The sequence below is a fragment of the Lissotriton helveticus genome, chromosome 2_1 (genome assembly GCF_964261635.1).
Source record: "Lissotriton helveticus chromosome 2_1, aLisHel1.1, whole genome shotgun sequence".
Taxonomy (NCBI): domain Eukaryota; kingdom Metazoa; phylum Chordata; class Amphibia; order Caudata; family Salamandridae; genus Lissotriton; species Lissotriton helveticus.
Window position 1 is genome coordinate 109,804,506 of NC_136059.1, and position 576,716 is coordinate 110,381,221.

General features: G+C 46.2%; 1 protein-coding gene across 2 annotated transcripts; it reads right to left on the reverse strand.

Moving 5' to 3' along the window:
• Window positions 1-101,127: 101,127 nt before the first annotated feature.
• LOC144819236 (PC-esterase domain-containing protein 1A-like) lies at window positions 101,128-460,323 on the reverse strand. Of its 2 annotated transcripts, XM_078677208.1 has the most exons (12): window positions 460,219-460,299; window positions 408,546-408,674; window positions 371,173-371,274; window positions 318,110-318,189; window positions 311,371-311,603; window positions 278,859-279,009; window positions 266,645-266,891; window positions 204,638-204,709; window positions 188,443-188,598; window positions 186,734-186,790; window positions 153,623-153,847; window positions 101,128-103,454 (listed from the first exon to the last, which is right to left on the reverse strand). In XM_078677208.1, the coding sequence occupies exons 3-12, from the start codon at window positions 371,243-371,245 to the stop codon at window positions 103,225-103,227; spliced, it is 1,524 nt and encodes a 507-aa protein (XP_078533334.1). In that variant the 5' UTR covers window positions 371,246-371,274; window positions 408,546-408,674; window positions 460,219-460,299; the 3' UTR covers window positions 101,128-103,224. The 2 variants fall into 2 exon arrangements, with proteins under 2 accessions (XP_078533334.1, XP_078533333.1); XM_078677207.1 differs by lacking the exon at window positions 408,546-408,674 and having other exon boundaries at window positions 460,219-460,323.
• Between the last annotated feature and the right edge of the window lie 116,393 nt (window positions 460,324-576,716).

Sequence of the window (576,716 nt, forward strand, 5' to 3'; positions counted from 1 at the left end):
GCTTTCTTTATTTTAAAGAAAATTAAGAAATTGCTGCCTTACCTCCCTATCTCAGCCGGGAAGACCCTAATTACCACTCTGGTATTTTCCAAAACGGATTATGGAAATGCCCTTTTTCTTAATTCTCAGAAACGTGGGCTGTCTAAGCTACAGTCAGTACAGAACGCGGCTGCCAGAATTCTTCTACACATTCCTCGCCGCCAGCCCACCACTCTCGCCATTCGCCAGCTTCATTGGCTTAGAGTGGAGAGCTGAATTAAATTTAAGGCCCTCTGCATTGCCTATAAAGCAGTACATGGCGTCGGACCTAAGTTTCTGACTGAGGCTTTTCAGCTCTACATTCCCAAAAGGTCACTGAGATCCGCCAACACTTGCCTCCTACCAGTACCGCGCACAAGGACGGTAAATTGGGGAGACAGACGCTTTCTGGTCGCCGCACCAAAACTCTGGAACCTTCTACCACTGGGTATTAAAAACGCCCCCAACTTGTTGAGTTTCCGGAGGCTCTTAAAGACATGGCTGTTTAACCAGTGAATTCTGTTGTTGCGGTTCTGGTAGCTCATACCTGCGCCGAGACACCTTCGGGTATTTGTCTGCGCAATAAAAATCTCATAAATAAATAAATACTTGTTCCTCTTCATTCACCTACTGCTGCAGGTGATCCCCCTTCCTCATGGCAGAATTGATACACTGACAGTATGCTTCCCAATTCTATCCTGCATATGTTGAGTCTGCAAGTGACATTTAGCATTATTGCTCAAAAAAGAAATCCATTTATGAGAATTTTGGGTTTCAGCATTATACTGTAGAGAAGTGCTGCTTCCCCATTTGTTGAAAAGAAACGATGGGATTGTATTCAACTCAGTTCTCACTCTGACTTTCTTGTCTTTATAGTGCATATGACTTATTTCCCCAACCTGTGACTTCTAAGAAAGAATCTTTATTTCTGTATACCTGGAAAGTGGCGATAGTGTTTACCTTAGGCTTCCCAGGTTTGCAGACTGCTGCCTGAATTATTTTTTAAAAACTGTAGAACGATTGCCACATTTTTTTTTGCAGAGTTTTATATAGCGCGAACTAGACCCGAACCGAATCAGGTATCAGAGCGCTTTACATATTTTCCAGTTACGTTACATTTTTTTTACGTTTCCAGTTACTTTAATTTTTAGGCACGGGGAGATTAAGTGATTTGCCCAGAATCACAGGAGGTTTTTATCTGTACATTTTTTTTTACATTTTAAAGTGCACTGGTTGCAAGTCTACGATAGAAATCTGTTGATGTTGCTTATTTAGCCAGTAAAAGGAAGTGCGAAACCCAGTCGACCCTTGGAGGCTTGGAAAGGTTAAGTATGTACAGGTAAATATGCCTACAAGGGATTCATTTAGACTCACTCAGTTGAACCATTCAAGCAATGATGTATCAAGGTTCCAGCCGGTAACCTACAGTTAAACAATCTACAATCCCGTTTTCAATTTCTTTCCAAAAGATCAATAAAGATACTGATGAAACGGGTGTGACTTCTTCATAAATCAAATTTATATAGTTATTATAGAGGGTACAAAAGATTAAATCAACACACAATTGACCGAAGTTTACAAAAATATTCGGTGCTATTGATACCTATGAGTCATTAATGTAAGCATCTATTCCAAACAAAAATACATAAACAGAACAGTGAATCTGAGTAAACAAAAATCACTTTCTAAAGAGAAACCAAACAGTAAGGAAATAGATGGGGTTGTCAATGTTTCGGTCTTTTTGGTGTATGCATCCGTTAGACCATCCTCAGGACGATGAAATAGACCGCTGTGTGACCCTTAGGAACATTTCATAGGGGATTTCTAGTCATGAATGAATCTGATGATAAGTAAAATCTTCCTGGTCATTTGCATGAAAAAAGAAGAAGCTATTGAAGAGGTCGTGGATTTGGTAGACTTCCAAACAAATTGTGAGGCTTTAGTGTAGTAACCTACAAAGATTGGCTGATACTGTTGCTCACAGTCGTCAAGCAAAAGAAGAGGTGCTCCTCCTCTGACAACCGCTGTCACTGCAGTCAGCGTCAAATACTAGGGGCCTCATTTATGAGGCTGTGCGTCACTTTTACGCCGCCGGTGCGTCACTTTTTGTGACGCACCAGTGGCGTAAAAAATGCACCTTGTTGTGCCATATTTACAAAGTGACGCATCTAGGTAGATGCGTCACTTTGTAAACCCCTGCGCCACATTATACCTGCGCCAGGTATAATGTATGCAAGGGGAGCGTATTGATGCAAGGAAGGGTCGTAGAAGTGACGCAGTGAAATCCATAAGATTTCACTGCGTCACTTTTAGGGCTCTGTTGCGTCAAAATCTTGCGCCTGCCTCACAGCAGGCGTAAGACTGAAGCAGTACCTTTCACATGCCCCATGTGAAAAGACGCATTGCTGGAGTTGCGTCACTTTTGTGACACACTCCAGCAATGCGTCACTTTTGCGCTTACAGATACGTCAGAAATACTGACGTATCTGTAAATCCTTGTGACATGATGCGTCATACATTAAATATGACGCATCAGGAATGTCGCAAGGAGTGCGCACTGAGAAGTGACGCATCGCTGCTTTCACGCAGCGATGCGTCATTTCTCATAAATGAGGCCCCTAGGCTTTAGTGAAGTCACCATAATCGATTCGCTGGTACTTTTGCTCACAAACGTCGAGCAGAAAGCTGAGCATCACTCCTCTGCCACGCCGCTGTCACTCCAGGCCTCCCCCAACCTTCATTTCAAAATTTGATTGTTTTCCTCTGCTTATTTTGACAGAACTTTCTTCCGGGTACAAGCGGGTGTGTATTGAGGAAGTGTAACACTCCAGGTACAAGTGCGTCACAGCCACCTTCAGTTCTGTAGAGCATTGAAAGCTTAATGTTACTCACAGTAAGGCCTTCATATGTCTTTGTATGTTGTCCCATTTATTTCCACTGCTGTCCATCTAAGAAGGTTGAGGGCATTATTCCTAATAAATACTCCATAATAGTACAGCAGTTAATAAGACCACTACAGATTTACCTGTAGCTGATAAGCTTAGTTAAAGGGTAGCCTCTGATTTACACCAAATGACTTTGGTAGCTTCGTGCTTCTTCATTTGTTACAGCTGGTGCTTTGAGGGTTTATAATACTATACCAGCTTTCAGACTGCTGGCATGGACATATAGCACCGAGGACATTTATTATTAGGATGCTTAAGCAAGCAATATTTGTAATAAGCTTCCCCCAATATCTCCCACCAATGATCCCACCATATATACGTGGAACTATTGTGAGAGCAACTTGCTGTTACAATCCACTCAGTTTTTTTTTATCCCTCCAACCTTCTAACATTTGTTTTGTTCCAAGTTAATTTCAAATGTACTAACACTCAATTGTTGAATTATCATTTAAAAAACGTCTGTACAGATAAAGAGTACTCTTAATTTGATGGTGGGGTAGGGAGATGGTGAGGGGAAGGGCTACTTAGTTTGGTGCCCCCAGATCACATCCAGTGCCTCTTCTAACAACAACTCCAAATCTGACTGTTTCATTTTTGAGAATTCCAGACTTGAGATCTTTAGCAGATGTACAACTTCATTTTTTGGCTTCAGGTATGACTAAATAACTTGTTTTTGATACCTTAGTTAGATCATTTGACCAGATCTTACCTCATGAATTTTTTAGGTCGAGCCTGGGCCATGCATGCACTGCTCTATGAGGCATGCTGTATTCGAGTGTGGACTTGAAGCTCTGCCAATATTTGTCATTGGCTTGTGTCATTGTTATTTGGAAATGCTGGCTTCTGATTCGTTAATTGGCTTGTTAGTACCACCTTGTCTTCATTTGTAACCTCCCATGAGGAAAGGCCCTTTTAGTTCTGTTGTTACAGGGTATTTAGTCTGTAAGCATTATTTTCTTTAAATGAGTTTCCTCTACTGCAGGCACAATACGTTTCCTGCAACATTCAGCACACCATGCAGCTTTCACTTTCCAAGCAGCCCTTGACATTGGTGGCTGCTTCTTTAAAGTGAAATAGGTCTCGCATTAACAAGCTATTGGCATTGTAAATGACAATGCCTTTTACTTATGTGAAATTTATCAAAACAGATACATAAAAGGATTTGCAATTTACAATGCCAATAGCTTAAACTCTCACAAATGCGAGACCTATTGCATTGCAAATGCTTGTTTTTAAACAGCAGCTGACAGCTGAGCCATGACGTGGGAGCCGGGAGAGCAGGCAGCGCTGTGAGCGCCATTATTGCTGCAAACCTGTAGTCACCCCACCCCCCCACAAACTCCGGCAGCAAGATGTGACATCTCCACTGCGCCAGACTGTTGTATCGCACAATCTGACTGGGCTGTCATGGATCACTGAAATAATATCGACTGACAGAATATCGACTAGCAAAAATATCGAGGAAAAAATATCTACAGACAAAATATCGAGTTTGTATCTACAAACAGGTAAGTACAGAAATATCAAGTACAAAATATCGTTTACAAAAATAGTTTTAAAAAATATCGACTTTATTAAAAACAGTGTTAAATTAAAATTTAAAATTAATTCGTAAAATATACTTAAAAATACTTAAATTAACTTATAATAATTAAATAATTAATGAAAGTTATAAAAAAAAATTACAATCATATTTGTTAACACATATATATTAACATAATATAATTAAATAATATCCAATAGTATTACCGTACGATAGCATAAGTGTAAAAAATACTATTCCCACTCCACAGAGTGAAACTGTAGGGAAAGCGTTGGATAGCGTAGGGGTTAAAATTACTATTCCCACTCCAGTGGGTGCAACAGTAGGGAAAGTGTTGGATAGCATAGGGGTAAAAAATACTATTCCCACTCCAGTGGGTGCAACAGTAGGGAAAGCGTTGGATAGCGTAGGGGTAAAAATTACTATTCACACTCCAGTGAGTGCAACAGTAGGTAAAGTGTTGGATAGCGTAGGGGTTAAAATTACTATTCCCACTCCAGTGGGTGCAACAGTAGGGAAAGTGTTGGATAACGTAGGGGTAAAAAATACTATTCCCACTCCAGTGGGTGCAACAGTAGGGAAAGCGTTGGATAGCGTAGGGGTAAAAATTACTATTCACACTCCAAAGAGTGCAACAGTAGGGAAAGCGTTGGATAGCGTAGGGGTTTAAATTACTATTCCCACTCCAAAGAGTGCAACAGTAGAGAAAGCGTTGGATAGCGTAGAGGTAAAAATTACTATTCCAACTCCAGTGGGTGCAACAGTAGGGAAAACGTTGGATAGCGTAGGTGTAAAAATTGTTTTATTTAATTAATTATAAATAAATTACTTCCCATCCTATTCCCCTATAAACCCACAACCCACTATAGAAAATAAATTAGTAAAATTAACATAATTAGCAATTAATCAATTAATTAAAATTAATTGCCAATTAAAAGTTAATTAATTACCAATTATAAATTAATTAACATAATAAAAAATGAATAACAAATTTACATATTTAATTAATTATAATTAAATTACTTCCCACCCTATTCCCCTATAAACCCACAACCCACTATAGAAAATAAATTAGTAAAATTAACATAATTAGCAATTAATCAATTAATTAAAATTAATTGCCAATTAAAAGTTAATTAATTACCAAATATAAATTAATTAACAAATAAAAAATGAATAACAAATTTACATATTTAATTAATTATAATTAAATTACTTCCCACCCTATTCCCTTATAAACCCACAACCCGCTACAGAATTAAATTACGCAAAAATTAAAAAATTAAAATTTCATTAAATAAAATTATTTATAACATAAATACACACTTTTAACACACATAATAACATAAAAATAACTATAAAAAATTCAATATTATCAAAAATTCGATAATTTTATTAAACTATATTATATACTTCGATATTTTAAATGTGTTGGAACTGGCCCTTCTTGCAGGGTCACCCTCAAACTTTTTGCTTCTTCCTCCCTTATTTTTCCTGACCCGTGGCTGTTGGCAATAGGACTCTGCGCACTTTACCACTGCTGATCAGTGCTAAAGTGCATATGCTCTCTATGTAAATTGTTATTCTGATTGAATATACATGTTTGGCATATTTGTATCACCATGAAGTCCCTAGTAAAGTGCACTGGGTGTGCCAGGGCTGGTGATGACAAATGCTACTAGTGGGCCTGCAGCACTGATTGTGCCACCCACAGGAGTAGCTCTAAAATGGTGTCTCAGGCCTGCCACTGCAGTGCCTATGGGCAGTTTAGAACTGCCATGTCCTCCTGGTCAGTGTCCCCACTGACCAGGCCTAACCCTTCCCTTTTCGTGCACATCAGCCACCCCTATGGAAGGCCCAAGGTACCCCCCTGGGCAGGGTGCAGTGTATGTGAAAGGTAGAGCATGTACTGGTGCAGGTAACATGTTCTGGTAGTGAATTACAGCCATTTTCGTTTTTCACTATTGTAAGGCTATCTTGCTCCATAGGTTAACATGGGGGATGCTGGCTACAGTGGTTACCAGCATTTCTTCCCATAGGAACAAGATAGGACATAAGTATCTAGTATCCCTGAACTCAGAATTTAATAACACATCTTTTAGGAAAGGTTGTTTTTAAATCCTGTGTTTGAGAACAGCACTTTTAGAAAGTTGCTGTTCTCTTGTCTGACCCTTCTGTGTGCCTGGGCCTGTTTGTGTATTGACTGTCTGGTTTGTGAGTGACAGGGGCTGGGGAATTCCACAGCAGGATGGATGAGTCAGCACTAGGCTGAATGACTGCAGTTGCAACTGGAGTGGTGGGAGGAGTTAGCACCTGGGCTGAATAGGGCTGTGCCTGCCTTCCACAATGCTGGCTCCACCCCCCTGCTGGGCGGCTGAGGACCCTGCCCCTCACTCTGAAAGGAAAGATGCAGCCAGCAAAACAAAGTGCTCAGGATCCACCCAGAACTGGTTCAGACCGGGCACAGGGCCCACATGCACCAAGAGAACAAAGACTTTAGGGGTATAAGTACAGGACCCCTGACAACAGAAAATTAGATCATCCTGGAAATTAAGAAGGAACCTCTGCCAAGGAGAAAGCTGAAACTGAAGAAGGAAGATTGTCCTGCTGTTGCTCTGCTGGACTGACCTGTTGCTTTGCTGCCAAGGAGAGGGGAAGGACTTTGCTGTGAGCTGTGTCCCCTGTCTTGAAAGGAATCTCCAAGGGCCTGAGAAGAGCTGGCTCCCTGTTTTGAAGTCCCAGGAACAAAAGGACTTCACCCCCAGCTTCCCTGAACTCTGCTGAGTGAGTTCTGTCCCTCCTAGAGTGCTTGATCCAGTTGTGGGGCCTCTGGAGGTTGGACCTGTGCTGGGAAGCTTGAGACTAAAGCTTGAGAGACTTTTGAAACCGAAAAGTGTCGCATCGCTTGCTTGCGGAGCGCATCCCCGACAGTGCGAGAAGTTTCCCGCCGCTACGGAGGTCGAGATCGTCGCAGCGCCTGACGCCGCTGCCAGAGACGTCGCATCCTCCGTTTGCGGGACGCACCAGACCGGTGCGGGAGAATCGAACATCGCTGCGAGTATCGTCGCAGAGCCTGTCGTCGCTGGGTGAGAACGCCGCACCGCTTGCTTGCGGACCGCATCACGTCGCTGCGAGTGTCGTCGCAGAATCATCGCATCGAGGAGCTGCGAGAGAGAGGATCACCGCTGGACCGCGCATCGTCGCCCCGGAGATCGTCGCAGCACCTACGAGATCATCGCATCGTGCCTTTGCGAGAACAGACTTCCTACGGAACCTACGCACCGGAATCCATACAAGTGGCCTTCCTCCCCATACAGACCGGATTCGTCGCAACACGCCCGCTGCTGCAACGGGGCTGTCGCATCGCCTCCCCAGGGTCTCAGGAGCAACGCATCGCTTGTTTTCCACCGCACCAGCTTCTGCTTTTGGAACTTTGTTGCAACTAAAGGTACTGTGAGTAAACGTGACGCAACTGTGAACTTTTCACGCAACTGTGGTTTATTGTTACCGCAACTTGAAGAACTTTAACGCAACCTTAAGAACTCTTTGAAACCATATTCTTGAACCGTGTCTGTTGGATTTTTATCGTTTTGGTCTTGTGTAGTTTTAGAATAAATACCTTTATTTTTCTAAACTGTTGTGGAATCAGTTTGTGGTGTTTTCACTGTGTTACTGTGAGTGTTGGTACAAATACTTTACGCATTGCCTCTGATTAGCCTAGACTGCTCAGGCCAAGCTACCTAGAGGGCGAGCAGGGGTTATCTCAGAGAGTTATCTCCTTGTCCTGACTAGAAGCAAGGGTCCCTATTTGGACAGTGGTACCTACCTCTGCCAACTAGAGACCCCCAGATCTAACATTGGTGGTCAGGCGGTGGGATTTGAACTTGTATTTGTACTTGACCCACAGTAATTGGTGTACATCACTAGTGAGTGCAGACCACTACGCCACCGCATACTACTGATTTTTGGTTTTGATTTTTCTATTTTTGAGTACCTCTTCAATACATCATGTCTGTGCATGGGAAGGCACCCAGTAGGGAGGCAGAAGCAGAGATGGAGTTTGCCATTGGAGATATGTATTCATACAAAGTTGAGCAACTTAGGAAATTCTGCCTTGAGTTTGAGTGCCCCATAAAGAGCGCCTACAGAAAGGAGGAGCTACAGGAGGCCTTAAGGGCCTGGTGGGAGACCAAAGAGGCTGGGGAGACAGATGATGCTGAAGTGGATGAGGATGCACAAGGGAATGGTTTCAGGCCACAGGATCTGCCTGTGTCCAGAGCAGCCTCAAGGGCTGGCAGCAACCATTCAGCTGAAGGTTTTTCCCCAGAGGAGTTGGAGGAAAACCAAAGGCCTAGAGATCATAAGTTAGAAATGTTGAGGCTTGAAATGGAGCTGAAGCAATTTGAAATGGATAAAGAGAGAGAAAGGGCGGCGGAGGAGAGCAAAAATGCCCGTGCCCTGGAAGAATTGAAATTGACCTTGGCCCATGAATTAAGAATGAGGAAACTTGAGATGGAGCTCAAGAGGCGTGAGGCCATGAGGGTCTCAGCTGAAGAAGAAACATGGGTAGCTCAAGAGGTGAGCTTTGCTGAGTTGGAGGTGGAGTCCAGCTCAGATGGTGGCAGCATGTTTATGATATCTCGTGCTGAGAGAAAGGTACAAACACCCAGAGATGTGGCGCCTGACTTGAGGGAGGGGGTCGACATACACCAGGGGGTTCAGGTTTATGGTGTAGTCCCAGTGGAGTGCAGTGTCCCTGAAGTAGATTGGGGGACTGGCACAGGGGACCATATTCCTAGTGGTGGGAGGGACACTCTACTGACTCTAGAAGAGAGGTACAGGGAGAGGGGTTCCCCCGTGGTAGAAACCTTGGTGTGTGTGTGTGAAGACCAGCCAGAAGAGTGTGGGTTGTGTGACAGAGACAGTCAGATACTGTCTTGCCAGTCTCAGGAGAGTGGTGTGGGGTACTTGTGTGAGGCACTGGAGGGTGAGGCAAAGGGTAGCTTGGTTAACAACTGTGGGGGGCTGTGTGATTCATTTGTTGGAGAGCATATTTTAAGTCCCTGTTTTCCAGAGCTATGCCAACACCCGGTGGAGTGTGAGTTCTATGACTCCAGAGAGCTTGCGTTGGAGGCAGACCTCTGGGTGGATTCCAGAGAGTCTGAGGAGGCATTGGGGAGTGATCCCAAAAGGAGTGGCTTAAATATCTTCCAGACCTGTGAGGTGGAAGAGGTTCAGTGTAGCCCGGTTAGGTCCCAGTGTAGTGGGAAGGGTGTAGGGGCTCATGTCCGGTCTCAGCGGAGAAGGAATGAGTGTGGGACGGTGTGTCTCACGGTGCCCGGAACCCAGTCTCAGGGCCTGGAGGGTTCCTTAAGGGAACACCAGGTTGGGGACCTAGACTGTACTAGTAGGCCATTTGAGGAGGATCTCCTAGTGTCTGTTGAACGAGGAGTGCCTGTAACCAGGCCTCCATCAGTTCTGGTGTCTGGCAGTGCCACTCCAGTTGGGAGGGTGCAGAAGTCCAGACTGAGGGGTGAGAGGGGGAAGGAGTCCCCAGTGGGAGAACCAGTGGGTCAGGGACCAGTCGGAAGGGCTGAGTCCCCAGTGAGTGACCATGGTGACCTCACTTCTGTCCTGGGGGATCTTCCCGCGCTGTCAGGTGGACAGGGGTCGGGAGATCTGCGCCAGGCAGACTGTCACAGGACGCACAAGTTGTGTGTCACCCTCAAGGGGGTACTATGTGAGTCCCCAGAAGTCCTGGCATGCCAGGCAAATGCACAACCGCAGGTTTTGGTCCCTGGGTTGGGAGACCAGGTGCAGGATCTGCCTGACCTGGAAGGAAGGACATCTGTAACCAGTGTCCTGACCAATATGGTTCCCAGGGGTACCCCTCCAGTAGGGAGGGTGCAGCGCTCTGGAAGGGGGTGCAGAGGGAGGGAGTCCTCGCCCCTGACCCTGGTACAACCTGAGGGGTTAAACCCTAGGTTGGGAGACCAGTTGCTGGAGGGAGGTCCTGGACTGGTAGCAAAGTTGTGTTCTTGGTTGTCTTGGTGGACAGGGTTGCCCCTGGAAGGAGGGCAGGAGTCTCACCCTGGGGGTGGACTGGGCCACACCGTTGTGTTGGCCAGGTGGGTACTGTCTGCCAGTATAGGCACCTCAGTGAGTGAAGTCCTGGTGCGCCAGTCAAGTGTTCCACTGCAGGGGTTAGTCCCTGGGTGGGGAAGCCAGGTTCAGGTGCTGTCTGACCTGGAGGCTTTGGAGCCTAGGTTTGAGGGCCAGGTCTGGGGTGTCCCCCCTGGCCTGGAATACCAGTTGCCGGATAGCACCCCTGAACTGGTGGGTGAATGGTGCGGGACACCTGCCACAGGTGTCCTGGCTATTCTAGAAGGGGGTACCGCTCCAGGTGGGAGGGTACAGAGCCGCAAGGAAGAGGAGGACCTGGTGTGGGGAAGCCCACCACAGCCTCCTGTCAGCCACCGGATACAGGTCCGGGACTGGTGGGTCAGTGCCAGAGTGTCAGACCTGACCTGACAAGAGAGGGAGTGGACAAAGGTTGCCAAGCACCTGGGGCTACTGCCCCCCTCCCTCTGATGCCACAGTGGTTTGAGAGCCATGAGAGGCATGAGGCCTGGGTCTCATCCCTGATCACTGTTGGTGGTCACTGTGGCTTGCTGGAGGTCTGTTGGGACACACTTGTGAGGAAATTAAGGCTAGGTGCCGCACAGGTGGTGTCCACAGGTGAGGAGAAGGGTTCCACATGGATTGGCATGGTGGACCCTGAGAGTATGGATAGAGTGATCCAACTGGGTTTAGGACGGCGAAGAACAGGACTGCCCTGCTGTGTGGGCCAGTTTCCGTGTTCTATCGCCTTAAGCAGAATACCATCGAGGTATCGTTTGGTCTACCCTGGCTTTAGGCTGGAAGGGGGTTGTGTTGGAACTGGCCCTTCTTGCAGGGTCACCCTCAAACTTTTTGCTTCTTCCTCCCTTATTTTTCCTGACCCGTGGCTGTTGGCAATAGGACTCTGCGCACTTTACCACTGCTGATCAGTGCTAAAGTGCATATGCTCTCTATGTAAATTGTTATTCTGATTGAATATACATGTTTGGCATATTTGTATCACCATGAAGTCCCTAGTAAAGTGCACTGGGTGTGCCAGGGCTGGTGATGACAAATGCTACTAGTGGGCCTGCAGCACTGATTGTGCCACCCACAGGAGTAGCTCTAAAATGGTGTCTCAGGCCTGCCACTGCAGTGCCTATGGGCAGTTTAGAACTGCCATGTCCTCCTGGTCAGTGTCCCCACTGACCAGGCCTAACCCTTCCCTTTTCGTGCACATCAGCCACCCCTATGGAAGGCCCAAGGTACCCCCCTGGGCAGGGTGCAGTGTATGTGAAAGGTAGAGCATGTACTGGTGCAGGTAACATGTTCTGGTAGTGAATTACAGTCATTTTCGTTTTTCACTATTGTAAGGCTATCTTGCTCCATAGGTTAACATGGGGGATGCTGGCTACAGTGGTTAACAGCATTTCTTCCCATAGGAACAAGATAGGACATAAGTATCTAGTATCCCTGAACTCAGAATTTAATAACACATCTTTTAGGAAAGGTTGTTTTTAAATCCTGTGTTTGAGAACAGCACTTTTAGAAAGTTGCTGTTCTCTTGTCTGACCCTTCTGTGTGCCTGGGCCTGTTTGTGTATTGACTGTCTGGTTTGTGAGTGACAGGGGCTGGGGAATTCCCCAGCAGGATGGATGAGTCAGCACTAGGCTGAATGACTGCAGTTGCAACTGGAGTGGTGGGAGGAGTTAGCACCTGGGCTGAATAGGGCTGTGCCTGCCTTCCACAATGCTGGCTCCACCCCCCTGCTGGGCGGCTGAGGACCCTGCCCCTCACTCTGAAAGGAAAGATGCAGCCAGCAAAACAAAGTGCTCAGGATCCACCCAGAACTGGTTCAGACCGGGCACAGGGCCCACATGCACCAAGAGAACAAAGACTTTAGGGGTATAAGTACAGGACCCCTGACAACAGAAAATTAGATCATCCTGGAAATCAAGAAGGAACCTCTGCCAAGGAGAAAGCTGAAACTGAAGAAGGAAGATTGTCCTGCTGTTGCTCTGCTGGACTGACCTGTTGCTTTGCTGCCAAGGAGAGGGGAAGGACTTTGCTGTGAGCTGTGTCCCCTGTCTTGAAAGGAATCTCCAAGGGCCTGAGAAGAGCTGGCTCCCTGTTTTGAAGTCCCAGGAACAAAAGGACTTCACCCCCAGCTTCCCTGAACTCTGCTGAGTGAGTTCTGTCCCTCCTAGAGTGCTTGATCCAGTTGTGGGGCCTCTGGAGGTTGGACCTGTGCTGGGAAGCTTGAGACTAAAGCTTGAGAGACTTTTGAAACCGAAAAGTGTTGCATCGCTCGCTTGCGGAGCGCATCCCCGACAGTGCGAGAAGTTTCCCGCCGCTACGGAGGTCGAGATCGTCGCAGCGCCTGACGCCGCTGCCAGAGACGTCGCATCCTCCGTTTGCGGGACGCACCAGACCGGTGCGGGAGAATCGAACATCGCTGCGAGTATCGTCGCAGAGCCTGTCGTCGCTGGGTGAGAACGCCGCACCGCTTGCTTGCGGACCGCATCACGTCGCTGCGAGTGTCGTTGCAGAATCATCGCATCGAGGAGCTGCGAGAGAGAGGATCACCGCTGGACCGCGCATCGTCGCCCCGGAGATCGTCGCAGCACCTACGAGATCGTCGCATCGTGCCTTTGCGAGAACAGACTTCCTACGGAACCTACGCACCGGAATCCATACAAGTGGCCTTCCTCCCCATACAGACCGGATTCGTCGCAACACGCCCGCTGCTGCAGCGGGGCTGTCGCATCGCCTCCCCAGGGTCTCAGGAGCAACGCATCGCTTGTTTTCCACCGCACCAGCTTCTGCTTTTGGAACTTTGTTGCAACTAAAGGTACTGTGAGTAAACGTGACGCAACTGTGAACTTTTCACGCAACTGTGGTTTATTTTTACCGCAACTTGAAGAACTTTAACGCAACCTTAAGAACTCTTTGAAACCATATTCTTGAACCGTGTATGTTGGATTTTTATCGTTTTGGTCTTGTGTAGTTTTAGAATAAATACCTTTATTTTTCTAAACTGTTGTGGAATCAGTTTGTGGTGTTTTCACTGTGAGTGTTGGTACAAATACTTTACGCATTGCCTCTGATTAGCCTAGACTGCTCAGGCCAAGCTACCTAGAGGGCGAGCAGGGGTTATCTCAGAGAGTTATCTCCTTGTCCTGACTAGAAGCAAGGGTCCCTATTTGGACAGTGGTACCTACCTCTGCCAACTAGAGACCCCCAGATCTAACAAAATGTCTATATTTTTAACATTCGATATTACATTACTTACCTTAATAACGATGTTTTTGATGTCTATATTCTGTCCAGTCGATATTTTGTCCATTCGATATTTAAAACTCGATATTGTGTCCAGTCGATATTTTGTAGTCGATATTTTGACTGTGCACCGCACCGTCATGTCTCAGTAGTAGCCATTGGGCATTACCTCAATGTGACGTCAGTCTGAGAGCAGCGATGCAGTGGGGATTAATCTGAGTTCTCATGAGACATTGGAGCAGCCAGCTGAGCTTACTGGCTAAGGCAGTCGATCCTCAAGTCTGCGGGCGCACCACAGCACACTGCCAGCTGCCACTCCAGGTTAGTTAACAGTTTTAGGCAGCTCTAACGGCTTGCGTGACAGCTGAAGCAATACGGCCATAATGCGTGACAATGCATTTCAGTGCGGTGATGCGGAGCACCACACTGAAATGCGTTAATCTAACGTCTGATGCATGGTACTTGGCAGAACTAGGTGTAGAGATGTCTTAATCCGCTCGACGCTCATGACGAGCTGAGCTCGTCATAACCGCTGCGGAACTCCCACACAGGGCTAATTCCCCTCCTGTGCGGGGCGTTCCCTTGAGTGGGAGGAGTCGTGACGAGCTCAGCTCATCATGAGCAAAGCTCCACTATGCAGCATGACGAGCTGAGCTCGTCACGAGCACTGCGGCGCCGTGCGCCCCCCCCGTGGGAGAATTAGCCCCTCGTGGAAGGGGTAATAACCCCTGACTGATAAAACGTCAACAAAGACAGAAAGGCCGTGTTCGAAATAAAAACAGTTTTATTTATGTATCAGGTCAGGGCATTAGCAGAAAAATTAAATGTGATCAAATGGCCAGGATTTTTCTCTGGGAACGGTGGCAAACCTGCTTAGTAGAGTTTTGAGAGACGGCAGATAAGGTGAAAGTAACATACTTGGGAAGTCGTATGCCTGTGTTAAAAGTAGGAAAGTAAATTGCATGTTCAAAAATAATACTGAAACACTTCTAAAAAAAAAAAAGAAAATGTGTTGCATAAAGAGGAGGAAGAACATATGTGCTTGGTCCACGCTCCAGGGAGAAGCTAACACAAAAAACAAAGGGAAGCCTATGGAAACAAACCAATCAAAAGATTGCAAATGAGTGACGATTAAAACAACTAATTGTATCCTGTGGGTGGTTTGTAAGCCCACTGGATTGCAAACAATACGTCTTTTTTTGGTACTATTCATTAGCTGAACTGTCTATTGTATTTTTGTATTATATATTTATATATATATGTGTGTCATGTCATTTCCTTCATATCTAATGCACACCTCATTCATTAATATGCATTAGAACATTGGAATGTTGGGAGCTCCATTGCAGACAATGGAATTCTCCCTGCTACTACGGACCGGTAAAGGCCCGTAGAGCAACATTCCAATGTTCTACAAAGGCTTCTCGAAGTTAGAGGGGATTTATATCCCCTCGAGCTTCGAGAACCCTTTGTTTAATTTGTTAGAACATTCTGCCACTATAGGGCAGAATGTTCTAATAGCCTTATAGCCATTCGTAGCAGGGCTATACCGGCTATTAAAGTCCCGCTGTTTCGTTAAAGTCCCTCGCCTTCGGCTCGGGCCTTTAACGATTCAGCGGGCCTTTAATAGCCGGTATAGCCCGCTTCGGTGGGCTATAAGGCTATAGTAGAGTAGGTGTTTCTAAATGCATCTTACTATATGTATCTAATTTGTTTGAATGTTTATTGGTCTGTGTCATGTAATCTTGCTAGTCCAACCTTGAAAGACTATTAGAAGATACTAAATGTCTGTGGCATTTCTGTCTGTAACCCTATTAAATGTGATGTTTTCGGGAGATTTACCAGACTTATGCTAGTCTGTCATTTGATTTATATTCGGACACTGTGCAGACTCTGCACTCTTTACTGACTTTATAATTGCCAGACAGTTGCTTATATAGTGACTGTGTCAGTCCTTTTGCTTAACTATATTTGGTTCTGGCTGTTTAGCTACTTTGGAGATCAACTTTATGTTGATCCTTTTACATCATTTAGATGTATTATTGAAAGATCAATTGCTAATTGCCTAACTAACTTCTTTTTACCTTCTGCGTTTGAATAAACCTTTATTTTTTTGAGTTTGAATATTTATGTTGATCCTTTTACATTATTTAGATGTATTATTGATAGATCAATTGCTAATTGCCTAACTAACTGCTTTTTACCTTCTGCTTTTGAATAAACCTTTATTGTTTTGAGTTTGAATATTGTCTTGTGTACATTTATTTGATTTGGATTGGTGTGAGTCTTACGAAGACTTACAAGGTCAATTGAAAACTCAGATAGTCTAAGTGAGTGCGGTTGCCTTCTGAGAAAGTTGGAGATCCGTTCGTTTTAATTTCATAATTACCATGCTGGTAATGTTACGGGGACCGACACTACAGTTCCCTACTGCTTTAGAAGCACGCTGGTTACATGTTATGCAATCTTGCCTGTTCGGCCACAGTGAAGCGCATTGGCATGTTTCCACAGTGCTCGTCCTATATGCCACATCACTAACTTGCAATGGCGGGACAACACAACTAGTGGGAGATGACACCATGCCGCTGAAGACAAACGGGACTTTGCATTAATGGTCACATTGCGGCCCTCTTGGCATTTGAGAACTGTACCGGGTCCTTCCTAAATCCACCCGCTAAGGGCATATGAGCTACAGGGGATACCTACAGATATTTAACGTTGTCAACCTTAATGGTGCCTTCCTCTAGGACACTGCACCTAGAGGTGTCACAGCTCCACCGGACACTGTTGAGGCTTGGCTATTAGAGCTTGTTGGTGAGTCAAATTGTCCTCTGTGAAGCGACTGCGATTTATTTTATAATCATGTGTACGACATCACGGGTGTCACTTGATCACGTGTGCACACCCTTTGGGTCACCACTTTTAGTTTTATCTAGAGAGAGCTGCATGGCTATAAAGTATACTTGACTAAATATGTCCTTGTTAATGTATGCTTTTTTGTCTTTTACATTGTCCTCGATAATGCTTTAGGTACTTTACCTTTACACTAGGTAGGTAGGTCCACTATTATCACTGAGTGTAGATAGTTTACACATGGTCCTGATGAATTGCTGCTTGATCCATAGGACGATTTAGGCAAGAAACATTACATTCAGATAAGTTGCCACTCTTCCTTCTTTTAATCAGGTGGGAGCCATCTTATTAGAATTGCCTTTGGACTACCCAACCTGTTTTTAGCTCACACATTCATTACACTACATCTACACTTTCCTAGACCCCTTACCCACACCTCATCAAATGGCAGGAACAAAAGATCACAGTTAAAGATCCCCTCATTGGATGCCCACCGACGAGGAGCAGACCCAATGATGAAGCAGGACACCTAGCTGGCTGGCTGAGGGCCCTAGTTCCGAAGGGACAATTCCCCAACCCTACTCCATGATATAGGATGACGTTATCCTATATGCACCTCTCTCTACCACTATCCCTTTTGACCCACTCAGGAACTGCATACCAATTCTTGGTTGAGGCACCAAGATACAACCTTATTATAGGAATGCAGCCCACACCAATTCATGCCACATTGATTAATGATATCCTGACTAACATTACTTATTTCTTATGGTCTGGAAAAACCCAGACTGTAGCCTTCTAAACTACATGTAGCCAATATATCAGGAGGACTCTCAGGCAACACTAGACTTTCGATAATGGTAATGCTGTCTGGTGTCATAGGGTGTGAAAATACACAATAGATGACCTAGTGTAGGATGTAAAACTGAAATCCTTTGTTTATGTGATAATAGAATATTCTAGTCCTTCCCCGAATGCCTGGTGGTAGAGGCAGGTATCCCACTATCTAACATGCGATTTGGGATACCGACCCATGGAATTGAACACCTCATACAAACATTTGTACATTGAGAAGTGGGGTACTAGAAAGGGGATATCACTGGGTAGATACAGCACATTTAGCACAAAACAAAAGCATAAAAACATGTTTCTACCAAAATATAATTTGAAACTGTATCAACTGAACAACCGCACTGAATCAGAGGCACAAACCCAACTCGATAAGTTGGAGGATAAATGGGAGAGGAGATTGGGGTCATGGAGTGAACCAAAACAAATATACTATGCAACAGATTATCAAATGCAAATACTCTTATGTTGTTGGCTAAATACAGCATTTTCATCACACAGTTCATTAACCAAATCAAGACACAAGAAGCTCCATCTATGTGGAGACCTCTGGCTCCAACAGCTGCCTATTTTCTGTCCAGGAAGTCTTGAACAGACTGGGGCTGTGTGAAAATATGTCTTACCTGTCACTTACTATGCGGTATCCCCTCTGGGTCATTCAGCATAAATCATGAAAAAGGATGAGATTGTTGCCTCAGCTCTCACCACCACCTCTCTATGTGAGTATTCTCTAATGTTACAATGACGGTACCAGCGCCTGGGTTATGGCTCCAGGTCTGTTGGTTGGTATCTTAGATGCCGCACACTGCTCCAAATGAACTTCAGAATCAGGGTCCAAGATGTTTCCCAGGAAATGGAGCATGAGGACCTGAAGGTCATCTAACACTTTTGACTCACCAGTTTGTTGGAGATTATATGGGAATTGTCCATATTTTTAAATTGTTGGTCTTGTGGTGCAAAATACACTTCTGAAGGTGACCCATAATTCCAGAGAATAACAAAACGTTGTGGATTAGAATTAACATAAATGGCATTCTGCTTTAAATCTATTTCGGATTTTTTAAACCCAAAATAAATAATGTTAATTTTGCTACTTTGTTGTTAAAAAAACAAAGAACCACAAATTATGACCTTGACTCAGTCTTGATGACTACAGGTTTTTAGGAATCACGGACACGTGTTTCTCTGCGTACCAGTGGGCCAATGAACTTTTGCAAGGCAAAAAATAAGTGTTCCCACAAGTTGGTGCATAATGTAATTCAACTTGCTTTCGCTCAGTGTGCATAGCAGCAGCAGTTTTTTTCCAGTCTTGTTTGTGTTTGAGACGGAAAGAAAACTTCTGTTACTACACACACTGACAAAGTAACTTGCATTACATTATATATTGTGCACCAAACTCCTAAAGGTTACCTTACCAAGGTAGAGTTCACATATCAGCAGATCTTAGACCCTTAAGCAATTTTGTGCTCAATAAATAAAATGTAATTTACTTCCAAATTTAGTTGAGAATTTAATATATTTGTCATTTTAATATATTTGTCATTTATAGGCTACTTTTCTCTCTTTTTTTTTTTAGGATCATAATATGAGAAGATAACCATGGTCAACTTCTGCATTCGCAAATATGAACACGGAGACTATGAGGCCGTGCGCCATGTTTTCACCCTTGTGAGACCTGAAGTGGTTCCGGCTACCTTTGTCCATGTTCTCAAGCGTCCACAGACCCATCTAAAACTGTTTGGTCTTTTCTCGCTGCTCTTCATATTGTCCAAATCCATTCTTGTTTCGGCCAGTCTTGTTGCTCTTGCTCTGTATTCATACCGTCTCTTATTGACTTTTCTGACCCGTCAATACATCCAGCAGTCATTGCAAGAGGACCTGTTAGACATTCATGTTTCTTATATTCAGACTAAAGGAGCCTGTTTTTGGGTCGCTGAGGTAGGTGGAAAAGTCTGTGGTATGATTGGAGCATATCCTATGGAGACCTCAGATGGCCAGCCACGGCTAGTTCTCATGCGCCTGGCAGTGCTGAAGATCTACAGAGGGTGTGGAATTGGCAAAGCTTTGTGTAGGGCAGTCATCGACTTTGCTAGCAAGCAGGAGTATCAAGAGATAATACTGAACAGTGCCATGGTGTATCATGCAGCTCACAAGCTGTTTGAGGGTCTCCGGTTCCACAAAGTCAGTGAGCATAAACGTTTAACATTGTTTGGAAGGTTAACTAACTTTGTAATGTTAGAATATAGATATGATGTGCATGTGTAAATTAAAAGCAACAAAATAAGACTCCTAAAACATTTTCATTTCAGTGACTGAAATGGTCTAAAATATATTTAATTGAATAACTATACTGTTTAGATTGTACCACCTTCCAGTCATGCTAAAATGCTCATCAACTCAACTAGTTTTTGCAGCATGAGAATAAAAACATCAGGCATAGAAGCTAATAAAGTTTTAAGAATAATTGAGGGAAATGTTTGTAAGGTGGCAATCACCCCTGTGTACCTCACCCCTCTGGCTGACCTGATCAAATCCTTTGGTTTCTCCCTTACATCCTTCGCAGGCAACACCAAAATTGTCCTCTACCTGGCCAACCACACCGGGACAGGGCCTATATTTTGTAACTGCATGCAGGCTGTCAACACATGGATGAATAGGAACTGTTTAAAACTCAATTCAGGAAAAGTCGAAGTTTTACTGTTTGGAGACCCAAACCTCTTTTTGGACCCCAACTTGGTGGCTGCAGGAAATGGGCTCTCTTTTCATACCGGTTAGTAAAACCTATATTCTCTGAGTTTTAATAGATGATAGACCGAACCAAGTCAATGTGGTTACCTCTTCTACTTGATCTGTTTCTCACCGCACACCAATACCTACTGAACAAACTGTAGACAGACAATCCCCTTTATAGCACTTTTCATCGCCTATAAAGCACTACATGACTTGGGCACAGATTTTAATTACAACACTTCTTTAAATGGTACACTCCAGGCACAATCCTAATGCTCGGCTTCAGCCAAATTTGCAGTTGTCCCCAGGTTCAGACGGGATGCGTGTGTTCGCAGAAGTTATGTGCTGTGGGCAACTAAAGCTTTGAATGCTCCGCCATTGTACATCAAGGAGTCCCCCAATCTTCTAGTGTTCAGAAAATCTTTGAAAACGTGGTTATTCAATGCTATAAAGTCTCTTACTTTCATCTCCCCATGTTCTTCTGCACGGCCATTAAAGTTAGCGCCAAGACACCCTCAGATAATCGAGCACTTCAGGTAAAAAATCAAGTATAACTGATAAACTGCCACATAAGGGAATATTTCTTTTCAGTAGAAACCGTAAATGACTAGATTTTGCTGCTTTGGTATCGCAGCAGTAAAAACTACAGGTTCTACCTTGAAGTACTTTCCTGCGTTGGATGCTCCTGCTATGACCCTCTTGAGCCATGGTAAACTACTCAGTATGGCCGTTTGACCTTCCACAAGGTCCCTGTACTTTCTTCCATGCCCATTCTGGGAGCATGGCTCGCCTCATACGTATTCAGCCAATTGCATATTCCTGTGTACTGGCCAGCAGTTTCACAGCTGAACTATGCGCAGGGCATTAGTCCAGAGCAAGAGGCAGTACCATGATGCAATCCTTCTTCTCTAAGAGCTGGACAGAGCTTTGATTTGGGGAAAATTCAGGTGGCAACAAAGATCACTGTGCACACCTCTAGAAGCAACGTCCTTTTGGAAAGCACTGTACTAACAGTCCTGTTCTCAGTAGTACATGATGATGGTCTGGAAAGCATGCCTATAGAAGGCCCCCCTGAAACAATGACAAGGACCCTATTATGAACATCGCCAGCAACAACGTACATGTCCATGTGCTGTCTGCTTAAACTGAGCTTCCTACAGCATGTGCACTAACTCACAAAATCTAAGAGTTTGTATATGAGCTATAGACTGTGCATATTAGAACAAGCATTTGCAATGCAGTCTCGCATGTGTGGATGTTAGAGCAATTTGCATTGTAAATTATATTTTTATTCATGTTTTTTGTTTGTAGTGGAGTGGATGTATGTCAATTGTAGTGGAATGATGTGATTTGAATTGAAATTGTTAGTTGTGGAATTGTGTGGTGGGTAGTGTATTTGTGTATTAGAAATATGTGGTATGGTGAATAGATAGTGCTGAGAGCTTTATAAAATAGAGAGCATGTAAGATTGATAGGTAGTTTGTGCATGATGTGGTGAATGAACTCTAGATAGACAAGTACAAAGTGTGTGAGAAAGAGGCAATGAAGGGGAGTTGGATTGTGTTGCGTGGAGTGTAATAGGATTATGTTGCTCGGAGTGGTATTATGTGAAGTGGAATTATGTGGCATGAAGCGGAGTGAAAATTTGTGGAGTAGAATTTGTTGCATTGTCATTATATGGCATTTAGTGAAATGATGTGCAGTTAAATTGTGTGGAGTGGAATTATAAGATGTTGAAATGTGTTGTGCAGTTGAATTATGTGGTGTGCATTTGTGTGGCACTTAATCGTGTGGCGTTGTGTTGAATTATGTGGCGTTGAATACTTGTCTTCATATGCCAGCTGAGTGTGGGGCACAGTCTGTATCAGTTGGCTATATTATCCAGTGATCTCTCCGGGCCTTAGATTGATGTTGAGTTGGCAACTTCGGAACTGGGAAACCAGGTTCGAGTCTCCACATCGGCTCAACATCCTGTGATCCTGTTCTATTCACAGTGTAAAAGAAACCAATATGAACTTGTGTAATGTAGTTGGTGCTCATGTGAAGCACTAAAACTCGAGTTTTCGCTATATAAATCCGGAAAAATAATAATGGTTTGACAGTGAGGGCTGATTTGAATAACTGGAATAATCTTGGTTAGCGAAATTAGGAAACAATTCCATTCTATAGGGAAGGCTTTCAGTTTGGGGCTTATTTTTTGGGCTTGAAGAATCGTTTTGCTTTCAAATGCATCAGGGGAGAGTAATGTTTATTTTATTTGTAGGAAGGTGGGGGGGGGGGGGTGAACAGCGGGGAAAGACTGCTTGTGAGGATACATTGTTGGTATTTTTCAAAGCACAACTTTGATAAGACCTGTATCGGGTGGAGGAGTGGTAGGGGTTTTGGGGGAAAGATTGAAAGTGCTGCTTGTGGGAATTTGCAGTGGCTAGCACTTGAGACTGGATTGTTTAGGTTAAGGGCTGAGGTTGCTTTGTTTACATTATGAAGAGTGGGAAGTGGCTATACCGTGCAATTCTGCACTGCAGTTGCTGGCTCACAGCTGTAGGCTAAAAGAGGTGTCCATATTTTGTGAAACATTCATTATTTATGATTAACAAGAAAAGCAAATAATGAGCTTTGTTTACGCTGCATGCCACATAGGGTATTCATGGTTGTTCAATATACAGGATCTGTAAGAAAGAAGTCCAGTTTGCCTCGGTGGAATGTGCACGCATCGACTTGCAGGAGGTTCTCCATGCAGGAGTATGCCTCGGCTGAAGAGCAAGTCGTCCCCACCGGTAAATCCCTCATAATTACATACAGATAAATTCATCAGGTGGTAACCATGCTTATGTTGAATACATGAAATACGCTTTTGGTAAATGTCCAAACGAAGTTGCCCAAAAGTTTACAAGGAGTTGCATTTTGCGACACTTTTTAGGTCTTGCCCTCGCAGCGCCCATGCACTGCATAGGCAAAAAGACCTTTAGCCGTCGCTTTGGCTTTTCAGCCAAAAACGTGCACGCGTTCCGCTGCCTTCAATGGCAACGCATGCACGTGTAGCGATTCACTTGCCGGAGTGAGCGGCGCCATATGTTATCAATTATCGCAGTGCCAGTCGCTTGCTCCCGCAAGTGAATCGCGCAGGCCCCCTCCACTTGCACGAGGCACGCGCGCGCTTGTGATCTCTCGGAATTAACCACCTGTGATTTTTGCCTTTTTCACAAGTAGGGTAACTTTTTTCCTTAAATAAAAAAGGTATGGCACGTCGTGCTACTTGGATCCTGCCCACTAAGACCGCTTGTTTGTAGCCTTCCTGTGGTTGGGCAGTGTCTTTGTCTAGCTCGCGCACTACATGCCTGCTGTTTCTAAGTGGCATTAACAATAAGGTATGTGCTCTTGCCCTGCAGTTTAATGAGATAGAAACTCGACACCATGAGGCGGTTGAGATCTCATCCTTAAGTCGTGCTCACTTCGATCTAGACCTGCATCGCCTTTTCTTTCTCTCCAGATTTCTCTTTACCTTCGAGGCCTCTCTCCGCCCCTGTGCTCCGTCCAATCAACTCCTGCTGCCCCGCTCCCCCAGCCTCCCTCGACCTGGATAAAGCTCCAAGCAGTTGTCTCTCAGCTGTTGGTGGAAATAACTGTCTGTAGGTCAACTGATAGGCTTTGTTAGAAGAGAGCATTTTGGGGCTTCGCTATATTTCGGGATTGCAGGCCTGGTATAAAGTGTCGCACAGGGCCAATGATTCGCAAGGGAAAATACCCCACATGGCAAGCATGCATTTAAAAAAAATTGGCATTGGTAGCAGAGTGCATAAAATTATTGATTGGGTCAGAGTGTGACGGGTTTATCCACTTGAAATGTGTTAAATCTGATCCATTTTCCCCATGGACTTCATCGATCCAGTGTTGTACTAGAGGAGCTGTGATCACTTTTTTCTTAATCCTTGATTTATGTTGTGATATTCTTTGTCTGGCTTCCTGGGTTGTTTTCCCTATATAAAGCCTGTTACAAGGGCACAAGATCCCATACACTAGGTTTCGCGTTTTGCAGTTTGTGAAGCGGTCATGTTTCCATGATATACCTTCATGCTGGAACAGAGCGCCTTCAATTGTGGAATTACAGCAGAGACATGTACCACATTTCTTATGTCCTGTAATTGGAGGAAGATTCACATAGTCCCTTAATGTAGGGACTTTTGTTTTTGGTACGATTGCTCGCACAATTTGATTAGGAATGCTTTTGTCCTTTTTGAAGGCGAAAAGTGGTCTTTCCGTAAACTGTACATTGAGGTCCTTTAACAAATGCCAGTTTTGGTGGATGGGATCGAGTTGAAATTAAACACTACTCGTTGTTTTGTCCAATAATTTAACTAAAAATTAAAAAACCTTGTTCAAAAAGAAAAAGTAAAATTTAAAAATAAATTTAATTCATTTGATAAATTCTAGACTGAAAGAGTGGTCTTTGAAACTGAGAGATTTATAACTCATTTCTTTGGTAACCCTATGATCAACTGCACAGTACTGGCAACTCTTTTTGTTTACCATCTTAACCAAGACGGCAAAAAGATAGGGCCATTCCACCCTGTCAAATGCCATGGTGGCATCCAAGGATAACAAGATCGTCGGCTCCTGTATTTGCGAAGCCCCTCCAAGAAACCCATGTAGTCTGCGCAGATTAAGAGCCGTATTACGGCAAGGCATAAAACCTGACTGATCCGGGTGGATCAATGTCGTAATGACCTTTAAGAGACGAGTCGCCAACAATTTCGCCAAGACTTTCGGCTCAGCATTTAACAAGAAGATCGGGCGGTAGGAAGAGCACGCGGTCTTAGGCTTTCCGTCTTTATGCAGGACTATGATATTCGCAACCCTCTGGTCATACGGAAGCTGACCCCTCTCCCTACTCTCCACAAACATATCCCGAACAAAGGGGGCCAACTTATTCGCTTTAACCTTATAGAGCTCAACCGGGAGCCCATTAGGACCAGAAGCCCTGCCAGAGCGGACCCCTCTAAACGCCTGCGCCACTTCGTCATTTTGTAAGGGGGAGTCGAGGAACTCCCTATCCTCTTCTGAAAGAGTAGGCGTCGGGATGTCCCGGATCAAGTCCGTATTCTCAGACTCTGAATGCAAGCATTCGGCCGCATACACCTGCTTATAGTAACCGGCAAACGCATCCACATTCCCCTGCGGGTCCGTAATTTTATCAGACCCAGCGGGCTGCAGATCCGGAACCAACCGCGACGCCCAATCCCCCTTCTCCAATCAGGCAATCAGCTTCCCGGCCTTATCCCCGTGCTCGTACACCCTACTCTGGGTATTGGCCAATTGTGACTTCGCGTTATCACGGGCCAGGCTCCAGTACTCATCCCTGAGGAGGCGCAAACGATGTAATCCCTCCGGCGTGAAGACAAGCGACACCTCCCGCTCCAGCGCAAGCAACTCCAATTCCACCCTATCTATCTCGGCACGCTCCTCCTTCTTTCCGGAAATATATGATAATAGTTCCCCTCTAAGGACAGTTTTATACGACTCCCACAGGGAACACTTGGAGTCCACCGAGTCTACGTTCTCTTTCTCTTGAAAATATCTATCAGCCACACGCACAATCTCTCTCCTAGCCGCTGGGTCCTGGAACGCACTAATAGGTGCAACCCGGGCTACATCAAAGCGGCCGGGCACCGCATCCACTCGAGGCCCCCGGCTTCAATCTGCCACAGGCCTCAACGTCGCCCAAAAAAATCTCCCGAAACGGCTCCCCTGGCTCCGCTTCGAGTCCCCTACCCAAGGGACGGGTCGGGGGACAGGATGGTGTCAGGATGGCGAGTCGGGTGACGGAGGGTGGCCGGAGCCGGTCTTCAAGCGGCCATACTGGTCGCTGGCTCGGTGCCTCCCCCGGCAAGGTTATTTTTTCAATACAATAAATCCTTGTGAATATACACGGCTTTATGTGGGATCAAAAACTGGCGGGTGAGAGGGGGGGAGAGGGGTCTCTCAAAGGGGCATGGTCGATGTAATTAAGGGCGCAGCTTCAAAACACATATGCCAAAAATCTTTGCTTGGCATAGTGTACCAGCCGACTAGTATTTTGCTGCTTGTCATTGCATCCAGATGTAGAATACAAAAAGTAACATTACACCTGCAAAAAGCCAGGACTGTTGGCTTTGTCAATGGTTGTTAGTTGCATAAGATAAATTAGCAACAACAATGGCTTTGTTGTATATAATATTGAAACTGTATAAATTCTGAAAGGATGAGACTGCAAGAACTATAACGAGTGTCTTTGAAGTTGCATCACAGGCAGTGAAGAGATATACTGCTGCCGAGTTAAGATCTTTTTTCACCCTAATGGTGAGGGCAAAAATGAAGACTCTGATAGAGAACAGTCTCCGCACGGGCAGGACCCGGCCCACTTAAAGCCCTGGATATACAGTTAGAAAATCTATGGCCAGTCACTGCTCTCTCAGCCCAAAAAATACCTGTATACTCACATATAACGATTACCACAGCATCACGCTCCTATCCTTTCTGTCAACAAACTACCTCCTTTTTTGATACTTTGCTCCCTACCAGTTCTGCTCACACATTGCTTCCTCTGCTGACTCACTGACTACTGGTCATACACTGCCCCTTCTCCTCGGAACATGCCCCATCCCATAGGCTGTTTCCTGGCTATTCTGCTCATACTGGTCCCTGTTCTCCTTTACTCCCTTTGCTCCCTGACCCTTCTTACACAGTGTCCAATTTGCACCCTGCTCCTTCTGCTCAACAACAGAACCTTCTGCTTACACACTGCCCTTTCTATGCACACAACCTCCCTACTGTTCTCACACTTCCACTCTGCCCCTTGCCCCATCTGCTCTCACACTGTTCCCATCTCAATGACTCCCAAATCGGCTCCATGTGCCTTCTGCTGGAACAATCCCCCCTCTGTTCACAGCCTACCCAACTGCACTCTGCCCAATCTACCTGCCCCCATTGACAACACACACTACCCCATTGGTCCCTCAGGGCACTCAGTCTTAAACAAGCATTGGCATTGCCAATACGTCTCGCCTTTGGGACCTTAGTAGTGTTTAGCCATGCAACAGTTGATGTTGTTGCACCAAGGATATTGTGCTGCATAACCAAATACTTATAAGGTCCCAAAAGAGAGACCTATTGGCTATGCCAATGCTTGTTTTTAAAGTGCTACAAGTCATCACTTTTTCAGTTCGAAAATGAGCCCTCAGGGACCACATGAAAGCCATTCATGGTGCTGCTGAACCCCTCACAGAAAATCTCTAACAAAATGGTCGAATAAGCTGAGCAAGTAAACACATTTTAAAAGAAAATAGAAATGTACTCTGGCTGCTAGTGTCAGCCAGCTGTCTAAAAGACTATATTCCACAAAATGCAAGAATGCACAACCCCACCCCGCCTTGTTTGTTACAGTACCACATGGCGGTGGTGTTGTCCGTGAACACCTGCACTACACTCCCCCGGACAGAGGGGAGGAATGCCTTCAGTGCAAGTCGGATCGCCCGCAGCTCCAGAAGGTCGACGTGGAGCCGGGACTCCGCCGGAGACCAGAGGCCTCTGATCTCTGCCTCTCCCATGTGGCCCCCCCAGCCCTGGAGGGACGCGTCTGTCACAACTACGTGCTCCGGTTGGGGTAGCGAGAGGGATCTGCCGCTGACCCAATTGCGGTCCGTGAGCCACTGCAACTGTCTTGCAGTGCCCTCCGAGATCAAGACATGGTCGGACAAGTTGCCCTGATGCTGGGCCCACTGAAACTTCAGGTCCCACTGCAGAGCCCGCATCCGCCACCGGGCGTGATGCACCAGAAGGATGCAGGAGGCCATCAGCCCCAGAAGCCGCAGCGTCAACCTGACCGAGACTCGGGATAACGGCTGAAAGATCGGAATCAGAGCCTTAAATTACCAAACCCGCTGTTCGGAAGGATAAACCCTAAACTGCACCGAGTCTAGAACCACTCCGATGAAGAGGAGCATCTAAGAGGGACAGAGGTGTGACTTCGGCACATTGATGGAGAACCCCAGCAGGTGCAGGAGGTCGGCCGTAGTCAGGCGGTGGCTGACGACTGTCTGGGGCGAGCCCGCCTTCAACAACCAGTCGTCGAGGTAGGGTAAGACTGAAACCCCTAACCTGCGCAGATGAGCTGCGACCACCGCCATCACTTTCGTGAACACCCGTGGGGCGCTGGTAAGGCCAAAGTGGAGCACGGTAAACTGAAAGTGCTCGTGGCCTACCGTGAACCGCAGGTAACGCCAGAGGGCCGGCAGGACGGGGATTTGGAAATAAGCGTCCTCCAAGTCCACCGCTACCATCCAGTCTCCAGGGTCCAGGGCAGCTAAGACCTGAGCTAGTGTCCGCATCTTCAACTTCTCCTTCCGGATGAAGCCGTTGATGTTCCGTAGGTCCAAGATAGGGCGTAGGCCCCCTTTGCCCTTCTTGGGCACCAGAAAGTAACAACCACACCCTACTTCTGGCCCAGGAACGCGCTCGATGGCCCCTTGGCCAAGAGGGCCGTAACTTCCTCTTGTAGAAGTTTCAAGTGATCCCCCGACACGCGGTGGTACTGTGGTGGCATGGCTGGAGGGGAGGGATTGAAGGGGAGGGAGTAGCCCCTTCGGAAGATGGCGGCCGGATAGGAGTCTCCGGCTGTGAGCTCCGCACTCGCCTTGCACGGAGATGACAAGAAGCGGCGAAAAAAGCAAGTAGCTGATCAAAACACAATTTTGTAACCTACCTCTCTTTATGGGGATGAGCGCACGAGATCCCGAGGCCCCCCGAGCAGCACACGGAGCAGCATACGGTATCTGGGCAGCAGCGTCGGAAGCCAGCAGGGGCTGCCGGTGCGCAATCGCAAAACTGTCCTTTCTCTTCCGGGGCATAAGCGGCAGCAACAGGCGCAGGCACAACAGCGGAGGCGGAGGCGGCGGTGTGAAAGAAGACCTCCTGAAACTGAAACTGAAACAAGTGTCACAAGCGCAATTCCGGGGGAGAGGCACTACTGAGCCCTCACTGAATCGTGTAGTCGCGGCAAAATCTAATACAAAACCTACACACTGCAAGGAAACTTACAAGGAGGAATCCGGGTTTAAGATCGTGGAGAAGAGAAGACTGCCCACCGGGACTTTGGTACGACAGGGATCCATGAGCAAGGTACAGGGGGGGGCCGGAGGCGAGGGGCTAACTGTGCTGGATTTGCTTGTGGGTTGTAGAGGGGACAGAGTTACAGAAAGTAGCTGTATAAATAGAGGAGAGGAGAGGGAGAGGGAGAGAGAGAGAGAGAAAGGGAAAATCTGTGAGCTTGAAACAGAAACGAACCTAAATACATCAGTTACTACTGAAGTAGTGGAGAAGCTACATAATCCAAACTTAGAATCTGGAGCTAGGAGCAAGGAAAACTCGACTGAAGTAGAGGGCGGAGTGGAGAGCAGGCGAAGGTCCAGCTATTGTTTAAGAAATAGACAGTTTTCCAAACAGGTACTTCCAAACAAACAAACTGTCATACCGGTTATACCTAAGACCACAAAAAGAAAGCAAACTGCCAAATCACAGCAAAAAAAAGACAAAAGTATTAAAGCGAAAAATCAGGCAGAGCAGATAATTAAAGTTACTCCCTCTCTCAGATCCTTTTTCAAAGTACAGCAGCAGGTTCAAGTAGGGCGTAATCTCTCAAATACTCTTAGACACCCTAATATCCGAGATAAAAATATCTCCCCGGTCGCAAGCACTAACACAAGCCCAGCCTGCACCGATATATCCACTATACGCACTCGTACCCCTGTTATCCCTAATAAAATTAACGGTACAAACGGGAGTGAAAAATCTCAGGGAAAAAAACAAGAACAAGAACCAGTAATCCCCAACGACTTACAAATGGAAGAGGTGGGAGATATAAACATGCCTGCAACCTCAATTACCAGCATACCACAGCATGAAAAGCCAATGGCAACAGAACCTTCTCACATGATAGAACAAACGGAGAAACTCTTGGAAAAATTCATGGACAAAGTCCTAGGGGAAATGAGAGAGAAATTCTCAGTCTCAGAGGCTAACCAGAGTAAGATACAAGAGGTATGTGAGGTTTTAGACCAAAAAATGAACGCCCTCGGAGAAAGAGTGGCCGTAGTCGAATCAGCTGTGGAAGATCTCAGTAAGAGAGTTGATATAAACCAGAAAGAAATAAGAAAACTCAAAGAAAATGAAAGAAGCATGAGCGAGAAAATGGAATCGCTTGAAAACCAAGCGAGAAGAAATAACCTAAGGGTTCTTAACGTGCCGGAGAATATGGAAGGTACGGACATTAAAATTTTTATTGTCTCTCTGCTTGAAAAACATTTCTTATGGTCCAAGGAAGCCAATCTTACTGACGACATACAGAGGGTACACCGAGATCCTTTCAGGAAAAACAAAGACAGGAAGACACCGAGAAAAATCCTGATAAACTTTAAAACATACACGCTGAAAGAAAGACTACTGAGTGAAGGTCTAAAACAGGGTATATTGAAAGAAGACAATTGGTCTTTTAGGATTCGCTCCGACATATCCAAGACTACCCAAGACAGACAGTGGGAGCTAGGACAACATATGCAGGAACTAAAATCTCTTGGAGCAAATGTCCAGTTGAAATTCCCTGCCGCATTAAGGATAATGTGGAGAAATAAGATGCACAACATTAGAGACCCCAGAGAGGTAGAAACCTTTATTGAGCAAATAAAAGATCAACTACGATCTGAAACAGAAACCCAAGCAAGATGAACATCACACAAATTTAGGCGAAGCAACGAGCTCGAATAGGGCGAAGAATACCGCCCAAAAAGAAGAAGGGAGGCTTCCTCAGGGTGGGTAACAGGGAACCCCACAAAAAAACACAAATATTTTCTTTAAAAAATGCACGGGTGGGGAGCAAAATAGGGAAAAAAATTGAAAAAAAGTCCTCTGCGATAACAGTGAAAGTAATTATCGGGACCCATAGAACACGGAAAAAAATAAGATACCCATAACAGGAATGGCGACAAAATATAAACATTTTAAGGTACTCTCTTGGAATGTCAATGGCCTAAGGACACCTAGCAGAAGGAGAAGGATTCTTGAATATCTAAAGGAAGTAGACTGCGAGATAATCATCCTACAAGAGACGCACCTCCTAAGTGAGGAATGGGAACAAATAATGAAGAATCTTAGATGGGTTGACAACTATGTTTGCACAAACCAAGAATGCAATACCAAAGGAATAATAATAATCCTTAAAAAAATACTTAAAGCCAAAATTGAACACAAGTCAGTTGATAACAAGGGTAGATGGGCTTTTATTAAAGTAAGAATATATGAAAATACATATACCGTGGCAGGATATTATGGCCCAAATATAGATGACCCAATCCCCCTACAAAAACTGTACACAGAATTACTATCAACAACAGCCCCGATAATATTAGGTGGGGATTACAATATCCTAATAGATCCAAGTCGAGATAGACATCCCCCAGGGAAACACTCAAATCTCCCAAAAATGAGAGAATGGCTAGGTAATTATAAAAATGACCTGGGCTTGCTTGATATGTGGAGAGAGAAAGGGGATAAAAAATATCCCTACACTTTTCATAACAAAAAACTTGGTCATAGATCACGAATCGACTACTTCTTAATAAATGGTACAATACGAGACAATGTCAAGAACATAGAACATTTACCAGAACATATATCCGATCATTCGGCAGTGAAACTAACCATGCAAATAACGAAAAATAATGTACAACCAAGATGGACGGTAGACCGCACAATATTATTAGATCCACAGGCAGTAGAAGAATTAAAGAAAACAACAGCTGACTTCTTTATTGAAAACCAATCTGACACATCTAAACAAAATATCTGGGACACATATAAAGCGGTTATTAGAGGCAAATTATTAAGTCTGGGCTCACATCGAGCCAGGACTGCAAAAATGGAAATTGGAGGTATGGAAAAGGATATTAAAGATCTTGATCTTAAGATAATGGTGAACGCTTCTCCAGAAATAAAAGAATCGTTAGAGAAACAAAGGCAAGAACTAAAGGAAAGTCTAGTAAATCTCCTGGAAAATAAAGTAAAGTCTCGATGGGAAGCCAGTAAGCTATCTAATCATGAATATGGAGAAGGATGCGGAAAACTGTTGGCCTGGAAGACGAAAAAAGAGCAAACTAGAAACAAAATAATCTGCATTCAACGAAATAATATAAACGAAAATGAGGACTCCATAATAATGCAGGAATTTGCGAGCTTCTTCTCTAAATTATATAAAGAAGATGTAAATCCTTCAGAGGAACAGATTCACAAATACCTAGAACATATATCCTTCCCACAACTAACCGAAATAGAAAAAGAAGAGCTAAATAAAGATATCACAATAGAAGAGGTTAGAACCATTATAAAAGATCTAAAAAAAGGTAAAGCAGCTGGCCCGGATACCTTACCAAATGAGTTTTACCAGATTCTAAGAGACTCTCTGACGTCACCATTAACAGAATTACTAAATCTAACGTATAAAAAAGGAGATAAAATCCCAGATTCCTGGAATGACGCAACAATTAGCATAATTTTAAAGCCAGGAAAAAATCCAGCAATATGTGAGTCATACAGACCCATCTCACTGCTTAATTGTGATTACAAAATTTATATGCAGGTCATGGCGAAAAGATTGGCAGTGATAATGACAAAACTGATAAATCCTGACCAAAAAGGCTTCATAAAGGGTAGGCAAATACAAGAAATCACTCATGAACTCTTTGCCGCAATAGATATAGCCATCGCAGAAAAAATACCATTAACCATAATCACTTTCGACGCTGCCAAAGCGTTTGACAGAGTAAACTGGTTATTCCTTAACAAAGTCATCGATAAATACAACCTAGGTGAGCACTTCGGCAACATGGTGGCAGAGATATACACCAAACCAAGGGCTAAAATATTAGTCAACGGGAATCTCACAAACAACATTGATATACAAAGAGGGACAAGGCAAGGATGCCCACTGTCGCCCCTGCTTTTTAACCTGTATATTGAAGCCCTCGCAATCTCATTAAGAAACCATGTCACAATAACCCCATTCCAGCATCAGGATTGGTCGAAAAAAGTGGCATTATATGCCGATGACCTAATGATTTTCACAAATGACTATAATAGTTCTTCGGACGCAATAGAGTCTACAATAATCAAATTCGGAAAAGTATCAGGTTATCTTACAAACCAAGAAAAAACCGAGGCAATGAGCTGGAACACTAACGTCAACAACCCATACACAAAAGAGAAAATAAAATACCTAGGAATCACACTGGTGAAAGACATTGAAAAAATACCAGAGATAAATCTGAATAGAATCGCCATTGAAACCACGAAACTACTCAAAGTATGGGATGGGCTACCTCTCAGTTTCCTGGGGAGATCAAATATAGTTAAAATGTCTATTGTGCCCAAATTCACTTATCTATTTAATACAATCCCACTAAGTTTCAAGAGAGATGCCTTGAAGAAGATACACAGGAAAATTACAAGTTTTATTTGGTCATCGAAAGGAGCAAGGATATCTTGGAAAAAACTAAGGAGACGAAAACATGAAGGGGGAATAGCAAGTCCTGATCTAATCGAATATTGTAAGGCTTTCCAATTTAAAAATATGAGACCACTTCTTAAGACCTCCCAGTTTTTCCCTGAATTTATGCAAATTATGACGGACAGGTGCGATCATTTCCTATATAAATTTGGACACCCAAAATACTTCAAGAAAATAAAATTGAAGATATTGACTAATGCAGTAAAAACATGGTATCAGGTTAGAAGCACCTTAAACATACCATACTATAGTACACATGCCCCTATCTGGGACTCACCAGGCACCCCAGAATGTTTAAAAGACTCCTTGGCCCTCCCTTTAAAGGAAAATGAAATTGTGAAATGGGGTCAACTGATGACAGGAAGCATCATAATCCCATGGAACCAGTTAGCAATGAATACAAACGAAACAGTGTCCAAATTTAAGTATTATCAACTGTCAAGCTGGGCAAAATCGATCACAGATAAAAAAGAAGGAAATGAAAATATGGAGAAAGAAATGCTGAAATCCTCCCCAATAAAAAAGGAAATATCCAGGTGGTATTGGGCTCTAATCACAACAGGAGAAGAAGATGTACAGATTCCGGAAACATTATGGAGAAATGACATTCTAGATGTAGATGTATATAACATTTGGACAAAATCACTGGAAAAATGTTGGTCTCACATAAAACCAGCCGCACTGAAGAGAAACCATCTTTTTACAATACATAGGGCATATTGGACCCCTAAGAAACTATCTAAATTCAGAGGTGCCTCCGTCAAAGCTTGCCTAAAATGCGGTTTGGAAAGAGCAAACGATATACACATGTTTATAGAATGCCCCATGATAGACACCTTCTGGAAAGAAGTGGGTAAGATGATATCATTGGTTCTGGGAAAACAAGTAAATGTGAGTATAAATCTTATTATCTTTGGGATTGACTTAAATAATGAATTAGTTAAGTTAACTAAAAACCAAGAAAGCCTACTGTTTGTATTGATACTTCTGGCTAGACGTCAAATTTGTATAAATTGGATTAAACCAGCACCGCCTCGGTATGGGGATTGGCTAAACTCAGTAATAAAAACTAACAGAAATGATAGACAAGGGAAACCAAGTAAAAAGTTTAATTTTTGGGAAATCTGGGAAAACTTTTATAATTTGGAACAGGACTCTTAATGAGTAAATGTGGTCTCGAAATACAAAGTCCTATGATTAAAGCGGAGACAATAATTCAGACTGGATTTATTCCCGTCGAGTAGCCAGGAAGGCTAGCTCACCCCCAAGATACCAGAATTATTGACTATGGCAAAGGTTACAGGAGCCCACAAATCCAAAAAAAAAACAACGGATGTGAGAAACACCCCTCCTCAGATAGACAAATATGGGGTCGTGAAGGTAAAAAATGTTTTGGATGGAACGGGCTCCCGAGTAAAACCTTAAGCATATATATCGCAAAATGAGGACAAAAAAAAAAAAAAAAAAAAAAAAAGACTATATTCCACAAAATGCAAGAATGCACAACCCCACCCCGCCTTGTTTGTTACAGTACCACATGGCGGTGGTGTTGTCCGTGAACACCTGCACTACACTCCCCCGGACAGAGGGGAGGAATGCCTTCAGTGCAAGTCGGATCGCCCGCAGCTCCAGAAGGTCGACGTGGAGCCGGGACTCCGCCGGAGACCAGAGGCCTCTGATCTCTGCCTCTCCCATGTGGCCCCCCCAGCCCTGGAGGGACGCGTCTGTCACAACTACGTGCTCCGGTTGGGGTAGCGAGAGGGATCTGCCGCTGACCCAATTGCGGTCCGTGAGCCACTGCAACTGTCTTGCAGTGCCCTCCGAGATCAAGACATGGTCGGACAAGTTGCCCTGATGCTGGGCCCACTGAAACTTCAGGTCCCACTGCAGAGCCCGCATCCGCCACCGGGCGTGATGCACCAGAAGGATGCAGGAGGCCATCAGCCCCAGAAGCCGCAGCGTCAACCTGACCGAGACTCGGGATAACGGCTGAAAGATCGGAATCAGAGCCTTAAATTACCAAACCCGCTGTTCGGAAGGATAAACCCTAAACTGCACCGAGTCTAGAACCACTCCGATGAAGAGGAGCATCTAAGAGGGACAGAGGTGTGACTTCGGCACATTGATGGAGAACCCCAGCAGGTGCAGGAGGTCGGCCGTAGTCAGGCGGTGGCTGACGACTGTCTGGGGCGAGCCCGCCTTCAACAACCAGTCGTCGAGGTAGGGTAAGACTGAAACCCCTAACCTGCGCAGATGAGCTGCGACCACCGCCATCACTTTCGTGAACACCCGTGGGGCGCTGGTAAGGCCAAAGTGGAGCACGGTAAACTGAAAGTGCTCGTGGCCTACCGTGAACCGCAGGTAACGCCAGAGGGCCGGCAGGACGGGGATTTGGAAATAAGCGTCCTCCAAGTCCACCGCTACCATCCAGTCTCCAGGGTCCAGGGCAGCTAAGACCTGAGCTAGTGTCCGCATCTTCAACTTCTCCTTCCGGATGAAGCCGTTGATGTTCCGTAGGTCCAAGATAGGGCGTAGGCCCCCTTTGCCCTTCTTGGGCACCAGAAAGTAACAACCACACCCTACTTCTGGCCCAGGAACGCGCTCGATGGCCCCTTGGCCAAGAGGGCCGTAACTTCCTCTTGTAGAAGTTTCAAGTGATCCCCCGACACGCGGTGGTACTGTGGTGGCATGGCTGGAGGGGAGGGATTGAAGGGGAGGGAGTAGCCCCTTCGGAAGATTTGCAGCATCTACCTGTCCGATGTGACAGTGAGTCAGTAGTGGTGGTGATGGCGGACCCTGCCCCCCACTGGCGTCACATGGGCCTGAAAGCACGGACTAGGAGGGTTTTGAGGCGTATGCTGCAGGGGTGTAGTGCCTATATTCCCGACAGGCTCTGTGCATTGGAATAACACAAACGGTAGTTTAGACGTAGGACTGAGGTCATCTAGGTCTCTACTGAATATGTTAGACTTAATTATGAATGCCAGCTTGCCCAGAGGTCACTAGAAACTTTCTCGAATGAACAGGAAGGAGTTAACTTTCCTGATTAGACAAGAAGGGATTAGTTTCTGACAACCGCATAAACATGACAACTTTGCTCCCCCCAGAATAAGGAGTATATCTCCAGAGTCGTGTGAAAACAATAGATAGCTATTTCACTCAGTCATTCGTGCATGCTTAATTTCACCAGGAGTGCAGAGAAATAGAGAGACAGGCGTTTTCAATAAAAGTTGTTATTTATTGAGCAGTCCTCTTTCTCATGCAAGAGAAGTGAGTTGCCACAATTGCAATACTTGTTGTAAAATAAAGTGTGTACAGTAAAAGGAGTATTATGAAATAATACTGTAAAAGCATGGATATGGTTTCTGAGCCATATGATACTTTAAAACGGACAAAATATATACATACATAAAATCATTGCCTAAACGTACTCAACTGGTGTTTCAAGATACTCCTGCCCCGGTGTACCTGACCTAAGCCTAATACGTGGGAAGGAGTAAGTATGTTGCAGTTTAAGTTAAATTGGTTTTTGCCAAGAATCTGAATCAAGAATTCTCTAAGGTTCTAATCAGCTCCGTACCTTGGTTATAGAATGAAGGAGGTCTTGTATCTCTCTCTCAGGACTCGATCTCCCAGCAACCCGCAATGGTGACTGGAAACACCGGAGCTGGAATTTCTCGGCTGGAGAAAAGACAGCGTCTCTCTCAGTGCGTCAAATGGGAGGGTCGGCTTCCTTCGGCACTCGCATCAGCTGGGCGTCGGGCAAGTAGATAGCCGCTCCGCTCCAAACCACCGTGTGTTTGCTTAAGGAAAACGTTGGTATATTTATACCTGAAAGGTGCCGAGTTTGACGTAAGGTTGGACATAAGACGTCACTAAGAACTTACAGTTCTTTCTGGACTCTAGGAGTTCTTGTGCAAATCAAAACAAAAGCAGGGGGAATTCCCAGGCTGCTGGAGGCTTGGTTTGTTTAAAGAACGGGTTGTACTTTCTAGGAGTCTATGGGAGTAGCCTTGCCGTATTTGGACTGCATTAGCTATGACTAAATATGGATATGATTCTTATGCCTTTATAAGGATATGTTTTGTTATAACCACATAAGGGCATAAATCGGGAATATCTAATTAGGGTCCTAGATACATTCACAACACCCACTCCACATATGATGTCCATCATTACTAAATACTAAGCAATACTAAACATATAACGATGCATGTGTTTTCCAACCCACCCCAAAATACATAAATTGCATTTGAAATGGTATATGGTATATACACGAAAATGAGTACTTATACTGTACGTTTTCAAGCAGAAGGTAATCATTCAGATAAATCATATATGAATATTGGCTGAATGAATTGCGAAAATTACATTTATGAAATGGCTCTTAATACAGAAAAGAAGGTCGAGACCTTTTCATCCCATATTTATACAATACTGTACATGTGCTAGAGGCTGAGTTTTAAAATATTGTCTCTAGTGTCTCTAAAAATAGAAGTTCTGTTCTCTAAGAATAGTTCTACTTTAAGCAGAGTACCATGTGCCAGAAAAAAGGTAAATATTTTGGAAATGGAAAAATTATTTCGCTTTCAGGGGAAAAAATAGTTCCAATTGTTTTCAGTAGTTTTGTATATCAAAAAATGAAGGCCGAATTCAGAGTTCAGGGAACGCTGTGTGCTCGTTGTTTTAAAAGTTATTCTCGTTGTTAGGAGAAAACATCAAATCAGACAGGCTTGCGAAAAATTGGTCTACAACAGTAGGTGAAAGTTCGACCAAGTTCGAAAAAGCTGAAATAGTGCATATGTGAGAATCATTGCCATCATCGATCAGCAACTCTCACAGAAGGTTGTACCTGTCTGGTGCTGCTTTCATCTCGTACTTCACCGCCACCTAATCGTAATGGTGAAGTCTCAACAAATGCTGTCATCAGAATAGGTAGCCGCTGGGGACAACACGTTGCATGAGCCGTTACCGAACCAAGCAAAGTATCGATATCCATAGGTACTGCTGATGGTAGTGTAAGACAGACGTCCAACACGCATTCTTCTCCGCATAGCAGACATCGAAGCACAGGTAAGATGCAATCTTGCCAGATTGGTCTGAATGAAAGAAACCAAGTTGTATTCAGATCTCTTAGCCGGGCCAATCCGAGAACTCTAGTGATTCGGTCTCGGTAGCGTATTGCTAGGATCGTTTCTTCCATCGTAGCTGGAGTTTGTCTGTGGCTTGGCTTGCCATAGCAGAAGGAACAAAAATAAAATTCCTGCTACGAGTCCCAAAAGAAGAGGCAGGCCGCCGAATAAAGAATGGACAAAATTCTGGAAAATGCCCAGAACTGTTTCAAAGGGTGCTAACAGTCCCGAAAAAATTGTCTTAAATACATGTGTGATGCCACTGGTATCAGACATGTTTACGATTTGGCTTAACATTTCTACGAAATGCACGGGGCAATTTGTCGATAATAGGATATGTATCTCTGCCGCTGTCCTTGCAACATGTAGATTATACGTCTCTTTGGACGAGGTTAAAGGCACAGTTGTCTGTAAAAGAATAGACTTCATTCTGCTTAAAGTATCAATTTGAATAGAAGAGATATTCAAAGAAGGCCATATTGCCACCTCCATGTCTGGATTGCTGTTTGGATACAATACTTGCATACAGCAAATGACCCTGGAAGTAACGGTTACAAGATAGGCTTTTCCTGGCACCATGCCACAACAGCTGTGGTCACTTATTACAACGTAGCTGCCGTTGAAAAGCTGTCTGAAAAAAGGCTCTATCTGTGTTGCAGGAGTGCCATGCAGGTGACATGAAAGGTTATTTGATGAACCTTCGCAGGCTCCATGCAAGTTAATACCTTGACACAGAAGTGTACCGCCTAGTGATTTTTAGGTCTCGCGACCTATCAATGCGCATGCGCATTGAGCGGAGCGAGAATTCAAGTGCTCAAAATACTCGTGAAACCAAGGGTTTTTTCGTGCGGTTTTCTTCGAGTTCACGTGGCCACAGGCACGCGCTTTTGGGCCATAAACTTTCACGGCCATCTGTTCCCCAGCTCCAGCACCTCCCATCTCTCTCCCCGCAGACAGCCTTACTTGCATTTCTCCTCCCCCTCCCCAGCCAGCTTCCCCCAGGCCGTGTTCCCTCCCACCTTTCCTCCTCTCTGTCCCTTCTTTGTTGTTCTGTCTTCCCTCTTTTAATTCGTTCCTCCTTTCCGTCTTCTCTTTACTTTCCGCCTTCTTTAGTTTATTCTATCATCCCTCTCTAACTTTTTTCTCGCTTTCTTGTATATTAGTATTGTTTTGTAATTGGTGCATGTATCGCAATCAACAATTGTATCTAAGTATGTGTCCGTGCTGGACTTGTATGTCACTGCATTTGCTGTTACTTTTCACACTTTGGACAGTGTACGTGATTTCCTACTTAAATGTAAAAGCGTAATCCCTGATGTTTAAATTCATGGAGGCCATGGACAATGTCATGATTTTCATTTAAGTTGTTTACAATGCAGTTTAATTCGGTGTTTGTCTTGGAATTATCATCTGCCGTTTCCTACCTCAATTTACTTTTTTCAAGCTAGTGCAGATCTGATCGCTTGTAAATTAAACATTTTAAAATCCTTTATTTACTGCCCCTAATCTTGACAAACATCATATGTGCTTCTATTTATCCGTCAGTTTGTCTTAGGGGCGAGCAGTAACTGTGGTACGCCGTGTTTATGGGGTTTGTTATGGACCAACAAGTCATTCATTCACAACTTGTTATATATGGCTGGCCGGCCGTACTTTCAGTTTCCCGGCCGCTCTTGTTTCATGGGGCGTGCATTATCAGGTACGTGTTGGTGACGCACACAGCCTTACTTGCATTTCTCCTCCCCCTCCCCAGCCAGCTTCCCCCAGGCCGTGTTCCCTCCCACCTTTCCTCCTCTCTGTCCCTTCTTTGTTGTTCTGTCTTCCCTCTTTTAATTCGTTCCTCCTTTCCGTCTTCTCTTTACTTTCCGCCTTCTTTAGTTTATTCTATCATCCCTCTCTAACTTTTTTCTCGCTTTCTTGTATATTAGTATTGTTTTGTAATTGGTGCATGTATCGCAATCAACATTTGTATCTAAGTATGTGTCCGTGCTGGACTTGTATGTTACCGCATTTGCTGTTACTTTTCAGAACGTAGTTTTCGTCAACAAATAATAATTGCTACACAAACATATAGTCCAGCAAACGATGACATAGCTGGCGTTGTGCCACATGAATGTGGTCTAACAATGACCTTTTATGTCTGTCAGTGCCTTAAGTAAAACCAGTTTTTCAGTTACAAATATCAGCTTCCCATCCGAATCTCCCTTTAAAAAGCATGTGCTTTGTTGAGATCATCATTTCGGACTCTGTATATAAAGGGCCCGTTTTACAAAATGTGTACGAAGAATGCCAAATAAGAAATGAGTAGATTTGGTGGTTTAGATAGATTTCCAAGGGGCATCGGTGCATCCAGACTTTTTTTCATAGTGCTTTTTTGTTTTAAACCCCTGTGTCCAGACGTAATTCCATTAGCCACAGTGAAGATGAATGCATTTATAGATTTCATTGGGTCGGACAGTTGAGCAAAAGCTTTGACTGTACAATATACATCTTGAAGGGTATTTCTTAGAGTTAACGCGTTAGACAGTGTACGTGATTTCCTACTTAAATGTAAAAGCGTAATCCCTGATGAGGCTTTTTCATGTTTAAATTCATGGAGGCCATGGACAATGTCATGATTTTCATTTAAGTTGTTTACAATGCAGTTAAATTCGGTGTTTGTCTTGGAATTATCATCTGGCGTTTCCTACCTCAATTTACTTTTTTCAAGCTAGTGCAGATCTGATCGCTTGTAAATTAAACATTTTAAAATCCTTTATTTACTGCCCCTAATCTTGACAAACATCATATGTGTTTCTATTTATCCGTCAGTTTGTCTTAGGGGCGAGCAGTAACTCTGGTACGCCGTGTTTATGGGGTTTGTTACGGACCAACAAGTCTTTCATTCACAACATGTTATATATGGCTGGCCGGCCGTACTTTCAGTTTCCCGGCCGCTCTTGTTTCGTGGGGCGTGCATTATCAGGTACGTGTTGGTGACGATTTACACAGAACGCTTGTTGATGACCCTGGTCTGCTCAGCGAGTGCGCACTCCCGCAGATCGACTTTCTGTTTGGCGTGTTTCCCGCCAGGCTTCCTATTACATCACTTTTTTTTTTTGCCCGGGACCCCTGCCAGCACATTCTCAGATCCCACAATGCTGCTACGCAATGAGGCTTATCCGCCCTTTTTAGTCCCCTTGTATGCACAGGCGTGTCATTTATTTATTATATCTGCATCTAAGAACAGGATGCTTGTCTCAGACTGCAACTTCTGAAAGTTGGGGTTATTCAGCTGAACGCGAGCCATGCCTTCTCCTTTGCGATACGTGCATTTAAAGCAAGCCATATATGGGTACTGTGTACTTTTCGTTTTGAGAAGGCGATATTCTGACGACATTTGATATAACGGTGCAGCCGCATGGGTCTGTTTGTTTTCTGGATACCGTTATGCAGTTGAAAGGGGAGGGTTTATGGAGAGTGCATACTTTCAGACATATTCTGGATGTTTTTATTTTTGCAGTCGCAAAGCAACCAAACTATCGTCTGTCACAAACGAAACATGACATGTCATTTCGTATTTTTTATTATTAACTATTTGATTCTAATAACTATCCATTTGTCCTCTGGAGGAAGTGACACCACCTGCGTCCTTTAATATTCTTGTCGTTCAGCTGTGTTTTAAGTCAACGATCCTGACTGAGCATGCCCCCAACTCTTTCCTTCGTAGTAGGACTGACCTTTGCGCCACACCCGTGATTTCTGCGACCTCTATGTAAATGTCACTCGACACCAGGAGAATGTAAATAGAGCTCTTATCAACTGGCATGCTTTTGTTTTGGTTATATTGTCCCTGTCGTGCGTGCTGCTTTCCTGGCTGAAGTGCCTTGGGCTCAGTTGTATATCGAGATTCTTGCAAGATACACTTGTTTTTGGGGCATTTTTCTTTCGTAATTCCACTTAAAGCTTTTAATGGCCGTCAATGATTACAACATGGCTCGAGCCCCAAAACATAATGTTACATTCAACCAGGGTTATGATCATTTTACCCAATAGTATTTTGGATACTATGATTTGTAGTCTTGCTTTCATGTTGCATCTTTGAGCCGCTTAACTGTAATGATCTATTTCATATTGGTTTTACTTGATCAATATAAATGTATCTTTGTTCACTACATGCACTCAGTCCAGCGCCAAACGACCCGCACCGTAATCAGCAGTTGAACTAAGCCAGAACACAATTTGCAGTTTTTTAGATGTTTCTCACTTCAGAAGGTTTACTGGTTTGTGGCCAACTAATTATGTCATTTGTATAGCTTCTTTTTGGGCCATTTATTAAAGTCGTTTTTCAATCACTAAAACTTTCACACAGTCATGTTGGCTAGCCTCCACACAACCACACACCCAACCACACAGACAACCACACACCCAACCACACACACAACCACACCACACACACAATCTCACACACAACCACACACAACCACACACCCAACCACACACCCAACTACACACAACTACACACAACTACACACACGCAACCCCACACACACAACCCCACACACAACCCCAAACACCCACACACACCCCCAAACACCCACACAACCCCACACACAACCCCACCACCATACACGCATACAACCACTCATGCATACAACCACTCACGCATACAACCACTCACACATACAACCACTCACACATACAACCACTCACACATACAACCACTCACACATACAACCACTCACACATACAACCACCCACACATACAACCACTCACACATACAACCCCCCACACATACAACCACCCACACATACAACCACTCACACATACAACCACTCACAAATACAACCACTCAAACAACTACACACACAACCACACACAACCGCACACACACAAACACACACATCTGTCGCCCTCACTCTATCTATTCCCCTCACTCTATCTATCTATTGCCCTCACTCTATCTCTCTATCGCCCTCACTCTCTATCAATCTATCTATCTATCGCCCTCACTCTATCTATTGCCCTCACTCTATCTATCGCCCTCACTCTATCTATCGCCCTCACTGTCTATCTATCTATCGCCCTCACTCTGTCTATCTATCTATCGCCGTCATTCTGTCTATCTATCTATCTATCTATCGCCCTCTATCTATCTATCGCTCCACCACAGCATCACTCAGCACCACCACAGCATCACTCAGCACCACCACAGCATCACTCAGCACCACCACAGCATCACTCAGCACTACCACAGCATCACTGGTTCAAATATGTTCTCTCAATGTTTGAAGCTTTATTGCAAATGTCACAAAAAATGTTAATATTTCACTTCTGTTCTTGGATTTTAGTCACTGAACATAATCTTCACAACAGTTATTTACAAAAGTTTAAGCTATTGCCATTAAAAATTACAATCACTTTTATTTAAGTATTAATTATTTAAAAAAATTAAAAGCCAATGTTAATTGTAATATCAATACATTTAAGTAAAGGCAATACAAAACATGTGACATTACAAATACTAAAAGTGTCACATATGCTAAAGTTAAAAGTATTGGCATTGTAAATCACAAAACATAAATATAAAATGTCATTTACAAAACCAATAGCTCCAACTTTCCTACTGCGAGACCTATTGGCAACGCCAGTGCTTGTTTACAGTTGTTACCACTCAGAAATACCTCTTTTTTCCCTTCCCTATAACATTTATGTGTGTAAGGTAAATTCCAGGTTGATTTGAAGTATCCTTTACCCAGCCTTTCATACAGGCCTGCTGGTATATACTTTTGGCAATACTGAAACTGAAAAGTTGTTATCGGAATTGTAATTGTTCCATGTATTATCCATTCAATGACAGGTCTCTCTGACATTGTCAATGGTAATCTCTCAAGTTTTTCAATGCTCAGAATCGTATAGTCTGCTCCTTTTTGTGACAAACTTATTTGTTTATCAGTAAGGTTAAAGATAGAAAATAATGACGTTGTGTTGATTAGACGCCATGGCACATAGCCTGAACGCAGATTTTGTAACGTCCAGCCTAGCTGTACAATAGAACGCAATTGGGACTGGCCATGTTGTAACATTAGCAAGTCCTGCTCTATTATATCAATAGCAGATGATACAATGCTGTCCAGTGAATAAATTCTGGAGGACAGAGTCGTTAACCCATTGTCCACTACAGAAAGTGATTTTTCCAAATTAATATGATCAATTTCTCGTATATTTTCAGCAGTTTCAATTTGCGTCACTTTCCAAGCTTCGTTGTAAGCAGCGTATATACCGGCGTATATGAAACTTTTCTGACGCTGTTTGCGAGGTCCCAGTGAAATCTCGCAAGTCAGCACCGTCTTTAAGTAAAGTCAAGTGTTGCTTAATTTCAGCCAGTGTGGATTTTTGTAGCCACTCAAGGCATAGTTTCCCTACACTGTATGTTGTAACTATCCCTGGATGTTGTCTCTGGGAATATCTTGGGTCTGGCCTGGTCTGTTTTGAAACCCTGTATTTTGTTCAGGAATCTATCTTGACAGTTATTTGTGTCTGTGGGCCAGATCAACCATTTTGTATTTTGTCCAGGAATCTATATTGACAGTTATTTGTGTCTGTGGGCCAGATCAACCATTTTTTCCAATCAGGATTTGTTCTGTTTTGGTGTAAAATATGGGATACGTCTATCTCCACATCTGTAGTGCTATTACTATCAGGTATTGGCTTTGGAATAGACGGTTTATTTAAGTCTTTTATCTTGGCTAGGCTGAGACAAGTTGTTTGTTGAATGGTGTCATTCAGGAATATTATCTGTTCTGGGATCATGAAGGCTCTAAATAATGCTTCTAGACCTTGTACCTGCCACTCCTTTGTACCCCAGATGGTTTTTGTCTCAATGTTGTTTTTCCAAATTTCAAAACCAAATGTAGACATTTTATCATAAAAAATTTCAGAATAAATCAATTTAGTATTTGTCAACATTGTTTTCATTCCTGTCTTATTTAACATTTTAAAATAAAACGTTTCTGGATCACTGTTGTTATATCCTAAGAAGTATGGGAATTTCTCATAAAATGTTTTTGAGCTGCCTTTTGGCAGAGTCGGACAATGTTTCCATTGGTTAAAAGTAAAAACATTTCTAGGTTGAGCAGATTTATGCAAATAGTGATGACCATAATGATTATAGCAATACATCTCTTCATAGTTTGATGAACCCTGCGAATAATCCTGTTCTGTGAATTTTGCTGACATTACTAAATCTGACATCATGTTATTAATATTTTCAAAGTCCCAATCATCAGAGAAAGTACTTGGTGTCACAAAGTCACTTAATGAAACCTTGAATTGATGTGGATATTTCAAGAGCTCAATCGGGCCTTAGATTTCGTAATCAGTTTTGTCCCATGCTACACCCCCAGGTATAGGATTGGCAGTGATGTTCACTGATGACAGTTCTCTTTTTTCGATGTGAGAAGATCTATGAGGCTTTAGGACCAATTTGATGTTCTGACTTGCTGTGTCCATTGTACTATATTTTCCATCAATGAATTTTCCCAAACTTAAAACCAAGATGAGCCAAAGTAGGAGGAAAAGTACACCTAACACAATCCATAATTCAATCCATGGTGAAATCAGATATGTTTCTTTTAGTTGATGAAAGAGTTCAGTCATTTTTTCTTTGAAAGTTTTTATTGCTGGCTTGTCCTCATGTTCACTTGGATCACCAGAAAAGTCATCGAAATTGATGAAGTAGCCAGATGCAGTTCTGTCAATTGTTGGAATAGCTTCTGGATTTCCTTTAGTCTTTGGATCTTTTTCTGTTACATTAGTATAGTCCGAGGCTACATCATTGTAGACAGGTGTTTCTTGACGAACTGTTTCAATTTGGGTTTCAAGAGGCACAAGTTCCATGGCTTTGTTGCATAGTCCTTTTTTATTCACTGCAGGTTTATCAAAAGTGATTAGTCTTGGGGGGCGTGGCTTCGGCGGCAATGTGAGCGGACGTACCCTCGAGGAGCTCCCGCTGCCGAGGGCCTAATTAGAAGCTATTATTGCGGGTTTGGGGGGGCCCGACCTCTCCCCTTTGTGCCTCGGAGTGGGGGACAGCTGCTCCCTGGTGATCGTGAGCTGTGCTGGCACGGTGGAGCCCTGCGTGACGCTTGGCGAAGAAGAGGGGCTTTGAGAGGACTGAGCCCGCCATTCCGCCATCTTGGTGCCCGGCACCGGCGGCTCAATACTGACTGCGGGAGAGGAGCGCTGGGGACCGGAGGACGTCTGCCTGCTCCCCTGACCCCGCCTGGTGAGGGGAGCAGGCAGGACATCTGGCCTTGCCTGCCTGTGGGCCAACGTGCAAGGCGCCTATCTGCCCTCACCTGATTGTCCGGACGCCCCCGTGGAGAGCGGAGCTTATCGCCTGGCAACCACGAGGCGGAGGACTGATGCGTGAGGACCGGGCGGGGGACTGAGAGCTGGGTGCTCCCGCCGCGGCTCCGCTGCCCAGGGCCGTGAGGAGGAGGACGCCGTGGGTGGAAGACCCGACAGCGGCGGGCTGCGTGTGGTGCCCCGGGGGCACTGGCAGCGGCGGACGGCACCCGCCATCTTGATTCCCTCGGCGGTTGGAGTGCGGAGAAGGGGCGCAGGGACCTAGTGCGCTCTCCCCTCTGGGGTCCATCGGCGGTGCCCTGGTCCTGGCGAGACTCTCCTGCGGTGCAGGGCGCCTATCTGCGTTTGCCTGGCTGACCGGGCGCACCCGGTGAGGGCGGAGCTCGTCGCCTGGCAACCCCGGGACGGAGAACTGCCATCTGAGGACCGGGGGCAGAGTACTCCCGCCGCGGCTCCGCTGCCCGGGGCCGTGAGGAGGAGGACGCCGTGAGTGGAGGACCCGACAGCGGCAGACTGTGTGTGATGCCCCGGGGGCACTGGCTGAAGCGGACGGCGCCCGCCGTCATGATCCCCTCGGCGGTTGGTGTGCTGTGAGGGAGCGCAGGGTCCTAGCTCGCTCCCCCCTCTGGGGACCATCGGCGGTGCCCTGGTCCTGGCGGAACTCTCCTGGCGGCGGATAGGGAGATTTGGCAGAGGAGGGTCGAGGAGGCCTGGCGGTACGAGGCTCTGGTGAGGAGGAGCAGCTGCGACACTTGGGGCCCCTGAGGTGAGCGCTGCTGCGGATCTGGAGTGGAGGGACTGACCGGCATGCTTTGAGGTACTGTGGCTCAGTGGGAATAAGACTGCTTGGACTGCTCTGGGGGGGAAGGGGTGTGGGGCCCACTGCTGTCTTGTTGCTGCGGGTGCCGAGTATTCTGGACTTTGGGCCCTCGAACGTCCGGAGTGTGGATCTGCTCCCTGTGCCCCATACTCGAGTGCCATCCCAGTGGGCCTCTCCTCCCCTTTGCTACTGCCTTCGCCTGCTTGCTGGCGCTGGGGGCTCAAGATAGTGCGGTGCGCGCTGGCTTCCGGTGGTCCTCGCCGTTCGCAGGGACCAATGACGCACACCAACAAAGGCGTCAGGGCCGACTCAGCGGCGGCCCCTAAAGATAACACTGTTGTAGCCATGTGGGGCAAGACGGGGGCGCCTGTGGCCGGGGAGGGCCCGTCCCGAGGAGCTGCGGACTCCCCGCCGGTGACTCAGGCGTTCATGGCCGCCTTCATGACCGACCTCAAGACCGAGATAGGATCCCTGGGAACTGAGGTACATTCCTGTGTCACTGAACTCAAAAAGGAGGTCACAGAGCTGGGCGACCGGGTGGATGGCCTGGAGAGGAGCATGGACACGCGCATGGAAGACCAGGAACATTTGTGGCAGCGCATACTGGCCCTTGAAGAACAAAACATTGAGCTCCAGGTCAAGCAGGAAAATTTGGAAAACAGAGGCCGGCGCAACAACCTCCGTATCCGTGGTGTGCCACTCGGAGAAGAAGGGAAGGACGTGATGGGTTACGTGGCACAGCTTCTCCACGAGGTCCGAGGGGACGAGGATGTCTCACCTCCTACTTTGAATCGGGCACACCGTGTTGCGGCCCCGGTTGGGAGGTCGGGCCTCCTCCCAGACATCCTAACCAGGGTGCACTTTTTTGTGGAAAAGGAGGAAATTTGGAGGTGCGCGAGAGACAAGCCTGATCTTCAATACAAGGGCCACAAGATCCAAATATTTCAGGATTTAGCACCTAACACGTTGAAACGTAGGCGCGCCTTCCGCCCGGTGACGGAGAAGCTGCGGAATATGAACATTCCCTACCAATGGGGCCATCCCTTCGCACCTATTTTCCAATGGGAGGGCAGGCGGAAGGCTTTGAGGTCCTACAATGAGGCGGCGAGGCTGCTCGGCATTTCTTCTTCCCCTCCGGAAAGCCCTTCCAAATCTCCGTCTCATAAGAGGGCTCCGGCCGGACCTGATTGGACCACGGTGCCGAGGAGACGTCGCACCCCCCTTGCTGCGGGGCCCGCACACAGTCAGGCCAGGCAGGACGGTATTGATCACATCCGCGCGCTTGAGGAGGCCGAGACTGCCTCCGGGGGACGCCCTCCCACACCGAGCCCCCCGACGCCTTGATGCTGGAGCTCGACATGCTGCGATCCTCTTGATGTACTACTCTTATGGCTCCTTTTGCGTACCCGAGACTGGGTGCAGGGGGGGGTCTGAAGTGCCCTTGAACCCCGCACGCTGGGCCTGGGGCGGTGGGGGCTCCACGCCTCCTGGTGCGTCCTGATGACCATGTCCCCCTCGAACTGCCCCTTGGGGAGTGACATCCCGAAGAGCGTTCGAACCTTCGGGTGTAGAATGCCCTGTACTGGGGACAGAAGACTCAGGCCCTGTTGGCCGCACTTTTCTGGTTCATGTTATCAGCCGGTTAGGCTGACGACTGTTTGTTCTATATTCCTGTCTGCCCTTATCTTCCTCTCTCTCTCTTTTCTTCTTTCTCTTTCCCTCTGTGTGGGACCTGGGGGGGAGCCAGGGGTGGCAAGTGGGAGGCGGTGGGGGAGGACACATGGCCGGGGTGTGTGGCTGCGGTGTGGATTGCAGCGGATGGTTTGGAAGGCGTACTTTAGAGCTCCTTGTCATGGCTAGTAGTGTGAATGGCCCCCTAAAGATCCTGTCCCTTAATGTTAAGGGCCTTAATTCGCCCAATAAGCGCAAGCAGATCTGGCACTATCTCCTGCGGCATGACCCAGACATCGTTTTCTTACAGGAGACCCACCTTCTCCAGGCGGACACTGGGCGCATGGCGCACCCTAGATACCCTCTCCAGTACTGGGCGACAGCAGATACGAAGACGGCAGGGGTGGCGATACTGTGCAAGGCTGGCATCAGGCGGGGGGAGAATAGGCTTTTCCGAAGTGGAGATGGGCGTTTCCTTAAAGTGGCTGTTGAGGTGGGTCCGCGTAGACTTACGCTGTGCAATGTGTATGCCCCCAATCTGGCGTAGGATCGTTTCCTTCGAGACCTCTTGCGGGAGCAGGTACCTCAGGGCAGTCCCTCTCTCATCCTTGGGGGAGATTTTAATATGGTTTGGTGCCCCTCGATTGACCGGAGCGCGGGATCCTTTAATGGGGCTGGGGCGATGTCGTTGGTGCTTCGTAGGCAGATTGGCGAACTAGGGTTGTTTGACGCGTGGCGCTACTTCTCCCCAGATAAGAGAGAATACTCCTTCTATTCGAGCGCCCATCGATCCTACTCCCGCATCGACCATCTATTCTTGGCCCACGACCTCCTCAGGGATGTACTGGACGTGGGGATGTCGGACATATCCATCTCGGACCACGCGCATGTGGATCTGCTTCTTCGGGATCCGAGGAACTGTCCCCCCCGGGAACGGAGATGGTATCTGCCACCGCATATCCTTCGGGACGAGGCATCTGTCGAGGACATTCGCGCAGCTATCACCTCCTATTTTGAAACTAATGACCTGCCCGAGACGCCTTTTTCGGTGGTCTGGGATGCCTTTAAGGCCACGATACGGGGCCACATTACTTCCCTGGTGATTGCGAAGGCACGTGAGGGGAGAGCGATGGAGGACGGCCTGGTAAGGGACCGGAGAGCTGCTGAGGCGCGGGATCAAGAGGGATCTACCTTGCAAACTAGACGCCACCTGGGGAATCTGAGGGGACAGCTGCGCTTGCTGCGTGCGAACAGGGCTGAGGGCTCCCTTTTGGCTCTGAAACAACTACATTTTGACGGCGGGGATAAGGTCGGAAAACTCCTAGCGAGAAGGCTGAGAGTCAAGGCGGCCAGATCCCATATAGCGAACGTGGCACTCCCTACCGGGCGCGAGCAACGGCAGCGGAGGACAAGATGCGGGCGTTCCGGGATTATTACACATCGCTGTACACTGCGGAACCGCCAACCCCTGCCCTGATGGAGGAAGTCTTGGAGCACTATGGCGGGTCGACGTTGCAACCTCTCGTGACTGAGCTGCTGGAGGAATCGATAACGCAAGAAGAGGTGGCCTCGGCTATTAGAGAGCTCAATCTAGGGAGGACGCCTGGACCTGACGGCTTGCCACTTTCCTTCTATCGCATGTTCCAGGCTCAGCTGAGTCCTTACCTCCTTCGACTTTTTGCCTCTTTCGATGAGGGTCAGGGCCCATCCCCAGACATGGGGATGGCGGAAATAGCCTTAATCCCGAAACCTGGGAAAGACCCCGCACTTTGCTCGTCGTCTCGCCCGATAGCGTTACTCAATACCGACTTTAAAATATACACCAAGGTATTGGCTAAGCGGCTGGACCCCCATATGCCCGATCTCGTCGACCCAGACCAGGTGGGCTTTATCCATGGACGCCAAGGGGCCGACAACGTGCGCAGAATCGCGCATTTAGTGGGGAAGGCCCAACATTGGCAGATTCCGGCCTGTCTCCTCTCATTGGACGCTGAGAAAGCGTTCGACCGGGTGGATTGGTCGTTCCTCCGGGCGGTCCTTTGCAAAATGGGACTTGGTCCAAAGATGGTTACCAGGATCATGGCACCCTATATGGCACCAAGGGCCCGGATCCGTGTGAATGGGCGGTTAACGGACCCGTTCAACATCGGTAGAGGGACTAGGCAGGGCTGTCCTCTCTCGCCCTTGCTGTTCGCCCTGGCGATAGAGCCTCTGGCGGATATGATCCGTCGCAACCCGGGCGTCCACGGCATTCCGATGGGCGGGCGAACGCATAAAGTTGCACTTTACGCGGATGATCTCATCCTCACCCTTACAGAGCCCCAACAGTCCTTACCAGCGCTCCATGCGGTACTCTGCACCTTCGAGGGCGCCTCCGGTCTTAAAATCAATCATGAAAAGTCCTGGGTACTTAACCTCACGATCCCTCCGTCGGACGTTCCTTCGTTGGAGCAGTTATGCCCATACCAATGGACGACTCGCCACATTCGGTACCTCGGCATACTCCTGACCCCCTCGCTAGACGGATGCTCGTCGCTTAACTGGAACGAGTGTCGCAAATCGGTCCTTGAGGACCTGAGACGGTGGAAGTCCCTCATCCCCTCATGGCTGGGGAGACTCAACGCAATCAAAATGACTATCTTGCCCAAACTCCTTTACCTATTCCAATGCCTGCCCACACCTATCCCCTTGCCACATATCCGCGCCTTGCAAAAAGACTGCACCAACTTCATATGGGGGGGTAAGAGGCCCCGCTTCTCCCAAACGCTCCTTATGGCCCCGAGAGATCGTGGAGGGCTCGCGTGCCCTAATCTAGCGGATTATTATTGGGCAGCTCACCTGCGTTTTGTGGTGGAATGGGGCACCAGGAGGAGTGAAAAGGGATGGCTTCATATGGACAGAGCGGTCGCTGGGCGTACTATCTGGAATCTGGCTTGGACTCATAAAGCGGGGCGGTCTCCGAGCGCGTATCTGGCGGTACCCACAAGGACAGTGCTGGACGTGTGGGATAGGATAGCGGTAAAGAGGGGCCTCACGACTTTTCCCTCCCCACATACCCCTATCGAGGGCAACCCGTGGTTCCCGCCGGCTTATCACACCAGAGCCTTTGATAAATGGACGCAGGGCGACTGCAGAGTCCTCACCGATCTCTTTGACGGGGGTACCATTAAATCTTTTGCCCACTGTAGAGAGGAGTTCCGGCTTCCGCAGACAGCTGAGTTGCAATATCGCCAGCTGCGCCACTGGGTCTTGACGGACGAGATATACTCGGGGGCCACACGGGACTTTACTCCGTTTGAGCGCCTGGCCCGCTCCTGCACTGACACGAAGGGCCTAATTTCCCAGATCTACCAGATACTACAACACCCTCAGGCCCCGCCTTCACAACCATACCAACAGAGATGGCACACGGCGCTAGGAGCCGTTGTCACGCCGACACAGTGGACTCGCTTATGGAGAGATATCCCCAAAGTGTATCGCAGCATCCCACAACAAGAAAACGCATATAAGGTAATGACTCAGTGGTATTACACGCCACTGCGCTTGAACAAAATGTTCTCCTCCTCCTCCTCTCCCGGTTGCTGGAGGCGCCATCATGTGCCTGGGGATTTCTTGCACATCTGGTGGGCCTGCCCCCTGATTGCCATTTTTTGGAAAGAGGTCCTGAGCCACATACGAGGGGTCTTGGGGTTCCCCTTGCCTGATGCCGCTAGTACAGTGTTGTTGGGAATTAAACCTGCCGATCTGCTCGCCCTGACCCGATGTGAATGGATTATATCATTACAAATGCTAGGTGCTGCCAGACAACTCATTGCCCTGTACTGGAAGAAGGCAGAACCCCCCCCCCATTGCTGCATGGTTTGGGAGACTATGGCAAGTCATCACTATGGAATTACTCACCGCGAGATTACAGTCTCGCACCACGCGCTTTGAGAAGGTGTGGCAGCCCTTGGTGACCTATCTATGCAAAACTGAACACGCACGGAGCATGCCTCCTAGGCTGAGGGCGCTGCGTTTAGTGGATGATGCGGTGATCCCCTTCACTCCGCGTGGTCCCACGAGATGACGACCATGGGGACTAAACTAGGTTCCCTGCCGTGTGCCATGAAGACTGCACCTCCCTGAGATCTCTGGTCCCCTCTTCCCTGGCTTTCTCTTTTCTGTCTTTCCCTCTTCTCCCTCCTTGAACTATTCTTATTATTCTGTTGCCTTCATCTAGGCTTCTGGTTGTATGTTGGATCGATCTGGTCTGTTACTTGTTCAGGTTTGTCCTCGGGTGGATGCCCGCTCTCGCGGGCCTGCTCCTTTGAGTGGTGATACCATGGAATGGTGGGCGGCACACGCTACTCTTTAAACACACCCGGCCCACTAGGGGTTCTAGCGGACTGTTGTATCTGCCTGAAGTGCTCATTGACCATGTACACACAGTTTATTATTGCAACGTAATTCTTGTTTCTTTTTTGGACGCGACCGGCCCACTGAGGGTTGTAGGCTTATCGCTGTGTAATTGTCACCTGTTTCCCCAGCGTGCCCCTTTCGGGGGGTAAAATAAAAACAGACGTTGAAACAAAAGTGATTAGTCTTTCAGTTTGAACCTCTTGGATTGTAGCAAGATTTGGTCTTCTGCTATTTCTTGGGAGTCCACATGGCCTACTACTTATTATTGGCCACATGATTGTGGTTTTACCAGGTCGATGGATACAACTCTGTTCTCCTTTTTACCAGCAAGGGGCGGTAGTACTACTGATCTTGTTCCGCTGACAGCTTTTCTGTAAGAAGGCCCAAATTCCTTCTTCACCGCGATCTTTTCTCTGACCAGATCCCCAATCTTTGGAATCCAGACAGGTCTTGCTGGGACAGGTGGTTTTTATTCAGTGGCTGTTGGCTTTAACCTTGTGTTACTTAGACTTCTTCTTGTTTCATTTAAGTCCTGTAAAACAGCCAAACGATCTTTAATATCAAAGGATTTTTCTTTCACCACTGAAGTCTGACAATCTAAGTCCTGGATTATCATTCTAGTACCGAACAATAGTTCGTATGGAGTGATACCTCTTAGAGAATTTCTTGGCAGATTGTTAAGACTACGTTGGACACTTGTTAGATGTTTGACCCACCCAACACCCGAACCGAATACCCTCGCCGTTATAGATTGCTTTATGTCATGGTTTTTTCTTTACACTACCGCATTACCCTCAGGATGGAAGTTATGTTATGTTAGGGGAAATTTATAGAGCGCACCGACACCATAATTTTCCTGGCGCTGAAAGAAAGTGCAGGGATTGCGAGTGGGCAGGCTAACCGGCTTGAGTGAAAAGCCGGCTTTTTAGGAGCTTCCTAAAGTTCAGTAGGGAGCGACTTGACTTGACTGGCAGGGGGAAAAGATTCCAGAGTTTAGGGGCCAAATGGGCAAACCTCCGGCCACCAAACTTTTTGAGTTTTACTGTAGGGGTGACCAGCAGGTGAAGATGAGCCGACCGGAGGTTACGCACCGGGCGGTGCTGCGTAATCAGGGTTTTAATTAAGACAGGACTGGTGCAGTGGAGAGCCTTGAAAGTCAGGCAGCCGATCTTGAAGGCCGCCCTTTGTTCGACTGGTAACCAGTGCAGTTTGCGCAACAGAGGTTTCGCAGATTGCCACTTCGGGGTTTTAAGAATGAGTCTGGCAGCCTGGTTTTGTACAATTTGGAGACGGCGGAGCAAAGACTGTGGAAGTCCATGGTATAGGGAGTTCGAGAAGTCGAGGCGGGATAGTACCAGGGAGATCACAACCTGGACCAGCGCCACGTGCGATAGTAGATGGGCTATTTTACGGATTTTGCGCAGTTGGAACATGCTGGAGGAGATCACAGCCCCTAATTGAGCCTTAAAAGAGAGCTCTGCGTCAATGACCACCCCTAGGCTCTTCACGTCTCTTGAGTTGGAACCTGGGTGGGGAGGGTTCTGTCGTCCGTGGTAAGCTCGTTCATAATTTTGAAAATTTCCTTGGATTTGTTATGGGCAGAGAGGATTCTGTCAGAGACGTGTGTGGACTTGGCCAGGGAGATCGCGCCTTTGTAATCTTTGCGGGCTGCCACGAAGAGCAATCTGTCGGAATCGGAGTAATTGCGTCTCTAAATGGAATCAGAAGGGAAGGGAAGGGAGAAGAGTACCGCAATGCAATGCACATGCTGGTCATGGCCTCTTTGTAAGCTCGAGAGCTAAACGCAGGATCCTGGTCAGAATGTAGCATGCCAATTGCGTATGTGCCGATAAAGACTCGCAAATCTTTTATAACAGTTCTGGCGTCAGCCGAGCGCTGCGGCCTACATCTTGAGTGAATCCAGTCTTAATAATTATGGGATCGCATTTCTCCGCTGGATTCCTGCGTATAGATAGCCTGATGCTTTCTAATAAAGGTGTCCTGGCAATAGTCTGGTCCGGTTCACAACTGCGATCTCTATTGCAGTCCTGACAATCCATTGCAAAGTTATAAATTTGCAAGCTCATCTCCGGCCACCAGTATTCTGATTGTAATTCTATTAGAGATTTCAAGATCTCTTTGTTAGGGGTGGTCGGATTTGACCCCATTCATGAGTGTTCAACGTAGATTCCTCAGGGCTGCGTAGACTGTTCCTTGTTACAATGGTTCTGTGCCCCTGAGCCTCTTTTGAGACATGCCCTAATGCTCTAACAATCCTTTTACAATGGTATTTGGTGACGCTCCCTAACTGACTGAAAAGGAAGTTTCACCCGCGAATCAGTGCTTGGCTTACTGGTTTGTTAGTAACCACGCCCCCTCTACTCAGCGTCCTGCTCCGTGAGGTTCCTGTATCTTTGCGAGATCCTGTTCTGCATTCTTGACCCCGTTTATGTTCTTCGGTTTCGTTCTTGTGTTACGGTATTTCCTGCCCCTGCCCGTTTCCTGCCCGTGGTCAATTCCTCCCGCTCCTTCCCGCTACCTGCTCCTTTCCCGGCACGCCTTCCCCGGTGCCTTCTCTCCCTCCCGCTTTGTGTCCCCTGAGTTACTTCGCTCCTTGTTTACTCAGACTTGATCAACGGGGCTTGTTTGTTTGCCTGTGTCTCGTGCTCCGTTTAGTATTATAGATACACCCGCTTCGCTCCGTCCTTTCCCCCCGAGTGGACGCGGTGTGTATATTGTAGGAATTGTTGTATGGTGTGTTATCCGTTCCTCACTCCGCTCTGTCTTAAGTTTAAGAGCAGGAAGTGGGGATTGTCTTCGTAGTGTGTTCTTTGTTCCTCACTCCGCTCTGTCCTAAGTTTATGAGCAGGAAGTGGGGATTGTCTTCGTAGTGTGTTCTTTGTGTCTCACTCCGCTCTGTCTTAAGTTTACGAGTTGGAAGTGGGAATTTCTGTGTCACTTTGTCTTTAGCTCTATGAGTGGCACAAACTTGTCATCAGCTGCGCTTGTGGCCCCAGTCTTGCTCTGTCTTCAGTTTATGAGCCAGACTGGTTGGTGCCCCTGGTGTATCCACTGCCTTGAAGATACCCTTGCTGGTAGTCACCCCAGTTCCCTTGGTACCTCTTGGTACTCGCCTTGACTGCTAGCTCTGAAGCCCTGATTCTCACCTGGTGAAGTAAGTGGAATACTATGTTGAATACTTATGTATCAGTCCTGTAAGGTGTTGGTGAGGTTAGTGTTGTTGTACTTTTATTTACAGCCATCTCCTGCCATCGAGACTGCAGCTACATCTTCCTTGCTGGGGGAGAGTGGTATACTCCTTGGGAAAATTCCCCCCACACTTTTTGGTGGCAGCTGGCTTTAAGTGAGTTTTCTCTTCTCGCTTGGGTCGTTGGTATCTGGAAGTGTGTGGGACATTTCATCTTTGCTCCTGTGGATGAACAGACTCCTCTCTCGCGGAGGATCCTTGACACTCTTGGTGCCTCAGACATTCCCATGTGTGCTTCTTGAATCAAGTAAGCCCTCCTGTTTGTGTTTGGAATGACTCTATCCCACACTCCAGGGATTTGAGCAAAAGGAATGGAGTTCGCATCAATTATGTATTTATTTCTGAGTGGATAATTTAGAGGTAACGCCGCATAGTTGCCTTTCATTGAGACTTTTACTGCTAGTAGCGTTTCACCATCTATTTGTTTTCTAGTACGCTTTTTTGTAGCTACGGAAGCCGGTTGAACCGCTGCCGCTGTGGCTCTGTTAGCCAATGAATTCCCTGCAACGTGAACGCCATCCCGTTGATGACTCAGTGTATGTATCACGTGAGTCTTTCGTAGTTCTTTTTGCAAAAGAACTACCTGTTCCCAAAGTTTTTTATGCTTTATTGTGGCACCTGTGTCATCTTTGTAACCGTGTTTCATCCATGTCTGCATGTCATTATTGTAAGTCTTGACGCAGTAATGCGAATCGCACACTATTAGTGTGGGGAATTCGCGATCGGCATTTTCAAGCGCCATCTTCAAAGATCTTATTTCAGCTCGCTGAGCTGTACAGTTTCTGAGTGATTCAGTTTTGGTGATTATCGGTCTGAATTTACCTAAGCGCCAGCGACCTTTAACAATGCTGCATTGTAAGATTTTTTATCCACAACGTAGTGTTGTGCAAATCTGTCCGTGTAGATTACACAGGTGTACTGTTCGAGAGGCAGAATTTCGATTGACAGAGGATACTCATGTTCGTATTCTAGATTTTCTAGTTTTTTCATTTTCGGATCAAATGCGTGTTTCACGTCTTCTGCAGCAAGAGAATTTTCCCATTGTATCCATTTTGGATCTAATGCCACAGCATTCGGAATGCGTGGTATTGTTACTGCCTCAAGGGCTGATACTGCTGTTAAAACAGATATGTTTCTCCCTTGGGCTAGGGCTCTTTCTTTTGCTACAGCAGTTTGAACCGCAGTTAGAATTTTTTCAGTAGAACTGAATTTCATTTCAGCTTGTGTGTACAAGTGTGATTTGGAAGCTATTGGTACCGTTTCTTCCTCATTAGAGGTCAGGTACGTGATGACTCGGATTACAAGGTTGCGTTCGTTTACGCGCGTTTGCAGTTTTGTTTTGGTTAAGATGTCTGTTTGTAATGATCTTAAAATATGTGTGTTTCTGAGTCCAATTAATTGGTTTGAAATCAGGTTTTATTAATTCATAGAGGGGTTTAACCCTCTCTGAATAATTTAGAATGTATGTTCTTCCGAAATTCAGGAAACCTAGTATTGATAGTAAATTCTTCAGCGTTTTTGGAGCTTGGAGTACTGCACACTTCTCTAAGAAGTTGTCTGCTAGGCTTTTGCTTTCACTTGATAATTCATATCCTAAAAACAGGACAGTTAGGTGAGCAATTCGTGACTGTTTAAAGTTGAATTTGTACCCTTCAGCTGCGAACCCAAGTATTATGGTGTTCACTCTTTTCAAGTGTGTCTCCAGGTAGTCGTCTGTAAGATAGATGTCATCGACATAAGATAATGCCTCATCATCGTATATTTGTAGTAACTCTGTTACCCTGGCTGAGAATAATCCTGGGCTATTCTTGAATCCCTGTGGGAGTCAACAGAATTGTTTTTGCGCCCCCTTACAGGAGAAAGCGGTCAAATACCTGCTTTCAGGTGCTATGTTTTGACTGAAAAAGCCATTTGAGATTTCTAATGTCGTTTTATATTTTTCGCACAATGTTATTCTTTAGTGCTGCACTGTGTGAGTTTTGTACTGCATATGTTTTGCAGCAAGAGTTTAGGTGTCTGTAGTCCAAAACTAGACAATATGAATCTTGGAGACAGGAAACAAAGGATTGTTCATCTGTGAGGTGCATGTTTCAATTACCCCCTGAAATTCAAGTTGATCTAATATCTCTCTGACTTGTTTTTTAGCTTCTTGCTTAACATGATACTGCCTCTGTGCAGTAGGTTGATTTTTTAACTATATTTTGTGGTGAGGAGAATCCTCATCGCATCCTACATCATTTTTATATAATGCAGGGGCTTGGGCTACTGCCCATTTTCTAGCAAATGTGTATTTTTTATGAATTGGAATGTGATTTGAGAAAGCAGGCATAATAATTTCTTCGCCATGTGGGCACTCCCTGACAAACTCTGGTGGTCAGTCTTTCTCAGCTAACAGGATGTCATAGCCTTTAGATAAGTTATCCCAAAACAGACCTCTTATTTTCCTAGTTTTGTCCCCCTCTATACGCAATGTTATTTCCTAATATTTATGGGGTTTGCTAACTCTGGTGTCTGCAGTTTCCACCTGAATGTATTCATTTGTGTCCACTGTCTCCAGAAGATTCATCAGGATCTTGCGAGCTATGGTCACTTCTGCTGCGCTGTCTAGCATTGTCTGGGCCCACTCTCTGTTTTTCAGTTGTGTCCTCAGTATCCTCGGCATGTTTTATTTTAATACTACCTACCTTCTTTTTTGGAAATTTTAATTTTTTACTTTGATGAGCAGGTTCCTTGTCTTTGGACTTGACGTGCTCTTCCTTGTGTTCTGACCGTCCTATTCTTTCCGATTTCTGTGAGGAATTCTGAAAAGATCGAGAGGGACGTATATCAATATCTGGATATCTGTCAGGTTTTCTCAAATTATCTCTATTTCTAAGGTTGTATCTTTTCTCAGAGGGCTCCTTCTGGGGAGACTTGCCTCCTCGTTCTGGAGATCTATCTCTCCGTTGAGGAGACCTTCCTCTGGACAGAAACAGTTTTTCCCTGGGAGTGGATTGTTTATTACCCTCCCAACTCTTTTTTGGAGTGTTGGGATTATTTTTAATAAATGTTTTTTCAAGATTTTCAGTTAGTTGGGGTTTTAGTGTTTTCCCACCCAAACTAACTACCTAGTTCTTCATAGGATTTTTCTATGATTCTGCCAAGTTCAAATGGTTGTTCTGCTATATCTGTTTCTTTCAATTTCTGGCAGATCGCCACAGATGCTGCTTCTCCTTTTATGTTGGCTAATCCTATAGCCGAGACCTGCTTGAAGTCTTTCAGTAATTTCATACCTAGAGTTAAAGCAGGTTCTGGACCGTATTCATATTGAATCTGTCTTAGTATGTCTGGTATAACCGCCATGGACGGAACACCATGTGTTTTTGTGTAAATCGAAGCAAAGACTGTACCCCAAGTGTCACAGTCCTCCACATGTGGTGCGATCCCCATTGGAAGGCAGATAGTCAGAATTCTGTGTTTCTCATGAGGTGTAGTATCAGGAAATACTGCCTCTATTTCAGTAATTTTTTGAGCTAACCAGAATGGAATTTGTTCCCGTTTTGCGGGTATTTTGCCAATGGCTGATGGTATATTCTGTGGTGTGATTTTATTTTTGTTCCCCTGGTAAGGGGTGTGCTGTTGAATTTTTATTGCTGGTTGGACTGTTGAAGTCCGCATGACATATTGGACCAATTGTCTATGTATTTTGATTAGTTGTTTTAGCTGAGCTAAAAGTTCCCGGTCTGACATTTTTTCTATGTCGGGATGTGGTGTGTAGCTGGCTAGAACCAGCCATGTGGCTCCTAGTCTACCTAGTGGACCGAGCCTGGTGATGTGATTTTGATGTTTTAGGGCGCCATTAAACCAGAGCAGGTGCTCTTGGTATGTTTGTGGAATTTCAACGTCCTCGAAAGGGGCGTATTCATCCGGAAGTTCCTCTAATTTGTAATAGTGGAAATCTTGTGTCACAGCGTGTGCTGCTGGAAAATGTATCCATGAATAGAATACCTCTGTCTGCCGATATTCATGGGCCTCTACCACAAATATGACTGTACCACCTCTTGGTGATAGTCCATTTTCTATAAGTTTAATAGTTATTGTTCCTCTTACATTTACCGGAATGATTATAGCATTCGGGTTTTCATTTTGGAGAATTGTGTCATCCGCTAGAAGTTGAGCTGCTAAAGCATCTCTTTCTTTATCCTCTTCACCTTCTGACATTTTTACTGACCAAACGTTTTTTGTTGCAGAGCAAGTTTCAATGAAACAAAGATTAGGTGCACAATATTTTGGAACACTGTATCCTTCAACTTTGACTAAACTAAAAACTAATACATAGGAATCTCTTCCTACTAAGTTCCGGTGGATATTAACCTTTTACCCACTCCAGACGTCTATTGGAGTTTTTACCGGAAAAGGGGTCTTTGTGAAAAGCACGACTGAGTTACTCTAGTATCTTGCGTTAGATTATCGCATTACCAAACGTTGGGCGCCTAGTAGTGTAGTTCCTATATTCCCAATAGGCTTTGCCCATTGGAATAACACAAACGGTAGTTTAGACGTAGGACTGAGGTCATCTAGGTCTCTACTGAATATGTTAGACTTAATTATGAATGCCAGCTAGCTCAGAGGTCACTAGAAAATTTCTCGAATGAACAGGAAGGAGTTAACTTTCCTGATTAGACAAGAAGGGATTAGTTTCTGACAACCGCATAAACATGACAACTTTGCTCCCCCCAGAATAAGGAGTAGATCTCCAGAGTCGTGTGAAAACAAAATATAGCTATTTCACTCAGTCAATCGTGCATGTTTAATTTCACGAGGAGTGCAGAGAGACGGGCGTTTTCAATAAAAGTTATTTATTGAGCAGTCCTCTTTCTCATGCAAGAGAAGTGAGTTGCCACAATTGCAATACTTTATGTAAAATAAAGTGCGTACAGTAAAAGGAGTATTATGAAATAATACTGTAAAAGCATTGATATAGTTTCTTAGCCATATGATACTTTAAAATGGATAAAATATATACATACATAAAAACATTGACTAACATACTCAACTGGTGCTTCTAAGATACGCCTACCCCGGTGTACCTGACCTAAGCCTAATACGTGGGAAGGAGTAAGTAAGTTGCAGTTTAAGTTAAGTTGGTTTTTGCCAAGAATCTGAATCAAGAATTCTCTAAGGTTCCAATCAGCTCCGTACCTTGGTTAAAGAATGAAGGAGGTCTTGTATCTCTCTCTCAGGGCTCGATCTCCCAGCAACCCGCAAGGGTGACTGGAAACACCGGAGCTGGAATTTCTCGGCTGGAGAAAAGACAGTGTCTCTCTCAGTGCGTCAAATGGGAGGGTCAGCTTCCTTCGGCACTCGCATCAGCTGGGCGTCGGGCAAGTAGATAGCCGCTCTGCTCCAAACCACCGTGTGTTTGCTTAAGGAAAACGTTGGTATATTTATACCTGAAAGGTGCAGAGTTCGACGTAAGGTTGGACATCAGACGTCACTAAGAACTTACAGTTCTTTCTGGACTCTAGGAGTTCTTGTGCAAATCAAAACAAAAGCAGGGGGAATTCCCGGGCTGCTGGAGGCTTGGTTTGTTTAAAGAATGCGTTGTACTTTCTAGGAGTCTATGGGACTAGCCTTGCCGTATTTGGACTGCATTGGCTATGACTAAATATGGATATGATTCTTATACCTTTATAAGGATATGTTTTGTTATAACCACATAAGGGCATACATCGGGAATATCTAATTAGGGTCCTAGATACATTCACAACAGGGGCAGGTGTGGACTGGCCTCGCCGTTGTCCCCGACTGCCGCCACGGCGGTTTCCACGTCCACCACCGCGCTGGATGGTAGTCTTCGGTCCGTGGCTGGCAGGAAGTGTGGGGGCGCCCCTTCCTTGGCCATGAAAGGGGCGAAAGGCAGGTGTTTGCTGGCGCGGGCCGAGAGGCCCAAGGACTTGGCCGTAGCCCTGGAGTCCTTAAAACTCTCAAGCGCATGGTCTGCCTTGTCGCCAAAGAGGCGACGGCCATCAAACGGCATGTCCATAAGGGTCTTTTGGACATCAGCCGAAAAGTTGGTGAACCTCAACCAGGCGTGGCGACGAATCGCCACCGTCGTTGCCATTGCTCTGCCCAGTGAGTCCGTGGTATTCAGCCCACACCGGATGGAATGCCGTGCTGCATCTCGACACTCCACAAGGGCTTGGGCGAGTTTAGTCCGGGCCTCCTCCGGACATTGTGGCAGCATGTCCGACTGGGTGTAACAGCCCAAGAGGCATGCGGTGTTGACTGACCGCAATCCCAAACTCGGGAAGGAGAATACCTTCTTCCCGTATTGCTCATACCTCTTGGATTCCCGATCGGGGGGAGCCAACAGGAATGCGGTCTGGGAGTTAGGGGCCTGGATGACCAGGCTCCTGGGGGTGGGGTGGGTGGACAGGAAGCAAGGGTCACCTGGAGCCGGGCGGTGGCGCCTGGCCACGTTCCTATCTACAGGCAGACCTGTAGCGGGCTTGGACCAAGCGCCCAGAAGAACGTCTGACAAGGCCTCTTTAAAAGGCAGCAGAGGCTCGGCCGAGCTTGTCTGCGGTTTAAGGACCTCGGTGAGGAGGTTAGTCCTCACGGCCGCGACGGAGAGCTCAAGTCCCAAGGCCTTGGCTGCCCGCGTCAGCACCACACTATAGGCAGCCCCCTTCTCCGTAGCCACGGTAGGAGGGGAGACAAAACCAGTGTCGGGCGAAGTGTCCAGACCACTGGCCTCCCCAAGCTCACCTGTCCAGTCCTGAGAAGACTGACTCACGTGCCAGAGGGTCCTCGGACCCCTCCCAATCCACCTCGTCACCCTTCACCTGGTACTCAGGTTCAAAGGATGGGGCCGGGTCGTAGAAGTAAAAGTAATGGTTTTGCCTCCTCTCTTTTCATGTTCACAGTGTTATGTTTCCCCTATTCCTTAGGCTCTTTGACAAAGCGCCGGGACACTCCTAGGAGTAGCTGTGCGCTATGAAAGAGCATTTTTAACATAACATAACATAACAAAAGTCTCCCATCGGCGTCGAGAGCGGCGCCGGACCCGAATCGAGGGTAGGACCGGGGATGGCGTCGTCCTGGGACCGTGCCGGGGGCGACACCCTGGGGGTCGGCGCCGGCGAGGTCGTGAGGTCGACCGGCGGCGACCCGGATCTGGCGGGGCCCTGCGGCGTCGGGGCCGAAGCACCCGATGGCGCCGGGGCCGAAGCATCCGGCCCGCTGGGGGTCCCAGTCGGGGTCGCTGGGCCCGAAGGTGCCGCGGAACCCGACGGAGGAGCGAGCGACCTCATGGCCATGAGGAAGGCCTCGATCTCCTCCGGCGTCGCGTGCTGCCCAGGGACCGGCGGGTATGGAGCAGGCTACAACGCCTGCGGCTCCGGCGGAGCTGCGGAACGGTGTCGCCTGAACCCCCGGCCGCGTAGAACGAGCGTTTGTGGGAGTCAGAAGAGCGATGACGCCTCTTCAACTTCTTGTGCCTCTTACCAGAGGACTTCGAGCCTGAAGACTGATGACGACACCCGGAACTGTGGTGACTTCGGCCCCTCGACATGTCCCTCGACCTCCTTCCAAACTGGGACCTCAAGCGGCGCGGGGCTGACTGCCGGAGCTCGAGTCGCTTGTGGGACTGCTCCAGTCTAGCTTTGGACGTCAGGGCTCGGCAGTCGGAGCAGGACTTGTCATCGTGGTCGGGGCCCAGACAGTGAAGGCACCAGCGATGGGGGTCGGTAACTGACATCAGTCGGCTGCAATCGACGCAAGGTTTGAACCCGGGCATCCCTACCGGCACCGTCAGACTTTGAAAAGACGATCATAAAGGATCGAAAAAGTTAGTCAAAAATTGACAAAGGTACAACTTTTTCCGGATCGGCGCTTGCTGGCGCGGAAAAAAGAAGAACTGACTTCAGCGCGCGAGGGCGGCGTCTAAGTACTCCGGCGACGTCATCTAGGCGCCAACGACGCTGACGATGGACGCGGAGCAGCAGACGACGCCTACCGACGCGCAAGGGTACTGCTACACAAAAGTTTTCGGATCCAGTCTGGTGCCTGGGGATATTCTAAGTTAAGGAATCTAATACCTGTTTCTTTCAGATATGTAATTACAGAGATCTCTGTGACCGAGCAGAGGCTGGAACTAATGGAACTACAATTGAGCACATACGGTTCGATTCACAAAAGCATTTATGAGCACAGGAGTAGTGTTTTACATACTATTAAAGTGTGAAATGTCAAGTAGGAGTGCAGAGTGCACAGTCTTTTCCACTTGTGCTGAATATTCCAATTTTTGGTGTTTTGGGGCCAATTCACAAAAGCACGTAAGAGTACATAAAACAGAATTACTGAAGTACTCTCTGTACTATTCACAAAAGCATTTTGGAGTACGCAAAGTATTCCTCCCTCTGGTTTAATTGTGGTGCCGGGGAGGGTAAGGGGGGGGGGCGCAATGGGGCGGGGGGAGTTGTGGTACTTCTTGTTTGTGTGCGCTACAGCCCACGTACACATGCTTTCCAGCCTGTTGCAGTATCTGCGTCATGAGTTTGTGTGGACGTAGTGTTGCGAAGATGTTATCAAGTAGGAGAAGTACAGACTCCAGATGGGTTAAAGCAAGCTTTATTCACCGTCTCCACTCTTGTCACAGCCTCGAGGATCCTCACAAGCCCAACATTCTAAGGTAGCCTTCAGAACCCCACAGAGGGAACATTCTATTTAACAATGGAGAGGAGGGCGGGAGAGGAAGGTACCAAGTAAGAAGAAAGAAATTACAACACATCTTCCCCCTATAGGGAAATAAAAGAAAGAAGAAGCAAAGGAGGAGCAAGCAAAGGAGGAGCAAGGAAAGGAAGAAGGAACGGGATGGAGGAAGAAGGAGGACGGAGAAAAGCCAAAGATATGGTAGACATATCCAACTGATAATGTTCAGGTGTTCATGATATAGTCTTTATGCCAGACCGGCATTTTGGATTCTCGGCGAGTAGTGATCTCATTGCTATGGGGGCTTGACTCGCTCGCCCTTGCAGAACTCTCACTGGAGGACAATAGACAAGGGCCATGTCAAACCAGTCTATCCATGCTCCAACATTGTCCATTATCCATTATGGCAACATTTAGTTTAGTTGCAGCAATGCGCATTGGTTGAGAGAATTTGGACATTGAACCTTCCCGGCCGGTAGGCCTCTTTACATACATCCAGTCCCCAACATTCCATAGTTGACATTTTGTGCCATGTTTGACATTGTATTGGTTTTCATACTTGGCTTGGTGGAGTGTAATTTTCTCTCTGGCCAGGTCTGGGTCCTGAGAAACTATCCCCTCCCCCCAACCAACCCAGAAATATTTATGTGCATGGTTTTCTTCCTTTTAGGGCAGTGAAGGGTGAGACTCGTTACAGATCTGGGAGTGGTATGGTAAGCCCACAACATTTCCTCCACAGCATTCTCTACATCCAAGTGGTTGGCACAGGTAACTGGATGCCTTAGCCATACGGTTGATTCTCTCCACCAACCCATTGGCCCTGGGGCAGTATAAGGCAGTTTTAAATTGGCAAACATTAAGGTGAGCCAGAAACTCCACCATGGCAGAAGACGTAAATTGCACTCAGTTATCTGTTACAATAGTGGCCGGGATCCCTTCACTGTAAAAAGAGTCTTTAACCGCTTCAGCGCGGCGTGAATTTTCGCGCTGTGCTGAAGATTTGAAAAAACGGGTGTGGTCATGACGGAACGGTTCCGTCATCAGCACAGCCCAACCGACGCTGATGACGGAACCGTTCCGTCATAAGCATCGAAGGGGTTAAGAAACTTTATTATGTGCTCGGTGGTGAGTTGGTGAAATTTTTTAAAAACCACCCAGTGTGAAGTGTAATCTACCATGACCAGTACATAGCGTTTGGTCACCCCTGCCTTTTTGATGGGACCAATGATGTCTAAGGCTACTTTCTCCCAAGGTTTGTCGGGAACTTGTACAGCTGATATGGGAGCCCTATGAACAACCTTGTTTTTGTCACTGTTAGCACATATAGTGCAGTCTTTCACTTTGGCCTCAACCATGCTGTCCATACCTGGGAACCAGAAGCGCTCCCTCACCCTCAACTTGGTGAGGCTCCTGCCTAAGTGGCTTTCGTGGGCAAGATTGATAACTGATATCTCTAAACCTCGCAGGAGGTATGATTTTGTCATTCCCGAGTATCAGGTTATGGCTGGTATTTATTTCATGTCGCACCTCCCAAAACGCTTTTGCCTCGTCTTCTAGCTCGTTCATGCTGGTAGGCCAACCCTGAAGCGCATATGCTCTGACTTTGGCCAGCACAACATCCTCTGCGATAGCAGTGTTCCATTCTTCATCGGTGATTGCCGGGAGGTTGATAGCTAAGATAGGGTACACGTATGTTTCGAATTCTTCCATAGGAGATCTGGAGAGGAAATCCGCTGCCTTATTTTGGTTCCCTGGGACATATTCTAGTTTGTAGCAAAAACTCTCCAAACCCAACAACCATCTGGCAATCCTAGACGTGCTATTGTAAGAACCTTTTGTTGAAAACATGTGGATGAGGGGTTTATGATCTGTTCTGATATCAAATTGAATGCCCCACAGATAGAATTTAAAATGTTTTACTGCCCCAAAAAAAGCCAGGGCTTCTCTTTCAACAACAGAGTAGTTGGCTTCCGATTTGTTTAGGGCGCGAGATGCAAAAGCCACAATGCGCTCCTCATCCTCAATGACTTGTGAGAGGGTGGCCCCCAGTCCCTTGCTGCTGGCATCAGCGGTGAGAATTGTTTTCCTGGAATGCTCAAAGTTACATAAATATGGGGCTGAGAGAATAGCTCTTTTGAAGTTTTCGAAGGCCTTCTGATGTCCCTCTATCCAGTTGAATTTATTATGGTTCTTCAGAAGTTCTCTTAGGCATATTTTGACATAAACTCTACAAGTCCTAAGAAGGACTTCAACTCCTCTTTGTTTTTTGGTGCGACTGCCTCTTGAACAGTTTTGAGCAGGCATATTTTTGGCTTTAAACCGTCCTTAGAAATGGTATGACCCAGGTATTCAACGGTGCTCACCCCCATGTTGCATTTCTCTCTCCGAAGGGTGAGTCCCGCATCTCTCAGTTTGCACATGACTTTTGTAAGGTGTGAGTCATGTTCTTCTTCCGTGGCCCCATAGATTAAAACATCGTCCTGGAAGCAGAGGGTTTTGGGGATTCCCTCCAGGATACTTTGCATGATCTTTTGCAAAACTGCAGCTGCAGACGCCAGGCCGAACGGCATTCTGCAAAACATGAAGGATCCCATTGGAGTGGTGAAGGCCATCAACCACCTTGACTCCGGATGCAGTTCCACCTGGTGGTACGCACTGGATAGGTCCAGAACCGAGAAGCACTCAGCATCGCCCATGGTGCTCAACATGTTTGTCGATCCAGATGTTGCAGTTGAGGTCACGCAGGTTCGCACAGTCTTATTCCTTTGCCCTGGTCCTCCTTGGCAATCACAAGGGGCGCCAACCAGTCCGAACTCTCAATAGGTTGAATAATGCCCTGACTTTGTAATCTGGATAGTTCCATCTTTAATGGCTCTTTCATGAGGTGGGGAATGGGTCTAGTCTTATGCACTACTGGCTTGGAGTCCTTTCTAATTTTAATTTTGTGTTGAAACTCCTTGAGTAGGCCAAGTCTTTCACTGAATATTTCCAGGAATTCTTTGCAGATCAAGTCCCCAGAATTGTGTTGACTAATCGATAAGACTTGCTCTGGGTTTGTTGGGGTCTAGTTTGATCCCCACTTCCTTTTGGTGTTGCCACCCCAAAAGGTTGCACCTTTCCTTGACCACATAAACTTTGCCTACAGTTGTGCGATTTTTAAAGGTGATGAGTGATTTAAACATTCCTCTAAGGGGAATGGGGTCATGGTTGTACCCACTGGGGGCAATGTCCGGGTTTTGGAGACCTGCCACTTTAGCATTTCTCATCTTGTTGTAATCTGTTTAGTTGATGAAGGCGTAGGGGGAACATGAGTCCGCATACGCTTTGATGGGGCTGCCATCTAGGTTGATGTCGCAAACCGGGTAATTGACAGCATTGATAGTGCTTAGGTCACCCACTTGCAAAATTACTTTCTTGACCGACTGTGTGACCTCCTCTAGTTCCCTACTTCCACTGCGTTTCTCTTTGTAAAAGATGTCTCTGCAGACTCTCGTAAAATGTCCCCTTTGCCTGGCAGAATGGAGAGTTGGCCAGGTGATTGCTACTCCCACAGTGGTAGCATTTCAGTTTACTGTGCTCATTTTCGATATTTGATCTGGTCCCGTTGGAAGTCCTTATTTTGTATATATCTTCTTCAGTGTTCACCTCTTTTATTACTTGAGTAGATTCATTGGCGGTTGTGGATCTGATTTCCTTCAGGCATACTGCAGTGTGCTCAATAGATCTTGCAATTTCAACTGCTTCATGCCAGTCTGGTTGTTTTTGTAGTAATCTCTCTTGGATCCTCATGTTGTTGGTGCATTTTAATATTTGGTCTCTGATGAGTGAGTCATTCCAATCTCCAAAGTCACACAGACTGCTCAGACCTCTCAGAGCGGCCACATAGTTTAAAATACGCTCTTGCTTACTTTGGGTGAGGCAGAAGAATTTATGTCGTTCTAAAACAATTTTGTCACCAAATTACTTCTCTAGTTTAAGGAAAGCTACTCTGTATTCATCTGCTTCATCCTCTTCCTCGTCATTTTCAAATTCTGGTCCAGGAAGTGAATTATATACTTTTCATCAGTGTGTCCCCAAATTATGGAGAAGGATGTGCTGTTTGCGAATAGGACTAAACTTTTCTCCCCCTATGGCTATTAAATATGATTAAAAAATGCTAGCCCACTCCGAGGCAATATTTGGTTCTCCTATTTCATTCAAGAATGGAACAGGTTGGGACATACCTGCAGCTGCCATCTTTAATATGGGAGGCAATACAGCTGTAAGAGAATGATAAGTAAGGCAAGGCAAAATCACAGAATATACAGACACATGCAATATCTGAAAATGTACTAAACTTGAAGAGGTTTGGACATATATGCCGCTGCCATATAAAGAGGAGATGCTAGGAAGAAATACAGATGTAATTGAAAACAATAAAGATGAAACAAAATCACAGTAACTTTAAAGGCACCTCCAATATTCAATATTGTGGTAAACTCTTAATGATCCCAATAATGAATACCAGTTTACCAAAAATTACAAATACCCCTAGGTAAAATGTCAAATTAGAATTTCAAGAGCAAAACAAGAAATTTCATGAGAGAAAATGCAGCGTGAATAACAACTCTGCCGCTGGCCGCGCGACGCGAAGGGGAGCTAAGCGAAGACAGCATCTTAGTCCCACATTCCGCGCGCACGCCAGCACTGATCCGCCCCTTTCCAGGCTCGGCCTATGGGCGCAGGCCCCAGGGGTGAGGGGCGGCCCCGAAGGGTTCAAAAGCAGCGCGGCAGCGAGGCTCGGCCTTTCCTGCCGTCGCTCCGGGCTGCTCTGCGCTTCTGCTGTTGTTCCCGTCCGGCGTCTCCATGCCTCGTGGTCTTGCGTCGGGTTGTTACTTCAACGGGTCTGCGGTGAGTCCTGGTATTATTGGGCCCGCTTGCGGGTTGTTAGGGGTTTGAGGACACGGAGCGGGAAGAAGCATTGATCGGGGGCTTTGGTCGTTTGTTGTCCCGTCGCAGAGCAGCGGTTTGGGGGGGCCGAGGGAGAGCGTGGGTATCACTGTTCAAGCAAGTCGCGTTGATACCGCGAGTTTGGTATGTTTTTTCACCCGTCATGGGTTTCCCCATCTCTTGTTTAAACTCGGTCAGAAGCCGAGGGATGTTGGGAACGGCAGCATCGGCGCTATTAGTGCGTGTCCCTTTCTTTGCGCCTATTCTAGCCGGGGCGTCTCAGCATTGTTGCTTGCATCGGCCGCGCCCTTTTGAGAGACCCCCGCCGGGTTATGTTCCACCACGAGCTGCAGCTTGTCTGCTCGCACCTTTTTAGAGTTTGGAAATGGATGTTGGTATTGTTTAATGTGGGCCAGTGCTGGCAAGCTGAGCCGCGGGAGCGAGCACAGTTGAAATTAATTTTCGAACGTACCTACAGTTTCCGGACTCCTTTATCACCAAACAAAGATATATTGGCGAACTCATAAAATACAAACACTTGAATACAAGTTATGGCATTACGGTAGCGTGTGAACTTTCCCCAGCAGCTTTGCGAACAGCTTGTTTCCTTGTGTAATGCGACCCGCTTGCCCTGTTTATATGTTCTGCCTTCAAGATCCCGCTAAAATATTTCGTGCAGGATGTTTTGCATTGGCTGCCCGAGCGCCTTTTCCTGTTGTACAGTACCCTGCAGTCCGTGAGAAGTCACCTTAATTCATAGCGCGGTTGGTAGAGCATCAGGCTTGTGATCTGAGGGTCCAGGGTTCAAGTCCCCGTTCGGGCCGTTCGTTTATCCCCCCCCCCCTTTTTGGTATGGAGAAGTGCATTGTGGGAAATGGAGGGAAACAGTGTAGCGCCATAATGTTGTTAACGGGAGGTGCGCGGCATCTTTGAGGCGTCGCTTTTTCGGACGAGTCTCCTTCTAATACGTAGCATTGTTTTGTGTACTTTTCACATCCAATCTTTCAAGGACGTGCAAGTAAATTGGCTAGTTGTATGTCTGCGGCATTAATGAGAAGCATATTACAACGAGAATGGCACGATGTATAATGTTAATACACAGCATTGAATATTTCAGTTTGGGCATTTGATTGTATCATAGATATATATATCACCATTAAAAGCATGGCCCCGAGTTTTGCCCTTAGGCGATAGATCGGTTGATAAAGAGGTTCAAAGAACAAAGTCGAATGTTCACTGTAATACCTACTCCACTCTGTAAACGCTGAATAATAGTCGCTTACATTATGGCTACCTATGAGCAGTGCTTACGTAGAGCCGCTGATTGGCGGTGGGGCCCACTGGGCGTGATATTATGTACCGCAGGTTCCTCTTCCAAAGTAAAAACGGACTATAGGCCCTCATTAGAAGAACGTCACGTTTCCGTTTGTATTAAGTTGAGCTACATAGATTTGGCTCGACGAAGGGTTTGCTTTAGATACTTGCAGAAGTGCCATCATTGCTTACGTAGCGTTTGTCTGGTGCTGGTGTGTGCCATGTGTTGCGCTATTGCACCCGCAGCTACTTAGCTCCATTGTTGGGCGCGTGAAGCTAATAACGCTAAGGGCGCTGGAGCTATCCCCACACGGTATGAAAGTTTTCCACCAGCTTTGTGATTCAGCTCTTGTATAGCCGGTGACCGGATAGCGAGGCCTTATGTTGGAAGCGTTTGGATTGTCCGAGCATGATGTGATGAGCATAAATTAAGGACAAATTCTACTTACATTAGGTTTGGTACTGTGTAAGGGGCGGGCGTGTTTTGGGGCGCGGGTACTTTCCACTGGAGAAAGTGCGTCTCGCGATTTGTAATGCCGTGGCCTGGAGTCTGTGCCAGGGAGTGACCGAGTCCAATCCCTCCATGCTTTCCATGTCACAATTTGGTTAAGGCTGTTGTGAGGGAGTGTGTGACTGCGCAAGCGAGTCCAATACTTCCATGCTTACCGCGGGAGGGTGTGTGTCACATTGTGTTTCAAACATTTGAAGCCCCTGGATTCAAAGTTTCACTTTCAAATCGTCCTCCTTTCACATCACCTTGACTTTGACCCCTGCCCTGTTCCCGTGCTGCCATTTGTTTTAAAAGAGTCCCAAAGATTTTATTTCTGAATAAGCCTGGTTAATTTCCCATCTGCTAGCTTTCTTCGTTTAGTCAGAAATAGCCTTTCGGAGACGCATGTATTCTTCGGTTTGAAAAACCCACCTGGTTAACTCTTTTCCGTCCACGATTTTGTAATATCTCTGTGAGCACATTATGACATGGTACAGTACATAGGACACATCTGTGAGGGGATTTACGATATTATGTCTCTTCTGATTGTAAGCAGGAGGCTTTTTTGTTCATGCTGAAATGCTTTCTTCGTTGTCTTTTTTCCCTCACGCTATCACCGAGACTAGGGGTGAATAAGGGTGTCTCCAGAGCCTCACTGAAATACTAACCCTTAGCTGAGCTTCGAGCAAGTCTTACGATCAATATTTTACAGGTGACAAAAAGTACACTTTTAGCTAATGAAATAAACGTTCCAGGACGAGAGGCGAAAAATTCCCCTCGCCACTGTGAAAACTCACAGGTACCAGAGCAGGTCTGGCTGTGCATTCACTCCTGCGGCAGGCAGCTGCTGAGGGCGGCGGGGCATAACAACCAACAGTTAGTTGAGTAAAACACAGGGTCGTAGCTACCAGTTGTTCGACAGGTGCAGTAGCACCAGGGCCATCGGCTTGAGGGGCCCATTGCACTCCGATTGCTGCTCTATTTACTTCCCGGCCAATAATGAGGGCCTCTTGTTTATTGCTTGCACTGGGACCCACGTCTCCCTAGTTACGTCAGTGGTGCAACATATTTCATAATTAAGGATTATAGAGCACTGCCACAGTCAATGGCAATAACAGTTGTTAACGGCCCTGAAAACACAGCTCAGACCTATACTTATTACAAGGATGAGTACATTTATCAGTCATTGTAGCATGAGGCAATATGCCATAAGTAGTACTTATTGATTTCTGGTTTTGGGCACTGCTAGAACAGACGATAAGCGGGGAGTTGCCTAAACATGGAGCAGGTTAGACACGGTATATGAAAAGAGCAGTTAGAGGCGCTGTGTCTTGCTCTGCACTGCTGCGGTCTTTCATTGTTCCAGTCGGGGCCTGTAGTACCTGTCTGCCTGTCTCTGGCAGATATCCATTAGAACGGTGTTCCTGCCGGGCATTGTTTGTGCATGCGGTAACGTGATACAGACGCCTGCTCAAGCCTCGACTCGCCACGCAGCATTTCCTACGCCCCCAGTAACAATGACGCGGTTCTAACGATGCAGATAAGACAAGCGTACACAGCGGACGCACAAAGCCAGCCTTGTGAGCCGACGCCATTAGTAACCGGAGCTTCACTCCCACAAAGCTTGTTTGGTCCCTTCCACAAACCTTGATTGGTCCGGCAGAGCACAAGTCACAGGGATGTAACTCGGGCAGTGTGGGTTGACATATTGCGTTAAGAATAACGGGGAAATTGCTACCGATCACGCGCCACTATAAATGCTCTGGGGGTTCACATAACAGAACATGCTACACACCAGAACGCCGTGTGTGACTAGAACGATATTCCTTCTAATGTGCTTCTACAAACTGGCACAACCCTATGTTCGCTGAAGCTATACAACACTCTATGAAAGTGAGCACATAGCGCAAATTACCGAAATGAGTGGCATTTGCTACCCGAAAGAAGTAATAACATCTACACAAAGTTAGCTCTTGACCCTGAAATATAAATGAAGTTATTATGTCTTTGAGGTGTGATCAAAAAAAATTTTCCTCAAGAGGAAGCATTACATGTTCCACGCAGAATTCAGGGTCGGTGCGATCCTGTTTGCTTGGGTAGTTAGTGATCATAATTGTTGTGGCAAACGATTGCAATATTATTGACGGCTCACAGGTTTGGTCCCTGTTCTCAAAGAAGGAACTGCTCCAAGGGACGAGAGCGGGTTAAATTGCTTTAAAACTAGGTTTCCTTTGGTAATATGAAATACAACAAGTGAGGTCTGGAGCGTAAATAACGTTCAGTAGACTAGTCTTCCTGTAATGGCACGCGATCGATACTTTTGTATCCTTGAAGTACATTGGTCAATTTCAATGCCTGGCAAATCGCGAAAGGCATGTGCGAGTTTGGGGGTAAGTAAGAATAAAAGTACACGGTAACTGTTGTCATATTTTCCTCCATAAATGTGCCAAACAATTTATCTGTTTTTCCTCACCCTGCCATGCTGGGCTAAGGCGAGCGCATGGCAAACACATGCAAGGGTCGAGTAAACCTGGTATGAAAAGTTTCTGACGAACGGTCGAAGAGGCTCATGTGTGGCAATTTTAAAGCAAATGCCTGCTGCTAAAGAGCAATTTCAACTTCACAGGTTACGTGAAGTGACTTTCCATTGCTTCTAAAGAGCATATCCAACTTTAAAAAGTTACAGCAAAGAGAATTGCCATTGCTGTAATGACACAGATGGAGGTAGCTTATCTAATACCATTCGGGAACTCATGGCACTACCTGAGCTGACAAATTATGGTAACGAATGGTAACAAGTGATGGGTGCAGGACTATTCAGGCAGCCTTATCTGGCTTCCCAACGATGAATAGAACACTTTCTGATTCTATGTGCATTAAGGTTAGAATACATCTTTTACGAATTAGGCACAGGATTGATTCCTGTATAGCTCCACGCATCCCACGGCAGGACGGCAGAGTGCTGATTAGGCAACATGCACGTTACACAGGGACAACACAAGTGGGTAAATGAAGCAGTATGCATGTTGTGTACATGGGATAGCAGGTCCCAAGGTACTAGAGTCCCTTACCATTCTAGGCCACAGGCGACATTAGAAGGATTACAGTGCGTAAAAGAAATAACTAAGTGATATTACATTTTAGTCCGGGCCCAATGCCACTGAAAGCATCACAACATCCACCAGGTAACCATTATGATGAAAAGTGTATTCATGTTTTAATGGCAGTTTAAAGTTAAGTTAGTATGATTCATACTAATGTCAGTAACACAATTGCTAAGGCTTTTACTATCTGCTGTAGTTTAAATTAACAGTTCCATCGTTATGTTGGAGCGAGTTAATGTTTACGTGAGAATGCATCCACTTGGAGGGTGTGCCCGGGTGGTACATACTGGCAGAGTGTGCGGAGAAGGACATGAAGTGCACGGTGACTGTATACGTTTTGTAACAGGGGATTAGTTAATATATCTGGTTGTACTAGCAGTGCACAGACAGGCTCAGACAAAGTTTGAATTGGGCCAGATTAAAAATGTCGTTTAAGGGCCCCAGCGGAAACAGCCCCTGAACTTGTTTCCATCAAGGAAGCGATACATGCCCGACAGGCTTCGGGTGTACAACTATACAGTCACTGCCGCCACCTTCTGGCTGTCTAGCTAGCAGCAGCCCCTTACAGAGAAAGAATTTGTTTTAACAACATATATTCGAGCATGATAGTAAAGAGTCTGAACCCGAGTGCTCTAGCAGGCGGCACAGCCCCTTGCCTGGCTCTAACTATAAAAATGGAGTATGCAATGCAAGGTCAACTTTTGTCATTTATGTTATGATGCATTTTATTAGCACGAAAGTACCCGAAGGCGCGAGCTCTTCACGATAAGTACAAGAAACGACCGGTAATATTGTACAAAAGCAGACGTTAAGTTATATGAGGTAAAGTGATGGTGAGGCAAACAAAATACATGAGGTAGCAAACAGTGCATTACAGAAGGGACAAGTGATAAGTGCGCAGGTTACAAGAGCGTCAGGATGCAATGGGTGGTGAAATACTGCAATATGTGCTAGACACACAGGCCTAGAACAAACGTAAGATAGGCGATGGTGGCTCTGCCAGTCTTCGTCTGTCCGGTACTACCCGAATAACAATTTAAATAAGTGCAGGCACCATAAGAATACCAGTCGTCTTTACCTGTCCCGGTACTTACCCAAATAACAATTTAAATAGCACTATTTTATGCTTAACAGCACCACGCATCCCTATGCAGGATGGCAGAGCACGGTTGGGTAACATGCGCGTTATACAGGGACAATACATTGTGGAGTGGTGAAGGAAACAGATCATATGTATCATGAGACAGCGAGGGTTACAGGTACAAGAGTCCCACATCCTTCTGAGTCCACAGTGCGATATTAGAAAGGATTCCAGTTTGGTGTGCCGCATAAGTGGGTATGACAGCGGTAGACATGGTGTTTCAGGGGACGGAGAGGGTCACAAGGTACAGGAGTCCCATATCCTTCACAGTCCACGGTGGGGCGTTAGAAGGATTCTAGTTTATGAGCTGCAAGTAAAAAGCTACAACAATTACTGATCAGTTTTCTACATGATACATGAGGGCTTTTCACTGCAGGCATTAACGTTATACCTGCCATACCCATCCCTTTGGTTCCTGGGACCAATATCACCGGTCTTCCAGTAGCATCCATAAAATATTGCAAATAACATGCAGAACGCAACAGAGAAGCGGGGCTAAGCAAGGATGTGCGGCTCCTCTTGTAGATATTGGCAGGTAAACAGCCTAATGAAAAAACAACAGGATTCACAAGAGGTGGAGGGCCCGGGGCCAGGTACACTAGTAAGAGGGCAGGGCGCCCCGAGCAGTGAATTATGGGTTATTCAGGTCCCAAGGTGGCAAGATCAATGTTGTGGTAACCAGTCCTGCGAGAGTGAGACCTGGCCGAAGAACAGTATCTACGCAATGACCCATTAGAGGCGCGGCTTGTGTGGCTAAGGGCGTGTCTACGCAGTCCTCATTAGAGGTGCGGCTTATGTAACTAAGGGCGTGGCCTAAGAACGGTATCTAAGGAATCCCCATATTTAAGACCTAGGGGAATACAAAATAGCACTTATTGAACTGATACAAGCACCTTATCCTGTGTTGTCCTTCAACAATCTGCTGTTGTGATTGTGTTTAGTTACAGAATAGATACGAGATATTTGCCGAAGACCATTGCTGGTATCCGGCAGGGCACTATAAGTACAAGTGGAAAAAAGTAAGAAGGAAAGGTGGTGGGGGGGCTCTGTCATCGACGGAAGCCTCCTCCAGAGCTATGGCGGAGTACAGGGCGATCTGGAGGCAGATGGACAGTAGGGGTACCTCTGCGGCAGAAGGACACAATCAATACCTCTGCCTGGCACAGTAGGGGTGCCCGAGCCAAGAACCTGGAGCCGAGGGGGTTCCAGCGAACAGCGTCGGCGCCCCGTTAGTCCTTCGGGCGGTCGGGGGGCCTGAACCGACCGGGGGTGTGCCTCATCGCTCCGCCCTGACAGGGGGGGCGGGAGTGAACAAAACAAAAGGAAAGTAAAAAGGGACTGCACCGTCAGAGCATCGACTCGCCGTGCAAGAATGGCTCATTAGGCATGCGGGACAGCGAGGGGCTGCCGTATTGGATCGCCCGTAAGATGACCCACCTTATTTCCACTTGTTGTGCAAAATAAAACCTGCACCACGGTTTTCCCACTAAATTGTCTCATGGTTTCCTTGGTATGTGAGTTGAAGGGGCGCAGAAGGGAGTGAGCGCTGGGAGTGTGGGCACTATGCCGCTGGCCGCGCGACGCGAAGGGGAGCTAAGCGAAGACAGCATCTTAGTCCCACATTCCGCGCGCACGCCAGCACTGATCCGCCCCTTTCCAGGCTCGGCCTATGGGCGCAGGCCCCAGGGGTGAGGGGCGGCCCCGAAGGGTTCAAAAGCAGCGCGGCAGCGAGGCTCGGCCTTTCCTGCCGTCGCTCCGGGCTGCTCTGCGCTTCTCCCGCCCTGACCCAGACCCAGCGGCAGAGCGGCAGGCAGGCGTGTTTGGAACTGTTAACGGTCTGATTTTGTGTTGCAGGCGGAGTCACAGGGCGATCTGGAGGCAGATGGACAGTAGGGGTACCTCTGCGGCAGAAGGACACAATCAATACCTCTGCCTGGCACAGTAGGGGTGCCCGAGCCAAGAACCTGGAGCCGAGGGGGTTCCAGCGAACAGCGTCGGCGCCCCGTTAGTCCTTCGGGCGGTCGGGGGGCCTGAACCGACCGGGGGTGTGCCTCATCGCTCCGCCCTGACAGGGGGGGCGGGAGTGAACAAAACAAAAGGAAAGTAAAAAGGGACTGCACCGTCAGAGCATCGACTCGCCGTGCAAGAATGGCTCATTAGGCATGCGGGACAGCGAGGGGCTGCCGTATTGGATCGCCCGTAAGATGACCCACCTTATTTCCACTTGTTGTGCAAAATAAAACCTGCACCACGGTTTTCCCACTAAATTGTCTCATGGTTTCCTTGGTATGTGAGTTGAAGGGGCGCAGAAGGGAGTGAGCGCTGGGAGTGTGGGCACTAAGCAAATAGGCAGCTTTACTCTGGAGGTACAGAAGGCAAGGTGCAAATAACCAAACACAGAGAAAGGGCCTGAACATATAAATAATGAGGCCTCGCACAGTACAGTGAGAAGAAGAAAAAATCCGGAGACAAAGGACAGGAGGGCTAGCAGAGAAGGTTGTGCTAGTCAGCTAGAACTGGTGAATGGAGAGCAAAATCCAGCTGGAAATAGAAGAAGAGATCAACAGCAAGGCACACTTTAGCTGTGCCTGTCAGCGTGAAAATGTGAAAGGCAGGAAGAAGAGCCAGCTGAGTCTGTAAGCGTCAATGGAGTCCCTTCCAAGAAGAGCAAGAGCTGTGCTTGTCAGCGGTATAACAATGGAATCCAGAAGGTGGCAGTAGACACCCAAGAATGCTCTCTGGGCTGCTTCTGAGGATATCGGTAATATATGCTTGCTGCCTCGAAAAAAACACAATGAAGGGAGGATTCCTCTCAGGATAAATCAGCTGAGGCGAAAGGAGGAAGGCGGAAAGCCGTTCCCTTCCAACTTCACAATGTAACACAGGCAGCCTTGCGCCTTCCCCACGTGTGAGATGACACATATACTCCCACTTCCTGATGACGGCGCGCTCCAGTGCCAAGAATAATAGAGGCGGGAAGCCACTCACCTCACAGCGAAGGTTGCCAAAAGCAAAACCCACTGCTGAATCTACTTTGACAGTGGCGCGCAGAGGGAGGCAATCTTTCTTAGAAATCATCGTATTCAGCTGGGGTGAGCAGATCACGCTGGCAGGCGCTCCCTCACACGCATTACACGGTCTCTGACTGAAATATGACGGACACCGTGAGGTGAGGGAAGAGGGAGACAGGCGAATTTCCCACAGCAATTGCACCCTACCAAGCAGCTGCAAAAGTAGATACAGCTGTCAGGAGTGTAGTAACGAGGTCGGGTCGTTGTAGTAGATTACTTCAGTATTTATTAGGTAATACATATAATATAACAGGTGAGCGCCAGGGGAAAAGGGGACTACTCATCCAGCAACAGCTTCACAACTGACTACATATGGAATCTCCCCAATAGAATACACATACATTCTAGACACGAGATAGTTAAAGGAATCTTACACACTAAGCAATACAACCCCCTACCCCCCCACCCCCATAACAACAAAAGAAAAGTATATATATTCAAATGTAAAGATGAATACAACTTAACCTAACTGATTACACAATAATAAAAAAAATATAAAGGCAAAATTACATTACAAATCCTTTCAACCATCCAGGCAAAACTTGTGTTCTTTTGCAGGGCAAAGGCAAAACATCTTCATCATTAGTATGAATGTGATGCTGATCTCCACTACACCCAACCCTTCCCCCTTTATCATTAGAAAGGATGTTGGAATCAGAATTAGATTGAGAAGAAACAATCAGTCTACTACCACCACAATCACTAGCCAACTGAGACTGTAGTTGACTATTCTCAAAGGGATCCTCAATCCACCCATAATCATCCGATGTTAACATGGGTGGTTCACTCTCCTTTTGGTCAGGATTAATTGCCACACACTTGAGATTCCAGGGGGTTAAAAACGACTCCCACCCTTAGCTACTTTAAAAGGTTTTCTAATCCTATTTTAATTTTTAACTTCCACAGGAGACCAACTAGTCACTTTGCTGTCCAACAACCATCCAGGATTGAATTTGGCTCTAGCTGACCTACCTCTCATCATAGTGAATGGAGACAAACCAGTACCACTTTGAACAGTAATTCTGTAGGACCAAACCGCTTTTTGTACTTGAATCTTCCATTCTAATCCCTTGTTCATAGAAGCCTGAATAACACCCTTTATCACTCTATTAAATCTCTCTACGGTGCCTTTACCACTTGGATTGTACAACGCAGTGGTTTTATGCTTAACTCCACACCTATCAAAATATTCTTTAGCAATCTTAGAGGTGAATTGCACACCATTATCTGACAAAATGCACACTGGTAACCCTTCCATAATGAAAACCTTATCCAAAAATCTAATTACTGATTGAGCATCCACCTTCTCCACAAATTTTACAACTGGCCACTTTGAGAAAAGATCAATGACCACTAAACCAAACTCTTTTTGTTCTCCAATGGGTCCAATTATGTCAACAGCAACGGTATCCCAAGGTAAATCAGGAATCAACCCATCACTCATCATAGGCTTTAATGTCTTAAGTGTTTTGTCTGCTGAATTAGTAATAGTGCACTTCCTTACAAAGTCCTCCACCATACCTTCCATACCCAGCCACCAAAACATTCCTTTCACGATAGACTTCGTCCTCACAATCCCAAAGTGACCTTCATGACATAATTGTAAAATTTTCTTCCTCAACGTCACTGGTGGAATCACTCTTTCGCATCTGAACAATACATCCTTTTCACATGATAATTCCACACGGACTTGCCAAACGGCATTTAAACCATCTTTAATACTACACTTCTTTGGCCATCCTATGCAAATATATTCACAAACATCCTTTAAAATAGGATCCTTATTCTGTTCTTCCATCCACTCATTCTTACTAATAGCAGGAATGCCAGAATCATGTACAAATGCCACACAAAAATCATTCCACGGGTCATCAACACACTCCTCAAGAGGAGGTGGTAACATAGATAGGCAATCAGCAATTACATTTTCCTTCCCTGGCAAATAAACCATCCTGTAAATGTACTCTTTCATCCGCATAGACAACCTAGCCATCCTAGCCGATGCACCGACAATACCATCAATAGAATCCTAACTAATGGCCTATGATCAGTGCGAATAGTCACTGGTTTACCCCAAACAAACGCACGAAAGTGCTCCAAAGCCCACGCACATGCTAAACCTTCTCTCTCTATAATGGGGTATCTACTCTCAGCAGGAGAAATGGCTCTTGACGCAAACAAAATAATACTTTCCTTACCATCCACACCTTTTTGTGACAACACAGCACCTAGGCCACTATTGCTCGCATCAGTGGTCAGAATGCAGTGTGCATTAGGATCAAAACTTGCCAAAGCACAAACTTTCTGTAAATCTGTCTTGATCACTTTAAATTCTTCTTCACACAACCCGGTCCATTCAAACTTCACATGTTTCTTCAAAAGAGAACGAATATTGTAAACCTTAGATGCAAAATTGCTGATGAAATTGGCACAATACTCCAATGCCAAGAAATGCCCTAACTTCCTCCTTTGAAGTTGGTGCAGGAAACTTAATGATGTTATCCACTAAGGCAGGTTTAGGTCTTACACCCTCTTCACTAATTACATGGCCTAAGTACGACACGCTTCTTTCACCAAACTTGCACTTAGATCTCTCAATCGTCAAACTAGCACTTTGCAACGTACTCAACACTTGTTTTAATTTTGAGTCGTGGTAACCTTTGTCTAACCCTGCCACGAGAATGTCATCTTGGAAGAATGACACCATGTGCATGTTCCCAAATAATTTATGCATCAAACGCTGAAATACAGCTGCAGCTGATGCCAGCCCGAACGGCATTCTTCTGAACTGATAACAACCGAACGGGGTTATAAACGCCGTGAGTCTCCTGGACTCCGGTTCCAACTCTACCTGGTGGTAGGCGGCAGAGAGATCGATAGTAGAAAACCATGTTGCACCCCTTAATGAAGACACCATCTCATTTATTCTAGGCAGTGGGAACTTATCCACAACGATATTATTGTTCAAGAGGCGCAGATCTATGCACAAACAAATTTTTCCATTGGGTTTTCTGGCCACGACGATCGGAGAAATCCATTCTGATGTTTCAATTTCTTCAATTGCACCCTTGCTCAACAACCCTTCAATCTCTTTTTTTACCTCCTCTCTAATCAACATCGGAATGTGTCTTACTTTATGTATTTTAGGTTGAGCATTTCCTTTCAAAACTATTTTATGCTCAAACCCTTTCAGAGAACCTAATTCCTTTGCAGAATACTTTTGGAAAACACACACACAACTCATCCTCCAACTTACTTCTTTCATCCAAAATCAGGACCTTCTCCTTGCTGTTCGGACCAAGAATTATATTTAAATTCTTTTGATCAAACCATCCCAAAACAGATGGCCCTACTTTTGCCACATATAATGTTCCCATGGCGAACCTCCCTTTAAATAAAAAGGTGAGCCATCTAAAACCCAACATTCCTATTCTTTCTCCTGTATAGCTAACAGGATTAATATCAGATTCATCCAAATGTTCACCCAACTTACCCACAAACTTTTGTCTCCATACATCTTGGTTAACGATGGTGTAAGGTGAACCCGAATCCGCATACACACTCACACACACCACCCAACGAAACTTCACAAATGGGTTTCCCTTCCATAGCGTTGTCAGAAATATTTATCACTACATTGCCCCTCACATTCTTCACACAATCTTCTTCATCATCATCTTCCACTTCTACTTCCACATCTCCATCCCAAACATATTTAACATTGCTGCATCTACGGCATAATTTACTAAAATGACCAATGAGTCCGCAATTGGCACATTTCTTCTTCAAAGCTGGACAAAATTGACTAAAAGCCAAATGTTCCTTGCTGTTGCATCTATAACACCTTCTCTCTTCTACACCCTTACTTGGAAATCTCATAGGTTGGTTCGCCCATTTTCCTTGTTGCTGCGGACGAAAGTTCTTCATTGGTCTTTGCACTTTACAAACTGTCCCCGTAGTTTTAGACACTTCTTTGTCCGCTTCTTTAACCACATTAGCACATCTTCCAGACATCTCCGATTTCCTCATTATAGCAACATCATCATCCAAAGGTGCGTCACCATTAACCCACAGCCGATCTTGTAGCGCAGAATTGTTATTTAACATAACAATCTGATCACGAATCAGTTCATCATGTAGTCCACCAAAGCGACAATCCAGCGCCAACTTCTTTAGATCATCCAAACATTCATCTAGTTTCATCTTTAGTTTGTTTCCTTTGAAAGAACTTATGCCTGATGACACCCATACACACCTTCGGTGCAAAATATTTGTCCATATCTTTAATCGATGTCAAATACATTTAAATCCGTGTCTTCACAATTGTTCATTCTAGAATATTTTTTTAAACCCACTGGTCCCAGTGAGTGTAACAAAATCCTCTTCTTCTGTTCAGGCTTCATTTCTTTACCTTCATCAACAGCTTCTATATGATTCACGAAGTACTCTTTCCATTCGATCCATTTTATAGTGGGTTGAGTACCTTTAGCCCAAAATGGCTCTGGGGGGCTTATTGAAAATCTTTGCTGTGCCATCCTCCTATTAACTTCTTGAACGTTGTCACCTTCACCCATTCAAGTTCACAAAAAAAAAAACTCCAATTCTATATTCCTTATCTCTCTGTATTTTTAAATGTACCTCTTCTTCTCTATATATTATCTTCCTCTTTTTTTTTTTTAAATGTAATATTTTCAATCAAATATCACGAAAATTTCCCCTCCCGACTGCCTCACCGGTTGTCCAAATTCTTCCTAATCGTTCCGGTTCCTGTAATGTCAAGATTGTACCTCAGCATTCCACTCGATGCGGTTCACGCGACATCGTCTTCTTTTCCTTTTTAATGCACTTAAAATGGCTGCCACATAAGGTCAAGGACGTGATGGTGCGTTCCTACGTCACCACGTTGACCTCCTCAACCTCCTGCGCATGTCTCACAAGGCCAATGAAGACGTCACCGCTCAGCGCGCACAAGAACTCAGAGGCAATATTGAAAAATGCCTCACGCCCAAATGCAACGGCAGCTCTCAAAGGTAAAAGCGCCAAGTCCTTTCCACAAAACTTGTACTTCCAAACACTTGCCTTAATATTTGCATGCTGCGGTCCACAATTTTAGTCCATCTGTGGCAATATCCAGGAACTCAGCAAAACAAAAGAAAGAGAAAAAAAAAGTTCCGACTGTCCGAATAAAAATAAAGTTTCTAGGATCCCAATCGTCGCCAATCTTGTAGTAACAAGGTCGGGTCGTTATAGTAGATTACCTCAGTATTTATTAGGTAATACATATAATATAACAGGTGAGCGCCAGGGGAAAAAGGTACTACTCGTCCTATAACCGCTCCACAACTGACTACATATGGAATCTCCCCAATAGAATACACATACATTCTAGACACGAGATAGTTAAAGGAATACTTACACACTAAGCAATACAACAGGGAGCCAGTGAGAATAGATCTTAGTTCTGGAGTAAAAACCAGAAGGGCAGACAAAAAGTCGCAGGATGCAGCGATGAGGCAGCTTGTGAAAATAATTTAAACAGTACCGTAAAGCAGAATGTTACAGCATGTGAACTGTGGAGAAAAGGAAAGGACACTGAGTTTGCCCCTTACGCAAGCCAGCTCGTCGCCAGTGTTTTGAAGATTGTAAAGAAGAACTCCTCCTCAAAATAGTATCAATCTTCTTTATTAGCAACTCTACTCCCAGATAGACATTACAGCTTCACATTGCTTCAACCCCCTTCAAACTGTCCCTACAGAATCCCCTCTACATTCTCTATTCTACGAATGATGTTGTTGCATTCCAAACATAGAATGCTTCAACAGGACACATCTTCCCCCTTCCAAACAAAAACAAAAAGAACAAACACAAAAAAAAAACAATATACAAAATAAGATACAAAGAAATAATTTACTCTAACATGTAATCTCTGAATTTGTGAGGAGTATTAATAACTCTACCAAATCTTCCCAGTCTCTTTGAACCTTCATAAATTCGTGGTTCACACAATTCATTATTTCCCAAATCATCACCCTGTCCACTTCCTGGACTACTCTCCTCTTCTGTTTCAATTCCTTCCTCTACTTCATCCTCCCACAGCCATTCATCAAATACATCTGCAGCTCCACCCGCAGCTCCAGCTCCACCAACATCAATCTCCTGTATTTTTTTAAATATTTTTACATTTCGCTATACGGCTCAAATGCCAAACTCGACCATCACTAAGTCTAGCCGAATTCCTCAGACACTCCACTACTTTACATGGTTTTGAAAATGCACTTTCTCCTTTTGCTACTTTTCCCACCTTCTTAGTTTTTACCCAATCACCCACAACAAGTTCATCCATCCTTGTGACATGCTTTTTGTCAAAATTCCTTTTGTACACTTGTTGTGCCTTAATGATGTTTTCCTTGACATTCTTTGGTGACCATTGAATGTTTTTTGTACTCTCCATCCATCCAATATTATCTTTAGTCAAAGGCTCTCTACCTCTCATCATCACAAATAGACTCAAACCCGTGAGAGAAGGCGTGAGACGATAACCCCACAACATTTTTCTAAGTTCTACTTCCCAGTTCTTCTTATTCTCACACGCAATCTGGATTGTTCCCTTTATAACACGATTAAATCGCTCAACCGCACCATTTCCCGCTGGATGGTAAACAGATGTCAAACCATGTGTTATACCATTTCTTTTCAAAAATTCCTCAACTTTCACAGCCGTAAAATGTGTTCCATTGTCACTAATCACTCTTTTAGGCAAACCTTCCCTCAGAAATACTCCACTTGCTAAAATAGTCTATCAAAACTATAATGAACCTACTTTCACCACTTTTATTCCGTATTGGACCAACAAAATCAATAGCAATCAAATCCCAAACCATTTCTGGGCACTGTACAGGTGACAATTGTGGTCTCATTGTCGTTAAACTTTTGTCTGAATCAGCACATTCTTCACACTCCCTCACAACTCTCTCCACCTCTATGTCTACACCTGGCCACCAATACGAACTTTTAACCCTCTTCTTTGTCCTCACAATACTAAAATGCCCTTCATGACAAAGATCTACTATTCTTTTCCTCAAACTCTTTGGTGGTATCATTTTTCCTCCCCTTAACACAAATCCTGAATCTACACTCAACTCACTTCTCACTTCCCAAAAACTCCTCTCTTCTGCTACATCCGGTTTCTTTTCATCCCAACCATTTAACACTCTGTCCTTGATCTTTTCCATCAATTCATTCTTTCCATAATGTAAAAGCCACTCATTCTTATCAATTGATTCAAAAGTTTCTTCCTCTATAACAGCAATTTGATAGTCATCCCACTCATTTTTATTTGTCTCTTTAACTGGTGAAGGCATCCTACTTAAACAATCTGCAATTTTATTTTGCACACCCGGAACATATTTGATGCTGTAATTATAATCCTGTAATCTCATTGAAAATCTTGCTATTCTTGCTGAAGCTCTGATCATACCACCAGTAGTCAAATTCACCAAAGGCTTATGATCAGTTTTCACATCAAACTCACTCCCCCACAAATACGCTCTAAAATGCTCCATGCCCCACACACAACCCAAAGTCTCTCTTTCTATCACAGAATAGAGTTCTTCCGCTGGTGTTAAACTCCTTGACGCAAATCCGATGACTACTTCCTTTCCACCTTCCTCATTCTGTGTCAACACTGCCCCCAAACCTTTTCCGCTTGCATCCACTGTTAAAACACTTCTCAAATTTGGAACGAACCCTTCGATGGGTGCAGCATTGCACACTTCTTTCTTCAAAATTTCAAAACACTCCTTACATTTTTCACTCCAAATAAATTTACTCTTTTGCTTCAACAATTGCCTCAAATCATAAGATTCCTCTGAAAAACTTCCTCACAAATTTGGAGTAATACTCCGTCAAACCTAAAAATGAACCGAGTTCATCCTTATTCCCTGGCTCTGGTGCTTTCCTCACTGCCTCCAACAACTCTTCCTTTGGGGATATACCATCAACACCAATATTATGTCCTAAATAGGCTACTTTTTGTTTCGCAAACTTGCATTTTTCATACTCAGTCGTTAGTCCTCTTTCCCTCAAAACATTGAACACTTCCCTCACTCTTTTGTCATGTTACTTCCTGTTCTCCCCCAAGATCAATATGTCATCTTGGAAAAATAACATCTTTAATTCCCCTTAAAACCTCACTCATAATTCTTTGGAATACAGCTGCCGCAGAGGCTAACCCGAACGGCATCCTCACATACTGAAAACATCCAAATGGTGTGATAAATGATGTAATTTTTCTGCTTTCTTTATGTAGCTCAACCTGATGGTACGCTGATGACAAATCAACCGTTGAAAACCATCTCATACCTTTTGTTCTTGCCAACAACTCATTAATCTTTGGTAACGGGTATTTATCCACCTGAATCTCCCTGTTCACACCCCTCAAATCAACACACAACCTGATCTTACCATTCGATTTCCTGGCCACAACAATCGGAGACCTACAGACAGACGACTCAATCCTCTCAATTATACCTGATGTTTCCAACCTGTTCAACTCTTTTTCCAATTCACTCCTCACTGCAAACGGAACATTCCTGACTTTATAGTTCACAGGAACTGCATTATCTTTCAACGTAATTTCATGTTTGAATCCTTTAAGTACAACAATTTTGCTTGAAAAAACATCACCATACTCCTCTTTTATTTCATTTTTTAAATCATCACTCTCACCAATTACCATAACTTGTTCTCTCGCATTCGGATTTAATATTATATCTAAACTTGCCTGGTCCTTCCATCCTAATACACTCGGTCCATATTCGGCAACATACATTCTTCCCTTCGCATTCAAACCTCACATCTCTACACCCCACCATAGGAATGCTTTGCCCAGTGTAACTTCTTGGATTTATATCACATTTCATTAACTCAACTCCAATTTTATTCTCAAATTTCTCTTTCCATATGTCTAAATTCACAATGGTATATGGTGATCCCGAATCAGCTACCAATATCACCTTTACACCTGAAACATCAATCTCACATTTCGGTTTACTCCTTCCTTTACACTTGACATCCAAAATAAAGTCTCTTATCATAAAAACATCATCATCTTCCTCTGAATCTTCTTCTTCATCTCTTCTAATTCCCTCTCTGCTTTCTTCCGTCACATATTTTATCCTTGTGGTTCTTTCTTTTCTGTAACAAACTCTTGCATAATGTCCAACCAATCCACATACCGTGCACTTCTGATCTCCCGCCCTACAAGCTTTACTGTCAGCTAAATGTGTGTAGCTACCACATCTGTAACATGCCAAATTAGTCTGACTTCCTCTCCTGTAGTCACTTCTAATTGGCTGGTAATTCTTCTTCTCCATCCTTTTTTCATTACTCTTGTCTTTTTTCTCTGCACCAACACTACTTGCCCTTATGGTCTTCCTTACTACACATACTTCTTCTTTACTTTTCCCGTTTTCATCGTCCAACGCCTCCTTCGCACACCTGACAGATACTTCCGCTTTTCTTACTACTGCCAGTACTTTATTCAATGTTCCATCTCCCATAGTCCATAATCTTTCTTGCACTCTTTTGTTGTTAGTAAGCATGATGACCTGATCTCTAATTTGCCCAAATCTACACTTCTCCGCCATTTTCTTTAGTGCACTTAAATAATCATCTATTTTCTCATTCTGTTCTTGTTTCCTCCTGAAGAATTTGTATCTATCAATTGCTACACATACTGTCGGTGCGTAGTATCTTTCCAAATCATCCAATGCGTTTTCATACTCATTTGTTTCATCTTCTCCTCTTTCTTTTGCATTTGTTCATACGGTCTAATTCCTTCTGGTCCCAAAGAATGTAGCAAAATTCCTTTTTGATATGTGGTGTCATATCATCATTCTTTATGGTAAACATGTAGTTCTTAAAATACACTTTCCATTCCTGCCATCTAATCTTTGGTTCTCCAGGTTCTGCTAGGAATGGTATTGGTGGTGTTAACGTGAAAGTTTGCGCTGCACACATCTTCCTTTAATTCTTCAAATTTATAAATAATATTTTAAAAAAATAATTCAATTTAATTTTTTTTTTATTCTAAAATATACAATTTTTAGAATATTCCTAAATATTATGTTGTTTGTTTCTTAAAAAAAACAAATTCCTGCTTCCTTCCACACACTTGCCGTGTTTTCCTTCTTAACAGTCTTCTCTTCGATCTCGAAGCGTTTCTTCAGCCTTGTTTCCCATTGAAATGCATATATAACTCCCCAATCTCTTAAAATGTCTGCCAAGCGTGATGACGTCACACGCTACACTTCTCGCGTAGTCCTCTTCTTTACGCGATATCTTATTATGCTGATCTCGCGCTTGCGCGCGATAATTGCTCCTGCATTCTATCGGCACATACGGCGCACGAGACAGCTTCCAATAGCGCACGGGACAGCTTTTAAATTACGCTCCACGCGCCAGCATGCTTCTTCCAGGTAGCGGTTTCCTCCTTTTGCCACTCAATTCCGCTTCCATACGTTATACGCTGTATATACTCTGTATGCGCTCAGTCACTTTCAATTCTCCCGTCCTCCTCACCTCATTATTTCTTTATTTGCTCATTTGGTTATTTCTTCGTGAAACTCCTCCTCTTTCCCTCAGTGGGTCCGCGCAGAGTTGCCTTTCCTCAGTCGCCAATTTGTAAAGAAGAACTCCTCCTCAAAATAGTATCAATCTTCTTTATTAGCAACTCTGCTCCCAGATAGACATTACAGCTTCACATTGCTTCAACCCCCTTCAAACTGTCCCTACAGAATCCCCTCTACATTCTCTATTCTACGAATGATGTTGTTGCATTCCAAACATAGAATGCTCCAGCATGACAAAGATGTTATCAAGTAGGAGAAGTACAGACTCCACATGGGTTCAAGCAAGCTTTATTCACCGTCTCCACTGCTCCACTCTTGTCACAGCCTCGAGGATCCTCACAAGTCCAACATTCTAAGGTAGCCTTCAGAACCCCACAGAGGGAACATTCTATTTAACAATGGAGAGGAGGGGGGAAGAGGACGGTACCAAGTGGAATGAACGAAATTACAACACGTAGGCTCGAGCACTGGCGTTTATGGCTGCTGGAAACCCTGAGTGTGTGTTTGAGGGGCTGTGAGTGCTGCTGCATAAAAGATTTGTGGTGCTCTCTAGGGTGTCTGAAGATGTATATTTGTATAATGGTAGTGACACGGTGACCACCTGCGTCTATGCCTTCAAGACGTCTTGTTTTCTGTTCCGAGCTGGTAACCTACTGCATTCTGGGAGTTGCACTGTGCTGGAAGCCTGGCTTGTCTGTGATGTTATAGTGTTTGCATAATGACACAAGTACTGCTTGAAGGAAGACCACAAACCAGTTGTGTACGGTTGCTTGTGTTTGCACACGGTAATGTTTGTTTGTGCAGATCCGTTCAAGTCTCCATGTGACTGCAGGACTGAGTGACTGTGTAAGTCTGTGTGTGGGTTGTACACATGCCTTTAGGGTTGCCTATAGATTATCTTGCCCAGTTTGTGTTTTTGTCCAGCAGCATAGGGAGGTGTCCACGTGGATATAATTCTATTGTAGGACTTTGTGTGGGTTACACAAGACACTCGGTTGTAGGGTAGAGGTTGTGCTGATCGGTGTGTTCTCTAAGCATATGGAGGTGTCCATGTTGCTGAAATACCCTTGTAGGTCTGTTTGTGAGTTACACGAGGCACTCGTGTTGGGCAGAGTTTGTTTTTGTTCTTCCATACACAAATGGAGGACTCCAGGTGGCTGACATGCTGGTTCAACTGCAGGTCTGTGTGTGCATTACACAAGGCTTTATGGTGGCCAAATTAGGGACTCCTTTATGCAGCGATAACTCCTGGGCTGAGGGCAAGAGGAGTTTCATCTTGGTAGGATTGTGACCACTATACCCACTCGGGATGGTTCCCTTGACAGCTACATTATCAGCCAGGTCCCTAGATAGGAAAACCTATCCGATGACGGTACTTTGTTCCCAGCCTAAATGGTAGGGACTTGCAGTGTTTGGTTTTTGCCAAGTTGCAATGGTTCAATGTTGACAGATATTTATAAAGTAATTGGCCTCTTTGGTCAGCCTTATGAGCGGCACAACTGAGGCTGGCACATCAAAGGGTTCACAACAGGTTTAGTTAGAGCTAAGCTTGGCGTTAAAAGCCGCTCCTATATCACAGAAAACCCACTTAACTTACATACTGCTCTACTTTTCAATATCTGAATAACAGAACAATTCCATAAATAGACAGCCATGTTCCACCACCGGATTGTAGAAGTTAATGAGGAAGGAATTAAAGCTACTAGATTGAACAATCCGCAAGACCTGTATCACGGGGTCATTGAATACGAATGGAATGGTAGTAAAGAGCTTAGACACTCGAATCATAACAGTCAGCCCCCTCACCCCCCATCAGAGCAAGTGGCTGATACAGTAAGTTTTGTTCCCATCCCAAGTAATATCCCCCACCAACCAAGCTTCCTGTAGCATCACTGTTAAAATGGGGTCTCTAGTTGGCAATGGTTTGCACATTTGTCCAAATAGGGGTGCTTCCTTCTAGTCAGGATAAGGGGGATACACTCCTAAAATAACGCCTGCTCACCCCCTTGGTAGCTTGGCATGAGCAGTCAGGCTTATCTCAGAGGCAGTGTGTCAAGCATTTGCACACAACCAACAGTAATATAGTGGGAGGAGCTTGGCACGCATCCGAGATGGCCGCGAGACCACAGGGCTCCCGAAGACCCTTGCTGCCTCCCGCATTTATCCTGTACAGTATCCGGATTTGATGGAAGATCATTGAAGACACAACCCGGCTGATGTACTAGCAGGTTTTTGGGTCGAAATCGGACGCAGGGTCCCCGAGCTTTGCCGTCTTGAACTTTGCGGCCTTCTCCATGGAGCAGCCTGGACCTTGAGTGGTGGCCGTGCCCGGGTCGTAATTTAACAACAACGGCTTGAGGGGATCGGACCACAGCCTCACTTCACTTTCGGTTTCGTTTCTCCGGCGCACTGCCTCATATATGCGGTGTGTCTGTTGATCGGACGAGCCCCGACGCCAGCTCATTGAGTTTCAGACGGGCGACTGTCTGGCTGTGGTCTCCACTCGGCTCAACTTTGCCTCCTGTGTTCCCGTGTGTGACTTTAAGGGGCCATTTGGACCAGATCCCAGGCCTCCCTTCGGGGCACCCGACCCGCCATGACGGGCAAGCCTGAGGGTGAGAAACGGAAGGTCAAGACCACCATCCGTGGAGGTTCTACCCAGACGAACGTCATGGATCGCTATACACTTTCTAAAGGATCCCCTGGCGGCACACCTAAGACCCGGGAAGAGGTAAACACACATTACAACGCATTTTTTACAACGCACTACCATTACAACGGAACTTTTACAACGCAAATACCATTACCACGCATTTATTTACAACGCATGTTTTTACAACGCAGGTACTTTTACAACGCATACCATTACAACGTAAGTATTGGTAAGTATATAATTATATTTAAAATGTTATATGTTAGGTTTTTTTTTAAGGGGTATTTTTAGGGTTTAGGGACAGTTTTGGGTTTTTGGGTAAAGGGGTATTTTTAGGGTTTAGGGTCAGTTTTGGGTTTTTGGGTAAAGGGGTATTTTTAGGGTTCAGGGTCAGTTTTAGGTTTTTGGGTAAAGGGGTATTTTTAGGGTTCAGGGTCAGTTATGGGTTTTTGGGTAATGGGGTATTTTTAGGGTTCAGGGTCAGTTTTGGATTTTTGGGTAAAGGGGTATTTTTAGGGTTCAGGGTCAGTTATGGGTTTTTGGGTAATGGGGTATTTTTAGGGTTCAGGGTCAGTTTTGGGTTTTTGGGTAAAGGGTTTTTTTTAGGGTTCAGGGTCAGTTTTCAGTTTTTGGGTAAAGGGGTATTTTTAGGGTTCAGGGTCAGTTTTCAGTTTTTGGGTAAAGGGGTATTTTTAGGGTTCAGGGTCAGTTTTCAGTTTTTGGGTAAAGGGGTATTTTTAGGGTTCAGGGTCAGTTTTCAGTATTTTGGTAAAGGGGTATTTTTAGGGTTCAGGGTCAGTTTTCAGTTTTTGGGTAAAGGGGTATTTTTAGGGTTCAGGGTCAGTTTTCAGTTTTTGGGTAAAGGGGTATTTTTAGGGTTCAGGGTCAGTTTTCAGTTTTTGGGTAAAGGGGTATTTTTAGGATTTAGGGTCAGTTTTGGGTTTTTGGGTAAAGGGGTATTTTTAGGGTTTAGGGTCAGTTTTGGGTTTTTGGGTAAAGGGGTATTTTTAGGGTTCAGGGTCAGTTTTGGGTTTTTGGGTAAAGGGGTATTTTTAGGGTTCAGGGTCAGATTTGGGTTTTTGGGTAAAGGGGTACAGGGTAAAAAAAAAAAAAATTCAATTTAAATTAAATGAAATGAAATTAAATTAAATACAATTACAATACATTATATTAATTTTAAATAATATACAATTAAAAAAAATATATATACTTACCAATACTTACGTTGTAATGGTATGCGTTGTAAAAGTACCTGCGTTGTAAAAAAATGCGTTGTAAATACATGCGTGGTAATAGTATTGGCGTTGTAAAAGTCCCGTTGTAACGGTATGCGTTGTAAAAACATGCGTTTTAACGTCATATATCCCCGGGAAGAGGTTGTCGACGATCCTGCTGTGTCGGCAGACTTAACGCTACAAGACGTGATGGGCCCCATTGCTGGCATTCAGTCTTCTATTGGCCAACAGTATGAAGCCTTGGCCTTGAAGTTGGACACGGTGGCTATCGATGTCAACCTCATTCGCACTGACTTGGCCAAGACGAATGAGAAAGTGAAGTCATTACACCTGAAGACATCCAGCCTTACCACGGACGTGTCCGACCTGCAAACAGAAGTGCGCAATCTTCGATCTGCTAATGACTATTTTGCTCGTCGCTTGGAGGATTTTGAAGGCCGTGCACGGCGCAATAACGTGCGTATTATTGGGGTCCCGGAAGAATCTAGTCCACTCGCCACTGATCTTCGAGTGGAGGACCTCATTCTTAATCATCTGGCACCGAAGGGCCTGAGCAAATTCTTTGCCATCGAAAGTGCGCACAGAGTGCCAGGGGGACAGGCGGAGCCCGGCTTTCCCCCCCGTCCGATCATTGCACGGATCTTCAACTTCAGAGATCGCGACGCCATTTTGCAGGCGGCACGGACAAGTGGCCCTACGCAGTTCGAGAACGCCGCTGTGAATTTTTATCCAGATTTTTCTCAATCGGTCCAGAAACAACGCATGGGATTTCAAGGTGTGAAACGGCGACTAAGAGACATGGAACTAAAATACGCTGTTATTCCCAGCCCGACTGCGTGTTGAATATGACAATCGAACATTTTTCTTTACCAGGCTTGAGGAAGTGAGTGATTGGTTGGACACTTTGCCGACTCGCCGCGCTGGCCAGGAACATGCTGATGGTGCGGAAGGGTGACTGATGGACCAAGAATGATTTTGGTGCCTGTGTCCGGAACAATTTTCAGCGTGATCAGCCGGAGTTCACTGCTTTTTATTGATCATTCCGTTTGTATCCTCGGGGGTAGCGGGGCTAGCGGGACCCTTTCCTCCTCTGGGGTTTTCTTTGTGTAGATTAGTTCATGTTTGTAATTGCTAGGGCGACACGCACACTGCAAATTGGGGTGGCTTTTGAGTCGGTGCAGGGGTGTAGGGTGGGGGGGAGTTGTGTTGGGAACCTTGGGGGGAGGGGGTGACGAGTTATGGCATTGTTTGTTTTTTTCTTTTTCAAGGCAAGGTACTTTCATTATCTTTGACACTGGTGTGATGCTCGTTTTGCGATCGGAGTTCATTTTGGACTTGGATGGGGGGGTAAAGGGTTGAAGGTATTATGCTGGAATGTGAATGGGTTGGGTGATCGTATAAAGAGAGGGGTGGTCATGCAGCTGTTGCGGCGCCTTTCGCCTGATGTCGTTCTGTTACAAGAGACACACTTGATAGGAAACACTTGTCACGCTCTTAATAGAAGGGGTTATCGTCTTGCTGCCCACTCTGGTTTTACATCTAGTTCTAGGAGTGGGTATTCTGCTTCGGGTTTCCCTTCCCCTCGAATTTGGCGATGTGATCCTCGATGCCAGGGGTCGATATGTTGCACTTGTCGGGCGGTGGGAGGGAAAGCCAATCTCGTTGGTGTCAGTTTATGTCCCCCAGGGCTTGCAATCCACAACATTCATGGACCTGGGACATGGATGGTGCTGGGTCTCCCTGAGGGTGTTTTGATACTGGGTGGTGATTTTAACTCCGTCATTTCCGGCAGGAGAAACTGCTATCCCCCCCCGCCCCCCCGAGATCTTCCTGCTGCGTAGTCCTGGTTTGGCGACTTCATGGAGACATTGGGCCTCATAGACTGCTGGAGACTAATGCACCCAGAGCAAACACAGTTTACTTTTCACTCGGGAGCTCATGGCAGTCTTTCTAGATTAGATTATATCCTGATACCTGCGGCACTGTCCCCCTCGGTTGGAGAGATTAGACACCTGGCCCGGGGCATGTCGGATCATTCCCCTATTTGGTTTCATTTTAATCTTAGCATCGGGGCTGAAGGCAGGGTGGCTCCGATTAACCCATGGTATCTCCTCAACCCCAAGACACGCGCTGAATTGATTAAATCATTTGATCTGTACTTGACTGAAAATGTTGGTTCTGTATCCTCACCGGTCTCGTTGTGGGAAGCTTTTAAGACTGTGATCAGGGGACAGGTATTGTCTTTGGTGGGATGTGCCAAGAAATGTAAGAACGAGGCAATTGTTCAGCTCGAAACTGAAATCACAGACCTGGAGACTGCATTGGAGCGGGGGGTGTCTCGGGAAGCATTACATGTCCTCCACCTTAAACAATTAGAATATAAAACTTTGGTTACTGATGCGGCAAAGACGATGAGTAGGGAACAGCAGGGACGGCTCTATGATGTGGGTGATAAAGCAGGAAAATGTATTGCCTGGCTGGACAGAAGAGAGAGAGCAAATCGAGTGGTTCCGGTGATTGTGACATGGGATGGTGTGAGTGTAACTGATCCTGTTGGCATTGTTGAATGCTTTGCGGATTATTTTCGAGAGGTCTATACCTCGGTGTCCGACAGGCCTGAAGAGGATTCGCATTTGTTGCTTCGGGACATCACGCTACCCTGTTTGTCGGAATCGGAGCGTGATTGCTTGGATGCCACGCCCTCGGTGGATGAGGTGGCTCTCGCACTGCGCTCCCTTCGTTCCGGCAAGGCTCTGGGTCCCAATGGCCTTCCGGTGGAACTGTATAAGTTGCGCCCTGATACTTTGGCTCCCCATATACGTGCTATGTTTCTGGCTGCGCGAGATAATGGTTCCCTCCCCAGAGATCAGCGTCTTGCGACCATTGTGGTGATCCATAAGGAGGGTAAACCACGAGATCGCTGCTCGTCTTACAGACCCATTTCGCTTTTAAATGCGGAACCCAAGATCCTAGCCAAATTGCTTGCTAATCGTCTGATTACAGTTATTGGCGACCTGATTCATCCGGATCGGGTTTTATCCCGCACCGTAACACGGCCTTAAATTTGCGACGTCTGCATGGTGTTCTCGAAAGGGCCCCAACGCTGCGTGAACCGGCCATCTTGGCGTCCTTGGACGCTACGATGGCCTTTGATACAATCGAGTGGTCTTATCTCTGGGCGGTATTCGCCAAGTTTGGATTCGGCGCGGGCTTTATCGGTTGGGTCAAACTCCTGTATGAAACACCACTAGCCCAGGTGGTGGTTAATGGCCGCGTCTCTGTGCCTTTTACTCTTGGTAGGGGCACACGACAGGGTTGTCCGTTGTCCCCACTCCTTTTTGCTTTGGCATTGGAGCCTCTTGCCGCCTGGTTACGGTGGGAACCCTCGATGAAGGGTATACGCTGGACGCCGGAATTTGAGGATGTTTGATGTACTTACCTCCTTTGGGAAGAACTCGGGCCTCATCATTAATTGGTCGAAATCCTACATTTATGTACTGGCGGGTGATGTCCCTCGTTTGCCACGGGGCTGTCCCATCCAGTTGTCGCAGTCTGGCTTTAAGTACCTGGGTGTGTTTGTCTCCATGGAACCGGCGGTTCGCTACGAACGTAATTTACTCCCTCCACTCCAACGGTTACGTTCCGACGTGGCGCGTTGGCGTAAATTACCGTTGTCTCCCCTAGGACGTGCGGCCCTTTTTAAGATGATGTCCTTACCTCGGTTCCTATATGCCCTCCAGAATAGTTTTGATGTTATCCCGTCAACATATTTTCGAGAAGTAGAATCGTTGCAGAGGCAACTAATATGGGACGGACGTTCGCGCATAGCTCTTCCGAAATTGACACTCCCCTGGTATGATGGCGGTATAGCGCTCCCGGATATTCGTAGGTATTACTGGGCTTCTCACCTTGCTGCTATCAACCACGGGATGTATGGCCCGGCGTTGAATCCAGCATTTGAAATGGACAAGTGGCTGCTCCCGGGTGGTGATTACTATAGGGCACTTTACTCTGGACCCTCCCGTTCACAACTTACGGGACCTACCGCTATAGCTGTGCGGGTATGGCATAGCGCAACGGCGGCTATGGGCTGGAGTTACAAATGAACAGGTGCGACACCGCTCTATGCCTCTGCGAAGTTGGGTGGCCTATGGAGGACGAAGGGATTTGATAAGTGGGACATGATCGGTATTGGTAAAGTGCGTGATCTCTGGGTTAAAGGAAGGGTTAAGGCCTTCTCTGAACTGCAAATGGAGTATAAGCTGAGTGACAGGGAAAGATTCCGTTACATCCAGGTACGTCATGCTCTGAATTCTGTGTTGCCGGTGGGTAGTGCTGTTCCGGATTCCTCCCCCCCTCGAAGATCGTATAGTAGATGGGTACGTGCCGGATAGTACTATCTCACTGTTCTATAAGAAGATGATTAATGACCGATCGGGTCTGCTTGATCGCCTCCGTGAGGCCTGGACTGCTGATGGTATTGAGCTGGATGATGAGGATTGGCAGTCCGCGATCTCCTCTCCTAAGGAGGTGGCGATTCCGGCCCGCCTCCGTCTGGTCCAACTCAAGATCCTCCATAGAATCTATGTCACTGGTCCCCGTCTAATTCATATGGGCTTCTCTACGGATGGTATGTGTCGGCGTGGGTGTGGTCTCCTTGGCACCTATCTCCACATCATATGGGAGTGCCCCAAGGTGGTGCGATTCTGGAAACGTATACATGAGATTATGGGCGATGTCACGGGTGTTGTTATGATGCCGGAAGCCCGACAATGTTTATTGAATGTATGGGGTCCGAATGGCTATGACGTGTCGCAGCTTCTGTGGGTGACTTTGGCCAATATGGTTGCGAAGAGAGATATTGCCCAGTTGTGGGGATCCCAGAGACCACCTGCAGTGACTGCTTGGAAAGAGGGTCTGGACTGGTGCATGTTTCGTGAGAAAACAGTATATACTGCAAGAGGCAGGCCCAAAAAATGGGGGAAGATTTGGAATTCGTGAAACTCATACCGCGGAGATATTTGTACACCCCCGTTCACCGCTATCCAGAGCCCTTCCACGTCGCCCTGACCTATATCCCTTCCAGCTGTGGTATATCGTACTGCTCATTTGTAACTCTGCCTCCGCCCCCCCCCCCATCTGTATTCAAAGACTTTTCTCCTGCTATCATGCATCTCCCGTCCTCCTTGAGCGCAGACCTAATGTCTGTATTGTTACTGTACTGCCTTGCTTGTTTGTTTGCTGTATTGTCTTTTTGTGTTTCAAATAATAAAAAGTTACAAAAAAAAACAGTAATATAGTGAAAACACTACAAAAGGGCACCAAATCAGTTTTAGAAAAATAACCAATGCTTATCTGTGCAAACAAGACCAAAACAATAAAAAGCCAACATACAGTAATCCAAAATAGGCACTTTGCAAGAATAATTCTAAAGTGCAGTTCCTTGAAGCCGGTATCTCTGTACCCGGGCTACAACGGTGCTGAAAACAACAGACTTCAACAGTTCCGGCAGACCTCGTTGGTGCGAGCCAGTCGTGGCAACCGTCGCAGGTGCGATGTGAAGTGTAGTGGTCCGGCATGCGGTGCCCTCAAGCCGCGGTTTAGGCAGCTGCTCGTTGATGGTTGTCCAGCAGCACCGGTCAGACCAGGGCTGCGGTGCGGAGTGAGGCGGGGCTAGTGGTGGTGCTGACAGGCCATGGTGCAAGGAACAGTGCCAGTTGATGGGAGCTCGCAGCAGTCGGCACAGACTACGGTGTGGGACGGGGCGGTGTGCCGTTTAACTTGCGAGCACTGCCCCCTGAGACTTTGTGAACAGGAGGAACGATATTTAGAAAAATATTTTAGATACATGCTGGTGCTTGGAAAGGATTTAAGGGAGCAATTGTGGGAGTTAACATACGTTAGAATCCCCCTCTAAAACAGGATGAAAACTGCATTATGTCAAGAATACAAAACAGGAATAGACTCACGCATCAGACAATTATTTAGGCTTCTACACTGTCCTAATTCCAATGAGACGAGCACAGATACATTTTAGGAGAATGGTTGGAAACTTCATTGCCATCTTGTGTGGGGCTAACTTGCAATGGCACTCTGCAGCTACAACTGTCAAGAGGCAGAGTAAACTCCAGCGCCTGAAAGTGAAGTCCGAGACTAGGAAACTAAATCCCAAAGACCATTTTTAGTTGGCAGTGGCACGGGTATACATGATTAAGAGCTAGGCCTTAAACTACGCTGCTAGAAAGTTCCAAATTAATACAATACTGTCCATTATTTTGTTTAAAGTAACATTTTATTACACATACAATAATCAAGGCATTGAAACTGGCATCAGTAGGAAACAGGAATACAGTAAAAAAAAAAAAAAAAAAAAAAAAAAAGAACAGTCCTACTATTACTGTTGTCATTGTGATACAAAACACTTTATCATTATCAAAAAGGACAACAAAAAACACTTGTGTGGAGAGTCTAAAGTACATGTTTACCAAACATCTCAACTGTTGTCATCAAGGCCACATATACAACAGGCAGTGCACATTTATCCTAACATGTAGCACTGGACAAGTTCCCTAAATAAATTCCATTGTTTCAGCAAACTAAAATGATTGCTCATCTGCATAAGGACTAAACAAGCAAGACTGTCCATAAATCTTGCATTCAGAAGCATACGATTATTTAATGGGAGTCTTTACAAGACTACAGCAACCGTGGTTCAAACTTACCCTTTCTTATGGTGTTTGTACTTCAACAGTTCGCTGCCAAGAGGTATAAACCTCTTTCTAACGGATAGCTGGGCTCTCTTGTTCCAGGGGCATCCAGGTAATTAATGTACTTACATTTTTACTTAGCAAAACAAACTACATTAGACATTCAATTCCCTGCCCTTGATGCCCTAAGACAGCTGCTAGCATATAGTGACAACACAGGCATATACACTGGGGCTGGCAGCAATAACAGGGCACTGGGCAGCATCAGTTCCGATGCCTTACACTTAGAAGTTTGTCATCCTGGGCATTATTAGACACAACCCAGGAACCTGTGGACAGGTTACAAGAAGGATGCAAACTTCTCATCCTTGGATCCAGAAACAGACTTGAGACCGTGATGAGCCGGTCTCCAAGGGCCAAGCTACTGTAAGAGTGTGAAAAGCAAAAACCATTGTAGCCTGCAAAGAGATCAAGGTAGACTCCAGTGACCTGGAAAATATGTGGACACACAGTCTACTTGTCAGATAGTTAGCATCACTAATGAATAAAACCACCACAAACATCTTGTAAGGAACTTAGTCATTTTGGTAACTACTCTTCAATAAATTTACTATGGGATCTCGAAATTCAGAAAATTTAATAAGATTGGAGCAGTGATTTGTGGAACAGTGATTTGTAGAGGAGTGGCATGTTGTACCTGTGAGGCATATCTAAGACCAAATTGCTTCTACGACTCTGGCAAACTCCATCAATCAGGAGGAACCATGAAAGGTCTAGCTGGTACATCTTTCAACACAGAAAGAAGCAATATCAATATGAAACAAAACTGTTCTGCACGAGGTAGGAATACTGGAGCTCGTCATTTTAAAAGGAGTCAAGCCTGGCTTTCACACCACCAACAATTTAGGATTCAACTTCAATTGAAAACAACAAATATGTGCCAAGGAGGAGTCCATGTGGGTTACAAAATCTCCTAAAGGCCTTTCTCAGGCATTCGCGTGCAGATATACCGCTAGAAAAGAAAAATCAGTGTGCCCCAATTAACAAAAAAATGATAAATAAGAAAAGGTGTGGCAAGCGACATGATGTGGAATCAAACAGAACATTTTGCCCAATTAGTGATTAGGAAAGGAATCCAGAGAGAACAGTTTCACAATATGGTACTTTCAATGCCATACAAAATCACCATCATTAAAAATAAATACATTTCAAAATGTTACAATTTTGGCCAACAAAAAAAAAATGGGGAAAAAACTGCAAACATTGCCATTCAACAACTTTGGAGATGATCCTGGAACAAAAACGTCGGTGATCCCACAAGTACGATTGTCCTGCCTGTTAATCTGAAGCGCTTTAATGCTCAGCTCCAGGGAGGATTTGTTTTGTTTCACTCAGGGGTGGGCTTACATAATTTGAGAAGTCATTCTTCTAGGGAACACCACCCTAGGAAGTGCTGAGCTGCATGGTGGACCAAAGAGATCAGCCGCACTGTAGCCGAGCTTTGCATCGCCTTAACGCCCATGTGATCCAGCAATGATACCAGCAGGGGCTTATGCAGTCATTTAGGCAAAACTTCAGCACATGCCAAGTGTGCTTAACTTTCTCCAAGACCATTATCCATAGCATTCACACAATTTCAAAGAGCACACATCAATTTTAAGTACAGGGCATGGCAGAGTTCCAACCTGCGATCAGACAAGGAAAAGCAGTGTTCAGTATCGGTGGCAGCGATAACCTCGAGGTCGGTAGTAAGGGGCCATAACTTCCCTTGACTTGAGAGGTCGCCTCATCACAAAATTGTCATTTGCTTGACGCCGTTCACGCAGGGGATATTCGGAGTGGTGTGGAAAGTTACCAAAGCCGTACATAGGGACGTTTGCATAGGTGTTGTAACTGGACATGGGATTCACATCCTCGAAATGGCGAAGACTGCCATTTGAACCTGCAAAATAAGAAAAACAAAGCGGAAGGCAAATTAATGTCCTTTATATGAGGTTGCGTGGGTTTCAAATAGGCTTATTTTGGGTAAAGTACAGATAGGACCGAGACAAACCCATTCTAAATCAAAGTACCATCTCAAATCGCTTTAAATAGTTATGAATTAATGATGTATTAGAGCTAGGTTCAACATTTTTCCACAGTTATGAATATAAAAATATATTATCTGGCATTCCTACTCTCCAAGAAACGCAACATCTTAAACTTACTTTCCTGTCTAGACTGGTCAGGCGTTACAGGGAAATCATATGGCCATACGGCAGGTCTAACATTGACATAAGTCGGTCAAAGCCTTGGAGCACCCTTAAGAACTTTGCAAATCAGAAGTTTTAGTTAAAACAATAAATTAGGACAAAAGTGGTTTGTGGGAAAGTTGGATTACTGCCGGGAACACTGGAAGGTAGCTACAAACAAAATCTGAAAGTTATGATGTAGCTACAATATCTGTGCCTTTAAATAATAATAATAATAGCCCACCCCCCAAAAAAGACAATAGAATCCTATTTCAGCAAGGTCATATATTCGTCCAAAGATTATTAGAAATAAGGATTCTTTCTTACTGATGACAACTGGACCTCAATTTACTACTAAAAGTGCTAAATATCAGATCCTACTGGATTCAGAGGTGAACGCAAAAACCCAATCTATTAAATTCAGATAAATGTTGGGCTTGATTAGAGGAAATTTGGGTAATTCATTTTAAATTTGTGACAAATTATCCATCTTCTGGGCAAATATTTTTTTTAATATATAGGCCACGTTTTGTATCCCTTATGGCTACATGGCCGGCGTTTCTTTAGCAGAGTTTGCTGGTGATGAGGGTTTGAGTCACTGGAGTGAGTGAGTGAGTGAGTGAGTGAGTGAGTGAGTGAGTGAGTGAGTGAGTGAGTGAGTGAGTGAGTGAGTGAGTGAGTGTGAGTGAGTGAGTGAGTGAGTGAGTGAGTGAGTGTGTGTGTGTGTGTGTGTGTGTGTGTGTGTGTGTGTGTGTGTGTGTGTGTGTGTGTGTGTGTGTGTGTGTGTGTGTGTGTGTGTGTGTGTGTGTGTGTGTGTGTGTGTGTGTGTGTGTGTGTGTGTGTGTGTGTGTGTGTGTGTGTGTGTGTGTGTGTGTGTGTGTGTGTGTGTGTGTGTGTGTGTGTGTGTGTGTGTGTGTGTGTGTGTGTGTGTGTGTGTGTGTGTGTGTGTGTGTGTGTGTGTGTGTGTGTGTGTGTGTGTGTGTGTGTGTGTGTGTTACTATCCTTGTGGGGACTTGAGTATGATAACACACTCACGCTGTGGGGACTTGATTGCACTGTGGGGACCTGAACCCAAGTCCCCACAAGGTAATGTCTTCCAAATGATTGGAAATGACTTCAAAAACATCTGTGCCAATTTTTACAACTTTTTCAAAAATTGCCTTGTGGGGACCTGTGTTTCACCAAGTGTGTTTATTTTCTTTGCTCGCTCTGCCCCTGTAGACAGGAGGTGGTACTGCAGCCTTAAACACACTTAGCATATTAAACACACTTCAGCAATTGGATCCTATTTAGCAACACAGAGGATAGTGATTTTAAACATCCATATTTATCAGAAAACAGAATATCTTAATACAATGACCTTTTTAATTGTATGCAACCTTTTTTCCAAAGTTATAAACCACACAAATAGAAGCATGTGGGTCATATTGCATTATTTCTTAATTATAATGAATTATATTCAGATAGTTTCATTAACAGTTATTTGCTGCGCAAAAATGTTTCTTTATCTAAGCTGCCATTTATTTCATTCTGTGATGTGAAATGAGAAGCTGCCTAAAATGTGATGAAAGCATATTTTCATTTGTAGTTGTAAACGAATTACAAAGCTGTAAGCATTTTTTCTTTTGTTTTGTGACAGTATAGTTTGCAAAAGTGCAATTTCAGGAACACATAAAACGATCTTTCTAATCCCATTTAAGTTTCATAGGAATAACCAAGAATTAATTCCAATTGGGTTCCTGTACATGCAGTTAAAATCGGCATTTTCAGGAATGAAGTGAAACCAGTCAGGCTGTTCGAGGCCAAGGTCAATTTGCATGTGAAAGCTTAGGAGCAGCTCGCTCAAGGTGCCATTGCTCTGTTCAAAATGAAAAGCCTGTCATCCCCTCCTCCCACGGCCTCAGGTTAAAGGGCACCCATCACCTTTGACTGCAAGGAGGCGGCTAACTCCTTAACTCCCTTAAGCATTTTCAGCCGTGTCCTGCTTCAGAACGAATAACTAGAGCATCAACCCAGTGGGTATTTCTCTGTTCTCACATGTTAACATTAAGCTATTGGAAAGTTATCCACTCTTAGGGAAGTCAATGAAACTCGGGGAACTGCATACTCATTTAGCTCATTATTTTTGTATTTATTTTTCAGTTTTATGGATCGCAAACTTGACCCGAAGGTACTAGAGTGCTTAAAATGAGCACCATTTACATTACAGATGGACACATTTGTCTTAGAGGCACAGGGAGATTAAGCGATTTGCCCAGAATTTTGAACCGTTGCAGAGACTCGAACAGGATTCAACCGTTCCAAAGTCAGCAGTTTTGGCCATGACAACAATTCATCTCACCATCAGATTATTCATTTTGTTGTATTAGCAGAATAAGATCAATAGGGAATATGTTGAATGGTCAATGCAGACGATTATTATTTTTGCAACTTGTGCTATTGTGTATTGCATATAACAACGCAATTCAAAGTTTGAAAACTTCTACCCTTCCCTGATATACCTGAAATACCTAAAAGGCCACGCCACCTTTGTTCCAGTGACAGATTAGGGCACCCACACACTAGAAGGTGTACATTTTTGTAAAATGAGTGAATAACAACATTTAGGGGGATATTTACAAACATTTTGCGCTGGTTTAGCGGCACCAAAGTGATCCTAACCAGTGCAAAATGTTGTTTTCCTATTTACTTTCCAGCGCAAAACTTGTTTTGTGTTGGAAAGCACCCTCTAAGTAGCGCAAAGCACTACATTGTACTACTTTGGGCCGAGTGGGCGTTCCATGGGTGGTACATGGGCGTTCCAGTGCAACCACCTATGCCTTTTGACGCAAAACCATATTTACAAAGATTTGTAAATATGGTTTTGCACCAAAAGTTAACACCTCTTCAAAGGAGGCACTAACAGGAGAAATGCTTTCATTTCTCTGTGCTTTTCTGACTTTGTATGCGTGCTGCACATTGCAGCAAGCATGCAAAGTGGGAAAAGCTAAGCATCCTGCCTAGCATAGTGTTTTGGACAGGTAGGGTACCCTTCCTGTACAAAACCTATGCTAGACTCACAGACACACCCTAGCCCTACAATGCTAAGGTGCGTGCATGGTGCACGGCAGCTGAAATCAGCGCCGACGCAAGGGAAAGGGGAAGAGTGCCATCTCTCTGAAGATATGGCACTCTCCTGCGCCCTCCCTGTCACACAAGGCAGCGCAGCCTCGCGGGGGGCTGCACTGCTTTGCACATTTTTTTTGTAAATCCCCCCCATAGTGACATATTCATTTCAGAAAGAAAATATGAGAACCAGATTTCTCTCTCAGCATACATCTTTAATCTGCTGCTATGATCTTGGGACAATGACCCGTACAGGATCTCAACTAAGTAGCAATTTTGAAACTTGCAAAGCACCTGATAATGCTCTGCTTTTCCTTGCGCCAGGAACAGTAGTTTCTTGGGTTGCTTTCACTATTTATGTGCCAGTGTCCATCTATACTAGGCTTTTCTGCCCATCACTTTCAGTAGTAACCATAAACATAAATTTAATGACACTGGCAAAAATTATGCAAATCCTGTATGTTGTACTACACACTTTTTTCAAAGTACACCATTTCTTATAGTGTTGCCAATGTAAGACTGGTTTATGCAGAAAATGAAGGCAGTCTAATATCTGAGGCATTAGAAGAGGTGAAAGAGTAGGAAAAACAGGTTTTGTCTGCATAAATGTCTTAGCAAACACAAACAAGCAGATCACATCCCTAAGGGAGGTGGGGTAAAGCAACAAAAGGAGAGGACCAAATTCAGAACCTTGATGGACACCAGCTGGTAGTTAGGGGGGTGGTGAGAGGATTTGATGGATTGCCAGTCCACAGACCAGCCAAATAGGTAGGAGAACCAGTTCAATGTCGAGCCTATGAAGCTTAGGGACCTTAGAATGTCAAGTAAGGTAGGTGGTTAATGGTGTCAAGTGTGGCAGAGAGTCCAGGACTATGATAGCAGTAGGATGATTTCATTAAGTTAGCTATGTGAATGAGGCTAATTTAAGTGGAGTGGAGGGCTCAGAATCCCATCTGGAAAACATGGAGCAAGTTGTAAAAATTGAAGGTGGTTGAAGACTAGACATTAGATTTTTGGGAAAAGGAGGGCAGAGGACACATTTGATGGGGATGCAGGGTTTGCTGTTTTTTTGTAAGGGCACCTCCATCACAGTTTTAAAGTATGAGGGGTAAGTACCAGATACGAAAGAGTGAGGAATATGGATGTCAGGATGTCAGACAGAATCATACTGTAGAAGTTCGAGCAGGAAGTTTTATGTTTGTGGATTACAAGGTTAAAAAGCTCACAAAGCGTTACTATATTTGAGTATCGGAGAAAGGTCCGGAGGTTTGTAAAGGCAAAGTCACAAAGTGCGCAAAGAGAAGTTAGTGAGGTTACGGTTTATCTGAAAGTGATTTTTGATGAGAAACTGGTTGCATAGTCTGATGCAGAGAGTAAAGATGCAGGAATAGCTGTTCTAGGAGGAGCAAGAAGGTCTTGGGTGTAAGTGCCTGTCTGATTTCGGAAGGAGACAGATTTATCATTGTTACGCATTCTAAATAGCTTGTCCAGTGTTTCTTAGTATGTATGTAGGTTTTGATTAGTCTTGTTCGCCTGCCATCTAGAGATGAGTGTTCTTTGTGCTGCCTTGCCTTACTTTTTTTCATGGCTTTTTAAATCCACAATGGATTTTGCATTTCGACTGTGCCAAATAAGTGATGCAAACCCCAAAACAATATCTTAGTTAATCTGGGCCTGGATATTGTATAAATCCATCTCTGAGATAAGCGTGTGGTGATGATGCAGTCATTTATTAATTACTGCATAAAAAATTGATTTTCACCCCTAAATGAAGGACACTCATAGGCAATGGATGAAGGACGTCTTTGGTTAAATGATAAGCCAATCAATTTAAAGAATATAAGGTTTAGAAGATCTTCAAGCCCGGTTCTGCATTTCATATTTGGTTTGTGCACAAAAATCGCTGGTTCTAAAAGTAAGACATGCTATTGCATACAGAAATACACTTTCACAGCTAAAAACGTACCACTGTTGCTGTTACCAGTCAGGTTTTTAATGAATCTTAAAAATGAAACAGTATAAATAGGGGTGTTTCAAATTCTAACCCAGCCCTTTCTACGCATAATAGTGAGTCGACAACCTCCCAGTTTTCGTGAATTAATTGAGACACAGTCAATGGACTAATTGGTACAGAACCTTCGGTCACACATTATTTCATTACCAGTCTACAATTAAAAGCAAGAGCCCATAAGTCAAAAACCCAAAATGTAGCCTTACTGTTGTTTGACACACACATATATGCACGGATATTTGGGTGAATGCTTCCTGTCCGTGATCAAGGCGGGAAATGCCGAAACATGTAGGACTAAGGGAAGCTTGATGTGCGGCAACACTCTGAATAAAGGTGCTTCTACTTAAAAGTGGGCCTCTTTTTCTTGCCTTCGTGAACCGAATTCTGCGGGCTTCTCCGTGCCCGTCCAAGAGGCCGCCCTGAAGGGTCTGGGGCTCCCCAAACGGGGGCTTGTGTTTTGGACTTAAATGAGGGAGCCTGATCCACCTACTGCAGCCAAACCTACTGAGGAGAAGCTACGATAGCGAAAACAACTGCAGTAGCGGAAGGGATTTGGTGGGGCTGACTTCCCCATCGATCGTGTTAAGTTTGGAGCTGCTTTTTCAGGTGATGGAACAATTTACAACATGTTACTAAATACCTGCGTGACTGTGTCTTCCACTTGGAGATATTTGACAAAGATGCAGCATTATGGCGAAAACATTTCGAACTTTCGTAAAAAATGCGAACACAGTGCTTTTTTTGAACTTACCAACATTTGTGCTGCATTATGGGAGATTGAGGCATCAGCAGTCACGTGCCCATGAATGTACTTATAATGCCTGCACGGATATTTGGGTGAATGCTTCCTGTCCGTGATCAAGGCGGGAAATGCCGAAACATGTAGGACTAAGGGAAGCTTGATGTGCGGCAACACTCTGAATAAAGGTGCTTCTACTTAAAAGTGGGCCTCTTTTTCTTGCCTTCGTGAACCGAATTCTGCGGGCTTCTCCGTGCCCATCCAAGAGGCCGCCCTGAAGGGTCTGGGGCTCCCCAAACGGGGGCTTGTGTTTTGGACTTAAATGAGGGAGCCTGATCCACCTACTGCAGCCAAACCTACTGAGTAGAAGCTACGATAGCGAAAACAACTGCAGTAGCGGAAGGGATTTGGTGGGGCTGGCTTCCCCATCGATCGTTTTAAGTTTGGAGCTGCTTTTTCAGGTGATGGAACAATTTACAACATGTTACTAAATACCTGCGTGACTGTGTCTTCCACTTGGAGATATTTGACAAAGATGCAGCATTATGGCGAAAACATTTCGAACTTTCGTAAAAAATGCGAACACAGTGCTTTTTTTTAACTTACCAACATTTGTGCTGCATTATGGGAGATTGAGGCATCAGCAGTCACGTGCCCATGAATGTACTTATAATGCCTGCACGGATATTTGGGTGAATGCTTCCTGTCCGTGATCAAGGCGGGAAATGCCGAAACATGTAGGACTAAGGGAAGCTTGATGTGCGGCAACACTCTGAATAAAGGTGCTTCTACTTAAAAGTGGGCCTCTTTTTCTTGCCTTCGTGAACCGAATTCTGCGGGCTTCTCCGTGCCCGTCCAAGAGGCCGCCCTGAAGGGTCTGGGGCTCCCCAAACGGGGGCTTGTGTTTTGGACTTAAATGAGGGAGCCTGATCCACCTACTGCAGCCAAACCTACTGAGGAGAAGCTACGATAGCGAAAACAACTGCAGTAGCGGAAGGGATTTGGTGGGGCTGACTTCCCCATCGATCGTTTTAAGTTTGGAGCTGCTTTTTCAGGTGATGGAACAATTTACAACATGTTACTAAATACCTGCGTGACTGTGTCTTCCACTTGGAGATATTTGACAAAGATGCAGCATTATGGCGAAAACATCTCGAACTTTCGTAAAAAATGCGAACACAGTGCTTTTTTTGAACTTACCAACATTTGTGCTGCATTATGGGAGATTGAGGCATCAGCAGTCACGTGCCCATGAATGTACTTATAATGCCTGCACGGATATTTGGGTGAATGCTTCCTGTCCGTGATCAAGGCGGGAAATGCCGAAACATGTAGGACTAAGGGAAGCTTGATGTGCGGCAACACTCTGAATAAAGGTGCTTCTACTTAAAAGTGGGCCTCTTTTTGGTATATATATATACACCCAAGTGTAGTCTTTAGCACCTCCGCTCTCGCGAGTGAAATAGACCACGCAACTCCAACGAAAAGATTCTTGGCAATAGATTTTAATTCAGTAGAGCCACCAGATCCGACGCGTTTCGGCCATCCGCCCTTGTTCACAGATCGTCAGACAAATCAGTCTCCACAACTTAAATACATTTTTTTTGCGGTAGTATTCCGCATTTTTTTCAAACACCCCACGTGATCATAGAGATGGAGGACACACTACAATGCATAGGTATAGCAGTCTGTGTTTAAATTTTTCTAAACCCTCCGATAGTGTATTCAAATTTCATAAGAATTAGTAAAACTTCATGTACAATGCAAACGGTTCAAAAATAAATGTAACCCACTAAGTACAATGACATAAAATACAATGTATATTCTATATTGTATAAAAAACGGGGGATTATGTCCATGAAATCTAGACAGTTTTAAAGGTGATCTCAGGCCCAATGGAAATGACTAAGAATGACTGAATTATCTGCATGAATGCAAATAGCCTATTTCTTAAAAAACAAATGTATAGAAACTTGATCATAGTTTGCTTAAAAAACATAGTATATGTACATGTCGCATGCGAAGATAAGTGCAAATAAGCAGTTCACACGAATGTGCAAATTTTCGCAATAAAGTGCCAATAATATTGTGCAAAATATGCAATACATGTAAACAATAAATCTCTGTGCAAAATTAGGCAATAATAGACTTGTATACTCGTATTGTTGTAAAAGCAATTATATAAACTCTGTAATCTATCCATCTAAATGCAAGGCTTATAAAATCAGTCATAATAGAAATGCCAAAACCATAAAATCTAGGCAAATGAGATCAATTAAATGGAATATTCATAGTTATACTCAACCCATGGATATAATCTAAAAACATATCCAAAATAGAGTATATAATGAGTGGGAACCTCACAATTGATATAAAGAAAATTGAAATAGAGGGTTAACCTAAAATAAAGAAAAAGTATACAAAAAACTAATTATACCCAATTGTCTATGTCCGCAATATAAAGTGCCCAAAAGATTTATATGAAAAGCTACTAATAAAAAGTGACAGAAAAAATGTAAAGAAAGTGTAATTATGTGATATTTAGAGAAAAAGGAAGATCTTTCTTTCAGAAACTTATGAGTAAAAGAGACAAGCGAACTGGAAACTCATATTATTATTATTATTATTATATCCAAAAAAAACAAAAAGGCAATATAGTAATTTATAAGAAAACATGAAGGTCCTCAGTAGTGTTCAAACCATTAGGGAAACGACTGTCTAATTCTAAAATAAACTGTGATTCAAGTCTTCTAAGCATTTTGTCCCTATCACTGCCCCTACGTGGTTTGGGTACTGAGGCGATGACATAGTAGCTCAGGCACTGCAAATTGTTGTTATGAATAGCCTTAAAATGCCTGGCCACGCGATACGCACCATCATTGTTAACAATGGCACGCAGATGCTGAAGGATCCTGACATGCACCTGTAGCCTCGTACTTCCAACATATCTGAGGCCACAGGTGCATGTCAGGACATAAACAGCGAATTCTGTCTTACAGTTGTATGACCCCTTGATGTTAGTCATATTGGGGTTAAACGGGGTGGAATATTTAGTGGTGTTCACCCCAAATTTACAAGCTCTGCAGCTAGAACCACGCTTAAATCCCAGCTGGGACGTTAGCCAATTGTCTTTGTTGCTGAGCTCTGGAAATTCCCTGCTAATCTGGGTTCTGAGACAGGGTCCCTTTCTGTAAATAATGGTAGGTCCATCTGGTAATCTGGGTGACAAAACCAAATCTGTTTTCAAAATAGGCCATCGCTGCTTGATAATAGACCTGATTTTTCTTTCCTGTCTATTAAAAGTCATGATCAATCTGGGAGTTGAATCATTGGAATTAGAGACAGAATCAGTATCTGTGATATCTGTGGGGGCCAAAAGTGATTCACGGGTTCTAGCCTGGGTCTTTTGAACTGCGTGTTTCAAAACTGACTCGTTATAACCCCTTTGTCGAAATCTATATAAGGCTTCATTAGTACACACAGCTAAATCCTCATCTGTGCTACAAATACGTTTTAACCGAAGAAGCTCTCCAAAGGGAATATTATTGACAATGTGCCTTGGGTGAGCACTGCTGGCGTGTAAGATGATATTGCCAGCAGTGCTCTTCCTGTGTAACTTAGTGGCAAGGTGTGCATTGTGTACAAATATCTTTACATCAAGAAACTCTGCCTCAAATTTGTTAATAGCAGACGTAAACTTAAGGTTTTCTTGATTAATATTGATGGAACTGATAAAATCATTGGCACTGGCCTCATCACCCCTCCACAAGATAACAACATCGTCAATATAACGCATCCAATGCACCACATGTTTGTCCAAAATGGCCGCATAGGTGCGCTTAAGGACCTGCTCCTCCCACCAGCCTACGTGAAGACACGCATAGCTGGCGAGAAGCAGGCCCCCATTGCAACACCACGTTTTTGTAGGTAAATATCACCACCAAACAAAAAGAAATTGTTATTGAGACACCATGTAGTCAGTTCAACAATCATTTTGTTATGATTATAGCAATTGATGGACCTCTTTCCCAAAAAGTGTTCCAAAGGATTTAGACCAGTTTCATGCACGATGCTCGTATAGAGCGATTCGATGTCTAAGGTAATAAATAAAAACTCCTCATTCCATGGAACATCCTTGATTTTACTGAGAAAGTCTCCAGTGTCTTTAATATATGTAGGCAGGCCCTTAACAAGATCTTGCAGAAAATAGTCAATATATTCTGTGATGTGCTCTGCAACTCCAAAAATTGCTGATATGATTGGTCGACCCGGTACAGGAACAATGTTTTTGTGCACCTTAGGCAAAAGGTAAAGCTTTGGTAAAACCGGAAATTCTACATGAAGATATTCGAATTCCTGCTTGGACAGCATACCTTCTCTTTTCCATTTATGTAGTAACTTTTTCAAAGAGTCTTTTGCCTCGTTGTAACTTTTTATAGTGGTTTTAGTATAGCATGAGCAATCATTAAGTTGATGCATTGCTTCCTTAATGTAGTCACTTTGAGGCCATATTACTACATTCCCACCTTTGTCTGCGGTGGTGACAATTATTTTATGGTCCTTGCTGAGTTTATCAACCAAAGATGCATAATCCTGTTCATTTTTACTTTTGTACCGTTTTCTGTGTTTGACCTTGTGATATAGTTGCTTTAGATCTTCCACAATAACATCATGCAATATGTATCAATTGAGTTTTTCGGCATACTAGGTATGAAGCTCAATTTGGGTTTGAATGGGCTGATATTAGTACCCATTTGATCAATAGACGCAGCCCTGAGTTCTTCTTGGGTCGATACCGGATCTGCATTGGGCATGTCATGTTGTGCCAATTGATGTAGCATAAGGAAAGTTCTTGTATCTCTTGCTGGTATAGTAAGATTCGTTGAAGTAGTCACAATATCTTTTTTTGGAGCATTAGCTTTGAGACCATCTTTGATGTTGAAAAATTTCATTAATTTGAGTTTTCGTATGTAGCAGAAAACATCCACTCTGGTCTTGGTGTAGGAAAAATCAGAGACTGGACAGTATGTAAGACCAAGGCTGAGTAATTGTATTTCCGCCTCAGTGAGTGTGGTCATAGATAGATTTATAATAGCATTGTCCTTTACCGATTTTTGCGCCAATATTGCCGTTTTGACTTTTTGGGTGATTTTGTGTTTTTTGCGGCGCTCCCTTCTCCTTTTGTTGCATCTTGACCTTTTTTCTCTTGCCGTTGAACTCGCGGTCTTAGTGTCCGCAGCCGGTCCGACACTAAAAAATCAACCTTTTCCCTAGATCAAGAATTCTTGGGCTTACTCCCACTGCCCCAGACATACCATCATCCGACATTGAACCACTAGTCAGTGATTCAATATCGCTCGTCTCCAATCTTGAATCTGTATTAGTCGATGTTGAGGCTCCCAATTGTTTGGGTGGATTGATTTGCTGAGTTTGTTGAGCAAATTTAGATTTCTTGGCAGTTTCAAATTTGCGAGCAAACGTGAAGATACGCCCCTGAGCATAATCTTCTTTGTCGCGGGCGAATTTGAATATTTTCCGTGCCTTGATCTTTTCCTCCTGGATCGTGAGTCTTTCTTGAATTTCCTTACGAGTTTTGGCAATAAAATCATTTGGTTCAAACTGGGCCAAAAGTTCATTAATGTCATTGATTTCTTTCATGAGCACATCCCTATCAATGACTGCATATTCCACAAGAAGCTGAATTAATTTGGTGGAAGATTCAGATTTGTTTGGCCCCATCTTTTTAACATATCCGGATTTGGATTCTCGTAGCTCGGCGCTAGGAGTATGCGGAGTCCACGTGGGACACGTCCTTCCTCAACGTATTTACTTAGTGATTTATGCTCCCACCATTTCGTGAGTTCTTGTCGCATACATTTCTCAAGGCGATTTAATGCAGTACGTATTTTTGCATCATCGGTGTTGTCACTGACATTTTGTATGGTTTTGTTTGCTCCTGTGTTGGTTACCAGCCTGGGAAGATTTGAATGGAGTGCATCCACCGCTGCATCTCTGTCTCGTAAAGTTTCTGCTGACATGTTTGTGGTGTGCTCTATAATTTGAAATGTAAGGCGCGGTTTAGACTCGAACAAACTATGCTTCCAGAGTCTTCCCGCTCATGTCTTTTTCTCCTCCCCACCACACTGAAAGGGACAAATTCAGCCATATAACCGACTTTGAGCCTCACATTTTAATGCTGGAGACCAAAGCAATAACTGATGTGTCTGACTTCCTCCACCTCTGACTCGAACTCAATAGAGTGTTTCTGTAGCAACTTGAATTTAATGAGGCTTGTGAATGCTGCAGGGACTCCATCTTGCACATATATGGCCCTGGGGATGAAAGCATTACACTCCTCTACTGGATAGCCGCCAGAATGATACCTCCAAATTGAACCGCTCCATTACAAACCCATGAAGACACCCACTGCACACATCAGTCAAGATAGCAGGGGCCTTTGCGGACTATTGCAATTGGTTATATGACCACCAGCCAAGGTCCACCTGGGATCAAGCCAGCCGCCTCCTTGACAGACTACTACGTCCTCAGCTCACAAAGCCTCAGTGGAAAGAACCGGACTTCCCTCTTACAGAGGATGAAATATTTTCCACAATGCGTGGTGAAAAGCCGGAAGACCCCTGATGTGATTTTCTCTTGAGTGCTGCTTTAAATTCAGAGTCATTTGTGCCCCACGCTTGCTCCAGTTCTATACCAAAACGGCGTTAAGGGGCTCCTTCCATAACCTTGACGTAGCTTCTATAGTGGTACTTCCCAAAGCTGGACACCCAGAAAACTGTTGTTCCTCTTACAACCCTGTTTTCCTGATAAACACAGACATAAACATTTTTGCCAAAGCATTAGCAAATAGGCTTCAGCGAATTCTCTGTACCCTAATAGACCTGGCCAAAGTGGCTTTATACCCAACCGCAGTACCCACCACTGCATTAGGCACATCCACTACGACACTCTATAGTGTGAATGCCACTCCAGTGTACGCCCATCTATTCTATGCTACTCCACTCTACACTATTCCACTCTACAGCACTACACTGTATGCTACTCTACGCAATACAACTCTACTGCACATCATTCAAGTCCAAACCTCTATACTATACACTATTCCACTCTATGCCACTATGCTGTATGCCAATCCACTGTATGCCACTCCACTGTACGCCACTCCAGTGTATGCTCTTACACTGTATGCCACTACACTGTACCTCACTCCAGTTTACACCACTCCACAGTATGCCACTCCACTCTATGCTATTTCACTCTATGCCACTCCACTCTAACCCACTCCAGTGTATGATATTCTACTGTATGCCACACCACTATACACCACTACACTCTATGCTATTACAATGTACACCACTATATTCTACCTCACTCCGCTCTATGCCACTCCATTCTATAACACTACACTATGCCACTGTACTGTATGCTATTCCACTCTATGCCCTTCCATTGTACACCAGTACACTCAACGCTATTCCATTGTATGCCGCTAGGATTTTCTTCTCTTAACACCATTTCATGTGAACAGAACATCCACCAATTTGTGGTGAAAGTGGTATATTTTCATTGATGCAATCTAATTTTCTAGAGAGTTAGCTCCATCATTGGAATATTTTGATAGATATAGCTCTGCTGCCGAAATCTCCAGTGAAAATCAGCCCGTAAAGAATGATTTAGTGTTGGGTAATTACAAAAAATACTTTGATTTATGGAGTACGTGGCAAAATGGCAGTCCGCAGACGGAATTTCCATCTTCATAAGGGTTCATAGAAAATCCACCATATGGTTAGTGCGGATTGTCCAGCATTACATTTTCCTTCCCTCATTCATTCTGTTCATTGAAAATTCTGCTGTTGTATTGGGTTCTGAATTAGCTGTTCATTCACCAACCAACAGCAGCTCTTAGTATGCACAATTGTGACAGATAATGAACCAAGATTCAAGGAGATTAAGGGCCATATTCAGACATGCATGTGCATTCAAAATCTGCCTATTAAAGAAGGAAGGCCTATATCTGCAGGTTGAGAATTCCCACTTTGTGGAAATTCCAGAAGAAGAGTTACCATGCCCATCGATCCCTAAGGCAGGGATAATGCTGCTGGCAGATACCCCTAATATCAGACAATATCCCAACTAAGCACTGAGGAGCTTTATTATGAGCCCCTTGCGGAACTTGTATGCTGCCGGTCCTTCACTTTGTTGACGCAATGACGGAATAAATAATGCACCACATTGCGCCATCATTACAAAGTGATGCATCTAGGCAGATTTGTAAACTCCTGCGTTACATTATACCTTCGTCAGGTATAATGTATGCAGGGTGGGCGTTCCGTCACTAGAAAGCCACATAGAAGTGGTGCAGTGAAGTCTATCAGATTTCACTGCATTACTTCTAGGACCTCACTGCGTCAAAACCTTACAACTGCTTCAGAGCAGGCATGATGGTGACGAGAGTGCACAGGCCTCCGCTATGCATTGCTGGAGTTACATCATGCTTATGACGCAACTCCAGCAATACGTGGGTCTTACGTTGACAGATATGTCGGATTCAGGACGTATCGGGCAATCCTCGCATCATGGAGTGCTGTACAGTAAATACAGCACATCCATGGTGTCGCAAGGAGGGCGCACTGAAAAGTGTTGCATAGCTGTTGTCACGCAGTGATGCAACGCTTTTCATAAATGAGGCCCTTACTATTTTCTCTGTCATAAATTAGTAGAATTTCTGTTACTGACCAATACTCAAAAAGGCCTTTAAGGATTTGTTCATATTTGCACAATTTGAACTGGAGAAGCAGGCAAGCAACACAAACTAAGTAAACTATTTTTTTTATTTTAGCTCACCATTTTAAAAAAGAGGCAGCACAAAACATTGCAGAAAAATCACATAAAAGCACATTAAACATTTTAGCGAAGGAAGCGTTCCTGGGAAATGCAACAATGAATACTTAAATAATGAATTTGATTGAATTTCATAAGCCACAGACAAAATAATGATTGGATTGTCTACGAAAAATAACAGACATTTTTGCGGCGTAAGTATTCCTTAACATAAATTACATATATGGCATTGACCGTATATCGCGGTAAATATAAACTATTTCTGTTCTTAGCTGTGAACTCCAGCTCCGTTTAAACTGCCAGGTAAATTCGGCCTACTGTTCTCAAGCAAGGGGGAGTAAAGGGAGTGAAGAACTTCCTTCAGCCAGTGAAAGATGTGCAAATGCCCATTCCTGCATAACAAAGGGCGCCTTGACGAGCGGTGCTGCTAACACCCTCAGTCAGTGACTGTCCCAGACGGGAGGATGGGCGAGCTGCATCAGAATACACACCTCGGTAAAGGAAGAGCGCCAGCAGCAGCTGCAGGTGTGACGGGCCTGTAAATTCCACAGCAACCAGAATGAACAAGAGACACATGAAAATATGATTTTTCATTTTACAGACACCTGCTCGTAATTCAATGGGAGCTGAGCACTCTGTATATTTTCTTATCAGACCAATTTGTCTGCACAAACGAAGGAAGTAAATTAAAATAATTAGCTTTGTTTTGTTTAGATTCTCCTTGAACATTTCAAAATCATTACAAAGTTAGCATTTACGTTTTTTTTTATATGTAAGTGACACCGGCTTAGTTTCTGAAAATTATCAATCTGCTGAGGATTTGTTCTATTTTAAGATGTTATTGACCCTTTATTTGCTGGAACATGTTTCCCGTTTTTGCTTGTAACAGTGTAGGTGCACTTATTTTTCCTCAACATACTTTGACCCAGGGCAAGACAGAGAAAAAAACAAAAGGGGGAAGAAAATGGAAGAGAAAGATGGAAAACCGGTGTCAAAAGGAGGAATCAGGGATCAAAAAGAATCTGTAAGAGTAAGATTAAAACGGCAGGGAGTGTGGGACGTGGTGGAATCAAGACTATGCAGCCTTAGTATTCCAACACCCCGACCTAGATAGTGCGGGCTGTGGCTTCTGAGCAAAACTTTGGGTACAACACTTAGGGGCAAATTTACTAACATTGTGCATTGGGTTTGCATCACAAAAGTGACGCAACCCCATACAAAATGTTTTCTTCATTATTTACTTTCCAGACCAAAAATTGTTTTCCACTAGGTATTGACTAAAAGTAACGCAAAGTAGCGCAAAGCACTGCTTTGCATTACTTAGTGTCAATGGTCGTTCACATGCAGCCACCCCTACGCTTTTTGATGCAAAACTCTATTTATCAAAACGTGAGACAGGGCTGTGTGGAAAAATAAATGCCATATGAAAGCAGGTGTTAAAAGGAGAAATGGTTTCATTTCTCTTTTCTTTTCCAACAGTGCTTGTGTGCTGTGCTGCACTGTACTGCACATATACAAAGTAGGAAAAGTTTTAAAACTTGTGTAAGAATAGTATTTTGTACTGGAAGGGCACCTTCCCAGTACAAACCCTATGCTAGACTCCTGCACAAACCCTTTCACTATGGCACAAAGGTGTGTGCGTGGCACACAGCAGCAAAGTTCTGCGCAGGTGGTAGAAAGAGGGAAAGAGAGTGCCATATATCTGTAGACATGGCTCTCTCCTGCTACCTCCCTGTCATGCAACGCGGTACAGCATTTTGGGCAGCTGCATTGGGTGACACTTTTGTAAATCTACCCCTTATTATTCCCAAATTTAGGGCCAGATGTATGTAGTGTGTGGTTTTGCAATTACCAAATAGCGAATTTTTATGATTTGCTATTTGGAAATCACAAACACCTATGTACCAATGTGTGTTTAACGCATTTTGCAATTCCCAGTGGGTCGCAAATCAACCTACCTCATGAATATTAATGATGTAGGTCGCAATTTGCGACCTATTAGGATTCGCAAAAATGATAAGGATGGATGGCCATGCTGGATTCAGCAGACTACCATGTCCGTGATTGCTTTTATATAATGTAATATTTTTGTTTGTAAATGCAGCCCATCTTTCTTGAAGGAAAACAGGTCCATTTGAAGAAGAAAAATGAAAAATGTTCATTCAATTTTTTAAGACCAGGTTGTGGCCCCTGTGTTTGTGTCTTCAACTTTTTGTGCCTCTCTCCCTGCTCGCTGGTTGTTTTAATACCGGTTGCATGCCCAGTTTTCCCGCCTGCCGCTGCTGCTCCTGCGGCCCCTGCCAGTTTTCCAGCTCCCGCCTCCCAGCTGTGCTTTCCTCCCCCGTCCCCTATTTAACAGAGATATTTCTCCTTGTCGTGCCGCCCCAGGAAAGGCATAATGTTTTGGTGCATTCCCAGGTTTAGCAGTTTTGGTAAATCTGGTGATGCATCAAAAACCATGGGAGTTGCATGGGAACATCCATGCAACGCCTTCCCAGAGCAGAGTAACGCAATGCAGCAATTCGCAATTTGCATTACTCCAGGTTTTTGGAACCACTTAGGGCCATGACTTAGAAGTTTGTGTCATGCATGTACCATGTTGCGTGGTGCAAACACAATGCAAGCCTCTCATCAATGTGCCCCATTTGCTTTTAACAGTGCCTTCTGTGCCAGACAGAATGTGTAGGAAGGTGTCCCTTCCTGCACATAAACAATCCTAAAATGCCATTTTGTCACTTTTATGTGCGCTGCTTCATGTAGTACACATAAAAGTCACACAATTACATTATTTTACAGATTGTTTATGTACAAGAAGGGGGACCTTCCTGTAGATAAGAATCCATGGCTGTTTGCTTTGTCCATGTGTGCTGCACAAGGCAGCACACATGGAAAATGCAAAAATGAAGAGAAATAATGCATTTCTTCTCCTTGTTTTGCCAAAGACCAGGTCTTTCCTAGTATTCATTTTGGCACTGCCGCCTATGTATGCTGCCCTTGTACATAGGGGGCAGCGTCAAAATCAATGGGTGTTGTGGTGGAACGCCCCCCAACACCCACTGCCCAACCCTTTCACGCTAAAAATAGCATGAAAGGAGGCCTTATTTACCAGGCAGCTTTAAGCCACATTAAGTGGCTTAATGCTGCCTGGTAAATAAGGCTAAGCCCCTAACGCCACCACAACGTCAGAAAAAGTGATATTGTGGTGGCGATAGGGGCTTGTACATATGACCCTCTGTCTGTTATCATTCTGAAAATTCACTAATAGTCAGTAATACTGTCCAATCGTTGGGTGGAATCCACAGTGAGAGGTATTATTTTATAACTGGTATTGGTTGCAGTAGACTTTCAATGGTGATCCTACTGGGTTCTCAATGATCTAGCTCAGTTTGGAATAACATGGTATGAGCCGATAATTACTGGGGACTTTTGGATCTAAGTTGGGTTTTATTATCAATGATGGGAGTGTTTATCACAAAATAAAAGGCTATAGATAACCTAAGTTGCAGAGTTAATAGAATAGGGTCACGGGGAAGTTCTGTAGGTCTGTTTTTAAACAGGTGATCATGTTCTCTATGTGGCTAGATTTCAAATCAAAAGGTGGTAAAGTGGTGTAACACTTGGTATTTCTTATTATGATAGGCAATCTAAAATCCTGTGCTTTAGAAGTGTGTGGTCAATGCTAACATTACTTGACTTTGAAGTGAAATACAAAGACAGGATGAACTTCCAACCACTATCTAAAGAACACTATCCAAAAATACATTGGAATACTGTGCCAAAGAAACAAATGACTAATTCCTGACTCAGAAGTTCCTAACTGTAGCCTTTCTGGATTTTAAATGTACTGGTTTTCATTAACACTATTTTGATTTTATTACTCTCCTACTGGCTAGTTAGTTATGTGTAAAATTCAGACTTGGATCTCTTTAACCGCATGCGCGCTAGCGGTTTTCCCGCTGCGCGCTGCGATTCGCAAAAACCCTCGTTACGTGACAAGGTCAGCTCGTCACACGCGCAGCGCAGGTAACGCCCATGACGAGCTGACCTTGTCACGCGCGTCGAAGGGGTTAACTGTGGTTTTTTTTTAAATGGTAGAACATGTACCACCTGTCCAGCGCTATGCCGGCATGTAATTTGCCAGATGAAAGAATGGCTCATCTTCTATTCTTTTGTGCAGCATATAAAAAATCCCAGGAGGAAGGGGATAGTATGGATTTGCCATTCCATGGGGGAAACACAACAAGCAGAGGCATTAAGGCTATTGAGATAAGACAATAGTGAAGCCATTGTATACAGTCTGTCAAAGTATCTCCAAATGGTTTGATGCATAAGGAGAAAGATCATTGACAGGTTGGCTGTTCAAGAATCATGTTAAAAACACATAAAAAATGGTCCACCAGGTAATGGGAATATAGACATTTCTGAAATGGGATGAATATTATCTTAAGTTTATATTTGTTTTATCAGTAGAATGAGAGTTATGAATTTGTAAATTTTAAAGTGAAAAAGAGTGCCTAAATGTTCAAAGCACCAACTGTGGGCATCTAGTTGTGGACCACACTTTGGATACAAGAAGTTGAGTGGGCTGCGAGTGGGCTGCGTCTCCATTTACCTTCGGATTTAGAAGAATTTTTGAGTTAAACCTCAGCTGGGCAAGGCAGCCAAGGGTGTCCAAAGAGGAGGCGTTGTTTTCGTTGAGCCGTTGGACGAAGTCACGGTGAAGATTCCTACTTTCAGACTTAGGGTTAAATTTACCAAGATTTGGCGTGGCGTAAAGCAGCAAGACAACTGCATCAAATGGAGAGGGCAGGAATGGGCCATATTTATAAATACTTTGCGCATTGCTGCTTTCGCACTGTGCTGGTGCATTATGTGTAAGGCTACCTATTTTCAGTTTTTACTGATTTTAACAGATAAATACAGACTGAAAACATTTATTTTCTTGTCTGTATTTATTTTTAAATGTGGATAAAAACAGACATTGTGTTACTTTTTGAGTAATTCTAAACACTGTCTGCAATGACTGCCAGGCGCATAGCTGTGTAGATTGATAGGTAAGGGAGCTAAAAAAGAAAGGGTTTTTAGTAAAGAGGCTTTAACAGCAGTAAATATGCACAAGGTTGATACTGAAAAGTGCATATTTTCTTAAAAGTGCATTAATTTATCTTCTGCAGGTGTTTACAGCGCTGAAACCTCGTAGACATTCAAGCGTGTGTGCATATTTACCGGTTAAATACATGTGGAAATATACTAATTTCAGCTTCATATTTCCACATAACCCAAAATAAATATGGATAAATACAGATAAAATTAGCAAAAAATAAATATGGATAAATACAGACAGAAATGTAAAAAAAAAACAAACAGAAAACCGGGAATATTTTATGTGCTACCTAGCGACAACGCAGGCACCTTTGTGTCGTAGTGAAAGGGTGCCTGTGTTGAATGAAAGATTGTTTTTATTGAGGAAGGGTCACCTTCCCGCACAGAGGCAATCAATAGATGCATTTTCCTCTTTCTAAGTGTGCTGTATTCTGAACGAGAAATAAAGATATTTTTCCTTGTTACGCCTCTATCAGGAAGGCATGCAATGTTAATACATCCCCAGGTTTACTTGTCGTGGTAAATCTGGGAATGTGCCAGAATATATGGGTGGATGCATGGGAACACCCAAACTCCACCTATGAAACACCTTTCTGGCACTGACTAATGCAAGGCAGTGACTTGCACAGCTTTGCATTACTCCAGATTTACCAAGCCACACATGGCCACGCAAGGTGACCTTGCATGTCTTGATAAATCTGACTCAAGGAATGCATTGCCCTTTCATTGCCCTTGAGTCACCCTGCATGATGGAAGGGAAAGCAATTCTTTGGCAAATCTGGGTCTTTGTTTCTTTTTTGGAAGTCGAAAATCTACAGCAGACGAGGCTGGAGCTGGGTCAGATGAGGGCTCCAGGAGGTTCCAGAGAGGGACCACTGAACAGGTTTTTCAGCAATGCAGAAGAATGTAAGGAAGCTATCTCAAAGTCAGGCTGACCGGAAATGCGCCTTGGGCGGATCAGTGAGAAATGCACGTTGGTCTTCTCTCAGTCCTCAGGGCACTTTTGGGAGGGAATTTTTTAAGTCCCATGTTTTAGATTTTCAGCACCATTTCTAAGGATCCAGGACTGGAGGAGAACCACTCTGAGGGTCATGACTCACTCAGGCTGGGCCCAGCTCCAGGTTCAAGATGATTCTTATTGGGTCGTTTGAGTGCATGGTCAGCCGGAGGGTTTTCTCGTTATTGATGGCGATGCCTCCTTCTGGTAGGTCGGTGTAGTCCTTGCGGGTGATTTTGTAGCCATCGGGGATGGTGATGGCGATTTCCGGTCCGAATCAGGGGTTGATCAAGGTGTCCGAGAAGAAGGTGATATCGGGAGAGGCAGCGTCGAGGAGGTCCCAGATTTCTTTAGCGTCTTTGTGGAGGAATCGCACATTGAAGAGGATGCAGTTGAGTCGGTCTAGTGTGCTGTTTGTCGGTTTGGAGGCGGAGGATCTGACATCCTGGCGTGGGTGAGGATGTGGCTGCAGTTCTGGCAGGGGAAGGGTCCTTGGGTCTTCTTCGGTGATGCGAAATGGCAGGCGGTATGGCGTCCTGAGTTGTGGGCGAGGAGGGTGCTGGCGTTTTAGCGGTGGAAGATACGAGAACCAGGGTCCCTGGTGCTGGGCATGGTCCAAGCATGGGCGGGTGCAGACAGGCCTGCCTTTGGCATGCCAGCCGTGCAACCACATAGCGGCTGCCATTAGGTTGTGCTGGGGGGCTGGATAGCTGGGAGGCAGGAAATTCAGGAGTGGGTAGGGTCACTGGAGGGAGCGGGCCATGGGATCACAGCAACAGGAGTAAGGGCGGCAAACAAAGGAAAGAAAAAGGTAAAAAAGTTAAAAGCTGAATAAAGGCAGAAATCAGAAAGAGAGGCAGAGGGACAGCCCAGCAGCAGAATGGTGATGCTCTGCCCCTAGACCACCAGATATGAGGCGCAGGCAGGGGTCTGCAGGTGGAGGTGGGACTCGACCAAGGGTCAGCAGCAGCAACCGGGGCAGCAGTAGCTACCAGTCGGAGCTTCGCTGTGAAGGGAGCAAGTCCACTAAAAGGTCAGTGTTTGCTACTTCCACTCCAATCTAAGTAACAGTAGGGAAAGTATTGTACTTCAGAGGGGTTCAAATGGCCATTTCCACTCCAGTCTAAACAGTAGGGAAGGTGTTGAACCTCTGAGGGGGTCAAATTTACTATTCTCATTCCACCCTAAGCAAAAGCAAGGAAAGTGCTGAATTTCGGAGAGGTTCAATTTACAATTCCCACTGTAATGTAAGCAACAGCTGAGAAAGTGTTGGACTTCAGAGGGATAAGATTTGCTATTCCCACCCCAATATATACAAAACAGAAGAAAACGTATTAGACTTCAAAGGGGCTATATTTACTATTCTTACTCCATCCTAAGCGAAAGTAGGGAAAGTGTGGGACTTTGTAAGGGTTATAGTACCTATCCCCACAATAGCAATAATAAGGAAAGCATAGGAATTAGATGGACTTGATTTACTGTTCTCACTCCAATTTAAGCAACAGTAGGGAAAGTGTTGGACTTCAGAAAGGTTACATATACCATTCCAATACAGTAATTTCCCCAAAAATATTTAAACACCTAAAAACATAAAATGATTAACCATAGTTAAACTAGAAAATATATATTGTATACATTTAAATAAAATGCACAACTTATTAAAAATATACAAAATAAATGGAAGTTAAATGAAATATTTAAATAAACATACGTAGAATTCACTTATCTCGCTACTACTGAAAAAAACAGAAACACCAAGTAGATACATTAAAATAAGAATACAACAATAATAAAATTAAAATATATGAAACATATAAAAATAATAAATATAAAATACACTTGCTGATATATATTACCAATTTCTTGCATAGTCTAAATAAAACTATTTTCTAATTTAAATATTTAAATATTCAATGTAAAAATTATGATTTATAAATTAAATATTTAAATAACTTATTTATTTATTTATTTAAAAAAAAGTTTTATATAGCGCTGGCTAGACCCGGAGGTATCAAAGCGCTTTACTTGAGCATCAGATCATAGTTACAGGTTACATTGTTACAAAGGTTACATAGTTCTTAGAGCATGGCAACATAGTTACTTGTAAGGTTGAGATAAACAATAAGCACAAATACGTAGGGGAAAAGCAGGCAAGGTGAGAGATTCAGGGGAAGGGGGTTGGAGCAGGGGAAGTAGACAGATAATGAAGGCGGGAACGAGGAGGGGAGAGTGAGAGACACAGCATGGGAAGAGGAGGGGAAGGGTGATGGGGACACAAACCGGTAGACGAGTCAAGGCAACGTCCAAAGTCCAGTAAGCTGTGATCCCAGGGAAAGTGGTATCACTTCCCTATCTCTGTTGCGAGAGGCTCCCTTTACGCATGTGGACTCTCTCAGAGGGGTCTCTGAGGCTCCAAGGCCTACATACTGGATACTTCCCCAAAAAGGGGAGAGGGAGTGCTTTGGCAAGGGGTGCCATACCATACCTCAGCTGTGAGTGGCTCCCTTGGCGCAGTGGACTCACTCAGCGGGTTCGCTGAGACTCCAGAGTATAAATATTGGATCTTTCCCCAACAATGGGAGAAGGAGTGCTTAGTCAAAGGGCACAAAGGACAGGGGGGTAGGCGGAGTAGCAGGCAAGGGGAGAGATTCAGGGGAGAGGGGATAGGAGCTAGGGAAGCGACAATAAGGAGAGACGAAAAGAAGTCTGTCTAAAGACCCACTGGGTAGGTGACGACCAAGGAGGCAATCCATGGCCCATCTCCCCTATAGCTAAACCAAGTAGCTCCATCGGGAATCAGACAAAATAGTTCAGTCTCAATACCTTGAGAGAGGAGCGAAGGAGAGACATAAATAGAGGGAGGATGCGGTAGGAGACGACAGGAGAGAAGAAAGGAAGTGCAACAATGTGGTTCAACAATACACCAGAAAAGGATCAAACAAATAAACATTATATCAAACAATCAGCAATACATTAGGGGAGGAGAGAAAGTAGTGGGGGGTAGGGGAGGAGGGAAAGTGAGGATAAGGGAAGAGGCAACCGTAGAGACGAAAGGAAGTCTGTCTAAAGACCGACTGGGTAGGTGACGACCAAGGAGGCAATCCACGAACCCATCTTCCCTATAGCTAAACCAAATAGCTCCATCGGGAATCAGACAAAATAGTTCAATCTCAATACATTGAGAGAGGAGGGAAGGAGAGACATAAATAGAGGGAGGATGCAGGAGGAGACTATAGGCGAGACGAAAGGGAGTGCAACAAAGTGGTTCAACAGTATACCAGAAAAAGATCAACAAGTGAACATTAAATCAAACAATCAGCAATACATTAAGGGAGGAGAGAAAGGAGAGAGAAAGTAGTGGGGGGTAGGGGAGGAGAGAGAGTGAGGATAAGGGAAGAGACAACCGTAGAGACGATGCAACACTTTTCATAAATGAGGCCCTTGGTGTTTAAGACTGTATGTATAAAATGCCCACTGCCAAAAACACGTTTTTCAACTTTGTAAAGGACTCCTATCTTTAACATGGGCACATTTTAAGGTTTCTTTTTTCATAAAAACAGTTATTGCATGACTATCAAATTGGCCTTCTCTATTTCTGAACAAAGGATTCACTGGCTCCTTTTAGGAAGCCTAGTTGTAGACCCCACACAAACCAAAGTACAACATTTGGGCTCACTCCCCAAAATAATTTTTGTTAACATTGTGAAAGATTCCTATATTTAGGCACATTGAGGTTTTTATTCCCATGAAAAAGAGAGCTGTAAGTCAGCCAAAGTGACTCTTACATTATGAGCACACCAGCTCAGTTCAGTGATACAATTTGTAACACTCTTGTATATGATTTGCCCTTCAAATAACAAGACCATCAATGCTGAGATAGTCTCTTGTAGCTGACATTGGCACTTTAGAGAATGTTTAAACCTTCTTTAAGAATTTCTATTTTACACTCCAAATATGAACGGCTGAACAAATAGAACTTTCAACTTTGTAAAAGTTTCCCATGTTTCATCTGAGCACATTTTGAGAATGTGTCTTCCCATAAAAGGTGTGATGTACCACTGCCAACTTGATTTTTTCTACTCTTGCACAAAACATATATATATATGTACACACACAGATACAGAGGTATTTATAGAGTGTGAGCCTGGTTAGCTAGAAAGAGTCCCAAGAGCAGGTAGAAGGAATACTTTGAGAGAAAGAAGAGCTTTGTGAGGAGAGGACCATTTCATTCTTGAATTATAGAGACAAAAATTATGAAGATGTACCAGTTCTTAAATCTATTTCTTTATTGTAATAATCCTAAAGTGTCAGAGTGAATCAGTATGGGGAGTTTATTGCAATCAGAAATACAGTTGTATCGTCTTAATGGAGACTAGAGTTAAGATAGGGGCTGGAAAAGAAAATGAGAACTCAGATATTTGGATTTTTAAGGAAGTGTAAATCTTCCTGGATGAACACAGTTTAAACCAGTACATGCTGCATTTGAAGTGGGATTCATAGATATGGGATAATTCCAGTCTATATCCAGTGGTGGCTTGAGTCCAACAATTATCACATCATATCATCTTATGTGCATCTATAAAGTGCACATTCACACCTGAGGGTATCTTGTTGCTGAATACCATATTTTTTTATATGCAAGTAAATTGTACTTATTGTACCTTGGAAGGAATAAAGACTGAGTGGTAGCATCAGGATTCAAACATGGGAGAGATAGGTCAAACACATATCCCTCAAGTGGATTCATCAGTTTAATAAGTAACCAGACTAACATGATCTGTAATATTACGATCTGTATGGTTTCTTCAACATACCTATCATTACACACATCACTGTGGAGACTTGAATATGACGGTAATCACACATTATCATAGTGGGGACTTAAACGTCACTGTAATCACAAAATATATTTGTGAGGACCTGTACATGACTACAATCATGCACTATCTCTGTGTGCTATCCCTGTGCATCCCATTAATCACACGCTATTTCTGTGGGGACCTGGGCATGTCTGTAATCACACACATTCTCCTTGGCAACGGTGGTAATACTATAGTCACACACCATCTCTGTGGGGACCAAGACATCTCTATAATCACACACCATCTCTGTGGGGACCTGGGCATGTCTAGAATCACACACTATCTCTGCGAGGACCTGGGCATGTCTTTAATCATACTCTATCTCTCTGGGGACCTGGGCATGTCTGTAATCACACACATTCTCTTTGGCAACTGTGGTAATACTATAGTCACATACCATCTCAGTGAGGACCAAGACATCTCTATAATCACACACTATCTGTGTGTGGACCTGGGCATTTCTATAATCACACACTATCTCTAAGGGGACCTGGGCAGGTCTATAATCACACACCATCTCTGTGGGGACCTGGGCATGTCTAGAATCACACACTATCTCTGCGAGGACCTGGGCATGTCTTTAATCATACTCTATCTCTCTGGGGACCTGGGCATGTCAGTAATCACACACATTCTCTTTGGCAACTGTGGTAATACTATAGTCACATACCATCTCAGTGAGGACCAAGACATCTCTATAATCACACACTATCTCTGTGTGGACCTGGGCATTTCTATAATCACACACTATCTCTGTGGGGACCTGGGCATGTCTATAATCACACACAATCTCTGTGGGGACCTGGGCAGGTCTATAATCACACACTATCTCTGTGGGGACCTGGGCATGTCTATAATCACACACTATCTCTGTGGGGACCTGGGCAGGTCTATAATCACACACTATCTCTGTGGGGACCTGGGCATGTCTATAATCACACACTATCTCTGTGGGGACCTGGGCAGGTCTATAATCACACACTATCTCTAAGGGGGCCTGGGCAGGTCTATAATCACACACTATCTCTGTGGGGACCTGGGCATGTCTATAAACACACACTATCTCTGTGGGGACCTGGGTATGTCTATAATCACACGCTATCTCTGTGGGGACCCGGGCATGTCTATAATCACACACAATCTCTAAGGGGACCTGGGCATGTCTATAATCACACACATTATATTTGGTGACCGTGGTAATACTATAGTCATACACCATCTCTGTGGGGACTTTAACATTCATTTAATTACACACAGGCTCTGTTTTGGCTTGAGCATCACCAGCTTTGCATTCTCTGTATGGGGCTTTGTGAATACAGAAAAGTAGTAAAGTTAGACTTTTGGTCTAAGTTTACATTGTTGAAACTGAAAAGTACAAAAGTTAGATTTTTTGTCTACGCTTTCCCATTGTGAATCGGGCCCTATTTTAATGAGGACTTAAAGACAATCATCTTTGTGCACTATTTCTGTGGGGACTTAAACATCACTATAATAACACTGTATTTGTATGGGCTTAAAAAAAACTATAATGAAACACTGTCTTTGTGGGGACGTGAACATCCCTATAAAAACATACTATCTCTGTGGGGACTTGAGCATTCAAGTAACTAAACACAAGCTCTGTTTCGACTTAAAGCACCAGGGGGTGCCATGAGGCATTGGGTCAAGACTGATTTGCATACAGCTGGGTCTCAACTGGCGTGGTAAAGTGAGCTAAAGACCGATGATGGATTCAACCCAGATCTGTGACTGGGGGTGAGTGACTGAAAAGTTTCAGCACTCAGTCCATCATCTCCTTGTGTTTCTTTTGTTCGCCCTAAGTTGGGACCCAGACGTGGGTCCCTTGCTCATTTTGCCTCTGGATTCAAGCTAGCCTGGCTGATGAGGGGGTGTTATCCCAGAACCGGTCCCAGGATGCATGTTTTCAGTCTAGGGAAGACCTGGCTTGGCAGTTCGGGCTGGACTGTTACCATGAGGCACAGGGCCAAGACTGATTTGCATATAGCTGGGGCTGAACTGGGGTGGCGAAGTTAGCTAAAGAACGATGATGCATTCAACCCAGATCTGTGACTGGGGCTGAGTGACTGAAAGGTTTCACCACTCCGTCCATCATCTCCTTTTGTTTGCTACAACTTGAACATCAGCTTCACATTCTCTTTATGGGGTTTTGTGAATTTTGAAAAGTAGACTTTTGGTCGAAATTTACCTTTGTGAATACTGAAAAGTAGTAAAGCTAGACTTTTTGTCTACATTTACCTTTGTGAATCGGGCCCTATTTTAATGAGGACTTAAACACAATCACCTTCATGCACTATCTCTGTGGGGACTTAAACATCGCTATAATAACACGCTATCTTTGTGGGGACTTGAACTACAATGTAATAAAACACTATCTTTGTGGGGACTTGAACATCACTATAATAACACACCATCTCTGTGGGGACTTGAACATCTCTATGATAACACACTATCTCTGTGGGGACTTGAGCATTTCTATAATTACACACAACCTCTGTGTGGACTTGAACATCATTAGCTTCACACCCTTTATAATGGGATGCAAGCTTTGAATGTACACACTATTTCACTATTTCAGTATCTCTGTGGGGACTTAAACATCTATTTTGGTAAAAATGTGAGCAGCTACTCAAGCTCTGGATTCCACTTGACCATATTCCTTTGTTCCATATGTTAATTTCTTTATGTGTTAGTTCCCTTATCTCCTAAGATTTTAAGCACTAATAAATAGGTTAAATGCAGCTTTACGTGTCTTTCATTAGCATGATATAATATTTTCTGGCCCATGAACATAATCTGCCTTTGATGTATACCCTATTATATATGCAGCAATTCATATACAAATATATTATAATGTTGTTTGTGTATATTGTCGCTAAAATAAACATTTAGCCATGTGCCTTCAATTGTATTCAATCACAAATAGTGTTACGGACTAGGTCCCCACAAGGATGGTAGCACATGTTTAAGTCCCCACAAGGATGGTGCTGTGCGCACGTTTAAATAACAATATATTTGCAAATTTGAAGCAGGATCCTGTATAATGAATTTTTTCTTAACATTTTTCTGTTAGTTGTGTGTTTTAAAAACATTGGGAAAGGTTAGTCCCCACAAGGCTGGTATTCACACATAGTCCCCACAAGGATGGTAACACGTGTGTGTGTGTGTGTGTGTGTGTGTGTGTGTGTGTGTGTGTGTGTGTGTGTGTGTGTGTGTGTGTGTGTGTGTGTGTGTGTGTGTGTGTGTGTGTGTGTGTGTGTGTGTGTGTGTGTGTGTGTGTGTGTGTGTGTGTGTGTGTGTGTGTGTGTGTGTGTGTGTGTGTGTGTGTGTGTGTGTGTGTGTGTGTGTGTGTGTGTGTGTGTGTGTGTGTGTGTGTGTATATATATATATATATATATATATATATATATATATATATATATATATATATATATAGCTGGAGCAATTGGTGTATTCTTCTGAGCATTTCAAGAGTGTGGAAGCATGAGACCGTGACCCCGTTGACCTGGTTGGATATGTTGATGTGATTATAGAGCTTGTTGCCCTGGGGAGGGATGGTCCTAGTTCAGTAGGCCACCAGGCTTGGGTGAGGTGCAGAAACAAGTGTCCATGCTAAACGGTGCAGCTTCAGTTTTGTTGTCATTTACTCTGAAGCAGTTGTAGCTCACCCAGTCAGCTACTGAGGACATGCAACTGATGACGATGAACGGTGCGTTAAGCGTATCTTCTGAGAGGGAGAGGATCAGCAGGGTGTTGGCTGCATAGAAGATGATGCTGAAGCCGTTGGATAAGACACTCGAGGCAAAAGGGGCCATGTAGATGTTGAACAAGGTGGCGTTTAGGGAGGACCCCTGGGGTATGCCACAGATGAGCTTGGTGGGGGTCCAACTGGTACAAGGGAAGGTTAACAGACAGTGCGTCTGAAGAAGAAGAGCGTAACTACAGTAGGGCCTATCAATGAATTCCTGCTTCGTGAAGTCAGTGGAAGGGGTGAAGACTATTTCCCAGGCCGCTGAGAGGTCCAGAATTGTGGACCAATTGTCATTGATATTGTGGATGCCATCCGTGGCTGCGATGAGGCCCATCTCAGTGTTACGGTTGGGCCCTAAGCCGGAATGTTAAATGTTTAGAACGTGGGTGGTGCTGAAGTGGCTGCTAGGCGGGGCCTATTGAGTTTCTGCTAGGAAGTTGGCTTTTTTGGAGGGAAGATGGCAGTGGTGAGTGAAGGTAGGTTTCTGGTAAGTAGGTGGACTCTGTGACAAGGAAGTTGAAGGAGCAGAGGTCCAGTTGGGCTTAGGGATTTATTGTAGATGATTCTGAGGTTTTGTGAGTAGTGATTGGATAGTTTTGTGCAAAGTTCCAAATAAGGGGTAACGGCTATAGTGCTGGGGAAGGAGGGAGGGAGGGAGGGGGTAGGGTGGTCACTGTCATTTCTTAAACAATGGCAAAGACTTCTTTGGTGGATTTGGTGTTGTTGGGTATGCAGTTAGAGAGGGCCAGGGGCTTGAGGGTTTGGAGACATGGATGGTAATTACATCAAAGGCATTCCCAACGGAAGAGGGGCTAGTTGGAGGAGTCAGCTTACATGGCTCAGCTCAGTGGACTAATGCATCTATTTATGTGTAACCTGAAGGTCACGGAACAAATCCCAGTGGTTCGACACACTGAATCACCCTTTTCCGGTTAATAAAATGAAGGCCAATACCCCTGCAGACCAGACAAATAATGTGCATTAGGAGTAATTATCTCTTACATACCTTTTAAACTAAAAGAAAATATTTTATGAGTTTGCAGTCATCTGGGAAAAGGAAGAGTATTGCAGTCTGCCCAGTTGCTGACCGGAGTACTCGGGAAGCCAACCAGATAGAAAGTGAAAAATGTTCAAATTAAGCAAGCATCTACATATAAGGTGATGTGATTGAGCTGTCTCTGCTCTCACTTCATACCATACAGCATAGCTGTATGGTATGAAGTGAGAGTTCCCCTAGCCCCTCCAACTCCTGTCCTTTTACACAGTGCAAGGAAGTAATATTTTGAGATCGAGACAACTATTCTTCAATGTCAATGTTAGGGTACTTACCCAGAGGCAGCTCTTAAATAGAACATGTAGTGTATATCAAGAAAGCAGAGATTTTACACACCTGTGTTCAGTATAGATGTTTAGGCTGATCGGCGATCATCAGATATGGGGTGGGGGTGTTAGAGGAGAATAAGGTGCTAACAAGTTTTACTCTGTGCCATCTTAAAAGGTTCCATCTGGAGATCTGTGGTAATGAATGACGACTGGTCTCCTGAATTCCGTATACCACCACTTCAGAGGAAGGTGGTTAAAAATTAAGAACTGCTCGAAAAAGAACTTCACTAATAGTTTAACATTCTAACAGATTTGGTTTTGAGTTTTCATGCATGTGGAGAAAGAGGAGGTATTCTCAATGGGTCGGCTTTCACTTTATATAACTGAAGGTAAGTGGGTGGAAGAGAATTTGTGGTTTGAATCCACCCTGAAATTCCAGGATCGCTGTTTTTGATGTACGCCAGGTGTGGTCAGTGTACGCATTGCAAGTGTCACTCTTTAGTTGATGGTGCTAACAATCTAAGGAGACTGATAAAAAGGGGCACCCATTCAGTATACCTAAGTGTATGGGCCACCAAACGTTTTGCAAGGTGGAAGTATGGAATTATTTGAAGATTGATGCCACTAAACCCCTTTTCCACTTTATCTTGGCTTAACCACAGGTCATGAGACAGACTTATCAACCTGAAACTATATTCCTCTCTTGAAAATCAGCTACACCACTGAAGGCCACTAGGGCTTTTCCTGAAAATAACAAGCCCAGGGGTCCATTGTTGTTGCACTGACAGACTGGCTTCTCTTCTACTACAGACACCACAATTACTCCCAGAAAGTGTCTTTAGATCTGCTGTTCAAGTCCTTGAAATCTTGAATCAGAATGGTGCCAATGCCCTAAAACATGGCCTCTCCGACTCCACACTGCTGCTCTTAAGCAGGGATTCCTTCTCCGTGGTGACAAATGGGTGTTGCCTAACCCAGCCTTGGTAGCCCGGTGTTTCAATTTATATGTTGGTTTCCTCGTAATGATCTAGGTACTGGGAATTGCCTGGCTCAAGTGTTCTTGTCAGCATTTAGTTCCTTGTAGCGCAATAGGCGTTGCGAGGTGCCAGGCTCCTCTGTCGTTTTTTTTAGTGCTCACTGCTATTATGTTTAGTTTGTTTGTTTATTATTTATTTTTAGCCTTTTCAGTTTTATTGCTGCACATTTTACCCATCTGCAGTTCCTCCTTCTGGGTGGGTGGCAACGGGGCTCTCAGTTGGCTGCCTCTCATGTCTCCGTAGTCAGAGCCTAGACACACCCTTAGAGGCGGGCTACAAAATCATGTGCCGATGGCGTGCTGAAGGTGCGCCAAAGGCAAGCCCGTCTGCGACCGTCCGCGTCAGGCCCCATGCCCGTCCTAGTAGGGGTTTATTCTGCTATTCGCCTTCAGAGATCCTATCACTCCGCAAATCAGTGGCTTAAGGACTGTCTCCAGTCTACAGATGCCGATGCTGGGGTTAACGGCTGTGGTAGGTGTCATTTTTCATTTAACACCTTATCAAAGCGAGATAGGAACGTGTATGTTTCAGGGCCTGGGACCTGCTCGTTATTCTATCTGTGAAGCAGCATTTTTCTCTAGATCTTCTAATAGTGATTGCTAAGTGGCAGGTCTTTTAATTTATAGGCCGCCTGGCCATGCTAGGGCGTTTGTAAATGCCTTGGCAGAGGTGCTACCCCCTTATGCCATTCATTATTTGACTTTTGTGGTCCTACGTGACTTGAATCTTCATTTTGAGAACAAGCTTAGCCATGAAGCCTCAGAGCTTATAATCGAATTAGAGGCTTTAGGGTTGGTTCAGCTAGTACTCACCCCTACGCACATTTGGGGACACACCCTTGATAATATCTTCTCTAACAGTGCTTGGATAAAAGCCCTACACCCGGTTCCTGTGGCATGACCATTCCATCCTTCCTTTAAAGATCATGGAATCTTGGAAGGACTTTGGCACAACGAAACCGCATACTGTGCCTACATTGACCCTGGAAATGGTTGCAACTAGCGCCAGATGCCTTTACAGCCAAATTGACATCGAGTACTCAGAGGCTGAGGCCTGTCCACAGACAGCTAGCAAACAAACAACTTCCTGGATTACGGAAGTACTGGACTCCTTAACGCCACTGAAGCACTGTAACAGCTTCTGCCTCAACCTTTCAGAGGAATGGTTTACAGAGGAATTATTAATCGCTTAAAAAAGAATGTAAAAGTCTCTGGAGGAGAAACTATCAATCTGAGGACAAAATGAGTCAACTAGAAGCTTTAAAAGATTATCATAAGCAGATTAGGAGAATATGCCGGGAATTGAATGTGAACAGAATTGAATCGGCCAAGGATGCTCCTAAAGATTTGGACTGCTGCTTTGGCGCCTGCAACATGCATCCTTGACTTATGGACACCGGATCGGACACTACTACCCCCCGTTGCCTGAAATGTTGCTCATGGGCAGTACGGCTATGACTTTGAAACTCACTGCCCTCCTCCCTCCTGGCTCCTGGCTCTCTGGCTCTTTTCCCCCTCTAGTTACCCTCCGCAAAATTTGCTCTTGTTTTTGGAATTTGCTCCCTTGACTTTCTGACTTGGACTCTTATGCTCCCCGCCATTTTGTAACTTTCCTGTCCCTGATCCGCCATCTTAATGATCTTTGACCTCTTCCTCTGTCCCAGCGGGAGACCTTTCTATTGTTTCTCCTGTGCCATGGACCTACTCTTCGTCGATCTTGCTCATGCCTCTGGCCCCTCGTCTGTTTTGTTTCACTTTCACATTCACCTTCCTGTTCTTATTCTGCCTTCCTTTCCCTTTCTTTCTGTTCTCCCCCCTCTTCCTTCCCCTGCCCTTAGATTGCTAAGGTGTAATTATTACTGTAAAAATGCCATCCTGAGTGAATTTAATATTTGTATATATATATATATATATATATATATATATATATATATATATATCAAAGGTGCTGCTCAAGCATCTCCTGCCCGCTCCAGACCAAAAGCTGTATCGTTGTGGGAGGACTTCTTGGGCCAAGTCCTATTAATTAGATAAAGGATTACGATACTTGTGGGATTGTTAAAAGTTCTTTATTCCGCCGCCGCCAAACGCGTTTCGACTGCCAAGCAGTCTTGCTCACTGGACAAGAGGAAAAAGCGCGCGGCCATTTTTAAATAAAGAAATTGCACGTAATGGACTACATGTCAAATGACATGAAAGACAGACTCGTAGTTTTTTCCATAATCATATCAGTGCTTATAGAATTACAAATATCCTTGGCAAAACAACATGATAATTGTATAATTTACATTTTTGTGTTTCTGGCATGAATTTACAAAATTGTTTGGCAAATACGAGCACACTATTAAATTGTCTGTATGCATTTTCGCTTTTCATTGAAATTTGTCAACAAACTTTATCGACAAACTTAACGACAATACTAGGGTGTATAATCAAGACAGATTATGCTGTCTACGTGCTGCAATGCCCTTGTGGCTTGCGTTACGTGGGGAGCACAATTAATGAGGTACATAAACGCATCTTGCAACATCTGAGAGCTATTAAAAATTCTGACAGATCCTACCCCGTAGCACGACATTTTGAGAGCTCACACAATAAAGACCCTAATGGTCTTACATATTATGTGATTGATTCTATTCCTGTAAGCTTAAGAGGTGGTAACCGCCTTAAAAAATTAAGACAGTTGGAATCTCGCTACATAATTAAGTTAGATTCAAAACAACCTAAGGGTCTCAACATGGAGGAGGATTTACATACACATCTTTAGTATATAATATGTGCATACAGTAGGAGAAGCTGCCTGTAACTGATGTATCAATATGTTCACGAGTAAGAAAGTTTTTTTTAGACAGATTCACAGCAAAATTAATTGATTTGACTTTGCTTGATGTTACTAGGAAATGAGATTCGTAAATGAAATTTGGCAAAAACTGATGGATTAACCTTAGTGATTTTGGTATTTATTGGAACGTGGCATGGCATGAGCAGGTTGACATAGTTGAAGGATGTATATGCTCACTTGAGCTTGATTTATCTACAGCCGATGTTAATCGATAAATTTTGAATGCCCACTTGGGCGTGATTTTGGTCATACACCCTAGTATTGTCGTTAAGTTTGTCGATAAAGTTTGTTGACATGCAAAATGCGAAATGCATACAGACAATTTAATAGTGTGCTCGTATTTGCCAAACAATTTTGTAAATTCATGCCAGAAACACAAAAATGTAAATTATACAATTATCATGTTTTTTTGCCAAGGATATTTGTAATTCTATAAGCACTGATAGGATTATGGAAAAAACTACGAGTCTGTCTTTCATGTCATTTGACATGTAGTCCATTACGTGCAATTTCTTTATTTAAAAATGGCCGCGCGCTTTTTCCTCTTGTCCAGTGAGCAAGACTGCTTGGCAGTCGAAACGCGTTTGGCGGCGGAGGAATAAAGAACTTTTAACAATCCCACAAGTATCGTAATCCTTTATTACCTACTGGCGGTCGCCAGTAGGTATATATAGTTAGGATTTTTTCTCTATGGGATTTTTGAAAATTCTATGTCTAATAACTTTGGCGTTTGTGGACAGAATTGGCTGAAATTTTCAGGAAAATGGCACATTTTGTTTCTGAGCAGCCCTTGAAAATTTGGGGGGGGGGGTTCGTCAAGGGGGGGCCGAGAAAAAAGGGGGGTCCCAAAACGTGTTTTTAACATTGAGTTTTCCATAGGGCGGTTGGCCTCACTTTTAGCCCGAACGGCTGAATGGATTTGCACGAAACTTGGCAAAATTGTAGGGACTGGTAGCCCGATGTGCCTTTTGTAGGTCTCAATATATGTGCTACAGTGGATTTTGAGAAATTAACGTTTAAAAAAAGATATATATCTGTAAGCGCGCTCTGGGCAGCGCTCCAGGACGCGTACTTTTCGCGCAACGGAGCTTTGTGAAGCGAAGCTGATTGGTTCTCCGGCGTCTGTCAACATTCCAAACAGTCCGTAGCGGCCGCCATCTTGTCTCTCGGTAGGATCGAGAGACAAGAGGAGGCGAAAGCGAAGGGGCAAATGACCATAAGGGGGAATAGTAGATCCTCGCTGACCCCCTAGGTTTGATGTGGAGGTTTTAAAAGGGCCCCGCGGGGCAAAAAAAAAAAATAATAATAATAATCGAACGGCTGAATGGATTTGCACGAAACTTGGTAAAATATTAGGGACTGGTAGCCCCGATGTGCCTTTGCTAGGTCTCAATATATGTGCTCCAGTGGATTTTGAGAAATTAACGTTCAAAAAAAGATATATATCTGTAACAGCGCTCCGCTTCGCGTAACGGAGGTTTGCGAAGCTGATTGGTCATTCTGTCACTGGGCTATAGTTGGGCTACATCTGGCTGATATTTGGGCTACATTTGTTTTTTTTCGTCTCTGGCGGCCATCTTTGGGCTACATTGGGCTTCATTGGGCTACATTTGGGCTCCAACATATATATAGGCCAATGTAGCCCAATATATATTTTTCAAAGTTAATTTTCGTAAAAACCACTGGAGCATATATCTTGAGACATAGCAAAGGCACATCGGGCTACCAGTCCCTACAATTTTGCCAAGTTTCGTGGAAATCCATTCAGCCGTTCGAGCTAAAAGTGAGTCCAACCGCCCTATGGAAATGAAGGAAATGAATGGGTAATTTGTAATTAGCAAATAGCTCATCGCAAACTAGGAATGGTAAAGAATCGCTATTTATTCCTTAAAGTTCGCTATTTAGGAAATGCAAAAAACTTTGATGATACATATGGCGGTTCATCTCGAACAAGATAAGAAGCATAGGGATATATTTATGATGACTGGCGCATCACCAGGGATGTGTTAGTCATTCTGTGCCGCTGTTCCGTCACCTATGGTGTGCTGCATTTACAATGCGGCGCATCATGGGGCAAAAACAGCACAGATGCGTGATGTATCTGTGCCGTAAAGGTGGCGCATTGCTGGAGTTGTATCGCAAGTGTGATGAAGCTCCAGCAAGGGTCGGGGGTGCCCCTGTCGCAGGGTTTCTGTTCTCACACAGAACTGTGGACAGAGGATTGGAACCTCGGCGAATAAGGGTGTCCCAAAACTCACCTTAGTAATCAAAAACCCCTTAGCAAGCTAGGTACAGTGTCACATTGGATATAACAAACTCTCAATGTTTAGACAATCCAGAATATGAACTTATAGTACCTCAGGATACGTGGAACTCATGAACAGTCGGTCGTTATATATTTCTTAGAAACCAGAACATGGAGTTAAGAAGAACACATGTGTATTTGAAATGTTTATTTACTAATGCCGTCTTCTCAGGCGTAGTATCTTAGATAATACAAGTACACATATTATCAGTAGCAAAATTACCAGCATAGTTACTAGTACATAAAAAGCGAATGGTGATAGTATGTTAACATGCTGTAAATGAATAAGAGTTAGCAACACTTATAAGCAGCCGCGGGCCGTGGAGGGAGTTACGGTGGGGCAGGGAGGCGGGGAGGGGGAGGGGCAGGGTGGAGAGGGCTCCACCCTGCTTCTCCCCCTCCCCGCCTCCCTGCCTCACCGTAACTCCCTCCACGGCCCGCGGCTGCTTATATCTCACCCTCCCTAATACACATATTATATTATTTGCTAAGAAGGTCTCTTTGTGTTGGTTTAGGGCGTGCCCATACTTTAGTGTCTTAGATTTGAAGGAATCACATCAGCATACACCAGCTCTCTCTTCATGTGAACCGCATCAAGTGTTGTGTATGTGTGTTCGGCAAAGCAATATAAAACCCGCCTCATGCCCAGAATTGGCAGAAGTTGCACTTATGTTATGAGTATGAAGTCGTGGAGATCAGACCTCATAACAATTCTGTATCGTGTTGTTCTTGAAACTTTAGCACTCGCTGTACAGATATAGTTTAACAAGCAAAGCAGATAGTAGAGCAATAACATATTATTCTCATGTAAACCACGATGAACTACTAGGTTGAAAGCTAAAGCAACAACTAAGTGTTGTGTGCAGAAGTTGCAAAAAAGGAAAAATGGCGTTTAAACCGGTAATGAGCCCATGCTAACTTAACACGGTGTAAAGATATCCAGGACCTAGATGACACCTCCCCATGATCCGGAAACGAACTGAATAAGATAATAGAAGTGCCATCTCATGAGAGCAGATTGCAAGTTTATATGTGGACGGTCCGCAAGGTAAAGCATTAAAAACAAGGAAAATTTAATGCTAAAGAAAAATAAAACAGCCAAGTACTTTATCGAGTCTTAAGCCAATAGGCAAGGTAAATAATAAAAACTTGACAAATAAGTCAATGAATTGTCAATGAAATGCTAGTACTCAGCATATCAAACATGAAAAAGGTCTATGACATAACTGTGTATGCAAAATAAGCTGCAACAGCCTCCAATAGGAAGTCACCGTCTTCATCCGAAAACAGTTCAGCCATCCAATTTAAAAGCGGAAAAGAACATACGTGCTCTCCCAGCACCGGATCCTCTATCACCATCAGAGGACAGCTCGGTGGGTTTTCAAGAAAGCTCTGTTCCAAGAAAGACTGTGTAGCCGCCAGTAAATTCCAGGGACCAATTAGTCCATGCATCAATGCCACAGCCATAATCCTTTCGCCAGGACAAACCAACTCGTGAGTAATGATAGGAGTCATCAGCTGATTAAAGTCGACGTCAGGAGAAACCGGTCCGCAGAGACACAAATCAATGGCCCAATCGAAATCACAGGTCAGGCAGTGAAATACAGGCTGGACACAGGTGAAGTAGGAGAATTGAAAAGATAATCCATATGCCGTGCTTAATATCGCCAACGGCATTGTGCCATAATATTCTAGCATGCGATTGCGGAACAGTGTCAGCAGCTGCAGGGCGGGAGGTTGCATAGGAGGGACATCCATATTTAAAAATGTAAAAAAGCACAAGAGCGTCCGCTGGTAATGCAAGTAAAAATGGCAATTCTCGAAGCAGAGTGGAAAAAATAGAATGAAAGAAAGCAGGGATGACTCCAAAGATTTTCTCAAATGAAGTCACGAGACCACTGGTAACAACTTTAAAAAAGTGCGCCAGGGCCTTTGTGGAGGATGCGTTAAAGATAGTCCGAACCATCTTGCTGAAATGGAAAGGCAAATCTGAATTGAAAAGGGTCTGCACCTCTGTACGGGTGTTCGCTATGTGAAGCACGAAAGTTTCACGGGCCGAACTCAAGGCCACCTCTCTCTGAGACAAAAGAGCTCTTATTCTTGCCATGCCGTTGAAATCTGCTCCCAAGGTTGGTATTTGTGGCGAGATTGAAAACTCCCTATGTTCATGTGTGGGAGGAAATAGAACATTTCTGCAGCAAATAACCCGTTCACTTACTGTTACGATAAAAGGAATACTTTTAATTAACCCAGAACAATCTTCATTATTGAGCATCAAATAACTACCATTTTCCAACAACTTGAACGTGGGGATGATAGCAGGAACTGGCGTGCCTTGCAACACGCAAGCCATATTTGGTTGGTGTTTGTTGCATGAACCGTGTAACTGTATGTGCCTACACATTAGTGAATGATCTGGCGTCTCAGTGCATTCCTCTCCATTCAGATAAACTTCTTGATCATCTTTGAAACAGCTACTGATTTTGCTCGATTCCTTTTCTTTTTTTTTACACGATTTTTCGTTATCTGCAAAGACTAAACAGAGTATTGCGACTCTGTGTTTGTTTGTAAATAGAGAATGAACCAAAGAGAACCAATTCTAAAACAGTAAATACTTGGATAACAATCAATCAAATGGAGAGAGAAGCAGGCACGACGTATTACAACGGGGGCAAAGGCCTGCGTTAACTACCTTTCACTATCTGCAAAGAGAGAGTACTCCTAATAGAAATGAGGGGGGGGCACCATTCAAAGCAGATCAGTGTGCATAAACACGAAAATGTTTTCACTTACCACGTACTTGACATTCGACAGCTTATGATATTTGCTATTAAAAAACCATTGAAATTCACTGAAAAAACGATAGGTTATAGACCATATATAGTTAGGAATTAGCATTTACAAAACCTTGAAAATTCACTGAAAAAACCATAGGTTATAGACCATATATAGTTAGGAATTAGCATTTAAAAAACCTTATTTTACTCACACAAAACCATTGAAATTCCATATATAGTTAGTTGCACTAACTATATATCGCGCACCCGCAATCCACTGCTGATGATGTCACATATTACATCATTCATGACATGGTCAGTGACATCACTGATGACATCACTGATGACATCTCAAATGACATCACTGATGACATCACTGATGACATCTCATTTGACATCAATGACCACATCACTGATGATATCATTCACGTGACAATACAATGCATCTCCTCACATTTTAATATAACCTCTGTTACACCCAGTGTTAAATACAGAGTATAATTTTTGAAACCATTGACACACCAATACTAGTTACTACATACGCACTCACTGATTCCTACGTCTACACACACATTCACTCATTCACCCATACAATCATTCATACATACAATCACTCATCTTTACAACACTATCATATGCACTCATACACCTATAGAGACACTCACACTCTGCCACTCATCCATGGAGTTACTCACACACCTAGTCAGTCCTGTAAAGAATCAATCACACTTCCATTTTCTAATCTATACAGTTAAACATAGAGCACCTTACATTTTCAAACATATACTAACACATACTTACTCTCTTATACAATCATTGATACAAGTACACATTGATCTGCACAGAGTCACACATCTCCCAGCCAGCCACACACACACTCAGTCTCCCATACAAATACTTGGACAATCAATCAATAACCCATATAGTTACTCATATAGCTACTGATCAACACATGCAGCAGTTTACAGAACAACAGACTCAATGATGCACAAATTAAGACAGTTTAGTCACTAACCCATGCACTCAGTGAGACACATTTAATCACTCACTCATACATTCAGTCATGCACCTACTAAATCCTTCGTCCAGACACTTATACTTCCACTCATTCTTCAATATGTAAGACATATTTTAACTTTACAGAAACATACAGTCACTGGATGTTGTCATCAGTGATGTCATCAGTGATGTCATTTGAGATGTCATCAGTGATGTCATCAGTGATGTCACTGACCATGTCATGAATGATGTAATATGTGACATCATCAGCAGTGGATTGCGGGTGCGCGATATATAGTTAGTGCAACTAACTATATATGGAATTTCAATGGTTTTGTGTGAGTAAAATAAGGTTTTTTAAATGCTAATTCCTAACTATATATGGTCTATAACCTATGGTTTTTTCAGTGAATCTAATATATATATATATATATATATATACACACACATATATATAATTCCTATGTCATTTTAGAGTTTATCCGTTTGTATCACTTCCCTGAGTGACTTTACAACTTGTACATTTGCAATATTTTCTGTTTGTATGTCTTCCTTGACTAACTGTACATTTGAATTTTTTTTCGGTTTGTATCTTTTATTGTGACTCATGTAATCCAAAGTCCTTAAGTAACGCAACTGGTTCTTTTGTAAAGTGCTCTGACACCTTCGGGTAATGTTCGCGCTATATAAAATCGCATTAAATAAATAAATAAATAATGATATCTTTGTAAAAGAGCTTGCCTCCCTTTGATGTGCCAGCTCACTGTTGCCTTATTCCACAGATAACTGCAATCAAGTGGCTAGCTTTTTTTTTTGCCAGAAAAATAAATAGAAGTCGATAAAAGGTATGCCACTTTTCCAGAGGCCAGCAGAAACGTGAAATTCAACCCCCCTAAGGATAAATCACTAAATGAAAGGCTATTTAATTTCCAAGCACCTACTGTGAGGGATACTTTTCAGCTTCTCTCAGCGGTTAAATCAGGTTCTCCCACAGATATTATGCCTCTAACTTGTTACGAGGGAAGGAAGCTACTGCTCTGGTGTTCACGAACCTGATGGTTTCCTCCCTTTACTCATGGGAAGTCCCAGGTGACTGGAAACATGCGATGGTGGTTCAGTTGGTAAAGAAACCTTCCCTGGATCCCATGCTCTCGAAAATTTGAGACGTTTATCCTTGCTTCCCTTCTATGCTAAAATAGCAGAAAAATGTCAGAATCTCCAACCGACTAAATTCATTGAAGAAAACCATTTGATTCACGAGACTCAATCAGGCTTCAGTATATATATATATAAAGGTAGCTTATAAAGCGCTTGGTTACGCAGACGCGTGTCCCCGCGCTACAACTGAAGAACTCTGTGCGAGGTTGGAGACCAGTGATCAGTTATCTGGAGAACAGGTATGTTTTTAGGTTCTTGCGGAAGCTGGCTTCGGAAGAATCCAGACGGAGATGGAGAGGGAGGGAATTCCAGCTTTTCGCTGCCAGATGACGGAAGGAGCGTCCGCCCATACGGGCCCTTTTGACCCTAGGAACCTGAAGTAGGCCCCCATAAGAGGAGCGTAAATCGCGTGCAGGTGTATACCTTGTCACTAAGTTCAGGAGTGGGATAGGTGATTTCTTCGCTAGGATGCGGTGGCATGTACAGAGGGCTTTGAATTCTACTCTGCTTTTTACTGGCAACCAGTGGAGGGTTTTGAGAGCGGATTTGGTGTCTGTTCGTTTGGGGATTTTTAGGATGAGACGGGCTGCCGCGTTCTGTATTACCTGAAGGCGCTTCATAGCTTTGCAGGTGGTACCCAGGTAGAGTAGATTGCCGTAGTCTAGGCGTGATGTCACAAGGGTGTGTACCAGTGTTTTCCGTGCTGACATAGGAAGGAGGTCAAGGACCTTCCTTATGATTTTTAGGACACTAAAACAGACACCTGCAACTCGGTCTATTTGGGGTCCAAAAGATAGGTCAGCGTCGAGCCATACGCCAAGGTTTTTTACTCCCTGGCGGGGTATGGGAGCTTCACCCAGGCATGGTGGCCACCACGCCGATGACCAAGCAGATGGGTTCCTCCCCACAACGAGCACCTCGGTCTTGTTGCCGTTTAATTTAAGGCAGTTGGTGGACATCCAGGTTGCAAGTTCTTGCATGCAATCCCTGAAACTGTCCATCGCAAGACCGGGTGCACGCGATAGGGAGATAGCCAGCTGCGTGTCATCGGCGTATGACACAATGCTCAATCCGTGACTCACGGCAATTGTGGCCATTGGAGACACAGAGATTAAACAAGGTTGGGCTCAGAGACGAACCCTGGGGAACGCCCTGTCCCAAACCTATGTCTCTAGAGTAGTGGTCACCCTGGCGAACCTGGAAGCTTCTTCCTGTCAGGAAGGATTGTAACCATTGGAGTGCAGCTTTGGATATTCCTCCGTTGTTCAGACACTGTAGCAAGTTGTCGTGCGCCACAGTGTTGAAAACTGCACTCAGGTCCAATAGGATGAGGGCCATGGTATGTCCCTCATCCACCCCCTGACGTAGGGTTTCAACTGCAGTCAGCAGTGCGGACTCTGTAGAGTGGCGGGGGCGGAATCCGAATTGGGTGTCATGCAATAGGGCAGCCTTTTCCACGAAGTCCATTAGTTGTATATTGACCGTTTTTTCAGCCACCTTGGCCAGGTAGGGCAGGAGTGAGATAGGGCGGAGATTGTCAAGTTTCTCAAAACTGATGGTAGGTTTCTTCCTGAGGGGCAGAACAACCGCCTTTTTCCAATCCCTAGGTACTGTCCTGGTGCTAAAAGATACATCAAGTAGATGTCTGATGTATGGTTCTAGTACCCTTAGACTGTCCGTCAGGCGTTTGGGTGTGGTTGGGTCTCGAGGAGAGCCCGACTTCACCGACCTACAGATTTTTAGAAGATCTTCCGTGGGAGGGGTAACAAAGTTGGTAAGTCTTGGTTTATCTCCCCACTCCCTTGGGCTTTCAACAAAGTCTGCCCCGATTTTAGGCTGCGTAGGGAATGCTGAGTAGATTTTAGTTATTTTTTCAGAGAAAAAATCTGCGATTTTGTCACACAATTCTGGCGAGCAGTCATCGGGGACAGTAGCTGAGTTTCCGCTTGAAAGAGTTTTGTAGAGTGAAAACAGCTCTTTCGTCGAGTTACCAGCCTCACTGATCCTAGTCGTATAGTATGCTGTTTTCGTCTTTCTGATTAGTCTATGGTAGGTTCGTCTCTCGGTTAGATAATTGGTTCTGGTTTCTTCAGAGAAAGTCTTGCGCCATTCTCTTTCGGTTCTTTTCAGTGCGGTTTTCTGAGCTCTTAGTTCCGCGTTGAACCACGGGGCAGTTTTGTTTATACGTCATCCAGGTGTGGTTTTTCGCAAAGGGGCTGTGCAGTCCAGTGCCTGATTAATGCGTGTGCAGAGGTTAGCATTGGCCGTGTCAGCATCCTTCCCTCCTGGGCTTCCTCCTTTCGTTAGTTCTGCACAGAATTTAGACTGAGAGAATGTAGCCCATTTCCGTTTGAGATGGTACATGACTGGTGGCTGTGGGGGTCTGCTTCCAGGGATTCGTATGGAAAAAGGGAACAAATAGTGGTCCGACCAGGGAATGGGAATTGGGGTCATAGCTTCTGCTTCCCCCCAGTTGACAAATATGGGGTCCAGCAAATGACCCAGTTGATGGGTAGGGCCTCTTACAATTTGGGTAAGTTGGAGGGCTTTCAGTGCCTGACCAAAATTCTTACTGACGTTGTCTGAGGGGTTATCGAGATGTAGATTGAGATCCCCGAGTACCAGAAACTTGTCATTGCACAGTGCGGTTTCTATGATTCCTTCAACCAGACTCTCCTCGAACCTGGCTATGGGGCCTGGGGGTCTGTAAATTAGTATGCCCTTTAGCGTGTAGTTATTGTTCACTTTCATAGTGAAGCTCCCTGCTTCACTGTCCAGGATGGGAGAGCGGTCTAGCTGGCATCGTAGATTTCCGCGGGCTATAATTGCGATTCCACCTCCTCTGCCTGTGGGTCTATCCTGTCTATGTATTGTGTACCCTCCTGGAATTGCCTCAAGGGCGTAGGGTGTAGACTCATTATCTAGCCATGTCTCTGTAAGAAACACAAGATCCCATTGGTTCTCAGTAAGTAGATCATATAGGTCTAGCCTGTGTTTTCTCAGTGAGCGTACATTAAGCAGTCCGCAGTGCAAGGTATAGCCCATATTGATTGTATTCTTACCATGGTCAAATGAGAAGTGACAGTGTTCGCAGCCCATGTCGTTTTCCACACATAGACTATGCTTGCAGGAATCGTTGATATTGTGGCATAAGTTCAGTAGATCCTGCTTGCTCCACCGTATGTGGCCATCTGGTGGAGCAGGGGTTGTGGCCCTGGACCGCGTACGACCGCGGACGGGCGCAGACGGGCTTGCCCTAGGCGAATGGCGCTCCCGCTGCGCTCGTCCGCTGTGCTTGCGTAGGAAGCACATTTATGGAGAGGAAGGGTGGGCGTGGCCTAACGAGTGGGCGTGGCCTCGCGCTAGCGATGGCGGCCGTGTAATCCGGTGCAAGGAGCAGCGCTCGATCCGCTGTAAGTGCTTGCAGGAGTTTTTAAAAAGCAGAGGAGATCTCTGAATGGGCACAAGTTTTAACAATTGAGAAATAATCACAGGAAAGCAATTTTAAAAACACGAATCACACCACCTCCGGCTTCCGCCTCAGAGGTCTTCTGTTTCTGTGGGCAGGCTTGTGATCAGCTCTTTTAATAGGCTGGGAGGGTGGGCGTGGCCTAACGAGTGGGCGTGGCCTCGCGCTAGCGATGGCGGCCATGTAATCTGGTGCAAGGAGCAGCGCTCGATCCGCTGTAAGTGCTTGCAGGAGTTTTTAAAAAGCAGAGGAGATCTCTGAATGGGCACACGTTTTAACAAATGAGAAATAATCACAGGAAAGCAATTTTAAAAACACGAATCACACCACCTCCGGCTTCCGCCTCAGAGGTCTTCTGTTTCTGTGGGCGCGCTTGTAATCAGCGCTTTTAATAGGCTGGGAGGGTGGGCGTGGCCTAACGAGTGGGCGTGGCCTCGCGCTAGCGATGGCGGCCGTGTAATCTGGTGCAAGGAGCAGCGCTCGATCCGCTGTAAGTGCTTGCAGGAGTTTTTAAAAAGCAGAGATCTCTGAATGGGCACAAGTTTTAACAAATGAGAAATAATCACAGGAAAGCAATTTAAAAAACACGAATCACACCACTTCCGGCTTCCGCCTCAGAGGTCTTCTGTTTCTGTGGGCGCGCTTGTAATCAGCGCTTTTAATAGGCTGGGAGGGTGGGCGTGGCCTAACGAGTGGGCGTGGCTTAGCGCTAGCAATGGCGGCCGTGTAATCTGGTGCAAGGAGCAGTGCTCGATCCGCTGTAAGTGCTTGCAGGAGTTTTTAAAAAGCAGAGGAGATCTCTGAATGGGCACAAGTTTTAACAAATGAGAAATAATCACAGGAAAGCAATTTTAAAAACACGAATCACACCACCTCCGGCTTCCGCCTCAGAGGTCTTCTGTTGTTTGTGTTTGTATAGCACTGAATCTGCGCTACTTTTAGCCTCAGAATCGTTGAAAATGACCGCAGTTTAAGGTAAGACGGCAGCTTTGATTCTACAGGACCAGAGTGCTGCTTTTGACACGGTATCCCATGACTTTGTTTTGGAGCGGCTGTGGGCGATAGTCAGAGGTGGTACTTTGGAGTGGATCAATAATTTTCTTCAAGATAGGTCCTTCCAAATTTTGCAGCAGCCTTTCAAATCCGAAACCCGACCTTTGCTGCAAGGGGTTCCACAGGGCTCAGCTTTAAGCCTGACATTATTTTACGTCTATATGCGCCCTTTAGCGGATATAGTTGTGAAACATGCGGTGAAGCTAGTATTTCTCGCTGATGACACTCAGCTGATCATTACGCTAGAACAGAATGAAGCAGAGGCCGCTCCTAATTGGCGGCCAGTTGAAACAGGTCTAACCCCAGTTCCTAAACCCAAGAATAAAAAAGGGGTGTGGTTTCATAACTCACTATTGTTTGAACAACAAATATCAGGCTTGTCCAGTACACGTTTTGGCCTACTGAGGATGTTATGTAAAATCTTAGATCCGTTACCCCTGGCAGCAAAAAAACAAACAAACAAAAAAAAAATCATCCTGTCCTGCCTCGACTACTAAAATGTTCTTTACTTAAGGGTCACCAAAGGTAGAATGAGAATGCTGCAGAGAATACAGAATGCTGCAGCCCGTTTACTATTGAACATCTCAAGGAAAAGCCTGGTGGGAGCGGCTCTCGTAGAACTACACTGGCTGCCGGTGCAGGACAGTGTTACTTTTATAACCCTATGCTATTGTCACAGAATTTTAAATGAGAAAGGCCCTAGTTATCTATTTCTTCTACTTGCCCCTTACAGATCTATTAGAAATCGTAGGTCTCCAGATACGGCTAGGCTGTTTGTTCGAAATTGCGAAGAACACAGTTCGGAGGTAGATCGTTTGGCTTTTTAGCAGCAAAAAAATGTAACCAACTGCCGATGGATCTTTGGATGCAGCGATCAGAATCGTTGTTTCTTAGGAAATTAAAAACGTGGTTCTTCAGGTTATCCAGGCAGAATTGTGCTGAAGCAATGGACGGGGGTCGTTTCTGACAAGGAGGAAGAATTCTTAGCCCGGGGACAATCCGTTGGAGTAACCAGGCTCGCTACAAACTTCTAATCTGATCTAATCTTAAGGACATCAAACACTGCAGCTACACCTCTGTGAAGGCCTAAAGAAATCTGACCAACAACGCCCTGCCCCGCAAACATCCTCCCCAACTGTAATCAACTGGTTTCTCTTTCCAGTCAACAATATCTTCAAACCCATCTACATCGTTTACAAAGCCATTGAAACTGGCACTCCTTGCTGAGTCTGACAAGATAACCATATCCACACTTGCACAGTCAGGACACCGTCAGACTAGATATGAAGTATTGCCAAAAAGAAAATCACAGCACAAAGCAACTGGTCTTCTCCATCCATCAACCCAGAATTTGGAACAATATTCCTGTATCTATCAGGACTTCGCCAAACCCCAATTTAAAAAAAAGAAAAGAACCGAAGACCACTAAAGGACACCACATAATGAAGCCACAGACCGCAAACCAGCAATCAGTCTCCTCACACTTTCGCTATCTTTTTGACCCTGTACATTGTTTTATTGCCTAACAGCTAGGCAAACTCCATGTAAATAGCAAACACATACAAGTCACATTCTTGCAACCACCATACACTTTCCCATTTTTCTCTTTTCATAATTCAGTGTAGTATCATTGCACCTGCAACATCACCCCCTCACATCCTTATCTCATGAACCATTTTCTCAAACAATCCATCACATACCCAAAAACCTTTCCGGACATCCTTCCTATACACCTATCCATCAACTACTATCTCGCCTCACCGGCCATACTACTGCATATTCCAATACCCTCTCATCCCCATCACACTGCCACTGTTACCTCATTCCTCCAGCAACACATCGGAAAGCCTCTCACCTCATTACTACACCCTTGCCCACCAAACCCAATATCTGATATCCTTCTCTTAACTGACAGCACGGAAACGTCCCTAATCAATAGAAAAAAAAGAAAAAAACTAATTAAAAAAACAATCTCAAAAATAAAATCCACCAAGGGGCACAACACCAACTATAAGGCAACTGCAACATTCTACAATTTCCCACAAATGTTCCTAGATACTTTCTCACCCAGGTTGCAGTCCACCCAAAATCAGACAATCACCCCGTCATCCGTGACCTCCCTCCAGCACCTACTCCAATACGTAGAATTTGGGCCACTGATGGGAAACAAATCTGCACAAATCTAGGATGATCTTAAATCCAAATGAAGACAGATGCTGTACTTGTTGGACATAGCAGCAGCGCTTGAGGAAGAGAAGAAATTAAAATAACACCATTATAGTACTCCAGAGAACTGACCCGAAGTGGATAGTTTCAGTCCTCTCAGATATAACCCAAACAATCCACAAGCCACATCATGGATCAAAGTATACCAGTGTCGGACACAACACAGAATACAACCCTGGCTTCTCCACACTTCAGTACTTATATGACACCCCTAATTAACTGCATTATGTTGAGTTTTTAACTACTACACCAATTACAGTGATCATAAAGAAAGTAAATAGACCCTTTGAGCTTTAGCATACAAAGCAAGTCCAACCTTCAGTCCGACTGGACAACAGCTATTAGATTATGCAGGACAATGGCCATCTATCACATTAACCAAAAGAGTCCAAGACATGGACTTGATAAACTAATTGGAAATCAATACCAAGGAGGGATGAAAACCAAGCAGACATGAACAAATCTCACCTGAAGGGCTTTTACTGCAAACAAGGCACCCAAGAGGCCAAGTAATTTCCAGCAATATGCTGCATTTAAAACTCCTATAATAATCTACTTAATTTCTTTTTTTGTACAAGACCTGATGTGTTTAAGCAGGAATGTAGCGGCATTCCAGGCTGGTGGGTATGCTCTAGGCACAACAAACTGGATGGAGACTGAAAACCGATGATGGATTGTGGGGGGCTTCTCCAACTGGTCTAATTATAATGAATACGTCCTAAGACAACATACCAAAGAACTCGCATATAAAGCACCATTAATAATGTACTGCCAGCAGGGTTCTGCCACCTTATATACCACTCTGAACAAATCTGGGAATGATCTGGGGAAGAAAGTTACTTTTGTAGTTTTCTTTTCTGTACAGAAGTCCTATCAAGCCCACAAGACCTCACCTCTGTTCCCCAAAAGAAACCGCATTATGACTGCATCGATCTGTTCAAGGAAGCCAGGAGTTGGTAATTTGATAGAATTAGTAACACATGCCAACTTCATCGACATTCTAGCCTTCAGACAGACTTGTACGCGTCCTATTTACAGAGGAGTTTTGCTGGAAGTGCAGTTTGGAATATATTGTGTCATAACACTATCACAGAAGTGTTTGCAAAGCGGAGATGTTCTATGTAACTTTAAACCAAAAATTCAGCATACGCGGCGCAAAGGTGCACTTGGCAGAGCTCTCGCATGAAAGTCCATCAGTGGCATACATTTGCCAATTTTTTTTGCTTGGAAAATGTTTAATACCTACCATTATAGACAGGTCTGTCCTCAAAATGTGTGTACCCTGGGGAGGAGTTGCTGTGGAAAACTGGACTGTCATCATAAAAGTGTGGCTCCAAGTTATCAGCACAGTATGAAAGAGGAGAGCCAATACTGGCGAATTTGTGTTTCGCGGCCTGCCTTTGCTGATAAGAACGTTCAGTCCTAGTTCGCTTAGGCGCACTGTACTCCGAGTTCTCGTCATACTCCAGACCTGGAAGAGAAGCAGACTGCGTTAGCGCCCAGACAAGCATTAACACTTACCTTGCACGACCCTGGTCAGTCAGCTCTTTACACATGGTGGTAGCAGGTGAAGGCTGTTCTACTGACACCCAAGCTCCTGATGGAATGTGTGAAGTGTAGGAGTCTAATTTTCGGCTGGTCAGAAGAAACCCCGGTTCTTGATACAAAGATCTACAAACAAACTTTACCACAGCAACAGGATAGTTTGATCATGTACGTACTATACGCGCGGAAGAGAACTTGGAGATGACCATCAAGGAGTTTATTAGTGGTTCACGTTAAGCTACATCTGGTCCAGATGCAAGCCACTGGGCTAGGGTACGTCTTACTGCTCAGACCATTTCTTGCAATTACATCAATGCATTTTCAGTGAAACCAAATCACCTGTCAAGATCCTTTACCTCTGCTACAAACCAATTAGATACAAAAGTCACGTTAAAAAATACAAGCAGCCACCTCAGCCTATCTTTAGAATAAAAAATCCGGACAAAATGGCCATGTGTTACCTTTCCTTTTTACACCAGGAACTCTCAATTAAGCCTAAAAAGCCTGAGACTAGGCATCCTCTCTGCTGCCCCTAAAGCCCACAAAAATAGACTCATTGGTTATATTTGGTCGGGTGAGAAAAAGTTACACAACTTTATGCAACAACACTGCACAGTCACGGAGAAAAAGTGTTCTCAACACTTCACTTCTCCCCTCAGCCCCATCAGTGGTCAGACATTTTCAACAACCTTTTTTTCCCTGGCATGAGGGACAAGGAGGCTGAAGTGGAACATTTGAATCCATCAGAACCGAGGTCAGTGAAGTACATAACTTTGAGGTTAACATGTACCACTGTCCTCCTCTCTGCCTCTTAAAAACACTGACCAATACTGCATTGACAATTAGCCGAGCCTTCAATACAGGAAAAAATACACACGAAAGCTACCCCAAACTCTTCTCAATCCAGGTTTGCACCCTGACATTCCAGTCGAGAAAATGTGTTTGGAAATAAGTAGAGAAAACTAAGTGGATGTCTTGCAAATCCTAAGCAATCATGCCTTCCCTGCTTTGAATGCAATATTCTTTAAGAAAAGTCACATGCAGCAGATTTTTGCTCTTTGGGGTATCTAGATTGACATCAAAAAGCCCTTAATAAATGTCAAACCCGTAAGATGTAAAATCGGAATGACCGAGCACCCTCTTGGTTCTAGTCTGTGTGAAAAAGGGTGGTTGAACTGAAATTCCAACACCACCTAATGAAGGATGGTTTTCCTCTCGAAGTCATATGGTCTTTGAAAGAACTGCATAACAAATTCACGGACAGGGAATGTAACTCCGCTTTCTGCCAAAAGGTACTGCCACCAGGTAAATAGTTACGGGTAAAGCAGCGCGTATCACAATTATACAAGGAAGTGCCTCAAATAACATTTAGCCCTTTTAAACCTTGCCAAATTGCAAAGAAATATTCTAAGCTTCAGGGCATGCAATAGACAAAGTTCAACAATACCAAATACAGAATGAATGCTCAGCCACTTCTTTCTACCCTAAATTTCAACAATATCAGAAAGTTCATACCAAACAAACCTCCATTTTTTTTTTTTCCAAGAGGACTGGCTCCGGTATGGTTTACCCCCTTCCAAACGGTCTTAAAAGTTATTTCATTATTCATATACTCCGTGCTTGGAATAGTTTCTAGGGGCCAACTGCTTGCCCTGTTCCTAGCTGTCAGGACTGTGCTTTTATGTTTTCTTCTCAACAATGGATGCCCTATCACAAGGCCAAATGGGAAGGAGTAGTTTCTGTCCTGTAACTCCAGTTCTGTAGTAGGGGTATCTCTGTTATAGTCATAATCTAGCGAATAGTCCCGCCCATGTGCGTGGACCCCCGAGCAATCAAAAATAATCTCTTAACCGCATCCATGCGGTGCATTTTCCCGCTGTGCGCTGGAAAATTCAAAAACCCATTGTTCATGACGAGCTCACCTTGTCATGAGTGTACCAGAGGTACAACTCATGACGAGCTGAGCTCGTCATGAGCGTTGAAGGGGTTAAAGTGTCGAAAAATGCAGAACTGCACAGACACTTAAGAGAGAATTAAAGACAGATAATGCAGCCTATAAACCAGGCTACACTGTCCAGTACTTCAACTAGAAATTCCACCAAAAAAATCCACAAAACAGCGAAGCCTGTACAGATTTCCCAAGCTTCAGCAGCAAAAACCCTCTGGAATGATAGAGAGGAGGACCTGGACAGACAAGCCCCATAGGCTGCCATTATGTGGCTCAGAACAGGATACTGTGCCTTTAAGAGAACCTTCCAGAACTTCACAGTATCCCAGAAGGCACTGCAGGTCCCTCTTACTTTCAGTTCTTTTTGAAGGCGTAACACGCCAGACCTGTAGCATTCCTTACATGAATATCTCTCCACCGGGGAGGCGGGAGGACGCTTATGACTATAACAGAAATACCCCTACTACAGAACTGGAGTTACAGGACAGAAACTACTCCTTCTGTAGTAGGGGATCTCTGTGTATAGTCATAATCTAGTGAATAGAATGGCAAGCCCATCCCCACACCAAAGCGGCGATGGAGAAACGAGAAATAACACCACTATTGTGCGAACAGATTTCGCAGCGAAGCGTGCCCAACCTGAGCGTCCGCCCTGGCATCAGTGTCCAGGCAGTAATGCTTAGCAAAGGTATGGAACGACTTCCAAGTGGCCGCCTTGCAGATTTCTGCAATGGGAACATTACGAAGCAAAGCCGTCGTGGCAGCTTTGCCCCTGGCGGAATGAGCCTTAGGTTTACCCCCTAAGGTCTTATTAGCCTTCTGGTAACACAATTGTATGCAGGACACAATCCACCTCGAGATGGACTGTTTAGAGGTAGCAAGACCCGTCCTGACTGATCCATAATTGATAAACAATTGGTCAGACCTACGAATATCTTTGGTTTTATCCAGATAAAACTTCAATACCCTCCTAACATCCAGGGAATGTAAAGACCTTTCCGCTGGAGAAGAAGGATTCTGAAAAAACGTAGGCAAAGTTATAGTCTGGTTGACATGAAAATCAGAAATAACCTTGGGAAGAAATGTAGGGTGAGTACGCATAACAACCTTAGCAGCATGAAATACAGTATAAGGTTCTTGGCAACAAAACGCCTGAATTTCACTCACCCTGCGGGCCGATGTAATGGCCACGAGGAACGCCGCCTTCCAGGACAGGTGCTGCAACGAAGCCTAATGAATAGGTTCAAAAGGCTCCTTCATCAATCTGGACAGCACCACATTCAATTCCCATGAAGGCGAAGGAAGCCGGACAGGAGGGAACACTTTCTTCAAGCCTTCCAAAAAATCTTTGATCACAGGGATCTGGAAGAAGGAAGTCTGTGAAGGGCATTTCCTGTAGGCAGTCAATGCAGCCAGATGAACCTTAATGGAATGGACATTAAGGCCAGACTGCGCCAGATGTAGAAGATATGGAAGGATGACATCTTCCTTACATGTCGTCGGGTCATAGTTCTTGGACTTGCACCCGATGCAAAACCTCTTCCACTTGTAAGCATAAGAAGTCCTAGTGGAAGGTCGCTTAGCCTCCTTCAGTATGTCCATGCAATCGTCTGGGAGATTCAGATGGCCATATTGCACTACCTCAGGAGCCATGCCGCCAAACTCGAAGACGAGAGGTTGGGATGCAACATCTGCCCCCCGAACTTCATGAGAAGGTCCGGCCTGCACGGCAGCTTCATGTGAGGAAGGAGAGATTGGTGAAGCAGGTCCGTGAACCACCACTGCCTGGGCCATTCCGGGGCAATCAGGATCATCCGCGCCCTGGACTGAGACAGCTTGATGAGCACCTTCGGAATCAGGGAAATGGGTGGAAAATCGTACAGAAAGCTGTTCGACCAGTTGATCCATAACGCATTCCCCAGCGTCCCCGGCTGGTAGTACCTGGAGGCGAAGTTTCGGCATTTGCTGTTTTCGGCGGTGGCGAACAGATCTACTTCTGGAGTTCCCTACCTTGCGAAGACTTCTCCTAGTACTTTGTCGTTTATGACCCATTCGTGGTTTTCCTGAATCAGTCTGCTCAGTGAGTCTGCCTGAACATTCTGCACACCTGGCAGATGGGTAGCCGTTATCGTCAGTCCTCGGGCCAGAAGCCAATGTCAGATCGCCTGCGCCTCCTGCGACAGAGTGCGTGATCTCGAGCCCCCCTGCTTGTTGAGGTAATACATCGTGGTCGGATTGTCCGTCTGTACAAGCAGAGAGTTGGTCTGGAATGACGGGTGAAAGGCCTTCAGCGCCAAGTGAACAGCTCTGAGTTCCAGGAAATTGATGTGGTACGTGGACTCAGTCGGGGACCACGTCCCTTGAATCTGTAGGTCTCCGGAGTGCGCTCCCCAGCCCTAGAGAGAAGCATCCGTCACGATAGTCAGTGTGGGAATGTCCTTGTGGAAGGGAACCCCTCTCAGGAGATTCTCCGCTGAACACCACCACTTCAGAGACTGAAGAGCATGCAGAGACAGTCGTATCTTGTCGTCCCAAGATCCTCTCCTCTGATCCCATTGATCCTCCAAACACTCCTGCAGCGGTCTCATGTGCAGCCGCGCGTGTGGCGTTAGGAAGATGCAAGAGGCCATCGATCCCAGTAGAGAAGACACCGTCCTCACTGTTGTAGATGGAGTGGTCATAAGAGCCTGAGCCTTCCGAAGGAGTGATAATCGTCGCTCCTCCGAAGGAGACACGCTTGCTGACAGCGTATTGATGGTGGCTCCCAAGTACTGAATGCACTGGACCGGAGTCGGGACAGACTTGCAACCCCAGCTTGTTCAAGAGAACGCACGTCTTCTGGAAATGTGCTTGAGCTTCCGAGAAGGAGGAGGCTTTGATCAACCAATCGTCCAGGTACGGGTAGACAAACACCTTGTTCTTCCTCAGGTGTGCTGCTACCACTGCCATGCACTTCGAGAATGGCAGTACCGTGTACTGATAGTGATTGGTGCCGACTTGAAATCGCAGGAACTTCCTGTGTTTGCGTGCAATGGGCACATGGAAGTACGCATCCTGTAGGTCTATTGCACATAGCCAGTCTCCCTGTTGCAACTGAGGATAAATCTGATGCAACGACAGCATGCGAAACTTTTCTCTGCGAATCCACTTGTTTGCCTGTCGCAAGTCCAGAACGGGCCTGAACTCGTTCTTGTCCTTCTTGCGAACCAGAAAGAACCGGGAGTACAGACCTCTTCCTCTTTGAGACAGAGGTACGTCTTCTATCGCCCTTTTCCTTAACAGGATATCGGCATCCGCCTGGAGCTCGCGCAGTTGATACTGCGAGCTGACCGGAGGAATCGATGGAGGCGGGCTGGTGAACCGAAGACTGTATCCATTGCAAACAATATTCAGCACCCACTTGTCCTGAGTAATTTTTCTCCACTCTGCCAGAAAAAATTGAACGCTTCCCCCCACCGGAGCGGGTAACGGATGAAGGGGAAGTAACCGCTCAGGGTCGAGACCCGTCCGGGCCTTTGTTCGCTGTAGAGGACTGTTGTCCACCTCTACCCTTCTGGCGCTTCTGGAAGGGTCTCCGGAACGGCTGCTGTTGTTGCTGCTGCTGTCCCGAAGACTGCCCTCGTCCTCTTCCCTGCGCACCGAACCGTCTCTGGAACGGTCGGTAGGACTTCTTTTCTTTGGGCTTCTCCAAGCCCACAGCAGTCAGGGTCTCTGCCTCCGCCTTCATGCGGGGCATCTCATCATCGGCATGCTTTCCGAACAGTGTTTTTCCGGAAAAAGGCAGATTGGCCACCCGCTGCTGGGCCTCCGGCTTGAGTGACGTGAGCCTGAGCCAAGCATGACGTCGTTGGTTGATCCCATGACAGTAACCATGGGCTGCCAAAAGAGAGATATCCGCAGCCGCGCTAATGACCTGGTTTGAAACCAGCATCCCTTCCTTAAGTATCTCCAGGCAGTCCTCCCTCTTGTCTCGTGGCAGAAGGTCCGTGAACTGTTGCAGGGAGTCCTACAGGGCACGGTCGTATCGCCCCAGCAACGCCGAATCGCTGGAGGCTTTCATGGTCGTGGACGCAGTCCCACAAGCCTTCCTTCCAGCCGAGTCAATCCATCGGCTTTCCTTATCAGGCGGCACGGTGGAGGACGGGGAGGTAGAGTAACTTCCTGGCCGCCATCACTATAACGGAGTCGGGTACTGGATCAATCCGCAGGAAAGCCGGGTCCGAATCCGGGACCCTGTACTTCTTCAGAAGTCGGGAGGGAGCGGCCTTCACCACCGCTGGTGTAAGGAACAGCTCCTCCGCAGGTTCCACCAAACCTAGCACCAATGGCAGCAGAGGGCGAGACAAATGCTTCTTGTGAAGTGTCTCAAATATCACGGACGTCGTAGGTGTAGGAGCCCCCCTCAGGAGAACCTCCTGGAACGTGCTGATGTCGTCCACCGGAGACACCCTTGTCCCCGGGGAATCCGACAAGGTCGGTTAATTGGATCGTGTCCTGGAGGAGTCCGTGCGGGACCTGGATCCCCACCTCCGATGGCGATGCCTAGATCTAGTGGAGGATCTGCGTCGACTCCTCGATCTTCCTCTCTGTCCGGAGCGTGATCACGACTTCCTAGGCCTCGGACGATCCGCCGGTTCCACCGGAGCGGGCGTCTTAGGTTTGGCCGGGGCCTGCGGCTTAGGAGTCCCTTTGGGAGGGGTCAGAAGCCTGGTCAAGGAGACCGACCTCGGAGGAACCGGGGCGGCCTTTCTGGCACCTGAGGTCGAGGTACGGTTTGCGGAAGCGGAGGCAAAGGAGGAGGGGTAGGAGCCCTCGGAGGGAGACCCCTCGGCAATGGAGGCGGAGGTGTAACTGTCCTCTGCGATGGAGTATACACCTCGGAGTACACCGAGCCCAGTGATCCGCCTTCCTTTCCAGCCTGGGACGTTGGCGAGCCTCCCATGGCATCAGGCCTGTTTTCACGCCTCTTCGACGTCGAAGAACGGTGACCAGACGGCAAGCGTCGGCCCCTCGACGTCGAACATCTCTTCCTCGGCGGCGACCGCCTTCTACGCCTCGACGGCGATCTCGTCCACCTCGACGACGACCACGTTCGCCTCGAGGACGACCTCTTGCGCCTCGACGGCGACCTCGTCCGCCTCTAAGACGATCTCTTCCGCCTCGACGGTGACCTCTTCCGCCTCGACGGCGACCTCTTCCGCCTCGACGGCGGTCCACTCCCCGACGACGAGGATCCCCTAGACGTCCTCCTTTTCGCCGACGTCGCTTCGACGGCGAGCGCCGGGCCCTTCGACGTTGATCACTCGACGTCGATTCCGCCGAGGATGACGACAAAATCGTCACAGGAGACTTCGACGGCGGTCTGTTCAAATCCCTCGACGTCGAGCGTCGACGTCACTTCGACCCAGAGCCTTGGGGAGACAGGGAACAGACTGTATTCATCCCTCTGGACGTCGTAGTCGGTGCAATCGACCCAGACGGAGAATGTGGACGCTTGCAAGTCTTCCTGCCCCTGGGGAGCCCCCCAGAGGCCTCAGCACGGGCAGAAGAAGCCCCTCCAGACCCACCTTGCGCCTTCAGCCTTCTTTCCTCGAGGCCCTGAAGCCTGATCTTCATTCTGTCCTTCAGGGTCCTGCCAGAGAAGCCTTGACAAATCACACACTCCTCTGGGACATGGGAAGAAGGAAGGCAGAGGATACACACCTCATGGGGATCTGATTTTGCCTTCTTCCTGGAGCACTCCGGGCATTTGTCAAATAATGCAGGCATATTTGACCTCAAAAAAGGAGGAAACACCGAGAAGAACAGCACTAAAGTACTTAGAAGCACTTAAATTGAAAACAATAGTGAAAAATCACCAATAAACTCTTGAAAAGGGAGAGCTCAATGCTCCAGGGTCCTGCTTGCAGGAGCCGGAAAAAAGAACTGAAAGTAAGAGGGACGTGCAGTGCATTCTGGGATACTGTAAAGTTCTGGAAGGTTCTCTTAAAGGCACAGTATCCTGTTCTGAGCCACATAATGGCAGCCTATGTGGCTTGTCTGTCCAGGTCCTCCTCTCTATCATTCCAGAGGGTTTTTGCTGCTGAAGCAAGGGAAATCTGTACAGGCTTTGCTGTTTTGTGGATTTTTTGGGTGGACTTTCTAGTTAAAGTACTGGACTGTGTAGCCTGGTTTATAGGCTGCATTACCGGTCTTTAATTCTCTCTTAAGTGTCTGTGCAGTTCTGCATTTTTCGACACTTTAAGAGATTATTTTTGATTGCTCCGGGGTCCACGCACATGGGCGGGACTATTCACTAGATTATAACTATACACAGAGATCCCCTACTACAGAACGGTACTACCACATGTGCTCCTGACTTGCCTACATTGGCGGGTGGGTCCCTTAAAAGCTCACTTGTATCGTCCTTTGCGCTTGCCACTGCTCCTAAAAGCAAATGATGAGCCTTTCTGTGGTGCTTCAGCTCCTAGTGGTTTGGGTGCTGGCTCGTCTTGTGCTGATTAAGTACTGGCTGTTTCTCCCTTGGCGGCTGCTGAGGAGGATGGATTTGAACATGTTAGCTCAATAGATCGGATGCACTGGGTGCCTCTGGGAATATCAGCTGCGGTTGCTAGGAACAGAAATTTTTCATCTCCTGCTTAGAACACAATTTGGCAGTTTTGAGTTGTGAAGCTTTTATTTCAGCAATTTGTTTTATACATTTACAAAAAGCGAATATGTGGATTTGCCATCTTGATCTGCACATCACCATATGTACAGAGGTCATAGAAATTACAATAGATCACTCTCCAACCATTCAATATTAGGTGCTAAGTCAGTGCTAAATAATCATCCGCCTAGAGTATTACACTTTTGGAACTACGAAGTAGTCCAAATCCAATACGGGATAAGCTGTCGGGACGCGGGACAGCAGTGAGGACGTAATATGGTCCTATGAACAATGACCTTTTCACTCTAGAACGGTTCGAAATATACTAGCTTAGATTGATGGTGATTGGATCGGTTACCATGCACATCACAGTTTACACTGGAATCCTAGAGATATGATTTCAACAAAGACAGATGCTTTTTAAGAAACCAACCAATTATATCAAAGAAAAAACTATTTTTCATAAAAGCCTTGAGGAAGCCCTGCTGGCCGAAACGCACGTCGGATGCTGTGTGAATCTGGAATAAAGATTAACTAGTGAAATCTCGACGTGGATTTGGATTACTGTGGGGAGTTTGTGTTATTTAGCAGTTTCTGAATGGACGCAGCAATATTGAACATATTCTTACAATGACAATGATAGAAGTGTTCGAATAACTGCTGTAGTGACTGCTCTGGTGTGCTACAGTGCTTACGAGGTGGATGTTTTTATACATGAAATTGCTTTTAAAACTTTTCCTTTTTATTCAGTCTTTTTCTATTGACTGTTTTTAAACAATTTGGCTTTCAATATGCTCTTTTTGTTAAAGAAGCACAATGCTTGGTTAGATTTTAAATTTATGTTTAAACTTCTATTTTAAGCATATCTTTTTTAGGAAATCTTTTAGTCACCTAACATCCAAGGAGTGGGTGACGTGGTCACACTAGGCGAGAGCGAGAAACCCATCATTTTACATGTTCACGTGTAAACTTTACATCTTTACCTGCACAGTAACATTTGACACACATTCACTTGCGTGCCTGTATAGGATCATATTCTCTGAACTGGTTTTGCTTACATTCATAATTCTTCATAGACATTTTATCACAATCCTTGAACATTCTGCACAAGGGCTAAGGGTATACAAAAAAGTGTTTCCCAAGTTTAGGTGTAAGGCAGCTCCTGTATAGAGCACCCACACCAGCGACACTTAATTTGCTCACCTCAAATGTCTGCTTTTCTATCCAAGATTTTTAGCACAGGATTAGCACTGTGCTATCCACGCTGAGATAGAAAGGGACAAAGTGTTATGCCATTTCTACAGCAAAGTCTTTAAGAGTAGGATTAGCACAGTGCTATCCATGCCGAGCTGTAAACTGACAAAAGCCCTTTACCACTCCAGGCATAGTATTACAGCTTTGGATTGGTAAAATACCATCCAAGGCAACCTAAAATGAATTAAGCAACCCCTAAAGGGGTTAAGTTTACTGCACAAAATGGTATGCGCTATTGTATGCTTGGCGACAGCTGTGTGGACATAGAATCAATAATGGTGACCTGACTTGGGCATCGGCATAGCACAAGGATGGATTTTTTTTTTTTTATATAAACAGCTTCACTTGGTTGTTTAGTTAGAGGAGCATTTTCCTGACAATGTCTGGGTTGTCCATGCCAGAATTCCAGACCAGCTGATACTGGTGCCGCCTCAGGGGTGGCCGGAAGGTATTGATCCGGCCAGGGGCCCCAGCTGAGACACCACATACTGCGGAAAGCTGGGGAGGACACTTGGGTGGCCCGGGGAGGCCTACCTCGCTGCCACCGATGCAAGCTGCTGGTCATCCATGCCAGAATTCCAGCCCAGCTGATTCCGGTTAACCTCCTGTTAAGGATGGTGCTCCAGCTCTACACCAAGATGGGCTCCCTGAAGACACATACCCACAGGTAATTAGAGAGTTAGATCACCCTACAAGAATTTTGGCAATTCACCCACTATAGGTCTACTAAGATAAAAAGGGTTAGGTAGGAGCACAAAACACAATTGTATTTACATGCAAACATATAATCAATGTAATAGCACAATGGAAGAAATATTGATCTTTTCACCTTTCTCGTAATGCTTATTACTCTATTTCGTTTCATTCTGTTGATAATTGCTGCACATGTATTTTATACAAGAATCTAATTGCTTCAATATATATTGAAATGCCAATCATAGCATTTTCTTTTACTTCATTTTGGGAAGGCATGAGTTACCCAAAAAGAGGGTTCTAGATCCGTTTCCACAATTTTCTTTGGTGGGCAGGGGTGGGCTGGACAGGGGGGGTCTGGGGTGTTCATGTTCTGAGGTTGCAAATTACAACTGTAACGATGGTGCACAATGCGCTAGCAGGATTAAGGCCAACATAGTCTGATGGTGTGCGCAGTATCAGTCATGCACAGTTTTGACGTTTATGCTGTCCAACAAATGCCCAGTTTTACTAAGAAAGCAAAAGGAGTATGACACTTCCTTTCCAGGCAAGAAGGCAGTAGGTCAGTGCAGCAAGGCAGCAGTTCTTCCAGAGCAGCAGTCCCTTAGCACAGTTGTCCTTCTTGGAAGAGAAGGAGTAGTTTCTGTTCTGTAACTCCAGTTCTGTAGTAGGGGTATCTCTGTTATAGTCATAATCTAGTGAATAGTCCCGCCCATGTGCGTGGACCCCGGCAATCAAAAATAATCTCTTAAGTTGTCAAAAAATTGCAGAACTGCAAAGACACTTAAGAGAAAATTTAAAGACAAATAATGCAGCCTATATCCACAGGCTACACTGTCCAGTACTTCAACTAGAAATTCCACCAAAAATCCACAAACAGCAAAGCCTGTCCAGATTTCCCTTGCTTTTACTGCAAAAACCCCTCAGAAATGATAGAGAGGAAGGTCTGGACAGACAAGCCCCATAGGCTGCCATTATGTGGCTCAAACAGGATACTGTGCCTTTAAGGAAACCTTCTAGAACCTTCTCCCAGTCTCCCACAATGCATAGCAGGTCCCACTGACTTCAGTTCTTTTTGAAGGCGTAAAAACGCCAGACCTGTAGCATTACTACATGAACAATTCTCCACCGGGGAGGAGGGCGGGCGCTTATGACTATAACAGAGATACCCCTACTACAGAACTGGAGTTACAGAACAGAAACTACTCCTTCTGTAGTAGGGGATCTCTGTGTATAGTCATAATCTAGTGAATAGAATGGCAAGCCCATCCCCACACCAAAGCGGCGGTGGAGAAAGAACATAACGCCACTACTGTGCGAACAAATTCCGCAGCGAAGCCTGCCCAACCTGAGCGTCTGCCCTGGCATCAGCGTCCAGGCAGTAATGCTTAGCAAAGGTATGAACCGACTTCCAAGTGGCGGCCTTGCAGATTTCTGCAATCGGCACATTACGGAGCAAGGCTGTCGTGGCAGCTTTGCCCCTGGTGGAATGAGCCTTAGGCTTACCTCCTAAGGTCTTATTAGCTTTTTGGTAACACAATTGAATGCAGGACACAATCCACCTAGAAATGGACTGCTTAGAGGTAGCAAGACCCGTCCTGACTGATCCATAATTGACAAACAATTGGTCTGACCTACGAATATCTTTGGTCTTATCCAGATAAAATTTCAACACCCTCCTAACATCCAGGGAATGCAAAGATCGTTCCGCCGGAGAGGAAGGATTTTGAAAAAACGTAGGCAAAGTTATGGTCTGGTTGACATGAAAATCAGAAATAACCTTGGGAAGAAATCTAGGGTGAGTACGCATCACAACCTTAGCAGCATGAAATACAGTATAAGGTTCAGTACAACACAACGCCTGAATTTCACTCACCCTGCGGGCCGATGTAATGGCCACGAGGAACGCCGCCTTCCAGGACAGGTGCTGCAACGAAGCCTTGTGAATGGGTTCAAAAGGCTCCTTCATCAATCTGGACAGCACCACATTCAATTCCCATGAAGGCGAGGGAAGCCTGACAGGAGGGAACACCTTCTTCAATCCTTCCAGAAAGTCTTTGATTACAGGGATCTGGAAAAAAGAAGTCTGTGAAGGGCATTTCCTGTAGGCAGTCAATGCAGCAAGATGAACCCTAATGGAATGAACATTAAGGCCAGATTGCGCCAAATGTAAAAGGTAAGGAAGGATGACATCTTCCTTGCAGGTTGTAGGGTCATGGTTCCTAGCCTGGCACCAGATACAAAACCTCTTCCACTTGTAAGCATATGAAGTCCTAGTGGAAGGTCTCTTAGACTCCTTCAGTATGTCCATGCAATCTTCGGGCAGATTCAGATGTCCATACTGCACTATCTCAGGAGCCATGCCGCCAAACTCAAAGACGAGAGGCTGGGGTGTAACATCCGCCCCCCGAACTTCGTGAGAAGGTCCGGCCTGCACGGCAACCGAATGTGAGGAAGGAGAGATCGGTGAAGCAGGTCCGTGAACCACCACTGCCTGGGCCACTCCGGGGCAATGAGAATCATCCGAGCCCCGGACCGGGTCAGCTTGATGAGTACCGCCGGAATCAGGGGAATGGGTGGAAAAGCGTACAGAAAGCTGTTCGACCAGCTGATCCATAGCGCATTCCCCAGTGACCCCGGCTGGTAGTACCTGGAGGCGAAGTCTCGGCATTTGCTGTTTTTGGCGGTGGCGAACAGATCTACGTCTGGAGTTCCCCACCTTGCGAAGACTTCTCCCAGTACTTCGTCGTTTATGACCCATTCGTGGTTTTCCTGAATGAGTCTGCTGAGTTCGTCCGCCTGAACATTCTGCACACCTGGCAGATGGGTAGCCGTTATCGTCAGTCCTCTGGCCAGGAGCCAGTGCCATATCGCCTGCGCCTCCTGTGACAGAGTGCGAGATCTCGAGCCCCCCTGCTTGTTGAGGTAGTACATCGTGGTAGTGTTGTCCGTTTGCACAAGCAGGGAGCTGGTCTGGAAGGACGGAAGAAAGGCCTTCAGTGCCAAGTGAACAGCTCTGAGTTCCAGGAAGTTGATGTGATAAGTGGCCTCCACCGGAGACCACGGGCCCTGAATCTGCAGAGTCCCGGAGTGCGCTCCCCATCCCAGGAGAGAAGCATCCGTAACGACAGTCTGCGTGGGAATGTCCTTGTGAAAAGGAACCCCTCTGAGGAGATTCTCCGCCGAACACCACCACTTCAGAGACTGAAGAGCATGCAGAGACAGTCGTATCCTGTCGTCCCAGGATCCTTTCCTCTGATCCCACTGGTCCTCCAAGCACTCCTGCAGCGGTCTCATGTGCAGTCGTGCGTGCGGCGTCAGGAAGATACAAGAGGCCATCGAACCCAGTAGAGAAGACACCGTCCTCACTGTTGTAGATGGAGTCGACATAAGAGCCTGAGCCTTCCGAAGGAGAGATAATCGTCGCTCTTCCGAAGGAGACACGCTTGCTGACAGCGTATCGATGGAGGCTCCCAAGTACTGTATGCATTGGACCGGAGTCGGGACCGACTTGGCCATGTTGATGTGCAACCCCAGCTTGTCCAAGAGAACGCACGTCTTCTGGAAGTGTGCTCGCGCTTCCGAGAAGGAGGATGCCTTGATCAACCAATCGTCCAGGTACGGGTAGACAAACACCTTGTTCTTCCGCAGGTGCGCTGCCACCACCGCCATGCACTTCGAGAATGTTCTCGGCGCAGACTTCAGTCCGAATGGGAGTACTGTGTATTGATAATGATTGGTGCCGACTTGGAACCGCAGGAACTTCCTGTGTTTGCGTGCAATGGGCACATGGAAGTATGCATCCTGTAGGTCTATGGCACAGAGCCAGTCCCCCTGTTGCAACTGAGGATAAATCTGATGCAAGGACAGCATGCGAAACTTTTCCCTGCGAATCCACTTGTTTGCCTGTCGCAAGTCCAGAATGGGCCTGAACTCGTTCTTCTCCTTCTTGCGAACCAGGAAGAACCGGGAGTACAGGCCTCTTCCTCTCTGGGACAGAGGCACGTCTTCTATCGCCCTTTTCCTTAACAGGGTATCGGCCTCCACCTGGAGCTCTAGCAGCTGAAACCGCGAGCTGACCGGAGGAATCGATGGAGGCGGGCTGGTGAACCGAAGACTGTATCCATTGCAAACAATATTCAGCACCCACTTGTCCTGAGTAATTTTTCTCCACTCTGCCAGAAAAAAGTGGATGCTTCCCCCTACCGGAGTGGGTAACGGATCCGGGGGAAGTAAGTTCCTAGGGCCTAGACCCAGCCTGGCCCTTGGGCGCCGGAGCCGACTGCTGGCCTCCCCTGCCCCTCTGGCGCTTCTGGAACGGCTTACGGAACTGCTGTTGCTGTTGCGAATGTCCCGAAGCCTGGCCACGTCCACGGCCTTGCCCACCGGACCGCCGTTGGAAAGGGCGGTACGGCTTCTTCGTCTCCTTAGGCTTCTCGAGGCCCACCGCCGTGAGCGTCTCGGCCTCCGCTTTCATGCGGGCCATCTCGTCGTCCGCATGCTGCCCAAAAAGAGACTTGCCGGAGAACGGCAGGTTGGCCACCCTCTGCTGTGCGTCCGGTTTCAGGGACGTAAGACGGAGCCAGGCGTGACGCCTCTGGTTGACCCCATGGCAAAACCCATGAGCAGCCAACAGGGAAGAGTCCGCTGCCGCACTGATGATCTGGTTGGCCACTAGCATCCCTTCACTCAGCACTTCCTGAAAATCCTCACGCTGTTCACGAGGCAAGTGCTCCGCAAAGCGCTCAAGGGAGTCCCCGAGGGCGCGGGCGTACCGACCCAACAGCGCCGTGGCACTCGCAGCCTTCATGGAGGTGGCAGCCGTTCCACAGACCTTTCTCCCTGCCGAATCCATCCACCTGGACTCCTTATCCGGGGGGACCGTGGATGACGGAGCGGAGGCATGTTGTTTGCGCGCCGCCGTCACAATGACGGAGTCCGGAGGGGGTTCCGCTCTCAGAAAAGCCGGATCCGAATCCGGGGCCCGGTACTTCCTCAGCAACCTAGATGGCGCCGCCTTTGTCACCGCTGGGGTGAGGAAAAGGTCCATAGCTGGTTCCTCCAGGCCCGGTACCAGAGGCAGGAGAGGGCGAGACGAGTGTTTTTGGTGCAATGTCTCAAAGATCACTGACGTCTTCGGCGTGGGCACCGTCAGGGGTATGCCCAGCTTCGCAGCGCCCCTCAAGAGGACATCCTGGAACGCCACCAGGTCATCAATTGGGGACACCCTCGTATCCGGTGATCCCGACAGGGTAGGAGAACGCTCCCTGGAACCAGAGGATCCCGTGCGGGAGCAAGACTCGCGCCTCCTATGGCGGCGTCTCGACCGCGTGGATGATCTGTGTCGCGACCTGTCCCGCCTCCCAGAGCGAGAGCGAGAGCGATACCTGCCAGTCCGTGGCCTCCCCACCGGTTTCCGTGGTGGGGTCTTCCTCGGAGCCTCCTTGGGTGCAGGTTTAGGGGTCCCCTTAGGAGGCACAGGCAAAAACGGCAGCGAAGTGGACCTCGGCGGAGGAACCTCCGGCTGCGGTGCCGGCCCACGCGGAGGGACCGGTGGCGGCGGGTCGTCCGCTGGAAGTGGAGGCAGTGTCGGAGGATCCTCTTCAGGCAGAGGAGGAGGAGGAGGAGTGACCGCCTTAGGAACAGGTGTATGCGTCAACCGAGGCCGAGAAGGAGTGTACACCGCAGAGTACACCGTGCCCTGTGATCCTTTAGGCGAAGAGGGCTGAGAGCCCGCCCCTTCAGCCGGAGACCGCTTCCTCTTGCGTCCCCCACTGGAAGCAGTGTGACTCCTGGGACTAGAATCCCTCTTGCGACGCTTTGGAGATCCTGACCGACTCCCAGACGTCGACCTCCGTCTGCTCGACGTCGAGCGTCGCTTTTCCGGCGTCGAAGGACGTTTCCTTGACTCCGGCGTCGAACGCCGCCTCCGCGACGTCGACCTCTTCTTCCTCGGCGTCGAACGCCGATCCCGCGACGTCGAACGCCGACCCCTCGACGTCGACCTCTTCCTCCGCGACGTCGCACGCCTCCGCGACGTCGAACGGTCCTTCCTCGACGACGAGCGTCGCCGCCGTCTGGATGTTCTCGACGTCGAGGATCCCCTAGACGTCGACCGGCGGTGTCGCCTCGACGGCGAGCGCCGATGCCTGCTCCGTCCATGACGTCGGTATAAAGCCCTCGACGTCGACGACGAAGACGACGTCGGCTTCGTCCGCGGTGGCTTCGACGTCGAGTCGTCCCGATGTCTCGACCCGGAGCCCCGGGGAGAAGGGGAGCACACCGCCGTCATCCCTCTCGACGTCGTCGTCGAGGCTATCGACGTCGACGGAGACCGGGATCGCTTGCTGGGCTTCTTGCCTCTGGGGAGCCCCCCAGAGGCCTCAGCAGAGGCAGAGGGAACCTTCCCTGACTGCCCAGACCCACCTGCAGCCTGCAGGCGCCTCTCCTCAAGGCCAGACAGCCTGATCTTCGCCCTTTCCTTCAGAGTGCGAGTTGTAAACTGCTGGCAGATGACACACTCCTCAGGGACATGATCTTTAGGGAGGCAGACGATGCAGACATCATGTGGATCACCTCTGGCCTTCTTCCTCTCACATGCTGGACACTTCACAAAGAGTCCAGGCATTTTAGAGCCCTAAAACACCTGAAGCAGCACACAGAAGAGAAGAGAAAACCAAGAGAGTAAACTGCAACACTTTTAGAATACAAAAGTGCCAAAACATGCAATAAACCCTTGAAACAAGGGAGAGCTCAATGCCAGGGTCCTGTAAGCAGGAGCCGGAAAAAAGAACTGAAGTCAGTGGGACCTGCTATGCATTGTGGGATACTGGGAGAAGGTTCTAGAAGGTTTCCTTAAAGGCACAGTATCCTGTTTGAGCCACATAATGGCAGCCTATGGGGCTTGTCTGTCCAGACCTTCCTCTCTATCATTTCTGAGGGGTTTTTGCAGTAAAAGCAAGGGAAATCTGGACAGGCTTTGCTGTTTGTGGATTTTTGGTGGAATTTCTAGTTGAAGTACTGGACAGTGTAGCCTGTGGATATAGGCTGCATTATTTGTCTTTAAATTTTCTCTTAAGTGTCTTTGCAGTTCTGCAATTTTTTGACAACTTAAGAGATTATTTTTGATTGCCGGGGTCCACGCACATGGGCGGGACTATTCACTAGATTATGACTATACACAGAGATCCCCTACTACAGAATCTACAAATCTTGAACTGAGGTGAAGTCATGGTGTCAGAGGCTCAGTACTTATTCCCAGTTGCGGCCGGGGCCTGGACTCTGCTCTCCCCACTAAACCCCTCTTTCCGGACAAGGTACGTTGGTGCAGGGGCCGGTGCCCAATGGGGGCGTGCACAGGCCTGGGCAGGCGGCCGCATTATTAATGCTTTCGGTGCGTGGCTGCACGGGCAGGCACCCTGCATGGGCACATGCTGATCATCCATCATAGCGGCTGGGCTTACCTCTTATCCGCTTTTGATCATCACAGGCGGACCTCCTGGGAAGTGCGCTGAGCCGTCTCTGCTATTTGGCAGGCCCCACATTAAATCTGGCCTCATTGTGCAGTGTGTTGCATAGAAGGGAGGAGCAATATTAACGACTCGCAGAGGTGCAGTCCAATCATTTGCAGAGGTACTCTGTAATGTACAGTATACCAATATGGGCGGGACAGACCCAAGGCAGCTTGTCTGAGGACAGCCCACCACCTCTAGGCTGGCCTAGAGGTGGTGGGCTGGCCTCAGTCAAGGAGGATGCAGAGACCGCCCCTACCACTGACACTCCAGCTAACATGCAGGAACTGAGGGCGGGCTTTCAGGCCATGGATGCCCGATTTGATACTTGGGCGACTCGCATGGACAAGCTGGGGGACCGCATAGACCGCCAGGGGACACGTCTGGAACCCGCTGAGGAAAGAATATAGAGCCTAGAGGACATGACATCCACAGTTCAAAAGTGCCTAGAGAAGGCAGAACGCATACTAAAGCAAGTAGGTATCAAAAACAAAGATTTGGAGTCCAGATCAAGACATCGCAATATCTGCATCTCTGGTATTGCGGAGTCCACAAACATGGGTCGGCCAGACATCTATGTCGAGAAATTTCTACTTCATTTGTTTGATCAATCTAGCTTCTCCCCAACCTTCTCGGTGGAAAGAGCACACCCCACCCTTGGCCCAAGACCCCCTGCTGGCGCCCGCTTTCCAATCGAGCGCCTTCTAAACTACAAGGACAGAGACACTTTTCTGCTTGGCCTGCGGGCATGGCGCATCGCAGCATCAGGGATATCCATAGATCCAGCCTTTACTCCCACAGTTCAAGTAGCCAGGAGTAAATTTGAAGACGCAAAAAACGCTCTTCACAAACTGAACATTTGCTATGCAATGCTGTATCCAGCTTGCCTGAAGTTTGACCATAATGGAAAGTCCAACGTTTTTTAGACTCCTGCGGTGCAGTTACCTTCTGTAAAAAGTTATCCAGCGACTCCTCTTCCGCGCCCCCAGGGTTCACCGGTGCCTACTGATTGACAACTATGTCACGACTGGTGGCATGCACCAACTAGACAGCGAATCTGCTACGCATGCATATAACGGAGACTCGAACGCTGGGCATGGACCAGATTGCTTTGACCTCTAATTGATATCATGCTCCTAAACCCTTGGCGGCACTGCCAATATATATCTACAATCCATCGTCTCCATGACTAGGCCGCTGCCTGCTGGGTCACCTATGCGCCCCATTGGTGTATACCAGAGCTATAAGTTTAGAGTTTGTCTTTATCTGTTTTTTGAATGTTGGGGGGGGGGGGGGGCTAGGGGGGGAGTGAATATTGGGTCTCACTGGGTGGTTTTGGATCTAATGTGGGGGAGGGAAATATTTCCATGTTCAGGGAGAACCGATGTTAGAATGTTTGTTAATGTATATGGTATGCAACCCCACAAAGCCAACAATTTCTAGTCTGCAAGACAGACAACAGGCCCACTATTTCCTATTATGCCTTTATAAAAACATGAGGTAGCCAAGCCCCTAGAGGTGTCCTGTGTTACATGGAATATCCATGGCATCAAAAATCTGCGTAAAGGTAAACAGGTCCTGGCATACCTGAACAGGCACGGTGTCAGAATTGCCTACTTACAAGAAACACATTTGTCCCTTAGCTCCGTCCCTACATTTGCCAAGTCCTGGGGAGGTCATAGATATTTTTACAGGACATCCATAATCTCAAGAGCCGTGCAGACATGGATCAAATAATAATGCCCAAGACTCAACTCCACTAGTACATGTCCCAGTGATAAGCTGAGGGCCAAAGTCCTGCTTCACCAGATCATAGACAAATATGCGCTTAAAGACTCCTGACGTTCCTACCACCCCCTGGACCCAGGGTTCACTTTTTATTCCTCCCCACATGCAGTGTGGACCAGACTAGACTATTCGTTTCTTTTGGCCAATATCCTACACTGGACAAAAGTTGTGCATGTCCTCCCATGCACCCTCTCCAATCTTAGCCCAGTACTTCATTGAGCCATACCATACAGCTGTGAAGCCAAAAGACTGGCGTTTCCCTGGAGACGCTCTCTGCGACCAAATGTTCAGGAGCGAGATCCTAGCAGGAGTGGCTGTATTTTCTGATAAATGCGGGATTGGGCGCCACACAAGCCACGCTATGGGAAGCCTTCAAGGCTTACATCCAGGGTGTGTGTGGAGGGCGGGGGGGTTGGAGGAGTGGGAGGATGGGGTCAGCATATCAAAATAAACAGGAGTCCTAGGCGCATTGAATCTGACCTTCAGGCCATTGATGTAGCAGCAATGTCGGATGGTAATCCGCAACTTCATATAAGTGGGCGCTTGATGTCTGAATTCCACACATTAGCTAATTGAGAAACTGCATATTTAGGGAAATATGCCACTGCACTTAGAAATGGGGAGGGTGAGCGACCGGGCCAAACACTGGCCAGGATGCCGCGCCACAACCGAGCGGCTGACTACATTGTTGAAATCCGAACCACTGATGGGGCACGTGCGTTGGTCACTAAAGAGGTGAAGGACTATAAAAACGTATATACTGCCCACACCCTGGAGACCCCTTCAGAGGTCTCCGCCTATCTGGAGGAGATCTCAATGGTGTGGCTCAAGGACAGCCATCAACAATTCCTCCAAGAACCCCTTACATTAGAGAAAATTAGGGAAGCCATTGACTCACTAGACGACAAAAGCTTCTGGGTCGTATGGCCTCACCAACGCCTTTTACAAGGTCTTAAAAGAACAACTGGCCCAAAACTTCTCGCATTGTACATTGAGGCCTAAATCACCGGCCAGCTACCATCTAATCTACGAGAAGCAGTGCTTACGTTGTTAAAGCCGGGCAAGGATCCTACCTTATGCACTTCATGTAGACCCATCTCGCTGCTCAAATTAGATAATAAAATATTAGCGTAAGGCCTTGGTGATCAGATCGGCCCTCCTTATAGAGCTAATTATCTCACCAGTGCAGTCTGGCTTTGTCTCCCATAGATCAACCTTTTTCAACCTCTGAACAGTATTTGCAGTGCTTAATATGGTGTATTCGACTGTACCACCGCCAGTGGGCCTATTGCACGAGTGGCCCTTCCTGACAGATGTATTGCGGAAACGCAGGAACCCTTCCCCATTTTTAGGCCTGATCCAGTTGCTATATGCTGAGCCACTGGCCCGTATAAGGATTAATGGATCATTATCCAACGACTTTACCATTGCTAGGGTAACTAGGCAGGGATGCCCCCTATCCCCTTTATTTTTCATTATAGCCATGGACCCCTTAGCTCGCTACATGCAGGCAAGGCATCTCCATCGTGGACTCCGGCAGGGACCACTACTTCTTGCCTAGATGCAGATGATATACTTCTCTTTATTAGGCACCCTGCCGACAACATCTCCCCCTTAGGGGAAAAAATATATGTTTTGGTGATCTGTCTGGGTTGCAGATCAACTGGTCCAAATCTGAGCTATTTTCGGTCACAGATGCCACCCACCCAGTTCAGACGGGATATCCCGTCCAATGGAGAGATGGTCACCTGGGCATACAAATACACAAGGACAAGCACCAAGTGCTACAATTAAACTACGGCCCGCGATAGCGAACCGGACAATACAGGTTGAGGGGTGGATTAAGTGGCCACTCTCAATAGCCGGCCGAGTGGCCATTATCAAAATGATTGCACTCCCTCGGTTCTTATAACTTTTCCTAAATATTCCAATCCTGCTCCCTTACTCCTCCTTTCAAACATTACGCAGGCACCTGCTACCCCTCATCTGGGCGGGTCACAGGTCCTGGGTGAGGTGGGACACCCTGAAATTTCCAAATGAGGCCAGGAATTGGCATTGGACTTCCAGCTGTACTACCTGGAAGCCCAATGCCAATATGCACGAATATCATCCATATCTCAGTGGGTAAATCAGATCAACTCGGTTTGCGTCACTATCTCCACTTGTGGTGGAGTATGTTGTGAAGGTTCTGGTGCAGGACCCTGCCTGTTCCTGAAACTAGAGGTCATAAAGAGGCAGACACACGGGGATACCACACTCTTAGCCCAATCCAGAGTTATCAGGATGATTTGAGTCCAGCCTGTCTGAATCATGCCATTCATGGTCCGCAAGCCGACATCTGCTAAGCTCATCACCCTGATGGTCCGTGAGCCTGCCAAATGATTTATCATCAAGGAAGTCCCTTGAAGTCCAGCCCTTTCTGAGACAGTGCCTTTTAGCACAAGAGCCTGACCCTACACTACCCTGTTTGACATGGTACTATATTGCGCTCATGATGTGCGTCAAGACCTGAACAAGCTCCCCTTTAATGGATGGGAGAAAGGCATTTAAAACTAATTGAATGGCACAAAAGCTGCAGCAGGCTGTAGTGACTGTGCCAAGTTGGGGATTAAAGTCTTTGATCTCCCCTACGGCCAGATGACCACCCAATTCTGAGATGATGCATACATCAATACTGTGAGCTAAGAGTGGGACGTAGAGAATGATCTATTGCACGCAGGATTGGTGTCCAACAGACACCACTGAAGACCGCAGGCTGTCTCCTCTAAAATACAGAAGTCGTCAAAAAGGCTGACCCTATGTTGAGCCTACTGTATATGATGGTTCCACTGCAAAGCCCGCATGTACCAATGGGCACGTGGGATCAACAGTATGCAGGAGAAAACGTACCCACAGAACTGTCTGATGGAGCAGGAGTGAACCCAAAACATTGGGCTAAATTGATAATTTGGAGCATTCTGCCAATTAGTTGCCAAGAAACCCACAACAAGTAATGAAGCCAAGAGGGAGCAAGAGAAGGTACCACATGGGTACGAATCCTGCACAAATGAAATACTATTGAGTCCAAGGTGTGAAAAATGAGCCCTTAAGTAGTGCAGATTTGTAGGAAAAACAGCTGAGATATCATCCTATGCCGGCAGAGGAAGCCATATGTAGTCACATACAGATTCCTAAATTAGCACTACAATTGCTAGGGAGCTGGTACAAAGCATTTGGATCTTCTGTTAGACATAGCATGGAAGTTTTTCAGTTCATTATGAACCAGAAGTTAGATTTATTTCTTGTAACTGAAAAATGGTGTGCAGAACCTGCTATCTATTTAGCAGTGCTCCGAAGTACAGAATGTCCGAATGTGATCATTAAGGTATGTCCACTTCTGTAGGATCACAGGTCTGAGTGTCTGGCATTCAGTATAAACCTCCTTTCTGGGGTGTTTTGCTGTACGCTGTTAGACCGGTCAGGGTTAGGGTTGTCTTCTCAAACCTATTCCCTTCACTCCTCCTGTTTTGCTGAAATCCTTCTTTTGTTGGCTTTATGAGACTGTGCAGGTTACTACTCCAAATCAGTGCTAATGTGTTTTTGCTCACTACCTTAAACATAGTAAAATTGGCTAACACCCAATTGGTGCACTTTAATTACCTGTAAGTCCCCGCTAAAGGTTTAGTACAAGTACCAGGGCCCGTAAGTTAAACGCTACTATTGGACCTGTAGCACTTATTGTGACACCCATTGACGTACCCTTATAAAACATGTCTCAAGCCTACCATTGCAGCCTGTGTGCAGGTTTAAACTGACAATTCGACTTGGCAAAATTACTCCTTTTCCAGGCCTAAACCTTACTTTTTAATAATACATAAGTCATCCTTAATGTAGATCCTAAACAGTCCTTTAGACAGGATGCAGTGTATTCTAAACCGTTGGACATGAAATTCAAAGATTTACATGTCCTGGTGAAACTCAAATTAGTGTTTCACTATTTTGTGGCCTACCTCTCTCACAGGATAATATTGGGTTAACTTATTACATTTAATATGTGATCGCTTTTGTTTGGCAATAGGTGGAAATGTCATTTTTGGTCTCTAAAGAATTGCAATCTAAAATACTCTTTCAAGGCAATATTTGGATTTTAAATCACAGTTTTGAAATTGCCATGTTTAGAAAATTGTTATTCAGTTGTCCTAACCATTTGGTGCCTGTAGTCTGGGTCACATGACAAAGTGCATAAGTGCTATTGACCATTGTGTATTCCTCCCAGACATTGCCATAAAGGGGGCCTTTATGATGGCAGGATGGGCCATCCCAACAGCATGGAGGGGGCGAGCTGTGCACACCCCCACGTACACTTCAGAGGTACTGCTTTGGCACACATTCAAAACTTCACACTAGCCTTTTGAGATTCCAGATATCCTGGGGCCAGGGAAGGGAGGCGGGAAATTACAGAACAATCTGTGGAGGGATGCTGGGGGACTCCATAATTTATTTATACTTTGAAGCTGGAGCTAGGTGTAGCAGTAGAGCCCTCAGATCCACTCTTCAGTTCACTGCTGGACCTGTAGATGACTGAGGACTGCCCTGCTGCCTGCTGTGTACTTCAGAGGACTGCCCTTCTGCTCCAGGACTACTGACGACCTGCTGTACGCCTGCCCTGTGTCCTTAGATTACTACCCTGCTGCTTGAAACCTGCTTATCTGCTTGAACCCAGGACAACCAGAGCGATTTCAAGGGTTAATTGGCTGGCATTCTGTTCCGAGCCAAATATTTTAACCATCCTAAACCTGCACCTAGACCCAGCCTGAGTGAGTCTGGATTCTCCAGGAGGTGCCCACTCAATTCTGGGCCCTTTGACGTGGTGCTAAAGGTGCCTAACAGCCCAGAAACAAACTTGGGATCCAGAAAACTTTACACTAAAAGTGGTCTGAGAACCCACAAGAGACTTGGACCTATCAGTTCGCCAATCCGCCTAAGATGCTTCTCCAGTTGGCCAATTTTGCTTTAGCTCCAGCTACATTCTTCTCTGCATTAACAAATCCTGCTGTGTGGCTCCTCGCAGAAGGGATTTCTGGCCTCATGGAACTGTCGTCAACTAGTCTGCAGCCTCGCTCTGATTAAGATCTTCAACTTTCATAAAAGAAGAGTCTAAGTTAGAATGAAGACATCTTCTTGGCGACCTTGTCCAGCACCTCCTGAGTGCAGACGCTTCCTCCTCAGACACTGGCAGCTGAGTTTTCCAGCCGAACTTTGTCTTTTCAGGCATTTTTCCCCAAAAAATTCTTCTAAGGCTGAAGGTAAGCCAAGCAATGCCCTCCTTGTAGCAGAACTGTGCTCCATTGCATTTGGCCATAACTTTTGCCTTTGATCCCTGGTCGTGCATGACCAGTGGTCAGCGCTTTGATCTTTTTACCTTTAATTTTAAAAATGTATAACTCTGGCTCTATTGATGCGAGGTTTGTCATTTTGGTGTCATTGTATTTATTAAATTGTACTCCAATTTGCTAAATTAGTATGGGATTGTTCTTCTGTTGTGTTTTCTCTTCATTACCGTTTAAAGTGCTGCATAAATACTTTATTCATTGCCTCTAAGTTGAGCCAGACTGCTTTAGTGCCATTCTAACAGAGGATTAAGTACAGGGTAATTTAGTGCCTTTTGTGGTTTACCCTCACAAGAACTGTAGCTTGTGCTTGAGAAGGGCTCACTACCCCTTCAAACCACATCCCAATTTCTCACAACCACCTACCAGGAAGTTCCAATGAATTTGGGAGAGAATTAGTAAACCTAATTTGCCTTTGAGACAGACTAATTTTCTTTGCACTAGATCAACTTCCTCTGGTACCTTCCTGTGCTGCTAAATGCACCTGCAGGCTGTTGGAGCACACTTGGTGACATCATTATGTTCCTGAGGTCACAAGGATACAAATGGGAAGTGTGAAATGATCACTCATTGTTCTACTTTTCCTTTAACTAAGTTCAAGCAATTGGTGATACCACCTCAGATTCTCAGCCTACTTGAAACAGCGCAGTATTCCTTCCAAGATGCCAGATATATAGAGGAATGAGATGCACTTTTAATCCACCTAACACAATAAAGGAGTTCTACTTCAAAACACCTCAGCGGACTATTCTACTTAAGAAAATGGACAAATGTGGTTCTCCTGATGAACCATATCGGACGCAGTGTTTGTAATTAGCAGCCCCTAATATTGCATGAATACATTTAAATTTTATAGGACTTTGATCCCTCAGTGACGGAAACAGTTTGCTATATCTTCATTTTTTATTAAATTCTAGAACAATGTAGAAGAGCTCAATGCAAAACTCCCCTTTTATTACTAAAAACCCACTCACCTACTCTGTTCAAGCAGGCTTCTGCCTCATAGAAGTCAACACAGTAGCTGTACAAAAAGACCTGCATACCATCAGGATGTCAAAGTAGTACTGATCCTTCTTGACCTCTCATCTTATTTTCCACACTGCATCCCTTAAGACACTTATGCAAAGGATGAAGGTGTCTGGGATCAGAAGAAAGGACTGCAAATGGATTTCACTTGTCTTTCAGAACACGGTCACTTGGTCACCATACCAGGCTGCATGTCCTCAACCTCTAACTTGTGGGGTGCCAAAATACTTTTCTTTGAGCCCCTTTTTTTCTGGGGATCAAAAAAAAGAGTCCATTTCATATGCAAAGATTTTTGCTATGGTCCTAAGTTTGTTTTAGACTATGTCATTCAATTGCCTGAAAGTGAACACTGACAACAATTTAGATGGCTGTAACAGAGGAGACTCCCTACACCCCAAAATATAGTATACAACAGAGGCTGTACGCCACGGACGGACCCACGTCCGCACCCCACAAGGACAGCAAGGTACCTAACATTTTGATAATGAAATTTCTTTCAAGCTAGAGCTAGCCAGGCTCTATGTATTTTTTTCCAATCTCAAAAGTTCTCAAGATATCCAGAAGCACACTGACACTACCAAATACTTCAGGAAGTGGAGGCCTTCTGCCTTAGCTATACCAATGTCTTTTACTTGGGGCTTCCTTCCATGCTTACTAACACACTGCAATTAGTTCACAATGCAACAGCCTATTTCCTAATCAAACTCCCACAACGTACTCCAATTTCAATACGTTCACATAGATTGCACCAGTTTCCTGTCCATTAAAACTATTCACAAACCTTTTATAGTACGTTTAGTAGTACTACAATATGCTATTCAGTAGCTTTTGTACAGAGTTCTATGCCACTGCCTCCATCTTTCATGTGCAAAGGTCTCCACCCACCCTAAGTATTTAGGTATATCTTTTTGTAGTAAATATGGAAGCATGGAGGGAGTAGGCGGAAAAATCAGGAATACTTATGACTAAATGGGAGGTGGTACGGGTGGAGCAAAGAGAGGTTTAGGGAAGTCCAGGCACTGACCCACAAGAGTAAACCCTTTGCTATTCACAAACTGCACATGTATAGTTAATAAAGCTAACAAAGGTCCCAAAAGAGTTGTGATTGTACTCTAGCGCCGAGCTGGGCTACGTCTAGCACCACAAATAGCTATCCACTGGCACTATAACACCCTCCAATACAAAATATTTGACAGGTACTTAAAATAAAAACCCATAGGAAAGCACGTTATATTACTTTAAGTGTATTTATATTTTTAAAACGTTACATTTAATGTTTTAAAAGGATACATCACTAAAACTACTATTATAAAATGTTAACGTTGTTAAATGTAATAATGTTGATTTTCCCAAAATATTTACATTTTAAATTGATTCCATAAAAATAAAGATTTTTACTACTGATTAAGTAGAGATGTAATACACTTTTCCCTATTCTTTACTAAAGAGAGCTTTGCCCAGAAGGCAGAAACCTCAGCCTACATGTGAAAAGTTACAAGCAGAAACTTTACACTTTTTGTCGGAGTTCAAAAAGTCTAGGCGTAAACTTGCAAGTTTACCTTTTGTAAACAGCCTCCTTAATGTTTAAATGTCTAACATTTGTTATACTGAGCCTTGAAACTAATGGCATCTTTAGTATGATGATCTCTACTTGTTAATATCCCTAACCCCCTTTCCCTAGCGCACCCCCCCCCCCCCACCTAGCCCGAGACCATCCACAGCCCATTTATGGATAGTTTCCAGGACCAACAAGCAGCCTCAAGGTGTCAGTCTCTATCTTTCCAAGCTGGTAAAATCCAGAATGCCGTGCCCTTTGAAACTCATATTCAGAAAGTAATTTTGGTAACCAGACTCCAGGCTAGGTTTACAGACATTTGTGCGTGCTAGAAATTCTATAAATAATTAATTTAAAAGCTCAGCACTATTTAGGATAGTCAGCACAAGATTGTGAGGATCTGCTAATAGTGGGTTCTTTATGATCGATTATACTGCAAAAACAAATTGGTATTAAAATGTACATTTTCTGAAGGGTCCTCAGATATACAACCACCAACACGTGCTTAGTAAGGTCTTGATTTTGACAAAATGTTGCAGAAAGAACAAGTCATTCCCAGATTTAGTATGAAAATCATTTTGGGCGAAACTTGTGTCATGCAGCCAATTACCACCACCTCCAGACTTCCCAGAATAACATATATACACCATTAACTTGGCCCTGTGTAGAATACAAATAGGTGGTCCACTTCTGTATGACAAGAAAATTAACACAACACCATAGTATATTGGTGCTGTAAAAACAGTCAGAAGGGAATGAAATAAAGCATTCAGAAGAGTGTGATGAAGATGAACCAGTCAGTTACTTCCGGTGGATACTCTAACGGCAGATTTCTCACCCCGAATACATACCAAAGCAGCATCCCCCAAAGTGGAGTAGACTCAGACCAAAAATTATTGAGTTCTAGGATGACCAAATGGGTGAAATGCATTTCCTTTTCGACCTGGCTCTTAAGGCAGTAGTGCTTTGTGAATGTGTACCTACGCCCAGGTGTCAATACCAGACACACCTCGAGCCAATGCTGAGGTAGCAGCCTTGGCCCTGGTGGAACAAGCCCTCAAAGCCTCCTTAGGCTGATCCCCAAAGTAGCAGATCATTTGCAGAGGAATAGCCACCTTAACAAAGCTGGTTTCTGCACATCCTTACCTTCTCCTGTCCCTGAAAATCTCACTAAAAGTTGTTTGTCCACCTGATGGCCTTTGAAGGCTGAAGACTCTTCCAGGGGTGAGGTGGAGGAAGTAATGTTGGGAGGGTGATGGATTTCCGAACATGAAATGGACTAATGACAACTCTGGTTCCTCAACGCTAGTTTGTGCCGGAAAAAGTTAGCAAAAGGTAGGTGCACAAACAACCTGCAACTCACTAATGACAAGCTCTACTCTAGCCTGAATGCATCTCCAAGAGACAGCATTCTTGGGAACTCCAACACGTAAAATGTTTGATACAGTACATTAGACGGTGGCAAACAGACACCGTTAGGATTCTGCTCGCTGTCATAATACAAGCCATGCATCACCTCATAGTGCAACCTTCTTTCGTTATCTGCCAGAAGTCACTGGTTGAGCTCTTCTGACAGGGCACTTAAAGATTCCGATAGCTGGTTTACTATTAGAGAAATGCATTAATTCTCCAGCCACCTCCAGAGGCAGCAGTGCCTCTTTGCACAGGACTCCACAACCCTCCTATCTGTGGCAGTACCCCAAGGTGGTAGTGTTGTTTGTGAGAACCTGCACCAGCCTCACCTTAGTGGCTAGCAGGAAGGCCTTTATGCCAGGCAGATGGCCTGCAGTGCCACCACTTTAGGTGAAGCTAGGTTTTCTCCATAGACTAGCGTCTTCTCATCTCACCACTCCCATACAGCCGTAGTGCATTAGTCACCGCTGTCAACTCTGGGTAGGGAAGGGAGAGGGGTCTGCCGCTGGGAAGGTTGCAGTCTAGGAACTATCACTGCAGATCTTGTGCAGTGTCCTCCAAAACCTGGATAACATCTGCCCATTTCCATTGCAGCTGGGTCCACTGACATTTCAGATACCACAGCAGAGCCTGCATATACCACCCTGTTAAGTTGGCAATCAGGCTCCAGGAGGCGAACAGACCAAGACGTCTCAGATCAGCTCACCCCGAGGCCAGGAGAGAGGAGGAAATATCAGGATATAGCCCAAATGTACTGGACTGATTGTGGAGAAAAGAAAGAACTGCAGTGTAAAAGCCATCTCGTATTAAAAAAAAAGGGTTTGCAATGAAGTCAGGAGTGACTTTGGTTAGTTGATCGCGAGCCCCAAACATTGATTTCAACGTCATCTGCAGGTGATCTACAACTGATTAGGGTGAGCCTGCCATCCATAGCCAGTAACTTAGGTATGGAAAAAACTGGTATCCCAACCTCCGAACTGGGTGGCACGGACTGCTATCACTTTAGTGAACATCTTAGATGCGCTGGTAAGACTGTAGGAAAGCACGGAAAAACTCTTGGCTGACCTTGAACAGCAGGTTTAACCTCTGTTGGGCTGTAGGACAAGCAAATTAAAATATGGGTCCACCAGGTCTAAGGCCATCATCCAGACACCTGGATCCACGACAAACAGAACTTCGCCCAGTTGAATCAATTTTAATTTGTCCTTCCGCAAGGAGGCAATCGGAGGGTGAAGATATGAAGTAAAAGAAAGGCATCTATCCTGCTTCAGCATAAGATAATAGTAGGAGTAACAAACAATCCCCATTTCCTAGGCCACCACTCTGTCTATGATCTAGTCACATCTCTAAGTAAGATGAATGGGTGCTCCTCAGAGTCGCTCTAATGTGGGTGGAAGCTGCAAAGGACCACAAAGAAATGAAAGGGCATAGGCCTGCTGGGCAATCTTGGGGACCCATCTGTTAGATGTGATGAACTGCTACCCTGGGAGAAAATGGTAGACACTGCGCATCCTCCCCCACGGGGTGGTTGTGCACTGCTAAAGGCAAATAAAAGTGTGCAGTCACCCCGAAGGAAGGCCCTGGACAACCAAGAGGGCAGGGTGCAATGTATTGGAGAGGCAGGACATGTTCTTTCAGGTTTTACATGTACTGGAAGTGAAAAACTCAAATTTGTTTTTCACTACTGAAAGGCCTACTCCCCCATATGATAACAACGGGATTGCCATATTACATTTTAAAAGTGTAATTCCCAAGTGGGAAGAGATAAACCTGCTGGCATTCTAATCAGTGGGCAGTGTTCAGACAGCACCTGGCCGTCCTCCGCACACGCCCACAGGCACGTGGGACGGCCGGGGCCGACCGCAGCATCGCAGGGGTTAAATCCATGGTGAAGCCAGATTTTATACTGCATTTCTGAAAATGTCACGTTTAGAAAGTTTCCATTTTCTTGCTTTAGCTATTTGGCGCCCGTAGCGTGTCTGCCATTATCTTGCTTCAGCTATTTGGTGCCCGTAGCTTGTCTGATCAGGTCTGAGGGCAACTGACAGTTGGACTCCGCGTATTACTCCTTGGTAACCACACACAATGGGAGCTTAGGTGGGTCTCAATGGGCTACCTCTAGCAAGATTGGGGAAGGAGCTGGGCACTGTCTCACACCTGAATAGGCTTTGTCTTGTCCACACACAAAAGGGCTGCCTACCCCCATGTAGTGAGTCTAAAGCCAGGGCAGGAAAGGAGGACATTTGCCACTTCAAAGGCATGCCTTTAAAGTCTGTCCCACTTCAAAAGCATCACTGGGTGTAGAGATTGGACATCAGACACCACCACCGCCACCACTTCAGGAAACTTCTTAACCTGTGGATACTCTGCCAGGAAGGAGGAGTGCGGGACTCCAGGTTTGCTCTGCTGATCGCTGCCCTCTTGCCGGTTAAGGACTGGACCTGCGTCACTTGAACCCAGTGGGACTCCAAGGGCTAGTTAGCTGGTCTCCCGATCTGAAGAATCAGGGATATAATAGGCTTCTCACAGTGCAACTGCACCTGGACTCTGCCATCTGTTAGCATATCCTGCCAAGTGGTGCCACCCCAGTCCTGACCCAACTTGCTTATCAGCAAACTGACGCATCTTCTCTGACGAGAGAAGCATCCCCGAGCAGAACTAATGAATCTTCTCAGCTGAGCAGCAAATCCCCTAGCAGAAAAAACCCATCGCTGCTGTTGCGTGGATTGACTATCGCAAAACTCGCATCGCCACTTAAGGCATCTTGGGACTGACGCATCACCTTTGGAACCACCGCTGTGCTTTTCCCAGAGCGAGCTCCTTGAATCCCTCATCAATGGCAGCCTCAAAGACTATGCCGGACAGCCACATCGCAGTTTTACCACATATTGGAACAGACATCGCCTCCACTGTGCCTTGCATCATCAACACAAGACTTTACATCTAAAGCCCCATCAACCGGATTCTCGAAGCATCAGCCTCGTGGCATCTCAGAACCGATGCATTACCTCTGCTGTGGGAAACATCTTTGAAGCGGATCCACTCAAAGCTCCACAACCAGATTTTAAGGTACTTTGTTCAGATGGCCTAATTGGGTCCCTGTAGCGAGCCTGGTCTGGTGCGACCAGATTTCCCCAATAGACTTTTTGCTTCTTGGCACCATTTTTCACTATAAACTTTAAAAATCTTTTTTCTGGTTCACACTGGAATCCAGTTTAAACTGATGAAAAATGGGAGTGGAGCTCTGTAACAGTGCTCGAAGGCACAAAAAGAATGCAACTAATGTTGGTAAGCAGGGGTGATGCGTATATGCGACTCCGCATAGTCACTTCCGGGGTGGAACAAAGCAAACATGTAGCTGCATGCTGCCACCCAGTTGTTCTAGACTTCTATATCCAGAATGGCACGCCAGGGATATTGTACAGTTGAGGAATCTGCAGTTAGAAGTTTACATCAGAAAGCACAAGCCCATTACCCAACAATGAGTGCAAACGTGCAGTTCTAGAATTATCAAATAGCAAACCAGTGTAACCAAATTCTCCCCTCCAATTCCCCCAAACCAGTACTAGGCAACCCATGTGCATTTATTGAGACAAGAACTGTTACCGCTGTAACTCGAGACCGTGATCTCTGGATCTTCTGCAAAATTGCGGCGGGAGAAACCTACATGGAAGTGATAACATCAGGCAACAGAAAGGTTACTTTTTATCATCTCTAATACTTACAACTTTGGTGTTTTCTCCAGCGTTGTTAGAGTATTTATGGACATAGCCACCATTTCTGATCCAGCAAAAGTAGGGCTGGATACATCAATGAGACCATCCAAGGTCACTCTCTCACCAGAATGTTACCAGCCTTGTTGTGATTGCAGCAATGCATGATATGACTGTCATTAAAAATAAAATAAGTGAATCATACTAACTGGCCATCATGGCTCCATAAAAAGACGTGGTATCTTCAAGCTTCATTAGTGACTTTACCAAGCAAAACAAAAGTGATAGACCAAGTCGTGCTGTTCTTCTACCAAAGTGAGCGAGTTTGAACGTGGCGAATAGACTGTAATGTGACGTGCACAAAAGTGAATAACCCTCATCAGCTCTAGGACTGTACATTTGTCATTAAATGGACTACGTCTGAATTTAGTATTCTTGGTTTTACTTAGACAATCAGTTATCTGGTTAAGTTATCTGACTAATGAATTAGGGAGACCCTATTTGAGATAATGCAGAGGTTGTAGCATCCCCCTAGATGTTGATGGGTAAGCATCAAACATGATCCATTTATTTTGCCTAGAGTAAAAAGTAGAGCATCACGGATCTTCTGAACTCTCATGACAAAAACACCTGGCCTTGTGCTTAAAGAAAGCACAGTAGTGCGTCCAACAAATCTGGCACCCACAAGGACCGGGCTAAACAATCAGATAACATCAAGGGCACGGAAAGCTTGCCTAGCCCTCACTTATCCACCAACCCCTTGACTCAGGCACTGCATCAGCAGGTTTCAGTCTAGATTTTAGCTTACGATAAGCACATGAAGTAAAACCTATGCATCAAACAGCGGTTGAGGAGACAGATTTCAAAAGCAGCTCTACATGGGTACTGAAGCTGAAATGTCCTAATATTCCCATTCCTCGAGAAAAATAGCCTCCTTAACGTATTCCCTCTGCATGTGGTTATACATAGCCACCAATAACAATTATGTTCTTAATACTGGCCTTCAGCGCCAAACTGAACGCCTAGTACATGTGGCCCATCTTCACCGTCTCCAAAGACAACTCTTAGTTTTATAGGGCCAGAATAGTAAAACTGGTAGAAATTATATGGAGCTGGTAGCTACTGCTCAGATACATTTAGTTCCCATGAGACACAGGGCCAAACTGATTTGCATATGGCCATGTCTGAACTGGGGTGGCAGAGTGGGCTAAAGAACGGTGATGGATTAAACCCAGATCTGTTGACTGGGTGTGAGTGTTTGATTGGTTCAGATGCTCCGTCCATCACCACCCCCTTTTGTACCCTTCAGATACATTTAGTGGCCAAGGTGTACTGATCCCAGAGCAACCAGGCATTTTTTTTAACATCCTAAAGGAGTTTACTTTATGGAACCAACCAAACAACCCATTGGTTGTCACTTTTTTCTTTTGAACCAACTAATCTGTATATTCAGAATGGATTGACAAATGTAGATCCACAGCTTTAACACCACAGAACCAAGCCAAAGTGAGTGCTACTGGACGTGTAAATACTCAAAAATGATACTTTAACACACCTTAAACCCACACCCTTGTGTTGTGATAAACGAACAAGAAAAGTTACCCCTAGAGGGTGCAACATAACCGTCTGGTTCCTCTACAGAATACTGCCGAGCCCGGACTTTAGCACGACGAGTGTCATCCCTTCTAGAGAAAGTACAGCGCACGAGAGGCGGCTGGGGAATACGCCGTTCCTCATGATCACCATAAACATTGAAACCTGGAAAGGGTTTAAAAAGCCAAGTCATACCAATACTATTCAGCTGCCAATAAAAAGTGACAATTAAAAATGTGGAATTTATTAAACTTTATACACTGAAGGTGCCCAGAACAAAAATATTCATCAGGTTTTAGTAACTTAACAAGGTGGTGAAAAGCATCAGCAACAAAGGCAGATAACTTATACAAGAATTATTATTTTGGATAATCACAGGCATTCTTCATACTTCAATTTACATATTCTTCATACTAGCCCTGTAGTATTTTCTTGGTCTTCCTTTGTCCAGCATCTGCTTGATATGTACTCCATTCTGTAACGCAGTGGCTGGGCCAGGTTAAAGATTCTAAAAGCTGTAGCTGATCACGAGAGGAAGAGATTTGTTATGGAGTGGAGACTCAACACATCAAGAGATGGCACAAAGATCGCTCTGCTCTCCGGGTGATGGGGCTTAAAGGAAGTCGTTACTTTGGTCAGAGCGGCTTGCTTGGGGAAAGTTTATTAGGTCCTTACCTGTTCCTTTTGGGAGTTGTTAACTCTGGAGTACGTGTTAGCGGTGAAATACAAGTAAGGGATCCGCGTTCCATCTAATTATGTCACTGCGCACAATTAGATCAAACGCATAGGATGGCACACAAAGCAAAGAAACGCGTTCCAGCTGAAGAAATGAACACAGAACCTGCCAAGGTAATGGCATCAGAAGGGCAACGCATCGTGAAAAATACGTTGCAACGTTTTCGTCTCAGCGATCAACAATCTGTGGCATTCTGTAGCAACTGACTTACCCATGCTGATTTTTCAAGAGGTTTTCCATTGACACACACTTTAAAAGAAGCACATCAACGCAAAGTATATTCGGCATAAGCACGGAGGAATTTGTTCAAGGCACAATGAGCTAGTTGAATTTGGGCTCATAGGTATCGATGTGGTATGGAGACTCAGTCTCTGCATTCCTACATCCTGTGGTCCAAACAGAATCCCTGCACCAGGATCTCTTTAACTAGAGGCCATTGAAAAACGCTATAATTTGTGTAACAGTGATAATATTAAAACGCCTGACAGGCATAGGCTACTGATAGACGTTCATCTCATTCCTTTCAGGAGACTTCTGAGAAATGACTGGAGAGAGGTTGAGGGCCGGAGGGCAGATCAGAGGAGTATGTGAAACCGAAGGACTCAAAACTCCTCTGACTACATAATAAACAAGCATTTGCAATGCAATAGGTCTCACATTTACAGAGTTTGAGCTATTGGCATTATAAATGACACTGTCTTATTTATGTGTTTTAAAAACCTGAAATTGGTGCATAACCATGCAATTTGTACTTATCGTCCTAGCTTTTGAAAAGCAAAGCTGCTGTAACTGCACATCCTTTACTACCAGCCATGCTTCTCGCAAGCAAGGACTATAAGTTCAAGTGCGTGTTTACGCACTGCTTGTAGGTTTTCAAAACGCAAACAAAAGGCATTGGTATTTACAATGCAAATAGCTCAAACTCTCGCTGTATAGTAAATAGCTTGTAAACAGTGTGAAGTACTGTGAACATATGTTAAAGTGACGCCAACAGTAAATCACTATCTGAGACTTTGAAAAGAAGAAGCTATGTGCTTTAAAAAAGTAGTTGTGTTACATCCTAATAATCAAATGTGCTTGTTAGCTATGTAAATGTAGTGGAGGAAGCAGTATTCTGCCTCATGTAAAGAATGAATGATCTGCAAAATAATGCAGCTATTTTAAGGTTTTAAATATAAAGTAGTAAGCAGCTACAGGCAGGGCAGAGTACTGCACAGACTAATTTCAAATAGGACTTAAAATATAGTTTGCGAATAGGCAGAAGTGTTTATAGATGCCCTTTTCCAAAACAACCCTTAGACTGAGAGTCCTCTGTAGACTACGTGCGCAAGCCCACTGTGTTACGCTTATGACAAAAGAGCCTCTTCCCCCACCAATTTAACATGGAAAGAGAACACCAGTTTACAGCTTTATTGTATCTAAAATTTGTAAAGGCGGCTTGTCTTCTTTTATAATTTTTAGCTGTTGCTTTATATGGATTGTAATGAAGTTGGGCATGTTCTGAGAAAAATTGACGAAATAAAGAAAGTTTACAATAAAGAAAGAAATATAGACCTTTATTTTGGCATAAATAAATGTACTGACATCTGTAAAAGTGCCTGACAATATTTTAAATATAAAGAGGGAAGCAGTTATGGGTAGGGTGGAGTACAGCACAGAGTAATTTCTCTCATGGCTTCATATATAATGTGCGAACGTCTAAAAGTATATGTAGATGAGCATACCCTAAACAACCCAGAGAGAGCCAGTCCTGCAAAAACAATGTGCCTTGGCCCTTTGTGTTATGCAGATTACAAAACCACCGCTTCTGATGGACAGGGAAACCCAGTGTCTGTTTGTGCACGCTTGCGCAGTGTGCACCTGTGCAAGTGTTAATGTTTATTACATTTCTTTATAGGCTGTGTTAGACGCTTAGAAAATCAGCGCCTGAAAAAAAGCCACATTCCCACAAAAGTAGCATATAAAGGGGGTCCCAGTGTACATCTGTGCACGCTTGCACACCGCTGTAAGTGTTCATGTATTTTCTTTTTTTCTTACACTGGTTCGTAGGCTTAAACGGGCAGGGGCTGGATAAAACATCTAAAATAAAATGCATCTAATATTTTAGTTGTAGAGGCTAAGGCAATGAACCAAAGATAAATGTATAGAGAATAGACTTTTCCATATATATATCTAAAGAAAGAAAGGCACCTTAGTAATGTGAATGATTTCCAATTGCAAAATACACTGTTGTATGTCAGGAATTAAAATACCGGTGGAAGGACAACTTTTTAGAAAACCATTCTGCATAAAAAAATTATGTTGTATAGCGTTATATTGTAAAATAGACCAAGAAATCCCTAATGTTTGTGTATTTGGTATATAATTTAAACGAGCATTAGTGAAAGGAAGGACTTTACTAGATGTCACCACATATTGGCTACCGAGCATCCTCTAAATTCACTGTAGAATAGAGAGTACTTAGCACACAGTTGAGGCCTTAAGCATTCATGGAGCAGAACAAGATCGTGAACAATAATTAAAGAAACGGAGTAAAACGCTTTTCCGTGGAAACAGATCTTATCGTAGAGTTTATCAGTGCTTGAAGTCTAGACTGGCATTTGTCATCCAACTGAGTTAATTGTGGTAGAGCAACATATGTTAAGTTAAGCGTAACAAATTGGTTGAAAAAAGTACGCAAAATATTAACAATATAGCTGTGACTGATGCCTGAAAAATAACTAAGCTTAAGTTAAATGTTTGAAAATAAGCGTGTAACCAAGTGTACAAAATTAGGTAAATGTGCCATTAAACATTACATCAGTAAAACATGTTTTTAATAGCTCATATGTACATTTTAAACAATTGGGAAAAGTTCATTAAAAGCAAATTTGTCCAATTGGGCTGCCACAAACAATTCAGTGCGTATTAAATATATAGAGGTACAGTGATATTAGAAAATGTACATATAAATAGGTGAAATCAGTGTGTTGTGTTAAAAAAAAAAAAGTAGGTGTGCAAGCTGTAAGTTTGTGCAGTATGGGAAATGTTAAAAAAGACGTGTAAAGATAGAAATTGCAAAAATGTACTTAAAGGCACTATTAAACATTCCTTGCAACATCTTTAAAAGCACACTTCAATACATGCAATTAATCAAATACAAACTTAAGTGCTTTAATGCCTAGTTACGGGTAGTAAGCAATATATTAATGCAATCTCAATGTAATGGAAGGTATTTTAGCATAAGCAGCAGTAGCACCTTTAAATACCTACTCATTTTAATTGCCGTGTGCACTTTGCCTTCCTTACATTTTTGCAAGTTAAAAGATTTGTAAAAAGGTTTTCAGCACCTTGTTGTTGTAAGAGTCCGGAGAAAATAAAAAATACCAAATATCGGCAGGTCTTGTGGCACAAATGTACGAGTTACTTACCTTCGGTAACGATGTATTTGGTAGAGACGTTGTCTAGCTGCAGATATCTTAACTTAGAATATCCCCAGGCGTCAGACTGGATCCAGAAATGTTTTGGCGCAGCAACTCTGTGCGCCGGGGCATGGCGCCACATGAACCCTCCCTGTCGTCGTCCATGTATGTCACATCAGCGAGGTGATATAAGTCCATCCCTTCGCGCGGACGTCCATTTTCTTTGGAGAAACTTTTCCGTGGCACCAACAAAAAACTGTGAAAGTATGGGAACAGTGTGTGAGGGATGAAAACACCATCATAAAAGGCAGAATTAGACACTGCCGACATATGAGTGAAAAACCAAAAAAAAAAACCACAGGCTAAGCGAAGACCCTTCCCTGAGTGCAACAAGGGGAGAGGGGTTGGCCTAACGGCGAAGGCGCTCGACCGTGGACCTGGGGAACTTGGTTCGAGTCTCGGTAACGATGCCAAAAACCTCCTGTGATTCTGGGCAAATCACTTAATCTCCCCGTGCCTAAAAAAATGAAAGTGTGTCCTCATGTAACGTAACTGGTGCTATGTAAAGCGCTCTGATAACTGATTCGGTTCGGTTCAAGTTCGCGCTATATAAAACTCTCTAAAAAAAAAAAAAAAAAAAAAAAAAAAAAAAATAGAGCATCTCAACAGACCGAAATATACGGATATCGCCATGTAGAACTGTGTCGTTTAAGACAAATAGAGCAAAGAAGAACAGTGCACTGTAGGAAGGAAATGGCCCTTCCCATATAATAACGAAGTTTGGAACCAGTGCACAACCGACCCCCCAAGAGGTCGACCAAGAGGAGACCAGGGCCCCGAGTCAATAGAAAGACTGAAGGAAGGGAAGGTAACTGGAGAGGAAAACGAATCTCCTAGTGCCGTATTACAGGAAGAAGCCCCTCAGCAGAGGTTAACCGTATATGGAAACACTCAGAGGGGAGCCACAATTGAACTCCTGGGAGAGCTAACCCATTGGCAACTGAAGAGGTCAGTGGAGAACACCACCCTTTAAGGTTCTCGCAGAACGGGGAAGCTGGGTGGGTGTTAAGGAATCTGCGGCTAGTCAACATCTCTACCAGATACATCGTTACCGAAGGTAAGTAACTCGTACATCTGATAGAGACATCTAGCCACAGATTCCTTAACTTAGAATAGATACCACAGCCATACCCGAAAGGGGAGGTGGGTCTGCGACAGTACAACAGAGAACGCCAAGCATCCGATCCGGCAACAGAGTGGCGGATAAAGCGGGAAAGCTGTGGGGGAACAGCCAGACAGCAACCCAAGCAGCTCAAAGAGCAAAAATGACAGGATAGAAGATATCCAAAAAAAAAAGAAAGAGAGAAAGAGAGAAAAAAAGAGAAAGAGAGACCACTCTGCTTAATGGAGGACGCAAGTACACCGACCGAAGCTCGAAATGAACTTGAAGAGCGGCAACTAGAGCCTAACAGACCAGCTCATAGACGAAAGACGAAGGCAAGAGCTAGAACCGGAGCACTGCGTTGGGAATAGCCAGTGGGACAACAAACATGCCAAGTGCACACACAATCCCTAAAAAGTGTAATTAGGGGCAATTCTAAACCTGCCGAAGCAGGTAGAAACATGCAGCAAGTAACGGCCAAAGAGACCTTAAAGTGGCTTAAACAAGAAGCATAAGATTGCCCAACTGGGCAGTATGAAGCCAAAGTGAGAAACAACCACAATATAGACTTGCAGGCAGTAGTCAAGGACCAGTGCCATCAGAAGAGCTGTCCCGGGAAGTGGCCAAAAATGCCAAGTTGAACGAATTGTGGGAAGAGTCTCAGAATCTGAGACCAAAACCCCAGAAAAGACACATACAGCGTCGACCCCAAATGGGAGCATATGGCTCATTGGGAAATCACACCAGTAAGCAAGGAGTAACATATGGGCAACTTGCAACAACTCAGAAAAGCTCCCCCATACATGGAGATATTGGTCCAGACCTCGCATCCTCTAATAGAGGTGGCGACATAGGAAGAGGAATACCAAGGCAACCGGCATGTGTACAGAAATGTATAAACATAAAATTATGTAGAGACATAACTAGTCAGGAGCAAGAACATGTCCATACAGGATCATACCTAGTACAGTAAGGGCAGGTAAGAGCCGTTTTTGAAGAGGATACCATGAAACCTCCCAAGGAGGTGGATGACCATGGCGTAAGCAGATGCAACAGGAAAAAACATAGAACATCGTACAACGGACCACCAGGCGACACAAGGAGTCCACAGGATCTCCAGGCCCAGGTGAGATAAGCAAAGCTATATAATAGCATACAAGTACCCCACATGGAGTATGCATACCCCAAACAATGGGGAACACCTCTTAGGGTAATAAGCCAAGCCAAAGGAGCGCAGTAACAGACCGAACCAGGGAACATGACTTCCGAGCCGTAAGACATTACCAAGCTGTACCATCAGCTCAATACCACAGTCAGAGGACCAGGCACAGCAACCTGTGGAACACTGCCACAGCAGGCCATTAGGCAGCTCAAAGCAAAACACATCCAAGGGATGCCAATAAAAGGGTAATCACCCTTGACTACAGCAAAAGGAAGACTTAAAGCTCACTACCCATATTAAACACAGAGCACATCTAAAGGATGCAAAATGAAACAGTACCACCACGGAAGAGAGGCCTAAGAAGACCTAAGTGGAAGGACAAAAGCCCGCAAGGAGCCAGTGAACCGCCGACTCTGCGTGTGCATCAATCAGCAAAACCCCATCAAAGGGTAAGTTAACCAGTCGCTCCCGGATATTTTCAGGGAAGACGCTATCTCGCAACCAAGCGTGATGCCGTAAGGCAACAGAGCCCGCCATAGCTCGGCCCAAAGAATCCGCAGTATCTAAGGCTGAGCGGATTGTGAATTCAGCAAGGTTGCGGCCATCTCGGAGGTGAAGGAGATCAACGTGAGCACCTTCAGAGGTGGCAGAAAGCAAAGACTGCGCAGAGACCCAAAGGGCAGAGGTAGCCCGAGCCAAAACACACACTGTATTAAAGGACCGTAGGGCTGCACTAGTGGATGCAAAGATGTTCCTTCCCCATGACTCAAGCCGACTGGACTCCCGAGAGGGAGGAAGTGCTTGAAGGGGCAGGGAAGGAAATGCAGTCTAACACAACCCCCTGTGCATCAGGATGCACAAAAAGACAAACAGGATCATGTGGAGCAGGACGGTGGCGGTGCAAAACTGAACGAGCCTCCGGGTCACCTGAAGCAGGTCGGACCCAGGTACCCAAAAGGGCATCATGTAGGGAAGCCTCGAAAGACAGAAGGGGCTCCACATTCCCAGACCCACGGTGAAGGACCTCAAGCAAGGGGTCCACAGACAAAGGGGCAGAAGCGGGTTGCATGTTTAAAATGCGGGTGGCCAATGAGACCACTCATAAAAAAAGCCGCACCAGCCTCTGTAGCCCTCCGCGGAGGGAACAACAGCTCATCAATGGGGGAGGGTTGTAAGATGACCCTCCCAAGACACTCAGGGTGTGACCAATGCCCCACATAAGGGAGCGCCATTGAAGAATGAGTATCCTGATGGGGGTCCTGGGAGGCGAAGAGCCTGTCGGATCTGGGAGCTCCTGAGGAGGCTTCACAAATTCCAAGGGGGGCACTGGCAACAATACCTCCAGTGACGCCGGGCGAGAGGGCGGCGCCAAACTCTCTCCAGAGGCCTCCAGAGAAGAGCCCAAAACTCTGCGTCGACAAGGTGCCAAAACGACACGTGTGGGTGCCGATTGTGCCTAGTCAGGTGCCGACTGGGCAGCATCCAGCATCGAGTCGGCGCCATCCGGTGCCAAAACTATGACAAGATCCCCTTCCGAAGGAGGAGAAGACGCCGGAGCTGGCGGGGCAAGGTTTCAGCGCCGCCCCAGTGCCGACTCCGCCTCATCCATGACAGGCTCCGACTCCGGTGAAAGAAGTAGAGGCAAGCCTCCGGCTCTGGACAGGCAAACGCCTACCCGGAAGCCCGGGGTGTGCTCCAGCCAGGGCTATGAGCACCAGCAACCACCTGCGGCACCACAGGGAGCCCAGCAGGGCTATGCGGCACGGCAGAGGCGCCGTGGGTCATAGAGGGGGACCCAGCTGGGCCGCACCCTAACTACTCAACGTGGACCGTAGAGGGGGACCCAACCGCGCCGCGCCCTAATGACACCACATCTCCGATGTTGCTGGGGGGCAAAGGCTCAATGGCGCTGGGGGCGAACCAGCGGGCAAGTCCGTCGGAGATCCCACAAGAAGCAGAGGCCCCAAGGACACCCCAGGATCGGGAGAGGACCCAAGGGAGGCCTGCAGAGACGCGGCATATGCCTCCACCTGGGTCTGAGTCGCCCCCACACTCGGAATGGGCGGATAGAGGGGGGGACGACTGTCGGGGGCGCACGTCTGGAATGTTCCATTAACCAGTGCCCCTGACAGAAGAAGGGGAGGTTGAAGACCTCGGCGACAAGCGCCTCAACTTACCAAGCGGCGAACGACTGCCCCGGGCCTCAGAGGGCGATTGACGACGGAACCAGACTGTAGAGGGACCTGCCGTTGATAAAAAGGCCGGGGTGTGAGACGGCTCCGACTGGGACATCCGTGCCGAGAGAAGCACAATACGCAAAAACAATAGGTGATGGACAGAATGCAGAACAATGTCATACATTCACCCCAGTACAGAGATCTGGGTCTAAATCAATCGTTTTTTTGCTCACCATGCCTTTCCAGTTTGAACCCAGCTATATGCAAATCAGTCTTGACCCTATGCCCCATGGGAACAGTCCAGCCCGAACTGCCAAGCCAGGTCCTCCCTGGACTGGAAACAAGCATTCAAGGACCAGTTTCGGGCTTTCTGCCCTCATCAGCCTGGATAGCTTGATTCCAGTGGCATGGAGAGCACGGGACTCACGTCTGAGCATACCCGTCCCACTCGAGGTGACAAAAGCAAAAACAACAGGTGATGGACAGAATGCAGAACAATGTCCTACATTCACCCCAGTACAGAGATCTGGGCCTAAATCCCTCGTTTTTTTGCTCACCATGCCTTTCCAGTTTGAACCCAGCTATATGCAAATCAGTCTTGACCCTGTGCCCCATGGGAACAGTCCAGCCCGAACTGCCAAGCCAGGTCCTCCCTGGACTGGAAACAAGCATCCAAGGACCGGTTTCAGCCCTCATCAGCCTGGATAGCTTGATTCCAAATCTTTTGACTGGGTGTGAGTGTTTGATTGGTTCAGATGCTCCGTCCATCACCACCCCCGAGAGAAGCACCATACGGCGCTCCCGCCGAGACTTCGGCTTCAGGTGTTGGCAGGTTTCGCAGTCCGCAATGGTGCTCGCCCACACACCACATACAAAACCGATGCGGGTTCGTCGGGACATCTGCTGCGAACAGGAATTACAAGTTTTAAAGCCAGAAGGCATCGCACGCTGTTCCTGACGCAAAGCCTCGAAAAGGAGGCCTGAAAACAGGGCAGAGGAACCGCTCACTCCGGATCCTTGTTGCACGTGGAAAAGAAGGAAACAGACGTCAGTGCGCCAGGAGGGACTTATATGACCTGGCTGATGTTAGGTATGTGGACGTCAGGGCAGGGTCGTGTGGCGCCGTCCACTGGTACACAGAAGTGCTGCAAAGAATTTCTGGATCCAGTCTGATTCCTAGGGATATTCTAAGTTAAGGAATCTGCGGCTAGATGTCTCTGGCAGGTATCATGCAACATGTAGATCACGGCCTAGGTACAGCTAAATTAGCCTTAGCTTGACAGATTCTCTTCTACTTGGCAGGCCTTTGCTGAGTTGCATTAGCTTCCTGTGCCAGAAAGAATTATTTTAAGGGCACTGAGCATTACATTAAGATCAGCTTATAAGATTTGCCCTAATTTTTTCCAAAAGAAATTTAAACTCTACATACAATTTCAGGCTCTGCGATCCTAAACAGTAACTCTTCTCTGCATTCCAAAATTTAGGAAAGCTATAATCGGTGGTCCTCATGCCATTCCAGTCAGAGCAGCTCCATGCTGGAACAACTTAAGGCTTTCATTAGGAGTATGCCAGAACTTAATGGCTTTCGGAAAAGGCTTGAAAACCTGTTTTTGCTGCCTAAGGCACAGGTACCACAAAGGAGTTACACACATAGATAAGTGAAAAGAAAAAGTACTGCTCCACAAGTGTATTTAAAATGTAGATATGCATGTTAACGAAGTATCCATAACATTTTAATATGGATTTGACGTTGACCACCTTCACAACAATGGTGACCACATTTTCGTTTTTTGCAAGTCTTAAAAACTATTTTCACTATAATGTCCCGCAAAAGAATGTCCAATTGACCATGTGAAGTGAATATAGCATCATAGAGTGCATGTCAAGTTCAATAGCCTCAAAGACCACAATATCTCCTATTCTGAGCATATAAAATAAGCGTTTTTTCCCAAAACCGTGCACTGGTACCAGTGTGATGGGATCAAGAAAGTCCCAAACGAGGGGCCTGGAGGGTGAAGAATGTCCCACGAAAGAGTCAACTGACATGATCACAGAGGGGAAAGAGAGTCAATGTCTGCTCAACAAACAATGACTACTTCCAAGAAATTGGAGACTGCCACCAAGATAGAGCTTTTCATGACAAACTTCAGTGACTCTACAGAGATAGACTACAGTCCTAATAAGTGGGGCAAATCGAAGATGTTAAGTGAGTCCAACATAAATGGGTTGAATGAACGAGGCCAATAAGAGAGCTGAAAACTCACTTAAGGAGTGACCCACCAACCTGGAATGGAGTCATGAGTAAAGTCATCAGTTGGGTAGTGGGTGATGTCCTCATTAACTTGTGGATCACGATATGAGCACCCAGTCACCAAAAGGCATTGTGTTTTGAGCCGATGTTGGCTTCTGAACAGTATTTTCAGGTTGCCAAACTGCTTCTTTTCCCAAATTCCTCACCATCCCAAGACTTGGAAGAGCTCCTATTTTATTTTCAGGAGCTTGAAGCAAGAACCATCTAACGCCTATGAGTATGTTCTAGCAGGATAAAATCTCTTTGGGAATACTCGGTTTAGTAGCCCACTGTGGACCTGAGGGATGGTCGCTGTCGTGGTAAAACTATGTTGTAAGGCATTTACGTTGTGCTGATGTTAAAATCTCATTGATAGACTGATTGGGAAGGTACAGACAGTGCTAGTGCAATCCTTCAGGAAGACAACTTCAGACTTGCCCAGTCCTTTGATGTTTGCAGAATAAACAAAAAGAACCAAGCTTACTAGCATGTATGACTATATAACTACTTACCTTTAACTTTCTTGCAAGTTGTACCTGAACGTAACCACAAACCTTAAGTCAAAAATGGTTTATTTTGACAGCATTACAAACATAACTCACACAAAACAAAAATCTTCTAACAGAAGATTGGGCCATAAAAATATACAACCCCAGCAATGAACATGAGCAAAACAAGAATTAAGTAGACACATTAATTGCACTCCAGCAAATAGGGAGGAGAGCTGGAATTTTAACAGTTGCTTCAAGAGGTGCGATATCCCCACACCACAAATGCACTGCCAGGATTTACCAAGGAGAAGCCCCGAGTCAGGGAAGGATAGGAACACAAGATTTAAAGTGAGATGGTTTGCAGGGTTCACAAAGTGGAGGGTCTAGCCGCCTTGCTTTTTGACATTCATTGCTGCCTTCTGTGCGCGTGATAGACGCTGCATTCAAACTGCATTTTATCATTTATTTAAAGCGCCGCTTTTCCTGTTTGCGCGCATTTCCCCCCTCCGCCTCCATTTTGTCGGATTGTTGTTGTTGTTGTTCTGGTCATCCCGAGCCCGCCCCGCCTCCCAGCTGAGACGCCCTCCCACTGACCATATCAGCGCTCCACCACAGTAAAGCGCCGTGACTCGCTCGTTTCCCCTGGACTGAGTGGTCACTCCCCAGTGTCCTGCTGCGTCACTGGTATCGTTGCTGCCTCGCTTTTTGCCATTCATTGCTGCCTGCTGTGTGCCCGATAGACGCTGCATTTAAACTGCATTTTATCCTTTATTTAAAAGCGCCGCTTTGCCATTCATTGCTGCCTTCTGTGCGCGTGATAGACGCTGCATTTAAACTGCACTTTATCATTTATTTAAAGCGCCGCCTTGCTTTTTGACATTCATTGCTGCCTTCTGTGCGCGTGATAGACGCTGCATTCAAACTGCATTTTATCATTTATTTAAAGCGCCGCTTTTCCTGTTTGCGCGCATTTCCCCCCTCCGCCTCCATTTTGTCGGATTGTTGTTGTTGTTGTTCTGGTCATCCCGAGCCCGCCCCGCCTCCCAGCTGAGACGCCCTCGCCCCTCCCCCTCCACCATCCATATATGACAGTTATTCCCGCGCGCAGCGTTCACGCGCAGCGTCCGCGCCCAACCCGCGCCGAAGGTGCGCCAAAGGTAAGCCCGTCTACGCCCGTCCGCGCCTGGACCGCGCCCAGCGCCAGACCCCCTGCCCCTCTCGCCGCCCACCCCCCCCGCATTACCTACGATGCCGCCACCCTCCTAGCCCTTAACCCCGGCTGCGCCCCACCTGCGTCCAAGCCGCTCCTGGACGCACCCATGGACCTTTCTCCTGCTACTCCTGCAAATTCTGCAGCACCGTCACCAACTCCGCTACGACCACAACACAGATTCCCGACCCCAACCACCTAGAATGCATCCTTCTCAACACCCGCTCGGTCCACAGGCACGCCATTGACCTTTGGAACCTACTAGACACCATCTCTCCTGACGTCGCCTTCCTAACGGAAACATGGATGAACGCTTCCTCCGCCCCTGACATCGCCATCGCCATCCCTGATGACTATAAGATCACACGCAAGGACCGCACCGACCATACAGGAGGTGGAATCGCTATCGTCCATAAGAAAACAATCCGCATCTCAACCAGCTCTGATGCCAACCTCGCCAACTCCGAACACCTTCACTTCCAGATCCACATCGACCCCAAGACCACACTCAGAGGCACCCTCCTCTACAGACCACCAGGACCACGCGCAAAATTCAGTGAAGACATCACAGACTTCATCACCCCACACGCGCTCCCCTCCAAAGACTACATCCTTCTGGGAGACCTCAACTTTCACCTTGAAAAGATCAACGACCGCAACACCGCCACCCTCTTAGACAACCTCGACAACCTCGGACTTAAACAACTGGTCACTTCCCCCACCCACATCGCAGGTCACACTCTCGACCCCATCTTCACCTCCAGCAACCATGTCTCCTTCAGCCACACTACGGATCTCCTCTGGACTGACCACAGCTGCGTTCACTTCACCTACAACAAGCCGAAACCCATCATCCACCTCCAACCAACTCTACAAAGAAACTGGAACAAAATCACCACAGAACAGATCTCCACATCGCTCCTTCAAACCTCCCCAGCCCTCTCTTCTAACGCCAACGAAGCCGCCTCCAACCTCACCCTTTGGTTATCCAACACCGCCGACACCTTAGCACCACTGAAAAAACGTCAACACAAACTTGGCATCAAGAAGGCCGCATGGTTCAACGACGACCTCAAGAAGTCCAAGAAACTATGCCGCTCCCTTGAAAAGGCCTGGAAAAAAGACCCATCCACCAGCAACAAGGACGCCTTCAAAAGCGCCATCCGTACTCACCACCAACTGATCCGAAAAGCCAAGAAAACAGCATTCAAAGATCGACTTGACAACAACGCCCACAACAGCAAGGAACTTTTCAACATCGTCAAGGAATTTTCCAACCCCTCGGCCAACTCCAACGACATCACCCCCTCTCAAACCCTCTGCGATTCCCTAGCCTCTTTTTTCCACAACAAGATTGCTGACATCCACAACAGCTTCGTCAACCAACCCGGAAGCCAACCCACCCTACCATCAGCTGACCATCTTCCCCCCGTTAACACCCTTAACGCCTGGAAGCCAATCTCCACTGAGGACACCATCCGCCTGATGAACTCCATCCACTCTGGATCCCCCACAGACCCATGCCCTCACCACATCTTCAACAAAGCTGACTCCGTCATAGCTCCGCACCTCCGAGACGTCATCAACTGCTCCTTCAACTCCGCTACCTTCCCAGAAGACTGGAAACACGCTGAACTCACCGCCCTTCTGAAAAAACCAACAGCAGACCCCACCGAACTCAAAAACTACCGCCCCATCTCGCTTCTTCCATTCCCGGCCAAAGTCATCGAGAAAGCCGTCAACAACCAACTCGCCGCCTTCCTCGAAGCCAACAAATCCCTCGACCCCTCACAATCTGGCTTCCGAGCCAAACACAGCACTGAGACCGCCCTCATCGCAGCAACAGACGACATTCGAACTCTGCTGGACAATGGAGACACAGTCGCCCTCATCCTCCTCGACCTCTCTGCAGCCTTCGACACAGTCTGCCACAGCACCCTTTTACAACGCCTCAGAAACATCGGAATCCAAGGAAAGGCACTGGAATGGATCACTTCGTTCCTCACCGGAAGAACCCAGAGAGTCCGCCTCCCACCTTTCAAGTCCGAGGCCACCGAAGTCATCTGCGGCGTACCACAAGGATCCTCACTCAGTCCCACCCTCTTCAACGTATACATGAGCCCCCTCGCGGCCATCGCCCGCCAACACAACCTCAACATCATCTCTTACGCGGATGACACTCAACTGATCCTATCTCTCACCAAGGACCCCAGCACCGCCAAAACTAACCTACACGAAGGAATGAAAGAAGTCGCCGAATGGATGAAACAAAGCCGTCTGAAACTGAACTCAGACAAAACAGAAGTCCTCATCTTAGGTAAATCCCCCTCTGCATGGGATGACTCCTGGTGGCCGGAAGCCCTCGGAAATGCACCCATCCCGACAGACCACGCACGGAACCTTGGCGTCATCCTGGATTCTTCACTCTCAATGAACAAACAAGTCAGCGCCGTATCCTCTTCCTGCTTTAACATTCTTCGCATGCTCAGAAAAACATTTTGCTGGATCCCCTCCGATACAAGGAAAACAGTCACCCACGCTCTAGTCACGAGCCGACTGGACTACGGAAACACCCTCTACGCAGGTACCACCGCTAAACTCCAGAAGAAACTACAACGAATCCAAAACGCCTCAGCCAGGCTCATATTAGACATCCCACGCAACGAACACATCTCTGGTCACCTTAAAGACCTCCACTGGCTACCCGTCAATAAGAGGATTACTTTCCGACTGCTTACCCACGCACACAAATCACTCTACGACATCGGACCAGATTGCCTCAACTCTCGACTGTCCTTTTACACCCCCTCCCGACAACTTCGCTCTTCCAGCCAAGCCTTCGCCACTGTACCTCGCATCAACAAGACCACCATGGGAGGCAGATCCTTCTCATACCTGGCTGCCAAAACATGGAACTCACTCCCCACTTACCTTCGCCTCACCCAGAATCACCTAGCGTTCAGAAAGCAGCTTAAAACGTGGATATTTGACAAATAATCCTCCTCCCCTTCCTAAGCGCCTTGAAACCCTCTGGGTATGTAGTGCGCTATATAAATGTTATGACTTGACTTGACTAGGCGCAGGATGAAAAGAGTGCACCAGCGTTTAAAGGCACTACTCTGAATCTGATACATAATGGAACAGATGCCCTATGCTGCCACTTGTCATCCGCTAATGTTCCAAACATCAGGCGCAAGTTGAAACTAAGAAGGGAAAGTTTCTTACTTTTGTAACACTAGTTACATATCTTATGGCTCTTCATTGAAGTAATAAACATAAAAATTATCATTGAAAAGGATCCTGAAGCACTTCAACCCCCCATCATAAAAACACCCCGAAATATTAATTGTATATATTTCACACGCTCTAGAACCAGCCTATTCCTCCACCACATTTGCTTTTTAGTAACAGGGGACAGAGTTGGCATTGGTGGGAGTGGCATACCACCTGAAAATACTATAGCATGCACAAAGTACTGATTTCACATTCACTTGGCATTCCATGTGCAGGAAATAGAACCAACACCCAACACGTGCATGTACCACCCATGTTTCGCACACAAAAACAATAATTACCACTGCTTGGGTCTGCAAAGCCATCTTCACACCAACTAAGCGCATCGTCGATGTTTTCAGTCCAGCAGGAGTCTGGAGAGGCGAGACAATGCAAACTTAGATAAGAGTTTGGGTTTGTTGCTGTGCCAAATAATCTACAAATAATCTACACAGATAACAACGGGTTACACAGAATAAGAATTGAAAGTATACATATCACCTTTAGAGATCCCAAGTCAGCCACCTCCACGTGCACAATGAAAGAAACGCATAACATATCCCGAAGTATTGCGCTACAACCGCAGTAGTTCAATATGGTGCACTTTCCCAATTATTGTTTAGGAGGCTTTCAAGAGGCAAGATGAACACATTGCTAGTTTTAACTAAATAATCACATCAGGACAGCCCAATGTCAATTTACCTGAAATCTAAGCATGCTGAGTGCACAGACCAACAGATAAACAAATGCAAACAATTTGATAGTAGATGATTCCCTCATGGTCTGTAACTTGCCACCACTTAAAACACCAGACTACCACTGTCGCAGACCTGTGTGAATTGATTTGATCTCCCACACATCAGTGTGCAGGCACTTCCACATCTTCACACTTCTTAGGAGAAAATAGAATGCAGTAAAGCTACTGATGTGATGCAAAGAGCAATGAAGTTCATAGCACATCAGGTCAGTAGGTAGGAAAAAAAACTACACACGCTACTCAAAGAAACCTGGGTTAAGAATACCCTGACACATCTAACTCCCACTACAGTAGATCCTGCGTAGATCAGGAGGGAGTAGGAAAAGCACGCTGGCCCATTGAAGCAGAAAGGATACACTACAAGGCTTGCATATACCATTCGCGATTGGTATGACAGACAGTCCAAGAATGCTCTAAAATGTCCTCACAGAGATCCAGGATTGAGCCAGACACATCAGATTCAAATCCTAAAAGTTGGCGAACTTGCTGAGGCAGAGGAAAATCCTGGAATGCTGCAGTGTCAAGAACAGCCCCAATTAAGGTACTCCTCTCTTTAGCTTACTGATGAGAATCCCAAGCATGCGAATAATTTTCTCAGTCATCCGAATGGTTCGTTGGAGAAGCCTGTACGAAAGCGTATTGAATAGCCAAGTTTTAAGGGTCTTGCAAAAATTAACCACTGTTGGAGCATCTTGAAGATATATTGTTCCAGAACTTGGCAGGTAGTAACTCTATGCAGCTACAGCAGGCCGTGACAAAACAAGGCATGACCATCAATTGGCCAAAGAAGACTGAAGAATCCGTGCAGGAACACAGGGTTAAAAGATTACAGAAAAAAGGAGTGCCTTATTTTAGTCTGACCTTGTATCTAACAACCCTAGCTTTAAATTTTATTTATGTAGAGGAAGGGCAGGATGTTAACGGAGCTGAGAGGAAACCGGTGGTCAGCGTGGGACGCGCAAAAAAACAGGTAGGCCGCTGCATTTTAGGCTGAAATCTCCTGATCAGATATTTTGGACCCCTCCCAGATAAAGCAGGGCTAGATGTGATAACAGCTTATTTATTTATTTAAGCAGCTTATAGAGCGCACGGCTACCCCCGAAGGGGTGTCCCGGCGCTGAAAACGGAAGGCTCAGGAAAGGGAAGGAAGATTCAAGAACTAAATTCAAGCCATGGAGAACAGCCAAGTTTTTAATTTAATACGAAAAAGGGATTCAGAAGGGCTGAACCTCAGGTCAAGTGGGAGGCTGTTCCAGAGTTTGGCAGTCATTACGCCAAACGCTCTACCGCCCATTCTGGAACGTCGGAAGCGTGGCACAATCAGAAGACGTAGACTATTAGATCTCAAAGATCTGACTGATTGAGACACTACCAATCGCTTTTTCAAGTACCATGGGCCAAGGCCATTAAGAGCGCGAAAAGCGAGGGTCAGAATCTTGAATTGGATGCGGCAGGCGATGGGAAGCCAGTGTAGCTTCTTGCGGTAGGAAGCAACCGACTGTCGATAAGGGATATTGCCAATCAGTCTTGCCGCCGCATTCTGCACAATCTGCAGGCGTTCGATCTGGTACTGAGGGGCACCGGCATAGAGGCTGTTGGCATAATCCAGATGTGATGTAATGAGGGCCTGGATAATGGTTCTGCGGGCATCTAGAGGGAGGTATGGGAAGATCTTTTTAATCATCCGTAGTTTCGCAAAACAGGCTGATGTGACCTTGTTAATTTGGGCTTTACAGGAAAGGGCATCATCAAACTGGAAGCCTAGGTTGCGTACTAATTGGACAGGAGTGGGCGGGGGGTTAAGCACCGTAGGCCACCACAGGCTAGAGGACAGCGGAGTTTTCTGGTTAAAAAATAAGACCTCTGTCTTATCAGTGTTAAGCCTAAGGTGATTGGTGGTCATCCAGGTGCATATATTGTCCAGGCAATGGCGAAAGCTGGCAAAGCTGGAGTCAGAGTGATCTCTAAAAGAAAACACAAGCTGAGTATCATCAGCATAGGAGATCACTCTGACCCCCCAGGACTCCACCAATCTAGCCAAAGGTGCAAGGTAAACCTTAAAAAACAGAGGGCTCAGGGCAGAGCCCTGAGGGACACCACAGAGAAGGGGTTTACCCTCTGATTTGAAAGGTCCAAGAAGCACCTTCTGAGATCTTCCTATAAGAAAGGACTCAATCCAGGACAGTGCAGTGCCACCTATTCCAGCTTGCCTCAGACGATCCAGTAGAATCAACATGGCCTCCTCGCCCCTATCCACACACTCACGGAACGTCTCAGAGACTTCCAAGAGAGCAGTCTCCGTGCTAAAACCCGTTCTAAATCCGGATTGAGAATCGTGGAATAGTAGGTTGCTTTCAAAATATTCCGCCAATTGTAGCTGTACGGCCTTTTCCAAAATCTTGGCAGGTTTAGGGAGGAGGGAAATAGGACGATAGTTACTAAATTGTGCTGGATCCGCATCTGCCTTTTTCAAGATGGGGACCAGCATAGCCTCCTTCCAAGCAGTCGGAAATTTGCCAGTGTGGAGGGAGGCATTCCAGATAGAAAGAAAAGGTTTGACCAATAAAGGGGCCAAATTGCCCATGACCTTAGCAGGGACCGGATCAGAAGGGGAGCCGGATTTGCAATGGGCAAATAGCCTTGATGCAGTCTCAATAGTCAACTCATTAAAGGACATCAATGATGTAGTTTCCCAGTCCCTGACATAGGTAGCCGGGGGAGTCCAAGCAGTAGGGAAAGAAGATCTGATATTGTCAATTTTCTCTTGAAAGTAATCAGACAGGCCGTTACATAGCGCCTGACTTGAAGAATTCTGAGGAGCCCTAGCGGGAGGGTTAACAAAGTGCACTGCATCTTTGAAGGTAGAAGATTGCAAAATGTTTAATACGTCTGAGATCGCAGGAGGGTTAAGCAGTGAGCTAAGACTATCTAAATAGGAGGGCCACCTTTCAGGTTGACTTTGTCAGCAGTGAAGGGGCATGATAATCTCCCACTTGGTAGGAAAGGTCCCATTTTGCCTCCCAACAGTCAGGCACAGGCCTGTGAGGGAAAACAAAGAGACTTGCCAACTGCAGGCTTTGTACGCTAGCCCCTAAGAGCAGCCCCTAAACGTCATTGTAGTGATAACCGATATTTTTATTGAATGGACTGCAGCAAAAAGACCCTGTCCATCTAGCACGCTTGCACAACCCCTGAACACCCAGTTGCTCTTATCCAGGTGTGCTGTCTGAGCATGAAACTGGTGCCAATAGCTCCACTTTTGTAATCCGTAGAGTTCAGGCCAGCCTGCAGCACATACTTTGAAGCATCCTGACCATCATTTATTGTTTGCGCCAAAGAGGTTTCAAGGTCCTGGGGAGACCCGGCAGATCTCGCTGGCCATATCCCACTGCTATATAAACGGATCTGAGGGCTAAACTAGTTGAATAAACATCTGCTTCTGAAGGCGTCAATTCTTCAAATTGCTCTGTCAGGAGACTGAATAAAATGGAATTTGGACTGGTTGACTTCTAAACTAGATAACGCAACTATCAGTCTTTCAGGTGTAGACTGTTTGGTTAGGGAGTCTGGGTCACAGAGAGCCGGCTGTGTCACCTAGTCTCAGGAAGCCACAAACATGGGATGGACTAAGTCACCATAAAGACATCAAAGGGCTTCACTGTCATTCAGTAATGGCTCAGATGAAATTGGCTCTGGTCGACACAAGCCTTTGTCTCAATTATGTGCAATTGAAAAAGACTAGTGAATTAGCTGCCCTCCAAACTACCACTAGAAATGAGGCATTTTCTGGCAAATATATTGCTGTGTGAGTAAATGTACCGTATACTGTATATGCAGAGTAGTGTGTACCGAGGGATCAGATGGCACTGGGCCAGGTCTGCAGACAGAAGTCTGACTGGAGACCCCTGTGGTTCCATGGTGAGATAGGGACGAATGCCACTTGGCCTTTTTGAGCATGTCTATACTTAGAATTACAAGGAGACTTTGAACAGGGAGTGGACTATTCACACGCAGGCCTCCCACTTTAGGCCGTATCTGTGCTTAGACTGTTACTTCTTGTGTACAGCAACATGGATATTTGCGGCCTCCTCCCAAATCACCCTCGGGTGCCTAAGCGAATATTTCTACCACAACATTAATGGCTGGAGGCCAAGCACCACAACCACACTGAACAGAAAAGGTGACCGACAACTGCTTCTTGCAGTCATGGCACCGTCTGAGTCCTGCCGTTTGAGGAAGGGATATCAACCCCTTTTAAAGAAAGTTGTCATAAGTTGTCAAAAGACCGACTGATTTGAGAGCATGCGCATTATCGCCAAAAGAAGGAGTCACTTTACCTTGAAACTGGAAAAGACTTTTTCGAAGAAAAAAGACTTGCAAACATCCGGATCTAACACTAGATGGCAGGAGTATGTAAAGCATGTGTATCTACAGCACACATGCCTTGGACTTGTATTTTGTTCCTACTGCTAGCCATCTGTGTAGGATATACTCTGGTAAGCGCGGCATGTTGTGCATATTGCGGAAAAACTTCTGCACAAAGATAAAGACGGTTCTGAATCTTTACATCCACGGTACTTAAGGAAAAGGCCCAATGCACCAACCACGGGTCTAGGGCACGAGCATTTTGGGGCTGCCTCTAGCGCCGGTACAGGAGAAGCAACGATCAGGAGTTCTCCCTGCGCCAAATGGCATTCCTTCATATCAGTCGACTGAAGAGCCACAATCATTATTTCGATAGAAGCAAAACGTGCTTCTGCTAATAAATACAAATGGAACTTGACGAAATGGGAACATTCTATCCCTCTTTGTAAGTCTTTTAGGTATAATCATAGTGACTGTGTATGGTCGCTGATAACTAGGTTGGTATCGTTATCCCTAGTCTGTAAATATTTAGTTCTGAGCAGGTCTACTTGCAGAGCTCACATATAGAAATGTGCACATCGGTCTACAGTTTTGCTGAAAACGTGGGCGAAATCAAGTCAAACCGGATCTTCAAAGGCTCAGCAGAGTTAGACAAATAGGTACACCCAAAGTTGAAGAATCCTAGCATGGATGCAGTTATTAAGGGTAAAAATAGGGCGCTAGACTCTTTCCCTCATCGTATAACTTGGATTCTAAGAAGGTCACTGTCAGGTAGGTGATCTTTACACCGGTGGAAGGTTAGGTAATAAGGTTTTTTTTTAATAAACAAAGAGATTCTATCAAAAAAGTGATAACGTGGTAAATTTTTTTTAATTGGTTTCAATTTTTCTAACAAACGTGCTAGGCTCTCTCTTAAAGGTGGAAAGACCAGAGCGCAATGTGCTTTTTAAAATACCCCTCACACACTAAAAAAATCCAATAGTGTCATGCTTCATCATAGGGGTCTTCCCGCCCCTATAACGGGACGGGGCGTGCTACGACCAAGCGAATACCAGGGAGCACTTATATTGTGACAGTGACTATGTGTGAGTGCACAGGTGTCAGTGAAAGTGTAGGGACCTCAAAAAAGTGAATTAATAAAAAATATAAAAATTCCCTTGCATAGTAGAAAAAATACTTTATTCACTTCTCTAGCTGGGAACATTAAGAAGGGGTTGTGAGGTAGAGCAGTAGCTAGCTACCTAGTCGACATGTTTCGTAAGCAGTCCCCTACTGCTTACTCATCAGGACCAAAAAAGCGATCCCTACTAGAATATACTCAGTTCTACAGAATATGCCTACTGTCCTACAAACAGCACAGCAAAAATAAGCTGACTGTTTCGTGCTCCGGGGCATGAGTTGGCCCAGTGAAGCAAAAATAATGATACAAATAGTACCAAAAAAGGGACCTATTGTGGTCTCTGTGGAGAAAAGGAAAAAAGAGAGAAAAACAACACGTATGCGTAAATTTACGTCATGATCCAATGCCAGGTACAGATATTCAATTATGTACCAGTGTGCCTTATTTATCAAAAGCAGTCGTATCCCTTGGTACATTGAGAAAGGATATTGCATTAGTTATAAACAGCGTCCTATAGCTGGTTATAGAAACAGGGACCTCAAACTACTCGGTTCCACGGTCATCTCGTCACACACATACACAATCACGACTCAATGCATTACCACTGAACAAGCAATTCAAAGGGAGGGACCTCCTTTACCTTTGGTTTCTATCAGAGAAAATATAAAAACGCTAGCCGTTATTAGCGATATTGTGAACACTACAATACGTACACTTTTTAGTAAATTTCAATGCCCCATGAGTTTGCAGGCGAGGGGTGTTCTTCCGCGGTACTGTGAAAACAAAACCGCACCTTGGTTTTAATTGTTGCGCAAAGACCAAAACTATCGTTTGTGCCCGTGACCCGTTTTTTAAAGACTCGAGGTCAGAGTCTATTACTCACATGTCCGGCGAGGAGAAGAAGCATTGTTCCCACCCCCGTGCTACTCCGACGAATACCCGGCTTGTATGTCTCGTGTTTCTTAAGAAGTATTATTTCCGCATTGTCACCCGGCAGTCCTGTGTATGACTAGTGCGTCAACCTCCCAAAATGGCCGCCACCTGATGGAACAATGTGAGGAGAAGGACGGGAGTCTTCCTACTCTTTCTTTTCTCGGGGTGGGGGTGCGCAATAATTAGGGAAACACGCGCATAATTAATAATATTCATTTTGGTGCATGAGGAAATTCTTAATAAAATGGTATGGTCGTGTTGGTTATCAGTACAGACATAGTGCTCATACCATATCCCGTTACATTTATTATGTCTATGTTGGGGAAACAAAAAAACAAAAAAACCAGGGTTCACAGGGCCGGTGTTATCGCTCTGTCTAGTAATCGTAGTGACACAGTCAGAGGAATGCATGACCTTATTTACGTTGTCAAACATGGCATTCTCATTGAAAGAAATCGGAAAAGGTTTTCTGGGGTAGTGAGTGGATCTGCTCCAAGGGGGATACATTAAAGTTGAGCCCAAGGGATATCATCGTTCAACCCAATCTTATGTGACTGAACACGAAACACCCATCTTTGTTCCTTCTCTAAGAGGGTTCTCTCGTTGCTGACAGTTTCAATCACGGTCCATTGAATTTCTTCTGGTTTATGACCCATTTCAAGGAAGTGATTGGTGAGTTTTGTACTGGATTTCCTGCATTTTATTGTACTCTTGTGTTCGCCTATCCTGATCTTTACTGCCCTGCTCGTCATCCCTACATATTCAAGTTTGCATGGACAGGTGATCAGGTATACGACGTTCACACTGTTGCAGTTACTGAAACCCCTTTGTTCCCAGTTTGTTCCATTGTTGAATGTTATCTTCTTGCTCTTCTGAGTAAGGCAACAAACCTTACACCCTCCACATGGATAGTGGCCTTGGACAAAGTTCGGATTTCTTTGTACGTTGTTAGTGTCCGATTTCGGTCTTGTGTGGACCAAAACGTCTCTTAAACTCTGGGCTTTTTTGTGGGCAAACATGGGTTTGGGTATCTGTAGGCCTCCACTGTTCAGGATACTCCAGTTTTTGTTAATGATTTTCGCAACCAAATTGGAGCTGGTGTTATATGTGGTTACGCAAATAGGTCTTTTTTCTTCCACCTTTGGTATCTTAGGCTCCAGTAGGCTTTCACGGCAGTTGTTCTTTGCTCTCGTGTATGCCTGGTTGATGATGCGATCTGGATACATCCGTGCTTTCAATTTCCTTTTCAAATCCTCCGATTGTTTCTTGAAATTGTCAATCTCTGTGCAGTTCCTGCGTAGGCGCAGGAACTGACCATATGGGAGATTATCCCGCAGGTGTCGGGGATGGAAGCTGTTATACATAAGAAGGCAATTCTTTGAAGTACCTTTAAAGTGAGTTGTTGTCATTAATCTCCCATTCTTCGGAAAGATGTTTAGGTCAAGAAAAACTAAGTTGCTCCTAGAGGTGGTACTGGTGAATCTTAGGAAGTCGTCCTGTAAGTTCAACCAGGTTAGAAACTGTTCAGAATTCTTTTCATCTCCATCCCAGATGATGAGGATATCATCGATGTATCGTTTCCACAACTTGATGTTGGATTTGAAGGGGTTATTTGAGTTCAGTATTTTAGTCACCTCCAGATGGTGCACGTATAGTCCAGCTATACTAGGAGCAAATGTGCTTCCCATACTGGTACCGTGTTTTTGCAAGTATATAGTGCCATTGTACTCAAAGAAATTCTCTTTCAGCGCCAGAGAGACACAGTCCATCACTACGTTGCGAGGTGTCTGATACTCCCAGAATTCCTCAAAGAGCACATCCTCGATAATCTCCAAAGTTGCTTGGTGTGGCAGGCTGGTGTACAGACTCTCCACATCACAGCTAATCAGTAGCTGGGTATTGGGATCAAAGGGTACCTCTTCTATTAAGTTCAGAACATCCTTGGTGTCTCTCAAGTATGTAGAGGTCTTTTGAACCATTGGTCTGAGAAAGGCGTCCGCAAATTTTGAGACCGGCTCTAAAATGGACCCAATCCCAGAGACGATTGGTCGTCCCGGGGGGTTGTCCATCCCTTTGTGGATTTTGGGTAGAGTATATAGATAGGGGATCCTTGGATCTTTTTGGCAGAGGAAATCCCCTTCTTTTTTCGAGATCCAGTCGTGTGCCAATGCCTCCTCTACCAAAGTGCCAATTTTTGTTCTTATTCTTTCAGTAGGGTCTGCGGGAAGAATTTCATAGTTTCTTGTATCCTGTAACAGCCTCCTACATTCTTTGTCATATTGTTCTATGTTCTGTATGACAGTTGCACCACCCTTGTCGGCCGGCTTTATTATGATCCTTTTGTCATTACTCAGATCTCGTAACGCTTTCCGTTCTTCATTCGTGGTGTTGTGAAAGATGCGTTTCTCTAACGGGTTGATGTTTTCTAGCTCCATCATTACAGCCTTTTCGAATGTCAACAGTTCAATTGGGAGAAGATGGTCCATAGGGGTGAACCTAGATTTCGGTCTCAGATCAGTATCTCCACGCTCTGTCTCGTCTTCCTTGTCTTTAAAGAAGACCTGTAATTTCAGACGTCGCATGAATTCCTGTACCTCTTTGCAGAGATGGAATTTGTCCATATTTGCTGTTGGTACATATCCCAAGCCCTTTTCCAGGACTGCTTTTTGCTGTTCTGTTAGTTCTATACTGGAAAGATTCACCACCAGACTCATTTCTGGTTCTTTGTTGCACCTGTCATGCTCCTTGTTGCTACTCGGGGTGTTTGTTCTTCTTCTGGGTTCCAATGTACCGTGGTCCCTCTCCGGTTCCTCCCCTTCGCCCGTCCCTGGCGCGCCCCTAAAAAAGGAGCCGAAGGGTCATAATAGCTATAATCTTGTGGTTGATATCCCCAAGTTGGAAACGGTCCCTGAGGATGTTGAAAGGGTGGTGGTCCATATTGTTGTTGTTGGGGGTACATCATGGGAGGGTTGAAGTTCTGCCAGCCTCTCGTGCCTCGAAAGTTGGCCCTCCGAAAGTTTCTCCTGTTCCCTCGATATCCTGGGCTCTTATTCCGACTAGAATTGGAGCTATTGGATCCAGAGTCAGATGTCTCGTCATCTGTGGCGTTCCCATTCGTTGATTTATAATCATCCTTTATATAGGGATAGACTCTTTCTTTAGTCCAGCGACTGTTGTCTTTATTCAGTTTCTCATACTTGCTGCTTTTGAGGGTGGTTTCGAACTCATTCAATGATTTGTTCATTGCATCAAGATACTTTTTGATGTCAGCTGGTGATTCGTAGCTCTTTATACGTATCTCTATAGTTTGTATTTCAATCTTTAGTTCGTTCGCCAGTCTACTTGCAGTTTTTATTATGAGAACAATCCAATCCCTGGTACATCGCCAAGAGATCTTGGACCAGTCAATTTTGAAAGTCTTGTCCTGTAGAAAAATAAAGGGTTCATTGCGGACTACGAGCCCTGATGGTGCAGTGTTAACCTTAAGGTATTCTGACATTAATAGACCATGGAGTGCTGTTTTTATCTGGGTCCTTCTCAGCTCCTCAAGTTCATCCCAGTCATTGTTCTTAGTGGGAGGGCCTGCTGTGTTTAGTCCCTCAAAACTTCCCAGGGAGGACATCAGGTTGGAAATCTCTTCCTCAGTGAAAGTTAAGCCCAGGTCTGCCATCAGTTTGCAGCAAAGGGAGTTTGTACAAGTAGAAATAGGCGGTCCCTTAATCGATCAATAGCCTGTTGTGAAATGCAGAATCGCTTTTGTCGTGGTAGCGAGGAAAATACTGATATTCGAGTCAAGCATCCGCAGCTGTACGCTGCCAGTAATTCCAAAACAAAGGGGGGAGCGTAGAGGTACTGATAGAATCACCCTCCTAACAGAACTTTAATAAACAAAGAGATTCTATCAAAAAAGTGATAACGTGGTAACATTTTTTAAATTGGTTTCAATTTTTCTAACAAACGTGCTAGGCTCTCTCTTAAAGGTGGAAAGACCAGAGCGCAATCTGCTTTTTAAAATACCCCTCACACACTAACAAAATCCAATAGTGTCATGCTTCATCATAGGGGTCTTCCCGCCCCTATAACGGGACGGGGCGTGCTACGACCAAGCGAATACCAGGGAGCACTTATATTGTGACAGTGACTATGTGTGAGTGCACAGGTGTCAGTGAAAGTGTAGGGACCTCAAAAAAGTGAATTAATAAAAAATATAAAAATTCCCTGGCATAGTAGAAAAAATACTTTATTCACTTCTCTAGCTGGGAACATTAAGAAGGGGTTGTGAGGTAGAGCAGTAGCTAGCTACCTAGTCGACATGTTTCGTAAGCAGTCCCCTACTGCTTACTCATCAGGACCAAAAAAGCGATCCCTACTAGAATATACTCAGTTCTACAGAATATGCCTACTGTCCTACAAACAGCACAGCAAAAATAAGCTGACTGTTTCGTGCTCCGGGGCATGAGTTGGCCCAGTGAAGCAAAAATAATGATACAAATAGTACCAAAAAAGGGACCTATTGTGGTCTCTGTGGAGAAAAGGAAAAGAGAGAAAAACAACACGTATGCGTAAATTTACGTCATGATCCAATGCCAGGTACAGATATTCAATTATGTACCAGTATGCCTTATTTATCAAAAGCAGTCATATCCCTTGGTACATTGAGAAAGGATATTGCATTAGTTATAAACAGCGTCCTATAGCTGGTTATAGAAACAGGGACCTCAAACTACTCGGTTCCACTGTCATCTCGTCACACACATACACAATCACGACTCAATGCATTACCACTGAACAAGCAATTCAAAGGGAGGGACCTCCTTTACCTTTGGTTTCTATCAGAGAAAATATAAAAACGCTAGCCGTTATTAGCGATATTGTGAACACTACAATACGTACACTTTTTAGTTAATTTCAATGCCCCATGAGTTTGCAGGCGAGGGGTGTTCTTCCGCGGTACTGTGAAAACAAAACCGCACCTTGGTTTTAATTGTTGCGCAAAGACCAAAACTATCGTTTGTGCCCGTGACCCGTTTTTTAAAGACTCGAGGTCAGAGTCTATTACTCACATGTCCGGCGAGGAGAAGAAGCATTGTTCCCACCCCCGTGCTACTCCGAGGAATACCCGGCTTGTATGTCTCGTGTTTCTTAAGAAGTATTATTTCCGCATTGTCACCCGGCAGTCCTGGGTATGACTAGTGCGTCAACCTCCCAAAATGGCCGCCACCTGATGGAACAATGTGAGGAGAAGGACGGGAGTCTTCCTACTCTTTCTTTTCTCGGGGTGGGGGTGCGCAATAATTAGGGAAACACGCGCATAATTAATAATATTCATTTTGGTGCATGAGGAAATTCTTAATAAAATGGTATGGTCGTGTTGGTTATCAGTACAGACATAGTGCTCATACCATATCCCGTTACATTTATTATGTCTATGTTGGGGAAACAAAAAAACAAAAAAACCAGGGTTCACAGGGCCGGTGTTATCGCTCTGTCTAGTAATTGTAGTGACACAGTCAGAGGAATGCATGACCTTATTTACGTTGTCAACATGGCATTCTCATTGAAAGAAATCGGAAAAGGTTTTCTGGGGTAGTGAGTGGATCTGCTCCAAGGGGGATACATTAAAGTTGAGCCCAAGGGATATCATCGTTCAACCCAATCTTATGTGACTGAACACGAAACACCCATCTTTGTTCCTTCTCTAAGAGGGTTCTCTCGTTGCTGACAGTTTCAATCACGGTCCATTGAATTTCTTCTGGTTTATGACCCATTTCAAGGAAGTGATAGGTAATAAGGTTACCACCCTGTCCACTCCGGTCAGGCGTAAGTCTAGATCATCATCTGTGAGAAAGAGGTTGTTGATATATGATAATACCTCGATATCTGGTTGTAAGATTTCAATAACGCGCGATGAAAACAAGGCAACTGTTTTTATAGGCCACAGGCAAGTGTCAGAATGACAACTATGCCCCGTCAAGACTAAAGGAGGTTAGATATTCGCTTTGAAGTGTTATACTTTTGACTAAAAAACCCACTGGAAATATCCAGTGTAATTTTATATTTTTTTTCTGCACCAGGTTAGTCATTAAAGCCTGTGCTATGCGCATTCTGTACTGAGTATGTTCGTGGATGGGAATTCCGATTCCTATAGTGCAAGACTATCTTAAAAGAACATTCAGGTTTAGTGATGGGAAAAAGTGGCGTGTTCATGGAAGAAAGACAACGTGTCATTATGTCTGGATACTGTAGTTGATCCATTATTATTTTAATTCCATGCTTGACTTCTGGTTTCAAAGAGTACTGAGCCTGTGCTTGGGGCTCACTGCTTAAAGGATTAATTTGTGGAACTGAATCTTTATCCCACTCCACTTTGTTTCTGTAGAGCCCATTCACCGGTGTGAAGTTCTCTGATATCTTCAGGCACTGTGCAAGAGAAGGCCACCCTGACAATTTCGTCCCCTAAATGTGCTTCCAAAACAAAGACTGGAAGCCAGTCTCAGTCAGCTAAGATGACACCATAATCATCCAATAGGTGTCCAGAACATTGCTCTAAAGGTGTGTGGCATGTCCGCCTCAATTTGCATGTTTACGTTATGAACCTTATTAGGATGATTATAAATTTATCTGGAATTTCAACGCTTATGTTTTCATCAGGTGTATTCCCATCCTGAAACTTCTGAGATGTTTGATGCAGTATTGTGACTTCTGCCACGCTGTCTAAAAGTGCTCTTAACCAAGTCCTGGTCTTCAGGAGTATTTGTAGTAATATCAGCATTTTTTTTTTTTTAGAAAGTCGTTCCACTTACTTCTTTTTAATTGGAGCGCGATCCTCTCTCTTCCCTTTTATGCTGACGTCAATCTTGCGTCTGGCTTCACCTTTCTAACTAAATCTCCTATTTTCTTTGATTACCTGCTTCTATAAGTATGTTTACTGCATGTGTTCTAAAAAAAAAACGTGAAGAGCGGCTATCAGAATCCTGATACCGTTTAGAATTTTTTATCTAATCGCGATTCCTCAGATTATAACCACCCATATCAGATTACCGCAATAAGGGTGATCCAATCAGTCTTTTTTTTTTCTCCCGCTGCTGCTTTTTTCCTTCCATTGTAGATTACTCTTTAAGTGAATCCTCAGAGTCACCTTTAGGTTTTAAATCACTGCCCAAAAAGGTGTAGACATCAGCAATTATTTTTTGTATTTCCCAATTACAGTCTTGAATTGGAACAGATTCTAACTTCTGTTGAATTGCTAGAAGCGAAGCTTTTACCTTATTACCGACGATGACAGAGGAGACTGTGGCAAAGTTTATAGTTAGTTGTAATGCTAAATCTAGAGCTGGCGCAACACCATTCTCATTCTGTACTTGCTTCAGTGCAATGGCGTGAACTGTCAATGATGATGTGCCATGTGTACTAGTGTAAATGCTTGTGAATAGGCTTCCCCAGAATTTTCCTCTCCAGGTGGCACCATCCCAAGAGGAAGACAATCAAAAATCCAATGTTTATCCAGGGTGTGGTGGAAGAATACACTCCTTGCAACCGATTGGTCTTGCAAGCAATTCAGAAGGCCATCTAATCTCACTTGCTCGAATAATTTCTTGTTGTTGAAGAAAGAGACGCACTGCACCATAATAAAGCAGTGCATATCACGATCAAGGCAATGTACAATCACTTAGAAATAGTAGTCAAATATATAATTCCCTTTAGGTTCACTTATCTTTCAATCACTCCATATACACTCTACACACATGCGTTAACACAGCCTTGAAGGAACCATGAATTACAAGGAGCATTGAAACACTCATCGTTCCACTTTAATAAAAATATTCGGTTACAAAATATATCATGTGCAATTTAATATAAAGATCTTTAAAAACATAAATCTTGTGGATTTTCCAATATAAAAAATGAGAGAAACCGTAGCAAGACCATCACATTTGTCTTAAAAAACAAGTTAATTTGCAAACATGCATAAATACATTACACTGCAGAAAGCAGTTTCATATTGCGATGTGATTCCGAATCGCACACATTTAACAGAGCGTCACTTAGCCTATGACCAAAATCCAAGCCTTAACCAATCATGCGGTAGCACCCAATGGCCCCGTCTAGAATGCTACCAAAAGAGGCTCATTCCCTCCGATTTTTAAGCACAAGTGGGAATGAAATAATCTCAAGCTATAAGGGGAGCCTCTCAGGTGAGTAGGGTGGGTTGCATGTGAATCTATACAAGATACGAATACTGGAGAACTGCAGTTGAAGAGAAGTAAATAATTTTCTTCTACAGTATTGCATATTTCACAGATTCACATGCTTGAATTAGAATAGCAAGCAATTCTTGTAATTAAACATCTTGTGAGATAAGTTCCTATTGAGGATGGTGGATAACAGTTTAATATATAAATGCATTATATATGATAGAATAAACCTGTTGCATACGTCAATAGTATACATGGACTAGCACACGGGGGAAACCGCCCTTCAGTGTTGAGAATCAACAGTGCTAACAGGTGTTGTCTTTGAGGTATAGAAATATTCTGGACTGCCGCAAACCCGAAAGGGGATGTAACCGGACGGAAATCGGGCCATGACTTCGTGGAGAGACACCATGTACTTACACCCCGGCTTCGGGTTTGCAGAGCATCGGGAATTGCAGAGGATGTAGGCTCTGCAGGGGCAGTGACAATTTTTTTGTAAAAAAGGTGGTGGAGAGTTAACAGCAGCGTCCACTAAAAGGGATACTGGGACATGCAGTTTTAATGACCATCTGGTTTCCTCCAATGGGAGTAAGTTAACACACATCTAAATGGAACTGCGAATGAGCCAAAACTATATATATATATATATATATATATATATATATATATATATATATATATATATATATATATATATATATATATATATATATATATATATATATATATATATATATATATATATATATATATATATATATATATATATATATATATATATATATCTTTTCTCCTTTAGCCCGGGTTCAGGTTATGTTAGGCGCTCTTCGACGGTGCAAACGAGCCACGGCAGGGCCCCGCCGTCAAAATGCATTCCTGTTTCCTCCGTAGAGAAGTTTGCTCTTGCACTCCGGAATCGTTTTTTCCAACACAGTGATTACTCCCAATTCGGTGGTTTTAAGTTTGTTTAATCATTACAGCTCAGCCAGCAGCAACTCTACGCGTTTCAGTCTTAACCAAGACCTTGCTCACGAGACTGACATGGAACCACAATTTTTTCATCACATTTTTAAAAAAACTTTAACAAATACTTGTGACATCACATCCTGTTATTTACCCTGTGCATTGTGGTGCTTGTAGTTATTCCTAAAAGGGACGCATTTGGCCTCAATATATAACATGCTTTGATTTCATGCTTAAATATAGTTTCAGCGGTAACATGTTAAATAACAGTGTTATATCGCGATCTCCATTATTTCATTGTGGATGCATTATATTTATCCCTCTTTTTATAATATAACACTCACACTCTATTAATCACAATTCTGGCTCACCGCCAATAAACACAACCTCACACCCTCCAGTGGGTCTTGAGCGCCAATTCAGATTTGAGTAAACTGTAATGGGGAATTTCACTCTATTCTTACCCTCTAGTGGGTGTCTAATCAGGCCGATCCCCATTCATTGTGCAAAAGCTAGGCGCGTTCCCTTATTCTAATCCACCCTTATATAATTTCTCATTTAGTGCACACCGTGAATCACAATTAAATTAAAACAAGTGAAATTAAAAAGTAATACAGTTATATGAGAAAAAGTCTAGTATTTGCCCTCAGCATCTTCTCTCAATTGTCCTTTGATTTACAGATGGTAATGTAACTCCTTGTCCTGATTCAGCCCATACGGGGTTAAGGTACGAAAGTTAATGATATGCTTTGCTTCCTTCTGCCTGAGGATTAATTCACGGTCCCCCCCTCTGGGGTGCATTCCAACCGATTCCACAGCGTAAAATTTTAGGTCTTTCCAATTATTCGAGTGTTCTTTCTCCATATGCCTGGCTATTGCGTTGGCTCTGTCTGTATTGATAGTATCTCTGAAAATTTGATAGTATCTCTGAAAATCCTTTCCGAGTGAAAAAGATGAGAGGCCACACGGGGAACAAAGAACAAACAGCCGTTTATTTCAGAGGTCCTGGAATGGCGAATGCATTTCGGCTATCGTGCCTTCTTCAGCGCCTTGCCCCTTAACAACTTCCTTCCCAGTAACCTCCTGCTGAAAGTTTTAAAGGCACTGTGTTCCCTCCCCCTTGCAGTCTGCACAGCCTATCACAGTCCATTTTGAATATCGTGGACTCCAAATCCCAACATGCAACAGTTCTGGCAATGTCAGGCGGCCGTATATATATATATATATATATATATCCTATAATTAGTGATGAATAAGTACATACAGGAGAAAAGGCTCACCTTATTAGAACAGATGTCGTAAAACTGTCTGTCCAACGGCTGTATCAATGTGCCGATTCCAAGCAGTAGTGCTGTGTGAAAGCATAGGTGCTCTTCTACGTCACAGCAAGGCATATTTTTTCCATGGGAATCATGGTATTGCCTGCAAACAGGGCAGCCGAAGTGGACACAGCCCTCTTTAGCGCACCTTTGTCTTAAGATAGGAGTGGTTGGTTAGTCTTGGAGTGGCAAAACTGGAGGGCAGCAGAGATCCATCTTGCGATGGTTGCTTTTGTGAGCGAAGTACCCTGTCGTGTTTGTTCACAAGACACTAAACGTTGATCAGTTTTCCACAGATGTTTAGTATGATGTAAGTAGAATTTTAGCCATCATATGGAGCAACCTTTCTGGGGGAAAAAGTGTGTGGTACGATAGCTTAATTGAGATGGAACGAAGATGGAACTTTAGGAGTGAATCTTGGATTTGTTCTGGAAAGGAAAACGTAGTCATCAGTGAAAAGTACTAAGGGAGGATGTATGACATTACAATGCATGCTTTTACCACGCATGCTGTTACAACGCATAGCGCTTTGGGGTGCTGGATAGTGAATAGTTTAATTTACTATTCCAACTCCAGTCCCCGTGGATAGTAGGGAAGGTGTTGGATAGTAAATTAAAACTATTCCCGATCCTAGAGCGCCCCCCAGTGCAATGCGTTGTAATGGTTTTCGTTGTAAAAGCACTGCGTTGTAAAAGTTTTGTTGTAAAGGATGTTTACCACTAAGGGATCCTGTATTGTGAAAGCCTACATTTCTCCTAGTGGAAGTGAGCACCAACATCAAAGCTACCTTTTATGTGGGAAACTGGAGATCCGCTCTGTGAATGGGTTCAAATAGAGCTTTCATAAGTTGAGGTCTACATTGCGATGCCATTCTGGAGGAGGGGCATCAGATGGAAAGCTCTGAACAACCCCTTCATGAATGAATTTATTATTCTTATGGAGCAGAGAGAGAGAAATGGGAAGTGCGTCTATATCTTGATATTGCAGCGAGGTGCACCTTGGAGGCATGCACCAAACCTAATTGAGCATGCAAAAGGAGTCAAGGCAGAATCTGCTCAAGTAATGCCTTTAACAGATGCAGGTTGTATTGCTGACAGCATAGACAGAGCCTGTTCTATTTTAATTTGTACATTTTGAAGGTGGCTTCCGCTCTTGCTTTTGATAGAATATTCCTGCAGTCAAGAGGGATATTCAACTCTCAGAACTAGTGGAATTGAGAAGACAGTCAAAAGAGCTGGCGTTGTCCGTAAGTAAATGGGATTGGACTCAAACAGCAAAAGCTCAGAGAACCAGTGTTGTCTGGGTCACTTGGGACCAATCAAGATGAGTAGACAGCGTTACACTTTAATTTTGTTGAGAACCTTCAGTGTTAGTGGGAACGGAGGAGTGGGTGGGGAAGCATATACATGGATCCTAAACCATCTGCTCAAAAAGGTATCCCCCACGACCGAGGGAGGGGGTACCAACGGGCACAGAATTGGCATTTGGTGTTCCTGTTTCCCGCAAAGAGATTCAGTGCTGGTTGACCCCATAGTGAGAGTATTCTGTTCTTCTCCGACTGATTTAATTTCCACTCTTGACATCCATCCATGGCTCTGCTGAGTGTGTCCACCAAGGTGTTGGTGCCGGATACGTGCTCGGCTCTCAGAGAGACAAAGTGAATTGTAAGGCAGCAGCAAAGCTGTTTGGCTTCCTGAGAGAGAGTTAGTGATCTTGCGCCCCCTTGCTGGTTAACATAATGCATACTGGTTGTATTTTCTGCATGTACCAGCAACTATGATCCTGCTATCCTTGGTAGGAACGCTTACAAGGCGAGAAGGTTGGCTTTCAGTTCTAGGCGGTTGATATTATAGGACTTAGCCTTTATGGCTAAAAGTTCCCTAAAACATTTGCTTTCCCCCTAGACTGTTTTCCTGACAGAGTTGCCAATTTAGATGCTTTGGGTACTTTGCCACTGCTGATCAGTGTCAAAGTACAAGGTGTGAGAAGTTGGCCTGGTATATGATGTTCACTATTCTAGTGAGCACCTTGCACCAGTCCAAACAACCCTTATGGTGATGGTTGTAAAGTCAACCTTATAGACCAGCTATCCGAGTGGTAGCATGGACAAAGCAGTCTTAGGCTAAACTGAAGAGGGCATGTGAAGCCAGCTGTTTTACCATATGCAATCCCTTTAATACCAAATGAAAGGACACCACACAGGATATATATAAAATATATATGTATTTATTACTAAATTAATCCTCTGAACTCTTTGAGGTCAGAGGCACAAGCACATAACAAGATACTTAATAAACATACAATAAGTTGCACAAAATACAGTTATGTCCTAGGTGCACTTCGAACCATATACTAAAATAGTGGTATAAGAACCACTTTACGAACAAAGGCAAGGCCTAGGGCCTGGAGAATCGCTGGGGCTACACTGTTCTACCAAAGATAGAGAGCAGGAGGCCCACGGGATGCGCGTGCAGTGTCTTTACACGCAAGCGAGTTACCATAGAGTTAGAATGGGAACGAAAGAAATGGAAACTAGTTCTTTTAGGACACTTCCGGATGGACTAGGGAAAAGCTTCTTGAAACTAGGACACTAGGTTATTTAATACCCACAGGAGTACCGAAATACTTGCGTTACTTCACCCACAGGAAGCGGGTGCATAGGTGTCAAAGTGTGTCGGGTTTCGTCGCTGATTCCTATGGAGCCTTGGAGAAAGATGCTGCAGGCGACCAGGAGAGAAGTGTCGGTTGGATCCAAGGGCGGATCGAGGATGAAGAGTACCTGAAAGCAGAGGAGACAGCCAGTGACCAGGAAGGAACCAGGAAGGAACCAGGCGATGTCGCGAAGCAATCAGGTGATGTCGTGAAGGTTGTCTCTGCAGCCACGTGGACCAGGAGGTGTCGACGACGATCAGGCGCTGGATACGGACTGTCCCACAAAGGCTCTCACTGTCGGCGGTGTCTGCTTCCGGATTGGAGTCAACAAGCCTTCGCAAAGGCAACCCACGCAGAAAAGTAAGATGGCTTCTTAATCAAACCAGCAAGGTCCGATGGACTGCTCCTTTTCAGGGGAGCAGGGGCCAGTCTGGAGCAACCAGACCAGCGTTTCGTCGTCACAGAGGCCACTAGCCAACGGGCAAGTGACCGGACAGACGCGTCGAGCAGGAAAATGCAGAAGGGCCCCACGCAGAACTCGTGGAGTGTGGAGGGCTGATCTTCGGTGCAGTTGGTGCTCGGGGCTTCTCAATCCCCAATGCACAACTTCGAGGGTGCCTCAGAAGTTGCACGGAAAGCAATTCGCTGGCTTTCCAAGATGGCCGGTCCCACGTCTCTCGTCGCCTCCACAGGTCTCAGCTCTGCTGTGACTGTGGATCGGGCTGTTGGAAGTCTGGAAGTCCGGGTCTTGTCAGGCTCTGTGCTCGGGCTCCGGCGGGAGCGTCGACAAAGCAAACCGTTGATCGCTTGATGGTGCCTGCTTGTGCAGGGTGGTCACTCCTTGACCACAAGGGAGATTCCTCAGTCTTCTAGATCGTCGAAGGTCCAGAGTTTTGCTTCAGAGTTTCAGTCAGGATAAATCTAAAGTCTTGGGACTCAGGTCCTACCTATGTACCAAATTTAGGGGCTGGATTACCTGCTAGGTCCCTCCTATGGGTGGGACCCAGGAAGGGGGTGGTTACACCCCTTTCCCTTTGTCCAGTTTCGCGCTGGGGCTGGAGTGCCCCAGCACTGGTTTGAACTGGACTATGCATGGGACACCTTGTGTGCCCCAGGCAGTGTCTCATGTCATTGAGCCCTTCCTGCCCGAGTACACTACGGCCTGTCTGGGGTGGTGCTAGCACCTCCCAAGACAGGAAACCTATTGCCCAAGCCTCCCTCGCTGGAAGGACTCCCAGCAGCAGGAGGTCAGACTTGTGTCTGTGGCAGCAGCATCCATTTTGTGATGCTTAGGCTCTGGTTAACTAACCGGGATTAGTAGTTACAACATGTCTTCTCCCTCTAGAAGGCTGGAATGCTACCCCCGTCGCCAGAACTGGCGAGGGGGTAGTATTCCAAAGCGTAGGACACCTTACACGACATGTTTTGATAAAGCCAAACCAAAGTTAGCATTTAACCACGAGGTTCATAATGCACAAGAGTATATGGTATGGCAATATCATAGGACAGCTATAAGGACATGGTTCCGAAAGCTGCAGACAGGCTCAGCTCATGCTAGAGCCTCATCTCACATAAAACCAAGCACGCTGCCTTCAGGATTGTTAAGGCCTGCCATAGGAGTGACTTATAGGTGCATATGTGTCTATATATAAGGTTAGATATAAGAATACTAAATCTAAGCAAGGGGTGATTACACGACCTTGCCCCAGCTGAGTGATCAGCCAGTTGTGTCAGTTTGGATGGCCAGCCAGGGGTGGCAAAAGATATGCTGCAGCCCCTGGTAGGCCTTGGGTGCACCTATGCCCTGGGTACCTATAGTACTCTGTACAGGGACTCACAAGAGTGACCCAAATCCCAATTGGTGATGTACCTAAAGTACATGGTGTGAATTTAGAGAGAGAATAGCAGGGCTGTGGGTCTGATTAGCAGGCCCACAGCCACATCTAAGTCAAAAACCAGTGAAGCAAAAAGCAAAAAAGTGGGGTGACCATAGGAAAGCAGACCCTACTCTCCTACACAAGGGTTCCCTATGTAAAGTGTAATGGTAATTGGTTGGCCATGATTAGTATGTTTGTCTTACTAGTAACGTCCCTAACATCCCTTGTGATGTGCACTGTGAGTGCAAGGGCTAGTAATGCCAAGGCGCAGAGAATGGAACTCAGGCCTTCAATGTAGGGCCGGCGCAGTGAGCTAGTATGTTGTCCTGACAAGTATACCCACTTATCAGGCCTTGCTTTCCCTTTTACATACACAGTGGGTACCCCTGTGGTAGGTCCTGGGTAACCCCTGGGCAGGGTGCAGTGTAAGTAAAAGGCAGGACATATACTGAAGGTGTGATATGTCCTGACAGTGAAAAACACTACATTTTGTTTTTCACTGGTGAAAGGCCATTCTGTGGGGAGGCTGGGCATTGTGTTTGTTAGCCTAGTTTCTTATAAGTTTAACATGGAGAGTTATGCACTCACAGTGTCATAACACATCTTTCTATGAATGTGGTTTTGTCACTGTGTGTTCAGAAGCCACTCTTTCAGAAAGTGGCTGAGTTTTGTGCTCTAAGCATTTATGTGTTTCTCTGCTGACTGTCTGGATCTGAGAGGTGTGAGGAGCTGGTAGAGGTCTTTACCCAGGGATGGGATGAGATGGCACCAGGCTGCCCTGCATCTGGAGAGTTGAGGGAGGAGAAGCCCGCGAGGTGAAAAGGCCTGGGCTAGTGCTATAAACAAAGTGTCTCATTTCCTGCTGAGTGATTAAGGATCCAGACCCCCAGTATCAAAGGGAGAAAGGTGACACTGGGTGAGAGACACCCAGAACACACAAGCACAAACTTGTGAGCACAAAGTTCAAGTTCAATATTTGTATAGCGCACTACTCACCCAGAGGGTCGCAAGGCGCTGGAGGGAGGCGGGTGGGGGGGTGAGGGGGGGATTTACTTATCGAATATCCAAGTTTTTAGTTGCTTTCTGAAGGAGAGGTGGTTCTGTGTAAGGCGGAGGTGGGTGGGGAGAGAATTCCAGGTTTTGGCCGCTAAGTAGGAGAAGGATCTTCCCCCCAAAGTGGATCTTTGGATGCGTGGAATCGCGGCGAGGGCTTGATTGGACGATCGTAGTTGGCGGGTGGGGGTGTAAAAGGTCAGGCGCGTGTTGAGGTATTCGGGTCCTAGGTCGTAAAGGGCTTTGTGTGCGTGGGTGAAGAGAGGGAACGTTATTCTCTTGTTGACAGGGAGCCAGTGGAGGTCTTTCAGGTGACCGGAAATGTGAGCTTGGCGGGGGATGTCTAGGATGAGTCTGGCTGAGGCGTTCTGGATGCGTTGGAGTTTTTTCTGTAGTATGGCTGTGGTTCCGGCGTAAAGGGTGTTTCCGTAGTCTAGTCGGCTTGTGACTAGTGCATGGGTGACCGTCTTTCTTGTTTCGGTGGGGTTCCAGCGGAAGATTTTTTTGAGCATACGTAGGATGTTGAAGCATGATGATGAGACGGCGTTGATTTGTCTGGTCATCGAGAGGGAGGAGTCCAGGATGAAGCCCAGGTTACGTGCGTGGTCCGTTGGTTTGGGTGCGTTTCCCAGGGCCGGTGGCCACCATGAGTCATCCCAAGCGGAGGGGGATGATCCTAAGATGAGGACTTCCGTTTTGTCAGAGTTCACTTTTAGACGGCTGTTCTTCATCCATTCGGCCACTTCTTTCACCCCGTCGTGTAGGTTGGTTTTGGCGAAGTTTGTGTCTTTGGTGAGGGAGAGGATCCGCTGGGTGTCGTCTGCGTAGGAGATGATGAGGTTGTGTTGGCGCGCGATGGATGCGAGGGGACTCATGTATACGTTGAAGAGGGTGGGACTGAGTGATGATCCTTGTGGAACACCGCAGATGGCTTCAGATTTGAAAGGGGGGAGGCGGACTCTTTGGGTTCTTCCAGCGAGGAACGAGATGATCCAGTCCAATGCTTTTCCTTGTATTCCGACGTTGCGGAGGCGTTGTATGAGGGTGTTATGACAGACTGTGTCGAAGGCTATGGAGAGGTCAAGTAGGATGAGGGCAGCTTTTTCTCCGTTGTCCAGTAGAGTTCGAATGTCGTCTGTTGCTACGATGAGGGCGGTCTCGGTGCTGTGTTTGTCTCGGAAGCCGGACTGTGATGAGTCGAGGGTTGGATTCGAGGAAGGCGGCGAGCTGACTGTTGACAATTTTCTCAATGACTTTGGCAGGGAATGGGAGGAGCGAAATGGGGCGGTAGTTCTTAAGTTCGGTGGGATCTGCTGTGGGTTTCTTTAGGAGGGCGCTGAGTTCGGCATGTTTCCAGATTTCCGGGAAGGTAGAGGAGTTGAGGGAGCAGTTGATGACATCTCGGAGATGGGGTGCGATAATGGAGTCTGCTTTGTTGAAAATGTGGTGGGGACATGGGTCGGTTGGCGATCCTGAGTGGATGGAGTTCATCAGGCGGATGGTGTCTTCGGTGGTGATTGGGTTCCAGGCGCATAGGTTGTTCGTGGGGGGTTTTTGTTCAGGGGTGGGTGGGGTGGACTGGCCGCCAAAGCTGTTATGTATGTCAGCGATCTTGTTGTGGAAGAACGAGGTAGAGAGTCGCAGAGATCTTGAGAGGGAGTGACGTCGTTGGTGCCGGCAGTGGAGTTGGTAAACTTTTTGACGATGTTGAATAGTTCCTTGCTGTTGTGGGCGTTGAGTCGATCCTTGAGTGCTGATTTTTTGGTGGTTCTGATCAGTTGGTGGTGTTTGCGGGTGGCATTCTTGAAGGTGGCCAAGTTGTCAGTGGTTGGGTTTTTTCGCCATGCTTTCTCGAGGGTGCGACAGAACTTCTTGGATTTCTTAAGGTCATCATTGAACCAGGGGGCTTTGTTGCTACCTTGTATGATTTGATTGTTTTTCAAGGGTGCTAATTCGTCAGCGCTGTGGGTGATCCATTGTGTGAGGTTGATGGCTGCTTGGTTTGGGTCCAATGATTTGGTAGGGGGGTTTTGGTGAAGCGATGTGAGGAGCTGGTCGGTGGTAATTTTATTCCAGTTTCTGCGGGGGATTCGTTGTGGGTCGTGGTCTTTTTGTAGTTGAAGTGAACGCAGCTGTGGTCCGTCCAATGGAGTCCTGTGGCATGGTTGAAGGAGATGTGCTTGCTGGAGGAGAAGATTGGGTCGAGTGTGTGCCCGGCGTGGTGGGTGGGGGTGTCTACAAGTTGTTTGAGTCCAAGATTGGCGAGGTTGTCCAGAAGGGTGCTGGTGTTGCTGTCGTTGTTCTTTTCCAGGTGGAAGTTGAGGTCACCTAGTAGAATGTAGTCCTTGGAGGGGAGGGCGTGTGGGCTGATGAAGTCAGTGATGTCTTCGCTGAATTGTGTGCGGGGGCCAGGTGGTCTGTAGATGAGGGTGCCTCTGAGAGTGGTCTTGGGGTTGATGTGAATTTGGAAGTGAAGGTGTTCGGCAACTGCGAGGGTGTCGTCAGAACTGGCCGTGATGCGGATGGTGTTCTTATGGACGATGGCGATGCCTCCACCTGTTTGGTTGATGCGGTCCTTTCGGATGATCTTGTAGCCTTCCGGGATGGCTATGGCGATGTCGGGCGCTGATGAGGCGTTCATCCAGGTTTCTGTGAGAAAGGCGACGTCCGGTGTTGTGGTGTCTAGTACGTTCCATAGTTTAATGGCGTGTTTGTGGACAGAGCGGGTATTGAGCAGGATACACTTCAGGTGATTAGCGCCGGAGCTCTGTTTGGAGTTTGTAGATTTGGTGTGAATCCTAATGCAGTCGAACTTGCAGGAGTGGCAGGTGAAGGGTCCATGGGTGTGCCCTGGGGCGGCTTGGTAGCAGTCTGGGAGACGGCCGGGGTGGAGTGCTGAGAGGGTAGCGGTGTCGTACGTAATGCGGGTGGAGGGGATATTGCGGGGGCCAGGGTGTTTGGCGCTGGGCGCGGTCCAGGCGCGGACGGGCTTACCTTTGGCGCGTCCGCTGCGCGTCAGCTGTTCTGACATAAGTGGATAGTGGAGGGGGGGGGGGGGCGAGGGAGTTCCAGCTGGGAGGCGGGAGCGGGGTGGAGAGGCGGGCTGGGGGACACAACAACAAGATGGCAGCAAAACAAAAGTGAAAACAGGACGAGATTGGGGCCCAAGCAGGACTATCGCTATTATGTGGGCAGAGGCACCGTCACAATCAGGCAAAAAATGAATTAGCAAAGAATGCGCACTTTGTACTATAGCGCTACGAGGTTAGGTACAAACAAACTTCAAAGACATTTAGGGGCATAACTATGAGAGCTGAGGCCCCTGAACGTTGGAATGAAACAGAAATGAATTGAGACTTAAAAGGCTTAGACACATTTTGTGGTCAAGAGGAAACTCTGCTAAGGAAAGAACAACTGAAGAGACTGCTGGGAAGCACTGACTTGCTTCGTGATCTGGGGCTGGTCTGCAGTTTGCGGTTTTAACCACGGGAGAGGCAGTTGGGACTGTGCTTCGTGCGCCTGGCCCCCCTGCTTGAAAAAAACTGCTTTGTGCTGTGTCTTGTAACCCCAAGGGCCTGAGGTGAGCTGGCTTCCTGTTTGGAAACGCAGGAACATAAACGTTTCCAGAGAAGTTTCAAGCAACACAGTGGGCGCGTGTTGTGGCAGTTTGAGACCCTCGGAAGGTGTGCCCTGTGATCTTGGACAGAAGAAAAGCGAGACACGGACGCGCTTGGGTGCGTGTCGTAGTGCACAGGAGGCACTGGTGAAGAGTGCCTAGTCAACATTTGCACTGTAGAAGTAGTGAGTCTCGGACGCGCAGGGTGCGTGTCATAGTGCACCGCAGGCGTTGGTGAGGAACGCCTGGTCGGCGCGTGCATTGAAGAAGTGAGTCTCGGACACGCAGGGTGTGTGTCGTGGTGCACCTCATGCGTTGGTGAGGAGCGCCTGGTCGTCAAGTGCACAGGAGAAGTAAGACTCGGACACGGTGAGCCGTAGTGCAGCCAGAGGCGTTGAAAAGCGCCTGGATATCCGAGCACCATAGTTGGAGTAAGTCCTAGTGAAGCAGTGTGCGTGCTTTGGTGCAACCTGGGACTGTGGAGATGATCGGCTGATCATCGTGTGCACCGTAAGAAAGTGAGTCTCTGCAGCGTGCGTGTCTTAGTGCCAACTGAGACTGCAGGAAGGAGTGCCTGGTGAACGTGCACTCTGAGTCAACATAAGGACTCGTCAGCGTTGTGTGTGGCTTTGTGCCATAAGAGACCCGGAGGGTGCTGTGGTGAACGTGCACCCAGAGTAAGGCAATCATAGGGGCATGGGTTACGTGTGCCCAGTGGCCGCCTGAGACATTCTTAACAGATGCGTCCCGTCAGCCCCGGAGAGCTAAGCTGCCGAGCCGAGCCGCTGAGGCCCATTAAGGAAGTTCTACACGGCAGGCCCAGTCTGTTGAAGGAGGAGAGGAGTGGGTCACGCCTCCAGGTATTGTGGAACACAACCTGGGCGGGGTGCGGGGTCGGAGGGACACTCTCTCGGCCTCCTAGTCCTTCTGGCGAAGTGAGCCTTTGCTTCAGCTCAGGGTGAGGGCCTGTACTTACCCCGTACTGGGGCCAGAGTGAGAAGCTGTGATTTAGGTCATCATTGATCCGTGTGGGGGCAACTGTTATGGAAGAGGTTTACTGTCGTAATACATATTGCCAATATTGCTGCTAACGAACTGCTGAACTGTCTTATGTTGCCCGACAGTATATCTGCATAACAAAGTACACAATTCTAGCGCTACGCATTGCATTGTTCCTCCCTTGCAAAGTACAGGATTGCAGAGGCCCGCATTGTATTATTTCTTCATTGCAAAGTGCATGATTGTAGCCGGGTGCTTTCCAGTATAGCATCATTGCAAAGTATGGGATTGGGGTGTGACGCATTGCATTATTCCTTCATCGCGCAGTACATGTTTGTAGCGGTACTCATTGCATTATTTCCCCCATTGCAAGGTACCGGGGTGTATTGTTACGCATTGTATAATTTCTCCTATGCTAAGCACAGGATTGTATCGTTACACAGTGCACTATTGTGTGTCCATTGACAAGTGTGTGATTCTAGCATTACGACCAGCATAGCATTTTTTAAAAGCGGCGGTTGGGATTTGAACATACCAGCCAGCCGGGACAAAAATTACCCTTATTATATGTTGATTCTAGTATTGTGTGGTCTTATCGTATATCTTTTTATATAAAGTTTATGCTCATTTTATCAAACTCGTGTGGAGTCCATTTGTGGTGTCACCAGTGGGTTGCTGTGGGCGTGGTTGCACATACTATACACTTGTGCCTTAGAGATAGGCCTGGCTGCTCATGCCAAGCTACTAATGGGGTGAGCAGAACTTAAACAGTGTCCTTACTTTGCCTAGAGTGGAGAGTCCCTTGCCACACAATTTGTGACAGTATTGCAGGCCTGGGACTCCGGCTTCCCAACATTTGGCAGCAGAGCGGTTTATTTATTTTATTTATAAAATTTCTATAGCGCATAAATACCTTCCGGTGTCTCGGCGCTAGAGCTTACAGATTGCAAAAGGGTTCCTATTGGGAGTTTACTGATTAAAAAGCCAGGTTTTAAGATGCTTTCGGAATGTTAGCAGAGATGGGCTAAGTTTAATGTACGGAGGGAGCAGGTTCCACAGTTTAGAAGCGGCAACCACAAAGCGTTTGTCTCCCCATGTGGCTTTTTTTGTGCGTGGGATTTGAAGCTGTTGGGCTGCAGATGAACGTAATGTTCGACCAGGCGTGTAAACACAAATAGCCTTTTTAAAAATTCTGGTCCAATGTTGTTCAATGCCTTATATGTGATACACAAGGCCTTAAACTTCGTACGGCTTCTAACCGGCAACCAATGTAGTTGACCAATGATGGAAGAAATAGATGAATACTTCGGTGTGCCGGTTAGAATCCTTGCGGCAGCATTTTGAACAAGCTGTAGTTTGTTCAAAACTTGCTCCTGCACATTCAACAATAGGCCATTACAATAGTCCACCTTAGACAGTACCAAAGTGGACATTAGGGTCTTGCCTGCATTTGGGGAAAGCAATGGAAGCAATTTCTTTACCATTCTTAGGGTAAAAAAGGAGGCCGAGACCACTGCGTTGGCATGGCTGACAAAAGCTAGCTTGTTGTCGAATAGAACCCCCAGATTCCTAACTTTGGATACTGGTGATGGAGGGGTTCCTAACTCCGAAGGCCACCAAACTGGGGACCAAGACGGGGTCAGCTCACCAAATACCATGACCTCAGTCTTGCCAGAAGAAAACAAGTTACTTACCTGTAACTTTGGTTCCCCAGTATTGGTAACTTTCATAGATTCCCATGCTTTGTATCATTCCCCGTCGTCGGAATGGGAGCCTCGGTAGTATAAAAACCATAGAAACAAAAGAGAAACCTAGGCCTAGGCCTCATCTCATTTTGTATTCTATCCACCTCCTTTTGTAAAAAGAGACCAAACTTTTGCCAGGACCAATCAGAGCAGCCTCACCCTCTAGAACCTTCCTGAGAGAGCTCAGAGCCTCAGATTTTCGTAGCCGTTGTGCAAACCGCCACAAACTCTGTAAAAAGACTGAGCTTTCCCAGGGGAGGCGGGCGGGCGCATGGGAATCTATGAAAGTTACCAATACTGGGGAACCAAAGTTACAGGTAAGTAACTTGTTTTCTTGCCCCAGTATTGGAACTTTCATAGATTCCCATGCTTTGTATCAGAATAGCTAGCAGTACAGCACCATGAACACATTTTGTAAATACATGGCATCACATAACCATAGAAAAATACATAAAGTACAGTAAAAACAAACAAAATGTGCTCACCAGGATGGAGGGATCGTAGGGAAAGCTCACCTCTCAATGAAACAGATTACGCAGGACTGCCTGACCAACAGCCGCATCATCTCGTCCTGCAGATTCCAGGCAGTAGTGTTTCGTGAAGGTATGAGTACTGCTCCACGTTGCTGCCCTGCAGATGTCCTTAATGGCAACTCCCGAAAAGAGAGCCACAGATGAAGCCACCGACCTCGTGGAATGTGCACGGACTCTGCCGTCCAGCGGCTTGCCCGCTTCCTGATGACAGAATTGAATCGCACTGGAGATCCAGCGGGAAATGCCAGTCTTTGCCAAAGGCAACCCCTTACGAGGTGCACTGTAGGACACAAACAACTGAGTAGACTTCCGAAAGGGACGTGTGCGCTCCAAGTAAAACTTTAAGCACCGTTGAATGTCCAAAGAATGGAGCGTACGCTCCGCAGGTGTAGAAGGATGTGGAAAGAAGGTTTTCAGAATCACCGGTTCATTCAAGTGGAACTCAGATGGCACTTTCGGGATGAATTTGGGATTAGTCCGAAGAACCAGACCTTGTTTTGTAAATTGCAGGAATGGATGCACTATGGAGAGTGCCTGAAGCTCACTCACTCGTCTAGCCGATGTTAGAGCTAAGAGGAGGGCTAGTTTCCAGGAGAGGAACTTTAAGTCTGCCTTGTGAACCGGCTCGAACGGAGCTTTCTTGAGTTGAGCCAAGACAAGGTTGAGCTGCCACACTGGTGGAGGAGGACGAACTGGCGGATACATCCGGAATAGGCCCTTCAAGAATTGTTTAACCACCCTAGAGGACCATAAGGAAGGACCTGCCGAACTGCGTCGAAACCTTGATATGGCCGCTAGATGCACCTTTACTGATGAATGTGCCAAACCAGACTTAGCCAGAGATAGCAAATACGGCAGCAACTGATGAGGTTGGGAAGTGTAAGGATGGAGACCTTCCCGTTGACACCACAAGCAGAATCTCTTCCATTTTGCCGTGTACGTCTTGTTGGTACTTGGTGCTCTGGCATGAGCCAAGACCTCTCTGCATTCTTGAGACAAAGCTAGATGACTGAATTCTCTGTGTTCAGGAGCCACGCCGTCAAGTGGAGGGATCTCGGATCCGGGTGGAAAACCTGTCCCTGACTCCTGGACAAGAGGGACGGAATGGGCCTCAAGTGAATTGGAGGAGCTTGGGAGAGCCGCAGCAGTTCTGTGTACCAGAATTGTCTGGGCCACGCTGGAGCAATTAGAATCATCCTGCAGGGTTCCGCCTTCATTTTCTTGAGAACTCGAGGAATGAGGGGAATGGGAGGAAAAGCGTAAAAGAACGCGCTGTACCAGGCCATCGAAAGAGCGTTCCCTAGGGACCCCCGATGGTGAACCTTGCTTGCGTAGAACCGGCATTTGGCGTTCTCCGGCGAAGCAAAGAGGTCGATGGTCGGCGTCCCCCAAACTGAGAACACTCCGTCGAGAATGGATTGATTCAACTCCCACTCGTGAGTCACTTCCGTCTGGCGACTCAAGGCGTCCGCCTTGACATTGAGAGTTCCCGCCAAGTGCTCGGCTCTCAGAGTGATGTTGTTGTGAATCGCGAAATCCCAAATCCGTTGAGCTTCTGCGGACAGAGTCTGCGATTTGGTGCCTCCTTGTTTGTTTACATAGTGCATGGCCGTCGTATTGTCCGTCCGGACCAGCACTGAGCGATTGCCCACTCTGGGTAGAAAAGCTTGCAAGGCCAACCGAATGGCTGTCAGCTCCAGGAAATTGATATGGCACTGCCGCTGTCCTGGACTCCAATGGCCACTGACTTGAAGCTCTCGGAGCACTGCACCCCAGCCTTCCAACGAGGCGTCCGTGGTCATCACCATGGGTGAAGGAGAAATCCTGAACGTTAGGCCTTGGGCGAGATTGCTTTTCTGAAGCCACCATTCGCTCGCTGTTCTCATTGCTGATGTTACGACAACCCTGTCGTTGAACGACCCCTCTGCTTGGCGCCATTGCTTGTCCAGCTCCTCCTGTAGAGGACGCATCCTTAGCCTGCAATGCGGTACTAATGGTATGCAGGAGGACATCGATCTGAGAAGGGATTTGTATTGGCGGACCGATAGGACCTTGCTGCGGCAGAGTAGTTGAGCCGAAACCATCAATTTTTGTTGTCGCTCTTCCGAGGGACGAGCCGTACAATGCGTGGTGTCCAGCACGGACCCCAGGAATCTGGCAGTTTTGGAAGGCAGGAGGACTGACTTGTATTCGTTCAACTGAAGGCCCAGGCAGCGGAACAAATGGAGGCAAGTAGACACGGCTTGCGAAGCGTCCTGGAAAGATGGTGCCTTGACGAGCCAGTCGTCCAAGTAAGGGAAAACTTCGAGAGATTGTCGTCGAAGGAAAGCTGCCACCGGTGCCAATACTTTGGTGAACACTCTCGGTGCCGATCGAAGGCCGAATGGAAGCACTTTGAACTGGAAATGGCTCTTTCCCACTGTAAAGCGAAGGTATGGTCTGTGAGCTGGGTGTATTGGAATATGGAAATATGCGTCTTCTAAATCCAGCGACGCCAAGTAGTCGCCTGGATTTAAGAGAGGAAGAATTTCCTGGAGAGTGACCATCCTGAAGGAGAGCTTTACGAGATAGGTGTTGAGCTCCCGAAGATCGAGGATGGGACGCCAAGTGTCTTTCGTCTTCCGCACTAGGAAGAATCTTGAATAGAACCCCCGGCCCCTCTGAGAGAGCGGGACCGGTTCTATTGCTCCTTTGAGGAACAACTGGTGGGCTTCTAGATGTAGTAATCCTAGATGTCCTGAGCGGATGGCGCCCGGAGCTCGTGTTGGAGGAAAGTTGTGAAACTCCAACGTATGGCCACTCTTCACGATGTTGAGGACCCATTGGTCCGATGTTATTGACATCCAACTGTCCAGACAAAGGGATATCCTGCCCCCCACTGATGTGATCGGGAGGGGAGGAACAGCAGGTAGAGCCGGGAGGCCGCTATTGTCGTTTGGTGTTGTCACGGCCTTGTCGCTGTTGACGGCCTCGCGGAGGGTTGCGAGAGAAAGATGCTGATTGCCCTTGTCGCTGATTCGAGTAATGGGGTTTATATGACTGGGAAGACTGCGAGGAAAAACGTTGTTGGTTTCCTCTGTAAGATGTAAATCCTCTCCCTCGTGCGCCCCTAAAGGGGACCTTGCGATAGGTGAGAGAGCCCAAGGACTTTGCTGTGTCTGTGTCCTTCTTGATATTCTGTAGGGTATCATCCACATGCTTCCCGAACAGCATCTCCCCATCAAAAGGGAGGTCTAGGACTCTGTTCTGGACCTCCTGACGAAACCAGGTGGCCTTCAGCCAACCCTGACGCCGTAAGACGGCGGAGCCGGCCAAGGCCCGGAAGGCCGTGGAAGCAATGTCCATTGCGCAGTCAATCACTTCTGCTGACGATTTCTCTCCTTCCGCCAGCACCTTCTTGGCGTCCTCCTTAGTGGGCTCAGGTAATAGGTCCACGAAGGGTTCCATGTCGCACCACATCTGGCGGTCGTACCGGCCTAAGATGGCAAGGGCATTCGCCGCTCGAACCAGTAAGCTGGCCATAGAGGAAAACAGTTTTCCAACATTATCCAGACATCTGCCGTCTTTGTCCGGAGGAGTGGTCAACGGTGTGGACGGATTCTTTGACTTGCTTTGTGCCGCCTGAGAAATCACCGAGTCAGGCTTTGGCTGACCAATAAGGCAAGCTGGACTGCCTTCAGGAGCTTTATATTTCTTCTCCAGCCTGGGGAGGACTGGAATCACCGTGGCAGGACTCTGCATGATCTTCATGCCCTCCTCCCATACATGCTCTATAATGGGAATAGATTTGACAGAGCGTTGGTGTTGTTCCTTAAAGTCATAAAGGAAACATTCCGATTCCTCTCTTGAAATAGGTAGGCCAAACCTCTTAGCAGCCCGTTCCATCAGATGATGAAAACCCCCTATATCCACCGGAGGGGAGATGGAAGTGTCACGACCAGCAGCATTTGGGTCTTGCGGGTCATTGTCCCCCTGATCCGGGTCAGGGTCCTGTAAAGGATCCATCAAGGGATCCACTGGAACAACCTCCTCATCCGAAGAGGTATCCTGATGGGCATCGGGCAGTGGTACGGGATCTGGTGTGGGAACCCGGGCCAAAGGTGTCACTGGCGGTGGTGTGGAGGGTACCACCGGAACACTAGTAGCCGGCTGCACTTGCGGCTGTGGTGGAAGTGGAAAAAACGTAGTCTGTCCAGAAGGGTCTGACGGAAACCTTTTACGATAATCCTGAAGCATGTCCTGAAGATCCGAAATGAGAGAGGAGGGCATGGCTACCATGCCTTGTCCCAAACTCGGCGGATGTCGGTCTTCCACAACATAAGGATGTAGTTGTTGGCCACCTGCCTGGTCGAAATACTCCTCCGTGTCCGTCTCCTGCAACTTTACGTTCAAGTCCGAGGGACTATAGGCAGGTCCATAATTGTCCTGAAACTCATCCTCGTCAGACTCATCATCTAACAGCATTGTCGGTAGATGGGAAGAGACTTGTCGCGGAGACGTCATCTCCGGCGTGATTTTCATTCTCCGAACTGGAAAATGCACTTTTTGGACCGTCGACGGTCTCGTCGACGACGCCGTCGTCGTCGGAGCATCAGTTAATGTAACCGTCGACGGCTCCACAGCCTTCGTCGACACAATCTTCGTCGTCGATGGGACCACCGTCGACGGTCTCGTCGACGAACTCGTCGTCATTATCATCGTCGTCGACGTGGAAGCCGTCGACGTCGTCGACGTAGTCTTCGTCGTCGTTGCGGCCGTCGACAGCGGCCTGCTAGTCGTCGTCGACGTGGAAGCCATCATCGTCGACGAGCTCGGAACCTTGAATGTCGACGAAGTCGCCGTCGTGGACACCGCTACCGTCGACGAGCCCGTCGACGGAGCCACAGAAACAGCGGGAACTTTAGCCAAAGTCACAGTCGTCGACGTACCTGGTGTTCTCGTCGTCGACGGACGCTGTTTTTTCTCCGGCCCAGATCCTGAAGTGCCAGTAGAGTGTTTATCACTGGGCTTGATCTTTTTGGACGGAGGAGAAAGGATCACCACCTCCTTTTTGTCCTTTAAGGCTGGCACCACTGCTGTAGCCTGTCCCTGCCTCTCCTTTACACTTTCGTGAGGAGATTGAAGGGGACCAGCCCTCTCAGACCGGTCAGAGATCTTGTGAGGGGCTTTAAGAGGGGGCTCAGATGTCGAAGAACCAGGGGGAGACCTACCCCTCTTCTTTGATCTTTGCGAGGAAGCAGCAGACACGGAATCCTCCTCATCCGAAGAGAGCACCTCCTTGCGTGTCTTCATCTTCTGAAGCCAGGTAAGTAGCCGGCCTTCTCTGTCCCGAAGAGTCTTGTTCGAGAAAGTCCTGCAGATCTTGCAGTCTGTGGCCTTGTGGTCAGGATATAAGCAATAAATGCAATTATCATGCTTATCCTCCACAAAAAGACGTTTTTTGCCACAAGAGGCACAGGACCTGAATAAGGCCTTCTTCTCCTTGTCAGACATGACTAATTGAAGCAGAAACTTGAAGAAATAAGTAGAAAAACAGTGAAAACTGAGCAGAGCTCAGTGGAGACTCCCTAGCACAACGTGCGGTAGAAAAATCTGAGGCTCTGAGCTCTCTCAGGAAGGTTCTAGAGGGTGAGGCTGCTCTGATTGGTCCTGGCAAAAGTTTGGTCTCTTTTTACAAAAGGAGGTGGATAGAATACAAAATGAGATGAGGCCTAGGCCTAGGTTTCTCTTTTGTTTCTATGGTTTTTATACTACCGAGGCTCCCATTCCGACGACGGGGAATGATACAAAGCATGGGAATCTATGAAAGTTCCAATACTGGGGCAATTTAACTTTAGACAATTCTGATCCATCCAGGTACTGATGGCTCTCATACCCTCCTGGAAGTTAGCGGCCACTGCTCCTCCATTTTTGTGGATCGCCAGGACCAGCTGGGTGTCATCAGCGTATGAGGTCAGTCCAATACCAAATGACTTGATCACCCTCGCCAAGTCCGACACGTAGATGTTAAAAAGTGTCGGACTTAGCGAGTGCCTTGGGGGACTCCACAAGGCAGAGTGAAATCAGGAGAGTAATAACTCCCCATCTTCACAGACTGCTCTCTATCAGCCAGGAAGGATGCCAGGAGTGCTTTGGCTTTGCCCTGAATGCCTTTTGCAGCGACACGGTTGATCAAGATGGTATGATCGACCGTGTCGAAGGCTGCAGACAAATCTAACAGTATTAGGACCGCTGCACCACCCTGGTCCATGATTATCCTGACCTCCTCTGCTGCCTTTATCAGAGCAGTCTCGGTCCCATGGCCCTTCCTGAACCCAAACTGGGTGTCATCCAGCAGATCGTTCTGATCAATATAGTTAGACAGCTGTAAGTTCATTGCCTTTTCAAAAAATTTTGATGGATAGGGGAGCGAGGCAATAGGGCAATAGCTTTTAGGCTCTCATGGATTTAGGGTCGATTTTTTTAAGAGAGGTTTTACAGTGGCTTTTTTCCAGATTGAGGGGTAGTCCCCTGTCCAGAACATGGTATTACAGATGTTAGTGAGCACCGGGGCTATCAGGTTGGATAATGGTTTGAGGATGAATGGGGGACATGGATCCAAAGGTGATCCTGACTTAATAGTGTTCATAAGTTCTTTCATAGCCTGTTGGGATAGTGGGGGAAAAAGCCTCAAAAGTTGGCTTAGGGGACGTGAGAGGGATCTCCAAGCAGGCTGAATCAGTGATAGTTCTTTTAGTGAAATTGTTAAAGATGTCTTTGACCTTTGCCTTAAAAAATTCCGCTACCTTATTGCAGAAAATTTGAGATGGCTCTGTGGTGGCAAGAGCTGGTGGATTGGCTAATTTTTTAACCACCTGATATAGCCGTTTGCTCGAATTTTGAGCTAGTTCTATCTGTGTACTATAAAAGTTACATTTTTCTGCAATTATGAGTTTTTTGTAGCTTGACAAAGCTTTCTTGTATGTATCTCTGTCTTTGTTGTCGTATTTCATACGCCAACGCCTCTCCAAATTTCGGCATCGTTGTCTTTCAAGCCTTAGTGGTTCCGAGAACCACGGCGCGGAGGGTTTAGTGCGGTTTGGCCGCATCTTTATGTTAGGTGCTAAGCGGTTAAAGGCATTGTTCAGCCAATGTCCATATTTATTAGATGCTTCATGTGTATCAGATATGTCTTCTGGTCTCGTGGACTCCAAGGTATTATGTAAAACGGTGGAATCAAGGTTTTTCCAGTCGCGACATTTAATCTGGGGGCGGATGGGAGGGGATACATTTTTATGATTCCTGACTAAGATCGTGAATTTCACTGCCGAGTGATCCGTCCATATAAGCGGTAACACTGTAGGGTAAGTCATATGAGAATTGTTTGTAAATAAGCCATCCAGGGGGGCGTGGCCAAGATGGCGGTGTGAGCGGACGCTTCCTCCCGTAGCTCCCCCGGCCCAGCTCAGCTCGAGCCCCGGTTCCTGTGCTTCTCTCCCCCCGCGGCTGCTTTGCGGGCGAGAGAACTGTGCCGGAGTTCCTGGGGCACATTTTGATACTACTTTGACTCCTATCGCCCTGGAGGAAGTGCCCTGAAAGTTTATTCGTAGATCGGCCCACGGAGAAGAGCTTGGATCGGACCACGGAGAGGTGCCTGGGGGCGGAGCGTGTTGCGGCGCTGTCCGGGCGCCTCGGCTGGGCCGAGTGCTGAGTGCGGGTGTTCCCGAGGGATCGGACCCGACGTGCTCTGCAGAGTGCGGGTCCCTCCGGCCGGAGCCTACGTGACCAGAGTCGCCGCTGGACAGCGGACCCTGGACCCTCGCTGGTGCGCTACCCCTTCACCACTGAGGTCGGTGAGTGATGCGACGTGGATCCCGAACCTGGAGGCGGGAGACGGAGGCGTTTGAACGGCGGCCGATCTGGGTGTACCCGCCGGTACAACTGTGGGACACTGGCTTTGATCTTTCCTGGCCCATTGCAGCCCGGGGGTCTCCGGCGGTCTTGCCGGCCTGGGCCGCCCTCCCGGGTTCCGCTCTTCCGCCATCTTGTCACTGAGGAGCTGGAGCTGGCGACCCTCCCCGCGCCCTTGCCGAACGAGTGCCTCCTTTCGCCCTGGCTCCCGCGCTACCTTCCTTGAGAGTGAACTACTGAAGGACCCTGACTTTGGCCCTGCTTACCGCTCTGGTCGGTACTATGATCGTCTCGCCCTGGCCTGAGCCGCCATTTTGTCGCCTGTGACGCATCACCCTTGTCCCCGGCGGGGCCTTCACATCTGGTGCCCACGAGCGACTGGACGCATCTACAGCGGCCAGCCCTGAGCTTTGCCCACTGCGGAGGCCAGGATGACTGGGAGAGGAGGCGCGAAAAGGGGGGACCGCACTCTGCCAGACATGCTCAGCAGGGCCCAGCAGCAGCGGGACAGGACGCAACCATCCCCGGGGCCCTCTCGGGCCTCGGCGGACGCCACTGGAGGCGAGCCACCGGTCACGAGGTCCTTCATGGAGGACTTATTCAGCTCCCTCAGGGAGGACTTCCAGACGCTCAAGAGCGAGGTAGCCAGCGAGGTCCGAGAGGTGCGCAGAGAGGTCGAGGGCCTTGGCGAACGTGTTGACACGGTGGAAACGGCAGCCCAGCGCCGCGATGAGGAGATAGTCCATCTCCAGCAGGACGTTCTCCGCCTACGGGAGCAATGCGTCGAGCTCCAGGCCCACTCTGAGGACCTCGAGAACAGGTCCAGGCGGAACAATATCCGGGTGCGGGGTGTTTCATCCACAGATGAGGGATCGGACCTGGTGGCCTATTTGCAGGACCTGTTCCGGGAGATTTTGGGAGAAGACACGGACTTTCCGATTCGCATAGACAGAGCGCACAGAGTGGGCCGCCAGCGACAGTCATCGGCACCCCCCCCTGATATTCTGGCGTTCCTGCCGGACTTCCCTTTGAAGGAGCGCATTATGACAGAAGCCCGCAGGAAGCAGCCTTTAACCTTCAGAGAGCGGCCCGTGGCGCTCTACCAGGACCTGTCCGCCATCACGCTGCAGAAGCGTAGGTCCTTCCGGATCGCTATGGACTTTCTGCAGGAACATGAGACGCCCTACTCTTGGGGTCACCCCTTCCGTCTAATCTTCCGATGGAATGGAGTGTTACACCAGCTGCGCTCCCTCCAAGACATCTGCGGGGTGTTGGGACTCACAGCCACGGAAGAAGACGGAGCGACGCCCGCATGGAGACGTCCCGAGAGACGGGGCCGGCGAAGATCGAGGAGACGACAATCGCCGGCGACTGCGAGTCGCCCTGATTCCCCTACCGTCAGGGCGGATATGGCGGAGGCCCTGAGAGCGGCGGCCAGGAACTTGCCTGAATCCAGCGGTGTGGCCATGACGGCCTAACTTCACTCCGGGGGGAGAGATTCTTAGCCTCTACGATGCTGGGTTGGGGCTGGGGGTTGGGGGGGGACGGTTGGAGGTGAGTGGCTGAACGTCCACTTGATTGATTTCTGCAGACTTGCCCGTTCGGGCTGGACTGAGACAATGGGGTGTTTTTCTTTGTCTATGGTTTTGGCTAGTTGCCGTGGGTTGGTTCAGGGAGGGTTTAGGAGTTGGTTTGTTGTTGGTGGGGTCCCGTCCGATACTGCCCATGCACGCGCGAGGCCGGTTCTGGCCTTCCCTGCACCCCTTCCCTGCACCCCTGCCCCGCGCGCCCCCTCCGCTGATCCCTCACTTGCTGCATAGCGCTTCGATCCCCTGGGAGCGATGCCGTCCTTGAAGGTGGTGACCCTTAATGTTAAGGGTCTGAACAACCCTGTGAAGCGTAGGGCGATCCTTTCCCTGCTGGAGGGGACGCAGGCGGACATTTGCCTTTTGCAGGAAACCCATTTACTTTCCAAAGATTGTCATAGGTTGCGCTCTGCCAAGTTCCCCACCCAATTCTTCTCTTCGGCGGCGACCAAGACTGCGGGTGTAGCCATTCTTTTAGCCAGCTCCTTCAGGGGCGAGGTGTTGTATAAATATGCCGAGCAGAAGGGGAGGCTCCTAGTGTATCGCATGCTGCTTGGAGGTATCGCCTTCACGGTTGGCTCCGTTTACAGCCCGAATGACCACCAGGATCGTTTCCTGGCATCAGTGTTGGTGGACGTCACTGCCTCGCCCGATCGCCATGTTGTCCTGGGGGGAGACCTAAATATGGTCTTCGACTCAGCTTTGGATAGGTCTGCCCAACGCTTCCCGCAGACGGGGGAGCTTTCTCGAGCGGTGCGAGACGGGATTGCTGAGATGGATCTGCATGACCTCTGGCGCACTATGCACCCCACCGATAGGGACTATTCATACTTCTCCCATGCGCACCGCACTTATTCGCGGTTGGACTACCTCTTGGTGAGCGGACCGCTTCGCTCGGCCGCCACGGCGGCAGACATCGGGGTCTTGTCCCTGTCCGATCATGCACCGGTTTCCGGAGTCTTTGCTTGGCCGGCAGCCCCCCCCTCTAGAGGGATGTGGCGGCTTCGGGATACGCTTCTACATAGGAAGTCGGTGGTGACGCGAGTGGGGGAGGTCATTCAGGAGTACCTGGTCCACAATAGCAACTCCGACACGTCTCTAGCGACGCAGTGGGCAGCCTTGAAGGCGGTCCTCAGGGGGGAATTTATTTCCATTTCCTCGGCGGAGAACAGAGAGCGGCAATGTAAGAGAGACGAACTGACGGCGCAAGTCAGGGAACTTGAGCAGGTTCACCGCCGAACGGGGGCTCCTCGGGTCTGGAGGCAGCTGAAAGCGGCGAGGAAACTCCTCTCTGCGCTAGATCTAGATCGGGCGGAATACGCAGCGTTGCGTCTGAAGCATGCCTTTTATACGGGCGGAGACAGATGCGGTAAGCTCCTGGCCCATCGGCTCAGGGCTGCGCGGCAACGCAATGTGGTGAAGGAGCTAGTGGGCGCGGATGGGGTCCCGGTTTCCGGTGACGCGGATGTGGCGGATTCTTTCCGTAGCTTTTACGAGGCGCTATACGCCGCGGAACCCTCCCCACCGGGAGAAGCTGAGGCCTATCTGGAGTCTGTGACCCTCCCGGCTCTGGAGCCCGCCCAGGCGGACCATCTGGAGAGGGACATCCATGTGGAGGAAGTCATCTCCGCTATCGCACGATTGAAGCACGGTAAGGCCCCGGGCCCGGATGGCTACACGGCCTTGTTCTACAAGACCTTCTGCTCCACTGTGGCGCCTATACTGGCTCGCCTGTTCAACTCCTTCTCTGAGCCGGGGGCCATCCCGCCGGACCTTCTTTCCGCGACGGTGTCGGTTATTCCGAAACCCGGGAAGGATCGGACCCAGTGCGGTTCATATCGGCCTATTTCGCTTCTGAATGTGGACCTTAAGCTCTACACGGGGATCCTGGCGGCCAGACTTGGACTGCACCTACCGGGCCTGGTGGAGGCGGACCAGGCTGGTTTTGTGCCCGGTAGGCAGACAGTCGACAACACCAAGAGGGTGACGCACGTGTTAGAAAAGGCCTCACGCGTCCCGGGGGAACGGATGTTGTTGTCGGTCGATGCGAAGAAGGCCTTTGATAGGGTTCATTGGCCGTACCTTGAGCTGGTTCTCGGGAAACTGGGGATCGGCGAGAAGTTCCGCTCCATGGTCTTCAATTGTTATAGGAGACCGTCAGCATCGGTGCGGGTCAACGGACGCAGCTCTAGTAGTTTTGCCATTGAGCGTGGTACGAGACAGGGATGCCCCCTCTCACCGCTTTTGTTCGCCCTCTATATGGAGCCGTTCGCCCAGAGGATTCGCGACAATCCGGACGCTATTGGGGTTGAGATGGGTCAGTATACCCATACTGTTAGCCTATATGCGGATGATGTCCTGCTGACCCTGGATGACCCCAGGCGGTCACTCCCTGCCTGCGTCCGGGAACTGAACGCCTTTGCACGCGTGGCCGGCTTTAAAATGAACATGTCCAAATCGGCTGCCCTGGATGTGTCGCTCTCCGCGGACACCAGGCGAGACCTCCAGCGTCTTTTCCCTATGCAGTGGTCCTCTTCCATGGTGCCGTACCTGGGGATCCTGCTTGCACCTTCGCTGCCCGAGATGGTCAAAGCCAACTATTCTTCCCTTAGCAAGAAGATTAAAGAGGAACTCGGCCGATGGGGCAAGGGCCTGCTCTCGTGGCTGGGCCGTATCGCAGCGGTGAAGATGACGGTACTGCCCCAGATCTTGTATCTTTTTCGCGCTCTACCTCTCCAGCCCCCTGTGGGTTGGATACAGCAAACGCAAGCTGATATCTCCCGTTTCGTGTGGCAGGGCCGCAAGCCTCGGATGAAGAGGGTTCTTTCCACGCTTGCACCGGAGGCGGGGGGTCTCGGTGTTCCGGACCTCCGGAAGTATTTTCAAGCGGCGCAACTCCGGTATTTGGTGGAATGGAGCAGGTGGGAATCGGACAAGCACTGGCTCTTTCAAGATCAGGCGGTTGCAGGTCGCACCCTTCAAGAGGTTCCATTCCTGCGGCGCGCACACCGCCCGGCTAATCTCTACGCCTCCTTTGTCACCCGGGTTCCACTACGAGTGTGGGATGCGGTTTGTGAGCTCCGCGAGCTAACTACTTTCCCATCACCGTTCACACCCATAGTTGGTAACCCAGACTTTACTCCGGGCCTGGAACCGGGAGCTTTTTCTCACTGGGTGAGTGCGGGTTGCAGGGCGCTCTTTCAGATTTACGGGCCGGAGGGCGTGCTCCCTTTCCAACAACTCCGACAGGACTTTGGTCTGACGGAGGTGGCAGACTGCGTTATATGCAGGTCCGTCACTGGGCTCTCCAACCCCAAGTGCGCGACGTCGCAGCCCGTCAAATCACACCTTACGAGCGTTGCTGGTGACCCGGACCTCGGATGCCAAGCTTATCACTGATCTATATAAATTTCTCCAACCCCCGCCGTTTCATTACCACAACCCGGGGAGAGAGCGCTGGCACAGAGAGTTGGGCAGAACCCTGAGCCACAAGGAGTGGGACGGGATCGCATATCGGGCGAGGCACTCTGCATACCACACTGGGCTGACGGAGACTTTTACCAAGGTGTCCACCTACTGGTATTACACCCCGGAGAGGCTCTACGAGATGCACAAACTCACCGACAAGGGTTGCTGGCGAGGCTGCGGACAGGAGGGTACTCTATCGCACATTCTCTGGGGGTGCCCGATACTGTCTGCTTATTGGAAGGAGGTCTTAGATGAGGTGGACAGGCACTTCGAGGTTGAACTCCCGCGCTTCCCGGCATATGTCCTGCTAGGCCTTCCCAACGACTTGATGTACCCGCTGAAGTCCCGCAGGGGTAGGCAGATTGCTATTGCGCTAGGCTCAGCGGTTCAAAATATCCTTGTGCACTGGCGCACCCCCACTGCCCCCTCTATCACTGGCTGGTTACATAGACTCTGGCAGGTACTGGGTATGGAGAAGATGTCGCTCACAGTGGCTGGTAATGTAGACCAGTTCGAGGAGCTCTGGCACCCTTTCTTGGCACTGCTGTCCACGGAATTTCGCGAGATCACATGTCCGAGGTACCTACGCCTTCTTAGGCTGACGCCGCCGGCGGCTCCAGCGGATTAAGAGGGATGGGATCGGGGGGACTGGGGGCTGGGGGTGGGTGGCTGGGGTGAATGTTTCTATAACGGGCTATTGGACGGGGATGTTGGGGTATTGTTTTCTTCTTTTTCTTTTTCTGGGGATGGGGGGCTTGGAGGGACTGTGTTGTTTACGCTGTGTTGCGGGACGCTACTCATGCTTAGCTTTGATTGGGAGGTTGGGGACTATTGGAGGGTTATTCGCACGGCCTTCTTGCCTTACAGCATTTGCCTTTTTTCCCCTCCGGGACTACCGACCTCCCCACTTTCCACCAGAATTGCTGCAACATGCCTCCTTTTGTACTGTATGTAAACTTGACCTCCTAATTCCCTTCCCCGTGTTTTTATATTTTAATAAAATGCTTTAAACCTAAATAAGCCATCCAGAATGTGGCCTGCTTGATGAGTGGCTAAGGAGACCCGCTGTTCTAAGTCAGCGGCCGAGAAGTCCGAGATAAGAGTGGACGAGTCTTTATCTGCAAGATTTTCTAAATGAAAATTAAAGTCTCCCAATATTGTGTAGTCCGAATTGGCGGCTACTGATTCTTATAGAAAATTGAGGGATTTCAGGAAGGGTATACGTGAGGTAGGTGGTCGATACAACAGAGTTCCCTTGAAGGTTTGTATAGGGGAGAGAGTAATAGTGAAACCTAAAACTTCAGCAAAATCGCAATCTAATGGTTCTGGTTTTATAGCTAAATTGGCTCGGTGTATAATGGCTAGACCACCGCCCCTTTTGCCGGAAGATCTGTCTAGTCTAATCACATGATAGCCGTCCGGGGTGGCTATACTAAAATCTGGGCCAGATGCTAGATCTGCCCAGGTCTCAGTTCAGTTTCAGTTTTTTTAATGTCTTTATTTCGATGATAAAATCATAAAAGACAAATTTGACAAAACATTCAAAAACAGTACAGAAAAAAAAGAAAAAGGAGAAAAAGAAACATCTCCACACTTTTACAGAATCTTATTAAAAAACGATGTCTGTAATTTATCAAAATTTAAAATGGGGGTAAAAATCCCCGGTTAAAACGTTATTAAACCATGTATTAGCGAAACCAGACATTAGGTAATACTCATCATGAGAGTAGAATTAACATATACAGAGAAAAACAATTTACACATTAAGCATAGTGATCATGGAACAGTTGCTTTCCTTCTGGCTCTTATTGCCCATGCCCACCCTAAGTACTTGGCCAGACCTATCACAATTGGATCAGAGGTATTTGTTTTTAAAGCCCGTAATGCCTCCGAGGCTGTTCTACAGGACAGGCATTTAAAAATGGGTTTTAGCCATTTAGAACGGGGTTCTCTATATTGGGGACAAGCAAACAGAAAATGACCCTCGGTTTCCCTACAACCAGGGCAGTATCTACAGAGGTTTGGGGAGGTATTGTCCCAAGATGAGGTAAAGGAGTTCAAGGGTAATGAGCCCACCCGAAATTGGTGGTACAATTTTTTGTCCATTGGCCTAGTGATAAGGTGCCAATATGTCTCACGGGCAGGATCCAATTTAATGCTTAAAAAACGACCCGTCAAACCTCCAGAACTAGAGGCTTGTGCCAAAGAGAGGCGGATTGAGGCCCAAAATAAACCCTTGAATTCCTTTTTCGGGGGAAAATAATTAGTGCCTGGGGAAACCCAAAGATGACTCAAACCCATGTCACAGAGGCTCGTTTTTACTGAGCGAAGCCATGGAATTCGTCCCGAGCCCCCCATAGCCTTCACCTCAGATAGCTCCTTTGCGAAGAGTGTCAAATCCTCGGATGTCCATAAGCGCCTCCACAAAGACACTACTCTGTATCTTGCCAAATCCGTTATTGGGATACAACCCAAGTCATGACAGAGTGGAATCAGTGGGGTTGATTGGGGCAGCCCCACCAGATTATGGAGGAATCTACTCTGAGTTCTATATAAACCCGTAAGGTCCATAAATCCCCAGAGCTCTGCCCCATAAAGTGTAGCAGTATTGATTTTAACATCATATATTTGTAGGGCAGGGGCGACCCTTTTTGTGATTGATTTCTTTTGCTCACGCAAAAGACATCCAGTCAGTTGGGCAAGTTTTAACTGTTGGGTCTCTATTTGAGCTTTCCAGGACAGGCGAGAATCCAGAGTGATCCCCAGATATGTCATTTTATCGACTTGTTCCAGGTTAACCCCGTTTAGTTGTACACTGCTACGTATTGGTTTTTTCCTAGAAAAAACCATAAACTTGGTTTTCCCCACATTTATCTGGAGGTCATTTTTATTGCAAAATTCCTCAAAGTGATTTAGGGCCTGCTGTAACCCTCCCCTGGTCTTAGATAGGAGGAGGGTGTCATCGGCGAAAATCAACATTGGGAATTTCGTCCCCGCCAAAGATGGTGCATCGGTATTAATGGACCTAAAGAATTTGACTACCTGATCAATATAGAGTAGGAAGAGGGTAGGGGCGAGAACGCACCCCTGTCGGACTCCTCGAGAGACTGGAAATGAGTCCGTAAATTGCCCTTTGGCCCCCCCATCTTACCCTAGCAAAATTGTCTTCATGTAGTCTAATGATCATCTCGACCAATTCCCCCGGCATTCCTAAATCCCTTAATACTTGCCATAGTTTTCCCCTCGGCACCAAATCAAAAGCTGATTTCAGATCTATGAAGGCGGCAAAAATGGTGCCACCTCCAAGAAAAACGACCTTCCAAAAGATCATGCAGAACCGAAGAACCTGGTCAATGGTACTTGTACCAAATCTGAAACCCGCCTGTTGTGGGGACAGTATTCCTTCGAGTTCCATCCACCCATGTACCCTCGCCAGGATTATGCGAGCAAAAACTTTTTGAAAGCAGTCGATTAAGCTAATCGGGCGATAGTTCCCTGGGTTTGATCTATCTCCCTTTTTGTGTATTGGGAGGATCTCCGCCCCCTTCCATGTCTTGAGGATACGGGCGCCTCTCGCTATGGTGTTTGCTATGCGAGTTAAATAGGGTACCCAAAGGCCTATGTTTGCTTTAAATAGGTCTACTGGAATTTGATCCAGTCCAGGAGCTTTCCCCCGCTTTGTTAAGCCTAATGCAATCTCCATTTCTGTTTCTGTAAAGGACATGATCACATTACCAGGAGATATTGTATGTTGCAGGTTCAATGTGGTCATTGGGTCGGCAACCTCTGGGCAAAATTGGGTGGAGTAATGGTTTATCCAATCTTCCGGGGATACATGGTTAGATGGAGTGCGAAAGTCACCATCTTTTCCACATCTAACAATGTCCCAGAATTTGGTCTGGTTATTGGATTTGCTGGCGTCCAAAAGGTCCGCCCAAAAATCATCTTCCCATTCCCTCTTTGCTTCCCATTGCACTCTTTTGTACCTTTGCCTAGCCACCTTTACTGCACTCAGGTCTCTGGATTTGACTGTCTCTATTAGATGACTATGGGCCTCTCTACACTCTCTATTATACCATTTAGCTCTTGGAGCGATTCGGTTCCCGGTGTTTGATTTACACGGTTTAGAGAGAAGGTTATTAAGCTCAGAGAAACACTTGTCATGTATGCCCATAATCTTATCTAATTCACTATGGCCCATCTCGACGTCAACAGGCCCCAAGTTGTTTAGAGCATTCTTCACCACATTTTCTATGTTGGCCTGTAACACTACATCATTTGATAAGGTTGACCATTTCAATCTCCTCCGGTCATTTGATATGGTTACAACCCCTTGGCCCCTAGGATCAGGTTCTGCTAAACTTGTCTGATCTTGCATTTTGATTTCCAGGCACAGTGGGTTGTGGTCACTTTCCGGACGCATAACAATTTCCATATCAACAATTTGACACCAATATTCCATTTTTAAGAAGATGTAGTCAATGCGGCTCTTCCTGACGCCATTGTCAAAGGTGAAATTGGCTCCAATATCCGATTTAGTTCGACCGTTTACTGCCCTAAGTCCCCAGGTAAGGCAAAAGGCAGTCCAATTCAAAGCAGCCTCCGTTGCTTTAACTAGTCTGTTGTTTGAGAGTTCGGGGATTTTCCATGACGCGTCTTCTGCAAACCCCCAGTTATCCTCTGGCATGTACAGTGGCTCAATTTTACAGTTAATGTCACCTGCTAACATTATAAATGTTCCTTTGTTCCAACCTGTAAGTAAAGTATCTAAGGCGCCTATCAGCTTAGGGCATCGTCCACCCGGGAGGCCTCTAGAGTATATGTTAATAATAAGCATATCCTGCCCCCCTACTTTGCTCAACCTTATAGCCAATATATCAGGGTTGTCCACAAAAAGTTCGGAGACTGAGTAACACCAGGCCTGTTTTACCCATATTGACAGTCCCCCTGACGCCCGCCCTTTGGTACCTTTTATTGCTGGTTTAAAAAAATTTACATATCCAACCATAAAAAACGGGGCGGTGGCCCAGGTTTCTTGCAGTAGCACGACCTGATATTTGCCTATGAACTCCAGCCAATCCTCGGAGACCAGACGTGTCTTGACTCCAGCTACATTCCAAGACACCATATGTGAGGTTAACATGTCTAAATCTGCAGGAATGTTACTAACTGACGGGGGGAAAAGGGGACTCGATAAACCTACACTGGTTGATCTAATTTCTCCTACATTGGAAGTGGGGACCTCTTCCCCAGATAATTCCCCCTGAGTTCTAATTTTATTATGGGGCGAGGTCTGTTGCTCCCTTAAAAGGTCCGAGGTAGAGGTGGTCGGAATGAGCTCTCCTTCCCCAATCCTTGTTACTGGATTTGGGTTTGGTAACTGGGTTGGTGCACATAGTCAGTCAACCAATTCCAAGTCTGACAGAGCCTCAAAATGGTTAAAAAGAGGGGGGTAGTATGGGAGAAAGGGGGTTGTGGGCTCTCGCGGTCTCCCCCCTTTAAATTTCCAGTGATTGGGGCCCATTGAGTAATTGTGGTGCATGTGGGGGTAGAAGTACCCAAGGTGCAGGGTCTGAATATCACCAAGACGGGCAAATCTAGCTTCCCTTTGAATTCTTTCCACCACCCAGGGATCTTTAAAGGAAATCAAGATGCAGTCTCCTTCCAGGTCTTTTTCACCCTTGCCTACCCATTCAACTCTCCTTACATAGAGAATCTCGGTAGGGGATGATGGGGGGAGTGGACGATGTTTATTTAGCCAAAATGTGACCTTGTTCCGTAAGTCCCCTTGAGACTCTTTCATACCCTCTCTTAGGGGGGCCACCCCAGTTAAAACAATAGTGTATTGAGCCGCTTCCGGGGGTAAATTAGCTCTGGGAGGATGACGTGTATGTCTATTGACGGTCCTATGATTCCTGTCTGGGTGGGGGGTGTTCTTTTCCTTGCCCAATAAAGGTGTTGGCACTGTGGTGTTATTTGTTTGTTTTGACGTGCCAATCACTGGGTGTTGTTTTGCTGGCGCGTTATTGGGGGCCAGTGGGTGTTTAGCCTTTGATGTTTCATTAATGTATGCTCTACTTGTAGTGGTCGATGTGGATGCTGCCGATTTAGCCCCTGATTGTGGCTTCTTGATAATATTGCTAGATGATGTCCCTACGGGTATTGTTGTAACTATCCCCCCTTTTTGGTTAACACCCCCTGTAGGATTAGAACCCCCTGTCATGAAACTAGGAGATGTAAGTTTATGCAAGAGGTCCATATTAATATTGGCGGCCGCTTCCAAAACATCTATTTTGGCGGACATTATCCTGGTTGTTTCTAGGACCGGAAGCAATAAAGTTTTAAACATTGATTCCATCTTGGCCAACAAGACATCGTCACTGCTTAAACACGTTGGACAGGGGTTAGAGGACCCGGAATGGGCTAGTGAGGGACAATACGATATTGGAAAATCTGGGTTGGTCTGTGAGTGGGAGGAGCTAGTCCTATTAACGTGGTCAATTTTGGGTTGTTTTTGTTCCTTTTCTCCCTGTGGACTTGAGACATGTTTTCTTTTCCGAGAAATGTTGTTAGTGGTGGCTCGTTGCGAAGCAGGTGTACCGGGTGAGGTGGGAACATTTGGATCTGAGGGGCCAACCATGCTACACTCATCATCCTCAGGGTTTTGGCTATCAGCTTCTGGGCTGGTCAGGTTGTTATCGGAATTCAATTCCATATTTTCGTCGGCCGTGGATTTTGTGACTCGATCCCCATCTACGTGAACTATTATTTCTGACTCTGTTGTAGAAATGCAATTAAACGCTGCATGAGTTATGGGGCTTTTAACATGTGCCAAGGCACCTAAAGAGGAGCGTTTCCCAGTAACCAGATCCAAGGACAGTCTGTGTTCTGCCTGTTCGATTTCTTTTTCTAGAATTCCTGTGGCTCTAGAGATGAAAGCATCAAGGGGGCCTGAGACAACACCCTTTGAGGTTTGGATATGCACCAAGCGCTGTTTGCCAGATCTTAATGCCATGTTAAGAGTGATAATGTTAAAACTTATAAATAAACCTAAAAATGTAGCTAAACAGGGTAATACAGGAAATAGAGCAGACCAGAACTCTGGGCCCAACCCAACCTCGTCCGGCCACGGACGGCCACAGACGGTCCCGCCCTTGTCCCGGGCTTCTCCCAGCGCACTCCCGCGCGCTCCCGCGCCGCGGGGATCTTTCCTTCTTTTTGTGGATGAGCTTGGAACACCGAGGGGGCGGGTCCGGCAGGGAGAGGAGCCCAGCTGGAGACGGGCGCGCGGGGACTCCTGGTCCGTGGAGTCCTCCGCTCTACCCTCGCAGCCCTGCCGGTCAAATGGAGCCCCTTTAAGGTAAACCTGCTGCTGCTGTGCAACCGCGAAGCGGGACCCGCGAAGTGGGTCCGGCGAGGAGGGGCGGCACACAGCAAGCAGGAACAGACGAAAGGCACAGAGTTCGCCGCGTGAAACACAAGAGGTACAGGGAATCCACCGACAGTAGGCTCAGCAGGTGCTTTAATTACCCAGTGATGGGGGCGGGGCCGGCAGGGAGAGGAGCCCAGCTGGAGACGGGCACGCGGGGACTCCTGGTCTGTGGAGTCCTCCGCTCTACCCTCGCAGCCCTGCCGGTCAAATGGAGCCCCTTTAAGGTAAACCTGCTGCTGCTGTGCAACCGCGAAGCGGGACCCGCGAAGCGGGTCCGGCGAGGAGGGGCGGCACACAGCAAGCAGGAACAGACGAAAGGCACAGAGTTCGCCACGTGAAACACAAGAGGTACAGGGAATCCACCGACGGTAGGCTCAGCAGGTGCTTTAATTACCCAGTGATGGGGGCGGGGCCGGCAGGGAGAGGAGCCCAGCTGGAGACGGGCGCGCGGGGACTCCTGGTCCGTGGAGTCCTCCGCTCTACCCTCGCAGCCCTGCCGGTCAAATGGAGCCCCTTTAAGGTAAACCTGCTGCTGCTGTGCAACCGCGAAGCGGGTCCGGCGAGGAGGGGCGGCACACAGCAAGCAGGAACAGACGAAAGGCACAGAGTTCGCCGCGTGAAACACAAGAGGTACAGGGAATCCACCGACGGTAGGCTCAGCAGGTGCTTTAATTACCCAGTGATGGGGGCGGGGCCGGCAGAGAGAGGAGCCCAGCTGGAGACGGGCGCGCGGGGACTCCTGGTCCGTGGAGTCCTCCGCTCTACCCTCGCAGCCCTGCCGGTCAAATGGAGCCCCTTTAAGGTAAACCTGCTGCTGCTGTGCAACCGCGAAGCGGGACCCGCGAAGCGGGTCCGGCGAGGAGGGGCGGCACACAGCAAGCAGGAACAGACGAAAGGCACAGAGTTCGCCGCGTGAAACACAAGAGGTACAGGGAATCCACCGACGGTAGGCTCAGCAGGTGCTTTAATTACCCAGTGATGGGGGCGGGGCCGGCAGGGAGAGGAGCCCAGCTGGAGACGGGCGCGCGGGGACTCCTGGTCCGTGGAGTCCTCCGCTCTACCCTCGCAGCCCTGCCGGTCAAATGGAGCCCCTTTAAGGTAAACCTGCTGCTGCTGTGCAACCGCGAAGCGGGTCCGGCGAGGAGGGGAGGCACACAGCAAGCAGGAACAGACGAAAGGCACAGAGTTCGCCGCGTGAAACACAAGAGGTACAGGGAATCCACCGACGGTAGGCTCAGCAGGTGCTTTAATTACCCAGTGATGGGGGCGGGGCCGGCAGGGAGAGGAGCCCAGCTGGAGACGGGCGCGCGGGGACTCCTGGTCCGTGGAGTCCTCCGCTCTACCCTCGCAGCCCTGCCGGTCAAATGGAGCCCCTTTAAGGTAAACCTGCTGCTGCTGTGCAACCGCGAAGCGGGACCCGCGAAGCGGGTCCGGCGAGGAGGGGCGGCACACAGCAAGCAGGAACAGACGAAAGGCACAGAGTTCGCCGCGTGAAACACAAGAGGTACAGGGAATCCACCGACGGTAGGCTCAGCAGGTGCTTTAATTACCCAGTGATGGGGGCGGGGCCGGCAGGGAGAGGAGCCCAGCTGGAGACGGGCGCGCGGGGACTCCTGGTCCGTGGAGTCCTCCGCTCTACCCTCGCAGCCCTGCCGGTCAAATGGAGCCCCTTTAAGGTAAACCTGCTGCTGCTGTGCAACCGCGAAGCGGGACCCGCGAAGCGGGTCCGGCGAGGAGGGGCGGCACACAGCAAGCAGGAACAGACGAAAGGCACAGAGTTCGCCGCGTGAAACACAAGAGGTACAGGGAATCCACCGACGGTAGGCTCAGCAGGTGCTTTAATTACCCAGTGATGGGGGCGGGGCCGGCAGGGAGAGGAGCCCAGCTGGAGACGGGCGCGCGGGGACTCCTGGTCCGTGGAGTCCTCCGCTCTACCCTCGCAGCCCTGCCGGTCAAATGGAGCCCCTTTAAGGTAAACCTGCTGCTGCTGTGCAACCGCGAAGCGGGACCCGCGAAGCGGGTCCGGCGAGGAGGGGCGGCACACAGCAAGCAGGAACAGACGAAAGGCACAGAGTTCGCCGCGTGAAACACAAGAGGTACAGGGAATCCACCGACGGTAGGCTCAGCAGGTGCTTTAATTACCCAGTGATGGGGGCGGGGCCGGCAGGGAGAGGAGCCCAGCTGGAGACGGGCGCGCGGGGACTCCTGGTCCGTGGAGTCCTCCGCTCTACCCTCGCAGCCCTGCCGGTCAAATGGAGCCCCTTTAAGGTAAACCTGCTGCTGCTGTGCAACCGCGAAGCGGGACCCGCGAAGCGGGTCCGGCGAGGAGGGGCGGCACACAGCAAGCAGGAACAGACGAAAGGCACAGAGTTCGCCGCGTGAAACACAAGAGGTACAGGGAATCCACCGACGGTAGGCTCAGCAGGTGCTTTAATTACCCAGTGATGGGGGCGGGGCCGGCAGGGAGAGGAGCCCAGCTGGAGACGGGCGCGCGGGGACTCCTGGTCCGTGGAGTCCTCCGCTCTACCCTCGCAGCCCTGCCGGTCAAATGGAGCCCCTTTAAGGTAAACCTGCTGCTGCTGTGCAACCGCGAAGCGGGTCCGGCGAGGAGGGGCGGCACACAGCAAGCAGGAACAGACGAAAGGCACAGAGTTCGCCGCGTGAAACACAAGAGGTACAGGGAATCCCAGGTCTCAGTTATAAACAGAACGTCTATATTTTGGTTGGCTATGAGTTCCGCCACGTCTTCCCTATGTTTTATAAGAGAATGTGCATTTATAAGTGTGCAGATTATGTGTTTATCTTCGTTTCTAGGGACCAGGAGGGATGCTTGCTGTGAGTAAGGTAACGTAATCTTAAATGAGCAGTTCAGACAGGCGTTAGAAAGTAAGTTACAAAAGGAATCAGTTTCAAAGTGAGTACAGCTCTTGTAATTTACGGTGTTTCCTATACTCAGAAGCTGCGTTCTGGAATAGGTTGTTACCTTCGTTGTGTAGTGGGTTCTGCGGGGGCCAGGGGATGTGGGGCACAGCGCGATCCCAGCGCGGACTGGCGCAGACTGGCACCCCTTTGGCGCGGCTTCAGCGCGGTAACGGCGCTCCCGCTGCGCTCGACCGCTGTGCTTCCGGGTGGCCATTTTTAAGGTCTAAGCCCCGCCCCCAGCTGGAACGCTAACTCCGTTCTGGTCGGGGAGCCGGCCCGGAGGCACAATGGAGCTGCGGTGGAACGGGGCTAGGGGTACAGAGTAATCACAGTTCTGCTAGTAGGTTAAAATACATTTTAAAATAATAGTTGTTACATCAATTGCATCGGATTGCAGAAGGTGCGCTTTTAACAGGGGGAATTTTAAAAATACTGCGTTTAGCACTGGGCTTAACAAGCATGCAGAGTAGGATCCCCTCGCAATCTGCACGAGCTCTTCACAACAAACACACAAGGAGCTGCCACCACCTAGCGGTGGGATATGATCCTAACGTGATTAAAATGCATATGTGCAAAACCACTCACAGTAATTGGTGTACAGCATAAATTGGTCACAGACCACGACGCAACAACATATTGTTAAGTGTAGACCACTTTCCTTGAATTTGTAGGTCTTGGAGATAAACCACTGCAGCCTCCCATAGAGGTGTCCGTAGTTATGACGAAGTTGGGTATTAGCAGCAAAAACTTGAGGCCCTTGAAGAGATGGGAGAGCTGGGACCACCACACTAGTGTCTCCACCATCCTTGTTGTGAAGTTGATTAGGTCGTTGAAGGATCCTTCTGTCTGGATCCACTGTTTTTGAAGTTCCTCTTGTAACAGGTCCATTTTCAGGTGTGCAATAGGGACCAGATTTATTACAGAGGACATCATGATGGCCAGATATGCAAGTCATTGATGTCGGTCATGTGAGAGCAAAGCTTTGTTTTAGATTGTATCCAGGTTGGAGTCTAGAAACATTATCCTCTGTTTTCGAGTAGTTGTAGACTTTTGATGATTTACAGTTTGTGAAACAGAGTAAGGAACATTTTTGTGGCTTTGGACGTTTGCGATGGTGTTGGAGCTTTTAGCAGCCAGTTGTCTAGGTAGAGAAATACCAGATTATCTTGCATTATCAGAGTGGCTGCTATTGCAGCAAAGCGTTTGGATGCCGGATGGGAGGACTCTGAACTGGTAATGGGTACTGGCTTTGTTTAAAGCAAAGAAACTTGCAGTGTTTGGGGTGTATGGGAATATGGAAGTATGCATCCTGTAAGTCCATAGTTCTCATGCCTGAAGAAGAGGGTAGTTACGAGAATTCTCTTCCAGAATAGATTATGGTAATGTACTCTTTATTAATATTCAAAAGCAATTTTTACATAAGTTACAAATGCAACAGAATGCCGCAGCAAAGTTCCTGCTTGGCGTTCCGAAACATAAATCTGCTTTAAGCATGTATCCAACTACACTGGCTCCCAATAAATAAACATATTCAGTTTAAGGCACTCTGCATTGCCTTCAGGGCACAACAAGCTGTCGAACCGTACTACTTCTTACAGCGTTTTCAACGCTATATCGCAGCAAGCTACCTGCGCTCATACAAGTGGAAATCTAGTAATCCCCAGATTTATGAAAGCTAACTGGGGTGGGAGAGGTTTCATTTCATGCACATCAAGACCATAGAAATCACTATCGGCAAAACAAAAACTTAAAACAAATCTATTGCAGTTCAGGAAGAATCAAAAACTTGGCTTTTTACCAAATAATTCTGCCATCTTCTGGATCTTTCTAGCCTGTCAGCATCCGCTTAGTGCCTAGATACCGCCGGGTGATTGTTGCGCTTTATAAATGTTATTTTCTTTTCATATATTCGGAGGGAGTGACCTTGCGGAATGATAGTTTCCGCAAGAATCTACCTGAAGTCTAGGATAGGTCTCAAATCTCCTTATTTTATTTCTGATTAGGGATAAACACCAGTAGAAACTCATGCCTTTCTAGGTGAACAGGACTTTATTTGCTGCCTTTGCAAGGGTGAGGAGGGCTTCTTTTTTAGTTTTTTGGCGGATTGTTGGGTGGTCTTTCGATAAACTCAGGGTATGGCCATAGGTGACTAGGTCCAATAACCATCTGTCTGAAGTGATCGGATGCCAATTATGGAGGTAGTTGGTGATGTTTGCATCCACGGGATTGGAGGAAGTGGAGGAAACCAGCCCCTGATTGAGGTCACTGTTCATGACCTGTGTTTCGACACTTGAGGCTGCTTCAGTCAAGACCTTGCTTTGTATATGCGGCCGTGGGTGGTGGCGGTAGGGCTACTGTTGATAAAAAGCTCTGTACTGAGTGAAAGGGCTGATACTGTTGGGAGCATTGCCATCCTCCCTTGTAGGTTGAAAAACCTCTTTCACTTGCCCCTCAAAAGGGCATCGTCCTGAATTGCAACAGACCAAGTGATCTGGATGGGTCTGTGTCCGTTTTGAAGGCCAAATGAGCATTATCTATATGCTTCCCAAATCGTGTTTCTCCATCATAGGATATATTCAGATTTTTTTTACTAGACTTCAGGTCTGAACATGGTTGCTTTAATCCAGCCCTAATACCTTAAGACTGCTGCACCTGCGAGTCGACGAAAACTAGTGGAGGCTTTGTCCATTGGCCAGTCTTTGATATTAGCTGATGTGCGCTTACCCAATTGCAATATTGTTCTTGCCTCTGATTTGTTTCGTCTTCCAGCACTAGATCAATGAGGTTGTGAATGTCCAACCACATCTTCCTATCAGAGCGGCAAAGGATTGCTAGAGAATTGGCCGTATGAACCGTGACGACAGATATGGCAGAGTATCTCTTACCTATATTGTCCAAGCACCTGTCTTCTTGCTCTGGTGATGTAGAAATTAGTGATATGATTCTTTGAGTGACATTGCGCCGCTTGTGAGATGACAATCTGGTTTGGGATGTCTGGTGAGGCAGGAGGAAGAGTCTTCTGGGGCCTTGTGTGTTTTGTCAATACGAGGCAGCACCACTGTCACTGTTGCCTGGTTTTTCCTCTCGTACATAATTTATAAATAGAGATGGCTCTGACTGACTTTGACTGCTCTTTGAACTCATATAGAAAGCGTCGGACTGCTTGACTGAGACTGGGAGGTGAAACCTTGTTGTAGCATGGTCCATTACGTTGTAAAAGCCTCTAATGTACTCCGGAATCGAGTGCGCCGGATGTGGTTCTGGAGGTGATCGATTGGGGACGAGATATTCGTCCCAATCATCGCAGGGAGGCTGATTGTCTTGAATTTCACAGTCAATCTCATCGTAATCTGTTGACAATGGGTCGTCTCTTGGCGACGTACGTGTTACTTACCTTCGGTAACGATGTATTTGGTAGAGACGATTCTAGCCGCAGATTCCTTCACGTAGAATTATCCACTTTTGCCACAGCATCCCTGCACGCCGGGGCGACATCACGCGACTCCTCCCAGGCGTCGTCCGCGCATGTGACGTCAGCGAGGTCACATAAGCCCCGCCCCGGCTTGCCTACGTCAGTTTTCTTCTGAGAACGTTTCCGCACCACAACGCGGAACCACTAATAAAAAAAAAACGGTGGGAGCATGGGAACAGTGTGTAAAAGAGCATATAAATAGGAAACCCCATCCAAACAATGCAACACCACAGTGTCCAAGGGCAAGAAGAGAGGAAGAACAGAGCAGAGCCCTGAGCAGCCACCCACCCAACACCTAGACAGCCATCTCCCACCTCTCCCCCGGAGAGCAGGAACCTGCGTAAAAGTCATGTCACATCTAGCAGGCTGACAACCACCCCTTTAAAGTCAAGAGTTTGAGAGGACAATTATGAAGTGGCTCGAAAGGAGCGCACATAAAGTAAGTTAAGACTCAATTCCCACTAGGGCATTACGAAATGAATAGGAGGAAAAAGGTGAGTATTGCCCTTAAGAAACCAATTTACAATAGGGGACTTGAAAGGAGAAGGCTGATCAGGAAGGTGAAGGAAGGCCGAAAGATAGCCTTTAAGAGTGCCCAGAGCACAGCCCTGTTGGGCCCTGTAGAATAGCTACTAAACATAGCAAAATCAGGCTCCCCACTGGACATCATTCCGGCTAAGACTGCCTCACTGCTCTCCAAACAACTTGCTGCTCCTATTTGTTCAATCCTTAACCTCTCAATGAAAGAGGGTCATCTCCCCCACGAATGGAAGGAAGTGCAAATAATTCCGATCCGTAAACATCTTAAGGCCCCTATGGAGGATTTATCCAATTATTGCCCTATTTCATTGCTATCTCTCCTGAGCAAAATATTAGAAAAATATATAAATAAACTGTCGGACTTTGTCGAAGCTTCATGCTGCCTGGATACATCTCAGTCGGGCTTTTGACCTAGACACAGCATGGAGTCAACTTTGGTTGCGGTCACCAACAATATCAGAATGAACCTGGTTAACGGACAATCAGTGCTTCTTGTGCTGCTTGATTTATTGCCCGCCTTGGATATGATCTCCCATCAGACTGCTCAGGAGACTCAGGGAAATTAGCCTCCAACGGAATGCTTTACACTGGATGTCGAACTTTGTCTGATAGAATTCAGACCATGAACCTAGGCCTTTTCAGCTCCAAGACTACATGACTGACTAAGGGAGTACCTCAGGGTTCCTGTCTTAGCCCCACCTTATTCAACATAAATGTTACTCCCTTAGCAGGGTTATTGAGGAATTTAGGATTTGTTCTAATATCCTAGGAGGATGATACTCAACTCCTATTTTCCTTTGATAAACGCAAATATAATGCCCAGTCTACTTTTTCGATGGGCATGACGGCCATCGCTGCCTGCATGAGCGATAATTTTCTCCAACTTAATGCGGGGAAAACAGAGATCATGTTGTTTGGAGATGCTTTGGTGAGGTGGTCCCCGGGATGGTGGCCAGAGGATCTGGTGGTCAAAATCTGGGTGTCCGCCTGTATCAGAAATTGACAATTAAGGAGCATGCCATATCTACGGTCGGCTCATGCTTCCATGTGCTAAGTCTTCTCCGAAAAGTATTCCCCTTCTTACCTTTAACCACTCGAAAAACTGTTATCCAGGCACTGGAGCTAAGCCGCCTAGACTACTGCAATGCTTTCCTGATTTCAGCCAATGAAGCCTTCCTAAATAGATTGCAAGTAGTCCACAACATCGCAGCTCGTCTGGTCTCCAATGCTCCCCCCCGAAAAGCCCTCTCTCCCCATTCTGCAACAACTGCATTGGCTTCTGGTGCAGAAGCAGATCAGATTTAAGATCTGCTGTATGGTCCACGAATCTTTGAATGGCCAAGGTCCTAGCTTCCTAGCAGGCAAATTCACAAAGATCCCTTCGATCAGGGTCCAAATCTTTACTTTACGGACTCCATGCTATAAACAAGCCCATCTAGGTGGTAAAGCTTTTTCCCATCTGGCCCCTTCTTATTGGAACCGATCTATCTGCGACAATATCCAGATCACTTACAGTTCAGAAGACTTCTAGAAACCTCACTGTTATTATTCGCTCCTTTTCTGTGGTGGCCTGTAGTAACTCTATAGCACGGAGATACCCTCGGCGGGATGATTCAGGCGCTTTATAGATCAATAAATATCAAATATCAAAGAAAGTATGAAGAGGAGAACCTCAGAAAGAGGGGCAGAAAGGGGATCAACAGCCTTTGCTGTGCACCATGCCACAAATTTGTTCCATCTACAGGTGTATACTGTTTTAGTAGAGGGACGCCTGGCTGCCAAGATGACATTACAGACTTCAGGAGGGAGGTCGAAAGCGGTCAACTGTAGCCGCTCAAACTCTTCGCAAGAAGGTGGAGGCTGGATAGGTTCGGGTGGAGGACAATCTCCTGCTGCTGCGACAGAAGATCCTCCCAAAGAGGCAACCTGATCAGAGGATCGATGGCAATGTTCAAGAGCTTGGGATACCAGACTATTCGTGCCCAGTCCAGAGCCACAAGAATGACTTTGTCCTGGTCACGCTTGAATATTCTTCAGCACTTTAGGCAGAAGTGGTATAGGCAGAAAGGCATATAAAAGACCGCAAGTCCACTTGTGACGAAAAGAGTTGCCAAGTGAGTGCCTCCTTTGAAATCCCAACGAGTAGAACGGCTGACATTGCGCGTTCTCTTCGGTGGCAAACAGATCTAACCAAGGCTCTTCCCACTGCTGAAAGAAACCTTGCAGCACCTCTGAGTGAAAACGCCGTTCGTCATCCATCAGGTACTGGCAGCCGAGTTCGTCTGCCCTGGCGATCAGGGAACATGCCAGGTGTTGAACCACCAGGGACATGCCCTGATGTGTCAGCCACATCCAAAGGCGAAGAGTCTGTAGACATAGTGTCCAAGAACCCACCCCACCCGGTTTGTTGCAGTTCCACATGGCAGTGGTGTTGTCCGTGAACACCTGCACTACTCTTTCTCTGACAGAAGGAAAGAATGCTTTCAGTGAAAGAGGAATCACCCAGAGCTCCAGAAGGTTGATGTGGTGTCCGTACTCCGCCGGAGACCAGAGGCCTCTGATCTCCGCCTCTCCAATGTGGCCGCCCCACCCCAGGAGTGACGCATCTATCACCACTGTGAACTCTGGTTGGGGAAGGGAGGGGGATCTTTTGTTAATCCAATCCTGGTCCGTTAGCCACCACTGCAATTGGTGTGCAGTGCCCTCAGAGATCAGGACGCAATCGGAAAGATACCCCTGATGCTGCCTCCACTGGAACTTCAGGTCCCACTGCAGAGCCTGCATATGCCACCTGGCATGACCCACCAGCAGGAGGCCATGAGTCCCAGCAGCCTCTGGGTCTTTCTCAACGAAATCCGGGATAGAGACTGAAACATTGGTATCATAGCCCAAATATGCCATACTCGCTGCTCGGGAGGATAGGCCGGACTCTACACTGTGTCCAGAACTGCTCTGATGAAAAGGAGCTCTTGGAATGGAATCAGGTGCGTCTTCGGCACGTTGACTGTGAACCCCAGCGAATGCAGGTCTGCCTTAGTCTGTAGGTGGGAGACGATAGCCTGGGGCGAGCCCACCTCCAACAGCCAGTCTTCGAGATAGTGGAAGACTGGAGCCCCTGATCTGCGCAGATTAGCTGCGACCACTGCAGTCACTTTCCTGAACACCAGAGGGGCACTGGTAAGGCCAAAGGGGAGCATGGTAAACTGAAAATGCTCATGGCCTACTGTGAACCGAAGGTAGCGCCGGTGGGCAGGCAAGACAGGGATGTGAAAATAAGCTCCTGCAAGTCCAATGCTACCGTCCAGTCACAAGGGCCGAGGGCAGACAGGACTTGAGCCAATGTGAGTATTTTGAACAACTTCTTCCGGGGGAAGCGGTTGACGTCCCTGAGATCCAAGATAGGACGCAGACCTTTGTCCTCCTTGCGTACCAGGAAGTAGTGGGAATAACAACCATGATCCACTTCTGGCACAGGGGCTCACTCGATAGCTTCCTTGGCCAAGAGCGATGTAACTTCCTAACGGAGAATGGTCAAGTGATCCTCCGACATGCAATGGAGTGTTGGTGGCATGGAGAGAGGGGTAGTTTCAAAGTGGGGGAAGGGAGGAACTAGCTCCCTCGGACTATCTACAAAACCCACCTGTCCGAAGTGATGTTGTGCCAGTGTAGGGGGATGATGGCAGATTCTGCCGCCCGCTGGCAACTGGTTGCCCTGAAAAGTCAGACTAGAAAGATTTAGATGCACCTTCAGGGGGAAGGAGGAGGCAGAGGGCATTGGTGTACTGACCCGCTCGCTGGCCCCCGAACCCACAATGCTGGGTCCCACATAGCCGGCAGTGCAGAAGCACCTCTTACAAGCTGGCAATGCACCAGTGCGTGGATGATTGCAGTACCACCTGCTGGGGCAATCTTTTTGCTCTCCTTATTCCGTGCTGGACAGTCTTCTCGGGCATCTGCATCCTTTATTAACCACTTCTTGTTCAGGAGAACGTGCCCCGGGATGTAATAAGGGTCATTAGATGAGGGGTTGTACTTTGAGGGGTACTTGTGTATCATTTTTTTGTTGAGTATTTCTGCGATATTATAAGTCAATGACTGACAGCAGTGAAATAAGTCGGGAGCTGAAGTATGAAAGCAAAAAAAAAAATGTTTTTGGGTGTCAAACCAGAGGTGATTAGATAAGCCAAATGAGGATATAATGTTTTGGCGAAAAAAAGCAGAGGGTCCTTATCGAGACTTAGCCATAACTCTTCATTTGGGCATGATCTCAGACTGGTGTGCTTTAGGAATAAAAATAGAAAAAGAAAAAGATCAATATACCACGTGGTTTAGCAGAGAACTAAAGAACGGTTTTGTGAAGTGCATTTTCCATTATTTTGCTACTAATTATAAAGTGCACGAGCACTGGCAATTTTCTAACAATGCACATCACATAGAAACACACGAAAACAAGCTCAAGAGCAGATTCACTGTATTAGAACGTATAATCCATTTGACTTCAGCCAACTGACTCATGGGGGCTGTATTGAACAGTGCCAAGAGGAGTATAACTAAAACCCATAAGTAGAATCTACTGTACCTTCAACACCTACATCTAAAGTATATGAGCTACAAAGCTCAATGCCTCCAATACTATACTGCAAGTTAATACAAATCAACACAGAAGGCTATTCTCAGGCACATATATAGCTTCCAATAACATCTGTAAAATGAATGACTGTAGCCAGATTATGGACAACTTACTCGTGAAATAAAGTACTAAGATATAGCAACATATCGATGTTCGACATTTTAGTGGCAATTGTTCCAGCACCTCTCTGCATGAAATAACTAACTGTCCTAACAGCACATTGTGAGTCCACTACTTCTCACCTGTGTTGGCCTTCCTTTTCGGGACTTCCACACCCCATGCATCTGCAATGTGGGCCAGCAGAAGCTGAGTGATCTTGCGATGAACAATCTGGTTCCAGTGAACTCCATCTTTTAGGCGGTTCTGGCTATCGAACCGGAAGTGGTAGTGCAGGTCAAGCACATCAAACTTGTGAGAGGCTGCCAATGTCGCGCTGTAGAAATTAGCTTCAATGATATCTCTGCGGAGTGTTTTATCCAAGTGCTGAAGCTAAGACATGGCAACAAAGGAGAATTCAGCAAAAATGTTTAAAAGTATAGGACATAAGGAATATGCTACTTACCAGTATGCATCTGTTCTTCGTATGTAGGGCTGCTGATATTCATATCTGTGCATAGATCACCGCCTAGTGTTGGGTCCGGATGATTGCACATTGTTGTCCTGGAAGAGTCTTCGAAGTATCACGAGATAGGTGGCTCCTCCCTTGGACTACAGTGCGCATGGGCATCCTCTCCATCCCCAGATTGTTTTTCGCCATTGTGGCAGAGATGGAGTATAGTACAGTAAGAGATGTCCATGTAAAGAGTGAATGCTGCAGCTGCGACAGGCACCGGGGAGGCGGGTGGGCGATATGAATATCAGCAGCCCTACATGCCAAGAACAGATGCATACTGGTAAGTAGCATATTCCGTTCGAGGCATGTGGGCTGCTAAATTCATATCTGTGCATAGAATGTATAGCAGTATCTCCCTTAGCGGTGGCTACCTGTGTTAGCTGCAGCAGTCTAGAAAAGAGTTTTGAGAACAGCCTGTCCTACAGCAGCTTGCTGTTTTGAATGTACATCTATACAATAGTGTTTTGTAAATGTATGTGTGGTTGACCATGCGGCTGCTCTGCAAATTTTGTGTAAAGGAATATTTCCTAGGAAAGCCATGGATGCCCCTAGCTTACGTGTGGAATGCGCTCTAGGGGGGACTGTTAAGGTGTGTTTTGCCTTTATATAGCATATTTGTATGCACTTAACTATCCATCTGGCTATGCCTGATTTTGAAATAGGGGTTACCCTTGTGTTGAGGTGAGAAGGCAACAAACAATTGTTTTGTCTTGCGAAATGTTTTAGTTCTGTCTATGTAATATAGCAGAGCGCTTTTGACATCAAGGGTATGCAAGGCCCTTTCAGCTACTGTTTGTGGGTTCTGAAAGAACACTGGCAGTTCAATAGTTTGATTTAAATGGAAATGGGATACCACTTTGGCATGAACTTAGGGTTTGGTCTAAGAACTACTCTATTTGCATATACCTGAATGAATGGCTCTTGAATAGTTAGGGCTTGTAGCTCGCTAACTCTTCGAAGCGAAGTAATGGCAATGAGGAAAGACACCTTCCAAGTAAGAAATTGTATTTCGCATGATTGTAGTGGTTCAAAAGGTGGTCCCATTAGTCTGGTTAAAACAATGTTTAGATTCCAGACTGGTGATGGTGGGTGTCTTGGAGGAATTACGCGTTTAAGTCCTTCCATAAACCCTTTAATTGCTGGCACCCTGAATAGTGAAAGGTGTTGTCTGTTTTGCAAATATGCTGCTAACGCAGCTAGGTGTATTCTGATGGACGAAAAAGCTAAATTGCACCGTTGGAGGTGCAATAGGTAGCAATTGATGTTTTGAGTGGAAGCATCAAGCGGGTTAATGTCATTGTTATTACAATAAATGACGAAACGTTTCCACTTTGCTGCATAGCATGCTCTGGTAGTGGGTTTCCTTGCCTCTTTGATAATATTCATGCAGTCTGGGGGCAAGTTGAGGTATCCAAATTCTAGGATTTCAGGAGCCAGATCGCTAGGTTCAGCTGTTGGGGATCTGGGTGTTGGATTTCGCCATGGTTCTGCCTTAGAAGACTGGGTGTTAGTCGTAGTCTTTGATGAGGCACCACTGACAGTTCTAGGAACGTCGTGTACCATGGTTGTCTCGCCCACGTGGGAGCAACTAGGATTAGCGTCAGCGAATGTTGGCGCATTTTGCGTGCCACCAGCGGTATTAGTGGAGCTGGGGGAAAAGCGTACGCAAATTTGCCTGACCAGTTCATCCATATCGCATTGCCTTGCAACTGCGAATGTGGGAACCTGGCGGCAAAGTACTGGCATTTTGCGTTTTCGCTTGTGGCAAACAGATCTATTTCCGGGTGTCCCCACTTCCGGAAGAATGGTTTGGAGCACTTTGGGGTGAATATCCCATTCGTGCATCTGTTGGCTGTGCCTGCTCAAGAGGTCTGCCCTTGGTTGTCCTTGCCTGGGAGGTGTTCTGCCATGAGAAAGATGTTCCTCTGAATGGCCCATTTCCACATTGCTTGAGCTAGGTGCGACAGCTGTGGTGAGTGTGTTCCTCCCTGTTTCTGAATGTAATACATAGCTGTCATGTTGTCCGTCCGGATCAACACAGCTTTGTTGCGTAAGTGTTTCGCAAAAGCTTTTAGGGCTAGAAAGATGGCTATCAATTCTAGGAGATTGATATGCATTTTCTTTTGCTGTACAGTCCAGAGTCCCTGCACTGTGTAGTGTAGGACATGGGCTCCCCATCCTAGTAGGGATGCTTCCGCTGTTAACACTATTTGTGGGACAGGCTCTTGGAACAGTCGACCTTTGCAAAGGTTTTGTGGATTCCACCAATGCAGAGAGTTGTATGCACGACTGGTCACCAACACTAGGTCTTTTAGTTGCCCGTGAGCCTGGTTCCACTGCCTTGCTAGGCATTCTTGTAGCGGACGCATATGTAGTCTGGCGTGAGGGACTATGAATATGCACAAGGCCATCATGCCTATTAGCTGCATAAACACTCGAGCTGGTAGTGAGTGTTGGGGTCTGTACTTTTGTATTAGCGTCTGCATTCCCTGGACCCGTGCTGTGTTGGGATATGCTTTTGCTGACAGTGTATCTATTGTCGCTCCCAGGTACTGTTGGACGTGGGAGGGTTGTAGGTGTGACTTTGGATAGTTTAGTGAGAATCCTAAACTGTGCAGTAGGTGTGGTCTTTGACATGTTGTCGGCACATTGCTGGGCTGTTGGCGCGTGGATTAGCCAGTCGTCCAGATAAGGGTACACATGTATGTGTTGCCTTCTGAGATGTGCCGCTACTGTAGCTAGACATTTGGTGAACACTCTTGGAGCTGTTGTCACCCCAAATGGCAGGACTTTGAATTGGTAGTGTTGCCCTCGAATGGTGAACCTCAAATACTTTCTGTGAGCAGGGTGTATTGGTATATGAAAGTATGCATCTTTGAGGTTTAAAGTTTTTTTTTTTTTTTTTGGGGGAGTTTTATATAGCGCGAACTAGAACCGAACCAGTTATCAGAGCGCTTTACATAGCACCAGTTACGTTACATGAGGACACACTTTCATTTTTTTTTTATTTTTTTTTTAGGCACGGAGTTGCTAGGAAGTCTCCCTGTTGAAGCAATGGTAAGACTTGCTGGAGAGTGAGCATGTGATAATGCTCTGACAGAATGTAGAGGTTGATTGGCCTGAGGTCCAATATTGGTCTGAGAGACCCGTCCTTCTTTGGAAGTAGGAAGTATAGGGAGTATACTCCTGTTCCCTGATGTTGCAGTGGGACTGGTTCTATGGCGCCCTTTTGCAGCATACTGATGACCACTTGCTGAAGTAACGTTATATGTTCCTGTGACATAGGACAATGCACGGGTGGTATGTTGGGTGGAGTGGGGGGGGCTCTAGGCAATAGCCGTGTTGGATAATTTGCCTGACCCACTTGTCTGTGGTGATATTTAACCAGACTTGTTGAAATTGTTGTATTCTTCCCCCGACTGGTGTTATGTGGTCTGGGGGGAGTGTCAGGAAGTCACTGCTTTGTGTTAGTGGAGGATCTATTTGCATTGCCTCCACGACCTCTGCCTTTGGTATCGTTTCCTCTATAACCACCCCTGCTGGTATTCTTGTTATATGTGGATTGTGTGTTAGTTTTGTAGTTGGAGGATTGCTGTGATGTTCCTCGCGCTCCTCCTCTATAATTGAAGTGACGAAAGGAGCCCCGGTGTTGTTGGGACTGGAGAGCTCCCATATATTTTGCTGTTTCTGCATCCTTTTTCATTTTGTCCAGAATTGAATCAACTGCTGGACCAAATAAAAAGTCTGGGTTAATTGGCTGATTAAGAATTGTAGATTGGACTTCATTCTTAAAGCCTGATATGCAAAGCCATGCGTGTCGCCTTATTAGCATGCTGGTACTGATGGATCTGGCAGCTGTGTCTGCAGCGTCTAGTGCACACTTAATGGATGCATTGGTGATAAGCTTTCCCTCTTGTATAAGTTCATCTGCCTGCTGTTTGTAGGGATCAGGTAAGTGTTGGAGAATTTCCTCCAAACTGTCGTAGTGCGCCCTATCATATCTGGCTAGCAAGGCCTGTGTATTGGCTATTCTCCAGGAGTTTGCTGCCTGGGCCGCCACTCTTTTGCCTGATGCCTCAAATATCTTAGATTCCTTGTCTGGAGGTGCAGCCTCACCAGTAGTCTGAGTTTGCACGCTTACATGCGTTTGATACTACTAAGGAATCTAGGGGTAGCTGTCCTTTGATGTATGTGGGATCTATAGGTGCAGCTCTGTATTTCTTCTCAATTCTTGGGTTTATGACCCGCGCCCTAGCAGTGTCCTTAAAAATGTCACCTGCGTGTCTTAACACCCCTTTTAGCATTGGGAGTGTTTTAACGTCTTTCAGATGTTGTGAGTGTATCAAAGAGGAAATGTTCCTCAATAGCATCAGAGTGCATATCTACATTGTGGTAGGTTGCTGCTCTATCTAACAGAGAATTAAATGCAACTGTATCCTCTGTGGGTGATGGCTTAGTAGGGTATACTGCAGGGTCTGTAATGGGCAGAGTCCCTTCATTGTCTGGTTCCCCTCCTGTACCCCATGGCTGTGTGTCTGGGTCTGTATTTGGGTTTTGTGGATATCCAAAACCTACATCTGCGTCCTGATCTTCATCAGGGTTGTAGTCAGAGCGTGTTGGTGAGGTTGGGGTATAAGGAGTAGTAGGCATAGCAGGAGTGATAGGTTCAAAGAGGATAGGAGAGGTAGCACAATCTCTTTTTCTTTAAGGGGATTCTGGAAATGTCTTCTGTTGGTAGAGACTTTTTCTTTTTAGTATACACAGTCACTTTACCAGTTATTGGATCAATGTAGATTTTTGACTGGTTCTCTGTGGAGGGATCTGGGTGAAGAAGGTCCTCTTCAACAGTCTTTGGTTTTGGTGTTACAACCTTTGGTTTTTGTTTCTTCGGGTCGATGGTTTTTGGTACCTCGACCGTTTTAGGTGGTTGTATCGCTTTTGGTTGTTTTTCAACGGGTTTTGTTGGTTGAACGAACTTTGCTGGCTTCACAACTTTTTTCGGACCGAGCGATGTTGTCGGTTCGAGAGTCTCTTTTTGTTGTTTTGGAGCCTGCTGTTTCGGTTCGACGCTTTTTTTCGGGTCGATGGACCTTGGCTCGACCGATTTCTTTTCGTCCACCTTCGGTTTCGGTTGGACGTTAGTTTTGGGCGTAGGCCTTGTTTTGTCGTCGACTGGTTTGTTCCCCTTGTCGATACCCGAGGCGGATTTGCTCGATTCGACGTGTTTTTTGGGGGTCAATTCGACGTGCTTTTGTTTTTGCGTCGAATCGACGTGTCTTGGCTTTGAGGTTGACTCGACGGCCTTTGGTTTGGAGCTCGAGTCGACAGCTTTTGTCTTCGATGTCGACTCGACGTTTTTCGGTTTCGAGGGTACTGTGGCCTTCGGGTCGACGCCTTTAGGCTCGATACCTTCGGGTCGACGTAATTCGGTCCGAAGACTGTATTGTCGACAAGTTTCGGTTTTGATGGAATTGATGTTGTGTGACGTGTCTCAGAGGGCTCTTTCGATATGTTCTTAGCCGGGCGGTATGGCGGGGCTGTAGAACGAGGTTGTTGGTCTCGGCTAAGGCCTGCTGGCGATGCCTTGACCTGAGTCTCTGATAGAGGTGTAGTGTCTATATGGGGCGGTGTACTCACGGTTCGCCCCTCGCCGTCATCGTAGTCGTCTTCAACTGCTACGATGTCCTGATCATAGTCTTCGAGATCGACGATTAGTTCTCCCTCTTCGGGGTAATATTCGGAGTCGGGCTCCGAGTATTGTCCGTCGTCTCGGTCTGAGTCTTCGGCGCTTGCTAGATCGTCTTCGTCCCCGAAGATGTTAACGGGCTCCGGCGCCGATCGTTGCATTTCTTGCCTCGCCGCCCATCTATTCCGAATAGTCTTTTTTGATCGGAATTGGGCACAGGCCAGGCAACTATCTTCTTTGTGATCTGGAGATTGGCATTTGTTGCACACTGGATGTTTGTCTGTGTGTGGAAATTTCGAGTTGCACTGAGGGCAGTACTTGAATGGACTTTGTTCCATCGACGGTCGGTCCACGTGGTGTCGACAAGGCCTCACGGCCCGATTCGACGACTGGAGTGCAACAGAGTTGTAAAAAGAGTATCGGCAATGAGCGTTTATCAATACCGACGGTATTCGAAGGCCTTTTGGCCTTTTGAGAAGTTTTCTTGATTCCGAACTTGGAGAGTAGGAAAGTACATCCGAACCCAATGGCGGAGAAAAACAATCTGGGGATGGAGAGGATGCCCATGTGCACTGTAGTCCAAGGGAGGAGCCACCTATCTCGTTACTTCGAAGACTCTTCCAGGACAACAATGTGCAATCATCCGGACCCAGCACTAGGCAGCGATCTATGCACAGATATGAATTCAGCAGCCCACATGCCTCGAACTTTCTTTTTATCTTGCATACTTTTATTTAGGCTAGGCAATATTCAAATAAATGGTTTAGCAGAAAGTGCAACACATTACCTTAATGCTATCTTAGCAGTAAATAAGCACCCACAAACTAGATTTACCAGAAACTTAATTGAAATTAGGCAAGAAAATGCTACATCTAACTACCAAATCCAATATCATTCCTCCTCCAGGTGACCATACCTATCTGGCTTAGTATACCTAAATTAATTTATACAACACCACAAACCACTTCAAACATTTAATATTCTGAGATGCTGCGCTCAGCCACAATTAAAGATAACCGCTTGAATTTAGTTTCGGCATACTCACCATTTGCTGATAAATACATACACCTAAATTGTGTCAGATCTGACGAATTTGCAAAGTCTGCTTGTTTTATTGTACTAGAATGATTGTACACTGTTACGGAATATGTTTGAATACATTGACTAACAGACAACACAAATAGGATCTCATATAAAGACAGTACAGAGAGGTATAGATGTGTACACAGACACCATGCAATCAAGCACATGCACATAGTGATGGCTGTTTGGATATACTGCTAGATAAATACAATGATTGCAATGGGTGCATATAATACAATAGTTTATGGGTGGGTAAACAGATCGGTGTAAATGTATATATGGATGGATGCATGTGTGTATGTGGGAGTGGACTGATGAATACCTGGGGTAAAGGAGGATTGCACTGGTGACGTTGGTAGATCTGGAAAAAAGGCACAAGTGGATGGTATTACAGGTGAACTAATTTAAAGGTATGAGAGATGATGGATGCAAGGCTAAACAGAAAAGTTCCCCCACAGCCCCAAAGGCTTAGCCGAAGAGTGTAGGAAGGTAGATCCCTGACTATGGTTGCCCCCAACTTTTTGCCTGGTGTTTTGCTGGTTTTCTGACTAAGTTGACCTGGGGCCCTGCTATTCAGGACCCCAGGCCTACTGCTCTCTCTGTAAAATGGATTCCATGTACCTTAGGTACATATCTAATTGGATACTGAGTCACCTTATCAGTCCCTGTACAGTGCACCTAAGGTACCCAGGGCATAGGTGTACCCAGGGCCTACCAGGGGCTGCAGCATGTATTATGCCACCCCTGGCTGGCCATCCAAATCTGACACAACTGGCTGCACGACAGCTGGGGCAAGGTGGTGTAATCACCCTTTGCTTTAGATATAGTATACCTATATCTAACCCTAAAATGGGCACACAGATCTCCTATCAGTCACTCCTATGGCAGGCCTTGACAATCCTGAAGGCAGAGTGCTTGGAATCGTGTGAGATAGTGCTCTGGCATGAGCTGAGCCTGTCTGCGGCTTTCGGGATCTATCCTTTAGCCGTTTCCATGATAACGCATACCATATACTCTTAAGTGCATTATAATCCTCGCCGTTATATGCCAACTCTGGTATCGCTTTATCAAAACATGTCGAGTAAGGTGTCATACGAATTGGAATACTAACCCCTCGCCAATTCTGGCGACGGGGTTAGCATTCCACCCTTCTAGAGGGACACGACATGTTGGTAACCTGTAACCCCGGTTAAAGTCAGACAGAGCCTTAGCTCCACAAAATGGATGCTGCCACCGAGACATAAGTCTGCCCTCCTGTTGCTGGGAGTCCTCCCAGCGCAGGAGGCAAGGACAAAGGGTTTCCTGTCAGGGGCGGTGCCAGCACCGTCCCAGACAGGATTTTGTGTATCCTAGGTAGGCAGGGCTTTAGAGGAAGGTGACTGCAAGTGGCACCCCGGTGCTCACTGTGCATAGGCCGGCTTGAACCAGTTCCAGGGGCACACCAGACCCTGGGCTGGGGAAAAGCCCGCCAAAGGAGAGGGGTGTAACCACCCCCCTCCTAGTCCCACCCATAGGGCAGGACTTAGTCACGTGCCAGCCCCCTTTTGCAGGATAAAGGTAGGAGCAGGCCCCCTTCCAAAGTAGATCATCTTTGAATCCTGAAACTACTTTCTACGAAAGGAACTCTCGACTTCTTCTCAAGATTTCTCCCTTGTGACTAAGGAGTAGTCACCCTGCAGCAGCAGGCACCAACCAAGCATCGCGGTCTGCTGTAAGTCTCTCCTCCGGATCAAGACTGCCCAGCACGACGAGAACCGGCTTCCCTGGCACCTCTGACCTCAACCTGCATCATCAGCCCAGCTGTGATCCGTGGGTGTGACGAGACCTCGAGGGACCGGCCATCTTTAAAGACTGCACGACGCTTGTCCAGCACGACCACCGAGTGACCCTCGACTGAGTGCTTTGGGGTAAGAGAAGCCCCGACCCTGAGCAGCTCCAGCACCGAAGTTCAGCCCCCCTGCATCCACGAGATCTGCGTGGGGCCCTTCTGCTCTTTGCTGCTCACCGCGTTGTCCCGGTCACTTGCCCGTTGGCTAGTGGCCCTCTGACGACGAACTTCGACGACAAACACCGCTGGTCTGGTTGCTCCAGACTGGCCCTTGCTCCCCTCCAACAGAGGAGCACCCCGGACCCTCCTGGTCCACTCCAGACGCCATTTTGAGTCCACCGCGTGGGCTTGCATTTGCCAAGACTTGTTGCCCCAATCCTGGGTCCAGCGAGGTCGACAGCAGACACCTTCGTGGGACAGCTCGCACCTCCATCCTGGTCGCCGACAACGCCTCCTGGTCCGAGAGACTGCAGAGCCCAGCAGCGCCCACTCACCTGGTCGAGGTGACTTCGTCCGGTGCCAGCCTGGTGCCCACCTAAATCACTGGCTAGTGATTCAGAACTTGGTCCCCTCTGCTTACAGGTCTTCTTCGTCCCTGATCCAGGCTTGGATCACCACGAACTTCTTCACTGGCCGCCTGCCAGCAACTTCTCTCTTCAGGCTCCTGGTTCGTCAACGAGGGTTTCCGACGCCACTTGAACCCTATGCAGCCGCAGCCCCTGGGCTAGGTAAACCGAGTACTCCGGTGCTCCAGCGTAGTCCAACACTCTAAGTGTCCGGATCCACTTTCGTTTTTGACCTACCTAGTCGGGTTTGCCCGAGAACAGTAACTTTGTCTTTGCTAGCCTCCATAGACTTTTTCCCACCTTACGCGGGAGAGTTCCCACTCTGCACACGACGTCCCTAGGCCTCCTGCTTGCAATCTAAAAGGTTCAGTAGTCCAGTCCTAGCGATTCTAAAGCCTATGAGAATAGTACCTACCTGCTAGTAATTTCGCATTCCACTTTTTGTGTATATGGTTTTTCGTGCCCCTCGGGCATTTGTGTAAATTGTGCGACTTCAAGTATTTTCTTAAGAGTTTTGTTGTGTGCTTAGCTCCCTGTCTCATAAAGAGCCAGGGTAGTCTTGTTATAAAAAAAATATACTTTATTTTTGATAACAACTTGTGTGGGGTCCTTTCACTTGGTGTTCAAGGGGTAAATGTGATGGTAAAACAGCTGGCTTAAGACGCCCTCTAGAGTCTTAGCCTTAGACTGCTCGTATCCATGCTACTAGGATAGCTGGTCTATAAGGTTGACTTACAACCAATCATCAATAAGGGTTGTCTGGACTGATACATAGTGATCACTAGAATAGTGAGCACTGCATATCAGGCCAACTTCTCACAAAGAGAGCAAATTAGAAAGATGCCATAACAAATAGGAAAAGAGGAGCGACATGACCAGAGGCAAATTAGTAATCATCCACATCACTTAAGGCAGCTTTGAGGACTCGAAGGACAGACTGGAGAATTCATGTGCTGTGTGAAGGAGCAAAAGCCAGACAGATGATGGACGAAATGCAGAGCAAATCAAACACCCCCGTCAAAAGATCTGGGTTAAATCCATCATTCTTTTGCTCACCATGCCACCCTAGTTTAGACCCAGCCATATGCAAATCAGTCTTGACGCTATGCCTCATGGGAACAGTTCAGCCCGAGCTGCCAAGCCAGGTCCTCCCTGACCAGGAAACCGGTCCTAGGATGCTTGTTTCCAGTCCTGGAGGACCTGGCCTGGCAGTTCGGGTTGGACTGTTCCCATTGGACGAAGGGTCAAGACTGATTTGCATATGGCTGGGTTCAAACTGGAATGGCATGGAAGCAAAACAACGATGGATTTTGCCCAGATCTCTGCACTGGGGTGAATGTATGGCATTGTTTTGCATTCGGTCCATCAATTGTTCTTTTTACGTGTGAAGAAGCACACAAGTGTTACAAAGGGACAAACAAGAAGTCCTCACTTACAGCACCATTGTCACACGTTCAATGTGATGGAGAAGATCAGGAAGATTGGCGTGAAGCATATCAGCGTGAGAGGGCAATGAACATTGGGTCGGTGCAGGAGGCATATAAAAAGAGCGTGGACACAGCGGCCATGTGCTGCAGCAGCTACAATCACGCCAAGGGATCACTATATGCCCCATCACCAAAGCAATGCTGTAAAGTCAGTGCACAATTGAAGAAATGTCTTATGTGAAAAAAACAAGCAAGCCAGAGGACTAACCCCAAAAACTCAACGTAAAGGTCATTGCTTGACTAAAAAGTGAACAACAAAATGTCTGAGTTTATCTCAGCCACTGGTAAAGGCTGTGTGACACATCACAGCCCACCACTGTACTCACTGTTACTGCATATATTTACCAAAATTACATGAAAACCTGCCCGAACTGGTAGAAGGGAAGACAAACCCAAACTGTTGGGTGACACATGGAGCAGCAGTTTGAGTCTAATTGCACTGCAGGCACAGAACAGAAGTCCCTGCATTATATCAGTGACTATTCTTATGCATCTGGTTGCTCTCCCTGCTTGGAGTATACTAGTTCGGAACGCTTCAGAAAGCCGGGATAAGTGCAACTTGGAATAAACGGTTATATTTCTGTTACAGCATCTGTGATGGTATCCAACAGGGATGTAATACATAAAGGACATTTTTCTGCATCAGTCTTAAACTTTAGCCCTTCCTCTAGGCATCCATGTCTTGTAGCCTGGAGATCTCAAGTGAGGTCCCCACCAATGATGGAACTAGTACAATGAGTTCGAAACAAATTCTCTGAACACAGGAGAGGGCAGTAAGTCACCAGGAGAGTTTAGGTGAGGGAGGTTACTTTCGCACAAGATGACAATTTGAAATGGTGTCATTAGTAATACGCGATCAGCACTGGAATGAACATCCCATGCAATTTTTAATTGGTTTTAAATAAAAAACACTGTGAAAACGTCCTAGAGGCCCCCAAAAGGCTATATGTCAACTTAGAACATAGGTCCTATAATCGATCTCCATTATGACAACATGGTTGATTACACACCTTGTCAGTCATTAAAACAAATTTGGAATGAAGAGAGAAACTGTAGTTACAGAATACAATTGGTAAACTTGTCCGCAGCACAAACACTCTAAACATCAAACTGTGCTTTGACTCAAAGAGGCTACATATTAAAACTCTGAGCCAAGAGGCTCCATGTGGGTTGCATGAAGGGACATACTGTACCTCAGGTATAAGGAAGCCTCCGGTAATCTTGTGGGCAAGAGGCATTGCCATATTCCAAACCAAAAGGCACTCTGGTAGAACCACCTCATCCATGCGGGTAAACATCTTTTCCAAATTTACTTTGTAGTCCTCCATAGAGCGGAGGCCATACCTGAACGAAGACAACAAGAACAGTTTTAAATTGTCAACTCAAAATACCTACTTTCTAAGCCAAATCATAGGAAGCAGAGACAAAAGGCGACGTAGAGATATTTTTACAGCACTACAATGTACAACATTAACTACTTTTTTTGGTATTTTTGTGTTGTTGAAAAATAACTATGGTTAAGAATAAGAAATAATATTCAAAACGATTATGTAACGAGCTAGCATGGTCTACCAGAATATGCCTCTCAAGCTCAGGCTCATCATGTAGCACCCAGCAAGTCGCAACCCTTCCTTATGTAGCAGCTCGGAAGACTGAACGCATGCAAGGTTAACTGTTCTATTGCACTTTCGTTTACTCAAGTTTTCATTATTTATACCAGTAATCTATCTAGGTATATTTCCCGACACGACTAAGAATAATCTAGCTGCTGGACTGAAAACGGATGCACACTATTCTCACTGCACTGTATGTGGCTATACTATATCCATATATTGCTTGTTACTCACACAGCACAACCACTATGCTCAATGTACAGAAAAGGGGCCTAATGTTGAATGTCATGGCAAGAACCCTTATTAATATGAAAATGGAGAATCTATTACAACAATTGCCGCTCTGAAAGAAACATTTTGGCGAAGTGGTGGACATTTCAAGCATTATACATAGTCCAGCAAGACAGGTCCATGCAAAGGCTAGCCATGAGTTATTGAGGTGTGCATATTAGTGAATCATGACTGGACAACATTAGAACAGCATAAGGGGGCAAGGTGGGATACGCATACAATACAATTGTGAAGGAGATCGTCACAACTGTTAAAGTAGTTCCTCAATAAACGGGGCACATATCCTTTCTATCAAATGGTGCTTGATTATGAATTTACCGTGAAATAAAAGAAAGACTAAAGTCGTTTGGCAAAACAGGAACGCACAAGGTACTACTTGTGTAACAATACTTCTGTAAGAGACATTAGTTAGTGATAGATTCCTTACCTTAGAATATCCCCAGGCGTCAGACTGGATCCAAAAAGCTTTAGTCAGCAGTACCCCTGCACTTCGAGAAACTTCGTCATACGGCTCAGTGTGCGTCGTTGGGGTCGTATTCGCCGAGATGACGTCACTGAAGCTAGTTAGACACGCCCACGCCCGCTGAGGTCCGTTCCGTACACAACTTTCTGCAGCAGGAACGCAGAGCCATGTAAGATACTGACCACTGGTGCATAGAAACTAGGGCCCGAAAGGATGACTTAACTCTAGAAATCAGTTCGCAGAACGGGGAGGATGGGTGGGGCGGTAAGGAATCTATCACTAATTAAGGTTTCTTACAGATATATCGTTACACCAGTAGTAACTTGTGCATCTAAAAGAGACACGTTAGTAATAGCTTCCTTAACTTAGAATAGATACCCCAGCAATACCAACCCCGGTGGTGGGTCTGAAAACAAGAATACATCAGAAAGTTACGGAGAACAGAACGGCCAAAGAAGCCGTCTATCCGGACCGGACTGTCAAGGCAATAATGCTTTGCAAAAGTGTGCAGCGAAACCCACATGGCAGCCTGACAGATGTCTTGCAGGGGGGACACCGCGTCCCAATGCAGTAGTAGCTGCTGTCGCCCTGGTAGAATGGGCATGCAGCCCCACCGGAGGTTCCTTTTAAGCCATTGAATAACAGGCCTCGATACACAAGATTACCCAGCGGGAGATAGTCCACTTGTGAACAGCCCGGCCTTTCTTGGCGTAGCCAACAAAAAGCTGGTCATCCACCCAGAACTGTTGTGCGATTCAGGTAAAATTAAAGCACACGTTTTGGGTCCCGAGGGTGGAGCCTCTCTTCCTCTCTGGAAGGGTGCGGAGGCAGAAAGAAAGTGGGCAAGGTGACAGTCTGCCCGATGTGGAAGGCAGTGACAACCTTTGGCAAGAAGTAAGGACGAGTGCGAAGCACAACCTTGTCCGGATGAACAGTCAGAAAGGGAGGCTTACAAGAAAGAGCCTGAAGCTCACTCACTCTACTGGCAGAGGTAATAGCCACCAGGAAGGCAGTTTTCAAAGTCAGAAGACGTATAGGACAATTGTGAAGTGGCTCAAAGGGAGAGCACATGAGAAGTCAAAACAAGATTAAAGTCCCACTGTGGCATTAGGAAAGGAACAGGAGGAAACCTATGCGTAATGCCTTTTGAGAATCTCTGTACAACATGGGACTTGAAAAGAGAAGGCTGGTCTGGAAGCCAAAGTAAGGCTGAAATGGCTGAAAGATAGCCCTTGATAGTGCCCAGAGCAGAGCTCTGCTGGGCCAGAGAAAGAAGGAACAAAAGGACCTCAGAAAGAGGGACAGAAAGGGGTTCCAGTCTTGGCTGTGCACCATGCCACAAATTTGGTCCACCTGCAGGCGTATACAGATTTAGTGGAGGGACGCCTGGCTGCCAGAATGACATCACAGACTTCGGGAGGCAAGTCAAATGGAATCAACTGTCGCCGCTCAATCTCCACGCATGTAGGTGGAGGCTGGACAGGTGCGGGTGGAGAACCGTTGCCTGCGACAGAAAATCCTCCCGCAGTCGTATCGGGGGATCCAGGCTCATACTGAGTATCTCAGAATACCAAACTCCTCGAGCCAAGTCCGAAGCCACAAGGGACTTAGGCCCGGTCGCACGTGAAATTCTTCAGCACTCTGGGTAGAAGAGGTATAGGCGGAAAGGCATACAACAGACCGCAGCTCCACTCGTGACGACAAGCATCGCAGAGCGAGTGCCGCCTTGGAAATTCCAACGCGCAGAACTGCGGATATTGCACATTCTATTCTGTGGTGAATAGATCTAACCACGGCTCTCCCCACTGTTGAAAGAGACCTTGCGCCACCTCCGAGTGAAGACGCCATTCGTGATCCATCAGAAACCGGCGGCTGAGCTCATCTGCCCTGGCGTTCAAAGATCCCGCCAGGTGTTGAACCGTCAAGGAAAGGCTGGGACGTTCCAGCCATGTCCAGAGGCGCAGAGCATCCTGACATAGGGTCCACGACCCCACCCCGCCCTGTTTCAATACCACATGGTGGTGGTGTTATCCATGAACACCTGCACTACCTTCCCCCTGACAGAGGGAAGGAATGCCTTCAGTGCAAGAAGGATCGCCCGAAGCTCCAGAAGGTTGATATGGAGTCGGGACTCCGCCAGAGGCATCTGATGTACGCCTCTCCCATGTGGCCGCCCCATTCCAGGAGGGACACGTCCGTCACCACTGTGTGCTCCGGTTGGGGAAGGGAGAGGGATCTGCAGCTGACCCAATGGTGATTTGTGAGCCACCACTGCAATTGCTGTGCAGTGTCCTCCGAGATCTGGCCGTAATCGGACAGGTTTCTCGGATGCTGCGCCCACTGGAACTTCAGGTCCCACTGCAGAGCCCGCATATCCACCTGGAATGGTTGATCAGCAGGATGCAGGAGGCCATGAGTCCCAGCAGCCTCAAGGTAGTCTTGACCAAAACCCAGGATAATGGCTGAAAGCTCGGAATCATAGCCCGACTGTCCTGGACTCGCTGTTCGGGAGGATAAACCCGAAATTGTGCCGTGTCCAGAACTGCTCCGATGAAGAGGAGCTTCTGGGAGGGAACCAGGTGAGACTTCGGCACGTTGATGGAAAACCCCAGCAAATGCAGGAGGTGGGCTGTAGTCTGGAGGCGGGAGACGACTGTCTGGGGCGAGCCCGCCTTGAACAACCAGTCGTCGAGATAGGGGAAGACTGAAACCCCTGATCTGCGCAGATGAGCTGCGACCACCAACATCATTTTCGTGAACACCGAGGGGCACTTGTAAGGCCAAAGGGGAGCATGGTGAACGGAAAAGGCTCTAGACCCACCGTGAATCGCAGGTAATGCAGATGGGCTGTAAGGATGGGAATATGAAAATAAGCATCCGGCAGGTCCAGTGCTACCATCCAGTCTTGTGGGTCGAGAGCAGACAAGACCTGAGCCAGAGTGAGCATCTTGAACTTCTCCTTCCGGAGGAAGCGATTTACGTTCCGAAGGTCTAAGATGGGACGTAGACCTTTGTCCTTCTATGGAATCAAGAAGTAGTGGGAGTAACAACCATGACCTACTTCTGGCATCGGAACGCACTCGATGGCCCCCTTGGCCAAGAGGGCCGTAACTTCCTGCTGGAGGAGTGCCAAATGACCCCCGACATGCGGTGGAACTGCAGTGGCATGGAGGGGGTGTGGGGTAGACTCGAAGGGGAGGGGGTAGCCCCTTCAGACAATCTCCAGAACCCACCCATCTGATGTAATGGTGCGCCTGTGGGGGAGAGGAGGACGAATCCTGCCACCCACTGGCGTCTGGTGGGCCTGAAACACGTAATAGGAAGATGTGGAGGCACTGGCAGCGGGGGTGTTGGTCGACTGAACCGAACGCTGGCCCTGTGACCCGACTCTGCGAGCCTCACGTCCTCGACTGCTCTGGGACTGTTGCTGCGCAGGTTTGTTCTGAAATGAACGTGTTTGTACGCCCCTACCAGAGCTTCAAAAGGAACAAAAATTAGAAGCGGGGGGGTGGGGGGGGGGGGGGGGGGAGGGGGGAGTACGTGTGGCTGAAAGGCCTAAGGACTTGGCCGTGGCTCAAGAGTCCTTGAAACGCTCCAATGTGGAATCCGCCTCATCACCAAAAAGGCGAGTGCCATCGAAGGGCATGTCCATCAAAGTATCCTGAACATCTGCAGAAAAAAACAGTCGTCCTCAACCAGGCATGACGGCGTAGCGCCACCGTAGTGGAAATCGCCCTACCCAGCGAATCGGAGGTATCAAGACCACAGCGTATAGTGAACTAGGCCGCATCTCTCCCCTCCATAAGAGCGCGGGAGAGAACTGTCCGGGCCCCCTCCGGACAGCCCCATCCCATACAGAATGGGAATAGCGGCTCAAAAGACAGGCAGTGTTCACAGACTGCAGTCCAGAACTTGCAGAAGAATAAATCTTTTTCCCAAACTGCTCCAATCTCTTAGATTCCTTGTCTGGCAGAGCAGAAGGGAACACACTCGGGGATGTCGAGGCCTGAACCACCAAACTCTCGGTTGCTGGGTGAGGACGGCAGGGTTGCCTGGGGACGGGCGATGGCCCACACCCTTGTCCACAGGGGCCCCTGTATTGGGCCGGGACCAAGTGCCCAGAAGCACATCAGTAAGTGCATCATTAAACGGCAACAGCGGTTCTGTAGAAGAAGCTGGCAGTAGCACTTCAGTTTGCAGGTTGTTCATGACAGACACTGTAGGGAGCTCGAGGTTAAGAGCCTCGGCCACCGTACGTAGCACCGTGGAAAAGGTACCACTCTCCTCCATAGTAGTTGAAGTGGACGGTGAACCAGGCGCAGGAGTGTAATCTGGGCCACCGACCTCCGCATCCTCATCCCAGCTGGGGACAAACTCGCACTGTTCTGCAAGAGGGTCTTCAAACCCTTCCCAGTCCTCCCCTTCCTCCACAAGGGAACGTGGGCAAACAAAAGGGTAAAAGTCTCCCGTCGGGATCGGTGTCAGGAGACATCCCTCCGGCTCTGTGCTGACATTGGAAAAGAAGTCTATGCCGGTATCGGCGCCGTTGACATGGGTGGGGGTTGTATGGGGTCCACCGGCAAGAACGGGGAGCCACGGCCTGAGCCATGGCCTGAGCCATGGAGACCTCTGGGCATCGACGAGGTCGGGGCAAGCGAAGTCGAGGAATGCAGAGCAGTGAGTCTCCCGCGGGGCCCAAAGGGGTGCCGACGGGGCCGCATGGGCCGAAGATACGTGCCATTGCAAACACAAACTCTTGCAACTCTGCCAGAGTCGCCAATGGACCCGGGAAAGGTGGGTAAACTAACGGTAACTGCTCAGGCACCGTTTAAGCCACAGGGGCAGTGCCACCTGCCCCCTCAGCTGCTTGACGCGAGGGGAGGACGAAGAGCAGCAACGCTTATTCAACTTTTTGTGCTTCGCCATACCCGACTGAGTGCAAAGACTTCGAATGATGGTGCTTGCTCCGCGACTGGGCCGTCGACCTTCCACGGGACCGGGGCCTGGAATGACGTGGGGACAACTCTCGGGCCTCCAGCCACTTTTGGGACCGCTCCCGCAAAGTTTTCAGGGCCATTGCCCAGCAGTGGGGGCACAACTCGGTGTCATGGTCACGCCCCAAGCAGAAGAGACACACAAGTGACGGGGCACCGCTCTCCCCGGATCTGCGCTTGCTGGCGCGGAAAAATAAAGTACTGACGTCAGCGTGCGAGGGCGCGTCTAAGTAGCTCCAGTGATGTCATCTCAGTGAATACGACGCCAACGAATCACGCGGAGCTGTACGACAACGCTCATCGATGCGCAGGGGTCCTGATGACGAAAGCTTTCCGGATCCAGTCTGACACCTGAGGATATTCTAAGGTAAGGAATCTATCACTAACGTGTCTCTTTCAGATAGCTAGTTCAAACGCACTGGCCGGAAGAGCAGGCAACTTAGACGGGGGTCTGAAGACTATCTTAAAGTACATTGGTTTTGGCCGACATTTTATTAATTTCATAAAGTGTAAGAAAGCAATTCAGGCTTCTTTTTAGAACATAATCTGGTCCTAGTCACGGAGTCATAAAAAATGTCACTTGATAAGAAACACAGACGGTCTCAACGCCGCATGGACCCAATGCGGCGCAAGTGGGTACGTGTCCAGATGTTAAACATTGGGAGCACGTAATCACTGTGTGTAGTGTTCATGCTGTGTTCGGATTAGCTGAGTGTTCCGAACTTGATGTGGCATCGGACTTTATAGTGATTTGGGGCTGCGTGCCCCTCCGGCCAAATGTGTTTTATTGGGGCCAATCTCTTGAGACCATTGTGGTGGCGCTGCTGTGGGATTGATCTGGGTTTTGCTGTTTGCACGTTTTTTCTAAGGGTTACATATCTGCCCACCCCTTCCTCCTCCCTATGATCCGTCAATAAGTTCCTTAGGGCCTAAGTTGCAGGGCCCGTCTAACTATGTATTTCTGACTTGGGTTGAGGTGAAGGTCATATCCAGTGAATTCAACAACGCTGATGAGAGTTTATTATGAGTCCCTATATCATGGTGTATATCGACATCTTATTTATCAATAATAACATTCTACCCTTTAGTAGAATTTTCAACTACATCCTTTACCCCCTACTTAACGAGTCACAATATTCGAGGTTTGTTGTGTTTCTGTTGTGTCTTACTTATTCCCTAATTACTTGCATTCTACCTAACTTGAGGTCTGCGTTTTCACAGCAGGAAAACCACAAAAAAATTGGAAAAAAAGAACAATGGGAAGCAATGACAAGCAGAATCTAGTGACCCATTGCAGGAATCAGGAATAGAAGTCTATAAACCAGTTCTGCTCAGGGGCACATCCCTCCTTCAGGTCAGCTTGTAGACTATACATCTGGTGGATGGCAAGTCGGAAAGTACAACAGGAAGCATTGATTTTTGCACACCCCCACCCTCCATCATGATCATCAATCCAACACATACCGATGTTGCATCACCATGAAGGGGGTGGCTTAGTTCTTCCTTGATAACATTTAGGTGGAGTTCAATATTGTTGATATTATTAAGTAGCTTCCACCTGGTTCTGTAGCCAGTGGGTGTTCGCCTTTATTTTGCAAGGTAAAGAAAGGTATGGAACCTACGTCTTATGGAATGTCCATGTACTGAGCACAGCTAACGATCAGCATTTCTTTTTTCTTGAGCATAATGCAATATAGATTTATTCAGTGGTAAATGCTGGTGCAAATCGGACAGATATTCTCCAGGGATGAAAATTGTCAGGGTGTGTCTGGTTACAAGGGTGCAGAGGTCCCGCCATCCGGGTACATGCTGGGTGTAGGCAAACTCCCCATATTGCCAGCAAGTGTCCATCAAAAGAGAGGTGACCCATTGCATAGCTGGTAAGTGCAATATTGCTTCACAATGTGGTAAAGTCGGTATCTTACTTTTGGCTCTGAAACACAAGGTATACAGTAAAGGCAGGCCAGAGCTGGGTCCCTTGAGTCACTGTTGTGGTCAGATATTAGCCCTAATAACCCAGGTGGGTCAATGTGATGGGGCGTGCGGACCGAATATGACTATCCCAACGGACTGGTGGTCCGCCACCCCCCTCTCACCTTGCCCCTTTTCCCCACAGCTACCACCTTGTCCTTGGAACAAGGAACCTGAGTCGGGCTGGCCGGATGACAACAACACGTTTGGCCCCTTTAAGACCCCGGACCAAGAAGAAGAGGCCCGCCCCTCAACAGCGTCACCACGTCAAAAGGAGGAAGTAGGAGAGATGAGACGGACGGCGTTTCCCTGGAGGTAGCTGACAACGAGGGAGACGGACGGCGGTATACAGAACCGAAAGAGACCGGGAGTGACACGCCAGGAGGCCAACGTTTCTATGCTTTGCCCCGCCACGTTCCCACGGGAGGAGCGTGGCTACAAGAGGTACGGGCCGGGTAGCGGGTTGGGTCAGGCGGAGGAGTCAGCCCCGTGTATAAATATTGTACAGCCCTTTGTAAAGTACCCTGTCCGTTCACGTGCACTCCTACCACACCCTTTGTTTTAGAAGTGTGCACCTTATCACCGTTGGTTTCCCTCACTCCCGGCCCTTAAGAGTGTTCCCGGAACCAAGCAATTATCTGACTCAAGTTTCCTTTATTTTCGGTACCGGAGCGGAACACGGAGCGGAGAGACGTCCCCTTCCGGAGCACAACAGCCCCTGTCCTCATACCGGGAATAGCCAAGCTGGAGCAAGCTACTTTTCCTTTGGACCCTGCAGTGCATACGAGAGAACGAGCAACCCCCTTGATGAAAAAGACATATATACCAATAAAGCCTTCCCTGAAACCTTTACTCAAGGCGCCAGTGTTTCTCTTTACCGCAACACCTCCAGTCAGTCCCAGCTCAGTAGCCGAAACCCTGCACGTCCCAACCCCCTCGGGACAGTCTTATAGTCAGTTCTTCCATGAATGCGTACACCAACTATCCGCAAGCGATCTCTGGAATCTTAACCCTAGTAACATTGTCTTCAAAACAAGCATCAAGAAGCCCATCCGTATAGGGTCTCATAATACTGACAAAGCCCTTTTCGCCAAACGCAAGCAAGCACTGGCAATGATCAATTCTTACCTGCTGGCTTCTCTTCCATCATATCTGCCCTGGGCATACCCCCCTGTACTTAAAATTGCAGTTTACGGCACTTCGTTTGGAGGAATGGCATTTTCTGAAACATTTACCTCTTTGGCATCGCACATCAGATGAGCTACAGTGCAGGGGCTGCGGAGACTTGGTAGAGTCCCTGGAGCATGTTCTATGCCTCTGCCCTGCGTTGCTGACCCAGCGCAGACTAAAACTGAGACTAGAGTGGAACACATTGGGAGTCCGGTCCTGCAGGCAGGCAATTATCATGGCATTGAACACAGCTTTAAACATAAGCTTTACCATCTTTATTCACCGTGCATAACGCAAACTCAACCAGCAAACTGCAGGCCCAGCAACAATCTTGAAGTGCACAGGCGACTAAAACAATAGCAAACCTATGAAGCTCTATTTCAGTACAACCTGTGTTCTCTGCCCCTGCAATTCTATGGAACGCGGTCCAGACGACTCAATACTGACTATCGACAACTGATAGCTGCTTCACTGAACTGTTCTTATCTCTTCGGTCTTTCTGCAATTCGGTGTCTTATATGTAGTTTTTAGCTGTAACATTCACTCCCTTTTTACATTCTTGTTTTTATGACATTATGCTGCTATTTGGTTTTAAAACATGTAGTCCTATTACACTTTGATCATTTTAAATTCTTCGTTTTGTATATGTATGGTATGTATGTCTTGCTTTTATGATAATTTTTAATCTAATGAAGTCCCATTAATTAAAAACAAGGTATACAGTACAAGTTTCTGTACAATTGGGGGTTGTCCCTTTCTTTCTAACCACATGTACCTATCTACCTCAGTGACATTCTGACATGGGACATCAATGTAGGCAGTTCAACCCTTCTCTTCCCTGCTAGACTCATTTCCCCTGGTATCAACAAGGTGAGGTGAGAGGCCCTGCCCTGGAACTCCATGTCGGGCCCATTTGTTATTAAAGAATACTGACCCAGATACTAAGTGCCACAGGCAGTGGCTTGAGCGGATTTGTGTGTGCACCATTGTGGGATGGTCTTGCTGCCTTCAAGAACCTCTTTTCTGAGAAATCTCAGGGCCAAACTGTGTCCTCCCTTATAGTGCACCACATGCGCACACTGTCTAGCTCAGTTTTGAATGGCGCTTGGGCTCAGCGAAAAAGTGCAATGCTGTTGGGGTGGTTTCATACCAGGTGATGTTCACAACTATTCTATGTGGTTCTACTCTACTGGGTTGCGTCTTGGCCCTCTTCTTACATGAATATATGTCAATCACGATATACTTTTTTCTGACAGCGTTTAAAAAGGAGCTGTAACAGCAATACTGGCAGTATCGTGCATGTTTTTGTTTTACGAGATATCTTACAACGAACAACAATTAGGACAAATCACATTTTTACTTATCTGTTTTTGCCGAATAACATTACAAAAACATCCAGCTGTAATTCTTAAAAGTTCAGGAAGCTTAACCTATCAGCTGGAGTGAGCACCATGGGAACGCTTGACCTCCTGGTAGGTCGCTCCCCCTCCCGCCGCAGCTCCTGTGCCGGTTCTGCCGCCTTGCCGCTCCTGAAGACTGCCTGCTTCTTCCGATCCAGTGCCCGTGCCTCCTGCCCTGTACCGCCGCGACTGCCCATGGTCGCTGTCTCCCGCTCCTGCCGCCGTTTCCTGGGCCCGTCGTTCCGCTGCCCTTCCTGTGTAGCCCCTCTGCCCTGTTCACCACTGTCCCCACTGCCTCGTTGCTCATCCCTTGGCCCCGCTCCCCCCCGCCCCGAGCACCGCGCTTCCCTGCTTTCCAGCCGCTGCCCCCCAGCGCCCATTGGCCGTGCCGTCCCTCCTCCGCATCCCAGCTGAACCTCCCTCCCCTCCTTCCCTTAAATGCCGGCCGCTGCGAGGCCGCGCATCGGGCGCGCCGCTGGCGCGCCAAAGGTGCGCCTAAGGCAAGCCCGTCCGCGCCGTCCGCACCCAGCAGCAGAAACCCTGGACCACGCACCATCCACGAAGACCGCATCCGGTACGATGCCAACACCCTCCTCGCACTCAACCACGGATGACCACTCAGTTGCCACAAGGCCGCCCCCAAGCGCACCCACAGCCCCTTCACCTGCCGGAACTGCAGCTTCTCCTGCATCAAAGACGCCGAGGCTCCCGCAACAACAGAGCCGAACCAGCTCCGATGCACCCTGCTCAACACCCGCTCCGCACGCAAACACGCCGTCGAGTTCTGGGACCTACTCGACTCCACAGCACCAGACATTGCCTTCCTGACCGAGACCTGGATGAAAAGAGCCTCCGCCCCAGACATCGCAGTGGCCATCCCTGACGGTTACAAGATCACTCGCAGAGACCGTACCAACAGAGTCAGCGGAGGAATCGCCATCATCCACAATAACACCATCAGGATCTCCACAAACACCGCCGACACCCTCAACACCGCCGAACACATGCACTTCCAGATCCACACGGACCCCAAGACCACCCTAAGAGGCCCGTCTACAGACCACCTGGACCCCGCCCCCAATTCTACAACTCCATCGGCGACTTCATCAGCACACACGCACTGACCTCCAACGACTACATTCTCCTCGGCGACCTGAACTGCCACCTGGAAAACAACAACGAAGCAAATCCTCCACCCCGATTGACAACCTCGCTACCCTCGGACAGAAACAGATAGTCACGACACCAACCCACATCGCCGATCACACGCTCGTCGCAGTCTTCTCCTCCAGCCCCCACGTTGCCTTGAGCCACGCCGCCGAACTCACCTGGACCGACCACCACTGCGTACACTTCACCTTCCGGAAACCCGTCATAGGTCACCGCGCCCTGCAGATCCCCCGACGTCGTTGGGGCAAGGTCACCAAGGAACCCCTAACACACTTCGCACTCAACCCACCGACCAACCCCACCAACCCCGAGGAGGGGGCCCGAACCCTCAGACTCTGGATGGAAGACTGCGCCAACTCGCTAGCCCCATTGAGACAGCACGCCAACAGAGACACCAGCCAGAGAGCCAGCTGGTTCACCCCGGAACTACTAGCTTTAAAACGCACCTGTCGGAAACTAGAAAACATCTGGCACAGAGAGAAGATGCCCGACAGCCGCGCAGCCCACAAAGACGCCATCCGCAACCACCACCACCTCATCAGGACCACCAAGAAGGCCTCCTTTAAAGACCGCCTCGAAAACAACGCACACAACAGCAAGGAGCTCTTCAACATCGTTAAGGAACTCTCAAACCCCAGCTCCTGCACCAACGACATCCCGCCGTCACAAGCCCTGTACGACACCCTTGCTGCCTTCTTCCTCCACAAGATCACCGACATCCACGACAGCTTCAATCCTCGAACAAACCCGGCTAACCCCACCACACCAGACCCACCGACGACGACGACCTTCTCACTAATTGGACCAACGTAAACACAAAGGAAACTATCAAGACCATGAGCACCATCCACTCAGGCGCCCCATCCGACCCTCTCCCCCACTACATCGTCAACAAAGCCGACAGCTCCATCTCACCCCACCTGTGTAACATTATCAACCTCTCCTTCGAGACGGCGACCTTCCCTGAGAGCTGGAAGCACGCCGAGATCAACGCCCTACTGAAAAAACCCAAGGCGGACCAGAGCGACCTCAAGAACTTCCGCCCCATCTTCCTGCTTCCGTTCCCAGCTAAGGTCATTGAAAAGATCTTCAACACCCAACTCACCCGCCACCTAGAAGACAACCGCATCCTCGACCCCTCCCAGTCAGGCTTCCGCAAGAACCACAGCACTGAGACCGCCCTCATCGCCGCCACAGACGACATCAGAATCTTGCTCAACAACGGCGAGACAGCAGCCCTCCTCCTCCTGGACTTCTCCGCTGCCTTCGACACCGTCTGCCATCACACACTACGCACACGCCTCCACAACGCAGGAATACGCGACAAGGGCCTGGACTGGGCTACCTCCTTCCTCTCCGACAGAACGCAACGAGACCGCCACTTCTCGTTCTACTCCGGAATCACCAAGACCATCTGCCGCGTCCTGCAAGGCTTTTCCCTCAGCCCGACGCTATTCAACATCTACATGGCACTTCTCGCACGCATCGCCAGACTACACGACCTCAACATAATCTCCTACGCCGACGACACCCAGCTGATCCTCTCCCTCACCAAGGATCCCCCAACCGCCAAAGCAAACCTCCACCGGGGCATGAAGGCAGTCGCCGACTGGATGAAAGAAAGCCGGCTCAAACTGAACACGGACAAGACGGGGATCTTCATCCTCGGGCCCAACCCCTCAGCCTGGGACGACTCCTGGTGGCCTGCATCACTGAGCTTCCCCCCCCACACCTACAAACCACGCACGCAACCTTGGAGTCATCCTCGACTCAAAACTCAACATGACCAACCAAGTCAACGCAGTATCCTCCACCTGCTTCCACACCCTCTGTGGGACACCCCCGCGCCGCACGGCCACCAGCTGCTGCGTGTGCCCCCTCTCCTCGCTCTTGTGCTTGATTTTTGTCTCATAGTGTTTAGCCCGTTTTTTTCCCTGTTTTGCTCTAATCTCCTTCTGTTCCCGCCCTCCTCGCCGCCGCCCGTCTTCCCTCCCCGCTTCCCGCCACCACCGCAGACCCTGCCCCTTTTTTTCTTCTGTTCCCTCCCCGCTCCCGCCTCCCAGCTGCTCCGCCCACCCGCGCACTTGGCCTTATATGGCGACCGTGCGACACAGGTAAGTGTGACCCACTTGTGGGACACCCCCGCGCCGCACGGCCACCAGCTGCTGCGTGTGCCCCCTCTCCTCGCTCTCTGCCTCGCTGCCTGCCTCGCGGCCGGCTGTCCCTGCTGTCGTCCGTTTTTTCCTGTTTTGCTCTGAACTTGTGCTTGTATTTTTGTCTCATAGTGTTTAGCCCGTTTTTCCCCTGTTTTGCTCTGAACTTGTGCTTGATTTTTGTCTCATAGTGTTTAGCCCGTTTTTTTCCCCTGTTTTGCTCTAATCTCCTTCTGTTCCCACCCTCCTCGCCGCCGCCCGTCTTCCCTCCCCGCTCCCCGCTTCCCGCCACCACCGCAGACCCCGCCCCTTTTTTTCTTCTGTTCCCTCCCCGCTCCCGCCTCCCAGCTGCTCCGCCCACCCGCGCACTTCGCCTTATATGGCGACCGTGCGAACGCGCAGCGGCCACGCGCAGCGGGTGCGCCGATTGTGCGCCGAAGGAGCGCCAAAGGTAAGCCCGTCTGCGCCCGTCCGCGACCGGATCGCGACCAGCGCCAGGACCCCTGGCCCACGAGGACCCCGGCCGACCCGCCTGACGTACTCCGCCGCCTCCCTCATCGCACTCAACACCGGCCGACTCCCAGATTGCCACCAAGCCACCCCACGACGAACCCACGGACCTTTCAGCTGCCACGCCTGCGAGTTCACCTGCATCCGGACTTGCCTCGCACCAGCACCCGCCAAGTCGAACACCAGCAGCACCCACCTCAAGTGCATCCTGCTCAACACCCGCTCCGTCCACAGACACGCCATCGAACTCTGGAACCTCCTAGACGCCACAGCCCCTGACGTCGCCTTCCTCACGGAGACCTGGATGAACGCCTCTTCAGCTCCCGACATCGCCATCGCCATCCCAGAGGGCTACAAGATCGTCCGGAGGGACCGCAACGCCAACCAGACAGGAGGAGGCATCGCCATCATCCACAAGAACACCATCCGTCTCACGACCAGCACCGACAACACCCTGACCAACGCCGAACACCTGCATTTCCAGATCCACACCAACCCAACCACCACCCTTAGAGGCACCCTGATCTACCGACCTCCGGGACCACGCACCCAATTCAGCGAGGACATCGCCGACTTCGTCAGCCCGCATGCCCTCCCCTCCGCCGACTACATCCTCCTGGGGGACCTCAACTTCCACCTGGAGAACAACAACGACCGCAACACCAGCACCCTGCTCGACAACCTCGCCAATCTGGGACTCAAGCAGCTAGTGTCCACCCCCACCCACCTCGCCGGACACACACTCAACGCCGTCTTCTCATCCAGCAAAGACGTCACCTTCAGCCACGCCACAGAACTCCACTGGACGGACCACAGCTGCGTCCACTTCACCTTCAGGAGAACGACGACTCACCACCACCAGCGACAGGCCGCCCGCAGAAACTGGAACAAGATCACAGCAGACCAGCTCGCCACCTCCCTGAGCCAGCACCCCCCTGCCGGCTCAACGAACCCCAGCCAGGCCGCCGACAACCTCACGAAGTGGATCAGCATCTGCGCGGACGAGCTCGCCCCGCTGAGAACCCCGCCCAGCAGACCCGGAAGCAAGAAAGCCCCATGGTTCACCGACGAACTCAAGAGCTCCAAGAAGAACTGCCGAGCCCTCGAGAAAGTCTGGAGAAGGGAACCTACACCGGACAACAGAACCACCCTCAAACTGGCCACTCGGAAGCACCACCAGATGATCCGCGCCGCCAAGAAAACTGCATTCAAGGACCGGCTGGACAACAACGCGCACAACAGCAAGGAACTCTTCAACATCGTGAAAGAGCTATCCAACCCCAGCGCAGGAACCAACGACATCACCCCATCGCAAGACCTCTGCGACTCCCTCGCTTCCTACTTCCACAACAAGATCGCGGACATACACAACAGCTTCAACAAACAACCAACGCACACCATAACCGAACAACCTCCCCCCACCACCACTCTCCACGCCTGGACCCCGATCAGCACCGAAGACACCATCCGCACGATGAACTCCATCCACTCCGGATCACCGACCGACCCCTGCCCTCACCACGTCTTCAACAAGGCCGACGCTGTCATCGCACCCCACCTGCGAGACATCATCAACACATCCTTCAACACCGCCACCTTCCCTGAGAGCTGGAAGCACGCCGAACTCAGCGCTCTACTCAAGAAACCAACAGCGGACCCCACCGAACTCAAGAACTACCGCCCCATCTCGCTCCTCCCGTTCCCAGCCAAAGTCATCGAGAAGACCGTCAACAAACAGCTGGCCGCCTTCCTCGAGACGAATGGATCCCTCGACCCCTCACAGTCCGGCTTCCGAGCCAATCACAGCACCGAGACCGCCCTCATCGCCGCCACCGATGACATTCGAGCCCTGATGGACAACGGAGAAACAGCGGCCCTCATCCTCCTAGACCTCTCCGCGGCATTCGACACGGTCTGCCACCGCACCCTAGTACAGCGCCTCAGCAACGTCGGAATCCGGGACAAGGCGCTGGAATGGATCATCTCCTTCCTCGACGGAAGAACACAGAGAGTCCGCCTACCACCGTACAAGTCAGAGGCCTCCGAAGTCATCTGCGGCGTCCCTCAAGGATCCTCTCTGAGCCCCACCCTCTTCAACGTCTACATGAGCCCCCTCGCGGCCATCGCACGCCAACACAACCTTAGCATAATCTCCTACGCCGACGACACCCAGCTGATCCTCTCCCTGACCAACGACCCCGCCACCGCCAGAGCCAACCTACACGAAGGGATGAAAGAGGTAGCCGAGTGGATGACGACCAGCCGCCTGAAACTGAACTCGGACAAGACGGAGGTCCTCATCCTGGGCTCTTCACCCTCCGCCTGGAACGACTCCTGGTGGCCTCCCACCCTGGGCACCGCACCCAAACCGACAGACCATGCACGCAACCTGGGCTTCATCCTGGACTCCTCCCTCTCCATGACCAGGCAAGTCAACGCCGTCTCCTCAGCGTGCTTCAACATCCTACGCATGCTACGGAAGATCTTCTGGTGGATCCCCACCGAGACCAGGAAGACCGTCACCCAGGCCCTCGTCACTAGCCGACTGGACTACGGCAACGCCCTCTACGCCGGTACCACCGCCAAGCTTCAGAAGAGACTCCAGCGGATCCAGAACGCCTCAGCCAGACTCATCCTCGACATCCCACGACACAGCCACATCTCCGGACATCTGAGAGACCTTCACTGGCTCCCCGTCAACAAAAGAATCACCTTCCGCCTCCTCACCCACGCACACAAAGCCCTACACGACCAAGGCCCGGACTACCTCAACAGCCGGATCAACTTCTACGCTCCCAAACGCCACCTCCGCTCAGCCAACCACGCCCTCGCCGCCGTCCCCCGCATCCGAAGAGCAACCACAGGAGGAAGGTCCTTCTCCTACCTGGCCGCCAAGACCTGGAACTCCCTCCCGACCGACCTGCGCCTGACCCAAGACCACCTCTCCTTCAGGAAGAAGCTGAAGACCTGGCTGTTCGAGCAGTAGCGGCACCCCCCCCCCCCTTCCCCTAAGCGCCTTGAGACCCTATGGGTAGGTAGCGCGCTCTATAAGTGTCAGTGATTGATTGATTGATTGATTGATGCCCCGCAAGATCTACAGATGGATCCCGACAACACACAAAAAACCGTTACCCATGCCCTCGTCAGCAGCAGACTCGACTACGGCAACGCCCTCTACGCCGGAGCCCCGTCCAAACTCATCAACAGACTACAAAGAATCCAGAACTCCTCCGCACTCCTGATCCTCGACGTACCGCGCTGAGACCACATCACCCCCCACCTCAGAAACCTGCACTGGCTCCCCGTCGACAGAAGAATAAGATTCAAACTCCTGACCTACGCACACAGGCACTCCACAACACCTGCCTGGCCTACCTCAACGACAGACTCTCACGCTCCGCACCCAACAAAAAACTCCGTTCCATCGACCCCTGTATAAGCAATCGCAATGGAGCGCACACCGCTAGCCCCATCTCCGGTTCGCCCCTAGAGACTCTGGTACATGGAGTTCGAGTGGTTCACCCAAGTGGGTGCAAGTAGGTACTTGTAGAACTGATGATCTCTAGACCCGATACATGTCCCGGGTTTTTGGATATCGCCCGAGACATGGCTCGGGTTTCGGGATAACTTCACTCATCAGTAGAGAAAATAGTTAGGGGTGGAAGAGAAGGCCGCCAAACAACCGTCGAAGGCCTCGATGCCAGAACCGGCACGCAGGTGCGTTGTCCAGGAGCCCGTCGGCTCAAAGCTTAAGGGAGCCAATTTGTATAAGCAATCGCAATGGAGCGCACACCGCTAGCCCCATCTCCGGTTCGCCCCTAGGGACTCTGGTACATGGAGTTCTCGAGTGGTTCACCCCAGTGGGTGCAAGTAGGTACTTGTAGAACTGATGATCTCTAGACCCGATACATGTCCCGGGTTTTTGGATGTCGCCCGAGACATGGCTCGGGTTTCGGGATAACTTCCCTCATCAGTAGAGAAAATAGTTAGGGGTGGAAGAGAAGGCCGCCAAACAACCGTCAAAGGCCTCGATGCCAGAACCGGCACGCAGGTGCGTTGTCCAGGAGCCCGTCGGCTCAAAGCTCAAGGGAGCCAATTTGTATAAGCAATCGCATCCACCCCAGAACTTTTCTACACTTTTCTCTACTGATGAGGGATACTCTCCCGAAACACGAGCCATGTCTCATGTCTAGAGATTATGAAAATTCAAGTACTTACTTGCACCAACTTTGGTGAATCACACACAAACTTTTTTCGAAACTCTTCAAGTTTACGTACTGCATATACCACAGTGCAGAGGGGCGATCCGGAAGAGAGGCTAGCAGTGTGCTCCCATCGTAGTTTTCCGTTCCACCGACCTGTCACTGGCCGCCGTCCCACGCATCCGCAGAACCACCTACGGGGGTAGGTCCTTCTCCCACCTCGCCGCTAAGACCTGGAACTCCCTCCCTCTTCTATTACGACAGACTGAAGACCCACAGTCCTTCAGGAGACTACTCAAGACCTGGCCTTTCGACCACTAGCTGCTGCGACCCCCTCCCTGAGCGCCTTGAGACCCTTGCAGGTATGAGGTGCGCTATACAAATGCGCTGATTGATTGAACGCTTGTTCCGGACGTGTTCATACAGTAAGGGGAAAACCTAATAGTCCTACCTTTCTGTCTAGCAATATCAAAGGAGCATTCCCTAAGGAAAATTGCATCATTTGAATGCAGATAACGGTTGTTAAAGAAATAAAAGGAGTAGAAAAACAACTTTGTGTCATATGTGAATTTGCTTTTTTAAAAACCAATATAAATCATACTTCAATTTTGAAGATTGATAATCTTCTGAAAATATATAAAAAGAAAGCCTATTTTGTGATCAGTTGCTGTCTGCTACTAATGAGCACCAGCCCCTTCTGAGAGGCAAGCTTCGGAAGACGTCTGGACCTGGCTCAATGCAAAGGATCTGTTAAAAATGGACTCCACAGGAACAAACCAAAGAGGACTGGCTGGTGCCAAAACCGTGGTGCGGTAGACGTCGCCCTCTTGGGTCATGACCTAATAAAGGCCAGGCAGCAGAGGAGGAGGTCTGCGCAGTGGGAGCGGCCTTGATCCGCATGTGAACTCTTTTGCCCTCCTACAGGACAGGCACCCTTCGGATTCGGAATTGAACTCTGATGGATCCTACTCCTTGCTGACTGGGGTTCAGCATGAGCGGAAGGTCACCCCTCGAGCAGCTGATGACTTGTAAGTATGTGGCAGAAGCAGCGACTACGGCCTCTGGCCAGGTGGTCGACTTAAGACACTCGCTATCACCTCAGGTAAGGCGCAAAGGACATGGGACTGGGAGGTGATCATGCATGCAGGGACCACAATGCAGACATAAAGGACACTGCCACCTGACCACAAGGGCTGTACTAGACTTGCGCGCACATGTCACGCCACACCCAAGTTCCAAATTTTAAAGTTTAAATGCCTTGTTGCTGGTTTCATTTTCCTTAAGGTTGCCTTTGTTGCTTATGACAGGGGTGTTTTTCTAGACGGTGGGCGGGCAACTGTCCTTGGTGGAGGGGAATTGTGTTTGCTCATATTGATATGATTTCACAAGTTGCACTAATAATGTTCAAGATGGCGCTTGCCATCTGCCAGCCTATCATGGCTCGATGCTGCACTTCCTGAGAAATCACAAACTGGGGTAGGATGGGATTTACTGACTGGCATTCTACACATTGCTACTGCACACAGATTAATATACCCCAATATTACATTATGACCTGGAGTGTAAGGGAGTGGGTCCATTTGATGCTGACATGGACAAGAGCCGAGGCACACTGCCAGACTACTCCGAATGAGGTGCGACTCTCGCACAGGGGGCGAATGGTGGAAGACTTACTGTAGGATCTGCTTGAGCCACCCTCTCCCGCATACTTACTAGCAGTTGAGGCCAGGACCGACAAACTGCCATCTGGAAAACACGGCGCAACACACATCCATGGCACACGATGCCTACACCTGCACTCCACCCACTGCACTGCTAGTCTTCCTCTGTGGCTGCGTAACATATGCTCTGAACTTGCCCAACCCCCTGCCCGACCATACAGCCCACCTACAATAATCCATCGGCCCCATTTTTCACCCCTCCATGCCATGCCTGTCAAGTACGGGAACCACTAACCTGACAGTCTTGCATGGTTTCACACATGATCACTCACACGATGCACTGACCTCTGACTTGTGGATGCGACATGGGGGAACTGGCTTTGTATGCTACAACCTGTTATTCATGGATCGCCAAGCACTGTAATTTTGCTCCTTCCTTATCATTTCTCCCCTCTTCCTTTTCCCCCCAGCTCTTATTTCGTACCCCAGTTTGTTCAGATGATTGAAGGCTGTACAGTAGATCATGCATTCCATTTTGTGTCTTCTGTAATGGTATTTGACGTATCTATGCTCTATATGCATTTTGTTGCCATACTGTACAAAAATATACTACGTAGAGAGCTCCACTGACATTTGCTGCAACTTGCCAACAATGCTAATCAACAGACTTGAAGGGGGAAAAAAAGTTTTTCCACTTTTCTCAGGCATTTTGGCGTAAAATACAACAACATCCTTAATTGAGGATTACTTTTCAAACAGTAACATTCAATTTGAATAATGCAAGCTAACGGCAAGCTAAAAGTATGGTAGAATTTTACTCTGCAATATCTGAATCGGAATATTTTATCCAAAATTACTTTGAGGACATCTGGATTGGCTCTCTAAGCCCCGGTGGGGTCACAGGAGGGAGACAATTCACAATTGAATGGTGGAACTGTTACAAAACCGGTTTAAAAGAAGGCGCGAACATTTTAAATACTACTGAGAGTTAGTACAATTCCTTCAACAAAGCAATTGCCAAACATCATCCCAACCTGTACCATTTCTTTAAAATTTTGAAGGAACAGAGTTTTCAAGAAATGAGAATTGCGCAATCACTCACAGGTAGCCTGTACCCACATATATATATATATTTTTTTTAAAGCAAAGAAAATGTCGGAATAACTATTGGCCAGATTACAACAGTTTTCGTTGACAGTGGCTCCAGACTCCCTGGAGAGTCTTGCATACATCCTACATTATTAACACTACTACCTTTACCAGTAGATTACTTACCTGCTTTTTAATTCCCCCACAATCAAATTGTCATTTTAAAACATGTTTTAAACCAAATACAGATTTTTTTTATTTAGGTGGTTTACAGCTCTTCTGCATTATTTTTAGTTCTTGTATATTTGTTTGTAATAAAAATGTCCCTTAACAGTTGCGAGGGAGAACTGCTGCAACATGTATGGGATGGAACTGTATGGTTATGCCATACTTTGCATACTTTTATAACACTGCCAAAATAAATACCTCCCCACTTCTGCCTTACAGTAAAGATAGCCAGTAAATGTACTATAAATATGTGCCTAAACACTTTCGTATCTATCACTACTGTTGTTTGCCTTCCATTTGATGTTGAAAGCATCCCCAACCATTTTATTGTAAAGTTCAGATGAGTTATTGTGTATGAAAAAGAGTATTATTTATCATTTGACACAATGTTATTTTTTTTTAACCGCATGCGTGCGGCCGTTTTTCCCGCGGTAGGCGGCCTTTTTCAGATTACCGCGTTACATGACGAGCGCAGCAAACGGTAGGTAACGCTGATGACGAGCTGAGCTCGTCATCAGCATGGAAGGGGTTAAAGAAAACGTGTATTATTAAGAGTTGTACACACATTGTTTACTTTATGGATAGTGTTCTTTCTTGTAAATACATTATATCTTACTTTTTACTTCAATTTTGTTAAAAAAATGTGACTTACAAAAGACATTGTTTTAATGCTTCAAGTTCACGATCTTCTGTAAATGTCTTCATTTTTATAAATCTAGTTGTGCAAAAAGGATACGTTTAACATAGTCTGTGCTTAATTGTGAAACACTGGGTTTTGATTCTCATTTTTTTTATTGTAAATGTATAGACTCCCAAAGCAATCATTTAGGTAATTTAAAAAGTTAAGTGTTCGTATTTGTAACCATCTAAAATCCCTCTTTCCAAGGTATCCTAACTCAGAGCGTAAGGATCAGCAGTTTTTTTCAAAGATGAACAGATGCTTAATTCAGATTTCAAAGGTAACAATTATTTTACGTGAATACTCCAGTATTAAAAGTAGTACCAAAATACAACACCTCACGTAGAACCCCTTATTTCTCTGGCATTGTGCTCCTAAAAGTAGGTGTCTAAGCTGTTATAGCAAGTGTTTTCATTAATTTGTAAAATGTTTAGCACTTTAATTCTAAATTTAAAGTAAAAACATAATTATAAAAAATGTGTGCCCTAGTAATAATACACATTCCAACCCAAACCCCCCACCCCCTTTTCCTCTGGAATCCCATCCCTAAAAGTAAGGGTCTAATCCATTATAGCAAGCGTTTCCTTTTACTTTTTTAAAATTAAGCATTTTATTTCTAAATTCCATGCCATATAACATTTCTGTACCAGGGTATTAATACACATCTCTTCTCGAACACACTTTTCCTCTGGTATCCGGCCCCTGAAAGTAAGCATCTAGTCAGTTAAGGCAAGTGTCGAAGTTTAGCTTTATTGTTCATTTAAAATCTTTACAAAAACCACCCCTAGAAAAATAGAATACATCTGCACAGGCGGTTAAATTGTCATACTATATAAAAGATCGAATTGTATCGGTGCTTTGTCTTACATAAATTGCAAGAGTGTAAAACTCAGTTCTTATAAAATTGCACTTCAAACTGTTTTAAAATCAAATAGCAGACGAATATAAAAATATGTACCCCCAATTAAGGGTATGGGGTGGGATTACGTGAGATTATATTTAGTCATCGTCCGCTTGCAATAGGAGACTATTGACGAGTTTCATAAATTTGACTCCTCGGCAAGCCAGGGTGCATGACGAGCCCTCCAGCCAGCGTATAACTGCTTGTCTGCTAGATCGGATGTTCAGTTCGATGAAAATCACTTTTAGGTACGGTCTCCTTTGGTTTAGGATGGCTGGACAAGCACATAGCAAATGGATTAGAGATTCATTTTTAAATCCACATAGTCGACAAGCTTCTGAGTTAAAAGCTGGCTTCCATGAGGGCAATAGGTCCTTGGAGTCATGTACGCCCATTCTGAACGTTAGAAAACACATTTTTAAATGAGAGCTGAAATAGGCAGATAGGTAGGGTTGAGGCTTTGACGTCATATACGATTTTAAAACGGTCCATCCATGCCGCCTCTTTGTAAGCGCCATTTTATCCTCCAGTAAAGATCTCTTTTTGGCCGCGACATTTACTATTTTGTTAAAAGAAACTTTGTCCATCACATTGTCCCATGCTGGTTGAAGTTCCATCGTAGCCAGAGAAGTACTCGGGAAACTCCACCAGGAGTTTGGCATTTCTTGCTCCTTCTGTGCCTTGATTTCGTTCCAGCAAAGGCTGTTCAGAGTGCCCGCTTCAGAGGATCGGAGAGTATGGCAGAATTTAATGAAGTTACTCAATCCCCTGTATTTCTGATCCTGGAGACCAAATTCCAGTCTTAGCTGGGCAGGCGAGACGCATTTCGGCAGATCAAAAACTGCTTTGTAGATTTTTGACAGTAACTCATTCTGTAAATGCGAATCTTTGCCACACCAGGGGACCAGGCCGTAGGACAAACTGGGTAGAATTTGGGCTGCCATTACTTTTAGCAAATGGGATAGTTTGGGCAGTCAAGTTTTTTTCGAATTAATCTATAGACATAAATCAGCGACTGGGCCTTGGCTCTGAGGGCCAGTTTATGTTCTTTGTGAATTGTACCCTGCCTGATAGTTACTCCCAAGTATTTATTTGAACTTTTTTCTTCTACGTGAGCCCCATTGACCATCCATTTGAACGTTAGTTTTCTACGGTCAACTAGGCGGACGATTTTTGTTTTCTCTTTATCTAGCTCCAGCTGTCCCTTGTCCAAGTAGGCTACCAGATCATTTATTGACCTCTGTAACCCCACTGGGGTTTGGCTCAGCAAGACTATATCGTCCGCATATTGAAGGATTGCAACTGGCTCGTTAGCTAATTTCGGGGGGTGGCAGTCTGGTTTTTCAATGTGTGGAGCTATGTCGGATAAATACAAGTTGAAGAGGCTGGGGGCTAGGACACAGCCTTGTTTCAAGCCGCCTTGTGTGTGAATACTTGCGGTGGTACTCAACCCATTTCCCAGCTTAACTCTTGACCAAGTATCAGTATTCAGGGTTATAATGGCGTTGAGCAGTACATTCGGCAGGCCCCATCTTTTGAGTTTTTTTCCATAGGTGACACCGGCTCACTTTATCAAATGCGGATTTAATGTCCACAAAACAGGCGAAGTTTCCTTCTTTGCGCTTGTTCCGTCAAGAGAGCTAGAGTTGCGAGGTTAGATTGCGTGCCCATGCCTTGCCTAAATCCTGTCTGAAATTTGGAGAGGATGTTTTTTTCCTCCATCAAGCCTTGCAGGTGGATTAGTAGGCACGAGGCATACAATTTTGCTTCCACGTCAATCAGTGAGATTAATCTGTAGTTTCGCGGCTTATGGTGATCTCCCTTTTTGAATATGGGGTGGATGATAGATCCCCCTCCAAGAAGCTGGGATGTTGGAGTGCAAGTAAATCTCATTGAAGACTGGGGTAAGGACTGAGGACCACAACTCTGGGTTATTCCTGAATATTGCATTTAGTATGCCGTTTGGCCCGGCCGCTCCTTGGGATTTTAGATTCTTTATAAGTCTGCTTAGATCTTTCGCATTTGTCAGGGAGCTTTGCTCATTGGAAAAGGAGTTCAATTGGGATGAAATACCTTCTGGTGCAACGTGAATGGATGCAACTCGTGCTTCCTTTTGGTCATGGTGTTACCCCTGATGTAATTGTTCGGGATCCATCTTGGATTTATTAAACATGGTTTTTAAGTGGGCTGTCCAAATATCTGCACCGATTCCTGCCTCTTGCTGAAGTGTTGGACCGGCTGTTAATGTATTGATGATCCCCCAAAAATCGCTGCTACCGGATTTTTTGCTGGCAGATAATAGTTGCTGCCAGATAGATTCTTTGTACGCTGATTTTGCTTTTCCCAATTTCCTTCTGTAGGTGCTCCTTAGTGTTTGTAACTTTGTTTTTTCTTGTTTTGGGCCCTTTTCTCCCACTCGGGCTAGGCGTCGCACTTCTCTCGCGATCTCTCTTTTGTGCATTTTGAGATCTAGATTGAACCATGGCTACCTTCTGGCGGCTTTTGTTGACCTCTGTAGCGTGGAAGCCGGGAAAGTTTGGAGCAAGAACTCGGCCAATCGCTCCCAGTTAAGGCAAGTGTTTTTTTTTTTAAACTATAGAAAACGTACACCAATTTTTTTTTTTATAAGATAAAATTCCGATGAAAACTCCTGTATTAAAATGAGTATCCAAATACAATTTCCTACTCAAAAGCCCTTTTACATCTGGCATTCCACTCCCAAAAGTAAGTGTGCTTTTTTAATACTAATAAAATTATCACTTACATTTTTTTATTTTAAATAAAAGGTTTTTAGAGTGACACAGGTATTCAAAGTCAAAGTCAAAATAAATTTTATTTGGTGCAACAAGTATCATCATAAAAGCATACTAATCAAGGAAAACATTCCTACAGTACTTCATAATTATTTTTTTTAGAGCTAATAGTTTAAAATTCATCAGCTAGAAAAGAGGCAGGCTAAAACGAAATACTGACACAAAGTGCAAAATTCCATAATAAAATACACATGGAAGATTGGAGTCAATAATACACTACAAATATTCAAAATTCAGTGCATCCAGACATGAGATGTAAAGTGATAATGCATAAAAGTGCATTACGGTACATAAAGTGCAAGGTGCCACAATTTGTCAACATAGATAATAAAGAGCAAGACTAAGGATAGTCATCCAAATTTTCATATGTCAAAATATTCATATGTGAATAATTCTGTCTTTTCCTAATTGTAAGTTGCATAAATCGGATAACAGTATTTATTATTTTCACATTTTCCAGACTACATACAAATTGAAAAGCATATTTATAATTAAAAAGCATACTTGATCTAAAAAAGGGTTTTTAAACTGATTTCCAAATATCCCTATAAAAGGTACAAAAAAGGATAAAATGCAACATGGATTGTGTAAATTTTCCATCACACGGGCAATTTGGTAAATGATAGCAACACTTTTCTGTTCTGGGGAATGCTACTAGATAATGTAATGTCCCCATTCTTAGCCTTGTTAAGTAAAATCTCTTTTGAATATTTCTTACCAGCAGTAGATATAACTGTGTGCCCCTCATAAGTGGGCGTTCACAATAAGACACAACACTATGTTTTTGGCTGGCAACCCTTTCTCTTTCATTTTCCATGGGATTTAGATAGACACAGGTATTCGTTTTAGTACCAAAATATTAATACACCGCCAAAACCTTTACCATCTCGCAACCTGTTCCTAAAAGTAATTGTCCTATCTCTTGCCTAGAAACCCACCCTTCCATATCCCTCCAACAAAATATCCCTATTTCTTGAAAGAATATTTGCTGCACAAATATTTCCAAAACAAGTAAGTTCTCATTGATACACCATATTAAGTATAAAAACACCACCCCAAACCCCTTGTTCCGTACGTCATCCAGCACCAACAAACACAATTTCTTAACATGTATGCGTTGCTTTTAAGCACACAGAGGGCAGGCTTCAGTGCTGGCGTTACCCGGAGCGACAGGGTTTGTTGGCGGCCCGCTCCCCGAGACCTTCTCCACAGACTCCCTCACAACCACCCTTTAACAGTGCCGCGCACGTCTCAATAACCAAGCTCTCTTCTGCATGGTGCACCTTGAGGACTGGTAATGGCACCTGAGTGTAATTTACAAACTGCAAGTAAAAAAAGGATCTCTGAAATAAGCACTAAATTAATGACGCATTTACATTACATGCACTATGTGATCAGCATGTAACACATGCCTTGCAGCAGGCATACTAACCCTCCGAGCTATTTTAGGAATTGAAAGTTTCACAAGTTCAAAATTATCTCTCTCCAGCAGCTTCAATAATCACATTACTGTGACATTTTTATAGCAGTCAGAAATTAGCTGGAGGGGCAGAACGCTTCAGCAGGTGCATTAAAATCCACAATACCCCAAAAGTCAACACCGGGTGCTCAGTGGCTGTTCTTTCAACTGAGCAAAATTTGTGGCGAAGACTAGAAGGTAAAGTATTAGCAGAGTTTAGCAGTGTTTGTTTTTGTGGTAATACGGATTTGCTTAGAACGCTTCAGCAGAAGTCAGTGCCTGTTGCTCCGTGGCTGTAATTCCACATTGTACAATTTACACCTCTAATGGCATTGTATTGACAACGTAATGCCATGCGTGGTTATGCCACAGCGGTCATGTATTGGTACCATGTGTTGTGTAGGAGTGTGCTGTGTAGTGCATGTGGAGTACTAGCTTTTGGCTCAGTGTGAGATGGGAGGTCCCTACACAAGCATTGTAGAACTCTTGATGTAGTTTACATGTGACCAGGCAGATTTCTTGGAGGAGCAATAATACATAACTTTTAGAATACTGCAGGTCTAGGGATGGCGTCTGGAGGGGTGGTTTGTAGCTTGCTGGCATCCAGAAGTTACTTTGATTGGCACAGTGTAAATAGTGTTTGGAAAAAATTTAAATGAAAAACAGTCCATGGTCTCTGTCGGCCTGAATCCACGGGCCTCGATGGGACTTCAGAGGTTGCTTCTGATTAGCTTGTGGGCCCCAGTAAAGGTGTTGCACTTGCAGGTTGATTGCAGACCTGTTGGATAAGAGCTGTGGGTTGTAGGTTAGCTTGCTAGTGAGTGACCTATATCGTTACTTTCTAAAAGTGCTATTTTCAAACACAGAATGTAAAAACCATCCTTCCTAAAAGATGTGTTGTTAAATTCGGAGTTCAGGGATACCAGACTCCAATTTTCTAGCTCATTCCTATGGGAAGATATGCAGGTAAACAGGTTACACAGTATTCCCCCTTCTGGCCTATGGGCAAGATAGCCTTTCAATAGTGAACAACGAAATTGGCAGTATTTCACTATCCGGAAAGGTTACCCACACTAGTTCATGTCTTACCATTCACATACACTGCATCCTGCACAGGGGGGTAACCTGGGCCTACCATAGGGGTGTCTAATGTGTAAGAAAAGGGAAGGGTGAGGCCTGGCAAATGGATACACTGGCCAGGTCGACATGGCAGTTAAACTGCTTACAGGCACTGCAGTGGCAGGCCTGAGACCTCTTTTCAGTGCTACTCATGTGGGTGGCAAAATCTGTGCTGCAAGTCCGCTAGTAGCATTTGAGTTACTAGCCCTGGCACACTCTACTGGTAAGACAAATATGCCAATCATGGATAACCAATGACAATAACGACTTACACAGAGAAAATATGCACTTCAGCACTGATCAAAAGTGGTAAAGTGCCCAGAGTCCTACAGCCAACAAGTGCAGGTCAGGTAAAATAAAGGAGGAAGAACAGGGCTCGAAAAATCTTTAAAAATGCACTAGACCTGCAGGACTAGTAACCTACAAAATCTCCTCAACCTAATTGAAATGTACTTGACATCTAACTCTGAAAGCGGAGCAAATATGACAAGTTACAAGATTTAAAAGCATTTTTATTGCTCATTTACCTTGTGGGCAGAGATGCCTTTAAATCTTGTTATCTTGTCACATTTCCTCTGCTTTCAGAGGCAGAGGTCAAGTGTCAGTTTGTGTTCCTACTCACCAGAAAGGGCATGTAGGACCTACAAATAACTCGTCCTGAATTAATCTAACTCGCAAATGCGAGCGGTCGAGTGAATTTTTCGAGCCCTGAAGAAGCAAATGTTTGGGGATAACCCAGCAAAAACGTCCATTTCAGGCAATATATGGAGGTTACTGAATGGGGGACCCCACCTAGGGCATAATTGTTTAGTAATCGGTGAGTTTTGGACATGGGTTGTCTGAATTTTATTTTGTGGGTCACTTGGTCCTCCCCCTTCACAAAGACGGAGGTGAGTGTCTTAGTGGGACAATCTTCATGGTTGTGAATGTCTCTTTTTTTACCAAACAATTGTTTTATGGGCATTGTTGGCCCTCTCATACCCTACTTTCTCTGACATACATGTGTGTGTGTGTGTGTGGTTGTGTGTACGTGTGCGTGGTTTTATTAATGCGGATGGTCCCTTTTGACCTGAACATGCATGATTTGCCATGAAAGGAAGAGGGCATGTTGCAATTTTGGGGGGTTGTGGGTAAATGCAAAGTGTCCTGAGGACAAGTTTATGTTCCTCAGGTCCCTTCACGTGGCGTGTATAGTAGTTTTCCATAATGACGGTGGATGAAGTGACCATACCCAGTTTCTGAAAGCTTTGGTTTTTGGCTACTTTTAGGCTGCTTCCTGCAGGTCACAGGATGCCTTCCTAAAGGTCTCATATGGGGTTGGTTGCATTGTGGCATACCAATGGGGATTGGGAAGCTGCGTTGTGGTTCGTATGTGGCAATGACTGGGATAGGGCCAATTGCTCCCTTGGACGATGTTCACAAGGCCCTGTGTTATGCTCTCTTCAAAAAGCTGGGTGCAATGATGTGCGCATAGAGCACCTAGTGTGAGGGCTGAAATGGTAATCTACAGAACCCCCTTTCCTTCTCAGTTCCCCTCTTGCACTCGGATCCAGCATGCTTCGGGTCTGCTGCCCTTAGTGGGTGTCGGGGACTTCTTACCCGGTGACATGCTACTCTTGCTGTTTAGGAGGTACGTGATGCCATGAGCAGACTTTGGATGTTGGAAGCACTGGGGGAGAGGCAGCAAAAATTTTCGTTTACAACGGGAGTCAGGTGCGTGGTTTTTTCTCCTGCAAATGTTATCAAAAAAGGCTTTGTGGGGCTGAAATCACCATTTCCCCAGCTTTTAGGGAATGACAGACTTTTGTCAGAAAACCAACATTTTTTACACCGTTTTGGCATTTTCCTGGGACGTAGCCTATTTTTGCTATTTTTAGTGCTTTTAACCTCTTTCCAGTTAATGGTAAAAATGAGTGTGAAAGCAATAATGGATCCTGGAAAGCTATACATTTAAGAAAAGGAGACACAAATCTGAATTCAGAAAGGGGTCACATGTGTAGATCCATCAAGGTTTCTTTATAGAAACTAACAGTTAAATATTGGAAAAATTGAAAATTAGTTGAAAAAAAAAGCCTTTTGTGTCAACGTTTTCACCTGTAACTTCTTGTAATTATAACAGCTCTTTGAAAGCAATATACCCTTACATCCACTGGATCTTCCTGGTTGTGGGGATATATAGGACTTGTAGGTTCACCAAGAACATGACGAACCCAGAGTCAAAAACATAGTAGCAATTTGCAATGGCTTTTTATTATGTACCTGGTATATAGCAATTATTGTGTGAAAATGTATACATGGAAAAATCGGTATGAAAGAATTATTGGTCCTTTTTAAAAATGACTTCTTTTTTACACAATGTCTTTCATTTGGAAGGCAGAAATGCATCTAAAATCAATAAGTAATAACAGTTGCTTTACAAATCTGAATCCCCCTAAGTCTCCGGATAAAAATGGTACCTCACTTGTGTGGGTAGACATAGTGTCCACGACCGGAAAGGGCTCAAAACCCAACGTGAACACACCACATTTTCACAATGAAAATGTACCCTTTTTTGCGAAGTGTTTAGCAGTCGTTTTTGAACCCAAGCTCTGCCGGCACCTAGTGAAACCTAGCAAACCTATACATTTTTGAAAAGTAGACACCCAGGGGAATCCAGGATGGGGTGACTTGACTGCCTCCCAATAGCTTCTGTTACCCAGAATCCCATGCAAACCTAAAGGATTGTTAAAAAAAAACACACATTTTCCCCACATTTCTGAGGTGGAAAGTTCTGGAATCTGCGTGGAGCCAGAAATTTCCACCCACCCCGCGTTTCCCAAAGTCTTCCAAGAAAAGTGGTACCTCACTTGTGTGGGTCGGTCTAGTGCCTGTGACAGGAAACGGCGCAAAACGCAACGTGGTCACACCTCAATTTCGCAGTGAAAATTACCCTTTTTTGGCTAAGTGCCTAGCTGTAGTTAGTGAACCCTAGCTCTGCAGGCACATAGGGAAACCTACCAAACCCACAAATTTCTGAAAAGTAGATACCCGGGGGCTTCCAAGGAGGTATGGCTTGCGAGGATTGCCCATTTCCTTACCCAGAATCCCTTGCAAACCTCAAATTTAGCTGAAAAAAAAATCTGTTTTTTGCCACAGTTTTGTGTGGGAAAGTGTGGCATCACTGGGCTCGCACACATTTCCTACCACCCAGCGTCCCCCAGGTCTCCCGATAAAAATGGTGCCTCACTTGTGTGGGAGGCGCAAGTACCCGCGACAGGCAAGGGCCCAAAACGTAGTGAGGCGACATCAAAGTTGCCTATCTCAAAACCACCTGCTTTTGCAAGGGGGGTCACTTGGGTTTTTGACCCCGCGACCTTCAGTACAACTACAGTCTGTTTAACTAGAGATACAAAAGGCAAGAATGAAACCTACTCATGGATATTGGCTCAGGGTTACTGCGGAGAGCACGACCGTCACTGGTACTTACATAGTTGTGGTCTAAGGATCTACACAGTAGGACCAAACGTGGCAGCCATAAAATACCACTCCTACACAGCAGGATCTTTCTGCTACAGGACTACCAAATGGTAGATGTTGCTAAAAAGAACCACGGTCTAAATAATCAATTTCAAGCAATGAATATGTTCACATTTCAAATGAAATATACTGAGGAAATATAAAAGGCTGAAAAAGTTGTACACATCCCCATTTCCACCTCTAGCTTCATAGAAGTCTAACTCTGATTTGTCACTCTTCTAAAATCTTTATGCAGAATGGTGTAATTCATATTTTCAGGATACATTCATATTCAGACAAACACCATTCCACTGCCCACTTTACCTTGAAACATCCCAGACACAGGAATTGAAGATTAGGACATCTGGCTGTGGTCCCGTCCTGAAGTCTGCCAGAATGCTCTCCAGGTAATCGGAGTAAACCCGGGTCAAGAAATAGAAGCGCACGAGGTGGTGATCAGTCCGGTACTGGCGCACCTCCCGGTATTTCGTACCATTGTTAAGTTCACCAAGCCTTCCGCCTTCCACCAGAAAGTCACGTTCGAAGGAAAGCTCACCCTGCAGAAAGAAAAAAAACACTGGAGAGTCCGGAATCACAAAGCTTCTGGTTAAAATCTGTAAAAGTGGGTTTAGGACTTCTATAGACTTGCCCAGATCTCTCAAAAAAGGATTTTGTACAAATCCTCACGTTTACGATCAGTTTCTCCCCTTTCACCTCTGGAGGCAGTGATGCTAATTAATAGTAATGACCTGGACAATGGTCCAAACACTGGATAAAGTATGCTAGACGATTGGTCTAACGTCCCACCATAACACAGCTTCGGCCGCCTTGAAAACCCTTCATTGGTTGCCACTCCCCAAAAGAATTTTGTTTAAAATTCTAATTATAACTTTTCGCGCATATAACGGCACTGGTCCACTTTATCTCATCAGAAAATTTCCCCATTACAATCCCTTAAGGACCCTGAGATCCTCAAATCAAGACCTGATTAAGTTGCCGAAATTTAAATACAAAACGAAAGGAGGCAAGTCCTTGTCCTTCCTATCTGCTAAAGCCTGGAATTCAATTCCCAACAATCTCAGATCCCTAACGCAAGAAAACCACTTCAGAAAGCATCTTAAAACATGGATCTACTCCCTCCCTGATGATTATGTAATGACCTTCATCTAACCTTCTATTTTTCAACTTCTGCACACTGTTTTTCTCTCAGCGCCAGGATGCTCCTTTCGGAGCGATAGTTGCGCTTTAGAAATACCAAATACAAATACAAATACACATGCGACGTATTCCAACATATGGATTGTGGAATAGGTTAGCGTTGGCTTGCCATAATCAATATACTCTGGGGGGAAAAAGTTGTCCTCAGTTCCAAAAATTAAAAAAAACATGCTTGTAAACATTGTCCCTTGATTTGGGCCCAAATACAGACAGGTTGAGGGATATTTATTGGCAAACTACATGACAACAAATACAAATCATTCAACACACTGGTTTAATTCATGCGGGCTCCTAACCTGCTAGAAATGGAACAAGCATTTGCAATGCAATTGGTCTCATATTTTCTGTTAGAGCTATTGGTGCTGTAATGGATTTTTTTTACATATGTGAGAGAATGCATGGGCGTGAAAGTGATAGACAGCGAAAGAGATGTCACATAGAGAAACAGTTATTTCCATACATAAGTGAGAGGTAGAGTGAAGAGAGAAAGAATGAGAGTTACAGCAAGGTAGAGTTATAGAGAGAAGGTGTTCAGAGATAGGTGAGGGGAAGAGCTAGAGTGGAAAGATGAGTAAGGTGGGGAGGAAAGTAATCGGTTAAAATGAGGAGGCTACACAACCAAATAGAGTGGGATCAATGTACTTAGAAATGAAAAGTATTGGACTTTAAGATGAGTAAGAACAGTGAAGCCGTCAGGACATGTCTGGAAGGATGGAAGGAAGTTTGCCAATCATCCTCAGGTTGTGCATCCATTTCTATGACTGCACAGCAGGGGAGTGGGAGGGGGGTAGGGTGTCTTAATGTCAGCCTGTTCTGTAGCGCTTGTACAGCATGCATGCTGCGGAACGTCCTAAAGAGCTGACACGACTCCCCAATGACTCTCACACACAATGTTTATTATGCATACATTGAAATAGGCTGTTGTAAAGTAGCTTTACATCACATGTCTGCGTGAGAGACAACATGCACAGGAATGTACGCACTACAGTGTTCAAATACAGGCAGTAATGTACGCATATACCCTTGCAGATGCAATAATACGCAGCTGCCAGCCAGGTACCCATTATCAAGGGGGGGACTTTTCGGCTAGTTATGTGTAGGCAGCTGGGCCACACAGCAGTGTCTCCGGGCGAATTTCACATTGTGGTTACTAATCAGAAAACATAGGTTTAAGTGACTTTTTAATAGGTCCCCAAAAACCACTTCAGAAACGTTTTATATACTGGTCATAATGAAATCTGGAAAATCTCTCAACAGAAAGCAGCGGAGGGACACAGTGAAATTGATCCAATTAACCTAGAAAAGCCTTGGCGGTAGTTGATAATGGTATGACGGAATCAACAAAAAAGAAGGGGGGACCAGGAGCTCGTTAAGGTCCTGTGTCCATGCTCCTCAAATAATAGCAAGATCAGTGGGGACACTGTTCCGTGATAATGGGCGCATGTATGTCACCCAAATTGGAAGGGGAGAGAAAGATTGGATTAGAGGAGAAATAAGACAAGAGAAGAAGTGGTGAGGGGAAAGGAAAATAGGCTGATGTATATCCCCTGTTTCAAGGATCCAATCCCAATGGGGAAGAACAAGTCTTGCCTCTTATTTGCCCTCACACACCCAGAAGGATGTCATGCTTCATCATCTGGATTTTTTTGCTCCTCATCAGACTGGCGCTGCAATGTCTGATGGGCCCACAAAGGGTCTCTTTGGCGGAGATCTTTTTGAAAAAGAGAAAAAGCCGCTTGATGCGAGCAGGTGTGGGGGCGGGAAAAGAACGGGAAAAAATCCTGTGAAGGATAGTGGTGTGGTGCGTGCGAAGAAAGTTAAAACTGCCTAAATACATCCGCTTTTGGGTGATTTATTCTCGAGGTGTCCTTGGTAGATTAAAAAACCAACTGGTTAGTGAGTTGCGTTAGGACTCAAAGTGCCAGTGTAACTAATCACAAGGTCGACATGTCTCACGCTGGGAAAGTCCTAATGATCTGTAGTGTTTCTTCAGGACCTAAAAATAAAGGGTGTAAAAGTGCATGTCAGTGAGGAACAGAGGAGAAGGGTTCCGTGATGGTAACCCTGTCTGAAGGGTAAGCTCGCTCGTGGTGAACCCTAGGATACAGTCCCTAGAGAAGTCAAATGATCTCTGTAAGTAGATCTGTCCACGTATTGCCCTCTCAGTAAAAGTTCTGGCTCCAAAGGCTATGCTGCGCTGCGCTGCGCTGGTTGTGGGTAGGTGCACAGGAAAGAGCACCCTTCAAAAACCTTACAATGATGCAGGTTTTATTTTTAGGTCCTGAAGAAACGCTCCACACCACTGTCCTTCACAGGATCTTTTCCCGTTCTTTGCATGACATCCTTCTGGGTGTGTGAGGGCGAATAAGAGGAAAGACTTGGTCTTCCCCTTCGGGATTGGATCCTTGAATCTGGGGATATACATCTGCCCCTTTTCCTTTTCCCTCACCACTTCTTTTCTTATTTCTCCTCTACTCCAATCTTTACATACATGCGCCCATTATCACGGAACAGTGTCCCCACTGATCGTGCGATAATGGTAGGACTACATTAACATGGCACTATTGCATCTTCTGCTATTGATATACTAGAACAGGATTTGTCCATACTAGAGTATGGACAGTCTCAATTACGCTCTATTATGTTGTTAAGCTGGACGCTACAACCATTGCGGTCAGGTTATGTGCCCTGGCAATTTAACAACAGTACGTTCTTGTTCTCTGCATACAAATGAACTAAGCAGCAGATAACAATAGCACAAAGAGGAGCAAAATGTACAATGCTGCGTATTGAAACACTGGACCTTTCAAGGTGGCGGAGTCACCATCCACGGAATGGTCAATTCATGGCCATGTAACATTACCATTCACAACTAGTTTCAATATTGCCAACAGGCAGGCAGATATGAGGAGATTGTTAGGAATTCATCAAGGAATCTTGAGAAGTGCCATACAGATTTTGATGCAGGAGTGAGGGCATGGAAGTGTTTAAGCGGTACAAACGGTGAGCTCTCTAAGTGGATCTCTCATATGCCAGAATATCATGCTTCACAGAGCCTGTAATGGTTCAGTTGCAAACATGTCCTGTCATTTGAATGGGTCCTCGGCTGCCGTGATTAATCTGGTATTCAGGTTGCTCTCCAATGGGAGTTACTTGATGCTCAATAATAAAGGTTTCTGTGGGATGCTTCTGGGCATCACAAATCTTGTCACTGTAGGCTCCAAGGTTACTTGTTGTATGCAAGTATTGTTGCCACCGACCCACACAGTCAGGGAGGCCCCGTTATGGCCTTCGTTGAATGTTTCCTTTACACGGTTTGCTACTCTGAGCTGAATAATAGCCATGCTTTTACAGAAAAGCGTGCCCTTAACCTTCACTCGAGAGACTTTTGAACTTCAGGTCGCATGGTCCTCAGCTGAGATACAGGCACTAATACGAACAAATGGCCTTTCCATTTCATCTAAATGGTACAACGTATCTTGAACATGTCTGATACGAAGGGTACAGTACACCCATTTAAGACCATGGGTTCTGGACTGCTAAGCACCTTTCAGACAGTCTTTGAAGTTATTCCCAACTTCATCCACTCCGTATTCGGGAGCATTTTTGGAGGACTTCAGCTGATCCGGTTACTTTTAGCAGGAACCCGGGTTGTCATTTTTCTACTACACAATGGCTGTCCCAGTCACCAAGGAGATGGAAAAAACGCCCTTGAAGCGCCAATACCATGAACGCATGGTACTCCATCTGGACACCTCGCCTTCGAGACCTAAGCGAGTCTTGGTTTCTATTGTTTCAACCAGTCTAGATTGACTGTTTTGCCTGCCCTCCGATGCTTGTTCTGCGGACAACAATGAGTGCTCGATCTCAAACACTTCCATCGGTTGTGCCACCAGACGTGGATGCTTAATTGGAACCCGATAACGGACCATGTACTGCTAAGTCCTCAGCGGATTCCCATGTTGAGGTTTGCGTTCTTAGAGCCACTACAGGATGCTTCAGCTCCTGTTGGAATGGAGACTGACTCCTCTACAAGCACGTTGACCTTGGATGTCAAACAGGCTTCCCCAGCATCATCTGTAGGCAATACAGAAGATAATTTGTGCTCGATTTACCCGATCTGTGAGGTGTTTGAGGGACCGTCGTTTATGATTGCAAACAGTGATGTTGCGTCTCCCAAACAGGACAAACATTTGGCTCATCGTGCACTGGGAAAAATTTGGCCCCTTTTCAAAACAACCAAATTTGGAATTTGAAAACAAAAACCCCGTTTTGCTTCTGTTGCTGTACAGCATGGCTTTCAGACACCCATAGTAGTTCAAACAATTTATACGAACATATTATAATAGACTTCTACCGTTTATGCTACAATGTTAGCATTTCTTACTTGTTTTCATGGCCCTTTTTATGGACTTATTAGTTGTTTGGGTATTCTAGAAGTACATGATGATTTTTTAGTATGTTGTCCTGTCGGAGGAGTGGGTGTAATGTTTCATACAGGTACTCCATTATAGGCTCAGGTAGTAACCAGACCTTTCACCTATAGCTCTCCTGCCATTACGCTACATAACAGTTCTTCATACTGACCTTTTTCCTAGTTACGGTACTGCTCAAACGTTGTTTGTGCATGAGGATCTTGGAATCTCAGCAGGACCAACATCTCTTGCATAATAACTATGTAGAAAGGTCATTCCTTCCGTCATCCTAGATCAACATGACACAGCAAGGTAGACCCCCTGAGGGTACAACTTTGGTATGTCAACACCATATCTTTGCTGAGGCGGGAGAGGAGAAAAAGGACTTCCATCCTAACACACTGACGTGCCTGCATGCAGACACTCCAGCTCACAGTGGTCCGACATCCCTTACGAGGTGTCCTTCTCGAGACCAAGACTGGGTCCCAGTGTCTCTCACTTCAGGTAACTGGGTTGGCTTTATCTTAGGGATATTTTCGGATCTTTACCTACATACATGCTAGGTACACGTTGGTACATCTAGTTAGGGTTGCATCGTAGGAGTATGCATTATTACTGTCATGTCTTTATATATACTGCCTGTATTCATTGTTTTAGCACTATGGTAGGAATCTACTATCCTTTTACTCTGTTGGTGCTTTTAATCATTTATATTGGTTTCTGTCTAATGGTGGTTTCAGCACACCTATTTTACACTAGAATGTCACTGGTTCAATAAATGATTTTTGAAAACACCCCCACTGTTTATTCTGTGTATCTCTCTGAGACAAAGTGAGCACGAGTGACTGAGTGAAAAGTACTGTACGGTTTCCACAGGGTTGTCATGTTCAATAGTTGCCAAGAACTATTCTCTCCTTGGTAAGAGGAGTTTACAGTGGCACTGTGAGCTAGCTGGTATACAGCTGACCACACCCAGTGGGAGTGCCTGGAATCAGTCTAGACACAAATCCCACAGTCTATGTTGCGCGCAAATCCTATGTAGGTTAATAGAAACTACACAGCAGGTGAAGTGTTAGCAAGGGTTGCAATAACCCAATACAACTGTTCATATTTAGACCATACAGGTTACCATGTAGCAAAAAATAACCAAGAACAGCTCCGCCTTCCATCACAGGAGACAATCAGGTTTTCACTAGACTAGTCAGGGTACAAAAAGGAGTAAAATGTTGAAAGGAAACTAATTGTAATAAATTTGTGCCAGTTTTACTGAATAATTATTTTCCATCTATGCTCAGCCCTCTTATAAGACACATGGTTTGATAATTTCTGCATCAACTTTTCAGGTTACCAAAGAAAACTCATGTTGGTGTCGGTACTCTGTTCATACAATATGAAATAGAAACTAGATACTAACAAGGAAAGCAGTTTACCTTCGATTTCAGCTGTGAGCTGGACAGATAAATATCCTTCTGCAAAAGCAACACCAGATCTTTATAAACAGATCGTTGAACTAAAAAATAAAAATATATATATATATATAGTTGGTAATGATAAAGCAGCACAATGATTTCAAATTATGACTTATGCTAAATAGGTCAGGTGAGAAACTTTAAAAACAGCAAGACTAACTCTTTATAAAGAAAATTAACATCCATTCTGCAAGAATTGACTGGTCTATGAACCTCATGTGATTAACAGAGAAAATGCTTTAAAAAGCACCCCTGAGGGGGCCGTGGCTCCTCTAGCAGGTTGATGTATCTCTCTCGCTCTACTTAATTTGAATTGGCAAAAGTTGAACTTTTTAAAAAAAAAACACTCAAATTGCACAGATTATGCTGAAACGATGCACTCTAGTTAGAAATAGTGATAAAGCTCAAAGCAGTAGGTCTGATTGATTAATTGGGAAAAGTTTATTAGGAAAAATTATGATAAGGTCAGGAAGACTGAACTATTTATTGTGAAAAGCATATGTTAAAACCAACAGTCTTGCTGGGTAGATTATTACTACACTGTACGAAAGCATAAAGACAAGTATTGTTCATATAAAACAGGCTGCGGGTCCAGATGGGCTTTCTAGCGAGTTTTATGCAGGGGTTTTAGATGGAATTAACTAACTTTAAAACATGTTTAACAAAATCTATATAAAAGGAGAAAATACCCCATGCTCATGGGAAGAAGCTACAGTTACCCTAATACTAAAACAAAATAAGGACCCACAGTTGATAGAGTCCTATAGACCTATATCTTTATTAAATTCGGAGTATAAGCTTTTTACAGGCATACTGGCGGCGAGAGTGCCAAAGGTTATAAAGGAGGTAGTCCACTCAGATCAGGGGGGTTTTATACCTGGGAGGCAGTTAAATGAGCTAACCATTCAGGTAATGGGGGCCCTAGACATGGCTGAAGCCAATAAGGCACCTCTGCCAATAGTAGCAATAGACACTGCTAAAGTGTTCGATCAAGTTAATTGGACATATCTTTGGGGAAGTTTAAAAATCTTCGGTTTCCCCGATAACTTTGTTCAAGCGATGAGGAGAGTGTACTCTTGTCATAAAGCGAAGGTCTTGGTAAATGGAGAGCTGACAGACTGGTTTAACATCTCGAGGGGAACAAGGCATAGATGCCCCGTGTCACCACTTTTATTCAATCTTTACATTGAGCCTTTTGTCAGCTGGCTTAGGATGGATTCTGTTATTCAACTCAATAGGATGGGAGATTTAGAACTTAAAACGGCTCTCTATGCAGACGATCTGCTCCTTTATACAATAAATCCAAAAGAGACCATCCCTCGGTTATTTGAGATGGCAGAAAAATGTGGCGAGATCTCAGGATATAAAATTAATAAAGAGAAAACAGAAATAATGGAGTGGATTTAAGTCAAAAGATATCAGGGGCTAAAGAGTCAAATTAGGTATTTAGGGGTCCAGTTAGCGCAGAATCTGGAGGATATCCCAAAAGTGAATTGGAGGAGGATCTCTAAAGAGGTTGCCAGTTTACTTACTCGATGGGCCAACCTACCTTTAAACATCTATGGGAGGGTCAACCTTGTGAAAATAATCATTTTACCGAAAATCACTTTCTTATACAATTCATACCCATTACTATTTAAGACAGAAGATATAGCCAAGCTACAAGGCAAAATAGGTACCTTTATATGGGTGACAAAGAGTCCCAGGATAGCCTGGAAACAAGCATTTGCAATGCAATAGGGCTCGCATTTGCAAAAGTTTGAGCTATTGACATTGTAAATGACAAACCTTTTATTTACGTGTTGGTTTTGAAGACAGAAATAAATGGCATTGTGATTTACAATGCCAATAGCTTAAACGCGTGTATCTGCGAGACCTATTGCATGCAAATGCTTTTTTTTATGAGCCCAGATTTCTAACCTTACCGAGACCGATCGGATCGATCCAGCTTTTTGCCTCAGTCCAAATGCTGGTGATGAGGCCCTCCTTACAATGAGACGTGCATTATCATACAGCGGTTGGCTCTCAAGGGCCCCCACCCTACGGACAACAGGTGTGCAGAGACGCCCCTCGGGACATTGGATGACCTGCCATCCTCTTCACCGAGAGAAAGATGCTTAACAGCTCGAGGGGAGGGGCTGCGGCTAACAATACACATCTGAGTTGTGTGCAGTGTAGAAACAGCGTGCGTTGCTCGGTCTCAAGGTTTTTACCTTAAGCGAGGTCGGCTGCCTACCTCCAGATTTTTCCCAGTGTCGTTGGTTCTTGGTTGGTGTGTTATGCACAGTACAGACCAGGAGACACCCTATTCATTGTCCGCCGCTTGTGCTGAGCGTAGCATGATGTAATCCTGCTCTCCAAGCGCCCCTCTGCTATCCTGCCATTTGCCCTACCCTATACCCATCCCGCTCCCTGTCAAATCATTTGCATACAGGTGTTTACACGCCAGGAGCCCTGTTGGTCATTAATTATGCCCAGGGCTAAGAATACATCCACTTCCTGGATGTAGATGTGCATTTGGCACTGCTTCTGTTTTCATCTCACAAGTCTGGCTACATTGAGTGGTTTGCGAGGGGTGAGGGGCGGAGCTGGCACAGGGGTACCAGATGCAAACAAAGGTCAGAGCGGTGACTGCTGGGAGGGGCTCCCAGGTGTGAGTACAATTCAGTAAAATTCAGCCCCTCCCCATCAGGGAAGTCCTCAAGCAACTTTTAGATGGAAGTCGGTGAATAATGCAGAGGTTTGCCTGCTTTTGAAACCAGTAAAGATGGTCGTAAGATTTGAACCATTCATTTGTCACGTTGCGTTACACAAGGACACTGTCATTAGGTCTCGCGACCTATCAATGCGCGCAAGCGCATTGAGGGAGCTAGAATTCAAGTGCTCAAAAAACTCTCACGAGTGCGGTTTTCTTTACGTTCACGTGAATCACGTGAGCAAACAAGCACGCGCATTCACGGCCGCACAGCACATCAAAGGGCTTCGCCCAGCGTGCGCTCTGCGGCTTCTCCTCCCCTAACACGCTATCTCAGCTCTCCAGCCCCCGGCCGCACAGCACATCAAAGGGCTTCGCCCAGCGTGCGCTCTGCGGCTTCTCCTCCCCTCCGTCCATTTGCCACACTCCTTGATTTTCTGCCTCCGACCCCAGCACTTCTGGGCTCGTCCAGGCAGTGAGGGAATGGAATAAAAACAAGCACTGGCGTTGCCAATAGGTCTCGCATTAGGAAAGTTTATGTCATTTACAATACCAATAGGTTAAACTTTCCTAATGCGAGACCTACTGGCAACGCCAGTGCTTGTTTTTTTTAGGCACGTGGATATGAAGTGATTTGCCCAGAGTCACAGGAAGTTGACCCGGCGCCGAGACTCTCCCGGTTCCCCAGTTCAAAAGTGGGCACCAATGGCCGTAGCGACACATCCTCTCCCTTGGCAGTGTTTGCGCCGCGAAATGTCTTGCACTTAACAGAGCAGGGCTGAATGGGACCGAGAAAGAAGCTTTCTTGCAGGAGTAAGTGAGAAAGTGAACCCCTTCGGCCGTCTTTGGCTAAAAGTGCAGGGCAGGGTGAGCTGGCCCATGTCGGTCCTACTTTTTAGAGCTGGGAGTGGCGGGAGGAAGATCTCATGTTTTGCCCTGGGGGGTTTGCTTGAGGCAGTCTATATTGCATCAGAGCTCTGGGGGAGCTGTGACGCAAGACTCCCCAACCACTAATTACGGACATCAGAGTAATGGGGACCCCCCCCCACAGGAATCCATAAATATGAGATAATCCTGTTGGCCCGTTCCAGACAGAGAATGAATTAATAAAGCGGCAAAACTATGAAGCACGCACGGGTGGAGGTAGTTTATAGGCTTATAGGGGCAGAGACAAGGGGCGAGACAGACTAGGCTATAAGGGGCGCGGGCAGGGATAATGAGTGACTCTCGTGAGTGGCTGAAAGGTTGGGGTCGGTGGGGCAGAGGGAATCAGGAGGGACTGTAGTGGTCACATTTATAACAATATGTTCTTGGGCAAAGAGAACGGTGTATGGCAGTGGCGGTTGTCAACATAGGTCAGGTTTGGGCAAAGGCTGGTCAGAGGTGAAACAATGAGAGTCTGGGTGCTAATTTGGACGGAGGAGTGACGTGGGGGAAGGTCACACGGCACAGGAGGAGGGCAGGAGGTATGGGGACAGCTGTGCCGCTTAGGGAGGGAGATTGCGATTGCTTCCTTGGCTTTGTGGGCTAATCGGTTGGCTTTGCGGAGCGGGTAGGGAGTTCCGGTTTCAGAGGTAGGTGGGGGGGGGGGGGGGATTCACCATCAGTTGGTCTTGGGGCGCAATGTTTTGGGTCATCGGAATAGGACTGAAAGGGGAATTTGTTCGGGGGTGAATTAACGGGAATCCGGAAACTAACGCATACACACGGAGTAGGGCTGGAGGGAGAAAAAAGCGCACCAGGGAGAGCGGCGGGGGTGGGGGCAGGGGGCAGTAACTTAGGCGGCTCAGGAAGAGGCAGCGTCAGGTTCAGTTACAGGGTGAGAGGAGGGAAGGGGGCCATCGGAGGAAAGGAATTTGTTAGATAAGGAGAACAGGGCTGGCTATACCCTATAGGGTGGTCAGAGGCGGGGGGGGGGCTGCTGCTCCACCAGGCACAGCGGGGAGCGCCGCCCGAATGAAGGGGCTGGCGCCATGCGGACAATAGCCGGAGTCCTGTAGTAACAGCAAGAGACATAGCTGTCAAGATTTCAGAGTGCGTAGGCATGACATGTAATAATTTCACATTTAAGTATCAGTGTCCACTTTATCGCAACAAAAAACGAACAGCGAAGACAAGGGAAACATTAAGTTCACAAATTACACAAACGATCTTACAACGTTTTCAAAGCACCGGAAACAGAGGCCGCCAAATGCTTTCGCTTGCATCGCTACGGAAACAAGGATGTTTGCAGCAGGGGAAACTGTTCTCGGACTGCCGGGGGAGGGGGGGGCTCACGGTGGGGAGGGCGGTGGCCAGGGGAAGACCGGGAGCACAGTGAGGTTCGGGTGGTGTGGGGGTCCCGAGGGGAGGCAACAGTCCTTGCGGGTGAAACTGTCCACTTTGGGGAACTGGGAGGGGCGTTTGGTTTGCGGTTTGGGATCGGCGTCCGGTGATCCTGGGCGAGGATTGGGGCAATATGGTAAAAATACTATTGTTAATGTACAATTTATTTCAAACCGCGGCGATCTAGGTCATAGTGCTGAAAGGTTAAAATGTTATTGTCGTGTGGTATGAAAACAAGTTACTTACCTGTAACTTTGGTTCCCCAGTATTGGTAACTTTCATAGATTCCCATGCTTTGTATCATTCCCCGTCGTCAGAATGGGAGCCTCGGTAAATAAAAAATACCATAGCAGTAAGCACAAAGTCTAAAAATAGGCCTAGGCCTCATCTCATTTTGTAGCTTATCCACCTCTTTTTGTAAAAGAGACCACATTCTTGCAATAGTCAATCAGTACAGCCTCACCCCATAGAACCTTCCTGAGAGAGCCTCAGAGCCTCAGATTTTCGTAGCCGTTGTGAACAGCAACATCATTGGACAATAAGGCTGAGCTTTCCCAGGGGAGGAGGGTGGGCGCATGGGAATCTATGAAAGTTACCAATACTGGTGAACCAAAGTTACAGGTAGGCAACTTGTTTTCTTGCCCCAGTATTGGAACTTTCATAGATTCCCATGCTTTGTATCAGAGTAGCTAGCAGTAAAGAGAAAGCATATTTTGTCATTTGTATATCTGTAAATGTCATACATACTCACGAGAAGAAAAAACAGATACACATTGGCATTACAAAGCAGAACAACCACAAGTAATACAAAATATGCAATACAGGAAGGCGGGATAGAAAGGAAAGCTCACTGACTTATTGAAAAAGGTTCCTCAAGACCGCTTGGCCCACTGCCGCATCCTCTTTCACAGAAGAATCCAAGCAGTAGTGGCGAGTGAAGGTGTGGACACTGCTCCATGTCGCCGCTCTACACATGTCCTTGATCGGGACACCAGAGAATAGAGCCACCGATTAAGCCATTGACCTCGTAGAATGAGCACGAACTGCTCGCTGAAGCGGCTTGCCCGCTTCTCGATGGCAAAACTGGATTGCACTTGATATCCAGCAGGATATGCAGGGTTTAGAAATTGGATAACCCTTTCGTGGAGCACTGTATGAAACAAAAAGCTGGGAAGACTTCCTGAACAGTTTCGTCCGCTCCAAGTAGAATTTGAGACATCTATGAATGTCCAAAGAATGTAACGCCCTCTCTGCTGGCGTGGAGGGCCGCGGGAAGAAAGACTATAAGATCACCGGCTCATTCAGATGAAATTCTGAGGGGACCTTTGGAATACATTTAGGATTTGTCCGCAGGATGAGAACCTCATTCTTGAATTGTAGAAAGGGTTCCTCAATTGTGAATGCCTGGAGCTCACTAACTCTTCTAGCCGATGTCAGGGCCAAGAGAAGAGCCAGTTTCCATGATACAAACTTCATATTGGCCCTGTAAATAGGCTCAAACGGAGCCTTCATCAGATGTGACAAGACCAAATTAAGATGCCAGGCTGGAGGAAAAACCCTGAACAAGCCCTTCATGAACTGTTTAACAATCCTCGCAGACCAAAGGGAAGGACCTGATGATGATCGTCTAAATCTAGAAATGGCCGCCAAATAGACCTTCACAGAAGAATGAGCCAATCCAGATTTTGCAAGAGAAAGGATGTAAGGCAAGAGTTGGTGCGGTGCAGAAGTATATGGATGTAGACCTTGCCTCTGACACCAAAGGCAGAACCTCTTCCATTTTGCCCGATAGGTTTTATTCGTACTAGGCGCTCGGGCCTGGGCTAAAATGTCTCTACATTCACCTGGAAGAGTCAAACCCTGGAACTCCCTGAACTCAGGAGCCACACTGTCAATTGGAGTGACTTCAGATCTGGATGCAGAACCTGCCCGTGAGCCATTGTTAATAGTGATGGAACAGGCTGCAGGAGAATTGGTTGAGCTTGAGAGAGAAGAAGAAGTTCTGTGTACCAAAACTGCCCGGGCCATGCTGGTGCAATCAAAATCATTCTGCACGGCTCCGCCTTGAGCTTGCGGATCAATCTCGGGATCAGCGGAATTGGTGGAAAGGCGTAAACAAATGCGCCGTACCAGGCTATCGAAAGCGCATTCCCCAAGGATCCCTGATGGTGATCCTTGCTTGCGTAGCACTGGCATTTGGCGTTCTGAGGAGTTGCAAACAGATCGATGGTTGGGGTCCCCCAACGTGAAAACAGTTCCTCCTGAATGGTCTGATCCAATTCCCATTCGTGGCTGATCGTTTTTTGGCGACTCAAAGCGTCCGCTGTGGCATTGAGTTTGCCCGCAAGATGTTCCGCTGAAAGAGTAATATTGTGTCGGATCACCCAATTCCAAAGTCTCTGTGCTTCCTTTGAAAGGGTGCAGGATCTCGTCCCGCCCTGCTTGTTTATGTAGTGCATGGCCGTGGTGTGGTCTGTACGAACCAGCACGGAACGGTTGCGGATCCTTGGAAGGAAAGCCTGTAAGGCTAGACCGATGGCCATAAGTTCCAGCAGATTGATGTGGAACTTGCCTTGGATTGTGCTCCAATGACCACTGACTTTCAGTTCTTGGAGGACCGCTCCCCACCCCTCCATGGAAGCGTCTCTTGTCAACACCATGGGAGATGGTGGAAGTTGTAATGGCAAACCTCCTGAAAGATTCTCCTTTAGCAACCACCAGCTGCTTGCTTTTCGCATTCCCGGTGTGATCACGAGCTTGTCATCGAAGGAGCCTGTCACCTGACGCCATTGTTTGTCCAGCTGTTCCTGCAGTGGACGCATTCAAAGCCTGCAGTGCGGTATCAATAGTATGCAGGATGATATCGATCCGAGAAGCGATTTGTATTGACGGACTGACAGAGACTTCCTTGTGTGCAGGAGGCGAGCTGAGAGAATCAGTTTGGTCTGGCGCTCTTCCGAAGGGAAAGCCAAGCAGCAATCCGTGTCCAGGATAGCACCCAAAAACTTCGCTGTCTTGGAGGGGCGCAAAATCGATTTCTCCTTGTAGAGCCGAAGGCCCAGCTTCTCGAACAGTTGACTGCAGCTCGTGACTGCCCTGGACGCTTCTTGGAACGAAGGAGCCTTTACCAGCCAATCGTCTAGATATGGGAAGACTTCGAAAGACTGCTTCCCGAGAAAAGCTGCCACAGGAGCCAGTACCTTTGTAAAGATCCTCGGTGCGGACCGGAGACCAAAAGGTAGTACTCTGAATTGAAAATGGCTCTTGCCTACTGTGAATCGAAGATATTGCCTGTGAGCTGGATGAATGGGCACATGGAAATATGCATCCTCCAAATCTAGGGTTGCCATGTAGTCCCCTGGATTGAGAAGACGGAGAATGCCCTGAAGGGTGACCATCCTGAAAGACAACTTGATGAGATAAGTGTTGAGCTCCCGTAGATCTAAAATCGGACGCCACTTCTCCTTCGTTTTGCGAACCAGGAAGAACCTGGAATAGAACCCTCTCCCCTTCTGGGAGTGAGGTACAGGCTCTATTGCTTCGAGTTAAGAAGTCCTAGATGTTTGGGTGTAATGGCGTCTGGAGCTCTCGTTGGAGGAAGATTTTGAAACTCCAACGTGTGTCCTTCTTTGATGATGTTCAGGACCCACTGGTCCGATGTTATGACCATCCAGCTGTTTAGGCAATGGGCAATCCTGCTCCCCACTGGTGTTAACGAGGGTACAGAAACAGTAGAAAGAGCCACATGGCCGCTATTGTCTCTTAGAATGGTCTTTCCTCTGTTGACCACGTCCTCTTGGCACCTGGCGAGAGAAAGACCACGACAGACCCTGCCTCTGTGAATATTGGGGTTTGTAAGACTGACCACGTTGAGAGTAGGAAGAGTAGCGTTGCTGATTTCCGCCTCTGTAGGATGAGAAACCTCTTCCTCTTGCCCCCTTAAAAGGAAATTTGCGGTATTGTAATGTTCCCAAGGATTTAGCCGTGTCAGTATCCTTTTTTATGCCTTGTAGGGCGTCATCCACGTGTTTACCGAATAACATCTCTCCGTCATAAGGTAGGTCCAGAATCTTGTTCTGTACTTCTTGCCTAAACCACGTGGCTCGCAGCCAACCCTGGCGTCTTAAAACAGCCGAGCATGCTAGCGTTCGGAAGGCGTAGTTGCTGTATCCATAGCGCAGTCGATTACCTCCGAAGAAGCGCGCTCCCCTTCCATCAAGATTTTCCTGACCTCGTCCTTAGACCCATCCTGAAGTTCTTCCACAAACGGGGACAGGTCACACCACATCTGGCGATCATATCTCCCCAGAATCGCCAGAGCATTAGCTGCCCTAACGAGGAGACTGGCCATTGCGGAGAATCTTTTTCCTACATTGTCCAGACGCCTCCCCTCTTTATCAGGTGGTGTCGTTAGCGGGGTGGATGGATTTTTGGATCTACTCTGTGCGGCCTGGGAGATAACAGAGTCCGGTTTTGGTTGACCTGTAAGACATGCGGGGCTGCCCTCCGGCGCCATATATTTTTTCTCCAGTCTCGGAAGCACTGGGAGGACCGTGGCTGGATTTTGCATAGCTTTTATTCCCTCTGACCAAACATGCTCAATGATGGGGATTGAACGAACTGACTTCCGGAAAGGTTCTTTGAAGTCGTACAAAAAACAGTCAGATTGAACTGTAGTAATTGGAAGACCAAATCTCTTGGCCGCTCGTTCCATTAGGTTGTGAAAACCTCCTCTATTGAACACCAGGTCCCTGCCCCGCCACTCTCAGGACATCTGGAACCTTCTTGCAGATTCCAATTTATCATGTCTATTCTTAACTGAGACTTGGTTGGGGGCAGGCTCCGAACCGGATGTCGCCTGCGCCCTTCCTTCTAATTATACCATCTTAAGGCAGGATAGAATTGGGGGCAGAGGTGGAGGGGTGGCCCTAATAGTGGATAAGGCCTTGGGGTGTTCTTCTTTCTCTGTGGAGAACATCGCAGGATGTGAAGCTTTAGGCTTTTCACTTAGTCTTTCTGCCTCTCAGACATGCACAGGGCTTCTCGTTTATAGACCACCGGGGCCCATTGGTTCCTTTTTCGAAGATTTGCAGGCGGCCCTTTCTGTACCCTGCATGCGATCAGCTCACTGTATGCTGTTGGGCGATCTAAATTTACATATGGATTCGATATTGGACGCTGATGCATCCAAGTTGCGGGATATTACTGCACTGCTGGGGCTAGCCCCTTTTATTGATAGTTCTACCCACGTCAAAGGCCACACGTTAGATCTAATCTTTTCTACGGTGCCGATAGAGGTGTCCCCGCCGTTCCCAGTCCTTTGGTCTGATCATTTTTTAATAAACTTTGCTATCTCTTATGAGGTTAGGACTAGCCATAGAACACAGAAGGATGTGTTTCTTCAGTCCAGAGCTTTTCATTTAGTGACAGCAGATATGCTATCGGACGCTCTCTGCCAACACCCGTGTAAACTTATAGGGAACTTAGAGGTTGATCTGACTTTGTTTCAGAAATGGCTGCAAACAAGATTTGAGGAGCTAGCTCCAGGGAAGTCGACTAGAACAGCCCCCTGCCATGATTCCGCTCCTTGGTTTACCTCCACACTACGGAAAATGCGCCAAGACTGTAAAAAGGCGGAAAGACTCTGGCGTCGTAAATACGACCCAGTGGAGAAATTAAAGTACCGTGATGCCATAAAACAGTACCACAAACACATATCCGACGCCAAAAAGGAATATCTTGAGCATAGAATAGACCGGGCGGACAACACGAGTAGGGAACTTTTTAGGATTGTTAAAGAGTTTGTTGATCCTGCCGCAGGTGCCCTCTCACACTCTCATACAGAAGAGTGGATTAGGCAGCTGGCTGACTTTTTTGTCACAAAAATTAAAACCATTCAAGATTCTTTCCCCCCCGCGGATTCTGCCACAGATGCGGACGATTTAGGTCGTACATGGAGCCCGGAACCATCCTTAGAGGCAGAGCCCAGACCTATATTATCGGTCTTTCCGCAGATGTCCTGTGGAACGTCGCTGGAGCTACTGTCACGGCTCCAATCTGGCTCACCCCTGGATGCTTGTCCTGCAAGGTGTTTGGGCAGGGTGGCATCGGCAGTAAACAGCTTGCTGAACCCCCTGCTCAATCTGTCTTTGAGCTCTGGAGTGGTGCCCAGGGAATGGAAACACGCACTCATTCTGCCGCTGATCAAAAAACCTCTGTTAGATCCTTTGCTGCTGGCTAACTACAGACCAATCTCCCTCCTCCCTGCTCTGGCGAAGGTGGTTGAGAAGCATGTTCAGTATACACTTACCACCTTTATTGAAAATAACAACATTCTCCATGACTCTCAATCGGGTTTCCGTGCTAATTATAGCACGGAGACAGCCCTTGTGGAGGTGACCGACGCCATCAGGGAGACGCTCGATCGAGGGGGAAAGGCGATGTTAGTCATGTTGGACTTGTCGGCGGCTTTCGACACCGTCCCTCATGAGGGTCTCCTTTTAAGACTCAGGGAGATCGGACTGCGGGGGACGGTGTTGGATTGGTTTCAATCCTTTCTATCGGGCCGCCAACAGGTGATCTGGGCTCCACCGTTCTCCGCGGAAATGCCATCGCTAGAGGTTGGGGTTCCTCAAGGGTCCATCCTGAGCCCCACCATTTTTAACATCTATATGGCCCCTCTGGCGATGGTAGCGGAGGCTTATGGGGCCCGGGTCATCTCATACGCTGATGACACCCAGCTCTTGTTCACGTGCAGCAAAGGAGAGGTCTTTGACGGCGACAGGATCAAAGACTGTCTGAGTGCAGTCTTTGCGTGGTTTCAGCAGCACAGCCTGAAATCCAACTCGGATAAGTCTGAGTTGCTTTTCTTTGGCTGTGCTCCCGATCCGAGCTGGAAATCGTGGTGGCCCCAGGACATGTTCCCTCCTGAGAGGTCATCCTCCCAAGTGAAAAATCTTGGAGTGGTATTTGATGAAGACCTATCTTTCCGACCCCATATTGTGGGGCTAGCAGGGAAATGCTTCGGCATTCTTAAAATGCTGAGGAAATTTCTTCCACTGCTTTCCCTGCAATATCGAAAGACTGTAGTCCAGGCGCTAGTAGGGTCACGGTTAGATTACGCAAACGCGCTTTTTGCAGGTCTGCCCAAGTATCTTCTGGCTAGACTGCAAATTGTCCAAAACTCGGCGGCCAGAGCCATATTTGGCCTGCCAAGGAGAGCCAGTGCTTCTCTGCTTTTAAACAGGTCGCACTGGCTACCTATTTCTAAAAGAATCAGGTTTAAAATCCTCACGCTGGCGTTCAAAGCCCTTCACTATGTTGGTCCTAACTACATTAGAAAGCGTATTGCTTTCTATGCGCCACGGAGGATGTTGCGGTCAGCCGATTTGGCTAAAGTGGAGGTGCCCACTGTCAAACGAGTTCGGATGGGAGGACAGTCCTTCCAATATATGGCAGCGTGCCTTTGGAATGAACTCCCTCTTTCCCTCCGCAAAGCTAATAGCCTCCCAGCTTTTAGGAAAGAGCTGAAGACCATGCTCTTTTCCGTGTAATCACTGTGACGGTAGCGTTTCTGCCTTTGTGTTTTTTGAACTTCAGGCCCCTTTGCCAAAGCGCCGGGACACCCCCTGGGGTAGCCGTGCGCTCTAAAAGTACGGCCTTAACAGAAGAGATTGCGGTATCAGGGCCTGTTACATCTGGACCCTGAAGGCCATCCTGATTCCAGTCCAGTCTTGGTCAGGATTCCCCTGCTGATCCACATCCGATGAGGCATCATCATCATCATCCCGAGTGGCAACCACTTCCTGAGGATGTTCTACGGGCTCTGGGTCCTGCACCCTTAAGGGCAAAGCGTCTGCCACTGTTTGCGGTAATGAAGGCAGAGGTGTGGGAGGACGTATTTGTTGAACCTCCTGTTGAGTAGGAAACCGTCTCCGATAGTCCTGCAACATTAATTGCAGGTCTGAGATGAGTGAGGACGGCATCGCTACCATCTCCTGTTGAGACCCTCGTGGAGATCTTTGCGAATGATCATGCATGTAAGGCCTCTCTTGCTAGTCCTAACAGTCTTGCGGAGAATAGTGGTGTTGCTCCGTGTGAGAAGTTGGCCTGACGTGCAGTGTTCACTATTCTCGTGATCACTATATATCAGTCCAAACAACCCTTATTGATGATTGGTTGTAAGTCAACCTTATAGACCAGCTATCCTAGTAGCATGGATACGAGCAGTCTAAGGCTAAGACTCTAGAGGGCGTGTTAAGCCAGCTGTTTTACCATCACATTACCCCTTGAACACCCAGTGAAAGGACACCACACAAGTGTTATGAAAATAAACAATGTATTTATTAGAATCACAACAACCCTGTACTCTTTATGAGGACAGGGTGCTAAGCACACAACAAAACTCTTATGAAAATACTTAAGTTAGCACGTTATACACAAATGCTCGAGGGGCACGAAAAACCATATACTCTAAAAGTGGAATGCGAGATTACTAGCAGGTAAGTACAGTACTAATAGGCTTTGGAATCGCTAGGACTTGACTAGGGAATCGTTAGATTACTTCTAGGAGACTTAGGGGACTCGGGTGCAGAGTGTGCACTCTCACGCGGGATGCGGGACAAAGTCTATGGAAGCTAGTAAAGGCAAAGTTAGTGTTCACGGGCGAACCCGACCTGGTAGGGAGAAAACGACAGTGGATCCTGACCCTTGGATAGTGAGGCTATGCTGGGACATCGAAGTGCCGAAGTTACCTAGCCCAGGGGCTGCAGCTGCATAGGTCTGAAAAGACGTCGGGAATCTCGTTGCCGGACCAGGAGCCTGGAAGAAGGAAGTTGCTGGCAGGCGACCAGTGAAGAAAAGTTCGATGGATCCAAGCCTGGATCAAGGAAGAAGAAAACCTGAAAGCAGAGGGGACCAAGTTCTTGAATCACTAGCCAGTGATTAAGTGGGCACCAGGATGGCACCGGGCGAAGTCACCGCAGTCAGGTGAGTGGGCGCTGCTGGGCTCTGCAGTCTCTCGGACCAGGAGGCGTTGTCGGCGACCAGGATGGAGGTGCGAGCTGTCCCACGAAGGTTCTTGCTGTCGACGTCGCTGGACCCAGGATTGGGCAACAAGTCTTGGCAAATGCAAGGCCCACGCGGTGGACCTAAAATGGCGTCTTAGCCGGACCAGGAGGGTCCAGGGTACTTCTCCGATGGAGGGAAGCAAGGGCCAGTCTGGGGCAACCAGACCAGCAGCAGTGTTGTCGTCGGGCGTCGTTCGGAAGGCCACAAGCCAGCGGGCTAGTAGCCAAACAACGCGGTGAGCAGCAAAAAGCAGAAGGGCCCCACGCCGATCGTGGAGATGCTGGGGGGCTGCTCTTCGGTGCTGGAGCTGCTCAGGGTGGGGGCTTCTCGGACCCCAAAGCACTCACCAGGAAATTACTCGGTGGGCTTGCTGTGCAGAAGTCGTGCAGTCTTGGCGATGGCCGGTCCCTCGAGGTCTCGTCGCACCCACGGTTCTCAGCTGTGCTGTAGAGGTGGGTAGAGGTCAGAGGTGCCAGGGAAGCCGGGTCTCGTCGAGCTGGGCAGTCGGATTCCGGAGGAAGGACGCGCAGCAGACCGCAGTGTTCTTGGATGGTGCCTGCGGATGCAGGGTGACTACTCCTTAGCCACAAGGGAGAATCTTGAGGAAGAAATCGTGAAGTCCTTTCGTGGAAAGTGGTATCTTGATTCCAAAGATGATCTGATTTGGAAGGGGGCCAGTCTCTACCTTTATCTTGGAAAAGGGGCTGGCACGCGACTAAGTCCTGCCCTAGGGGTGGGACCAGGAGGGGGGTGGTTACACCCACTTCCTTGGCGGGCTTTTCCCCAGCACAGGGTCTGGAGTGTCCCTGGAACTGGTTTAAGCCAGCCTATGCACAGTGAGCACCGGGGTGCCACGTGCAGTCACCTTCCTCTGAAGCCCTGCCTACCTATAATACACAAAACCCTGTCTGGGACGGTGCTGGCACCGCCCCTGGCAGGAAACCCTTTGTCCTTATCTCCTGCTCTGGGAGGACTCCCAGCAGCAGGAGGGCAGACTTGTGTCTCGGTGGCAGCATCCATTTTGTGGATGCTAAGGCTCTGTCTGACTTTTAACCGGGTTATAGGTTACATGCATGTCGTGTCCCTCTAGAAGGGTGGAATGCTAACCCCGTCGCCAGAATTGGCGAGGGGTTAGTATTCCAATTCGTATGACACCTTACTCGACATGTTTTGATAAAGCGATACCAGAGTTGGCATTTAACCGCGAGGATTATAATGCACTTAAGAGTATATGGTATGCGATATCATGGAAACGGCTAAGGGATAGATCCCGAAAGCCGCAGACAGGCTCAGCTCATGCCAGAGCACCATCTCACACGATTCCAAGCACTCTGCCTTCAGGATTGTTAAGGCCTGCCATAGGAGTGACTGATAGGAGATCTGTGTGTCCATTTTAGGGTTAGATATAGGTATACTATATCTAAAGCAAAGGGTGAGTACACCACCTTGCCCCAGCTGTCGTGCAGCCAGTTGTGCCAGTTTAGTTAGTCAGCCCAGGGGTGGCATAATACATGCTTCAGCCCCTGGGAGACTTCTGGGTACACCTCAGCCCTGGGTACAGGGACTTGGAGAGGGCCCAGTGCCAATTCAGTACCTGAGTACAATTTGGATAGAGAGAACAGCTAGGCTGTGGGTCTGATTAGCAGGCCCACAGCCAGGGAAAGTCGTAAACCAGTGCAGCAAAAAGCAAAAATCTGGGTGATCATAGGATTGCAGACCCTACTCTCCTACACTCCGTCTCGCCTTCCTCAGAACTGACCTCCTGTAATTTGACTTGCAAGTCAGATGGGCTATAAGCTGGTCCATAATTGCTATAATTTTCCTCCTCAGAGTCGTCATCAAGTAATAATGAAGGAGGCAACTGCGTAACCCGCCGTGGAGACGTCATTTCTGGACTTATACGCCTCTCCCTATGAGAAATGCAGATTTTTCCCGTCATCGACGACGTCGTCGATGGGATCGTCGTCGACGGTTGAATCTTCGTCGACTGTTTCGCCGACGGAAGCGCCGATGAAGAGACTGTGCTCGTCGTCGACGGCGAGATGGCTTTCGTCGACGAGGGTTGGATCGTTGACGGAGTCGTCGACGAGCTCGTCGTCAGAATCATGGGAGCAGTCGTCCTCGACATTGTTCTCGTCGTAGTCATCGCCGTCGACGCTACTCTCGTCGTCATCGTCGTAGAAAATGTCAGCTTCATCGACGACAAACAGGAATCAGGCGTCTTAAACGTCGACGACGGTGTAGATGCCGTCGACGTAGCCATCATCGACGAGCCCGTCGACGAGGTCATTTTCAAAGACAAGTCTTTCTTGACAGGAATCGTCGACGTACCTGTAGTTTTCACCGTCGACGGACGCTGTTTTTTGTCAGAAGCAATGTCCTGAGGCGTAGATGAAGGTTTTTTCACCCATCTTTCCTGCTCTTAAGGTGGTGAAGTCACAGAGACGATTTTCTTAGCCTTCTTTGTAGGTTGCAACTCCTCAGGCTGTCCCTGCCTCTCCTTCTCACCGTGGTGAGGAGATTTTAGGGAAGCAGGCCTATCAGACCTATCAGAGGTCCCAGGCAAGGCCTTCACATGGGGCTCATTAGATGTTGAAGGGGGAGACCTACCCCTCTTCTTTGATCTTCTTGATGACACAGCAGAAGAAGAGCCCTCACTGTCCGAAAACAGAACTTCCTTGCGATCCTTCATCTTTTGCAACCAAGTCAGCAGGCGGCCTTCTCTGTCCCTCAAGGTCTTAGTGGAGAAGGTCCTGCAAATCTTGCAGTCAGTGGCCTTATGGTCCGGGTATAAGCAGTATATGCAATCTTCATGTTTGTCTTCAACAAACAACCTCTTTTTTGAGCAGGTAGCACAGGCTCTAAAAAGTGCTTTCTTCTCTTTGTCAGACATGACGAAAAAACAGGCAAAAAAATAGTAGATAAGTACTCAGAAGTGAAGAAAATTGAGCAGAGCTCAATGGAGACTCCCTTGCACAACGTGCGGTAGAAAATCTGAGGCTCTGAGGCTCTCTCAGGAAGGTTCTATGGGGTGAGGCTGTTCTGATTGGCTATTGCCAGAGTTGGATAAGCTACAAAATGAGATGAGGCCTAGGCCTATTTTTTCACTTTGTGCCTACTGCTATGGTATTTTTTATTTACCGAGGCTCCCATTCCGACGACGGGGAATGATACAAAGCATGGGAATCTATGAAAGTTCCAATACTGGGGCAAATGATTTGCCCTTGGTAAAAGTACTCACTCATCTCAAGGAAAAAACAGGAATTGTGGCGGTGAGACATGGGGGGGTTAAAGGTTGTTGACGTGGGTGAAGGCACATTGGATGGTCGCCGTCAAGGACCTGGCGGGAGGAGTTGGGACAGTTGGGCAGGGGTGACATGCAGCTCCAGGGTGGGGGTGCGGCTGCAACCAAGGTTCGGACCAGGTGCCTGCGAACTAAGCACGGCACACACGGAGGATTAAGCGCTGCCCTCCAGTGAGGGTGCGTGGGAGTGCCGGCCCCTCCAAGGCACATGCAGACCCGCCTGGCCCGGGACACAGTGGGAGGAGCAGCGCTGTGAGGACCGTGCATTGCTACTCGGCTGAGGCCTGCACGGTGGGAGGGACGGACGGTGCTGCTGGCTCATGCGCCCATGGTCCTGGCCGGTGCCATGAAGCCGGCCCGGGAACCCAGCGAGAGCGAGCAGCCCGTGAGCTGAGAGAGCCCCACGTGTTTCTGCGCCATTGACCGGGTGAAGAGGCCCCCCTGCCACGAGGAGACCAGCCGGGGAGCAGCACAGAGTCGCCACAAGAGCCCTCTCTTGTGGGGCATGGTGTACGTGTGGAGCGCGTGTCGGCTATCACAATTATTGTTGGACAAATGGAGCTTTTAAATGTATCTCCTCCCTCCAGCACTTTCCAGCATGGGATTTTGTTAGGGTTAACGAGTCGGTGTCCTGTTTTTTTTCCTTGTTAAGTAATCTACAAGTAAAGAAGATTATGTGGGCGTCCTCCTTCAAACTAGCGAATTTCGTCATGAAAGAAGGAGGTTGTAAGCAGCGACCGCCGCCCTTCTCTTTTCAAGCCAGAACCATCTGGAAATGATACACAATGGATTAAAAAGGACGGGCTCCCTTTAATCACTTGACCTGTGCTACTTTTAAAAAGAGTGTTAAAACTCACCTCTTCTATGAATCGTTCGCCAATTTGGTCATCTCCTGCCCACAGTTACCAGATGAATCCATGACACCTGATTCCAGTCCTCAGCTTTCCTTTGATCCTGGTTAAGGAGTTCAGATAAATGTAACTTTAATGCTAAAATCACCGTGTACTCCACTCTGAACCGGCGCGGTGAAAGGTGATCCGGGGCCTTTTTTCTGCCAGGCCTGTGTTTGCCAAAGGCATTACCTTTGTGTTGTGAGAAGATGTTTGGGCTGGCATTGACCCTTCCTATTTTTACCGTATGCGAGGTAGCACGCAAGTTTGATCACCTACATTACGGACGTGGGAGGAACTGAGTGCTTCAGAGCGGGACGTGACCGCCACCTACTGGTGGAAACTAGACGTCGTGAGCGTGCACATGGGCTGTCCAGGTGCCCTCGCTCACTAAAGCGAATGTTAAAGCAGGGGGCGCGCGAGAAGAGACTCGCACGTTCACTGCCCATGTCTGCAAAAGTGCGCGTTCACAGCCCATATCTACAAAAGTGTGCGGGCACAGCCATTGTCTCCAATATATTGACACGCTCATGCACCTCTCCTGTCCCACTTCGCTAAGCTACCCGGCAACAAGCATGGCGCTACATCGGTAGCAAGACCTAAAAATTAACAAGAGGTCTTAAGGTGGGGGAGGATTAGCCTTACCAGACTTATTATCTTCTTGTTATGCTTTCCATGTAATTTTTTTTTTAGGATGTTGGCGAATAAAACCGATTCCTCATCGTTAGGTCTTTTGTTTGAGGCCATGTTAAAGGATGTGGTACAAGAGCAGGTTTTTTTCTGTATAAGTATGGAGATCCGAAATTTTACAAAAAAGTTAGGCTAAAGATTTTGAGGGCAGCTTTAAAAACATGGATGTTTATAAGAAGGGAAATTAATATCCCCTATTAGGCTCCAGTCTGGGACTCCCCCGGCACTCCAGAATGCTTACAAGATCGATTGAGTCAGTCACTTAAAACAGGGGGTATAAAATGTTGGGGCGACCTACAAGAACGCTGCAAGCCTATGAGCTGGGATGCACTTAGTAGGTTAACCCAAGGAGGAGGAGGTAAACTCAAAAGCAGATCAAGTCACTAGAACAGGTTTGTGGAAAAAGGAAGTCTCGTACTGGTATTGAGCTTTACTGAATGCGGAGGATGAGGGAGAGTCCGAAGTTTTGAGATTATAGGCGGAAGAAAACAGAGAGAACGAAATAGATGTCTATAAGGTATGGTCTGACTCCTTTGTTATGTTACAGGCTATAGTTAAACCAGCGGCATTGAGGAGGTATACTGCTTATAGAGTATATTGGTCTCCAAAAAAAGTTGTCCAAGGTGACTGGGAATGCATATAGTCGTCCAAGGTGAAAATACCCAGATGCAGATGATATTCATATTTTTATGGAATGTCCAGGAATCAAGTCGTATTGGACGGAGATATGTGAATTCTTGGAAATTGTATTGAAAAGACAAATGGAAGTAAGTAAGTTTGATTTTCTTTGGTCTACCAAATGACTACCATATGAATACACCTATGTTTAATTTTATATTCTATGAAATCATTCTCGCAAGGAGAGAAATTTGTAGGGCTTGGAAATCCGAACACCCCCGACTTTCGCTGAACATCTGAAGAACATTATTCGTACTACTGAGTCTGACATAGCTTGCGATTCAAAATGTAAAGTAAAGGCCTGGGCAGATTTGTTAACTTGGAAAGAAAAGGAAACCAGGTCCAATTATTAAGCCATTGCACTGTCGTACTTGGCCTCCTAACTTTAATGGGGGCCTCCGGATAAGTGAACAAGAGTGGGAGTAGGTAACGGTGTCATCTTGGAGGGAAAGCCCCATTTTTCTCCATTGGCATCTCCCAAGGGCTGGTAAAGGTAGGCATGGAGTGATTGGAGGTATCCCATCTTGAGTTTTGGCAGTATGAGGACAACAACAAAAAAAAAAACAGTGTTTCTGTTAACACCTGAACATGGATGTCATCTAGCTAAGGAAAAAACAACATTGAAACTTGCTCGACCATCCTCAATTGCAACACATTAATGTAGGCTGACTCCACTAGGACTAAAATATTCAGACATCTCTCCCAAGTAACCCACTTCAACCATGAAGGGAGGAAGAGTGAAGGGACACTCAGTCCATGTTGGATCAATCTGAGCACCTTAAGAGATTGAAAAACTTAATTTCAGTATCTCGGAAAGTTCTTCAATCAGTCCCAAAACTGCTTTCACAAACTTTGAAGTCTTCACTGAAGTCTTGCAAAAGGAATCCAGGAACAAGATACCATCAAGCCATTGAAAAACAGCACTCACCTGGTGGTCTGACGAATGGAAGGTAAACACCTTTCACCATTTCAGAACGAAAACTTGATTGGTGTTGCAAACTCCTAATGCATGATTGTTTCTACAATGTGCCGACAGAGAATCAGAGTTGACTTCTTCACATTCAAGGAAAATCCCGGCTTATGCAGAGTTGTGACCATACTGGATAAACTGAGAGCACTTTTGCTGGATCATCTCTGCAAACAGAAGAAGCTGAAGTGCTCATCTCCTACTGTAAAATTTGGCTACTTCCTTTGCTCTTTGGCAATGTGAATTGGCAGAGATTGTCAATCCAACAAGGACAAAATCTCAAACCTCTCCTGCAGCAAGAATGCAGTTGAAATCCTAAGAACTGAAATCAGACACAGATCTCCATCCGTCTCTGAAATATTGAATACCAACTTTAGTCCAAGAACACACAATCTATATGGCCCCCTTTTCCAAAAGTGAAGCAATATCTTCCATCAAGGTGTTGCATTAGGGCCGAAAACGGCCGCTAAACCGGCGATAATTGCCTATCGCCCCCCTTGGTAAGATGCCCCTAAATTGTTTGAACTCCCAGAAGCAAAAAACCTTTGTCAAGAGTATCGAGGTGCTTCGATTTGCTGTTTCTCTACTAATCCTTAGAAGCCGATACATGAATGACTAGGCTTTCCAGAATCAGGTGAAAGCCCATACAGGTAGACCTGTAGGTGCTGGCCTGGATCCTTGTTTGAGATCATTAATCTAGGGCAGATTATGGCTTCAACCTAGCCTCCTTAATCCCCCTCGGTGCTCATGACGTAATGGTTCCGTCATGAGCACCAGTGCTCCTGGCGGAACCAGTCCGTCCCTCCCTTTTTTACTTTTTGGAGGGCAGGGAGGTGGGGGCAGGAGGAGTGGAAGCACTATCCCAACCTCCCTCCAGAGGCCCTTTTCTGAAAACACTGAAACGATTGGGAGAGATATCTTTGTAAAGGGGAGAATTTCCCCCTTTCCAATGGTACCCTTCCCTAGTGGATCCCTGCTTGGGGATCGCCCCAGGAGGGTGATACGCGAGCCCACAAGCCACCGGGGGGGGGGGGGGGCTGGGGATTGAGGCGCCCCCCCCCCATTAAGTTTTGCCATACACCCTCTCTGCCCGGGGGGGGGGGGGTGGAGGGGGGGAATGGGGCGGCGGGGCAGAGAGCACACCAGACGCCAGTGATTTTTTTTTTATTGGCATGGGGTGGGGGCTGCCCACAATGGGCATGCCAATACCCCCGCCCCCCCCCAAAAAAAATGCCACAGTCTTTCTGCCCCCCCTCCCAGGAGGCAGATGAGGGCAGTAGTCCCTGACCTGCCCCCGGGGGAGGTGGGGCAGAAAACCCACAAAGCACCAGGGATTTTGGTTTATATACTTAGACGTTGTGGCAGCCCAGAATTGGCATCCCAATGCCCCAACCCCAAAGAAAATGCTACAGTCTTTCTGTCCACGGGAGGCAGATGGGGCAATAGCTCGATTGGGAGGGGGTGGGGGGGGGCAGAAAGCCCCCTAGGTGCCAGGGATTTCTTTCCCCCAAATTTCGGGGTGGGGGCTGCCCAGAATGGGCAAACCAATGCCCCCCCCACACGTCTGGCTGGCTGATGAGGATGATGAATCCGAAACTGGTCCCAAGATGCTTGTTTCGGGTCCAGGGAAGACATGGCTTGGCAGTTTGGGCTGGACTGTTCCGATGAGGCACAGGGTCAGACTGATTTGCATATGGCCATGTCTGAACTGGGGTGGTGGAGTGAGCTAAAGAACGGTGATGGATTACACCCAAATCAGTTGACTGGGGGTGAGTGTTTGATTTGCTCAAACACTCCGTCCATCATCCCCTTTGGTAACGAGTCTCTTGGCCAGCAGTAAAGCTACTCTCACAAGTTTACCTGTAGCTCCCTTAAAGGACAAAACCAATCCCAGCATACAGACCTGTGGAGAGCATTGCAGCTTGACATGTCATCGTATACGAATCACATCATTCCAGAACTTCGCCACCCTGCGGCATATCCAGGCTAAGTGCTAGAAGTCAGCATCCATGGCTCCACAGCGCTTACATACATCAGTGTCTCTAAGCCCATATTTGAACACCTTACGTGGAGTGTGATAATCCGGATGGATGGATTTGAAATGAATTATTCGAAGATTGCCAATGTAAGTTAGGGTACCAGTAAGCTGGCAGCAGTGCTCCTAGTCTTGCAATGTTAGCGGGGGGAGTCAAATATGTATTCCATTTCTCCAGACTTTTGTTGCATGGCAGGGGTTTTTCCGCTCTAGCAGAGTGGTAAAGTTTTGTAAGGAGTGCACGTAGTGTCAGACAGACAAGCATGAGAAAGTGGTGCAGGAGCAACTGTCGGAATATCTGGAATCACAACAACTTCCGCATGATTCCCAGTCTGGCATTAGGCCGGGCTTCAGTACTGAATCTGCATTACTGGAAGTATCAGAGTCAATTCGCGAGTGTGTGGATGGGGGCGAGGAGGCCATGTTGGTCCTCCTCGACCTATCCGCAGCTTTCGATACGGTCTCACATGGCATTCTTCTGGGCCGTCTCCATGATATTGGCATTGGGGAACTACCGCTGGCATGGGTGAAATCTTTTCTGAAGGATAGATCGCAGCAGGTCTTTTTCAGGCCATATGTTTCCGCTGAGAAACCACTGGTGTGTGGGGTCCCGCAGGGCTCTGCACTTAGCCCTCTATTCTTCAATGTCTATCTGGCCCCTTTAGCGGAAGTGGCGGAATCCTGGGTTGTCAGAGTGATCTCGTACGCTGATGATACTCAGCTTGTGTTTTCATTTAGGGATCACTCTGATGGCAACATGTCCAACTTCCGTTGTTGCCTAATTAATATTGCATCCTAGATGACCACCAACAACCTCAAACTGAATATGGACAAGACTGAGGTCTTGTTCTTCAATCAAAAATCTCCCCTCCCCGCTAATGTATGGTGGCCGACGGAATTAGACCCTCCACCTGTTCCAGTTCAAACGGCCCGTAATCTGGGCTTTCACTTTGATACTGCTCTGTCCTGCAATACTCAAATTAACAAAGTCTCGGCAGCCTGCTTTGGCAAACTCTGTATGATCAAAAGAATTGTGCTCTTCCTTCCGCTTGACTCGCGGAGGACGGTGGTCCATGCTTTAATTACATCCCACTTGGACTACGCAAACAGCCTATGATGAAGAAAATTAAATTGTGCTCTTCCTTCCGCTTGACTCGCGGAGGACGGTGGTCCATGCTTTAATTACATCACACTTGGACTACGCAAACAGCCTATACGTGGGAGCCCCGGCCTACCGGATTAAACGACTGCAGATTGTGCAGAATGCCGCGGCCAGGTTGATCTGTAACATCCCGTATTGCCATTCCATCACTCCATATCTTGCCAAGCTGCACTGGCTGCCGGTAAGCTACCGCATACAATTCAAGGCCTTGGTCATCGCCTTTCGGGCCCTTAACGGTCTAGGTCCTGCCTATTTGAGACATAGACTCGAATCTGTCCAATCAGTCCGTGACCATCTTCGCTTGATGTACGTCCCGCGTTTTCGCCGTGCAAGAACTGGGGGCCGGGCCTTTGCTGTGGCCACGGCAAAGCTCTGGAATCACCTCCCTCTTGATCTTAGATTCATCACATCTGAATCTCTGTTTCGGAGGAGACTTAAGACCGTTTTTTTTTCCATGATCTAGTTCACACTGTATCCCTCTGGTGTCGGTTGTCTGCAGCGTCGGACACCTCCGTTGGGGGTAGCCGTGCGCTTTATAAGTTTCAAAATAAATAAAATAAATGGTGTGTACGGTCTGTAAAGTAGGAGGTTCTGCAGAGAAAGTAAGATAATGTGCCTGTTCCGCTTTTTTTAACCTGTGGAAAAGGAATATAAATGGAGTCTTATTCAGCACGTAACGAAGATAATCATCTGTCAAAAAAACACCATTGGGTATAGATCCATCAGTTAATCTATTCCTGCCAGCTTCAGAATGTACATAGCTGCTGCCTAATGCGTCACGGACAAGTTAGAGTAGAATGCAAGTGCAACAGAGGGGAATATAGTGGCAAATTCTCTGCCATGCGGCCAAAGGCCTGCCAGGCCACTATAGTAGTGTCAACAGTGTTGATCGCAGAGCAGGGTGTCTGTCGATTAGCCTGAGTAAGCATGGAACATAAAGGAACAGAGTGTGCGTCTCCATCCATTGAGCATTTGCCCATCCCTGCATGCGAAGCTGCTCTATTTAGGCTGACTCTTTCCCCAAATTTTACATTATCGGGCCTACTTGTTTACCGGCCCCCTGATTCCCCTGCAACTTGGGATTCAACTCTCGCAGAATCTGTTGCGCCATATGCCATGAAAACAGCTAATTTTACCTTGCTGGGCGATATAAATTTACATCTGGAAGATATAACATGCAAAAATAGCGTTAGTTTTATTTCTGATACGGCTTCCCTTAATCTAAATTTACTAAATTCTGGTCAGACGCATGTCGCTGGACATTTTTTCAAATCTCACTACAATTTCCTGCACTCCAGCCTTTCAAACAAGTTGGTTCGACCATTACCAGATCAATTTCATCCTTACTCTACCATTAGACAAGGACACGGATGGCAGGGGAATCAAAGAGAAATTGGAAGAAATTAGACAAACAGACTTAATAATTGTTTGGACGCCCAAAAGCCAGCCTTAGAGCATAGTGTCAGGAATTCCAGTCATGCGGGGGAAAACACCGTGATCGGCGAAGACGGACTACAACTCCCAGAACGCTTATTTTTATTTATTTTTTTTATTTTTATTTTTAACATTTAGTATAGCGCGAACAAATGCCCAAAGGCGTCTCGGCGCTGTAAACTGCAGGCTCTCCTAACTTTGGCTTCTGGACTCTAGAGATTAAACAGCCATGTTTTCAGCTGCTTCCTGAATACCAGCAAATTTGGGCTAGATCTAATGGTTTGCGGTAGTGTGTTCCACAATTTCGGGGCAGCCACCAAGAAGCGTCTGTCTCCCCAGTTAACCAATCTAGTGCGTGGCACTACCAGATCGTTCATCTTTGCGGACCGAAGTGGCCGAGAAGGCTGATATGGGATAAGATGATCTCTCAGAAATTGTGGGGCTTGTTGGTGTAATGCTTTATATACAATGCACAAGGTTTTAAACTTTATTCGGTTCTTTACGGGCAGCCAGTGAAGATCTCTCAGGGTGTTAGTTATTGGCTTAAATCTCGGGACACCTGAGAGTAACCTGGCCGCAGCGTTCTGTACTAATTGCATTTTTTTTATAACTCTGATTTGAGCGTTGGCAAACAAGCCATTACAATAATCTAGTGCCGACAAAACAAGGGCACTTATCAGGGTTCTACCCACAGATTCAGGGAGAAATGGCAGGATCTTTCTTACCAGGCGTAGTTTGTAAAAAGCTGCCGAGGTCGTCTGGTTGGCATGAGCCATAAAGTTCAAGTTATCGTCGAAGGTGACACCTAGGTTTCTCACCTTCGTAGTTGGTTTAGGCAAGGCTCCAAAAGATGGTGGCCACCATGCCGGAGACCAGCTAGGGCTAAGGTGACCAAACATTACCACTTCTGTTTTTTCAGAATTCAGCTTTAAGCGGCTTCCGGACATCCATCGACCGATAGCCAGCAATCCTGCCTTAAAACTTTCTGCCACTGCTTCCCCATCATCCCTGACCGTCAAGATCAACTGGGTGTCGTCAGCATATGAGGTAAGGTTCATCCCGTGCGCTTTGATGGTTTTTGCGAGGTCCGACACATAGATATTGAAGAGTGTCGGACTCAGGGATGAACCTTGGGGTACCCCACATGGCAGGGACAACTCCGTTGACTCGAATTGTCCCAAGGCGACTGCCTGAGATCTATCCGCCAGGAACGATGCCAGCAGTTTCTTGGCCAGGCCACTTACGCCCATCCCCTCGACACGATCGACCAAGATCTTATGATCGACCGTGTCGAAGGCGGCCGATAGGTCTAGAAGCACCAGTAGTGCTGACCCCCCCTGGTCTCGAATCAGACGGATGTCATCCGCTGCCTTAATGAGGGCTGTTTCTGTACCATGAAACTTACGGAATCCGAATTGCGTTTCATCGAGCAGCTGGTTTTGCTCGATGAACTCCGCAAGTTGAGTATTCATGGCCTTTTCTGCCACTTTGGCTAGGAATGGAAGGTTAGCTATGGGCCTATAGTTTTTTAGCTCTACTTTATCTAGGCCCTCTTTTTTCAGGAGTGGCTTCAATAAAGTTTTCTTTAGAGGGATGGGAAAAGTTCCAGTACAAAACATTTGATTACAAATGTGAGTTATGGCCGGGATCAGGATATCCATTAATGGGCGTATGGTTTTCAACGGGCAGGGGTCCAGTGCTGAGCCGGATTTAATGGATTTGATAATTTCCTGGGTTTGACTATCCGAAATTTCCGCAAATTGCAAGAATGTTTTATCGGTATTTGGCCTCCTTGAATCGTTACTTTTTGGATGATCAGATGACGTGAATGAAGAAAAGATATCATTTACTTTAGTAAAGAAGTAGGAGGCTATTGAGTCACAAAACTTTTGTGAAGTTGGGGGGTGTAGATCAGGAGTTGCTCCTGCCAGTTGTTTGGTTATATCGGGCAAGGTTATGCAAACGGGAAAGCCGTTGCATAACACAGGGGTAAACACGCCCATAAATGAGGAACCCGGGGGAAGAAACGCTGTCGGATATTGAGATTGCACCGACACTTCTGCATCCTTGTCAGAGGCTATCGGAGAGGAGAGAAGCAGTGGGAGCATTACACGAGAACGGAGGTAGGTCGAGTCGTTACTCCCTGGGCCGTGTCTCGTCTATCTCGCCCTGTGTCAGTGCAGACACACTACCGAGCCTCAGCCTATCGCCGGGTAGTCTCGGCGGACTCAGAGCTTCGGCGTTGCAGACGCTGGTTGGAGCCGTGGCTCCCAGCCCTGCCGGCATTGTAGTGATACCCGCTGTGACGCACACCGGGAGGTGTTTGCCGCGTCACAGCCGCCGGGTGTCCAGGGGTGATCGAGCGGCTGCTCTCGCCCTTTCATCTGCCATTGAAGAGAACATCGGAGACGCAACACCAGGAGGTGTTCAGCGTCCCGGTGTAAAACGAGGAAGAGGTCGAGCGGCCGCTCCCTTCGGGTAGAGACCCCGGCTGGGTGTCTCCCTGTCTCCTCTGTCCTACCACAGAACACCTTTGTCGCTCACAGCACATCGAGTGGTATTGCCGGCCACTAGGTTTTCTGCCCTCTGTTGGCATACGCCGGGACCGGCGTATAGGCAGAGGACGGTCTGGTCCATTCGTGCTGTGGGTTGGTAAAACGTCCACGAGTAGTCCGAGGAAGAGGTCGAGCGGCTGCTCCCTCCGGGTAGAGACCCCGGCTGGGTGTCTCCCTGTCTCCTCGCTACAACCACAGACTAACAGTGCACCTCACAGCATATCAATTGGTATTCCGTGCTGTGGGTTGGTAACTTACAAGGCTGGAAGATTCCAGCGACACTTTCATTTCGGCTTATTGTAGTTTTCTTTATCCTTCATTAAAGTCCTCAATACCTACTTGCGTGTTGTGTCCTCCTTGCGAGTGTCTGTTACCGATCCCGAGACCACCAAGACGTTACACATAGTGCCGATCACCTTGCGGCATCAGTACAAAGATGGCTTACAGAGGCCTTTGACATTTGTCTCCCAATGACAAATCAAAAAAGATACAACCACCGTCCACCAGCGCCATGGTACGATGAGTCATTAAAAATAATAAAAACTAATTGCAAGATCTTGGAAAATAAATGGAGAAGGGTCTACGCCCAAGCATCCAAACAGGTCTATAAAATTGCTTTGAATAAATACGATAAATATAAACAGGCCCGAGCTAATTTTATCAACGCGACTATTTCCAATGCAACGAATTGCGCTAAAACTCTTTTTAACACAGTAAAAGAATTAGCGGGATCGAAAACTTCAATGAAGTCCCCTGCACTGACTCAGTCTAAATGTGAGGAACTAGATTCCTTTCTTATCCATAAAGTAGATAAAATCTATCAAGAGATTGTTTCGGAACAAGAAGTACAGGATACCTAAACCCATTCTTCACCACTATTTTCCAACATGTCGCACTCCTCCGCTAAGCAAGCAAAAAATCGAAAGGAGTCTGACTGTCCCCATAAAACTTGGCCCCATCTCACAACAGATAGTGTGGCCCTACTTCTAAACATTAAATCAGGATCGCCGAAAGATCCTCTAACGGCCATTATTTTTAAACAGTTGAACAACTCAGTGCTATCTGTGATAACACATCTTCTCAATACTTCAATCTGTTTTTCCATTGACATGGAAACACGCAATGATACATCCCCTGCTGAAAAAGGCAAACGCGGACCCAGGGCTATCCAATAACTATCGTCCCATATCACTACTCCCGATACTGTCTAAAATTTTAGGAAAACATATTCACACGCATTTGACTCATTATGTCACAATACACCACCTACTTCATTCCTCGCAATCAGGTTTTAGAGCGGGCTTTTCAACCGAGACCACACTCCTAGGAGGCACAGAAGGCATTCGCCACTATCTCGACAATGGGGAAACAGTGGCGCTCATTCTGCTAGATTTGAGCACCGCATTCAATACTATATCCCATACTGTACTCATCAATACACTGAGCTCACAGGGTACAGGTGGAGCGGCTTTGAACTGAATAGGAGCCTTCATCTCAAACAGAACCTTTCAAGTTTTCTCTCAGAATGCCAGTTCGAAAGTCCACTCTTTTGCCCATGATGTGCCACAAGGGTCCATTCTCTGCCCGCTGTTATTCAATCTGTACGTAAGACCACTTGTTGAGTTGGCTGAGAAATCTGGACTGTCTATTTACTCTTATGCAGACGATTCAGGAATCATGTTCTCGTTATCTGCTCATAACACTGCTACAACCTCTGTACTCCAAACAGGCCTAAATAACATAGCAGCTTGGATGCAATCTAATTTATTGAAATTGAATGGAGAGAAAACAGAGATACTGGTCCCCAGGAAAACAGAAACATCTCTGGAGCCAGCAACATTGGCCGTGCAAAATGGGTGTTCTTCCATCTTCCTCATCGCAAGTACGCAATTTAGGTGTGCTAATTGACGAGACCCTCAGTATGCATTCCCAGTCAGTTAAAGTCGCAGCCACTTTTTTTTTTTTCACAACAAGTTTTATTGAGTGATTAGGCAAAAATAGATACGTGGCTCTCCACAGTCCGGAGATCACCACCAAGCATCATGACACGTTTTTATCATTAGTGCAAAGTCCAATCAATAAACAAGAGGAAAGACAAGAACCCCCCCTCCTCCACCCACCGACCCCAACCACCCAACTACCCTTCTACCCACCCCTTATCCCTCCCTAACCCCATGCACGTGAGTATAGAAAATATTCAGTACTTGGTCGTAGTGTGCTAGGTATGACGCACTTCCTAGGCCCGTAAGGCAGCATCTACCCGTATTTCCTCCTCTTGTTCTACTGGGGGGTCCAGTATCAACCCCCTATATTCCGCCCACCGCTTCCAGATCTTAAAATGCTTACGGGGGCATCCTCTTGCTTCAAATACAGGGCGTTCCAGTCCCATAAAGTAGTCTAGTCCAGCCTTCCATGCACACAGGGGGGGGGGGGGGGCTCGCTCTCCCTTCCATGCTCGGGCTAGGACCCTTTTGGCAACAACAAGCCCCAGCAACAACAGATGGCGTTTGTATATATTTCCACCCACACTCTCCAATACATGGAGCAACCGTAATCGAGGGGTGCGGGGAAGATCCCATCCCAATACCTCTGACAAGCAACTCCAAACACCCCTCCAGAATCTGATCAGCCCAGCACACGACCATACAGTGTGCAGCAGCGTACCCGTTGCAGCTCCACAGCGCAGACACTCCGGAGACCCAATCAGTCCCGCCTTCCACAACCGCTCCCGGGTGTAATAGGCTAATCAAATTCAAGTACTTACACAGGGCCTAAGTCGTATTGCAATGGCAGCCCCTCGCGGGGACTCCAGGGCCTCCCTCCAGTCATCCTCATCCAGGGGACCAACATCTTCCTCCCAGGCCTCCTTGAGGGGAAGTAGGGTGGTGGAGCAGTGAGTGACCAGCGTTTGATAGATTTGGGACACCTTATCTCCAAGGTCTCCCATGAAGACCTTTGCTTCAACTGGGCTAAATTCCGGGAGCGACTCCATGTTAGCGATGGTAGGCGCCAGCGCATGGCGAAACTGTAGGTTTTTGGGTCTTGGGCATGTGGAATTCAGTGCTGAGTTCCTGGAATGATTTGAGGGTGACCCCGGTCAGCACATGACCCAATGACGAGATCCCAATGGCGTCCCAGCCATCAAACCCCGCCAATGAGGCCAGCGCGGGGAGCCGCCCGTTCTTCCACAACGGAGTCTCCGCCGTTAATCTACCCCACCAGCCCATGCGACGCAGCGCCTGTCGCCACATAACAAAGACAACTCGCGTGGCACATGGCAATGTCCGCCGCAGCCTAGCCGAGTACAGGATCGTGTGGCGTGTGTTGTCCCCCATCAGCGAGCGCTCCAGAGCATATGCTGGGTCTCCCCTGTCTCCATACCACCATTCATTGAGTACCAGTAACTGGGAGGCCTGATAATAGGACAATAGGTACGACAAGGCCAAACCACCACAATACGTGGACAGGAAGCATGTCCGCAGCGCTACTCTGGCAGCACCCCCAGCCCACAGGAAACGGCCCAAAACGGAGTTGACCTGCCGAAACCAATGGGGGGTAATCGGGTGTGGGTAGCTTTGCAGCTGGTATAAAAGGCGCGGGAGCGCAACCATTTTGAAGATTGCAGACCTACCGAAAATAGTCAGGGGCATCCGGGACCACGTTTTCACGTCCGTCTGGACCCTCTCCTATACTGGTACTATGTTACGTTCCCAGGCAATATCCACGGATTCTGAGGGGAACACCCCCAGGTACTTCAAACCCCCGGCCGCTACCTGCAACGCTGAAGCCCAGGGGTCCGCCGCCATCCCGCCACCCAACACCCACAGAGTGGACTTACGTGGGTTTAGACAAAGGCCCGAGACCTCCCCGAAAATACGCATAATTTCCAAGACTCGGGGCCCCGATCTGTGTAAATCAGTAAGAAAGAAGAGGACGTCATCTGCATACAATGCAATTCTATCAGTGAGGTTCCCACTCCACTCAAAGCCCCGCATCTGTGCGTCAATGCGCACCCAAGAGGCCAGAGGCTCCATAGCTAGTGCAAATAAGTATGGGGAGAGGGGACACCCCTGCCGGGTCCCCCGGCCAATCAGAAACTTTTCTGAGACCGCCCCGGAGACCCGCACCGATGCGGTGATATCGGTATAGAGTAATTTAATGTAGGAAATAAACACCGGGCCCAGAATGAGACGAGGCAGGAGCGCAAATAGGTACGTCCAACTAACCGAATCAAAAGCTTTATCAATATCCGCTAGTAGCAGAGCCGCCCGTTCCCCCGTGGCCCCCATGGCATCGACTGCCGCCTGTGCCCGTCGGATGTTGTGCCGCGTCGCCCTGCGCGGCATGAAGCCGGCTTGGTCTGGGTGGACCAGGTCCGTCACATACGGGAGTAGGCGGTTCGCCAATGCCTTAGCCAGTATTTGAGCCTCTATGTTGAGCAGGGATATTGGGCGATAAGAGTCATGTCTGTCTGGGGGTCTGCCCGGCTTCTGAAAGACCACAACTTCGGCATGACGCCAGTCAGGTGGCAACCTACCCCGTGTTCGCGCCGCCTCTAATGCACTCCGGTAATGGGACCCCAATTGGAGCTGAAATTTCCTATAGAATTCACTCGGGAAGCCACTTGGCCCAGGTGCCTTCCCCGTGTTGAGCTGTCCCAGTGCGTCTCCCAGTTCCTCCGCCGTAAGGGGAAGGTCTAATATTGTCTTGGTCTCATCCGAGACCGCCCTCGGAGGTAAGTCATCAATAAATTTAGCGACCTCATCCGCCGATAGACAATCCCGTGGAGCATATTGCGCCGTAAAGTAGCGGGCAAAACTCGCTGTCAGCTCAGCCGGGTCAGTAATCGCCACTCCGTCCCCAGCAGTGAGGCCCGGCAGCGTAATCGGTTGGAGAGTACGTTGACATAGCCTATGGAGCATGGTACAGGACTTATCCCCCCACTGATATACTCTACTGCGCGTGGCCAGCCAAGCTTGTCTAGCCTCATCGAGTAACACAGATGCATAGGACTGTTGGGCCTGCAGGAGCAACCTCACCGCAATCTCATCTCCCCCTCCCCGGCACCGCAGTTCCAAGGTTTCCACCAGTGTGGCTGCCTCAGCGACTGTCTCACGGCGTCGTCGACGGGCCGCCGCACACCCCGCGATGTCTACACCCCGTATGGTGGGCTTCATTGCCTCCCAGACTACGACTGCGTCTATGTCGCCCACTAGGTTTTCCTGCCAGTAATGGGCAAGCGCACCCCGTAGATGCTGGATATAGCTGGGCTGCTGAAGGTGCCACGAGGACATCCTCCACCGGAACAGTTGTCGTTTCTTAAGCAGCTCGACCCGGACTACCACCGGGGAGTGGTCAGAGAACCCCCTTGCAAGATCCCCGCCTCCCGCACTCTGTTCAGGAACACACTAGGCACAAACTCATAATCCAGTCTCGAGAAGGAGCCATGCACTGCAGAAACATACATGTACTCGCGTACCTTGGGATGCATATGTCGCCACACATCCACCCAGCCCATCCCCTCCACCAGTGCAGTCAACCGGGTAGGGGGGGCAGCCGTTAGTATCCCCTGTAATCTCTGACGGTCCATACATACATCCATTACCTCATTCCAATCACCCCCCAACACAGCCAAGGACTCTGGGATGTCTTCCCATACCGCAAACAGCTTCTCAGACAAAGACCACTGCAAAGGAGGAGGCATAAACACTCCCAAAAACTACTGGTTCAGTACCCACCATCCCTTTGATAAAAATGTAGCGACCCTGTGGATCCGCCCGCTGTCTCTCGTGGACGTAGGCCAAGCTGCGATGTACCAAGACAGCAACTCCTCTGGACCCCCTAGAAAACCCGGCATGAAAGACTTGTTGGTAGCCAAAAACCTCTGCAGACTAAGCACTTTCGATCCCATCATGTGCGTTTCTTGTAACAATAGCACATCTGCAGCCTCCCTCTTCCCCCATCGCAAAATTGCCCTCCGTTTGATCTTGTCCAGCATCCCCCTGACATTCCAGGTTACCACACGCATGGACTCACCGGGGAGCCCTGGAGGCACATCAGCCATAATCGAGTGGGACTAACCAAGTAGGCCCCCTGCGCCACACCCATGCACTCAGCACCGTCATCAGTAAATCAGAAAAACTCACGTGCAGCCCCCCCACCTACCCCAGGTCCCCCCCACAACAACCCCCCACCCACCTTAACCCAAACCAGCCCCAACCCTTCCCCCCACACCCCCCACCCCTATACCTCATAGAACTCTGAAGTACCTGTCGCGGCATGGGCAACCTCGGACCCAAAACATAGGACCCAAGGCCAACCATACCAATGGATCCCAACACCCCTGAAAACAGTAGAAACAACCCCCCCAGTCAACTCCCACTCTAGAAGGAGGTTGGTAGCCCCTATAAAGTAGCCACCCGAACCCAATCCCACACATGCACAAGGCATCATTTAGAATTAGCAATATAGGCAGTGTTCATGCATCCAAGCGATGGGACCTGGCCATGCGACTCCCCCAGCCGGAGCCCGTGGCATCAACAGATAAGCACAGTTCTCCCCAGGCCCTCAATGGTCTTTTCCAGAGTGATCGGAGTCCACAGTCCCACTATCTTGTGTCCCACTGACGGAAATGGATCGCTTCCGCGATCTGGACCTCTGGTTCCTTCTGCTCCGGGCAGGCTGGTCCCCCCGTTCCCGCGACGATCCTCTCGAATGGCCTGGGTTCAGTCCCGGTTGGGCATACGGCCTGATCCTCACCGTTTCGTCCGTCCATTTAAAGACGTCCTCCGGGGTATCGAAAAAGTGTGTCCGCGACTGGAAGACCACCCGCAGGCGGGCTGGATATAGCAGGGAATATTGGATTTTCAGACCTCGCAGTTTCGCCTTGGCGGCTATAAAGGAATGTCGCCGTTGCTGCACTAGCCTGGTGTAGTCAGGAAAGATCATGATCTTCTGATTCTCGAATGAAATGGAGTCCCTGGTCCTTGCTTCCCGCAAGATAGCGTCTCTATCATGGTAATTCAGAAGTCTAGCGATCACTGGTCTGGGCCGCTCACCCTCCGGTGGCCTCTGTGTCAGGGCCCGATGAGCACGCTCAATTACAAAGCAATTGGGTAGAACCCCCGGGGGTAGCCAGCTCTCCAGCCACTGGGATAGAAACTGCTCCATGTTCCCTTTCTCACACCTCTCCGGAAAACCAACGAAGCGAAGGTTGTTCCTGCGTGCGCGCCCTTCGGCATCTTCCACACGGGGCGCAAGGCCCCTTTGAATGTTTTCCATCGCCGCCATTTTCTGCTTCAGGGTCCTGACGTCTTCTTCCACCACCGAAATTCTGGATTCCGTCTCTGTAATTCGTGCCACTGCATTCCGCAGGTCCTGACGCAGCAGGGTCACATCTGCACCCACTGCCCCAATTTTGGCGTCCAGCATGTCCCTTGACTGGGTGATCGCTGCCATAAGCGCCGCATTGTCCGGCCCCGCTCCATGTTCTCCTCCAGATGACCCGGGCCCCCCACTGGGCCCCGTGAATTTATCGATGGGCCCCTGTTTGGAGGGACCGCCGCCTCCCCATGTCATGTCTGCAGTCAACCTTGGGGCTGCTATGTTATGAGCGCTTGCACTAGCGCAGACACCTCACACCTCCAGTAACGTCCAATGTAGGCCAACCCAGCGTCTCTTCTGCCCCCGGGTGCAGATGTCCCTTTCGCCGCTACCACCGGTGACTGGGTTGGCTCCCTGGTCGAAGTTAGAGCACGTGCCTCAAGCCAGGCTCAATCAGGCCCCCGGTCTGTGCCCACCTCGCCGGCGGCCTCGTGGTCTCGCAGTCTCGTGGCCAACCTGCTTCTGGCCGCTCTGCACTATTTCGCTGGGTGCTGCGGGCCCCACTCACTCCAGTAGCCGTCTCCCCATGCCCAGCAGCTTATAACACCGGTATCGGGGCCCCAGGGGAGTCACTCACTGTTTGTAGTCCGCCTCAGGGCTGCGCCAGGCACGGGCACGATCCTCGCTGGTCCGTCCGGCTACACACCAGTCTGCTGCCAGAGGAAGTGCAGCAGCGTTATGCCCAGTCGTCCAGATAAGGCCACACACCAGGGGTCTCAGCTCCCCAGGCCCCGCCTCGTTTCAGTCGCGGCCGAAGTCAGACGCCAGCCCCATCGGGCGGGGACCACCAAACTCGAGGCCCCAGCTGCACGGAATCGATGCAGGCCGCTGCTCCCCTTGGGCGTCCTCCGTGCGCTGATCACCACCGCTGTCACAGGCGAGACAACTGGGGGCTCGTCTGCCGCTCCGCCGTCTCCAAGAGGCTCCAGGCCCAAGTAAATTTGCAGCGCGGCCGGCCCACTTACAAGCCCTCCGGCCAGGAGGTGCCAAAATCGAGGCCCCGGCTTCGCTGTTCGGGACTAGGCCGCAGGCCGCCGCCGGCGACTCAGCCGTACCGAATGGTCCAGGAGCGCCGCTTTTCGTATCGGAGGACTCCCGGCACCTTCCGCCACATTTGCCCCACAAGTGGTCTGCAGTTCGGGTCCGGGGGCAAGGATAATAGGTCGGATATGTAACGGGCCGGCAGGAGCTCTAGAAAGCTGCAACCGTCATCGTCGCCCGCTAAGCCACGCCCCCGCAGCCACTTGTTTTACCATCATCAAATGACTGCGAAAAATCTGCTGGATGCTACCAGAAACGACCAGAAAAACCGTAGTCAATGCCTTGATTACATCAAGGCTGGACTACGGTAATGTGCTTTATGTGGGAGCAAACAAATCTGTAATCCGAAGATTACAGGTGGCACAAAATGCTGCAGTCAGGCTACTATGTAATGTTCCTAAGACCTCATCTATTTCATCCCACAAATGTAAACTTCACTGGCTGAAAATTGAGAGCAGAGTAAAATTTAAGACACTTACCTATATGCATAAAATTAAATCAGGAACGGCCCTAGTTACCTTCTTGCTCTGGCTAAACCATATTTCCCATCTCGTAATCTACGATCAGCCACCCAAGGAAGATTGGTCATCCCCAAATTCAAAATGGCCCGGATGGGGGGGAAAATCCTTTGCACATTTAGGGCCCGCACTCTGGAATTCACTCCCTGTCACGCTCCGAAATGAGACAAATTACATCACCTTCCGCAAGTCACTTAAAACCTGGTTATTTGATAAATAAAATTCTCTGGTTTCATGCTGCCTCTACTATTCTGTCTGCGCCGGGAAACCCTTTTTGGGTAGCTGTCGCGCAACACAAATTCCAAAAACGAACTATCTTCCACTGCCATATATGGGATAAAATTGTGTGAGCCGAACAAGTAGTGGGCAGATTGAGCATGAGCACACAAATAGTACAAATAAAGGTCAGGCACACTGAAGCCCCAATTTTATAATTTAAAGTAAGTTTCTCCCAGTTGAAACAAGCCTGTTTACCACCCCAATTCAACCGGAGGAGCAAAGTGCGCACAGTTTTAAAAAATTGTTTTGTGAGTGGAATCGGTATGTTGCTGAACAGGTATAAACATGGAGGCAGTACGACCATCTTGATAAGTGCTATACGATCGGCCAGCGATAATGGGAGCTTCACTCATCTGTCCACCTGTCGTTCTAACTTCGTATGTGCAGTGCTATACTTCTCGTGGATAACTGTGTCGGGGTCTCGATGAACCCACACCCCCAAATATTTTACAGGGTCCGTGGAGCACGCAAGCGGGAACTCAAGCTCATGAGGCAGGGTGCTTTCTGTTAGCGGCACCACCATCGATTTAGCTCAATTAATGTGTAAGCCTGAGAACAACCCAAAACGAATAGATTCCCTTAAAACTGGTGCCAAGAAAACGTGTGGCGCCTGTATAAAAAGCAACATGTCATCCGCGTACATTGAGATACCGACGGGAGACACATTGGAGAGCTCAGGCTCGATGCGGCTGTCTAATAATACAGACAAGGGGTTCTAGCGTGATCGCAAAAAGAAGGGGCAAAAGGGAGCACCCCTGCCACGTCCCCTTGTTTATGCAGATAGGGTCTGACGTACTATCCTCTACTCGGATCCGCGCTACATGGTCAGTGTACAGCAGACTTATCTAATTAATAAAGAGAGGGGAAAAGCCCATTTGCCGTAGAATATAAAAAAGGTAGCCCCATTCTATGGAATTAAAGGTCTTGGCGGCATCCAACATGACAGCCGTTGCTTGAGACCAGGCTTGAGAATATGGACCACAGGGCAAGCGCAAATTATGAGGTAGACCTGGAGGGAATGAACCCAGACTGGTCCGGAAGGAACAGGTCTTGCATGAGCGGCTGCAGACTGGTGGCAAGAATTATGCCAATATTTTGGCGTCAGTGTTCGATAAGAGTCGCAATGAGAAGGCGTTTTATCTTTAAGCCACGTGATAATCAGAGCCTCCCGAAGGGTTGGTGGCAGTTGGCCAGTGTCATATGCCTCGGAGTACATTGCCAAGAGATGAGGGGTTATTTCTTCTGCATATTCTTTATAAAATTCACTGGGAAAACCATCAGGGCCAGGGGCTTTCTTGTTTGGAGGAGTTTTGATCGCTATGCGAATATCTTCTACTGTAATTGGTTGGCTAAGAAACTCCCTTTGCCCATCCGAAAGCCACACAAGGGCTATGTCTGATAGGTATGAGTCTAGGTTCTCTGTGTCGGTCGCCCCGTGTGGTATATAAATCCGCGTTCGTGATTTTAAACTGTGCTAGAAGAAGCTGCAAGGTGGTTTCTAGCTTAGCATGCTGTCCGCGCAAGTCTTGCAAGATTCCAGCTGACGTGTCAATACAAGTGCCCTAAATAGTGGCCATAAAAGCTTCCCAAATGGTCGGAGCACTGTCAACCGACCCCTTGTTGTGATCAAAGTATTGCACTATAGCCTCGCAAATAGTTTCAGCATAAAATGAGTCTAGCAGAGCCTCAGGCCGAAAGGCCAGGTGAATGATCTGTGAACAGTACACGGAATTTGTAGGCGAAGGCACACTGGGCTGTGATCGGATAGTGTGTGAGGTAATCCCACTAGCTGTGACACCCAACCCCCCACTATCTCAATTAGGAGCCAGTAATCTAGCCCAGACCAGCTATCATGTGCGGTGGAAACATGTGTGCTTCTCCATATTTTGCTGACGCCATATATCAATAAGTCCCAGCTCAGCCATTCCCTCATTACTAACCTGGGCTGCCCCCAGGGGATTGACTACCCTTGCAGCTCGATGTGGGTCTAAATGTGTATTAAGGTCACCTCCCCACAAAATCACAGCATCAGGACAATCCTGCTGCGGGGAAATGATACACTCAAAGAGGAGGGATCATCTATATTTGGGCTTTAAGTGTTTACAATCGTGATTAAACTGCCCGCCAACTTCCCGTGTACCATGGCATATGGTCCTGCATCCTAGACGCATGTTTGATCATCATAAAGGGGAGGGTTTTCTTAAGGAGCGTGAGCCCTCCACGGGAGTAGGAAGAGGTAAAGCGGTACCCAGCCCACTGCGCTCCAACGTGAACCTCAGACAGGCGGGTTAGGTGTGCTTCTTGCAAAAGGGCAATTGTAACCTCATGCCGATCCAGATACGCTAAAACCTGGAGAATCTTTTTTGGTGAGTTAAGTCACCGTACATTACATGTTAAACAGGTTATTAAAGTGTGAGCTAGATGCAGAACTTTAGCGTGTTATACATTGAGCATATTTCAACTGCAGTGAGTGAAGGTACATATGTAATCCTCACAGTATCAATAAAAAGATTAGCCACAAACAAACCCTGCAAATCCCACCCACCCACCAACACCCCCCAGCCACTTCAACGTCCCCAACATGCCAAAGATATCCCAACCACCCCACCCCCTCCCTCCCTCCCCCCCACAATCCCCTAGTGTAACACCAAGTGAATAACCAGCTGTGGGGAATACCCACGAGGGAGCGCTGGAGCACAGTATCCCTCCTGGCGAAATGGGAGGGAGCAGAGTAAGCGTGTGAACAGTTCCTGGCCACTGTTATCGCAATATCATGAAACAATACGAAGATTACCCACATTAATAATCATTACTAGTTCAAACAATGAGGGAAATAACATCGGTACAGGTCAAGTGCTTGCTTAGTGTCTGCGGCTTGCGTGCCGAAGCCCACCATAACAGAGAGGCTGATATAGGTCACCCCAGAAGTGAAGCGAAGCAGAGGTGCACACCATCCACAACTCACGTGACCTGGTTTGGTCATTGTTCATCTGCCATCTCATTTGAGCCCCCACCCTCAGCCCCAGCTGCGGTATTGGGGGACCGGCTACGGCCAGTAAGAGTCTTGGCAAAGTCCATCGATGATTTCGGGCTGGTGAAGATCTGGGGCTTTCCATTTACTTCTATGCGCAGTGTCGGATAGAGCATAGATTAGGGTATCTGCACCGAGATGAGAAGTTTCTTAACCCCTTCGGGGCTGATGACGAGCTGGGCTCGTCATGGAGCAGGGCGCTCGCACGCTGATGACGAGCCCAGCTCGTCATGAGCCCCACCCTCGGGGGAAGCGCCAGCGCTCCCCCCGAGTCTGCCCGATTTTCTGCTTTTCTGCCGGGATGGCAGGGAAAGACCTTCCCCTGCCTCCCCCCGCCCTCCCCGCCCGCGCCATCAATGACGTCAGCGCGCGAGGCGCGCTGACGTCACTGGAGGTTCCTTTTGTTTACCGACGCGCAGGGAAGCCATTTGCTTCCTGCGCGTCGGATTGCAAAGAGGTTTGTTTTGCGGCTGGGGCAGGGGAGAATTTGCTGAAACGTACATCGAGGGGAAGGAAAGGCCTTTCCTTTCCCTCGATGCAACTTTAGAGCATTCCTGCTGCACGATCGTGCGATCATGCAGCTGGAATGGTAGGGATTACATTTTTTTTTTTTTGCCATTTTCGTTGTTCGGGGAGCGGCCCCTTGGGGAAGGGTCGCTCCCCTTTTTGGGGGATCATTAATTTGGATGTCTTTGTGTGCCTCCTATGTTGAGGAATGGTCGATTTTTCAAAATAAAATGCTTATGGGGGACATTTTGAAAATAGTATTATTGTGCTAATATTTATCAAGGATGCAAGTGCCTCTGTCCTTCATTTCTATTACTTTGTGTTTATCTGAAGTGGCTAAAAAACTTACCTGTCCTGCCTAGGCAAAGCTCACTAGTGGTTTTGGGCTGTTTTTTATTTTTTTTTTTTATTTGTGCTGCAATTCGAACACATGCTTTGTCTCCAGTGACCATGTGTGTGTTACTATGCCATCGCAGCGATGTGCGAAGGGGTCCCTTGTGTGAGCTGTCCATCATAGTGGGAAGCTCACAAATGTTTTTGGGCTGATGATTGTTTTCCTGAATTTGTGCTGCAACTCGAGCGCCATCTTTGTCTCCAGTGTCCATGTGTGCGTTACTATGCAATTGCACAGATGTGCGCAGGGGTCCCTTGTGTGAGCTGTCCATCATAGTGGGAAGGTCACAAATGTTTTTGGGCTGATGAATGTTTTCCTGAATTTGTGCTACAACTCGAGCGCTTGCTTTGTCTCCAGTGACCGTGTGTGTTACTATGCCATCGCACCGATGTGTGCACAGGTCCCTTAAGTGAGCTGTCCATCATAGTGGGAAGCTCACAAATGTTTTTGGGCTGATGATTGTTTTCCTGAATTTGTGCTGCAATTCGAGCGCCATCTTTGTCTCCAGTGTCCATGTGTGCGTTACTATGCAATTGCACAGATGTGCGCAGGGGTCCCTTGTGTGAGCTGTCCATCATAGTGGGAAGGTCACAAATGTTTTTGGGCTGATGATTGTTTTCCTGAATTTGTGCTGCAACTCGAGCTCTTGCTTTGTCTCCAGTGACCGTGTGTGTTACTATGCCATCGCACCAATGTGTGCACAGGTCCCTTGAGTGAGCTGTCCATCATAGTGGGTAAATTTAGGAAAGATGGTGCACTCCGCTAGTTGGTGGGCATTGCCAAACGGGGATCTTCTTTGTGAGTTCACATGCCTCTTATGTGTATAAATGGTCAGAGACTGATGAGAGCAGCAGATGGGGAGAAAGAAGCTCCTGGTCATAGGAATTGTTTTTGGATTGCGCTTGTAAAAATCAAGGATGCAAGTGCCTCTGTCCAGCATCACAGTTAACCACAGTAATTCTGTTGTCCCCCTCCCTATGAGAATCCCCGATGACGTCAGCGCGCACAGCACGCGCCAACATCTTCAGGGATTCCCAGGCGGTCGGGAAGCCATTTGCTTCCTGCGCCTGGAGGTGTTAGGTTGGTTTTGAGATATTTGGGGGGGTTTGGGGCTGCAAAGAGGCATCAGGGGAGAGGTAAGTGAATTTCCTCTCTTCTGATGTCTCTTTGCAGGGCATTTCTGCCTCACGGTCGCGCACAGCATTGCGATTGTGCGGTGGAAATGCCCCCACTAGCACCAGGGATCTTATTTTAGATTGTAGGAAGTGACCCATTGGGCAAGGGTCGCTTCCAGGTGGGTCGGATTTTAAATTTAGATTTTAGATTAAATGTCTTCTTATTGGTCCACTAGTCCCTTGATGGCAACATCTATATTTCCAGCAGTTATGACTCGTGATCGATATATGCTTCTTCTTCGCATGATGCATTTTGTTGATAATGATTTAGCGTTGCCACGCGATCACCCTGATTGTGACCGTCTTTTTAAGATTCGGCCTGTCCTTGATCACTTTGTTGATCGTTTTCCTGAGATCTTTGCACCTGGAAAAGAAATAGCTATGGACGAGTCTTTGGTATTGTTCAAGGGCCGCTTGGTTTTTAGGAAATACATTCCTAGTAAGAGGGCACGCTATGGAATCAAACTGTATACGCTGTGTGACAGTGATCCTGGATATGTTTATAATTTCAGGGTGTACACCGGTAAGGATTCCAGCATTAAACCTTCTGCTTGTCCATCCACTTTTGGAGTGACTGAGAAAATTGTGTGGGAACTAGGTAGACGATTATTTAACAAAGGCCACCATTTATATGTAGATAACTTCAACACTAGTGTGCGTTTGTTCAAGGAGTTGGCCAAAGTGGGCACTGTTGCATGTGGCACGATGCGCAGTAACCGGAAAGGTTTCCCAATAGAACTTGTTTGCAAAAGGCTTGTGCGGCGACAGTCTACTGCATTGCGATGTGGGAAGCTTCTAGCTGTGAAGTTTTCAGACAGGAGAGATGTTTACATGCTGACTACTATCCATGACGAAAGCACTGAAGCTCTGCCAGTTCGGGGTGAGACTGCTGAAGTGCGTAAACCTGTGTGCATTTTAGACTACAATAGGCACATGGGTGGTGTTGACAGAGTAGATCAGAGGTTGGAACCTTATGCTGCTCTTCGAAAGGCTTACGTTTGGTACAAGAAGTTGGCTATCCATCTTTTCCACTTGGCATCCTTTAATGCTTTTGTTGTTTTCCAGAAATCTTGTCCTGAGTCAAAGATGCCTTTTGTTAAGTTTCAGGAGACTATAATAGGCAGCCTTGTACTAGTGGAACAGGCAAGTGTGACAAGATTTGGAGTGGTGGAGGAAGTGGCTAGACTGAAAGATCGCCACTTTCCAGAATACATTCCTCCCACAACTGCAAAAGACAATCCCACTAAAAGATGTAGAGTCTGTTGACGAAGAGAAGTGCGGAGGGAGTCTCGTATGCACTGTCCTGACTGTCCTTCAAATCCTGGATTGTGTGTGCCAGCTTGTTTTAAATCATACCACACACAAAAGAAGTTTTGGGAGTTTCATTGAGCTTGTAAGTGTACTGTCTGGTCTGTTTTCTGTAATATTTTTTAGTCTGCTTTAAGGTTTGCATTAGTGCAAAGCATTTAGTTTTTGAATTTGTGTTAGCAGATTTGTAGGTTTCTACATTTGATTTGTGGTATTTCTTTAAAAAATTCTAATTTCGATGGTGGTGTGTGCAGGATTGTGCTTGGATTGTTGGTGTGCGTGGACTGGCGCTTGGCTGGTGGTGTGCGTGGTCTGGTGCTTGGCTGGCATAGTGCATGGATTGGAGTTGTGCTGGGGGGGTGCGTGGATTTTTGCTTGGTTGGCGGAGTGCATGGTTAGGTGCTTGGCTGGCGGTGTGAGTGGAGTGGTGCTTGGCTGGCGGTGTGTGTGGAGTGGTGCTTGGCTGGCGGTGTGTGTGGAGTGGTGCTTGGATGGTGGTGTTTGTGGAGTGGCGCTTGGCTGGTGGTGTGCGTGGAGTGATGCTTGGCTGGCGGTGTGTGTGGAGTGGTGCTTGGATGGTGTTGTGTTTGTGGAGTGGCGCTTGGCTGGTGGTGTGCGCGGAGTGATGCTTGGCTGGCGGTGTGTGTGGAGTGGTGCTTGGCTGGTGTTGTGTTTGTGGAGTGGCGCTTGGCTGGTGGTGTGCGTGTAGTGATGCTTGGCTGGTGGTGTGTGTGGAGTGATACTTGGCTGTCGGTGTGCGCTGAGTGGTGTTTGGCTGGCAGTGTGCATGGTCTGGTGCTTGGATGGTGGTGTGGGTGGACTGGCGCTCGGCAGGCGGTGTGTGAGTAGTTACTTTCTGTTGGTCACTACACACACTGCTAGTTGAGTGACACTCCACACAGTCCATCATTTTGTGTAGTTGCAGTGTCAGAAATGTGGGCGTGTGAAAGTGATGGGCCCTTGAATGGCGCTGTTTGCTGGTGTGAGTGTTGAAATGTGATGGGTCCGCGGCTGGCGGTGTGAATGTTTTGTATGTGTCACGCGTACGAAAGGTGTATGAATGGCCTGTAAAGAGGTTGGTGCCTTGACGTGGCTTTACAGCTCACGAGCTGTGAGTCAGTGGTTCAGTTTATCATACTTTCAATTATACGCAGTGTATTTCATTTTTGATGAAATTACTTGCGTATCCAATTGTATGTACTGAATCATCACTCACCCTCGTGCCAAATCCAACCAGTATGTGTGTGTGCTTGCGGATTAGATGGGTGTGCAGTAATAGTTGTTTTTTTTCTCTTTCTGCATTAGGGTGTACCTTGTCCCTTATTGTGATTGTTGTAATGTGTTGCTTTTCCATTCGGATGCTGTCAATGGTCTGGTTTGTATCCGGTATGAAAGGTGAGTGAATGGCCTGTAAAACGGTTGGTGCCTTGTCGTGGCTTTACAGCTTACGAGTTGCGAGTCACTGGTTCGGTTTTTATGCATTTATTTATTGACAGACCATTTCATTTTTTTGAAATATCTTGTTAATAAAATTTTATGTACTGAACCATCACTCGCCCTCATGCCAAATCCAACCTGTATGTGTGTGTCCTTGAGGAACAATGGTGAAAATGTTAAGTTCACCAGCTTTTGCAAGAGGGGTTACCTGGGTTTTTGGCCACGTGCGAGACAGCCATCTAGGGAAACCTACCAAACCCACACATTTCTGAAAAGTTGACACCCGGGGGCTTCCAAGGAGGTATGGCTTGCGTGGATCCTCCAACGTTCCTTTACCCAGAATCCCTTGCAAACCTCATTTTGTGCTTGGAAAAAATCAGTTTTTTCACACGTTTTAGTGTGGGAAAGCGTGGCATCACTGGGCTCACACAAATTACCTCCCACCCAGCGTTCCCCAAGGTCTCCCGATAAAAATGGTACCTCACTTGCCTGGGTAGGCATAGTGGCTGCTTTAGGAAAAGGCCCAATTCATACTGTGGCGACCAAAACATTACCTTTAGCCAAATAATCTTATTTTTTGAGGGGGTCACCTGAGCTTTTGGCCCGGGGCTTGGCGGGCATCTTTGGAAACTACCAAACCCAAACAGTTCTGAAAACTAGACACCCGGGGGAGTCCAGGGAGGTATGGCATGCGTGGGTCCCCCAATGTTTTCCTACCCAGAAACCCCTGCAAACCTGAAATTTTGGTCAAAAACCCCACTTTTCCGTACTTTTTTGGGTGGGATCTCGCTGCCGGAACAAATGTCCTACCACCCAGCGTTTCCCTTGTTCTCCCTAGTAAAATGATACCTCACTTGTGTGGGTGGGCCAAAGGCATGTGACTCAGGCTGGGGGGCTTAATTTGTAAAACTTAAATATGACTAAAAACTACTTTTTTCAAAATTCATTTTTGGGGTGTTTTGCTTTGGGGCACCCACGCAAGTGAGGTATCCTTTTACTCGGGAGAACAAGGGGAACGCAGGGTGGTAGGACTTTTTTGTCGGCACGGCGATCCCACGCCAAAAAGTTTGGGAAAGTGCTATTTTTACCTAATTTTAAGGTTTGTAAGGAGTTCTTGGTAAGACAACATTGGGGGACCCACGCATGCCATACCTCCCTGGACTCCCCCGGGTGTCTAGTTTTCAGAACTGTTTGGGTTTGCTACTTTCCAAAGAATACCACCGAGCCCCGGGCCACAAACTCAGACGCCCCCCCCCCAAAATCAAGGTAGTTTTGCAATAAGGTAATGTAAATTCACCACCATACGATTTGAACCGTTTCCTGTTGCAGCCACTATGTCTATCCACGCAAGTGAGGTACCATTTTTTTCAGGAGACCTGGGGGCACGCTGGGTGGGTGGAATTTTGTGGATCCACGCAGATTCCAGAACTTTCCACCACAGAAATGTGAGGAAAATGTGTATTTTTTGTCAAATTTTTAGGTTTGCAAGGGATTCTGGGTAACAAAACCTGGGGGTAGGCAGACGAGTCACCCCATCCTGAATTGCCCTGGGTGTCTAGTTTTCAAAAATGTATAGGTTTGCTAGGTTTCCCTAGGTGCTGGCAGAGCTACGGTGCAAAAACAAAAGGTAGTCTTTTTGTCCGAAAAGTGCTAAATTTCACTGGGAAATTGAGGTGCGACCATGCTGCGTTTTGCGCTGTTTCATGTCGCAGCCACTATGCCTACCCACACAAGTGAGGTACCATTTTTTTCGGGAGACCTGGGGCCACGCTGGGTGGGTGGAAATTTGTTGATCCACGCAGATTCCAGAACTTTCCACCACAGAAATGTGAGGAAAATGTGCTTTTTTTGGTCAAATTTTTAGGTTTGCAAGGGATTCTGGGTAACAAAACCTGGGGGTAGGCAGACGAGTCACCCCATCCTGAATTGCCCTGGGTGTCTAGTTTACAAAAATGTATAAGTTTGCTAGGTTTCCCTAGGTACTGGCAGAGCTACGGAGCAAAAACAAAAGGTAGTATTTTTGTCCAAAACGTGCTAAATTTCACTGGGAAATTGAGGTGCGACCATGCTGCGTTTTGCGCTGTTTCATGTCGCAGCCACTATGCCTACCCACGCAAGTGAGGTACCATTTTTTTCGGGAGACCTGGGGGCACGCTGGGTGGGTGGAAATTTGTTGATCCACGCAGATTCCAGAACTTTCCACCACAGAAATGTGAGGAAAATGTGTTTTTTTGGTCACATTTTTAGGTTTGCAAGGGATTCTGGGTAACACAACCTGGGGGTAGGCAGACAAGTCACCCCATCCTGAATTGCCCTGGGTGTCTAGTTTTCAAAAATGTATAGGTTTGCAAGGTTTCCCTAGGTGCTGGCAGAGCAACGGCGCAAAAACAAAAGGTAATCTTTTTGTCTGAAACGTGCTAAATTTCACTGGGAAATTGAGGTGCGACCATGCTGCGTTTTGCGCTGTTTCATGTCGCAGCCACTATGCCTACCCACGCAAGTGAGGTACCATTTTTTTCGGGAGACCTGGGGGCACGCTGGGTGGGTGGAAATTTGTTGATAAGCCAGCTGTATAGGGTTTTTTTAGGAGATATCAGATACTAAGGGCGCTCTGCCTCAAATTCTACGTTACAGTGTGTGGTGTAAATAAGTATGTGAGTAGTGCGTAAAGAGCAGACGGAAAAAGCCCTTAACCGTCTAAAAAAGTCAAAGACTTAACAACATATGCACAGCTGAGCTCTCGCAACTACAGTGGGGTAAAATAAACATAGTACAAATGACAAAAGCAATTAAACAGACAGAAGCAGATTCTTGGGTATTTTTCTTGTATTAGCAAGACGATGGTTAAGTGTGTCCAGACTTGAAGAACAATCACAGTCTGCCGACACGTGTTTCGTCGTGCTTCGGTGAGTCAACACGACTCTTCAGGGCTCGAGGCTCAGCTCGGGTTAAGTGAGTTGAGATTAGTCTGGTACTCGTAGTGGCGTTCACTGCATAGGCATATCCATAGAAATGCTATTTTACAGGAATGGTTCGTCAGGTTAAGTAGGGAGCAAGATATTAATCTTGCTTCTGTGTCTCGCCCAATAGGGTAGATAAAAGATTTCAAAATTCAAGCTTAATACGGGTAGGTATTAAGCTGTACCGGGAGGGGATCCACCTGCTGAGATGTTTTGGAAACGGGTGCGTTTTCAAATCTCGACGTGCAGGAGTGCGGTATCCCTCCTCTGTTATTTCCCGGTCGCCGTGTTTCGAAAGACGGTTTGCTAGGTTTCCCTAGGTGCTGGCTGAGCTACGGCTCAAAAACAAAAGGTAGTCTCTTTGTCCAAAGAGCTTAAGATTTCACTGGGAAATTGAGGTGCGACCACGTTGCATTTTGTGCCGTTTCCTGTCGTAGGCACAAGGCAAACCCACACAAGTGAGGTACCATTTTTTTCGGGAGACCTGGGGGCACGCTGGGTGGGTGGAAATTTGTTGATCCACGCAGATTCCAGAACTTTCCACCACAGAAATGTGAGGAAAATGTGTTGTTTTTGTCAAAATCTTAGCTTTGCAAGGGATTCTGGGTAACAAAACCTGGTGGTAGGCAGTCGAGTCATCCCATCCTGAATTCCCCTGGGTGTCTACTTTTCAAAAATGTATAGGTTTGCTAGGTTTCCCTAGGTGCCGGCAGAGCTAGGGTGCAAAAACTACAGGTAGGCACTTTCCCAAAAAAGGGTCAATTTGTAACTGCAAAATTTAGGTGTGACCACGTTGCATTTTGCGCCGTTTCCTGTCGCAGGCACAAGGCCGACCCACACAAGTGAGGTACCGTTTTTATCGGGACACTTGGGGTAATTCAGATTTGTAAATCAACTGTTATTACCAATTGAGCTTTCATGCATTTCTCCCTTTGAATGAAAGACATTGTGTAAAAAAAAAATCTTTATGAAAAATGACCAATAATTCTCATGCTAGTATGAGTATTCCCAACTTTGAAAATGTGCAATTACATACTGTTTCTGAACTCTATAATTCGTACCCAATTCATAAATACATAGGTGTCTTTCATACAGATTATTCCATGTATACATTTTCCAAGACAAAGTACACTATACCCAGTAAATGAAAAAATACCATTGCAAGTTGCTGCTCAGTTTTTGGATCTGGGTTCGTCGAGTTCTTAGTGAAACTACAAGTCCTATATATCCCCACAACCAGGAAGGTCTAACGGATGTAACGGTATATTGCTTTCCAAGAGCTGTCAAAATTAGAAAAAGTTATAGGTGAAAACGTTGAGACAAAAGGCTGTTTTTTTCAACAAATTTTCAATTATTCCAAAATATAAATGTTAGTTTCTATAACGAAACCTTCATGGATTTAGACGAATGACCCCTTTCTGAATTCAGAATTTTGTCTACTTTTCGAAAATGTAAAGCTTTCCAGGATCCATTATTGCTTTCAAACTCATTTCTACCATTAACTGGAAGGAGGTGGAAAGCTCTAAAAATAGCAAAAATAGACTATGTCCCAGAAACATGCCAAAACTGAGGGAAAAATTTCGGTTCTCTGACAAAAGACTGTCATTCCCTGAAAGCTGAGAAAATGGAGATTTCAGCCCCACAATCCCTTTTGTGATACCATTTTCAGGGAAAAAATCAGAGGCTTTCATTTGCAGCCCGTTTTTCCCATTTTTCTGAAAAAAACTAAAAAATCACTATATTTTGGTTAATTTCTGGGACCCCTCCAAGGGAATCCACAAACCCTGGGCGCCTTTAGAATCCACATGATGTTGGAAGAAAAGGACGCATATTTGGCGTGGATACCTTATGTGGTCAAAAAGTTACAAGGGCCTAAGCGCGCACTACTCCAAAACGCCAAAAAAAGCCTCAGCACAGGAGGGGAAAAGGCCTAGCAGCGAAGGGGTTAACAGGTTGGTATTCTCTTCGGGCCTCCTGGACAGCTGCGGTAAAGTCTAGGTAAAAGGCAAGAGTGTTTCCTCGTGAGTACTGGTACCTTTCTCTCAAGTCATGCGGAGGACAGTGTTCCGATCTCTATAATTCAAAAGATGGGCGATAATGGGACACGGTGAGGCCCCCGGGGGAGGGCGAGCAGCCAGAGAGCGATGGGCCCATTCCACAATCAAGACCTGAGACAGCTGTTCTGGGCCAAAAATCCCACGAAGGAGGTTCTCCACACAGGTCTCAAGACGACCCATGTTCGTTCGTGGCAGGTCAGTGATTCGCACGTTGTTACGTTGTGATCTAGCTTCCAAATCTTCATTGCAGGCCTGCATAACAGCCAGCACCTTCTCCATAGATGTTGCTCTGGTGATCACCTGTTGCAAGCCATCTTCAGCGCTGGAAATACGCGTTTCTGCTTCCCCCAGGCGCAGCACATGTTTATCCAGCTTCATGGACATGTGATCCATGCGCAAGTTCAGGTTAGCAATTTTCCAGTCGATGGATTGCAAGCTGGCCTGAACTGCAAGAAGAGTTATATCAATATTGGTTAAATAGTCGCCTCCGAGTCAGAGGCAGCGTACTGAGATGCCTTTCCAGATTTGCGGGCTCAAATATGAGGCATGATTGGCTCCCAACAATGTCTCCCTGAGACATTGCTCGGCCAGCTGTCCACGCAGAGTTCAGATTAGCACAAGCAAAGTAGCCTGTAGCACTCCGCTGCTCGGTATCTGTGGGTAGGGCATCAACCAGGGCAAGAAGACAAGGATTTTAAGCGGATTAATGGCTTGGCCGTTGGAGCTGCTCAACAGAACGGCCATCTTGCCGTGTGCCCTCTAGCGCCCCCCCAGAAACATATAGCTGTCCAGGATCCATCATTGCTTTCATACCATTTTTAACATTAACTGGAAGAAGGTTGAAAGCACAAAAAATACCAACAGTGGGCTTTGTCCCCGAAAAACTGTGTAAACATGTTTGGTTTTCTGACAAAAGTCAGCATGTCCCTGAAAACTGGGTAGATTTCGATTTCAGCACCACAAATTCTTTGGTGATACCATTTGCAGGATGTAAATTTGGAATGGATACCTTCTGTGGTTAAAAAGTTACAGGGGCAAATTATCCCCAAATAGCCGAAAATAGGCTTAGCGCGGGGGTGGAGGAAACCGGGAGGCCTATCAGCGAAGAGGTTATATGTAGTCCGAATAGCCTCAATGAGTGCAAGCACTGCCTCAGAGGTTTGCTTGTATGCCAAGCTCTAACTAAAGAGACATTTTCGGTTTTATAGTATGAAGAAAGACACTCTCATAAGCTTTCCCAATTATTGCTCAGTACAGAGACCTTTCTAAACCTCAAAGAGCAAGAGTTGACAAAGATTCTCTGTAAACAACTTAGTCTGGTGGTTTTAAATAGTGTATTCTCTAGTTAACAAGTCGGATTCCTCGCTGTCTTCAAACTCACCAAAGGCTGGCCTGAATCCGACACAAACAAGTCCTCCGTTCTCAGAATATTCTACGTGGATATCCAGAAATCCAGGAATTCCTATTTCCTCAAGGAATTACTTTGGATTTGTTGTTTTCATCTGTTCTACAGACAAATACGTTTGTTTACAATCCTAAGGGTGGATTTAAGGATTCATTTTTACTTCTGAGACTAGGATGACATACCCTTTCTTCAACTGAGGTCTGTATAACTCAGGGGAAGAGGGGGTAGACTGCCAAAAAACACCTCCCAGTTCCCTGATCTTTCTTTTAGTGCATGCAAAACTAACGGGGCTTCAAGCCACATATGTCACCAACCCATAATCAAATCTGCTCCAGATCTGCATCAGTATGGGTGCGGGAAAAGAAATACCATCATTGAGACAGCTGTATTTTATCTAGTAAGAAATTGGTCATGATAAAATACTTTGGGGGTTCGATGGCAACATTGTTCAGTGCTACGTAGTGGTGGTGTGAAGCTCTGGAATGGAAACATGCTCATATTCATTCTGTGCATGAATGGGAGGTTTACCCACCGCATCTATAGGACCCTTAATTGTTAATCACAATTACAGACTCATCTAAACACCAATATACATTGCCAGAGAATAAACATGTTTCAACATTTCACTTCAAAACAAAACCCCGCATTATAGAAGGGGTTCATTTATACAGTAGTGACAAAGGCAGTCCTGCACTCACATACAGACTACACTTTATTGCTTGGCTTTAGGTAATCTCATATCAACAAGTTTTGAAATACTAAATCCATAAGAACTGAAGACAGGTAGACTGTAGCAGGGATTCTGCTCCTACACGGAACTGTGCATAGAGACTTGGAACCTCAGTGAATTAGAGTGTGCCAAAACTCACCTTAGTACCCAATATCCCCTACCAGACTAGCAATGGGTGTCTCATTGGTTCTTCCATCACACCAATGATTAGACAACGCAGAACATGGAACTTAGATTACCTCAGGCAATGTGGAACACATGAACACTCTTTCGTTATACTCTCATACCAGTCCAAAACAGGGAGTAAAAAGAGACATGAGCAAGTTAGAAATATGTATTTCTAATGCCGTGTTCTCATGCGCAGTATCTTAGCTAATACAAGCAGACATATTATATGCAACAAGATTATCAGCATAGTTATTATTCCATAAAATACAAAGGGAGAACGCATGTTACAATGCTAAATGGAAACAGGTTAAAATGCACCTATCTCTCACCCTCCCTTGCTAGTAGGTTATTTCATATCTACAGAAGGTCTCTTGGAATTACAAGGGTGGCCCCATACCTCTGGTCCTGGCAGAAATGTATCACATCAGTTTCTGCAACAGCTCTCTGCATGCAAATGTTCACCAAGTGTGTGATCATACCTACGCAGTGCATTATTAGACGCGCCAAAATCAGAGGTGGCCACAGCTACATATACGTTATGTTTAGAACGTGCGCAGATCAGTCCGAACAACAACCACTGTGTTGAAATAACCTTGAAGGCCTTGGCACTCACTGTTCAGACAAAGCTTATCAAGCAAGGCTGCTAATATAGAAAAACATATTATTCTCGTGTAAAGCGAAACACTCTGCTAACTCTAAACATTTATAATGATGTGTGCCGTGTGCAAAGGCGGCAGAAAGGAAAAATTGTGTTTAAACTTCTAATAAGCTCATGCAAACTTAACACAGTGCAAATGCAAGGCTCATCCCCATGACAGGACACTTACTGGAGTCTCCAAGAATGGCGACAAACTTATTGTGGAAGAGTTGCTGGGCTTCTTCGGCTGAAAACGCATCCATGGTTCCTTCACACTTTTAGTACCAGTCACCTGTAATCACAAAAAAAGAGTTAGAGCAGTGATTTTTAACCTTAGCATTTTAACTTCTGTAGAGTAATTACTGGAATCTGGAGACCTCCACTAAATAATTGCTGGAAGACGGGGGACCACCCGACTAAGCTTATGAATTATTTGAACTGCAAAACAGTACCAAAAATACACAAAAGAAACAAGCATTCATTAACCCGTCTATGCTCATGACAAGCTCAGCTCGTCATGCAGTACAGTGATCTTGTGCTCATGACGAGCTGAGCTCGACATGACCACACCCGTTTTTATTGCTGTCCAGCACAGCAGGATAATCTCCCTAGCAGCGATGCGGTTAACCAGATTCATAAATTATGAAAATTTTTATTTAATTCAAAAATATAAATAATTCGGTTTTTTTTATATTTATTTTTATTGATTATAAAACAAGCAAGGCATAAACAAAGTACAGAGTGCTGTTAAGAGCATGAGGCCAGACAGTGAATACAATAAAAATTAAACATTACATGTAGGGGGGGGGGGGGTCATAGGGGCAAACAATAAATCAAAATTGCAATCAGTGAATGCGGGGTTAGGGAGACATCGGAGTATCAATATTGTCTATCACTGGGGGAGTGCATATATCTCCTCGGTAGGCGTTCCACAGTCCCCACACCCTCTGCCATTTCCGTGGACGGCCCGGGCCACATATACAGTTTTTTCCCGAAACTTGCACCAGTCCATGTTTTCCTTCCAAAGTTCAACATGAGGTGGTCTATGCGAGCCCCACAGCTGTGCAATGTCACGTTTTGCTATCATGGCACCGAGGATCGCCCATTGAGTTTGAGCCACATTATAATCCGTGGGTTCCCAGACATTCAAAAGACAACGTCTGGCTTCCGGTATGAGAGAGACACCCGTGACCTCCTTCATCACCTCATATACTCCGTTCCAATAGGCCACAATCTCAGGACACTCCCAAAGAATATTAAGAAATGTCCCCACCGAGCCGCAGCCCCGCTTGCATAGCCCCTCATCAGAAAAACCCATACGGACTAGACGGGGCCCAGTAACATATACCCTATGCAGAATCTTAAGTTGGACCAGTCGAAGTCTAGCAGGAATCCCAATCTCCTTAGGCGAGGAGACAGCAGACTGCCAGTCCTCATCATCTAACTCGAGGCCATCTTGGACCCAACGGTCACGTAGTGGTAGCAGGAGATCCGATCTGTCATTAATCAGCTTTTTATATACCAGGGAGATTGTACTGTCAGGAACGTAACAGTCTAGCAATCTATCCTCCAGTGGAGCCGATTCGGGAACAGACTCACCGGCAGCGAAAACCGACATCAAAGCATGACGGATCTGGATATATCTAAAATATTCCGGGTTACCCAGCTCAAATTCCTTTTTCAAAATATCAAATGATTTCACCTGTCCTTGACCCACAAATCTCCCACCTCGCTAATTCCAATGAGATCCCACTTTTCGAACCCCTTGGACTTCCACAAATTACCGAACCTTTCAGAGTCAAAGAGTGGGGTCGCAAGAGTCAGTCGGCCCCTCCAGCCCATTTAGGCAGTAGCATCGTGCCACACGCGGACGGCCGTCCTAGTTGGCCCAGACAATGACCTGATCACCGATGTCGAGTACTGAGCTCTATAGTAGTTACCCCCCGGCAGCAGCATTTTATCCATCGCAAATGCCGGGTTCAGCCCAGGGCCATACATACCGTGATTGATGGCACCAAGTTGGGACGCCCGATAATACCTTCTGATGTCCGGGAGGGCGATGCCCCCATCGTACCACGGAAGTGTTCATTTTGCCAGCGCAATACGTGGTTGGCCATCCCATAACAATTTCCTCTGAAGGCCCTCAATTTTACGGAAATAACTAGCGGGAACTACATCTAGCGTGTTTTGGAGCGCATATAAGAACCGAGGTAGGGACATAATCTTAAAGAGGGGCGCGTGCCCTAGCGGGGAGAGTGGGAGCTTACGCCAACCCAAGACATCTCGCTGTAGCCTAGCCAAGGATGGAAGAAGATTGCGTTCGTATCTAGCCACAGGGTCTGCGGTGATCCAAATACCCAAATATTGAAATCCCGTCTGTGCCACCTTAATGGGGCAGTTCCGCGGTGGGAGGGGTACGTAGCCTGAGATCACGTATAGATAGGACTTCGCCCAATTGATCGTCAAACCCGAGTTCCTCCCGAAGGAGGCTAGAACATCACAAAAAACCATTAAGGACTTCCTGGGCGAGGTCAGATATAACAGAATATCGTCCGCATAAAGCGAGATACGTTCTTCATGCTCAGGGGACAACCGAATTCCTCTTATAGATGGCTCCCAACGAACCCAGGCGGCAAGGGGCTCAAGGGCCAAGGCGAACAGAAGGGGTGAAAGCGGGCACCCCTGACGGGTGCCACGCCCAAGACCGAACGGAGCCGAGACTCGACCATTCACCACTACCTGCGCCGGGGGGTCTTTATAGAGCAGCCGCACCCATCCAATAAACCCGGTACCAAAACCGAACTTAGCCAGCGCGGCCCACAAATATGGCCACTCGATAGTATCGAAAGCCATCGTGGCATCCAAGGACGCCAAAATGGCCGGTTCACGCAGTGACGCCGCCCTCGAGAGAACTCCATGAAGCCTTCTGAGGTTCAGGGCAGTATTCCGGTGCGGAATAAAGCCGGATTGAGCCGGATGAACCAGGTCGCTAATGACCGTAATCAATCGGTTCGCGAGAACCTTCGCCAGAATCTTTGGCTCGGCATTCAGGAGCGATATAGGTCGATAAGACCCACACTTATCTCTCAGTTTCCCTTCCTTATGAATAACGACAATCGTCGCCAGTCGCTGGTCCCGAGGGAGAGTGCCACATTTACGAGATTCCAAAAACATATCCCTCAAATAGGGGGCCATCTTATCCGGTCGCAACTTATACAGCTCTATCGGCAGTCCGTTCGGTCCCATGGCCTCACCAGAACGCAAGGAACAAATTGCGATAGCAATCACATCCGCAGTTATCGCGGAGTCCATGTGGTCCCTATCTACTTCAGAAAGACTGGGGAGGGCTATGTCACGTAGCAACAAGTGGTAGTCCTCCTCTGGTCTGTCCGAGACAGGGGAATACAACGCTCTAAAGTGATCAGCAAAGCACTCCGCAATCTTAATCGGATCAGACACCAGTGTACTGCAAGCCAGCTCAATCTCAGGCACAATGCGATTAACTCTCTCCCTCTTATCCAGCCAAGCAATCAATTTCCCTGCCTTATCACCCACATCATATAGGCGGCCCTGTTGCTCACGGTACATAGTCTTGGTCACATCAGTGACCAACGCCTTGTACTCTAATTGTTTTAGTCGCAACAGATGCATGTTTGCACAGGTAGTCTCTTGTTCTAGATCAGATTCCAGGTCCGCTATTTCCGTTTCAATCTTAACTACAGCCTCATCCCTTTGTTTTTTTACACCTGAGATCAGAGTCGAAGCCTGCCCCCTCAAAACTGTCTTAAAGGCCTCCCAAAGCGATATCGCAGACGAGACGGAACCCTCATTTTCCAGGAAATATAAATCAAGTGATTTTATCAAGTCAGACCGTGTTTTAGGGTTACGTAGGTACCAGGGATTAATTGGCGCGACCCTTCCTTCAGATCCTGTGGAGAGTTCAATTCGGAGCCAAACAGGAGAATGGTCAGAGATTCCCCGAGCCATGTGCCTACCCTCCGCGACGGATGCCGCCTGTGCGGCAGGCACCAAGACATAGTCGATTCAAGGAAAGGCTACCATGGGCACCAGAGTGAAATGTATACTGTCGCTGAGAGGGATGCAGCAATCTCCAACAGTCAACCAAGCCCAAAGTACCAATAAAATCGTATAGCCAGTTCTGCGATCCCTTAAGGTCCCTCGGTGGGTGTCTATCAAAGGTACCTGAGACAACCGCATTAAAATCGCCACCCCGTATTAATGGCCCCACAGGGAGATCATGGAGAGTCCGCCCTAGGTCCGCAAAGGTAGTAGATTGCAACCCGGGGGGAACATAGACTGACACCAGAGATAACGTCCTACCCTCCCAGCGGCCAGTAAGAACCACATAGCGGCCCCTATCGTCAAGTATCGTTGCATCAACCTCCAAAGGAAACAAATTCTTAATAAGTATACCTACTCCTCGGGAGCCCGAGGAGAACCCCGCATGAGCAACCAAACGATAACCCCTCCTATTCATGGCATAACATGTGTGTCCGACCAAATGGGTCTCCTGAAGTAGGACCACATCAGGGGAGTGGCGTTTAATCAGCTGCAGCACTACACCCCGCTTGATTCTATCCCCCAGCCCGTTCACATTCCAACTCAATAGATTCAGCCCCCTACCCCCCCATCCCATACAAAGTGGAAATTCCAGCCACACGCAACAGTCCGCACTTCAGACACATAAACGAATCATTGCCTTGCAAAAAACAAAACTCCGAAAACAACAAGCCCCTCCACCACCCCCAACCACATCCCGTTACAACACCCCCCACCCTGCACCCCTGCATAAGACCAAAAAGCCACCCCAGCTTGCAGTGTGCCTGTCGCCCCCACATCCCAACTAATCTACGGAAAGTCAAGTAGAGGAGGAAAACGACCCTCCGATAACCCCACACCTCCTCAAGTGTCTTGGTGAATCTTACTGCACAGTCAACGAATCATAGTTTAAAGTCTACAGGAACCCAGGAGCCAAACAGACGTAAGGGGGTTATTCTTGATCCGGCGTTCTGCCCTCAGCCCCACCGCTCTGCCCGTCCGGCAGGTGGTGGGCCGGAAGTGTCTCAAGCCAGTCGGCTACCACTTCTGGTCGATCGAAAATATAAGTTCGCTCTGCATGTTCGATGCGCAATTTAGCCGGAAAAAGCATGGCATATTTGAGTCCCATCTCACGAAGTCTCCTCTTCACCCCCAGAAATCCAAGTCTCTGCTTCTGGACCGCCTGAGTAAAGTCAGGTTAGAAACTGATGGTAGTGTTTTCCAACTTCACGGGTCCACTCAATCGCGAAGCCTGCAGGATAGCATCTCTGTCGCGAAAATTGAAAATCCGGGTGATAATAGGCCACGGAGGGGCCCCGGTCTTATGTTTCCCACCGGGGACTCTGTGGGCGCGTTCCACAGTGAAAGAGTTACTGAGCCCTTTGGGGGCAAGGTGGTTCGTGATCAAGTTCTCGACAAAGAGGTCTGTTGCAGAATCCTCGGCCTGTTCCGGAACATGTATGATGCAAACGTTGTTCCGCCTAGATCTTCCTTCGAAATCCTCCAGGCGACGCACAAGGAGATCATTGGAGGCCCTCAAATTGCGGACCTCCGTTTGAATCTCAACGACATCACCCGTCAGGGCAGAAGTTTTAATATCCAGTGATTTGACCTTCTCATTGGTTTTCGTTAGGTCCGTGCGGATCAAATTCACGTCTATGGCGACTGTGTCGAGTTTGAGCCAGTGTTTCCATTTGTTTGCCAAGAGACAATCGAATCCCATCAATGGCGACCATTACATCATGCAAAGTTGGGTCCGCCATCGGGGTCGGCGATTCCCTTGTTCCCTCAGGCGCCTTACCCGTTCCACCAGGTGATACCTTCGCCTGAGCATAACGATCCATGATGTTGGTTTGGGTGTAGCCACCTCGTCGAGTGGTTTTATACCTCTGCTTGTCCCCCTCTGGCTTACCAGCCATGTCGAGGAGCCGTGAAGACGGTTACAACAAAGGCCAGATGGCGACAACACTCAAGAGTCAAGTAGCAGGCCACATCCAATCCACGGCAAGGTCGAGGAACAAGGATCACCAAGTCGCCAATGAGGAATACAAAACTGATTCAAAAGCACGGCTCCAGAGTCACTTTGAAATTGTCCGATCCATAAATGTTCACACTGAAGCGCAGGTCAAACCGCCACGGCAGAAGACTGGAAGATTCTCATGTGGGATCTTCCCCTCGGGCGAAAAACGAAAGTGAAAGTAGGCCCACCCGGTCTTCTCGCGCCGATGTTGTTCAACTTCATCTCGGGTACCACACATACCCCACAGCCGGGCATCGCGGAGGCAAAAGGCCGCAACTTTCAATCGGCGCAACTTTGGCACCCTGGGTACGATTCGAGTTCAGATTGCAGTTTTCGTGTCTACCGTGGTTCGCCTTCACGGAGACAGGCAGAAAAGTCAGGATAATCCTCAGGATATATGCCGGAGGTTGCGAGGGTCTCGGGAGCCCTAAGCTCACGCGGCCATCTTGGTTGCGCGCGAAGCTCCTCCCCCCATAAACAATTCTTAATAGGAATGTTGGAACTTTATTTTTTTTTAAATTCAATTGAGGGCACTCATCGTCCATACCATATTCTCTTTGATATGTTGCACTGCTTCTACGAATAAATCGGAGGATACTAACTTAATTTCAAATGCCTTCATCTTTTACAGTTATTTATGTAAGCTTTATTAACCTGTATAGATTATTACATTTTTTAAAAAGCGGTTGTTGACCTAAGCAGGATTGCCGGACACGCGGTTAATAAGAGTTAAGGAATGATAACATAGGACTAACCTACACATAATAAATAATGCTAGTAGATTCCAAAATGGAAAAAAAAATGTGCTCAGATTTGAAAGAAAAAAAAAACCACACACCTCGGGCAGAATACAATGACAATTATGGACGAAGCTTTATTTGAAAAATGGACAACTACAAACTAAATACCACAATTAATCAATCAATCACGAGATTTATAAAGCGTACTACTTACCCGCAAGGGTCTCAAAGCGCTAAGGGAGAGAAGGGGGGGGGGGGGCGCGGGGGTGGTCTAGGGGTTGCCGCTACTGGTTGAATAGCCAGGTCTTGAGTCGTCTCCTGAAGGTCAGCAGGTCGTGGGTCTGTCGTAGGCTGAGGGGAAGGGTGTTCCAGATCTTGGCGGCGCTGTGGGAGAAGGATCTGCCTCTGGTGGTGGTTCTCCGGATGCGTGGGACTGTGGCCAGGGAGAGGTCGGTGGAGCGAAGGTGACGGTTGGGAACATAGAATGAGAGTCAACTGTTGAGGTAGGCTGGGCCGGTCTTGTGGAGTGCTTTGTGTGCTTGGATCAGGAGTTTGAAGGAGATTCTCTTGTCGACGGGGAACCAGTGCAGGTTTTTCAGGTGGGGGTGATGTGGCTGTGGCGTGGAATGCCGAGGGTCAGGCATGCAGAGGCGTTTTGGATTTGTTGCAGTCGTTTGATGAGCTTGGTTGGGGCTCCTGCTTAGAGGCGGTTTCCGTAGTCGACCTGCTGCTGACAAAGGCCTGGGTGACTGTTCTTCTCGTGTCTGTCGGGATCCACCTGTAGATCTTGCGGAGCATGCTGAGGGTGTTGAAGCAGGAGGGGGGGGGGGGGGGAGACTGCGTTGACTTGCTTGGTCATGGTGAGCGTTGAGTCGAGGATGACTCCCAGGTTGCGTGCGTGGACGGTTGGTGTCGGGGGTGCCCCTAGTGACGAGGGACACAAGGAGTCGTCCCAGGCTGATGGGTTGGAGCAGAGGATGAGGATCTCCGTCTTGTCTATGTTCAGCTTAAGTCGGCTGCACTTCATCCAGTCGGCGACGGCTTTCATTCCTTCGTGGAGGTTGGATTTGGCGGTGAGGGGGTCCTTGATGAGGGAGAGGATCAGTTGAGTGCCGTCCGCATAGGAGATTATGTTGAGGTCGTGCTGTCGGGGGATGCGTGCGAGTGGAGCCATGTAGATGTTTAACAATGTCGGGCTGATGGAAGATCCCTGGGGTATGCCACAGATTAGCCTCTGAGGTTTGGGATCGGAATGGGGGAGGCGGACACTCTGGGTTCTGCCAGAGAGGAAGGAGGTGGTCCAATCCAGGTCCTTGTCTCGGATCCCTGCGTCGTGGAGGCGTGTGCTTAGTGTGCGGTGGCAGTGTCGAAGGCGGCGCAGAGGTCCAGGAGGATGATGGCTGCCGTCTCGCCGTTGTCCATTAGGATCCTGATGTCGTCTGTGGCAGCGATGAGGGCGGTCTCGGTGCTGTGGTTGCTGCGGAATCCTGACTGGGAATGGTCCAGGATGCGGTTATCTTCGAGGTAGCGGGTAAGCTGTCTGTTGACGATCTTCTCGATCACCTTAGCTGGGAATGGAAGCAGGGAGATGGGCCAGAAGTTCTTGAGGTCGCTCGGATCCGCCTTGGGTTTTTTGAGTAGGGCGTTGATCTCGAAGTGTTTCCAGCTCTCTGGGAAGATCGCAGTCTCGAAGGAGAGGTTTATGACGTTGCACAGGTAAGGTGCGATGGAGCTGCCGGCTTTGTTGAAGATGTGGTGTGGAAAAGGGTCTGATGGGGAGCCGGAGTGGATTGTGCCATTGGTCTTGATTATGCACTTGGTGTTCACGTTGACCCAGGCTGTCAGGGGGTCATGGTCGATGGGGTGCGGCGGGTCTGATGTGTCGGGCTTGTTGGGTTCATCCGGGAGTCGAAGCTGTCGTGGATGTCGGCGATCTTGCGGTGGAAGAAGGTGGCGAGGGAATCACACAGGGCTTGCGTCGGCGCGATGTCGTTAGCTTTGGAGCTGTGTTTGGAGAGTTCCTTCCTGATGGTGAAGACCTCGTTGCTGTTGTGTGGGTTGTTGTCAATGCGGTCTTTGAAGGAGGTCCTCTTGGCAGACCTGATGAGGTGATGGTGGTTGCGGATGGCGTCTTTGTGGGCTGTACGGCTGTCTGGCGTCTTCTTGCTGTGCCATTTGTTCTCCACTTTCCGGCAGGTGCGCTTGGATGCTAGGAGTTCCGGGGTGAACCAGCTGGCTCTCTTGCTGGTGTTTTTGTAGGTTGTTTTTTTCATCTGGGCTAAGGTGTTGGCGCAGTCGTCCATCCATCGTCTGAGATTGCGGGCTTCGGCGTCGGGGGTCGGTGGGTGGGCTGAGTGCGAGGTTTGTCTGGAGTTGGTCTACGGTGACTTTGCTCCAGCATCTACGGGGATCTGTAGGGTGCGGTGGGTTTCCGGAAGGTGAAGTGGATGCAGTGGTGGTCGGTCGAGGTGAGTTCAGAGGTGTGGCTGAAGGAGGCGTGGGAGCTTGAGGAGAAGATGGCATTGTGCGTGTGTCCAGCGATGTGGGTCGGCGTGGTGTTTCAGTCAGAGTTTGGCGAGGTTGTCGATCAGGGTGGAGGAGTTGCTGTCATCGTCGTTCTCAATGCAACAGTCTCTGAAAAATTCACACTAGCTGCCTCAAAAAAGTCTAAAGGTAATTGCTGCTTGGTCTGGTATCCCAACACTTGACCTCCAGGATATCCCTTTGTCAACCTGTATTTTGGAGATCCTATTGTCCCACGTCAAACCTTATGGGTAAAACAGACCTTTCATTTTTGAAAAGCTACCTCATTAATCACAACAAACCCCAATCTTTTTGCAATAATTTATGGCAGTAACCTTTCTTTCAGCTTCACACATGTTCATGGACAAAGCCTCAAAACACAGGCCAGGCCAGTCAGCTCTGATGTGAGTCATTTAGACAATAAAGCAAACCTCATCCATGTGTAATCTTCATTCATATTGTGATCAGATGCGCCATCATCTTACCTGCTGCGGTTGGAAGGTCTAGAGCTTAAGAGTCCCAACATCAACCCTACCACACAGTGCTTCCTACTCATTCCCGCTCATTCAAAGTTTCATTCAATGCTTTCTCGTTCAATGTTTGTATTTAGATACATAATATTCGCATATGTGCAAGGTGATATGCTTTTTTAGCGTACAGCAAGAAGATAAAAGGATGAAACCTATCTGTCACAGTGACTACTTAGCTAAATTTTATTCCACAAGTGGTTACATGGTTTAAATTCCAGTTTACATATTTTTTAGTTTTCTGGTTGCTTATCATGTATTCAATTCCACATACGTTTCAATGTTTGTATTATATGGATGGGAGGCATGTGGCTTGTGCAATTCGAAGTACAACCCTATTTATATAATACTGTACACTGTGTTGCTGTCTTGCAGAATCCTGTATGTCATCTTTAACAGCATAGAGTTCTAGGCAGCCATCCGTTACAGAGCTCCAATATAAATGTAGCCAGTTGTTGTCTTAATGAAGCAGATGTCAGTTGGTGGTCTGATGCTGTATATCATAGAAAATAAACTCAAGAAAACCTTACCTTGGGAGTGGTCTTTTAAAGCTGATCTTAACACATACTCATTGCACTAATTATATAATGAGGTACTTAACAAATAGAGGCACAAAAAAACTCGGCATTACATGGTCATGAGAGAAAATAAAGTATTTTACATGGGTCACATCAAATGAACCTCATCTTGTGTTCCCTTGTTGAACAGTTTTTATCTAGTTTTCTGACTGCTTTGTTAACGTTGGCATGGAAACACACGGAGGTTATACCCCTCCTCAAGAAACCTTCAGCTTCCCATCTCCCTGCTCCTGTTCACCACTAAATTCCTGGAGAAGGATATCAATTTCTAAAGCACCAAACACCTGGAGAGAAATACCCTGTTGGACCCGTCCCAATCAGGTCTCAGAGCCAACCCCAGCACAGAGACCCATGATCGCCACAACAGACAACAGCCAAGCCCAACTTGACAGAGGAGAATCAGCCGCTATCCTCCTGGACCTCTCCGCACCTTTGGACAGTCTCCCACCACCCACTCATTGATCAAAGATGCCAGATTGGAATCGAAGACGATGAGCACAGATGGATGGTATCCTCTCTCACGGGGTGCACCCAGAGAGTCCACCTCACTTCGCAACACAAGCACACCATCTGAAGCGTACACCAAGGCGCATCCCTCAATCCAAACCGCCTAAACTTCCTCAACACCATTGCAGATATAATCAGATCACACAACATCATCTCCTAGGTCGACGATACACAGCTCCTCATGTCGCTTTCAGCAGACCCCACCTCGACGAAGACCAACAACCACAACTGTAAGAGCAAGTCTCAGCATGGATAAAGCACAGCTGCCTGAAGCTCAATGTGGACAAAGAGCAGTTCTGATCTTTGGCAGACACACTACCCTCTCGAACAACTCCTAGTACCAGGCAGAGCTGAGACCAACCCCCCCGCCGATAGGCCACGCCTGCAACCTCGGCATCACCCTGGAGAGCGAACTCTCCATAAAGCGTCATGTCAATGCAGTTTCCTCAGCCTGCTTCCACACAATCCACATGCTCTGCAAAGTCTTCAGATTGCAGCACCAGGATAACCGAGACACAGGTCCTCATCACCAGCCAACTAAACTACAGAAACACTATGCAGGCACCATCGCAGAACACATGCAAATACGCCAGACAACCGAGAACGCAGTAGACCGGCAGAATTTCAACCTGCCCAGGAGGACGCACATCACCCAGCACCTGACAGACCTCCACTGGCTCACCGTCTACAAGAAATGCCATTTCAAGCTTCTGGCCCATGCCTACAAACCCTCCACGACCAAGGACTACATGAACCACCGCCTGCTCTTCTGCTGACCAACCAGAAATCTCCACTTCCCTTTCCTCGCCGTTACACAGATACCGTGTATTTGCTGCTGCCATTGTAGAGGACGCTCCATCTCCCAACTTGCTGCCAAAGACGTGAACGTTCTTCACCTCCACACCCTCACTGACTTATTTCAGAAAGGGACTCCAGACCTGTTTCGTCGATGGATATCTGCTGCACAACGCCTGGACATCCTCTGGGGTGATTATCAGTGCCATACAAGTAAGACTTGACTGATAAATTAAAAAAAACAAATGTAAAAAAAAAAAAAAGAAGACCACTGTGTTCAGGTTCTCTTTTTGTTCAAATCGTTAGTCCAAACAGCCCAGATTGGCCATTTGATTTTTAGACCTTCTAAGGGTAAAGTTTAAAGTCAAGTTCTACCATAAGACTTTGTAGAATGTACTCTTATTGCGCACAGCGTACTATAATCCAAACACACTTCAGAAGTTTATGAATTACTAATTAACTCAACTGATTCAATATTTTGAAGTGTAGCTCAATTTTGGTTTGCAGACATTTACTAGGAATTTTTCAAAATACTCAAGAATTGCGAGAAGCATCAGAAATAGCTCACCCATGGTAGGAGGTGGTTGTGTTGGATGAAACTAGCAGCCGATTGTAAGTGGCAATAGTCAGTTTTTGTCACAGGGTAACTTAATAGTGTTCCAGACTCTCAAACACAAATCACATTAAATATGGGGTCCTCAACTGGACTGCAGTCCTAAGTATTTCTTCTCCAAGCCTTACCAGAGAATAGGCCAAGGATGCAAGATAGCACTCAAGTGTTAGATACTTGAACAACTAGCTTATTGTTTGATTCACATCAGTTACCAAAGAGAAAAGGATCACATTCCAGAGGCGGATCAAAGCACCAAGGAGAATCCACCCCATGGGAATTTTCCAAACACATCCGGCTCTCAGGAAAGAAACCGTCTGAGTGCCCATATCTCTCTCTGGGCTAGATGTCAGGTTCCAAAGGGGCATCCTTTTAGCTTCATGCCCTATAGGAAAACCTGGCTGTCCATGCATGACTGACTGAGGTGACAATCTTAAGATTTGTAGCACTGGAATAAACAAGGTAAAGGACACAGACATATGGAAGTGATGGAGTTCTAACATCTGGAACACAGTTAGCAGTTAGAGACAGACCAATAACAAAGCAATGTGGCTCTACAGTTAATTGTTATGACTGCCATACTGAATGCCTTCTACAGATAATACCTAGGACTCCAGGCTTTGATGGCATTCTAATGATCCAAACGTCACATATTTAAAGATGGTGCTCTACAGATGCAGCACAGAAGAAAATAGTGGAGTAAAACCACAAGCCCTCTTACAAAAATATTTGTATATTGTTATACATTTCCCACTGGCCTCTATCTCCATCTCACATAAATGTATTTATTTATTTAAATTTGTAACGCGCAACAGCTACCCGCAGTGGGTTTCCGGGCGCCAGGGACAGACTCAAGAAGGAAAAAGAATAGGCATACTGAAGCTAGCTGATAGCAACATCTCATTGATTGAAAAGCAGAGTTTTGAGTCCTTTGCGGAAACAAAAAAAATTTGTTTCAGATTTTAAAACCGTGGGTAAGGCATTCCAAAATTTTGGGCCAAGGTGGGAAAAGGACCGACCACCCATCTTTACAAGTTTAAATCTTGGAATAGTGAAATCACCATTCATTGAAGATCTCAAAGTGCGGCTTGGCCTATACGGTTGTACTAAGCTCTGTAGATATTTTGGGGCCGAGCCTTGTCTAATATTAAAAAGATGACACATGGCTTTAAACTTGACACGGTTTGGGATCCTGAGCCAATGCAAGTCACGCAGTGCATGTGAGGCCGATGTTCTCCTCGGAACGTTGCGGAGAAGTCGAGCAGCCGCGTTTTGTACAACTTGCAATTTGTTAATAGTTGAAGAATCAGCTCCGAGATAAAGAACATTTCCATAGTCCAGGCGAGATACCACCAACGCCTGGACTACAGTTCTTTGAGTAGAAGGGGGCAGCATACACAAATTTTTTTGGAGCCATCTCAGATCATCAAATCCACTGAACTACCACAGTACAACTTTAAGAGAAGAAAACTAGAACACAATAGCCACAAGGGGAGACGGAGTCAAGCAACAAGGATGGTTGTAGCTCTGTGGTTGAGCTCTGCTTGCTGTCCACACTACCTGGGCCCAGCAACAACAGTCCAGAATTACAGTGATTTCTGGATGTGGTAACAATAACTCTGCATAATGTTGCACCTGTGCTGACCAACAACGGGATTTGATGCCTGGTACCCACTCCGCATAACCAACTAAACTCATCCAAACTGGTCTGGAGCTGTGCGATTCCCTGTATCACAGAACGTCTGCAGATATCACGAGTGGAGCGGCGCCAACAACCGTAGCAGGCCCAAAGCATACCCACCTCGTCCTTCATAGAGCAGAAACTCTGGAGGCATTGGTTTTTGCAGACACAAGACTGCATTAGAGGACCCCTCATACTAGCAGTGAGGCAGTGGTGCAGCATGTTGCAAACTGGGAGGGGAGAAATCTTGGATCGCTGAACACCTTGACACCATTTTGCATCCTTGTACCCCAGTAAGTGTGCAAACATTACTTCTAAAATTAGGCAGGGCTACTAGAAAATGGTTGGGCACCCTGCCGTCAAATGAAATCAACTGGGGCAGTCACTTGCCAATACCAGAGGCATGCTGCTACCTATTAGTGATACCTCTAACTGGACCAAAGTCTGACAGCCTACAATCTGCTACCTATTGACTGTTGTATGGCTGTAAAATAGGATAATGCCTATGCCCCACTTATTACAGGAACAGATTGTTTGATTAAACACAGCAGGTGCAGAATCAGGGTCCGAGTACTGTTTTAAAGCACATTGGTTTAGTCAGTCATTTATACATTACATGAAGCGTCATGAAGTAATTTGTACATTTATTTGGCGACAGAAATCTGGGCCTAGTAACGGGCCATAAATCTGGCCATTTGATAAGAAGCGCAGGAGGGTCTCTACCTTGTGTGGACACAATGTGGGGCCAATTGCGTACGTATCCAGATGCTTGGGATGGGGGGCACATGATTACTGCGTACAGCGTGCATGCAGTGTTCGGATTTGCGGAGTGTTCTTAACTTAGTGTGGCATCTGACTTTATGGTGTTTTGGGAAAGCCCACCCCTCCGGAAAAACAGGTTTCATTGGGGCCCATGGCCTTAGACCATTGTGGTGCCACTGCTTATCTGTGGGATCTATCTGGGTTTTCTTGTTCACACGTTTGTCTAAGGGTTACGCGTCACCCCACATGTGATCTGACCATTGGTTGCTTCAGGACTAGGTCACAGGGCCTGCCAGACCAAGTACTTCTGAATCGTGGTTGAACGAGTGGGGTGGGAGGGGGTCATATCAGGTGAATTCAACAACGGTGATGCAAGTCATATGTACATATATCATGACATACATGGATATCTTATTTTTATTATTAACAATCCCTACCCCAGCAAAAGTTTCAACTACATAATTTACCCAATTCTTCATGATAGTCTCATTATTCGAGGCTTGCTGTGTTTCTGTTGTGTCCAATACTAATATGCTGCGAGAACTGAGTTTTTACAGCAGGAAACTCCCCACATATAGGAAACCACACAAAAAGAGCTCAAGAAGAGCAACTGTAATCAGTGACCGTCTGAGTCACCTAGGCCCCAGCAGGCATCCGAATGGTGAACTCTGGCATGGATTCCTGCTCGATATATGTGGTATCCTGAAGTCCTTACTGAGTGCAAGTAAAGGCTTGAGCTTTTCTTCCCACTGTTGTCACTAGTCTTTATTGTTGAGGGGAGTTTTCTGAAGGGAGTATGAAGCGGATGTGTCGTATATTCTTTTTTTTAGGCTTACTGCGTATTAGGATTGGGTGATTGTGTAAAGGTATTGCCTCCCCAGACAGTCACATACTCCCTGCCGTGGCTGTGGCCCAGGTCCTTGCTGGGCTGGGTTCCCTGCCTGCTGCTGTTGCCATGGGATTGGCCAACCAACTGGTCCTTGTTGCAGTAGTGGGTTTACTGACCAATTTCCTTGTGGCTGAATGCTGTCCGCTCGGGTTGATTTGGGCTTCGTTATGTGGATGGGATTTTGCAAGGCTGGCCCAGGCTTATTGATCTTTGCTCATGATAACCTTTCAGGCCACATCGGTCGGCCATGTGGCGACAGTAGTAGAACTCTGAGGCCTGGCTGCTGCCAGCCTCTCTGACCTTTGCCTGCCTAAGTGGAAACCCCCTGGAATTCGGGGTCAGATTTCCCTTCAAAACCGATGCTATTTCACGCTAGTGCCCAACTGGTCCCATGCAAGGGTAGTCTTTTTTAATTTATGTTGGACCAGCTTTTCGGTGACCCTTTGGGCTTGCTCCTGCGTTTCCCCATCCTTCTCTTACTTCTTTCTATAGTAATGTAATGCGCTGGGAAAGTGCCTGAGGCTTCTTTGTGGAGCTGGGTCTCTCTTCAACAGTCTTTCGAGATCCAGCAGCCCTACTAGGTGTCATTTAGTTCCTGCTGTGTAGAGCACATAGCCATTACCTGGGTGGAGCTAGCAGCTGCAGGCGTCTCCGTAGCAGCTGGGGACTACACGTCCCACAATCCCTTCGGTCCTCACACCTTTGCCTCATCCAGTGGGGATTTAAGGATCGCTGCAGTCCCGCAGCACAGGACGCATCCGGGTCACATCCGGACAACCGTTGGAGCTCGAAGAAGGCTAGGCCATCCCCTTTCCGTGCGCTCCATTTTTATCTGCCCGACGTACTGTTCCTTCAGAACTTTTATATGCATATTTATGATTACTGTCCTATTGAGTTGCTAGTTACTTTGAAAACATCTAGGATTCCATAAGTTCATTCCATAAGTCTCATCATGATCACTGCACTGCTCTTATTACCGAATTAAGAATGAAGTGGGGATATTAGAAACATTGGTTTGTACCCTGATTAGTAAATACCATAACCATGGACTCAATGAGGTTGGAGGTCCTGGAATACTATCTGTAACTAATTCCAGTATGTCTGCTTCTCCTTCTAATCAGTTGATAATTTTCCCTGTGGTGTGCACCCATACAATCGCCTGCATTGGTGCCTACTCCTGAATGGGTCTGCATTTCATCTAGACCTGTGCGGAGTCATCACTCTGACAAATCCAGGGCAGTCTTACCCAGATCACATACCCAGCTTCCAGTAAGTCAAACAGAAGGTCTTCATTTGGTGCAACATGCACTGCTTTTGGTGCAAGGGGCCTTTTCTAGCGGTGCCACTCATCATGCTTTCATTTCAAAGATTAAAATTCCCAAATTGTTGCAGAATTCTGGGCAGGAAAGGAAAGAATCTTTAAAAAACACAAGGTAATACACTGGATCAATCTGGTCAGGGGCCATCGGTCACTCATCCGTGATGGCATCTTTAGTGTTAAACAGAGGGCTGTCTCATGCTTTCCCTATGAACAAAAATAATTGATTTTAAGGTCTAAGACTGCCAATTTAGTAGCTCTAGATATGAGGTCCTGTCCTCCACCCCAGTCAAAAATCCAATTTAAAGTACCCAAAATTCTTTAATCAATATTAACTAGAAAAAGGCCCCCGTTTGCGATAGCTTAACCGCTTTGCATGATCTTGTGACAAGGGCATCCCCTTTAACACTTTATGGGCTGATTCTCCACTCAGGATGGAGGACTGACAGTCACTCTAGTATTTTGAATGGCAAGGATGACATCCACCATATTATTTAAGACTTAGTTGGACTGGGAGCAGTTTCCTCAACTTCCACAGCTGTTGATAATGGAACGTGTCTAAATAAATCTTCTTTAGTGCCATATATCCCACCCGCAACGTCTCATCTTAGATCTTCAAGTATTGATGACCAGGACATGATTTCTCTAGAGATTGGTGATCAGATGTTAGGTAGTTCATCTGATAGTATTGCTGATTCAGAAGCAATAAAAACGGTAGTAGTTGACCAGGTTTCCTCTAGGAAGTTGGCTGGGGTTAACTGGATCTCCCTTTTATCCTGGAATGTTGCCGGCCTTCAATCTAAAATTCTTTGTCCCAATTGGAATTTTTATTGAATTATAAAACATTTGCTTGTTCCAAGAGACCTGGAGTGCAGACCAGTTTTTAAACTTCGTTATTTGAATTACTTTGTCCCTATCATTTGTGGACCCCTGGGGGACTTACCATCTGGGTGAGAATGGACCTAGACTGCAAAATCCAGTTGCTTATTATTGATTACCCCGACATCCTGGCTATTCACTTTGTGGCTAAAACAGAGGCTACTTGACATTGACATACTTAATATGTATGCCAGAGGTGTTGGGTGGTGGCCCTAAGGCCCTATGACATCACAGCCCTAGAGGAATTTTTGTCAACATGCCATTCCAATCCAGGTTTGATTGTATGGGGATTTCAATACCACGTTTGAGCCTTTAGATAATGACTTTCTAGATGTTGGCAGTGAGGATAAAATCTGGGGAATACAAAGCTTAATCTTCAACCAAAACTGAGCTGGATGGAGCTTGCCAATCAGTTGAAAGCACTCGCGTTGAATTTTGGCCTGAGAGCCACAAACGGTAGAGCCATCTCTGATGTGAAGGGCACAAATGCATATAACAGTTCATTCCACTCTAATCGATTACATTATTTTAGACATTTCTCTTTGGTCATCTCGTTGATAATGTTTGTTATCAATAAGATTGAGAGTGATCATGATGCATTTAGTCTGTCTGGGTGATGTTAAATGGATCAAGGAAAATTTTCTGGGTTTAGCTGTGCAGGAACGGGAGGCAGTAGAGGTGTTAAAACCCGGTGTCAGAGCAAATTATATGCTTCTGACTACTCCACTAATTGAACCCTACTTGAAAATTGTTACCCTGCCGTTCCATCGGCATCTTCTTGTTAGATTTAGATTTAACATCATCCAGTTTTCCCTGGGGCACTATCCTGTATGGGGAAAATCAGATCTGTCCATCCCCTGTAGTTGTGATAACTTTTCAGATCAATCGTTAATGCACTTTATCATGTTTTGTGGTCACTTTGCCGACATCAGAAAACAGTACCTGGTCCCTATACTGAGAGAAGCAGGTTTCTTACAAGTACGGCCTGCACTCCTGTATCTACAACTGTTGGGCAGTACCAGGGTAATCTTTGGGGTCGCAAGCTTTTTGGTTGCTGCTATGCGCATCAAGACTAAAAGAATGTCGTTGAATGTCTCTGAGGTGTGATCTTAACTTAGCCAATTTTTATCTTTTTATATGTGGTGTTGTTTTATCCATATCTCATGCATATTTATGACAATGAATTGGTTTAAATTGTTTTTAATATGAACTGCTTTTATGATTTTAATTAATCGAATAAAGTAGGACTTGACTAGTCTGTCCCCGATTTCCCTATGTCAGGGCCACATTATCTCAAACAGAGGTTTAGCTTATACCAACACGAGCCTACTCTGACATCTAATCATCTGCAACTCCTCCACATTCCAAGATATGACAAGACTGAAAAAGGTGGAAGGCCCTTGGCTCTTTAGTCAGGCATAGTCTGTCTGGCTGGTCTTTTCTTCAGTATCGCTTTCGGCGCCGGGACACCCCAATGGAGGTAACTGCGCTCTATAAATGGCTTTGAATTATTTGTTATAAATTAAGGACTGATCAACTACAGACAGCTATAACAAGGGACGTGATACCAACGAATGGCTTGTGTTGATTTAAATGGCCCCAAATTGTGTAGACTTCGTCCATCTTAGACCAAATAAACTTGGATCTAAAGGATCATGTGACCAAACTGAGCTACCCGACACCTTTGTTTTTTGTTTTGTTTTTTAGATAGCTTAATAACAAGACTGCCCTGCATAAAGCTTACTTTAAGAAAAAAATGGAGTTACTTTATGGTTCCCCACACCAATTATGAAAGAAAATAAGTGACTTAACAGGGACTGTAGATGTCTCACAGAGATTTGGAACAGGCATTAAGAGATAAAGATGTTAGAGAGATTTGCCTCACTAGGAAGAGATATAAGAGGGCTAAGTTTAAGGCTAAGAAGGCGTGGGACAAAGCCAGATGGCAGACCCTCAAACAGACCTGTTCTTTCAAGGACTCCATTAGGTTCTGTACTAATTAAACCAGGGAGGACTGTTTCTGATGACCCAATGTATATTGATATATCTTCACAATCATGGAGAAAGTACTTTTCCTGTCTCTATTTCAGTATTGCTCTATCGAACAAATTGGACGCAGTAAGGACATAGGGCCAGATGTAGGTCGCCCAATACCGGTCGGTAACGGCCGAAATTACCGAATTTCGTCCGTTACCGACCGGTAATGGAATTTGTAATGTAGGAGGCAAAAAATACCAATTCAGTAAATACGAATCGGTAAATACCAAATCGGATGTTAGCGATTTGGTATTTACCGAATCGGTAGCTGATTTGTAGCAAGCACATTTAAGAGTGCTTATGTGCATTAAGGATTCAGTATTTACCACCAACTAATAGTTGGTGGTAAATATCGAAAACCTTAAAAAAAGCAATTTTGTGCTTTCTTCAACTGTGCCAGGTGGCAGACATACATGCCCTTAGGTCATGTATGTGTGCCACATGTGCACCCATGCACTATACAGGGGTGCAACAGGGTGTCAATGTGACACCCTGCCACCCTTGTAGGTCTACCTCCTATTACCGATTCGGTATTTACCGAATCAGTAATTCTCATTCATTCCTATGGGCCTCCAGGCCCATAGGAATGAATGGGGAATACCGAATCGGTAAAATTTACCGAATCATTAGCCGATTCTAAAATACCGAATCGGTAAAATTCGGTATTTCAGAATCGGTAAATGATATTTACCTACATCTTGCTCATAGAGACTAATGAAGGCTTTATAGACCCAACAGATTCTTTTTTTTACACTGACTGATGTTTTGTCTGACCTAAGCGCCATAACCAGAGGAAAAGTCCCAGGTTTGGATGGTTTATGGGCTGACATTTTTTTTGCATGGAACAGATAAATGGACTCAATATATCTTTATGTTGGCCAATGCAATTGCATGTGGTGCTCCAATACCCGATTACAGACAAAAGATTTTTGCTCAACTGGTTTTAGGCAAAAATTGAGACGTGCATTCAAGAAAATGCAATATTCCCCACTTTCTGGCCAGATTACAGAAGACCATAACTACAATCAATCAAATCTTTTGCTTCCTTCTACTTTATTGGAAGACCATAGTGGTCGGCAGGGGTACTTTATATGTTGCCTTCATCAACTTCAAGTCCGCTTTCGATCTGGATCTTCATGACTTGTTATGGTAGGTTGTGGATGACCTAGGTCTCCCTAACATTTTTTTTTAACTTTTGATCCATCTCCACGAAGGGAACTTTACTGAACCCGCTGAGGATCCCAAGGAGAGGTGACAGATTGATTGCCCATCACTAAGGGCGTCTGTCAAAGGTGTGTACAGGTTCCCAACCAGCTTCTCTCTACCTCAATGTTGTGGTCTCCGATCTATTTTCCCTTGCAACTTACGCTCCATCTCTAGCAGGTACTAAAACACGGATTGACGGATTGTTCTTTTCGCAGACGACACATGCCTGATTTCCAAAACCCCAAGTGATTTGCAACATGCATTTGATAAATTCTTGGAATTTTGCACCTCATGTGGTTTGCAAATCAGTTGCGCAAAAGACAACGTTAATGTCCTTTAACAAACATGTCTTTTAAACCATGAGCTAGTAGGCGAACCTATTGATAGTATAGAGCTCTTTAGTTATTTGGGAGACACCATATCCTGAAATCTCTCACGAAAAGCCAAGTTGGACCTTCAAACTCTACAAATAACAGGGGCTATAGCAGGAAAACATAGCAGCTCCCCTACAAAACCCATTGCCCCCAACTTTGTAAATCTATGATGCCAAAGCTGATAACGCTTGTCTTTATGTTTCGTAGCTATGGAGCTTTTTCAATCTTCCTTGCTGACTAGATCAGGAAACTTTTTTGAGAAATTTGGACAACTTACCACAAAGTAACCCCTGAAGACCTCGATGATTGATTTGGGTCAACACACTAGCAGACAGAGCTAAATTACGCCCCTTGATGTTCTGGAGGAGACTCCGGTTTCAGCCCGAACTGGCACAATAGGGTGATGCACTAAGGGATGGGATGGCTGTTGACACATTTTACAAAATACCATGGCCAAGACAGGTTTCAAAGCTGTTCTTAGCTATTGGCCTCAGGGGATTATTGGATCAACCCGCTCCCAAGTCCCGCTATAACGGTTAGATTAGTGAAGCAACAATACTGGCAGTGGATTTAGAACCATCATGGGATATAATCTCTGCACCCTTAGACAGAAAATTATGTTTTCAATTTAGGATGGGTATATTGCCCTTCAAGACTTTAATTGCTAGATAGCCCCCCAATAAAGATGAAGTATGCCCAACATGTAATGCTGCTTCCGAATCTGTTGGATACATTTTATTCGCTTGCCATGGGTATGATGGTATTCACAGTTCAAGGATTACAGCTATATGTAGGCTGATGGGGACATGTACAAGTTAAGTAGCCCTCAGAATACTTGAATCATATCCAAACCAGGCATATGTATGTGTAGTTGCTACGTTTCTGGGCAAAATGTGGGTCATACGCGCAAAGGAATTGACTGCTATTGCTTAACCCAATCAACCTCCCCCCGACTGTTAACTCGCTATGAATCCATGTGGGGTCATTTTCACTCTTGTATGAATGTCATTGGGATTTTATAGGGATGGCTCTTGGTTATTAAGTTTTAAAATTATATTTCACCCATTTATGTTTTATCTTTTTGTCCTGTGAATTTTTTAGCAAATCGAGTGAGGCATTCTTAATTTTCGAAAAATAGTTTTTATTTGGATCTTAATTATATGGTATTTTTATAGTGATATGCCATTTTTATCTATCAAATTTTATTATGTTTTATATACCTTGTATTTTAAGAATATCTGGTTTTTATTGTACGCCTTTATGACTATTATTATCGAATATAGCAAGCACATATTAATACACAAGTCTGTATTTCCCACCAAGGTTTGGTGTCTAATCCTACTACGCTATGTAGACCACTCGATTTCGGAGGGTAGTTACTTTTTGAAGATGTTGTAAAAGAATGCAAACTGGGTGCCCGTGTAGGTCACAGTTTCCCCAGGCTTTATGCCACCAATCCTCCTAGCTCTGGGCAACCAGGGAATATTTCCCTCAGAGCCGTCCATATCTGGTGTCTACATGAATTGAATGCAGCCCCATCATGCTTGCTGTTGGTCAGTGTGACGGCTGGAACGGAGGTTTAGGAAAACACAGTGTTAGTCTGCTCTCCGATTAGACTGCTGAGCAGATTCTTGACATCGCCTATTGCTAGGTGTATCCCTGCTGTGCTTTTCTCCAAACGAGATTCATTTTCACGCCGGTCCATAGAGGGCTGTTTGGTCTTGAGACCCTGCTTGTTCATTTGAGCCCATGGCACATAGATGGTCCCTGACGTGCCTTTTTGTAAAAACTGGCATATTTTGGCTTGAAATCTGTTGCGCTGGCTTTCTCCAGCGTAGCACTCCCATGTTCTCAGGCATTTCCGAACATAGGGAAGCTCTATTTGGGATCTGCCACTGTGTGCCGGATGCAGTCTTCTGCGATGGACATGTCCTCTGGTTCGGAGGATCCTACCTCAGCCCAGGGTCTGCAGCTGGAAGCGCTGAGGTTTGTTGATCTGGCAACCTTCCAAATCGAGATCAGGTGGCTCGCTGCCCGGTGAGGGCCCTCAGTCCCCCTTGACTGACAGGTTTGTGTAACCTAGATTGGGAACTGCTGAAATTGCCGGCACCAAAGAGAACACCTCTGTTCCATTGTATGGTGGCGGAGGTGAGGACGCCTTGCTTGCTGATTGTAGGACAGAATTATAAGTCGGGCCACATTGAGGATGGCCCAAAGTTCTAACAGTGCCTCTTTCACTCTTTTTCTGTTCTACACAATTGGTCTAAAGGTGTGTCTTCATGTGTTTGATTAGGTTGGTGTCAAAGGTTTTTCACTCTCTGGCCAAGGGAGGAAGGGAGGGAGGAAGGGTGGGGGGGTAGTGTGAGTGTGTGTGTGTGTATCACCTTCACATTTATCTAGCTTTTTAGCCTGCATGGAGAATCTAGTTTGCATGTAGTATAAAGGGGACTCCATGATGTGTTGGAAACTTTAAGGGATCTAGTGCACTTTTAGATTTCTCTTTTCTTTTTTTTAAACACTTTAATACTATTCTGTTCGTGGGGAAAGACTATGTACATGGGGTAATGCTGGCAATAATTCCTATGAGCCCAGCTTAGGCCAAAGATGCATTAAACATCACATGAAAAATAATCTATAAGTAAGTTCAATGGATAATATTAAAAAAATCAAATTGTTTAGCAGCTGAACAGCAAAATGTGAAATGATGACTTTTTTTATACGCACACAGAATTGTTAACTACATTCGACCTAGAACACAGATTCAATAATTTATCAGCACCACCACATTAAACAGATGCAACAATTGAAAATCATAATAGAAGTAAAAGAGAAAAGGAAATTACAAAAGAAAAAAACGATGACTGTCAAAAAATCTTAGCCCGTTCCGGGCGCCTGCTAACTGATGACAAGGTGACGCTCTGCATGGTACACAGGACTAAGTGAGCCCGATAGTCTAGCAATTTCGGCTCTGGGACAAAGAAAGCAACAAATTACGAGGTGAAGAAGGAGCAACTCAACTACAGGCCCTTCTTGGCCAAGCACAAGCTGTACCTTACGCTCCAAAGCCCAATATTTTTCCTAACATCTGAATTACATCCTAAGTCACACCCAGGGGTCATGCATATACAGGTCACGCCCGGTGGTCCAAGCGATTAACTCCTCTCACTTCCAGGGTTAAGAAACCGATCGCAATAAACAAACTCCTTTAGACTAAAAAAAAATTAAGATAGAGATGCCGGCTATATATTACACCCCATACCATCTGTGTCATGCCCTGGGGTTCCTGTATCACACAGAGACAAGCGTACCATCTGTATCACATCCAGCGATTAAAGCGACTAAACCCTCACCTTTTCTCGTATACTATCGAAAAAAGGTGACCTCCGCGGGATCACTTCCGTGGCCGCTCTGCAACTACTCTGCTCGGACACAAAGAATAAGGGATATGTCAGCTTTCTGTTAGTGGCAGGGAGCTTAGTTTAGGTTTTTGTGCTTCTTCCTAGTCCTGTGGCAAATGCTGGGACTAAGGCTGTGATGTAGTCTCTTACCCGCTGACAACGGCTTCATAAAACCTCCGCCCAAGGAGTCAGCACATTGCAGGGTCTGTTCACCATTCTTGCTGTGCATTACTGAATTCCTGTTCCTTCATCTCAAAATCGGACTCAACAAACCAATTTCACCTATCTGGCTCGCCAAGATGTCCTGGAATTAGAATTTACCTTAAGACAAATAAAAGACAAGAGGCGTTTGGCAAATCAGGAACAGTTGGTTTAATTAAGCACAACAGCCGGGAGCAGGCACCAGAGGTGGGGACGGTCTCACCGCATATTGGTTTTAGCCGTCATTTTATACATTACATGAAGCGTCATGAAGTAATTTGTACATACCTGTGGAGACAGAAATATGGCCCTATTCACAGGGCCATACATGTGGTCATTTGTTAAGAAGCGCAGGTGGGTCTCGACCTTGCATGGACACAATGTGGTGCAGTGGGTACATGTCCAAATTCCCTGTATGGTGAGCCTGTAATCTCTGCATGCAGTGTTACAGTCTTACAATTCTTTTTAAAATCTCTCTAGATATGAATCTGAGGATTTATGAATCGGTAGTAATTACTCCATGTGGACTTTGTACCATATATATGTATGTATATATATATATATTACCTACTGGCGGTCGCCAGTAGGTATATATAGTTAGGATTTTTTCTCTATGGGTTTTTTGAAAATTCTATGTCTAATAACTTTGGCGTTTGTGGACGGAATCGGCTGAAATTTTCAGGAAAATGGCACATTTTGTTTCTGAGCAGCCCTTGAAAATTTGGGGGGGGTTCGTCCAGTGGGGGCCGAGAAAAAAGGGGGGTCCCAAAACGTGTTTTTAACATTGAGTTTTCCATAGGGCGGTTGGCCTCACTTTTAGCCCGAACGGCTGAATGGATTTGCACGAAACTTGGCAAAATTGTAGGGACTGGTAGCCCGATGTGCCTTTTGTAGGTCTCAATATATGTGCTCCAGTGGATTTTGAGAAATTAACGTTTAAAAAAAGATATATATCTGTAACAGCGGACCGGTTAGCGCTCTGGTTCGCGGACTTTTCGCGCAACGGAGCTTTGTGAAGCGAAGCTGATTGGTTCTCCGGCGTCTGTCAACATTCCAAACAGTCCGTAGCGGCCGCCATCTTGTCTCTCGGTAGGATCGAGAGACAAGAGGAGGTCAAAACAAAGGGGGAAATAACTATAAGGGGGCATAGTAGATTCTCGCTGACCCCCTAGGTTTGATGTGGAGGTTTTAAAAGGGCCCCGCGGGGCAAAAAAAAATAATAAAAATAATAATTGAACGGCTGAATGGATTTGCACGAAACTTGGCAAAATATTAGGGACTGGTAGCCCGATGTGCCTTTGCTAGGTCTCAATATATGTGCTCCAGTGGATTTTGAGAAATTAACGTTCAAAAAAAGATATATATCTGTAACAGCGCTCCGCTTCGCGTAACGGAGGTTTGCGAAGCTGATTGGTCATTCTGTCACTGGGCTATAGTTGGGCTACATCTGGCTGATATTTGGGCTACATTTGTTTTTTTGTGTGTCTGGCGGCCATCTTTGGGCTACATTGGGCTACATTGGGCTTCATTGGGCTACATTCGGCTAATTAGCAAATAGCTCATCGCAAACTAGGAATGGTAAAGAATCGCTATTTATTCCTTAAAGTTCGCTATTTAGGAAATGCAAATAACTTTTATGATACATATGGCGGTTCATCTCTAACAAGATAAGAAGCATAGGGATAGATTTATGATGACTGGCGCATCACCAGGGATGTGTTAGTCATTCTGTGCCGCTGTTCCGTCACCTATGGTGTGCTGCATTTACAATGCGGCGCATCATGGGGCAAAAACAGCACAGATGCGTGATGTATCTGTGCCGTAAAGGTGGCGCATTGCTGGAGTTGTATCGCAAGTGTGATGAAGCTCCAGCAAGGGTCGGGGGTGCCCCTGTCGCAGGGTTTCTGTTCTCACACAGAACTGTGGACAGAGGATTGGAACCTCGGCGAATTAGGGTGTCCCAAAACTCACGTTAGTAATCAAAAACTATTTAGCAAGCTAGGTACAGTGTCACATTGGATATAACAAACTCTCAATGTTTAGACAATCCAGAATATGAACTTATAGTACCTCAGGATACGTGGAACTCATGAACAGTCGGTCGTTATATATTTCTTAGAAACCAGAACATGGAGTTAAGAAGAACACATGTGTATTTGAAATGTTTATTTACTAATGCCGTCTTCTCAGGCGTAGTACCTTAGATAATAAAAGTACACATATTATCAGTAGCAAAATTACCAGCATAGTTACTAGTACATAAAAAGTGAATGGTGATAGTATGTTAACATGCTGTAAATGAATAAGAGTTAGCAACACTTATAAGCAGCCGCGGGCCGTGGAGGGAGTTACGGTGAGGCAGGGAGGCGGGGAGGGGGAGAAGCAGGGTGGAGAATACAAGTACACATATTATCAGTAGCAAAATTACCAGCATAGTTACTAGTACATAAAAAGCGAATGGTGACAGTATGTTAACATGCTGTAAATGAATAAGAGTTAGCAACACTTATAAGCAGCCGCGGAGGGAGTTACGGTGGGGCAGGGAGGCGGGGAGGGGGAGGGGCAAGGTAGAGAGGGCTCCACCCTGCTTCTCCCCCTCCCCGCCTCCCTGCCCCATCGTAACTCCCTCCACGGCCCGCGGCTGCTTATATCTCACCCTCCCTAATACACATATTATATTATTTGCTAAGAAGGTCTCTTTGTGTTGGTTTAGGGCGTGTCCATACTTTAGTGTCTTAGATTTGAAGGAATCACATCAGCATACACCAGCTCTCTCTTCATGTGAACCGCATCAACTGTTGTGTATGTGTGTTCGGCAAAGCAATATAAAACCCGCCTCATGCCCAGAATTGGCAGAAGTTGCACTTATGTTATGAGTATGAAGTCGTGGAGATCAGACCTCATAACAATTCTGTATCGTGTTGTTCTTGAAACTTTAGCACTCGCTGTACAGATATAGTTTAACAAGTAAAGCAGATAGTAGACCAATAACATATTATTCTCATGTAAACCACGATGAACTACTAGGTGGAAAGCTAAAGCAACAACTAAGTGTCGTGTGCAGAAGTTGCAAAAAAGGAAAAATGGCGTTTAAACCGGTAATGAGCCCATGCTAACTTAACACGGTGTAAAGATATCCAGGACCTAGATGACACCTCCTCATGATCCGGAAACGAACTGAATAAGATAATAGAAGTGCCATCTCATGAGAGCAGATTGCAAGTTTATATGTGGACGGTCCGCAAGGTAAAGCATTAAAAACTAGGAAAATTCAATGCTAAAGAAAAATAAAACAGCCAAGTACTTTATCGAGTCTTAAGCCAATAGGCAAGGTAAATAATAAAAACTTGACAAATAAGTCAATGAATTGTCAATGAAATGCTAGTACTCAGCATATCAAACATGAAAAAGGTCTATGACATAACTGTGTATGCAAAATAAGCTGCAACAGCCTCCAATAGGAAGTCACCGTCTTCATCCGAAAACAGTTCAGCCATCCAATTTAAAAGCGGAAAAGAACATACGTGCTCTCCCAGCACCGGATCCTCTATCACCATCAGAGGACAGCTCGGTGGGTTTTCAAGAAAGCTGTGTTCCAAGAAAGACTGTGCTGCCGCCAGTAAATTCCAGGGACCAAGTAGTCCATGCATCAATGCCACAGCCATAATCCTTTCGCCAGGACAAATCAACTCGTGAGTAATGATAGGAGTCATCAGCTGATTAAAGTCGACGTCAGGAGAAACCGGTCCGCAGAGACACAAATCAATGGCCCAATCGAAATCACAGGTCAGGCAGTGAAATACAGGCTGGACACAGGTGAAGTAGGAGAACCGAAAAGATAATCCATATGCCGTGCTTAATATCGCCAACGGCATTGTGCCATAATATTCTAGCATGCGATTGCGGAACAGTGTCAGCAGCTGCAGGGTCGGAGGTTGCATAGGAGGGACATCCATATTTAAAAATGTAAAAAAGCACAAGAGCGTCCGCTGGTAATGCAAGTAAAAATGCAATCCACGAACCAGAGTGGAGAAAATGGAATGAAAGGGAGCAGGGATGACTCCAAAGATTTTCTCAAATGAAGTCACGAGACCACTGGTAACAACTTTAAAAAAGTGTGCCAGGGATTTTGTGGAGGATGCGTTAAAGATAGTCGGAAACATGTTGCTGAAATTGAAAGGCAAACCTGTGTACGGGTGTTCGCTATGTGAAGTACGAAAGTTTCACGGGCCGAACTCAAGGCCACCTCTCTCTGAGACAAAAGAGCTCTTATTCTTGTCATGCCGTTGAAACGTGTCCCAAGGTTGGTATTTGTGGCCAGATTGAAAACTCCCTATGTTCATGTGTGGGAGGAAATAGAACATTTCTGCAGCAAATAACCCGTTCACTTACTGTTACGATAAAAGGAATACTTTTTAATTAACTCAGAACAATCTTCATTATTGAGCATCAAATAACTACCATTTTCCAACAACTTGAACGTGGGGATGATAGCAGGAACTGGCGTGCCTTGCAACACGCAAGCCATATTTGGTCGGTGTTTGTTGCATGAATCGTGTAACTGTATGTGCCTACACATTAGTGAATGATCTGGCGTCTCAGTGCATTCCTCTCCATTCAGATAAACTTCTTGATCATCTTTGAAACATCTGTATGTGTATGGAAGCGACCAGACCTCATGAACAAAAGCACTACCTAAAGGTTCATAAAGACCTATTGGTATATATTTCATACAATTTGAAAACTTATATAAAGCAAAAGGCAGCGTTATTAAACCGTGGATAAGGCATGTTGCCAAAAAACCCGCAATCCTCTGCTGATGATGTCACTGAGCATGTCATGAATGATGTAATATGTGACATCATCAGTAGTGGATTATGGGTAATAGTATCTCTAGTTTACTCCCCTATAGCTGTCTTTCTTTTAACATAAGTGTGTGTTTCCTTCCCTTATACTTACTGTTTTTGGTTCGCTTCCAGTTCGCGTACCAGCGAGCGAACTAGGAAGCGAACTAAGAGAAATAGAGGTTGGCACAGTTCCAAATATTGTACCAATTTTTTAATAACGGGGAGGTAGTTCTGAAAAGAACTTTTTTTTTTATTTTTCTGAACAGTTTTTTATTTTTTTGGGTTTTTCTTGGAGGGGGCAATGAAAACGATTCATTGTAAAGGGCTCAACAGGAGCAACAAAACAAAAAAAAGAAGTATTTATTATTTTGGGCGTTTCGGACAAACTTGCATATGATAGTCAATAGCTCTGTTGATCAGAGTGATGCTTCTTTCTCCGTAGGAAATGAATCCATCGCAAAATACGCAGGTGTGTTTTACTTCACCAAATCTCATTTGTATATTTGGCACCATCTCCCTGCCCTCTGGTCCCGTTACTTCCGGTACAACAGATCTTCTGGCCATAATAGGGAGATTATCTAGGTCGTTCCGAAACTGTGCAGCACTGTAGTTGTTAGGATGCCACCTAGTCATATGGCGATGCATTGTGTAGTTTCCGAAACTGTATTTTTTGTCGGTCCCTCTGGACAGTCTATCTTGACATATAAGGCAAGTTACGTATCTTGCATTTACTTTTTTCTGACCTTTGGGAATTTAAAAAAATTGCCAAATGAAGTTTTCTTTCCGGTGAGACGTCTTGGGCTGCTCAGGCAAAAACTGCCTCTCTTCGTGCTCGTCCTCCTGTTCCTCTTCTTCTTCTTCTTGTTGAATTACAACTTGAGCAGGTGGTCCACTCTTCCTTGGATGTGGTGGAGGTGGTGGGGAAGCACCAGCTGAAGCTACTAAAGAAGCCATTGCTCAGTGATCACAAAGGGTCTTTCTCTCACAATGATGAAAGTCAGAGTGAGGAAAGAAGGAGGGATTTTCATCATTTGGGAAAAACAAGAGTTCTCAACCAATCAAAAGTGTTCATTTTAGATTATATGACCTAGTCTTACATCATTAGGAAACCAAAAGTGAAATGAACCAATGAAAAGTGTTATTACCAAGTCACATGACTTGCTGTGTTTACGTTAAGCGCTTTGCAGGGCCTCCCGGTTTGCTTCCAGAAACCTGCGCTTTGGCACTCGCTTCGCGTACCAGTTCGCTAACGTAGCACGTCATATGACGTATCACGCGACAACGTGGAACGTCATGCGGACGGGAGGCGTCACGATGTTGTTTTCTAACGCGGCACTTGCGGTAAAGAAACGTTTACCGGCTCGCGGTCTATTTCGCGGCATCAAGGTCAGCTAACGGGAAGCTTCCCGATTCGCGAAGCGGGAACGAAGAAAAAAAAATATTTTAAAAAAAAATTATTCATAAACATATAAAATATATTTTTGGATTTAAAGAAGAATACATTTTACAGCTACAGATATTAGCTGTTAAAAAACCAATGAAATTCACAGAAAAAACCATAGGTTATAGACCATATATAGTTAGGAATTAGCATTTACAAAACCTTGAAAATTCACTGAAAAAACCATAGGTTATAGACCATATATAGTTAGGAAATAGCATTTAGAAAACCTTATTTTACTCACACAAAACCATTGAAATTCCATATATAGTTAGTTGCACTAACTATATATCGCGCACCTGCAATCCACTGCTGATGATGTCACATATTACATCATTCATGACATGGTCAGTGACATCACTGATGAATCACTGATGACATCTCAAATGACATCACTGATGACATCACTGATGACAACATCCAGTGACTGTATGCTTCTGTAAAGTTAAAATATGTCTTACATATTGAAGAATGAGTGGATGTATAAGTGTCTGGATGAAGGATTTAGTAGGTGCATGACTGACTGTATAAGTGAGTGATTAAATGTGTCTCACTGAGTGCATGGGTTAGTGACTAAACTGTTTTAAATTGTGCATCATTGTGTCTGTTGTTTTGTAATCTGATGCATGTGTTGATCATTAGCTATATGACTAACTATATGGGTTATTGATTAGTTGCCTAAGTATTTGTATGGGAGACTGAGTGTGTGTGTGGGTGTCTGGGAGGTGTATGACTCTGTGCATAGATGTGTGAGCAGTTGATTCACTAGATGTATGGGTTCAAAAGTGCATGTGGAAACATCTGTATGGGCGGTTGACTGTGTGCATGAGTGTATTGGTGAGTGAATGGATATCTCAGTGCTACATGTCAAAGTAAGTACATATGTAAAACACAGTACATGTGATAGTTGACATATATAAATAACTGTGCATAAGAGCCAGTGAATGTGTGAGTGGCTGTATGGATTATTGTGAACTTGTATCAGGGATTGTATAACAGAGTAAATATGTGTTATTATATGTTCCAATAAGTAAGGTGTGTATAACTATATAGTTGAGGAAATCGAGGTGTGATTGATTCTTTGCAAGACTGACTAGGTGTGTGAGTAACTCCATGGATGAGTGACAGTCTGTGAGTGTCTGTTTACACTGAGTGTATCTAAGGTTATATTAGAGTCTGAAGAGGTTCATTGTATCATCACATGAATGATGTCATCAGTGATGTGATCAGTAATGTCAAATGAGATGTCATCAGTGATGTCATCAGTGATGTCATTTGAGATGTCATCAGTGATGTCATCAGTGATGTCACTGACCATGTCATGAATGATGTAATATGTGACATCATCAGCAGTGGATTGCAGGTGCGCGATATATAGTTAGTGCAACTAACTATATATGGAATTTCAATGGTTTTGTGTGAGTAAAATAAGGTTTTCTAAATGCTATTTCCTAACTATATATGGTCTATAACCTATGGTTTTTTCAGTGAATTTTCAAGGTTTTGTAAATGCTAATTCCTAACTATATATGGTCTATAACCTATGGTTTTTTCTGTGAATATATATATATATATATATACACATATATATATACACACACATATATATATATATACATATATACACACACACACAAAAGTGTTTTAACATGAAATGCCATGTTGTATAAATTTGATCATTTATTATTTTTCTTTTTTTTGCTTTGTATTGATATATATATATATATTTTATTTTTTTTATTTTTTATTTATTAACTATTGTCCTGAAGAAAGGAATGAGAATCATTTTTCACCGAAATGCTGCGTTGACAGTTTTGAATATAGATCTTTTTCAGAAAATCAGTTTATCTATATAATTGGTGATAATTGCTAGTTATTGCTTTTATTGTACCATGAAACATAAGATAATCTATATATAAGGTTCTGTGCAAGAATTACTTCATGTATAAGACTTTAAATATAGGTACAAGCACTTATTGTAATCCATTTTTGACAGAATGCAGTTGTGATGTATCCAGTTTTAATGTAATAGGGATTGTTGCTAAAGAATAAAAATATGCATATATACACAAACAATTAACTATGTTAACAGTGGTTTTTCAATGTGAGGATTTAAAATTACTGTAACTTTATGCTCATTTGTGTTATTGTTTTTTTTCCAACATAAAATTGGTTCGGATGTTAGATTTGTTCTTCTTACTACCGTGATGTGCACAGTGCCTGCCCAGACACCACCCCAGAGAGCTGATAGTTTCTTTTTGTGACATTTCTTCACCAGAAGTTGAGACAGACAATGCTGATGGAACTGTGCTCTACAAGGGTCACCCAATGTATTGTAATCAGTTCGCAGAGCGGGGAGGATTAGTGAGGGATCTGCAGCTAGATAGCCCCTCTACCAGACAGAAGGTAAGGAACATGTTCATCCAATTGAGATTCTAACTGCAGATTCATTACCTTAAAATAGATACCCAAGCAATACCTCCCCGGAGGTGGGTCTGTGAAACAGATTTAGATAAGAAAGTTCTGGAGAATCAAATGGGCAATATGTCCATCACAACGGACCCGACTGTCCCAGCTATAGTGTTTGGTAAATGTGTGGGGAGATGCCAATGTTGTAGCCGGCAGATGTCCAGGACAGGATCTCCCCAAGATAATGCAGTGGTCGCAGCAAGAGGGTTGCTTCTTGGCCAGTGAGTAGCAGATGTTAACGCAGAGCATAATCCATCTTGTGATGGTACTTTTCTGCAGAGCCTTTCCTTTCTTTGGAAAACCATACTAACACAATAAAGAGCTGATCACCGCCACCCAAAACCTTTTGGTATCATCGATGAAGAATGCGAACACTAGTTATGGGTCTAGGCGGTAGAGTCTCTCCTCCTCATTGGAAGGGTGAGGCAGAGCAAAGTAGGGCAGCAGTGTGATGGTTTGGCCTACGATGACAGGCGTCCCCACTTTTCGTACAAAAGAGAAAATGTTTTCTTAGAGCCAATTTATCTGGGGGGGAAGAAATCATGTTATGGGAGTGCTTGCAGATGGATAACCCTTCTGGCCGATGCAACGTCCAATAGAAAGGCTGTTTTGATGGTCAAAAAGGCACAAAGGGCACATTACAGAGGCTTGAATAGTTAGGACAGCAACAAAGTCAAAACCAAGTTCAGACCCCCTGGGGGCAGGATACAGGATATAGGGAGAAACATGCTGAAAACGAGTCAGAAAATAGGGTTGGCTGATCCAGGAACTGCAAGAAAGCAGGAATGAGCAAAAAGAGACCCTTTAACTGTGCCCAACACAGAGCCTTGCCGGTCTAACAAAAGAACAAACACAAAACACCTCAAAGGAGCTGAGACTGGATCAACTTTTTTGTCAGGGCACCAAGCCACAAGTTTGCCCAAACGAAAGGCGTTTACCGTCTTGGTTGAGGGATGTCTGGCTGCCAGAGTGAAATCACAGAATTCAGCCGGTCCAAAACTGTCAATAGCCATCCCTCAATCTTAATGAATGAATGCACAGCATGTGTAGGTTCATGTGCACGACCTTGCCCTGTTGCTATGACAGCAGATCCTTATGAAGGGGCAGCATGGTCGGAGGACTGATGCTCATGTTTAGGAGTTCCAGATACCGTCCTCTCTGTGCTCAATCCAGAGCCACAAGGAGGACATAGGCCCGCTTATTTCCCACCTTAAGAACTCTGGGCAAGAGGGGTATCGGTGAGTCACCTTGCAAACTCCAGGCGCAGAAGAGCTGACTGCGCATTTTCTAGGACGGTGAATAGATCTAAGAAAGCTTCTCTCTAATCTCTCCAACAAGTGGGTGCCGAGCTGAGGCACTGCCGGAATCCAGAGTTCTTTGATCTCTACCTCTCCTAGACAGCACCCCAACTCAGGAGTGGTGCATCTGTCACCATCGTAATTTCTGGGTGTGGAAGGGAGAGGGGTCTGGCGATTACCTAATCGAGGTTTATCAGTCACAACTGGAGGTCTTTTGAAGTCCCTTATGAAATTTGGAGATTCCCCAGAAGCTACGCCTACTGGGACTTCAAGTCCCACTGCAGAGCCTGCATACGACAGCAGATGTGTTATCAGCAGGAGACCATGAGGTCCAGTGGCCTCAGTCAGTCTCACTGAAATATAGGATAGAGGCAGAAACATTGGAATCATGGTCTGAATTCCCTAGACGCTTACTCAGGAGGACAGGCCTGGAATTGCATTGTGTCCAGACCAGCTCTGATGAAAGGGAGCGTCTGAGGGGAAGTTTGGTGTCACTTCAGCACTTTGATAGTGAACCTCAGCAAGTACAGGAAGTAAGCTCTTGTCTGGAGGTGGGATACTACTGCCCGGGAACCCACATTCAAGAGCCAGTCAGTTATCAAGCTTCCCTGTCACGGTCTCCTTTTCTGGAAAGTAGTAATACAATCGGTGGTCAGCAATAGGCAAAATGGCCCTCTAAGGTCTATCACAAGTTCAAATAAGTTATGGCAGGTAATCTGGCACGGTGCATAAGGTAGGAAAAAACCACCAATTCCCACACGTGTGTGGCCAGCAGACCACTTATGCTATAGATACAAATCCTCTATACACGTGCAAAAGTAAATACATAAAGTTGCATAAAATATCACAATGATGCCTGTCTTAATATTTTCAGATGTCTTTAATTCAAGATCTTTAAGCCTTCTTAGCCAACACATGTTTCGTCGCTGTTGCAGGGTATTACCCTGCAACTTCTTCAGGGCTAAGGAAATATATAAACAAGTACTTGTTTGTGTATGCAATGGTAGTAAGAACACTTTACTTTTCAAAATATTAACGAAGTGACTTCGGTGACTTTAAAAAAAAGTGTACTGCGTGGAAATCCATGTGAAACTGGTGTCGTGCATGCTTCTTGTACAACTTCTTTCTGCAACCATATATCAATGGGGGAAAGAAAGAACAGGCCTCCAATCATTTGTTATTGCTATAAAACATACTGGTACAGTTGGTGTTTGAGACTCCCTTATAGGAGTAATCCTGTGGTTGGCAAGGTGTGGGCATGCAATCAACCGATTTAGTTTTTATAATCTATTTTGTAATATTCAGGCGAAATAGTGCTCCCTCATACTATCACTAAATAGTAAAGACATGTTGACTATATTGTGTGATCAAACATGTATAAAGGAACGTATTTTGTTATAATATGAGAACAGAGGTCAGTTTCAAGTAGTCTCTAAGTAACAGAAAAGGGCACATCAGCTAAAGAGTGGCTGTCGGTACATTCTAATTAGGTGTACTAAGTACAATGAAGGATCCCCTACCTTAGTTCTGATAATTCCAACCCGGAAGGGGTTCCTATAAGTTCTGCTTCTGGAGAGGTAGACTAATTAGTCTTGTGTCCTGAAAGCTAAATATGCTTCCAAATGTAAGAGTTTCTTTTAAAAGAGATGCCCCGTCCTAAGGTAAAATTAACATTGTATTAACATTGTTATCCCTTCCTCCTTTGTCCTGTATTAGGACTCTAGTAAGTTCGTTTATCATTCCTTACCGGCAGTATTAGGTAGAACCCTTCGGCTCTCCAGGCTGTGGCGTGTTCATCGTGTAAATAAGCAGTCTGCAGCCGGCCATCCCGGGGTTGTCTTAAATAATGAAGCATGAGGGCGAAATAAACCCGTACTGAACCCACTTTGGGGGTCATCTTGTAATGGTGTATCCGGACCCCCGTGGCCCTGGAATCCCTAAACCCATTTAGGGCGCCATCTCGGAGTGGTGTATCGGGATCCCTGGGGCATTGGAATCAATATGATTGGGAACTAGCGGAATGTCGGTGGCAACAGGCTGGTGGAAAGCTATTGAGATTAAACGCGATCTGCTAGTAATCTGTATCTACAGGGGCACATGACAGCATTGTGTTGCACTACCATACAATTGTGACATGTGTGGCAACGTGCATGCGGTGTTTATACATAAGTACATCCTTGTGAGAAATTTCTCCTGCTATCCAACAGCTTTGTCTTTCTGACCCGAACTTATCAACATGCGTTTTGTGACGTGTGACAATGTGATAGTGAATTTGAACACATAACTGGGTGAACCTCATATTAAACTATACATTCAGTGACAGTCGGTCTCAATTCTCGCTAGTATCTAATCCAAAGCATTTTAGGAAACGTAATGCAATGTGAAAGTGAATTCTGTGACATACCTAGGAGGGGACAGTAGCACTTAGTCTCGGTTCCTTATTGTACATAGTCTACAACATGTCAAGTCTTGAGTGAGAGTAAATCCCTTCATTAATACGGAAACAGTCATATATTCCAGCAGTATGTAGAGTCTACCAAAAAAAGTAGGGATGAAGATGTGATTACTCTATGAACTGGATAAACTCTCTAAAAAAAAAACACGGTGTTGGTTATGACCTGGTATTACTATGAGACACACACAAAAAACACTTGTATTACTCACCAAGCACAGCCAGGATTAACAAGGATTGACCGGGATTAAAACAAAAAGGGTGTAATTTAACACAAAGTTTGCAACTATATAAATATGTAAGTGTATTATACTTTATATACCGACAATGTCTGTACACTGGTATTCTTTTTTTTCCCTTCACAGATTTGCCCCGGAAGGGATATCTCCCAAAATTCTTTTGGCAAACATTTTTCAATACGGATCATTTGTATTGCGTTGTTTGGATTTTTGAATGTATAAGTTTGAATTCTGATATTGTTTATACAAGATAATTATGTATACACAGAATATATGAACAAAGAGGTAATTTGAAATAAATGTGGTTCGGTTAATCATACGACAACTACGTAGTTAAAAATTCTTGAATTTTAAGTATAATCTCATAGTGGTGCATACTTGTTCTTTTCTTTTAAATTACTGGGCATGCCACAAGGTGTTTTTGGAACCTCCAAGAGTCTAGCAATATCGTGTGGGAAGAAGTTAAAAAGGGGTGGGGATGGGGAGGCTTAACCAATACTTACTATTCTTACTACATCATTGAAGAAATGCTGTAATGTGACTGGGTGTCAAACCAAAGGTAGCTCAGTATGTTCTAGGTGCTATCGAGGAGAAAGAAATCTGCTTTAGAGCGAATTTATTTGTAGCTGAAAGAGACAGTGTCTTCATCTGCATTTATGAAAGAACTTTAAGTTCAGGTAAATAACAATACGTTTAATAAACTTTGCTGTGACGTATCAGCAAGTGTACTAATGTTAGTAAATGTATTATACAGGATTTTTACAGTGTGAAAAGTTGTTTGGGGAACTGTAGATCTTTTAATATAGCTTTTGAGAGGAGGCCAGAATGTAGATAGACATCGGCAAGTATTGCAGATGGTGTTGAAAAATGAAGTGTTCCAACTATATGTGCTTGTAAAGGAGGCAGTGTTCCTCAAATTATAATAATGCATCAAAACACGCCCTAGTATTTTTATGAACCTCACTGTATATATACTTTAGCCCTACAAGAGGTTTGAGTGGCGATAGGCATTTCTAGAGTGAAACACTGCTCAGTGTGAGCAAAGGTGTCTCAAAAAGAATGTTACTTTATAAACCTTTATAAAAACAGGTTTGATGGCATGTTATAATTGTACTAGATACAAATATTTTGTTATGATGTATTGACTAATATGCAACTAGTAATTTTTTAGGTCGAGCCTAGCGCAATGCGCATGCGCTACTCTAGGAGAAGGCCTCTTGAAATCACTTCAGACTTTCTGCAAACTCGTGCGTGTGGTGTTCGATTTTCCACACATGCTATTGCGCGTGGCTTTCAAAAATGAAAGCAAGCAATTGGCCAAAGGCAGGTGCATCTCCCACCTTTTCTGCAAATGTTTACTCCCACAGCGTTTAGCTGTTGGGAGTAAGCAGAAGCACGCAGCTTGCCATCTGTTGTGGATCCCGTTTCATTTTAAGACCTTCAGCTTTCCTTACAAGGCGCGTCCCCTCCACCCCGGCCAAGGGACAGTCCCCACCGCCACAAGAGTGAGCGCTTCTTTTTCCAGCACTCGCATTTCATCTATGTCCGCACTCTCTTTCTGCACCGTTATCTTTGTATTAGTATGTTATTGTCAAGACATTTGCTGTAATCTGTAGTTGGTCTCTAACGCAGGCCCTTGCTGGGGGCTTCATTCGAGCCGGTGCGCACATGGGCACTTAATTATTAGCACTTTCTTTTTGTGCGTGCTTGCTGGCACTGGCTGCTAAATAAAGCCTCGGCTTAGCTGTGGTGTGTGCTACCTTTCACACCTATGCACAGTGTACAGCTGTGGTGCATGCTTCCTTTCCCCCGCATTGCACAGTACACAACTTAGAAATTGACCGCACCTTTTAACATTCACATTTTTTCACCACTGTGGTGCGTGCTTCCTTTCCCCCCATTGCAAAGTACACAGCTGTGGTGAGTGCTTCCTTTCACCCCACTGCACAGTATTGGCGCATGCTTCCTTTCACAACACTGCACAGTGCAGATATGTGGTGTGTGCCTCCTTTCACCCCAGTGCACAGCGGTGGTGCTTGCTTCCTTTCACCTTACTGCACATTGCACTGCCATTGTGCGTGCTTCCTTCCACCCAACTGCACAGTGCACAGCTGTGGTGCGAGTTTCCTTCACCCCACTGAACGTGCCACCTCCATCACACCCACGTGGTTCTCTCGTTTTCTGTTTAATAAACAAATTCCACACACAGATGCCCAGGTTTCCGATGTTAGCATTTGTGAACTCACTGTACCTCGCGGCTTTTCTTACAAGGTGCGTTCCCTCTATCCTGTCCGAGAGACAGACCCTACCGCCATAAGCTGGATTATAACCACAACATCACTCAGCACCACCTCAGCATTACTCAGTACCACCTATGTATCATTCAGCATCACAAAAGCATCACCTCTAAACCAGCGCAGCACCACTTCAGCATCACCTCAATATCATTCAGCATCACATGAGCATCACCTCCGCCACTACTCACAACCACCTCAGCATCACTCCACACCACTTCAGTTTGGCATACAAATTTGACATCTATTAATTCTCCACAAATAACTCTGCACTACTCCATTCCAATTAAAATACTATTTCACAACATCCACCCTCCCGTTGTTTATATCGCACATCTAACAAAATCTACAACAAAAATTAATTGCAACAAGCAAGGAAAAATTGACAGCATTGCATAAACAAATAAACTGGAACACATTTTTTGTACTAATTTTGGTTTTTAGTACAATACTTCAGTTGCATATAATGTTTTTTTGGTTAGATATAAGGTAACAGAAATAGTTATAACACTTTTTTATTATAACTTCTACATTTTCAACATGCTGCACAACATTCACAATGCTCTAAAACACAAATTAAAAACGTTAACAAAGCCAATAGCTGGGGTGGGGCTTGGCAGCGACCAAGATGGCCGCATAGTTTCGCAGCACTCCTGAGGATTCCTTCCTGACCCCCGAAATCCGGCATTGATCCTGCGGCTCCATAGCTCTACACGTCAGCAATAAAGCACCGGCCTCGCGTGGTGGGCGGGGCCGGCGCAGGAGCGCTGCCAGGCGGACAAGAGAGGTGCTGTGCAGGGCTTTTGGGGGGTGAGACGGACCACAGTGGCGGTGCCCCCCAGACCGGGGCGTGGTGATAGTCTCCTGCCCCCCCCCTCCCCCGGCGAGCATCAGTGCCCCGAGCCGGGGGGGGGGGGGCAGGAGTGGCATCGAGCGGACTGGCCCCCGAGGAGTAGACGCAGTGTGGGCTGGCCGGTGATGAGGCGCCCTTGCCATATGGTGCGATAGAGTGGCGACGAGGCTCAATCACCCACACTGAGGGACCCCAGGAACAGTGAGCAGCGAGGGCGTGCAAGTCCCTGGAGGGAGCGGTGACAGCGGCGACTTGGCGACCACTGTACCAAGCCCGTGACCGGTTAAGACACCCAGGTCAGTGGGAGAAGTGTGAGGTCCCTGGCCAACAGCATTGCCATTGTACAGACGACCAGCTTTCGTGGAGCAGCGCTGGTCTGGTGAGGATTGCCCCTTCCTTCCACGAGCGAGGTGGGGTGTGGACGGGGGCCGGGTGCCTGGTGGCAAGCATCCTGCCCCAAGCACTGCCATGCGAAATAGGAAGTCCATGGTGACGCAATCAAACACCATGGACAACTACACGGCGGGGGGGTGGCGGGCGGCGTGACCCACCCCGGGAATCTGGAGGAGCCCCGCGAACTTTCCCTGTCCTCCATAATGCAAGCCATACAGTCCTTGGGCACCACACTGGAATCCAAAATAGATAAAATGTCAATCGAATTGATGCTCCAGCGGGCGGACTTGAACAAAACTACAGAGAAGGCTACGCAGCCATCACGGAACTCCACGGGGCTACCAAGAAGTTGCAGCAACAGGTACAGCAGCTCACGCACCAACAAAGGCAGATGGCGGCACGGCTGGAGGACCAGGAAGGGAGGGCCCGAAGAAATAACCTGCGAGTGGTAGGAGTGCCGGAAAAAATGGAGGGGGCTAGCGTTGACCTCTTCCTGGAAGACCTCATCCTAAACAGCCTTCGACCAAAGAGACTGTCCAAATTCTATGTTATTGAGAGGGTACATAGGGCGCCGATCCCGCCGCTGCGTCCAGGGGCCCCACCGCGCACCATCATCGCGCGCATTCTTAATTACCGAGACAGGGATGCAATCTTACAGGCGGCCCGCCAACATGGAGACCTGCGTGTTGATAGCGCCACCATTCGGTTCTTCCCGGACTTTACGCCCAAGGTCCAGCAGGAGCGTCGTTCATTTGATGGCGTCAAGAGGGAGTCCGTGAACGTGGAGTTAAGTACATGATGTTCTTCCCGGCGCGGCTCAAGATCTTGGCGGAAGGGAAATCCTTTTTCTTCACCTCCCCGGAGGAGGTACATGCCTGGTTTGAGGAGTACGGACATTCGCGAAAGGGCCCAGAGCGAGGGGCAGCTGTAGGAGTGCGGCGCCTCGGTCTCCGGCTTCATCTGTGGGATCTACTGGGGGAGCACAGAGACGACAGGAGAGTCAGCACCCGGCGAGCAGGGGAAGAACCCGTAGCCTTTCGGCGTCGCCGGATCTGGGGTGACGTGATGGAGCCTATTAGGCTGGACTGACCTCCACTGGTGGACACGCAACGTATAATGGTGCTGTTGAAACTGCTCCTCCTGGGGCACTGCTGGGCAGGAAGTCATTCAGTTGTTGAAGGTCTTACGGGGGGAAGGTAGGGTGCCCCAACCACTGGTTGATTGTACTCCTGTGGTGTGATGCTGGAGGGGTCCTGTTTGAGTTCCCTGGATGTACACTCCATTTTCCCTTTTTGGGACACCGCCCTAGACTATGGTATGTGGTGGAGTAGACCATGAACTGTATGGGGGTCGGATGAGGGCCTCAGATGTTAGACTTGGTTGTCACACTCGCCCCCTGAGTTTTTCGTTAACAGGGCTACAGGCGCTCTGCTTGTTGGGGATGTCAGGCACTGTTGGCCGACGTAGCAGGGAGGGGGGATGGTGGGGGAGTTTTTTTTTTTTACAGTTTTATATGCTTGTTTTTCTATTGCGTACATGTTTTGACTCCATTGGCACTATCCGCTGGCGGTGGGAGGGAGGCGGAGGAGGGGGGGATTTGGCTGTCAACCCTCATACTTGGCGGGTCCGGTGTCTGGGACGCAGATGTTACTGATGCACCACATGGATGTATTATCCTGGAATGTAAACGGCCTGCAGAATAAGATTAAACGCACCGTGGTGCTACAATACCTTCGCAGGCATGCCCCAGATGTAGTCTTCCTACAGGAGACTCATTTATTGGGAAACCTTTGTAAGGCCCTAGATAGATTTGGCTACACCTTGCGTGCTCATGCGGGTTTTACCACGGGATCAAGGGGAGTGGAAACCTTATCAAAAACTCCCTGCCACTGGTCCTGGGGCGGTGCTGGTTGAACCCTTTAGGGCGCTACGCGGCCCTGTCTGTGCAATGGGAGGGTCGAACTCTGAACCTATGCTCACTATACATTCCTCCGAAGCTTCACACTGCCACTCTCCCAGACATTGGAAAATTGTTGCTGGAGACCTTGACCGGTCACAGACTCATTTGGCCAGGGGGAAGGGGCGAGTCATCTTAGAGATTTTGTACAAGCGCTGGGGTTGGTAGATCTTTGGAGAGCGCATAACCCCCAATTGAGACAGTATACACATGTCTCTGCGGCCCACGGATCCGGTTCCCGGATCGATTACATATTCACCCGGACAGATTACATGGGCCTTTTCAGGGACGGACACCATAAAGCTAGAGGGATCTCTGACCATTCACCGTTGGGGGTACAGTTGGTAGGCGGGATTGGAGTGTTGCCCCTCGGCTTGATACATTTTTATATAAAGACCGGGACTTCCAGGAGCGGTTCCGGGAGAGGGTAGTTCTCTATTTTGCCAAAAATGTAGGTTTGGTGGGTTCCCCTGGGATAGTCTGAGAGGATTATAAGACACTGGCCAGGGACTTTGTGCAGGCTGAGGTCGGGCGACGACGCAAAGAAAAATATGCCCAAGCTGAGAAATTAGAATCGGAGCTTCATGCTCTGGAGGGCGAGATGGGACTTACCCAGGAGCAGGAACAGGACAGACAACATAGGGTGCGCCTCCTGGGCAAAGAACTGAGCGATGTAGTGACGGAAGAGTCACGCTCACATGCGCTTGCTACACAGCGACGAGTGTATGATTTGGGGGATAAGGCGAACAGAATGATCGCCTGGTTGGAGAAGAAGGATCGGGAACACAACTGGGTGCCGGGGATAGAGCGGCCGGACCGGTGAGCACCACAAGCGTGGCGATAGCAGAGGAGTTTGCACACTATTATGAGGCGGTCTACCGGTCTCAGAAGGCAAAGGAGGAGTGGGAGTGTCGAGATTTCCTAGCCCCCTTACAGCTGCCCACACTGGACCCAGCTGACAGGGACATTCTGGACTCTGATATTACGGTCAAGAAAGTGGAGGAGGCCATGGGAGACTTGCAAGTGGGAAAGGCCCCGGGTCCCAACGGTCCCTGGAGAAGCGTTCGGGGGTGTGGCAAGTCGTACAGCACCACAGATGTGCAATATGTTTCTCGAGGCGCGGAAGGTTGGAAAGCTTCCGAGGGATTTGAGACTGGCGACGATCGTAGTGATCCATAAGGCCAGAAAGCCAAAGGGGGAGTGCAGTTCATACAGGCCTATATCCCTCCTTAACTATGAGACGAAGGTCCTTGGGAAGATCCTGGCCACACGCTTAGGGGCGGTCGCAAATTCACTGGTTCACCCGGACCAGTTGGGCTTTATGCCCCACAAAAGCACGCGACTCAACCTGCGACGCCTGTTTGGGGTCCTGCAAGCGGTATCTGAGCGACCGGTGGTACCGGCGGCATTGCTGTCTCTCGATGCCCATATGGCTTTTGATAGCATGGAGTGGCGGTATATCTATGCGGTCTTGGAAAAACTAGATTTTGGCGACAAATTCTGCAAATGGGTGAAATTGCTGTACACGGAGCCACTGGCGCCGGTCCGGGTTATTGGAGCTATGTCACAGGAGTTCCGACTGGGGCGTGGCACAAGGCAAGGCTGTCCCCTTTCCCCGACCCTCTTTGCCCTTGCGCTGGAGCCACTGGCTCACTTGGTTCGGATGGACCCTGGGGTGTGGGGCATCGATTTAGGAGGAGGATGGGAGAAACGCATATCGTTATATGCCGATGACATTTTGTTGTATGCCCAGCGGCCGTCCGAGTCTGTACAAAGGATGATGATCATTTCGCGTACATTTGGGGATTACTCCGGATACTGTATCAACTGGGGCAAGTCCCAGGGTTATGTTCTGGCAGGACCCCAGCCACAAATGATGGATGATTGCGAGGGCTTGGTATGGCGTGACGTGTTCCGATATCTGGGAATATGGGTCACACCGTCCGACACCGAATTTCTCCGTTCAAATGTGCTGGCACAATTGGAACGTCTTAACGGAGACGTGGCACATTGGAGGACCCTCCCGCACTCCTTGATGGGGCGGGCCGTCCTATTTAAAATGATGGCCCTTCCCCGGCTAATTTACGTTCTGCAAAGTTCGCCCTTTCCGATCCCGGAGTACATTTTTAGAACGATAGACTCGGAGCAACGGTCCTTATTGTGGAGTGGAGGATGCCCTAGAACAGCTCTTAAAAAACTGCAACGGGGACCATATGAGGGGGGGCTGGCGGTTCCCAACATCAGTCTATACTACTGGGTGACGCAGCCGATTAATGTTAATGGCTGGGTATTTGCCCCGCAGGAGGAACCCGCCTATAGAATAGATCGTATGGCCTTGGGAGGGGAGACCTACCTCGCAGCTCTATACTCCAAAAGTAGACACAGTCAGACCTTGCCGACCCAAACAGCGGTGGTTGTAGGGGTGTGGAAGCGGGCAACAAAATTACTGGGGTGGGAGGCGAAGCTCATGGACCTGACGCCCTTATGGACAGGCGACTACCTCCGGGAAGTTGCAAAACTGAGGGACTTACGCCAATGGAGTTTGATTGGAATTGATATGCTGGGGATGTGTGGAAGAGGGGGAAAATGGTGGACTTTGCGCCCTTACAGACTGAGTTCCATATGGGCGAAGGTGAATTCCTACATTATCAACAACTCAAACATGCCCTACATGCACACTTGAAACAGGGGGACCAGCTACCTGAGTATGCCCCGCTCGAGGATAGGCTACTGTTAGACCCTATGATTGATAAGGCTATCTTACCTATAAAAAGCTGATTAATAATCTGCCTGACCCACTGGGACCACTGAGGGAACAAGCATTTGCAATGCAATAGGTCTCGCATTAGGAAAGTTTGAGCTATTGGTATTGTAACTGACAAATTTTTTATTTATGTGTTGGTTTTGATAATAGCGAAATTAATAGCTTTGTCATTTACAATGCCAATAGTTATACCTTTCGCAAATGTGACACCTATAGCATTTGTAATGCAATATGTGTTGTATTTACGTGAGTTAGATGTATTGATATTACAAATAACAATGGTTTTTATTTTTTTTTAAATAATTAATACTTAGATTAAAGTTATTGTAATTTATAATGGCAATAGCTTAAATTTTTGTAAATAACTTTTGTGAAGATTATGTTCAGTGTACTTTATTGTGACGAAAATCCAAGTACAAGTGAAATATTATCTTTTTTTGTGACATTTGTAATAAAGCTTGAAACATTGAGAGAACATATTTGAACCAGTTGTTGTTGAATGGTTGCACAGATTGATGCTGTGGTGGCGCTGAGTGATGTTGTTGTGGTGACGAGTGGGGGCTAATGTGTGGGGGGGCTAATGTGTGGGGGGGCAGTGTGTGAGGGGGCAGTGTGTGAGGGGGCAGTGTGTGAGGGGGCAGTGTGTGAGGGGGCAGTGTGTGAGGGGGCAGTGTGTGAGGGGGCAGTGTGTGAAGGGGCAGTGTGTGAGGGTGCGGGGTGTGATTGTGCTGTGTGTGTGCCCTAAAGTAGTGTGAGTGAGTAATGTGTGAGTGCGCAGTGTGTGAGTGCGCAGTGTGTGAGGGGGCAGTGTGTGAGGGGGCAGTGTGTGAGGGGGCAGTGTGTGAGTGGGCAGTGTGTGAGTGGGCAGTGTGTGAGGGGGCAGTGTGTGAGGGGGCAGTGTGTGAGGGGGCAGTGTGTGAGGGCGCAGTGTGTGAGGGCGCAGTGTAATGAGTGTGTGAGGGTGCGAGGTGTGCGAGGTGTGAGGGTGTGTGGCCAAAAGTAGTGTGTGTGCAATGTGTGAGGGGTCAGTGTGTGTGAGGGTGCAGTATGTGTGGACTACATTACTGTGAGTAAGCAATGTGTGAGTGCGCAGTGTGTGAGTGCGCAGTGTGTGAGGGGGCAGTGTGTGAGGGGGCAGTGTGTGAGGGGGCAGTGTGTGAGGGGGCAGTGTGTGAGGGGGCAGTGTGTGAGGGGGCAGTGTGTGAGGGGGCAGTGTGTGGGGGGCAGTGTGTGGGGGGCAGTGTGTGAGGGGGCAGTGTGTGAGGGGGCAGTGTGTGAGGGCGCAGTGTAATGAGTGTGTGAGGGTGCGAGGTGTGCGAGGGTGCGGGGTGTGAGGGTGCAGTGTGTGTGGCCAAAAGTAGTGTGAGTGTGCAATGTGTGAGGGGGGCAGTGTGTGTGAGGGTGCAGTATGTGTGGACTACATTACTGTGAGTGAGCAATGTGTGAGTGCGCAGTGTGTGAGGGGCAGAGTGTGAGTGGGCAGAGTGTGAGTGGGCAGAGTGTGAGGGGGCAGAGTGTGAGGGGGCAGTGTGTGAGGGGGCAGTGTGTGAGGGGGCAGTGTGTGAGGGGGCAGTGTGTGAGGGGGCAGAGTGTGAGGGGGCAGAGTGTGAGGGGCAGAGTGTGAGGGGGCAGAGTGTGAGGGGGCAGTGTGTGAGGGGGCAGTGTGTGAGGGGTCAGTGTGTGAGGGGGCAGTGTGTGAGGGGGCAGTGTGCGAGGGGGCAGCCCTATAATACTGAGGTCTAAAGTAACTATTGTTTAGATGTACTACAGTTTATTTATAGTAGTAATTATTAGTTATTTATATTATCAAATACTTAACATTATGTTAGGACTGTCCAAAATAATATTTCTGCCCAATACTTTTCTATAGCGAGTTTTATTGCAGCCTCTTTACAACGTTGGCACGTTTAGCTATCAACAGTGCCCGACCCCGTCCCTAGTGCAGTGATCTCACCAGCATGCCAATTATTGAAAAGTAAGCCTAGTCACCACCGCAAACATCCGACAATTTCTATGCCAACTACCATCCAAGAGACATGTGACGCATCACAGACTTGCAGTAGAGGCTAGCATTCAGCTACTCCAGAAGAGGGAACCCCTGTATCCGATTAACGTGACAGCAGGACCTCGGGACACTTAATGACAGCTGTGGAATCTTAAATCCGATTACAAAACAGGAAGTAGTTGTGGTGCTTTAGACCCACTTCAGTTACATTTGTTGTTATTAAGGTTTAATGCCGTGGTGTTCAGTTAGTTCAGGCAGCGTGTCCCGAGTCCCCGAGTCCTCTCCTGGCAGCCGCTGCAATGAATCGGACTGTTCTTTAGTGTGGTAGTCATGACTCCGACAACGCTCTGCACTGCACTCTCCCCACCGGGCTCAGTTGCTATATTGAACTGTCGGCGGGCGGCCCGGCCTGTGCTAGCAGTAGTCAATCAGCACTGCTCGAGACAGCACCATGCCGCTGTGAGAAGAGCCGGGAGCGCCATAATGATTGCGGCCGGCTGCCTTCATACTCTTGGACACCGCAGGCACTGTCTATTTAGGAGGCAGGACATGACGTCTCTACGCAGTGCCACGGCCAATGAAACAACCAGCCAGTCTCGCCAGTAGTACAAGTAGTGATTGGCATTAGTAGATTAGAGTGTTTAGGCGGCACTGAGAAAGGCGTCAGGCCGTGCAGAGTAAGCAGCCCTGCAGATGAAATGCCATTTTGTGAATTCATTTATTTTTCAGATGAGGCCTCATTGATGTATTAGTATAAACTTACTTGAACTAGTCTAGTTTAGAGACGTTTCCCGGTCTGTCCGGAGGCCGCTCTGCAGCATGATGCACTTTGCCGGACTGCATCAGTCTTCTTCTCCGACCCTGTGGCTGCTGACACAGTCCCCCCCCCCCACTTGGCCGCAGTTTAGTTTGTGCCCCCGGTGCTGCCCGCGATCATCGTGACCAATGCCTCTTCTTGCGTGGCGGGCGCCGAGTGAGTGAGCGAGTCATGGGGGTCACTGACTGAGTCCCCGCCGGCCCTGTGGTCTCTCCGACACGTACAAATACTTTATATAATGTGCATTGCTCGTCCATTAAAAAAGCCAGAACTGCCACTGAAGATATTGGGTAGAAAGAGGTTGTTCTCGCCCATTCAGCGCCTTACCCGCCTCTAGCAAACCCGCAAGTCTGTTATGGATTGACTGGGTCAGAGGCACATGCGGATTCCACAACCAATCAGTACGTGTACATTTTGTGCGGCGTACTACGATTGGCTAACATGCTGCATTCCACGTTACCTTATACGTCAGACATTATCGCCCATTCACGGACGTCTCGGAGAATATGATGAGCGGTGCGGTGGGCTTGGTCCCGTAAGAGTCCTGGAAGGGCTGAATTTTTCCGACACTGACACTCGTAAACTAGATGATGCAGAGATGCGCAGCGACAACAGCCCGGTGAGGTAAGGGGGAGGGGAGGGGGGTGCGCGTGTGTGGGTGTAGCTGTGTGCGTGCGTGTGTGTGTGTAGCTGTGTGTGTGGATGTATGTATATGTGTGACTGTGTGTCTGTTAGCTGTGCATGTGTATATGTGGGTCTGTGTGCGTGCGCCCTGATGCATTGTGCCTGCGTGGGTGTATGTGTGTGTGTGTGTGTGTGTGGGCATGCGTGAGTGTGGCTATGTGTGCGCGTGATTGAGAGCGGCGAGAGGCTAGCAGGCTGTGAATCTGACACAGGAGATGTGCACGGCGCCGGCCTGGGCGTGCGCGCCCACCAAGTGAAATCGCCACGTGCACACCCCCTGTCTCAGATTCCCATGAGACGGGCAACATTAGTTGTAATAATAATAAATAAAAAAAAGCATTGAAAATGCAATAGGTCTCGCCTTTGATTATGGTTAAAGCCGTTTACTTTGCTAATGGTACTGTATAGCAAAGCGAATGGCTTTAACTTAATAAAAGGAGAGACCCATTGCATTTTTAATGCTTGTTATTATATCTCTCCTGCTTGTTATGTTGACATTTGCTTCTCCCTAAATTAGTCGATTCAGAGGGAAAGTGTATAGTTACCCAAATTGACATGATAGTCTTGTATTTTCAGGACCATGTGGTAGGTGCAGCGCTCTGTAATTGCTGAGATTGTAGCCTCCTTATAAGAAAGCCCCTGTAAGCAACACTCCAACGTGGTCACTGCCTCAGGGCGCCATCGGAATAAACTCTGCTGGCTGAATTTGTCCTCCACAGCCACATAATTCTAAAGGTCCAAATTATAGCCAACATGCTAGGCCATGTTAATATTGCTAGCCATATCTTCCACACCACTGCCCAGCTCAGGAGGAAAACCTCAAAGTAAGCCTTAGGGAGGCAATACACTTCCTGGTAGGACAAGCAGCTGGAGAGGACGCCGGGCTCCCATATTAAGAGTGGTTTGTCCTTGGGCTTGGCCAAAGTACAATGTAGCTGAGAAACATTCTCACATAATCCTTTATGGGTTCCGGAGTAGCGTGCTACTTGCCGAAAAAGCACTTCAACACCCCGGGTAGCAAGTGCTATATAAATGCAAACCTTTTTCCCTCTTCTATCCCTCCACTATCTTTCCCCATCCAAATAACTAACTAACATGTTCACCGCTCAAATTGCTTTCATATTTCACTATACTACTTCACCACTAATGCTTTATGGGTTCTGGAGTAGCGTGCTACTCACAGAAAAAGAGCTTTGACGCCTCGTCAGGGGCAGTATGCGCTATATAAATGGAGCAGTATGCGCTATATAAATGCAATTACAATACAACACAATCACAAGTTGTCCGAGAAAGAAACAAACTTCCCCATAAAACTGTGCAGCACTCAGGAAAACACAGACAGCTGTCGCCGATGTTCTATCCTGTCATCCAGCTAGTCAAGTCAAGTCAAGTCAAGAGATTTATATAGCGCACTACATACCCATAGGGTCTCAAGGCGCTTGAGGAAGGGTGTGGAATTACTTGTCGAATATCCAGGTTTTAAGTTGTTTTCTGAATGCTAGGTGGTTTTGAGTAAGGCGAAGGTGAGTGGGAAGTGAGTTCCAAGTTTTAGCTGCTAGGTAGGAGAAGGATCTACCTCCCATGGTGGTTTTGTTGATGCGGGGTACAGTGGCGAGGGCTTGGTTGGAGGATCGTAGTTGACGGGAGGGGGTGTAGAAGGACAGTCGTGTGTTGAGGCATTCGGGTCCGAGTTCGTAAAGTGCTTTGTGTGCGTGGGTTAGGAGGCGGAACGTAATCCTCTTATTTACGGGGAGCCAGTGGAGGTTTTTCAGGTGGCCAGAGATGTGTTCTTTACGTGGGATGTCTAGTATGAGCCTGGCTGAAGTGTTCTGGATGCGTTGCGAGTTTTTTCTGGAGTTTTGCGGTGGTACCGGCGTATAGGGTGTTTCCGTAGTCCAGGCGGCTCGTGACTAGTGCGTGGGTGACCGTTTTTCTAGTTTCGGTGGGGATCCAGCGGAATGTTTTTTTGAGCATGCGAAGAATGTTGAAGCAAGATGATGAAACGGCGTTGACTTGTCTGGTCATCGAGAGTGAGGAGTCCAGGATGACGCCCAGGTTCCGTGCGTGGTCCGTCGGGATGGGTGCTTTTCCAAGGGCCTCTGGCCACCAAGAGTCATCCCAGGCGGAGGGGGAGGTGCCTAAGATGAGCACGTCTGTTTTGTCTGAGTTCAGTTTCAGACGGCTGAGCTTCATCCACTCGGCTACTTCTTTCATTCCTTCGTGTAAGTTGGTTTTGGCGGTGTTAGGGTCTTTGGTGAGTGAGAGGATCAGTTGAGTGTCGTCCGCGTAGGAGATGATGTTGAGATTGTGTTGGCGAGCGATGGCCGCAAGGGGGCTCATGTATACGTTGAAGAGGGTGGGGCTGAGTGACGATCCTTGTGGCACGCCGCAGATGACTTCAGAGGCCTCTGACTTGAATGGTGGGAGGCGCACTCTCTGGGTTCTTCCGGTGAGGAACGAGGTGATCCATTCCAGTGCTTTTCCATGGATTCCGATGTTTCTGAGGCGCTGTAGAAGGGTGCTGTGACAGACTGTGTCGAAGGCAGCGGAGAGGTCGAGGAGGATGAGGGCGACTGTGTCTCCATTGTCCAGTAGAGTTCGAATGTCGTCTGTTGCTGCGATAAGTGCGGTCTCAGTGCTGCTAGAAACGACCCAAACATTTCAACCCAACCACGATTATGTTTATTTTGGAAAACTGTGATATCTAAGCAGAAAAGCCACAAGTTACGAATAACGCTGTTTTTCCATTAGCTGTACTTTGACCGTTGCGGCCTAAGTTGGCAAACTAAGAAAGCTCAATAGAGTCAGAGAATAAAGAGGTTGAGCCGGAATGAAAGGGGGGTGGGAGGGCTACAAGCAAGTGAAACAGAGGCAAAAAAGGAGGTCTGGAGAGACTAAAAAAAAAAGCGATATAGCCCTCGAAGAAGTGAGGGAGAGATTGGAGACCAGCGGGCAGATGGGAGAGAAAGTTGGGTGGCACGGAGGAAGAGGAAAGAAAAGATCGAAGGAGGGTAACGGCAGAGAGAAAAAGTCTGTACAGCGACTTATAGATGGCGAGAGGAAGAGACAGGGAGAGTGTGGAGAGTGAAAAAGAATAACAGCGAGAAACTTTAACAGACGAGTCTTTAATATATTAAGAAAGAACTCACTAGAGTAGATAAGATTGGCAAGGAGCTGAAACTCCCCTCCCTTCGCGGCTGCAAGTCCGGGGATGATTCATGGAAAAGGGCACTCACCCACGAGTCTATGTTCTGCATTTGTACATGTCTCCATCTCATGTGAGGGGAAGGGGGTGTAAGGAAATATGGGAACCCCCTCCTCCCGCCACCTGTGTGCCCTGCACTGGGACACTAGCTGAGAGCTAGAGGGCATAGCCCCATCTTAAGGTACACTAAAGATGGACACTAGCTGTACAGACAAATTCCACTGAAGGCACCCAGTTCCCCTAGGGTGCCCTGCAGTCAGACATCAGCAGAGGCCCCTTGCCAGGACGTGTCCTTCAGTCAGATATCAGCTGAGTCCCTACAGTAGCGACTGTCTCCCCAAGGTGTCCTTCAGTGAAGACATCAGTCGAGAGAGCAGTCTGGCTACGTGGAGCTACCCTTCAGTCAGACATCTGCTCTGTCCATAAGGAAGCGCCGCTCTCCCACTGTGAACTGCAGACCGACTTTAGCGAGCTCCGGCGGGAGAGTCCTGCAGTCAGACTCCGGCTCGCCCCCAAGAGACGACCCTCGCCCCGTCTAACAGAGAGGGGTTCCTACCTGAAGGCCGTCTCTTCCGGCTCAGCCTGCTGACAGCTCAAGTGAACATGGTGGGGCCGGGCTCCGTCCTCCGAGGTGTCCGACGGGCAGGGGTCAGAGGTGTGCCGGAGCCATGGCAGCTGGCTCCGATGAGGTGCGGGCAGTGGAGGGAGCGCTCGCGTGGGTGTGCCCTGTGTGCCCTGCAGCGCGTGCCAGGGTCCCTGCAGCCCTCACTCCTCCTCACGAGCACCCACCCCCAAGGCGGCCTCAGCCGAGTCTCACTCAGATTGCACCTTCGCTCCGAGGCACCCACTGACTTCCTGTGGTGAGCGGAATGCACGAGGCTGATGTTTGCAGTGAATCACAGGAGGAGCTACAGTCAGCATGGAGCGTGAGATTCAGACTCGCACAAGCTGAGCCATGCAGAGGCATTCACAGAGATGGGGACCGCACACAACCACAAGGCACGCACAGAGACACTTTAACACACAAGCCTTCATAACAAGCCGTGAGCGTGCACGCTCCCGAACTTCCGGTTTCGGGATGTACACGCTCACGGCTGTCGTGGGGCGGGACTTCCGTGTTTGCGAGAAGCCCACGGAGTGGATGGCCCAGAGGACCGGTGGCAGCAGAAGTCAGGAGTGGCGGCTAAGGCCGCTGATGCGGTAAGTGGGGCTTGGGGGGCTTGGCAAGTGTGTGTGTGTGTGTGTGTGTGTGTGTGTGTGTGTGTGTGTGTGTCTGCCCGTGTGTGTGTGTCTGCCCGTGTGTGTGTGTCTGCCCGTGTGTGTGTGTCTGCCCGTGTGTGTGTGTCTGCCCGTGTGTGTGTGTGTCTGCGCGCGTGTGTGTGTGTCTGCGCGCGTGTGTGTGTGTCTGCGCGCGTGTGTGTGTGTCTGCGCGCGTGTGTGTGTGTGTCTGCGCGCGTGTGTGTGTCTGCGCGCGTGTGTGTGTGTCTGCGCGTGTGTGTGTGTGTCTGCGCGTGTGTGTGTGTGTCTGCGCGTGTGTGTGTGTGTCTGCGCGTGTGTGTGTGTGTCTGCGCGTGTGTGTGTCTGCGCGTGTGTGTGTCTGTGTGCCTTCAGCCGGCCTGCGTAAGCGCATCCACAGACCCTGGTCGGCTCGTGCACCAGTCGGTCTCCCTTGAGAGACAACTCGGCGACAATAGGTCTCCAGACCGAGACCTAAAAATGGGAGTTGGATCTTGGCTTACTAGAGGACGATGATTGGAACGAGGCCTTGCATGGCCCCCGAGAGGTAGGGATCCGTGCTAGATTCAGGCTGGTCCAGCTGCGTATACTCCATAGGTCCTACACCCCTCGTACGGTGCAGTATAGGATGGGTTTCGCGACTTCGCAATTTTGTTTAAGGGGCTGTGGGGAAGAGGGCACCTTCTTTCACATTCTATGGGATTGCACCAAAATTTGTACATATTGGCTTAGACTGAAAGATATCATGGGAGAAGTGGTAGGGGCAGAGGTGCCGCTTGAGGCCCGATGGCTTGTGTTGGGAGTGACAAGTGATGTTACCTGGCCAAAATGGGACAAGATATGGTTAGCCCTCGCTAGTATGGTGGCCAAGAGGAATATAGCTCGGCTATGGGGGAGTGACCTGTTGCCAACGGTGGAGGAGTGGGAGCGGGACTTGGACTGGTGTCAGAGGGCAGAGAAGGTTATTTACAGCAGACGAGGCTGCCCCAAGAAGTGGGAAAGGATATGGCTGGCATGGAGGCGATACAGAGGGTAATGGATGGACACCCCAGCCGGATCTGTACAGGGATAAGGGATGTCTACTATCAGAGATTTCCTCCTGGTCTGCATATTCTGTGTACACTCAGTGGATAGTTTTGTTCATCCGGGGATCAGCCACCCGTTGCCACGGGTGCTAATGACCATGTTGCATGGATGGGGAGGTGAGGGGGAGTGGGGGCATTGGAGGGGGGGGGGGGGGGAGTAGGGGGGGCGGGATGGGTCAATGATGGGGGGGGGGGAGGCTTAGTGCGGGATGCCGAACGGACCTAGGTACTGAATTATGAGCTTCATATGGGTTGGTGCAGTGGGGTTAGGCCAGTGTGGGTAATAATGAGGGGTCTTACGTGATTGTATAGTGAAATATGCCAATGAACTTCCACTACTATCTGATGTGTATTGTAATGGAGCTGTTTTGTTATAATAAAAAGACTTAAAAAAATAAATTAAAAAAAAGCCAATAGCTCTGTCTAAACATTCATAACTCCCCAAAGGCGAGGCCTATTGTCTATGCCAATGCTGGTTTATTATGTTGTCTTTTTGTAAAAGGAATAAGAAAAACAAAAGTGGTCAACAAGAAAACTACCATGCGAGAAAATTCAAGGAGAAAATACGGACTGTTGAAGGTCAGAAAAAAAGTATTAGCAAGGTGATAACGTTTGTATTGCATAGGGGGCCATTTGTGACCATGGACAATCTTGTCCAGAGTAGGTCTACTTGTCTGAGGAAATATTTATCTGCTAACCTAAGCGAAAAAAAACAAAAAAACATGTTGAAATGAAGCAGGATTAGTGTCTTGTTGAGCAGGATCACGCAGATTGTATTCAGGTTTTATACAACGTGTAAGGACCTGACGAGCTTTCCAACGTGAGTGAACACTGCCCGAGCTATCCTTTGTGAGCACTTATAAAAAAAACTGAACTTCCTAAATGACCTACTTTGCTGCAACTATTTTGCCACCTAGTCTGCTATGAAATGGGAGGAAGTAAGACTTTTTAGCAGGCTAAGGCAGCTAAAAGGTAGGAAAAGACGTTATGCGTACATAAAATTCCAGAAGGCAAATTAATCAAAAAGGGGAGGGTGGACATTAGCAACTCCTGAGGAGCAGTTGATCTAGTTTAATATAGTAGTTGTAGTTTGTTAAATTGTTTTTTTGTAATAAAAATGTTTAAAGTTACTACCGATTTATTTGCTTAATAGGTAAAGATTTTAATTTTACAGGATTGTATTATTGACTACAACCGGCAGTTCCAGCTTTTGGTTGCGCAGACATGCTGCTGCTGCACATATAAATATCTATGCAGTACTATGTACATCTTTTATACTACAGTGAATTGTTAATGGAGAAGCCAATTATGTGAATACACAACTATGGTAACTTTTCTTGCAACGGTGTTCTCACTGTAGTATACAGTCCTTTCATACAAGAGATGAGTTTTGGGACAGAGGCAAGTGTATCCTCATATTCTACTACACATTACTATCAGCTGATGAAGACGTGATAGGGGAGAGGGCAGTTCTCTTGCACATAATACTATACATGCTTGTGACTCCGGAGAGACTTTTCAGCGGAATAGTTTGTCCCTGTGCACACCCTACACATAATTGTCCACATGGGGAAATGCCTGAGGGAGATGAGTTTCCCACATTCAACTATCCAAACCAAACCACAACACAGTTTTCAGAAGGAGGATACTCTATTTCTATAACCTTTCCACATACATTACTCTGGGGAGATATCTCAGCTGACAGAGGAGTAGGTTTACACATCATAATCTGTATAGTTGTTATTCAAGACTGACTTCTCAACATTTTTTCGCCCACACACCTTTTTACTTGTACATCGGTCGTGCTGGGAAGAGCTCCGACCAGAGAGTTAAGCGGGTTTTCACAGCCTCATCTGCTCATCCAAGACACAGGTCACAAGACAAGGGTCATTCTCTCCTCTCACACTGCACTACAAAGACAAATCATGCAACAGAGTTGTGTTAGCAAACAGGGCACTTACTCTCCACAGCCTACTGTGCATACCGGTCAGCATGGGAAGAGGTAGGAGCACAGAGACATTTCTCTAACCCTACTACAGACACCTTGACTCTATTTAGATGCATTTGGGGACAGCTCACTCAGTTCCCACACAGCACTACTGCGTATCGCTGTTGCTGTAGGGAGAGGTGCCATTACAGAGGCCTTTGCTTGCCCACTCTGTACTGCACACCCATGTTGCCCTGGAGAAAGGTGCTAGTGGAGAAGACTATGTTTCCCTACGCACGAATATGCAAGTCAGGCATGCCTGGGAGAACTGTGAGTGGTCAGTCAAATCCATTCCCACAGCCTAATTTATATATGATTATTTCCCTGGGGAGAGGTCTTAGTGAAGAGGCAAGCACTTGTTATACTTACTACGGAACAGTGATGTTTTATCTGTGAGGCGAATATCTTCTCCACCCTAGAAGGGTGTGGTATTTAATAAAAGATCTACTTGTCCATGGGGCCGGTTGCTTCATAAATATACTAGTCCTGTAACAAAAGCCATTTGCCCCTTTGGTGCCATGTAGTGCATCAACAAATTATGGCAACAATCTCATTATATAGGAGCTCTGATACAGCCTCTCTGATTATGCCAGGGCTCAAACCATAGTAATGTTTAAATACTTGCAATCCCCTTATGTTCCCACAGACCTACATACTGGTACTGACGGTAGTGGTGAGCAATAGTTCCAGGGTTAAAATGCCCTATTCAGTCTGTGTAAACCTACTAACTTGCAGGTTTTAAGGGTTTTCAACAATGCTTCTCTAATCTTTTCCCATACTGAGAAATGTTGGAAATTTAGTCCTGACAATGGCAGATGTAAACCTCCTCTAGAAATGGGAAAAAGTGGTTGGAGGGAAACTGAACTTGCACGAGCAAATCTACACATGCTAAAATGCATTTTTCTAGAAGTACTATCTGTCCTACTTATGTAAATTCTTGGGAATTCATGAAAGCCATATAGTTGCACATAATGCAATGACAAATACGATGGGTGCACTTTTGAGACTCTCTAATATTTGGGCCCATAGTACGGTCTGGTGTGGAGCATGACCTTTTGTTTTTATTAAAACTCTGTCTCTCTCCCTCTCTCTGCATCACCTGGCTTCACTGTGAGTGGCAGCATTCTGCTCTTTAACAAGGAGTATATAGACACACAAAGTAGTTTCGTTCAGAGCCAGTAACTACTATGGCAGGGTGTGCTTTGAGACCAAAAAACAATTTTTGCTTTTGCCAATGTTTGTTATAATGGTTAGGGCCCAGCAGCTCCCACGCCAATAAGGTTTTACAAAATCCATGTTAAAACAAGTCAGACATTGACAAAACTAAAAAGCTGACCACCAATTTTAGGCCCACTGGCTTTTCCAATGCTGGTTCATTTTAGTTTACCATAATTTTATTGAAACTGGTTACACTGATTTTCCTTTATGAATATTTTGGGAAAATACCAGCATGCATCAACACTTTACTAAATGATGCTCCAAAGAAAGGGTACATTAAGTCTTACAGTAGTTTAGCAAAATGCTTTTTTTCCTGCTTTTATTTTATGAACATTTTATTTTGAAAGCATGAAATCATCAATCTTGTGTTCAAGATTCTGCAAATATTTGCATCAAATCAGAGAACATTCTGGGAGCATTATACATTGCCTCATATTGCTAAACTTTAAAAACGCAGTATACATTTTTATACTGGAACCACTGTCAGTAATGCAGTTGGAGCTTACAACATTTACTTAGAGCGCTCACCCTAAGAAAAGCACAGTAGAGCCAGGGAATTGTCTTTATTGGTAGGACATTTGTGCCGGCACAGTGATCCCAAGAAAAAAAGTATGGAACAAGTGTTTTTAAGCTGAATTTGAGGTTTCAGGGGATTCTGGGTAGGAAAATGTTGGGGGATCCAAGCAAGCCATACCTCATTGGACTCCCCCTGTTGTCTAGCTTTCAGAAATTTTTGGGTTTGGTACTTTCCAAAGATGGCCGCCGAGCCCGGGGCCAAAATCTCAGGTGCCTCCACCCCCCAAATCAGGTACTTTTGCTATAGGTAATTCTGAAGTCTCCACAGTACGAATTGGACCATTTCCTGCTGCAGCCACTATGCCTACCCACACAAATGAGGTACCATTTTAATCGGGAGACCTGAGGCAATGCTGGATCCATGCATATTCTAGAACTTGCTCACACAGAAATTTGAGAAAAAGGTGATTTTTTTCAGCGAAATTTACGGTTTGCAGGGGATTCTGGGAAGGAGAAGGTTGGGGGACCCACGCAAGCCATACTTCGCTGGATTCTCTTGGGTGTCTAGTTTCCAGAAATGGGTGGGTTAGGTAGGTTTCCCTAGATGGCTGCCGAGTTACGGGCCAAAAACTCATGGGACCCCCCATGCAAAACCAGGTTGGTTTGTGATAGGTAATTTTGATGTCGCCTCAATAGGATGTGGGCCCTTGTCTGTCGTGGGTCCCTGACCCACCCACGCAAGGAAGGTAGCATTTTATCAGGATACTGGGAAAAAGCAAAATTGAGGTGAGTACATGTTGCGTTTTGCGCTGTTTCCTGTTGCAGGCACTAGGCCGACCAACACAAGTGAGGTACCATTTCTCTCGGAAGACTGGGGAATGCGGGGTGGGTGGCAATTTGTGGATCCACGCAGATTCCAGAACTTTCCACTATAGAAATGTGGGTAAAATTAGTTTTTTTCCGACAATTTATTAGGTTTGCAATGGATTCTGGGTACCAGAACCTGGTGAGAGGCAGTCAAGTCACCCCATCCTGGATTCCCCTGGGTGTCTAGTTTTCAAAAATGTATAGGTTTGCTAGGTTTCCCTAGGTGCCAGCAGAGCTATGGTTCAAAAACTACAACTAGACACTTTGCCAAAAAAGGGTCATTTTTCATTGAGAAATTGAGGTGAGTCCACTAGGCCTACCCACACAAGTGAGGTACCATTTTTCTCAGAAGACTTCGGGTAATTCAGATTTGCAAAGCAACTGTTATTACCTATTGACTTTCAATGCATCATTTCAGCCTTCCAAATTAAAGACAATGTGTAAAAAACCAGTAATTTTGAAAAATGACCGATAATTCTCATGCTAGTAAGAGTATTTCCAATTTTGGAAATGTGCAAATATGTCTTTCATACCGAATTTTCCATGTAATCATTTCCCCAGAATAATTGCTATATACCCGGTACATGATAAAAAAAATTGCAAGACGCTGCTCAGTTTTTGGCTCTGGGCTCGTCGGGTTCTTGGTGAACTACAAGTCCTATATATCCCCACAACCAGTAAGGTCCAGCGGATGTAACAGTATATTGCTTTCAGACATCTGTCATAATTAGAAGTTATAGGTGAAAACGTTGACCCAAAAGGCTGTTTTTTTCAACTAATTTTCAATTTTTCCTATATTTAAATGTTAGTTTCTATAAAGAAACCTTGATGGATTTACACAAATGACCCCTTGCTGAATTCAGCATTTTGTCTACGTTTATAAAACGTATACTTTCCAGTATTGCTTTCATACTCATTTCTACCATTAACTGGAAGGAGGTTTAAAGCACAAAAAAATAGCAAAAATAGGCTATGTCCCAGAAAAAAGCCAAAACTGTAAAAGTTTTGGTTTTCTGACAAAAGTCTGTCATTCCATAAAAGCTGGGAAAATAGTGATTTCAGCCCCACAAACCCTTTTTTGATACAGTTTTTATTTGCAGCACTTTTCCCCCATTTTTCCCCAACAAACAAAATCTAGCTGTATTTTGGCTAATTTCTGGGACCCCTCCAGGGGAATCCATAAACCCTAGGTACCTATAGAATCCCCATGATGTTGGAAGAAAAGTACGGAAATTTGGCGTAGATACTTTGTGTGGTCAAACCTTCGCTGTGTTACAGGCATTAGTGATCATGCGAATAACATGCCAGCTGGATTACAGAGACAACGTAAAAAGCCATCAAGTCTACTAGGATCCGGGGGAGGAGCTTCACGCGCAACCAAGATGGCCACGTGAGCACAGGGCACCCGAGACCCTCGCAACCTTCCGCATCTATCCTGACAATTATCCTGATTACGTTGACGGGTTATTGAAGACGAGCCATAGCTGAGGCGGTAACCGTTGTCCAAATTTGAATCGGACCTCCGGAACCGGAATAACAACGATTTGAATATTGCGGCCTGCCCCTCGGAGTTGCCCGGGGCTCGAGTTGGCATGGTGCCCGGGCAGAAGTTGAACAACAGCGGCCTGAGGGGATACGGACTGTCGTACTGATTTGGACTTTCACTTTTGAGGCTCCAGTCTGATCCTGTCTGATGGCGTGCCTATGCGAGCAGAAAGCTATTGGACTTCGCCGCGATCATGGCTGCTGTCCTGAGTGTGTATACTGGGCCTGGACGGGCTGTGCCCTCTGGTTGGCGCTGATAGTTTGGTTGCGGTTCCCGGTGCGGCCATCTTCTCTCGTTGCCCACTGCTTCTGGGGGTCTCCTTATCCGTGATGGCGGCCAGACTTGATGGAGACAAGCAAAAGTCCAAGACCACTCGGCGAGGTGGTTATACCCAAGCAAACAACATGGATCGGTATGCCCAATCTAAAGGATCCCCCAGTGGACCGAGTAGATCACTTGAAGGTACTAGGGAAGACCCGATTTTGGAAAAGGGGGGTGGTGATGGACAGAGTTTCTGAATGATGCAGAATACTCTTACCAAGTCAATAGATCATGGTTTTAATCCATCACCGTTTTTTAGCTCACTGCACCATCCCAGCTCAGAACCTGGCTATATGCAAATTAGTCTGTTCCTGTCCCAGTGCATGATGGGAACAGGGCAAACCAAACTACCAAGCCAATTCTTATACTGGGAAGGAAACAAGCTTCCGGGGACCGGTTTCTGGCATCACAGCCTTCTTCGGCCCGGCTTGCTTGAATCCTGATGGTGCAATGAGCAAGGGACTCACGTCTGAGTATACCCTCCCACACATAGTGTGGATAAAACCGATTTTGGAAAAGGGGGGTGGTGATGGACAAGGTTTCTGAATGATGCAGAATACTCTTACCAAGTCAATAGATCATGGTTTTAATCCATCACCGTTTTTTAGCTCACTGCACCATCCCAGCTCAGAACCTGGCTATATGCAAATTAGTCTGTTCCTGTCCCAGTGCATGATGGGAACAGGGCAAACCAAACTACCAAGCCAATTCTTATACTGGGAAGGAAACAAGCTTCCGGGGACCGGTTTCTGGCATCACAGCCTTCTTCGGCCCGGCTTGCTTGAATCCTGATGGTGCAATGAGCAAGGGACTCACGTCTGAGTATACCCTCCCACACATAGTGTGGATAAAACCGATTTTGGAAAAGGGGGGTGGTGATGGACAGAGTTTCTGAATGATGCAGAATACTCTTACCAAGTCAATAGATCATGGTTGAACAACAGCGGCCTGAGGGGATACGGACTGTCGTACTGATTTGGACTTTCACTTTTGAGGCTCCAGTCTGATCCTGTCTGATGGCGTGCCTATGCGAGCAGAAAGCTATTGGACTTCGCGGCGATCATGGCTGCTGTCCTGAGTGTGTATACTGGGCCTGGACGGGCTGTGCCCTCTGGTTGGCGCTGATAGTTTGGTTGCGGTTCCCGGTGCGGCCATCTTCTCTCGTTGCCCACTGCTTCTGGGGGTCTCCTTATCCGTGATGGCGGCCAGACTTGATGGAGACAAGCAAAAGTCCAAGACCACTCGGCGAGGTGGTTATACCCAAGCAAACAACATGGATCGGTATGCCCAATCTAAAGGATCCCCCAGTGGACCGAGTAGATCACTTGAAGGTACTAGGGAAGACCCGGCCTCATCGGCGGAATTGACTTTGCAAGACGTCATGGGCGCCCTTGACGGGATGAAGGCCTCCATCGGCCAACAATTTGAGACTCTTGCCCACAAGCTGGACACTGTTTCGATCGATGTCAATTTGATCCGCACGGATTTATCAAAAACTAATGTGAAGGTCAAATCTTTAGATCTGAAGACTTCCAGCCTGACGGGTGATGTGTCCGACTTGCACACAGAGGTCCGCAACCTGCGAACCTCCAAAGATCTTTTTGCCCGCCGGTTGGAGGACTTTGAAAGTAGGGCCCGGCGTAACAATGTACGCATTATTGGGGTCCCAGAGAAGTCGGAGGATCCGGCGCCTGATCTTTTTGTTGAAGATCTTATAATTAAGCACCTTGCACCTAAAGGACTGAGCAAGTTCTTTGCAGTTGAACACGCCCACAGAGTACCGGGTGGTAACCGAAGTTGGGTTCCCCGCCGCGGCCCATCATCGCCAGAATCTTTAACTTCAGAGATAGAGACGCTATCCTGCAGGCCTCACGGGTGGGTGGACCCATGAAATACGAAAACACCACTGTAAGTGTCTACCCGGACTTTACATAGACAGTCCAAAAGCAAAGACTAGGATTTCTGGGTGTTAAACGACGACTGAGGGAGATGGGACTGAAATACGCAATGCTTTTTCGGGCCAAGTTGCGCATTGAATTCGAGGAACGGACATATTTCTTTGATCGTCCAGAGGTGGTGGGAGACTGGCTCGACACTTTGCCTCACCAACGTGGCCGGGAGGAACATTCTGGAGGAGCAGAGGGCGGTCCGATGGAGCAGGAATAGGACCATGGTTTCCGGTTTCTGAACTTTGCTGATAGCCCTGACTGTGGTTCGATGACTTTTTTATTGTGTGATTTGATGCGTCATACCCGGGGGTGGCGGGGCGATTGGTGAGACTCTTTCCTCCTCTGGGGTTCTTTTTGTAGATTAGTTTGATGTCAGGGCGACAGGCACAATGCAAGTTGGGTTGGCTACTTAGTCTTACGCAGGGGTGCAGGGTGGGGGGGGTTTGTAACGGGTTTTTGGTTTGGGGTGGAGGGGTGTTCATTTGGGTGTGTTTTGTTTCCGTACAAGGCAACGTATTGTTCTATCATTTGATTTGGATGCTGAGCTCCGAGGGGGGTTGGATCTGCTTTCACTTTCGGGATGAGGGTAGGGGATTGAGACTAATGAGTTGGAATGTGAATGGGTTGGGAGACAGGATAAAACGAGGAGTTGTGTTACAACTATTGAAACGGCTTTCCCCTGATGTGGTATTGTTGCAGGAAACACATTTGATCGGTAACACCTGTCATGCCATGAAACGGAGAGGGTATCGTCTGGTTGCCAACGCGGGGTTCTCCTCTGGATCCAGAGGGGTGGGTTTCCTAGTTAGGAGTTCTCTCCCTTTGGAAATAGATGCAATAGTCCTGGATGATAGGGGGTGCTACGTAGCTCACACTGGACGGTGGGAGGGTAGAACTGTATCCTTGCTCTCTGTCTACGTTCCCCCGGGTTTACAGTCGACAACTTTTGCGGACTTGGGGCGAGTAGTATTGGGACTTCCTGAGGGAACTCTGGTCATGGGCGGAGATTTTAACTCGGTTGTCTCTGGTAGGGAAGATGGACACCCGCCCAGGGACCTCACAGGGTCACAGAATTGGCTTAGCGGTTTTATAGATACACTGGGGTTGGTGGACTGTTGGAGATTGCTGCATCCCGCCCAGAACCAATACACTTTCCACTCGGGTGCACACGGTAGCCTTTCCAGGATTGATTACATCTTGATGCCAGCTGCGCAGGCCCCCTCCGTTACTGAGGTTCGACATCTAGCTCGGGGAATATCCGATCACTCTCCGCTGTGGCTTCGGATGGAGTCGTGTGTAGGTGCAGAGGGGCGATCCATGGTATCTCCGTAACCCTAAGACCCGCGCTGGTCAAATCCCTTGACCAGTATTTTGTTGAGAATGAGGGATCAGTGTCTTCGGCGGTGTCGCTCTGGGAAGCTTTTAAGACGGTCATCCGAGGTTAGGCGTTGTCATTGATTGCTGGCGCTAAGAAGAGTATGAATGAGGAGGTGGTTAGCCTTGAGGCAGAGATTGCCGAACTGGAGCATGATCTGGAACTGGGTGTCACCTGTGGGAAGATGCATGTTTTGTGTCTTAAACAACTTGAATACAAGGCTTTGGTGACGGATGCTTCGAAAGTCATGAGCAGGGAGCAGCAGGGCCAATTATATGATGTCGGGGATAAAGCGGGTAAACGGATAGCATGGTTGGATAAGAAAGAGAGGGCGAGTCGTGTGGTTCCTGTGATTGAGAGAGTGAATGGTATGCGTGTGACTGAACCCGAGGAGATAGTACAGAGTTTTGCGGAGCATTTCCAGGACGTATACTCCCCCGTATCGGATAGGCCGGAGGAAGATTCACATTTATTATTGCGCGACATTGCATTGCCCAGTTTGTCTGATTCCGATAGAGAGTTGATGGATGCAGTAATAACCGCTGATGAGGTGGCTCTCGCTATCCGTTCCATTCGTTCGGGGAAAGCGATGGGTCCTAATGGTCTCCCCATTGAACTTTATAAATTGCGCCCCGACAAAATGGCGCCGTATCTTCGTGACATGTTCCTAGAATCGCGAGATAAGGGCGCCCTTCCCCGTGATCAGCGTCTTGCGACCATTGTGGTGATTCATAAGGAAGGGAAGCCAATAGACCGATGTGCCTCTTATAGGCCGATATCACTCCTTAACGCGGAGCCCAAGATTCTTGCTAAATTATTGGCCAATCGTATAATAAAAGGTGATTAGTGACTTGATTAATCCGGATCAATCCGGTTTCATCCCGCATCGGAACACGGCCCTGAATCTGCGACGTTTGCATGGTGTCCTCGCGAGGACTGCGTCATTGCGTGAGCCGGCCATCTTGGCTTCCTTGGATGCCACGATGGCTTTTGATACTGTGGAGTGGACGTATTTGTGGGCAGTACTTGCCAAGTTTGGTTTCGGTCCTGGCTTCATTGGCTGGGTGAGACTCCTCTAGGGGGACCCGTTGGCGCAGATTGTGGTGAACGGTCGGGTCTCTGAGCCTTTCGTTCTCGGGAGAGGTACACGACAGGGTTGTCCATTGTCTCCGCTCCCGTTTGCCCTTGCTCTTGAGCCCCTTGCTGCCGGGATTAGATGGGAACCGTCGATGAGGGGTATTCAGTGGGCCCCAGACTTTGAAGATCGTATCTCGCTCTACGCAGACGATATACTGTTGTACCTGACGTCACCCCGGAAATCGTTAATTGTTTTGTTTGATGTCCTCACCTCTTTTGGTAGGAATTCTGGCCTAATTATCAACTGGACTAAATCTTACTTATACGTCCTCTCGGGAGATGTCCCCCTTTTGCCGCGCGGTTTTCCCATCCAGGTTGCACAGACTGGTTTTAAGTATCTTGGGGTTTATATATCGCTAAACCCGGTTGTACGATGCGAACGGAATTTGCTCCCACCGCTAAACCGGTTGAAGCTAGACGTGGTGGGCTGGCGCAAGCTGCCGCTTTCGCCGCTCGGCCGTGCGGCGCTTTTTAAGATGAAGTCATTGCCACGCTTTCTGTATGCTCTTCAGAACACCTTTGATGTAATTCCTGCGAGCTATTTTCGGGCGATGGAGGGTCTCCAGAGAAAGTTCATCTGGGATGGGCGATCGCGTATCGCCCTCGCCAAGCTGACGCTTCCATGGTATTATGGTGGTATCGCTCTCGCTGACATCAACGATATTACTGGGCGTCTCAATTGGGGGCCATTAATCATGGTATGTATGGTCCCGGATTGAACCCCGCGTTTGCAATGGACAGGTGGTTGTTGCCGGGGGGCAATTACTATAGAGCGCTCTATTCGAGATTGGCTGGAGGGAAGCTCTCGGGGCCTACAAAGATTGCGGTACGGGTATGGAACTGTGCAAATAGTGCGATGGGTTGGAAGGATCGACTGACCCGAGCGACCCCGCTTTTTGCTTCCGAGAAGCTGGGTAACTTGTGGAAAACGAAAGGATTTGAGAAATGGGATATGATTGGCGTTAGTAAGGTGAGTGACCTCTGGGTTAAGGGCAAGATTAAAACCTTTGAGGAATTGAAGGCTGAGTTCCAACTGAGTGAAAGGGAATATTTTCGGTATGCTCAGGTCCGCCATGCCTTGCAGTCTGTTTTTCCTGAGGGTGTGGAGATTCCGGAGTCCTCTCCGCTTGAGGATAGAACACTGGATGGTCATGTGCCGGATAGTACTCTCTCTTTGATCTACAAAAAACTGATTAACAATAGGACTGATCTGTTGGTGCAGCTCCGGGACGTATGGACCCGAGATGGCCTTGAATTGGATGATGAGGATTGGCAGTCTGCGGTCTCTTCTCCTAAGGAGGTCGCCTTTCGGCCCGTCTCCGGTTGGTGCAGCTTAAAATCCTGCACAGAATTTGTGTGACTGGCCCCCGTTTGGTTAGAATGGTTATTCAGAGGATGGTCTGTGCACGCGTGGTTGTGGGCTGCTTGGGACGTTTCTGCATATAATTTGGGAGTGTCCTGAAGTAGCTGCTTTTTGGACTGGGATACACAATAAGATGAAGGAAGCTACCGGAGTTGCCCTGCTGCCCGAGGCCAGACGTTGTCTCCTGAATGTTTGGGAACCAACTGACTATGATGTAACGCAGATGCAGTGGGCGACCCTGGGAAATATGGTAGCTAAGAGAGACATAGCGCAGTTGTGGGGTTCCCAAAGGCCACCCACGGTCGAGGCATGGATGGAAAACATGGATTGGTGCATGTTTAGGGAGAAGACTGTCTATGTGGCACGGGGGCGACCCAGGAAATGGGGTAAGATCTGGGGTCATTGGAACATTTACCGTGGAGACATTTGCACTCCTCCTCTTGTGGATATTCCTGAAGTTCCACTTTCCCCCTGACCTGCCATTCCTTGTATTGTATCATGCATATTTTGTCTGGAACTCGTCTCTCCCCTGCTTCCCTCCCCTAATATTGTCTGTATACCTTACTGTATTGCTTTTTCCTTCCTCATTCGGACAGATATCCTACTGTATCGTGTTTATTACCTTGTTTGTTTCTTTAATTTTCAATAAAAAGATTTTTTTTTAAAAAGTCTATTAGGATCCCAGGAGGAAGCAACACCAGTCAATAGAATCAGATGGAATCCCCAGTACCATGAGGAGGAGTGTGAGAAACTCAAATGTCTCCAGAGAATCTCACAATCTATGTGTTCATAGCCAGCACACAGCAATCGGAAATATACAAGACAACCTGCAATCCTCAAGAGTATGTGCAGACAAAAAAAAGTTGTGTTAGTTTTCAATGGGGTGACAAAATTAAAACTGCTGAAAAGAAAGCTCAATTCTACAATTGGCTCAAATCAGCAAATAAGAAGGACTAGCCCAAATAAGGAACAGAACAGGAGAAAACTGTAGAAAGTAGGCTACAAATCTCGATAAAGTATTTATTCAGCAATAAGAGACTGCCAGGCAGCAGAACTGGTAACAGCCATGGGTAACATAGAACGCATGTTAATTGTCAAACCTCACAGAACATTCTATAAGAGAACTTAACAACATCAAACACATAAGGTACACTACTTAAAAAGTGACTAGCTGTGAATTAACGGATTGAATGTCCCCTCAATTTAATAACTGCCTATTTAATATCATACCAGATAGCTGGAGAGGATCCATCCTGATCCCAAAACACAAGAAAGGCCTGTGAGACCATCGGGAAAACCATGTGCTCATAGCTTTGTTGGACGTTGACGTAAAAGCTTTAGCAAATGTTCTCCTTAAAGAGTTTAAGCAATGACAACCGACCTCATACCAAGCATCCAAACAAGTTTCAGAAAAGGTTGTTGAACCAAGAACGATTTAATAATGGTTACGGCCCCGTCAGAAGCCGCAATGGAAAAAAAAAAAAAAAACGCTTTTCCTCCGTTCGCAGCGTTCATAGATTTTTTTCACCGGTTTGGACCGGGTGAGCAGAGGTCTAATTGTGGGCCATGTTACAAAATTGGGGATTGCCTGTGCCATTGCTAAATGTCATCATCAGTCTCTTTTCACAAACGTGGGTGTGAATACGAATTACGTCCAACTGGGTTATGACAGTCAAAACTGAAACATCAAGAGAGGTGATGCAAGGCTGTATCCTTGCTACTCTACCTTTCAACCAGTTCCTAGCCGACATTATTGAACATCTAGCTGATGCTAATATTTTTGATCATACGCAGATCTGTCTGCAACGTTCAAGTGCACTGGAGGTGTATAGCAAGATGAATAATATTCAAATTAACAGAAGCAAAAGTAAGATCTTAGTAATAAGCCAAAACCTCTACAAAAAAAGGGGCCTGGTATCTGTCCAAGAAGAAACTAGAGAGGGTAAGAACAATCCAGTATCTGAGCATGTGTCTTAACGAACGGGACAGTTATTCTGATCCCCCAACATCACAGAAATATGCATGCGCAGCAAGGTCATAAACGTTTTGCAAGTTGCTACAAACAATTAATGGCTCCAACTGATTGGCGACCTGCAAGGTCATTAATTGTGAGGTTATATCGTCCTTGATGTATGGAGCATTGATGTTTGGAGACTGCCCTGAGACCAAGCACAAAATAAATGACATTGTTCAGTATTCGCCCTGCCAAACTCATCACCCACGTCTGGTTTCTATTATTTAATTTACCAAGATAAACTCAGATGCTAAAAACGCGCCTCGACATATGGACCGAAATCGAAGAATGCAGCCAGTGGAACACTGAAACATACTATCTGTCAACTTTTTCAGTTGAAAAGCTATAGTGGCATAACTATTTGAGAGCTTCAATCAAAATCTTGAGGCACAGGATCTCTGGGAAAGGGGCCCAACACCTAAAACACTGAGCACAATCCTGTGAAACAGGCAAAGTTAATATCAAAAGATCTCGATATTGAAGCTACTAATAAACTTGGCTTTATAACCACTGTTCCTCTTCAATATAATGTGGGCAGCATTAGGAGTTTTGGGAATTATCCACTGAATCTCTACATGAAAAAACAGTTACTATGACTGCGGAGTGGTATAATTTCTCTTAAAGAATATGGGTATGGTCACAAGTAAGTGTCAGCTGAGTAACAAGCGATTCATTCTTGAGCACGCATTTGGGGAATTGAATGGGGGTGGGGGGGGGAATTTTTGGAACCTGTTTTTAATCTGTTTTAAATCTGGGAAAGACTGAAATTGCACTGAAGTTTGATATGAGTGCACTGCACCCTTAAAAACCTCACCTGCTGAAACCCAGTCTTCCTCAGAAGGTTGCTGTGTGGAGGAGGCAGCTAGAGGAGGCGGGGCAGACAGGAAGTGAAGGGCAGCTACTTAGTGCAGATGCAAACGCAAAGCCCGTCAACGCCAGAACAGGACCAGGAACCCTGGCACCCAATCCCCAGAGATCAGAATATATTCAATCTCTCGATTATATGGATTACGATCCCTGTTGAGAGATGATTGTATGCATTCCATCAGGATGATGAACGGACCGGCATCATGTACTCATTGTTCATTTAATCCAGCCAAGAATACACTAACACTCCCAAAAATAGAATGACTGAGGGACTGAGGGAAGATGATACTCCTCAATTGTAGATCCCTCCCGAAACATGTGGCGGAAATTAACATTCTATTAAGAGATGAACAAACGGAGGAGCTGTTTTTGACTGAAACTTGGCTCCACAAGGATTCAGAGCCTGATGTAATTCAAGCACTAACTCCAGTGTACTACATAATAAGACGAGATGGAAAATTTAAAAAAGGGGGAGGAATCGCCATTATTCTAAAAAAACATCGGAGGGTACGTATAGATCCTGAGATCATAGCAGACTGCGAAAGCATGGCATTTGCAATTACATTTACCGCCACCATGACGTCTTCAGGGATCCTAGTATATTGCCCATCGCCCACTTGTGGCCAGTTTATTAAATCCTTAACCGATGCAGCTGCCAGATTGGCAAGTACTTATCCCAATTTGACGGTATTAGGAGACCTGGACTTACACTTTGAAACACCTCTTAAAGCAGAGGCAGAAAGCCTGACACATGATTTACTGGCCATTCAATTACTACAGAAAGTGCCCAGCCCGACTCACGAGAAGGGCCATATTCTTGACCCAGTCTTATCAAATGATCCACAGCTCAGCTCAGGAAGCCCCCTTCCAGTCCCATGGTCGGATCATTTTCTAATCCCAATAACCTGGAAAACCCCACAGCAGATCGAAAGGAAACAACCCTGCAAGAAATGGGCACGTCCCTAGGCAAAACTCTCGCAAGAGGCCTGGACTGAGGCTTTGACAAATACAAAACTAGGGAAGGAAGTTAACAAGGTAATAGCATCAGAGAACTATAATCAATGGATTAGGACTTCATTGGATGCTACTGCCCCATATAAATGGACTCAGGATAAGCAGCAAGAAAAACAGACGCCATGGTACTCACCTAATTTAAGAGAACTTAAACAAAAATGCAAGAAGTTAGAGAGAGCATGGCGGAAAGATTATAATGATATGAAAAAACTAAAGTATAGAGAAGCTATTAAAACGCATCAATTAGAAATAAAAAAAAAACAACTCAAGCTCGTTTGTATGAGGAGAAAATAATAGCAGCTGCAAACACACCTGGGGAAATTTTCCAAATTACAAAATCACTCACGAGGTGCATGGAACCGGACCCGCCATTGGCATCAGCCCAGACTAGGTGCGAGGAACTAGTGGAATTTTTAAACAAAAAAATCTTAGATATCTATAACTTGTTCCCCCAAAACACAAGTGTAAATAATGGGGAGCAGGAAGTAGATTCCACACATCATGACTCCACGTCTAGAAAACTTTCCTACTCTGGACCTGGACACATTGTCACAAATCTTTGTGCAGGTCAAAACCGGCTCCCCGTTAGACCCGGGGCCACTGTCAAAGCTCCGCAAAGTAGAAGCAATTATGCTACCAGCTTTGCTAGAGGTACAAAATTCCGCGTTATCTAGTGGGTTGGTACCCACTCATTGGAAACATGCCATGGTAAGGGCCCTTCTAAAAAAAAACAACAACCTGGACCCAGAGACTTGGGAGTAACTACCGGCCTGTCTCTTTGCTCCCAGGGAACAGCAAAATTATTGAGAAATATGTAAACAAACTTCTATAAGAATTTCTAGAGAATCACGCCGTTACATACCAGTCAGACAGGATTCAGACCCAACCATGCAAAAGAGACAGCACTGTTAGCTGTTGTGGAAGAATCCAGGAAAATTCTTGACCAGGGAGTGTCGGTAGTAGTGATATTACTCGACTTGTGCTCCGCATTCTACACTGTCACTTACAACATCTTGTCGGACAGGCTCAGAAGGGTGGGCGTATCGGGCAAAGTCCTAACCTGGATTGAATTTTTTTTTGCAAGAGAGAACATTCCCGGTATTTGAGGGGAATTACATCTAAAAAAAACGGCTTCTGACTTGCAGAGTCCCCCAGGGTTCATCTCTGAGCCCTACCCTTTTTAATGTATATCTTAAACCCCTGGCAGAGGTGGTTATTCCTTACGGGATCCAAATTATTACCTACGCAGATGACACACAATTGGTGGTAGCGCTAAAGCAGCCAAAGAGTACACCAATCAATCTTGAAGAGTGTATGGAAATGGTGGCAGCCTGGATGAATCAGTCTTGCCTCAAACTTAACGGAGACAAGACGGAGCTGATGATCTTGAACAACCATCCAGGGTCCCCAAGGGACCAAATAGGACTAAACTGGCCTAAATGCCTGGGACCAGCTCCAACCCCTAAAGAGCATATAACAAGTTTAGGCGTCTGGTTAGACAACTCCCTCATCTTCAACAGCCAGGCAATCAAGGTGGCAGCAGGCTGCTGTGGAATTATTAGAATGCTACGAAAAGTCCTACCTCTACTTCCGAGCAAAGCTCGAAGGGTTATTGTACAGGCAGTGGTGCTCTCACTATTAGATTATGGGAACGCCTTTTACTTAGGAACCACAGAGGCAACTATAAGGAAGCTCTAGGTGGTGCAGACCTGTGCAGCCAGGCTGCTCCACCACACCCCCTACCGCCATCTGGTAAAGCCTACACTGAGGAAACTTCACTGGTTGCCAATTGCGGAACGGATTAAGTTTAAAGCTCTGTGCATAGCACACAAAACCCTTTAGGAGACAGGCCCCACTATAAATCAGCCCCTCATAAAATTCTATCAGCCATCAAGATGTCTCCGGTCAGCGAATGAGTTTCAGGTGTCAATTCCTTAAATAAAAAGAGCACGATCGTATGTTCTCTTTCAATGCAACTAAATTATGGAACTCCCTCCCAGGGCAGCTGCGCGCAATTGTCAACCATCTATCCTTCCGGAAACAGTTGAAAACATGGCTCTTTCAGAGTTAACCTCAATAAGGTCGTTCCTCATGCGGTGACTTACCTGTGTTCAATTTAGCGCGGGGATGCCTAAGGGTAGCCAGGCGCTCTACAAATGCCAATTAAGAATAACTGGCATGGGGAGGAGCCGAGCTCGCGGCCGTAATGGTCGCCCTTTAGCTCGGCTCCCGCAGCCCTCCGTCCTGATTGCCTATCCTGTCTTCTATCCTGTCCGGGGACGACACATTTTTGGGGCATTGGAAACATAACGGCTTGCTTGTACTTACCATCCGACCCCGGGGTCTCGGTGTGCAGTGGCTCCGGAGTTGTGGCCTCTGAGAGATCGGGGCCTCTGCGAGACTTGGACCGGGACCTGGCCGGTGGGATCCGACGGCTCTCGGCCCCGGCCGAGAGCGAGAACCAGTGTTGGGAGCCGATGTGCGAAGATCCCGGCGATCCTGACCCGGGCCTGCCCTGGTGGCCGCGCGGCCGACGTGGATGAGAGGCCCGGGGACCTGAGTCTGTGAAGGGGTCTCTCCCCGCCGCTGCTTTGTCCGGCGGCCCTGGTCCTCGGGGCCCGGACTCCGCTTGATTGGGGCACCGGTGCTGGTGCTGGCGGAGACCCGTCTTGGGCGGATATCCTTTTGGCATCGAGGCCGCCCTTGCTGGGACCCCCGGAGCTTGTAAAGTCCTACATTTGAGAACTGTTCTTTCCGGGGGTCGTGGTGAGCGGCGATTGGGCTGATTCACGAAATGGCGGCCGACCCTCTGAAACGAGAATTACCCTGTGGCGGCGGGCCCGTGTTGCCTATTGGTGTGGGGAGCGGATCTGGTGGACGTGAGCCGACGGTCAGAGATATCCTGGAAGCCCTGAGATCCCTACACGCTTCCCTGGCCCTGGGCGTCTCGGTGGGTACGCCACGATCTGCCGCCATTTTGGGCGGCCATTTCTTCTTGTCGCCCTCTTGTTTCGAAGACTTCATTGCCTCGCCCCCCTCGATTGACTTGAGTGTCGCCGCCACTGATCGGAGATCGTGCAGTGTGTCGGTGACTTTGGGGCGCCCTGCTTTTCAAGGTTCGGACCCCGGGGACTTGGATGCTGTACTGCGACCCTGTTCGACATTGTTGCCTGAAACTATTGGTGGACTGCCTCCTGTGCCTGCTTCGATGACTTTGCCTGTGTCTATAATTGGGGCCACCTCGCCCGCTCCAGTGGCGCAACTGGACTCCTGTTTTTCATTGCTCGTGCTGCGATATTTGATGCATCGATATTTTCTGTTTGGACTATTGCTCCCTTGTGGATCTATCTACCCCCCACGTAACTATGCTAGTCACCATTCCACTCGATTATATGCTGATTTCGTATTTAGTATGTGGTTTTACATTGCCATGTGGTGGGTGGGGTTTGTCGCTCGAAAGGGTTGGGGGTGAAATGTACGACTTCCGTTTGATTCCCGGTATACGATTTAGTAGCATAATTGTTTTTAATCGTAGCAAGGTGGGAGGTCCCCTTCTCCTAATGTTTTGTGGCGCGTGATGGGGTGTCGTCCTGGTCTGTTTTTGACTGTGCTTGTCTGGTTGGGCGGAGGGCTGCGGCCGCCCGTTCGGATTATGGTTATTCTGCTCCTCCCTCCTGTCTTCTTTTCTCCGCTTTTGTTGCCTTTTTGTCTCTTTCTTCTTTCTTACTTCTCGCTATATTTCGGGTTCTGGTTTAGGGCGACAGGCACGCTGTTTGAAGGGTGGGCCATAGCCTTCTACAGGGGTGCAGGGTGGGACGGGTGGGTTGGGTTCTATTTTTTGTTTGTCTTCTGGTTCTATGGCCCTTTTGTATCTCTTTTTCGTGAGGCCGCGTCTGTCCCGACCTCCTATGGTGTGTTTCGGGTGGGGGGTGTGGCGTCGTTAATCCTCCTGCTATGTTTCGGCTGTCTTTCTCCCCGATCGCCATACCCCCACTTGGGCCGCTACTCCTTTTCTCTCCTGTCTTCCCGCCACGGGGGCCTGTGTCGGCGTGTCTTCTTCCTTTCGTTTTTCATATTTTCTTATTTTCTTTTTATTGTTTTATTTTGTCTTCTCTCCATTTTCCTTTCCCTTCCTTTTCCCCTTCCCCACTTCGTCCCCCCCCCCTTTTTTTTTTTCCTTCCTGTGTCCCAGAGGTTACTATGACGGGCTGGTTTTGATGCATTGTTTTTCCGATCCCTCTGTTCTGGCTTGGTAGTGTCTTGGGTGGCGGGCATGTTACGAGGATAATGCTCAGGGGCTGATTGTGTCTCACGTATCCTGATTTTCTTGAATGCATTGTATTATCCCCCCGATATTTTGCCCCCATGCCCCCTTATTAATGTTGAGGTTGGTTTGGGATATCGGATGCCTCCGTATTGAAAGTGAGCCTGTCATATGTCTTCTCCCCATATTATAAAATTAAGCCTTATTTACTCCTGTGTTTTAGCCCTTTGGTTTCTGTATCTCTTCTCCCCTTCTGCGATTCTACGGCCTCTGCTTTGTATTGATTGATTATGTAATATTTGCCTGGTGACTCCTGATTATTTTGCACATTGCGGCCGGCCGGCTTGGTTGTAGGCCTCGACTTGTCTCTCCTTTTGATGTCAATAAAGGTTTTTAAAAAAATAAAAAAAAATGAATAACTGGCATGACAGGCCGGGCCTGTAAACCTTGCGGAGTTCTATCGATATGCTTAATGCACATTATCTACATTTGTGAACCACTGCTGGCGCAGAGATGTTATCGGCTGTGCCCAATTTAGTTAGCTACAGATAAGGTCATGCTGAGAAGCAATTACGGCTTGTTTATTGTCCCAATCATCCCAGCTTGCAGCTAGATACATGAAATTCACAATTTATGCAATATAATATAGGCCATAGTAAGTAATGCTAAATACCACATCAGGCTGCATTACTATGTGGTCTAGTCACTAGCTGTACTTTACCTCAGGCTGGTGATGCAGAGACAAGGAAATAGTGGGAAACAGCAGAGAACAAGCACCCTATAAACTTGACAGAAACAAACTGGAGAGTTGTAACTCACTGCAACTGGACTCTTTTGCATTATCATGATGTAACCAATCCCTAGTGATGTGCTCTATACTGCCTATAGCTGTTTTTATTTTGGGGAGGGAAGCAGAAGTTGAAAAATTGAAGGAGCGGCTGTGCAGCAAGTCAGCCATTCCTAAACCTGGCTAAGCACCAATCCCCTAAAACTGAACCCAGATAAAACATAACTTTTAACCTTTCCCCCAAATGACAAGCCACTGACAAGACAAAATTTGCTCAAGAGAATAGATGCACTTAACTGTCCTCTCAAACTCTCCAACTGCCCTAAGTCCCTGTGAAATTACCCTAGACAAAAACAGGTCTAGGGAACAACACATCAACAATTAAACCAAAGGGGCACTCTACACCCTAAAACATCTAATGAAAATTAAAGCAGTTATCCTACTTTATGAATTAGAGACTGTGGTGCAGTCACTTGCCCTCTCTAAACTTAATTAAAGCCATGCTATAATTACTGGGAACCAAAACGCCACCTCATACCTCTTATAGACTCCTCACAGGTACCAAAAGATGTAACCACTTCTCACCTGCTCTCATGAGTCTCAATTGGCTCCCAATAGAAGGAAGATGCATTTTCAAGACAGCCTGCATCACCGACAAAGCCCTTCACACTGCAAACCTTGGATATTTAAAAACTAAACTATTGAGAGAGCGTAGAACTTGGGTCTCAAGAAGCTGATGATTTATTTATTTATTTATTTATTTTTTGGCATTTATAAAGCGCAACATATACCCGGAGGTGTCTTGGCGCTAATTCATTTGCCAGCTTGGTGTTAATTAAGCTGCCGTGCTCTGACCTCTGTCCCGTACCGTGAACTTATTTATTGAACAACCAGGTTTTCAGTTTTTTGCGATGATTCACGCCTTCTAATCCAGACCAAACTGAAACGATTTTTTTAAAAATTTAAACATCCCAGAAACATTCTCTCTCAGGTAAAACTCCAATTCCAACTTCCAATTTAGAACTCATTTCCCAAAGACCTCCGCTGCAATCCTGCCTATACTAGTTTCAAAAGAAATCTAAAAACTCTACTGCTGAATATTCACCTCAACCTACCCCCTCAAGCTTGCTACACCAACATGCTCATTCGATACGGTAGCCTGCCCTGGGTCAACATTTAATCTCGTGTCAGCATTTATTTTATCACTTATTAAGCAGGGGTGTGGATTTCTTTTATAATATCTACTTGTCCATGGGGCAGGTTGCTTCATAAATCTACTTGTCCTGTAACAAAATCCACTTGTCCCTTTGGTGCCATAAGTGCAGCAAAAAATTATGGCCGCAATCTCATTATATAAGAGCTCTGATATAGCCTCTCTGATTATGCCATGGCTCATACCATAGTAGTGTTTGAATCTTGTAGTCCCCTTATGTTGCCACATTTCCGCAGATCTACATACTGGGGCTGAAGGTAGCAGGAAGCAATAGTTCCAGGGTTTGAATGCCCTTTTGAGTCTGTGCAAACCTGCTAACTGGCATTTTTTCTGCTTTTCAACAACTCTTCTCTAATCTTTTCCCATATTGAGAAATGTTGGAAATTTACTCCTGACAATGGTAGACATAAACCTTCTTCCAGAGTTGGGAGAAAAGTGGTTGGAGGGAAAGTGAACTTGCAAACAATCAGATTTTCACATGAACAAATCTACATATGAATATTGCTCATGCTAAAATGCAGTTCACATATTTTCTTGGAGTATTATTTCTTATCCTACTTCTGCAAATTATTAGGAATTCACGAAAAAACGCATAGCTGCACTTAATGCAAGTACATATACCATGGGTGCGCTTTTTGGAGACTTTCTTTAATAATTGGGCCTCTAATTTGGACTGGTGTTGACCATGACCTTTTGCGTGGATTAGAATTCTCTCTCTCTCTCTCTCTGTACTGGCTGGCTTCACTGCGAGCGACCGCATTCTGCTCTTTCACAAGGAGCATATCGGCACACAGAGTAGTTTTGTTCAGTGCCAGGAACTACTGTGGTAGTGTATGTTTGAGACCAAAAACTATTTTTGCTTTTGCCAGTGTTTGTTATATTGCTGAGGGCCCGAAAGCTCCCACACCAATAAGGTTTTACAAAAACAATGCCAAAACAAACCACATGTTGACATAATTAAAAACCTGTCCACCAATTTCGGACCTCCTGGCTTTGCCAATACTTGTTTATTTTTGTTTTCCATAATCTTATTGAAACTCGTTACACCGATTTTTGGGGAATTCTAGCATGCATCAACACATGTTACTAAATGACGCTGAAAAGAAATGGTACCCGAAAGTTTATAGTAGTTTTTTTTCCTGCTTTCATTTTTTTATGAACATTGGTTTTTTTAAAGAAAAGAATCATCAATGTTGCTTTCAAGCTTCTACAAATATTTGCATCAAATTAGAGCGCATTTTTTGAGCATTATACATAGCCTTGTACTGGAACCAGTGTCAGTAGTGCAGTCAGAGCTTACAACATTTACTTAGAGAGCTCACCCTAATAATGAAGGCTTTCAATTAATGAACCATAAATACAAGTTTGAACAGCATTAATATATGGACAAAAATATTACCTTAACTGTAGACAGTGCCCTTCCCTGGTCCATAATGTGGTACTGCAAACGGGCAGCCAAAGGGTTTGTGCTGCAGGGGGTTGGGCCTACTTGTCCCAAGGACAAAATACACATGAAAATCTGTTGCCCTTGAACCCAAACTATATGTCCTGGGCGTTGGGCTAAAGGAATTCCACACCCTGCTTATGACTCGTATGGATATTGCTAGATTATTTGATCATCTTTGAGATACGTTTATTATGTTACACTGTTTGATTACCTCTGGTTAAAACTATGTCAACGTAAGTATACTTCTGGAAGTACTAGGTCTTGTAAAGCGCTCTGATATGCATGGGTCTTGCCAGCGCTATGTAAACTCTCGAATATTATTAAGTGAGTATTTCAAAGTGATGTCATTAACAGGGTCTCTAGCAGTATTTAGTTCTCGCCTGCACAGAGCTTGTGCTGTGCTTGTTAAATCTATTGTCTTAAATAGATTTAAAAAAAGGATTTTTTTATCCCTCCTTCACTTATTGGTCTTTGTGACTGTCACTTTACTTTTCCTTGTTTCTAGTGGTTGTAGGTATTCCATTATCTTTTCTTCCATGCTTAGTCCTCTTATTAGTTTCCCATCAGCAAGGTACTGTGTTCATCCACTTTGGTGGAACTTCTTTTAAGCATCTCACGCAACGATTGGGAAAGCAAAATAAAATCTAACAAGAGTTACTGTTATATTCCCGGATTAGGCCCATGTAGCGAAGCAGCTTATTTCTTACATTGTCCTCACAATAACATTTTAACAGTGACCGGTTACATTATTTGCATGTACAACAATGCTGGATTAGTTTCCCTGAAACTAAACTTGTGTACACATCTAGCTTAGCTTCTCACATTATCACAATGCCCTGAACATCATGTACCACGTCTCTTTTTGCACTATGTACAAATGCCATCTTCAGCTTCATCCACAGGGCATCAGGGCTATCTACTTATCCATAACATCACTAATCTATACGCACAACACAAGGCTACTTTCCCTTATAAAAGGAGAGCATCCCAATAGGGTAGTATAGGAGGCACTTCCGCTGACACAGAGGGTCCTTGCATGCTGAGAACTCACTCGCAGCGGTCTGACATCTCGTGAGGGATGTTCACTTCATGACCAAGATTGGATCCTGCATTCTATCCCATTAGGTAATGTGGTTGGATCATCCCATGCGAGGATTCTTGGCTCTACACATATACATACACATACTTTAGGTACACTTAGAATAGGGTATGCATCCTAGGAGTATGCTTGATTACTTCCTTGTTTTGTATGTATAATATACAAACACACACGCATATACATACACTTACCCACAGACGCACACACTTTTTAGCACCATGATAGAAATATATCTACAATTTACGCCTTTGGTGTGTGTAATCACATTTATCTGCTTCGGTCCGTTAATCATTGCATCTAATGCAATGGTTGGTGGTTGGTTTAGTAGGGTGTTGGCACTCCTAGGTAGTACACAAAACTATTAGGTGCAGCGTAGTGTATGTGTGGTGCAAAGGGGTAGGGAGAACCACCTCTCTCCCCAATCGGTGGTAAAGACCACAGACAGAAAACATAGCAATCGCTTGCACACGGCTGCAGTGTAAAGACAAATTTGTGATAGTACAATAATAACAACAGTTCGCTGCTAGGTCTTTTGATTCAGTTTAATGCTCTTCTTGTATATGGTTATCCAAAGCCTTAGCCAACACGTGTTTCGTCGCGTCTGAGTATAGTAAGCCGTGACTTCTTCAGGGCTAAACTCCTTTGTATCGGGTCCTCAGTTTCGGTTATAATCAGTCAATCAAATCAATCAAAATAATGTGTCTCTACAAACAAGATCAATTGATATATCCTTGTGCTTCATATGTGACAGTCCCTGTCCAAGGTGCAAGGTATTTTAGCTCAAAAGACCTAGCAGCGGATTGTTGGTATTATTGCACTGTCACAATTGTGTCTTTACACTGCAGGCGATTGCTGCCTTATTAATCATTGCAGCCCATTTATTTTATACAAGGATAACGTTGGCTCAATAAACTTATTGAAAACGTCCCACTGCGTATTCTCCTAGAATAAGCGAGCATGAGTGACTGAGCGAAAGATTCTGTACTGTTTCCATGATTTCCTGAGGGGTCAGTTTTGTTATGTTTAGTGGTTGCCAGAAACCATTCACTCCCTGGTAAAGTTAGGGGGCTTGCTGTGGCACTGTTAGTTAGCTGGTCTATAGGCCATTATATCCTGGAATCAGGCTGGGCACCAAGCCCCTAGTTTATGTTGTCCAAATGTGCAGATCATACGGATTAGTAGAAACTACACACCACTACACCCCTGCTTTAAAGTTACAGTGCTGTGCAAGTGCAGTGAGCTCAGTGCGATGTTATCTCAGTGGAGATCCGCCGAGGTGCCTATTATTCCTTATCGCACTCCAGACGAAGTACGCACTACCTAGTGCTCCTGGGCCACAAGCAGGGACACACTTGAGTGAGAACGCCATTTTGTGCAATGGCTTAGACACCATTGATTACTGCGATGGAATGGTCGATCAGCAGGCACTTGGGTCTATCTTTAAACACTTGAGTAGCAGGGGAGCTTTAAAAAGCTTGAGCCTTGTATGTGTTATGGGGTATTACGGAGGGTTTGTTCATGGCTGGGGTTTGGTTAGTAAATGTTCCATCACTTCGAAGGGGGAGGGGGGACATTTATTCAGTGGGATGCCTGAGAAGGTACCATCCTTACAAATCGAAATTACAGGTCTACATTTGACCAGGAACTAAAATAGGAGGGAAAAGGACTTTTCAAATGTGCCATTCAGGTATGTTGTATAAACAAAACTGGCCAGGTCATGTGGCAGCACGGAGGATTTCTGCACTGATGCATACAGAATCCTATTTGGAGAAGCAAATGCATAATCCACTTGAATGAGAAGGCAACCAAAATATGTGAAAATAAGCATTTGTAACGTTTATAGTTAGTCATAGACATTAATTTAAAATATTGCAATTCCTTTATGCAAGACGGTTTGTTACATATTTTGAGGTGTGTCAGTTCTTTGGTGCTGCCCTAGCTGTGTATTCCTCTCCATAAATGACTGCAAATGTCAGGAATACGTTGCTGAAAGCCTTTCATCAGGCTCATGCATGGAGGCTTTAGATGGTCGCATTGGCTATCTCGCTTCGTGGAGCCACTTGTAAAAAAGTATATTACTTAGTAACAAGTGCATGCCTGTTTCTAAAAAATCTGTCAAATTTGTTGTTGGTGATCTTGTTTGTGTCAAAGTTCCTTTGATGCTACAAAAAGGTAAATCGAAATTCAGGGATCCTGCACGTATAGTCACAATTAAAGACAACAGTGCAAAGTTAGAAACTGGTCAATGGTGGAATTTTGGTCGCTTGGCCAGAATCAATTCTGCTCATAATCCAGTTGTAAATATTGGTCAGAGTTTTCCTGATGTCAGAAGGAGTTCAAGAGTTAAGAGGATTCCTAGTTGGTATATTCAGTAAGCATTCGGTTTACTGTTTCGTTAAGTGCGCTAGTTTCTATTTTTGTTAAAAGGAGGGAGATACGTGGTGTCAGTACATCATTTCTTAGTGCACTTTATTTCTATAAAAATATTGGAATGTTAGTTTGTACTTGTCAATATATTCTATGTATTACTTGGTTAGAATGTTTGGGCCAGGCACTGGAATTGCTTCACAGGCAGTTGGAGCTACCACCTTGAGCCCTCTATACTTGTATAGCTGTGTATCCTGTTAACTACAATAAATCTACTCAAAGGTTGAAGACTCCTGGTCTAGGTGGATTGCTGCACAACTTTATTGAAGAGAGCACACTTCAATTTCCCACAGCAGATCCATGCTTTCCTGCCAATCAGTTTTGATACAAATATGTCAAGGCATGTAAAAACATTTTTGCAATTTAAAAACCTGAAGCCCATCATCTCATTGCTGTATCTCCCTTGATTGAGTAAGTATCACCGAGTTAGCTGTATTAACCACAAAGCCAAATATTTGCTGTATGTACGCAACATTTGAAGGGTTTGCAGACTAGGCAAGGAATAATATTTTAGGTAAAACAAAGGAGATAATTCACAGACAGTGAGAAAATATACTCTTTATCTACAGTCCAAAGCCCAAATTTTGGAGGCAAAAACTGTACCAGATTCTCCATGAATGAGCAAAATTAGCGGAGACACCCTTTTAGTGTTAGTCAGCCAACATGCATCAACTCTTCACCGAGTCCATTCCCTCTGCTCATCAACGTCAAGTAGGAGTTTCTATGGGGAATGTTCCAAAGGAGAACCCTGCCTAAGTTTTTGTGAAAATAGCCCTATGGAGGGTCCTAAATATGAACCAAGAAGACGGAACAACCCATAGTTCTTTCAAGGAGCCAGAACCACCATATATCAACAATTATTTTTATTATTCATTCTTTATTTTTTTGTTCATCTCTTTTTCTTATTTCTCAAAGTTGAAAATTACGTACAAAATAGGATACAAAAAGTTTTTAGACCTTATTTAATTATGTAGACAGTATATAAAAACAAACAATAAGTTAACAGCTATCTAATACAGGTGGTGCTAGCTCTTATCCTTTCACGGCTGGACTTCTCCAACTCCATCTATCTGGCACTGCCAATCGGCCTACAAAAAAGACTTCAAATGGTACAGAACAAGGCAGCAAGGCTGATTGGAAAACAACCCAAATGGACGTCCGCCAGACCAGTTTTGAGGAAACTACACTGGCTTCCGATAACCCAGCTTGTAGCCTTTAAAACTGGATGCCTAGCCTTCAAGGCTCTGCAGGGAAATAGCCCTAAATTCATCAGCAATATGATCACCAAGCATACCCCCTCGCGCAACCTCCGTTCTGCACATCTCAGCCTGCTTACCATTCCGACTTTTAAACAGAAGCGTCTGGGAGGTTGCCGCTTCTCTTGCCTGGCCCCTAGGCTTTGGAACTCCTTCCCTCTGTCACTCAGAAACTGTGATAATCTCCTAAGCTTTAGGAAGGCTTTAAAGACATGGATATTTAAGCAAGACTACGTTTAAGTAACCTCGCAATTGCAGCACTTGGTCTTAAGCGCCATGAAACTCAAGGGTGTACGTGCGCTATATAAGCATCCATTAACATAACATAACAGTATGAATCGCCCCACATGCACCGTGCAATCTCACACTCTAAACAACACATTCTTCACTCCTACTCATACAGCAAAACTCATTCATAACTCAACGTAGGGTCACAAAGTTGTATTAACGCCCTTCAACACATGGATGACCAGATGGGAAGCAGATCATCCAGGAGGGCAAAGGTGGGGGGAGGAAACAAATATAGGATTGAAGATGTAAAAAATAATCCTATTGCCCACAAAACTAGCGCCAAAGCGCGTTTCTGTGTCTGGCCCGGAGAGGGCCACACCTTCGTCAGGGCGATGATGTGACACGGAGGGGACAAAACATCAAAGTTGCTCTAGCCAGAAAATAGGCTGTGAGGTTCGGTCGGTCCTCCGGTGCAACTATTAGGGGACCGCCCAGTGTTTTTTCTTGGATAGATGCACCACTCAGTCAGTTGTCTGGTATCGAAAGTATTTAATACAGACAATCCGTCACGGAAGTCCGTTTCTTAGCGTCTACGGCAAAGACGCATGGGGTCTCACCGGAATGACCCCATGCGTCTTTGCCGAAGACGCTAAGAATTGACGTACTTCCGTCCTTGCGATCAGGCTGCGACCCTTTACCCTAGACGACGCTATCCTGTTTTCGAGCACTTTCCCTAGAACCACAGATACCATCAGTAAAGGAACGGACTTCCGTGATGGATTGTCCTTATATTGAGATCGTCTGTAATAAATACTTTCGATACCAGACAACTGACGGAGCGGTGCATCTATCCAAGAAAAATCACTGGGCGGTCTCCTAATAGTTGCACATAAGGACCGACCGAACCTCACGGACTCTTTTCTGGCTAGAGCAACTTTGATGTTTTGTCCCCTCCGTGTCACATCATCGCCCTGACGAAGGTGTGGCCCTTTCCGGGCCAGACACCGAAACGCGCGTTGGCGCTAGTTTTGTGGGCAATAGGATTATTTTTTCCATCTTCAATCCTATGTGTGTTTCCTGCCCCCACCTTGGCCCTCCTGGATGATCTGCTTCCCATCTGGTCATCTATGTGTTGAAGGGCGTTAATACAACTTTGTGACCCAACTTTGAGTTATGAATGAGTTTTGTTGTATGAGTGAAGAATGTGTTGTTTAGAGTGTGAGACTGCCGGTGCATGTGGGACGATTCATACTGTTAACTTATTGTTTGTTTTATATATTGTCTACATGTTGAAATAAGGTCTAAAAAACTTTTTGTATCATATTTGTAAGTAATTTTCAACTTTGAGAAATAAGAAAAAGAGATGAACAAAAAAAATAAAGAATGAATAATTAAAATAATTGTTGATATATGGTGGTTCTGGCTCCTTGATAGATCTATGGGTTGTTCCATCTTCTTGGTTCATATTTAGGACCCTCCATAGGGCCATTTTCACAAAAACTTAGGAAGGTTTCTCCTTTGTTTCTATTGATTGTCTAGCCCCCGTGAACCTGCCTATATTTCCGTTTGGGGGGCCCCCTTCTTTCTAGATATAGGGAATGTTCCATAAGGCCTCTGGCAAAGATATGTGCACTCATAAGTACTAGGTTGGAAAAAGTATAAGAAAGTTGTCTATCCTAGAAAAAGGAAGTTTGATCCTGTGAGTAAAAACGGTTGTAAAAGATACCAAGGGTCGCCCAGGCCCATTAATCTTTAAAATGTCAAGTGAAGGAGAAACTCCTGTCAGTGCGCAACTCGTCTATAACCGCACTGAATCCACCACCTACTGAGGGTTTGGGCCACTATATACTCTATTCTTTCCAGGAAGGTTTAAGAACTGGGGCAGTATACAGTCAATATAGACCATAGCTTTGCATAGAGGAGACCGGGAATGGCGATAAATCTTCCTAGAAGCTTGCGTTGTATTAGTCGCATTTGTAAGGGGGGTGGGGTTTGCATTTGAGCAAAACCTCAATTTGAACAAACGTTTGATGCACACTGTCCACTCTTAACAAGACGGAAGTCCTCATCCTGGGATCATCACCCTCCGCCTGGGACGACTCCTGGTGGCCCCCTGCCCTGGGCACCGCTCCCAAGCCAACGGACCACGCAACCTGGGCTTCATCCTGGACTCCCCCTCTCGATGACCAGACAAGTCAACGCCGTCTCATCTTCGTGCTTCAACACTCCGAAAGATCTTCCGGTGGAACCCCACCGAAACCAGGAAGACGGTCACCCAGGCACTCGTCACCAGCCGACTGGACTACGGAAACACCCTCTACGCCGGAACCACAGCCAAACTTCAGAAAAAACTCCAACGCATCCAGAACGCCTCCGCACGACTCATCCTGAACACCCCCCGACAAAGGTTTCTGGCTTGCAGTCTGATGGAAAGAAGCTGCTGCTATACCTATTATGAAAAACATCAGTGGTAGTATCAAAGCACCAGTGGCTTTTTAGCTTCTGAAAAGCCTTTCATCCTATCAGAGGAAAAGTAATATTACAAAGCTACCACACGATTAAAGACATGTTTTGCCTAGCGCTATGCAAGCCCGATGGGTCCCTTTCCTTCCCTGTAAAGTGTTTCTACACCTGGTTCAATATATTCTCACCTGCATCAGCCAGGAAGGTAGATTTTAAGATCATTCCGACATTTTAAGGCCAACAATTGCTTGTTAAATACCAAATTCGCTAAGTAGTAGTAAAGGACACTCAGATTGCGTGCCCTGTTGTAGAATTACTCTCTGGCTGCCAGTGTAGCTTTCTTCAATGTCTTCCAGAGGAAGGGTGATCACTTATCAATGACATGGGTTGCTCGTAAACTGCAAAAAATGTCCTTTATTAAGTATATGTTATGGACAGAGGGGTCCCGGACTTAGAAGAGCAGTTTTGTATATACAGTGCAAAGATTTTATAGAAATGAGAAAGAAAAAGAAAACAAATGCATCACGTTGACCAACTCCTATTGTTAATCATGATTTGTACAGCTATTTAGGAGTATTTGGTTCTTTGAAAAATACAGTGACGTTTGCATTTTTCGTGTGGCTCCGACTTAAGGGGACCATTTCAGGAATGTACATAGTAATACTGACCACTGGTGTATATGAATGAATACTGCGTTGTAATTCTGGTTTGCTCACTAATTTCCCTCACAGCACTTTCCCCCGCCCCCCCCTCGTATGTGGGCACAAAAATATTTTGATGATACTAATGTTCCTTCGATACATATCACATAACCATGAAAAGGTTGATATAGGTGCTTTGTGAATAAAAACATCGCACCTTTGCATTTGTTTTCTTTTTCTTTCTCATTTCTATAAAATCTTTGCACTGTATATACAAAACTGCTCTTCTAAGTCCGGGACACCTCTGTCCATAACATTTGTATACCCAGGTCCCAGTGACTTCGTTTGGGTTCAACCCTGTTCTTTGCAGCACACTTTATTAACTATAAGCTTCTTTGCCATAATCTTAAGCCGTATTCTTGAGACATTGTCAATCCCATCTTTGATCTGCCTACAGGTGTATTTTACCTTTAGAGTTTTATATGCTGTTTGGGTATACCCTACCATTTCCGTTTGAATGCATAAGGGACTGTTTTACTACGCAAAAGTAGTCACTGTTTACACATTATATTACCTATATACCGAAGCAGACATTGTTTTTGACAGTGAGTGTCAAACATATTTGCTTTTTCAGTGCATGTTTATGTATTATCATGCTGTAATCGTGTTTCCTTCAGTACTAGAACGTGAAGCTACTGCCCAAGATTGAGGGTTTTTATGGTTTGAGTAGACAAATTGCATTGAGAGGAGGTTGGCTAAAACATCTACTACTTTTGTCAAACAATTAGAGCAAAGCTCTCTCGCCACTTACAGTCCATTTCTCTCCCTTTCTGTGGCTAGAATAGGAAAATTGTCTATGAGCTGTAAGTCAATGTTAAATAACAGAGCATTGCTTCCAGTGCGATCAATCAATATAAGGAGGCATATTCATACGACTGCTGCACTTTGTTGGCTGTCAAACGTCTGTTTATTTTTCAATATTGAAACAAGGCCAGTTACATATGAATATTTGCGGAATAGTATTTTTGTATTAAACATACCAAAGACAATAACGCCACGCTGACTTGTACGTTTGTATATTTATGTTTACAACATTGCTTGACCTATTCAGATATGTACATAAAATATACCTGTTACGATTTTTTCCCCTGAAGTTTTACAGCCGATATCCTGAATTGGCCTGCATGCCAAGTGGTCTCCTAACTTGGTGCAGAACACTCGCCTGCTGCTGTTACAGCAGAAATAAGACAGGCGCTGGAGTTTTCTATGGGGTACAGCCGGGAGCAGCGAGGCTAGTTTGAGCATGCAAACAAGGCACCGAACTGTGCTTGTGGCGACTTGGAATCTGAAGTTAAGTTTATAGCAGGTCTTGCACGTTTGACACGTAAAGAATGCCCACTTCATAGTACAAGTAAGTAAGTTGGGGCATAACCCACATACGAGTGCATCAAGCAGCAATGCAGTTGGGACTGCCCTATTCCGTCCAATCACCATCTTTCAGTCCTGTGATTTGATCAGGCAGGCTAATGAGAATCATGCTCATCTAGTGATGCCAAGATGGTGCATTTCAGACAAGTAGTGTCGAGGACGTCAATGGTACAACTGGGGAGGGTTTACATGGCTGTACCTTGCTTAGTGGAACTGAAGTCCGATTTACTTCAAATTATTCAAGTATATTTAGCAGGCACACAGTGGACTAGAGTTCAATTTTCTAGGGCGTCCGTGAAAGCCTATTAAGCAGGTACATAGTGGACCAGAGGTTAACTGCATGAGGTTCAACGAGTGGCCGTGGTGGGATGAACTTGTGACGTTTACTGTACAGTAAAAACCGGTAACTGCAGTGGTGTAAAGCACCCACAGAGCCTCCTATAGCGGCAATGCAGCTCAAAACTAAAACACATTCCAAGAGAAGACACGGGGCCTGCGTTCTGATTCAAGGGGTGCAGCGGTGGCAACACAGGGCCCGCAACAAAAATGAGCAAAGAACTTTCTAGAACGCCCCCCCTCACCCGGCAACACCCCGGGTCCAAAAACAGGCACGTTTAAAGGAGAACTCACGGGTCCGTGAGAGAGACAGGCCTAAATGCATACCGTGAACCAGGAGACGGTCGCCACAACACTACGCTCCGATGATAGACGGCTGCACTCTTAAAATTGGGTGTGTAATTTTTTAAAAGGCGCAAGCGCGCGCACAGGGGCGCCCCTGTCGGGAGCAGCGCGCATGCGTGCTCCACCCACGAGCTGAAGGAGCTCCAAGTGCGCATGCGTCCTGCCAAACACCCGCCTTCATCCCGCCCACGCGATACTACCTGCAGGAAACTTGCGCGCCTGCGCACGTCCTCATTTTGAGCATAAGCGCGCGGCGGAACACCTCAGATGCCTTACGTACCTCGCACTAGCTTCTTCCTGTTCTGAGCTCTCGCCGTTCGTAGTTTAGGTTACGAAGTTGTAGGTTTATTTAGGGGTTGGGTCGCCACCTCCTTGAAAAAAAAAACAGTACCTCCGTGTTTTCAGCTGGCTATTCTGGAACAGTTAAGAGCCTGGAAGGAGAAAAAATAGTTGTTGTAAAACTTGTGAGACTGTTTTTATGGTGTCGATTTTATCGGTTTGCTGTAATTACTCAATTCTCCCGCTCTTTTTGAATAATGTCTGTATGCGTTAGGGGTATGTTACAAAAGAAGAGTAAAAACACTGAATGTCTGTGCTTTACTGAATGTTTTTTTTTTTTTAAACCGGGACTTAACAGTAAAGGTAAGAATGGTTAAAAAAAAAAACAGCCATATGGCAACCCTATTTTGGAGGTTTTCTGTTATAGGCCCAACTTTCAAGAGCAGGTCGACAAGCCTGGTGGCAGTATTCTGTGACCAAAAGGAGGCAGTAACGTAGCTGCCAAGGTTTCATATTGCTATGTGTGACGTTTTTAGATTTTCTGTGTAATTATGAGTGACATTTCAACGCAGTAAGAGTGACACGTTCTCACGTACAAGATCAAGCGATGAAGATGAGGGAAACATTAATATTAGAGCTTAAACCCATTTGAGCAACGGGAAACTCAAAGAACATCTTAAAACTGCTGTAAAGCACCAGAAATGGAAGAGCTTGACATCAGGGTTTTAAGTAGGATGATAAAAACTGGGGGTCTCTAGAAGGGGCATGCATGGCCTATGTCATTAAGCGTATGGCTTAAACACAAATTACATTTCTCCACTACCAGCACTTTGCTAGAAGACTTACTTCTAAAACAATTTTATTGCCAGCTTATATCGCATTAAACAACTTGGTCAGAAATGTGCATGGTGCAATCACAACAGAATGCCCTGTCTTCAAGCAATGCTTACAAATTCCTGCAGTTTTACGGTGGTAAAAAGATTCCCGCTTAACTATTATGGCCTGAAACTCATCCCCCGAAAATGAAAGAATGAATGAACATGTCAAGTTCATGGGGGCTTTAAAGACACTTCTATTCACCATTGAACTCCGCTAGGACACGTGCGGATGCCACCATCTGGTAACAATAGTGCTCTAGCAAATCCCCTTGACATAAAAGAACCATTTACTGCCAAGACCGAAAAACTTGGGTAGGGTAATAAAATGGGGAAAACAGACATTTTTTAACATATTTGTAAAAGGCTCTAGAATACTAGCCAACAAAAAGTTATCAATCGCTGGAGTCAAGTGGCATTCATCTCACTTGCCTGAGGTGTTTAAAATATGTGCTAATGTAGAGGTGCAGAATTGAAACAATAAAACTGTACTTTAAAAAAAAAAACATGAACTATCCAGGGTTTAGCGTGGAAAAGCAACGCATTGTCGTTTGTCTCACGTTATGCACTCGACTATTGTAATATTGGCCTCATTTATATCCCAAAAAAAGGCTACTTTAAAGAAACGATTGTCATACCTTGGACCGAGAGTGTGGGAACTTCATATCAGAAAGGCTCCAGTGCATTTGTCACTCAGTCTAGTGACTGTTAAACAGCTGGTATGCAGAGTGTAACAATATCACCTCAAGAAAACCAGGAGGGCTGCAGCAGAAGCGAGTACATGTCTGTTATGTTGGTAAAAGACAAGATGAGTGTGAATGCAGTTCTGGCTAAAAAAAATGTATTTGTCAAACGGCAGATTGTAATGCTTTTATTTTCTATATGCCAGAGTCTTTTCCGAAAACGGAGAGCACAATTGGGTGGGGTGCCGACATGCTGCAAAGGTAATGCAGCTTTTCAAGAGTTATTGCTAAAAAAGGAACCATGGGAAGTATTTCTGGTACTGTGATATACAGCCAAAAATGCAAAAAGTAGTTTTAGGATGAACAACCATGTTTGTCAAGCAATAACGATCTGTACGATATTGCCCCTAAAAAGTAATAATTTAAAATTAACCTGCAGAGCCATTGCTGGAGGATGGTATCAGTGATATGTTTGTAGTGAAGACAGGATATATAAGATGAGGTAAGCAGTCTTTATTCAGTTGACATGCTGAAATCCCAGACAGCCCTCAGCCATGCGTGCAAACACAGCACGAACCTTCAACTGCCCCCAACCAACTGTCACCTCTCCAGACCTAGGTGTGAGCCAACGGGCAGCCCAAGTGATCACACAATGGAATGTCCACGCGCTGACAGCATACTACATATCTCTTTTCCTTAATAAAAGAAGCATAGAAAGGAGAACCAGTAAAAGAGGGAAGAGAAAGGGAGAGGAAAGGAGGCAAAGAAGGAAGAGAGGGTGAAGAGGGAATAAATTACCTGAACCTGGCAGGCAGTTTGATATCTCTGCCACTCCTCCTGGGGAGAACAAGCTGATAATTTTCAACATCAGACCTTAACAACTTTGTTCAGGTTCCATCAGTTGAGTTGATTGACACGAACAGCACTGCCACAGATTTTGTTAACGCGAACAGGTTAGCTGAACTTGGAGTCCCGTTTTCTTATAAAACTTTCTTTATTTTCTCTAAGTCACCTACTGCGAAATCCCTATTAGAGACATTTTTCCTAGAGTCAAAATATGTTTTTTGTTTGGATTGAGTGTCTTCAACTTTATTTCTGACAATATCGTCAAGCCTGTGATCAGTGATCATGTGTTTGAACCACTTGGACATCCATGCAGGTCTGAATTCAGAGCAGGCCTTCCTGCTTTTGAGCAATTCTAGGGAGAAACACCTGTAGACGAGTGTGGCGTGGTTCTGTAGAACCACAAAATGGTTCTTACAGCAACAGATATTTACTTTGTTATGGAAAATAGCCCACCGTATGCACTCTCCAATAACTCTGTTGAGCCTTTCCACTAAACCATTGGTTTGTGGATGATAGAGAGAGCTTTTAAAGTTGTTGGTGGAAGATTCTTTGAGGAATACTTCAACATCAGTTGATATAAATTGTACACCATTGTCAGAGATTAACGTCTTGATAAAACCCTCCTACATGAAAACCTCTTTCATGAAGTCTAGGATTTCTTTTGAGTCAGCTTTAGCTACAATTTTGACTTCAGGCCAATTTGAGTAGTAGCCAACTAAGACTATAGCAAAGCGGGTCTGATGAGGGAAGGTATGGAAGGGACCCAGTACATCAATACCCAGGAAGAGAAATGGGTGTAAGCGGAGGATTGGAGATCAATCAATCAATCAATCACTACATTTATAAAGCGCCCTACACACCGGTGATGGTCTCAAGGCGCTGGGGGGGGAGGTGGGGACGCTACTGGTCGAAGAGCCATGTCTTGAGGAATCTTCTGAAGGCCAGCAGGTCCTGAGTCTGTCGTAGGCTGGTGGGGAGAGCGTTCCAGGTCTTTGCAGCGAGGTAGGAGAAGGATCTGCCGGCTGCGGTGGTTTTCCGGATACAGGGGACTGTGGCGAGGTTGGCTGAGCGTAGTTTTCGGGTGGGGGTGTGAAAGCTGAGACGGTTGTTGAGGAATGTGGGTCCGGTGTTGTGTAGGGCTTTGTGTGCGTGGATGAGGAGTTTGAAGGTGATCCTCTTGTTGACAGGGAGCCAGTGCAGGCCTCTCAGGTGGGGTGTGATGTGGCTGCTTCGGGGGGCGTTGAAGATCAGTCGTGCCGAGGGGTTCTGGATTTGTTGAAGTCTTCTCAGGAGCTTGGTTGTTGTTCCTGAGTAGAGGGCGTTCCTGTAGTTGATTCTGCTGCTGATGAGGGCCTGGGTGATGTTTTTTCTCGTGTCGGGAGGGATCCATTTGAAGATCATGCGGAGGGTGTTGAAGCAGGATTCGGAAACGGCGTTGACTTGCCTGGTCATGGAAAGGGTGATGTCGAGGATGACCCCCAGGTTGCGTGCGTGGTCTGTGGGTTCCGGGGCTGTGCCTAGCAATGAAGGCCACCAAGAGTCGTCCCAGGCTGATAGGGTGGGTCCGAGAATGAGGACCTCTGTCTTGTCTGAGTTCAGCTTCAATCTGCTGTCCTTCATCCAGTCGGCTACGGCCTTCATTCCTCTGTGGAGGTTGGCTTTGCCAGTGTGGGGGTCTTCGGTGAGGGATATCATCAGCTGGGTGTCGTCGGCGTATGAGATGATGTTGAGGTTGTGTTGTCGAGCGACGTGGGCGAGCGGTGCCATGTAGATATTGAACAGCGTCGGGATGAGGCAGGATCCCTGTGGGACGCCGCAGGTGATCTCGGTGGATTTCGAGCGGAAGGGTGGGAGGCGGACGCTCTGGGTTCTGCCGGCAAGGAAGGATGTGGTCCAGGCCATGGCCTTCTCTTGAATTCCAGCGTCATGGAGGCGTGCTGATAGGGTATGGTGGCAGACTGTGTCAAAGGCTGCTAATGGTTCAGGAGGAGGAGGGCGGCTGTTTCTCCTTTGTCCATCAGGATCCTGATGTCGTCAGTGGCGGCGATGAGGGCGGTCTCTGTGCTGTGGTTGTTGCGAAAACCGGATTGGGAGGGGTCCAGGATGTTGTTGTCTTCGAGGTAGCGGGTTAGCTGTTTGTTGACAATCTTCTCTGTCACTTTAGCCGGGAATGGGAGCAGGGAGATGGGCCGGAAGTTCTTGGGGTCCGCCTTGGGCTTCTTCAGAAGGGCGATTATCATGGCGTGCTTCCAGCTTTCCGGGAAAGTTGCTGTCTTGAAGGAACTGTTGATTGTTTTTCGGAGGTGGGGCGCGATGGTTGTGCTGGCTTTGTTGAAGACGTGTTGAGGGCAGGGGTCAGATGGGGATCCGGAGTGGATGGAGTTCATGATTTTGATCGTGTCTTCGTCGCTGACGTTGGACCAGGCGGTCAAGCGGCTGGTGCAGGTGGTGGTTGCAAGGGTGGTGGACTCGGTGGTGGGTGCGGGGGTGTCGGAGTTTAGGCTGTTGAAGCTGTCGTGGATGTCGGTGATCTTGCGGTAAAAGAAGGCGGCCAGGCAGTCGCACAGGTCTTGTGATGGTGGGATGTTGGTTTGGAGAGTTCTTTCACGATGCTGAAGAGCTCTTTGGTATTGTGTGCGTTGTTGTCTTTGCTGTCCTCTTGGCGGTCCTGATGAGTTGGTGGTGTCTGCGGGTGGCGCTCTTGTGGGCTGTGTGGCTGCCTGGTGTTCTGTTGTCGAGCCATTTCTTCTCCACCTCCCGACAGGTGCGCCTGGAGATCCGGAGGTCTGCGGTGAACCAGGCGGCTTTCTTGTTGGTGTGGTTGGTTGTAGAGGTCTTGAGAGGGCGAGGGTGTCGGCACAGTCGTTGATCCACTGTTTGAGGTTGGTCGCGGCGGTGTCTGGGTCGTTGGGGTCGGCGGGTGGTCTCAGGGCGAGGGTGGTAGTCAGTTGGTCCTTGGTGATCTTGCCCCAGCAGCGGTGTGGCAACTGTTGGGTGCGGTGGTGTGTGGTGGGTTTCCTGAAGGTGAAGTGGATGCATCTATGGTCGGTCCAGTGGGGCTCGGTGGTGTGGTTGAAGGAAACGTGGGGGCTGGTGGAGAAGATGGGGTCCAGTGTCTGTCCGGCGGCGTGGCTGGGTGCCGTCACAAGTTGTTTGAGTCCAAGGTTGGCGAGGTTGGCGATCAGGGCGGTTGAGTTGGCGTCGTTGTTGTTCTCGAGGTGGAAGTTCAGGTCCCCGAGGAGGATGTAGTCCGTGGAGGCGAGGGCGTGGGTGCTGACGAGGTCGGCGATGGTGTCGCAGAACTGTGGTCGTGGTCCGGGTGGTCTGTAGACGAGTGTTCCTCTGAGGGTGGTGTTGGGGTCGGTGTGGATCTGGAAGTGCATGTGCTCGGCGGAGGTGAGGGTGTCGTCGGTGTTGGTCGAGACTCTGAGGGTGTCCTTGTGGATGAGGGCGATTCCCCCTCCCACTCCGATGGTACGGTCTCTACGGGAGATCTTGTAACCATTTGGGATGGCTATGGCGATGTCTGTTGCTGAGGTGGCGTTCAGCCAGGTCTCCGTCAGGAAGGCGACGTCGGGAGCGGTGAAGTCTAGGAGGTCCCAGAGTTCGATGGCGTGTTTGCGAGCGGAGCGAGTATTGAGAAGGATGCAGCGGAGGTGGTTGGGTTCTCTGGTTGGTGGTTTGGTGGGCTGGATGCTGGTGAATCTGCATTTCCGGCAGGCGAAGGGCCCTTGGGACACTTCGGGGCGGCTCGGTAGCAGGGGTGATCTCATCCGGTGTTCAGTGCGTGGAGGGTGCTGGAGTCGTAGGCGTTGCGGGGGGCGCAGGGTCCAGGGGTTCTGGCGCTGGGCGCGGTCCAGGCACAGGCGGGCGCAGACGGGCTTGCCTTTGGCGCGCCTGCTGCGCGCGCTGCGCGTTCTCCATAAGAGGCGAAGTGGGAGGGAGGAGCAGCTGGGAGGCGGGAGTGGGGCGGCCAATGGGCGAGGGCACGGGGTAGAGAAAGGAAAAGGGGGCGGGGCCACGGGGGAGCAGCGGGGGGGGCACAGAGGGCAGGGGCGCACGAGGCGAGGAGCGCCTAAGAAACCACAAATCACAAAGACAATAGTCATAAACAGGAGAGCAGCAACAAAATCACAGTGGGGGAAAAAAGGAATGCAAAGAAAGAAACCTGGGGCACACCAGTGGCGAACCCTCGTCAGCACTCGGGACCTGGAGGGGTCGAGCGGCGTGGGGAGTAACCTGGGGTCTTGTCACTACTAGCAGAAATAGAACAATCATGGATCATGGTGTCAATGTCTCGGTCCATTTGGGGACACCAGAAATATTCACGTACACTACGTTATGTGAGAGTAGCACCCAGATGTCCTTCATGAGGTTTAGTCAAGAGGGTATTCCTGAGGTCATAAGGGGGAACTATTTATTTCTAGTCTGAAGACAAGGTCATCTTCTACAGACAATTCTTCACAGTTTCACGTTTGGGTGGACATCAACGTAAATTTTTCTCTCTTGGCCAACTCTCAGCAATTAATTTCTTGAGGCATTTCATCATTATGCATAGCATCTCTGCAATCGTTTTCACATATAGAACAGGTGTGTTGTAATTCTATTGCAGCAACTAGACAATCTTCGAGTTCGTCATCACTGTTGGGTCTGCCAATACACACTAACATGTTAGAAGCTGCAGGCAAAAGTGAAAGAGCTTCAGCATGCACATTTTCCCCCCACCAGTAATGTGTACAATATTAAATTGGAATTGGAGAAGTTTAGAAGCAATTCTAGCTATGCGTGGTGTACTGTTGCTGTAGTTAGTGTTACCTAGAATGTCTACCAAATGTTTGTGGTCAGTCTGTAGAGTGAATTTCCTACCCCATAGGTAACATTTGAATTTTCACAACACAACAGATTTTTTTTCAATGACAGAGTAGTGTGTTTCTGTGTCTCATAGTTCTCACAATGCAAATGCTATGGTGTGTATTTGAGTGCCTGTATGCTGGGTTAAGACTGCACCAAGACTATAAAAACTGGCGTTGACAGTATGCAAGGTACTGCTGGGTCAAATGGTTTCAAAGCCTTAACATTACTAAGTTTTGTTTTCAACCATTCAAATGCATTTTGACACTATACGTCCAATGCAAAAATAGTCTCATGCTTTAACAAGTTGGAAATGGGACGTACTTTTGTGGCGTATTCAGGGATAAAACGTGAATAGAATTCACTTAAACCAGGCAAGGATTTGACACCCGTTTTTGTCAATGGGTGGAGATGCATCTCAGATGGCTTGAACCAATCCTGGTGTCGGTGTGCCACCTGCACTCGAGATCGTGTCACCTAGGTATTCTACCAAATTCTTAGCGAACTCACATATTTCATGTTTGGGAACAATCCCATGCTCTTGGAAAATGGACAATACTTGGTGTATGGTTTGGTTGTGTGTAGATTTGTTGATGGCATTTATTAACGTCATCTTGAAAAATGGCGAAAATTTTAATGCCTTTGAGTAGATTAACCATGAGTCGCTGGAAAACCGATGCTGCCGATGCCAGTCCAAATGGCATGCGACAGAACTGGAACATGCCGGATGGAAAATTAAATGCAGTGAGATGGCGCAAATCTCTGTCAAGCTCAACTTCATGGTATGCTGAAGCGAGGTCAAGTTTGCAGAAGAACTTTGCGCCTTCAACCATGGCCAACATTTCAGTAATGTTGGGTAGTGGGTGTGAGTCTACCCATATCTCTTTATTTAGACTATGAAAATCCTGAGTTCATTGTTCTTTTTGCGCACTACAACAAGTGGAGACAACCAGTGTGACGTTTCAACAGGTTCAGTTACTCCTCTGTTGCACAATGTTGTATGTTCTTTCTCTAGGCCTTCTCTAACACTGAAAGGCACACTCCTTAACTTGTGTTTTACAGGTATGGACTTTCTTTCACTTTAATCTTGTGCTTGAAGCCGTTAATCTTTCCAAGTTCCCCAGAGAAGACTTTGAGAATGTTATTCAAAAGCTCCTGGGAGGAATCACGTATGGCTAAAACCTGTTATTTTACACCTGAATACAACAACATGTCGAACAAACCTTGGTGAAACCACCCTAGTATATTCAAAGTTTGGATAGCTATGTAAATTTTCCCTTGAATGCGCCTTCCTTTGAATTTGAATTCCATGGTATCTTTGAAATATCCTAGTAGATCTATTTTACGCCCTTTGTAGGACACGGGTGCACCATCAGGAGGCAACAACTGTCTTTCGCCCCAGTTGGCGGTAAATAGTGATTTAGATATGGTAAGGTGTGTACCAGAGTCCACGAGAAGTCACAATTTCTTTTCCCCTACAAGTATGTTAGCATAAGGAGCTACTCAATCAGAGGGATCTCCAGTTCTAATTTCACTGTCAGTGATGACTAGTGTCATGTCTTTCATCTCAGGCAAGGAGTCTTCATTGTCACTTTCAGTAGTGTCTCTGATATACTGTACTTTTTCTGACATTTTCTCTTTTATGCCCCTGACATACCTTAGCAAAATGGCCAACTTTCCACATGACCGGCAGACTACGTTTTTTGCAGGGAACGGTCTGCTGTTTTTGTTGTGCATAGTTACCTCACGGAAAGCATATGTCAGATTTTTTTTTTTTAAACTGTTTTGAGAAGTTACTCTCTTTTTTTCTTTTTGTAGTTGTTAATGTGTACTGGAGTGACAACTTACCCTGTTTTGTTTTCTAATTCTTTCACTGAAACTTAAGCAGTTTCAATGCTCTTGGCAATACGGATAGACTCATCAAGGTTAGGATTCCCTAAAGACAACAGTTTTTGTCTACTGGTTCTATCCGTGCAGTTGCTTATAAATTGGTCTCGTACCAATTGCTCAATAAAAATTTTAAATTCACAATCGGCTATCAATTTTCTGAGAGCACTGATGTGTCAACATCCTCATCATTTTTATGTACTCTTTGAAGAATTTGTGTCTTACTACCACAATACTTATATCTACAGACTGATTTCTTTATTGTGCTTTGATATTCGTCAAGATCTTCCTCAACAGCACCTACAGGATCAGGTTGGTGTTTGAGTGTTGCTCTCCCCTTAAAACCCAAGTGAATGGAGCAGTGAAAACGTTTTCCTTTCTGGTCTAAACCTATGTACTCCTATAGCACCTAAGTACGTTTTAAAAGTGTCGAGCCAGTGAAGCCAGCTAATTGGTGGTTCACTCGGAGAGTCAATGAACAGTGGTGATGGGTTAACGGCTTGCATAATGTATATGTATATCATCCTTAACTTCCTACAAAGTAAGCTAATCAAAAAAAGAGAGAAACTTCTCAAAACAGTTTAAAAAAAAAAAAAAATCTGACATATGCTTTCCGTGAGGTAACTATGCACAACAAAAACAGCAGACCGTTCCCTGCAAAAAACGTAGTCTGCCGGTCATGTGGAAAGTTGGCCATTTTGCTAAGGTATGTCAGGGGCATAAAAGAGAAAATGTCAGAAAAAGTACAGTATGTCAGAGACACTACTGAAAGTGACAATGAAGACTCCTTGCCTGAGATGAAAGACATGACACTAGTCATCACTGACAGTGAAATTAGAACTGGAGATCCCTCTGATTGAGTAGCTCCTTATGCTAACATACTTGTAGGGGAAAAGAAATTGTGACTTCTCGTGGACTCTGGTACACACCTTACCATGATATCTAAATCACTATTTACCGCCAACTGGGGCGAAAGACAGTTGTTGCCTTCTGATGGTGCACCCGTGTCCTACAAAGGGCGTAAAATCGATCTACTAGGATATTTCAAAGATACCATGGAATTCAAATTCAAAGGAAGGCGCATTCAAGGTAAAATTTACATAGCTATCCAAACTTTGAATATACTAGGGTGGTTTCACCAAGGTTTGTTCGATATGTTGTTGTATTCCGGTGTAAAATAACAGGTTTTAGCCATACGTGATTCCTCCCAGGAGCTTTTGAATAACATTCTCAAAGTCTTCTCTGGGGAACTTGGAAAGATTTTTATTGTGTTCTATATGTAAATAACGGACATTGAAAACTAATGTAGCCAGGCTGTAATAACGACTGAGATCGCACGACCAGTCTAACTAAAAGCACCCACTCTTGCTCCTACCACAACCTTTGGAACTTCTACTCACCTTTTTCATTACTTGAGCACTCTCTCTTTGCACGTCTTTAGGAGTAACCTCCTCTGTGTACCTTAAGTGTCTAAAAGTAAATGAAGTAATAATTTACTGTTGAAATACGATGGAATTAAAATTCTTTGTTCTTAAATATGTTGTTCTTGGTTGTTGCACTTCTAGTAAAATGTACGTATTAATACATTGAGCCACTAATGCCAGGGCTCCAATAGGTGTTAAAATAACTATTGTAGGTTTGCTTTAATCATTTTATATCTAGGTTTAGGACAATTGTTTTTCATACCGCATTGTACCCAGGTCCAGGACCACTTTGGGTCACCCCATTTTTGATAATGGCTACTTTGTGAAAAACAGCAGTCTTGTCAGCCTCGTGTTCCGCACCTACCTGGCAGAGCCAAGTCAGGCATACAGGAAGGAGCTGTTGTAGCCTGGCACTTGCGCACAGTGGGACTCCACCTCTTCCTCCACACCACAGATCCGATCAGTATTCCAGGTTATCGTGCTGGTATTGTTGTGCGTAGGTTATGGGTGGTGAAGACGTGCGTCCAACCTCTCAGGGTTTCGTTTTAGCAGACCACGTCGAGTACCTTGTAAATCGGGCACACCGACCATGTACTTTCGAATGAGGGCAAGGTGCTCTGCATGACTTCCGTTTGGGATCAGCTTGACGTTCAGCTCGTCGCCTCGAACCATGTGGTGAAGACAGGATACGTAAGATGAGGTAAGCAGTCTTTATTTAGTTGACATGCTGAAATCCCACAGACAGCCCTCAGCCAAGCGTGTAAGCACAGCGGGAACCTTCAACTGCTCTACGCCCGAGCCAACGGGCAGCGCAAGTGATTACACAATGGAATGTCCACTCGCTGATCGCATACAACAATATTTCCGACTGGAAAACAGGAGCATTACTCCAGGGCGCCTCTCCCATGCTGCAGCTGCAACCGGGACACTGAGTCCACAACGTCTTCCTCAGTAATAATTTAATTAGGCACGAGGTCATAAACTTTTAATATAACCACTGCTGACCGCACACGGAGGCCCTGGCCGGTGCGTGCAGTAGGCAGCACTGAAGCTCTTTTTCAGGCTGAGCACCATGTTTGCAACGCCACCGCAAACCATAGCCAGCCTCCTTAATCTTCCCACAACAAAGGATATGACATCCCACTGCGGCACCATGTCCAAAACTGGACTGGTCCCAGACGTCTAGGTAGTAGACATTGGGCAATAACTTGGCATGACGTCAGGCTGCCTGAGAGACGAGCAGCGCCGTGAGAATCAATAAAGGAAACATTGTAGCAATGATCCTGCTCCCAGCAGTCTTAGCTCAGCTGAGAGCCACAAGACTATGGGAGCAGCACATGCAAGGCATAGACGGTGCACTGTCAGCTGCCACGCTAGTCCATATCCTTTTTAGACCGTGACAGCTGAGCCACTATACAGATTACGTGTGACAATGCATTTCAGTGCAGTGATGCGGAGCACCGCACTGAATTGCGTCTACTACGAGGAGAGGAAAACAGCCCTTGCACAGATTAGAGCTTTTTCAGCCTGGGCGCCTGCAGGCTTGCTGTGTATTGCCTTGGACCTTGCTTGGACTTTGCTTCCCAATGGTCTAACCGAGCAGATGGGCTATTGGTTGATCCCGGTTGTCCCCGGAGTAAGAGAGGATTGTTTGAAAGAGAGTAAAGGAGTCTACCAAAGAACGCTAAGAACTGAAAAATCGAAGCCATGAGGGAAACGGCCACTTTTCCAGCCATGAGGGGAATGGCTTACGTAAAACGACATTTCCAAGCAACCCTCACCAGACGCCTGCCTAGAGGCGCGACAAAACCGACACCGGCCTCCCGCAGCCCGTCAAAAGCCCGGAGACTGTGCTGGACCCACTCTGTCGTCGGCCAAAAGGGATAAAGCAGGGTTCCGGGCTTTTACAAGCATCATAGATCAGGCATTTAGGTTTGTCCTACTCTACTGTAAGACAGTCATTTTGGGTAACGGCAGCTTGTATGCCGCATTTGTTGATCTTAAGTCGCCATTCGATCTTGTCCCTTGTGCTAAACTCTTACAAGAGCTAGGGATGCCATCAGAACTACTAACACTCATTATAAGGTTACATGAGGATAACAATGCTAAAATAAGATGGGGGAGCCAGGGTGAAGCCGCAAAATCATTCCCTGTAGAAAGAGGGATGAGACAAGGGTGTGTGAGGGCTCCAACGCTATTCTCATTATACATTAATGGAATAGTGAACAGTATGAGTTCCACCCCCACAGATGCTCCAAAACTATCAGGAGAAAAAAACCCTACACTGTTGTTTGCAGACGACACATTAATTCTCTCCAAGACCCAGGCGGATTACAAAAGGCCCTAAAAATATTTGAGGAGTTATGCTTACAGCGAGAATTCGAAGTTAATGTATCAAAAACCAGGCTGATGGTATTTAATACACAAAGGGCCCTTAAGGGGGGATTTCAAATGAAAGGTAGTCATTTAGAACATGTTCTCCAAGTAAGAGTTCACTTACTTGGGGGTTAACATCCAGGATAACCTGAAATGGAATCATCAAATAGTATTAGCATCCCTTAAACACAGGCAAATGGCTGGGGCGGTACAGAGGGAATATAACACCTCATACACTAAACCCATTAGCCCAGCATTAGAGATTTAAAACACAAAAGTCATCAGTTCAGCCCTTTATGGGTCTGAACTTTGGGGTTGCGAAAATCTATCGGCGCGTACATCTTCTGAAAATAAGTTTGAGGAATATCAATAGGTTATCCAGAAAGTTTACGATTTAGGGAGAAAACCCGTTGCAGCATTCGCCAAACTGCGTCCCCTCTTGTATTGGCACAGAATATGGACTGTACCTGAACTTGCAGGTTTTGCAGGAGGGGTTTTGGATATAATTAGGGCCGATACCTTTCACTGTATAAAATGGTTAAGGGCAGTCAGAGATATCCTGTCCAATATTGGTATGACTTTATTGTGGAATGACCCGATAAACTCCGCTTTCCCCACTAAGAAATGTTTGAAAGAGAAGTACTGGGAATGGGTCCAGCATACCGCACTTAGAACTGGCGAATCTTCCACTGTAACTGGTCAATTCTTGGAATTTAAAGTTATCCGGGAGATGGAGGCATATTGGGCTCTTATTACAAAGCCGCTGTGCCGGAAATTATATTTCCAATTTAGGGTAGGCACGCTGCCAGTGAGTGTATTTACAGCTAGTTGGAACGTATATAGTGACAAAGCGTGCCCAATATGCAAGGATAGTGTTGAATCTCTGGCACATTTACTATTTGTTTGTGCTGGATATGATGCTCCACGTCGAATTTGGTTGTCACCAATCTGTAAGTTTCTAGGAACTGGAAGGGCCAGTGACGATGAAAGAATTGTGCACACTGATGCAACCGTATACATTGTTATAGCAATGCCAAAATATCTAGGGTGGTCGTGGGCGTTAAGATCTAATTCCCTACGCCAAACCTAAGAAAAGTGAATTAGTTAATTACATTTTCTAATGTAGACATTCTGGTAAATGCATGATCGAACTTGGTGGAAAGCCCGTTGTTCGCCTTGAAAATTGTAAAACTTATTGTGCCCAATGAATGGTTTAATATACTGATGTTAGAGTAAATTGTACATCTTTTACTTCTTCTCTTTTTAAACGTCAATTTTCATTGTTACGCTGTTTTAACTAGGTTATGTATCATATTGTGGTAATTGTTTTTATCCACTCCTTTATCTGTTTTTAAAAAAAAATGCTTTTATGACTTAATTTGTCGAATAAAGCTATTTGATGATGATGAATTGCGTTAGTCTAACGCCTAATGCGTGCTACTCGGCAGGCCTGTAGTAAGTGTGTGGCATCCTGCAGTTTGCTTCCTTCTCAAGGCAGTTTAAGCGACGCCATGGAGATGGAATGTCAGGGATGTTCTAGAAGTCAGACTCCTAGTGACCGTTATTGAGGAGCTGTAGTTGTGGTTGATGGGGCCTTTTATGGTCTGCAATACATTTCAACTTCAAACATCTTTTGCCTGAAGAAGACAAAAGACCACTTTGTTTAACAGGCGACGAGGAGGTCCGTCCGCCACCCCCGAGATGGAGGGACCGTCCGCAGGGGCAGCGGCGATCCCTCCGGTGCAATTAGGATGTGACCGCCACCCTGGCGGTCACATCCCGTATCTTTAACCTTGCGGCGGGTGCTGCTCGAAGCAGCCCCCGCCGTAAGGTTAAAAATGCATGCTTTGCATTTACATGCACAAAGCGGCAGGCACCGCGGGGTGCCTGCTGCTTTGTGCATGCAAATGCAGGGGGTACCATAGGTACCCCCCATGTGCACCCCATCCCCTCTTCACCTTGGGGGCCCACAACGGACCCCCAAAGAAAAGACCGTATGCCTTTCCGTGGCGGCATTGCCGCCACGGAAAGGCATCCTGAAGCACATCCTAATATGGCTGGCGGTGTCTGATAGACACCGCCACCATATTAGAGCTTTTCTGCCACGGTCGGAAGGCGACCGCGGCGGAAAGGCGGCGGACGGTCTTCCCGTCCGCCGATGAACCCCCCCAGCCATCCTAATGTGGCGGGGGTCTTTTCATGTACCGCAGCGGTGAATCCGCATCCTCCGGGCCGGCGGTGGCTTCCGCCGGCCCGGAGGATGCGGATTCACCGCAATCCTAATCGACCCCTTAGTGAGGTTCCTCAGACTTTGGTATACCTCTCAAATACCTTGCACCATTTTTGCCAGCTAATTGGAGGATCTCCCGGTAAAGAAAGAAAGGGGGAGCTGGTACATTTTGCATGTTAAAAACATAAAGATTAGAACTGTAGGGAAATCAATAAATCAGAGTATAAATCGCAAAATTGCACAGTGAGAACAGCACACAGGATGTTAAAACTGCAGGAAAGATACAAGCAGTACTCCTACAAAGTATTTAACAGTGTGCACATCGCTGACAACCATCGAACAATGCGCAGAAACAAATAAAACATGTGCATTATAGAAGTAAAAGACACTGTGGACAAACATAATACAAAGTCTGCCAATCACTTTACTAGAGGAAATGTGCATACTGAAAAGCAAACTTGTAGAAGCCATATAAATAGAGTAATCCCAAACATGACTTAGTGTGTGCATCACTGATGATGTATTAACCAACGTGCAGCAATAAATTGTAAATGCATCACTGAATGGAGTTTGTAAGTTTGAACTGATCACAAACCCTTGTGTGTCCAGTAGGATCACTAGGTGGGTAGTGTCCTTACAGGAGTATGATTTTGACATGATTTTCCCCACCCTTCCTCAAGCGCCTTGAGACCCTCTGGGTATGTAGCGCGCTATATAAATTACTTGACTTGACATCAAGTTCTTACCGGATGTGAAGAATAAGGTTGCTGCATTTTTATCTTGACTTGTTGAGGTGTCTGAGGAGGACAAGTGTACCAGTTGTGAAGAGGACATGGAAGTGGTTTGTGAGATAGAGGCCAGTGGTTTCACAGAGTTCGCCAGGAGGAATGCTGTGTTGCTTGATAAAGAAATGCAAGAGGTATTTGTGAAATTAAGTGGTGGTTGGCCATCAAGAGTGAAGGGTGCCTCCAAGAAGTATTGGCATGTGAGGGATGAGTTGTCAGTGACAAATGGTTTATTGTTCAGGGGCACAAGATTGATTCCACCAATTTCTTTGAGAGAAGGTTTTATTAGTCTAGCACACTCAAGTCATCAAGGAATGTCTAAAACTAAGGAAAGGCTCAGATTAGCTTATTGGTGGGCATGGACCTACAGATGGAAAGGGAAATTAGGGAATGTGTTCGGTGTGCTATGAGTGAAAAGACTACTAAACCAAAAACGAAACCCATGATAATTAGAGAACGCCCAGGGACTATGCTGCTCATCCTCAACTGGATGAATTGTAATAATTTAAAGTGAAACCCAGACAACACCAAGCTGGTCCTAATAAGAGGTGCTCAAAATTCCTGGAGTTCTGTGTTTTGTCCTGCTGAGCTGGGCTCTCCTTCCCCATCTTCCTCAGCAAAGAGCCTCGGAGTCACAATTAACTGCAACTTATCCATGAAGTCCCAGATCTGTACGGTAGTCTCTGCGTTTTTCTTACAGTTACGTAAGATGGGAAAAATCAGTAGACTTCTTACTAGAGAAGCACTGGTGCAGGCAGTTATTGCCCAAGTTATCTCTCACATAGACTATGGCAACCCACTGTATTTCACTATGCCCCTCTTTAGTCAGAAGACTGCAACATGTGCTGAACTAGGCTGCAAGACTGATTTTTCATCAGTCCAGATGGCAACATGATTCTCCTTATGAGGAAGTTACATGGGCTTCCCATATCATAACCCTGTGCCTTCAAAATCAGGTGCCTCATTTTCAAATCTTTGCATGGCATTTGCCCTAAATTTGTCTCCAATCTAATCCAAATACACATACCCATCCTTAATTTAGGATCAGTTCACAGGAACCTTCTGGTCACTCCCTTTATAAATCAAAGTGGTTAGGTGTCAGCAGATTTGCAGTGCAGGTCCACCGCTTTTGGAACGCTCTACCCCACAATATTCGATCCTGTACAGACCCCTTGAGATTTCAAAAACTCCTTTACACATGGCTGTTTACTCAGGCTTATGAATAACTCAGGAAGCAGGCTACTCCTATATAGTGCCAAGAAACCAACCGGTGTATGTGTGCTCTATAAGTAATTTTAACATAACATAACAACCTGTCACTAATCAGTAAAGGACTGGCAACTACGCAACAAGACAAGGCAATTTTCTAGTAACCTTTGATCCCTTCCACTAATAATGTTTTTTATTTAAAATCCTGCAAGTTATGAGGAAGATGATTGATTGTGTGGCAACTGCAGCAAATCCATAACTGTGTAAAATGTCACCGTCTCACGATTGCAAATTTACAGTGACCTCGGAGAAGAGCAACCTTGCAGCACATTCGACCTTAGAGACTTTCTTAGTCTTGCTTTAAGGTGGCTTTAGCTATCTTGCCACACTATTGTTTACCCAAACAAATCATACACAATATACATACCTTGAGGGCTTTTGGTCTGTAGGCTTCATCTATTGGTCTATAGAATTGGCATTCACTTTTTACATTGGCCCACCACAGCGTAGGCAAATGAGTCAGCTTACTATACCATTGTCTGTCTTCAGTCTGAGTTACTGCACATGGTTTGTTCATATTCTCTTGAAATAGTTCCTTTCATTCAAAGTGTGCTTTCTAATTAAGTTTTGTAGATTACGTTAAAAAACGTGCTATTATCTTGATGTCCAATTAGATGAGCAATTAGCGCTGTGTTTAATATTACAGTAGCAGTACTTCTGTGTTATTCATGCATGACATGGAAACACCACCTACTTAGGCTGCAAGCAAGTAGGATATATTTTCAGATACTAACAGTGTAGTGTGCTATTCATATGTGTAAGCTCTTTGGTGCCCCACATGGTGCTAGTGTGCACTATACAAATGCTATGACACATTCCAATTCCTCTTTGTGTCTGTCTTCTTGATGCACAGACACATAGCTAAAGAAAAATCAAAAGAACTGAGATAATAGTCCAAGTAGCATCTGGGTCTTTGCTAGGACACTGGCATATAGCTTAATCGTCTCACAGTGTATTTTACTGTGAAACCAAGTAAAAGTTCCTGTGTCCCAGCAAGGATGCTGTACGTTTTTAGGTCTCGCATATGGCGGCGCAGTCGCCAGTGAGACCTATTGTCCTCGTCTGGCCTGCCAAGTGGTACAGACTGGGGCACGCGCCGATTGGGGTATGTGGACGCGCTTCGCGCGCGCACACACAAACACACACACACACACACAGCGTTACTGAGGCCGGCCGAAGGCACGCACATAAGCGCATACACACACACAGACACACATACATATACACACACACACCACCGCCGCCTCCCCCATGCGCGTACACACACAGACGCACACACACCGCCACCGCCCCCCACGCACACACACACACACAGAGATCACACACACCGCCGCCTCTCCCCCCCCAATTGAGTCCCACTTACCGCATCAGTGGCCTCAGCCGCCACTCCTGACTTCTGCTGCCACCGCGGGGTCTCCCTCAGGCATGGGAGCCCCGCGTCACCACTGCTCCTGGCCATCCACTCCGTGGGCGCGGGCTTCCCTCAGAAGACGGAAGTCCCGCCCCACGACAAGTATGACGCTCCCGGTTTCGGGATGTGCACGCACACGCTCACGGCTTGTAAGTAAACTTGATCCTATTTCACAACGTGTTGTCCACTATTTCTCTTGATTCGGAGCCCTTTTCTGTATCCCCTCGAGCCTCAGCCCCTCGCTGTCTCCTCGAGGCTGGTTTGGCGCGGTTCGGTTCCTACTTTGCACTTTACAAACAACTGATAGTAAATAAACATTCAGGCCTCCCTGTCAGGCCCGATTCTTCACACCCTTCAGTGCCTGACTCTGACTTCCTGCGATCCTCAATGCTACTGGAAACGGCTGTGTTCGTAGTAGGAGCGTGGCCCTTACGCCATCTCATAGGTCGTGTTTCTGTTATTGACATGATTGATGGCGCTCTTCACATCTGAGAGGTCTGTCTCGGATGGAGAGCGTGCTCGCTGACCTCGGCCTTGGTGACGTTTCGAAACCTCTGAGGCCCCGGTGTCCTTGGGATGCACAATAGCGCGCGTGCTGCCGGCTGTACTCGTACAACATACGCTGTTTGAGGGAAGCAGTTCCGGCCCGGGTAGTGAGCCGCTCGGCCTTTGTGCTATCACTTTGGTTGGAGTGTTTGTATACAGCGGTCGAAGTGCATTAAAAAACATAAGGGGAACTGTTATGCTGTGTGCAGCGGGGGCGGGGCTAGAAAGCAAGGTGCGGGGTCAAAAGCGTGACAAAAAAACCTAAACATTTTGTAACTGTTTTCGTTCTTTCCCCTTCAGGTATTCATATATAAAATAACACACAGCTGAACCTATGGGGATCATACGCTGAAAATGGATACTCTCTGATACGTAGTTGAGCCCCGTACATTTAAACCAGATCATAGTGCCACGATGATGGGTACTCTGGTTTACATGATTGGGTATGCTCAGCTTTGGGATGGGAGTGCCCACAATCAAGAGCTTCATCTCAGAAAAGGGTGCACAGCCTAGGAACACAGTTTCGCATTTGGACGTACTTAGCAGGGGGCATAAGTGGGCATTTGGGATGTGCGCCCTTTGACATCACACACTACGAGTTGATCACAGGGCACACAGGTTAGTATACTGAGGGCCTGGTGTATGTCAATTGGTGCACGCAGGTTTTTGATACAGGGGTCCTGTAGTCGGGGGTGGAGGGGCACCACATACTCAGACTGGGCAGATGGGCACGTTGCCTGTTTTACAAGGAGAATACGAGCTGGGAAGAACCAGACACTCAGACTATAGCAGACATGCTCAGGCATACAGACACCAGCAACTCGTAGTGCAATGGCAGTGTAACCAGTAGCGAGGCTGGGCACAGAAAATGTGATATCACTAACAAAGACTCTTGGGGGACATCAGGCTGGGGTACAAAGGCATGCAGCAGGAGTTCACAGCGAGCAGTCAACTGTCTGGGATCACTTAGCTTGCTTATTAGGACTCGGGCACTTATCGGCTCTTTTTCGCCTGTGCTGCAAGTACGCCCAGGACTGCTAATGGCTCCCCAGGTCCAAGGTGACTTCATAGCACTGGTTCTTCCTGAGCAGTGTGGAGCTAAGCGGCTGCAGATTGGGTCCACTGTGCTGCTCTGCTCGGGCTTAGCTCTGCTGCAGTCTGGCGGCCTGGCCTAGGGGGTCCCCAACGCACCAGGTCTCCAGTGTTTCCCTCTGCAAGATTTTGAGATGGCTTATTGTCCCTGCCATCCATTGTTTGGGGTCACAGGCAGGCCCTGCTCTCGCCCCAGCTGGTAGAAGTTTAGTAGCAGGGCTGGGGCCGTCACTAAGCAGGGCATGCATCACCTTGCGGATTGAGCTCCTAATCCCCTCCCCCGCCCCCCCTCCCCACACTGGAGTTGGGAGGATCGAGGTAAGTGTTTCTTATTGTAATTGTGCAATTGGCTTATACCTCATTTTATACATCATAACCTCTCCTCTTCAAAACCCTTCCCCATAACCTAACTTAACCTAATCTCCGCCAGCCTATTTCCCCAATCATTCACCTGAAACCACATAGCCCCCACTAATGATCACACCTATCTGTTATTAATATACCGCAAAGGAACTGGAGTAAATGCATACATTTTTTTTCTTGAGAGCACGACTAATCGTAATAACCAACCATAACCACTAGATTAACCACTGAGTATCTTAGCAGGGATAGTAAGCGCTATATAAATATAATTACATGGCGCCAGATCGGGCTGTCACAGATCCTGCTTCAGTGTGAACTGCAAAAGTTGTGCCCCTGAGTCTTGATTCCAGTCACTAGTGTCCCTGAAATTTCTTTCATGGGAACAGTTCAGATATTTAGCCCCAAACTCACCTGTGAGGTGTCTGAGGCGTGAAGAAACCCTGAGCCTTCACAGATCTATTCAGATTCAGTTATTACGCCCCGTTAGTCCGTATTTTTTCTGCAAAGATTGTCCTCCAGCAGAAAACGATTGACAGAACTTTGAACATACATACAAGACACCCGCAACATATAATTAACTGGCTAGTATAGCACTCGGCTGCGGACTGCACCATGAACTGCCTCACACACATACACATTTGCATGTCACATAGCTGGCCTACTGACCGGGGACATTCATCAGCAGAGTGTTAGAGCCAAACTAGCTCACTCACCAAAACCCAGACTGGGACCGCAGCTCACTCTGTCCCCCGTCTGCAATTTAAAATTTAAACCATTTGCAAAGTCATTGTGAGAACAATTTCCCTGTTCCAGGCTCCACGAGGAGTGGTAACGGAACAGCCATAATAATTGTTTCTTAGCAATTTGGAAAAGATGAAGGTGTGAGCCAACAGTACTCGCCAGGATTCCAAATCATATTCTGCGGGCATAATATGCGATTGTATTACCTATGCGCACAGGCACACTTCGCCTCGTATTGGATTATGGCGCCACCCTACACTCCACATGTGGCGATTGAGGCGGGGGCTATCTATCCGTTGCCACTAAAGGCGATGGTGGTGAATCCGCGTTCAGTTTTCGAGAAGGGCGAGGTGGACACGGTTCAGGGCACTGCTAAAGCCTGGCAAGACCTAGGCAGGCGCGCTGATAGGCTGCCATTGTACGCCCTGGCTATGCCATTATTACACCATGGACAAATCTCTGTGTCAAGGGAAGTGGGGGCCCTACAGCTATTGCAGGGGGCTGGGATACAGACGATGGGCGATGTCTTCCCCGGAGGGCGGTTCATCTCCTTGCAGAGTTTATGTGGAACTACTGCTAATAAGGCGATGGCTACGTTTGTTTATGTCAGATTACGCACGGCAGTGCGTGATTTATACCCGACTTTCCCGTTGGAGCCTCTGACGTTGGGCGCATTGCAGGTGATGTATGCCACGGACACTCGGGTCAAGATGTTGTCCAGACTTTATCGAGCTTCACAAGAGGATGAGGGAGGTGGGATTGAAAGTGCCAGAGCGCGATGGGATGCCTGTCTGCAAACTGCCCTGACAGATAAGGAATGGAAGGAATGCTGCTCTATGACCGGCGCGTTTGTGGCCAATGGCAACTTCAGACTTTTGCAATATAAGTTTCTGCAACAATGTATTACACGCCGGCGCAGCTCTTGAAGTATGGATTGCGTGACTCTGCTTGTTGTGTACGTTGCGGTTCGCCTGAGGCTGACTTTATGCATCTGGCGTGGGGATGTCCTCGAGTGGGTGGATTTTGGACAGCAGTAATGGATGTGTTGGCAGACATGACCAAAGAATCCATTGCCCCAGATCCGTGCATATGTTTACTTGGTATGGTGTCTGGAGTGCCTTTGAGAGTGAGAAGATTGGTGGCATTGGCGTTACAGTTGGCGAAGAGAAGAGTGGCTGTATGCTGGGGGGGTAAGCGTGCTCCGGATGTGAAAACCTGGTTGCAGGAAATGGCATATTGCCGTGACCAGTTGACGTGCTATTATGAGGAACTGCCACAGGCCTCGCGCCCAAAAGACATCTGGGGTCTGTATACAGACTACATGTTGGCTAAGCTCTATGAGGAAGACTAATTTTGTCGCTCAATCGGGGATGTCGTCATGCTCTGGTATCAGAATGGGGACTAGATATACTGCTATAATTGCACGGAATATGGAGATGAGTCTGCGTAAAGTGGGACATGTCACCGGGACCATAGCATTGATGCATCGCAGAGTTACATTCAATATTATGTAATTGCTCCTACACAAGGTTAAGTAATGGAATGGTGAGTACTCGGAGCACTATGGCTATTAATGCGGTGTGCTTTCACGCCGACCGGATTGCCCAGTCAAATCCGTGTTTAGTTGCTTGTTGACCAGGATCCCGGGGATTAAGTGGGTGGGGGGGAGTTGATTGTTGATGTATTGTTACGACTATGCAAGCTTGACCATAAGGCTGTTATCTATTTATAAGGTGAACATTGAGTCAGCATTGGTTATATAATGCGCCGCCGGACCTATGGTTGTCGGCTAAAGGGCCGTGTACTGTGAATTGATTCAAATAAGATGCGTGGTATGATTTGGCCGGCCCAATGGGTTGTAGGCCAGAAGTTTTGTGGTTACTGAATGCCTTAATAAAGGTCTTAAAAAAAAAAAAGTACTAACACAACTACTAGACTTCACATGCCAAAAAAAAAAAATATATATATATTCTGCGGGCATATGCAAAGATCTGCAAAAGGCACATTGCGCTTTGATCTAGCTAACCCCTTTACCTTTTTTTAGCACAAACTTTGCAGGCCATAAATAAAACCTACTTTCTCTTGGCTAATGCGAATCGTGGCATCTCATGGACCAACCAATATTTGAACCTGATTTATTGTATTCATGATTTATAGACCCTCAGTAGTATTCATCCCGCATCTCGAGAGCACGAAAGCTTATGTTGCACTTAAGAAAACTCCTGCTTAAATGCGAGAGCAGTGGTTGATTTACAGGGAGGGAGGTGCAGAGAAATCGGTAGGGCTGAAAAATGCTCAAAGTAGCCACATGCAAACTTTAACAAGCATTGGCATAGCCAATAGGTCTCGCCTTTGGGACCTGCTGCATAACTAAATACTGATAAGGTCCCAAATGCGAGACCTATTGGCTATGCCAATGCTTGTTTTCTTATGGCTCCCTGCTCATGCACAGTCACAGCTCCTTCCTCTCAGTGTTTCATATTGTAAGACGAAGGCGATGTGTGCATGTGTTAATATTGGAAGTGTTTATGTGCTCAATGATACATTCATGTATAGGAATGTAATCAAATCACTATTATCAGATTTGCCTGTTTTGCACTCTCCATCAACCCGACTCAGAAATACTTAGTCCGGCATGCTCTGTGACCTAGGCCTGAGGTTACTGATTGACAGGTTGCAGGAGGGGTTCCACATAGCCAGCAGACAAAAGCGCAAATAAGAAACTCGGATTAGTCCCACATATAGGAGAAGTGATGCCACAGTGGTCCAGGCACATTGGCCTCAATTTGTAGAGTTTTATATAGCGCGAACTAGACCCGAACCGAATCAGGTATCAGAGCGCTTTACATAGCACCAGTTACGTTACATGAGGACACTTTCATTTTTAGGCACGGGGAGATTAAGTGATTTGCCCAGAATCACAGGAGGTTTTTTTTTTGGCGTCGTTACCGAGACTCGAACCCAGATCCCCAGGTCCGAGGTCGAGCGCCCTCGCCGTTAGGCCAACCCCTCTCTCAATAAAGCACACATGGCCGGAGGAGTGTGTGCATTCCCTAAAACATCATGAAATCTCAAACCCTCATGCCGGACATCTGGACATGTAACTCACTGGCTCCCATTGTATCCGCGCAATCCTGAGGCCCACCTGCATTTTTTTTTATCAGAGGCCTTATTTCTGACACCAAAGACAAGGCCTGCATTCTTTTACCAAAAAAGGATAGACAGAAACAGTTTATGAAACCCAACAAAATGTATAAAATCTTGTTCAAAATGATTGTATTTGAGACAGTCCTCAGACCCGATTCTGGGGCTGTGTCCATGGGCAAAGAGTTTTATTAAACCAACTGTTCCTATTTTGCTAAGCTCTGCTTGTCTTTTGTTTTTTTTCAAGGTAAATTCATACTCAAGCAATATATGTACCCCAAGCAAGGAATCAGATATTTATGGGATTTTTCCATATGCTAGGGCAAAATCAAAATAGCATCCTGCTCCCTGCATGTCATTAACCGTTGTCACTTAATGGGTGGTTGAAGGCAAAAGTGGCCTCAAAATTGAAGTGCTTTATACATGGTTGTTGGACCTGACATTCTTGGCGTCATTTTCCCCCTACCTTTTGCCTTCAACCTTCCTATATTTGCTGGTGGTAGGGCTCTCTGCCCTTTACAGCTGCTTATATCTTGCTAGCATGCTTGTGCTCTCTCCCTAAAACATGGTAACATTGCGTAACAGCTAATTGCCATGTTTAAATTGCTTGTAATTCTCTAGTAAAATGCTACTAATTGTACCCTGGTCCTATACATTAAATGCCACTATTAGTGGACCTACGGTACTTATTGTGCCACCCATTTTAACCTTTTAAAACATGACTCAGGCCTGCCATTGCATCTTGTGTGTGCAGTTTTGAGCTGACATTACAAAATACATTTGATTTTCACTACTGTAAGGCCTGCCTCTCCCATATGAAAACATTGGGTTACCCTATCTAATTTAGTAAGCGTTAACTTTTAATTGGGAATAGGTAGGAGTGTCGAGTTTGATGTTTAAAGAATTGTAATTTAAAACTAACCCCAGACGGAATTCGCGAGCATGCAGAGTTGCTTGTTCCGCATGCTCACAAGATGTTTTTGACATTCGGCAACGAGGATTGCGTGTTCAGGGGAAAATATCGCACAAACTTTATCACGCAGTCGCCATTGGCCGCAGCCATCTTGTTTTCCTACTCTGCATGATTCTGGGGGCTGTTTCTTATCCCTCTCTAATATTTTCAATCCTTAGTTTTTTCCCTGTTTTTCTGATCTTTTTATGTATTATCTATCCCTCTCTCCCCCTAATTCTATATTTTGCGGTTTATTTCTACTTTTACTGTTTTTTAAACTTTTTTCTACTGTTTTATATTGCTTGCTTTTTTTACTCTCCAACTTCTTCTCTAGACTTTATTTTTTTACTCCTACATTTTTTTCTGCCCCCGTCCACCCAGAACCATGGCTTAGGGTACCTCCAACAATTGTAAGGGGAAAGCGCCTGCACCCAAGAGCCGTCTTCCTTGCGGCAGACGGCGCCCGGAATGTGTGCAGCCCTGTGCCCTTTTCACCGAGGCGGAGGTGTCCGTCCTTGTTTTTTTTTGTTTGGTGCCACCTCCCCTTAAGCTTGGCAGCGGGCGACAGGCTCGGCTCCGGTTACACTACCCAGAAGTGTCGCCGTCGGTGGGCGTGGGTGCGCCGGGTAGTGATTCGCTGCGCTGAGGTCCAGCGCACCTATAACCAACTGACCCACCGGTGGTCAGACATCTTGGACTGGGAGCAGGACATGCTATGTGTTGAGGTCACGGGTCTTAGTGAGTAGATATTTATAGTAGTATTGTGTGTTCCGTTCTGTGTTACTGTTATTGCGATTTTTTTTCCCAAAGAGCAAGAAGGCTGCTGCTTACATGCAGGTAAGTTGCTTTGAAAAATCTTCTGTGATTGATATTCTTCTAGACACTAGACAGGTGCTAGGCGCTACTAATCTTACTTGTTTGCAACTTTGCGCTTGCTTGGGCTTATTATGTATGAGAGTTTCGAGAACTTAAGTTAGGTAATGGGAGAGTGACTCTAGTCCTTTCCTTAGTCCTCCTGTTACTAAGATAGTGGTGGATTGATAGGTAGTTTCTTTAGTTCCTTAGTATTAGTTTGTAATTTTTTAGCAGTCTGCGTGAGGCATCCTCCGTCATGTCACGTGCTACTGAGTGCTGGCACCATTCATTAGTATAACCTTTTGTAGTGTAATATAGCAACTAAGTCATCAGCAGCAACCAACCAACAATTTAGTGTATGCAAATTATGCATGCGTCCATCTATGCATTTTTGAGGACTAAAATAAATGGAAATGCAGACTTAGTGAACAATTGGCCCATCAAAGGGGGTTACTTCATTGATGATTTCGAATGAGATTGAAACTTAAGCAAATCTACTTTTGGCAATTCCTTTCCAATGTCTTTGGTATATAGATGGGCTAGGTCAGGAGGGAATTAGGTTTAGAATTCTCGAATTAGAATGGATTAGTTAATAAATAATAACTAGACAGTACGCAAATCCCGCAATACTGCTAGTCGATCAGATTAGATTGGTCAATTTTATTGCAATTGTTTCCAAAAATGTTTTTTTTGAGCGTTTTAAAAAATATTTTATTTGCTTCACACAAATCATTAATATTTGTCTCTTTTTTTATTATATCTTACATGATCAGCACCCAGGGGCAAGAAGACTGGGTCTGAGGCGGGAGCTGGAGAAGATGCCTCCCAGGGCCAGGACCGCTCCTCTACCGAGCGCTCTACTGCTGACCCCAGTAAGTCCTCCTGTTGTTAATATTAATAATTATATTTCACTAACTTTTACTGCATCATATTTTTTCCGAACTATTATTTCCATTTCCTAATTCTATTTTCCACCAAATCTTCTTCGATCTATCTGTTTCTAAATTCTTGTTGTCTTTGCCTCTAACTGCCTCGGCTCTGACTGTATACTGCTACTAATAGTTTGTCTGTAGCTAAGCTTGCCCAGTTGGCCACTCTTTATTTTTAAAAAGTTTTAAAACTCAGATTCACCAATACCTCTTTAACAGACCCCCTCCTTGATGTACCGAAAACATGCCCCCCCAGCTCCTGGAGACTCTTACGGGTGAGTAGTCACGCTTAACTTACGTTTGATAGATTGACTTGTCCTACTAGTACTGTCAGTCTCTCCTCCTAGTCTATGCAGTATGCAACTGGACTCCGAAGGGTGTGGGTATGTGAATCAATGCATTAATTTCCATATTATTAATTATGCCTCTCCAAACTTATTCTCTTACTTGTGATTAATGTTTATTTAAACTTAGGCAAAGTGATGGCTGCATGGTGATGATGGTTTGGTTTCCCAAGATGCCATTATGGTGGTAGTAGACAATGGCAGTAGCATTTGCAAAAAAAGAAAACGAGACAGTCGCCTAAGTGAGACTCGGGACGGTAACTGGACATAATATCGACTACATAATATCGAATGGACAAAATATCGACGGAAAAATATCGACATTAACAAAATATCGACTATAGGCATATCGTTGAAAAAAATATCGACTGCAAAAATGACCCAAAAATATCGAATACAAAAATATCGACTTAAAAATATCGACTAGACAAAATATCGAAATATAGTGAAAGTAAAAAATATCGAGAAAATGTTAGAAAATATTGATTTTATAAAATAATATATATATAATATATAAATAAATAGTACCAAATGTTTAGGAGCGGGTTGTGGGTTTATAGGGGAATAGGGTGGGAAGTAATTTAATAATAATTAATTAGTTAATATATGTGTGGTAATTGTTTTAATTAGATTGTAATTGGTAATTAATTAATATTAATTAGTTAATTGTTTAATTGATTAATTAGCATATAATTTAATTGATTATTTGATTAATTGATTATTAATAATTAATATTTTAAAAAAAAATTGTATATGATTTTCATTGATACATTGGTTATTAATTAATAATAATTAGTGATTTATTGTATTAATGTTTAGGAGCGGGTTGTGGGTTTATAGGGGAATAGGGTGGGAAGTAATTTAATAATAATTAATTAGTTAATATATGTGTGGTAATTGTTTTAATTAGATTGTAATTGGTAATTAATTAATATTAATTAGTTAATTGTTTAATTGATTAATTAGCATATAATTTAATTGATTAATTGATTAATTGATTATTAATAATTAATATTTTAAAAAATATTTTGTATATGATTTTCATTGATACATTGGTTATTAATTAATAATAATTAGTGATTCATTGTATTAAGAATTAGTATATTATTTACATTTATTAATTGCTAACACATTAATTATAATTAGTTAATGATGTAATTAATATATTGCATATCATTTAAATAAATTAATTGGTAATTAATTTATAATAATGACTTAATTACATTAATTGTATACATTTAAATGTAATGTGTTAATTAATGTTGATGTTAATTAATTAATTGGAATTAAACAATATTAATTAATCTAAATTATTATTATAGCTAATGTGATAATATATTTTATAATAGTTTTTTGAAAAATATTTGTTTTTTTTATATATTTATGTTTAATGTTGTGTTCATTATTATTTATAGTGTTCTGGCTTAGTTTCATAGTTTTTGTTATAGGTTAATTGTTTAGGGTTCAGGGTAATTTTGGTAGTCGTGAGTGAAGGTGTATTTAGTGGGATTTGGGAAATTTTTAAGTTTGTGGGTAAATGGGTATTTTTGAGGTTGAGGGTCAGTTTTCTGTTCTTGTGTAAAGGGCTATTTGTAGAGTTCAGGGTCAGTTTTCAGTTTGTGGGAAAAGGAGTATTTGTAGGGTTCAGGGTCAGTTTTCAGTTTGTGGGTGAAGGGCTATTTGTAGGGTTCAGGGTCAGTTTTCAGTTTGTGGGTAAAGGGGTATTTGTAGTGTTCAGGGTTAGTTTTCAGTTTGTGGGTAAAGGGGTATTTGTAGGGTTCTGGGTCAGTTTTCAGTTTGTTGGGAAAGGAGTATTTGTAGGGTTCAGGGTCAGTTTTCAGTTTGTGGGTGTAGGGGTATTTGTAGGGTTCAGGGTCAGTTTTCAGTTTGTTGGGAAAGGAGTATTTGTAGGGTTCAGGGTCAGTTTTCAGTTTGTGGTTGTAGGGGTATTTGTAGGGTTCAGGGTCAGTTTTCAGTTTGTGGGTAAAGGGGTATTTGTAGAGTTCAGGGTCAGTTTTCAGTTTGTTGGGAAAGGAGTATTTGTAGGGTTCAGGGTCAGTTTTCAGTTTGTTGGGAAAGGAGTATTTGTAGGGTTCAGGGTCAGTTTTTAGTTTGTGGGTAAAGGGGTATTTGTAGGGTTCAGGGTCAGTTTTCAGTTTGTGGGTAAAGGAGTATTTGTAGGGTTCTGGGTCAGTTTTTAGTTTGTGGGTAAAGGGGTATTTGTAGGGTTCAGGGTCAGTTTTCTGTTTGTGGGTAAAGGGGTATTTGTAGGGTTCAGGGTCAGTTTTCAGTTTGTGGGTAAAGGGGTATTTGTAGGGTTCAGGGTCAGTTTTCAGTTTGTTGATAAAGGGGTATTTGTAGTGTTCTGGGTCAGTTTTGGCCTTTAGGGTCAAGGGGTCTTTTTAGTGTTTTGGGACAGTTTTGGGTATTTTAGAGTGCTGATGTATAGTTTAACTTAACAGTGATACATTAAATTTATCACACGAAAATAGATATTATTATAACTTTACATTAGTACACTTTATTTAGATAAAAACAATTTATGTATTAGCATGTTTCCAGACAGTAGCTAGAGTGGAGTTGGAATTCTAATTATTAATTGGTTGGTGTCCAGCACCATCAGTAATATTACCAACACTGGAGTTGGATTAATAAAAATACATTGGTTAGTCTCCACCACATTTTATGGTATTACCTTGAGTGTAGTAGGAATAGTAAAATAATTTTTGCTAGTGTCCTGCAGCTTCTATGATTTTAGATTGACTGGAGTAGTAACAATACATATAAAATTGGTCAGTGTGCAGCACATTTGTATACATTTGTTCATTACTGTATTTTAATAATAAAAAATTATGCAACATAGATGTTTTCAAATTAGTTTATTAAACAATTTTTAATTTTTTTATTGTGTACTACAATAAAATCAAAAACAAATATAACATCACATTTTTTTTTACTTTTATTATTCACACAATACCATCTTTACATTTATATACATGTGGTCAATGTAAACAATAATTTGGATTACTAGATTCTTTCAGTAAATTTTACATATTCCCATCAGTCATTTACAATTTAAAGTATTTATATAGAAATACATTAAACAATGATTTGTTATATATTTCTTACATTAATATTTAATAATGTTAATATTAAATATTAATATAATAAAATATATAATACATATTTCTTTTTAACAAGTAACATGACTATTATTACATTTCTTAGGATAAATTGAAATACCAAAATAAATTTTCTTGGTGTATATTTCACACAATGTTGTTTTTACATAAAACATATAAATCGCTTTGGTTGTAAAGTTTATAATTGTATAGGGAAACAATATGTTTAATTATAATATCTGGTATTTATCAAATATTAGTAAAGCAATTATATAATTTTGTTATAATTAGAAATAATCATATAATCTTTTTTTACTAATTAATAAAAATAATAATTATTTTAATAATTATTATTATTATTAATTAATAAACATAAACATTCATTGATTATTAACAAAAATATATATATTCACAGATAAAATAGAGACTTTTTTCAGGGCATTCTTTATATACTAAATGGTTCTACTTGTTATATTAATAACAATAAATAAGTTATATTATTTATCATTATTAATTATTCCCATAAACATTTATAATGTTTTATAAAAATTATACACAAAATTATTCTTATAAATATACAGAATAACTAAATATTTACATCTTTTATTCAAAGTTTTACATAATTATTTTATATTATTAATATATAATACATATTATATATTAATTTAAATTAAATATATTATTTTTTGTTAATAAAGGAAAATTGTCATGAGTATAGTGTATTAATTTGTTACATTATACATGTGTATGTATTATATATTTTTTATTTCACATTGTTTATTCTATTATCCTTTTACACAAATGGGTTAAGGGGACTACTTTTTTACCGCGTAAGGTTATTGCGCTCCATTCAGGACTGGAGAAGCTCGCGGTTGGGAGTTGCTTCGCGTGGAGAGAGGTAAGGTTATTTTTTAATACTAATTATAAGTAAGTGGTCATGTTTGAGGGTGTAATCAAACTCTGTAGTGTTTTTTGGTGTATGTATTATTAGTTTAAGTAGCGTTTGGGTGAAAAGTCTGCGTTATAGATGTGTCGTGCTTTTTTTCCTTCAAGTCTAATTTTAATTGTTCGGAAATGTCTTCTTACATGGTTAATGTTAATTGTTAGTATATTTACAAATGTGAAGGGGGTATTTGTGGGTGGCTTTCGTTATGTATGTTATTTTACAGGTTTCGGTTCCTCGCATGAAAACTACATGGAAGGAAGCGTGTTTTTTAACGGAGAAACAAATGTTTAAGTTATTATGCTTATATTTTGACTTTTATCTCCTATTTTTCGTGTTTGCCTGGAGCGGTTTTTTCACTTTTTAAACCTTTTTCGGGTTTTTTGGAGGGTTTCGAATCGGATTGATACTTTGATATGCGTGACCGTTTTTTAAAAATTGTGTGTATATAACTTTAAATCCTAACGTGTACACACTACTGTTTTCGGGATTTCCTGGAGCGTTTTTTTACGTTTTACAATTTATTTTCGGGTTTTTGAGGGTTTCCCATATTGGAATAGTAAGATATTGGATTGGATTGTATGGATTGATTTTTCCTTGATTGCGTCTCTCAATTCCAAAAATTTTTAGTATTTATTTTACAATTTTGATTGGGTGGGAAATGTCGATTTCTAATGTTATGTGTATGTTATAAAAAATTATAAACATTGCATATTTGTTACGAATTTTTTTACATATTTTTTAAAAGTTTGTCAAACAAATATGTTTTATTTATAATTCATTATATATGTTTATGACATGTGATTTTTATTAGTATTGTAAGAAGACATTCGTATATTTACTTGACATTTTTATAGAAGACTTTTTGCTATTATTGCCAGGTATTCTAAACCTCTAGTTGTAGGGTATAATGTGACTTGACTTTGAAGTAGTCGGAACATTTGTTGGGTTTGTTTAGTGAGTTTGGGCCCTATTTGTGACACTTATTGTTCCATTCTTAGTTCCTGATAGCTTTGTTCTTTTTTCAAAGCTTCAAGAAGGTTGTGGAATGTGGGTTTGCCTCTGTTTGTAGTTGCTTGGAAAGCATTATGCCACCCTTCAACACTGTTGTTGGTTTTCGCCTCTTGGTTTAAAGTACTGAGATAGACATTCCACCAAGGGATTTGGAATTTGGGCTGGCGTCGATGTCCTGATCTGTGCAACCTTCCCACCCAAGTGTCTTCAAAATAGTCTAGCAATGGTGTTAGCTTATCCTCATTCCTCTTATAATATGCGCTGTCAATTAATAAATTGTAATGTTCAGCAACATCTGTAACAGGGACGTAGGCCAGGGCTATTAACTTTTTAACTTGATAGGCAAAGGTGCTATCTGTAGAGTATAGTACACTTAAAGTAGATTTTTGGAGATGCCTCCATATACTCTGATTAAAATGATAATAGCAACCCTGGATTGCTGTGTGGGGAAATGTTCTCAAAATGCTATTTATCATAGCTAATTCGAAATCAATAATTATTTTTTCGGGAAAATAATTATTGATTTCCGTTTTGAGAACATTTAAAATTTCGGTGTAGGTTGTTTGCTGTTTGTTGGGTAGCAAACAGTAAATGAAAGGTATGTTAGAATGATGGTATAAACCGTGGATGGAATACAGTTGGTAAAAAGGTTTTGGGCAGGGTTTAAATGTTCCATCCATCATCCATTGGGGACACTGTTGGATTTTTCGTAAATTACTTGCAGTTGCAAACATAATTATTCTGTTTGTACTGCTTTCATTATCAAAAAGAATAAATTTATCTTTATTGTGTGTGATGGCCATTTCGGGTGAAATAATAATTTCTTCAAAACAAGTTGGGTTGGGTTGGGTTGTGCTAGTGAGTCGTTTGGTGCGTGCAATTGTGCGTTTCAGGGAATCAATAGAGGGTAGTTGCCCTGAAGCATGGTTAGGGATTTTTACCAGTTCTTCTTTAAGTATTTGGGTGGTGGGTTTGTCACTTTGTGTGCTAGCACTTTTAATACTTTCTAAGGCATCTCTAATTTCAATTTCGGTGACATTTGGGGGATGATTATGTTCTCTAGTAAATAGCACATTAGTTTCCTTGGTAGTGGCCCTCCCATAACATTTGTTGGAGTAATATTGTGTACACTTCCAAAAAACCTTTCTACCACTTTGTCTCTCCTGATTATACACATAACCCATGTAGCATAATAGCAATTTATTTTTCTGAGACATGACAAATTCTGCACCTTCAGTCATTTTGATTTACTTGTTCTAGGAAAGAGTAGAAAGAAACAAAATCAGTACACATTTTTTTACTTATGTGGTGCTAACATCATTAGTGATGCATTTATACTTACAGTTAATCAAAGTAGTAGTCACAGAAGCAGAAATGTCTTTTGAATGATGTTCTTGTATGTATGTCTTTATTTGCTGTTGGTATGAAAATATAGAAAAACAACGTTAATGTTTATATATAACAAATGTATTTCCTACTCAAAAGCAGTTGTCATTTTTGTCTACTAGTGCATTTGATGTAAACATTACATATACTTACTTGTTTAAATAGTAGAATAGTAGTAATTGCTGGAGTTCATCAATTTAGTACAGGTATGATCTGTAGAGTAGATAGAAGAAATAAAAGCAAAATATTATAATTTTAATACTGAACCGTTTGGAAATGTAACAGATTTAAACGTATACTAACTTCTAAATATGTCGTTTTCTTTGTTGTAGGTAGAATAGCTGTATGATGTATTCAGAATATCTGTTGAGGAAATATAAAATAGATAAGATGTTGTGAAGAACATAGACTGTTATTTTCGGCAGTTTTAGAGAAATGATAAATATACTTACATTTTTTACAAGGCGATTCTTCTATATTGGTATATTTTGTGTAGGATGTTTTCATATGATATGTAGAATAGATGTATGATGTTTTCTGAATATCTGTAAAGGCAATTTAAAATAAATAACATGGTGTTAAGAATATAGTTAGCGTTTTTTGTGCCAACATTTTAGCAAATAACAATTATACTTACTTTTTTCTGAAGGGTATTTTTGTGTTTTGCTATAGTTGATCTTGGATTTTTCAAATGATCTATAGGGAAGATGTAAAAAGCAAGATATGTTGTTTAAAAATGTGCATTAATGAAATTGGCCGTTTTATAACAAACACATCTATACTTACATGTGTAATTAGGTTAGTTTTATCGTTTTTGCTGTAGAAATAGCACCATTTCTGTATATCTGTAAATATAATGTCAATGAAAAATAAATACTCTTGTAAATTAGTGTTTAAACAAAGCAGTTGGTGTGTAACAGAGAATTATTATATACTTACTATCTGATTTTGCACATGAAGAAATATGACCATGTAATAGGAATTGTGTTGGAGTAGTTTCTATCAGAAAAGTAGGAAGACATGAAAATAAAATAAGTCTAAGAGTTAGGAGATGTAAGGAAAATAGTGCACTTCTAATGTAGTTTTCTACTAAAATGCTGTGTTACTTACTTGATTAATTAGCTAGTAAGCTGGATCTTTAAAGATGTTTATTCTGCAACAAAATCTTCAAAGTGTTGGCATCTACTTTCCAGATAGGTAGCAGCAACAAATGGTAGAATGCATGTAGCCCTTTTATAGTATATGTGTTATGTGTGCTTTGATTTGATTGGTTGTAGGATGTAAGGAAGCATAGTATAGGCTAGTTTGAATTTTTTTAAGTTAATTGGAGTGTTTGTTGATGTGAGAATGGTGGTATGTGGTTGTTCCCGCATTAAAGCAGGTTCGTGTTTAAATGAAATATATTTATATGTGAAAATAAGTAATGAAAATGTTAGTTAAATGCAAAGAATAATAGAAAATGATAAAATGCATGTAATAGAATGTATAGTAAATGTGGATTAATAGTAATTTTATGTAAGAAACAGGTATTATATGTGAAAAGTTTTTTTTACAGGGAAATGACTTTTATTGATGATAAAGATGGTATTTTAGAAAGAAAAGTGTGCAAACATGAACTCGATATTATTTTTTTGACGATATTGTGGTAGTCTATATTTTTGTAGTCGATATTTTTGTAGTGTTAGGGCTAATTTCATGTCCAACGATATAATTGTAGTCGATATTTTTTTAAGCGATATTTATGTATTCGATATAGTTAGTACTCGATATTTTTTAGTCGATATTTTTGTAGTTTGTGTAATAAGTATAGTAAGTCGATATTTTTGTTCTCGATAATTTGTCAACGATATTTTGGTAAGTCGATAATGTGTCCGTCGATAATATTTCAGTGATCCACTCGGGACAGAGTAGTAAAACAAAGTACAGTACACATGAAGACTGCCAAACAAGAAATCATAAGGATTAGCAATGCCAAAGTAAAATAAAACATAATAGTGGCGGGTGTCAGGAAGCCCCGGCCGCTGGTAAATCACTGCCTGCATTTCGAACCCGTCTTGAACATGAAAAAACTACATTTCCCATGTTTCCTAAAGCGGCGCGTCAGAATGATGCTGCGCGACCAGGAAACGGGATATCCTGGCGTTTGCGGAAGACACTTTGCCGATTATTCCTTCCTGGCGAGCGGTCTTGAGGCTCGTGTGACCGGTTCTTCGTTTTGTGCTAGTTCTGGTGGGCTGATGTAAGCTAACGCTGGATTGTATTTGGGATCCGCTGGAATACCAGGTGGGGCTTAGGAAGCGCCCGTACCAGTTGCTGTTCTGTCGGTTTTGGAACCCTGCTATGCACCGCCTTTGTGGATTACTTGGAGGGGCTTAGGAAGCGCCCACTTCGCGTCTAGCGAGGTCTCGCTACAGGTTATCCCCGAGCAAGGGGGGTGGCGTTATTCTGTACTGTTCTCAGTGCTACTGTTTCCCATTCGTTCCTAACTCGGCTGAGTTTGGAGGTCGGGTTAGATACTGACGTCAAGTATCTGTGTACTGGAAAAGGAAAAGTGGGTCCTGCTATTTCCTGCAGAGACGTATCTGCAGGGGAGTACATTCCTTCTCAGCAACTCTTGATTTACTGGGCAAAATTTACGTTTCTGTCTTTGTTCCTGGTTGAATACCCTAATTGACTCCCTTGTGTTGTGGTTGAGAAACTTTTAGGGTGTTTTGAGTACCTGCCGGTACTATCGCTAACTGTACTAACGGAGGGGAGTGTTTAGTTTTATACACAGTGACAGGTGAATTGCATCCTCATTGGCATTCCGGTTCTCTTCCAGTTCTCAGTGGGTAGGTTGTGAATGGTCTTCCTTATACATAGTGCTTTTGAAACCCTATACCTAGAGGTGGGAAAGAGGGGGCATATTTATGGTCTTCTTTATATCTTTAAGCAGGAAAGCCTGGGAATTGAGAAGACGCCTGATCTGTCACTCTTGGTTCCACCTCACCTGTAATCTTATTCAGGTGGGTGTCAGACATAACGCTTTTGGTAGAGAGTAGTTAGGTATAGAGTGACTTGCCCATTGATTCCCTGCTTTATATATTTACAGGTTTCCCGTTCCTGTTGCCCAGCTGTTCCCCTCCGGACTACCTTCATTTTTCCCCCGCTTGATCTCCTTAATAGTCTGCGTCACAAAGAGCCAGACTTGGGATGATCTAGAGGTGGGCCCCTTATTAGCATCAAACCAATCCTGAGGAGCCACGACGAAAGGCCTGACAGAATAATCGGCCCACGTGTTCTTCGCCTCCTGGTTGGGTTGAATCAAGGGATGGCCACCTTAGATGACGTCCTGGCAGCACTAGCCTTAGTGCAAACAGAACTAGCCACCTCTCACCAAGAGATTGCCGCACTGCAGGCCCGGTTTGACGCCTCACAGCGTAACCCTTTTGATGCAGGGGCTCCTGCCCCTCAACCTGCCTCAGTAGTAGTGGAAATGCCTTCTCCTGTTCCCTTAGCCCCCCCTGAGCGGTTTTTGGGTGATAGAAAAAAGGTGCAAGTATTCATGACCCAGGTAATGTTGCACTTCACTTGTAAACCTAAGTGTTTCCTAACTAACCAAGCCAGGGTTTCTTTTCTGATTTCTTACCTGGGTGGAGAGGCAGCTCAGTGGGCGGTTCCCATAGTGAAGAATAATGACGCTATTCTTTATGATTGGGATCTATTTAGAACTGAGTTCGAAAAAACCTTTGACAGGAGAGCTGAAACTTTTTCAGCGGATAAAGAATTGCTTGTTCTCAAACAGGGCTCTTCAGATTTAGTCACCTACCTGAACCACTTTAGGAGGTTAATAGCGGAAACCGATTGGCCTGAAGCAAAGCAAATGGTTCTGTTCTACCAAGGACTCACAGAAAACCTCAAAGATGTCATCGCTCAAGTTGACCCCCAACCTACAACATGTGCTGCCTTTATTGATTTAGCTCTACGCTTAGACCACCGACTACGGGAACGTAAAGGAGAATAATGGAGAAAAGACCGCCCAGTATTCTTGGGTGAAAAGACAGTCACTGGGGAAAAGTCTGAAGGAAAAACAGAACCAATGGAGATCGGAGTGGTACGGGCATCTTTAACCCCGAGTGAAAGAGAACATCGCCGTAAGTTTGGGCTCTGCCTATATTGTGGAAAGAAAGGTCACTTCTTACGGGAGGGCCCTGTGAAACCGAAAGGCAGTCGTTATCGTTCAGGACAGGTTGCTGTGTCCACAGTGGAAAAGGGGTCGGAAAACTCCAATGCTTGAGTTTAACAGAAGGGAGAAACTCGAGCACTCACTTCATCCCTTCAGTAACCGAAGAAGACTATGTAGAAAACCGCCTGTTTTTCCTGTCCCTGGAGTTGTGGATAGACAACAATCCCAAGAACATCAGAGCTATGATAGACTCCGGAGCCACTGGCTGTTTTATGGATCTAGCGGAAGCCCGGCGGTTGGGGGTAGTTCCTATCACCAAATCTGTTCCTGAGGCAGTGTTTGCGGTGGACGGACATGAACTGGAATCTGGCCCCATCAATCAACATACGCCAGAATATGAGATGTGGTATAGGGACTGTCATACTGAAAACATATCATTCAATCTCATTCATGCCCCTACATATGGGGTTATTTTGGGACTTCCGTGGCTGAAAAAACATGAGCCCACCATCAGTTGGACGGATCAGTCATTGCAATTTCATTCCGCTTATTGTCAAGACCATTGCCTCAGAGAGATTTCGCGACCTTCCATGTCTTTAGCCGCTACTCAGTTCATTTCCACGGCCGCTGAGAAAGAAGTAACACTACCAAGTTGTTATCAGAAGTATGAAGAAGTATTCAGTAAGGCAAAGGCGGAAATCCTCCCTCCGCATCGTGAATACGATTGCCGTATTGATTTGACGCCTGGATCTGTGGTTCCCTGTGGTAGGATCTACGCGTTATCACAACCCGAAACCGCACACCTCCGAGAATATGTGGATGACCTTCTTAAGTTGGGTTTCATTCGACCCTCTAGATCACCAGCAGCTTCCTCGCTTTTTTTTATTCCGAAAGCAAATGGGGAGCTCCGTTGCTGCATCGATTACAGGGCTTTGAATGCCATCACAATCAAAAATCAGTACCCGCTCCCCTTGATACCGGTGTTATTAGAGCAAGTAAGATCCGCCAATATTTACACTAAATTGGACCTACGGGGAGCCTATCATTTAGTGAGAGTAAGAAGCGGCGACGAGTGGAAGACCGCTTTTAAAACACGGTACGGGCTTTTTGAGTACATGGTGATGCCCTTTGGGCTCTGTAATGCCCCAGCCTCTTTTCAGTTTTTTTTGAACAAGGTGTTGAGAGACTTTTTAGACATCTTCGTAGTCGTCTATATTGATGACATCCTGATTTACTCCAATGGGGAGAAGGAACACCAAGAACATGTATGTCAAGTCCTTCACGCCTTACACCGGAACCATCTGTTTTGTAAATTGACGAAGTGTGAATTCCATGTCACCACTGTAGAATTCCTCGGAGTTATGCTCACTCCTTCAGGGCAAATTATGGCTGAACGAAAAGTGCGGGCAATCATGGAGTGGCCGAGACCTCACAACGTCAAAGACATTCAAAAACTCCTTGGTTTCGCGAACTTCTATAGGAGGTTCATTGCACACTTCTCGGACATGGTGACTCCGCTTACTAAGCTTACTCGGAAGAACACTCCTTTTGTGTGGGGTTTGGCAGAACAAACCGCTTTTGAACAATTGAAAACTGCTTTCACAACTGCTCCTGTGCTAACTCATGCCGATCTGAAACTCCCGTTTGTGGTGGAAGCAGACGCTTCCGAATTAGCTGTCGGTGCAGTGCTCTCCCAAAGGAATGAGAGTACCGGTCATCTCCATCCCATTGCCTTCATGTCTCGGAAATTGAACAACGCGGAGCGTAATTACACCATAGCGGAAAAAGAACTGCTTGCTATCAAAGAAGCCTTCGCGGAATGGAGGCATTGGTTAATGGGAGCCACACAGCAAATTACGGTGTACACCGACCACCGTAACTTACAGTTTATGCGAGCTGCTCGTCACCTTACTCCTAGACAACTACGCTGGATGCTGTTTTTTGCCGAATTCCACTTCGTGGTTACGTTTCGTCCGGGTTGTGATAACCGGAAGGCTGATGCACTCTCGCGTCAAGAAAACAGCCCAGCCAAGGAGGTCTTACAAGAGAAAAGCATCATTGATCCCAAGAAGGTGGTAGGAGTGATACACACTAATGAGTTTCTTCACAAAGTCAAAAAAGGTATGCAAACCTTTATTTGGAAGACATGGATCCGCCTACATCCGGAGTGGAAAATCCATCAAGGTTTGCCAAGAAAGGGCTCGCAGCTGCTCCTGCCTACGTTAGCATTAAGACAACAGGCTTTTCAATGGTGTCACGAGTTGCCATGTGCCGGACACACAGGAGGAAAGAAAACCTTGGAGAAAATGCTATGCACGTATTGGTGGCCTACCATCCGTCCTGATGTCTTTTCATGGGTGCAGCGATGTGACACTTGCTCCCAGGCCAAGAGCGACCATCGTCCAACACAAGGACTTCTGCAGAGCATGCCTACTCCTGTGAGTCCTTGGGAGAGCTTTTCTGTGGACTTTGTGGTGGGTCTCCCTAAAGATCGAGGGATGACTGCCATATTGGTAGTCGTGGACTACTTAACAAAACTGGGTCATTTCATCGCGTGCAAAGGGGTCCCAACTGCCAGCCAACTTGCTCATCTATTGCTCCTTCATGTAGTCCGGTTACATGGACTACCTAAAGTAATAGTTTCAGACAGGGGAGCCCAGTTCACCGCTAAATTTTGGAAAGTATGGTGTAACAGGTTAGGCATAGCATCTTCCTTGTCCACAAGCTTTCATCCCCAGACAGACGGGCAAACCGAAGGGTTAAATCAAACACTCAAGCAATACTTGAGATGTTTTGTTGATACTACTACTGAGGCATGGGTTGACTGGTTATGGACTGCTGAGGTTTCATATAATGATGCTGCACATTCCTCTACGTCCTACACCCCGTTTTTTTGTACATATGGGTTTCACCCTAGGTTTGCCCCTTTGAGTGTCCCATCTTCCGAAGTTCCAATCCCACAGTTACAGGCAAGGTTAGTTCAGTTACGGAAAACTGTACTACAGGCAAGGAAGAATCTTGAAAAGGCTAAACTAACTTACAAAGCACAGGCTGATAAACACCGTAGGTCTTGTCCTCTTTACAACAAGGGCGACTGGGTATGGTTGTCCACTAGAAATATTCGCTTCCGCAAATATAGTGTCATCAACCCTAGGTTTATTGGCCCTTACCAGGTGATTCGTCACATCAATCCAGTGGCTGTGAAACTGTGCCTTCCAGGACATTTCAGGATTCATCCTGTTTTTCATGTGTCCCTGCTCAAACCCGCAAAGGGTCCTAGAACTAAAACCCCTGAGCCTGTGCGGGTGCAACAGGATGTTGAGTACGAGGTGAGGGGTATCTTGGACGCACGTAAGGTGAGGGGTCAGCTCCAGTATCTGGTGGCATGGAAGGGCTATGGGCCTGAGGAGGACTCTTGGGAACCTGCTGGTGCTGTTCATGCCCCTAGGCTGGTTAAGAGATTCCATCTGTCTCATCCTGGTAAACCTGGAGGCAGTCAGTGAATCAAAATAGCATCCTGCTCCCTGCATGTCATTAACCGTTGTCACTTAATGGGTGGTTGAAGGCAAAAGTGGCCTCAAAATTGAAGTGCTTTATACATGGTTGTTGGACCTGACATTCTTGGCGTCATTTTCCCCCTACCTTTTGCCTTCAACCTTCCTATATTTGCTGGTGGTAGGGCTCTCTGCCCTTTACAGCTGCTTATATCTTGCTAGCATGCTTGTGCTCTCTCCCTAAAACATGGTAACATTGCGTAACAGCTAATTGCCATGTTTAAATTGCTTGTAATTCTCTAGTAAAATGCTACTAATTGTACCCTGGTCCTATACATTAAATGCCACTATTAGTGGACCTACGGTACTTATTGTGCCACCCATTTTAACCTTTTAAAACATGACTCAGGCCTGCCATTGCATCTTGTGTGTGCAGTTTTGAGCTGACATTACAAAATACATTTGATTTTCACTACTGTAAGGCCTGCCTCTCCCATATGAAAACATTGGGTTACCTTATCTAATTTAGTAAGCGTTAACTTTTAATTGGGAATAGGTAGGAGTGTCGAGTTTGATGTTTAAAGAATTGTAATTTAAAACTAACCCCAGACGGAATTCGCGAGCATGCAGAGTTGCTTGTTCCGCATGCTCACAAGATGTTTTTGACATTCGGCAACGAGGATTGCGTGTTCAGGGGAAAATATCGCACAAACTTTATCACGCAGTCGCCATTGGCCGCAGCCATCTTGTTTTCCTACTCTGCATGATTCTGGGGGCTGTTTCTTATCCCTCTCTAATATTTTCAATCCTTAGTTTTTTCCCTGTTTTTCTGATCTTTTTATGTATTATCTATCCCTCTCTCCCCCTAATTCTATATTTTGCGGTTTATTTCTACTTTTACTGTTTTTTAAACTTTTTTCTACTGTTTTATATTGCTTGCTTTTTTTACTCTCCAACTTCTTCTCTAGACTTTATTTTTTTACTCCTACATTTTTTTCTGCCCCCGTCCACCCAGAACCATGGCTTAGGGTACCTCCAACAATTGTAAGGGGAAAGCGCCTGCACCCAAGAGCCGTCTTCCTTGCGGCAGACGGCGCCCGGAATGTGTGCAGCCCTGTGCCCTTTTCACCGAGGCGGAGGTGTCCGTCCTTGTTTTTTTTTGTTTGGTGCCACCTCCCCTTAAGCTTGGCAGCGGGCGACAGGCTCGGCTCCGGTTACACTACCCAGAAGTGTCGCCGTCGGTGGGCGTGGGTGCGCCGGGTAGTGATTCACTGCGCTGAGGTCCAGCGCACCTATAACCAACTGACCCACCGGTGGTCAGACATCTTGGACTGGGAGCAGGACATGCTATGTGTTGAGGTCACGGGTCTTAGTGAGTAGATATTTATAGTAGTATTGTGTGTTCCGTTCTGTGTTACTGTTATTGCGATTTTTTTTCCCAAAGAGCAAGAAGGCTGCTGCTTACATGCAGGTAAGTTGCTTTGAAAAATCTTCTGTGATTGATATTCTTCTAGACACTAGACAGGTGCTAGGCGCTACTAATCTTACTTGTTTGCAACTTTGCGCTTGCTTGGGCTTATTATGTATGAGAGTTTCGAGAACTTAAGTTAGGTAATGGGAGAGTGACTCTAGTCCTTTCCTTAGTCCTCCTGTTACTAAGATAGTGGTGGATTGATAGGTAGTTTCTTTAGTTCCTTAGTATTAGTTTGTAATTCTTTAGCAGTCTGCGTGAGGCATCCTCCGTCATGTCACGTGCTACTGAGTGCTGGCACCATTCATTAGTATAACCTTTTGTAGTGTAATATAGCAACTAAGTCATCAGCAGCAACCAACCAACAATTTAGTGTATGCAAATTATGCATGCGTCCATCTATGCATTTTTGAGGACTAAAATAAATGGAAATGCAGACTTAGTGAACAATTGGCCCATCAAAGGGGGTTACTTCATTGATGATTTCGAATGAGATTGAAACTTAAGCAAATCTACTTTTGGCAATTCCTTTCCAATGTCTTTGGTATATAGATGGGCTAGGTCAGGAGGGAATTAGGTTTAGAATTCTCGAATTAGAATGGATTAGTTAATAAATAATAACTAGACAGTACGCAAATCCCGCAATACTGCTAGTCGATCAGATTAGATTGGTCAATTTTATTGCAATTGTTTCCAAAAATGTTTTTTTTGAGCGTTTTAAAAAATATTTTATTTGCTTCACACAAATCATTAATATTTGTCTCTTTTTTTATTATATCTTACATGATCAGCACCCAGGGGCAAGAAGACTGGGTCTGAGGCGGGAGCTGGAGAAGATGCCTCCCAGGGCCAGGACCGCTCCTCTACCGAGCGCTCTACTGCTGACCCCAGTAAGTCCTCCTGTTGTTAATATTAATAATTATATTTCACTAACTTTTACTGCATCATATTTTTTCCGAACTATTATTTCCATTTCCTAATTCTATTTTCCACCAAATCTTCTTCGATCTATCTGTTTCTAAATTCTTGTTGTCTTTGCCTCTAACTGCCTCGGCTCTGACTGTATACTGCTACTAATAGTTTGTCTGTAGCTAAGCTTGCCCAGTTGGCCACTCTTTATTTTTAAAAAGTTTTAAAACTCAGATTCACCAATACCTCTTTAACAGACCCCCTCCTTGATGTACCGAAAACATGCCCCCCCAGCTCCTGGAGACTCTTACGGGTGAGTAGTCACGCTTAACTTACGTTTGATAGATTGACTTGTCCTACTAGTACTGTCAGTCTCTCCTCCTAGTCTATGCAGTATGCAACTGGACTCCGAAGGGTGTGGGTGTGTGAATCAATGCATTAATTTCCATATTATTAATTATGCCTCTCCAAACTTATTCTCTTACTTGTGATTAATGTTTATTTAAACTTAGGCAAAGTGATGGCTGCATGGTGATGATGGTTTGGTTTCCCAAGATGCCATTATGGTGGTAGTAGACAATGGCAGTAGCATTTGCAAAAAAAGAAAACGAGACAGTCGCCTAAGTGAGACTCGGGACAGAGTAGTAAAACAAAGTACAGTACACATGAAGACTGCCAAACAAGAAATCATAAGGATTAGCAATGCCAAAGTAAAATAAAACATAATAGTGGCGGGTGTCAGGAAGCCCCGGCCGCTGGTAAATCACTGCCTGCATTTCGAACCCGTCTTGAACATGAAAAAACTACATTTCCCATGTTTCCTAAAGCGGCGCGTCAGAATGATGCTGCGCGACCAGGAAACGGGATATCCTGGCGTTTGCGGAAGACACTTTGCCGATTATTCCTTCCTGGCGAGCGGTCTTGAGGCTCGTGTGACCGGTTCTTCGTTTTGTGCTAGTTCTGGTGGGCTGATGTAAGCTCACGCTGGATTGTATTTGGGATCCGCTGGAATACCAGGTGGGGCTTAGGAAGCGCCCGTACCAGTTGCTGTTCTATCGGTTTTGGAACCCTGCTATGCACCGCCTTTGTGGATTACTTGGAGGGGCTTAGGAAGCGCCCACTTCGCGTCTAGCGAGGTCTCGCTACAGGTTATCCCCGAGCAAGGGGGGTGGCGTTATTCTGTACTGTTCTCAGTGCTACTGTTTCCCATTCGTTCCTAACTCGGCTGAGTTTGGAGGTCGGGTTAGATACTGACGTCAAGTATCTGTGTACTGGAAAAGGAAAAGTGGGTCCTGCTATTTCCTGCAGAGACGTATCTGCAGGGGAGTACATTCCTTCTCAGCAACTCTTGATTTACTGGGCAAAATTTACGTTTCTGTCTTTGTTCCTGGTTGAATACCCTAATTGACTCCCTTGTGTTGTGGTTGAGAAACTTTTAGGGTGTTTTGAGTACCTGCCGGTACTATCGCTAACTGTACTAACGGAGGGGAGTGTTTAGTTTTATACACAGTGACAGGTGAATTGCATCCTCATTGGCATTCCGGTTCTCTTCCAGTTCTCAGTGGGTAGGTTGTGAATGGTCTTCCTTATACATAGTGCTTTTGAAACCCTATACCTAGAGGTGGGAAAGAGGGGGCATATTTATGGTCTTCTTTATATCTTTAAGCAGGAAAGCCTGGGAATTGAGAAGACGCCTGATCTGTCACTCTTGGTTCCACCTCACCTGTAATCTTATTCAGGTGGGTGTCAGACATAACGCTTTTGGTAGAGAGTAGTTAGGTATAGAGTGACTTGCCCATTGATTCCCTGCTTTATATATTTACAGGTTTCCCGTTCCTGTTGCCCAGCTGTTCCCCTCCGGACTACCTTCATTTTTCCCCCGCTTGATCTCCTTAATAGTCTGCGTCACAAAGAGCCAGACTTGGGATGATCTAGAGGTGGGCCCCTTATTAGCATCAAACCAATCCTGAGGAGCCACGACGAAAGGCCTGACAGCGGGGATAGCCTAGTACAAGTTACAAACTGTAGTTGACTCGGCTTATGAAGTGGACAAGCATAACCTAAGTGCTGTAAGGATGATGAAGGGAAACATCCTTAACCACGATTTTTAAATAACGTCTTACCTTAACCACGAAGAGTTAACAACGAGGAAGGCTGAGCCACGAACGACGGAACAACGAAGAACGGAACAACGAAGGACTGAACAACGACTTTCAGAATATCACCGTCTTGCCCTCATGCTTGTCTTCCGCCTACCATCCCCTTACACTCACTACGATTGGGCATTGAAGGAGTGATACGTCACTCATCTCTGCCTAATCACAAAATGTCTCCGGGGATAGGTTAAGAAAAAAAAAAGTTAACATTGGCATTGTTTCGTCTGCACACGGAATAGCGTAAAAGGTAGGACATTACTTTAAAATAAATCATGCAACACATAAAAAAGGGATTTATGGGAGGTGTGGGGGTCTTTCCCCCCACAAAAAAAGAAAAATTAAAGGAATTTCGTTGTTAAGGAAGTTGTTATAAAAAAAGTAGTTGTAAAGAAAAGATCGTAGTTAAAACATTCGTGGTTCAGGCAGTCGTGCATCAGACAGTAGTTATTGAGTCATACAACCGATGATGAATCTATGCCGGCAATTCATTAGAGTGGATTATGTTCCTCTGGAAAAAAAATTACTTGCCAATACTGAGCATGGGTGGGCAAGCAGGAGAAGATCCTCGCCCTGCCTTGAGTTAGTGTTGCTTTCATCACATCTGCCCCAGCAAGTGTGTGCTGTATTTTTGGTGTCAATTAATTTATTTTAGTCACACCTCAATATAAATCCCACAGCCTGGGGGAAGAGGGATATGGTTTGATGAATGGTTGGGAAGGGGTATTTGGGGGTAAGGTTTGACAAAGACAAACACTACACATGGACAACACTAAATCTTGGCAGACGACCATCATATTTATAAATCTGTTAATGGAGAAAGAGGAAATTAATGCATGAAGATGACTTGATGGTTAATGATAAGTAGTACTAACTAGACTAGTAGACAGTACAGGGCAGCAGTATATTATTAATTATTATTGTTATGCAATTGCCTTGCCTGTCTGCCCTCAGAGAGACCCAAATTACATACATTTTATGTTCTGTTGTACCGGGTTTCCTTTTAAACCTAGCAAAGAAAATTTAAAAATAGCTGTAGGGATCAATTATAAGCAAAGAGCAAATAAACTACAACACACAGTCATAATGATTGAAGAGAAAAATAGAATCAAATTAATTAAACAATGATGAATGAGACTATGTTACTGTATGTTTGGTCAAATTGGGTAGTTGCATCTCGGCATTCCTCTTGGTCTTCAATTCCATGGACGCTCCTTCCATCAGTCTTGGCTGCCACTGCTTGCCTAGTGGATGTGGATTGGTAAAGTAAGTGTGAGGTGTTTATCACAGTATAGCAGCACAGGGTAAAGGCCGGCCTGTAAGTGTAGATGGAAAAACAAAAGGGATATTGAAAAATCAAGGAGAAGAAAAAATGCATAAACTACGGAGGAGTGCAAAGGAACACTTTCAGAGGCAGCATGGCTAAATCATCATGCCTACTCTGTTTCCAGCATTAACCTACAACAACAACAGGACAGAGCAGCCACACGGCGCCCACCTAACCTTCACTTAGCTTAGATTTTGAACCAGACCAAGCACACATATACAGCACCATAGCATTTTCCAAATTAAAGTAAATAAATCAATGCACCGCTGTCAGTCATACCACTACACGCGACTCCACAAATACACAGACATGTAGGTCTGCTGTGGTTGTTGTTGACTTTTTTACCTTTTAAGCCACTTTGTGAAACGCCCCGATTTATTCCATCATTCATCTCCGATCCTACTGACTGACTGCAATGAGTTTAGTATGGTCATCATCATGATGGTGTCCAACTCAGTCTGTAGTGTACCTAGCAGTGGCGGTTCGTCCATTGGGGGCGTTGGGGAGTTGCCCCACTAGCCATGGAAGACCGCTGCATAAATACATACCAATTTAATTACAGAGTCATGATAATTATTGAGCCTTGAGGTCGCCGTCTGTTGGAGTCACTAACTATAGTGACGTCATCGCGGAAGAGTGTGTGGCGGCGGGCCTGTGGCAGTGAGTGGCAGCCGGCACGCTGGGCTAGCAGATAGCAGCAGAGCAGCGTGGCAGGGAGGGCAGGGGGCAGCAGAAGTGTGTGCGCATTTAGGACAAGTCATTTTTTTGACTTGCCCACGCATGCGCACACACGCAGTAGCCCCTTCCCTCCTCCTCCTCTCCTTGCACTCACACAGGCAGAGACCCGGGGGAGCCGGGTCTCATTATGGGCAATATTAGCCCTGCTCCATGAACTCCGTGATTGGCCGGCGCTGCTTCCCTTGCGTTGCGTAGGGGAGGGAAGCTGCCTGCTGGCTGCTTCCTGCAGCAGGAACAAGCATCGCGGACCCACCAGAACAGGCCAGAGCGGAGGTGGTATCCTAGATTCCTAGCCCTCAGGCTCAGGTATGTTTACTTTTATAATTTTTAATGCTGGTAAATTTGTATTCGGGTCGCGACCTCCCCCTTCCCTCGAGCATTTCGGCCGCCGCTGCCTTTAGTTCAAATATACTCAACTCGCACGCCTTTCGATCCCGAACCTCCTGCGGCTCAGCTGGTGCTCACACTGAATGAAGATCGTGTACGCATGGCAATTGCTGTTTGCTGTAGTTCGGTATTAATCTGACATTAGTTAACGAGGTGAAATCTTTGCCCAGAGTGGTGCCTGGTGGGACCAAACAGGTTGGGGAGTTTGGGGGCAAAGAGGAGGGTCTGATCTGCAACGCATGTGCCCTGCAGACGAGAACGGGCTGGCATACACCACAGGCCCGGGTGTTTGCTGTGGAGGTGTGGGAGAGCACAGGTTTTGAAGTATGAGGGGCCTGGAGGAAAGAGGGTGGGGGGCTGCCAAGGAAAGCGTGTGCCCTGCAGGTGAGAATGGCCTGGGCTGGGACATCTTGCAGGCCTGGGTGTTTGCCGTGGGTATTTGGGATTGCACAGGCTTGGAGGGAAGGTGAGGGCCTGCTTTGGAAAGCAGTGCGCTGCAGGTTAGAGTGGGCTGGCACTCCCTGCAGGCCCGGGTGTTTGCTGTGGAGATGTGGGAGACCACAGGCTTGGAGTGTGCTGAGTGATGTGTTTTGTAAAGCCTCTGCCAGAGCAAACGGAAGCGTAGGAGTGACATCAGTCGTGAAACCATTTTTTTTATGTATTTGTTTTTACCAACCTCTATGGCAGCCACGGGACGGTGCACGGAAAGGGGAGACGGTTGCAAGAAATTAGAAACAGTAAGCGGACCACTAGGCGTACGTTTGCCAAAATGTGTGAATCTTTAGGTGTTTCCAGAATGTTCTGAGGTCACTGTGTACTGGTGTTAGAAGTGATTAGTCAAAGTGCTGGGTGACAGCAGGCTCGTAGCGGGGGCTGGTCTGATGGATGCAGGGCTGATGCAGCATTTCATCCTCTCGCTGCCAGGGAATGTGCAGCATTGAAGTGTGTACTGGTGTTAGTGTGTACTCGTGTTAGAAGTGATTAGTCGAAGCGCTGGGTGACAGCAGGATCGTAGCGTGGGCTGGTCTGATGGAGGATGCAGGGCTGATGCTCGCATACGTTCATTCGTTATGCATACGCCTCACCAGCTTCAAATTCCACCAGCCGCCACTGGTACCTAGTGAGTCCAGATTCCATATTAAAAAATGTAACGGATCGGCTTGCAGTAGAAGTAAAATTTTGTTTTTAAACAACAAGAATGGAAACATTGACTTGAGTCACTTTTACTGTGGAGATTAAATACTAGTACACTTCATGCACAAGAACAGCTAAAACACCAATCACTCAGAGTCAGCGTCTAATGCATGCCATTCATCATTACCTGTTGTTCATAAGAGGCAGTACCTCTCGGATCGGAAAGGAGGATAGCTATAGTCATGTTCTTCGGAGGGACTGGACGAGGCAGGCACACATTTCTTGTACTATCCTCCATACAATGTCTGGCTTGAGGGAATCAGATTTAGGGCGAGTCAGGATAGAGCAGGACTCGGCGAGTGGACTTCTTTAATAAATGCACACAGTTGCAACTCCAATGCGGCAATAAAAAGAGTAAGACGGTGGTGATGAATTTGTTGTGATTCGAACCAGAAAGACAGAGACACACACAAATAATAAAAGTAAATGAGGAAGAAACTAATAAGTTGAAAGCCTAGTTTTCAGGAAAGTAGAGCTCATCCTCAAACTCTGGTGGTTCACCCAAAAGTAGGTCATCTAACACACTACTTCCATGACCTAAGTCGCCGTCATCATCTTCCTACTGTGACACTTCAGGCATTGTGTAATCCCATGGTATAAAGTGCTGATTCATTTTGGTCATGGTTAACCTCTCCATGTTTTTGGGGTGAGAGAGACTAGTCCTTTTCACTGTTACAACGGTACCAGCAGCACTGAAAACACGCTCAGAAAAGACACCTGCGACAGGGCAAGCCAGATAGTTTATCACCAGCATGCTGAGCCCTGGCCATTGGCGCCTTTTTTCATTCCAATACAGCAATGGGTTTTGATGAATGTCGACCTCTGTTGGGTCATCCAAATAGGCCTGGACCATCCACTCAATGCTCAGGGGTGCTCCCCTTTGCTCGGCCTCTTTTGCATTAGCTTCAGCACTGGACCTAACAAGCCCTTGCTGTAGAAGCCATTCCTGTGCCGATTTTGGGGCTGATGCTCCTGTTCTTGTTGTTGGTGGTTTTTGCTGCTGTGAGCCAACCACACTGCCCTCAGGCTCTGAAGTTGAACTTGACGCTGACTGCCCTGCAGTACTTGTTGTGGCCTGGAGTAGCGGGCCTCTAATTGCCAGCTGTTCTTTTTGTAAGCGACCGGCTTCCACAGCTATCCAAGTTTTGTGCTTGGCAACATCCACTTCTGAAAAAGGAATCAATGTGTTAGTGTTCAGTACTGCTTTGTACCGTGGATCAAGTATTGTGGCAGAAATGTAATGGTTGGATGACATAATATCTCTTTGCACCCTTGTTTTTCAGATAAGCGAAGGGTTAAGCTCTCCACCAATTCATTTGCTCCTTTTTCTTTCCTCCAAGCCTGCGTACATTGCAGACCCTCCCTTCAGCTGTTCCTGTAGCATGTGCAACAATGGGATAGCTTGGCCTATAGCACAGTTCTCCTTGCTGACATCACATGTGAAGAGCTCAAAAGGAAGTAGCATTTCTGTCAGGCATTTAATTAGGCCCCATTGGTCCACCTTAACGGTCATGCCTTTCACAGCAGCATCCCCTCTTTGCATGGCCCATTCATTGATTGGTCTGTACTGCTCAATCAGACTTGCAAGCATGTAATAAGTTGAATTCCAACATGTTGGCACCTCCTGGATGAGTGCTTTAACTGGCACTCTATGCTCATGTTGAATGATTCTCAGCTGCTTCTGTGCTTTAAAAGAATGGCTGAAATGTGTGCAGATTCTTTTGCTGGTGGTCAGTAAGTTGCTGACTCTGTTTTTTTTCTCCAGAAAGTCTTGAACATTAATGTTAATGCAGTGCGCCAAACATTGGACCCTGAAATAGCAAGCATCATACATGGTCCTAACTATATTACTGCCATTGTCCGTGGCAACAAAACCAATGTTAAGCCCTCTTGGGTGCACCATTCAAAGATCTTGCTGTTAAACTCTTCCAAAATATTTGCAGCAGTATGAGATTTCTCCATGGCGAACATGACTACAGGTGCATGTTTCCAAGTGGCATTAAAAATCTCAGCAGTGTCAACACCTGCAGATATCTTTTCTCCAACCCCCACAAAAGATATCCAGTGTGCAGTGATGCACATGTAATCCGTGGCTTGGCAAGTGGCCCACATCTCTGTCAGGTGACCACCACTCTGCTGCAAAGCTTGTCCAAGCAATTCCAGCAAATCGTGATGTAGTGGCTGTCACAAATTCACGAAAACCCACCCCCTCCACAAATGAAAAAGGGAGGAGGTCCAGCGCTAACATTTTAGCCAGCTTCGCATTGTACAAACGTGCCGTTGGGTGGTTGCATTCGTACTGCCCCTCTGACCTAAACATGCTGAGAATGGTAGGCTGGATTTCTTTCTTTTCTGGTGCCACTGATGCAGGTGGCTTGTAGTGATGGCAGGGTCCTGCTTTCACACATTGCCATGTTAGCATAGGCTTATTAGAAGTTTAAATGCCATTTTGCCTTTTTTTGCGGTTTTGCACACAACACTGCATGTAACTGTTGTTGTAAGTTAGACTGCATGACTTTCTTCACACGAAAACGTCTTGTTTTCAATATGCCTAGACTTACATTACGACCTTAGTCTGCACAGTGAGTGCAGAAGCCTCCAAGGTGACCATAACAATGTTAGCTGTTGTTCGGGCTCATCGGCCCATGCTCTAGACACAACATGCACCCAGCTGCAGCTAACTGAAATTCTAGCGCCTTCAATATTGCACTACATGCATGATTAGGGCACTTGGATCCTGATGTGATTAACTTCCTCTGATCTTGTAGGTATGGGGTTCCCCATTCAAGCCTAAGAGACCTTCTATTAATCTAAAACCTAGTTCTTAGCAAGAGAGGGTGGTACACAAGGCACTATAGGACCTGTTTCCACTATCATTAGGATTTCTCCTTTTGTGTTTTATGGAATTGTAACAATGCTGATCGTATTTTTAATCATATGCCTGCTTAGATGAGAAAAAATAATGCATCTTTGAGCACGTCGTTAAAATAAATATTTTAAACTTTTCCGTGTCTCTAATTACTCACATTGTGGACTGGTATGAGAATAAAACCAAAGAGTGTTCTTAATTCTCACCATTCCTAAGAGTACCCTAAGTTGCTTGTTCTGGGTTTTCTAATCATTTGCTTTAGGACGGAGGGCTGATGAGACACTGATGCTAGTCGGTTAGGGGTTCTAGGTACTGAGGTAAATATTTTGGTACACCACAATTCACTGGGGTACTGGGTCTCTGTGCACAGTTCTGTGTATGAGCAGAATCCCCGCAACAGGCTTCTTGGTGCCAGATGCTGTTCGTCTCAACGCTGCCCATTTTTTTTTCTTGCGGTACTCTCTTTCCTTAGTGTCTCAGCCTGACTCTTACTCTTGTGCCACTGAGATGTTGCTGAGGCTGATAAGGATGTGGGCGGTACCACTGCACTACTGGGGACAGGGCTACTTTGTGTACCAGAGAAAATATCTCCCTCTTGTTCACCTTACATTGCGATCGTATATTCTACTTTTTCCATCACCACCAACAACAGGTGTAGTTTTTTGGCCTTTAAGGTGCGCCTACCACTGGATCAAGTGGTGTTTTTCCAGATGGGTTGTAGGGCCTCCGGTACCATAGTCTGTACTAAGCTTACCCTGCCTAACACCTGTCCACAAATGGAGCATATAGCAATGTTCTCCTTACTGCTAACGGAAAAGAAGTCCCAAACTGAGGACGTGAACTTACTGGTGCTGCTGGTGGAGGTGCCACTTGCAATGCAGGATGAACTGTAAGGTAGGCGTGGTGGAGTCTGACTCTCTGCTGATGTAGTACCTACTTCTACTGAGGTGGTTGTGCTAGAATGTAGGTCTCTGCCGGGCCTTTGCAAATGCAAATATGGAAGCTGCAGGTGGTGTTGGTGTTATCTGTGTTGATCATATCTGTGCCACATCCCTCACAGCAATTTGGGTAGGGTAATGTCGGTCTCTCCGGGGCGGGACTAATGTCCATGATGATGGGGGGTGAAGTGGTGTGCTCCCACCCCTATGCCTGTTTAACCCCTTCGACGCTCATGACGAGCTCAGCTCGTCATGAGTTACGCCTCTCGTACGTTCATGACGAGCTGAGCTCGTCATGTAACGCGGGTTTTTTAAAAGTGCCGCGCACAGCGGGAAAATCGCTAGCACGCATGTGGTTAGGAGCACTCCCCTGAGTCATTGAGCTGACGAGCTTGTGGAAGAAGCACCCGCGCGACAGTGACGAGTACTTTACCTGGTGTAATGTTTGGCATCCTATTCAGCAAATCCCAAATTTAAAGCCTGTAATCTCTACTGATGACGGTTAAAGAACCAGAAACACACGTCTAGAATCCGCACTATCTGCACCAACTCTGGCGAAACACTTGTAAATATTTTAGTAAAGCAAGCAACAAGAGACTGCATTTACTATAATGCCAGGGGCGAACCTTGCTGGGAAGTGAAGCAGTGTGCTTCCACCCCTGTTCCAATTTATTAGAATGTACTCCATTTTTCTAATTGATGTGGAATTTTTCTTGTGTTTTTACTTTGTTACTTTGTGTATTATCATGCTATTGATCAAATAAACTTGACCTTGTTACTGTTTGGAATGCTGCATAAATACTTTACACATTTGCCTCGAAGTTAAGCCTGACTTTTTTTGTACCAAGCTACTGGAGTGTTCAGCATGGGCTAACTTAGGGTTTGCTTGTGTTTCACCCTAACACGAATTACGGTTGGTTCTAAAGTGTAGTTTCACCCCTCTCAAGCAGTAATTCAATTCCCTGCAGTGCTATAACCCAATCGTAGCTGGCTCTGTCAATAAACATGCTCCATTAAAGGTGTGTTAACAACATTACTTTTGTATCCTATTCATGCTTCAATTACAATTCAGTGAAAGGTCCATTTCCAGAAACAAGCCTGTCAGAAAGCCCCTATTGAAAATAAAAGAAAACTTCAGCCTAAGGATCCTAGAGTTCTTCTACAAATGCTATTCTGGAAGCTAATAGATTCACTGTATTTAAAAGTATCAAAGCAGGCCCACATGCCATTAAAGTTATTTTCAAACCATTGTACAAAATCATAGATCAAAAATCCCTAGTGCATACCACAGATCTCCATGTCAAATGGTGCAACAGTACCTGTAGAAAAAAAGAAACCGAATAGAGCTAAAATCCCCTCTTGTTAAGCTGAAGCTACTGCAAAATCAGTTAACCTATTAGTGGAACAGTATACCTCCAGTTTCTGCTTCAAAGAAATATTATTGTTGGCTATCTCTGTGTTTTCTCTTGTCATGAGAGGTTCACAGGAAAATTATTCTTTTGTATCAAATATATCCATGCTCTGACTTGAAAATATTGGAGAAAGTAGCTAGAAGAGCACATGTAAGGCTGTACTCTTTTGGGCAATACAAGAACATTTGGATTTACACCCTACAGAGGAATGTAACTTCAAAAGGATACTCAAATTCTTTTTAGAATCACTGAGTGATGACGTAGCGTTGCTTACGTTTTTGGCGCGATCAGCAAAATATGTACGTTCTGATATTCTTACACCACAAATCTAGCTGGCTATTAAAAGAGCATCCTCAAGCTGCCCACCCTAATAAATCGAATGGTTAAATTAGTCAGAATCTCAGCCTTCACTTCAGTGGCTAGTCTCCTTCCGGCACAAACAGGTCACAAGACTGGTGATCTTAAAGAATGACCTTAAACTCTAAAGGTCACATACATTGTTTGTCAGGTGTTTTGTCACCCGATTCCCTTTCAGTGTTTTATGTTCAACCTCATTGAAATGTGGATGACATTTCAAAACTGTGCCATGCTGTAGTGGCTGGGGTCAAACCTTAATGAACAGTTCCTGTTAAACGTGACTGCCAATAAAAGAAGTTTTTACTAACAGGCACTCTTGTTTATTTAAAGTAAAGGGTAGGGGGCGGGGGAGCAGGATTGGTGAAATACAAAGTTAATACGTTATTACTAATTCTGGATGCCAAACGGTCCAGGAAGAAACATGTAAATAATGTCATTGTTATCTCCAACTACTAACTTACACTTCTTCCTGAAGCTCAGCATGTGCGTTCTGAAGAAATCACGGATAATTTGCCAGAGGCGTGATTGGCTGGAAAGTTGGCTATGGTTAAGTTCCCCTAGAAGGCATATCTTAGTCTATCACTAAGCGGTTGCAAAATCAGCAAATCCCCACAGCTGTAACCTCTCGTGTCAGCACACACCCCAGCTAGTTTAGAGAAGTTTCTCTAGCACATGGTACAGCTAGTATTCCTTTTAAAACCATCATGACTGGGGGGCATGGTCATGCAAGTAACAGGAGAGACATTTCTCTCTGGTATGTTATGTTATGTTAGTAACACTTTTATATCGCACAGATGCCCCAGCCAAGGGGCGTCCCGGCGCTTCTGGAAGGGTACCCAAACACAACACAGCAGCATAAAGGAGGAAACACACAGATCAAGAACCTAAAAAGGATAAGGGAACAAATGCGTTTTAATGGCTCTCCTGAATTTCAACAGCTCATAAATTTCGCGAATGTGGGGCGGTAGAGAGTTCCACAGCTTTGCAACCAAGACTCGGAAGGAACGTCCTCCCGCCCTACACAGTCTGAATCGTGGGACCACAGCCAGGTTTTGGCCCAGGGATCTCAAAGGGCGCGAAGGCACATAGGGCATCAGAAGATTGACAAGGATCGGGGGAGAGGTCATCCTAAGGATCTTGAAGGACAGGCACAGGGTCTTAAAATGGATCCTCTGTGCCACCGGCAGCCAATGTAGAGAGCGGATGGTACTCTCTGCAGAGCAGAACCTCGGAAGCCCCACCAGGGCTCTGGCTGCAGCATTCTGGATACGTTGCATCCGCGTGATTTCAGCCTGGTTGGCCCCCAACAGTAGTGAGCTTGCCTAATCAAGCCTCGATAATATGGAAGCTTGAATAACCAGCTGCCTAGTCGAGGCATCAAAGAACCTCCGGGTAGGTCTCAGCCCTCGCAGGATGCCAAAACAAGTGGCTGCCACTTTTTTCGTATGGCCGCAGAAACCGAGGGCAGGGTCTAGCCAAACCCCTAAGTTCTTTACCTCTGTAACTGGAGTAGGGGTAACACCCAGCTCAGGGGGCCACCAATTGTCACCCCAGAGATCCGCTCGCTTACCTACTATCATGACCTCCGTTTTTTTGGCATTAAGCTGGAGACAGTTGGTATTCATCCAGCTAGCCAGGAGTCCTTCCCAAAATCTGGGGGCATCACGGTCAGAGTCCCCACTCAAGGTGACCGCCAGCTGCGTGTCGTCAGCATAGGAGGCCCTGGTCAGACCCCAATGCTTGACGACAGCAGCCAGCGGCCTCACATAGAGATTGAATAATGTGGGGCTCAATGATGAACCCTGAGGCACACCCAGATCCAGGGGATAGAATTGGCACTCAAACGGAGGAGTGACGACCTTGAAGGTCCGATCAGCTAGGAAGGAGCGGAACCAATCGAATGCAGTGCCCTCAACACCTGCCTCTCGTAGACGTTGAAGTAAAATTCTGTGCGAAACCGTGTCAAACGCGGCACTGAGGTCGAGAAGTATCAGTGCTGCAGTTTGACCGGAGTCAAGCACAGAACAAAGGTGTTCCGTCATAGAGAGTAGGGCTCTTTCCGTGCCCAGAATACATTCCCTTGCAAGATGTTCAGTCCGCACCTCGTTCACATGGGCTTCCGCAATTTTCGCGGCCCAGGGAAGGAGGGAGATAGGGCGATAGCTCTCAAGTTTGAGGGGGTCCAGGGTAGCGTTTTTAAGTATGGGAGTAACAACGGCCTGTTTTCACTTTGTCGGGACGGTGCCCGAAGCGAGGGAAAGGTTAATGAGATGGCATACCGGAGGGAGGCAAACCGCAACAGATTCTCTGAACTGGGCAGGCTTCAAGGGATCCTCTGGCGAGCCTGATTTGATTTTAGAGGCCAGTTTGTGAAATGCCTCCATTGACAGACTAGGTAGTGAGGATAAGGCCTCACCAGTGATAGGTGTAGGATTGAAAGGCTCATCACCTTGATTGATGGTAGGGAAGGCGCGATAAATAGCTTGAACCTTTTCAATAAAGAAAGTAGCCAGATTTTCACAATGGTCCACAGAGCAGACTTCTGCTGCAGTGGCTCTTTTGGCCATCAAGTCCTTAAGGACTTTGAAAATAAGCTTGGACGGATTGGGGCTATTTCTAAATTCCTGGGCATAGTAGGCTGCACGAGCTCTACATACTGCTCTATGATATAGTTTGATTTTGCAGAGATAGGCAGTTTTCTTTCCAGCCTCATATGATTTCCGCCATTCCCTTTCTGCCTGTTTACAGGCTTTTTTTAACAGAACTAGGGAACTGTCGTACCATGGGCTGGGTTCTCTGGAACGGCATTTAGTCCAGGCAGCGGGGATCAGAGCATCTAAAGCGCAGGAGACCCAATCACAAAGTGCATCATGCCCGGCTTCAACACTAAGATAAGCGCCTAGTGGGTTGGCCTCCAGAAGATGATGAAAGTTCTCCAGTTTAAGTTTCTTTCAGTGGCGTTTCATCACGACTCTATCCTGGGGCTTAAACGGATACTCTTTAATCACAAGAGAAATTTTCTCCAGAAAATGATCAGTCCAAGAAACAGGACTAGGCCTGGCTACCTTGGTCCCAGTTAAATTAGTAAAAAAAGGATCAAGAATATGGCTCCCCAGGTGAGTGGGGGAAGTGACCAGTTGATTAAGCTGAAGGGCCTCCAAATCAGCCAAGGTGCTGCTAATAGTAGGCATATGGGCGCAGTCAAAATGAAGATTAAGGTCCCCAAGAATGCAAAAGTTGGCGCAGCCCAATGCCAGAGAGCTGACACATTCTGGGAGAGCTTTTCGGAAAGCAGTGTCGCAGCCAGGAGGGCGATAAATTAGGAGACCGGACAGAGTGAACTGATGGCTAATAGAAATTCTAAAAAATGCACTTTCACACCCTGCTAGGTCCACTACCCTCCAATCACATGGATAGCAAGATTTTACGACAACAGCAATGCCACCACCCCTGGATGACCGATTATGAGTGAAGATCGAATAATCTGAGGGGAGTGCAAGATTCACGGCAGCCACATTAGATTGTGGTCTTCTTTGCGACCAGGTGTAAAGTGCTGACCAAGACTTTTCAGCGTTCAGATAGATATTTGTTAGGCCAAAATTCTCAGAAGAGTAATCAAACTATTGTGCCTCTGTACTTTAGTAAATTAAAAGGTTTAGCCTATCCGACATTGTGAACCTATTGTCAGGCAAGCCAACTGATAGCAGTAGCTGTGCCTCTCTGTATCACATTATCTAGGATTTCCAGGGGTAAGGCCTACTATGTTACACAGAAACAGCTTTGTTAATTGGGTTCATCCTTCTGGTAGGTAAGATAATAATGTTTTTACACAATAATAAATCTTGGTCAAAAACTCTGCTAACATTAACAACTGAAATGTGCCTTGTGGTAGTGTCATTGGCCAAAGTGATATTCGTATGGAGGACAGCTTCTTGTTGGCAACATGGAATTAAGGTCGCCATTGTGTGATTCCACTGATCCATTTTACTGGACCGACATCAGATATGTGGTATCGTACACCTGGGGATTAGACGTTGAAGCAATGGCTTGTCATGAAAAAAATGCTGCAAGCCTATCTATCCATTAACGTCAACCGCAATAAAAGAGTATGGTTCCTGCACACTTAGGTCATATTGGTCCTGTTAGAAGAGCACACATTCCTGTCATGTTAGACCATAAGTGATATTATACAGATCTGTTTGTATCTTGTAGTACAATCCATGTCATTAAATTCTACTTTTTCCTGCCACGGAGCTCAGTGCGCTGTCCATTGGTTATTAACAGGATGATTCCTTGGCTGGGCTACTCGTCTTTCATTTTTAAGATAGGTAAGCTAAGACAGCAGACAGTACCAATCCCCCCTCTAAAGGGTCTACTACTGATTTTTGTTTTTGTGTGCAGTTGAAATTACTCCAAAGGCAACAGAGCTTGCTGAGAGTAGTCCCTCCATTGATGGCTCTAATCTGACGAGCTGTTCTGTTCCATCTGTACTCTCTTGCAGCTAGTAACCATGAGCTCCTTTTAACTGAGTCGGGCCTTGTTATTGATAATAATGGCTTTTCTCCCTCCAGTTTTAACAGACATGCAAAACATAAGAAGCGGGTACTCACACCACTAAATACGTAAATAAAAGTGTGAACACCTCTTTGAATTATGAGGTGCATTGGTTGGCTAAACATTTGGATTTCTAAGTACCTAGTTATATCTAAATTTTGTTTATGAATGCCAATAGGTCTAGCTTATTAATCAAATTTACTTTGTGTTACTGAGTTTATGCATTCAAATATTCATCATAAATGCTCTGTCACTCATCCATCCAATGACTAAATCTTGCATTCAACCTTTGTCGATACCACACAAATACATAGACTAACTCAAAAATGTATGAAAGATAAATTAAAACAATGCTATTCAAGAAAAGAAAGGCTGCTACCTTCCAACGTGATTGACATATGCTTGCAATAATGAAACTAAACATAGCAGAGGGTGTGCGTCTTTCAAAGGTAGTCAAGTCAAGTCAAGTCAAAGAATTTATATAGCGCACTACATACCCAGAGGGTCTCAAGGCGCTAAGGAGGGGGGGGGAGGATTACTTGTCAAATATCCACGTTTTAAGTTGCTTTCTGAAAGCTAGGTGGTTCTGGGTAAGGCGAAGGTGAGTGGGGAGTGAGTTCCATGTTTTAGCAGCCAGGTAAGAGAAGGATCTGCCTCCCATGGTGGTCTTGTTGATGCGAGGTACAGTGGCGAGGGCTTGGCTGGAGGAACGAAGTTGGCGGGAGGGGGTGTAGAAGGACAGTCTTGAGTTGAGGCATTCTGGTCCGATGTCGTAGAGTGATTTGTGTGCGTGGGTTAGCAGTCGGAAAGTGATTCTCTTATTGACGGGTAGCCAGTGGAGGTCTTTCAGGTGACCAGAAATGTGTTCGTTGCGTGGGATGTCTAATATGATTCTGGCTGAGGCGTTTTGGATTCGTTGGAGTTTCTTTTGGAGTTTAGCGGTCGTGCCTGCGTAAAGGGTGTTTCCGTAGTCCAGTCGGCTCGTGACCAAGGCATGGGTGACTGTTTTCCTGGTTTCGGTGGGGATCCATCGAAATGTTTTTTTGAGCATGCGAAGAATGTTGAAGCAAGATGAGGATACGGCGCTGACTTGTCTGTTCATTGAAAGGGAAGAATCCAGGATAACGCCTAGGTTCCGTGCGTGGTCTGTCGGGATGGGTGCTTTTCCAAGGGCTTCCGCCACCAAGAGTCATCCCATGCAGAGGGGGATGTACCTAGGATGAGGACTTCTGTTTTATCTGAGTTCAGTTTCAGGCGGCTGTGTTTCATCCATTCAGCAACTTCTTTCATTCCTTCGTGTAGGTTAGTTTTGGCGGTGCTGGGGTCCTTGGTGAGAGAAAGGATCAGTTGAGTGTCATCCGCGTAAGAGATGATGTTGAGGTTGTGTTGGCGGGCGATGGTCGCGAGGGGGCTCATGTATACGTTGAAGAGGGTGGGGCTGAGAGAGGATCCTTGTGGTACGCCACAGAGGACTTCGGTGGCCTCGGACTTGAATGGTGGAAGGCGGACTCTCTGGGTTCTTCCGGTGAGGAACGAAGTGATCCATTCAAGTGCTTTTCCATGTATTCCGATGTTGGTGAGGCGTTGTAAAAGGGTGCTGTGGCAGACTGTGTCGAATACTGCAGAGAGGTCGAGGAGGATGAGGGCGACTGTATCTCCATTGTCCAGTAGAGTTCGAATGTCGTCTGTTGCTGCGATGAGGGCGGTCTCAGTGCTGTGTTTTGCTCGGAAGCCAGATTGTGAGGAGTCGAGGGATTTGTTGGCTTCGAGGAAAGCGGCGAGCTGGTTGTTGACAGCTTTCTCGATGACTTTGGCCGGGAATGGGAGGAGCGAGATGGGGCGGTAATTTTTGAGTTCGGTGGGGTCCGCTGTGGGTTTGTACTGTAATTAGTCCACCTTTGTTTTAAAGTTCAAGCATAGCTGGCAAGTTTGGACCCAATATGTTGTCCATTTTGGAAAGGTAAACACCAACAGTCCATGATGGTCTCCGAGTTTAGTGGAAGTGGTCACGGCATTTGCTGCACTGCAGACTAAGCGAGTGGCAAGCAAGCAACCACTTAGCACGGCATACAGAGCTGTAGTATCATCTTAAGTCATCTTAAGAAACATTAAAATATCCGAAGTGTCATCCGGTTCATACAAATTTAGGACTGTGCATTAGAATACCAAGAACTTCATAATATGGAGACCAAGTCTACATATATCAACAGTAAATGTTGGTTTGTTTCAGCTACCTCACAGTACCACATACAACTCCTAACCTTACCAAGGTAGTCGATTTTTCTGGTAACTTTAAACAAAACCACTTTGATTCTTAAGGAATTTTTGCAAACAGATCTAAACGCTTTTGTTTTTGTTACTTGTGCAAGCCCAAGGTATAAACAAGAAAGATACAAAAATGCATTTACAAAAGATTTATTGAAACAATCGTATTATTGTTAAGAAAATGTGATCAGCGGTGATTATACAGAGAAGACATAATTGTAATAAGCATTGTTAGGATGGTAAAGAATCATAATCTTAATAGTTACTAATGTTTCTTTACTCCTATCTGCCACAAGTAGAGAGCATAACAGGAGCACCCTCTGCCAGATCTATTGGGATAGTCTAACCCCCATACCTCAGTTTTATGTGACAGGAAACTGGTCCAGGTGTTCTTTAGCAGGATGGAGGCATGAAATCCGCAGAATGTCATCTCAGCCGCAGTTCATTGTGGTTCAATGATAATCCCAGCAAACACTGTCCTTATCATACTGTGGTATAGGCATAGAACTGCTCTTCTAGCTTATCTAGTAAAATTGGTGTCTCCTAATGAGCACATAAAACAAGCCTTTGCAATGCAAATTCATCTCGCATTTGCCAGTTTGGGCCATGGAGGTGCAAATGACAATGTGTTTTCCTGAGGTTGTGGCATGCTGGCTTGGGTTGGATGTGGTGTTAGATACCAGTGAATGTACATGGTGTGGATTTGAGTATAGTGGAATTGTGTGGTGTGAAGTGGATTTGTGTTATGGAATAATATGGCAAAGTGTGCAGTGGAATTATGGAGAAACTAATAATGTGGTATTAAGTGTACTGGAATTATGTAGAGTGGGAATGTGTGTGATGGAATGGAATTATTTGGAATGAAATAAAAAATTAGCTAGCTATCGCGTCCAGAATTTTCAATTCTATTAAGGACACGGAGGCGAGGATTATGCTTCTCTTTCATTTTAATTCTACACACACAAACCAATGAAATCTTTGTATATCAAAAAACAAACTACATTTCCCATGATGCAAAACACCACATCACTTCACGTAGTAGTCCATAAGACCCAGGCAATACCGGATATCCTCCTCTTTCTTTGCCTCGAACATAAGTCCATAATGTTTTTGAAACCCAACATAAGCCTCCTCCAACGTGGAAGAACAGCCAACTGGAAATATTTCCTTTAACTGGAAACATACTCAGTCCATCTTCTTCTCAGAACCTGGAAGAATGAGAAAAAAAATGCCTGTAAAATCTGCAAACACAGACTATAAACATGGGAGGGCAAGATATTACAATGCATGTAATACAACCGCGTGGGATAATCCTCGCCTCCGTGTCCTTAATAGAATTGAAAATTCTTGGCGCGATAGCTAGCTAATTTTTAGGTCTCGGCCTAGCGTTACACTGCGCAGCAGTGTTCGCGCAGCCGAGATTTAATGTTTACAGTGTTGGGGGCTTAAACCCGCCCCTCTTCTCCATTGGCTGGCCTCGTAAATGCTGGCCAGCCATTGGAGGAGAGGGGTGTCACTCCGTTCAAGCCCCGTCTTTTTGGGATTGAGGGGTGTGTTTTTTCATTTTTTTTCTGTTTACTTTCTCCCCTCTTCCCATTGGTTGGAATTAAACATTCCAGCCAATGGGAAGAGGAGAGAACGAAAACACGACCCTCAATCCCAAAATGACGCTGCGTTTCTCCGAGGCATTTCTGCTGGGCCTCAGAGAAACGTGGTGGTGTTGCCGGAGCTGTTACAAGAGGTAAAAGTGACAATTGTGAGCAAACCATACATGAGGTAGCAAAGAGTGCATTCAAAGTAATTGAATTCTTAACTGTATCAACTTGCAAGGAAATACCTGTGTTGCTGGGGCAGCGGCAAGAAGGCCAGGTCATCTCCTAGCCCCCCAAGCTCCGGGTCTGTCTCCTTCCGGACATGGACGTACGTTAAGCTTTTGGAACGGGGAATACTCCGAATCCAGGTTACTCATGCCACTGCTAACCCCAACCCCTCTTAGACCGAGGGAAGTAACTTTCTGATACCACAAGATCCGCCATGCCAAGTCGTTTGCTCGACCCGCCCTCTCGGGTGACTGCCTGGTTTTCGATTGGTACCGACCAATCGAAAACCAGGCAGCATTGCTCTAGGTTGGCGCGAAGGCGCACTGAACGACGCTCTGGAGCGGGCTGTGGACAATAGAGCACCGGAGAGGGATAGAGTGCCGCCACCCGGGAGACACCTGACATCCGGGCACACAGGTCCGTGTTTTCCATAGGACATCCAGCTTTCGGGCACTGGGGAGGCTCGGTACTTCCACATCCGGGCATGAGTGTCGCAGTAGCAGGTACACCTGGCGCGGACTTCCCACCGGTACCCGAGGCAGCAGTGCGCCCGCCTGAAGCCGCCCGCACAGACCGAAGCTGGAGGAAGGCAGTCCCGCCCCCGGAGACCGAGGCACAGCGGGGTCGGCATGGGGGATAAGGAAGGTAGGGGTTAGGCCAAGGTAGTTGAAGAAGAGCTTTGGGTGCTGAGGCTGGTTGTTTGGGGTCGCTTGGTTTAAGCTGAGGAGAGTGGAGATCGTGGGGTTGTCTGTGGCTGGGAAGCTAGGGTCGGTGAGACGGGAGAGGTACTGGGGGTGCTTTGAAAGAAGTTTAGGATGGGCACGTTGCCGTAAGGATGGGCTCTATGCAAATAACGTGGGATAATTTGGCGAGTTGGGGCTGACGCGTCGTGGGAGTGAGGTGTGCAGTTGGAGTATAGGGAAAAAGAAGCATAGCCGGCAGATAGGCATGTGTTTGAAGCCCCTTTCTTAAGTTGGGAATCTATTATGTGCATGTGGTATTCTATTCATACTGTGCAGGTTGAGAATGTTTTTTTTTCCCCTTTTTGTGGCTGCCTATGTTCCCAATCAGACTGTTACTCATTCGTGTATTAGATTTCGGCTTCTGGTACGAACAGGAACGCTAATATAGAGCTAGTGACTGTTTTGTCGCTCCGTGCTCCTCCACCACCAACAGCTCAGCCCCCGGGCGGGCGCCATTTTCTGCAGGGAAGCGCCGGAGCTCACCAGGTCAGTTAGGGGGCAGACTATGGGACTATCAGACCACCAAGAGCCTGCTTTTAGCTGCCGCTGAGCCCCCCCACACAATGCCACCCCCCACGCCCCTGTTGGCCCGTGCTCGCTTTTCTGCCCCCCATTCCCCTGTTGCCTCATTGTGCTCGCTTTTCTGCCCCCGTTCCCTCGTTGTGCTCGCTTTTCTGCCCCCCCTGTTCCTCGTTTTGTGTGTGGCTCTGTGTGTGTGTGGGGGGGGGGGCGTTGTGTGTGTGTGTGTGTGTGTGGGGGGGGCGTTGTGTGTGTGTGTGGGGGGGGCATTGTGTGTGGGGGGGTGTTGTGTGTGTGGGGGGGCGTTGTCTGTGTGTGGGGCTCTGTGTGTGGGTCTCTGTGTGTGTGGGTCTCTTTGTGTGTGGGTCTCTGTGTGTGTGTGTGGTGCTCTGTGTGTGTGTGTGGTGCTCTGTGTGTGTGTGTGGTGCTCTGTGTGTGTGTGGGGCTCAGTGTGTGTGTGCGGGGCTCTGTGTGTGCGTGTGGTTCTGTGTGTGGCTCTGTGTGGCTCTGTGGGTGTGTGTGTGGGGCTCTGTGTGTGTGGGGCTCTCTGTGTGTGGGGCTCTCTGTCTATGTGGCTCTCTGTCTGTGTGTGTGTGGGGGGGGGTGCTCCCTGAGTGTGTGTGGGGCTCTGTGTGTGTCTGTGTGTGTGTGTGTGTGTGTGGAGCTCGCTGTGTGTGTGTGTGGGGGGGCTGTGTGTGTGTGTGTGGGGGGGGGGGCTCTGTGTGTGTGTGGGGGGAGCTCTGTGTGTGTGTGGGGGGAGCTCTGTGTGTGTGTGGGTCTCTGTGTGTGTGTGTGTGTGGGGGGAGCACTCTGTGTGTGTGGGGGGCTCTCTGTGTGTGTGTGTGTGTGGGGGGGGGGCTCTCTGTGGGTGCAAATGCAATAGGTCTTGCGTTTGCGAGAGATTAAGCTATTGACATTGTAAAAATGATAATGCCATTTATGGATCTGTTTTCAAAACCAACACCTAAATAAAAATGTTGTCATTTTCAATGCCAATAGCTCTAACTTTGGCAAAGGCGAGACCGTTGCATTTTGTAAATGCTTGTTTATTCTATTACAGGACCGGAGGCTTCGTATTATGCTAGTTTAACTCTCTTGAAATACCACAGAGGAAATATCACCCACCGGTTTATAATAAAACAGTTTAAAAGTGGATTCTGAGGACCAATCTGCCGAACGCATAATGTCCTGAACAGTACATCCTAACATAAAGCTCTTGGAGGCCATGGCGCCATGAACCGAATGCGCCCCAAACACCTGGGTATCAATACCAGCCGCTGTAACAGGTTTGAATGGTTCCTGCAAAGCAATTAATAACTGTATAACACCTGCAGGTCAAGAAGACTTTGTACACTTCTCGTAAGCTTTATGGCATTGCACCACACACAGTTTTGCATTACTTGGAAAAGCATGGTAATTAACACTGTTAGACATCGTCTTAGTCCTGGCAGTAATATTAAAGGAAACTCCCTCCGGAGTAAACACTCAACCTGTAATATTCAAAGCTCTGACGTCCGATGACAGTCGACAAGCTGCAAGACATAACAGCATAGCCAACTTGGCAGAAAGTTGTTTCCTGGATAACAGATCATTCTGGGGCCAACTATTGAACAGCGACAAAACTAAAGAAACATCCCATAGTGAAGTATATTTAGGTTTGGGCGGAATCGCTACCCTTATCCCTTTTAGAAGCTTGCAAACAAGGGGATGCATGCCCACAGGTTTACCATCAATCTGAGAATGACCCGCCGAAATCGCGGAACGGACATTGTTAACAGAGCGATATGCTAAACCTTCCGAAGCCTTCATAGAAAGGAAGTTCGCAATGCAGGAAAGTCCTCGTGTTGTTCCATGCACCAACGAACCCAGCCTTTCCAGGCAGAAGCGTTTCTCTTCCTGGTAGAAGGGGCCCAGGCCTGATCGATAAAGGCTGAAGCCTGCTCTGAAAATTCTGGCATTTGCCAACGTTTCCGGAAAGTCTCCAGGCCATCAGGGACAGATGCCCCGACTGTACCATCGGGTGCATCTCTCCGTGAGGGCCCTGGAGTATCATCGGTGATTCCGGGATCTTTCTGGGAAGGTCGCAACTCACCTCCAGGAGACTTGGAAACCAAGGTTGCTACTTCCAGAGGGGAGTCACTAGTATCACCTCCGGTCTCTGACGCACTATCCGTGAGTACACTCGAGGAATCAATATGAATGGGGGAAACGCAAAATTCAGGGACTGGGACCAGTCCTGCGTGAAAGCATCTGTCGCCAGAGCCAATGGATCCGTTCTCCAGCTGAAGAACTGTGACATCTGCCGATTCAACCTGGAAGCAAAAAGGTCGATCTGGCAAGACCACCAAATCACTTGTAGCCATTGAACCACACGCGGTTGGAGTTGCCAATCGCTGTAGTCCCTAAGGTGGCGTGAATACCAGTCCGCCACTCCATTTGACCGACCTGGGATGTACTCGGCTATGACCGATATCTGACGGCCTAGTCAATAATGCCAGAAGTCCTTCGCTATCTCTACTAACATGGAGGATCTTGCATCTCCCAGTTTGTTGATGTAGCGCACTGCTGAAATGTTGTCCATCCTGAGAAGGATGCAACATGACACTTTCTTTGGCGACAGAGTCTTGATCGCAAATGAGAAGCTCTAAGCAATTTATAGGAAGGTCTAACTCCTGTAGGGACCATTGCCCTCCTGTGGAAATATTTCCGCAGCACGCACCACAGCCCCAGCGGCTGGCGTCGGACTCGATGACTATTTCTGGAATGGAGCCGAAAATGGCTCAACCGTTCCAAGCCTCGATATGGTCTAGCCACCACTGAAGCTCCTGACGGACCTCCGCGGACAGAGGAACCAGGGCAGTGTAAGAGAGACCCTTCTGCAGGTGCTGGATCTTCAATCTCTGAAGGGCCCGATAATGAAGAGGGCCCGGGAAGATCGCCTGAATGGGTGACGACAGAAGACCCACTATCCTGGCAATAGCTCTCAATGATACAGTCTGTTTGGACAGCGTGGGCACGTAACTCTTGTATGTCGCGCAATTTCGATCTGGGAGGACTCAGTTGAGCCAAGCGCGAGTCTATCACAAAACCCAGAAAATTTATTGTTTGGGTTGGGCAAAGGACGAATTTGAGCTCGTTGACCACAAAAACGAGATTCTGCAGTGTAACAATGGTCATGTGCAGTTGTTGCCTTGCCATGTCCTGCGTCTGCGCCATGATCAGTATAACGTCTAGATATACTATCATGCGAACCCCCTGCTCCCTGAGGTAAGGCACCACTGGTTTCAACACCTTGGTGAAACAACATGGAGCCGACGAAAGACCAAAAGGAAGGACCAAATATTCGTACCACCGGTCTTTCCACTGGAACTGCAAGAACCTCCGATGTGGAGGAAATATCGGAACAGATAGATAGGCGTACCATCCAGTCTCCTTGCTTCAGAAGATCCGCCAAAATATGTATACCCTCCATTTTGAAATACTTGTAAACCATGTAGCCATTGAACTCTTTCAAGTTGAGTACCAGCCTGTAACCGCCACCTTTCTTCTGAACCAGAAAAATATTGCTGCAGAAACCGCGAGGGCCCTCGTCACAACGCGCTATCGCATGTTTCTGCAGCAATTCTCCTATTTCTGAATCTATGAAATCGCATTCTGTCTGGGAAAAACACAGCTGCCTGGGGTGTCTGTCCTGAATGGGGACCTGAAAGAAATCTAGATGAAAACCCTGAACAGTTTCTAAAATCCAAGCATCTTGAGACAATTGAACCCAATTTTGAAAGAAATGACGAATACGACCCCCCAATGGGAGTGTGAAAATATCTGGAGCACTCGCCTGCTGATTCTGTAGCCTGGAAGCCACCACGGTAGGATCCCCTGTTAAATCGCCGCTTATTGAATTGCTGCCTTGTGGGCTAGAATGTTCCCCCACGGATGGAATCCCAATCGCCTCTACCACGGCCAAAGTCACCTCTCTGGGGGTCTTGGTTGGACTGACGGCCAAACGAGCGTCCCCGGCCTCGTCCGGCTCGGTGAAAAACACCAGCCTTAAGGGCTCGCTTTATTACTGACTGGGCTTTATCGAGTGTAGTGAAGGTACCTACGTATTTAGCTACATCCTTCACAAAGCGGTCACTGAATAAATTACCGTCCGCTAGGGACCCGGTTCCGCTGCTGCAAGCTCGGTGAGGTTGGAGTCCATCCTCATGAGGAGGGACTTTCGGCGTTCCGTTGATATGGCGCAGTTAGCATTGCCCAAAAGGCAGATCGCTCTCTGGGTCCATCCGCCCAAAACATGCGGGTCCATTACCGTGCCTGATTCTTGTGCCATTTCCAATATCTTGGCGAGGGGTTCCACAACATCCAGGAGTTTATCCTGACAACCCCTCAATGCACGATCAATGCCCTTCTTGGGGTCTTTCGCGAACTTTTTGAGAAAGGTCAGCATGCTAGAGTCTATGTCGGGAGTTTCTGCGACCTTATCGGCAATATCCGGTCTAGGGCACTCAGACCTCAATCTATTCCTGACTTCTTTATCAAAACACTTTTGGAAGTTGTCATGTATATAGACAGCGACCTCAGGTGCTGGTAGCCAATCTAAAGATCTAGGGTGAACAATATCAGCAGGGTTGAAGGTTAAGGGGGTGGAAACAGGCGAGGTGGATTCCACTTTCTTGGACTTCTTAGCCCTTTTTCTAGGTGGAGAATCATCAGGGATATCAGTGTTTGTAGTGTCAGTGTCAGTATCCGTGTCCGGATCCTTGGACTTGTTGTATTCAGGTTCAGGCAGAGAGGACAAGGAATAGGAATGTGGCCAGGAAGCCTGTTGCGAACTAGAAGATGCACCGTCTGTAGCAGGGTTTCTGTTCTCCCACAGAACTGTGCACAGAGGATTGGAACCTCGGCGAATTAGGGTGACCCAAAACTCACCTTAGTACCCAACAAACCCCTTACCGAGCTAGCTACAGTGTCTCATTGGTCATAACAAACTCCCAATGTTTAGACAAACCAGAACATGAACTTACAATACCTCAGGTTACGTGGAACACATGAGCACTCTTTCGTTATACAATCATTTCAAACCAGAACGTGGAGTAAATGAGGACACGTGCACATTTGAAATATTTATTTACTAATGCCGTTTTCTCAGACGCAGTATCTTAGATAATACAAGGAAACATATTATCAGAAGCAAAGTTATCAGCATAGTTACTAGTCCATAGAAAGCAAATGGTGACAGCATGCTAACATGCTGTAAATGAATAAGGGTTAACAACACTTATTTCTCAACCTCCCTAACTCACATATTATATTAATAACTAAGAAGGTCTCTTTGGGTTTTAGCAGGGCGGGCCCATACCTCAGTATCCTAGAATGAATAGATCACATCAGCATACACCAGCTCTCTCTGCATGCGAACAGCATCAAGTGTGTTTGTGTGCCTCAAGCAAAGCAATATAAAACCCGCCTAAAGCCCAAAGTTGACAGAAGCTGCACTTATGTTATGTCTATGAAGGCGCGAAGATCAGACCTCATAACAATTCTGTATCGTGTTGTTCCTGAAGCTTCAGCACTCTCTGTACAGACATAGTTTATTAAGCAAAGCTGATATCAGAGTAATAACATATTATTCTCCTGTAAACCACAACGAACTACTAGGTGGAAAGCTAAATCAACAATTAAGTGTCGTTTGCAGAAGCAGCAAAAGGAAAAATGGCGTTTAAACATTTAATGAGCCTATGCTAACTTAACACATTATAAAGAAATACAGTAGCTATATGACACCCCCCCATGATCCGAGGACGGATAGGATAAGATAAGATAAGGGCAACTTCATGAAATCAGAGTTCAAGAACGATGAACAACGATACAATCATATAAAGTGATGGAAAAGAATACAAAACCAAAAACTCAAAAATATCAATTATAGTGGTCAATAGCACTCAAGTCAATAGGACTGGGAGGTGAAAAAAATGAAATGAAAAAGGTGGAACCATCATAAATCAATAATGGAAGTTAAGGCAAGACTGAGTACGAAAAATATGCAGCAACAGCCTCCAACATGAAATCACCGTCTTCATCCGAAAACAGGTCAGCCATCCAATTTAAAAGCGGGAAAGAACATGCATGTTCTCCTAGTACCGGAGCCTCTATCACCATCAGAGGACAACTCGGTGGGTTTTCAAGAAAGCTCAGTGCCAAGAAATCTTGCGCTGCTGCGAGTATGTTCCAAGGACCCATTAGTCCATAATCCTTTCGCCAGTACAAACCAACTCGTGAGTAACGATGGGACTCATCAGCTGATTAAAGTCGACGTCAGGAGAAACCGGTCCGCAGAGACACAAATCAATGGCCCAGTCAAAATCACAGCTTAGGCAATGAAACACAGGCTGGACACAGGTGAAGTAGGAAAATCGAAACGATAATCCATATGCCGTGCTTAAAATCGCAAGCGGCAGTGTGCCATAATATTCAAGCATCCGGTTGCGAAACAGCGCCAGAAGGGGCTGGGCAGCTCCTTCCACATGTGGGGCATCCATATTTAAGGAAGCAAAGGACCACCAGAACGCCTGCCCCCAGTGCCAGTAAAACCGGGAATCCTCCAAACAAACTCGAAAAAATGGAATGGAAGAAAGCAGGGATCACCCCAAATATTTTTTCAAATGAAGTTACAAGACCGCTGCTAACAGTTTTTAAAAAATGCGCCAGCCCAGTTGTGGAGGACGCGTTAAAGATAGAATGTATCATTTCGCCAAAATGCAACGGTAAATCAGTATTTAAAAGGGCCTGAACCTCAGTCCGGGTGTTAGCTATGTGAGGCACGAAAGTTTACCGAGCCGAACTCAAGGCCACTTCTTTCTGGGACAATAGAGCCCTTAGTCTGCTCATGCCGTTGAACTCTGCTTTCAAGGTTGGGATGCGTGGCCAATGGAAACCTCCCTATTTTCATGTGTGGGTGGGTACAGGACATTTCTGCAGCAAACGACACGCTCAGTTACGGTTACCACATAAGCTACACCTTTAATTAACCCGCAACAATCTTCATTATTTAAAAGTAAATAACTTCCGTTCCCCAGTAAGGTAAAAGTCGGGGTGATTGCTGGTACAGGAGTCCCTTTCAAAACACAGGCTAAGTTTGGTCGGTTCTGGTTGCAAGAACCTTTTAATTGTATGTGCCTACACATTAACGAGTGATTGAGTTTCTGTACATTCCTCCCCATTCAGATAAACTTCCTGGCCGTCTTTCAAACATCTATAAGTGAAAGGAAGGGACCACACTTCATGGAGAAATGCACTACCTAAACGCTCATAGCGACCTATGGCAACATATTTCATACAATTTGTAAACTTATGCAAAGCAAAAGGTAAAGTTATCAAACCGTGGATAAGCCACGTTGCAGCGGAGGCTTCTGCCACAGAAAAAGGTAAGGACTCTAATCTCTCAATATGTAACATTGAAAAAGAAGCATCTCGCATAGAAAGCAAGCACTGCTTGTCAGTTAAATTAAAGGGTGCAAAGAGAGAAGAAACATTCATGTAGGTCCATGGCACCTTGCCAGACTTAAGCGTTTGAAGGGTCCACGCAAATTGCATGATAGAACGTAATTGATTCTGACCATGGTACAACACAGAAACGTCATCATGCACAATATCCACTACAGAAGACACAATGTTATCTAAAGTGTAAATGCGGGAAGAAAGCATGTTAATACTATTGTCAACTACTGCAAGCACTTTCTCTAGATTTGCTTGATCTATAGCTCTAAGTCGTGTCGCTGCCTCAATCTGTGAGGTCTTCCAGATTTCATTGTAAATAGCATATATCCATCTTTTTGATCTACCACTAGCCGGGCCTTTTATGAAATCATTTAAATCTACATCATCATTCAGCTTTGCAAGATGCAATTTAACTGCAGACAATTTAGAATGTTTCAGCCAACTCTGACACAATTTACCCACAGAGTAAGTTGTGACAGAATGTTCAGATTCAAAACGTGGATCAGGTCTGACCTGTGTAAAGCCATTAGACAAACCCAGAAAACGGTGCTGGCATGAATCAGCACTTTTGTGCCACACCAGCCAACCCTTAGGGTCCATACTGGATATGTTAAAGGACGAATTCAGCAATAGGGTCTGTAAGTTCCTAATCGAAAACTGAGTATAATTACTCCAGCCAGAATATTCTTCTAACTCTGGGATAGATGGAAAATGTAATTTTTTAGAAGTAGCCAATCCAAAGCACGTTGTCTGTGAAAAAGTGGAATTCAAAAACAACATTTGATTCGGGATGAGACATGCACGGTGCAAAGCCTCAGTGCCTTGTACCTGCCAGTTTTTAGAACCCCAAACAGATTTTAGGTCAATAGTTTCCTTCCATAATTCATAGCCGCCAACAGCCAGTTGATCAAGAAAGGACTTCGAGTACAATAATTTGGTATCGGTAAGTCTAACCTTGGACATAGGCTTCTGTGTCATTTTGAAATAAAAGGACTCGGGATTAGACTGATTGAAGTCAGTAAAATAAGTGTACTTTTTCAAAAAAGTACTTGAACTGCCTTGTTTAGGAGCTGGGCAATGCTCCCATTGTGTAAAATTTACAGTATTCCTTCTGGACGTTGTTTTATGCAAGAAGTGATTGCCAAAATGTTGAAAGCAAAACAAATCACCATAATTAGCAGATTCTAAGTACAAATCTTCAGCATCAAAGGCAGCATAGTATTTCAAATCAGAAAACAAAGACTCTACGGCCTGAACATCCCAATCATCAGAACGTATGTTTTGTTTCACCACATCCCCCATATTAACTCTAAGCACATTAGGGACATTAACAACCTCGGTAGGGCCATGAATTTGAAATCTAACGGCATCCCACACTATCCCATCAAGGACAGGCCAAGCAGTGATGTTAACAAATTTCAAGTCTCTTCTCAGTCTGTGTGCAGAATGCGATGAGGAAAGGGGGGCCAAAGTTCCATTGAGATGCCGAATGCATGTTCTTTCCTCGACATAGTGTCCATTTACCAAGCGGAAAAAATAAAACACAAATCCAATTGACATAAAAAGGTAAATTGAAAACAGCACCAGCCAAATATATGTCCAAGGGGAAATTAAAAAATGTTTTTTAAATAAGCTGGCATAAACTGCAAAACGTGAGGGTTTCTTCGAGGCATTGGAAACAGAGTCAAATGAAAATCTGGATTCTGTGGCCAAACGTGCTTGCAGGTCAGGCATGGACAAGTCAGTGGGGTAGGTATAGTCTAATTCATCATGATCTGTACCGGGCAAAGTACTTAATAAAGGACTGGAAATTGCAGGTAAGTCGATGGCCACTTCAGTTTCATGATTAGAAGCAGTGGGCAAAACTGAATTTCTCACAATGGAAGGACAGGAAACAGCCGGCGTCATGCTAAGAAGAATCGGCCACTCTGTGTATCTTGACATTGTCAATTCAGATAAACCTGTTTTCCTTACGACCAGGAAGTGGTGGTAAAATGACTGTTCTTGTGCCCTTCACTCCAAGCACTGGAACCGGAGCTCGATAGGAAGGACCAAATTCTTTCTTGTTATCGATCTTCTCGCGAACCAGTTCTCCAACTTGGGGTAGCCAGCCGACTACCGGGATCTGCAACGCAACATCCGATGTGGAGAGCAAATGTTCCTTTGCAAGACTGTCTCTGGTCTTTTGTAGATCCTGTAAAACATTACAATGTTCATCTACGTCAAAGGTTGTGGCGTGAGCCACGCAGTCTAGACCGTCAAGGTCAGGGACGTACATCTTGATGCCAAAGAGCATTTCGTATGGGGTCCGCCCACCCAGAGACCTTCTAGGGAGATTATTAAGAGCACGCTGCACACCATTGAGGTGGGCCAGCCAGTTTCTGCCAGTGCCTATAACTCGAGCTGTCAAAGATTGCTTTAAATCACGGTTCATCCGCTCCACTACACTATTACCCTCAGGTCTGTAGGGAGACGAAAACTTGACTTGGACCCCCATCGAAGTCATGGCATCCTTATACGCCTTAGAGGCGAAAGCCGGACCCTGATCCGAATGGAAGGTACCACAGGCAAAAATCCCTACAAAGACACGCAAATCTTTAATGACAGTCCGTGAATCAGCGCTGCGATGGGGCCATACCCACACAAAGCGTGTGCATGAATCAACTGCAACTAAGATGTACTTATACGCAGTATCAGAGGAAAACGGACCGCAGTGATCTAAATAAACACAACCTAGAGGTTTATTAGAAATGTACAACTGGGTCTGTGGCGGACGCGCAGCAGTCGAAGGTTTAATCTGCTGGCAATGTCACAAAGAAGGACAATAATCACGCGTCTGTACAGTCCCCGCCACCAGAAACGTTGTTGTAATTGAGCTACAGTGGCAGAGACGCCCGCATGCGCAGACGCCACACCTTCATGTGCCGCTGTAATCAAGTCAGCCCTGCGATCCGAGTTGGGAATCAAATGTTCTCCAACATCAGGAATTTTCGCAAAAGGAACCTTTTCGGGACTTAAGTGGTATGTGTACTTCGAAGGGAACCACGCAGGATGTTTACCTCCCTTCTCACTGGCAGCAACAGCCGCCAAGATGTCACTATCAATCTTACTTTTGGACCGAGTAACTGCTGCAACTAAGTACGTAGACACCGCTGACTTCGCCGCTTCATCAGCAAGCGAGTTACCGACAGCGTGGACTCCAACACGCTGGTGGCCGAGAGTATGAATCACAAAAACGAGTGGCAACTTAGCCTTAAGCTCTGCCACTCGAACCCAGATCATCTTATGTTTTATTGTGCTACCCTTGGAATCACGAAAATCATTTTGAATCCAAAAGAACAAGTTTTCATTGTAAGGCTGGACACAGTAGTAAGAATCACTCACTATAAGAGTAGTCACACTAGGATCAGCGTACTCCAACGCTAGTAAAAGAGCACGAAGCTCTGCCAACTGTGCGGTGCAATCACCCAGAGGAAGCGTGTGCACCTCCCTGGATATGAACTCATCGTTCAACATGGCACCGACCACAATGGCGCATGCGGAAACGTAGGCGTGTTTAGAGCCATGCGCAACCTGCGCCGAGCCATCAGTGTAAATGATGGAATGGAAGTCCTCCAAAGGTCGCATAGCTAGAGGAGCAGGATGAACAAATTCATACTGCAAGTACTCTTGCGACCGCAATGAGGCGTCAAAAATAAACGTGACATCCGAGGACGTCAAGGACGCAGCCCACTGAATCCACCGAGGGTGCAAAGCTTTTGAATTTGGTACACTGGCTTTCGTGACTGCCTCCAAATGAGGACAGGGTGTAACAACCAACATGCGTTTCCCCTGTGACAGAGCACGTTCTTTAAGAATCGCCATCTGCACAGCTGTCAAAACCTTTTCCACAGTGGGAAATCGCATCTCAGCCGAAGTGTACAAGTGTGACTTGTAAGCAATAGGTACTGTGTCTCCTTCATTAAAAGTCAAGTACGTGAAACCCACCGTCCCAGGAATAATTCTTATCACCAGGTTGGTGTGGTTATCACGAGTCAATAAAAATTTAGAAGCGAGCAGATCAGCCTGCAAAGATTGCAAGATGGCCGAGTGCTCAGGCAGCCAGCATGATTTAGAAAAAGTTGGTTGTATCAAAGCATACAAAGGCTTGATACGCTGGGCATATTCCGGAATGTATGTTCTCCCGAAATGTAAAAAGCCCAGTAATGACTGTAATTTTTTCAGTGTTGTTGGAGTGCGCAACTGGGCGCATTTCTCCAAGAAGTGAGGAGCCAAACCTCTACCTTCATTGTTGAGCTGATAGCCCAGGAACAACACTGTGTACTCAGCAATGTGCGATTTTGCAAAGTTAAATTTGTAACCCATGTCTGCAAAGGTACAAATTATCGAATTGACACGACAAAGATGCTCCCAAATTTCTTCGTCTGTGAGATATATGTCATCCACGTACGAGCAAGCATCTGGGTCGATTCTCTCCTAAAGAGAGACTATGCGAGCGGTAAATATACCAGGACTATTCTTATAGCCCATTTGGAGACGCCGGAATTGTTTTTGGACCCCAGCGCACGTAAAACTGGTCCATTGGGAGCTTAAGCTATCCAATCTGTGGGCATAAAAACCGTTGGAAATGTCAAGCGTTGTTTTAAAACGCTTACGCACAAAACTATCCACCAGGGCAGAGCCGTGAGTATTCTGTACTGCACAGTTACGGCAATGCGAGTTCAAATGCCGGTAATCCAATACCAAACGATACGATCCGTCAGGCTTGGTCACAGTAAAAAGAGGATTATTCATTGGTGACACACACGTTTCAATAACTCCCTGATATTCCAATTGGTCAAGGATTTCCGCGACGGAAGCTTTTGCTTCACGCCAGATGGGATATTGAGGTTGAGGCTGCGGCTGAGACCGTAAGGGAATTTCGTGGCTCAGGGACATTTTATCCCAACCACATTGATTACGGTACAGAGCCGGTGCAAGAGTCCGAGCCCACTCTTCTGCAAAATGCTGCGCATGCTCTTTCGAGACAGTGTTCGCGAAACTGGGGAGGATCACCTCCTCCCCTCGCGGCACCGCGAGCACAAAATGTGGGGGCCAGTCAGCCTCCGAAAGCAAAATGTCATACGTAGAAGAAAGATTTTCCCAAAATACCCCTTTGATGGTACGTTGTATGTCACCTTCAATTAACAGGACAATTTCATAAAGTCTTTCAGGGGGAGCAAGTCTTGTATCGGCTGTTTCTATTACAACGTAGACATCAGTCACTGTCACCCTCAGTAGTGGACGCAGCGCCTCTCTCACTATGGTAATCTCCGCCGCGCTGTCCAGCAAGGTCCGAGCCCACGTCAGATTCCGAAGCGCGTTCTCACTATCTGTGGCATATCGATGCGCTGTTAAGGCTGCGACTTTCTTTTTCGCAAACTGCGGTCTCTTTGGCGTAGAATCCTCCTGCTTCCCTGCGCCTTCTGTCTGGCGGGGCTGGCCACGTCCTTGTTGGCCACCACGTCCCCTCCCGCCTCCTCCTCCAGCGGTCTTAAGGGCCGATGAGTCCTGAAAGGAACGAGGAGAGCGTTGATCAGAAACCTGAAATCGATCAGGTGATTTAATCATCGCGCGATCGCGCAAATCATAAACTCTCTCTGTCGGCGCAGGAACTTGCGCAGGATACGATTCCGGAGTCTGCTGTTGTTGCTTCCCCTGATTCTGTTTTTTCGGCCAATTCTGTTTTTTGGACTTGGGCTGGACATCTGCCGCATCAGACTGCCCTTGTGGTTGTTTCTTCTCCGTGACAGCAAAATATTTTAGACCTTTACTTGTGCGACCAATAGTTTTATATGCGGCCACGACAATCTTCGCTAACTGTCGGGGTTTATCGGCATCGGGCAGAGCAGCCAAAGCATTCGACACCTGAAAGTTCACTGCATCTCCTTTTATATTGGAGAGTATGAGATCGCTAACAATCTCAAAAGAACCACACAGGCGCATACCCAATTCAACCGCTGCTTCCGGTCCGTGATCATCCTGAACACGCTTAACGATCGTAGGCAGTACGGACATAGACGGAGTGCTGAAACACCTCGTATAAACGGCCGCAAAAGTTTTCCCCCAACTTTCACAGTCAACGAGTTCAGGAGTTAAATCCTTAGGCAAAGTAATTGTCAACATTCTATGTTTATCAGCAGGAGTAGTATTTGGAAACACAGCCTCCAGTGGTCAAACTTCTCGGCAAGCCAGAAAGGGAATTCATCTTTATCATCGGGGCGCTTACCAAAAACCGAATTGACCATAACCGGATTGAGCCTTAAACCGCCATGTTCCGTTTGAACGGCCGGACCCCCCGGGGGACCACCCGGGAGATGACGACCTATGTATTGCACTAATGCACGAATCACGGCAATCGAGACAACATGTAGTCTGCGAATATCCGCTAGGGGACATGCACCGTGATTCGGGTGCGGGGTGAATCCACCCATTGCAGGCCAATTGGTGCCTGGAATGGACAAAGGACCTAACCTCGCAGCGGACAAAGAGTGGGGTAGGGCGCCATCAAACCAAACGCGATGCTGCCAATGATCAATAGGTATTTCCAGTGCCCTGTACGGTGTATATTCAGCCGGTACAGGTGAGGGTGTGTAGGTGTGGAACACGTTAGAATTAGCGTCCACTTCCGGAAACGTTACCCACGAATAAAACAACTCGAAAGGGTATGCCGGATCTGCACACACCACTAAAATCACAGCCAAGCCCTCCAATGGAACTTGGAAAGCCTGTAAATGGTTGCGCACCGCAATGCGACTATGCTGCGGGATAGCCACAGCCTGCGCCATGATTGCACCGGAACTACTGAAGAACAAAGGAAACTTTGTAGCACAACTGGGTAGTAATTCAAAGAAACCGTTTTAGATAGATTCAAGCTTGAAAAAGACCTATTTCAAAAAATAGGCAGGTTTCACCGACACCACCGTTTTCCGGAAACGACAGTGAAGGGGTTAAGGTTTGAATGATATACTACTCGAGTGTCATGATATAAGACCACCAACGTATGGGCGCCATGTAGCAGGGTTTCTGTTCACTCACAGAACTGTGCACAGAGGATTGGAACCTCGGCGAATTAGGGTGACCCAAAACTCACCTTAGTACCCAACAAACCCCTTATCGAGCTAGCTACAGTGTCTCATTGGTCATAACAAACTCCCAATGTTTAGACAAACCAGAACATGAACTTACAATACCTCAGGTTACGTGGAACACATGAGCACTCTTTCGTTATACAATCATTTCAAACCAGAACGTGGAGTAAATGAGGACACGTGCACATTTGAAATATTTATTTACTAATGCCGTTTTCTCAGACGCAGTATCTTAGATAATACAAGGAAACATATTATCAGAAGCAAAGTTATCAGCATAGTTACTAGTCCATAGAAAGCAAATGGTGACAGCATGCTAACATGCTGTAAATGAATAAGGGTTAACAACACTTATTTCTCACCCTCCCTAACTCACATATTATATTAATAACTAAGAAGGTCTCTTTGGGTTTTAGCAGGGCGGGCCCATACCTCAGTATCCTAGAATGAAGAGATCACATCAGTATACACCAGCTCTCTCTGCATGCGAACAGCATCAAGTGTGTTTGTGTGCCTCAAGCAAAGCAATATAAAACCCGCCTAAAGCCCAAAGTTGGCAGAAGCTGCACTTATGTTATGTCTATGAAGGCGCGAAGATCAGACCTCATAACAATTCTGTATCGTATTGTTCCTGAAGCTTCAGCACTCTCTGTACAGACATAGTTTATTAAGCAAAGCTGATATCAGAGTAATAACATATTATTCTCCTGTAAACTACAACGAACTACTAGGTGGAAAGCTAAATCAACAATTAAGTGTCGTGTGCAGAAGCAGCAAAAGGAAAAATGGCGTTTAAACATTTAATGAGCCTATGCTAACTTAACACATTATAAAGATATACAGTAGCTATATGACACGTCCTTCTTAGGATTAGAATGGGACGTACGCCCATGGCGCTTGGCAAATCTCTCCAACTGCTTAGTGATATGTTGAACAGTCCCCGGAACTGCTTTCTCCAGGGCCTTGTTGACAGAGTCCTGGACCGAGGCGTCCAGGGCCTCAACAATATTATCTTCAATGGAAGGATTAGCCACTTCCTCCTCACAAACCTCTTCATCCTCCTCATATGTAACCCAATCATCCATGGTGTCTCCAAATCTATACATGGACTTACTCATGAATGTGAAAATATAGTAATTTGGAGGGGAGTGAGGGGGGGAGCCAACCCACAGCACAGATCCAGTCACCAGGTACCTAGCCCCTCAGCCAAAGGTTGTAGTCGAGTTGTTGCAGCCCAAAGTGCTTAAAATGGAGCAAAAGAGCAATAAGAGTACACAGGAGGTGTGCTCCCTCCAGGCCCAGCGTTTTATTACAGCTAGCCAAGCATAACAGTCAGCTCAGGGAAGAATCCGTAGTGAAATGGCACAGGAACCTAAGAAAAACAGGCAGTAGCGATGTGCGTAGCCCAATCGTACCAAAAACAAGCCCAATTGGGCTACTCACATCGAACCAACTAAGGAAAGTGAAAGGATTTGCTCCTAGCGTCTCGGCCATTGAGGGGGGCCTTCGCGCTCCAAAATCTAATTGCGTTATCCCGCCGTCGGCGGGTCGGTACCGGTGAGTACAATGAGGCTAAATGATGTTAGCAGCACTCGCTGCAAATCAAAACACCCAGCGCGCGGGAGAACCAAACATGCCCTTGCTGCCGGTAACCCGACGCGCGTCTCCCCTCTCAAGCGGGAGACACGTCAGGAAGCACCGCGCAATGATCGTGCTTCACTCCTGCACACACCCGCCCCCACAGGGACACACGGGGAAGCCGCGCGCACACCTCCGAAGACAGCGAGGTGACGCGGGCGGCCGAAAACGGCAGCAATATGAAGCACACACAAGTGAGGGGCAACAATGGTGCAAGCACAGAATATATAAGCATCGCGACAAGCGCGAATCGCGAGCATGCAATAGCAGAGTATAGCATAAATGTAGTAATCTAGCAAAAAGCACTTAACTGGCTGTGTGAGCAGCAAAGAAAGAGGAGGATATCCGGTATTGCCTAGGTCTTATGGACTACTACAGAAAGTGATGTGGTGTTTTTCATCATGAGAAATGTAGTTTGTTTTTTGATATACAAAGATTTCATTGGCTGCTGTGTGTAGCATTAAAATGAAAGAGAAGCATAATACGAAGCCTCCCGTCCTGTGATACAATTGTGTGTTGTGGTGTAGTATGCAGTAGATTTATGCGGTGTGCTGTTGAATTTTGTGGCATGATGTGGAATGTTATGGTGTGGATTAGTTGTATTTGGTGTGTTGTGTAAATGTTGTTGAGTTGAAGTATGTGGTTTGTTGAATTATGTGGTGTGGAACGGAAATGTGTAGAGTTGAATTATGCGGTGTGTAAGTGTGTGACATTGACTTTCTTTCACCAAGGTTTTTCAGGTTCATGTGTGATGTCTGTTTGCACCAATTTGAAGCTTGTGATCGCTTACACCCCCATAAGTGCGACATGCATATATAAATAGGAAATAACAAAGGCACAAAAATAACATAATACTTACCTCAAACAATGTTTAATTCCAGCAAATGTAATGGAAATAAAAAACAATATGCTCCGCTTCCTTTTGGAATCCACAAATAAATACAAGGGAGCCCTCTAACAGACCAAATGTATTTTTGACAGATTGCCAGCATATTTTATACCACACAGAGGTTTTACAGCTTGACCCAAGGTTTTGTGATGTTTGTTTGTGAAAATATAGTTGTAGTTGTAACATATTTCCACCCAATATTGAATGTTCCGAAGCAATAACAAATATAGGCGGAGAGTGGGCGGGGTTTCTCTTACATATAAACATTAAAGGAACTATATAGCTTTATAGTTTGTTGGTAAGGAGAAGTCCGAGATCATGCAAGGTAAAAAAGACGCAATGATAAACCCATTGTTTATTTTGAAGTGGGCGCAAAAATAAATATTACGGTTGAGAGCAGGAGGCTTTGAAAGTTGTTCTCACCAGCCCTAGAAAATGTACGTGTGCATTAAGTATTAAAGGGACTTTATAAGACAAGACGCCTTACAAAGACCCGTGGTGTTAACAAGGATTGAATTTGATAATTTTTTTTTTCAACAAGGTAGAGATCGCGCAAATAACAAGAGATGCGACTTGTCCCACATATGGGAGATGTTTACTGTGACATCTGATGTAAGAGGAAAGGAATTAAGCTTTGAGCAAGCTCGGGGTATTTAATACATCAGACTTGTTAAACAAGTAAAGCCTTGCAATAATTAACAATAAATCACCTCATCGACGAGCACGGCCTTACGATCCAGGGAATGTTTGAACAGACAATGAGGTAAGCAAACAGGAAAATGTTGACATGATGGGCGGTTGACCGACGGAGCAGTTCTGTAGCAATTGTAAGTCCTTAGAAATAGTTTACCGCTCGCACAGATCACAAAGATAAACCCAGTTCATTGCACCATAAACACCCGATGCGATTCGGCCTCAAGGGGCCTCGTTTAAAAAAAATTTAAAAAAATTGTAAATATGAGTTTTAAAGCATTTACAGAGACTCATAAATAACCCTCTCCAAATACAGACTGTGCACCCAGAGAATCCCTTACTCCAGGGACATAAGAATTCCATGCGAGACTCTCAGTACAAGGAAAGCAGCTTGTCTGGTCTCAGCTCAGCCCAGGGTCGACTCGGCGGCCTGGGCCCTTCCCAAGAAGAGGTAAAACCCCAAGGGCCATGGGTGCTGTTATCACAATAAAGTCAAACTACACTGATCGTCGCATGTCTCACACGTTGGACGGGAGTCTCACACCTTAGCAACAAAGTCTACCAGCCTCCTCGGTCTCACGGGAGAATACCACACACCATGTAAAAATCATGTGGACATTTAAAAAATAAAAAACGTTTAGTAAAACTCTAAAGACCAAACACGTATGGTCACTAAGGTGGCGTCACCCCGATTACAATCACGTTTCTAATTTAGGCGAGTTAACGTCACTTTACAAACAAACACTCTTTCTGGAGATGCGACATTTGGAGACATGAAACTGAGCATTTCAGAAACTACACCCCAAGAACAACCGCGGCTCATCGGTACACCATTAAATCAGAGCAGCTGGGTGCAAATCAGTAGACAATGGCAGGGCAGTCTGTTACGGATGTGCATTGTGAGAAGTTGGCCTGGTATATGATGTCCACAGTTCTGTGGGCACCTTGTATCAGTCCAAACAATCCCTTATGGTGATGGTTGTAAGTCAACCTTATAGACAAGCCATCCTAGGGGTAGCATGGACTAAGCAGCCTTAAAGGCTTAACTCAAGAGGGCATGTGAAGCAAGCTGTTTTACCATATGCAATCCTGTAATACCAAATGAAAGGACACCACACAAGTTATATATTATAAAAATATATGTATTTATTCTCAGAATAATCCCCACTACTCTTTATGAGCAATGAAGCACAAGCGTTTAAACAAAAGCACAATATAACACATACAAGTTGCACGTTTTTGGATGAGGCCGTGGCCACTCAAACCATATATCAAAAAAGTGGTATAACAATCACTAATCGATCGGGGGTAAGGCCTGGGGCCTTGGGAATCGCTTGGACTACACTGGACTAACAGCAGTTAGGACGGGAGTAGCCCGCGGGATTCGGGTGCAGTGCAGAAAGCACAATCATGCACCAATGTAAAGTCAATGGTGCGTAAAAGTTATCGTTTTACAGATTAAAGAGTCTTCCGACTGGACTAGGACTACCAAACTTTAGAGTTAGGCACTAGAGGTGTGTACCATTGTAAGCGGGTGCATAGGTGCCAAAGTGTGTCGGGTTTCGTCACGCAGTTCGATGGTGCCTGAGATGAAGATGCAGCAGGCGTCCAGAAGAGAAGTGTCCGGTGCGATCCAAGGGTGGATCGAAGCAGAAGGGTACCTGAAAGCAGAGGGGACAGAGTCTGGGTCACTAGCCAGTGACCAGAAAGGAACCAGGCAATGTCGGGCGCAATCAGGTCGTTGTCGGGTGCCTTGTCTCCGCTGCCACGTGGACTCTGGGGCACCGAGGATGTCCTGGAGTGAATCACGAGCTGTCCCACGAAGGCTCTCGCTGTTGACGGTGTCGGCTTCACGATCGGAGTCAACAAGCCTTGGCAAAGGCAACCCACGCAGGATTCGAAGATGGCGTTTCACTCGGACCAGCAAGGTCTGAGCTCCTTTTCAGGGGAGCGACTGCCAATCTGGAGCAACCGGATCAGCTGTTCAAAAGTAAAGGTTCGTCGGTTCTGGGGCTATTAGCCAACGGGCAAGCGACCGGACCAACGCGTCGAGCAGGAAAATGCAGAAGGGCCACACGCAGCACTCGTCGAGTGTAGAGGGGTGAGCTTCGGTGCAAAAGCTGCTCGGGGCTGGAGCTTCTCACGCTCCAATGCACAGCTTCGAGGGAGCCTCGAGTGCTGCACGGTCAGCGCTTCGGAGTTACTTCAAGATGGCCGCTCCCACACTTCAGGTCGCCTCCACGGGTCCCAGCTCTGCATGGACTGTGGATCGGGCTGTTGAAAGTCAGGAAAGCTGGCTCTTGTCCGTCTGTCGCTCGAGTTCCGGCGGGAACTGCAACAAAGCAAACGTCGAGGTGCTGGATGGTGCCTGTTTGCACAGGGTGGTCACTCCTTGACCACAAGGGAGATTCTTCAGTCTTCCACGTCGAGTGGGATGTCGAAGGGTCCAGAGTTTCGTTTCATAAGTTTCAATCAGGATAATCTGATGTGCATTGGCACTGCTCCCACCTATATTCCAAATCTGGGGGCTGGATTACCTGCTAGGTCCCTCCTATGGATGGGACCCAGGAAGGGGGTGGTTACACCCCTTTCCTTTGTCCAGTTTGCCGCCAGGACTGGGGCTGGAGTGCCCCAGAACCGGTTTGGCTGGAATCTGCCCAGGGACACCTTGTGCGCCCCAGGCAGTGTCTAGTTTCATTCAACCCTCCCTGCTACAATCCACTATCTCCTGTCTGGGGTGGTGTGACACCTCCCTGTGACAGGAAACCCTTTGTCCAAGCCCCCACTGCCAAGTTTCGGTCAGCAGCAGGAGGTCAGACATGTGTCTGTGGCAGCAGCATCCATTTTGTGATGCTGGGGCTCTGGTTAGGATTAACCGCATTTGCAGTAAGTAACATGTCTTCCCCTCCTGGAGGGGTGGGACGCTGCCCCCACCGTCAGAATCGTCGAGGGGGTAGCATTCCACGTTGTATGACACCAAACACGACATGTTTTGATAAAGCCAAACCGGAGTTGCAATAACCGTAAGGATTATAATGCACTTAAGAGTATATGGTATAGCAGTATCACTGGAACAGCTATAGGGAAATGGTCCCGCAAGCTGCAGACAGGCTCAGCTCATGCCAGAGCGCTATCTCACATAAAACCAAGCACTCTGCCTCCAGGATTGTTAAGGCCTGCTATAGGAGTGGCTGATAGGTATATATGTGTCCAGATATAGGTTTAGACATAGGTATACTATATCTAAGCAAGGGGTGATTACACCACCTTGCCCCAGCTGAGGGGTCAGCCAGTTGTGTCAATTTAAGAACCAGCCAGGGGTGGCAAAAGCTATGCTTCAGCCCCTGGTAGGCCTTGGATGCCCCTATGCCCTGGGCACCTATAGTGCACTGTACAGGGGCTGACAAGGTGTCCTGTACCAATTTGGTTATGCACCTAGGGTGCATGGAGTCCATTTTAAGAGAGAGCAGATTGCCTGGGGCCCTGGTTAGCAGGATCCCAGGCCAACTAAGTCGAAAACCAGCTAAACACTAGGCAAAAAGTTTGGGGTAACCATAGTCAGGCATCCACCCTCCTACATGCATGACACCAGTCTCCACAAAATGCACAAACCCTCACAATTCTCCTTGGGTTTCCCCCGGCCCCCCCCCCCCCCCCCCACCCACCATCAACTCGTGGTGCATACAAACCATGGTAGAATCATGGTCTGACCACAGTACAACTAACCTACAGCATACGGAAATAGTGCAGAGTTTCAGAGGTGAAATGGGGGGTGGGGCATAATGCAAGTAGAGGAAATGACAATCGGTCGGTGCACCCCGGTACAACTGCACCTGATGTACTGATAACTACACAGCTGCCAGAACAAGATAATCTAATGGCACACAGAGACCCTGGCTAACACAAGCTAGACATGAATACAGGGGATCATGTAAACTCCAGGGCATTAACACGCATGCTTTCCTGTTCCCCATTACTGAATATGTAAAATGTCAAATTCTGGTTGTAGTGACGTACCACACGCCCTCATAGTTGGGTGCATCTGAAGAGGTGAACCTAGTGGTGATAACCAAGGGTTACGTAGGGTGATGTAATGACAATAACCCTACCGGTGACAGCATCGCAAACTGCACGTGACCCTAACGGGGGCATACAAATAAAATCTCAGTGTGTGTGATTATAGAATGTATGTTATAACCACAGTAGCCAGTGGGGGTGGCATTACCACATTTGATTGTGGAGACCATGTTTACTATACAGGCCCCAGTGCACCTCTAGGTAATAAGTCTATGAGGACCTCTGGGTGTCTGGAATTGATGATGGTGATAAAGTGTCCTGGATCATAAAACATGGACCCGCCATCACATAAATACTATATGGGCCTTTGAGTCACGGTGACATGGGGCTTCCGAGCAAGAGCATAACAGGGACCAGTAATTAATAATACTGCGATGCCTAACAGGGGACCTCAGTGAGGTGGTAAGTAAAGGGGGCTGCCATTGTTCGTGGTCTGTGCGGCTTCTGCTACGATGCACGGGCCCGGGCAAAGAGGGGTCTGTGCTAAGGCCACAGTCACGGAGTTTCCAGAGGAGTAACGATGCCGTGGCAGGGGGGGGAGTGGTCTGTGACTGCAGAGAGACAGGAACGGTGACACCGACACCACAAGGCTCCCATAGCGCTCCCGTCAGCAGCAGCCGCACACCAGCCACCCACCTCAGGCCGCTGGAGGGACCACACCCCCCAGCAGCGGTAGTCACCCCGTGCCGCGATCCTCGCACCCACCGCCACTCTGCTCTTTCTAATGCTGTGCAGCTTTCACAGACACAGCTTATTCAGCAGCAGGAACAGGACACAGCAAGGAGCGGGCCTCAGAGGGGGCGGAGCAGGGTGTAAACACTAAGCAAGCGTTCGGAAGGAGGCATCCATGCTTCAGAGGAAAGGAGTTGGCAGAAGGGGCGTGCGCAAACACCTCCACCAATCACCAGACGGATAGTGCATGCGGGTTCCATTTTGGCTCCACCCATTGGTCTGACAGCCTTTTGTTGCCATAGCTTGAACCCACCCACTTGCATCTGGTGCGATGCCCACAACGCATGTGTACGATGTAAGGCAAACAAGAGTGCGGGTGGGCAGGCAAAAATAAGGCACGAATAACGGAAGTGGAGAGGGTGGGAGAGCCGCCTTGGACAGTGGGAAGGGTGACAGGCACAAAGTAGTGCTCACAAATATGCCGTAAAGGGGCCAATAGCTGTGGACGGAGACATGGCTGTCATAAGGCAGGACTAGCAGCCTTTAAACCAATCAGAAGGCAGCATTTACAAAGGAAAAAGCCACAAGCCAAGCGAGCGACGCATGCGCTGCACCGCTAGGCGAGACCTAAAAAGGAAGCAATGGCATTGTGTTCTAAGTGTACTACCCTGGAACTAATTTAACAGATTAAAGAGCGACAATGTCTATCAGAAATAAATGCATATGCAGCACCTTTTAGAGTTAGCAGAAAATTATGTAAAAAGCCACCTTTAGACAAAGGTGTCAGCCTAAAAGGGAAATTTAAAATGGAGACTGAATGCAGGCCCTATAACAGGACAAGCAAATTAATGAAAGGGGATCTTCAAAAGCAGAAAATTCAAAACGAAGGCGTCGCCGACTAACTCTCACACTGAAGCACATCAGAAAATGCCATAATTTACTGGGCAAGAGAGCCGATTACTGATGTCGGCTTACCCATTACTCCATGCAGATCGCAGTCATGGATGGAAGCAGAGTGCAAACGACACTTGGACAGACCAATGGTTGAATAGAGCTGACCTTTATGCATCTGCACCTATACATATTAATACATATAGGTGTATGGATTATTTAATCACCTTTTTATTGCAAGATTCTTGCGTACTGCAACGAAGTGATTCGTTCAAGAATTATTACAGTGCAAATCATCTCCCCCCATAGGTTTTTCCAGAGGCAATAACCACCACCAGAAACATTTCCTACAAAGGTAATCTGTGACATTACATGTACGAAAATACGAATCTGTAGGCTTTAAAATCCATTCTAAAGTGCTGATTAATTTTATCACATGCTTTTCACAATCATTATATCAGGCTGAATGTATTTAGCATGACTTGTCATAATTATCAGATGAGACCTATGGCAACGTAAATATGTTTTCTTGGTGAACCAATCAGGCTTATATCTGTTATCCATTGACCTAGCTCCATAACCAACTGAGGTCTCCTGTACTGAGCATTAGCTTCCCCTCATGGCAACCATAGGGCATAAAACAACGCAGTATAGAAAATGACAGTTGGCAAAGCAAAAAAATATCTGTCCAAAGAGGGCCTAACCAGGATTATGAGAGTACAAATCACCTGTACCCTTGGTTTGACAGAGAGGGTAACCAGCAGCATGACCTTTGCCTACTATGTTACTCTTTAATAGGGAGTAATAACAATCTACTCTTAAATGCTCATTGGTTTGAACAAAGCTTTTCACAATCAATATCCCAGGCTTACTGCCTTTTATCATCACTTTTCAATATAGACAGTCAGGCCCACAACCTTTATCATTGGCTTGCCTTCATAACCAACTGAGACCTACTGTGTTGATTCATAAGCCTTTCCACAGGGTAAGCCATCAGGTATACCATAATACAATTGCATATAGGTACAAAATACAGCTGTCAAAACAGTTTTGAAATCCCTTCTAATAGATCCTAATAAGGATTACCATAGGGCAAATCGTCTATCCCAATTGTTTGTTCAGGTTGTTCACCAACACCAAAACCCTTGCCACTACAGTAATCGGCAAGATTCTACAGAACAGAATACCAGCCTCTAGGCTTTACCATACTGTAAATACATATTTCCTTTAAACTGATGTTTCTCCTAATAAGTAAGACTTATTGTTACTTTTCTTTATAAACTGATCACACCTAAGAAATCGAACTCAACATTTCCAGTGAACCAAAAAGGCCTCTAGCCTTTATCATTGGCCTATCTCCATAACAAACTGAAGCCCATTTTACTGAGCATCAGCTTATCAGAAAGCAGCATTCCGGCACACATGTAATGCATACAAAATTGAAGTTGGCAGATCAAAATAATACCAAAATTAGAGGGTCTAAGAAGGATTGTTGTAGTGCATATCATTTATTTTTACTGTTTGTTCAGGTGGATGCCCAACACCAAAACCCTTGAATACTACAGTAATTTGTGAAATTCCATTAAACAAGGTACCTTCCTGCCTACAGGCTGTAGCACAGTGTAATAACAATCCATCCTTAAAAGCCATGCCAGAACTGAAAACTTTCCTTTTTCCCAAATAGGACCTCCTCTCCCTCCTTGGTCATCACAAGTCTTTACAGCGCGGGGATGCCTCCGGGTCACCAGGCGCTCTACAAATCGTTAAATAATAAGTAGGTTATGCCTACTGGCTTTGTCATTACATTTTGCTATAAACAGATCAAACTTATGAAATCCAGCATGGCTATTGTCAATAAAACCGTTGTCGTGTAGACACTATGGCGTGCCATGCTTAAATGTTCCTCGTATGATAGTAGTCTGAGACTGGCCTTTCCCTGGTTCATACAACAGCTATAACCCCAAAATGTAGTCTGTATTGACATATTATGTACCTTATTAGTACATATATGTATATGATTGTCTACATTCCTTATGAAAGGTTCATAGGAACAGCTAGCGGGGAGACGACAAGATGGCGTCAGTGTGAGGTGGACGTGTCAGCTCTTGCTCCTTGAAAACCCTGATCAGAGCTTTGAGGAGAAAAATACCCTCTCGTGCTCGATCAAGATGCATGAGTTTGAAGACTGCTAGCTACAGCCACAGCCATAGCCATAGCCACCAGTATACAGAAATGCTTTTTTTCCTTGATGAAAAATCTAAATTAGAGATAGACTAAGACTCAAGAAACCTGAGTGCCTGTACCTGAGGAGCACGAGGAGTATCAGCTACAACCGCAGCCGGCACAGGACAAGCCAGGTTCAACCAAAGATAATGGAGCAACATCGCTGACATTTGAGAGACATCGGAGAGAAACCCGGTTCAATTAATACAACTCTGAGGGGGTGCACGATAATACGACGACTGCCGACTTTGCTGTGCACGCTGGTATTCCAAAATATTGGCCTGACCTCCCCCTGGTGTTACGGAGCTACAGGGGGTTATGAGTTACGGATTACGGAGAAAATGTGACTAAATGTGAGTACTGGCTCCCGTTACGTCCCGCTACATCCCACTACATCCTGCTGCATCCCATTGTATTCTCACTGTATCTCGCCGAGTGTCTTTGTGTCTCTCAACTCGCTCAGCTCTGCCTGCTCAGCCGGCCAGCGCGCTGCATGCTGCCGGCCTCAGAGAAAATTAGCCCAGCCTTTACGTTTCTTTGCATCCTTTTGGGCTTCGTTGTGTACCTGCGCTTTCAGCCCTCACACCCTCAGCCCTCACACATACTCCTGGGTAGTTCTTCTCTTACCTTCTATGAGCTGCTCAGATTATTTCCATAAACTGCAAGCCGCATATAGCTGTTTTGGTATCCTCGATCTGTGGTACTGTGACTCCGTGGCTCTGTGGCTCTTCACTCCGCCGATCTATGCAGCCTGCGCTCAGCATTGCCCACCCTGTCCTGCGCTCAATTCAGCGAAAACTCGGCGAAAACATTCGGCAGCACTCAACAGCTTTTCCCCTCACACGGCCAACACGACGTCTGAATACTAAGAGGGCCGATAGGAAGGGCGAGCCGGGGGAGTGCACCTGATACCTGCTACACTTTAAAAATGTGAGATTTTGCTGCATCACGCTGCATTTTCATTTAAAAAAAACCCGAAAAGAGCCTGAAAAAGGGGAAAAAGAGCCTGAAAGACTTTTCTAAGAGCAGGCGGGCTTTCTACTTTCAGCCTTTCAGCTTAGACCCTAGAGCTATCTGAGCAAAACTGTTTTGGAGCCGCGCCGAGCAGGAAGATATCTCTCCTTCGCCGTTTAGCATCCGCTATCTAATACAAATCATTTGTAAAAGTGGGGAATTATATTGACTCCATTACGTGTTTGGGAACCCGGAAATAGCTTCTGTCCCGAACTGTTCGTGAGATCCATCTGGGGAGAACTACAACATCTACACCCACTTAGGAGAGAGGTCTGGCTTTCAACGCCTGTGAGCCGTTAATTAGAACAACCGTCGGGGGCGCAATTAACTGCCACGCCGACAGAACAGATTAATACAGTTCAACCTCTACCTTAAACCCGGCTGGGTTTGCATGAAGGCTGTCCGCTGTCCCACACAGTGCTGAAGAAGACCCGTTTTTGACGCCCCATGTGCGCTTTCTGAGGGTCGAAACGTCGACGAATAAGTGGATCTGTTGCATCAAAATCCTGTAACTAGTACTGATAAACGCAGTGTACAGTTGTATAATTGAAAAAGCATAGGCCACGTTAAACTTTTGTTGGTATCCCCAGCTTGTATATAATACTTGTACAGTTTATTTGTCACTCTTGCGCCGTAAGCACTGAGCACTACAAGTCACCACCTGCACTGTTTGTTCACCTTTGTACAGCCTATTTTGTATTTCATATACGGTAGAAGTATTTATGAATGACTGCAATTTATAAAACAGTACATAAATACGCAGATGGTTTGGGATTCTGATTTTTACTATATAAACGATCAGAAAATAAAAGAAATATTGTGCACCCGAACAAACCAATTGTTGATAATATAGACCCTAGAGCTGATCACACCGATAAGAGCCGGAAAAAGAGAACAAAAGGGGAAAAGAGCCTGAAAGACTTTTCTGAGAGCAGGTAAGCTTCCAGCTTTCAGCCTAGAGGCGACCATACTGATAAAGAAACATATAGAAATATCCTGGGCTGGCAGGAGGTTGTAACCTGAGGGGGGTAGCGAGGACTTCTATTACCGACACTCAGAGGCCTCTCTCTGGGGGACTTAAAACACGAGCCACCTGCAGTATATGAGAAAGCCTATGCTAAAACCTATGCAAAAAGCCTATTTGAAAGCCTATGATAGACGGGCTAAGGATAAGGCTAAAGTTGATAAAGTCCAACTAATCTCTAGATACTCCTGTAGGCAAGGATCCCACAAAACTGTCAAAACTACAACAACAACAACAATAACTATAACAGTTACAGCTTCAGCTACAACTATAGCTATATTACAAAGACAGAGTCTGATACAGACTCAGCTGAGTGGACAAACACAGGCCCAGGCCCAGGGTCAAGTAGAGATTTTGATATACGACATGTCTGGCCCAACGGGTGCTGCGGGGCAAGTTAGCGAACAGACAGCTGAATTAACCATCCATCTAACGGATCCGGTAATATCCGAGGAGCCCACAGCACCCATAGAATCCCCAAAAGTAGACTCTGAGATATAAAACTATAATAGTACTCAGAAAACAAGGGATGTACAGCGACGACCAGAAACTAGAGGGTCCAAGGCCAAAGAAAATGACGAGGAGAAAAACAGCAACAACACGATGGGCAAACCTAAAAACAAGGACCAAAACAAAAACAAAAATATCGAGAAAAACTCAGATAAGATCCCTGATAAGTAACTAGAAAAGGACACAGATACGGACAAGGAAAAAGCCAAAGATAAAATAAAAGGCAAAGAGAAAATAAATAAAGAAGATAAAGTAATGGATACCAAAGACCATGATCATGATAATGACGATGATAATGAAAACTTGGAGTTATTGGCCTGGAAGGCAAAGAGGCCACAGACTATTAAAAACCTGAAAGCGGCTGCAAAATCACTGGACAGCACGTAGATTCTCAGCCCTGGATCTCAAACATATTTATACCGATCTCCAAAGAAGAGCAGAAAAAACTAGCTAATAACGCAAAAGTGAAAGAGTTCCAAAGCGCTACATCACTTACAATTACATCCGAGGAAAGCGAACTCCTCCCTATACATCCAAGTGAACCTAGGAGATCCGAACACCCTTCGTGTATGGCACAAACATCCTCTCCAGGAAGACAAGCACCCCTAGAATTCAAAACATCTGCCGACGAGTGAGTCAGACATCTATGAGACAGCAGTCTATCTCAAGCGCAACAAGCGACTCAAATGAGGCAGGCGAGGAAGGTGTTCCAAATGAAAGAACCTCTAGTCACAAACTAACAGTCTCCGACAACACAGCCCCAGTTAAATTGGGGGCACCCTCTCAAGACGTCACTCCAAACTAGAGACAGATGACACCGTAAAATATCCTATGATGAAACCACGGATCCTGGAAGCAATGTGGACCAAGTCAAAGAAAAATAAAATCTCACATGGAATGACTCTACCACAAAATATGCTAGAGAATCGGAATCATTCAGGCAGAGCAAGGAGAATTCAGAAGAGAAAAATGCACAACATAGTGAAGACCACTGTGGCGGTTGGGCAACTCAAGTGACCCATCCCTGAGCGAAATCCTTAATTCAATCAAACTTTTTCATCAAGATGTTAAAACCGACAGAAACAGAAATCATGCTGCCATACAAAAACTCCAATGTGCTGTTCAAGAAGTAGGCCAAACTTGCTCTGAAATATCTAATCGGTTGGCATCCGTTGAAACACGCGCAGAAAATCTCTAGTCTGATGTAACTAAGCTCCAAAGTCAAGAGAAAGAGCACGAAGGCATCATCAAAGACTTGATGCAAAAAGTAGAGAATCTTGAAAACGGAGGAAGGAGAAATAACCTTTGTTTTCTCGGGATCCCGGAAAGCGCGGAGGGAACTGATCCAAGAGGGTTTATGGCCAATCTCTTAAAAACAACATTTCCTGAACTTCAAGCATGGGACTTTTGAGTAGCGAGATCCAACAAGCTCATCGCTTACCTTTGGGGTCTCCTAAACGCACTCATAAAACCCCACAATACCCGAGAGCCATGTTGGTCAACTTTAGGACCTTCCTCTTAAGAGAGTCAATCTACGACATTGCCAGACCCACAAGCAAAAGAGAATACAAAGGTTTCTCCTTTTTCGCTCGCCCAGACTTCGCTCACCCCACAGTAGAAAGGAGGTGGAGAATGCGGCAATTATTCACACCATTTGAGCAAATTGGAGCAACGGTGTTCCTTCAAAATCCGGCCCGCCTCAAAGTCATCTATAAGGGTCCAGGCTGAATCCTACCTGAAGGAAATTACAGAGACAGCCAAGCAAAACAACGGAAAATAACAAGGGAAATGGAAAAAAAAACAATAATAAAAGAAAAGAAGCTGCAAAGAGCAGTAAAAATGACTAATAAATTAAAGCATTAAAACACCTATGCTATTGGACTAGATACTGGGGGTATAATGCTAAAAAACTAAGCAGAGGGGGTAAAACACTTTCTACATAATTGGGCTGGTTTATAACAAGTGAATTAACATATCCTTATTGCATTTGCCCAATATGCATCTACTGATGGTCAGGTCACGGGGCAAGCTAAGGCGCACTGTCTTCATGGACATCTACACCTGGGTGCCCTATGACCCAGGACGTCTCAATGGGAGGTGTGGGGAGGGGGGTGGGTGCTCTGGGGGTGTAGGGAGAAAAAGGGGTGGGGGGAGCTAGTTATAAAAAAAGACAAAACAGAACTAGAACCGAGCCAAGAGCAAATGTTTCTTTTCTATCAAAACTATTCCTAGCAAACAGCGCTATTAGGGACAAATCCGAACAGATACACTTTGAAATAGTTTGTGAGGCAAGGGTATAGGCACATCACAAGCTACAAAACATATTATCATGGGAAAGCTAACTATACGAACTTGGAACGTCTCAGGTCTGTTGAATAAAGAAAAGCGGCAACGTCTGAGCGAGATAATACACCAAAATCCAGTAGGTATTATTTGTCTCCAGGAGACACACCTGCCCTGGGATAAGAGGGAACTTCTTAAAATTAGGGGATATAATTTATTAGCCTGCACCACGCAAACGTCAAATGTTAGGGGAGTGGCTGTACTGGCAAAAACCTTCCTAGGACAAGCCATCAATAAACACGTTAACACTCAGGGCAGATGGGTCAATATTAAATTGAATCTTGGTATCACTATCTGCTCAGTTTACGGATCGAATCAAGATGATCCTACTATATTTGAGACACTTGAGCTCGAACTTGCAACTATACAGGGCCCACTAATTTTATGCGGTGATCTAAACATTTCGCTAGGCTACCAAATTAATAACCAGGCAAAAGTACATTATATAGGTCGCAAGCCATGAGTATTCAAAGCTATCAGTAAACTTCGCGATAGCTTTGGCCTTAGCGACATATGGGATCTTAAGAACTACCCTGACCCTTTGCCCTCATAGTAAATATGTCAGGATCGACTATTTATTTACAACAAAGGATTTGGCCAGTCACCCCACAATTACTAAACAACTTAAAATCATTTCTGATCATAACGCTCTAACCCTTACAGTCAATATTACAACTGCTAGGAGAGAACGTAGAAACTGGACCTTTGATAGGAAATTGCTAGCCAAAAATGGCTACATTAATTATATCACTAGGTGGGCTAGGGAATTTTTTGACATACACAGATACAGTGCCTCAAGGAATACTGTGTGGGACTGGTTTAAATCAGGGAACAACCTTTACAACGAAACCCTAACAACGCGGTACCATTACAACGCAGGTTTTAGAACGAAAGTCGTTACAACGACTTTTGCTGGAGGGCGCTCTAGGATAGGGAATAGTTTAATTTACTATCCAACACCTTCCCTACTATCCACGGGGACTGGAGTTGGAATAGTAAATTAAACTATTCACTATCCAGCGCCCTCCAACGCAAGTCGTTGTAACGACTTGCGTTGAAAAACCTGTGTTGTAACAGTAGGCGTGGTAATACCACGTGTTGTACCGTTATGCATCCCTTTAAATCAGCTCTAAGAGGTGAAACAACGAGTTACCAAGCAAGAACACGGAAGCAGAATAGTATGGGGTACCATCAGAAATTGTGAGAACTTGCTAGAGCCGAGGAAGATCATATTGCGAAAATAGCACAAGGAGAAGATGGGAAACTTGCAATGTACCAACTGCTGGTTTTAAAAACCGAGCTTAATTCCGAACTGACTGAGAAGGCAGCAGAAATATATAAAACACATCGGAAAGAACTATATGAAAATGGGGAAAGAGTGGGCAAGCAATTGGCTCTACACACACGCCAGAAAACTACATATAATGCCATCACAAGTATACAATCAGGAGGGCAGACATTCATGCGAACACCTGACATAATTAGGACCTTCCAGCTATATTACCAGACCCTCTATCAGGATGATAACAGAACAAGTAGCGCTGAAGTAGAAGTGTTTTTGAACAATCTTCTCAACCATCCTGAGGCAAGCACTACCCTAGAAGATAACATCAGGACGACTTAGAAAAAGAGATTACATTCACTGAATTTCCTCTCGCTCTGTCCTCATTGGCTTCCGGAAAGGCTGGAGGCCCGGATGGAATTACCCTAGAACTGTATAAAATCCTTAGCCAAACATTGGGTCCGCTTATACACGATCTATTCTTGGGAATTCAATGGGGTGGGACTCCTACTTGTCATGGAGAGAAACAAACATTATTATTTTTCCAAAAAAGGACAAACCTCAGGATCAACTATCATCCTATCGCCCAATTTCCCTAATTAATTCTGACTCCAAATTATATGCCAAGATAATGGCCATCCGGCTAGGACGGGTCATTGAACATCTGGTCTCCCCGTGGCAACATGGGTTTATCCCTGGCAAAGGCACGACTGATCACACGAGAAGAGCCATCTCCCTATTTGATACAATGTCTGCAACGGGGGCCAGATGTCGATGATTCTCCTGGATGCTGAGAAGGCCTTTGACCGCATGTCCTGGAACTTCCTATGGGCAGCACTCATCCGGTATAATTTCGGCCCCAAATTTGTTAAATCCATAATGGCTATGTATATAGACCCAAAGGCTAAATTACAAATTATGGGTTCTGAGTCCAGTACAATTAAGGTATCCAGAGGCACACGACAAGGGTGTCCATGTTCTCCAATTTTATTTGCCCTATATATAAATCCATTCATTTTGAAACTTTTAGAAAGCCCGCTAATCACACCTATAGTGGTTAATCATTTTGAAACTAAAGTATTGGCTTATGCCGATGATATTGCGGTACTAACACCTAACCCCTCCGAGGCATTGTTGGAAATAGAGGCAGTAGCCCAAGCCTACAGCCATTACTCTGGCTATTCATTAAATAAAGAAAAAACAATCGTGCTGTGTATGGATAACGTCATTTGCAATGACCACAGGACAGCAAAAAAAGCTACATACCTCGGTGTAACCATTAGTCCGGATATCACACAAATCCTAAAACTCAACTATGACCCCTTATTAAACACTATTAAAAGAGACCTAGAACGAGTAAACAGTTTACATCTATCAATAATTGGCTGGGAAAATTTCCTAAAGATGAATATCCTCCCTAGGGTCCTCAATTTATTTCGAGCTATCCCCTTGATCCCTGACGAGAAGATTTTTAAAATACTAGAAACTATCATATCTAAATGTATGCGGCAACAGGGTAAAATTAGAAGATCGCTAAAACTACTGTCACTCCCTCATAATAGAGGTGGTTTGGCAGTTCCCAACCTGCTGCTTTACTTCTGGGCCTCATTTCTCCAACAGATGGCCCCGCTTCTTCACTCTAACCCTGTTTCTGAAGACCTCGAGGCTCTACCACTCCTCTCCATTTACGAGCTGTCCCTAGGTCAGAAGGCTAAAGGTATCTTTTGGAGGGAAGTGGAGGGTAGTTATTACAAAAAAACAAATTCAAAATTATCTCCAGCGCCTGGAAAGTTTGGTTAAAAAATGCTAAGCATATGCACATCCCAAAATTTAATAGTTCTCCAGTATTAGGGGTGTCTTTCATAGATTCACATGCTTGAATATTCCCCGTCGTCGAAGTGGGAGTCCCACGGTAAATAAAATAGCAATAATGCTAAATATAATATATATATGTATAAACATAATACAAGAAAAAGAAGGAAATACAACTGAAATCCTCTAAAAACGATTCCTACATAGGAATGCAAGGCAAAGAGAAAAAAAACATTTGTAACACATTAGTGTCATTATGTTAGTCCAAACTGCAGCCAATCAGGCGCCAGCACCCTCTAGAACCTTCTCCGCAGAAGCTCAAGCCCTCAGATTTTCTACCGCACGTCGTGTGAAGGGAGTCTCCCTGAGCTCTGCTCAGTTGTCATCTCTATTCCTCTAGTTCCAGATAATTCTTCACAATGTCAAGTAAGAAGTCTTTATTTAGACCCTGCTCTTCTTGTGGGAAGCTGCGCCTTTTTGAAAAGGACCCCCACCAGAAGTGTATTTATTGTTTGTACCCGGATCATGAGGCTGGCAGCTGCAAGTTTTGTAGAACCTTTTCTACCAAAACTCTGTAGGACAGGGAGGGCCGTCTTCTCCTTTGGCTGCAGCGTCTTAAGGACAAGGAATCTGTGTTGTCCGACGCAGAAAGTTTACATTCTGGTTTCTCTTCAGCAGCCTCTAAGCGTGGTAGTGTTCAGGAGGTTCCTTCTCCTTTCCTCAAGAGACCTAAATTAGCCTTGTCTGTGGCTCCTGTGGTGTCATCTGCCACTCCTACCACCTCTACGCCCACGAGACCTGGCTCTCAGGCGTCTTTGGCTGCCTCTTGAGGTGTTTTCACACCTCTCAAAGTCCCGCCGTCGACGGGACCGTCGACGAGCGCTCCGACGACGAGAAGAGCTTTGCCTGCATTTTCGACGACGACGCTGACTACCACTTCAGCTTTCTCATGGTCGACGAGGGTTTCGTCTACAGCCTCGACGTCGACGAGGGTTTCGTTGTCGTCTAAACCTGTCCCGTCGACGATTCCCATCTCGTCGACGAAGAAGAGAGACTCATCGTCGACGAAAGGCCCGAAGGCATCGTCGTCGTCGACGACGCCGTCGACTAAAGTCTCGTCGACGAAGACGCCATCGACCAAGATCTCGTCGACGAAGAAGATCTCGTCGACGAAGGCAGGCCCGTTGACGGAGACTCCGTCTACGGAGTCAGTACCAGCATCGACGACGACCCCGTCGACGACGGCCCCGTCGACGACTATACCTTCAGTGGATCGCCCGTCGACGGCGATACCGTCGACGACCCCGTCGACGACCATTCCGTTGACGAAGGTTTCTTCAAAACTACCGTTGACGACACCAAGATCAGCCTCGTCGACGATACCGACGACGGCTCCGTCGGTGGCGGCACCGATTTCATTTGCATCTTTGCCGTTAGTGCCATTGAAGACCGCAAAATCTTCACATCCTCGCACTACAGTACCCTGCCAACAGATCTCTGATCCAGAGCCTCAACCACCTTCTCCAATGTTCGCAACTACATCGGAGCATGATACAGATTCAGAGCACGTAGCCCTTCTGAATTGATAATTAAATGTCAAGACACAGACTCTAATGATGACAATGACCCAGTCTATCAACAAGAGGAGCAGTTCACTCAAGCTCCTGTGGCCACCATTCCTTTGTCCTTAATTTCTAATCTCCAACATATGCTGCACGATTATAATCGCCGTTTTCCTGCGACACCGCAGACTACACCTGCGCAATCACCCGCTCCTGTAGCACTACCTCCACCTGCGTTGCCGCCTATCGTACCACCTGCACCTTCCCAGGTTCATAGATCTATAAGCATCCATACCACTATATACCCGCAGGATGCGGATGATGAGGAAGCGAACGCAGACCGTGAGGACGGTGAAGTCCCAGACAACACGGATGAGAAGGCAGGTGACCAGGATATGGCTGAATGGGATGATTATCGGGCGCAGACGCCCTCTCCTCAACCTGGTACCTCTAGTGAGTCTCCACCAGTGGATATCGCCAGTTTCCATCTTTTAGTGGATAAAGCGGCTCAGTTTTTCAAGCTCCCACGATCACAATGCGAGGAGGATTGTTTTCTTTATGACTTTAAGGACAAACCATTTAAGCAGGTACACACAATCCCTATTATTGATTTTGTTTGGAAAGAGGGCATTAAATTGATGAATGCTCCAAACTCCTTACCTGCACAGATTCCGCGCCTTGAGAAGAAGTACAAGGCCCCAACTGGTTCTCCAGCTTGCCTGGTTTCTCATCCCAAGCCGGACTCTGTCGTGACTCAGGCCGCACAGCGTAGAGCACAGCGTAGAGCACGGAATCCGGCGTCCCAAATCACAGCCCCTCCGGACAGAGAGGTCGACGCTTGGATGCAATTGGCCGCAAGTTCTCAACTATGGCCTCCACGTCTGTCCGAGCAGCCAATGCCTTAGCCATTTTGGGACGTTTTGACCGGCAGATGTGGTCAGACATTGCAGATTCAATAGTACTCATGCCTGATGCTTCCAAAGCTGACGCACTACAGATTCTCCGCGATGGTCAAAGGGCATCGGAAGAAATCATCGATTGTGCAGTCGATATGGCTAATACAGGTTTCCGCCTCTTGGCAAGTGCGGCGGCACTCCGCCGGCAAGGCTGGCTGAAGTCCACCTCCTTCCGGCAGGAAGTCCAAGCCAGAATACTGGATATGCCATATGATGGTGAATCAATATTCGGATCCCATATTGATGATGCCCTTGAGTCCATCAAGAAGGACACCGATACAGCGAAGTCCATGGGCACGCTACAATTTCGTAAGCAGTCCTTTTGAGGTGCGCGTGGACGCGGCACTTCTTCCAACTTTCGAGGTGGGCAGCAATACCGTTCCTACAATCAGAGCGGCCAACGTTACACGCCCAATCAGCAGTCTCGACAACAACCCTCCAAAACATACAGAGGAAAGTCGTCCTATCGTGGCGCAAATCAGAAACGTCAATGACTTTTGCCACTCTCAAACTGTTGGAGGACGAATCTCTCTGTTTTATTCCCAGTGGTCCTCGATCACCTCGGACCGCTGGGTTTTGGACATTGTCAAACGGGGTCATACCCTGGAGTTCACAGAGATTCCTCCTTGCACCCCACCTCGTGGCCCACCTCCTCCACATCTCGAGGAGCTTTACCATCAGGTCCGTCTTCTTGTGTTAAAAGGGGCAGTCGAAGTGGTCCGGAAACATCTAAGAGGAAAGGGTTTTTACACTCGATTTTTCCTCATACTCAAGAAGAACGGAGATTGGCGACCTATTCTGGATTTGAGGGCTCTCAACCAGTTCCTAGAGTCTCAATCGTTCCGTATGCTGACGCTACTGGAAGTCCTGCGTCTTCTATCCAGCGAGGATTTTATGACCACCATAGATCTTCAAGACGCGTACTTTCACGTTCCAATCATCGAACAACATCGCCAGTACCTGGGTTTCAAAGTGGTATCAATACATTTTCAGTTCAAAGTTCTACCCTTCGGACTGCGTTCAGCTCCTCGTGTATTCACGAAGGTACTGGCCCCGGTGGTGGCTCACCTGCGTCTACAAGGAGTTCTGATCTTTCCCTATTTAGACGATTGCCTTCTCAAGTCTCAATGCCACCATCAGCTGGGTCGGGACACACACCTTTGCCAGCAGGTGTTTAAATCTCTGGGGTTGACCATCAATGTCGAAAAGTCACAGTTTGCACCTCTGCAGACCAGATCCTTTCTGGGGGCAATCCTAGACACGCAGCTCTCAAAAGCGTTCGCCTCAAACGAGCGGCGTCTGAAGATACTTCGTCTGGTCTCACTCATTCGACGAAAACAGTCCGTTTCTGTTTGGACGTTAAAGTCATTCTTGGGAATGGCTTCGTCTTGTATCGCGCTGATCCCAAATTGCAGGTTGCGCACCCGTCCTATTCAGGAAGAGCTGGACTTACAGTGGCGTCAGGTCTCCGGGTCCTTCAACGACCTAGTTGCCGTCACAGCCCGCATGAAAAAGAGCCTGTTTTGGTGGGCGCAGCCTGCGAATCTGGAAATGGGTGTGTCCTTCCTCGATCATGCTCCAGACCTTACGCTGACGACGGACGCCTCATTGGAGGGGTGGGGCGCTCATCTCCAGGGCCTCTCCATCAAAGGCAAGTGGTCGCCCATGCAGCGCAAGTGGCATATCAACAGGCTAGAATTGATGGCGATCTTTCTAGCGCTCAAGTCCTTCCTCCCAGTTGTTCACGGGGAGTCAGTGCTAATCCAAACGGACAACACCACCAGTATGCACTACGTGAACAAACAAGGAGGGACCAGGTCTCCACTTCTGTCCCCTTTATGGCACTCTAACCTATTACATGAGCAAGGGAGTGATGCCATCTCAAGGACATGGGAATCCTTAGGAATTACCTCAATAGGAGACCTTATGGAGGAAAACCATGCCACTACCTTTGATGAATTACAACATAAATTTAATTTCCCAAATGGACACTATCTCAAATAGTCAGTAGTTTACTTTATTCGATAAAAAGTTCATCATAAAAGTATACAATTTATACAGTACATTAAAAGGATAAAAGAGCAGGGACCCACCAATCCTATTTAAACATACATCATCCCAAACTACTCAATTTTTCTAAAATTACTAAAATATAAGTGTACAATTTATACAGTACATTCAAAAGGTAAAAATGCAAGGACCCACCAATCCTATATAAACATACAACATCACATACTACTCAATTTTTAAAATTACTAAGATATGCGCTAAAAACAGCTTCATAAAAACCATAAAAAGTCACTTCCTGCCTGGGGGCCAGCTGGCGGTTAGGTTAGATGAGGGTATGCTTGGCCCTCCTTGTACGTGCCTGCCATGCACTACCCAAATATTTAGCTACCCCACACACCAGAGCAATAGAGGACGTACCAGTGCAGAGGACCCGTAGGGCCATTTTGTGACATCTAAGGCCCAACCCCTTGCATAGTGGTTTTAACCATATCTTCCCGGCAACCCTATATGCCGGGCAGGCAAAGAAAAAGTGAGCCACGGACTCGTTGGGGGCTGCACAACCCGGACAGGCTTTTGGTAGATCACCTAGATTTTTCCACCCAGAAGAGAAGTCATTCACCGGTAAGGTCCCGAGCCTCAGTTTTAGGTAAAGTGATCTGTCCAGTGGTTTCTCTATATAATCAAGGAAGGGTTCAAGTTTTCTTGTCCATTTGATCTCAAAGAAGCGCTGGGAGAGAGATCCCCCTTCACTTCTGCATATGGCCATCTCCTGTACCCAGTCCCAATAGAGCTTCTTGATCACTGGCTTGGGAGGCGGTGTTTGGTTCAACCATACTTCACTTAAGCCCAGTTGCACAACCAACTGTTTCAAGTTGCACAGCCACTTGATCTTATTGCCTGTGTTGAGGAGGATGAGTTTGTCTAAAACTGCAGCATAATTGTGGAGTTCCTGGGTCCTTCGCAGACGCACCCAGAAGAGTAGTGGGCGCAGACGCACTATTTCTTTTATGGGACGCCTACCTAGGTCTAACTGTAGTGGAATTAACGGAGTGGAAACTGGGAGGGCCACCAAGTCTCTCATAAACTTATTTTCAGACGTGGCTAGCTCTGTTATATTCACGAACCCCCACAACTCGGATCCGTATAGGGCTGCCGGCAATACTTGACCATCATAAATTGCAAGAGTCGGTGCCACACGTTTGCTCGACGACTCCCGCTGTTCCCTTAGAACCACCCCTGAGACTCTTTTGTGGTTTAATAACATTTTGGCCAAGTGGTCTTTCCATTTCATCCGGCTGTTTACCCTGACACCCAAATAGTCAAAGGAATCGACCAACTCCAAGGGGACACCGTTGAGCGAAACATTATTCCTGAATCTCTTGGAAGGTGCAATGGCCATAAGCTTTGTTTTAGAGGTGTTGATGGTGAGGCCTCTATCAGTGCAAAACGCACTAAAGCGGTCCAAGAGTTTTTGAAGACCTATGGGGGATTTAGAGATCAAGATGGTATCATCCGCGAAGAGTAGAGTAGGTGTTTTTCCCCCGCCAGGGATGGCGCATCTGGCGCTTCCTCCCTCAGATGATCCACCACTCCATTCACAAAGAGGGAGAACAGGGTCGGTGCCATCACACATCCCTGGCGGACTCCACTCCTCACGGGCACCCTTTCTGTCAGATGTCCCTGGGTGCCCCATCTGATCCTCGCATAATTCCCCTCATGTAGCTTCACAATAAGACCCAAAAGTGGCCCTGGGAAGCCCATCTTCCCCAGAATATCCCACAGCCTTGCATGAGGGACCAGGTCGAACGCTGTTTTCAGATCTATGAATGCCAGATAGAGGCTACCCTTATTGATGGTCACGGTCTTCCAATAGATCGCAAAAAAACGGAGGACCTGGTCCATCGTGCCCACCTTCTGGCAAAACCCAGCTTGGAAGTGGGAGAGAACATGCTCCTCTTCCATCCAGACACCCACCCTAGAGATGATGACCCTGCCAACCACCTTCTGGATCACGTCAATCAGACTGATCGGTCTGTAGTTGGCAGGGTCATCTCTTGCGCCCTTTTTGTACACTGTTACCACCTCTGCTCCCTTCCATGAATCTGGCACAGGGTACCCCTTAGAGATCAAATTCATTATTAGGGCGATTAGTCTGCCCCAGGCATCAGGATCATTCAAAAGGAGGTCCCCTGGTATCCCGTCGGGCCAGCTGCCTTCCTAGGGGTCAGATGTCTAATGGCCACTATTACTTCAGAGGGCAGAAATGGTTCTTCGTGCTCCACTAGGGATTGGGTCCTGGAATCTAAATCTGCAAGGGATGAGTCCAATACTTCTCTCCCGTCATACAGTGCAGAGAAGTGGGAATGCCATTGTTGTTCCGTTATGTGGTTAGCAATAGGTGGTAGACTTTGCTGCCTGGCCTTGTTAATCAGATCCCAGAACAGCATGGCATTCTTCATGTTGGCAGCGGATTTAAGGTCCTGCCAATGTTGTTCCTCCCACTCTCGTTTAGCCAACACTATCGCCCTCGCATAATCCTTCCTAGCCGCTCTAACTAGTGAGGGATTCTTTTTAGAAAGAAGAGGTGTGGCGCCGCGGCCAGGGCGACTGACGCTGGAATCTGGGGACCACGGTTCGATCCCCGGCTCCGGCGGCAGGTTAGCCCAGCACCATGTGACTCTGGGCAATAGCTCGCTTAATCTTCCCGACGGCCCCCAGCGCCTAGAGACCCTTACGGGTGACTGTGCGCTTTACAAATGTGGACTTTACTTTTAAGCAAGGTGACTGTTAACTCCTTCCGTTTCGCCTTACACTGGTCTGAATACCATGGGTTACTGGAAGTGGCCGGTTTGTTGTTCCCTCTGCCCATTTTGCCCTGGACTACAAAGTATTGTCCTACTTCCTCTATCGTATTCTTGTAAACCAACGAAAAGGGCGGCCCCTGGTCACTGCTATTTCTCAGTGCAAGGTCCTCCAACTCTACTGTCAGTTCTGCTACATGCGCCCTTATCCTCTCGAGATTCCCTTCCTGGAGTTTAACCTTATCCCATTTCAGCCTGCGATTACCATTGCAAGGGACAACCTCAATGGTTGTCTTCAAGGGGGCTTTATTCCCACTTCCCTTTATTTTACCCCACCTTATCTTCATGCATAAGGGGTTGTGGTCGCTGTCCTGAGAAGGTACGACCTCCATATCTATTAGGTCGCACCATAGTGTAACATCCAATAGGATGTAATCAATTCTGGACGGGCCATTAAGCCTATTAAAGGTCATTGCTCCATCACGGTCAGAGATTGTCCTACCATTTAGTGCTCTTAAATTGAATTCCATGGTCAGGGCATTGATCTGGATTGCCCTTGCTGACCATTTTCTAATCGTAGCTAGTGACAGGGCTGGGATAGACCATCTAGAGTCCTCCTCCTCAATACCCAGGGGGTCATTCCTAGATAGGGGTTCAAATGTACAATTGAAATCCCCTCCCATTAAGATTTTAGAGGTTGTGGGACATTTGGCTAATACCTGTTCTAGGATCGCAAATGTATCTGAGGTTGTGTCCCCGGAGTCCCTCTAGAATAGATATTAAGAAGGTCTATCCTGCTCCCCTTGCTATGTCCTGGGAAGGAGATATGTAGGATATCCCTGGTCACTGAATCGTGAATGGTAATATCCCAGTTCAATCCAATTTTAACCCAGATGTGAAGTCCACCCACCGGTCAACCCTTGCCACAGCTTGATGCGGGCACGAAGAAGGTTGCATAACCGGATTTGTGCACTGGGACCAGGCTCCAGGTTTCTTGGAACATGCATACGTCGAACTTCTCGATGAACGCATTCCATTCTGGTAGAAACATCTTTTTTTGCAACCCAGCCACATTCCACGATAGCAAATAAATAACCCTATGGCCTATAGCAGACAAATCAGTGGTAGCTCCATTATTCCCACCCTGCTCACATCTGGCAGGCTCTCTGAACGCAAGTGTGGATGAACTCCGCCATTAATGCCTTGTGGATCACGCATATTGTCTCCTTCTGGAGGTAGTGCAAAGGCTCCTTGCAAGTTACCAAGTACTTTTGTTAGATCTCTTCTCCACCTCTGAGAAAGCTCAATGTCAGCTCTTCTGTGCGCTTGAAATTCCGAGGCAACTCCTGTATGCCTTTCTGCTAATACCACTCCTACTCAGAGTTCCCAAGAACTAAGTAATTCTTGTGGCTCCGGATTGTGCACGGAGAGATTGGTATCCCAAAATTCTGTGTAGGTTATTGGTCTTTCACTCGGGCTGCCTCTTCGGTAGGATCTCCTGTCACTGCTGTAGAGCAGGGTCCTGCATTTAAACCGGGAAACAACCTTTACAACGCAGTCATTACATCACACTACCTTTACATAGCAGTCATTACATCGCAACATCCTTTACATTGCATGCCATTACAACGCAGCCATTACATTGCATGTGACTACAAAGCATGTCATTACAATGCATGTCACTACAACGCAAGCATTACATCGCAAGTCATTACAACGCATATCATTACAACACATAGTACCCTTCCACTAGCCCAACACTTACCCTACTGTTGCACTCACTAGAATTAGAATAGTAATTTTTACCCCTTCACTATCCAACACTTATCCTACTGTTGCCCTCACTGAAGTTAGAATATTAATTATTACGCCTATACTATCTAACATTTACCTTAAATGCAATGTAATGGTATGCATTGTAATGGCATGCATTCTAAAGGTATCATGCAATGTAATGGAATGCGTTGTAAAGGTAGTTTCTTAAAATGCGATGTCATGGCATGCTACATAAAAGAATGCGTTGTAAAGGATGTTGCGATGTAAAAATTGCGTTGTAAAGGCATGCATTGTAAATGTATGCGTTGTAACATCATTTATTAATTTAAACCTGTACACAGTCCAGCTTTATGCTTAGAGATTGGGTGACGTCAGTGAACATCTTTTGACCTTGATCCTGAAGTCTGTGATGACATTCTGGCAGACTGGCGTCCCTCAACCTCAATTTGTGGCCTGCTGTGCTTTCAAAGATGTTTGTCTCCTTTATGCACCCTCGTTCCATGGTTTGTTGTCTGTCTGTCATTGGCCTAGCAAGGCTTTGCTCTGGGCACAGTTAAAGGGTATCTTTCAGCCGAACTGCTTTTCTACAGTTGCCATATCAGCCCCAACTGTTCAAGTCACCTGTTTTGACTTCTTTTAAATAACGTCAACAAGTTTCCTCTAAGACCATTTGTTGCAGGGATTCAGCTCAGAAACAGAACTATGCTTGGGACCATGGAACATTTAAATATAGGGACAGAGTCACCATACCACCTCAACATCTATGAGCCAGAGTCCAACTACCTATAGTTCTTCACGCCCTCCTAACCTTACCAGACAGACAAGTGACTTGGCACACCAGAACACAATACCCTAGACCCTCTCTGGGAACACAGTGACAGGACACACCCTTTCGCGCTCTCGTACTTGTCCACATTAAGATAAACAAGAGAAACGAAGGAGGTTTAGAATATTTATTTAAACTATCGTCCTCTAAGATGCAGTATTTGAGCCACAATTAGAAAACAAATGCATATCAAAAATATTGCTAGCATGATTAACAAATCATATACCATAAAAAGCCCTGTCATGGTACAAGACAGATTAGCCTAAACCCTGCCCGCTTAATGAAGCTAAATTATGTAATTTCAAAGATCTCTGCGATTAGTGGCAGACCCCGTACCTAAGCCGACATAGATGGATGTTCTACATCCCAACTGACGCAGCAATCTAGCCTCAGGACCTTCGCTCTCAGTGTGACCTGCTTAAAACAACTGTACTCCGTTATATGGAAAGAAGTGTTCAAAATCAGCAGTTACATTCTCATGTTATGTCTAGGTGCTAGTGTCTGACCAGAAAGAATAACAAGAGCCATTGTTCTTTTACCTTGTCTGTGGTGCTCAGACTAAATTCCAGAACAGAACAGAACACAAAAACATTTGCAAGTTCTATGTGAAAATAGGGTGTGGCAAAAAAGCAAACGTTTTTATATGGTAACATGTGCAAAGGAAAAGCGGTCTACAACGTGCATAATTAGGGTAATATTGGGAAACTACAGTCAGCTATGCAGGAAACATCCAACACCTGTATCATGCTCTAATGAGACCTGAAGCTAGTTCTCAGATTACTGATCTGTGCGCCCTTTGAACCCTTACACAATTGTTCTCTTTGTTCATAAACCGTCAAAACGGCCATTACATCAGGCAGGAGGGTGAGTGAACTGCTTGTACTTTCTCTGCACACTCCTTATACAACATTTTACTCTGACCACCTGGTGTTAAAAAGTTGTGCCTCCTTTCTCCCAAAAGTGGTAACACCTTTTCATGTAGGCCAGACCATCACCTTGCCTAGCTTCATTGCTTTGCTTTAAGTTTACAATGTAGAGGAGAAACTCCATTGCCTGGACACAATAGGAGCGTTGAGGTTATACATGGATCATACCAGAGAGTTCTGGGTGGACGATCAACTCTTTGTGGGATTTGCCAGGGCAAAGAAAGGAAAAGCCGGCAGAAATGGACCTTCTCACGATGTATAGTGATCTGCATTACAACCTGCTACGCTCTGGCCTAAGGGCACCCTCCCGAGGGCTTCTGCGCTCATTGCACTAGAGCTAGGCCTGCAACCACTGTATTAGTTTGCGGAGTCCCTAACCTGGACATATGTCAGGTTGCAATGTGGGCATCTCTGCACATGTATACTAAGCACCACTCATTGAAAAGTCAGGTCTGTTGTGATGGGAGCATTGCCCGCTCAGTCCTACAGGACGTTTGTTCTAATCTGTTATTAAAACCACCTCTCAGGAGGTATTTTTTGGGTATCAATTCTAAGGTAAAGAATCTGGGGCCAAAAGTCTTTGTCAGATCAATAAGGTACTTACCTTTGATTCACCTTACCTGGTAGAGACTCTATTAAGTTGTAGATTCCTTACTAACCCTACCATCCTCTCTGCGAACAGATTTTACTTCTAAGGTAAACCTTATGAGGTCCTTCGTATGTGCACTCTTGTAAATCAGAAAACTTAGTGGCCCTGCACGTCTTGCGTGGAAAGGTCGCAAAAAAGTAATTGATGTCAGTGCCCTCTGGTGGTGTCTATATAGGCACAGTGCACGTCAATTCTGGTGCGGGCAAAGTGAATGATGTGGACCTACCATTGTGCAGAGGTTCTGCTCTAAAGTTTCCGGATCTAGCTTGATACTTCAGCAGTATTCTAGGGTAAGGAATCTGTAGCTACATAATCTCTATTAGATCATGCTTTACCAAAGCTAAGTAACTTGTTCTATGCTGCAATGAAAACGGCAGGTGTGCTCTATCCATGTTAGTCTAGAATCATGTTGACTCAATTCTGCCTGTTGCTTACGTCTCTTCTACATTACATCTGGCAACCACAATTCTTCCTGGTTACCTGCTTTTTGCCTTGCAGGGGTCATACACTAATTATGTTGGCCCCTCATTCAGTTGAAATTTTCCTGACACTTACTTGAACTCAGGATTTGGCACCTTACACAGTATGAGCAAACTATATTCACAGTTGAAACCATTTTGAATAAAAGGTGAAATACTTTAAACCCTGCAAGGCTGCTACTGAATCCAGACAATGATGAAGATGATGATGATGATGAAGAGCGCGACCATGATCATATTAATGTAACAGCATTATGTACCAAGCCATGACCAGATATCAAGATGCTCCCCTTTTAGTGGCTGATCAAACTTTGTTTCTTGATGGTTACTATTTGAGAGAGATAACAAATGGGGTTACTGGTTGAGGGAGGTTGTTATGTTATGTTAATTGTACTTATAAAGCGCACTGGTACCCTGGGGTGTCCTGGTGCTAAGTACTGATACCCTGGGGAGCGATAGCCGGTTAAAGAGAGAAAAAACATGTTTTCAGATCCTTGCGAAAGGAGGCAAGGTTTGGCGCATTTCTAAGATGGAAGGGAAGTTTGTTCCAGGCTTTGGAGGCGCAGTAGAGAAAACTTCTACCTCCCCAATTCATTTTCTTAAAGGTGGAGGATTGGACTAGTTTAGATCCGGAGGAACGCAGAATTTTACTTGGAACATACCATGTGAGTCTAGATTAAAGAAACTCCGGGCCAACCCCACTAACAGCCTTGAAGACAACATATAGTGCCTTAAAGCCCGATCTGAGTGGGACTGGGACCCAATGCAGTTTCTTGAGTTCTCCTTTAATCAAAACCATTCTCAAGCAGCAACCACAGTTCTTAGGGTGAAGCCACTAGCAAACCCTAAATTAACCTGTACTCAACCTTTGGGTAGCTTGGCACAGAGAAGTCGGGCTTAACTTGGAGCCAATGTGTAAAGTATTTGTGCAATACTTCAAACATCTACACAGTAAAAAACACACCACAAAAGGTCCCTCACCATTGTAGAAAAAATAGAGCAATTTTTAATAAGTAAAACAGCAAAAATCCAATCAGTAGAACCGGAGATATGCAGGTTTTAAGATTTCAGTTAAAATAGTGTCAAACAACAAAAAGCTCCCACTGTTGATATCTGGTTGCGCCAGACCGCGAAAAAGTCACAAGTTCAAGCCAACCACGTGTGTGCCGTCTACAGGGACCCAGTTCGGCCGGCTGAACAAAGTCCCTTAAATCCTGGTTAGTGGACAGTTGTGAGGGTCTGCGCAGGGGATGCATTGCTCAGCTAAGGCAATGCGTTGGTGGTTCTGAGGTGGTGCAGAGCTACGATGTGAGGTTCTGTGTAATCGGCGAGGATCCCTTTGACAAGGGCTTACAATGCAAGGTCCATTTTCGAGGATGAGTCAGTTCTGAGGAGCTTTGAGGTTGTCATGTGAGAACCTACGTCATCTTCAAGGCTGCGATCGACGAGAGATGCGAGGGCCTACTTTAGGAAGGGTTCTGATGCAGCTGTGCGGTCGATGAGGAGCCTTTGCGTCAGGAAAACCTTTGTGGCAGAGGCTATGCATCGGTACTGAAGGCATTGTGTCGAACAGCAAATGCAATGAGCTAGTACTGCTAGAAAAGCTCTGCCCCTCAAAGGAGATGCATCTGTTCTGCTAGATCCACAGAAGGGATGGCAGAGCACCTTCAGGGCTACTTCTAAGGTTCCAGGAGGGTGGCACTACTTGGCAGGCTAGGATTCACAGATGGCAAAGACCAGGTGCTGGGTTCTAGGTTGTAGGAGCCTTCTGTCCCTCAGGCTCTAGTCAGGAGGCCAGCCTACTAGCCCATGGAGGCACGATTTAGAGCCCTAGGTACATCAGAAGCAGTTCTTCTCATCCAGGCAAGAGGGCAGAAGGTCAGCAGAGTAGAATATCAGTTCCATCAGAGCAGCAGTCCAGCAGTGTGCCAGTCCTTTCAGCTACGCATCAGTCCTTCTTTTTGGTAGAGTATCCACCAGTCAAGAAGTGTATTGAAGAGGTGGTGTCGGAGGTCCAATATTTATACCTGGTACCCTTCCGCTGGAAAGTGGGAGAAACTTCTAGAGGTTTCCCTTTGAAGTCCCCTGGCATCCTGTTTTCCCTTTTCTGGCTCCAGACTAACTACAGGGGGTATGCAGCCCTCCCATCCCGCAGTGATGGTCCACCCGGGCACATATAAGCTCTCTATTGTTTGGGGTTTCCAGGAATACACGAAGACCAACTGCCAGCTACACCCAGTCATGTGACCCAGCCACAGGCTAAGGCAGAAAAATGCCAACTTTCTAACTGTGCCTTTTTCAAAATTGTAATTTAGAGTCTGACTTTACCAAAAGAGAGGATTTTTCAATCCAATTCCAAAGTCACCAAACATGGACTGGTTACAGGTTTCCATTTGGAAATTGCAGCGTATTAAATGGAATGAGGTAACTCCAAAGTTATCCTATGGGAGAGGCAGACCTTGTAGTAGTGAACTCGTATTTAAGAGTGTTTCACTACCAGGATATGTAAAACCTGAAATCACATGTCCTACTCTTTAAATATACTGCACCCTTCCTTCCGGGATGTCCAGGGCCTACCCTGGGGGTGACTTCTTATATTAAAAAGGAAGGTTTGGGCCTTGCAAAAGGTTTATTTCGTGGTCTGAATGGCAGATTAAAGACTGCAATGGCAGGCCTGAGATGTGTTTAAAGAGGCTACTAAAGTGGGTGGCACAATAAGTGCTTCAGGCCCACTTGTAGTATTTAATTTAAGGGCCGTGGGTAAATGTAGTTCTACTTTACTAGGGACTTACAAGTAAATTAAATATGCCATTTGCGGACAAGCCAATATTCTAATGCTTTAAGAAGTTAGCACATGCACTTTACCACTGGTTATCAGTGGTAAAGTGTGCAGAGTCCTAAGGCTAAAAAAACTGGATCAGCAAAAACAGAGGAGGAAGGCAAAGAGTTTGGTGAAAGACCACCCTAAAGCTGACAGATCTGACAAGACCATCAAGGAATACTGAAAGCAGCTTATGCCGTCTGTTTCATTTCTGAAATCATTGAAGATCATTCTTCTCTGGCGTAATTTCAGCACAAGTGGCAGAGCAAATTGTCATGACATGAGCTTGCTACTTAGCAAATAAATTGAGTGTGACTATGCAGGCAGCTAGTTCAGATTTGGAATGGTGCATGATTTTTGGCAGTTATGGTCACAAAGGGACTATATGACATCCTCTGGTACTCCCAATAGGAATGAAATTTTAGACCCACTGAACGAAGCAATGCAGCAACCTGAAGACATGCCAGTGGTGAAATGTATGGGCCATAAGTTTGGTCATAACAGTCACAATGGGCAAAATTACGCCAATCAGGTAACCAAATACTGCGCTCTTGAAAATGCAACTTTTAAGTCCAGATAAGCAGAAACAAGTAGAAGAATCCAAACAATGTAAACCTGATGTGAATACTGATCATAATGTCAATTGTTTCTTAAGGAAACTAATACAGACAATATTTAGTAAAGTCAGCAGAGTAGAACATCAGTTCATTGCAAGAGGAAGTACCATCAGATGAGACTAAAAAATGGGAATTAACTGGTTGTAGGAGAGAACATAATGGCTTATCGGAAACCTTAGACCATCAATATGCTTTGCCAGATTCTATTCTACAGTCCATAAACTTGCTCTCATGTAGAAGGAGATGGAATGCAAAGAAAATTTAGGAAATAGTGGCACAACACCAAGTTCAGGAGTGTAGTAGATGATTTGTGTCAAATATGCGTTATTTACCGGAGAAATAATCAGAGTAAGCATACACTAGTTGTGATTAGTCATATAGGCAAATCGAAAGCCCTATTTATTAGACTTCAAATAACGTCATAGAGAGCTCAGATATGTTCATGTGATTGGTTGTTTTTTAAATAAGTCAAGGCTGATCCAACCAGGAGTATTGATAGCATTACTGTGGATAAACTCCTCTTGAAGGAGTTAATATGATGGTTTGGCCTGCCTCCGTCTGGTGGAACAGATTGGGGAACTCATTTCTAAAATGAGGTCCTAAGACTGTACTGTACTGTACTCGCAGTGAAACAAACACTTTAGGTATTGAAAACAAGCATCAGGAGTTTTTGAGGGTATGAATGGCACCATATGCGCCTCCACACATTTGAAGTTGCTTTTCTCTTCCTCATGAGCATTATACGTTTTCCAGTTAAAAATACCTGTCTCTTGCCCCATTGATGGGCAGACCTATGAGAATCCCAAATGTCCCTTCATCAGCACTTGTATCAATAATTGAGTGCATCTTATTGGATTATGGCAGTAGTCTGGCTGATGTGCTGAATTCTGTCTCATATCAGGCAATGTGTAAACCGCACAGACAAAAGAAACCTAGTACTACGCACTGCAACTAGGTGTCTGGGTCCTGATCAAGCTGAGCAAAAGTTGCCTAGAGCTGAGTTTGAAAGGGCTACATCAAGTTGTGCTTGTGACTAACACTTATGTAAAGTGTGCTGGTATCTCAAAGTGGATCCGTGCAGCTCACACATGAAGAGCGAAGACAGCAGATGAAGAAGCATTTATAACAGCCACTGATTCACAGGGTCAAGCCAAAGTTCGATGAGTGGATCCAACGGGTGAAGAAGTTGTTCCTGAAACTGGTGAAGGTGAAGATCCTAGTAAAGGTGCCAGTAGTCCGCAGCAGTTAGAAAATTATCAGTTCAAAAAAGAAGAACTGTTGAAAAGTAATGAGTAACAAGCAGAAACAGTCTCGTATCCAGTTTGTTTAAAAACTCAAACTGAAAATTCGAGTCTTGAGAACCCCCAGTGAAAAGCAGTGAGACAAGTTGCTGATACTGATCAAGGCACAAATTTGGCTATGAGTGAAGAAAGTACTTCAGTTGTCACAAGTGAAGACACAAAAGTCGAGAGGGTGCATCAAGGAGCTAAATGGAGAAGTGAAAAGAACCTGTAGAAGTCAACACAGTAAGAACTAAAGATCAGAGTCGATCAGAGAAGAACCAGAGATAATTAAAAATGATTCTGAGAATAGTGACAGTGAGTCAAATGTTGCCAAGAGACTAGCAAGAAGTAGAATCCCATGTACAGAAACAATACTTTGCCTGAGTGAAAGTATCAAGCATCTGTGTCAGAGGAGGG

Coding starts and splice junctions, on each gene's coding strand:
- LOC144819236 (XM_078677207.1), bottom strand. CDS start 371,245: ATGGATGCGTTTTCAGCCGAAGAAGCCCAGCAACTCTTCCACAATAAG. Junction 204,710..266,644: donor GAAAAGGAAGGCCAACACAG/GTGAGAAGTAGT, acceptor TCGCCTCTCCAG/ACTCCTGCTGGACTGAAAAC. Junction 186,791..188,442: donor TTATGTTGCACCCTCTAGGG/GTAACTTTTCTT, acceptor ACTTCCATGTAG/GTTTCTCCCGCCGCAATTTT.